The sequence below is a fragment of the Lithobates pipiens genome, unplaced genomic scaffold, assembly GCF_037356315.1.
Source record: "Lithobates pipiens isolate NorthernLeopardFrog02 unplaced genomic scaffold, aLitPip1_a1.2 Scaffold_16, whole genome shotgun sequence".
NCBI lineage: Eukaryota > Metazoa > Chordata > Amphibia > Anura > Ranidae > Lithobates > Lithobates pipiens.
Window position 1 is genome coordinate 141,440,070 of NW_027507748.1, and position 510,235 is coordinate 141,950,304.

The window sequence follows — 510,235 nt, forward strand, 5'->3', positions numbered from 1 at the left end:
AATGTCATACATATGAATTGGAGAAATTTGTCCTTAGGTTTAGCAAAAGGATTCCTCCCTTCTCCTTTTCCCTTTATTAAAAGGAACCTCTCCCTTTCCCATTACCATTTTTTTTTTTTTTAAGAAAAGAGTCCTTTACTATAGAGAACATACAAACCTCCATCTCTGTTGTCACCCTCACATGGATTTAACAAAAATGTTCAACTTTAAGGAAGCATTCCATTTCCTTGATAGAGGGCTGCAACTGTCTATTTTAGTATATTTTTTTACATATTTTATTTTTTTTCTTTTAGTATTTTTTTATATTATTTTTTATATTATATTTTCTATCTAAATTAAAGGTTTGTGCATATATTTTTATTTGTACTTTTGATTAACCAGTTTATACATTTAATTAGTGTTTTTATAAAATTTGCCATATAATTTTTCTGGTGCCATGATTCATCTTCATCCAATGAAGGTCCGGTGTCGCTGGTGGGAATACATTTTTATCTGAAAAGCAGCTGCATACTGTTAGATAGAATAATCCCCATTCACGGGCGGCATCGGATTATTTAAATGATTATTTAAATATGGCAGAGTTTTAAAAATAGGATGCAGTGTCCGTCTCCCCCTGAGGCGAGTCATACTCGCTACGTAGCTGGGGACTGTCTACTTTCTAATAGGAATGGCATTCCCTTAGACAAAATGGCGGTGTACGTGCCGCACAGGCGCAGAGGAGCATTGCACCATATATAAAAGGAAAAGGAGCACCAAGATGGCCGCTCCAGATGATGTCCGTGTGACAAAACGCGTATAGCGTGGCCACACAGTGTGCACCTTCCAAACAGATGGCAGCGGCCGGCGGTGGTTTCAAACAGTGTTTAAACAGCGATTTATGCCTATTTATGATGCAAGTAGATTTCTTTTCAATAAATCCAATACCAGTACGTACTACACCATGGATGTATTCTTTTTTTCACTATAAATAACAGTGCGGATGTAACATCATTGAATGAGCAAGCATCTCCCAGAACAACACCAGCTGATGCCAGAGAGCAGCACAGTGGCTTATACTGTGGAGGCTTACCCACCCCAACAGGGGTAAGATTTCTGGCGAGGGTAATCACATTACTACTTCACTGAAAAGCGCACCGGCAGAAGTTTTGGTTTTCTGAAGAAAAATATAAATAATCTTTCTGCACCAATCACGTCTTTCCACTTTTACTGGGACTTTTTGATTATATACTCTGACTGTTATATTCCGTTTTTTTATTTGATACATTTTTTTTTCATATATACATATTTATTGTTTAGGTATTTGTTTAAGCAAATTTTTGTATGAATTTTATATATTGATTTAGATATCAATTTAGTTTTTTTTTTTTTTGGCACGTGGTACAATATCAGGTTTTAATAATTTTTTCACTTTGCGAGTTGAATGGAAAAACAACTAGTAGTGTGTACGGGACTTTAGAAAGTGCATACAAGCCCTGCAGTAGGCACGTACTCCAATACAAAACTACAGGCAAGCCTGGCCTGAAAAGCACAATCATAGTAAAGCAAAAGTAGTAGTGGCTCTTTGATATATACTGAATCTTAGATGCGTTAAGGGTATCCACAGAAAATAGGATTTTTATAACAGCGTACCTGTAAAATCCTTTTCTTTTGAAGTACATCACGGGACACAGAGCCATAGTAATCACTATGTGGGTTTATAGGCCACCTTCAGGTGCTGGACACTGGCAAACTGTAAACAGGAAGTTGCCTCCCTATATAACCCCTCCCTTACCGGTAGTACCTCAGTTTTGTAGAAAAGCAATACACGTGTATACTAGGAGGAGGGGGTGGACCTCTGTGTCCCATGATGTACTTCAAAAGAAAAGGATTTTACAGGTAAGCCGCTATAAAAATCCTATTTTCTTTAATCGTACATCATGGGATACAAAGCCATAGTAATCACTATGTGGGATTTCCCATAGCAATGTCAACTGAGGGGAGGGAAACGCAACAGAATTAGGGCAACATGAGACTAGAGGAGTTATACTGCTGCCTGCAGCAACTATGCCCAAAGGCAATATCCTCATGCCTTTCTACATCTACCTGATAGAATCTGGTAAATGTATAGATTGAAGACCAAGTTGCGGCCTTGCAGATTTGAGCCATGGAGGCTTAGTGATGCACTGCCCACGGAGCATTAACAGCCCTAGAGGAGTGCATTTTGATTTGAGAGGGTGGTCTTTAAACCATAAGCTTGAATGATTACTTGTCAAATCCATTTAGAAATGGTAGATTTCAATACTGCCTGTCCTCTTTTAGGACCTTCAGACAATATGAATAAAACATCAGTTTTCCGAATCTGATCAGTCGCCTTTAAGTAGACTTTGATTGCTCTCACCACAGCAAGAGAATGTGGTGATTTATCTTCCATAGAACAGGATTCTGGAAAAAAATGAAGGTAAAAAGTTAAGATGAGGATGCAATACTACCTTATCCTCGTGAATAATAATAATATGGCTCTTTACAAAAAAGAGCAGCCAATTCTGATACCCTTCATGCAGCAGATATGGTTACCAGAAAAAATAGTTTCCTTGTCAAAAAGGACCAAGGCAATATGTCATATCGGTAAAAAAAAAAAAAAAAAAGGCTGTTTTTGTAATGCCGACAAAACTAAATCCAAGTCCCAAGGCTTCAGGGGTGACCTAACCGGCGATTAAGCTGTGTTACCCCCTGAATAAAGCTACAAACCAAAGAATGCAAAGCAAGTGGTCATTGAAATAATACCGATAAGGCTGAGACCTGTCCTTAGAAAGTACTCAAGCCCAGCTTTATATCTCACCCCATCTGCAGGAAGTCAAGGATTCTACCTATGACCTATTTCCTGGGGTATCAACCCCTGGTTTCACATCAGGAGACATAGGCTTCCCAGACTCCATGATATACAATTATGCAGGCCGGCTTCCTTGCATTAACCAAGGTAGATACCACCGAACCCGACAGCCCACACTTCTTCAGTGTGTGGGCCTCAGTAGCCAAACCATTAAATTTAGCATTTGTAAGGTAAGATGGAATACTGGACCTTCGCAAGAGAAGGTCTGGATGTGGTAGTAGGGTCCATGGGACCCCTACCGCCATCCTTATGATCTCTGCATACCAAGATCTTCTGGACCACGCCAGGGCCACAAGAATCACAAACTTCCCTTCCCGCTTGATCCTGCGAATAAGTCGAGTATGCGCGCAGAAAAGGAGGGCATGCATAAATCAGCAAAACTGATTCCATGGGAACAAAAAGGTACTTGTTCTGCATGCTAGCGGATCCTTTGTTCTTTACATAAAGATGTCGATCTCTCTGTGGAACCTGGACGCAAACAGATCTACATCTGGGATCTCCCATCATTGACCTATTGTCAGAAAGATATCAGGGAGAAGGAACCATTCTCCAGGGAACAAGTGCTGGTGACTCAAATTAGACCGCCTGCCAAATTTCTATCCCTAGAATTAAAAACTGCCGATAGAAAAGGTACATTGTTTTCTGCCCAAGATAGGATATGATTCACCTTTCTCTGGGCTGCACAACTTCTTGTGCCCCCTTGGTGACTGATATAAGCCACTGCTGTGGCATTGTCAGATTGGATCCTGACAGGATAGCTCCATAAATTAAACATCCAGGCCCTCAGAACCCAGCGTTCTGCCCGAATCTGTAGAATGTTAATGGACAAGGTCATTTCTGATCTGGACTTCTCTTGGGCAGCTGCTTCTTCCAGGATTGCTCCCCAACTTAAAAAAGGTTGGCATATGTTGTTACCACTTGCCAGGTAACTGTAGGAAGGATTTTCCCTTTTGAAGATTTTTGGTTATTAACCACAAACTGAGACTCGGGCGCACCTTTGGAGACAGACACTTTGGAAAACCTAGAGCTTGAACCCTCTTGTTCCAAGCTGATAAGATACTGTTTTGCAGCAGTCTCAAATGAAACGGAGCCACCAATAGAAGGATTCATCTTGCTTCGACCACCTTAATCAGTTCCTTTATGGTGCTGATCTTTGCCCGGGGCAAGAATACACTTTTCTGGGTGTATATAACAGACTCATAACCGCCTTAATGTCTTTAAGGAAGATTTCTCTAGGTTGAGAATCCAACCTAGGTATTCCAGGTAGTTGAATGTGGTGACCATACATTGGTCTAAGTGGGCTACCAACTGGTCTATCAAGAGCCGATCGTCTAGGTAAACTAAAATCATTATACCTTGGGCCCTTAATCTGGCTAGAGGAGGGGCCAGAACCTCTGTAAACACTCAAAGTTAAGTAGCTAGACCAAAAAGCAGAGCTACAAACTGAAAATTAAGATTTTCTACCTTCAAGTAGATATTAATGGTGAGCGAGGAAATATGCCACGGAGGTATGCAGCCTTAACATGGATTGGCGTCAAAAGTTCTCCTCCTTGTAGGATGGAGACAACCGATTGGATTGACCCCATGCAAAAAAAAAAAAAAAAGAGTGGATATCCTGGAACCAGTTTAGATTGAGATCCAGAATGGGTTAGACATCTCCATTTGATTTTGCCATGAAAAAAGGTTTGAATAAAACTTCAACCCCAGCTTTTTCATGTGGACCAGCATGACCACTCTTTGCCAAAGGATGGTCCAATGCTAGAGAGAGACTTTTTCTCTGGATCTTTAGGAACGTTTGATCTGAGAAAACGAGGAGACGGGAACTCTTGAAACCCCAGATTGTACTCTAGAGCTATTTAAGAAGCCACCCATCTGTCCTGACATTCTGTCAGACAATTGAGAACTGAAGAAGTCTTTCCGCCACACCCCCCCCCCCACAAGCAGGGGGCACCCCATCATAATTAGGCTTTAGTATCTTGTTTGTTGGTTTCTTTTGTCCCTGGGCTTGACCCTGAGGATTACCTCGAACTTGACGGCAGAAGCCGTCGTGACTGCCTGCAGTCTGATGCCCCTGGCACTGGAGAAGGAGTTTGTTTAAATTAAATACATTTGCTCCTTTTCTTAAGTGGCAAGAGGGTACCTTAGAAATTCTTTGGATAAATTATCCAAGAGATCCCAAACAGCTGGAAAAAATAATCAGCCGGTATTTTTTTTATTTTTTTGACGCTTCAGCTGACCAATTTTTCAACCATAGTATTCTATACATATGTACCAGCCCAGCAAAAGGTGTGAGGCCTGAAGATAGAATCTCATTTATTGCCAACATAAAGCTACTAGGAGCTTGCCAAATTCCGGGCCTGCTGAACAGGGATAACCTTGAGCACCTGTTTAAACTGAAGGATTTTGACATATATCAATTACTCTCAGCACAGGCTGAGACACTCGACCTGTCAGGAAAACAATATGTTTTTTTTAATAGGAATTCCAACTCTTTATCCGTTGGATCCCTAAGTATTTGAGCATTGTCTGCCGAACAAGTCAAACTTTTAATCAGAAGCTATAGCAGCGTCAATTGCTGGTATCTTCCACCTTTGATATGTTTTTTCCTCCATAGGATAAAAGTGTGAAAAACTTTTTTAGGAGGGGGAAAAAAAAATGCTTATCTGGGTGATCCCACTCAGAATACATAAACTTTCCCAGCAATGAATGGACAGGAAAGGCATGCACAGCTTTGAGAAGGCTTTAGCGAACCCAAAACAAGAAGTGGAAACTCAGTTAAGGGTAGCATAAAATGTGGAGCGGACCAATTCAGTAAGGTATTGCACCCACAATGTGAAGCTGATCCTTCTGCATCTGACCCCTCAGAAGAGGAGTCATCAGGATGTTCAAGGTCCCTTGAGAGAAAACCTCTTCTCCTGCCCCAGATCCTCAGTTTGAGGGGCCTTGGTTAATGGAATGGAACCTGTTGCATTTTATCCCAAACTGAGATGCGATTAAAGCTATCGTGGCTGAAGAAAAAAACCTTTTAGAAATATAGGCAGGGGCTGCAGTGTTGTAAACATTGCATGGCCTCTGAAAGCCCACTCTGACCAGCCACCCCCTCTCCGGGGAGGAAGCCATTGTAGAGATGAGTTTTAGGCTTTCAGAGCTTGAGGGAGATCCCTTTAGCCCTCTTTTGGGGTGTTTCTACCTCCCCTTCTGACTATAGCCCGATGCATAAATGCAGAGGTACTACTAGAAGAATTGCATTGACTGCTATGAGCAATAGTACAGCCGCTGTTATTAATGTTCAGCCTGATGCAGTAATGTGTCAATAGGAATGCCTGTGTCACCAAACCTCTTACATGCCCCTCTTTGCTTGTGTCCCTCCGACAGCTTGCAGCAGCAAAAAAAGAGCTTTTTATACACACTCCCGTGCTGGACATTGGAGGACGCCAACGCCGTGCTAAGCCATGCGCCCTCGATTGCATTGCACCCCCCGCTCTCTTTAAAAAGAGCGCAGGCCTTCGATCCGGCAGGATTGGCTTGTGCATGAGGGAGAGATGGTGGAGGAGATCACCTAGACAGGCCGCCGTGCAGGAGCTTTAGGAAAAACGGAGCAGCATGCTGATCATTTTTAGCTCTTCCTTTTCCAGGCAGAGCGAGAGCGCTTAGTCCAGGTCGGGGGGGTGTCTGGTGGAAGAAAAAACCCCGCCCAAACTTACCGGAGGTCTGCCTGCTAGCCAGAGGAAAAAGCCTGGTGCTTCCTGACACGGCGTGATCTGAGGAAAGGATGAGCAGGTACGTGCTCTACAGTGCCTTGCGAAAGTATTCGGCCCCCTTGAACTTTTCAACCTTTTGCCACATTTCAGGCTTCAACATAAAGATATAACATTTTAATTTTTTGTGAAGAATCACCAACAAGTGGGACACAATTGTGAAGTGGAACGAAATCTATTGGATATTTTAAACTTTTTTAGCAAATAAACTGAAAAGTGGTGCGTGCAAAATTATTCGGCCCCTTTACTTTCAGTGCAGCAAACTCACTCCAGAAGTTCAGCAAGGATCTCTGAATGATCCAATGTAGTCCTAAATGACTGATGGTGATAAATAGAATCCACCTGTGTGTAATCAAGTCTCTGTATAAATGCACCTGCTCTGTGATAGTCTCAGGGTTCTGTTGATAGCGCAGAGAGCATCATAAAGACCAAGGAACACACCAGGCAGGTCCGTAATACTGTTGTGGAGAAGTTTAAAGCCGGATTTGGATACAAAAAGATTTCCCAAGCTTTAAACATCCCAAGGAGCACTGTGCAAGCGATCATTTTGAAATGGAAGGAGTATCAGACCACTGCAAATCTACCAAGACCTGGCCGTCCCTTTAAACTTTCAGCTCAGACAAGACTGATCAGAGATGCAGCCAAGAGGCCCATAATCACTCTGGATGAACTGCAGAGAACTACAGCTGAGGTGGGAGAGTCTGTCCATAGGACAACAATCAGTCGTACACTGCACAAATCTGGCATTTATGGAAGAGTGGCAAGAAGAAAGCCATTTCTCAAAGATATCCATAAAAAGTCTCGTCTAAAGTTTGCCACAAGCCACCTGGGAGACACACCAAACATGTGGAAGAAGGTGCTCTGGTCAGATGAAACCAAAATCAAACTTTTTGCCACAATGCAAAATGATATGTTTGGCGTAAAAGCAACACAGCTCATCACCCTCAACACACCATCCCCACTGTCAAACATGGTGGTGGCAGCATCATGGTTTGGGCCTGCTTTTCTTCAGCAGGGACAGGGAAGATGGTTAAAATTGAGGGGAAGATGGATGCAGCCAAATCCAGGACCATTCTGGATGAAAACCTGTTGGAGTCTGCAAAAGACCTGAAACTGGGACGGAGATTTATCTTCCAACAAGTCAATGATCCCAAACATACAGCAAAATCTACAAAGGAATGGTTCACAAATAAACGTATCCAGGTGTTAGAATGGCCAAGTCAAAGTCCAGACCTGAATCCAATTGAGAATCTGTGGAAAGAGCTGAAAACTGCCGTTCACAAACGCTCTCCATCCAACCTCACTGAGCTCGAGCTGTTTTGCAAGGAAGAATGGGCAAGAATTTCAGTCTCTCGATGTGCAAAACTGATAAGAGACATACCCCAAGCGACTTGCAGCTGTAATCGCATCAAAAGGTGGCTCTACAAAGTATTAACGCAAGGGGGCCGAATAATAATTCAGTTTTTTATTAGTTAAAAAAGTTTCAAAAATCCAATAGATTTCGTTCCACTTCACAATTGTGTCCCACTTGTTGGCGATTCTTCACAAAAAATAAAAATGTTATATCTTTATGTTTGAAGCCTGAAATGTGGCAAAAGGTTGAAAAGTTCAAGGGGGCCGAATACTTTCGCAAGGCACTGTATACAGCCCCCAGTGGTGACCAGGCATGACATTTACTTTTTTTTTTTAAATAGAGACATTTCATAAGAAAATTTAAAATGCCTTAGAAACACACCTTACCTTTCCCGTTGCAGGGTTTTCTGTGGTAAAACCAACAGACCCAATCTTCACCCTTCACGGTGGGTTCCGTTAAACCTTCAGGAACCAGGGGAACCCACACTCCTGGACCTGTAATAGCACCCCACCAGTAAAACTTTATGGCTGAAAATACGAAAGCACTGGATTTCCGGGGTCCAGCTCTCTAAAAAGAGAAGTGTTACAGGAAAAACCTTGTTTCTTCGGACACAAGTACCATTCAATTCAGCCTAAAAGACACTTTGAATGGATCCGTCTCCATAGCTAGCCCCAGCAAGGATTGCTCCAGTGGAGCTCAGCACAACACATCTTTACTCGTGACCAACACCTTAGACACTGGCGAAAAAACTGAGGTACTCCCAGTATGGGAGGGGTTATATAGGGAGGCAACTTCCTGTTTAGGGTGTGTCAGTATCCAGCACCTGAAGGTGGCCTGTAACTCACATAGTGATTACTATGGCTCTGTGTCACGTGACGTACGATTAAAGAAAAAGTGGTTTCTTGATCTAGAAAACACCTGGCTGTAATCTTCCTCTCCCTGTACCTGCATTCTTATAAGTGAGCCCAGAACAAGAAAGACTGCGATAGTGATAATTGTCTGAAATTGTATTTGCATCACAGTTGTAAGTTTACCCTCCAGGTGCATTCTATAGAAAGTGTAGATGCTTAGGACATATCCTTGAATGGTACTCAGTGTAACTAAAACACTCTCCCTTTCAGTAAAGCAGTCACATGGTTGTGCGAGAGAGATACAATAGCACAGCGGGGGGAGGATTCCCCCATCCACTTCCAGTATGTGGATGATAGAATCGGGTCAGTATTTTTTGCTCAACCCACTAGTTGAACAAAAAACATATCTGTGGGCTGTCTAAGGATCAGTAAACTGCAACACTATCTGCTTTTGTTCTTGAGCTTACAAGGCTAAAGTGTTAATCTACCTTCGTCTCCTGGCCGAGAGATGATAGAGGAGTCCAAGCATGTGCTTTTTTTTTTTTTTTTTTTTTTTTTAAATGGTCAATCCAGCCCTGCTTCCAGATTACAGGAGTCATCAGAAGTACTAAGGATCTTGTACCTTTGTACATGCAGTAGTGTGTGTTTTCCAATTGATGTGGTCTCTTAAAGGAAATTGTACACAGAGAAACATGAAGGCTGACATTGCAGAACTCCTTCTAAAAATGCTATTGGCAACCTCCATACTGCAGTGCAGGCTTTGTTTTCATGCATCTTTATGTGCATTTTTTTATTCACATGCAGGGAATTCAGTGAAGTCAAAATGGTCATACAGTCATTGATAGCCCATTTACACCATTACCATTGGTAATGTGCACTTTACTGGAATGCATAATACATGTATTGCTGCACTACAGTGCCATTCATTATGAAAAGACAGAGGGGCAGAATTACTAAAACTGGAGAGTGCAAAATCTGTTGTACATGGTAGCCAATCAACCTCTAACTTCAGCTTGTTAAGTTTTAACTTGGATTGGTTTCTATGCAGATAGCTGCCCCAGAGACTGCATTCTCCAGGTTTAGTAAATCAATCAAACTGATGATCTCCTCTCATCCATTGATTAACCACTTGACCTCCAGAAGGTTTTTCCCCTTTCATGAGCAGGGTATCTGTTACTTTAACTGAAAATTGCACGCTCATGCAACACTGTACACAAAGTAAATTTTTATCTTTTTTCCTCACACAAACAGGACCTTCTTTGATCACCACTCGGTTTTTCATTTTATAAACAAAATTTTTCTAATTTGTTAAAAACATAAAAAAAAAAAATCTAATTTCTTCATAAATTAAAGGACAAGATAGATTCTGATACATACTTTGGTGCCGTAACCTTAATAAAATTTGCCAAGTTGTGGGTACCCCTAACAGTAAAATTATTTTGTCAGCACCCAAGGCAAGACAAGTAATTTGTGATCCTAACCCACAGATATTTGAAGCTCCCCGAGTCTCTTCCACTCGTACAGTATTAAAACCACTTATGGTACATTTTAGGAAGCCACAAGTGGTTTGCACAACTCTTTGTTCTCCTTTCTTTCCATTTTAGCTCCCTCTATGCAAATTTCTATTTTTTCCCCCTCATTTCTCTCTACAGCGGTCTCTCTTGTTTTTTCACTGATTCGTTCTCTTCTTTTCTTTGTTTCTCCCCCTTCCATGTATTCCTTATTTGTATTCCTTCTCTTACTCCTTGGTGGAATGGGATGAGTGGCAGTGCTGGTGGGAAGTTGGGATGAGTGGCAGTGCTGATCTGAGAACTGCAGTGGGGATAATAGCAACTATAATCACAGGTAGTGTTACCCACTGTGTCTCTGGCTTCACTGAGTGGTTTATCGTAGCAGTGACACCTATGTCGAAATCAGGGTCTCCTCCAGCTTCACATTCCTCACCTGTCAGCTGACCTCTAGTCTCTGCCCCCAGCCATGCCGTGAACTGAATGGGCAGCTGCAAAGAGGCTGAATGGGCGGCCATGGACTCCAGAAACAGCACAGCTGGGCAGCCACAGGCTGCGAAAAGGCGGGCAAGCCCAGGATTCGGTGACCCCTGGCAAATCGTCATTCAACCCCCAGGTTGAGAACCACTGCAATAAGTGTATATTAATTGGCTTGTGCAAGTGTTATAGCGTCTACCAAGTATGATATATATACTGGAATTTTACATAGCTATAGCTGCTATACTGTGTTGGCGGTGTTGAGCAGCTTAGTGGGATTGCAATCGGGTGGCAGTAAATCTGTCGCTTACAGATACTATCTGGAAGGGTCACTAGTGCCACTAATACAGTGATAATACGGTACTAGTGACACTGGCTGGGAAGAGGTTAACATCTAGGGGCAACCAAGGGGTTAACTGTGTGCCTAACAATGTGCAATGTGTGCTGCTTTTACTTTACTATCTGGCTTTTCTTTCCCATGCTTACAGGGAGAAGAAACAGAGAACGCTTTTCCTATGCACACAGAGTTCTGAGAGTTCTCCGTGTGTGATTGGACACAGCCAGTTGAGTTGCAATGCACCGCAGGCTTCTTATAAAAAATATGTACATTTCTTTACCAGCAAAATATATATAAATATTTTTTCAAAAGTTGAATTTATCCCTTAATAAAAGTAACTCTGAAGACCAGGCAGCCTTGCAATTAAGATACAGGGTGCCCCCTGGAAGAACAAAGAGGGATTCTAATAGCACAAAAGAGGCACTAGCCCACCTGTCCCTCCCAGAAATATCACACCTCTAAGTTGTGTAGGCTGTATGTAAGAGAATAGCATGTGGGAAGATGATGCTGGTGGAGAACCCTGGTTGAGGTTAGAAGTAGTTTGATAAATATCTAGAATGTTTTCCACCGGATTGGGTATTAGATCCCTAGATTGATACAGACTTTCTCCTACTCTTTATGCATTTATGGGTGTACTGATTGTGACATTGTAAAGCTGATTTGTTCTACAATAAACATTTGTTAAAAAAAGAGGCACTGGCCAATAAATATATTACAGCAAGACAAGGGAGAGAAATTTGCTTTGATGTTACAGAACAGGGCATAGAGTAGGAAGAGTTCACCTTAAGGAGGAATGAGGCTTTAGGAGAACACTAAAAGGGGAATATACCCAATATGTTAGTGTTATAAGATGAGGTAGGAAAAGGGTTAGAGAAGCTAGTCCTGAGTTAATACATCCCAATAAATACGTCCAGTTACATGATATTGGGGATATCAATTCATGAGTAGCCATGCTGGAGCAAAGTACCTCCTCTAGCATCCTGGGGAATGATAATTTGTTTTATGATGTTGAACAGTAGTAACTACCGTGATTAGCAAATAACCTGCAGGGAAGTGCAATATGAATTATTTGCTGTTCATATAATGCAGGTTGGTAAATCTGTTTTTTTCATCAGAAGACTCGAAAACTGGTACCGAAAAAGTAAGTTAGCACCACTGTAACTTAATTCACCAAAACATTGTATACATTTTCTGTTCATACTATTTTAATGTGAACATGGTAAAATCCCATACAATGAAATCCATGTATTTAGCAGCGTTATACTGCAAGGCAGAGAAAGTAAAATGACACAAGTTTAATAACAGCAGATTTATTGGTGGAAAGGCACAAATGCAATCACTGATGTTAAAGCATTTTCCTCTTACTCGTACACCTGACAAGGCATAAGGGCAGGGTGGTGATCAACTCATGTAAACTGTACACGCATCACGAGACAACAAAAGCAGTCATTTCTGATTGGAAGTCATTCTTAGGGTTTACCAGGAACCAGTGAATATAAGGCAAGGAACACAAAACATTTAGGTCTACAGGAAAAACTGACAAACTATATGGCCAAAATGGTTTCCGCTTTGTCAGATGACAAATGCAGTTTCAATAAAACATTTTAAAAGTAAATCTCTGAGAAAAATAAAAAGCACCACTCCATCTGTAGTGTAGGGAAATAAAAAAGGAATTGTTAACAAGTTGCTAAAATATTGTTAAAACAAGCCATTTAGGCAATATTACAGATTTAGGAGATGTGAGCACTGCCGTACATTGTAGATGTACTTTGGTTGTCAAGTTTTTTTTTTAGTACAAGAAAACAAGGTGTACTTGAAAGCAAGCAGCTATAGAAAAATAGAAATTCTGTTGGTCAATGCATCACAAGACAAACTAACAAACGCCTCTGAACCTCTGAATGCCATTAGCAGGATTATGAACATCTAAAAAGCCAAATGCACTTGCTGCATCCTGCTGATCAAAGCAGTTTAAGACAAAGTACTTTTAGCACATACTAGCATTAAAAACATATATATATACGCACGGTCCCTTTATTGCATATAATAGAAACTATACAGAAAATACAAACTTTGCTTCCTTGCTTTAGCAAATGCCTGAAAATTTTCAAATTTTACCTCTCACACAAAGTGGAAGCAGGACCTCCTGTCTCTATGACATCACTGGTTCCTAGAAAGCACAGCCTATAAGTATCACCAGACTCCACACAAAATGGCTGCCTCTAATATTTATAAGCCAAATCGTACTTTTACACGGTTACAAAAGACAACACACACTGACGTATTAGTCAGTAACAAACCGTTTAATCTGCCCAATAGGAGAATCTAATGATATATAAAGGGGAAGCTAAACATCTGTAACTTAATGTAGTGATTGCTGGTGGTATAAACATACAGCTGGTGAGCGAGAAAAATTAAATGTGAGAGCAGGTTAGGGTTCTTTAATTGTAACAAAATGTTAGTTAAGGTGCTCTACACAATATATTTATATATTGCACATCTGAACATTTCTTACACAAATATGAGTTATTGCAATGTCAGATAATGGCCTTGCACCATCTAGGGAGAACCGTTCTACTCATATCAGCCAGTCACATCATCCTCTTATGTTTCTAGTACATGAAAAGCAGAATCTAACTGGCTGCTAAGGGCAACACCAGTTCTTCCATCAGAAACCTTCACACAGGAGGTCTGTAGTGCAAAGTCAATATTGCTCCACACTGGGGCCAGTGGATAAAAATGGGTTCTCCACCAATTGTCCGTGGAGACCAGATAACTTGAATAAAATCACATCTGACTAGTCATTGTGGGCAAGTTTCCCCCTTCTTTAGAGAAATATCTCCTGCATAAATAAACCCCAATTGCTCTTAACTTCTATAAAGTACTACAAAATCCTCTATCAACTCATGTACATATGGCTTTTTGAAAATTGTACAATGACAAGGTAAGGCATATATTTGCACAACATCTTTTAGAAGATAATAAAAATAAAAATAAACCTTCCTTCTAATTCTAGAAAAAAGATTGCATAAATAGATGTGTTTGTTTTCTAGCGCAGACCAGGTTTATCTGAAATCGGATTTATACCCTTCATTATACGCTAAGGTCAGCAAAGTGGTAAAGGCCTCTATGGCAGAAACAGCAAAATAGAGTAAAGATTCCTAGTATGCCACTCTAATTTTGCTTGTGTACACAGGCAAGCTACGTTAGCCACCATATCTGCCAGGCAACGTCTATATGCCATGTGCCAATGAAATGTGCAATACAGAAAGTCACTAGTGGGGGAGCCTGTGCAAAAGCAAGTTAAAAATAAAATATCTGAATTTCACAAATATATAAAATAATTTCTTTCCTCTTTTTCTCATAAGCAGCGCAGGTCTTTGGTAACTATAAAATATAAAAGCAGAGTCAAGAAGTATTAAAAGGAGGTATTGTCCAACAAGTGGAAGAAATGGATGTATGTGAAGCTGTCAGTTTGGTTGTATATCAGATTCCTAACAGACTGCAGTGGTCATCGTGAATTCAGACGAGGAGCAACCTTTAAATAAAAAAACATACATAAGTAATGCAAGCAATACAAACTTGATATACAGTCAATGTAGTCTAGAGTGCTGCACATCAGTAATAAAATGTATTAGATATGCATATAAAGAACAACAAACTTCAAACTCTATATTCAAGACTCCTTTATGTTTCTACACTGAGGGTATGTGCCACAGTTGAGTAAATCATATGCAATGTTATCAACTACCTAATTTGCTTATTAGGTTACTTCAAGGCTGTTCAATAGAGAATGGACTACACTTTCATTTTTTTTTTTTTTCCTGCAAATCACAAGGGGGCACTGTCATCAAATACATTTGTACAATTCTTCTGCCTGAAACAAAAGAGATATCGCTCTACAAGAATACCAGGGTAGACTTGGCTCAGATGTAACAAGAGCCAAGTCAGATCAATGTGGTACAAGCACAGCTAGCTCTTTATATAAATATGATATATAAATATGATATATAAAAGTGGATAAAACCAGGTTCAGGTAACAATTGTTAAAGACAAACTATTTAATGTAAAAGAGCTCTTGGAGTGGCAGTAATTCCCTGAACAGATGAAAGAACATACATTCACCAAGTCTGTCAGTGCCTACATTAAAGTCCAACTCCAGCTTTCTGTAACTTTAACATACGCATCTGTTAGCAAAGGTAGTAGTTGACTTAGACAAAACAAAATGACTTTAAAAGTGACAAAAAGAGTTTGGCTATACTGTAATATTTGCCTGCAATATGACTGATAAAATTCAGTATGGGCAAGTTACTACAGTACCCAATATATTTTCATAGGTGGCACTTTTAAAACGTTTACAGGCTATCAATGTAGAGTTAACCTTGAATTATGGCTCAAGGATTATTGCTCTCACTCTGCGGCGATACCCCAAGTGTGGTGCAATTGCTGTTTACATACACAAATGTCCGCACTCACATGTATGCAATTGTGGTTTTAAACTTTATTTTTTCATTTAACTTTAGTGCTATCACAAGGGACTAGAAAGCCCTTCTCACGCTTGTAAAAGTGATAATGCTGCAGCTATAAGCTTGTTTTAACCACTTAAAATCCAGGATGTTTACAACCACCTAAGGAAAGCAAATGTATAGATCAAGCATACAATGAAAAAAAATCCTTACCACAGACAAGTGTCCATTTTTTGCTTTGGCTATTAGTAACTCAGAGCCCGCAGTAAAGTCAATGATTCCTTCTTTACCTGGACCAACTGTAAACTTGATGCTGAGTGGGGAAACATTAGTTAAGTGAGATGTCAAAAAAAAGTTTAATAAAAGATAACAAGTGAGATCTCTACTGTGTTGTACTTTGCTGTGAATATAAATGATTTTCATTTTAAAAAGTGGTCTGGAATACTGTATAAAATTACAGAGAAAAATAGGATATTTTTCTCACGGAAGGTTTCCTTTATGAGTGTTACCATTACCAAACTCCTCCTGAAAATGCTAGTTGCCCAGCTGTTGCGTTGACTATGGGCAGAAGAGAATAAAGACCTTACCTGTACACTTGTTTAGATCCAAGTATAGAAGATAGAGATCAGCAAACAAGCAACTAGCATTTGTAAAGTAAGTCCGTACTTTTATTAGGAAAGCCTAGCATTCTTTCTTTAACTGTTCACCCATTTTAAGAAAACCTGTACTGTGAGCAACAGGTTAGCTGCCATTGACAATAATAGTTTATTGTGTCAATATTTTCAGACTCACCACCTTGTAACAAGCATACAGATCAGGATTTAAGACATTTCTAGCTAGAGTGATTGAGAGCAGTAATGTCAGCCTACACATATTTTACAAGTAGACTAAAAGGGTTTTCCCAAAGCATAAGGAGTTTGCTAAAACAGAACAGGAGATTAGCTTACTTTACAATTTCCCTTTGCATGGTTAAAACCTACTGAGCCCTCTGATAAGCAGAGTGTCTACTATGATGACCCATTCCAGTGTTACACAAAGCAGGCTTTTTTAGCACAGCTGAAATCTAGAATAGCTGTGTGAAAAGACAACTAAGGCTCCATCTGTTGCCTGTACAGGCTGCATTATGTTAATATGCAATATTTCATATTTATCTGACTAAATATATACATATATCATTTAAAAATCCAATTTCTTTTAGACCTCACCAAAATATACATGAAAACAAAATGCGCACAAAACCACTACACAGTCCCTTTAAGAAAAAACCTTTTTGCTAGTAGTGAAGAAGGGTCTTATCTGACTTATTCAGTAATATTGTCAGCACAGCAGCTATTAGACCCCTGTCACACAGAGGGGCTGTCTTCAGGCATTTTAGCACTAGAAACAGCCTCTAAATAGTGCCTGAAAACCGCCCATTAATTTCAATGTGTCTTTTCACACTGGAGCAGTGCACTTGTTGGATGTTAGGGAAAGTACTGCAAGCAGCAACTTTGGGGCAGTTTGGGAGTGCTGTATACATTCCCAAAACACCCTGCCCATTAAATGAATGGGCAGCGCTTTGGAAGTGCTGCAACACAGGCCTTTTTAACCCCTTCTTTGGGGTTAAAAGTGCCCCGCTAGCTGCCAAAATGCGCCGTTTAAACAGCGCTAAAGTGCCGCACCATGCAGCCGTGGCCCCAGTGTGAAAGAGGTCTAAGAAAGATGCATCGCAGGCTACAGAATAAGGTTTGATCTCTTGATGGCTGCAAAGGCACATAAATATCCATAATATTCATACTGATAAAATGAAGTTGAATTATTTTTATTTTTTTTAAATACCTTAAAGCTTTCCCATCTTTCAGGATAACTGTGTACAATACAGTGTGACTATATAGTATCAGCCATTAAGCTGATACGCTTTTTTTATATTAAATTGTTTTGTAAAAAATTAAAAAAAATTGAAGATTTTAATAAAATGTAATGTTTAATGTGCTCTACCTCAAATCAAGGTCCCATTGTTGTGTTTTTTTCCCCCCTAATCAGCGATACTACCCAACTTACCTAATATGGGCGCTTTTAGTGCAATATTTTTTTTTTAGCAAATTGTGTAGTGGTTAAAACAGCAGACTATCTGTATGGTACTAGCAAGTGATCATCTTGGATCCTTGCATCTGTGGCCCATCCAGTATCATGTGTTGGTGGCACTAGATCCTTTGTGCTCACTTGACCATAGGGCAAGTCTCCATCTAACTGCAGTTACAGAACATCTTTACAAAAATATTATTTTGTGCTTAATGTAAAAAAGTGTGCACAGAGCAGCACCCACTAAATATCGAAAAAAAAATGAAAATTTTATTTATGAATGTATTTTATGTTGGTAACAATGTAAGAAAATGTCATCTACACATACCTGCCCTGATTAATGTTGATATTATTGATTTTCTCAGCAGTTATGGCAACTTTTGTCAGTGTTTCAATCACATGATCGCTCTGCAGAATTGCATCTCCCTGAAAACAAAAGTTATGATGAGACAATGCAGATGCACAAGTTTAGTTGCATTACATAGCAAGCTCTAGAGGAGTCAACTGGAATATTGAAGAAAAGCCTTATGCTCATGATTATCTTTCTTGTATGAATAATAGTGAGCGTCATTCCATATATAGAAGTTAGTGTATACAGTAAAGCAGGGGTCAAGTCCTGGGGAAAAAGGTGTGGGAAATCCCACCCAAGATCCACTCCCCCACCAAAAAAATAAAAATAAAATATGATACACTCATATGCACAAACACTTGAAAAAAGTGGTATTTTTCATCCAATTTTCGTATTGTGTGTATGAAGCTTAACTGTTAGTACATAAAAAAACAAAAAAAAAAAAAAACAATCCTCAATAAACATAAATACGGTAATTCTCTGAATAATCAGCATTCATTCATTCAATAGTGCTTCTATGCAAATGTGAACATCATGTTCTGATCTTTATTGGGGAATTTTATTTTGTATATAGAGTGTTTATGTGGCAAGTTTACACTTTTCATTGAACAGAGTTTGGATAACACAGGGTAAACGGAAAGGTCAGAAATTAACTGCACATTATCTGGACAGAATGCTTGGGGAGATAGTGATGTGTTCCTGCTTAGGAAATGTATGTTAGCTTGAGGGGCTGCAAACTCTGCAGGGCTCCAACACACACTCGCTGCTATTCCAACCCTTCACGTTTCCACATAAACTTCCGTCCTGGCATTAAACATTGCCAGGTATTGTGCTCAGCTTACCACCCAAACTGATGTTCCTCCCTCAGCTCACCTCTCTCCCTACATGTCCTGTGAGCAGAATAGCTGTGCTCCTCCTCTGGGTTCTCTCATCATATGACACAGAAGATAGAGGGGGGGGGGGGGGGGGAATTCAGCGGGACACACAGAGCAAGTATGCAGGAGACTGGGGGGGGGGGGGGAGATGAGGAGACAGAAAATCAGGAGGGGCCAACAGGGAGGAGCGCATCACAAGAGGTTTGACTAAATACAATCTCTTAGCAGCAGGGACCTGATCTACCCATCAGCTAGCTGTGATTGACAGGTAGATCGAAGCGGAAGCTGTCATGGGGCCCCCTACTGTCAATGCCTGATTAGTCAGGTGTGCGGCACTTACTATTGCGAGCTGTGTCGGCAGCTGCTGGTGTAGCACCTGCCACACAGCTCGCATACTTCAAAGTCTTGCAGGACATGGCTGCTAACGGGAAACGAGTTCCTGTTGTGGAAAAAGTACAGAAACTCAGTTCCCATGCGTTCCCGCAGGACTTGAGCCCTGCAGTAAAGGCATATCCTCAAAGTCCACCACAGTTATAACCTTTTGTACCATTTGCCCCACCCTCAGACTGGAAGCTCTTATGAGCAGGGCCCTATTAACCCTCTTGTATTTTATTTTATTGTAACTGTACTGTCTCCCTTTATATTGTAAAGCGCTGCGTAAACTGTTGACGCTATATAAATCCTATATAATAATAGTAATAATGTAATTGCTATAAATACAGCAGTTTAGGATTTAGTTGAGCCTAAAGCTCAAATGGGACCCAAACAGCAACTCCACCAGTCAGGTTTACTCTGACATATACGTGTATGAAGGGATGTAGCAAACCATGTAGGCTTGTGGTTCCACTCTTACTCTTAGCCCTTGTATACAATTGTGATTGAGGGGTGGGAAAACTTTGCAGTTGGGCCATGTTTTTTCTGGCCCATTGCTGCTGAGTCAGCAGCTGGAGGTGCACACATACTATAGCACAATGCTTTGGTACATGGCCACAGCAGTACACTAGAGCCCACCACATTCAAATGAATGGTGCTGCACTGGACCAACCCCATAATGCGCATGGTTGTCTGGTAATTAAGGGGTCAAAAAATGCCTCTTCACAGGCTCTCTATTGCTGTCTGAAGTGTGAACTGCAGACTGTAAAGTATAAACCAGGCCTTACAGGATAAGTTCACCTTTTTTTCCTTTTAAATAAACACCACTTTTTTTGCAGGTAAAAAATATGCATTTACCAATTTTTTTTTCTTTAAGGAGCCTGTCAGAACAGCAGCTCTGTACTAACATTGGATAGTTAATACAGCAAGTTCTTTGTTTTGTTTCCTTCAGCCTGCTGGGCTGTATGTACTACACATTACCATAAGGATTGTAATACAGCCATCCAAGTCTGCATATTTGAACTGCTGGACACTGCTTGCTGCATTAGGTGCACATACAAAAATAACACACTGCCATAGCTCTCCTCTCCTTCTTGCATTTGCATATCTGTCATGGTGATATTCTTATCAACATGAAGTCCCTGTCCTGGAAGAGGTATGCAGATAAGGTTTTCTGACCCTTTTGTTCTACATACTTTTTTTTTTTTTTTTTTAATTATTTATAACAGGGACAGGGCCCAATCGACCCGGCAGGTTACATGGTATCACATGAGGCAGACAACGAGAGCAAGGAAGAACATACGAGAGAAAGGAAAAAAAAAACAATACAAAACAAAAACCAGATATGACAAAGTAGAATAAGGGAGCAATATGTGATAAGTGTAAAGTCCAACAAATCGCCTTATGACAAAACATACATAATTGTAGTCGTAGCCTTCCATCAACTTGTTATAAGGCGGACTCAAATATTCCTTGATCCGCGCAACTCTTATCCTAGGTCTGGTGTTTGCATGTTCTGCTCGTTCTTCGTCCAATGTGTGTCTATACCCACGGGCGTACTCCCCTCACGGAGAGGGCGCCCGTACGCATGTGTGCCCGGTCCCAACTTTCCATTTTATCTGCCCTCCCTACCCCCATCGGAGGGAATCCTCCAGCATGAGGGGGAGAGCGTGGTTAGAAAGAACAGTAAGACAAAGCAAGAAAAAAGGTGGGGAAGGGGGGGAAGGGGGGGAAGGGGGGGATGGGTGGGGTCCCATGAACATGGGGTGTCGGAAAGTGTACATGCTACTCACATTTGTGTATGTGTGGGGGGGGGGTCAGCCCTGTGCGTTTGCGGTGGTCTCCCTCAGAGCTTGGCCCTCCACTGAGTATATAAAAGTGATCCACAACTGCCATGTGTTGGAAAATGTTTCCTGTCTCTGTTGCGCCGTGAGGACAAGGTCCTCCATGCGTCTTATGTCCTCTACCCTAGAAATCCATGAGGCTATAGTCGGTGGGGTAGTAGACTTCCATTGAAGTGGTATGCAGGCTTTGGCTGAGTCCAGCAAGTGTCTAATTACAGATTTTTTGTATACCTTCTGTGGGGTGTTGGATGCGTGTAGGAGGAAGTACACAGGGTCCTCAGGTATCGGGGCGGTCTGTGAATTTCTGGGTCACTTCGCTGACCTTTTTCCAGAAGTGGCTCAGAACCGGGCAGGACCAGAAAATGTGTAGTAATGTCCCCTCATCTGCTTGGCATCGCCAGCAGAGGTCGGACGACGCTGGAAAAAATGTGTGTAGTAGTGCTGGGGTCCTGTACCATCTTGACAAAAGTTTATAGTTGGTCTCCTGGGTTTTCGCACACACCGAGGATTTGTGGGTAAATGTAAGTATACGTTGCTTTTGGGCTGTGGTGAAGTGGCAATTTAGTGTTTGTTCCCATTTAAGCAAGCCGGGTGGCGTGTAATCTGACTTGGGTGCGTTTAGTAGCATGTAGGCTTGTGAGAGCGTATGCGTTATGTGTCCTGAAGTGTTGCATAGTTCCTCTAATGTTGTGAGGGGGCGTTCCTCTGCGCCAGGGGGTCCCAGAGAGTGGAGGAAGTGGCCTAGTTGGCGGGCTCTCAAAAGTCCAAACTGAATGGGCCTGCGGGGTCAGATAATTCTGCTATGGTGAACCAACGTCCTCCAGTACAGAAGTGGGAGGCTTGGTGTAGGCCCATGGCGCCCAGTCTACGGAAGACCGGGTCGCGTAAGCCCGGTGTGAAGCCGGGGTTCCCCAATATGGGGAGTAAAGGGGAGTTGGGGGAGGATATAAACGGCTTAGAAAGGAGGCGGGCACAAACTCTCGATGTAGTACCGAGCAATGGGTGCTGTTTGGTGTCCGCTGGGAGAGCAGAGTAACACCAGGGGGCCCTGTTAAGGGGAGCTTCACTTTGATTTTGCTCCAGTTGTGTCCATAGCTTGGTCTCTCGGTGGCGACACCAGTCTATCAATCTTCCTAGGTGTACCGCATGGTAATACGTACGGATGTCAGGCAGTGCGAGACCTCCATGGTGCTTAGGCAAAACTAGTATTTTATGTGAAAGTCGTGGGCTTTTCTTGGCCCACACAAATTCTGTGAACGCGGATTGTACTTGTTTAAAGTAGGACACGGGTATGTGAATGGGTAGCGCCTGCATGAGGTAGAGGAATTTCGGGAGGATGGTCATTTTTAATATATTGCAGAGGCCCATCCAGGAGTGTAGGCCCGTGTGCCAGTTGTTTAGCAATGTTCTGACTGTTTTCAAAAGGGGCGGGAAGTTGAGCTCATAGAGCCGTGAGAGCGTGTTGGGGATGTGTGTGCCTAGGTATTTCAGGGCGGTTGTCGTCCATTTCAATTTAAAGCTAGATTGTAGATGTAGAAGTCGTGTTTGCGGTATTCCTACTCCCATCGCCTCTGATTTAGCAAAGTTAATTTTTAGATTAGAGAGGGCTCCATATGTCGCGAATTCCCGCAAGAGGTTAGGGAGTGAGATGGAGGGGGTAGCGAGTGTGAATATAAGGTCATCCGCGTAGGCGGACACCTTATGTTGGATTTGGTTGACCTGCACGCCTGAGATGTTGGGGTTCAGTCTAACGTGGCACAGGAATGGCTCTAATGTAAGGGCGAATAGAAGGGGGGATAGTGGGCATCCCTGTCTCGTCCCATTAGTGATCGGAAAGGGGTCTGAAATCACACAGTTTGCCCTCACCCTGGCTGACGGTGTCTCGTAGGTCGCCGAGATCCAATTTAACATGTTGCCACCAAGACCTATGTGGCATAGTGTCACGAACATAAAGGCCCAACTGACTCGGTCGAACGCTTTTTCAGCATCGGTACTTATAAAGATGCTAGGCGTTTTGGTATGGGTGGCTGTGTAAAGCAAGTTCAGCACTTTGGTGGTGTTGTCCCTTGCTTCCCTGGTTGGGATGAAGCCCACTTGATCTAAGTGTATTAAGCGGGGCAAGTGGGACTGTAATCTGGTGGCTAAGATTTTGGTAAACAGTTTTAAATCTGTGTTGAGTAGGGATATGGGTCAAAAACTGCCACAGCTGGTTGGGTCTTTACCTTCTTTAGGGATAACGGAGATTTGGGCTTGTAATGTGGTCGTGTGTAACTTCCCTCCCTTGGCAAGGCCGTTAAGTAATTTAACTAGGTGGTCCCCCAGCACCGGGAGAAGTGTCCTGTAGTATTGAAGTGTGAGGCCATCAGGTCCAGGGGCTTTCTACATACTTGTTTTAAGGCAGGCCATAGATTATGCAATTTTGTTTTTTTCACCACAGGTGGAAGGAAAGTAAAATTGCTAATTTCCCTATCAACACAATCAGCATTGATGGGAGAATCCCTCAGGCAGTGCTATTGTGTTACTAGCCAGCAGAGCACAATGATTAGTGTTGCTGGCAATAGCTGGCGGAACTACCGTATTTATCGGCGTATAACACGCACTTTTTCCCCTTAAAATCAGGGGAAAAATCGCAGATGCGTGTTATACGCCGATCCTCCACGATTTCTGAACGATTTTTGGGCTCTGGGAAGCTGTCGGCCGAAAGCCGCCGAGTACGGCCAAACGCGGCCAAGAGCCGCCGAGAACTACCGGGCGCCGAGATACACAGGACATCTCGGCGGCGCCATTTTTTTGCTGCAATGACAGACAGGCTGCAATGACAGACAGGCTGCATGACAAGGCTGCAATGATAGACAGGCTGCATGACAAGGCTGCAATGACAGACAGGCTGCATGACAAGGCTGCAATGACAGACAGGCTGCATGACAAGGCTGCAATGACAGACAGGCTGCATGACAAAGCTGCAATGACAGACAGGCTGCATGACAAAGCTGCAATGACAGACAGGCTGCATGACAAGGCTGCAATGACAGACAGGCTGCATGACAAGGCTGCAATGATGGACAGGCTGCATGACAAGGCTGCAAATGACACTGGCAAGGCTTCAGATGGACACTGATAAGGCTGCATTGATAGGCATTTAAATGTAAGTTTTTTTTTCCTTAAATTTCCCTCCTAAACTTGGGGTGTTAAACGCCGATAAATACAGTACTCATATGAGAAAAACAGACAGGCTGGTTGTAAGCAAGTTAACTGGTGGATTGATTTGTATACAAGCAGAGTGCCCATACATGGATCAGAGTTCAGCTGGTCCCTGCTGAAGCAGTCACATTTTGATCATGTATGGCCGCATTAAATGAAAACCCCAGTCAAATTTTTTATTTATTTTTTTACCCGTGCAGTGGGGCTGTGCCTGCATCTGTTAACTCATTTTGTTCTAGGGGACAGGACAGCGGAAATATACTTACCTGATCCGACAATCTTTCCCGCACAAGACCAGTCCCTACAGTTTCCAACTGTCACACTATATGGGGGGGAATCTCAACCTGCCAGTCTGGCAATTAGTATTTTCAGGTCCGTAATGTCAGCTCCCATATTTCTAATATCATACAAGATTTATATAGCGCCATGAGTTTGCACAGCTCTTATGACAGCTTTGCTTCAAAGACCTCTACAGAACCACCAGTCTCCAATATACAAATGGGGATTCTATAAAGTGTATTTCTACTTTTGCAGTCAAATTTGTGAAAACCCCACTGTATGTTTGTAATGTATTCCAATTAACATAACATACCTACATTAAAAAATGTGAACCTTTTAGCAGTCTGAGGTGGTCTCAGACTATTCTGAACAGTCTCACAGTGCCCCTGTACCTACACAGACTAAGGACTCACACTGAGCTATCCCTCATTAACATACAATGGAGAAACCTAGCTTCTAAAACTTAGCTTTTCTCAGGACAAGGCAGCATTTTTTTTGCATTCCACAAAAAAATAAATAAAAAAAAATTCAGTTTAGGAGTAATAGTAAAAAAGCTAAGCAGCCAATTTTAACTGTTTAAAGTTATGCTATGTGGATGAGAAAACCTATATTCTAAAGCTTAGCTTTTCTCAGGACAAGGCAGCATTTTTTTGCATTCCGCACACAAAAATAAAAAATAAAAAATTCAGTTCAGGAGTAATAGTAAAAAAAGCTAGGCAGCCAATTTCAACTGTTTAAAGTTACACTATGTGGATGAGAACATGTAACGCATATAAAGTAGGCGTTAACTAATTTTGTCTGAAAAGTGGAAATACATATAATAGCTCCCACAGTAGGCGCTACATTGATGCATTACACACAGCAGCTTTCAGTTATTCACATTTGAAATAACCGCACTAGTATACAGATAATCAAGTAATTGCAATGAATTAAGAAAACAGTTTGAGTTTTCTTTTAGCTGTAAACATTGCCAGAAGAATAGCTTTTGTATATGTAGACATATATAAACATGGATTATAACAGTTTCAGGAATAAAGGAGAACCAAAGACCGTACCTTTTGTTTGTTGTCTTCACATTTAACATGGAGGACAAACAGGTTGTCACTTAGGCTGCTGACTGAAATTCCTGCAACACATAAAAATACCACAACTGTTACAAATATATATTTTTTAATACAAAATGGATCCACAGCAAGTTCCCAGCAGAAAGTGTGGAACCCTTATCCCTAATACGATCTATTGGGCAGCAGCCTCCTACTGAAATTCTTCACGAGTACTTAAAAAAAAAAATTGTGTAGCGTTCCTACACAAATGAATTCTAGTGTTGAGTTATTTGTCCAAATTGTAGTTGAAGATACTGAAAAGATGCATATCAAATCCTCTCCGCATAACTTTGCTTCCAAACACTATCAGACGCTTACATTTTTTTAAAAGAACAATTGAATCATTAAACAACCCAATAAAAGGTGGAACTCTAGTAGTTATGAACAATATTTACATACATGTCAGAAAGAATTGGACAAGAATTGGCATGCAAGTTTAGTACACAATTGTGAGTAGTTTGCAAAGAAATTTGTTTCACATTATTGATTAAGCAGTTGAATGACATTTGTGTAAAAAAAAAAAAAAAAACCCCTTTGAGTTTCTAAGAATCCAACAATGGCAACATTTATAGTCTTAAAAAAAAAAAATACACAAAAATGTACAGGACCCAGCCCCACTGAGTTGTTCTATAATTTTGGGTATCAACTTTTCAACCCAAAATGCAAGTAGAATAGTGAATGATTATCTGCATCACCCAAGGGGAATAACTCCCTTCCTATGTGAAAGATAATATTCACTTTTTTGGAGATAAAAATATTATATTAAAATATTCCCCTTCAAAAAGAATTGCATCCTTTCTAAAGGAACAAAAAAATTGCAAAAACAAACAAAATTCTACAGTTGCAAAAATGGTTCCCACTACCATCCAGTTACAGGGCATAATGATGGGGACAACCTTTACATTGTTGTATGCAATGGGTTGGGACCATTGAATGTTTATGAGGGGTCTTGTTGATATACCTGTGTCACACTGATGGCATTCTCTTACTGTGGGCAGGACCAGTGGATTCTTTACATACATTTAATTTACAAGAATGTATAATGACCTTTTAATTTTCAGAAGTAAAAAGCTACTTTAAACCAAAATATATTGTAACCAACTGCTGGGAACACCATGTTATATGCACGAAGTTCCAACCCCAAACATATATGCACAATTTCAGTTGGCTAATATTGGCATATTATACAGAGCTGCTCTCTGGGGGAAGTAAAAACTTCCAAACTGAAATAGGTTACAGCAATAAAATACAGAAGTGGCCATAGTAACGGACATAAAGTAGCCTTTTAGATCTAACTATTTCAGGAGGATTACGCAAGTACAGCCCAACCAAAAACTCATCTCATCAGATAGTATAATGAAAACAGATTTGACATTTTTTAAATAAGCATTGGCCTATACTAACTGGAATTTTTCTTTTGTCAATATGTTGATGACTGGTGAAAAATGTTTAAAAAATAAAAATAAAATAGTGGAGTTGATTTACCAAAACTTGAAAGCAAAAAATCTTGTGCAACCCTACACAGAAACCAACCAGCTTCCACTTGAAGATCAGGCCTTTTTCTGACATGTGTTTACAAGTTTAAATCATTTTTTTTTGTTTTTTTTTTGCTAAAAATTACTTTGAACCCCCAAACATAAGTATTTCTTTTATCAGAGACCCTAGAGAATAAAATGACGGTCACTGCAATATTTTAGGTCACACTGTATTTGCGCAGCGGTCTTTCAAATGCAACTTCTTTGAAAAAAAAGACACTTTTTTTTGGTGTTCTGCATAAAAAAAAAAAAAGCAGCTACAAATACTGCAGCTGCTGATTTTAATAATTGGGCACTTGCCTGTCCCAGGGTCCAGTGATGCGGGGGAACGAAGCCCCACTCGTCTCCCCCTCCTCTCTGCTGCGCCAGCATTGTAACTGTGGGCGCCCAGCTGTGGCTTCACAGCCCGGCACCCACTCGCGCATGAGTGTGCTAAGACTGGCCGGGGCAATCATCTGGGACCTGTGACATGTCCAAATTATTGCCGAGAGGGAGAGGGGAGAGGTGATCTCCCTTCCAATGCCGCTGTGCACCGGGAGGAAGTGGGAGCTGCAACCCTCTAAAAAGGGGGTATCCGCGCCCCCCCCCCCCCCAAAATAAAATTACATGTCAAATGTGGCATGTCAGGGGGTCACCTTCCCTTAATGTGGAAGTTCTATTTTTGGATGGAACTCCGCTTTAGAAAACAAAACCGTAAAAGTTAGCCCCGATTTTTTTGTATAATGTGAAAGGTGTTACGCTGAGTAAATAGATACCCAATGCTTCAAAATTGCCCATGTTAGTGGAATGGGGACAAAAATACAGTACTTAAAAATCTCCATAGGTGACGCTTTAAAAAAGTTTACAGCTTACCTGTTTAGAGTTACAGAGGAGGTCTAGTGCTAGAATTATTGTGCTTGTTTTAACAACTGCAGTGATACTGTGCATGTGTGGTTTGAACGCTGTTTACACATGTAGCTGTGACTTACGTATGTGCTCACAAGCTCGAAGGGACAGGGCCCTTTAATATTTTTTTCACATTTTTTATTACTTTTATTCCTATTACAAGGAATGTAAACATCCCTTTAATAGAAATAAGCATGACAGGTCCTCTTTACTGTGAGATCTGGGGTCAAAAAGAGCTCAGATCTCACATTTACACTTGAAATAAAAAATAAATAATAAAATTGTCCGTTAGGCAGAAGTGATGTCAGACGTCGCTCAAGGGCATAGAGTCAAGTGGGGGCCATCTTGCCCTCAGTAGACTTCCTGCCCATTGCTCCAGGGGATCGGATCGTTTCCCCTTTTACTGGTGGCTCCGGTAAGCGGGTAAATGACCGGAAAGCAGTGGCAGGTAGGACACCTCTCCCACTGCTTACAAAAGTGATTCCATGGCAAATCTGCAGCTGGGACCACTTATCAGATGCCGAATCGCCCGCCGCATAATGACAGCTGCTACCACAACAACGGTATATAACATCAAAGTATTGACGTATATATAAGTGGGTGGTCCGGAAGAGGGTAATTGAACAAGCTTAAGTTAGAATTTGAGTGGCTACCATGCACAGCTGCACCAGATTTTTCACTCTCCAGTTTTAGTAAATCAACCTTAGTGTGTCCCTACAAAAGATGTTGGTCCCAAGACACTAAACGGGCTCTAATAGAGGAGATCCACATCTGCATCTACCATTTCATTAATACCAACAGGGAAGTTATATTACCAAATGGCAGAAAGTTGCATATATGATCTCTAATAGCAACCAAGGTAATCTAATTTCCAGATATTTTGCACAATCCCACCATTTACAATCACATGGGTTAACATTTACAGCCATGGCTATAGAGTTCAATCCCATCCTTGGAACAAAAAAAAAAATCTGCTGGGTACAGTGAACAGGCTTGAGTAGAATCCCTTGAACCTGACCCAAGGTGGTAATGGTACAATGAATCCCGAGGCCATGAGTTGGTTCAGGGTCTTTTTTGTAAATCTAACTGCCCTTGGACAGTTTTGGGTTGATTTGAAATATGTAATGTGTTACTTTTACATTAATTTTACTGTTATTGGAGTAACAATTTTCACAGTTACCAGTTTTGTTTACATCTGTAGATCATTTTGAACACATTTTGAAATACAGGTTACACCTATAGGAATCACTGAAAGTCAGGGTCATTATGTTAATTTTATATACTGCCGAAATGGTTAGCTGCGTTGCGACATGCTGAAAAAAGCAGCAAGGTTGGGCCTGCCAGAGTAAAGTGAGCTTTTAAAAGTGTCTCCAGTTTTCTGTCCCTAGAGTTTAAAAGGAGGAATAGCGGTGATGAATACAGAGAGATGTAGGTTTAAGACAAAAACAGCATGGACAGCCACTTTAGGAGCTCAAATTTTTGTAAACTTTTTCAACTGGATAGAGTTTAGAAAAATAGGATTTTTGTACGCCCCATAAAATCCTTTTCTCTGTAATTCACCGACCCACACAGCTCCTCTCTGTAACAAAATGGGTTGTCAGCCCTATCACTGGAGATTACTAGGCAAGTTGTAATACAACACTTCAGAGCTTTTAGTTCCGCCCAGGGGGCGGTCCCTAGGCTACAACCCTCACAACCTGCCCTAGCAGATTCAGTACGTCAACAAGCAGTATAACGTAAAGAGAAAAGGAGGGGCGGGTGCTGTGTTGGTTGGTGAATTACAGAGAAAAGGATTTTACAGTGAGTACAAAAATCCTATTTTCTCTTATATTCACCGACCGACACAGCTCCTCTCTGTAACAAAATGGGACATCCCCAAGCAGTGCCAAACGAGGGGTGGGAAAACAGCATAAAAACTCCATCCACCATGGCAAGTGGGCACTAGTGAAACTAAACCCACAAAAAAAAAAAAAAACAGCAGTGTGTGGAAAAACACCACCATATAACCGGGTATCCTCAAACGGACTGAATCCCAAGACCGCAACCATTGCGGAAGTAATGCAACAGTGCATTAACACAACAGTACTGTGTTTTTACCGAAAAAACCAGGAAAAAATAAGGGTTGCATATTTAATTGCAATTACACGGCTGCCTGCAAAACTTTGCGGCCAAAACAGGCATCTGTCGATGCACTGACGTCTACCTTGTAGAACTTAGTAAACGTATGGACAGATGAGCAGGTTGCCACCTTACACACCTGAGCGACCGACGCTTGGTGTTGAAAGGCCCAAGATGTTCCGTTTGCCCTCGTAGAGTGGGCCGTGACCGGAAAGGGGGGCACCTGCCCCTTCAAGGCGTAGGCTTGTACTACAATCTGCCTGATCCACCTGGAAATGGTGGCCGACGAGACCGCCATGCCTGTCTTTGGACCAGCCGAAACAAACAGGGAGTCTGACTTCGGAAAGGGAGTTGTGGCAGCCAAATACACCTTCAGGGCCGTAACCACGTCCAGAGCGTGAAGGGCCACCTCCTTGGGGTGCTTCGGCTTAGGACACAGCGATGGAAATAGAATGTCCTCATTGATATGAAAAGCAGAAACCACCTTCGGTAGAAAAGACTGTTGCGGACGCAACACCACCTTATCCCTGTGTATGACCAGATAGGGCGACTTGCAAGACAAGGCCTCCAATTCTGAAACCCTCCTGGCTGATGCGATGGCCACTAGAAAGACCGCTTTCTGGGAAAGAGTCAACAGGGGAATTTCCCTGATATTTTCAAACGGCGGTTTTTGAACCGCCGACAACACCAGGTTCAAATCCCATGGGGGTAACGGGGGGGGGGGTGCACCGGACTACATGACGATTTGTCCCTTGATGGTGCTCAATGCCAATCTCTGGTCTACTCCTTGCTGGAGAAACAGCAGGACCCTCGCTATGGAAAAGGAATGCGGATGCCAACCTTTGTCCTCACACATGGAGATGTAAGCCTTCCAGGTACGATGGTATATCTTCCGAGACGAAGATTTCCGCACCCTCAACATAGTTGGAATCACCGAGTCCGACAGACCCCGGCTCCTCAAAATCTGTCTCTCAATAGCCATGCCATTAAAGCCAGTGATGGTAAAGCAGGATGAAAGATTGGACCTTGAGACAGGAGGTCCTCTCGCAACGGCAGTTGTCAGGGAGCGTCTGCCACCAGATGCACCAGGTCTGTGTACCAGGGACGCTGAGGCCAATCCGGGGCAACCAGTATTACTGGGATCCCCTCAGCTTCCACTCTACGAAGCAGACGTGGCAACATTTTCAGTGGAGGAAAGGCGTAGATCAGCTGGTACTGATCCCACGGAGCCACCAGCGCGTCTGACGTGTCAGCCCATGGATCCCGTGTCCTGGACACGAATCTTGGCACCTTCCGATTGAGACGGGAGGGCAGTAGATCCACACCTGGTGTTCCCCACTTCAGGCACAGCAGCCTGAACATCTCCAGATGCAATGCCCATTCTCCTGGGTCCAGCATCTGTCGACTCAGATAGCCCGCCTGCCAGTTTTCCACTCCCGAGATGTAAATGGCCAACAGGGCCGGTATGTGTCGCTCTGCCCACCGAAGTATGTGAGCGACCTCCCGAGCAGCGGCTGAGCTCCTTGTTCCCCCTTGGTGATTTATGTACGCCACGACCGTGGCGTTGTCCGACTGTATCCTGATTGGACGCCCTTGAAACCTCATCGAGCATGTGTGGAGGCACAGCCTGATCGCTCTCAACTCGAGCAGATTGATCGGCAACTCGGATTCTTCCGTTGACCAGAGGCCCTGAGCTGTCAATCCCCATCACTCCACCCCAGCCGGATAGACTGGCGTCCATAGTGATCACCGTCCATTTCAGAGGAAGATTTTCCGGACTGAATCACCGGGGACCTCAACCACCAGATCAGAGTGTCCCTGACTGGCTGGCGCACCTGGATCTGTCGATCCAGGGACAGCTGAGATTTGTCCTATTTCAACAAGATCTCTTTCTGCAGTACTCTGGTGTGGAACTGGGCGTAGAGTACTGCCTCGAAGGAGGCTACCGTGAGTCCCAGTACTTGCATGCAAAAGCGGATCGACGACCACTTGCGGTTCATCAGTAGTTTGACCGTGGATCTGAGAGTCGGCAATTTGCCTGAAGGGAGAAAAACTCTCGCTTCCCAGGAGTCCAACAGCAAACCCAAGTACTCCAGACGCTGGGTCGGCAAAATCACTGACTTCTTTAGGTTCAACAGCCACCCAAATTCTTGTAGGGTCTGCATGGTGATCGCCACATCCTCCTCTAATTCTGAGGCGGAAGATGCTCTCAGGAGGAGATAGCCTAGGTAGCCCACGATCGCGATCTCACATTGTCTCAACAATGCCAATACTGGAGCCAGTTCTTTGGTAAAGACCCGGGGGGCTGATGCCAGACCAAAGGGAAGAGCCACAAATTGGTAATGGGCTTTCCCAACTGCCAAACACAGAAGTTTTGATGCCGAAGGCATATGGGTATGTGCAGGTATGCATCCTGGATGTCTAAGGACACCAGGGAGTCCCCTTGATGGAGTGCAGCGACTACTGAGCGAACTGATTCCATTCTGAACCTCTGCACCTTTACAAAGGGATTGAGGGCTTTTAAGTCCAAGATCGGACATACCTCTTCCTTCTTGGGAACCACAAACAGATTTGAGTAGAATCCCTGGAAGCGTTCCGATTCCGGAACTGGTACAATTACCCCGCGATTCAGCAAGTCCCTTACCACCCCCAACAGGGCCTCCTGGCGAAACGGGGACACGGGTATGCTGGAGGGGAAGAATCCGTTTGGCGGCCAAGAGAGAAACTATCTTGTAGCCTGTGGAAATCAGATCGCAGACCCATTGGTTGGATAACCAGGAGGACCACCGGGCTGCAAACTCCAGAAGGCGACCCCCCACCCGAGACATGGGTGGGGCAAACCTTCATGCGGTAGCACTTATTCGCAGCCTTGCGGTTTCAGGGACGTTTTTGACCGTCCTCGGGCGTCCTGTTGGGCTGGGGACTTTTGTCGAAGCTCCGGGCGGACGAAAATGCCGTTTGTGAGCGGAAAAAGAGGGCCCTTGCCTACGGCGTGGCTCCTTAGCTTTCCTGGTCTGTGGGAGTAAGGTACCCTTACTACTAGTGGCATTTTTAATGTCATCCAATGAGGCTCCAAAGAGCCGGTCGCCAAGGAAAGGAAGATTCGTCAGGGCTTTCTTGGATGCCTGGTCAGCAGACCAGCATTTTAGCCAAATTAGGCGCCTCAGCACCACAGCTGACACTGAAGCCCTGGATAACAGAGGAAGAGTATCCAGGGCCGCGTCACAGACATACTTCAGGCCTTGCACTAGTTGGTCTGCTAGTTTCACGCAGACAGGGGAGGCCTGTTGCTCTCCCAATTTGCGGTGCAAAACTTTTGCCCACTCAGCCAGTGTCTGCGACACAAGTGCGGATGCCAGTACTAGTCGCACAGCTGACCAGACAACCGTAAACAGGGAACGAGCCATCGCCCCGGCCTTCCTGTCCGTGGGGTCCTTGAATGCAGGAGTCCCGTCAACCGGGATCGTGGCTACTTTATTTAACCTGGATACTGGGGGGTCCACTACCGGAGGAGCCGACCACTTCTTGAGAAGGCTATCCTCAAAAGGGTAACGCACTGCCATGTATTTGGGGACCGCAAAGGTCCGTTACGGGCGACCCCATTCCCTGTAAATGAACTTGTCAAAATACATCAGATATGGGAACACCTTATTGCGGGACCCAAAGGGGACCGGTACATCAGCAGAGGGATCTGCTGGCTCCTGAATCTTCAGGGTATCACGCACAGCTGTGATAAGTGCTTCAAGAAGCTCCTTGACGCGCCCGGACCCGGACGTGGCCTCATCCTCACTGTCCGAACTGTCCTGGTCAGCGTCATCTGACAAGACAGAACAGGGGTCACTGGCCTCAGCAGGGCCCGAGCCTGCATCAGAGCTCTACCCAGAGGACCGCCGTAAGAGTGTCCATAGGGACCAAGCAGTCCGCAGGTAACCCGGTTGCAATTGCCTGGATTTCAGGGGAAGAAACACCAGTTTCTGAAGGCATGCTGACCCTACCCCGTCTGCCACCCGAAGGGGACTTAGGACAGTGACAGTCCCACTTTCCTGCTGCTGCTGACTGAGGGGTTCTAACCCGCTGGACTCACCACCCTGAGCCGTTCTGCGCTGTATTACAGCAGTGCCTGGAGATCCCCAGCGCTCCCAGATGCAGAGGTATCAAAGCTGTGTCTGTGGCAGGCCGTCAGCGCGAGCGGTGAACGATCAGTGAGCGATCTAACAGCATGTGTCCAGATACATAGGAAAAACCTCCCAGCGCTCTGTGATGACCAAACAGGAAGCTGAGGGCACCAGGGCTGCTGCTAGAGCACAAAAAACGCGGTCCGGCTACAAGAAAATGGCCGCCAGTGTTCTAATAGAGAATCACTGGGAAAATGGTCCGCTTGAAGCTCAACAGCATGCTTGACCCTTGCCAACACTTAAGATGGGCGCCGGACAGTGCCATGCAAGGCCTAGAGCAAACATGAGGTAGACACAGCGCCGCACTGACAGAGGCAACCCTCACAGACATCCATCGGGACTAAGCTCAGGACCCAGGCACCCCAGCACAGCTAAAACCCAGGTGAGAGCCCAGGGAACACGCACACTCAGTGTCACAGCCCCCCGTGGGACAGAAGAGAGGGGGGGTGCGGGGGGGGCACCAAATCGACCTCCCAAGGAATGCCCAGCTGCGAGACATTCCACGGTAGTCAGCTCCTGATCAGTACAGGGAAGACTACTGGCCCGGCATACTGTGACGCAGACATCAGTAGCCCGGTCATATGTATGCCCCGGAGCATAAAGCTCACGACCCCCTCTGGAGCTGAGGTATGTCGTGGCCTGCCGAGCCGTAGCTGCAACCTGCACGCGCTCGATGGCCGGACTGGGGAGACTACAAGGATAAGTAAACCAGCCTGTCACCCAGCCGGCAGTTGAAAGAAGATCACAGGATCATGCATCTTGCACAAAAAAACATGGACTACAGGGCTCACAGGGTTCCTAGGTGCATCTCCGTCACTAGGCAAAATAAAACAGAGTCTGCTAGGGCAGGCTGTGAGGGTTGTAGCCTAGGGACCACCCCCTAGGCAGAACTAAAAGTTCTGAAGTGTTGCATTACAACTTGCCTAGTAATCTCCAGTGATAGGGCTGACCACCCATTTTGTTACAGAGAGGAGCTGTGTCGGTCGGTGAATATAAGAGAAATATGTTTTGGGGAACGACCCAGTTGTTATAGATTGCACATTGTATGTGTTCGTGAACCGGTAATGAACCGGAACCGGTAATGTTTTACCGGATTAAGCTGGCCATACATGATCTGAAATTCGGTCGGCTTAGCAAACCATCCAAATTTCAATGTATGGGTACTGTGGTTGTACAGAAGACGACCTGCTGATATACTTATGTACAACTTTTCTGTCGGGTTTTTCCTGCCCGATCTGAGAAGAAGGTTATAGCTGATCAGTGTATTTTCTCAGCAGGGAGGATTCCTTCATCCAACTGACTTGTGTATGGTCTGCCTTAGGGGTATGGGTGAGATGGAGGAGAATCCACCTGTAAAACAAGAAGGAATTTGCATACAGAGGCAATGAGCTTTTAAACATTATCAAGCATTCTCTGGAAATCTCCCTCTTCAATGTAGTGAGAGTGAGAGTAGGGGAGAGAAATCTTCTGCAGCTTCCTCCAATACTGCGTCTACATCCTCTTCATTCCCGTGTTATTCGGTGTCATCTAGGACCAATATACATCAGGGTCTTACTGAAGTTGAGAAAAGGGAGTAGGAAAAGAGACAGGGATTTTTTTGAGCTTTGGACACGTTTGGCTAAACATAATCTGTGACATGCATGCATAAAATGCTGCTTCTGTCAAATAGGTGACTTGTTGCATACCCAAAATTAGCTTGAATTGGATGCCGAGACAGGTGCCGACACCAGTTCCTGTTCCAATGCAAGGAATGCATTGTCACTCTGTTGCTTAGTATTATGCAGGCCTTCAGCAAGGTGAAGATTTACCTGCTTTTTAGAGTAGGCTCTCTTTTGCCTGGTTAAAGCTACAAGCGAGGGGATTTCCCTGTGGGGTACTCATGCAGTAGCGTAGGAGATAATGTTAGAGCATCTGGTAGAAGTACATGATAATCCAGATCTAGGTCATCTTTCAACAAATCCTTGTGGTAAAAAAGGGGGGAGCAAATGATTACTTCACATAGGCTCAAGGTGGTTTTAAAATGTGTGACCAGTGGTGTGATTTAACACCTGGTCATCAACCTGGGACAGAGCTCCACACTGTAAACTGAACACATTCCAAACTTATACATGATTTAACCTGTTCATGGCTCTGAACTGTAACCAAAGACCAGGCTTCACCCGCCAAAGGGGTCTTCATGGTTTGAGTTCCATTGTGATGAACCATGGCCCTGGACATGTATAGCACTAGCGGGTAGCTCAACCCGTTGCACCAAGTGTCAATGTGAGCGCCCCAAGCAAGATCTTGTGCCTAAAACATCATTACAGGCTGTCCCCACAGTCTGGGATTGTTTTTAAGGTTGAACTGGATGGACTTGTGTCTTTTTTTTGACCCATGTATGGTTCCCAAGGTTTTACAGATGTTGCAACAAACCAGATATACCGCTTCTGTAGACCGTGAGATTAAAGAATGGTTTAAGAAAATAATAAGATTGTAGAAAAAAGGTGCCCCAGGGAGGAGTGTCCTTAAAGGTTTGCTAGTGTCCAATCACCTGAAAAGTTTGAAAGTATTGTATAACCTACGGTGTATGAACATGTTGCCTGTGTCCTGAACTGTAAAATTAGGTTATGAAATTTAAATAGTGCATTGTGCACAAAATTTTATTCCAAACACCTCTTCCTAAGCCATCCTACAATGTAATAATCAAAGTCACGGTTTCCTTTATGAGCCCAGCTAATTTCCTGCCTTTGGAGCCAGGCACTTTTCCCTGCTCGAAAACTTCCCCTCACCAACCCTGTGGAGTTCTCCTGTCTCTGCAGCCTGCAGCTGCTGGAAGTGTCGTTACCACCAATAGGTGTTCACATCATGCAGGCAGTAATGTAGACACCCAGAAAAGGACCCTAGGAAGTAAACAGAAGAGAACGATCAGGCTTTTTATACCAGCAGTTATTTTAAGGGTAGTGGGGAAGTTGCTAACATCCTGGAGTTGGGCTTTAACAATAAGGCCCCTTTCACACTGGGGCAGTGGGTGCGTCGGCAGTAAAATGCAGATATTTTTAGCAGCAATTTACTGTCAATTTCACGCCGTTATTCGGCCGCTAGTGGGGCGCTTTTACCTCCCGCGCTAGTGGCCGAGAAAGGGTTAAAACCACCACAAACCGCTCCAATTCATTTCAATGGGCAGGAGCGGCGTATACAATGCTCCAAAGATGCTGCTTGCAGGAGTTTAAGACCCCTTTCACACTGGAGGCGTTTTTCAGGTGATACAGCGCTAAAAATAGCACCTAAAAAAAAAGCTTCAGCTGCAAATCCAGTGTGAAAGTCTGAGTGCTTTCACACTGGGACACTGTGCTGGCAGGGCATCATAAAAAGTCCTGCCAGCAGCTTCTTTGCAGCGGTGTAGGAGCATTGAATACACCGCTCCTGCCCATTGAAAACAATGGGGCAGCTCGCCACTGCAGCGGCGTTTTGCGGGCGGATTTAAACCCTTTTCGGCCGCTGGCGGGGGGGGGGGGGGGGGGGGTTAAAATTAGCGCTACTTTACCGCTGGCGCCCGGGGCGGCTTAGTGTGAAAGGGGTCTTAAACGTCCTGTAAGCGGACCACTCTAGTGTGAAAGCACTCAGGCTTTTACACTGGAGAGACCGGAGCGGCTCTTCACAGGCGCTATTTTTAGCGCTGTAGCGCCTGTAAAGTGCCTCAGTGTAAAAGGGGTCTAAGTTGAGCTTTGATCCCTTTCTATAGTAGCTTGCACACAATTATGCTACAGCAGCCATGGTAAGTATACACAAACACTTTTTGCAATACGTTCTGATGGCCTGCCCCAAAAAAGGAGTTTATAAGCCTGAGTCATAAGCCTGAATCATGTATTTTGGGAATTTATAGTCTCAATGTAATCATGCTTTAGGGTACATTTATATATTCATGCACTTTTTTTTTTAGACAAATTCAATTTATAGAAATTGGCCTCTATACTAATGAAGCGGATATGCAATATGTGTCAGGGGTTTTTCTGTTTTACCTCTGTATACGTACAATTATATTTTTGTAAAAATTAACTACTGGAAATTTTAAACAGCTCAATTGTTAGCTTATTTGGCTAAACCTTTTACGATGTGTATATAATAAGATTCGGTACTGAATATACAGGGGTTTTGATTTCTTGTACATAAACTTTTTGTTGCATATAAAGGAATTTTTTTTTTATAAGTAGTTTAAAAATTTTTGGGATTGCAGCAATAGGCGAATTTTTAAAGCACTAATAGTCGGGTTATCTGAAATCCTGTCTGAAATCTGTCCTAAAGTTCCCAACAGATCTGGAGACTCTGTAAAGAGTCTGCATGTAATGTAATCTGTTTTCCATCATGTCCATCTGTCTTAACCATGGTTCAGATTTTGGTCCTAGTAAGGCTGGGTTCACACTAGAGATCGCAGTGGCGGACAGCAGGAGATAACATGCCATTCACCGTTTCAGGTCCGGGCTTCAGCCTAAATTTTGAGCTGAATTTGAACTTGAAACAGACCAAAAGGCACACAGGACTCATGTGCGATTCGCACCGAAGCCGCTGCGATGTGTGAACCGGCTCCATAGAGAGCCGGTCACAATCTCCTGCTTTTATGAAACCCACATCCAATTCGCAATAGTGTGAACCCAGCCTAAATGTATAACCTGAGATAGAGATACTCATCAGCAAGACAATCTCGTTTTCAGTTTATAAAAATTAGGTTGGTGCACATATTAATGTATTTAGGGGCTATTGTGCCATAATCTCAGTAAATCTGACACAGAGAATCATGCAAGATGACCTGTAAAGGTTTGGTCTATGAAGGGTCATCATTGGAAAGGATACAAAATTGTGGAATATTCCCAGAAAAGGCACAAAAGGTGCTTCAAAGTAAAATCTGTGTTTATACAGTCAAAAATATATTGCATCTCTTCCCCTAGTAAAAACACTAGCCAAGCACACAGTTAACCCTTTGATCTTCCGTTATGTTAACCCCTTCCCTACCAGTGTCAGTACAGGGAAAGTTAATTTTCTTTTTTTTTTAGCACGGATGACTATTGGTGTCACTGGTCCCCAAAAAAAAGTGTCAATATGTCTGTCGTAATATCGCAGCCCCATTTTAAGTCGCTGATCTCCGCCATTACTAGTAAAAAAAAAAAAAAAAAGAAAAATATCCCATAGTTTGTAGATGCTTTAACGTTTGCACAAACAAATCACGACGCTTATTGGTATTTTTTTTTTTTAACAAAAATAAGTAGCAGAATACATATGGCCTAAACTTATAAAGAAATTAGATTTAAAAAAAATAAAATTTATTGAATTCATGAAAAAAAACAGGAGGTGATCAAATACCACCAAAAGAAAGCTATTTGTAGGGAATAAAACAAAACAAAAAAAAAACCCACAAATTTTATTTGGGTACACCGTTTCATGACCACGCAATTGTCAGTTATATGCAGCATAGCATGATGATTATACTCACTGTGGAACTTAAGGGGTTAATCCTCTACATTGTGTAAAAAGGTTGGTTTATCCTGTATGCACAGATCCTCCCCTCCTACACTGTCTACTTGGGGAAGGCCAGCTAACACAGACAGAATAACCGACCTGTACATGCTCAGTTGCATCTTATGCTGGAGAGAACTTTCTTGTTCTCAGAGATAGCCCGGTCACAGGATACTGACATCACACATGCGGGCGCGTTTATAGGCTGCAGTGAAAATCTCCCTCTTACTGAATTCTCAGCACTGGAGAAACTGTGCAGTTTATCATGTAACCGTGGTATATAGATCATCCAAAAAGGTATCTAGTGCCAGTATTTTAACACCAAGTAAAACAAACAGTGGTTCAATAAACATGAATTTTTCTGTAAAGCTATTTGTCCGTCTTGTTAAATGGATCCCAAAAGATAAAGACAGAAACATATTACATTGACATTTACATTTTACATAAATGTAGGATTGGAAAAGATCAGATTCACATTAAGCCAATGCTACAGATTTTGCTAGTGCAAATCCAATCCAGGTGAGTCACTGAAATTTAAGTTGGCTGAAATGTCGAGGCTGGATTAATTGTACAGTGATGTTGATTGGGCTTGGGGAAGAAAGTTCACAACGAATATAAAACCAACACCAGTCTTGGGCAAACTGGCATACACCCTTCTAGACCAACAAATAAGCCAAAAACAAAATGTTTTGCGATTGAGGACAATGACAACATGATTTATAATAGACAGAGATCAGATGAGGACAGTACATGAAATTAAAAGACAATATTGCCCCAGTTTTTCAGAGAACAGACTGAAAAGTTCAAAAGCACGATTACCAGCAATCTGTCAGCCAGTGATGCAAAAAACAATTTTTATAGGGGTGAGCCAAATCCAATTAGCAAACAGATATTAATTGGATCACCAATTAAGTTTCTGATAACCTACAAAAAATATCCTAAACTGTGCTAGACATCTTGTTTTGGAGAATAAACTATTCACCATTAAAGGGAATCTTTCAGGATAGAAATATGGAAGCTGCTATTACGGACTTGTCTTTAAAAAGGTGCAAACTTCAGTGCCTGAACCTGGCTGGTGATTCACTAGGCAAAGAAAGAAAAGCTGTGGAACTTGCACATTCAGGGGTCAGAAACTGTCAGCAAGTCAGAAATGGCAGCTCCCATACACATCTTCAGTGACCCAGAGCACCATTATAATCTGGGACAATGATCAGTGGAGCTGCCAATACAGCTTTCCAAAATTTGAAACATTATAGAGTGACCAAACATTTATTTATAAAGGCCACGTACACACAAATATTTACTATGGCAAGAAGCACCAATCCACAAGACACGCAAGTTATTTTACATGCAATGGTTTTCTACAAGTTACAAAAAAAACAAAAAAACAGGATTTTTAAAACGGCTTACCTGTAAAATCCTTTTTTTTGATGTACATCAGGGGACACACAGCCATAGTAGTTACTATGTGGGTTAATAGGCCACCAATAGGGGATGGACACTGGCACGCCCTAAGATCAGACATGTACTTCCTATATAACCCCCCTCCCATTACCGAGAGTACCTCAGTTTTAGCCAAGCAATACAAGTGTATACCAATATGGGAGAGACCTCTGTGTCCCCTGATGTACATCAAAGAAAAGGATTTTACAGGTAAGCTGTTTTAAAAATCATGTTTTCTTTTCACACATCAGGGGACACAGAGCCATAGTAGTTACTATGTGGGATGTCCCGTAGCAATGGCAACTGAAGGGAGGGGGACAACAAAAAAGTAGGGCAAAAAAGAGGCTAGAGGACTCATACTGCAGCACACTATGCCCAAAGGCAATATCCTCATAACCTTTAACATTGATTTGATAAAATCTAGTAAATGTATGAACTGAAGACCAAGTTGCGGCCTTACATATCTGAGCCAAAGAGGCCTGATGATGCACCGCCCAAGAGGCACTAACCGCCCTGGTTGAGTGTGCTTTAACATGAAAAGGAGGAATTTTCTTCTTTAAGCCGTAAGCTTGAACAATCACTTGACAAATCCATTTGGAAATTGTGGACTTTGATGCTGCCTGTCCCCTTTTTGGACCTACTGGCAGTACAAACAAAACATCTGTTTTGCAAACCTGAGCGGTCGCTTTTAAATAGACTGATCGAATAATTCGGCCATAATGGAAGACTTTTGCCAATACTACTCCACCCTGTATAACCTCATCCCCCAGTCTCCGTTGCCTTTATCCCACCCACAAGATCTATCTGCAGATGTCCAAGAAACAGCACTCCCTCCTGTTCCAGCTCCCGATATAGAAGAGCTAGGATCCGCCCTAACTGAAGCAGATTTTCAGGCTGCCATTAAAAAAACAAAAAAAAAACAAAAAAAAAAAAACACCTTAAAAACGGCAAAAGCCCCGGCCCAGATGGGTTTTCTTCTCGCTTCTACAAAACTTTTCCACCTCAACTCATCCCCCTATTAGTCAAAGCATTTAATGCCATAGATGGAAATGTTATCCCCTCTCCCACTCTTCTTCAAGCCCAAATAGTTGTCATTCCCAAACCAGGTAAGGACCCTTCTCTATGCCCCAACTACAGACCAATATCCCCCTAAATATTGACTTGAAATTATATGCAAAAATTCTTGCAAACCGCCCATCTCCCTTACTTCCCGAGATAATCCATACAGTCCAGGTGGGCTTTGTCCCTGGACGCGAGGCCAGGCACAATACCACTAAAACTGTCCACCTCATACATTATGCCCAACGCCACCAAATACCGACCTGCCTTCTCTCCTGTGATGCAGAGAAGGCCTTTGATAGGGACAGTTGGTCCTTTCTTCGCGCCTCCCTCGCCCAGATAGGACTAGGCTGAAAATGATCTCACGCGTCATGTTTCTATACACCAAGCCCTCGGCCACAATTCTGGTGAATGGCTCCCAATCGGAAAAACTCACAATCACAAAAATGGTACCAGGCAGGGCTGCCCGCTCTCTCCACTTCTATTCGCCCTAGTAATTGAGCATTTAGCCCAAGCTATTAGAGCAAATCCCAATATACAAGGCATTCAAACCCCCTTCTCTCAATATACTGTCCTTATATGCAGATGACCTACTCCTTTATGTAACTCAACCTCACATCAGCATACCTGCCATACTAGCGGAAATAGACCGATTCGGTTGTTACAGTAATTATAAACTGAACATCTCTAAAATTGAGACACTAAACCTGACGCACAACACCCTCACTTCCCTCAAAACCAACTATTCTTTTCAGTGGCAAGCAAATTATCTCATATCTAGGAACAGCCATCCCAAGACATATCTCAGACATATATTCCCTGAACTTTAGCCCTTTGCTTACGAAACTTAGATGCCTCACTGAGGGCCGTATGAACCTTCCAATGTCCTGGTTTGGTCGTATGAATACATTAAAGATGGACATACTCCCCAAGCTTCTATATCAAGCTCTCCCCATTGCTCTACCTACGGCATTCTTCCGCACCCTTCGATCGATGGCCATTCGATTTGTATGGCAGGGGAACCACCCTAGGTTGAAACACAAACTCCTATGCTCCCCCACCAATAAAGGGGGTCAGGTTTACCAGAATTTGATCTCTATCATACCTCAACGGTGCTCTCCTGTATCCTGGAGTGGTTCCCCCACCCCCGGCCAAAGCCTCCACTCTTGCGGAGCAAGACCTGTCCTTGATTGATCTTCACGCACTTTTGTGGGGATATGACCGGACACTCAAGTCCCTCACGGGACTGTCCCCCCTCACCAGAGACGCATTGACAATTTGGTACCGCAGGAGAGAGACCTACTCATCCTCCAAACCAAGCCCTCTCACCCCCTATTCAACAACCTGGCCTTCCCGGAAGGTAACCTCCCCCAGACCATAGATGACTATAACAGAGCCTCTTGGCCCACAGTGCAACAATTTGTCAATGACACTGTAGGTACCTTTGTGACTAGTCAAACCAATGCTCCCTCCAAGATAACATGGCTAACACACTTGCACCTGACTTCCTACTGTAAAAAACTCCATGACTATAAACAAATCCACAGACCCCTGCATGGCTATGAACTACTATGTATGCTCCCAGAGATTACTCGTCACACCCTATCACTGATTTATAAAATGATCTTGAGTCACTCTCACGGGTCCCTACCTAAATACACCAAAACTTGGTCAGAGGAACTCAGGAGAGACATAGAGGCAGAGTGGAGTAAAGCCTCTCTCTTTACCCACAAATCAACGATCTTGAGCTACGCTCAGGAAAAAAAAATACAAACTGGTATCAAGGTGGTATCGGGTGCCGACCAATCTCAAAAGTATGTTTCCCTCTACTACCAACATCTGTTGGAGATGCAACACTGCAAAGGGTACGTACACTCACATCTGGTGGGAATGCGATGTGCTCCTTCCAATCTGGATGCAAATCTTTCAGATCTATACAGAAATATACGATAAACCGCGCACACCATCTCCCTTTATTGCCCTTTTATCTCTCTTACCAAGCACCATCAAATCGCAGAAAAACAACCTGCTAAAATTCTTCCTCTGTTCAGGGTGACAACTCATCTCTAGACATTGAAAAACTACCACCCCCTGACGAATACTACCTGAGAAACCAAAATAATCCCAACTTTTTGGCCCTGGGCCCAGGAATATAAAACTCTCAGTAAAGCTGAGGCTTGCTGTCTCTATACCCTTCCACTCCCTTCCTTGCCCTCCCTCCCATCTTTTATTCTCACTTTAACGTTCTTGTACTATCCTCTTAGGCCACTCTTGACCACCCCAAGAACTCACATGCATTCCGATCTATCAATATATGCTCCCTTATCTCTTAAGGGATATGGTAGAACCTTTTCTCCATGGCTCGGTTTATTGTCACAAATATAGCATTAACACTCGGTCTCCCCTGGTTACTGGACGCAGCAGGTTCCCAAAGGAGTGTCTAGTCCGGGGAGAACAATCATCAAAATATGTCAACTGCATGTTTTATTCTGTGACCCAAGACAGGATTTCAAGTGATTTTCATGTATAAAACAGAATGCATTGTATTTACCTAAACATATTAACTTCTTTGATATTCTTGGACCAGACTGCCTGATGCCAGGCTTCTGGCCTTGTTCCTTTTTTGATCTCACTGTTTATAAAAGGTTTTTACTTTTAAAAAGAATAAAAACTTATTGAACCTAAATAGACAAAGCTCTTACTACATCAGGGGAATGTAGTGCCTTCTCTTCCCTAGATTGAGGCTCTGGGAAGAAGGTAGAATAATATCCTGGTTTAAATGAAAACCTGTCACCACTTTTGCTAGGAACTCAGGATGAGGACGCAAAACCACCTTATTCTTATGCATGACCAAATATGGCTCAAATATGAAAGCCGCTAGTTACGATACTCTTCTAGCAGAAGAAATGGCAACCAAAAAGATTATGTTTCTTGTCAAAAGAACCAAGGGAATTTCCCATAAAGGCTCAAAAGGCTGATACTGTAAAGCTGATAAAATCAAATTTAAATCCCAAGGATTTAGAGGTGCCTCGAAAGGGGGATTAATCCGTGTTGCCCCCTGAATAAAACTACAAATGAGCAGCAAGAGGCCTTTGAAAAAAAGACTGACAAGGCCGAGATCTGGCCCTTGAGAGTACTCAAGGCTAGCTTCATTTCTAATCCCATTTGCAGGAAATCAAGGATCCTACCTATGACATTCTTCCTGGAGTGCCAATCCCTGGATCCACACCAAGAAACATATGCCTTCCAGACTCTATAATAAATGATTCTGGAAGCCAGCTTCCTGGCAATAACCAAAGTAGACACTTAGGGAGATAACCCACGGTCCCTTAGAATGTGGGTTTCAATAGCCAAAGCATCAAATTTAGCATTCGTAAGGTAGGATGGAATACCGGACCTTGTGCAAGAAGGTCTGGCCATAATGGCAGAGTCCAAGGGACTCATCCCGCCATCTTTATGATCTCGGAAAACCAAGATCTTCTGGGGCCACCAGAATCACTTCCTTTCTTTCCTGCTTGATCCTGTGGAGAAGGCGCGGAAGTAGCAGAACTGGAGGAAATGCATAGATCAGTGCAAACGGATCCCATGGGAAGACTAATGCGTCTGTTCCGCATGCTAGCGGATCCCTCATTGTTGACACAAAGTTGTCGACTTTGTTGTTAATTCTTGACACGAACAGGTCCAGGTCTGAAATACCCCATCTCTGACATATCGCTAGGAAAATGTCGGTGTGAAGAGACCATTCCCCCGGAAATAATTGTTGGCGACTCAAGTAGTCTGCCTACCAATTTTCTATTCCTGGAATGAAAATAGCCGATAGGCAAGGAATACTGTTTTCTGCCCAAGCTAGAACATGATTCACCTCTTTTTCGGCTGAACGACTTCTCGTACCCCCCCGGCGATTAATGTAAGCCACAGCCATGGCATTGTCGGATTGAATCCCGACAGAACAATCCCATAGTCTGAGCGTCCAACATTCTAATGCCAGATGTACTGCCCGAATCTCCAAAATATTGATAGGCAAGGTCCTTCTGACTTGGACCATCTCTCCTGGACAGAATCTTCTTCCAGGACTGCTCTCCAGCCTAGAAGGCTGGCACCCCTTGTCATCACTTTCCAGGATACTGGCAGAAAAGATTTCCCCTTTGGGAGGTTGCTGAAAATCAACCATCAATTTAGGCTCTGACGTACGTCGGGAGACAAGCGTATTGGAAAATCCAAAGCCTGAACCTTCTTGTTCCAGACTGACAGGATGGTGTTTTGTAGCAGTCTTGATTGAAACTGTGTGCAAGGGACGGCCTCAAAGGAGGCCACCATTTTCGCTAACAATCTCATTCACAGCCAAATGGAAGGATTTTTCTTTGTTTTGACAAGTTGAATTAGTCCTATAATGGAACAGATTCTTGTCTGGGGTAAGAATACATTCTTCTATACGGTATCTATGACCAGCCCCAAGTACTGTAATCTCCTTGATGGTTTTGAGGAGGATTTTTCTTGGTTGAGTATCCAACCCAGGGATTCCAGGTAGTTTACAGCTGTGACCAGACTTTGGTTTAGACCAAAGACTGAATGATTTATTAAGAATAGATAGTCTAAATAGGCTAGGACCATTATGCCCTGAGCCCTTAATTTGGCTAAAGGAGGTGCCAGAATATTTGAGAACACCTGCGGTGCTGTGGCTAGACTGAATGGCAGGGCCACAAACTGAAAATGATGATTTTCTATCTCGAAGCATAGAAATTTCTTGTGAGCGGGAAATATTTGCACGTGGAGATATGCATCCTTGATATCGATTGATGCCAAAAACTCCCCTCCTTGCAGGATGGAAACAATTGATTCCACGTGAAAGGACCGGATATTTAAGTGCCAATTCAGATTTTTGAGATCTAAAATAGGTCTTACCTCTCCGTTTGGTTTTGGAACCGTGAAAAAAGGGTTTGAATAAAAACCTGTGCCCTGTTCCTCTAAGGGAACCTCCGATATCACCAGCTGGGATAATAGATGATCCAGAGCTAGAAAGACTTTTTCTCTGGACCCCTGGGAACATTTAGAAAATGGGGAAGCCACCCATTTGTCCTGACATTATTCCTGCCAGATCTTTGAAAATTGCAGGAGGAGGCTTTAGCATTCTGCACCCCCAGATGGGGGAGGTTTTAGTGATCCAAAACCAGAGGTGGGTTCATCAACAGCCTGCGATGCAGGCAGCAAAAAGGTTAAAAGAACCAATTTAGTAAGAGAGTGTACAAGCAACCTGTCTAGTGATACTACTCCCTCTATACTAATATCCTCTTCTGAGGATCCATTAGTATCTTCCAAATTTCTTGGAAGATCTTCCTGATCCCCTGCCTCTTGCACCTCAATAAGAGGGTCCTGAGCACTAGATGGGGATCTGCTACATTTAGACCCCACTATGGAGAGTGATCATAGCATCAATCTTTTACAAAAAAAAAAAAAAAAAAAATTGTAGAAGAGAAAACCTCCTTGCGTGATATATATATATATATATATATATATAGGGACTGAAGTGTCCAGCGCAGCTGCAACAGTCTCCCCTGATGGCTCAATCTGACTGACTGCATCACTCTCAGTGGAGGATAACATTCTTTCGGAAACTGATTTAGTTTGTTGTAAAACCATTGACCCCTTAGAACCCTTAGAGTTTCTGGTGCCTTCTCCACTCATAGCCAGAAGCATAAAAAGCAGAGGCACTTACCAAAAAGAATGTACACTGCTAGGCTATAGTCCAGCGCTATAAGCTGCTATTAATACCTAGCCTAGTAAAGCAATAATGTGTCAAAGGGAAATGCCTGTGTCACCAAACCTGAAGTAAGCCATCTCTGCTCATATGTTCCTCCACAGCGAGCAGCAGCCACACACAGTGCTTTTAAAAACTTCAACATGCAGCTGGCGTCTGACGCCATTAGCACCGCTCCCATTTTCAAAAGAAAGCGTTTTCCTGCGCAAGCCGCGGACTTCAGCTCCCAGCAAACAGCTGACATGGAGGAAGGGGGTAAAAACCACCGCTGAGTGGCCATGCGTTTTTTTTTTAACTAAATGCTTTCGGCATACAATTCCCCCAAAGGGGTTAATTTCAACATGGGGGGCACAGGAGGAGAGACCAGCCCCCCCCCTTTCTTAACAGAGGATCTTGTCTGCTTTTGTCTGGAGGAAGAGGAGGAATGATTGCTCCCGACAGCTCTGTTTCCAGCATAAGGCAGTGAGTGCTCAATACAGCCCCCAGTGGTGACACGTAGGCATGACAACATTATAAACTTAAGAGAAATTCATAAGAACATCCAAAGATATTTCTAAGAAGTCTCCACTTACCTTCCCGCCACAGGGTTATCTGAGATAAACCCAATCTTCACCCTTCATGGTGGGCTTCGAAACCTTCAGGAACAGGGGAACTTAGAGGCTGCCAGTAAAAACTTTATGGCCTTAGTACCAAAAAGTACTGGATCCCAGGGTCCAGCTCTCTAAAAAGAGCAAGCAAAACTTCTTAGGACATGAGGCCCAGGTACCATTCCTTAGGCCCATTAAAGGACACTGAACGGATCCGTTCAGCATGGCTAGCCCCAGCAAGGATTGCTTCCAGTGGAGCTCAGCACAGCACATCTTTAAGCCCCATACACACCATCAGATTTTCTGCGGATTTTTGTGTTCAGATTTACCAAAACCATATAATATGAGGTCAAACCTTAGGAGTTTAAATTTGTATGCAATCAGGCATCAATCAGGCACCAAAATCTGATAGCGTGTATGGGGCTTTACTCGTGACCAACACCTTAGACACTGGCGAAAAAAAACAGAGGTACTCCCGGTAATGGGAGGGATTATATAGGGAGTGCACTTCTGATATTAGGGCGTGCCACTGTCCATCACCTATTAACCCACATATTAACTACTATGGCTCTGTGTCCCCTGATGTATGAAAGAAATGATTATTGCATTGCTTTGAATGGATATCTTTCTGGGAAATCTTTAATTTCATGAATTAGTAGGTGATAAATCCTTACTTTATCACCAAGCTGCTTGCTATGGGGGCACACACTGCATGCTCACTGCTGAATGGTTTGCATCTATGGAGCCACATTCTATAGATGCACACAGCAAAGCTTGACCCCATCCCCTGCTTCCTCCTCACAACATTTGATTGACAACAGCAGGAGCCATTGGCTGCCCGAGTCCCTGTGTGAAGTGAAAAAAAGGGAGCGTATTTAGGGAAGTAAGAGGAGGACAGCGAGGTGTAACTTTTTTTTTTACCATGCAGTGCATTAAGAAAAAAACAAAAAAACTTTTACACCTTGCTGTCCTCCCCCACCTCTCTAAATATTTACCCGAGTCCTCAATCGATCCAGCGATGTGCACGGCCAGATCTCTACTCTTCTCTTTGGCTTTAACTCCACTTTAAGAGTATTGAAGACTCAAGTTCTGTCATACCTCTGCACAACAGAGGGCAATACTTGCAATAAAATCATGCATCCGATTGGAAACACTGGACATTTTGTTCTCAATGTAGCTCTGTAATGCTGGCTCAGTTTTGCTCCACGCCTGGCCACTGCGACTGCCAAACAGACAGCGCGCAGCAGGGGCCAGCAAGTTGAGATGTTGGGTAGGTTGAGCTTGATGGGGATGCTGAGAGACTATTTTCTCATCAGGTTTGCCCCATGTGATGGACAGCCATGGGCCAATTCCATAACCGTCACACAGCTCAATAGCAGCTATGGAATTTGCCCAATGAAGTCTATTAGCCACAAGGGAGGGGGACCTGCCTGATAGGGAACTCAGACTGGGTCCTACTCAGCTGCCAGCCAAGAGATTTCTGTCCAATGGCCATTGCCATATTTGGGCAATGACAGCAGCCAGCATTCCTGGCCCCTTTTTTGTTTACATTCTGCATGGGGGAAGGGGAGTCTCCCAGCCAGAAGCTGAATGGGACTGGGAATAAGGGTCAATTCACACTGCAACATCTGTTAAAGCACAGAGCAGCCAGAGCAAATCAGCGTTCTGGCCGCTCTGAGTTGCCAGCTGGCAAGAGGGTGGTGTGGTGCATGATTTAACACACTGTCCACCCCCCTTTTTTTGTTTTTTATAAGCTTTATTTGAAGTGTACAAAACGTACACTTCATTCACTGCATGTCAGGCAGCGTGAATGCCTGACATCGCAGTGGAATTTGGGTTGGTTCGATGCGATAAAATGCTGCATATACCATGCCTAAACCACATGATAAAATGTCTGTCACCACACAGTGTGAATTGGTTTTAAGTTATTGGCTACTAGGATGTCACACGCCGGCAGTGTCCTAGCAACCCACATTCAGAGAGCTGTCATTGTCTGTTTGCCAATTTTGATTCACTGCCAGTTTGCTTTCACACGGGTGATGAGCACACACTAGAAATCGCGGTGGTCATTCCATCTGCAAATTCACAAATTCTTGCTGTTGGAATTTATTTATTTGTGCTAATTTCCCATTTAAATGCACCCTTAAAATGGCACAAATGAGAAGTACCTGAAACTGTTTGTGTCAAAACTCTTGAAGAAACTATTGCAATGCTTTTATGAATTGGGTACAGGGTGTTGGAGGACCATACCATCAGAAAAGTTTGGCAAATGCTTTAGATCTCTCCAAATGTATGGAAACGACAGCATGCATTGTGCTTTTGTGAATTGACACTACTGGCTTAAAGTAGATGTAAATCTGATTCATGAAATTTGACCTAAGCACATATATATATATATATATATATATATGTAGTGTTTTCTTATCTCTCTCCAAAGCACTAAGTCCTGTGTCTTTCTGCTGCTTTGTTCTTCTGTTATTAGCATGATAACTTCTGACAAGTTCGACGACCTACAGTGCCTAGCGAAAGTATTCGGCCCCCTTGAACTTTTCAACCTTTTGCCACATTTCAGGCTTCAAAACATAAAGATATAAAATTTAAATTTTTTGTGAAGAATCACCAACAAGTGGGACACAATTGTGAAGTGGAACGAAATCTATTGGATAATTTAAACTTTTCTAGCAAATAAACTGAAAAGTGGTGCATGCAAAATTATTCAGCCCCTTTACTTTCAGTGCAGCAAACTCACTCCAGAAGTTCAGCGAGGATCTCTGAATGATCCAATGTTGTCCTAAATGACTGATGGTGATAAATAGAATCCACCTGTGTGTAATCAAGTCTCTGTATAAATGCACCTGCTCTGTGATAGTCTCAGGGTTCTGTTGAAAGCGCAGAGAGCATTATGAAGACCAAGGAACACACCAGGCAGGTCCGTAATACTGCTGTGGAGAATTTTAAAGCCGGATTTGGATACAAAAAGATTTCCCAAGCTTTTTTTTTTTTTAAACATGAGTTCTTTTTATTGAAAAAAAAAGGAGGTACGGTACACACAGAAAAACAAATGCGGTCTACATTGAATCATATAATATGCACAGGCGCACTCATCACACACAATGTATATGCACGTTTCACATAGATCGTCAAATCAGTACATGGTATGGAATGGTTACCGGATCCAGATCATCTCCTCCAGAAATCCACCCACCCCTCCCCTTCCCATCCCCACCCGCCCATACTCAACGCTTCTGCTAAGTCTCATCAAATAGTACCAAACAGTACTCCGCAAGGGGCAGATTAAGTTATGCATGTTGCAGGGTTTTTAAGCCACCTGTCCCAGATCTTCTCATATTTGGAAGGGCAACCCCTGTGGAGGTATATAAGTTTCTTAAAAGGCAAGACACCATTGATGTCCCCAATCCATTGGGAGACCGTGGGAGGGTCAGATCTCATCCAAACTCTAGCAATCATTTTCCGAGCAGAGAATAGGGTTTCATGTAAAAATATTTTAGTGTATTTGTTCACAGCCGTGTCTGGGAAAATACCCAAGAGACACAGCTTTGGCTGAAGTGTAATTGGGGAGCCCATCGTATCATGGAGAAACCTCACCACCTGGGACCAATACGCTTGAATTTTAGGACATTCCCAGAGAAGATGAAAAAAGGTGCCAGACGCACGCGCACACATAGGGCAAGTGCCAGGGCACGCGCGCCTGTACCTGGAGACCGTAAGCGGCGTGAGGTACGCTTTGTGCGTTATAAAAATTTGAGTTAACCTGTCAGAAAGTTTGGGCGAAACTAGTTTACAGGTTTCCAGCGCATCACTCCATTCATCATCGGTGATAGGCCCCAACTCCCCCACCCACCGATTCTTAAGGGAGAAAGCAGCTACAGTCATGGAAGGGAGTGATAGCATAGCGTAAAATTGTAAAATTTATTTTTTGGGATCTGGGTTTTTAAGTGCCGCCATCAATGGATTGGGGGGTACAGATGGGTCACCCATGGGGAATTGGGCACGGTAGGCATGGCGAATCTGCAAATATCTGTAATAAAAGTGATTCGGGAGCCCGTATTCTGCCTGTAGGGCAGAGAAGGGTTTCAGCTTGCCATCCGTAAGCATGTGAGACATGTAAAACATGCCCTTCCCGCACCATAATCCACTATCCACTATCCGTCTGAATTCTGGGAGGCACCAATTATGCCATATGGGGGTGTATTCATGCAGGGACGGAAGGCACAACTTCAGAGAGGCAATTCGCCACACCCTCCTGTAATGGTAAAGAAGAGATGTGGCAGACTCCCTCCCCCCTCCCCCCCGGCCCCCCAACAATCGCCACCATCGGGTCTGAGGTAGGCCCGATCCATGACGGGCACAAGAAGTGCAAAAACCTGTCTGTCTGTTTTATCTATATGGAACATTTGCGACAACTGAGAAGCTATATAATAGATATTAAAGTCCGGCATTGCCAGTCCCGCTAGGTCAGTGGGTAGGTGTAACTTTTGCCATGCTAGTTTGTGCCTACTGTTACCCCACACAAAGGGTTTCAAGAGGGCCTCTATCACCTTAAAATGTTTAAGAACCAGATAGACGGGGGAGTGCCAAAGCATGTACAAAATTTTAGGAAGGAGAACCATCTTGATCAGATTTGTACGCCCCATGACCCCCAAGGGAAGGCGTGCCCAAAGCTGCGTCTTCTGTTTAATCAGGTCAAGCAAAGGAGTTATGTTAAGTTTAATATAATCTGACGGGGATCTGGAAGTCATAATGCCAAGATACTTAAGCGTGTCCACCCTCTGCAGAGGAAGCAGAGCTCTGTCTCTGGGGGGCGGGAAACTGTCCAGGGGCAAAATCTGTGACTTGTCCCAGTTAATTTTAAGACCAGAAAACTTGCCAAAGTCCTCTATCAGTGTCAAAGCAAGGGGGAGTGATTGAGTCGAGTCGTTCAGGTACAGTAGGGTATCAACAGCATAAGTGCTGATCTCCTCCACTATCCCACCCCTACACAAACCCACTATGCCCACGTGGTCACGGATTGCGATAGCCAAGGGCTCCGCCGCCAAAGCATATAGCAAGGGCGACAGGGGGCACCCCTGTCTAGTCCCTCTAGACAGAGGAAACTGCCCCGAGGGCCAGCCATTCGCCAAGACCTTGGCCACCGGGTTTTGATAAAGCAGTTGGATCCACCTAATAAATTTAGGCCCTATACCGAACCGAGCCAAACAAGTCCATAGATATCCCCACTCAACAGAATCAAAAGCCTTGGCGGTGTCCAAGGCGACTATTATCCTAGAACCAGGATCGTCATGGGGGGTCTGGAGATTGATAAACAGTCTGCGGAGGTTAAACGACGTGTTTCTACCGGGCATGAATCCCGCTTGATCTGCATGGATCAGCGAGAGAATTACTTTATTGAGTCGGATGGCAAGAATCTTAGCAAGTATCTTAACATCTACCTGCAAGAGGGAAATAGGGCGATAAGATTCCGGGAGGTGCGGGTCCTTTCCAGGTTTAGGGATTAACACAATAGTCGCCTCCGTCATAGACATTGGAAGTTCGGCGTGCTGAAATATGGACTCATAGATTGCTAGCAGCTTAGGGGCCAGTAATTCTATGCAAGTAGAGTAAAATTCTATCGGTAAGCCATCTGAGCCCGGGGCCTTGGACGACGGGAATGTAGCAATAGCTGAAACTATTTCGTCCCGAGTCAGAGGTGCCTCCAACCCAGAGACCTGTTCCTCAGTCAATTGGGGAAACTGCAGCCCATTCAAGAAAGATTCCATCAGGGAGGGATCGGCCGAGGCAGTAGAGGTGTACAGAGAGATAAAGAAGTCGCGAAACATCTGCGTGACCCGTATAGGATCAGTCTCAAGTGCACCCTGTGGCGAGCGGAGGGAGATCACCACAGGAGGTCTCTCCTCACCATGAACTAAATAAGCCAATAGTTTCCCCGCTCGCTCACCATGCTCAAACGACCTCTGCCTGAGAAAGACCTGCTTCTGTTTAGATTTTTCATAGAGCAATAGGTCAAGTGTTCTAGAGCATAGCCTAAGACTATCTGCCTTTTCTGCCGAAGGGTCACGCATAAAATCCTGTTCCATTGTCTGAAGAGCATGTGTTGCCTCAGCTACATTAGCAGCAGAAGATCGCTTTACCCGGTTAATTTGGGCCTGCAAGGTCATTCTAGCATGAAGTTTAAAAGCCTCCCAAACTACATATGGTCTGGCCGAGCCCTCGTTAGTCTCAAAAAAAGCCTGCCATCCCGATTCAAGGTCCCCATCGTCAGGAAGGAGAGTTAGCCAGAAGGGATTAAGGCGCCAAGTCGTCAGGGGGTGGGTATGCCGTAGGGAGAGCGTCGCCCAGTAGGGGCAGTGGTCAGAGAGCAATCTGGGGTGTAGGCCCACGTCAGCAAGTCTAGACAGGAGGGATGTAGAGAAGAGTATAAGGTCTATACGGGACATAGAGTGATGAGTAGCGGAGAAACATGTGAAAACGCGTTGTGTTGGATGCCTAGTTCGCCACGAGTCCATCAGGTGGAAATCGCGGAGAAGTCTGGCAAACCTGGTCAGAGAGGGGCTCGGGGTGCCTCGAGAGGGGTCCGCCATCCTATCCAGGGACCTGTCTAACACATTATTAAAATCCCCCATCCACACCACGGAGGCAGCGGGGTGAAGAGCCATATAATTAAATCCCTCGGACAGCACACCAAACTGGAATGGTGGGGGCACATAAAAAGCCATTATAAGAAACATATCCCCATGCAGTTTTGCCTTAAGAAATACAAATCTACCCAAGGGGTCAATGACCGAATCCTGGAGCTCAAAGTGTGTGTGTTTAGCTATCAGAAGGGAGACACCCCGGGAGTGGGTGGTATGAACAGAATGGTATCCCCAGCCTATCCAAGGACGTCGGAACGCCCTAAGCATAGAACCCTCAGCATGTGTTTCCACCAAGGCCACCACATCTGCCTTCATCTTTTTGAGCTGCCCGAAAACGGCTGACCGTTTAATAGGGTCCCCCAAGCCCCTCACATTCCATGTAAGAAATTTCAGTGCGGCCATGGGTGCTTATCAATGGTGAGACTCCAGGAGACAGATCAACCCACAAGGGCAGAGCAACCAAGACCCGCCCCCCCCCCAGAATAAAGGAGGGCCCCACCCCCCCTGCCAGACACAGTGTACCATAGAAGACAATCATAGTAAAACTCAAAAAAAACTCGTTTATCCCATAAAAACCATACATCCCCCCTCCCCGCCCTGCACTGGCCCCAATTAGTGCGGGCATTGACCCCAAACTGCCAACAGGGCATAAACAATGTCCAACTCAGAAAGGAACAACACCGCAACTGGGAATCACCCATAGAAACAAAAGAAGGAAAAAACAGGGCTTTATGCCGGTTGTTCCATTCCGAGAGGTGCATAGTAAAACTTTGGGCGAAACTTCGCTGTATCATGTGACACTATAGGACTGTGCTCACAGAGCATAGTGAGCTTGCTGGTTAGTTGGTCCCCTCCGCCGGCCAGGAGGGCGCAGAAAAATACATTTCTATAATAAGTAGTAAAAGAACCAAAGTTAAAGTTTCAACACAGACATTGAAAAGGGTAGCCGTAGTACACAGTGAGATAACACAGGGCTCCGCAGGAAGTCGGGGTCTTCCTCCATCCAAGCCGTCAGGCAAGGCAACTAAAACCGCCCCAATACCATCCTGCATAGGACACCAGACCAAAGTCAGGAGTTCCAGCCCATACGGGGTGGGGGGCCCTGCCCCCATTCTCTTAGGCAGCAGTATTATCCGGTGAAAGGTGTGTTTAGGCAGACAGGGGCCCCATCACAACATGTCCGGTCCAGCCATGCGTGCGCGCCAATGAGAATGTTAAGTCGCATGAAACAAAACGGATACAGTCAGCATCACAACATTGTAGGGCGTCTAGTAAAAAGAACTGACAGGCCATGGCATAGGTAGTAAGAAGGTGGATAGACACGGCCCCAATCCAGGGAAACAAATACAGTCAGAAGTGTGTAGATGGAAAAAAAGGGGTGCATTTTCATCTGTGCACATATACTCATCTGCCAGCATCCCGGCGCTCCAGCCACGATAGCACTGTCTCAGGATCCTCAAAAAAGTGGGCCCGGTCCGCGCCTTCCACACGCAAACGAGCAGGAAATAACATGGCATACTTTATATTCTTGATGCGCAGGCGTCTTTTCACTTCCATAAAACTTTTGCGTTTTTTCTGAACTTCAGAGGAGAAATCAGGGAAAACTGCTACGGTTTTGTTTTCAAAAGGGATATTCCCCTTCTCCCTGCTGAGCCGAAGGATGGTGTCTCTATCCCTAAAATTTAGGAATTTAGCAATAAAAGTGCGGGGAGGCGCCCCCGGGGGGGGAGGCTTGCCTGACAGCCTGTGTGCGCGTTCCACCGTAAACATGGGGGAGAATGAGTCCCTTCCATATGTATCCACAAGTAACTTTTCCAAATAAGTTGGGGGGTCTCTGCCCTCCACCCCCTCAGGTAGGCCTATGAAACGCAGGTTACATCTGCGAATCCTGTTCTCAATGTCATCCTGTTTCTGAAGGATTTGATGTACTTGGTGCTGCATGGCCTCTGAGGAGATCTGCAGGGGGGGGGGAGGGAGTCTTCTACATTACTCAAGCGGGTTTCAACTTCAGTGACCCTCTCCCTAAGCTTCTGGAAGTCTTGCCGAACCAGCGATATATCTACCTTTACCTCCTCAATCCTGGCTGTGAGGTTAGTCTGGCAGTTCGTTACCGCTTCCTGGCAGGCCGTAATGGCATCGAGGAGCCTGTTCGTGTCTGCGCTCCGCGTGTCCTCCTCCCCCTGTATGGCGGCGCCATCTTGGTCTGCGGGGCCTGGTCCTTCATGCCTGAATTGTGACAGTCTGGCGGCCGCTGCGCTGTTCCGCTTCGTCGGCGACATGTGCCCCGCGGTAGTCCGGTCAGCGGAGCGATCAGAGCGGCGAAAAAAAAAAGCAATCTGCGTCTCAGGATAGATGTTAAGGATATGCGGCCGGCGGAGCTCAGCTCACATGCGTCCTATCTCATGCCGCTCCAGGCCACGCCATTTCCCAAGCTTTAAACATCCCAAGGAGCACTGTGCAAGTGATCATTTTGAAATGGGAGTATCAGACCACTGCAAATATACCAAGACCTGGCCGTCCCTCTAAACTTTCATCTCAGACAAGGAGAAGACTGATTAGAGATGCAGCCAAGAGGCCCATGATCACTCTGGATGAACTGCAGAGAACTACAGCTGAGGTGGGAGAGTCTGTCCATAGGACAACAATCAGTTGTACACTGCACAAATCTGGCCTTTATGGAAGAGTGGCAAGAAGAAAGCCATTTCTCAAAGATATCCATAAAAAGTCTCGTCTAAAGTTTGCCACAAGCCACCTGGGAGACACACCAAACATGTGGAAGAAGGTGCTCTGGTCAGATGAAACCAAAATCAAACTTTTTGCCCACAATGCAAAACGATATGTTTGGCATAAAAGCAACACAGCTCATCACCCTCAACACACCATCCCCACTGTCAAACATGGTGGTGGCAGCATCATGGTTTGGGCCTGCTTTTCTTCAGCAGGGACAGGGAAGATGGTTAAAATTGAGGGGAAGATGGATGCAGCCAAATACAGGACCATTCTGGATGAAAACCTGTTGGAGTCTGCAAAAGACCTGAAACTGGGACGGAGATTTATCTTCCAACAAGACAATGATCCCAAACATACAGCAAAATCTACAAAGGACTTGTTCACAAATAAACGTATCCAGGTGTTAGAATGGCCAAGTCAAAGTCCAGACCTGAATCCAATCGAGAATCTGTGGAAAGAGCTGAAAACTGCTGTTCACAAACGCTCTCCCCATCCAACCTCACTGAGCTTGAGCTGTTTTGCAAGGAATAATGGGCAAGAATTTCAGTCTCTCGATGTGCAAAACTGATAGAGACATACCCCAAGCGACTTGCAGCTGTAATCGCAGCAAAAGGTATTTCGCAAATAAAGTATTAACGCAAGTGGGCCGAATAATTTTGCACGCCCCACTTTTCATTTTTTTATTAGTTAAAAACGTTTAAAAAATCCAATAGATTTCGTTCCACTTCACAATTGTGTCCCACTTGTTGGCGATTCTTCACAAAAAATAAAATTTTTATATCTTTATGTTTGAAGTCTGAAATGTGGCAAAAGGTTGAAAAGTTCAAGGGGGCCGAATACTTTCGCAAGGCACTGTAAATAAAACCAGCCTGAAATTTGTGTTGAGGTGGGTGCTATAAATAGATTAGCAGAGAGCTGGTCTATTCACAGCACAGCACATTCCTTCCTTTGCCTATGTGGAGTGGGGGTGTGTGCCTTTCCTACAATCAGCGGTCACACAGTGTATGCCAAGAATCCACACCCAGTACTGAAAGAAAAAAAATTAACACAATGTGCACTGTCTAAAGAATATAGCAAGCTAAAGACAGTAGATATACATGTAAAACCTAAGTAGGAAGATTGGTTTCATCTTTGTATCATCTGAGGCCGTTCACTTCACTGGGTATATGTGAGGGTTTACATCCACTAAAGGTAAAAACCAACATTTTCCCTCATGGAATACAACAGATTTCAAACCTAGCAATAAAGATGCACATACCTGTCAGGTTAGCATAGTCAATCCTCTGCTTCATTTTGGCTTCCTCAACAAGATAGGCAGCATTTTGAGTGAGCAGAAGTTGTCTTCTCCGGGGCTTGTATCCCTTCCTGTCATATTTCACTACAGGCACTGCATACTTAAGGAAAAAAAATTCTCAGTTCAGTATTATTGAGCCATATGTCCACAGATGGCACATGCCAACAATTTAACTATTGAAGCTTAATATACTAATCTAACACATCTGGAAAAGTACACTTATTTAAAAAAGTGAATCGATGGAATTTGCAGTCCATGGGTGAAACTAGAGGACCTTAGGCTTGTGTTAAAGCTTTGTTAATTGATCCAAAAATGTCCATGTCCTACCATAAATTTCAACAGCATAATAGAATATGAGAATTAAAACTAGAGAAATAAAGGCTTTTTTAAATAAAAAGGGGATTTTTGTACTCCCCGTAAAATCCTTTTCTCTGAAGTTCATTGATGGACACAGCTCCTTTAATTCTTGACCTTAGGGTTATCACGCCACTTCAAGAGAGGACTAGGCAGAACATTTAACACATGTAAAAACAGCAAGACCGCACAGCACCGCCCTGGGGGCAGTCCCTCTGGCTATATCCTCTCACCCCGCTTCCTGCAGCTCAGTTCGTCAAAAAGCAGTACAAACATAAATAGGAGGGGTGGGTGCTATGTCCGTCAATGAACTTCAGAGAAAAGGATTTTACGGCGAGTACAAAAAAACTATTTTCTCTTTTGTTCATTGACGGACACAGCTCCTTTAATTCTTGACCTTAGGGACATCCCCAAGCAGTGTATAAAACGAGGGGTGGAAACAGCAAAACATATCAGCCACAACAAAAGGAACACCTCAAGAGAGGAGTCGCCATCTTTAACGGCCGCCTTCAAAACCAGCAGCCAACTTGTGCATCAAAAGATGCGTTCACAACAAACTAGTAACTTAAAAGAAAGTGTAATTGCAACCTTACGCAGCCGCCTGCAAAACTTTGCGGCCAAAGCAAGGATCCGAAGATGCGCTTACGTCAACTTTGTAGAATTTTGTGAAAGTGTGAATGGACAACCAAGTCGCTGCCTTACACACCTGGGAGACAGACGCTTGATGTCAGAAAGCCCAGGAGGTCACATTTGCTCTGGTGGAATGAGCCGTGACAGGAAAAACGGGCACCCACCCCCTTAAGGCATAGGCCTGAACCACGATATGTCTGATCCACCGAGAAATGGTGGATAACGAGACAGCCAGACCTTTTTTTTCAGACCAGCCACCAAGACAAACAGAGTCTGACTTCCCAAAGGGAGCCATAGCAGACAGATACACCCGTAAAGCCCAGACCACGTTCAGGGAATGTAAGGGAACCTCTTCTGGGTGTGTCGGCTTATGACATAAGGAAGCTAACACAATGTCCTCATTTAGATGGAATGCCGAAACCACCTTTGGAAGGAAAGAGGGCTGCAGACGTAGCTCCACCTTATCCTTGTGGATGACCAGGTAGGGAGACTGGCATGACAAGGCCACCAACTCAGAAACCCTCCTGGCAGATGTAATAGCCAGTAGAAAAACTACTGAGAGTGTTAACAAGGGAATCTCCCTAATGTTCTCAAGCGGCAGTTTCTGAAGCACCGATAGCACCAGATTCAGATCCCACAGGGGTAGCTGTGGTCAAACCAGAGGGACTATACGTACCAAGGATGCTGAGGCCAGTCTGGGGCAATCAGAATTACTGGAATCCCCTTGGCCTCCACTCTGTGTAGCAGACACGGTAGAAGATTGAGTGGGGGGGAAGGCATAAATCAGCCAATAATGCCCCCATGGAGCCACAGAGTCTGCCCAGGGGTCTCTTGACCTGGACACAAGCCTCTGCACCTTCCAATTGAGCCAAGAGGCCAAGAAATCCACATCTGGTGTGCCCCACCTTAGGCAAAGGAGCCTCCGGATGCAACGACCATTCCCCTGGGTCCAGCACCTGATGACTTAGATAGTCCGCCTGCCAGTTTTGTGCGCCTGGGATATATATGGCCGACAGGGCCGGCATGTGTCACTCTGCCCACTAGAGGATGTGAGGGACCTTCCATGGTGCAGCTGAGCTCAGTGTTCCCCCTTGATGGTTGACGTACGTTACCACCGCGTCTTTGTCTGTCTGGTTCCTGATCGGACGCCCTTGAAGCCTCATTGACCATGTGGAGAGGCAAAGTCTGATCGCCCGAAGCTCAAGCAAATTGATCACCCCTTAGGATTCTTCCTGCGACCAAAGGCCCTGGGCTGACTGTACTCCCAGCACTCACCCCCAAGCGGTCAGGCTGGCGTCCGTTGTGATCACCGTCCAATTGAGAGGAAAAAACGATCTCTGGGGCCAAAGGGCTGGAGACCTCAGCCACCAGAGAAAGGAATCCCTGATTAACTGGCTCACTCGAATGTGACAATCCAGGGATAATGGAGATTTGTTCCATTTTGACAAAATCTCCTTCTGCAAGACTCGAGTGTGAAATTGAGTGTACAGTACCGCTTCGAAAGTGGCTACCATGAGGCCTAGAACTCGCATGCAGAAGCACAGCGACGACCACCTGCGGTTCATCAACTTCACCATAGTCTTGCAGCTTGTCTGAAGGGAGAAAAACTCTCGCTTCTGGGGAGTCCAACAGCAAACCCAGGTACTCCAGGCATTGAGTCGGCACTAACACAGACTTCTTTAGGTTCAGCACCCAAACTCCTGGAGAATCTGCATCGCTACATCCTCCCTTAATTCTGAGGTGGAATCTGCTCTCAAAAGGAGGTCGTCTAGGTAACCCACCATTGTGATGCCACATCACCTTGACAGCGTCAGAATTGGAGCTAACACTTTGGTAAAGACTCGGGGTGCTGACGCCAGGCCAAAAGGGAGCGCCACAAACTGGTAGTGCTCTTCCCCGACTGCAATGGGTACATGTAAATACGCGTCCTGGATATTCAAGGATGCCAGGAAGTCCCCCTGATGGAGTGAAGCGACCACGGATCAAACTGATTCCATCCTGAACCTTTGCACTTTCACAAAGCTGTTGAGGGCCTTAAAGTCCAGGATTGGACATACCCCTTCCTTTTTGGGGACCACAAAAGTAGAAAAAAAAAAGTGGAGTAGGATCCCTGAAACCTTTCCATCGTCAGTACAGGTACTATCAACCCACGCAGTAGCAGGTACCGAACAGGGCTTCCCGACGAGCTGGAAGTAGAGGTAGGTTGGAGAGAAAAAAATCTGTTTGGTGGACAAGAAACTCTTGTATCCCGATGAAACCAGTTCGCAAACCCACTGGTCGGACAGTTGAGAGGTTCACCGGGCTGAAAACACCCGAAGGTGACCCCCCCCCCCCACCCGAGAGTTGGGCAGGGGTAAACCTTCATGCGGTAACATTTTTGTTTGCAGACTTGTTTGGCTTATGAAACCAGGGACGCTTTTGTCCTTCAGCACGTGCCTTGTTGGACTGGGAGCGCTTACCTGCTGGCCCGGGCGGGCAAAAAAGCAGTTTGAGTGGAAAAAGAGGGCCCTTGCCTATGGCGTGGCTCCTTACCCTTCCTGGACTGTGGGAGCAACGTGCTCTTCCCACCGGTAACATTTTTAATAATGTCATCCAACAAAGCTCCAAAAAGCCTCTCACCTTGGAAGGGCAAATCCGCCAGAGCTTTTTTTTTTTTGATGCCTGGTCCAGCATTTCAGCCAAATCAGGCTTCGTAGCACCACTGCTGATGCTCTAGAGAGCAGGGGGACCGTATCCAGGGCCACATCACAGACATACTTAATGCCATGCACCAACAGCTCTACGCAGACTTGGGGAGACTGTTGCTTCTCCAATTCATGGTGCAACAGGTTTACCCATTCAGTAAGCGTGTGCGACATCAAGGCCGTGGCCAGCACAGGTCATAACGCTAACCCCACTACCGTAAACATTAACCGGGCTACTGCTTCGGCCCTCCTGTGGGCAGGATCCTTGAAGGCAGGAGTCCCTTCTACCGGAATCATGGTTACTCTATTTAACCTGGATACCAGGGGGTCAACGACCGGAGGAGACGTCCATTTTTTCATGAGGCTCTCCCCAAAGGGGTAACGCACTGCTATTCTTCTTGGGACTGAAAAGGCCCACTGCGGACTTCGCCATTCCTTGTAGATGAACTTATCAAAATAAGTCAAATATGGAAATGCCTTAGGCGTGCGGGTTGGTTTGTGGGACCCAAAAGGGACTGCCACCTCAGCAGAGGTTCCTGCTCCATGCTGTATGGTCAGGGTATCCCACACCTATGTGATAAGTGCTCTTACTAGTGTTTTTTCTTGCACTAACCTGGACACAGAGTCATTCTCACTGTCCAAATGGTCCTGGTCCGCATCCTCTGGCACGTCAGAACAGGGGCCGACAGTCACCGTGGGACCCAAGTCTGAATCAGAGCTCTCCCAGAAGACGGGGGGAGTTTTTACCCCCTTGTGCCTGCACGCCGCTTCCACCCTGGCAACAAAGTTGTCCAGGACCGCCAAATCGTCCATAGGCACCGCATTTTTTGCAGGTAAGCCGGTTGCAATAGCAGGGATGTCTGGGGAAGAAGTGCCAGCTTCTGACGCCATGCTGAACCTCACTCTCTTGCCGCAAGATACACAAATCCCACCCTCCTAGCTGCTCACAGACTGAGGGGCCCCTCCACCACCCTGACCAAGTGCTGCGCCCGCTCTGCCCTGTTTTAGCCACAACGTGCTCAGAGTGAAAACCGCGCTGTTCTAAGGCTACAAGAAAATGGCCACTGACCATCCTTAGTAAAAAAAAAAAAAAAAAAAATCACCAAGAAAATGGCCGCCAAACCTTCTAGAAAATGGCTAACAGCCATACATAGCATAAGACTACAGGAAAATGGCCGCGGCCTCCGCAAAATGGCAGCGGCCTCTCCTCACAGTAAAAAGGGACAGAAAAACAAAAAAACTGACCCTAACAGACAGCACAGCCCTGCCAAAGCTCGGAGGACCCCTGACCAGGTACATACACCGCACCTCATGCCCAGTCCCACAGAGGCTCCAGCAGGAGGAGGGGGGGAATGAGGGATAGTGAGAGAGGAAAGGGAGAGAGAGACCCCCTAGTCAACCTCCCAGGGAATGCCCAGCTGCTCTATCCTGCCGAGGCTGGGAGAGCCGGACTTGCCCCTCTACCACAGACCCATCACCCTGGGTGGCTGCTGGCCATGGCACACTGCGACACGGACAGCAGTAGCCTGGTCATGTGTGCGCCCTGGAGCATATAGCTGACTGGCCACCCCTGGAGCAGAAGGGGCATATCGTGGCTGACCCATTACGTAGCTAGGATCTGCTCACACTCGAGGCCAGGCTGGGGAGACTAAAAGGATCTATATTATCCAGCCTGTCACCCAGCCGGCTGTTGATTGTAGATAACAGGATTAAAAAAAATTGTAGAAAAAACAAAAAAAAAATCCCATGACCAATGGTCCCCTCAGGGAGCCAGGTCCTTCTACACTAGGCACGTATTTTAGTCATTTGTCTAATTGCTTGTGTGTGTGTATATAGCTCTGTATGTATATTCTGCTCATTAGCTATGACTAAGCACCATGTTCGGTGTGAAACATGTCAGTGGCTGTGCAGTTAGTCTGTTTACCAGCCTAGATGCTATGATTTTAATTACATTTTTTAAACAAAGTTGAATAATTCGGAGTGTGGCTATCCAGCTACATCTTTTCTACTTCAGTTCCTGTTGCAAACAGAGCCAGCACCCTGTGGAATTGTGGAGACAGCTGTTTTGGGATAAGTAATTACCTTACAGCGGTAATTCTTTGCATATCAGTCAAGAATAAAAATATACCGTTAATGTCTGGCTTTCCAATTGCTGAAGAATTTTAGTGTTGATTTCATCACTTCCTGGAAAGGAAAAACAGGTTATAGTAAATAGAAATATTGTAGAACACAATAGAAAGATCTTGATCAGAATTTAATTGGGCATGTGCTTCCGGTTATACAGCAGCATTATAAAGACTGGCATTTAAAGAGCTAACAAAGAAAAGTACATAGGTAACAAGTGGCCATATATTAACAGAAGTAGCCATAAAAGAGTTGGGGAGTTTCCCACAGTGACCAGATTATTATCGTCCGTGAACATACGGATATCAAATTTCCAACTGGATGCTAACGCAACAAACCATTTTCTATTTACTCCCGTTCATATAAGTATTTTTTAGAATTATGCATTTTAAAATTCTAATATTGCCACCAAAAAAATGCAAAGATTGATCAAGAAGACAGACATCCCTGACAGTGAAGCTTAAGCTGGCCATTGATGGATCGACATTTCGATTTTGTACTGGAGTCAATCCATCGATTGGTTATAGCCACCAGAGGTGATCATTGTATTCTGCCTGTGGAGAATACTCCCCGTTCTCCCTGCCAGCCAACACAATAATATTGCGGGAGAGATCCCCCCCCCATCAACACAGTCAGAATCAAGCAGATTTCTCTCTTTCAACCAGTAGCTGAAAGAAAGAAGATTGATTAATATATCGCCAGCCTTAAAAAGCACTTTGCGTTTCTCCCTATGATATGCAAGAAAAAGTTCAGACATGGAAGAGGGGTTGGCTTTTGACTTTGAGATCTTAATCTACACACATAAATCACTCACCAAGTCGTGTGTTTATAAAAAGCCGTGGAACACTCTGCGGATAATTGTCTTTTTTGTCCTTGAATATTTCACTGGCAACAACTTTCTGTTCCAACTGGATAGGAGGGGGAAGAATAGTCAATATAGTGTAAACCACAAGCATCAGAATAAAAAGAAAATTGTTAGCTGAAAAATATGAGGACAAGAAAACAAAAACACAAGCTGAATAAAGGTAAACTAAAACGCTGCACTTGCAAATGACTGAACTGCAAAATAAACAGAACATAATAGCAGTGGGTATTGGTGAATGCTTCGGTTTGTCCTAGACTTTTTCTTGTGACCTGTTAGGCATGGTGCTTTTCTGTATTTCATTGATTTTAACACATTTAGGCCTCATGCACACGAGACGCAGATGAAACCTCTGTTAAAAAAAAGCTGAAACGCGCGTTTAGAAACGCGCGTTTTGCCGCGTTTGCATGTCGCGTTTAGACGCGTTTAGACGCGTTTGCGTTTAGACGCGTTTATAAAGATAACATCATGTAGACCCTCCCCAAGCTCTCAAAGCATTTTTTTTAACTATTTCTGCTATTTTGATCAGAGTGAGCAGCAGCAGCATAGAGAGCAGTTGTACACTTGCATTTGCCGTGTCACTTGCCACGGCACCTGCCACAAGTTGTGGATTGTCCACTTGCCACGTCACTTGCCACAAGTTGGGGATTGTCCACTTGCCACATCACCTGCCACGTCACCTGCCACAAATTGTGGATTGTCCACTTGCCACGTCACTTGCCACATCACCTGCCACGTCACTTGCCACGAGATGTGGATTGTCCACTTTCCACGTCATCTGCCATGCCACCTGCCACAAGCTGTGGATTGTCCACTTGCCACGTCACCAGCCACATCACCTGCCACAAGTTGTGGATTGTCTACTTGCCGCGTCACTTGCCACATCACCTGCCACGTCACTTGCCATGTCACCTGCCACAAGTTGTGGATTGTTCACTTGCCACGTCACCTGCCACGTCACCTGCCACAAGTTGTGGATTGTCCACTTGCCACGTCACTTGCCACAAGCTGTGGATTGTCCACTTGCCACATCACTTGCCACGTCACCTGCCACATCACTTGCCACGTCACCTGCCACAAGTTTTGGATTGTCCACTTGCCACGTCACTTGCCACGTCAGCTGCCACGTCACTTGCCACGAGATGTGGATTGTCCACTTTCCACGTCATCTGCCATGCCACCTGCCACAAGCTGTGGATTGTCCACTTGACACGTCACCAGCCACATCACCTGCCACAAGTTGTGGATTGTCCACTTGCCACGTGACTTGCCACATCACCTGCCACGTCACTTGCCACATCACCTGCCACAAGTTGTGGATTGTCTACTTGCCGCGTCACTTGCCACTTCACCTGCCACGTCACTTGCCACGTCACCTGCCACAAGTTGTGGATTGTTCACTTGCCACGTCACCTGCCACGTCACCTGCCACAAGTTGTGGATTGTCCACTTGCCACGTCACTTGCCACATGCTGTGGATTGTCCACTTGCCACATCACTTGCCACGTCACCTGCCACGTCACTTTCCACGTCACCTGCCACAAGTTTTGGATTGTCCACTTGCCACGTCAGCTGCCACGTCACTTGCCACATCACCTGCCACGTCACCTGCCACAAGTTGTGGATTGTCCACTTGCCACGTCACTTGCCACATCACCTGCCACGTCACTTGCCACGAGATGTGGATTGTCCACTTGCCATGTCACTTGCCACGTCACCTGCCACGTCACTTGCCACGTCAGCTGCCACGTCACTTGCCACAAGATGTGGATTGTCCACTTGTCACATCACCTGCCACATCACTTGCCACATCACCTGCCACAAGTTGTGGATTGTCCACTTGCCACATCACCTGCCACGTCACCTGCCACAAATTGTGGATTGTCCACTTGCCACGTCACTTGCCACGTCACCTGCCACGTCACTTGCCACGTCACCTGCCACGTCACCTGCCACAAGTTTTGGATTGTCCACTTGCCACGTCACTTGCCACGTCAGCTGCCACGTCACTTGCCACGAGATGTGGATTGTCCACTTTCCACGTCATCTGCCATGCCACCTGCCACAAGCTGTGGATTGTCCACTTGACACGTCACCAGCCACATCACCTGCCACAAGTTGTGGATTGTCTACTTGCCACGTCACTTGCCACTTCACCTGCCACGTCACCTGCCACGTCACCTGCCACAAGTTGTGGATTGTCCACTTGCCACACGCTGTGGATTGTCCACTTGCCACATCACTTGCCACGTCACCTGCCACGTCACTTGCCACGTCACCTGCCACAAGTTTTGGATTGTCCACTTGCCACGTCAGCTGCCACATCACTTGCCACATCACCTGCCACGTCACCTGCCACAAGTTGTGGATTGTCCACTTGCCACATCACCTGCCACGTCACCTGCCACGTCACTTGCCACGTCAGCTGCCACGTCAGCTGCCACAAGATGTGGATTGTCCACTTGTCACATCACCTGCCACATAACTTGCCACATCACCTGCCACAAGTTGTGGATTGTCCACTTGCCACGTCACTCACTTGCCACGTCCCCTGCCACAAGTGGATTGTCCACTTGCCACGTCACCTGCCACAAGTTATGGATTGTCCACTTGCCACGTCACATGCCAGTCACCTGCGACAAGTTGTTGATTTTCCACTTGCCACGTCACCTGCCAAGTCACTTGCCGCGTCACCTGCCAGGTCACTTGCCACGTCACCTGCCACAAGTTGTCTATTGTCCACTTGCCACGTCACTTGCCACTTCACCTGCCACGTCACTTGCCACAAGTTGTCTATTGTCCACTTGCCACGTCACATGCCAGTCACCTGCCACAAGTTGTTGATTTTCCACTTGCCACGTCACCTGCCAAGTCACTTGCCGCGTCACCTGCCAGGTCACTTGCCACGTCACCTGCCACAAGTTGTCTATTGTCCACTTTCCACGTCACTTGCCACTTCACCTGCCACGTCACTTGCCACAAGTTGTGGATTGTCCACTTGCCACATCACTTGCCACCTGCCATGTCACTTGCCACAAGTTGTGGATTGTCCACTTGCCACGTCACTTGCCACAAGTTGTGGATTGTCCACTTGCAATTGCAATTGTTTAAAATATTTTTCTAATGGTTTTTCATCATTTGCAATCATTTTTGAGATTTTTAATGTAAAAAAAAAGGTCACCTTTAAAAACGCATATAAACGCAAACGCGGCTAAACGCGGTAGCGGCGTTTTGCCGCGTTTTGCCGCGTTTTGCGTCTGAAACGCAGAAATTTTTGTTTCTGAACGCATTTTTTTGCTTCTGGAAAAACGAGATTAAACGCAACTGCATATAAACGGAAAAAAACGAGACTGTGTGCATGGACACATAGGATAACATTGAATGAGTTCAGGTGCAGTTGAAAAAACTGTCCAACTGCATCTGAACGCGCGTTTAACTGCGTCTCGTGTGCATGAGGCTTAACACAGACACAGAATAACTGCAGTTTAAGGATTCAAGAAATACAGTCATGCTGGACTTGACAAGTAATTAGACATGCATTTGCTAGAAATATTTGTCATACATAAAAACTACAAATATATACAGCAGCGTTTTAATGTTGCCATCTTTTGTTGGGTATAAAAGAAATAAATATTCCGCGCAAAGGAAAAATTCCAAAACAATGGTTAACCTTAAAAGGAGCTCCTGCCCCTACTATTATACTATCACCTAAGTGAAGTATACTGGATTAAAGAGAAATAAAGTGTATGTATCGCGATGTTCCAATATTCTACTGAAAATTAGTAAATGACACAGTCTGCAAAAAGCAATAGTAGAAATAGGGACACAAAACAGGATGGAGCCAGCTGGCAGTCAAAAACGATTAAAGTGTGACAAGGTGTATAGTTCCAATACACTATATTGCTCCACAATGTGTCCCACCCTCTGGCTGGTGTATGCACTCCTGATGGAATAGAGAAAATATGACCAATGTATATAATAAAAAAATTTATAGAAATTTCAATATATTGGTAAAACTATCAGAGAAACCATTGAATGGACATCAGCGTGTTAGATCCTTAGTATAGTAATAACTAACCTGCAGTTCTCTAAAAGATAATTGATGTTTGTTATCCCTTAACTCATGATCTTCCAAGATGAAAAATTCCTTAGTAGTGAATTGTCCACTAGCACAAAAAAATGTATTATGTGCTCTTAAAGAGGTAAAAAGTATAAATAAAGTGCATAAAAGTAAAAATATAGTGATGCCAATAGAGCATGGGTGAAATCGTGTATGTGCTAAGTCAAACACTTATAAAAGTGTAAGAAAAAGCCGCAAAATGCGTTATACCCTCTGGTGGGTGTTATCGTGAGATATGTTCAAATGCAATAGCTTGAAAACCTTAATACGATTAATCTGTGTGCTAGGCTAAATACCCACATTCATATCGTAAAGAACTATATGAATATCTACTTACACACCAAAAATATATATTGTTAAACCACTTATAAAGTGTCCAGTGCTCAAAAATAAATAGATAAAATGCCCCCTCCTCCACGACTGAAGCAGTGACAGCACTGCGGGGCGAGTTTAGGCAGCGCCACGGTGACAGGTAGGTTAGAGGAGGGAGAGGCGAGCTGCAGTGGTGTTGCAGGGGGTGAGGGCTTGGTGCGGGGTGATACCACTGCACCAATGATCCCCTTCTCTCGCCATGGCAGGCTGTCTGAGCAGTCCTGTATGTCTCACACAGGCACAGCCAGAGCAGAGAGCAGCCGCCTCCCCCTCCTCTCTTTTTATGTATACACGGGGCAGGGGGGTGAGACCTGCTGTGCATGTGCCTCCTGGATGGGGGGGGGGGGGTCTGCACTTAAAGGGGGGCTGTTATAATGTAAAGGGGTGCAGGGTGCTGTGTAACGTAAAGGGGTCCAGAGTGCAAGGTGCTGTGTAATGTAAAGGGGTCCAGAGGTGCGGGTGCTGTGTAGAGGGGGTACACAGTAGTGACAGACATATTGAAGGATGCAGAGGGCACAGTGGGGTGTTTTTATCTTTTAATGTAGGAGGGGGGTGCCAGATATAGGATCTGTCCCGGGTGCCAAATGCTCTAGGTACACCCCTGCCTGCATGAGAACTGATTAAAGGAAAGGAAAACCCCCCTGTACATAGGCATATATATGTGCTTTGCTCAAATTCTATGACTGAGGTTTGCAACTTGAAATCAGATAAAACTGTTAACTTAAATTAGAGATGGAAAAAAACATTCTGGAGACTTTTGTTGAAGATAAACATTTTGTTAGTACTTTAGCTAATGTTACCTGTTGCTTCCATTCAGGGTTAATTCTGCGGCAATACTTCCACACCATGTTGTTCATGCACATTTCCCTTAGGAGCTCAGAGGCCTAGAGAAACCAGAGAGTACAATGACTGTCTGTCTGTCTGACTATCTAAAAGGGGTTTTATGCAAAGCTGCATTGTTAAATCACAAAGGCTTTCCTGGGTACAGAACAATGTGTTCTCTAGAGTTGTAAGAATGAAAATAAAATTATAATCAAACACTACATCGACTGAGTTGGAGCACAAAAAACAAACATCTACAAGCAAGTCAACTTATACCCAAGAAGAAAATACACCATATAGACTGATTTATCCTGTAATTTTATCTTTAGGAATGATGTTAAAACATAGTCTAGAAAAAATTATCAGAAGGGAAAAAAAATTATAAAAAATAAAAAAATAAAAATCACAGCTTTGTCTATGAAACCAGATAATGAAAACATGCAACAAGCAATACCTTTCTTGAAACGTCAAAAAAGGCTCGCAAGTTAACGTTGTAATATTGCAACTATAGTAATTGAAAATACAAAAGTTTATGTACGGTAGTAAGTAATCCATCTTCCATATTGTCAGACATTTCAGGCCAGGGAAAGGAAACCCAGAGATACCACTGACTGAACATATTTGGAGATAGTTATGTGTGTTTAATGAAAACTCCCTGAAACGACATGCAATTATGTTGATATAATGTCCCTTCTTACACAATATTGGCAGACCTTCACAGCTCTGCTTCTTTGAGAAATCAATATTGCTTGTAGCATATACTTAGCTAAGCTGTTTCACCACTGAACAGAAGGCACTTTGTCAGCTCACCTCTCTGAGCGATGGAGGTGGCACAGGCCAGGACTTGTCCAGCACACTCTTTGGCTGATTCCGATAGAGGGTCATAAGGAAAGAGTAGCGAATGTAGTCCAGGAAGTACTCATTCTCAGTGCAACGGGGTTGATTGCGGTAAATGAAGCCTTTGATAAAACTGTAGACAGATAAATAAAAAAATAAAAAAATAATAATTCAAAGTGTTTTCAACATAGGCACATACACATTACGTTACTGCACGTACAGTGCCTTTCAAAAGTATTCACCCCCCATGACATTTTTCGTGTCTTGTTTCATCACAACCTGGAATTAACATGGATTTGTTTGAGGATTGGCATCATTTAATTTACAGAACATGCCCACAACTTTGCTTCACAATAAATAAAAAAAAAACAAAAAAAAAAAAAACTTCTCACAACAAATAGGATAAAATAACTATTGACCCCCATTAAGTCAATACTTTGTAGAGCCACCTTTTGCAGATATCACAGCTCCAAGTCACTTTGGATAAGTCTCTATGAGCTTGCCTCATCTTGCCACTGGGATTTTTTTCCCATTCCTCCTTGCAAAACTGCTCCAGCTCCTTCAAGTTGGATGGTTTGCGCTTGTGAACAGCAATCTCAGTCTGACGACAGATTTTATATTGGATGGAGGTCTGGGCTTTGACTAGGCCATTCCAACACATTTAGATGTTTCCCCTTAAAGTGGAAGTAAACCCTCCTATCGTTTTCAGCCAAGGAAGCTGCCATCTTGGCCTCCCTTTAATCTTTAACTGCCATGAAGCTGCACATGCGATCAGTTATGACACCAGCCATTGGATGGTTTGACAGCTTGGTTGAGAGCACAACCAATGTGACAGTTAACATTTCCGGCATGCCATGTTTTTTCAAACTGTTAGATCGATGGGTTTACTTCCGCTTTAAACCACTCAAGTATTGTTTTAGTAGTGTGTTTGGGGTCATTGTCCTGCTGGAAGGTGAACCTCCGTCCTAGCCCTAAATTATACACAAAGTTGTACAGGTTTTGCTCAAGAATATCCCTGTATTTAGCACCATCCATCTTTTCCTCAACTCTGACCAATTTCCTAGTGCAGACTGCTGAAACACATCCCCACAGGATGCTGCCAGCACCATGTTTCACTGTAGGGATGGTGTTCTTTGGGTGTTGTGAAGGGTTTGCACCAGACATAGCGTTTTCTTTGATGGCCAAAAAGTTAAATTTTAGTCTCATCAGACCAGAGCACCTTTACGTACACACAAAAGGTGCCATTTTGTTTTTTGCTGAAAGTAATTGTCATCCTATGTACAGATATTCCAGTCTCTGCTGTTGAACTCTGCAGCTCCTCTAGGGTTATCTGAGGTCTCTGTGCTGCCTCCAATTAATTGCCTCCTTGCCCGGTCTGTGCTTTTTGGTGTGTGGCCATCTCTTGGCAGGTTTGCCATCGTGCCATGTTCTTTTCATTTGGCTATGATAGATTTGATGGTGATCCTAAGGATCAAAGATTTGGATTTTTTTTTTTATAACCTAACCCTGACTTGTACTTTGCAATAACATTGTCCCTTACTTGTTTGGAGAGTTCCTTGGTCTTCATGGCAGTGTTTGGTTAGTGGTGCCTCTTGTTTAGGTGTTACAGCCTCTGGGGACTTTCAAAAAGGTGTGTATTTGTAATGACAGACCATGTGACAATTAGATTGCACACAGGTGGACATTTCACCATTTATGTGACTTCTGAAGGTAATTGGTTGCACCACAGCTTTTTATAGGCTTCATAACAAAGGGGTGAATATATACATGCCTATTATCAGTTTTTTATTTCTGAAAAATAATTGTATGTATATATTTTTCTAATTTTAAATTCGCCAACTTAGACTATTGTGTTCTGATCCATCACATATAATTCAGATAAAAAAAAAAAAAAAATGAACTAAAGGCTGTAGTGTAACAAAATAGGTAAAAAGCCAAGAGGGGTAAATACTTTTGCAAGGCACTGTATCTGCCCGATAAATTATCTTTTTTAAATACGTTTTTATACAACCAGACAGTTAAGGTTCCATACAGTATCAAAACAGTATATGAAAAGATCCATACGAATATATTGATACCCGGTACTCAGTATAAATTTACCGGAACACAGTTTGTACAAAATATACAAGCACCAGTTGTGCTCCCCCTCCCCCAATACCTACTGCGTACCTACAATGCACCTCAGAGCCTGGCAAGTACCATTTTTACCCCTACCAATCCCCCCCCCCAGATAGAAGTAAACAAAATCAACCACCCCAGGTCCGACAAGCGTGTTATACTACACCCATAACAAATGGGCACCCCAGCTTAGCCCTTCTCAAAGACCTTCAAATATTCCCCCCCCCCCCCTCTAACGTGTCAGTAGAGTCTACCATCAGGGCTGGCTCCGATCTAGAAAAAAAGCAGAAGAATTGACTGCTAATAGAAGAGAGGACTGTGCTGTACGCGCACCACCAGAGAGGGAGCCGCACTGTACGCGCACCACCAGAAAGGGAGCCGCGCTGTAGCGCACCACCAGAGAGGGAGCCGCGCTGTATGCGCACCTTCAGAGAGGGAGCCGCGCTGGACCCGCACCACCAGAGAGGGAGCCACGCTGTACCCCTATTCCCACACCACCAGAGAGGGAGCCACGCTGTACCCGTACCACCAGAGGGAGCCATGCTGTACCTGCACCATCAAAGGGGGAGAAAGATGGAGCCACTGCCAGGGTACAGACGTGCTACACTACTGACCAGAGTCGTCCAGGGAAACCCAGAGTGAGTGAACGATCGCTGGTTCTGGTAAGAGGGTCTGTCGGCCATTATCCATTACTGTTCCTAGGGTCTGAGCATAGGAAGTGTCTAACCTGCTATCCTCTAGGCCTTATTGATTGCCACAATGAGCTCTAACGCTGTGTTTCCAATCCAAAAGGGGGGAGGGGGTAACAATTTTTACAGCACCAAGTGACACCAACCCTAGTGACGCCACCGCTTTAGTCTTAGTAGCAGGGCTGATCGGGTACAGTCAGCTTGCCATCTCCAAGCTGGTCACCTCTGATTATTGCTGAATGCCTGTCTCTGTGGCTCCCCTACACCTACTTCGACCTCTACACACTGCCCTACCGATTACTCATTGAACATTTGATTTTATATACATATACCTTCTGACCTAGATGGATTATTAGATCTTCCCAAACATGCCATCACTCTCTATGATGCTGTCAAATGGTCCTGCTTTTCCACAGTTTTGAATGATCATTGATCTTTTTAAGATTGGTACCAGAGCATGCATTTTGTTAGCACACAGTCCTATATTAAACTATGTATTCCATTTTTTTATTTTATTTTTTTAATGTATTTACTTTGTATAATTGTTTATTTTGATATACTTTTTTTTATTGTAGTGATCAGTCCACACCTACAGTGTTCATAGCAAAAGAATCTCCTGAAGAAGCCTTAACAGGCGAAACATGTAGAGAACAATTTACACGCATAGTGGTATCTGTTACTGATCATTTTATCCTTGTTTATGGATTTTTTTAATTGAATAAAATAGGATTTTTAAAACAGCTTACCTTTAAAAATCCTTTTCTTTGATGTACATCAGGGGACACAGAGCCATAGTAATAACTATGTGGGTTATATCGGACCATCAGGTGCTGGACACTGGCACGCCCCTTAAGGCGTGAACTTACCCCATATAACCCCTCCCATTACTGGGAGTCCTCAGTTTTGTAGCCAAGCAATCAAAGTGTATAAGAAGAAGAAGGGAGGGACCTCCGTTTCCCCTGATGTACATCAAAGAAAAGGATTTTATAGGCAAGTTATTTTAAAAATCCTATTTTCATTTCTTACATCAGGGGACACAGATCCATATTAATAACTATGTGGGATGTCCCATAGCAATTGCAACTGAAGGGGAAGGGGGAGACAGAATCAAGGAAACAGGAGGCCAGAGGACTCATACTGCAGCCTGCAGTGTATGCTGTGCCCAAAGGCAATATACTCATGACCTTTAATATCGATTTGATAAAATCGGACAAACGTCTGAACCAAAGACCAGGTTGTGGCCTTACAGATCTGAGCCATAGAGGCCTGATGATGCACCACCCAAGAGGCACTAAGCGCCCTGGATGAGTGTGCTCTTAATCTGAGAAGGAAGAATTTTCTTCTTTAAGCTGAAGCTTGATCAATCACTTGACAAATCCATTTGGAAAATAGTGGATCTTGATGTTGCCTGTCCATATCTTGGACCCTCTGGCAGTACAAACAAAACCCGTGTTTTGCGAACCTGAGCAGTCGCCTTTAAATAGATTCTGATCGCTCTTACTACATCAAGAGACTGTAGTAAGAGCGATCTGGATCTGGGCGCGAATAGGTCCATGTCTGGAGTACCCCATCTAACATATTGCTGGGAAGAAGTCGGGGGGGAGGGGGGGGGGGGGAAGAGATAATTTTCCCGGAAAGAATTGTTGGCGTCTTAAGTAGTACGCCTGAAATATTACAATTGCCGATAGGCAAGGAGTTTTGTGTTCTGCCAAAGCTAGAACATTATTCACCTCTTTTTGGGCTGCACAACTTCTCGTGCCTCCCCTGGTGATCGATGTAAGCTACTGCCGTGGCTCCGTCAGACTGAATCCTATCAGGACAGTCCCATAATCTGACCGCCAAGTTTCTATGGCCAGATGTACCGATTGGAACTTCCAACAAAATTGATAGGCAAGGTCCTCTAATCTGGACCATCTCCCCTGGACATTTGTTAACACCTTGCAGGATAAAAAAAGTCCCTCCTGCTGGATAACAGCCACCAATTTAGGCTCTGACCTATGTTGGGAGCCAAGCGTATTGGAAACAAACAAGGCCTAAATCCACTTTATTCCAGACCGACAGGATGGTGTCTTGAAGCAGTCTTTGAATAAAACTGCGCGTAAGGGACGGCCCTGAAGGAGGCCACCATTTTCCCTAAAAAATCTCCTGCAGCCGAATGAAGGAATTTTCCTTTATCCTGATAAGTTGAATTAGTCCTACAATGGAACAGATTCACGTCTGGGGTAAGAATACCTTATTTTGTATGGTATCTATAACCAGTCCCCAAGTAACCTCCTTGATTGTTTTAAGGAGAATCTTCCTAGGCTGAGAATCCAACCTAGAGATTTCAGATATCTACAAGCTGAGATCAGACTCCGTTTTTAGACCTGAGACTGAATGATCTATTAAAAGTAGATCCTTATAATAGGCTAGGACCGTTATGCCTTGAGACCTTAACCTGGCTAAAGCAGGCGTCAGAATCTTTCAGAATACTCGTAGTGCTGTGGCTAAGCCAGATGGCAGTGCCACGATTTAAAAAATAATTTTATATTTCAAATCGCTGAAATTTCTGGTAAGTGGGAAACTTTGGCACATGGAGATATGCAACCCCCCACCTTGCAGAATGGACACAGCCGATCTAATTCTGAAAGGATCGGATGTTCAAGTGCCGATTCAGATCTCCGAGATCTACCTCTGTTTGGCTGAGGGGTGTCTAGGGGTACTAGAGCCACATAAAAAAAATTTAAGACTATTAAGTCTTTGGTCTTATTTTTTCCATCATACTTACCTGTAAAATCCTTTTGAGTACATCGTGGGACACAGGGCGAGGCTATTATTCCTTGCTTACTGGGACGTCCCAGAGCAATAGCCTTAAGGGGAGGGAGACATCCTGCCAAAACAATAGCCATCATAGCTTTGGAAGCTGCCTGCCCTATCTTGGGTCATTCTGGTAAAATAAAGTGCGATCCTCAGCTCTCCGCAGATCTAGACATATAAACTGACTGCTCGCACTACATCCAAAGGAGTGCAGCCATTTCTCTTCCAGCTGAGAGAAAAAAGGCAAAACAATGTCCAGATTCAAAGTCCGACACCACTTTTGGCAAAAAAAAATGGAACATGTCATAACACGACCCTGTGATTGGAAGGATCAAGTAAGGTCCCCCGCACAAAAGGGCAGCCAACTCCAACACCCTTCTAGCCAAGGAGATGGCCATCAGGAAGGCTAGCTTGCGTGACAGCAAGACTAATGGAATTTCCTTGATGGGCTCAAACTGTTGTTTCTGTAACAGAGTAACCGGTTTGGATACACAGGTGACCTAATGGGGGGAAGCAAATGAGCTACTCTCAGCATAAAGGTTCAGATCAGTGAAAGGGAGGCTAAGGGCCTTTGGACCCCTAATTGTACTCAAAGCCAATCTGATTTCCACAGCTGACTGTGGAAAATAATTCTCTCAATAACGACTGTAAATTGGGGTGGAATATAGGACCTTGAGACAGTAGATCGGGGTGGTTGGGAGGGGTCCATGGCCCATCTATTGCCAGTCTCACAATCTCTGGGAACCAGGGCCTTCTGGGCCAGGCTGGTGCCACCAGGATGACTAGAATGCCCTCTCTCCGAATCCTGTGCAACAAATGTGGAAGGGGAGGGATCGGGGGGAAAGCATAAACCAGGGAGAACTGGTTCCATGGAACTACTAGAGCATCTGCTCTGATGAACAAGGGATCCCTTGTTCTGGACACAAACTGTTAGCTTGTTAAACCTGGAGGCCAATAGGTCAACCTATGGCCATCCCCAAATGCTGGCAGATTTCCCGAAACACGTTCAGGTGTAGGGAGCATTCCCCCTGGTGGGCGAGAATCTGCCTTCCAGTTCTATACTCCTGGGATATGGACCGCCGATAAAACCGGCACATGTCCTTCTGCCCAGGTTAATATGTGGTTCACCTCCTCCTGGTACCACCGTGGTGGTTGATATAGGCCACTGCCGTGGCATTGTTGGGTTGAACCCTGATGGGGCAGTCCTGAAGTTCCACTGTCCAGGACCGTAGTGTCAGACGTACCGTCCAGAGCTTGCCCAGGATGTTGATGGGCAGGCTCTGCCCTTGACCATCTCCCCTGAGCACTTGGGTCACTCCCCAGACCGGGAAACTAGGTCTGTGGTCAGTACTCTCCAAGACACCAGGAGGAAGGATCTTCCCTTTTGCAGGTTCGGATCCTGCAACCACCAGCTTAGGCTTAAGTGTGCCCAGGGAAATAAAGCCATGAGGTAATCCAGGGTTTGTGCTCTCCTGTTCCAAGACAACAAGAGGTCTTGTTGTATAGGCCTGGAATGGAATTGAGCGTAGGGAACTGCCTCGAAGGAGGACACCATCCTACCCAGAAGACTCATACAGAGCCAAATGGAGGATTTCCTGGTGCCCCTTACCGGACGCACCTGATCCTTCAGGGTACAGATCTTTACGGGTGGCAGAAATACTTTTACCTGAACTGTAACCAGGCACAGGAGTCACCTCTTGCCACTCCTCTGGGTAGGTTCACAAGCGTGGTCATCCGTCTCCCTCACCATGGAAGCCATCTAACATTTGAAGCCATATACCTCCCCAATAAACACCACCTCAAAGTGGCCTTAAAATGTTTTCCACTGAAGCAATCGTGACCCACTGTCCCCATTCTCCACTCAATAATGACAAATAACCTGCATGCATGTGATCTTCAGAAATCACTCTGGGCAGATAATGGACTGAATCAAAACAGACCCAACCCCCCTCCTCAGCCAGTATGATGTCCTTTCTGGATAACGACTTGTGCGTCTCAGAGTGACAAGAATATTCCTTAATAGGGTGTTTATAGCTCCGAATATCCTGAAATCCATTAGGTAGACAACCACACCGCAATGAGGGCAGGAGAGCCAACAGATCCCATCCTCCTATCCAGGGAGGGATGTGCCACTGCGTTAAAATCTCTCAAAATAATTCTTCCCTTGAGCGACCGCCAAGGAGGCTTTAAGCAGGTCATCCAAATGCATAATCAAGAAGAGGTACATAGACATTGGCCAGAGTTGAAAGAAAAAAAAATGCCACACTTTGATAACCAAAACATAGTGCCTATATGGGTCTGTTTTAACTGCATGTATAGATAGGGGGAGCACCTTCTTCACCAACGTCTAATACATGCCCCTAGCATATGAGGGAAAAAGTAGCATGATGAGCCCTTTTTGAAGAGAGAATCCTGGAGCCCTGTAAATTAGTCTATTGCAAGAAAATCACATGTGGTTTATACTTTGAGATATTTAAACATCAAGGAGCATATGAATTGTAAGTGAACTCCATGGACGTGTTAGGATACCATGCAGAGAGTTAACCCCCAATCGCTTGCAACGAAGGAGAATGTCACACAGAAACATTAAAAAAGGACCACAATAAACAAACATTCTACGCCTGCCAGAGCTCCAGGATCCCACATCAGCGGGTACATAGCAATGAGTAACAGTGACATTAAGTAAAGCACACACACTTCCAGGACCATAAGAAACTAACTCAAGTCCAAACAATAACTGTAAGCAAAACAAAGCCCCATAACCCAGCACCAAGCCCAAACTTGACACATGCTTCATGTCCGTAACCAAAAACTGTGAATAGGAAACAGAGGTGAGACTCCAGAGGGAATCTCACGGGCCTGTAAAGGCCTACGGCACCAGTTACAGTACATTCAAAAGTCCTTTAAAAAGGAGCACATAGTGAATTGGTAAAAAATAAAAATGAAAAAATGAAAAATTTTAAGCATGTAAACCGTATAGAAAATAAGTAAAATATACTGATCAGAAGACAGTCTCAAAGCATCAAATAAATAAATAAATCAGGAGCAGAGTACAAAAGAGACAGGGCCTTATAAAACCAGCAACCTTGGCCAGTAGTGACACAATTAACTTGAAAAAAACACGCCCACTTCTTCATGCAGCAAAAAAAAAAGAACCAACAACAACTTCAGGGAGGCCGTGGGGAAGTACCTCCGCGTGGGCTGTGACAAGCATCCCAGCCATCTAGAAGATGCAGTGAGGGTTACGAAAATATGGGCTTTCCCCCCTATCCACCATCCACAGTTTAGCTGGGTTCAGCATGCTGTAGACCAGTGATTCTCAACCTCAGTCCCCAAGTACCCACAAGGGGCCATGTTTTGCTGAACTTCACTTAAATAAAATAGCTCTTAATACCGGGTCATTGATATTGATTTAAAGCAGCTGTGCAAAGTAAAGGAAAACCTCAAAACATGGCCCGTTGGGGGTACTTGAGGACTGAGGTAGAGAACCACTGCTGTAGACCATATTAAGATCTGAGACGCTTTTTCACTTGCTGAAAACAAGCCCACTGCTTCTGGGTAGCATATGACAGCTGTTAAATTCCAGCGGAGAACAATTTTTCACAGCACTTAGGAGGTTTTTCCGGTCATGAAAATGCAGGATTTTTGCAATCATGGGACGAGGGATCACCTGAAAGACTTTTTCCTAGCTGCAATTCGATGGGCCCGTTCAATGGCAAACAGGCGGGTGAAGGTGGCCACCTCCATGTTTGCCTTAAGCCATCCCTCCAGGAAATCTTAAAGTTGCCGACCCTCCACAAAGCCCACCAGTCTGATAGTATTTCTGCACATATGATCTCCCATATCCACCATTTTCAAAGCAAGCTCAGAAAGGGGCTTTTTAGCAATCTGGGCTGCAGTGTCTAGGAGTCTGACCGTATCTTCAAAAGTACTTAAATGTTGCTCTGCAGTAGCCATTCACTCCCTCACTTTCTGTGCATCCTGCTTCAGAAAGGAGAATTCAAGCTTCAGGCCTCTAAAAGATCTGTTAGTGTAGATTGACAGAGTTGTATGGTGGCCATAATTTGTCTTAGTGAGGGTTCAGGTTCTCCCTCCCCCACCTTCTCACATATATCAGCCCAGGTGTCAAGCCTGTCCAGTGATTTACCTCTGATTTTCAGTCTGTTCTGTGTGGGCAAAGGACTCACACCCCCTGTCCTCGGCCTTCATGGCACTATCCATTGGCTGCATGCTCCATAGCTCCACATCTGCGACCTCATGGCTGCCAGGACCGTTTAGGGATTAGCAGGATAACCTAGCAAGCCCATCTCCTGGTGGTTTAGCAGCAGTTTGCTCGTATTTGACCATCGCCGCAGTCCCCAGCTGATCACCAAGCCAAAAGGAGTAGACAACAAGTACCCCGTTCACAGGATCTCCCCAGGATCTGAGACTATCAGACTGAGCTAACTCTCCATGCTGCTCACATGTCCAGAGCTGGCTCCGCTCCCTGTCCATTATTTAATGTTACCACATATTTGGTTAATAAACTAATTTTACAGTAAATTCAATTAAGCAGTTTAACTGAAATTTGGGCATTGTGGTATTCACCTGCAAAGATCCCAACTGTCCCTGATTTGGAACAAAGTCCCTTTGTCCTCATCATTTGTCCCTTATTTTGGTTTGATCTATATAGTTGTAAATAAAATGCACTATTTAGCTTTTAAAAAGTGTTTCACCTTTTATCCAATTTCTAAATGACTGCATTTGTAAATTTTAAAAGCCAGTATAAAAGGTTTAAAAAAACAAAAAACAAAACAAAAAAAAACACACACACACACACACACACACACACACACACACACACTTGCGGCTTTATTTGTAGAATTCTCCTTTAAGTGGGTGTGACAGGGTGTGTGTCCTATGCCTACATACTTTTGCTCACAGGTGTCCCTTGTTCCCATCCCAAAAAGTTGGGAGGTATGCACCTGGAGTACACACAACATAGGTTAGCTAAAACAGCATCTTGTAAAGCCAATTTCCAGCTTTGCTTCCACTTTAAATATTGTTTATTACAGGTACTTATATAGCGCCGTCAATTTAGGCAGCGCTTTACACATATATTGTACATTCACATTAGTCCCTGCCCTCAAGGAGCCTACAATCTAAGGTGCCTAACTCACATTCATACATAAACATACTAGGGCCAATTTAGACAGGAGTCAGTTAACCTACCAGCATGTCTTTGAACTGTGGGAGGAAACTGAAGTACCTGGAAGAAACCCACAAAGGCACAGGGAGAACATGCAAACTCCAGGCAGGTAGTGCCATGGTTGGGATATGAAACGGCCCTAGTGCTTCTAGGCAGAAGTGCTAACTGCTTAGCCAATGTGATAGTTTGCTTGGGCTAAGCGGACACGTGCGACTGCTGGTCATGCTGTATAAAGCCTCAGCTACATACAGCACTGTCTACCAACTATAGGATACAAATATTTCCACGCTTGGAACAAAATTCAGTCAGGCTGAACAACACTTAGCCATCCATAGGCAGTTTTGTTTTCTCTGAATGAATACAAAGCTTCCTCTGATTGGCTAAGGTGGGTGAATGATGCCACAAATCTCCACATCAGCCAAATCAGAGGAAGCTTTATATTCATTCACAGAATACAATGCCTATGAATGGCTCAGCACTGACCATTTTGTTCTGTGTATGAAACAGGGTGTTCTCCCATAGCCAAAATGCAAGGCTGTATACTGTATGTAGCTGAGCCACAGCAGGCACACCTGTTAGTATAGGAAATAATTCTATTGGGCCAGCTTGGACGAAAAGCAAGGCTGGAATTCCGCTTTAATATGAAATATTCAACCAATGTAAAGACTGCATGGACAATCACTGAAATACTATGTGTGCTCAGTTAAACAACAAAAAAAAGAAGTTAAAAGCAGGACATGGTGGACAAGGGTTATTTGTCAGCACTTTACAATTATGTAAACTGATGTATGTGGCTGGACAGGAATGCCCATTACTGTTATCAAGCTCTATGATCTGGAACATTATTTATACATTTTATATGCAGGAGATTTATTCCTTCCCATTTTATCAGTAGACATTCCACTGCTAGGTGAATTTGTGAGGGCATAAAACTGGGGTCACTTCCTTTCATAGGTAGATTTTATGCAAAGATCTCTTCTTAACATCTCTAAATATAAATAAAAAAAGGTTTACAGACGAGTGATGTCAGAAAAAGATCAAGTGCTACCCCTTTTAGTTTTTTTCCCCCTTTTTTCTAAACATAGAACCAAGTTCATCCCAAACATTTTTAAATTCACTTGTTTACGGACTCACTAGTTGCTGGATGTCTGTTTCAAATGTCAACACATTTTTTGGCAAATGCCAAGGCTAGTTTTGAACTTTCCTCCTGTTAGTTTGAAGTCATGCGGCTGCATTCTTGATCTTAGCTTCATATTAAAAATACTGCATTTGAACTTTATTCACATCCTTAATATGATAAGGGGGTAGGGTGCCTGGTCCCCAACCAGGCCTCCCAGAGGAGTAGGGCAATTGTACTATATCAGTACAGGTGTAATGGGGGTGAGCTCAAGTATATAGGCAATTATATAAAATACAAAAGTTTATGAAATACAAAATCAATAACACATAGCGAGCATTAAATAAAAAAATGTAAAATTTTAAATTGTAACAATCCATGCATATCACCAGGATAATGATCCTCTAACGGGCAAGATCACAGTGGGATAGTTGATCATGGATAACATCTAAACTAAGGGGAGACTATAAAAGAACAATGTGCTGGAATTTGAATAGAATAAGGCAGATAAAAAGGTGAACCATGTACTTGGAGGAAACTAAAAAATATGGGAAAGTGACTAAAGTGATTCAATTTGATGGAAAACTACAAGGAAAAAAAGATGTGACTGTGAAGGTCAAGTTGGGTAAAAAGCAACGCATAATGAGTGAAGGTGTGAAAGGAATTGATTAATTAAATGTGATGTGTGGGGTCTTTTCAACCTCAACCTAAGGAGAAAGGGGAAACAAAAAAAAAAAACAAAAAAAGAAAAGTTGGAAGGCAAAGGGGTATATAAAGGGGGATAGAGAAGGTGGGCGATTGAAAGGAGAAAGGTAGGAATAAGGGAGAGAAAAAGGAGGGGGGGGGAGAAGGAAAGGAAAAGGGGAAAAACAGGGGGGAGGGAGAATGAAGAGGAAAGGGTGGGGAGGGAAAAAGGGGGGGGGGGGAGTTGTAGATTGGGGGTCTTTGTTTTGAATGGGTATGGAAACTGCAACAGGGGGAGAAGAGTGTGAAAAAGGAAAGGGAAGGGAAGGGAAGAGAAGAGAAGAGTGGGGGGGGGGGGGGGGGGGCCTGTGGTTGGTGAGGGAAGGGAAAAGGAAAGGGAAAGAGAAAAAAAAAAAAAGGAAAGGTGGAAAGAGAAAAGGAAAACAGAAAAACTAAGGAAGGAAGGGAGATTGCAACAAAAAAAAATCCAAGTAAAAGTGAATAAAAGTGTATATATGAAATGAGACATGGTATATTCCTTATATCAAAACACAGCAAATTGGAGGACCTGGGAAGGAAAGGGAGGGGGGGTCCCACTAGGAAGGAGGGTAATTATATGTAGCAGCAATATTAAGCACCCTAGGATAGTAGAGGGTGACCGCACAGTGATGTGCAACACTCCCAACCCAGATAGCCTATGGAGAGAAACACCCAGATAAATAAGTTTGCCTATTGTCAGTTCCCTCAAACAGGGGAGGCTGAACATTGGCTGTAGGGGGTATATATAGAGTAAATCTCCAAAGGTAGGTAACTTTAGACTTGGTTAGCAAAACGGGGTTCCCGGGGCCCAGAGTCCAGCACATGGACAAGCAGGCAGATGCCTGCTGTTTATAGTCCCCAACCCTGCGACATTTCACGAGCGCCGGCCAGGGTCGGCGTGTGGCGTCACAGGGTCAGAGCTCCCACAATGTGTATCCACAATAGGGTGAGTGCACATGCGTGTGATTCTATGGCCAAGGGCAGAAGCCCAAGCCAGGGTGTGTGCAAGTGGGGGGAGGCGGTCCCCGGAACAGAGACCCGTGGACCCAGGAATGTACACAAAAAAAATGGACCACAATCACTTTCCCATATTTTTTAGTTTCCTCCAAGTACATGGTTCACCTTTTTATCTGCCTTATGCTATTCAAATCCCAGACCATTGTTCTTTTAGTCTCCCTTAGTCGCCACGGGAGACTTATTGGTGACGCTTTGTGCCCAGTGCCTGCTGGGATGTGGGTAAGCAGTCTCGCTTTTGCCCCTCTACCTACAATGTGTAAATGACATATAGTATTAAATACTGTTACTTCCTATGTTCTTAGTCAATTATATTGCCATTGATCATTTGATAATTAAATTACAGATACCCTCCTGATGAAGCGGCAGTAGTCCACAAAACTAGTTTAGGTGTTATCCGTGATCAACTATCCCACTGATCTTCCCCATTAGGGGAGCATTATCCTGATGATATACATAGATTGTTACCAATGTTTTTATTTTGTAATTTAAGGCTTGTAATGTGTTATTGATTTTATATTAATAAACCTATGTATTATTTGATAGAATTGCCTATATATTTGAGCTCACCCCCATTACATGCAGGGAATTTTGTATGCTCCCCCTCTGCCTGTGTGGGTTGCCTCTGAGTACTCTGGTTTCCTTCCACACCCCGAAGACATGCTGGTAGACCATTTGGCTCCTATCCAAGTTGGCCCAAGTATGTGTATGTATGTATGCGACTTTAGATTGTAAGCTCCTTGATGGCAGGGACTGATGTAAATGTACAATATGTAAAGTGCTATTTAAACTAACGACAGCATATAAATACCTGTAATAACTTAATAAAGGCATCAATTACGTCCCCCTTGCCCTACTTTCCTCATAACTGAATTAGGTTCCTATATTCCATAGGGATATGTTTTAGCCCTCAGGTCTTTCCCCATCTCTGGACTCATTCTAACTCTGAAATATGTTCCGTAAGCAAAGTTTCCAGAGCTGGTCAAAGTATTTTGAACAAGGTCTAGCTTAAGACCTATTTAGAGGAATTAGGACCTTTTCTATCCTGCTGGTGATCATTCTAGTGATGTAATTTTGTTTACTCATTTTGCAATCATTAGGAATAAGCACCCCCGATTATTTTCCTCTGTAGTTTTGGCCAACACTGTAACCCCAATCCTGCACTCTAAGACAGAATTCTTCCATATTTTGCTTACTCAAATGACAAAATTATTGACTAATGATGGCTACAGAGAAAACAGTAAAGGTTTGTACAGACATCAAAAGAACATTTACTCCTCCTGGTCTTTTTATAGTTAGATCAGGAAACTTCTTTATGTCTGTAAGCCCTACCAAACAATGGCAGACATCTCTCCTTACTAAACTTTCTTGGGGGGGAGGGGGGGGGGGGTACATTAATTGGCCAAATTACATTTTTCCCAACTAAATGCCATCATTTCCCTATGTATGTCTGCTAAGCATGCTACCTTTCCACACCACAGGTGTGCAAGTATGCCTGAGGTAAACGTATATGTCAATACCATAATTTCCCCCAATAAAGACAAGTCAGATCGTACATAATCCTGCAGCTCAATTGTTACTGTCTCTAGGTTGCGTTAAAAACGTTAGAGGATACAGGACCACTAAGTGTGTGTATATATATATATATATATATATATATATATATATATATATATATATGAATCGGTTTGCAAAAACTGATGCGAGTGTAGAGAGGCTGAACATAATGGCCAATGGAATTTTCCCCTCTCACATGTAAAAAAACATGACCTGCCGTTGTCAATTTTGCTAGCTTACTTATGGGTCCAATATGACCTAGATGAAAGAAAAGTGTCCCCGATGCCCATAGTAACCAATCAGATTTTTAATTGCTGAACAAGAATAAACCTTACTGGTAGTTTTAGAGCATTCAAATCATGTGTCTCCCCTCCTAACATGTTTATCCCAAACATCCATTTTTTTTTTTTTTTTTACACCAAAGTGAATAACTGGAAAATATTATCAGAATGTAGACAAACTTTGGAGAAGTTCCCATGTACTAGTACTGTGTATATGGTCAATAATACTTGGAACCCAGCCTGTAGTATATATAAACTTCTTAAAGCGGGAGTCCACCGGGACTCCGCCTTTTTTCTTTTTTTTTTTTTTAAAGCCAGCAGCTACAAATACTGCAGCTGCTGACTTTTAAAATAGTGACACTTACCTGTCCAGTGCGCCCGCGATGTCGGCACCCGAAGCCGATCTCTAGGTCGTCTGTCGGGTCCTGCCGCCGCCATCTTGGGTATGGGAATCAGGAAATGGAGCCTTTCGGCTTCATTTCCCGGTTCCCTACTGCGCATGCGCGAATCGCGCTGCGCAATAAGGACGCTCCCCGCTGCCTCTGGGATCTGTGCGTTTCCCAGCAGGCAGCGGGGCACTTGCGGGAAGGGGCGGGCACTTGCGGAAAGGGGCGTAAGTTACGCCCCTTTCCGCAGAGAGCTATCCCGGAAGTGGGTGCAGTTACCTGGATTATCCAGGTAACTGCACCCCCCTCCCCCCTGAAAGGTGCCGATTGTGGCACCGGAGGGGGGGAGGGTTCCGATGAGCGGAAGGTCCACTTTAGGGTGGACCTCCGCTTTAAAAGGCAGCAAAGTCCCTGTGTCTTGCATGGACCCAGGATAATCATTTAATCTCTATAGCAATCTTTGTGTGCATTATGTAATAATCTATTTGGAGCAGTCTCTGCACCATGTTCATTCCATAATAGACAGAAAAATTCTTAGACACCATGTGCGATGCAAGGTGGCAAGCGCATTAGAGAAGAACTATAGTCAGCTGACGAAATCTAAAACCAATAACGACACTTATTCTAGATATGGATACATAGGAGTCACCCTGGGACTCGGAAAGAGGTGAGTATGGTTAGCCAAAAAACATACCATGAGTATGTAAAAATAGATTTATTGCAACTTTTTGTGCATATGTAACACAACAGCAGTGGTAGACAGCTACATGTATACTAATTTACTAGATTAAGTTCATCTGCATTTGCAGGGTCTTTTGACACTATGCTCCTTTAGTATTTTTTAGTTGTCATCTATCATGGACAAGGCGAGACTTCTAGGGACACTTGCATGCACCAGAGCCATGTGTGTTCTCCAGTTGTTCCCCTTTGGGGTTGCCTGCTGCTCCGTCTCCTCAGCTCTCGAGCTGGATGTCGGTTACTGCTGCCGCCTGTTGAGTCAGTGATTGATGACCTGACCCAAATGATTGGCGAGTATGGGGGTCCTACACTACCTTAGACTTCTATGACTACTCACCTCCCTGTCAATTCTGTGCAACATTTTCATGTTTTCATTGCAAGGAACTTACTTTTTTCTGAAGCAATAAAATTAATCTCAGCCTCTGCTGTACAAGCATTTGTAGGAGTAAAAGTTGTAGTTAACTACTAACCGCCGAACGACCTCCACAGCCCACTTCCTTTTTGCAGCTTTTCGTCTGCCTATTGTTCCACGCCACCACGACTGGATCTCTACAGCTACAGAAGAAAGCAAATAAAAATGATTTTAGATTAGTTAAAGATGCCCCAGACACTTTAGGTGATAGATCCTTTAGTGAATAAACCTTTTTCTCTTTTCCTTGCCCTGCCTAGAAAAATCCTATCCTTGCTGTGGTTTTTTCCTGACACTGGTATTTAGAGGGAACCTAGAGCTGCTGTAAAGAATTACACCTGTCAGTATAAAATAGGTAAAATGTTTTACTGTGGATTTACTGTCACAATAGCCATTATAGCCAGGGCTTCTACCCATCACTTAAGACTGCACATTCAAGAATTTGATACTATGGTTGAAAATGAATGTTGATTTGACCCTGCTAACAATCAAAAAATTATAATTTAACATTCTGAAGATATAAATTTAACAAAAATTCTACTAATGTATGGCCAGCTCTACTCCAATGAAACACATATGTGCATATGAACTGCCACGCAGTGTGCTGACCAAATCCTAATATAGCAAAGAAACAAATAGGAAGTAAAGAAGCAGGATGTAGTTAAATGGCCACACTGCCCATTGTAATGTAAAGATATATACATTTTACTATGCAAAAAATCTACTTGAAATCATACACCCACAACCTTTGGTAACATGCTTTTACAATTTCACTGCATACGGTTTTATTTTTCCCCCTTACTTTCTGCCCAGGTGACAAGTGTCAGACAAAACAGGAAGTGAGGGTAAATCTTTACAAAGAAAACCTAGACAACATTTACAACATTTACAGCAAATCAGCAGGTGTAACCCCTTTCCCACTCTACCTAAAACTAAAAAAAAAAAAAAAAAAAACTAAAGCCCATATTTTCTTACCGGAATGTTTCATGTGCAGGAATTTCTGTCGTTGATGATATCCTCTCCACCTAGACTGGAGGAATGTTGCTAAAGAGAAAGGGTAAAGTATTAAACAGCAATTGTCTTTTGTATCACTTGACTCTCCCTCCTAGATTTTAAGCGCTAAGGAGCAGGGCCCTCCTCTCGTATTGAATTGTAACTGTACTGTCTGTCCTCATGTTGTAAAGTGATGTGAGAACTGTTGGCGCAAAATAAATCTTATATAATAATAATAATAATAATAATAAATAATAATAATGTCTGCTGACCCCAACATCCAAATTAACTCTTAATCTTATGTTTTTAATGTAACATGAGAAAATTAAAGTGAATAGCTAAATGGATGCATTGGAACAGTTGTACAGACATTTCAATATCTTCACTGAGCACATCATGAAATAATACTGCATAATAGGTGCAAAAAATAAATAAAAAATACTAACAAAGTCTATATATACAGGCACCTTCAGGTGATGGACACTGGTATACCCAATACAGGAAGTTCACTCCCTATATAACCCGTCCTCCTTCCAGGAGTACCTCAGTTTTTGTAGCAAAGCAATATACCTAAACCCCAGAAAGAGGGGAGGGACCACTGTGTCCCGTCATGTACTCCAAGAAAAGGATTTTACAGGTAAGCCGTTATAACAATCCTATTTTGTTTATCGTATTTCATGGTTAACAGAGCACCATAGTAATCACTATGTGTGACATTCCATAGCAATGCTATTTGAGGGGAGGGAGACACAACCCATTGGGCACCCCCAGACTTGAGGGCCTATACTACTGCCTGCAGCACACTGAGCCCAAAAGGCGATATCCTCATGCCTTCTTACATCCACCTGATAAAACTTACAGATCTGAGCCATGAAGGCCTGGTGACACACTGCCCAAGAAGCACTAACCACCCTGGTAGAGTGTGCTTCGACTTGAAAAGGTGGAATCTTACCCCTTAAATCATAAGCCCGAATTATAACTTTCCGAATCCACTTAGCGACAGTGGATTTCGATGCTGCCTGTCATTTTGTAGGACCTTCTGGCAGTATAAATAAGATATTAGTCTTCCGGAACTGAGCAGTAATCTTTAAATAGACCTTGACCGCTCTCACCACATCAAGACAGACAATGTAGTGACTTCTCTTCCCTGGAACATGGTTTTGGAAAAAACAATGGCAGTACAATATCTTGGTTCAGGTGAAAACCTGAGACCACTTTTGGCAGAAAAGCTGGACGAAGCTTCATCCACCCTTTCGCAACACCACTCTGTCCTTGTGAATAATCAAGTGTGGCTCTTTAGAAGAAAGAGCAGCCAATTCCGAAACCCTCCGTTCTGAAGATATAGCAACCAAGAACATTAACTTCCTTGTCAGTAGGACTAAAGGGAATATGCTGTATCGGTTCAAATGGCTGTTTTATGCAACACTGACAAAACTAAGTTCAAGTCCCAAGGGTTCAAAGAAGGTCTGACTGGTGGATTAAGCTGCATCACCCCTTGCATAATACCCCGGACTAAAGAATGTGAAGCAAGCGGTCTTTGAAATAAGATTGATAAAGCTGAGACCTGGCCCTTAATAGTACACAAGGCCAACTTCATCTCTAACCCTAATTGTAGAAAGACAAGAATTCTGCCTATGATATACTTCTGAGGGTGCCAACCTTTGGATTCACACCAGGAAACATAAGCCCTCCAGACTCTATAATATAGAGTTCTGGAAGCTGGCTTCTTTGCATTAATCAAGGTATAGATACCTGACCCAGAAAGCCCACGTTTCTTCAGAATGTGGGTTTCAATAGCCAAGTCGTTAAATTTAGAGTTCGTAAGGTAGGATGGAATATCGGCCTCTGTGGAAGATCTACATCTGGAGTCCCCCATTTCAGGTAAACAGCCCGAAATTTTTTTGGGGTGAAGAGGCCATTCCCCAGGATGCAACTGCTGGCAGGTCGAGAAGTCCATCTGCCAATTCTCTACTCCCAGAATGAAGACTGCTCATAGGCATGGAACATTCCCTTCAGCCAAATTTAGGATATGGTTCATCTCAGGACAAACCTGTAACATGAATGTCCATGCCTTTAGGGCCAGACCCGCTGCTCGGATCTCTAATATGTTGATGGGCAAGGTCCTTTTGGTTCTTGACCACTGTCCCTGGACAGTTGTCTTTTCTAGCACTGCTCCCCAGCCTGAAAGGTTGGCATCTGTTGTTGCCACCTTCCAGATAACTGGTCTGAAGGATTTTCCTTTGAGCAGATTCAGGGTTGGCAATCACAAACTGAAGCTTTGGGACACCCTTAGGGACAGCCGCATTGGCAAGTCTAAAGTTTGAATGTTTGTTCCAAGCAAACAGGATACTGTTTTGCAACAGTCTCAAATGGAACTGGGCATAGGGAACCGCTTCGAACTAAGCCACCATCTTTCCCAACAAGGCAAATGGAGGGATCTCCTTTCGACCTGATCAACTGTACCAGCTCTCTTATGGAGTTGATCTTTGCTTGAGGCAAGAACACCTTTTTATGAGCTGTGTCAATGATCAAAGTACTCTGGTTAACTGGTAACTGGTTGTAATGTGCACGCTTTGCTCCAAACGAGCCATTGACTGGTCTATTAGCAATAGATCGTCTAGGTACGCCAAGTCTGTTATGCCCTGTGCCCTTAACCTGGCTAGAACTTTTGTAAACACCCAGGGTGCTGTAGATAGCCTGAAGGGCAAGGCTACATACTGAAAATGATGCTATTCTATCTCGAACCGCAGTAACCTTTGGTGAGCGGGAAATATAGGGACATGCAGATATGCATCTCTGATGTCGATAGACGCCAGAAGTTCTTCTTGCAGGATAGAAACCACTGACCTGATCGACTCCATGCGAAAGGAGTGGATCTTCAGGCACCGATTTAGATTCTTTAGATCTAGAATGGGTCTGACATCTCCAGTCTCTTGGTAAAGAGGTTTGAATAAAACCCCAAACCTTGCTCTTCTGTGAGGATTTGTATGATCACACCGAGCCAGTAAACAATCTAGTGCCCAAAACAGAGATTGCCTTTTTCCTGGATCTTTGGGAACGTTTGACCTCAGAAAACGAGACTGTGGAAACTCAATTCTAGTTTGTACCCTAGAGACACCGTGGAGATGACCCATCTGTCCTGAATTTCCTCTTGCCAGATTTCTGCGTATTGCAGAAGTCTTCGCCCCACTCTGGCAAGGGGGGGGGGGGGGGGGCGCTCCTTCATAAAAAGGGTTTAGAATTTTGTTTTGTAGGTTTCTGCCGCCAGGACTTTTTGTGCCTGGGCCTGACCCTGAGGCTTTCCTCTAGCATCTGACCATGGAGGCCTTCGCCACTGCCTAGATGCGGATGCACCTGGTGCAGGTGTAAGAGTCCGCTTAAATCAGGGATGTCCAAACTTTTTTCAAAGAGGGCCAGATTTGATGAACTGAACATGCTTGAGGGCCGACCATTTTGCCTGACATTCTTTAAACCATTAAAATCCGGTCCAAGTGTGTTCGTCCGAGTACTAATACATGGCCCAACAAGAATTCTCTTGCCTTTGCGCTGTGTGTGGTGAACAGATGAGCTTGGGTGTGTTATTTGGATATAACGTATTTATTTGGCTTATACCATGCACCTTTTAACTTTAAAAAGGAAGTCTCAGGAAAAAAAATCTTACATTTTAAATAAAGAACTGTGAAGCAAAATAAGGGTCAGTACCCATCAATGCAGCCTAACAGTGCCCCATCTGCAGCCCCCACCGTATTGCCATGAATGCAGCCCCCACCGTATTGCCATCAGTGCAGCCTGATTCATGTCCCTCTGCAGCCTTGGAGGAGACAGGGAGGGGGGTGGGATGAGCGCCAACAGACCTACAGGAGAAACTCCTGGTTTTAATCGATGGCCTCTTTAATTGAAAGTCCCGCCTCCTATGATGGACAAAACAGTTGTCCAATGGTAGCGCAGGAGGCGGGACTTCCTTTTACACAGGATGCTGTGTAAACAGGAAATACTCCTGTATCCACAGCACTCATCCTGCCCTCTCCATGGCAGCCAGCATATCTATCTTTTGTGGCCCCGGGCGCTCGGGGATTCGTCTGGGGCCACAAAAGATATATATGTCAACATTACCAGGCGGGCCATCCAAAACCAGAACGGGGGCTGTGATTGGCCCGCGGGTCGGACTTTGGACATGCCTGGCTTAAATGAAGGGCGTTTATTCTTTCATTTGACTAGCAAAAGAGTACTTTTCCCACTAGAAATCATTTGGATGTATTTGTCCAAATCATCCCCAAATAGCCGATCCCTATGAAAAGAAAACCCAGTCAGGAGCTTCTTGCAGGGTGCTTTGGCTGACAAATTTTTTTAACCACAGGATGTGTACTAGCACGAGCAGAAGGCGTGATGCCTGGTGAATAGAATCTTTAATAGTGTCTATGACAAAACATAAAGCTCTTGGTAGTTTGGCCAAATCCCAGGCTTGCTATACAGGAACCTCTTTTAGGGCCTGTCTAAACTGATCCTTTAGGGATTGACAGATGCCTATTTGCAGTGACTGTAGGCGTCACTGTAGGAGTAACTGCACCTGCTAAAGAAAAAAAGGATTTTAACAGGAATTCCAACCTTTTATGCATTGGATTCTTATGCAGTTGTGCATTGTCTACTGGACAAGTTAGATTTTTTTTTTCGCACTGGATATCGCAGCATCAACTGCTGGTTCATTACATCTTTTGGTGAATTTCTCCTCCATGGGATAGAGAACTGAGAATCTCTTTGGAGGGAGAAAATGCTTAACCGAGTGAACCCATTCAGAAAAATAGCTGTTCTAAACAATGCATGGACAGGAAACGCATGCAAAGGCTGTGAAGGTTTTAAAGAAAGAAACTGAACTTTCAGCTGACTCTGTTAGGGGTAGCTTGAAAGTGGAACGAACCATCTGCGCAAGATTACACCAGCAATTTTTAAGAATGTGAAGCTGAAAAGGGTTCATCCACCGTTGTTTACTCTACAGAGGAGTAATCAGTTTGTCTTTTCTCCTGATCGCCTGAGGGTAACACCTCATCCTCTACCCACTATCCCCTTGGTTAAGGATCTAAGGTGGGTAGGGGTGCAACGGATCGTCACTGATCCGTGATCCGAACGGGTCACCCTCCTTGGATCGACACATGCCATGATCCGCAGAGCGATCTGCGGTCTCGGCCTTAGGAAAGGCCGCAGCTTCGGCCTAGCGATCACATGACATGACGCCGGTTCCTCTCTCCCCTCTCTGAACTGATCTGTACAGTGCAGGGGAGAGGTCAGATGGAAGCAGCACTGTGGCACTACAGATCCAGCCCACAGCGCTGCTCTGTGACAGCCATGCCTCCATACCCAGCCAATAATCTGCAATACACAGCTAACACCCTGCCATAACCCAGCCAATACTCTGGGTTATGGCAGCCAACACCCAGCCAACACTTTGCAATACTCTGGGGGGGGGGGGGGGACACATGCTGCAAACTTTGTTCAAGATTAGGAATCCCCCTGGCTGCTGAGACCACACACATGCTGTTTTAGCTGGATACTGAGCAGCAATGTACCAAGGTATGTGCATTTACTCCCTCTAGTGGAGGCTTTAAAGGCATGACATTTTACTCATTGAAGAAAAAAAAACATAGGCGGACTTTTTACAGTTCCTAGACTTCTTCCTTTACCTTATCCTCGCTGCAGGATACTGCTGCGACAGATTCAACCTTCACTCATCACGACGGGCTGTGGTAGCAAACCTTGAAGGACCGGGTCCCTTTTTATTGGGGTTCCACTCCATTGGACCTGTATTAGCCCCCCCGCCGGGAAAATCTTTAGGTAATGTAAGCATGACCAAAAAGCCTTGGGTCCCAGGGTCCAGTCCTGCAAGGAGAGGCATTACAGGCAAAACCACGTGCTTCGTATACTAGGCCCAGGTACTATCCACCTTGGCCTCAGAGGCACTTTGGATGGATCCGGTCTATGGAGGCTTTTTAAATCCAGCAAGGATCCCTCCAGCGGAGCTCTTCAGAGCACATGTTCCCTCGTGAACACCTTAGATACTGGCGAAAAAAAACTGAGGTACTCCTGGTAGGAGATGGGGTTATATAGGAAGTGAACGTCTTGTATTGGGTATACCAGTGTCCATCACCTGAAGGTGCCTATATACCCACATAGTGATTACTATGGTGCGCTGTGTCCCGTGATGTACGATAATGAAAGTTGTACAATACAGAGCCTTTGGGTATTCCCCGGCTCAAACAGCACAAAACAATCAAAAAGAAAAAAAAAAAAAAGCAGTTACTACAATAAACCCCGCAGGTTGAAACATGCGTTAAAAAAATTAAAATAAAATAAAAATTCATCCAATCGTTACTGCTCGCTCTTACACATAGTGTTATAGCAATGAATCTTTATCATCACAAGGGAAAAACAAAGAACCGTTTTAAGCAAAAATTTAAACATGACAGCAGAATATACATACCTATGCTGTGTTTTCTCACTTCTAAAGCATCCTCTGTTGCAAAGAGGGTTTTGGGAAACCGAATGAATATCTTTGTCCTTAAAAATAACATTGAGACATGTAAGTTATGGTCCACCACAGACCAGCTCAAAACACAATCTATATTAATTTTGCATACCTGCCCATTTTGTACTCCTCTGGTTTATACCCCAGGCTCTTGACCAAAACAGCCACACCATCCATTGCACGCCCATCCCAGTTAGGCCAAGTGTCAGAGCAAAGAGATTTGTACCTAGGAAACCAGAATATTAATACATGCATAATAATGTGGGGCAAGTGCCCTCCATACACAAAATGTCACTTGTTCTCAACCTTTGTAAGAAGATCTCATATTTTCGCCTATACGCAAATCCAGCTCGGCGTACGCGCACATTTTCAATAAGTCCCAGATATTTCACTTGGTGTCTGATCAGCACTTCATCAAAACGAGCTGAAAGAGAAATAGGTGTAAGGAAGTGTTTTTTCTTGAAAGATTAAAGCAGGAGTATACATTTTATATATATATATATATATATATATATATGTGTGTGTGTGTGTGTATACACACATACACATATATATATATATACACACATATATATATATATATATATATATATATATATATATATATATATATATATATATATATATATATATATATATATATATACACACATATTATAATATATATATATATATATATATATATATATATATATATATATATATATATATATATATATATACATATACATATATATATATATATATATATACACACACACACATACATACACATCTATATCTATCATATATCTGTATGCCCTTAACAGTCAGTGGGGCTGCTTTCACGAAGCCTAGGTTCACATTGATTTGATATGTGATTTGACATTTCATTATTGCCGGCAATGGCACCCTGTCCAAATTCCCAGTAGTTTCTGTACTACTTTTGGCGACTTCGGGGTGCGATTTTTATAGACATCTGTGCAGGAACCCACACAGATATCTCTGAAATCGCCCCCCGAAGTAAGGCTGACATGCAGGAATTAAATTGTGCAAGTTCAGCTGAACTCACACAATTCCAATCCCGCTGTCAGTGTGAACCTGGGCTAAAAGGAAGAAAAATGAAGGTGTTGCCATTATCAGACAATCAGATGTGTAATTTAGACAGTGAAAATATTAATCTTAATATTAACCATTCAGAAATAACTGGCATTAGATAAATTTTTGTACACCAAAACATCTAAATAATTTGGTAGATATTACACTGATTGATGCTTACCTGGTTGTTTGGCATCATTGGGCTTTATACACCGTATATAGGAAGGCTGTTTGGACATAAGAATTTCCATCAGCTTTGAGAGGCTAGTTTTAAACTGTGTTGCTGCCTGAAAGACAAACAAAACATGTTACAAAAAAATCTAAGCTGATGACAAGGACTTGAACATCACCTCAAGCATGGGCCAAGCATGCATAGATGTATTGCTTCATGATAAGCAAGGAAAACTACAAAATGTCCAATACGTTAAACATATTCTTAGAAATTTAAACCAAGCCACACCCAACAGAAGCAGATCTCTTCTTAGTCTTAGGCAGGCCATACATGGAACCAGCCGATATTCTAGCTGAATGTACCAAGTTAATCAATCAACTTGGGTACAACCAGCATGCTGGGTTTTTCCTGCTATAGCAATAATCACTGTCTTCTGGTGGGGATGGCTTCCCTTGCTGGGAGAATACAATGGCCTGACAGGAGGGATTCCCTCAACATTCTGTGTTGAGGGAGGAATTGAGTGGCCGTGTATGGATGGTCTTACAGCAATGTGAAATTTTTACAGGCTAAAGGAGAAGTGAACCCCTCTGGGGTACAGCAAGCAAGAGATGTACGTAGATGAGATCACCATTTAAAGAGAACGTTTAGTGTTTTTTATATAATTTTCAAATCCAGTGAAAGTTTTTATTTTGGGCTTCGAGCTTTCCATCAATTAAAAGTGCTCAGTTTGCTACTTTGATGAAAAAATGCTGTTCACACAAGTCACTAAATCACCCCTTATCACGAGACTCTGCATTTCAATACGTTCCAAGAAGAAATATTATGCTACAAAGCAAGCAGCAATTTCCATGTAAAGTGGAAATTGACCCATAGCAAATCGATAAAAGTGTTTTAGAAGGGAATATTCAACATTACTAATTATGCTAACAAAATTAGTGTGCTGTAAATTGCCTCCAACATTGTACCGGTTTCTTCTTGCTGGAGGTGATCATTTTGCTCAAGCCCTGAGCAGCGATAAATCTTAAGGCCGTTAGCAGATCAGCCATTTTCGGGAGCGTGCCAGAAAATAGAGAGCAACTGAGGATGTGTAGAGCAGTGTGAAATGGCGTATTACTGGTTTATAACAGTATAAGCACTTATTTTTAATGTTTTTGCTCAGCTATACCTGCTAAAGGGGCCACCATGAAGCTACATGCAGAAGGTTGTTTGTTAACCTTAATGCACAGAATGCATTAGGTAAACATTCTGCCTTTAGAACCACTTTAACCTAGGTTCCAAACCATACTAGGTAAAAATTTGTTTAAAATATTACTTTTAATCACAATCTACTATTTATTTTGTTTTACAGCAAGTGCAGAGTAAGGAAGGCAGGATGATATTGGTCATTCTTCAGAGCAGGTAAAAAAAAAAAAAAAATTGTTGATAAACCCTTTCCCATCTAGATTTTTAGAGGTTCAGTGCAGGTGCCCCATTTTTTGAGCTTGTTGCCATCTCTGCGTAATTATAGTCACTGACTACATACTACACTAGAGGAATACTGCTCTGACCAAAAGGGCAATACCCCATACACGCTGGAAGATGTATTCTCTGTTGCTACCACCAGATGACACTACTTTGCCCTTTCTTGATAAATGGGACTGTTTACAGCGAATCAGTGGACTAATATCATTCCGTTTGCTTTAAAGTCCTCTATCTATAAAAGATTCCAAAAAAACTATTTCAAGATCCTTACTTGGTGGTATCATACCCAGTCCCTCTTGCATTAAGATTTTCCGAATACTTTCGACTGATGCTGGCAATGTCAGGAGGAATGTTGTTGCACATCTTTTGGTCCTGCCCTAAACTCTCTACTTACTGGAATGAAGTTTGGAGGATTACACAAAAATTTACAAATTATGTCATATCGGAGGACCCAGCTTCCCCCCCCCCCCCCCCACCCCCTACATGTTTTCAATATGCATGCTAAACTTAAGAAATCAGTACGCTGCCAACTCCCTAATGATGCCAAATCAAGTATCCCTCTTGATCTGGAAAAGCCCCCAACTGCCATCCACTGGACTTTGACTCAAAAAGGTTACCACCCTGGATCTTAGAGGCCTTTATCACCTTCACCTCAGTCATACCAACATTCTCCCCATCCTTTTTTTTCTTTAAAGCCCCATACACACTATCAGATTTTCTTCCTATTTTTTCCTTCAGATTTACCAAAACCATATAATATGAGGTAAAACCTTAAGAGTTTCAATTTGTATGCAATCAGGCAGGCCCTTGCACTACATGGTTTTGGTAAATCTGAAGACAAACATTAGCAGAAATATGTCCTTGTGATATGAGGTACTACAAGACTGAGAAAGTCCATTTAATTTTTGAATATCCATGGTCCCTCCACCCTTACACTACGGAAAACTCTCCCAGTTTTGACAGCGACCGTGCTTTTTTTTTTGCGTACATGTGTTTTTAGTTCCCGGCTATTGAATTGGATTCATGTTATGCCTGTCAAATACTGATAGTTGTGTATTGTACCTATGGATGCTTCTGCTTTGGACCTGTATATCTTGATTATTCTGAAAACTGCCTCTCTTGTTTAATAAAATTTGTAGAAATAAGATAATCCAAGGAGCTGTGATAAGAGATGCAAGCTATATTTTTTGTTTACCCACATTTATGTAACCAAGGTTCTTTTAAACTAGGACTTTAACCTGACTTCTTAGGTCTAATTACTGAAGGGACTATGGGGTTTATTTACTAAAGCTAGAGAGTAAAAAATTAGTTACACATCTGCATAGAAACCAATCAGCTTCTAACCTCAGCTTGTCCAATTAAGGTTTGGCAAGAAAACCTGGAAACTGATTGGTTTATATGCAGAAGTATGACTAAGTTTGCACTCTCTAGCTCTAGTAAGTAAACCACTATGTTTACATATAAACACGTGTAATAAGATCACTTTCTGTTGCAGCACTTTGCATGTGGTTTGTAAGGGCTCATGCACACAGGACATTTAAAAAATGCCAGTGCTGCTGCCAGGAAAAAGCAGCATTAAAAATACGCTATTAGCTGCGTTTTGGAATAGTGTTTATGGATGTTTTTCAGTAAAAACACTCCCTATAATGTAAAAACGTCTAAAAACATCAAATGCAGCTAAAAGATTGTTACACAATTTTTTGTTTTTAACGCTCAACAGCCTCTACTCCTGGACGCATAGGTTGTCATTTTCTCTACTGCCTCTAAACATTTATGCCTCCAAACGCCTTTGAAAGTTTGTGTGTGCATGGACACACAGGCTAACATGGAGGGACATTTAGAGGCAGTTAAAAAAAAAAAGTCAGAGGCCCCTATCAAAACACAGACATAAGACAAGGAAAAGTCTCATCCATTGAATATTAAAGTTTTCAATAATGTTTTAGTAGTTGTGCTATTTTGTTTGTCACAATGCCAGTCTGGGAGTTTCATGACTCTTTGAAGACAATGTGGTTGATCTCCTATCTCAGCAGTCATTGAAGTGGTTGTTAAGCCACTATCTCATCTTTATATCATCCCCTCTGACAGATTAAAAAAAGCTGTATCCTAGTGTCCGAACTTAAAAAAAAAAAAACAATTTATACCCGTTTTAACAGCATCTCCTAGCGATCACGTGACTCCAGGCTCTCTGGTCTCCCCTGTCTCATAGCTCCAGAGGGCAGCGCAGAGATTCGCCTGCTGATGTCAGCTGGGGAGGAGAGGAGTAGAGAGCCTGGAGTCATGTGATCCCTGGAAAGCGCTGTTAAGACAGGTAGAAATCTTTTTTATTTTTTATAAAAGCACAGGCACTAGGATACCTTTTTTTTTTTTTATTTGACAGAGGGGATGATATAAAAGTCAGATAGTTTGGAAGCAGCAGGGAGAGGAGCAGAGCAGCTTGTGGGAGCTGACAGGCAGGGAGAGGGGGGAGGAGGGAGAAGGACAGAGGGAGACACAAACAAGCTGCAGATAGCAGTGGATGACCGAGGCACATACGCTGACCACAGTGTCAGGGCTCAGCAGCCATGATATATCTGGTCAGCGTACAGAGGGGAGGGTAGAAACTGGCAAGATCAGCCAGGTATTTCAGGCGATACAGGGGGCCAAATGACACAGCACAAGCACTGTGTTGTATAAAATGCTTTAAGGAAACAGGATCCATTTTTTTTGGGGATCAAACGCTTTAAGCAGAGATGAGGTGCGAGTCTAATGGCTGATCAAACTATGCATCTAATGACTAATAAAAATCTTTACACTTCATACAAATTAAAAAAAAAGCTAGAACAGCAACCACGTAAAAACATGAAATATTTCTAGAGGTAAACACTGCAACAATAACACAATTTACATTTACTAAAAATACACAATATTTTTCAGATAAAGTTCACTTATCCTGTTTTCCCCTTTAAGCTGTCCTTGGGGGCGGGTGGGGGGAAACCATCCCCGCCAGGAGGAATCTGGTAGGCTGGTTATACCCAAGTTGATCAATTGATCAACTTGGTACATTCGGCTTCCCTTTTAAAGGTTTGAAGCTCAGCCGGATCCACCTCAACTGGCCAAGATTCGAACAGTGTATGGCCAGCCTAATTTTTCTTTTTATATCTCTGGAATTAGGGTTAAGCCATACCGTCTCTGGCCTTTTCTTGTCCGTCAGTTCAGACCTATTAAAACACTGATGTGCAATCGGGTTTCCAGAGTCGCACATTACCTGTGAAAAAAGGGGGTCATATTACTAGGGGTAGAAAAAAGTGTTTTCACGCCACATATTTCATCTAAAGGCAAATGGCAGACAAAAAAAAAAATCAAAGTGAACCATTAGATATGGTGTCTGGCCTGTACTCACCTCCTTCAGATTGCGAAACAGCAGATCATTGTTTTTATCAAGGAACCCTAAAGAAAAGAAAGGATGTAAAATACCCATTATTACTTTTGAGATGATTATAACAGATGAATAAGATAAACTTAGCTTATTGCATTGCACTGCCCTCTATTAATGTTTTTTTCTCTGAAGATTGAAAGTTAAGGGAAGCAGCAATAAAAGAGCAGGAGCCAGCAGCAATGAGAGTTGTAATCTAGAAGTGCTGACGTAACAATGTTAACACATTTTTATAAATAGTTTACTAGGAAATGTTTATTTTAATGTGCTCAATGTTTGACGCAAAAAAAAAAAAAAAAAAAAAAAAAAAGAGTGTTTAATAAAGGATGCATCAAATTTGAGTCAAATGCAGTCCTTGGAGGTCTGCATTTCAAATCCTTTATTTTCTTGTGGGCTGTATATATCCGTGGTTAAGGTTAATAATCCATATCCGACAGATATGTAGAATTCCTGTGTGGGTCAGAGGATGGGCATGTATTGGATTAAAATGACTACATTGCCTATAATAGTCAGTCTTGTTTTGTCCACACACACAGAAAACAACCTGCTGTCAGATAAACACCCCAGGGCCAAAACTTTGTAACATGGTTTTTGCTCATTAAGGCCCAATAACACCAGCAGAGTGCATAATGCGTAACCACTCGTCTGTGCTGTAAAGGGGCAGTGTGATGCACCAATTATTTAATTGTCACAAAATGACATTCCATTCATCTTTAGGCCCCTTTTACAAGGGTGATCCGATCCAACTGTCAGTTTTCCAAGCAGACCTGATTGGATGGCCCATATATCCCGATGAACTGGCAGGTGAAAACAGACTTGTGCGCTTACATCCCCCTAGCAATAACCAGCTAAAAAGAAACTAAAGAGGATCTGTCCTCTTACGTTTATATAAGACCACACATATATTGCAGAGCCTGCTCGATCAAACTCCCACTCTGCTCAGCAAGGGATCAGCGGATAGGTCTCCTACTAAGGAAAATGGATCTGTCACATGTTTAAGGGGCCTTTTGCACTGCAGTGCTTTGTGATGCAGTTTATTAAGTCGCAACACGTGTACGTTGGAAAAAAAAGGTACAGCATGTCCTAATTTTTCAGCGCACCACTGCAGTATTAAGTAACTTGTAGCTATAGTGCCAAATGCACATAAATTACCTCTCAAACAGATGTCTGTAGCCACCACCAACTCCTTCACATGCCTTTCTCTCCAGAGGACTGGCATCTTTGTTTGAGGGTCAACCTGGTCGGCTTTTACGCCAGGACTAAAATGCTTGCTCATACAAATCCCAATCATGCAAATGTTGGTGGCAGTGCAATAGAATTTATTTTCTTGGATTTGTGTACACGTTTTGCACAAGTCAGCCCTCTACTGCTACCTCTTGCTCCGAGATCAGACAGTGTAAGCACCTGTTCCAACCAACTGTGATGCGGGAAATGCAAATTTCTGTGAGCATTTTTCCACATTGCATGGGAATGTGCTACCCTTGCTAGATGCACGCAGGTGCCATTAATCGTTAATGGCACCCCAAAAGCATCTAGTAAATGCGCATGCATTGCAGCCACCAAAACACATGGCACCACAATGCCATGCAGTTTGGTGTAGCGCAATTTTAAAAGTCGCGCAGTCATACTATTTTCGTGTACGAATATTTCTTGAAAAGTGTAGAACAATTATAAAAAATAATCAAATGAAACCTACTATTGACAATTATTATGCTAATACTTCTAGATATAGGATTGTGTACACCCAGTGTAATCAACCACCAATTACACTAGCTGCTCACCTCAGTCATGTACACTCACTGGCCACTTTATTAAGTAAACCTTGCTAATACCGCGTTGGACCCTCTTGCCTTCAGAACTGCCTTAATTCTTTGTGGCATACATTCAACAAGGTGTTGGAAACATTCCTCAGAGATTTTGGTCCATATTGACATGAAAGCATCACGCATTTGCTGCAATTTGTCGGCTGTGCATCTCCCTTTCCACCACACCCCAAAGGTGCTCTATTGGACTAAGATCTGGTGACTGTGGAGGCCATTGGAGTACAGTAAAATCAGTGTCATGTTCAAGAAACCAATGGTGAAATGATTTGAGCTTTGTGACATGGTGCATCATGCTGCTGGAAGTAAGCATCAGAAGATGGGTACACTGTAGTCATAAAGGGATGGACATGGTCAGCAACAATACTTAGGTAGGCCATAGCGTTTAAACGATGCTCAATTGGTACGCAAGAGCCCAAGGTGTGCCAAGAAAATATCCCCCACACCATTACACCACCACCAGCCTGAACCACTCATACAAGGCTGGACGGATCCATGCTTTCATTCCAAGCTTCTATTGTCCAATTTATGCGAGTCTGTCAGGAATGGCACCCGGTGTGGTCTTCTGCTGCTCAAGCTCATCTGCTTCAAGGTTCGATGTGCTGTACATTCAGAGATGGCATTCTGCATACCTTGGTTGTAACGAGTGGTTATTTGTGTTACTGTTGCCCATCATCTGCCCATTCTCCTCTGAACATCAACCAGGCATTTTCATCCACACAATTGCAATTGCAGCTCAGTGGATTTTTTCTCTTTTTCTGACCATTCTCTGTAAACCCTAGAGATGGTTGTGTGAAAATCCCAGATCAGCAGTTTTTGAAAAACACAGACCAGCCCGCCTTGCACTAATGACCATGCCATGTTCAAAGTCACTCCCATTTCTTCCCCATTCTGAAGTGTGGTTTGAACATCAGCAAGTCTTCTTCACCACATCTAGATGCACTGAATTGCTGCCATGCGACTGGCTGATTAGAAATTTATGTTACAAAGCAACTGACCTAACAAAATGGCCGGTGAGTGTATATACAAGCACTTTGCCCTTTAATAGGCTGCAATAGCTCTCCAGCCATGCTCAGGGTCTTAAACACCACCAGGGACCTCCACACGCTCCAGAAAGCAATCAACAGTTAATTGCTTTCAGGAGACTGTGGAGATCCCTGGTGGTAATTAAGAACCGAGAACGTGCAAAAATGCATGCACATTTGTGTAAACCGGCCCTAAAAATTCAACACTGCCACACAGATTTGTACCTGAAATGCATTTACGTGGAGTTAGGGTTCAACACCACACACCTTCCAAAATTACTGTGTGCACGCAACTCCTATCCCAGTACAGTCCACACTAATACACACACACTCATACACACTAATACACAAACACAGCTAACTCCCTAGTTACAGTGATGGTCTACTCCTAAGTAAATGATAAAAAGCTACTAGGTTGCTGTAAGCTAAAAATACTGTATATGCACACTTGGTTGCTCTTCGACAATTAGGTGGCCAAGCATCAAATTCTATTGTCCAAGTACTAACTATACACTATGTTACCTAATGATCACATTTTTATGCAAGTGTAATTTTATGGCCAAGGACTGGCTTCATTGTGCAGAGACACCATTTAATTACTTTCATTTTATTTCTTGGTGAAGCTTTATGCATTTGGAAATATAGTGGTTGCCATTTTCCTGTAGCCTGCCCAAAACAAAGATGGTATCGCTTGTCCCAGGATACCACATATGGAATCTGCTTTCTCCTTTTCCCTGCATATTGCATTGTACACCAGGTTCAGTTTAGTGTATGTGGCATTTACTATTCCTTGCATCCTTCAGCCCCTCTTCTCCAGTGTGTCAAAATTACTTTTAATCTTCTATGTGCTACCCACGACCTACTAGTGGCATTGCCAGCTTCCCCTTAATAGGTTTCATGCAGCCTCCTATCTGACACCAAGATTCTTGGCCCCTCTGTCTTGGCTTGATACTCTTCCTCACTCACTACCACCCTCCTCCCTTGCCAAGAGCTAATCCCTCGCTTCTACAACAAAGGTATTCATATTACACTGTGCCAAAGCCCCACGAGACTAATACTGACCAATGTTACTGTAAGTAATCCATCGATCATCGTATGGACTAATGCAATGCCACTGCATACATTTCTTTTACCCACTTAATATATAATGTAATTGAGTGCAATCTGTCGACCATTACAGTGACCAAAATTATAGGGAGAGCTGTCACCCACCATCACTCTGTCAACAGTGCCAATGCCTTTTTTACCCTTGGCTCTCAGTCTGAATTTAAACCTGTCAAGGTAGAGTTACTTAATGCAACAAGGTCAGATTAATGATATTAAAAAAAAATCATATATTTCTTAAGATTTAAAAAATACAAGGAAATACAAACATTGCTAGACTCCAAATTAAAATTTGACTCGCTTACTGAGCATAGGGTGTTTATTGGAGAGTGTGCATATTGCTTTTAAGCAGATGCCTGACTGCAAACGCCATTAATAATGAATACACTCAATTTGTCCAGTAAGCATAATTAGCTCTAAATGTTCTTCTGTCTCAAGAAAACAATGTTCTTGTTGAAATGACCAGATGTCACAGTGACTTTGATAACATGGTATTTATGCCAGCTGAACTAAGTCAGGAAAGAGATACACAAAACTAAGGGCAGGATGGGTGGATGCTCACTTTGCAGTGCTAACTCTGGAGGCAAAAAAAAATCTTTACTCTGCACGACCGCTAATGCAATTTACCTACTACACTGTAGTTCACTTCCCCAGCATAATGCAACAAACGGAATTCATCTCTGCCAAGCACTTTTCGGGTTTTCTGGTCTCCAAGTTTGTGTCTGTAATGTAAATAGCAGAAAGTAAATGAGGCGAATATCAAAAAAATAAAAAAAAAGTCATCTACTCCTTTCCTCTCTGCTCTATAAGGATAGGCTTGAAAGTTAAATCAGTCATCTAAAGTGGTTCTAAAGGCTAAAGGTGTTTTTTTTTTTTACGTTAATGCATTCTCTGCATTAGAGTGATATTAAAAAGGTACATATATCAATTAGCCATTTCTATTTTTAGATGTTGGATAATCCAAAATTAGGATATATTGAGGAAAGATTGTAAACTTTAATGCTTTTCTTATAAAATAAGGAAGATTGCATTTGCATGTTAAATTTTTGAAAGTTAATAAATAAATATTTAAAGAGAAGAAAAAACAAAATGGGCAATTGCTCCCGCTGTTGTCTCCCAGCCAATAAAAAGGCAGAGAGCCAAGAGAGCAGCTACTCTCATGCACATGCGGGGACAGCTGCATGCTGAAGGTTTTTTACACATGAAGGTAAAAAACCTTCAGCCTTTGCAACCACTTTAAGGTTAAAAAAAAATAAAAAACTTTCACTGTTGCTCCTCCCCAGCTCTGCCCCCCACTACTTATCTGAGCCCCATCACAATCCAGCATTGTTTCTGAGAGCAACTTTGCTCTCCTCTAAGCAATGCTATGTGTGTCTATAAACATGGCTCGGGAGCAAACCTGCAGAGTCTGGCCCCCCTCCCCCAGCGAAATGGCTTGCTATGGGGCAAACGGAGGAGAAGAGAAGGAGGAGTGGAGAGCGCTGGCGAGGGATCCCAAAAGAGGAAGTTTGCGGGTCGGTTTGTGCAATACCATATAATTTTTGTGATTTTAAAACGTAAAAAGCGTGCAATGCTTAGACAAATAGAAATATTATAGAATATAAAAAAATTCAAAAGTTGGTAAATTCTGGAAAAATTTGTATTTTTTATCCAAGAGTGGAAATCATTTGGACACAACCACCATACATTTCATTCTTTAACTTTTTAGGCTTAATGTACACGGGACATTTTTCAACCTCTCCTGAACAATTTAATTTGACAGATGTTTAAAAACATCTGTTTTGCCGTGTTTACATGACACTTTTTTTCTCTCTCAAATAGTAAAAAAAAAAAAAAAAAAAAAAAAAAAAAAAAAACGCCTGTAAACGAACACTGCTAAATGCGAGTTACTGCGTTTACAACCTGTTACAGGCATTTGGCCTTTCAAATGCCTATGAATATTCATTCTGCACGCATTTTTTTTGCATTCCAAAAAATGCTTCTAAACCCAACTGTCAAGAAAATACAATAAACGACCCTGTGTACGCACTGATAAGATAACAGAGGAGAGTTTAGTGGCAGATGGAAAAAAAAAAAACCGCCCAACCGCTCCTAAACGTCCGTTTACCAGCAGCAATGTACATGAAGCTTAAGGCTTCAGGTACACGGGACATTTTTACAACCTCTCCTGAACGATTTAACTCAACAGATAGTAACCCACATTTAAAACGTCTGTTTCTCTTTTGTTCATTGACTGACACAGCTCCATTAATCTTGACCGTAGGGTTATTACGCCACCTTCAGGAGAGGACTAGGCAGAACATGTAATACATGTGAAAATACAGAACTGTACTGTTCCGCCCAGGGGGCGGCCCTCTGGCAATAAACCCTCAGCCTGCTTCCTGCAGCTCAGTTTTTTTCTGCCTAGTGAAGGAGAAGGACCTAGGCTCCCTGCGGGACCATCGGCCCTGGGGTTTTTTTATGGATTTTTGCCTTTTGCGCAAGATTTTGATCCTGCGATCTTTTATTGACTGGGTGACAGGCTGGATAAATATAGATCCTTGTAGTCTCCTCAGCCTGGCCATCGAGTGTGTGCAGGCCCTTGTTACGTGCTGGGTTGGCCACCACATGCCCTTCAGGCTCCAGAGGTGGCCGGTGAGCGCAATGCTCTGGGGCACACAAATGACCGGACTACGGATGTCTTTGTCACAGTGTGCCGTGGCCCACAGCCACCCCGTACTGCTCAGGTGTGGTGACTGGCGGCCCCTGTTCTGATGTGTCAGAGGACGCTGACCAGGACCAGACAGTGAGGATGAATCCGTGTCTGGATCCGAGCAAGAAAAAGCACTAGTTGGAGCACTTATCACTGCTGTGCGCGATATCCTGAAAATACAGGATGCAGCAGGATCCTCTGCTGAGGTAGCGGTCCCCTTTGGGTCCCGTTAGCCAGCCCGTACACCTAAAGTGTTTCCGTATCGGACTTATTTTGAGAAGTTCATTTACAAGGAATGGGGTAGCCCGCAACGGACCTTTTCGGTCCCAAAAAGAATGGCGGTGCGGTACCCTTTTGAAGAGAGCCTCCTTAAAAAATGGTTGGCTCCCCCGGTCGTGGACCCCCCAGTATCCAGGTTAAATAAAGTAACCACGATTCCGGTAGAAGGGGCTCTGGCATTTAAGGACCCTACCGACAGGAGTACTGAGGCAGTGGCCTGGTCCATGTTTACAGTGGTGGGGTCAGCGCTACAACCGGTACTGGCCACGGCATTGGTGTCACAGACCCTTACTAAGTGGGCAAAACGATTGCACCGTGAATTGGAGACACAACAGTCCCCTCCAGTCTGCGTACAGCTAGCAGACCAGTTGGTGCACGGCCTTACATATGTCTGTGATGAGGTCCTGGATACACTCACACTGCTCTCCAAAGCATCGGTATCAGCAGTGATGCTACGGCACCTAATCTGGCTGAAATGCTGGTCTGCGGACCAGGCATCTAAAAAAAAAAAAAAAAAAAGCCTTGACGGATTTGCTCTTCCTTGGTGAGCGGCTATTTGGAGGTTTGATGGATGACATTATTAAAGCGGTAGTAAACCCGCTATTTTTTTATTTTTTTTTAACACCTGCAAAGCAAAAGGCATAATGAGCTAGTATGCACCGCATACTAGCTCATTATGAAATACTTACCTTAGAACGAGGCCCCGACATCTGGCACGATCCACGCCGAGGGAGCTGACATGCTCCCTCGCGTTTCTTCCGGTTATCGCGGCTCCGGCGCTGTGAGTGGCCGGAGCCGCGATATCGTCACTCCCGCGCATGCGCGCGGGAAATTCCTTTCCGGCCGCCGGCCACTGCCGGATTTTTAGGCCGAGAATCCCCTCATGCGCATGCGCCGCTGCAGTCAGCGGCGCATACCGAGGGGAATATCTCCTAAACCGTACAGGTTTAGGAGATATTTTTTTTACCTACAGTTAAGCCTTATTATAGGCTTTCCTGTAGGTAAAAGTTACAAAAAAGGGTATACAACCACTTTAAAGCGGTTGTATAGTCCATTTTCTTTTTCTTTTTTTTTACTTTTTACCTGCAGGTAAGCCTTATTAGAGGCTTACCTGTAGGCTAAAGAATATCTCCTAAACCTGTACAGTTTAGGAGATATTCCCCTCGCAATGAGCCACTGACTTCAGCGGCGCACAGGGGATTCTCGGCTGAAAGTCCGGCAGATGCCAGACCTTGCCGGGAAGAAAACTCCGGCATGCACGCGCGGGAGTGACGAAGTGACGAAGACACGCCGAGGGAACATGTCAGCTTCCTCGGCGTGGACCGAGCGAGATGCCGGCGCCGCGTTCTAAGGTATCTCATAACGAGCTAGTATGCGGTGAATACTATCTCATTATGTATTTTCCGTTGCAGGTGTAAAAAAAAAAGTGAAAAAGTCATCGGGTTTACTCCCGCTTCAGGTAAGCGCTCCCAGTCCGACTGTGGAGGGACAAAAGCGTCCCTGTTCTTGCAAGCCTGCGAGCAAAAGTACTACCACATGAAGGTTTGCCCCCGCCCGACATACAGGTGGGGGGGTCGCCTTCGGGAGTTTGCAGCTCGGTGGGCCTCCCAGCTGTCTGACCAATGGGTCTGTGAACTGATTTCATAGGGCTACAAGATAGAGTTCCTCTCTTGGCCACCAAACCAATTTTTTCCCTCCAGCATACCCTTACTCCTGGCTCGTCGGGAAGCCCTGTTTGGGGCAGTAGGGGACCTGCTCAACACGCAGGGTGATAGTGCCTGTTCCAAAACTGGAAAGGTTTCAGGGATTCTACTCCAATCTGTTTGTAGTCCCCAAAAAGGAAGGGGTATGTCCAATCCTGGACCTAAAAGCCCTCAATTTCTTTGTGAAAGTACAAAAGTTCAGAATGGAATCAGTTCGCTCCATAGTCGCTGCACTCCATCAGGGGGACTCCCTGGCATCTTTGGACATCTAGAACGCATACTTGCATATACTTATTCAAAATAATAAAAAGAATCAATGTAAAAAGATGCTGAATCAGATGGAAGGATCAAGCACATGGCATACAGATTTTCTTAAAGTTGAAAAAATTTGTTCCATAATGATTACTTTTGGTGCTATAAGTACTTGTTAAACGGAAGTAAAGCCCATCGTTAAAATATTGTAAGCAGACAGGTTTTCCTGTTTAAAAGGTTTCTTTATATGAACACATTTTTGAAAACAGTTGTATAAACCCTTAAGTCAGATCATAGGAGTATGATGGATTTACACAAAAAAAAAAAAATGAAATCCATTTTTAAAACTAAAAAACAAACACATTATATTAAAATACTTACGTCACAAAGTGTGGGTGATTTTTCACAGTGTCCTCCAACTTCTCCAGGAATGTCATATCTGTGGCTTCTCCTGGACGTAAACATTCTTCATCCTACAGAGAGGAAAACACAGAGTTCATCAGGAGCACCTTCACCAATGCTACCAATAACAAAATCTGCTTCCTCTACAAACATATCCTGTTTTTCTAAGCAATGAGCAAGGAAGACATTGCACTCACCAGAATGGAAATTATGCCTTTGAATTTCTCTTCGACCAGATCGCAGATTATTTTGTTATTAAAATACTGGACTGGCTCCCACTGCAACGTAATAGGAAATGATTAAAATGTGCAGAGTAACTAGACAAGAAAAAAAAATGTAATTAGAGTCAAATTTTGTGGGTAATGGACAGGATTTAGAACATCTGTCGGGTTAACTGCAACCTTTATCCCTGCTAAGATGAATACTCTTCTCTATTTGTCTTGATGACCATTGTCTCAAGAACTGAAAGACTAGAAATTAAGCATATTCTTGTTGTCAGGAACAGAAGGTGAGGGAGATCTTCTAATATGGACACCTGATCGAATAACAGCTAAGATAATTTCCCCTGCTTTGTCTTCTGGACATAAAACAAGGGAAAACCTCACCGAGCCAAACCGCAAAGTTAAAAAAAAATAAAGAAAAGTTTTTACCACTTAAAAAGCAGAAGTTCATCAGAAATTTGTTTTAAGGATAAGTGAGGAAAGGATAGAAGCTATAGTTTCATATAAGCTTTAATATTTTTATTCAAAAAAAACATTTTTAATCTTTTCAAATCTGCAGCTTTCATTTCAATTATATTAGGTGATCCTGCAGGAAGGTCATTGTTTAGTACTTTCAGTTGCAGGGCAACAAACCCTCTCTTGCTACCTTCTAATGTAGACAAGTTTCGGACATTACATAGACATGGTCCACTGCTGTCACCATCTGCAAATCTGCCCTTAGAAAGGCAATGCAGCCCTCAGATCAGTAAATGCATGTAAACAAGAAGTGGCTGAAAATCAAGGCTCAGCAACAGAGATGGAACTTGAAAAAAAATGGGTTCAAAAATGTATATTTCACTTTTATTTTATTTTACTTTTTATTAAATCCTACGGCACAGTTACAAGAGGAGCCAGGAGTGCCAGCGGGGGACCCAAGAAGAGGATTTGAGCTGCTCTGTCATCAGGGCCACCATCAGGGGGTAGAGCCGTCACAACTGTAAGGGGCCCCGGGGCCCGAAGGGCCTGCCTGGGTCAGAAGGCAGAACAGGTGAAGGGGATCCGTGCTGTGCAGTATAGAAACAATCTCAGTTTCTGCAGTTCGCGTGTCATCGAGTCTTTTGTGGCCATCTCTGGCTATTATGAGCATGTACACCCTTTGTGTCACAGTGATCTGCCTGTATTAGGCTTCTCAGCAACAGGTCAGCTTTGTAAAAACGAGCTGGGACCAGGTAGGAAGTTACAAGTAGGGGCTGTGAAGGATAGGGAGAGGGGCTGACGTGTGCGTGTGTGTGTGTGTGTGTGTGTGTGTGTGTGTGTGTGTGTGTGTGTGTGTGTGGGGGGGGGGGGGGGGGGCGCTGAGATATACACAGGTGTGTGAAAGGGAGGGCTGCCATATATACAGGTGTGTGTGTGGGGGCTGACATATATACAGGTGTGTGTGTGGGGGCTGACATATATACAGGTGTGTTTGTGTATGAGGGGACGACATTTGTACAGGTGTGTGAGAGGGAGGGCTGCCATATATACAGCTGGGTGTGTGTGTGTGGGGGGGGGGGGCGCTGACATATATACAGATGTGTGTGCGGGGGGGGGGGGGGTGCTGACATCTATACAGATGTGTGTGTGGGGGGCACTGACATAAATACAGATGTGTGTGTGGGGGGGCGCTGACAAATATACAGATGTGTGTGTGTGGGGGGGGGGGCTGACATACATATACACACACACGTGGGGGTGTGTGGGGTGCTGATATATACACAGGTGGGGGGGGGGGGCTGAAATATATATAGGTTTGTGGGGGGGGGGGGGCTGATAGATATATACATACACAGGTCTGTGTGGTGGGGCGTAGATATATACACAGGTGTGTGTGGGGGAGAGCTGACATATATATATATACAGGTTTGTGTGTGTGTGTGTCTGTGTGTGTGTGTGTGGAGGCTAACATATGCAGGTGTGAGGGGGCCGACAGATACGGGATTGAGGTGGGGGGGGGGGGGGGTGAGTGTATACAGGTGAAGTGGCCGGTGTGCCGATTCGGTAGGATGGCCCATAGGCAAGCCCTGGGGAATGTTGGCGGTCAGGCTTGGTATAAAGGGGCCCAAAAATTTCTGATGGTTACCCCGTTTGTTCATTTCATATAAAAAAAAAGAGGAAGCTTTAATATCACTTTAATGACTACAGATAAAACACGACTTACTGCAATCCCTTCAGATTCATACTCATCCTGCTCAGACTTCAACGTCAGCTCTATAAACAACTGCTGCAGTTTTTCATTGCAAAAATTAATGCAAAATTGTTCGAAGCTGCAAAAGAAGATTGTATAAAAAGAAATATATGGAAAAAAAATTACTATTTTTCAAGTTCAATTCTCGAGTAAAATAGTGCACATGAGCTCAACATAAAATTTAATTTGTTTTAGATGGGACCATGACCTATTAAAAAAAAAAAAAAAAAAAGGAAATAAACCTTCAGGGTACCCTGCTGGCAATGGGTATGCTGTGTATTATTTCATAATCTAAAAACTAGTTGAAGTATTGATCGGTTATATGAATCTTACACATGCACTGCTAGTGTTCGTACAGGCAGGGCTTTATAGGTTTTAACTGCAAATCTTCTTGGCCAGCACTAAACAGAGGGAATGATTACAAGAATAGGTGTTTCCGTGATGTCTGTGTACACAAGTCTATCAGGCTTGTGTCACTTAAGTCTGTCACAAAGACTGGCAATTCAAATTCAGGGCATGATGAAAAATACTAGAGATGATAATAATAGAGAATGCATGCTAAAACAATACGATCAAGTGAGAGGCATAGCTAAAATGTGAAAACTAGCTCTGTGACCCTCAACACCACTTTAGAACTTCTGATGTGGTCCTCCTTCAATATTGCACACTGTTCTCCCATCACATTTTCCAATTCTCTACCCTTTCCTTGAATGCAGAGGCAAAAATTCCCCACATGCAAGCAGCTTGATCTTTTTATCACATATAAAAATATACATCCTTCATTCGGAATGAGACCTAGGGGAAACACTTTACATCCCGGACTGGAACAAAATTTAGCAAGCTGCAACTACCTGCTCAACCAACATTCTAGCCCAGGAAATGCTCAAAAAGTCCTGTTCCGTTGGTATATGACCCCCATAGTGAATACAGAAATTTACAGTCTGTCTTAACCTTGTGCTTCTGTAGTTGCAGGGCAAAAAACTAGGCACCACATCTGGTGGCAACATCCCAGCGATTGTAGATTAGTCTATAATTTAATTCAAAACTATTAATAGCAATTTAGCTCATAAACCTTGGGAAGCATTCCCCAACAGATCCATCCTTGAGCTTCATAGACATGAATGGAAACGCACTTACTTTATCTTTCTAGATACGTGCCAAAATATCACCACAAACCAGCGACAACCAACTGAGTTTCCTGGAGGTGGAACAGGGGGATGGGCATACTAGGGTTCATAAAAACGTACTTCTATTCTTAATGACACTCATTCCAAAATTTCTGAAGACATGGGTCTCCTGGTGGGAATATAACAAAACCTTAACCACTCTCTTCTCCTCCCCCCCCTCCCCGTTTACTTGAGGGGGGCAAAACATAAGGCTCCATCCGGCTGGGTCCCCCCCCCCCCCCACACACCTCTACATTCTTTTGTTTCCTTTTCTTCTTCACTGCATCTCGATACTGTGCTGCTAATCTTATTTTCAGCATCCTTCAGGGGGCATACCCTTTTTAAATTTTCTTTGCAAACATTCCCTATTCTTTCCAAAAGCTATGTTGTGCTGTTTAATCCTGCCCCCCCAAATACTTTGCTATTTGAGAATAGCCAGTCTGTCTTATTTGCATTCAGAACGCTTTATGATTGTGCACTTATGTGCACTAGATTATGCAGATCTGTCATTTAACATTTGTACCATAAAAGACCTACAGGGACTGGTTCCCCCTTTAATGTGGGGTCCACTCCCCTGGACCTGTATAGTACCCTGTGGAAAAGCACCTTGGTCAGAGCAAAACCCTGCACAGGGTTCTATTATGCAGGGTCCACCGCCATAAGGCTGCATTACAGGCAAAACCTTGAGTCTTCTCTCCTTCCAATGAGGCTCTGGTACCATCCATTTTGGCTGATAGTTTTTTCGAATGGATCCAAATGAAGTCCATGATTCTAAATAGAACTGTCCAGACCAAGTATGTTCCGAGAGCACATGTACCACATCAGTGACCATTCCTTACAGACACTGGTGAAAAAAACTGAGGTCATTCCTGTGTAGTAGGGGATTTATAGGGGTGGACTTCCTGTTTGATTATCTGCCAGTGTCCATCCACCAGTAGGTGGCGTATAACCCATATAGTCATTATTATGGTTGCTCTGTGTGCCATGATGTACGATAAAGAAAAGTCTTTTTTTTTAATGGATCCACTTTAGGCTTCAAGGAGCTGCTCGATTCATTCTTTTGGGGAGAGAAGAACTCTGCAAGACCTCCAGAGGATGCCATTTGTATGCCTACCTATAGTAATAATTGGGCTGCAGCGTGCATATGCAGGTTGAAGAGGACCAGGCAAGAACAATCTAAAAGCAAAGTTGCCACCAATAGGGCCACAAAGTATAAAGTAGTAAAAGGCTGGATTGAGGACGAAAGTGAGCATCAGAGTAGGTGGGTTGGATTAAACAACAACTTTTTACCAAAGATAGTTATCCTTTAGGCCCCTTTCACACTTGTGCGACCGGAAAGTCATGCAACTTTGACACGACTTGAAGTGATGCCTGTGTAATCGTGCCTTCTATGGACCTCAAGTCGCATCAGAGTCCGACCAAAGTAGCGCAGGGACTACTTTGAAGTCGCACAGATACAGTATCTCACATAAGTTATATATTATGATTATATCTTTTCATGTGGCAGCACTGAAGGAGTGACACTTTTCTACAATGTAAATTAGCGAGTGTACAGTTTGTATAACCATGAACATTTTCAGTTCCCTCAAAATAACTCACACAACCATTAATGTATAAACTGGTGGCAACAAAAATGAATACACCCCTAGGTTTCCCTCCAGGATGTCATGTGGCTCTTTAGTGTTACAGGGTCGCAGGTGTGAACAGGGAGCAGATGTGTTAAATTGTGTGTTGTCGCCCTCACTTTCTCATACTAGTCACAGGAAATTCAACATGTCACCTCATTGCAAAGAACACTCTGAGGATATATAAAAAAAAAAAAAGAAAATATGAATTATTGCTCTACATAAAGATGGCCTAGGCTATAACAAGATTGCCAAGACCTTGAAACTGAGCTGCAAGACCATACAGTGGTTTAACATGACAGGTTCCACTCAGAACATGTCTCACCAAGGTTGACAAAAGAAGTTGAGTGCACATGCACAGCATCATATCCAGAGGTTGTCTTTGAGAAATAGATGTAAGAGTGCTGCCAGCAGTACTGTCAGTGCTCAGACCATGCGTCACATGCTGTATCAAATTGGTCTGCATGGCTGCCACCCCAAAAGGAAGTCTCTTCTAAAGATGATGCACAAGAAAGCCCGCAAACAGTTTGCAAAAGACAAGAAGGACATTGATTACTGAAACCATGTCCTGTGGTCTGATGAGACCGATATAAACGTATTTGGTTCAGATGGTGTCAAACGTGTTTGGCGGCAACCAGGCGAGGAGTACAAAGACAAGTATGTCTTGCCTACAGTCAAGCATGGTGGTGGGAGTGTCATGGTCTGGGGCTGCGTGAGTGATGCATGAGTGCTGCATGAGTGTTGCTGGCACTGAGGCACTACAGTTCATTGAAGGAACCATGAATGCCAACATGTACTGTGACAAACTGAAGCAGAGAATGATCCCCTACCTTTGGAGACTAGGCCACAGGGCAGTACTTCAACATGATAATGACCACAAACACATCTCCAAGGTAACCGCTGCCTTGCTAAAGAAGATGAGGGTAAAGGTGATGGACTGGCCAAGCAAGTCTCCAGACCTAAACCCTACTGAGCATCTGTGGGGTATCCTCAAGGTGGAGGAGCCAAAGGTCTCTTCCACTCCTCCATGATGACATCAGCTGGTGGATGTTAGAGGACTCCAGTGGCAACATGTGAAGCTCTGGTGAACTCCATGCCCAAGAGGGTTAAGGCAGTGCTGGAAAAATATGGTGGCCACACAAAATATTGACACTTTGGGCCCAATTTGGACATTTTCACTTAGGAGTGTATTCACTTTTGTTGCCAGCGGTTTAGACATTAATGGCTGTGTGTTGATTTATTTTGAGGGGACAGCAAATTAACACTGTTATACAAGCTGTATACTCACTAATTTACACTGTAGCAAAAGGTAATTTCTTCAGTGTTGTCGCATAAAAAAAAAATATTTACAAAAATGTGAGGGGTATACTCCCTTTTGTGAGATACTGCATGAATGGTATTCATTGGAAATCACGAGGTACGACTTGTCATGCGACTTTGCAGTCCCAAGTCACAGGATAAGTCCTCCCCGGGACAGAAACCTCAGTCCAAGATGGCGCCGGAGCTGGGAGAACCACGAGGCGGCCCGAGCTCAGACACATCCAGGTCACAGAGGAAGGCAGCCAAACAGACCCAGCCGGACCATAACAGGGACCCCTTTTTTATCTCAATCCTCCGGGGACCTGGATGCAGAGCAACAGGGCAAGTCCTTATCACTGCTCCCATCACCAAACACAGACACTCATGAGCCTATAGACTCCCTGGTGTCCTCCATAGATAGGAACATGGCAGTGATGAAAATCTTCAGCCAATCCAGCCCTGATAGAGAGCTGCCTGTACCTCAACCTACACCTTATGCTGGAGATGCTGTGTTGCCAACACATTTTTCTGCAATGCTGCAGCAAGACCTATCTAAAAAGCATGTTCCATAATTAGCACTAATCTTAAAGAGGAAGTAAACCCTTCCAAACAACTTGGACCTATAGGTAAGCCTAGATTAAGGCTTACCTGTAGGTCCAAGCAATATCTCCTAAACCTATATGGTTTAGGAGATATTTGCCCGAAAATGGGCACCGCTGTCTACGGCGCATGCGCCGTAGACAGCGGCGCGCAGGCGCACTAAATGCGGCAAATCCAAGAATGGATTTGCCAAATTTGTCGACTCCCGTGCGCATGCGCGGGAGTGACGTCATCGCAGCTTCGCCGTATGACAGCGGCGGAGCTGCGAGGCGCGACTCCCGTGCGCATGCGCGGGAGTGACGTCATCGCGGTTGCGCCGCTGTCATTGGTCGGAGCTGCGAGACGCCACCAGCAAGATGGACGCGGCGGACTACAGGGATCAGCGGCGACTTCGCTGGCTCCTGTGTCAGGTAAGTGACACATAATGGGCTACTATGCGATGCATAGTAGTCCATTATGCTTTACCTTTGCAGGGAAAAAAAGAGGAAGTAAACCCATCAGGGTTTACTTCCTCTTTAAATGTGACATTCAGGGCATAGGAGAGAGGTTTGTGATGATTGAATCCAAGGTGGATGGTGTAATTACCAAGGTTAACCAGAATTCCACAATGATTACAGATCTCCAGGGCAGATTATATGATGCCTATACTAAAATCGAGGATTTGGAAAACCAGTCTCGCAGGTATAATGTGCGCATAAGGGGACTTTCAGAAACCCACACTGATTTAGACAGAGCCATGAGGGAGCCAATGAAAGAATTGATTCCTGACTGCCCCAAGGTCGGATGGCCTACCACGCAACATAATAGTTGAGCTGCACTATTAACGCATAAATGAGAAGTTGATGTTTGCTGCCCTCAATAGACCGGATTTGTCACTATTTGGAGCACCTATTCAGCTTTTCACAGATCTAGCCCCATCTACAGTGCAAAAAAGGAGAAACACAAAGCCTTGCATTGCAACAACTCATGAACCAACAGATAAAGTACAGATGGGCATTTCCATTTAAACTGCCATTCTCATACAAGGGTAGATGCCACTCCTTTTCTACATTTAAGGATGGCTAAGATTTGTTACTGGAACTGGGGATCATCTTACGGGACTCCCAAACCACCTCACCCTCCCACCAAAGCAAATTGTCCTCTTTCCCCACTGTGGCAAGACCAAAAAAATAATAATTTGATTTTTGTACTCGCCGTAAAATCCTTTTCTCTGAAGTTCGAGGGACACAGCTCCTTTAATTCTTGACCTTAGGGTTATCATGCCACCTTCAGGAGAGGGCTAGGCAGAACATGTAACGCATGTAAAAACAGCAAGACTGCACAGCACCGCCCAGGGGGCAGTCCCTCTGGCTATAACCCCTCACCCTGCTTCCTGCAGCTCAGTCCGTCAAAAGCAGTACAAACATAAATAGGATGGGTGGGTGCTGTGTCCGTCAACGAACTTCAGAGAAAAGGATTTTACGGTAAGTACAAAAATCCCATTTTCTCTTTCATTCATTCATTGATGGACACAGCTCCTTTAATTCCTGACCTTAGGGGCGTCCTCGAGCAGTGTCAAAAAGACGAGGGGTGGAAAAAGCAAAACATAAAAAACTTAGCTCACAACAGAAGGAAAACCTCATAGTGGAGTTGCCGTCTTAAACGGCCGCCAACAAAACCTGCGGCCAATTTATGCATCAAAAGATGTGTTTACAACAAAACTTGTCACTTAAAGCATAATTTGCAACCTTACACGCCGCCTGCAAAACCTTGTGGCCAAAACAAGGATCCGAAGATGCGCTTACGTCAACTTTGTAGAATTTAGTGAAAGTGTGAACGGACGACCAAGTCGCCGCCTTACACACCTGGGAGACAGGTGCTTGATGTCAGAAGCCAGGTTCCAATTGCCCTGGTGGAATGAGCCGTGACAGGTAAAGGGGCACCCGCTCCTTTAAGGCATAGGCCTGATCCACGATCTGTCTGCTCCACCTAGAAATGGTGGACGACGAGACCGCCAGACCTTTTTTCAGACCAGCCACCGAAACAAACAGTCCAACTTCCGGAAGGGAGCCGTAGCAGACAGATACACCCATAGAGCCCGGACCACGTACAGGGAATGTAAGGCAACCTCTTTCGGGTGTATCGGCTTAGGACAAAAAGGACGGTAACACGATATCCTCATTTAAACGGAATGCCGAAACCACCTTTGGAAGGAAAGAGCTGCGGACGTAGCACTGCCTTATCCTTGTGGATGACTAGGTAGGGAGACTTGCATGACAAGGCCGCCAACTCAGAAACCCTCCTGGCAGATGTAGTAGCCACTAGAAAGACTACTTTCTGAGAAAGTCAACAAGGGAATCTCCCTAATGTTTTCAAACAGTGTTTTTTGGAGCGCCAATAGCATCAGATTCAGATCCCATGGAGGTAGTGGAGGTCGAACCAGAGGGACTACGTGTCGAAGCTCCTGCACAAAAGTACCCACCAATGAGTGAGTCAACAAGGGACGTTGGAAAAAGATAGCCAAGGCTGATATCTGTCCTTTGATGGTGCGCTTTAGCAAAGTTTCTGATCCACTCCTCACTGCAAAAACAGCAGGTTCGTGGAAACTGAATAAGTGCATGGAGGCCACCTCATCTCCTCATGGAGATGTAAGCCTTCCACATACGATGGTAAATCTTCCGGGAAGATGACTTCTGTGCCCTTAGCATAGTGGAAATCACAGAGTCTGACAGACCTCGGTCCTTTAGCACCTGGTTTTCAACAGCCTTGCCATTAAAACCAGCGATGGTAAAGCAGGATGAAGTATCGGACCTTACAATAGAAGGTCCTCTCACAGCGGTAGACTCCAAGAACAATCGCCTCCAGTCGTACTAGGTCGACATACCAAGGACGACGAGGCCAATCTGGGGCAATCAGAATTACTGGAATCCCCTCAGCCTCCACTCTGTGCAGCCGAAGTGGTAGAAGTTTGAGTGGGAGTGGGGGGGAGGGGAGCATAAAATCAGCAGATAATGCCCCCATGGAGCCAATGCATCTGACACACCCGCCCAGGGGTCTCTTGTCCTGGATACAAACCTCTGCACCTTCCGAATGAGCCGAGGGGCTAGGAGGTCCACATCTGGTGTACCCCCCACCTTAGGCAAAGGAGCCAGAATACCCCTGGATGCAACAACCATTCCCCAGGGTCCAGGATCTGACAACTTCGGTAGTCCACCTGCCAGTTTTCTACGTCCGGAATGTATATGGCCGACAAGGCCAGCACTTGTCGCTCTGCCCACTGGAGGATGTTAGAGACCTCCCGTGCTTCAGCTGAGCTCTTTGTTCCCCCTTGATGGTTGAAGTATGCCACCACCGTGGCGTTGTCCAATTGGATCTTGATCGGAAGCCCTTGTAGCCTTATTGACCATGTGGAGAGGCACAGCCTGATCGCCTGAAGCTTGAGCATATCGATCGGCTGTTGGGATTCTTACCTTGACCAAAAGCCCTGGGCTAACTGTACTCCAAGCACTCCCCCCCCAACCAGTTAGGCTGGCATCAGTTGTGACCACCGTCCAATGGAGAGGAAGGAACACTCTTCCGGACCGAAGAATCTGAAACTTCAGCCACCAGAGAAGGGAATCCCAGACTAGCTGGCTCAACCGAATTTGACAATCCAGGGATAAAGGGGATTTGTCCCATTTTGACAAAATCTCCTTTTGTAGGACTCGAGTGTGAAATTGAGCGCACGGTACCGCTTCGAAAGAGGCTACCATGAGGCCCAGAATTTGCATCGATGACCACCTGCAGTTCACAAATAAACTCACCGCAGCTTGAAGAGTCTGCAGCTTGTCTGAAAGGAGAAAAACTCTCGCTTCTGAGGAGTCCAACAGTAAACCCAGGTACTATAGGCGTTTAGTCAGCACTAACATCTACTTCTTTAGGTTCAGCACCCAAGCAAACTCCCAGAGAGTCTGCATGGTGATTGCTACATCCTCCCTTAATTCTGAGGCAGAAGCTGCCCTCAGAGGAGGTCGTCTAGGTAACCCACAATTATGATTCCACGTTGCCTTAACAGCACCAGAATTAGAGCTAACACTTTGGTAAAGACTCGGGGTGCTGGCGCCAGGCCAAAAGGGAGAGCTACAAACCAGTGGTGTTCTTCCGACTGCAAATTGCAGAAACTTCTGATGCTTGAGGCATATAGGTACATGTAAGTACGCGTCCTGGATATCCAGGGATGCTAGGAAGTCCCCCTGATGGAGTGCAGCGACCACGGAGTGAACTGATTCCATCCTGAATCTTTGCAATTTCACAAAGCTGTTGAGGGCCTTCAAGTCCAGGATTGGACATAACCCTTCCTTTTTGGGAAATACAGACTGGAGTAGAATCGCTGAAACCTTTCCAGCGTCGGTACAGGTACCATCACCCTGCGCAGTAGCAGGTCCTGTACTGCCCCGAACAGGGATTCCCAATAAACCGGAAGTAGAGGTAGGTTGGAGGGAAAAAAAAATCTGTTTGGTGGACAAGAAAGAAACGCTCTTGTATCCCATTGGTCAGACAGAGGTCCACCGAGCTGCAAACTCCCAAATGCGACCCCCCCCCCACCCAAGAGTTGGGCGACGGCAAACCTTCATGCGTTAACATTTTTGCTCGCAGACTTGTTTGGCTTGCGAAACCAGGGACACTTTTGTCCTTCAGCAGGCGCCTTGTTGGACTGGGAACGCTTCCCTGCCGTCCCAGGAGGGCGAAAAAGCAGTTTGAGCGGGAAAAGAGGGCCCTTGCCTATGGCGTGGCCCTTTACCCTTCCTAGACTATGAGAGCAATGTGCTCTTCCCACCAGTGGGCAAATCCACTAGTGCTTTTTTTAGATGCCTGGTCCGCAGACCAGCATTTCAGCCAAATCAGGCGCTGTAGCACCACTGCTGATACAGACGCTCTAGAGAGAGGGCAGGACCGTATCCAGGGCCGCATCACAGACAAACTCAAGGCCATGGAACAACTGGTCTGCCAGCTCTATGCAGACCGTGGGAGACGGTTGCTTCTCCAATTCATGGTGCAACAACTTTGCCCATTCAGTAAGCATCTGCAACACCAAGGCCATGGTCAGCACAGTTCGTAACGCTGACCCCACTACCGCAAACATGGACTGGGCCACTGCCTCGGCCCTCCTGTTGGTAGGGTCTTTGAAGGCAGGAGTCCCGGAATCATGGTTACTTTATTTAACCTGGATACCGGGGGTGGGGGTTGTCAACGACCGGAGGAGACGTCCATTTTTTCAGGAGGCTCTCCTCAAAAGGGGTAACACACCGCCATTCTTTTTGGGACTGAAAAGGCCCACTGCAGACTTTTCCATTCCTTGTAGATGAACTTATCAAAATAAGTCAAATACAGAAACACCTTAGGCGTGCGGACCGGTTTGCGGGACCTAAAAAGGCACCGCCACCTCAGCAGAGGTTCCTTATGCAGACGTACAAGTCTGCATAAGCCTTGATCACTGAAGGAAGCCCTGCTGTGCTCAGCCATTCCACCTTTCCCTGGACTTGATGTGATGCCAGCCCCACAGGATCTGCTAGGACCTGCAGTCCCACTCCATCTCCTCAGCTTAGTTAACAGACTTGAATGCAACTCCTCTTTCCTCTATGTGAGTGGATATTGTTTTATGATACATACTAAGAGGTGCCCCTTTTCCTTGTTTCTGTTCAGAGAATGGAAGTTTAGTTTAGTTCCCGTTAACTGTTTTTTCATCTTTAGGTCGGAGGTGTCAGTTTCTCTAAACAGACCCATTTCACACCCATCACTGTAGACAAAAATTTCCAATATACCAAGACGGTGAGACGCCTTCATGACCAATTGGTTTAATTTATTTCTTATTACGCTCTGAATTCTGGACAGGTAGAGTTCTTTAGCAAGATGTTTGAGGTATTGGTGCCCAAAGTACAGGGACAGGTAGTCCTGGGTGGCGATAGCAATATTCCGTTAGATCGGACCCTACTAAAATGATTCTTAAGCAAGCATCCAGCAGTAGCAGTAAAGTGGCACGCCTACTTAACTTATATGATTTAATCAATGCCTGGTGGGAGACAAACCCCTCCGCTAGAGATTACACACTTTTCGCAAGTACAGCATATTCTCGTATAGACCACTTTTTGTACATACTTCCTTAGTTTTGTTCATAACGTCGGTGAACATTTTGTCCATCCCCTGGTTGGACCACTCCCCTATTAAACTATCAATAACTGGCCTTTGGACTAAACCACACTCCTCTTCATGTAGCTTTAAATGTAGCCTTATTAAATGATCCCATATTATATGCTGAAATCGAGACCGAATTACAGGCCTATTTTCGGGATAACTTCTTCGGATATGTCCCCTGCGATAAATTGGGCAGCTCATAAAGCTACTCTACGGGGTAAAATTATTCAATTAGCGGCCATGGCCAAATGAGTCTGGAAACAGGTGATTAAACAACTGAAAGCTGACCTAGGCAGGCTCATGAAAGAGCAGCATATGGCCCTCAGTTTGATATTAGACATAGGTTTAGTGCCAGTCTAGCCTCAATCCTAAGTCTAACCATCCAAGCAGAAAAACGTATTTGCAGGTCAAAACAAATAGCAACAAACCAACCATAATGCTGGCCAGAAATTGGTACCCCGGATACACGCCCACTTTGCCAAAATTGCGACTACCCATGGGACACCCCATACAAAATCCTGAACTGATTAAGGAATTCCATAAATTCTACACTAAACTGTATAGCAAGCCAGATCAATTCTCGCAAACAAAGGCAGAAACATTCACTTGTGTAGAACTTATGGATAAAGAATTCACGGAAACGAAGATCAGAATGGCCATAAAAACTATACATCCCACTAAAGCTCCAGGCCCAGATGGCTTCTCGGGTCATTATTATAGGAAATATCAAGAAATCCTGATCCCCCATCTGTGCTCAAACTTTAATGACCTGAGAAAGGGTAACAACATCCCTAAGCATGAAAACGCAGCAAACATACATACATGTTATACCGAAACCGGGAAAAGATCACGGAGAGTGCTCAGATTACCGTCCAATTTCTACGATTAATGTAGATTTAAAAATTACAAAAGTACTCACCCTTAGATTTAAATATTTTCTTCCACAATATATTCATCTAGATCAGGTGGACTTCGTCCCTAATTGCTAGGCATCAGATCAGACCCGCAGAATCAGATATATAATCTCAGACATTCATTCTGACTGGGAGGAGAAAGGACCTAGACAGGGCATGTTGCTTTCATTGGATATCCATAACACGTTTGATTCCCTATCCTGGGATTATCTATTTAATGTTTTATCCTGCTTTGGGTTTGACAAACACTTTCTGGCTCTCCTTCAAACACTATAAGATAGACCAACGGCATCTTTGATGGTAGGGGATACTCCTCCCGATCCCTTGATATTCAAAGGGGAACTCAGCAGGGGTGCCCCTTTATCCCCACTGCTATTCGTTTTAGCAATGGAACCGTTTGCAATAAAGATCCGTAACTGTCCAGACGTTAAGGGGATAGCATGCAGAGACAGGGAACATAAAAGCATACTTTTTGCTGATGATATCTTGATGGTTATGTCATCACCTCCCTTCCCAACCCATATAATTCTGCAACCATTTTCAGGAATCTCAGGTATTAAAATCAATCATGATAAATCAAGGGCATTGAACATCTGTTTGCAGAGCTCCACCCAGAAAGCTCTCGAACAATCCTACCAATTTTACTGGGAGCCGGAAGCTCTGCCTTACCTAGGAATACATCTGACCTCTTCCATACACACCTTATACTCGCACAATTACCCTGCTCTGTATAGACGTTTGACAGTAGACCTATTCAAAAGGCAAATCCACCCTCCATCGTGGTTCGGCAGACTACACGCATTAAAAATGAATATTCTTCCAAGAATATTCTACTTGTTTCGCACTAAACCAGTGGCGCTCATTACATCTGACGTGATGACATTCCAAAAAAAAAAAAAAAAAAGCTTCTCCAGTTTATATGGGGAGACAAGAGGCCCAGGGGGAACAGGAGTACACTGTTCACACCAAAACCGAAGGTGGGTCTCGGACTTCCCGATCTGCAGAAATATTTCTATGCTGCCCAACTTACTAAATTTCACTCCCAGAAACCCCAGGCACTGTGGAGGACCATGAAATCCTATTCCTGTCATCCTAAACCAATCTCTCATATTATGTGGCTGTAGATGAAGGAAAGGACAACGATTTTATGCCCCTCCCTCTCCTTGTCACTAGACATTTGGGACAGACTGTAGAGGACCCAGAAATTCAAATAACCCCACAAGCCACTAGCTTCCCTTTTGCAAAATGGAGATTTCCTCCAGGACCCTGGTATTGTGGAACCTGGATTGTGCCCCTCCATGGTTTGGGGGGGGGCAGGGTATCTCCGACTACCTGTTGGGGACGCGTCTCCTAGCATGGGAGGCGAACTCTGGGGCCCATACAATGGAGTCAACATAAGGATACAGGGTATAGTGTAAAGCTCAAGACGGTAAGCCCACTGAATAGCTTGCTTTACGGATCAACAACCAAGATTGTAGATAAGACAATGTTAGCACTAGAGATTTTGATATCTTGCCTCTAAAGTGTAAGAGGCAGATTGTGATCCCAGTTGGCCGCACTTTGCTGAAGACCTCTTTATTGTAAAGTTTAAAATCCAACAGGGTCACTTCATGTACAGGGAAACCCAGCTAACATGTTTCACACCATGGGTTGGTGATTAGTCATACCTAAATAATGATTAAAGTCTGTGTGTGTAAATGTATTTATATATATTATACACATATACATATACACACACACACACACACACACACACAGTGGGGATCGAAAGTCGATCGAATGTGCATAAGAAAGCCAAGGAAAGATGGAAATCTCCAAATGGCATCAAATTACAGATTAGACATTCTTATAATATGTCAAAAAAAGTTAGATTTTATTTCCATCATTTACACTTTCAAAATGACAGAAAACAAAAAAATGGCGTCTGCAAAAGTTTGGGCACCCTGCAGAATTTATAGCATGCACTGTCCCCTTTGCAAAGCTGAGACCTGCCAGTGTCATGGATTGTTCTCAATCATCGTCTGGGAAGACCAGGTGATGTCAATCTCAAAGGTTTTAAATGGCCAGACTCATCTGACCATGCCCCAACAATCAGCACCATGGGTACTTCTAAGCAGTTTTCTAGAAAACTGAAACTGAAAATAGTTGACGCTCACAAAGCTGGAGAAGGCTATAAGAAGATAGCAAAGCATTTTCAGATGTCAATATTCTCTGTTCGGAATGTAATTAAGAAATGGCAGTCATCGGGAACAGTGGAAGTTAAAGAGGAAGTAAACCCTGATGGGTTTACTTCCTCTTTTTTTCCCTGCAAAGGTAAAGCATAATGGACTACTATGCATCGCATAGTAGCTCATTATGTGTCACTTACCTGACACAGGAGCCAGCGAAGTCGCCGCTGTCACCTGTAGTCCGCCGCATCCATCTTGGTTGTGGCGTCTCTCGCAGCTCCGACGAATGACAGCGGAGAAGCCGCGATGACGTCACTCCCGCGCATGCGCACGGGAGTCGCGTCTCGGAGCTCCGACGCTGCCATTCGCCGGAGCCGCGATGACGTCACTCCCGCGCATGCGCACGGGAGTAGACAAATTTGGCAAATCCATTCTTGGACTTGCCGCATTTAGTGCGCCTGCGCGCCGCTGTCTACGGCGCATGCGCCGTAGACAGCGGTGCCCATTTTCGGGCAAATATCTCCTAAACCATATAGGTTTAGGAGATATTACTTGGACCTACAGGTAAGCCTTAATCTAGGCTTACCTGTAGGTCAAAGTTGTTTGGAAGGGTTTACTTCCATTTTAAAGCAAGATCTGGAAGACCAAGAAAAATATCAGACAGAACAGCTTGCAGGATTGTGAGATAAGCAATTCAAAACCCACGTTTGACTTCACGATCCCTCCAGAAAGATCTGGCAGACACTGGAGTTGTGGTACACTATTCCACTATAAAGAGATACTTGTACAAATATGGTCTTCATGGAAGAGTCATCAGAAGAAAACCTCTTCTACGTCCTCACCCCAAAAATCAGTGTTTGAACTTTGCAAATAAACATATAGACAAGCCTGAGGCATTTTGGAAACAAGTTCTGTGGACCGATGAGATTAAAATAGAACTTTTTGGCCAGAATGAGCAAAAGGTACGTTTGGAGAAGAAAGGGCACAGAATTTAATGAAAAGAACCTCTGTCCAACTGTTAAGCATGATCAATCATGCTTTGGGATTGTATTTCAGCCAGTGGCACAGGGAACACTTCACGAGTAGAAGGAAAAATGTATTCAATAAAATTTCAGCAAATTTTGGATGGTAACTTGATGCCATCTGTGAAAAAGCTGAAGTTAAAGAGAGGATAGCTTCTACACATGGATAATGATCCTAAACACACCTCAAAATCCACGGGGGATTACATCAAGAGGCATAAACTGAAGGTTTTGCCATGGCCTTCACAATCTCCTGACCTCAACATTATTGAAAAACTATGGCTAGACCTTAAAAGAGCAGCGCGTGACAGACAGCCCAGAAATCTCAAAGAAATGGAACACTTTTGTAAGAAAGAATGGGCAAAGATACCTCAAAACAAGAATTGAAAGACTCTTGGCTGGCTACAAAAAGCGTTTACAAGCTGTGATACTTGCCAAAGGGGGCAGTACAAGATATTAACTCTGTAGGGTGTCCAAACTTTTGCAGACACCATTTTTTTTTCTGTAATTTTGAAAGTGTAAATGATGGAAATAAAATCGAACTATTTTTGACATATTATAGGAATGTCTAATCTGTAATTTGATGCCATTTGGAGATTTTTCCATCATTCCTTGGCTTCGTTATGCACATTAATACACATTTTTACCTGGGGTGCCCAAACTTTCGATCCCCACTGTGTGTGTGTGTGTATGTAATATATATATATATATATATATATATATAAAATTTATTTATTACATACATACACACACACGACCTATCAAAGGTTGATTTATCCTTAAAGTGGTTGTAAACCATTACATACCACTTTTACCTACAGATAAGCCTAGATTAAGGCTTACCTGTAGGTGCAAGAAATATCTCCTAAACCTACATGGTTTAGGACAGCGATGGCGAACCTTGGCACCCCAGATGTTTTGGAACTACATTTCCCATGATGCTCAGCTACACTGCAGTGTACTGGAGCATCATGGGAAATGTAGTTCCAAAACATCTGGGGTGCCAAGGTTCGCCATCACTGGTTTAGGAGATAGTTGCAAAAGACAGGCACTGCTGTCTATGGCGCATGCGCCATAGACAGCGGCGCGCACTGAGCATGCTGCTGCCAACGGCGATCATGGGTTAGTGGCTGCTCCCGTGCGCATGCACGGGAGCGACATCATTGCGGCTCTGGGATCACAGCGTCGGAGCCACTATACCCAAAAGTCACTTCGGAATAGATGGCGGAGAACGAGGGTCGCTTTGGGGGCTTCCATATCAGGTAAGTCATTCATTATGAGCTAGTATGCTATGCATTCTAGCTCATTATGCCTTTGCCTTGCAGGGTGTATTTTTTTTTCCTCTTTAAAGCAAGCCTCCCACACAGTTATACCTTAATTGATGCCTAAATTGAAAAGCAACTGAAAAGTTTGGAGAGAGAAAACAAAAGGCACACGAAAATGAGTTTTATAAACCCCCCAAAAAAAGGGTGAATATTGGATAAAGACACATGTGCATAATATATATATATATATATATATATATATATATATATATATAAATAAAATATTGGTTCCAATAAATAACTCCCACGGGATGCAGTCACACACATAATAGGCATCAAATCGGAAATAAAGGATATGAAAAAATGTTATTTAACATGACGGGATAGGAAAACCCAATGCAAACATAGAAGATGAGATGTAATTTTAAAGAAACAGGAATGGTTTCAGAAAAAGGAATGGTTTAGAATTAACAAAAAAAAAATGAAAAAAATTAAAATTAGAATAATAAAAAAAAAATGATGATATATTATATATACATACACATCTATTGGAAAAAAATTATTCCAATAATTCTTGTGCGAACAAGAAAAGAAAAGACAAAAACCTCCAAAATGTAATTATCTATAAACACTTAAATATCAATGTATATGAACACGAAATTGTAATTTAAGATAAAAAATATCTAAAACTTATGGAGGCAGTCATTCAAAACTAACAACATGTAGTATCGTGAAAGTAAAAGTAGAGGAATGTTCAGTCAGGCACTGGCTATATACAAAGAGAAATGTAGAGATGGAAGAGTAGTTCATTTTAGACATAGAATGACATGCAACAAAAAGACAGTCTTAATCCGCACGCTGCAGAGTGGGACAGCGGGTTCACAGCACAACTCCCGAGCATAATGCAAGTGGGGATAAATTTTAAGCATAGAATGGTGTGCGAAAAACAAAACAAAAAAACTGTAAACTGTATGTTTCACAGCCTATGAAAACTGTACACTTAAAAATCAATGCCAAGGTCTTTACTCTGTGTTGTGAAAACTTGAATAAACACTATTGAAAATAAAAAGAAAACTGTACAAACTGTAGAGAGAGATGTATGTCATTCACTGCATGACTGAAAACACTCAACATGTTCACCATTTCCTACCGAGCTTGGTCAGCTGAGGATATTTGTTAGTCCAATAGCACCACAAAACACAGATCATTGCCACAAATGGGAAAAAAAAAATATCATGGCTACTGGTACCTTCATAACCTGAAAAACTATGAACCAAGGTATGTTAAACGGCAGCAAACACCACAAGCAATGATAAACCCTACAGGTTAAAAGGGAGGAAAACGAGATGAAAATAGAACCCATATCAGTGGATCTACAATAAATCACAGATTAGAGATACTGTATGTTTCTCAGTGCTAAATAGTGGCAGTCCTTTACCATGACAGCCATCCAACACTGAGGGCCAGTTCACACCATAGAAACACAGTCTCGATGAGCTCCAGATGCTTTTTTGCATGCGTGTTTTTGTTGCGGTCCAGTGCATTCCTCCCCCCCCCCCCCTTTTTTTCTCCTTAACCTTAAACAAGAACATGGGTGTTCCAGTGCATTTCTCGTGCGTTTAGGTGCATCCCCGTGAGTTTTTGATGCTTTTTACAGAGTTCTAGTACAGTCCAGTGCAGGAAAAAAGCAGCATGTTCCAGAAAACAAAACAAAAAAAAGCTTAATTTTCCTAATGCACCAATAATGGTTACTGTAATGGATGTCTAATGACTGGTAAGCTTTCCAATTTTAGTAACTATAGAATACACAGAATCACAAATGGAATATAAACACATTCTCTCTCCCCCCCCCCCCCAAAAATAAAATAAAAAATAAAAAAATAAAAGCTGCATTGAAAAAAGTCTTCTAGTAGACAACCCCACTACTTGCATTTTATGAGTCATCAGCGAGAGAACAAGACAACACGGTGGTTTGCTACAAGAACAAGGTCTGCTGTGCAAGCAAAGGCAAACTACTATACACACTCCTCTTGATTAAAATTTTGCTACCCTATACTGGGCACAGTTATGGGATAAAAGATTAATATGTTATTTTGACGTATCTTCATTCAGCTTGCACTGGCTGCCTGGGAGCAGAGGGGATACAACAGATGGGACATGTAGCTCATGTAGCTGTCAAAACACACAACTATTTTATAAATCTCATGAAATCTGCAGTATCTCCTGTTTGCTTCTCATCTTAAAACAAAGCATTCAATATACATATACAGCAGTTCTGTGTGCATTTTTAAACAAGGCTGGAGGTTCACCTCAAAGAAATTACTGACAGGAGGGAGAAAAGTATCACCTGTTATGTTGAAAAACTTCAAAACCATATATGTCCAAAAGTCCTATGACCGATGCGCTCCCAAGCTTGTGCATATCTGTACCCTGTAAAAGGCCCATAGTAAGATAACAAATATAGCAGAGTAATGCTCCTTATCCTGTTTATATACTTCATTAGTGATCCCATGTTTCTACAAAAGGTCATCTATTAAATTAACTGAACACAAAGACAAGCAAAATCTACAAATTTAGTACAACCAGACAAAAACAAATAGCTAAACTATTAACATTTAATAAATGCAGCCACTGCAAAACAACCCTTTAGACCCCTTTCACACTGGGGCACTTTTCAGGCGCTACAGTGCTACAAATAGCGCCTGCAAAGCGCCCTGAAAGAGCAGCTGCTGTCTCTCCAGTGTGAAAGCCCCAATGGCTTTCACACTGGAACGGTGCGCTGGCAGGACGCTAAAAATAGTCCTGCTAGCAGCATCTGTGGAGCAGTGAAGGAGCGCTGTATACACCGCTCCTGCCCATTGAAATCAATGGGCAGTGCGGCTATACCGCCGGCATAGCGCTGCTGCCAAATAGCGCTACAAAAGTGACAGTAAAGCACCGCTAAAAATAGCAGCGCTTTACCGCCAACGGACCCACTGCCCCAGTGTGAAAGGAGCCTTAGAAGCCATTAAAGTATAACTAAAAGGCAACATTTTTCTTTAGTTCTGGATAGAAGGGAGATGGATTAGAACATGTGTCAGTTTTAATTGCAGTGTCCCAGTTAGGGAAAAATAGAGGGTTAATCTCCCCATTTGTGAAATAAAAAGGTTATGGCGCTAAACCCTATTAGTGATGAGGTGAGTTAACTTATCAAATCCTAGTGTTTAATCTTTTATATAAAAAGAGAAAGAAAAAGAAAAAAGCTGTTGGTGATACCGTGAAAAAAATATATATCCTAAAGCAATTTTATCCAAAACAAATTGTGTGTGATTAATGTGGAGTCAGCATTCATGTTCCATTATAATAAAAACAAAAAATGAGTATTAAATTATCATATGCGTATCAGCCTACTAAAAACATGTAAACCTTCATTAAATGTGCAAATTAGTGGAAATAATGTTAATATTCAACAGTATGTTAGTGTAAAACAGATTGTGCAAACATGTGTAAAAAAATGTACAAAAAAGCAACTAAAGGTCAGAACAACCAAGGATCAGAAATAATTTAACCATAAAATCGCATGAAGTCGCTAAATGTGCGAATAGACAATATTTTCAACCAATAATCGCATGAAGACGCATCTGTGTCCAATATAAGTCCAAAATTAATATTTGGCTTGATAGTGCTGCCTCTTCAGACTATTGTTGTAATTGTTACAAAAAGTCAATGGGGGGTATTTGATTTACTCGTGCAAATAGTGCGGGCTTTCAATTAGAGAACTTCATCCCCGGTGCGCCACTCTGTGCTATATTATGTGAATGCTCTCACCAGAGTTAATGCCCCTGTGGGGCTGGATGGACCTTCACAATGTAAGCCACTGTGTCGCTCTCTGGCTGCTGCTGGTGCACTGGGTGAAGCTTCGTTGTTCCGTCCGTATGGTATCCAACGTTAATTATATAAGGGAAGACATATCCATAGTGTAATACGTTCTTAACCAAACGTGCGAACAGGCCAAAAATTTGTGCGAATACCATTAAAGTCTATTCGCACAAATTTTTGGCCTGTTCGCACGTTTGGTTAAGAACGTATTACACTATGGATATGTCTTCCCTTATATAATTAACGTTGGATACCATACGGACGGAACAACGAAGCTTCACCCAGTGCACCAGCAGCAGCCAGAGAGCGACACAGTGGCTTACATTGTGAAGGTCCATCCAGCCCCACAGGGGCATTAACTCTGGTGAGAGCATTCACATAATATAGCACAGAGTGGCGCACCGGGGATGAAGTTCTCTAATTGAAAGCCCGCACTATTTGCACGAGTAAATCAAATACCCCCCATTGACTTTTTGTAACAATTACAACAATAGTCTGAAGAGGCAGCACTATCAAGCCAAATATTAATTTTGGACTTATATTGGACACAGATGCGTCTTCATGCGATTATTGGTTGAAAATATTGTCTATTCGCACATTTAGCGACTTCATGCGATTTTATGGTTAAATTATTTCTGATCCTTGGTTGTTCTGACCTTTAGTTGCTTTTTTGTACATTTTTTTACACATGTTTGCACAATCTGTTTTACACTAACATACTGTTGAATATTAACATTATTTCCACTAATTTGCACATTTAATGAAGGTTTACATGTTTTTAGTAGGCTGATACGCATATGATAATTTAATACTCATTTTTTGTTTTTATTATAATGGAACATGAATGCTGACTCCACATTAATCACACACAATTTGTTTTGGATAAAATTGCTTTAGGATATATATTTTTTTCACGGTATCACCAACAGCTTTTTTCTTTTTCTTTCTCTTTTTATATAAAAGATTAAACACTAGGATTTGATAAGTTAACTCACCTCATCACTAATAGGGTTTAGCGCCATAACCTTTTTATTTCACATTTTTATTTCCCTCTCCTCCCCAATAAGGAAGTGAGGGCTTCAGGCACAGGCAGCTCTAACCCAGTATATTTCCTTTCCTTTCTCCAATTTTTATTTTCAATTTATTTCACATATTTCTATCACTTAGGAGATTTGATTTTTCCATAGCGCGACTTTATTTATTTATTAATCTCCCCATTTACCATTATCATTGAAAGTGAAAGTAAAAGGAAATTCCAATTTTGGGTTGTCCCCAGAAAAGTAATAGAAGGAAGTATTCAAATTGGGACACTAGTTCTGGTGACCTGGGAGTTCCCAAGGAATTCCCCTAATTTGCAGGGATTTTCCTTCTACTTCCCATTTGGCTATAGGAAAGAAAATGAAGGGACATCTCCGCAACAGAACACAAATGGAGAAAAATAAAATTAAAAAATCTCAGTTAAATTCCTCCTGTGCGCTATGCAAAATGGAGAGAAAAAAAAAAGTTTTTCCTATAGTCCTACTAAGAGAAAACCATTTCCTCATATGCAATTTACAAGTTGTTTTTTTTTCTAACCTTGTATGCCAGAGATTTGTTAATCTTGCTAACAAGCCAGGAGAAGGTACGGCCATAGATTGCTTTGGCCAAGGCATCTCGAGCGTAAGCAGCTTGCTCCAGGTTAAGTGGACTGTTCAGCTAAAGAAATAAAATCAATTTAAAGTATAAAGTATAAATAGTGGTTTTGACAGGCACCGATATATCATACAGTGTATTAGCTTGTTGGTGCTAGTAACAGTAATTCAACAAAACAAGAGTGATGACATGACAGCTGCTAGAAGTCTGTTGAACTTGGTTTGGGACATGATCAAGATGTCCAGGGGTTAACTACAGACAAATATTGGCACATGCAACTATTGGAATCACTTGTTATCACACAAATTACAGAACTCTGTCTCAACAGCTGGCACTGATAATTTTCTGTAATGAAGAAAAGGGAATGAACTTCTCACAAAGAGCGCCCCTCATCCACAAATTCACATTTGGGAGCAACAGATGGTGAAATATCTACTCATCCCAAGTCTTGTGTGCCTGTCTACAGAAAGTACAAGTTAGAAGTCCTAAAGCTGAACTACAGGCAGACATAAAAACACCAATTCACCTGAGATTCACACAGAGCTATGGGAATGAAGCCGTGCGAGTTCAGCTGAAGTCGCACGATTTCACTGTCAGACCTGATTCCAGAGACAGAGGCAGCGATTCCAGAGACATCTGTGCAGATGTCAATGTAAATTGCAGCCCAAAATTGCAAAAAGCAGTACAGAAACTACTTTTCTTTTCTTACATTAGGGGACACAGAGCCATAGTAACTATGTGGGTTATATCGGCGTATCAGGTGCTGGCACACCCCTTAAGGCGTGAACTTCACCCATGTAACCCCTCCCACTACTGGGAGGCACCAGTTTTTTCGCCAGTGTCTAAGGTGTTGGGCAGGTGTTAAGGATGTGTTGTACTGAGCTCCACGGGCAGTAATCCTTTGATGAGAGCCAGCCATCCTGATCAGATCCGTTCTGATGTCTCCGTAATGGGCTAAATAAATGGTACCCGGGCCTCGTCACCCGAAGACGCAAGGTTTTGCTTGCGAATGCTTTAAGAACTGGGCCCTGGGATCCAGTACTTTTTGGTAGTAAGGCCAATAAAAGTTTACTGGTAGGGTCTTCTCGCAGGTCTAGGATTGTGGGATAACCTGAGTGTTCCCCCCGATTCCTGAAGGTTTCCCTTTAAAGGTCTCGGAGCCTACCGTGAAGGGCGAAGATTGTTTTTTTTATCTCTGATAAACCCTGCTGCGAGGATAAGGTAGGGGAGATTTTCTCAGGAATCTCTCCTTCCATGTATTGTGTGGACATGTCTGTGTGTCACCACTGGAGGGTTTCAGGCAGTTCTCCTTTAATCGTGCAGCCTCTCCTATGCCTGGGGTATCTGCTTTTAGGCAGTCTCGACTGTCTCAATCGTCAGGTTCAGGAGAAAGTTCCCAGGGGCAGCACCAGGATCTTGGGGTGGGGGGGTATGGGGTGGGGCAGAAAGCCCATAAAGCAGAATGCCAAGGCCTTCTCCTGAAGGAGCATCCCCACTTGTTTGGGTGAGGGGAAAGGTCCTGCAATACTCAAAGTATGGCAGGAACAACGTTAAGAGCAGAGGGATTTCTGCAATTTTTTTCTCTAGGTTACATCAAGAATTTCAAGAACCCAGATAGTCCAGTCGGCATTCGATCCGAGGGACCAGGGTTCGGGTCCTGTTTGGGTGCTGCCTGTGGGGTCCTTGGGGCTGCTGATGTGGCAGTCTTCATGCAAGAGTGCCCGTCTCCTCAAAGAATGCTCCTAAGGTTCCAGAGAAAAAAGAAAAAAAAAAAAAAAAAAAAGAAGAAGGAGGAGAGAAGAGAAGTGTCTCTTTCTGGCCTCTGGATCAGCCGTTATCCCAGTTGGTGGTATCAGAGATTCCCTTAATGGAACAGGTTTTTTTTTTGGCGCAAACCTTTTAAGGTCCCAGAGCCAAACAGAGATGTAAGACCCATTCTAGATTTCGGAGAACTGAATTGGCACTTGAACATCCGATCCTTTCATAATTCGATTGGCTGTGTCCATCCTGCAAGGAGGGGAGTTGCATATCTCCATATGCCAAAGTTTCCCGCTTACCGGAAATTTCTTCGGTTTGAAATATAAAATTATTTTTCAATTGTGGCACTGCCATTCGGTTTAGCCACAGCACCACAAGTGTTCTGAAAGATTCTGGCACCTTCTTTAGCCAGGTTAAAGGCTCAAGGCATAATTGTCCTAGCCTATTAGAAGATCAACTTTGAATAGATCATTCAGTCTTAGGTCTAAAAAACAGAGTCTGATCTCAGCTTTAGATATCTGAAATCTCTAGGTTGGATTCTCAGCCTAGGAAGATTCTCCTTAAAACCATCAAGGAGGGTACTTGGGGGCTGGTTATAGATACCATACAGAAGAAGGTATTCTTACCCCAGATGTGAATTAGTTCCATTGTAGGACTAATTCAACTTATCAGGAAAGGAAAATTCCTTCATTTTGGCTACAGGAGATTTTTAGGGGAAATGGTTACCTCCTTCAAGGCCGTCCCTTATGTGCAGTTTTATTGAAAGACTGCTTCAAGACACCATCCTGTTGGTCTGGAATAAAGAGGATTCAGGCCTTGTTTGTTTCCAATACGCTTGGCTCTCGACATAGGTCAGAGTCTAAATTGGTGGTTATCCAGCAGGAGGGAAAATCTTTATCTTGCAAGGTGTTAACAGATGACAGCCTTCTAGACTGGGGAGCAGCCCTGGAAGAATATTCTGTCCAGGTTAGAGGACCTTGCCTATCAACTTTGTTGGAAGTTTCAAGCAGTACATCTGGCCATAGAATCTTGGCGGTCAGATTACAGGACTGTCCTGACAGGATTCAGTCCGACAGAGCCACAGTGGTGGCTTACATCAAAAAATAAATAAATAAAAAATAAAAAAGAGGTGAATAATATTCTAGCCTTGGCAGAACACAACACTCCTTGCCTATCGGCAATTTTAATATTTCAGGCGTACTACTTGAGACGTCAACAATTATTTTAGAATGATCTCTTCCCCCGACATCTTCCTAGCAATGTCAGATTGGGTACTCCGGACATGGACCTATTCGTGTCCAGATTCAATAAGAAGGTCGACAACTTTATGTCAAACAAGGGGTCCGCTAGCAGGCAGAACAGACGCATTAGTCTTCCCAGGGGATCAGTTCTCACTGATCTATGCATTTCCTCCAGCTCTGCTACTTCCACACCTTCTCCACAGGATTAAAGGAACAGGAGGAGGTGATTCTGGTGGCCCCAGAAGATCTTAATTTATCAATATCATAAAGATGGCAGTAGGAGTCCATTATAGCCAGACCTTCTTGTACAAGGTCTGGTATTTCATCCTACTTTACAGACAAGGAGTTTAACAGGTTTGACTGTTGAATCCCACCCTATAAAAAATCATGGGTGATCTCCTTCAGTAGTGTCTACTTTGACTAAGCCCAGGAAGCCGGCTTCCAGAATCACTTACTATAGAATCTGGAAGGCATAGGTTTCTTGGTATGAATCCGGGGGTTGGCACCCCAGGAAGTATGCCAATAGGCAGGACTCCTGCTATTGGATCTGAAATGAAGCTGGCCTTGACTTATCAAGAGCAATATCCAGGCCATGTCGATGTCTTTTCCTATGGCCTCTTGCTTTCCACTCTTGGTGCATAGCTTATTCAGGGGGTAACGCGGTTTTATCCCCCTATCAAGGCACCTCTTTTTGGCTTTGCTGAATCAACCGTTTGAACTTTACGAGAAATTCTCTTGGTTCTTTAAGAATGAATATTTTTTGCTTGCCATTCCTTCTGCTAGAAGAGTATCGAAACCAACGGCTCTGTCTCGTAAGAGCCATATTTCATCATGCATAAGGATGAGGTTGTTTTATGTCCTCATCCTGAATTCTTACCAAAAGTGGTAACAGGTTTTCATTTAAACCAAGATATTCTTCCTTCTTTCTCCCCAGAAGCCTTAATCTGGGGAAGAGAAAGCACTACAGTCTCTTGATGTAGTAAGAGCGATCAGAATCAATTTAAAGGCGACTGCTCAGGTTCGCAAAACACAAGTTTTGTTTGTACTGCCAGAGGGTTCAAGATATGGACAAGCAGTGTCAGGATCCACTATTTTCCAAATGGATTTGTCAAGTGATTGATCAAGCTTCAGATTAAAGAAAATTCTTCCTTCTCAGATTAAGAGCACACTCATCCAGGGTGATTAGTGCTTCCGGGGTAGTGCATCATCAGGCCTCAATGGCTAGGATCTGCAAGACCGCAACTTGGTCTTCGGTGCAGACGTTTATCCGATTTTATCAAATCGATATTAGAGGTCAAGAGGATATTGCCCTTGGGCACAGCATACACTGAAGGTTGCAGTATGAGTCCTCTGGCCTCCTGTTTCCTTGATTCTGTCCCCCCCCCCCCCCCTTCAGTTGCCATTGCTATGGGACATCCCACATAGTTATTACTATGGCTCTGTGTCCCCTGATGTAAGAAAATAAATAGTATTTTTATAACAGCTTACCTGTAAAATCCTTTTCTTTGATGTACATCAGGGGACACAAAGCTGCCTTCTTATACACTGATTGCTTGGCTACAAAAATTAGGACTCCCAGTAGTGGGAGGGGTTATATGGGGAAGTTCATGCCTTATGGGGCATGCCAGTGTCCAGCACCCGATACGCTGATATAACCCACATAGTTATTACTATGGCTCTGTGCCCCCTGATGCACATCAAAGAAAAGGATTTTACAGGTAAGCTGTTATAAAAATCCTATTTTTGAAATCTGTGCGGCGCCACAAATGCAGTGTCACACCAACTAGGGCAGCGCCATTGCTGCCAATTTGACATGCGCGTTGACATGTCAAAGCGCATGTCAGATCGTACCAATGTGAACCAGGGCTAAGGCCCCTTTTACACTTGTGCAACTTGGGACTGCAAAGTTGCATGACAAGTCATACCCCATGATTTCCAATGAGTACCATTCATATTTGGGCGACTTCAAGGTAATCCCTATACTACTTTGGTCTGACTTTGATGCGAGTTACACAGGCATTCCCTGAAATCAGGTCAAAATCACTGTAAAATCATTGCGAAGTCGTGGTAAAAGGAGCCTAAGGCAGTTATGTTATGTGAAATACATGTATTTTTAATTGTATAGGTTTTGATACAAGACTGCTGTAATCTCTTGTACTGAAAGGGTTAGGGAAAGCACATATTACCAATAAAGAGAAAAAGTCATGAGCTCAACAGGGTGCTGCTCATCTTTCATTGTCCTATCAACAAGCTGAGAGAAAAAAGTTAACCTATGTTCCTGACCAGTTATATAACTGGTTAAAAAAAAAATGCACATTCCTTGACAAATTAAAAATTCCTATATTTTTCAATTGTGTATTTAGCTTGCCTGGATTTCTGCTTTTATGTGAATGTGTAAAATGCAAAGCTACAATACCGTGCAAAGGTTTTAGATAGGTGTGAAAAAATGCTATAAATGAAGAATGCTTTCAGAAATAGACGTTTTTTTTTTTTTTTTTTTTAGCAATTAACAAAATGGAAAGTAAATGAACAGAAGAGAAATCCAAATACAATCAATATCTGGTATGCCCACCTTTTGCCTTTAAAACCGCATCAATTCTTCTAGGTACACTTGTGCAGTTTCTGAAGGAGCTCAGCAAGTAGGTTGTTCCAAACATCTTGGAGAACCAACCACAGATCTCCTGTGAATGTAGGCTGCCTCAAATTCTTCTGACTCCTCATGTTATCCCAGACATACTCAATGTTGAGATCAGGGCTACATGGGGCCAAACCATCACTACCAAGACCCCTTGTGCTTTACGCTGAAGATGGTTCTTAAAGCGGACCTTAACCACTTCAGCCCTGGACCATTTTGCTAGTCAAAGACCAGACCACTTTTTGCGATTAACTGACAATTGCGTGGTCGCTCCCAAACAAAATTAACGTAATTTTTTTCCCACAAATAGAGCTTTCTTTTGGTGGTATTTGATCACCCCCTGCGGTTTTGATTTTTGGTGCTATAAACAAAAATAGAGCGACAAATTTTGAAAAAAAAAAACAAAAAAAACAAACCACACATTTTTTTCTTTTTGTTATAATAAATATCCCCAAAAATACGTAAAAAAAATAATTTTTTCCCTCAGTTTAGGCCGATACATATTCTTCTACATATTTTTGGTAAAAAAAAAAATTGCAAAAAGCGATTATTGATTGGTTTGCGCAAGAGTTATAGCGTTTACAAAATAGGGGAATAGTTTTATGACTTTTTTTTTTTTTTTTTTACTAGTAATGGCGGCGATCAGCGATTTTTATTGTGACTGCGACAAAATGGCGGACACATCGGACATTTTTGACACATTTTTGGGACCATTGTCATTTATACAGCAATCACTGCTATATAAACACAGTGATTCCTGTGTAAATGACACTGGCAGTGAAGGGGTTAACCAGTGGGTGGCAGTGTAGGGGTTAAGTGTTTCTAGGGGTGTGTTACTAACTGTTGGGGGCTGGGCTTTAATTTAGTGAACACTGATCTCTGCTCCAATCACAGGGAGCAGAGATCAGCATCACTAGTTGTTAGGCAGAACGGGAAATGTCGTTTACAACAGCATTTCCTCGTTCAGCCGCCCCGTGAGATGATCGAGGGTATGCCTGCGGCGATCGAGTCCGTGGGAACCCGCGACCGGACTCCCGGGGGTCCCAACCAGCACGCGAGCGCGTTGCTGGCGGCTCGCTTGCGATGGCAGGGCGGCATTAAAGATTGGACATACCTGTACGCCAATATGCCTGCCCGTGCCATTCTGCCGACGTACATCGCGTGCGCTGGTCGGGAACCGGTTAAGTAATTTTTTCAACTTTCCATCTATTAAATCTTTTGTCCTTGTTGTTTTAACTTTGGATAGAAAAACTGGAGTTAGTACTTACCGGTAACTCCTTTTCCGGTGGTCTTCCAGGACAGCCCTTGAGAGATGGAGCTCCTCCCATCGACACAGGAAACACATTGCCACAGTTCAAAAGGCGGTCCCTCAGGTCCCTGGTCAGTCATTCACCAAGAACCGAAGGATGGAACTGAAAAACATATAAACCATAACAGGTAATAACATTAGTACATCACTACAATCAAATAAAGGGTGGGATCGTGCTGTCCTGGAAGACCACCGGAAAAGGAGTTACCGGTAAGTACTAACTCCAGTTTTCCCAAGTGTTCTTCCAGGACAGCCCTTGAGAGGATCCCCAAGTACTTACCAGATTAGGGGGGGACCACGGCCTGGAGGACTTTCCTCCCAAAGGCCTGATCCTGACTAGACATTAAGTCCAGTCGGTAATGCCTTGTAAAGGTGGAAAAGCTTGACCATGTGGCTGCTTTACATACCTGCTCCGGGGTGGCACCAGCTCTTTCTGCCCAGGATGCAGACAACGCTCTTGTGGAGTGAGCTTTAACACCCTCAGGAGGATCTCTATTCAAGGCCTTATACCCCTCTGCTATAGCTAGCCTAATCCATCTAGCTATGGTTACTTTTGAAGCTTTCTGTCCCCTACGCTGTCCGGAAAAAAGGACAAAAAGGGAGTCTGAGATTCTGAATGGATTTGTTATTTTAAGATATTCTAGAATACACCTCCTCACATCCAATAAATGAAAACGTTCCTCTTTCTCATTTGCTGCATTTTGACAAAATGAAGGGAGGACAATATCTTGGGACCTATGGAAGCTAGATGCTACCTTTGGTAAGAACCCAGGGTCTGTCTTTAGAATGACTCTGTCTTCTAGGATCTGTAGGAATGGTTCCCTGATGGAAAGTGCTTGGATTTCACTGACCCTACGGGCTGAAGTGATTGCCACCAGGAGAACTGTCTTAAAGGTAATAAGCCTTAGGGAGGCCTCTGAGATAGGCTCAAAGGGTGACCCCAAGAAAGCTTTTAGCACAACTGCTAAATCCCAGGATGGGACTTTTGTGATTCTGACTGGCTTGCGTCTAGCGACTGCCTTACAGAATCTAGTGACAAAAGGATTTTCCTGTAAGCGTTCATCTAGGTATACACTTAAGGCAGCTATCTGTACTTTAATAGTACTTAGGGTTAAACCCTTGTTTACACCTTCCTGTAAAAACTGTAGAATATTAGCCGTATTTATGTCCCGGCTATTCAGCCAGCTATTGAATTTTTTCCAGACTTTTGTGTAAATAGCTCTCGTGACTGGTTTGCGACTCTGTAGTAAGGTCGCAATTACCTCGTCTGACAGGCCCTTACTCCTTAAGATTTCCTCCTCAGTAACCACGCTGACAGCTTCAGTGTGGCGACCTGCGGATGGTAAAGAGGTCCCTGCGACAGGAGGTCCTCTCTGTAGGGAAGTCTTAGAGGCGGACAGTCTGTCAATTGTAGCAACGTTGTGAACCACGGTCTCCTGGGCCAAAAAGGTGCTACTAGAATCAAACAGGTTTTCTCCTTGAGGAATCTTGCTAGGACCCTCGGAATGAGATGAAGAGGGGGAAATGCATATGCCAGACTGAAAGTCCATGGAGTTTGCAAGGCATCTACCGCCAGGGGTTGATCTCCTGGGTTTAGCGAGAAAAAATTGGGAACCTTTGCATTTTTCTTGCTCGCAAAAAGGTCTACCTCTGGTTCTCCCCAGTGAGCTGTTATGAGATTGAATGCCTCTGGGTGTAAGGACCATTCTTGGTTCGAAATCCTCTGTCGACTCAAGAAGTCCGCCTTGTTGTTCAGCTCCCCTTTCAGGTGAACTGCAGAAATGGATTCCAGATTGGCTTCTGCCCACTGGAGAATGCGTCTGGCTACCAACATCAAACGAGGACTTCTGGTTCCTCCTTGTTTGTTTATGTATGCTACAGCCGTCGTATTGTCTGAACGGACTTGTAGATGGTGACCCTGTATTGCGGGGTGGAAAGCTAGAACAGCTCTCAGGATTGCTGTTAGTTCTTTCCAATTGGAAGAGAAACATTTCTCCTCCGGGGTCCACTTGTCCTGGACCCAGCTTGAGCCTAGGTGGGCTCCCCAGCCCCAACTGCTCGCATCTGTTGTTAGTGTTGAAGTGATAGGAAGGACCCAATGAACCCCTTTGTTTAGGTTCTCTCTGTCCTTCCACCACCAGAGGGAGCGTTTTACCCTTGAGGGGATCGATACCTCCTCCTCCAGATCTCTGCCTTTTAATTGTTCTAACAGAAAACCCTGAAGTTCTCTTTGATGGAACCTGGCCCATTGTACGGCTGGAATGGCTGCCGTCATAAGACCTAAGACCGACATTACTTCCCTCACCGTACACTTGGGGCTGCATTGAAGAAAAGATATTCTCTGCCACAGATTCAAAATCTTTTCTTCCGGCAGTATAATTTTCTGATCTACAGACTTGATCCAGTACCCCAGATACAGGATCTCCTGTGTTGGGGTTGTCTTGGATTTCTCCTGACTGACAATCCACCCTAATCGACTCAGACTGAGTTGAGTCAATTCTAGGTCCTGAGAAAGACGACTCTCTGAGTGGGCTGTTAGGAGCAGATCGTCTAGGTAGGGGATAATTGAGACTGATTGAAGCCTCAGAGGAACTAAAGCCTCTCCGAGAACCTTGGTAAAGATTCTCGGAGAGGATGATAGACCGAAGGGAAGTGCTCTGCACTGAAAGTGGTAAACCTTTGTGTCTATCTGCACTGCCATTCGAAGAAATTTCTGACATTCCTCCCTTATTGGAATGTGCAGATAAGCATCCCTTAGGTCCAGGGTTGCCATAAATGTCTCTTTCTGCAGGAGATTCTTTATGGAATAAATGGACTCCATCCGAAATCTCTTGTAACGGATGGAGCAATTCAGTGGACGGAGGTTCATAATTAGTCTGAATCTCCCTGACGGTTTTCTTACCACAAAGATGTGCGAGTAAAAACCGTCCCCTTGTTCCTGAATAGGGACTGGTGTCAATACTTCTTGATCTACCATTTCCCCTATTAGTAAAGCTAAGGCCCTGGCCTTTTCTGAGTGACTTGGAAGCTTTGTCACCAGAAACTTGGAAGGAGGGTTGCTGTGAAATTCCAGCGCATGACCCCTTTTTATTATATTTAAGACAAACTCGTTCGAGGTTGTCTCTTCCCATTGAGGAAGAAATTTGCTTAATCTTCCTCCCACAGGAACCCTGACGTCACTGGGGTTTGGGATCCTGATTGGGGCGGCTAAACAGTATGCCCCCTTTTTCTTTCCCTTTATGTCCCGACCAATGTTTTTTGGGGGTTGAACTCTTCTCTGATTTAGAGGGTTCCTTAAAGGGACGAAAACATTTTCTTTGAAAATTTTTCTTTTTTGCGGGAAAGGTTTTATTTTTGTCCGCCGTCCTTTCTAAGGCGGAGTTTAATTCAGGCCCGAAGACTAAGTCTCCTGTAAAAGGGACGCTGCACAGGCGGGTTTTAGACGCCGTGTCTCCCCCCCAGGTTTTCATCCATACTGACCTCCTTGCTGCCACTGAAAGTGCTGCAGATTTAGCCGTAAATTTAACGGAGTCCGTGGAGGCGTCAGAGATGAAACTGGTGGCCTTAAAAAGCATAGGGAAGGATTTCAAAAGCTCCCCCCTAGGAGTGCCTGCCTTTAAGTGTTCTTGTAGTTGCGATAACCAGAACTCCAGGTTTCTAGCTACACAGGAAGTGGCTAGAGCTGGTTTTAAGCCTGCCATAGAGGCATCCCAGGCCCTCTTTAAGACAATGTCTGTTCTCCTGTCCATGGGATCTTTCAGGTGGCCCATATCCTCAAAGGCCAGATCAGCCTGCTTTGAGATTTTGGACAGAGGGGCGTCTAGTTTTGGATTTTTATTCCAGACCGCCTCTGGGCTCTCATCAAAAGGGAACCTTCTCTTAAGGGATTTAGGAAAGAAAACCTTCTTGTCTGGTTCAGACCACTCCTTAAGGACAAGGTCAGAAAGCACCTTATGTATAGGAAAAACCCTTGCTTTCTTTTTCCCCAGAGCCTCATACATTTGATCATGTCTGGATAACTGAGTTACTTCCTCCTCAATTTCCAGCGTATCGTAGATAGCCCCCATTAGCTCATCTACTTCCTCGAGAGATAATCTATATTTTGAGGCTTTAGATGCTGCTTGATCCTCTTCCTGACCCGAGTCAGTGTCAGAGGATTCGGGGCTAATCAACGTGGGGCTAGGCTCCCTGACCATACGGGGCTCCCCTGAGCTGGGTGTTGTAAGGCATGGTGAGGATGAGATTATAGTTGTTTTACTCGTGGAGGCAGCTGCAGCTGATCCCATGTCAGTGATTAACTCCCGGAGGGACTTAAAGGTCGACGCCATTTCCTCTTTAAAGGAGCCCAAAAACTTTGCTAAAGGGGAATCTGCCTCAGATTTAAGCAAGCTTGCAATGCATTGCTTGCATAGGGCTTTGTTAGAGCCAGAGGACAACCTATTCCCACAATTAGGGCACTTTTTGCGGCCTGTCTTGTCTTCCCTTGGCATCTCTTTAGCCTGAAAATAAGAAGACAAAGGATTTCTTAGCGTCAGCACCATGTCCCTCTTAGAATCACCACTAACAAACAACCTCACTGTGAGTAAACCGCCACCGTGGGGTACTACAGGGCCCAGCCTACAAACACCACCACTCCACCAGAGTAATAGCATGCCCAGCAGCCTACCTGGGTTTGGCTGGTGCCTGTCTCCGCCGGAGTATCCTGGGGAATAGCCTCCATGGTCCCCCTCTGACGCTCCGAATCCCGCCGCTAATCCGGTATAGCTGGACGCTGGTCGGGCTTCACAGGCACAGCGCTGGCTCTCCCTCTCCTCCTTGTACCCTTAGAGACCCGGAACCGGAGGTCTCGGCACGCAGTGATGACGCGGTTCCGCCGGAAGTGAACGCTCGGCGTCTCCGACCCCCTGCAACGAGGAGGGAAGATGGAAGGTTCCACTCACCACTCCTGGGGGAAACCGGCGTCATTCTGCCCCTGGCCACCTCGGCACTGGAAGGAGGAGGGTAACGGGTCTGCTCCGGTTCAGCTGGACGGTACCCGAGCCAAAGAAAAAAGGTATGGACCCAAACTGCAGCCATAAACCAGGACCCGGTCCCTTAGGCTTGCAGGTTCTCAGGCAGCCCCTGAGAGGGGCCTCCAGGTTCCTGGCAACATGTTCCTCCGACGGAGGAAACACAAATGACTGACCAGGGACCTGAGGGACCGCCTTTTGAACTGTGGCAATGTGTTTCCTGTGTCGATGGGAGGAGCTCCATCTCTCAAGGGCTGTCCTGGAAGAACACTTGGGAAACATTTTTTTTATGCCAGTAAATACCTTATACAGCCCACTTCCTGTTTCTTGTCTGGTCATTAGCCTAGGCCAGTGATGGCAAACCTTGGCACCCCAGATGTTTTGGAACTACATTTCCCATGATGCTCCACTACACTGTAATGTGCCAGAGCATCATGGGAAATGTAGTTCCAAAACATCTGGGGTGCCCAGGTTCGACATCACTGGCCTAGGCTTAAGACATCATGCACAGACACCATGAAGATCAATTCTGGCCAGAATTCTCAGAACAGTAGATGGTTGTACCCGAGTCACACAAGTTTTTGCCTGTTCTCTGCTGATGGCACTGCAGGACATCATCTGATGTGGAACAGGATAGCCGCACTCCAAATTATTCAACTTTATTTCAAAAATGTAATTAAAATCATAGCATCTAGGCTGGCAAACAGACTAACTGCACAGCCGCTTAGCGGCTGTGCAGTTAGTCTGTTTGCCAGCCTAGATGCTATGATTTTAATTACATTTTTGAAATAAAGTTGAATAATTTGGAGTGCGGCTATCCAGCTACATCTTTTCTACTTCAGTTCCTGTTGCAAACAGAGCCAGCACCCTGTGGGATTGTGGAGACAGCTGTTTTGGGAGAAGTCATTACCTTAGAGCGGTAATTCTTTGTATCTGATGTGGAACAGAAGGAAGCATGATGGGTCTCATCTGCTACATTAAGCTTCCTTGGCCAACCACTGTGTCTACAGTCCTTAACCACGTCCCACCCACCACAGAGCAATATGACATGCACAAGGTGGTTTCATTATCCTGACTGGACATCATAACATTTAGCAGGATAAGCTGCGATTGTGCACCCGCACCCTAGCGTTGGTGTGGTGTGTCTGACACACCGCATCACTGAGCTCGGTGTTAATAGGAAGAGCCGTATATATTGGCTTTTCCTATACTTGCACCGACAGGCGTCAGTAGAGGAGAGACGATCAGCTGCTCTCCTGACGGGGGTGGGGGGGTTCTGTGTTGATAATCAGTGCATTGATTATCAGTGCAGACTCATCAAGGATGCCCACCCAGGACCACCAGGGATGCCCGTCAGTGCCCAGTTTTGAAGTAACTTTTTTTTGTGCTGCTACAAAATAGCTTGAACATCTTGAATCCTCAGTCTGCTTGGAAATCTTTGCCTGGGAGTGACCTTGCTGATGCAGTATAACTACCTTGTGTCTTGTTACTGTGCTCCATCTTGCCATTGTGAATGACCAGTGACGTGAAACGGTCTTCCACAATCTCACATTAGTAGCATAAGTTGGCTGTTTCTCACCCAGTTTTAGGCCCCCTACACATCGGTTTCCGTTTCCGTTAAAGGATAAGTTCACCTTTTAGAAAAATAAATTAACTTTTTTTTGCAGGTAAAAGAAAAAAAAAAAGTGCATTATTTTATTTCTTTTGAAGCCTGTAAACCATTGCAGCAGCAATCAGCAGATGGCTGGTGCCATGCAGGTCTCCTTCAAATCTGTCGGTATATCTGCGTATGCGTACATCCCGCATGGGCAGGCAGATACAATGATGGGAAGAAAATCAATGCACTACCATGGCAGTTCACAGAGAACTACAACCTGCAAAGGATGTGGGGCTTGAGGCTTTCATTCACAAACAGAGCTGTGTGAATGAATGACACTGCTGAACTGCAGAAAAGGGGGGGGGGGGGGTGCAGCGGCTGTAGCATTGGGAACACGTTACATTTTCCACCTGTTTTTAACATGTTCCCAAAGGTGAACTTGTCCTTTAATGACTGTGTTTCAACCTACATATGAAATTGATTGGCATAATTGGTTAATTATACACCTGATTAACCCTGCAAAGTCCCTGACTTTATGCAAGGATAGCTAGAAGAACTGATGCTAGTTCAAAGCCAAGCAGTTAGTCACACCAAATATTGATTTCTTTTAACAATTTACAAAATGTAAAATGAGCAAACAATTAAAATATGTATTTCTCGAAAGCATTTTTGCTGTACAGCATTTCTTCACACCTGCCTAAAACATTTACACAGTACCGTAGATGTTAAACATTCTGAGACGATGTAGAAAACTAACATTCACACCAATGTGGTCATATAATTGAAAATTGGGCATTTTCATTTTGCATTTTCCACCACAGGGTGAAGCTATATGGTGACAAAAGTGCTCAGTCTATACAAGACAGAAGATCTTGTAGCAGAGCTTCAAAAAAATAAATAAAAAATCTTCTTATTCAAGCACCGTCTTTGTGCCTACTTATCTAGTAAAGGGCAGCAATGAAATTAGGTCAACCATTTGCTTCGCCCTCCAGTCAATTGGCTCCATGTGCACTGTGCAATGTAGTAAGGCCTGACTGGCTAAAGCCTAGTACACACGGACTGAATGTTGAGGCGGCATCGGCCAGTTCAATAGAAACTGGCCGACATTTGGCCCATGTGTACTGCGGCCGGTCCATCTGTCGATGGGGGATGACTGAAGGTCTGCCAACCGGGTCCCGGTCAGCTGCCTGGAGTGTTCTGGCGGGGGGGGGGGGGGGGGGGGCTGTCCCTCTGTCATAATAAAATAGCACAGCAGGGGAGATCGCTGTACTTACATTGCATAATTAGTACAGCAGCTCCTCCTGAGCTGTCAGTTTTTTTTTTCACATTCAGCCCTGCTGCGTTGAATGAAAAAAATACTACTAGCATGTACCGGGCTTTACCCTTTCCCCTCCCAGTCTGCATCCTGCCGTGCAGGGAATTGCAAGATGCCAATATAAAAACAGTCACGGTACAATATAAAAACAGTCACGGTACAATATAAAAACAGCCACTGTACAATGGACAGCACCCTAGAGATAAGCCATTGCTCCATCATAATGCTAGAGACTATACAAACTATACCTATAGGAACTGAACAACAGATGTGCATGTTGGGTCAAGAGTGCATAAACCAAAATGCATAAATCCATTATCAAACGTTCAAGTCTCTCTGCGCCTGGATTTATATTATAAATCTGAGCGGTTAGCCTGCTGATTTCTAGGTAATAGCTTTAGATTTTAGATTGACAAAGACTTTTTTCTCTTTTTTAAAAACACAACTTTTTCAGGTCTTAGTTATGCTTTTGTCACCACTTTTGGCCATGCTATGAAACCAATACTTCACATAAGTTATAGAGGAAAGTATGTAAACTACTGTACATCATCTGTCAACTCAGGTGTCGTCATTTGAAAAGTAAATCCTAGCTGGTATGTGACAACATATAAACACTTTAAAATTAATCATACAAATATTTACCTCTTCTCCTTTAGCAATAATCTTTTTGTGAATGAGAGACTCTCGTAGTACAGTAGTGTCTACAGAGAGAAGCTGAAAAACAAGTCAGATGCTCATTAAGATTTCTACACTGAAAAACAATTAAATTTTTCACCTTAACATCCACTGTACTTCATGCATGCTAACTGTTCTGCAATGCAATAAACTGGCTTGTATATAAACATACATATAAAGTACATAAAAACACAACAAATTTAAACACATACTTTTCAAGCAAAATACAGCTACACCATTTATTCCAATATAGCCTATTCCAATAATTGTTTTGGTTTAACTACAGCCCATTCTATGAAATAAATGTTTTTGCTGTTCCTACCCCTAACTGTAAAAAAATGATTAGTACAGGCTTGCATTTTATGATCACTCCTTCCACACCAGAATTTTGCATCTGACTGGTTTAAAACAAAAAAAAAAAATCCCAAGATCCACTATGAGCTTTCAATTTAGGCTGAGATAAACATGACAATATTTAAGGGTGCCAGGTACTGGGCTGAAAATTGTTTACATCCCCCACTAAAAGGAGCATGAAAGGTTATAACTGGTAGAAAGTAATTATTTTCACAACTTCTATGTTAAAAAAAAAAATGCAATTGTATATAGTCTTTATTAAGAGCAGCAGTAAACACGTTTCAGCTCAGTTTATGCAAGGCTTGTTAAAGACCGGACAATTTTTCACAATATCCAACAAAGATATGACTATAGGAACATAAAAGTTTGATGATCATAAAAATCTGCAACAGCTTTCAAAAGCTCAAGCAATTGTGATTTAAAAATAATTTGTTGTGCCAATCATATCTGCCATGTAATATACCAGATTTTACAGCAACTCCAGAAAACGAAAATACTGTCTGACCTACTGCACTACCCATTAAAACTGAAGACAACCTTTAATAACTGCTGCTAGCACCAATCATGTGTATAGGGAAATAAACAAAACATTTTTTGTTTAACTCTTCTCTAGTCCTAGATATTCACATTGAAAACCTCTATCGTTGCTGATTGTCTGGATAAAGAGGAATTCTGACCTACCTGTAAATTCCATCCATACCTTGGAGTACAGTACAGGACACAGGCAGTGAGTTCATCATACACCATGATTTATAGGTGCGAACCTTCAGGCAATTAGCCACTGGCTAAGATTTAGAGGGCACGCCTCCTGAGCGCCTCCCCAATAACTCTACCCCTACTTTGTAAGTCCTCAGTTCTATAGAAACCAATGCAGCATAAATGAAGGAATGGTGCCCTGTGTTCTGTACTTAAAAATAAAGAATTTACAGGAAAGTGAAAAAGATTATCTTAGTCATACTGTAAAACCTTTAAGAAGTTTGAATGGAAAAATAGGTGGCGGTGTTTAGTCACATATGGCGACCCATCACATTTGGCTACCCGCTGGACTGCGCATGCTCAACGCCGCCATATGCGTTCCAACACTGTTGTAAGACCACTTTGCCACAGGGGCCCTCGCGGGCTCGCTTCGCTCTCCACGCTTCGCATAATTGTACTCTATGTCCACCGGGATGGTGGGGCTGGAACCTGGACTCAGGGGTGTGGCCTCCAAATTCTGTGCACGTGCAGATTGCCACAGTGTTGGAACACATATGGCAGCATCGCACATGCGCAGTCAAGTGGGTAGCCAAATGTGATAGGTCAAAATTTCTCGGGTATCTTAGTAGATATGCCACAGCATGAACCATGAAGGAGGAAGAAAGGAACTCCACACAGTGTTAACTGTAAAAGGAATAAATCTGAGTCCCTACCTCCATCACAGAGGACATTGTTAAGGGTCAGAACACTTTGGGAGAACGGGATAGGTCAAAGGGCAGTGCGGCAAGAGGGGATTAACTGCCACTGCGAAGCAAAGAAAGTGTTGATGGGGTGGCTAAATGAAAACATGCATGCAGATAGGCATCTTGGATGCTATGTATTCCCCTTGTTTCAGAGGAGGAAATGAATGGCCTTGCAAATTACAGGCAAAATTTTGGAATATGAAGGAATCGGTTGAAAGATTTTTAAGCCCAGAATAGTACGAATACCCCTGTTGGGCTTTGGTACCGTAGACAGGTCTAAGTAAAATCCTTTGAACCTTTCTGGCACAACTACTCTCTGGGACAAGAGATGGTTCAGGACATTCTGCTAATCCAACTGTAGTTTTTGATTGACTGGAAGAAAGAAATTAGGTGAAGGGGTAGCGTTTTGGACTATTTTGTGCCCTTTTAAAACAGATTGAATCCCCAGATCAGAAAGAGGCAAACAGATGTCACCCCACTCTTAGGTGTGAGGTTGACCCTTCATTGTGAAGAGAGCTTTGGGGAAGGCTTGGTAGCCTTAGTGGGCCATGCCTTGTGCCAAAAAATGGCTGAATTTATGTTTTGAAGTAAAAAATCAGGTTAACAGCAGATAGAGCTTACAATCTAGAATAGCAGATAACCTAACGAGCAGGGCCCTCTGATCCCTCCTGTATTGATTTGTATTGCAAGTGTATTGTCTGCCCTCATATTGTAAAGCACTGCGCAAACTGTTGGCGCTATATAAATCCTGAATAATAATAATAATAATCTGCGTTTTGAATAGATCAGGTCTCCCTCCTGAGACCTCTTTGTTGAATTAAGATTCATGGGGTCATGTTGGTTTTCATAGCCCAAATCCAGTTAGCTGCAGTTAGAAATGGCAGACCTGGCATTGCTGTTTGCAATGCCAGGCCTTCAAGAGAAAAGGGAACCTTTAGGAGCATCTTAAATTTAAAGTGGTATTAAACTCTAAAGAAAACTTATTGCAGCCTAATTCTGAGATGTGACAGCTGCCTTGGTTTTCTTTGTTAGATTCTCTTATTTTCATTTGTTAATCCAGCGATCAAGTCTACTGTTTTTCAACAGAGCACATTCTCCTGCAAATGTATCAATTAAGCAAAAACCATTTACCACAGACAGGGGCGCTTAAATTGATCAGCTTTTATGTAAAACCTTTATCCCAAAAAGGAAAAAACTGTTGCAGTAACTGCAGTGTAAACTGGAGTTTGGCTTCAGTTTGTTAGTACATCTGATACTCTCCTTCACCAGATTAACAATGCTGCTGTCTAAAGGTGCCCCTGTGCTCCTTCATCCAGAGTACTGCTTTAACGTGATATTGAAGTAATTTTTTTTTTTTTTTTTTTTTAACAAACAAGTTTTACTTACCTGCTCTGTGCAGTGATTTTGCACAGAGCAGCCCTGATCCTAGTCCGCTCATGTCCCCGGCTGGCCCCTGCCTCCTGCCGCATGCCCCCAGAGCAAGTAGTTTGCAATAGGGACAGCTGAGCAGGCTTGCTCCTGAGCCATGGTTTTGCGTGTCCATTCACACACAGACTCGCAGCTCTGACCTGGTCCTGCCCCTCTTTGATTGGCTCACTGGCTGTGATGGTAGCAGTGTGAGCCAATGGCTCCCGTTGATGTCTCAGCCAATGAAGAGGGAGATTACCCAGAGAGCCGAGGTTCTTGTACACATTGTTGGATCGTGATGGGGTTGAGGTAAGTACAGAGAACCCCAGAGAAGGTTTTTTACCTTCATGGATAGAATCCACGAAGGTAAAAAACCATCAACCTTTACAACCACTTTAAGGAGCATCTTCAATAGGTACAGTTAGCTATTTGTTTAGGACGTAGGAGTAACCACAAGAACAGCCAACTTCTTTGAAAACATTTTCCATTGGATAGAGTTCAGGAAAGGATGGGGGGCTGGCGATTATAAAATCTTTTCTGGAGTGACCCATTTGTCAGACTGCAGTCCTGAACTGGGAAGGTTTTGCAAAATTTTCAGGTCCCTTTGTATCCAAAGGGGCCTAATAAGATAGAGGAGAGAGGCTGCACAATGCCAGGGCTTTTGTGGACAGAGGTGATGAGCTTTTAAAGATTAAGTACGTTGAATGAAACTCCCACATCAATAATGTAGCAGTCTATGAAAAAGTATTTTGCAGATTCCTCCAATACTACCTCAATATCCTCTTCATGCCCTTCTGTGCCTGTGTCTTCCAGGGCCAGCATATCAGGATATGAAATTACTAAGGTTGAGAAACGGGAGTAGAGGGAAGAGGCTTGGGCGACTTAAGCTCTGGACAAAATTGTCTGCATTGTAATATGTCCAAAGAAGCATGACACCGATGCAGAGACATCTGCTTTAGTCAAAAAGGCTGCTTGTGTGCCTGAAATTGTGCTAGAATCTGATGCCAAAACTGGGGTTAAAACCAGTTGTAGTGCAAGAAACACTTCGTCACTCTGTGTCTGAGTGCTGTACAGGCCTTCAGCAGAGCGAATGTTGATTTGCATTTTGGACCAACTTCCTTTTGCCTGGGCTCTGCCATAACAAGTGAGGATATTCTGCTGTGGGGTACTCACAGAATATGGTGTAGAGTATAGGGCAAGCGTGTCTGGAAGGAATATGCAGTAACCCAGGTGTAGACAGTCTTGTAACAAATCATCGTGGTGAAAAGGTGGAAGGAAGTGCCCAAGCACTTTATAAGAGCTCTAGGCAGAGGTACTTTGAGTGTACCAATTCTGTACTCATTGTGACACCCTGTGTGGTTCGTGATTTCCTCTTTTTGGCATGTACTTTTATTGAGAGACAAAAAAAAAACACCCAATAAATATCTAGGCATCCAGCTGAGACTAAGCTCTGAGCAGTGGAGATTTAGCACCACGTTTTAAAAGCTTACACTGTGAGCTGAATACATTCCCCCCAAAGCTCTGTTTTTACAGTAATGGTCAGAGATACAGGGTGACACTCTCTTAGCTGTCCATTAGGCTGGACTGTACATAAGGTCCTGTCATGGTGGGAAACCCCCCAAAGGGGTCTTCAGGGACTAGGTTCAAAAGCGAATGGCCCACGGCCTTGGACCTGTATCCTGCAGCTGACCCCCCAATGCTTTACACCAAAGGCCCAAAGCAGCATTACAGGCCATCTTCAACAGCATGGGGTCTAGGTACGGCTCTCAAAGAAGTGGATTGAAAAACGTGAAGATTAAATAAGAAAAAAATAAATAAAAATAGTTAAGCTATGGCTTGGAAAACATTCATCACCTTCAGATATTAGTACAAAATTGAGGACTCTCAAAGTGGGGTACAATTATAGAGGAGGTGCCCAGGTGGTGTGACATTTCGACCTTTGCCAGGGTCCAATCACCTGAAGGTTCATATGTACGAATGCATCATGTACTGTATAATTAAGATAAATGAACTTCCCTTATAACTGATGTTAATTTAAGCGTTGTTTGCACCCACTTCTGTACATAAAGTTAGTTGATTATCTTGGGTTTGGTAAATCTTTTTTAGATAGGCTGACCAAAAACATGATAATTTTTCATCTGACATTAACAGATACACTTATGCATTTAAAGTCAACTGGAGATAAAGATTTTCTGAGCAATATAATGTGCTCTATATGCAGCTGACTTTATGCCCATTCTTCCCATAGGTCCACCTGCCCCTCATCCAGTCATTTAATGCATGTGCTTCCATTGTGGGGACGCTCAAATTCAGTAGTATTTAAGACTGCAAGCATACACAGTGTGCCCTGAAGAGGCCTTTCAAGCTTACGCATTTGCAAATGCGTGGCAACTAAATCCCTGTTTTTACGCAGACTGTTGGACAGGTTAATTTGGTTGGCTAGCAGAGTGGTTGGTGAGTTGAGCTATGGGATGTTTTGTTTTTGTATTTCAACAGAAAACCAACCATCCCTATTTGTAAGCCCCTTTAAACTAAAACTTCCGTTAACAGAAAAGTCATACAAGTTAAAAGAAGATTTCCAGCTTACACCCAAGCTTAAAACTGCCCCCTCCCTTTGCCAACTAACCCGTGTAATAAAGATGTATATAACTACCTATTTTCAAGCAGTTTCAATCTCCCATGTCAGCCAGCGGTAACTGTAGGGAGAGGAGAGAGCGCTCCAATAACTGCTAGTAAAGCCTGGAGCGGTGTCATCACCCAAGGGCTTTAATTGTCCATTCATTGTTGTCACTAGCTCTTCTCCCCTGAAGCCGTGCTGGCTGACACAGGGGAAATGGATCATGTGACTGGGCTGGAGCCTTGAACATAGGCAAGTATATACATCTTTCTTACAAAGGCTAGTTAGCATAGGTGTTAGCAGGAAGGAGGGGGGAGGGGACAATTTTAAGACTAGTTTGCTGGAATTCCACTTTACCAGCATACAAAACATCTCTCACTTCCTGGACTTGTAGAAATACTTGTGAACATTACTTACAGCTTCCCTCAAATAGCAATGTCTGTATTAGATTTTTAAAGCCATGACTCTCGGAATCCATAACATTCTTGCATAAGCCCTGTTGAGTGTGAAAACTGGATATATAAATGAGGACATTCTCACCCTGGCGAGGTATTTAATCTGGTTTTCTGTTGTGACTTGGGCATGTCCATGCTCATCTGTGGCAAACTGCACATTTCCCAAATGTAGTACACTAGCAACAATGCTCAGCAATTCCTAAAAAGCATCAGAAGCAAAAATTGTTAACCAATTTCGTACATTTGTTTAGTGGTTCACTCTTAATGAGCAACATAATTACCAACAAATCGTCAGTAAAACATTTTATAGGATTACATGGTGTGGAACTTACCTCTATATCATCATCATTGAAGTTTATAATTGACAAGGCTCGCCTAACAACCTTCCAGTCATTTTTATCATTGATTGAGCTAACCCTGGCACACTGACCCTACAAGAGACAAAAATAGCATCCAGTTACAGGTCAGAACTAAATATATATATGTTAATCATAATTCCTGAAAGAAGAATGGCACAAACAATGACATGTACTTGGCTATAAATTGAAAGATTTCATAATGAAGCAAAAGCTCTACCAAACCTAAAAGTTATGACTCTGGACCAATTCCTACCAGGACAAAATCACCTTTTGGAAAAGGAATGAAGGCATGGCTTACAATTAGGCTTATGCGAAATAAATGTATAACTTTCCAAAATGCTCTAATAAAAATAAAAAATACAATGAAAAAAAATGGATCAATTTTATTTGGGTACAGCATTGCATAATCGTGCAATCAGTTAAAGTAATGCAGTGCCATATCGCAATAAATGGCCTGATCATGAAAAGGAGGGGGTAAATCTTATGTTCTTATGTAGGTCAAGTGGTTATGCCAAGTCACACTAACAAAAGGTTTATCAAAAGAAAGACTGACTCAGTAGAAGAAAAAAGTATGCTGGGATCAAGATTACATCCCCTAAATACAAGTGTAACACGTTCAGAAAGGCAATCTTAGCATTTAAAGACAAAACACTCCACTTTAGACAGGTGTTTAGCAAAGCATACGCTTCATGAATAAATTACAAAGCAGAGTTGTCAAAAAGGTCTTTATATAGAAAAGGGAAGAGGTTAAAACCCTATACTGTAACATCTTGTTATTACAAAGTGCATCCAACCGCTGGGAGCAAGAAAACCCTGTGTAAGTTCCAAATCCTAACTTGGAGCTTATGCAGGGCCTGCCCCAATGCGGAATCAAGAAGCCAATCACCAGGCCCTCACACCATAAATGCTCCCCATACTTGAACTACTAGGTACATTTCTATTTATTCATACTTTGCATAGGCTTCATAAACCTACAGTTATGCTCATAGGTTTACATATCCTGGCAAAATGTATGATTTCTTGGCAATTTTTCAGGGAATATGAACACAAACTTTTCTTTCACTCATGGTTAGCGTTTGGCTGAAGCCATTTATTATCAACTGTGTTTACCCCTTTTTAAATAAAAGACCCTGATTAAAAGTTTACATACCCCAGCTCTTAATACCGTGCATTGCCCCCTTTAAACCAATGACAGCTTGAAGTCTTTTGTGGCATTTGTGGATGAGGTTCTTCATTGTCTCAGATGGTAAATCTGCCCATTCCTCTTGGCAAAAAGTCTCCAGTTTCTGTAAATTCTTGGGCTGTCTTGCATGAACTGCACGTTTGAGATCTCCCCAGAGTGGCTCAATGATAATATGTCAAGAGACTGAGGTGGCCACTCCAGAACCTTCAGTTTATTCTGCTGTAGCCAATGACAGGTCGACTTGGCTTGTGTTTTGGATCATTGTCATTTTGGCATGTACGGCCCATGCGCAGCTTCCTGGCTGATGAATGCAAATATTCCTCCAGTATTTTTTGATAACATACTGCATTCATCTTGCCAACAACTTTGACCAAATTTCCTGTGCCTTTGTAGCTCACACATCCCCAAAAAAAATCAGAGATCCACCTTCGTACCTTTTATCATAGGCCTCGTTGGGCTCTTCTCCAAATGTGGCGTTTATGGTTGTGGCCAAAAACCTCAATTTTGGTCTCATCACTCCAGATGACTTTGTGCCAGAAGGTTTGAGACTTGTATCTGTGCTGTTTGGTGTATTGGAAAGCAGGATACTTTGTCATTTGCATAGTAATGGCTTTCTTCTGGCGACTCGACCAGGCAGCCCCTCTTTCTTCAAGTGCCTCCCTTATTGTGCATCTTGAAACAGCCACACCAGATGTTTTCAGAGAGTCCTGTACTTCACCTGAAGTTATTTGTGGGTTTTTCTTTGCATCCCTGAACAATTTTTGTGGCAGTTGTGGCTGAAATTTTAGTTGGTCTACCTGACAGTGGTTTGGTTTCAACAGAACTCCTAATTTTCCACTTCTTGATTAGAGTTTGACCACTGCTGATTTGCATTCTCAGTTCCTTAGATATCTTTTTATATCCCTTTGCTGTTTTATACAGTTCAACTACCTTTTCCCACAGATCCTTTGGCAGTTCTTATGCTTTCCCCATGACTCAGAATCCAGAAACGTCAGCGCAGCACTGGATGAAAGATGCAAAGGTCTGTCAGGAGTCCAGAAACTCATTGACTTTTTATACACACACTAATTACAAGCAAACAGATCACAGGTGAGTATGGTTACCTTTAATAGCCATTCAAAGCCCTGTGTGTCAACTTGTGTGCATGTTATCAAGCCAAAATCACCAGGGTATGTAAACTTTTGATCAGAGTCACTTGGGTAGTTTCTGTTGTGATTTAAAAAGAACAAACACAGTTAATTGATAATAAATGGCTACAGCCAAACACTAACCATGAGTGAAAAATGTTTGTGTGTTACCATTCACATTTTCAGAAAAATGCCAAGACATCAAATTCTGCTATCAGCACAGGGGACGTGCCGGACTTTCGGTATGTAAGCAGCTTTTTCTGGAGCTCCGGACAGCGCCAAGATTCTACATCAACCTTTGGACAGCTGTCTGGCCAGTGTGGAGCTGAAAATCAGGGTTTTTGTCTGCAAACGTCCCAGGCACCGTACCATGGTGAAATAGGGACCAAACACCCACTGAATGGCTCTCCCGCTTTGCACGCAAGGACACTCGGGACCCACCACAATCTCCTGCCGAGGATGGACAGCCCTGGACTAAAGGGGAGACAGAGTGGATGGATGCCACAGATCCTCTGGCTATTCCAATAGCCTCACCATCTGCAGATTCCACCCCAGGAACAGTGGGCGTTAAGGTAGGAGAGCTGCCCCTGTCACAGATCCTGGACACCATCAAATCCTGCCATGCATCTCTATCCACACAAAGAGATCCTCAGAGTGGACTTTGCAATCCTTAAAGCGGTAGTAAACCCACCCACATCAATACTATATTCATAATATTCTGAAAGGCAAATTAATTATGAAATATATAATGTTAGATTACTGCATATTTTCTTAATCATCCAAAGATTTCAGCATATTCACCGACGCCGTCTTCCGTGTCTGAATCGCTCTGTATTTGCGCCTACAGAACGTCTGTCTATAATCCCACGCATGCGCACTAGTAAAGATATTAAAACCTCTTTGTTTCCGGTTACTACGGAAACAAATAGAAACTAATAACAGGGTGCTTCAGAAAGGAGTGACCATACCTCCTGGAGCACGCTGTGCAGGAATTCTGATGAAGACTCGCGTGATGTCGGGGCTCACGTCTAAAACAGGAAATGATGCAGCCCCGACATGGACACTGAATCCTTCCGACAGGGTCTTGGCTTGCCGGAATGAGGAAGGATATGGCGCATGCGCAGTATACGCAATGACTCGAGGAAATATCGATAACACAGAAAGAAGGCAGGTACAGTAAAAATTACTCATGGCAAATTCATTCTTAATAAAAAACGTATGTTATGCAAAGACAAAATTTGGGTTTACTACCGCTTTAAAGATGATGTGCACAAAGTCAAGCATATAATATCCAACGCTGAGCGATGGTTTAGTGCAGTGGAAGATGACCTCAACCCCCTTATAACAGTGAAAAAGGTGGCGGCAGATTACAAGTCTCAGGAAGCCAAGCTGGGGGATATTGAGGACAGGCTCCACAGGAACAACTTGTGGTTCCTGGGTTTCCCCGAGGGCTCAGAGGGTGAACGCCCTGAAGAATTTCTACTCACCTAGTTAAAACAAACCTTTGGGAGAGGAAAGTTTCTCCCATCAATTTGCCATTAAGCATGTTCACCGGGTCCCACTCAGGGCACCTCCACCAGGGAGATTTCCTAGACCCCTACTATCAAGGTTCCTATACTACAGAGATAAAGAAGCCATCCTGCATCATGCCCAGAACATGCCTTATAAAAACAACCACATCACCATCTTTCCCGACTTTCACGCTGTGACACAAACAGCGGGCAGCATTCCAGAGTGTAAAATTGGGCCTCCGAGAACGCAGTCTGCCATACCCCACGAAGCTCAAAATGGTGTACAAGGCAAAACCCAATTCTTTACCTCACCCAGGGAGGACAATCGTCGGCTGGAGTCGCTGGGGAGTACCTGATGTCTAACAGATCACTCCATTTCTTCAAATGCATATGCCCACTGATTCTCTCGACTTTCTTAGGGCCTGGAACACATATTTGATGGCAAGGAAAAGTTACACAAGTCCGTAGGTGGCTTGTGCCACTCTTTTGCTAATGTGTTGTCAACATTTTAATGCTGCAGTCCGTTGACCGTTTTGCTGCTCACTGTACTAACACCCTTTTCCGGATGGACGAAAAAGAATCCCCCCTCTAGGGTGACATTGTTTTCATGTTTGGGGGGAAAAGCCTATAGTGTGTTTGGGACTATGGGCGAGGTTTAGGGGAAGGTTTCACTGTTCTGTGACACTTCAAAATGAGATCTTATCTTGTGGTTCGGTTTTCAATTTTTTTTTTCTTCTGTTCTTATTATGCAAAAATGATGTGCTTTATTCATTGCAGCATGTATGTGATAATAGTCACCCTTTGTCAAACTGTACAAAGGAGAAGCGGATTTGCGTTCCCTCTGCGGACCCTTCGTCAACACACCCTAACAGTCAGTGTATGTTGTTTTATAGTTATCATAGCAAGTTGCATACAAAATAACCTAATCTCATGGAATGTACGGGGCCTGAACTCCAAGATTAAACGAGCACTGGTATTCAATTATATAAAAAACGTTAACCCCGTGTTTTTTTTTTTTTTTTTTACAAGAAACCCACTTGATGGGATCCAAAACACTTTCTCAAACGCTCTCAAACAATCTTTTATAGGTCACGCCTTTCGCTCCCTGTACTCTAAGCTAGGGGGGTCTCCATACTGGTGTCCAAATCTTTAACATGTATGCCTAAGACCATTGTTACGGACCCGTATTGGAGGTTTATGGTGGTGATCATCCTTAATAGTGACAGTATACATTCCTCCGCTGTTTACACTCGCGGTGTGGGAGGCTGTGTTGATGGGGGTACTGCTGGTGGCAGAAGGCGCAATTATTCTGGCCGGTGATCTGAACACTGGGCTCTCTTAAGATAGACTGAATGCCAAATCCAGCTGCAGCTCTCCACTAGCTGCCTGTATGTCTCAATATGGCATGGAGGAGGCCTGGAGATGGAAAAACCTGGATACTCTGGCTTATTCTTGCTACTCCTGCTACAATACGCTCTCAAGGCTAGATATGTGCTTTCTAAGGATATTTTACCCAGGTTGGTGCCAGTACAATATCTTTTGCGGGCAATTTCGGATCATTCCCCCTCATTAACGGTGACTGTTGGTCATTTGTCAGGGTACAACCTATGGAGACTGTGGCTAAAAGAGGAATATTTTGAAAGATCTTCTGCCACAGATATCGGTAAGTTATGGAAGGATAACAGAGATGATGTCCCCCTGGGATGCATTTAAAGTTACCCTTAGGGGCTCCACTTCAGGGGTCAAGAAAATTAGAATGGAAACTTGAGGAATGTGAACGAAAGGCCACAGATGCCGAGGTGGGAAAAAAAAACTCAGAAAAAATTACTTAATCAACGAATTCTCGAATTCGGAGGGAAAAATAGAAAGTTACTAGCTTACTTAGCCCATTCGCAACATGCACCTATCTATTCCCCAAAACTATGATGAACACCAAACTTTACGTACCTCCCTGGAGGATATAGCGAGTGCATTCCTCCAATTTTATTTTACTCTGCACTCATCCTCCATGAGATACGATAAAGCAGAGGTGCAGAGTTTTTTGGAGCAGATTCCGCTTACTGCTCCGGAGGCAGTGGCGGAGCTAGATCTCCCAGTCTCTGTCTCGGAGATGGGATGGCGTGCATCACCTCCCCTAACAAAACACTGGGGTTGGATGGATATCCAGTGGAGTGGTACTGTATATCTACCAGGAATTCTTAGCGCAAAATTTACTGGAAGTGTGCAATGATGCCTTTGAGAAAGGTATGCTTCCAAACGCACTCAGAGGGTTTAATAGTCCTAATTCCCAAAACACACAAAGATCATAAGATCCAAGTTACTTCGCAGCTTCTGATCTTGCAACCACCAGTTTAGGCTTAACCACTTGACGTCCGTGCTATAGCTGAATGACGGCCACAGCATGGACCTGAATTTCTGAGAGGCTGTCATATGACGGCCTATCCTGTGCAGGCTTCCTGCGCACGCCCTGCAAGGCACACGCGGAGCGCACTGTGATCAAAGTCACTGAGACTCGGGTGATCACTGATCCGAGTAAGGGGCCGGTCCTGGCCCCTTACCATGTGATCAGCTGTCAGCCAATGACAGCTGATCACATGATGTAAACAAAAGCTCAGTAATAGTCTTTCTTCACCCGCTGACTGCTCATTTCACTCTTCACTGAGGACACACGCAGCTGTGGAGATTGCCTGCTGTGTCTCATTACTTTTATACTTCACCATACTCGGGTATTTACTATATTCACCTTTTTGATACTTGCTATATTTAGGCACACTTGCACCGTTTACTTTTTGAGCACTTATTTTTATTTATTTTTTGGATATCACAGATTCTTCCACACAAGTCCACCTCTTTTTCCTCTCTCATTCCTTCTCATCTTGTCACCTGCTAGTATCAACTTGCTATCCTATGTTTTCCACCATCTCCATGTCCATGTCCCTACCATACTTGACCCAGGTCTTTTACTTAGATATACATATCTTTATGCCAATACTCATTGATTCTACTTTACTACTCTAGATGCCTGATAAACATATTTATAGCTTATACTCTTTATGGACCAATGAGTTTTCTAGGGATACATCACTACACACACACACAGACATTCACACAATCTCAGTTCACCTCTTTCCCCTCTTTTCTTGCCTATTTTGTCACCTGTTAGTATCCCTTTGCCCAGGCTTTTCATTCATGCATACATATCTTTATGTTAATACTAATTGAGTCTACTTTAGATGCCTGACAAAACATACTTATGTTCACAGTCTATACTTTTTCTAGACTAACTAGGTCTCTAGGGATACATTACTACACCTATGCCATGCCTGTTCACAGTTTGGCCCCTGGTAGGGTCCCATATGACTCCCTGGGGAGGCACCTGTTGCCGCCGCCTTGAGGCCGCATACCTGGAGCCATGGTCAAGCGCAGTGGCGAGTATGGGGACCTACAACCCCTCCAACCCTGTGCCTTTATAATACTGTGCTATATTGCCAAACATATTTTTTTCATCCTAGGTACATTGTTACACACATCCACCCCTGAAGAGCGAGCTGAATCTCTCGAAACTAGTCGGGTAGTATGATGCCCGTGTACTATGACTACTACTACATTTATGTACCAATATTCCTTGTTTATGGATCTTTTTTAATTGGCAACTGTTGGTGTTATTTATGCATGTAAACAATTGTACTTGAATAAACTATATACTATATTTACTACTGTTATGTTTACTGGCGGAAACGGTACCCACTTCATTTAAAGTCCCAGGGTGAATCCTTCATTTTTACACGCTGACAGCGTGAGGAGAAAAAAAAAGCTGATCACTGGCTCATCTGAAAGGGACATCGGTCCCGAAGAGAAGAGGCAATTGTGACTCATCTGTGCACACCAGTACCCCCTGCCAGTGCCCACCAGTGCCACCTATCAATGCCCACCAGTGGTGCCAATCAGTGCCACCTAGCAGTGCTGCCTATCAGTGTAACCCTAATTACTGCAAACAATATATTAAAGTACTCAGTGATATGATAAAATGGTGAATACTGCAAAAAAAAAAAAAAAAATAATAATGAAGTGTCAATGTGCTCAGACAGTGACAATGTGTAAATAGAAGCAGTATATGCAATGCTTATCCCAGATAAGAAATCAGTGTATATAAACAAATATACATGCATAAACTGTATATGGGATAGCCCACGATGAAATGAAGTCCCACACAGTGAATAGTCCAATCAAGTGATCAGTAACTCAATCGCCCAAAATTGTAGTCAGAATGAGTCTTGAATCAATCTCGGTAGCTTCACAGGTGGAAATCAGATAGAGAGATAAAACACTCTTACCAGATAAGTTGGATACAAGTACCATATGGTAATGTATCACATAGGTGTGAAGTGCTAGAACCACTAGCACACAGGGAGGACAGAGCCAGACGATCCAGGCTACAAGGCGGCCATCATGGAGAGTAGCATCTATCCACACCAAATGTCTTGTGATGAAAATGTCTCAGCAAAGGTTCCAGAATGTTTCAGAACAATCCCATGGTGTAAAAAACAAAAAGGCAAAGAACTCCAATAGTGCAGGTCAAAAATTATCTAAAACACCATTTTATCATATCATCACTGTTTGAGTACTTTGATATATTGTTTGCAGTAATTAGCGCTACACTTTCTTTCTGCTCTTGAATTTTTAAACTTTGAGTGTGTGCTGCTTTTTTCTGATATATTTATTTCTTTGGGTTTAGCGCAGTTTTTTCTATTTTAGTAAAAGTGTAACCGATCAGTGCCATTTCCAGCCAGTGCCCATCACTGCCACCTCACCAGCGTACATCAATGGAGGAGAAAAAATTATCCGTTTTAAAATTTTATAATAAAAAAAATAAAAATTTTAAAAAAAAGTAAACCGCAGAGGTGATCAAATACCACCAAAATAAAGCTCTATTTGTGGGAAAAAAAAAATGATAAAAAATGTATTTGGGTACAGTGTTGTATGACCGCGTTATTGTCATTCAAAGTGCATCGATGCGGAAAGCTGAAAATTAGTCTGGACAGGAGGGGGGTTTAAGTGCCCAGTAAGCAAGTGGTTAAGCAAGCCTGAGGAGATGAGCACGTTGGATAATCCAGGGCTTTTCTTCCTCTGTTCCAAGCCAACAAGATGTCTTGTTGTAAGGGCCTGGAACGGAACTGGGCATAGGGCACTGCCTCGGAGGACACCATCCTCCCTAGAAGATACAGAGCCAAATGGAGGGTTGTCTGGTGCCCCTTATCTGACGCACCAGATCCTCCAGGGCACAGATCCTTACGGGTGGCAAGAATACTCTTGCTTGGGCCGCGTTTAGGATTAGACCGAAATACTTTAGCCTTTGAGCTGGTCTCAAGGCTGACTTTTCGGTATTTATGATCCAGCCTAAGCTTTTCAAATACCGTACCATGTATATTATGCTCTGAGAAAGTGATTTTCCTGTGCTCGTGCAGGCGGTGTTAATGTAAAATAGCAGTTATTTTGAATGGTAAGTAATATAGGATGATTATGCATGTCCCGCTGCCTAAACTGACCAGGGGTGGCCCGAAAAAGGCTGGGTGGATGATGGGGATGGGGGTGGGGGTGGGGGTGAGGGTGAGGGTGAGGGAACGCGCGTGATCTAACGCATGCATCAAAGCAATTTAGTTTAGTCAAACAAAATATATACGAGTACAAAGAAATTACTAAGAGTTCATACAAACTAGGTTACAAGATATTAATTTAAAAATTAGTTATGCCCATACAAGGGAAAATGATCAAGGCAGGCTAACGCGTTTCGATGTGTTCCCTCTTCATCAGAGCCTTGTAAAGTAAAAGAAAGTCTGTAGGCTGTGGTAGATATACATGGAGAGGGGTGGCTGATTAGTAGAGGTCACCCAAGTTAAGTTCTTGTTTAAGGAAGAGACTGTTGTATCTACAGCTGGCATGCTCCATTTTTTAACAAAATTTTCATCCATTTTTCCATAAAAGGGAAAACCTCTTAGGAGGAACAAAAGTCCTGTCAGTATGTTCCCAATCAGCGTACACCGCCTGTTCCAACAGGGGGTGTAGAGGGAAAGTCTGTGCGACCTGAAAAAGGCCTCAGAGATCCCAAAGAGGACCAGGGGGGCTCAGTCACCTCTGCAAGAGGCAGAATGAACCATTTCGGTCAGAGCCAGGATCAAAAGCCTCTGCAGCTGAGTGGCAGACATCGACTGTATATATCTTCTTGTCCAGATTGCACGGAAGCAGACTCATCTGCCGAGCCCTCCACCGAATTCTGACCTTAAGCTCTTCCCTATCCTCAACCCATTCCTGCTCCAGACTAGGAGACTCTGGGGAGGGGGATCAGTCATGCTTCCTGCCACCCTGCAGGATGGAGGTAATCATGCTTGCAATCCTGTGCTCTAAGCCAGCTAGGGCTGAGGACTAGGGATGAGCTCAGGCATGTTCACATTGGTCCATGTACAGAGCCTGCCAGGAAGTCGGCGCAGTGCTGTACTAATCACAGGCAGCGAGACATTGCCCGATCTCTGCAGCGGTACATCGGGGCAATGTCTCACTGCCTGTGATTAGCGCAGCGCCGACCTCCTGGAGGGCTCTGCGTGTGGACCATGCGAACACACCTGAGCTCATCCTTACTGAGGACAGTACATCCTTAGATAAAGGGTGAAGCAGCAACGTTGACTATAAGCATAATACCAGATACGCGCAGTGGCTCAGATTGCCCGGAAGCCTCTGGTCCTTCAGGGGATACAACACTAGGGATACAACTAGGTTCATCAGGAACTACTGTCAACATAGGTGTGCCCTTCCTTGTGGTGTTAGTCCCACTCCTCTTTTTGGAAGACATGTAATAGCCACAGAGTACTTGGGTGTAGTATTAAAACACCTCAGAAGGGAGACCCTAATAGGGCTCACCAAACCCCTATGCAACAATCCTGCCAAGCACCTTTAGCCTGCCAACACCTGGTGACTCATGTAACCCGGGTAAGGAAAAATGAACCACTCAAAGTGTCTGTTCAAAGCCTGCTCTGTGTCCCACAGCTGCCTTCTGGAAGCACCACATACTTGGCCTACACAGCTTAAATAAGCTGGGTGGGCGCCTGAGCGCATTGTGCGTGCGCACGGCGAATGGGCGTGACTGTATTTGCGTACGTCGCAAATCTCCATGCAGCCAGATAAAGGCTACAGAACATGTGCTGAGCCCAGCAGCACTGTGAATGTACGTGCACCATGGCGAAATGGCGCATCTCCGTGTGCCATCATACAGGTAAAAAACAGCCAGACACAAGCAAAAAAAGGTATACTTTGCAAACACCCATAGTTAGCCCAGAACTCCCCCATATGGTCACTGCACACCTGTGTCCAGCTTTTAGCTAGACTGCGCTGTAGTGTCCAGGATTTCCACTCCACAGGGTCCAGCGCCCAGAGGCCAAATTACAGGCAAAACCTTGCAGAATCTTGAGTCTTCTTCACGAGGTTCGGGTACCATTTATCTAAACATAAAAGCCTATGTCAAATGGATCCGATTGGTCAATCCCTTGATTCATTTTGGAACCATTTGTGGGACTAGAGACCTGGAGCTCAGAGAGCTCAAACAAACTGTGCCATCCACGTTGCAGACACTAGTAAAAAGCTAAAGTACTTCCTGTAATGAAGGGGTTATATAGGGGATCACTTCCTGTCTGAAGACCTTTGGTCTACCAGTGTCCATTCACTTAATGATGAAGTATAACCCAGCAGGTAATGAATATTAGCCTGACTCTGTGTCCCATGATGTATGAAAAAGAAAGTCTGTTTAGGGGTATTCATTTGTTTTCTAAAGAGTGGATGTGGCACTATTATAGAATATACTCACCAAATCCTTTTTTTTTTTAATGGCAGCCCTCGAGCAGATGGGTTTTGGACCTAAATTTAATGCTTGGGTGAGATTGCTGTATGCCAGTCCTCTGGCTCTCCTATGAGTGAATATCATAACTGACACTTTCAAAATATGCAGGGGCACACGACAGGGGTGCCCTTTATTGCCCGTTTGCCATTGCAATAGAGCCACTGGCAGCCATGATTAGGGCAGATAGGACAGCTAAGGGTTGTAGGCTGAACGACTTGGAAGAAAAACGTCCTGGGGCAAATCCATAGTCTTCTCGGTGGACCCCCTTTTTATACCCACGATACCCCTCCTTTGCAGGTGGTGAATAAGTTTAGTTACCTGGGAGTGGAGAGCCAATTACCTCTTAAAATTTATATACACAATCTCACACCACCCCCCCCCCCCCCCCCCCCCCACTGTTGCAAGACAGTGAACCTCCAACATTCCAATACTGACTGATGAAACATGGACGGAGGTGGTGGGAGATGCTTTTCCCTCGGTTATATCTGCTATGGACAAGGTAATACAACTTCACTTCATAAATAGAATATATTATACCTCAGCTCGTCTGTATCAGATGAGTAGAGCAGACTCCCCTGAATGCAATCACTGTCATGAAGAGGAGAGAAACTACTTTCACATGATATGGAAGTGCGCTTGTGTAGCACAATTTTGGAAGGCAATCCTGGTATTCCTAGAGGATAGCTTGGCCATCCCAAACATTTACTCCCTAGTGAGGTGCCTCCTCAGAGACTTTGACGAGGAACAAATGTCTAGTAATAAGAAAACCCTTTTGCTCATCTTGTTTTATGCCAAGAACTCTCTAGCGCTCAAATGGAAAAATCCCGTTGTCCCTTTCGTCCAATTCTGGGTGAACCTGATTAATAGAGCATTACCACTGTTCAAGCTCATATATAAACTTTCCAGAGGATGCCAAAAAAAATTTTGAGAAGCTATGGTCCGGCTGGATCACCTTGGTTTGTGGTGACATTGAGACGTAAATACCCATAGTGGCCATGTTACGGTCCATGAAGCATAAATCTGCTGGTATTGAAAGTTTTATGAAGCATTTTTGTGTAAGCACGGAGAACTTTGATATGAACATGGGAACAGTAGATACTCAGTACCAAAGTTTTGCCGGTTATGCCTACATTAGGATAATTGCACTTCTATAACTAATGTATCTGTATTAGGTTTTTACTTTTATTTTTTTGTAGAAGTAGACAATATTTGAATTGCTGTATGTTGAAAAGTAATACATGTGACTGTACAAATGCTTATGTTTGAGTATGTGACCATATACTTTCTGATGAATAGTTAACACGGTTTATTGTATTTTGTGAAAGACCAAAAAGTTTACCCCAAAAAAATAAAAAATAAAATAAAATAAAGGTTTATGAGCACAACTGTATATAGTCTTGTGATGTTGCCTCTTGAACACAAAACCTTGTACCTCAAGGAAATTGCAGAATGTGCAGCAAAAAAACCGACTAACCTTAATCAAGTACTGGTAATTTTGGGCATTTTTATCCAGCCCCAGCCTCCGTAGCAAATCCTCTTCTCCACCCTCAAGAAGCTGGTAAAAAATATGGAAGTTTCTCTCTCCATGGTTCTGATGTACCACACGGGACTTTTCCAAGAGATAGTTTAAAATATGTCCACCGACAGGAGCTCCCTTATAAAAAAAATAAAAATAAATAAATTTGAAAGTCATTCTATCTGTGGTCACATAATCCATTTCAGTTCAAAACCTGTAGGAATGAGGGTTTTTAGCAAATGAGTTAAATGTAATTAGTTGAATAAATCAAATAATAAAAAAAATAAAAAAAACTATACAGAATCACACAAGCCTGATAAAGAGGCCCTGTGCTGCATATGCACAATAGTATCTTCTTGATATTTAAAAGGATAGGTTCAACAGTAACATGCTCAATTACCTGCCTACCACTGCCAGAGCCCACTGTCCCCTCCCCTGCTGTCACAATTATAATTGGAGTAGTGATTTGTGAATGAATAAACGACAAATCCTATCTGCCACTGTGGAAAATGGCTTGTAGTCTTCTATGGACTACAAGCGGTCTGATCAGGCTCTCATAAGTGCATTGATACTTCCTACAGCTTTGAAGAATAAATCCCTTTCTCTGTAATTCACCGCCTGACAGCTCCTCTCTTAGCCATCGGCTTATTATGCCCACCACTAGAATAATAGGCATTAGTTGTTCTGTAACACTCAGAACTCTTTAGTTCCACCCAGGAGGCAGTCCCTTGGGCAACAACCCTCCAGCCTGACATGCAGTCATCAGTACATCAACAAGCAATATAATGTAAAGAGAAAAAGGAGGGGCGGGTGCTGCGTCGGTCGGTGAATTACAGAGAAAAGGATTTTACGGCGAGCACAAAAAATCCTATTTGCGCTTATATTCACCGACCGACACAGCTCCTCTCTTAGCCATTGGGACGTCCCCAAGCAGTGCCAAACGAGGGGTGGGAAAACCGCATAGAAACTTTATCCACTGTGGCAAGTGGGAACTAGTGAAACTTTATCCACAAAAAAACAGTGCACAGAGAAATCCACCACAAAACCAGGGTACCCTCAACAGGAGTGACTACCCACAACCGCACCAAAAACCACGGAATGTAATGCAAAAGCGCATTAACTTAACGGTACTGCGTTTTTATCGAAAAACCAGGAAAAAAGAAAATACATTGCATATTCAATTGCAACTATACGGCCGCCTGCAAAACTTGGCCAAAACATGCATCAGCCGATGCACTGACGTCTACCTTGTAGAACTTGGTAAACGTGTGGACAGACGACCAGGTCGCCGCTCTACACACCTGAGAGACAGACGCTAGGTGTCAGAAGGCCCAAGACATTCCGATTGCCCTTGTGGAGTGGGCCGAGACCGGAAAGGGGGGCACCTGCCCCTTTAAAGCAGCGTAGGCTTGCAACTACAATCTGTCTGATCCACCTGGAAATGGTGGCCGACGAGACTGCCATGCCTTTCTTTGGACCAGCCACCAAAACAAAAAGTGAGTCTGACTTCTGAAAGGGAGCAGTAGCAGACAAATACAACTGAAGAGCCCGAACCACATCCAGAGCGTGAAGGGCCACTTCCCTAGGGTGTTTCGGCTTAGGACACAGAGATGGTAACACAATGTCCTCATTGATATGAAAAGCCGAGACCACTTTCAGCAGAAAAGACTGTTGCGGACGCAACACCACCTTATCCTTGTGGATAACCAGATAAGGTGACTTGCAGGACAAAGCTGCCAGTTCCGAAACCCTCCTGGCCAATGTGATGGCCACTAGAAAGACCACTTTCTGGGAAAGAGTCAACAGGGGAATATCCCTGATATTTTGAGCGTTTCTTGAAGCGGCGATAACACCAGGTTCAAATCCCACAGTGGTAACACCGGAGGGACTACATGGCGCACCCCCTGAACAATGGTACTCACTAATGAGTGAGATGCCAGGAGTCGCTGAAAAAAAGACAGCCAAGGCTATTTGCCCCTTAATGGTGCTTAACGCCAATTTCTGGTCTACTCCTTGCTGAAGAAACAGCAGGATCCTAGATATAGAAAAGGCGCGCGGATGCCATCCTTTCTCCTCACACATGGAGATGCAAGCCTTCCGGGTACAAGGATACATCTTCAGAGAAGAAGATTTCCGCGCCTTCAACATAGTTGGGATCACCGAGTGACAGACCCCGGTTCCTCAACACCTGGCTCTCAAAAGCCATGCCGTTAAAGCTAGCGATGGTAAAGCAGGATGGAGAATCGGACCTTGAGACAGAAGGTCTTCTCGTAACGGCAGTCGCCATGGGGCGTCTGCCATCAAGTGCACTAGGTCTGTGTACCAAGGTGGCTAAGGCCAATCTGGGGCAATCAGTATTACTGGGATCCCCTCAACTTCCACTCTGCGAAGGCAACGTGGTAACAGTTTCAGTGGAGTAAAGGCGTAGATCAGCTGTTACTGATCCCACGGAGCTACCAGCGATTCCGACGTGTCTGCCCACGGATATTTTGTTCTGTACAAGAATCTCGGCACCTTCCGATTGAGACGGGAGGCCAGAAGATCTACGTCTTTTGTGCCCCACCTCAGACACAGTAGCCTGAATACCTCCGGATTCAACGCCCATTCTCCTGGGTCCAGCATCTGGCGACTCAGATAGTCTGCCTGCCAGTTCTCCACTCGCCAAAGTATGACCTCCCGTGCAGCGGCTGAGCTTCTTGTTCCCCCTTAGTGATTGACGTATGCCACAGCCGTGACGTTGTCTGACTGGATCCTGATCGGACGTCCCTGAAGTCTCATCAACCATGTGGAGAGGCACAGCCTGATCAATCTTAGCTCGAGCAGATTGAGCGGCAACTTGGATTCTTTTGCCGACCAGAGGCCCTGAGCCGACTGAACCCCCATCACTCCACCCCAGCCAGGATAGGCTGGCCTCCACTTATGAATAAGCACTAGTCTTAGTGCAAAACGTGTCAGTAGTTAGCATCTTTTGCTGTGATGTCATAGCCGTGTTCCCGATTATTCAAAAAAAATGGAATTACGTACCGGTAATGTCCTTTTCCAGGAGTCTTTCAGGACAGCCACCTTTGAGAGACACTGGCTCCTCCCCTCTTAGGAAACACCGCCTTCATTTTCATGATTTAAGCCTCCTCCTCCCTTCGTTCCTCAGTTCTTCCAGAGTACCTCCGGCCAACTGGGGAGACACAAGAACACGTCAAACAGATAAACTTTTAGTCTTACCTGACGGTCTCATGTGATGAGTTCCCGATCTGCAAAAAACTTGGGTGGGAACCGGTGCTGTCCTGAAAGACTCCTGGAAAAGGACATTACCGGTACGTAATTCCATTTTTCCCCAATCGTCTTTCAGGACAGCCACCTTTGAGAGGATAAGCGAGTACCTTGTCTTAGGGTGGGACCTACTGCTTGCAGCACCTTGTGACCAAAGGGCTTGGTCTTTGGCTGAGAGAAGATCCAATCTATAGCGCTTCACGAACGTAGAAAACTTGAACCACGTTGCGGCTCTACAGATCTGTTCAGGAGACGCACCAGCCCACTTTGTCTGCGGAGTTGCCGCTGTCCTGGCTGAGTGTGCTTTAATTCTAACTGGAGGCTTTAATACCCCAACCACACAAGTCTGCCCAATGGCTGACCTTAACCATCTGGTTAGCGTACGTCTAAAGGCTTTGGAACCCTTCCTAGCCCTTGGAAGTAACACTAAAAGTAAATCAGACTTCCTGAACTGACTTTGTGCCACCAAAATAATGAAGGACACATCTTCTAACGTCCAATAAGATGTGTTCCTGTTCTCTCACTGGTTTTGAACGAAAAATAGGCAGCATAATCTCTCGGACTCTCTGAGGATTAGAGACTACCATTAGGTAAAAAGGCCAGAATGGTCTTAAAAACTGAATGGTCTGGAAAGGGAGTGCCCTAACAGAAAGGGTTTCGAGTTTACTCACTTTCCTTGCCGTAGTGATCGCCACAAAAAAACAGTTTTGAGAGTAATCAACCATAACAAGCCAGATTCTAATTGCTGAAAAGGTTCTTTGTGAGAACCTGTAAAACTAATGAGCGACCCCGACTGGGGAGGGGACGACCAAAGGCTTGGTCTTTGCCTACTTAAGGCTCCAAGAACCTTACTATACCAAGGTCTGATATTAAATGCCCTTCCAGGAATACGCTAAAAGCGAAAACCTGACTCTTTAATGTTTATGGGGCTAAACCTTTATCTGCCCCTGACTGCAGGAACTCTAGAACGGCTACAAGGCTGTGCACATTGAAGGAGTTCTCTGAGCACCAGCTGTTGAACCGCCTCCATACCTTCAAGAAAATGGTCTGAGTTTCTATTAACCTGCAATTCAGAAGAGTGGCTATTAAACAGTCTGAGACCCCTTTGCCCTTTGGCAATTCCTTCTCAGTAGCCAAGCTGCAAGGATCCACCTGGGGACCGCAGATTGGACCCTGGGAAAGGAGACACTCTTAGACCGGGAAAACCCGGGGGGATTCCACTGACAGGCCCTTCAGAATGGAGAACCACAGCCTCCTGGGCCCAAGAGGTGTGATTAGAAAACAGGTAGTAATCTCCACCTGAAAACTTCCCTGACCCTGCAGGAATCAGAACGGGAGGGGAGAAAGCATAGCACTTAGAGAAACCCTAACTATGTGCTTTAGTATGTCTGCTCCCGACCTCCCCTCTCCCCTGTTCATGGAACAGGAGATGGCTTCCTTTGCGTTTTCCCTTGAGAAAAAAAAGAGGTCTATCCAAGGAATCCCCCAACTCTGGGTGATCCGTTCGAAAAACCTCCTGCTTGAGAACCTGGTTGCTCTGAGGAAATCGAATATCAGAATTTGCTCTCCTTTCAAACAGATCACTGGAAAGACAGGATTTTAATATTCGGCCCATCTGAGGATGGCCTTCGCTAGGACCCATAATGATCCGCTCCAGGAGTCCCCGTCCTGTCGACGTAAGCCACTGCCAAGGGATTGTTTCCATGACTCTTACATGAAGTCTCCAGAGAACTCTCTGAAAGGTCCTGAGAACCAGATCTACTGTTCTCAACTCCCTCCAATTTGAGGATCTCTTAGATTCCTTCCTCTCTCAGGTACCCTGTACCAAACAGGAGTCTAGGTGTGTACCCCAACCTAAGCCATTCGTATCGGTTGTAACTACCCTGGATACTGGCAAACTCCATTCTAGGTCTTGTAACAAACGTGCTCCCTTTCCCAAAGGGACCTCTTTACCTGAGTTGGAACCGAAACCAAAAAGTCCCAAGACCCCTGACTGTGATCCCAAACCTTCAAGATAAATAGTTTGCAGAGGACGGTAACATGACCCCGTCCACTGAACTGCTAGGAGCGTGGCTGTCAGTAAACTTAACCTGCCTGAGTTTTTGACGGTTGCCCTGGAGAAAACAACAGTGTTTTGTCTATCTTCTGGATCCTCTCCAAGGAGGGAAGACCTTTTGTTCTGTTGAGCCCAGCACCTACCCCAGGAAGGTGACCCCCTGGTAAGGAATTTAGGTTGGGTTTCTCTAGGTTCAGAGGCCAACCCAGGCTCACCAACAGGTCTTTTGTTACCTGTGGATCCCAAATCGACTGCGCCAGAGAAGGTACAAACAGGAGAAGATCGTCAAGACACACGATCACCGAGACTCCCCTGAGACGCAGGAATGCCAGAACTTCTACCATCACTTTGGTGAAGATACGAGGAGGAAAGGGATAGCCCAAAAGGGAAGCCAGGAGTCCCCGTCCTGTTTTGAACTGAAGGTGTAGCACCCCTGCAGAAGTTATCACTGCCAGCCTAAGGAAACGCTGGTGGTTCTCTGCGATGGGAATATGCAGGTATGCATCCTTACTATCCATGCCCTGAAACAGTTTTGGTGGAGGAGGTGCCCTCACCCAGTGACCAAAACCAACGAAAGCCGTCTGTAGGTGACTAAGACACACAGACGCTTCAGGTTCAGGATGAGCCTGAACTTTTTCCAAAGGCTTGTGAACCACAAAAATGTGAGAATAGGAGCCCTTCCTATCTATCCTGCTGGGACCCGTATTACCACTTCCTGTTCCTCTAACTCCTGAAGAGGAAAGAAGGGCACATTTTGGCAGCTCAGTGACAAGGAGTCTCAAACAGGGGGGAGTTCTAAAAACTCCCAACGGTAACCTCTTCTGATGATCCTCATTACAAACTAATTGGAGGTGATCATCTCCCACTGGGGGAGGAAGGCCCCTTTTTATATATTTCCTCTTAAGGGAAACGGCCTTTATCTTATCAGCCGTGCGATCTCGCACTGCTTCAAGACCTGGCCAAAAACAGCAGGTCTCCAGTAAAAAAGGATTACACAGAGCTTTTGCATTGGACGCCTTGACCCCCTGCCAGGTCTTCAGCCTTAAGGCCCTCCAGGCTGAGTTGGTCAGAGCCGAAGATCTTGCATACATTCGCCTGGATTGAATCGAAGCAGCGTATGCCAACTCCTTAAGCAGCGTGGGAAAGGAGGATAGAAAGTCTCCTCTGCCGTCATTGCTTCATGCATTAATCTGGCTAAGCCGACACTTCATATTATGAGCCACCCCTGTGGCCGCTATGGCAGGCTTAGATATTTTCTTAAGAGAAAAAAACCCATGCATCCTTCAGAAGTGAGTCCATCATTTCAAACCATAGGGTCTGAAAGTATTCCCATGTCCCCGAGGACAGGTCAGTATGCCTGGACATCTGAAGAAAGGTAGCCTCTAACCTGGGAGATCTTATTCCAGACAAGAGCTTCCTCTTCCGCCCAAGAAAAAACCTTTGTTTTAATGCACCAGAAAAGAAAGGTTTTCCTTCGGGACCCCGCCATTTCTGATGGCATCGATCAAGACGCCATGAACCGGGAACACCTGCTTCCCCCAGGCCCTAGTACATCTGATCGTGGGGTGACAATGCCTTCTTTTTCTCTTGTATGCCTAAAGTGGTATGAATAGCTCCCAAGAGCTTATCCACTTCATCCAGGGGGAAGTTTACATCGTGAGGTTCTTTTTGGGTTCCCCACCCAAGCCCTCACCATCAGATTCCCTTGAGAGTCTGAGACGGCACTGTCAACTTCTTCCTCAACTTCCTCTCTGGGTCCCTCTAGACTCTCCCTTAACCTGCAGGAGGAACATCCATCGGGTTAGGTGGAACACTCTGCTGTGCTGGTGAAAGAGTGCTCTGGAGCTGAGGCCACTGGAACTTTCACAGAAGCCGCCAGATATGCACCGTGTTCTGCCTGTTTCCTGATGGCGCTCAAACAGGGACCTGACCCTGAACCCTTAGGTCAAAGGTCTGACTGAGCTATCCGGTGCTTCAATACACTCTTTACCAAGTGCCCTGAACCAGGGATCCCCCCAAAGAGGCTCTATATGAAGGACGCTCCCTCCTAGAACCAAGGGGAGATTTGCTCATGTCCCCTACGGCACCTGGTATTCCCAGGCGGTCTCCCATCCAGGTACTAACCAGGCCCGACCCTGCTTAGCATCCGAGATCAGATGATATCGAGCGCATTCAGGGTGATGTGGCCGTAGGCTTCTGAGACAGAGATAAAAGAGCAGCATAAAATTCTAAAAAAAAGAAACACCAGCACTACTTAAGAGGACCACCGGGAGTGCCCTCCCCTAGGATCAATCTCCATCTGGATCCCAGACGCACTGCCCTTCCCCCGACCACCTAGGGGGAAAAAACACCAGTGGAGCTACTGGTTCTAAGGTAAGGGAACCCCTCGCCAGGGCTTTTACCTTTGAGTGGCTGGTGCCGTTACTCCTGGAGCTCCTGAAGCCACTGCTTCGGACATTCTCCTGTTGAGGAAGAGTGGTACGAACGTGCCTCCAAAGCTACCTGTGCAACTTAGAAGAGAGGCTGCACCAGCCGAACGCTAGGTCCTCCTTCCGTCCGCGTCCGGAACCGGAAGACGCAGGTTCAACGAAGACGTCCGCCCCCACCAGAACTGACGTCGCCCGTCATCTGGTCCGGCCTCCAGCTCCAAGCCGACTGCAAACACAGGGGGACCTAGGACGTCCTGTTGCAGCGCCCCACTGGGCGAAAACGAATGGATGGACCTCCCTAAAACTTCCTGCTTTCCCCAAGCGAAGATTAGAGTGCGTGTAAAAAAGGTCAGTACAGAGTTCAGCTCCCCAGCCGACCAGACTGCCTATCCCGTTGAAGCACCCTCCTGCGGGCGAACGAAGGGATGAGCCTCTAAAAACTTCCTGCTTTCCCCAAGCGAAGTTTAGAGTGTATGGACAGTCCAAAAATTCAGCTCCCCAGCTGACCGGACTGCCTATCCCGTTGAAGCACCCTCCTGGGCGAATGAAGGGATGAGCCTCTAAAAAACTTCCTGCTTTCCCCAAGCAAAGTTTAGAGTGTATGGTCAGTATGAAAATTCAGCTTACCAGCTGGCCCGGACTGCCGAAAGTAGACCGATAGACGATCGGACTGCCGAGTGGGGCCAGAGCTCCGCTCGGATAGCTTCAGTCTCTCCAACTGATTCAGCTAAGGTTCCTTAGCGGTGTCTCCCCACCGGAGGAAACACCATAACTGAGGAACGAAGGGAGGAGGAGGCTTAAATCATGAAAATGAAGGCGGTGTTTCCTAAGAGGGGAGGAGCCAGTGTCTCTCAAAGGTGGCTGTCCTGAAAGACGATTGGGGAAAATTAAGACACCGTTTTAGCTTTGGAGTGCGGCCGTCCAGAGGTTTATTCTTATCCACATTGGCTGGCATCCACTTCAGAGGTAGGAACGACTTCCCGGACTGAATCACCGGGGACCTCAGCCACCAGATCAGTGAATCTGACTGACTGGCTCATCTGGATCTGTCGTGGCTACCACTTGCGGTTCATCAGCAGTTTTACCACGGATCTGAGAGTCTGCAGTTTGTCTGAAGGGAGAAAAACTGTCTAAGGATGCCAGGAAGTCCCCCTTGAGGGAGTGCAGCGACTACTGAGCGAACTGATTCCATTCTGAACCTCTGCACTTTCACAAAGTGATTGAGGGCTTTTAGGTCCAAGATTGGACGTACCCCTTCCTTTTTGGGAACTACAAACAGGTTTGAGTAGAATCCCTGGAAACGTTCTGATTGCAGAACCGGTACAACCACCCCGCGACTCAGCAGGTGCCTTACTGCCCCCAACAGGTGCTCCCGGCGAGCCGGGGATAGGGTTATGCTGGAGGGGAAGAATCTGTTTGGCGGCAAAGAGAGAAATTATCTTGTAGCCGAAGGAAATCAGATCGCAGACCCATTTGGTCAGATAGTCGAGGGGACCACCGGGCTGCAAACTCCCGAAGGCGGTAGCACTTTTGTTCGCAGGCTTGTTAAGCTTACGGTTCCAGGGATGTTTTTGTCCCTCCGTGGTCATCCTGTCGGGCTGTGGACGTTTAGCCGAAGCTCCGGACAGAAAAAAAAGCAGTTTGTGAGCGGAAAAAGAGGGCCCTTGCCCACGGCGTGGCTTCTTAGCCTTCCTGGCCTGTGGGAGTGGGGTACTCTTACCACCAGTGGCATTTTTAATAATGTCATCCAACGAGGCTCCGAAAAGCCGGTCACCAAGGAAGGGAAGATCCGTCAGGGCTTTCTTAGATGCCTGGTCAGCAGACCAGCATTTTAACCAAATCAGACGCCTCAGCACCACTGCTGACACTGAAGCCCTGGATAACAGAGGATAACAGAGAGAGAGTATGCAGGGCCGCGTTACAAACATACTTAAGGCCTTGCACTAGTTGGTGTTCTGCTAGTTCCAAGCAGACAGGAGAAGCCTCTCTCCCAATTCGCAGTGCAACAGTTTTACCCACTCAATGTCTGCGACACAAGTGCGGATGCCAGTACTGGTCGTACGGCTGACCCCACAACCGTAAACAAGGAATAAGCCACTGCCTCGGCCTTCCTGTCCATGGGATCCTTAAATGCAGGAGTCCCCTCTACCGGGATCGTAGTTACTTTATTTAACCTGAATACTGGGGGGTCAATGACTGGAGGAGCCGACCACTTGAGAAGGCTTTCTTCAAAGGGGTAACGCACCGCCATGGATTTGAGGACTGAAAAAGGTCCTTTGCAGGTGATCCCATTCCTTGTAAATTAACTTATTTTGACAAGTCAGATACGGGAACACCTTAGGTGAACGTGCTGGCTTGCGGGACCCAAAGGGGGCCGCTACATTAGCAGAGGGATCTGCTGGCTCCTGAATCTTCAGGGTATCAAGCACAGCTGTTATAAGTGCGCCAACAAGTGCTTTGTCGCGCATGGACCCGGACGGGGACTCATCCTCACTGTCCGAATGGTCCTGGTCAGCATTGTCTGACAAGACAGAACAGGGGTCACCAGCCTCAACAGGACCCGAGTCTGCGTCAGAGCTCTCCCCAGAAGACGGGGGTGGGGGGGGCAGGGGCTGCTTTTTTGCACCCTTTTGCCCACGTGCCCCCTCCATCTTGGCAATGAATGAATTGAGGGCCGCCGTCAGGGTGTCCAGGGGCACTGCGCAGTCTGCGGGCGACCTGGTTGCAATTGCCTGGATTTCAGGGGAAGAAACACCAGTTTCTGAAGCCATGCTGACCCCCACCCTGTCTGCCACCCAAAGAGGACTTAGGACAGTGACAGTCCCACCCTCCTTACTGCCGCTGGCTGAGGGGCTCTTTCCCGCAGGACTCACGATCCTAAGGAGTTCCGTGCTATCCAGCAGGTAGTGCCTTCAAGAAAATGGCTGCCCAGCGTCCAGCACAAGGACATAAAACACAGGGAAAATGGCTGTGAGCACAAGCTGCTGCTAGAGAACACTAGAAAAAAACCTGTTCAGGCTTCAAGAAAATGTCCGCCAGTGTCCTGTATAGGAACAATCACCAGGAAAATGGCCGCTGAAGCCCAGGAGAGCATGCTGTTCTTGCCCACTGCAAGCAGCTCCATGGAGGTACAGGGAGAAAACAATGGTGGTGAGCACAGCGCTGCACAGGACACAAGCATGGCCTCACAGACACTTTCCAGGGACATGAAGAACAGGACCCAGGACACAGCTAGCACAACCCCGCCCCAGGTGAGAGCTCCCCCGGACAGCCCCTGCATAGACACACACACACACACACACACCGCTCAGCAGCATTCCAAGGTGGAAGGGGGGGGAGGGGGACAGGGAGAGAAGAGAGGGAGGTGAGGGACCCCCGAATCGACCTCCCAGGGAATGCCCAGCTGCTCAGCCCCACGGAGGCAGGGAGAGCTGTACTTACCAGTCCTGAAGAGCTGGGAGACATTCCATCACAGACCCACTCACTGATCAGTACAGGGTGGCTGCTGGCCCGGCATACTGTGACGTAGACATCAGTAGCCCGGTCATATGTATGCCCCGGAGCATAAAAGCTCACTGACCACCTCTGGAGCTGAGGTTTCGTTGTGGCTTGCCTAGCGCATAGCTGCGGCCTGCACACAATCGATGGCCAGACTGGGGAGACTACAAGGATAAGAGTATCCAGCCTGTCACCCACCCGCTGTTGATAGCATATCACAGGATCAATCATCTTGCGCAAAAAGTCACACTTCTGCAGAAAAAAAGCACGGACCGATGGGCCCGCAGCGTTCCTAGGTCCTTCTCCTCCACTAGGCAAAATAAAACTGATGACTGCATGGCAGGCTGGAGGGTTGTTGCCCAAGGGACCGCCCCCTGTGCGTAACTAAAGAGCTCTGAGTGTTACATAAATAATGCCTCGTATTCTCCTAGTGGTGGGCATAACAACCCAATTTCTAAGAGAAGAGCTGTGTCGGTCGGTGAATATAAGAGAAATTTTGTTTCCTGAAAAAATATGTCTTTTTTTCACAAAAGTTAACTCATCCTTTAAATAAAGCTCTGGACTTTGCAATAACAATCCAAGGAGTGCTGGCAAAATATTCTCTACATTAGATTGGATGTACAAAATGACAAATACAAACTGTTAGCTGTGTTTTTTCCATACCTGATAAGTGCATTGCTGGGGTTCATGCATAATAGTTGTTGTTGTGATATGTGGTATGGTCCGGTGCAGTGCGGAAAAAATGCAATATTTCTGCAGTTTTCCACAGCACACTGAAGATGGCACTGAATGTCCCTGCACAGCAGCGCAACAAATCATGCTGACACTTGTGCACTCGGATTAGGCACTCGTGCAAATAAAATTTTAAAAAAGCAAAAAAAGTGGATCACGCAACTCCCTACTGAAGCCAACACTAGCCCGCATGGTAAAACTCTGCGCTTAACTGCACAGGCAACTGTTTATATATATATATTTTTTTGTATTAATGGTATAAAAAATGTTGATACCACTTTAAGACAGAGTACAAAGTACAGATACCGATCCTTTTTTTAGTGTCACGCGACAGTAGCACCAATATGCAGCACTAATGGGCACCGATAGGTGGCACTGATGAAGCGTGTCACTAGTGTTTTTTTTTGTTTTGTTTTTTACACTTATTTTTTACAATTTAAATAGACCCCTGACATCTCTCCTTTGAGACAGGGAAAGTGAATGAGGACACAGATTCCCCAGTCCCATTCTCAGCAGCCTCAGCTGCACTAAAGATGAATGGACAGGAGACCGCAACTCCTGTTCATTCAAAAACTGAAGCATCATAAACATAGTTTACGATGCTCAGTTATGAATGAACAGAGTCAGTGATCACTGACGGGGGGAGGAGGACACAGAAGGGGACTGAAGGACATGATGGGGGACCTTAGGAGCATGGAGGACACAGGGGACAGTCAGGGGATGATCGTGGGGGCCGTTACAAGCACACATCTCCTTGTATAGATTTAAATAAAGCAGCTGATAGCCGCAGGATGGAGGAGGAGAAGCAGCTGTCAGCTGCTTTATTGAAATCTATACAGGGCCCCCACCGCAGCAGAGATCAACCCCTGACTGCCCAGGTATCGGATTAGGCATTGGAGCATTTGCACGAGTACAAGCACTCGTGCAAATGCTCTGTATCGGTGCAAGTCTAGTCTGCATTAACATATGACCTCTAGAAGAAAGTAATTTACATACAACTGAACTAAACTGCAGACACTTTAGAGGTTGCAACTGTAGTCATTAAGTGAAGAAGAGGGCTGCTGGAAGAAGCGAGAAGAGAGATCTGGGAGGATAAACCCAGGTTTATCATCTGAAGAAAAAAAAAGGTCTGTTATAAACATACAAATACTTGTTCAAGCTACACTAACCTTGTAATCAAATTGCACATCCATATATTTTCCAAAGCGGCTGGAATTATCATTTCGTAAGGTTTTTGCATTGCCAAATGCCTGAAAACAAAAATCGGAAAATAATTCTGTGACAGTCAGAGTTATACATGGAATATTTAAAAGCAGGTTTTGCTGCTGCTTAGATCAATGCAGTAAACCCTGTTCTCACAAGGCTGCTCTGTTTCCATGGCAGCAAAACATTTATAGAACCACACCTTCCACTGACACCTGGAGATGAGGCAATTTATTCTTTATCAGCTTCTAGGAAGTTTGTTTTCCTTATCAGAGTCTCACCTCCAAAACAGGATTGGACTGCAGAAGTCGGTCTTTCACGGTCTCCACCTGGTCACTGACAGGACACGTCACAGCATAGTACTGTAGTATTTTCTTGCTGGCCTCAGTCTTCCCAGCCCCACTCTCACCAGATATAAGAATACACTGGTCTTTCCTCTCTGTGCGCAAGGAGCGGTACGAGTTATCTGCTATGGCATATCTGTAAAAAAAAATTAAAAAATTTAAATGAATAAACCAGCCTCAAACCAATTTGACTAATACTATAAAATAAACTTTAGGCTGAACAGGCCCGGACCTTTACTTCAGTGGTAGCACAGCTTGGTTAAGAAAATTAGGATCATATCACAACTCTTGCTTGCTGATACAACAATTAAACAGCTGTAAATTGAAATCTTTACTGAACTCATCGAGCTGGCTCCTTCTGTCAGCAAGTTTATTGTCCATACACGCAGCAGAGCCTCACTGGCCCTCCTTCTGCCAAACTGCTACTGTACAGGGATTTACAAGGTTGATATGAAGACAATTTTGGGTACTTAAGCTAATTTTTTTATTTTTTTTTAATGAAATGCATAACCATAATGGTGCATATTTTTATTCTACCTAAAAGATGCATAAGGATTTTTTCATACGACTTCCAGGACAAGGTTACGTGCTACCGTAAACCATAAAGAAAAGGAAGCAGCCATTCTGGGTCAATGTCTAGCCTAGGAATTCATATTAAGCACTGCTAAAGAAATCTAGACAAGTCTAACAAGATGTTAAAGCAGTTGAAACTGTTGATTCAGCATTCCTTAAAAGGTACTTTCTACTCAGTATGTAGCTACAGTGTATCCATTTTCTCTATGGAAGAGTTTGATGGCCTAAATCAGGGGTTGACAAATTTGCTTTGAATTTAGGAGCCAGTTAAAGTTGAGAGACAGTTTTTTTTTCAGCTCCCGGGGTAAGGCCACTCATTTTCACCCCCTATCCCTAACTCACAATGGAGCACCCAGTCAATAACTCCATTGAAACGCTGTTACATCAGGGGTATGGGCTGACCAGAAAGAGTAAGGCTGGCAACAGATGGAACTGGCTGGCACTGGCAGGTGCCACTGGTTGCCACTGGAAGGCACATGGAACTGCCAGATGGCACCGACAGGTGGCCCTGGTTGGCGATGGCAGGTGGCCCTGGTTGGCGATGGCAGGTGGCCCTGGTTGGCGATGGCAGGTGGCCCTGGTTGGCGATGGCAGGTGGCCCTGGTTGGCGATGGCAGGTGGCCCTGGTTGGCGATGGCAGGTGGCCCTGGTTGGCGATGGCAGGTGGCCCTGGTTGGCGATGGCACTAGTTGTCACTGGCAGATGGCACTGATTGGCGGTGGCACTGATTGGCGGTGGCACTGATTGGCGGTGGCAGGTGGCACTGACTGGCGGTGCCACTCGGCACTGGTAGGTGGCACTGATTGGCACTGGCACTAGGTGGTGGCAGGTGGCACTGGGTGGTGGTTGCAGGTGGTATTGATTGGCGGTGGCACTGGTTGGCACTAGCAGGTGGCACTGATTGGCGGTGGCAGGTGGCAATGATTGGTGGTGGCAGGTGGCAATGATTGGCGGTGGCAGGTGGCAATGATTGGCGGTGGCAGGTGGCAATGATTGGCGGTGGCAGGTGGCAATGATTGGTGGTGGCAGGTGGTATTGATTGGCGGTGGCACTGGTTGGCGCTGGCAGGTGGCACTGGTTGGCGCTGGCAGGTGGCACTGGTTGGTGCTGGCAGGTGGTATTGATTGGAAGTGGCACTGATTGGTGGCACTGATTGGCACTGGCAGGTTTCACACGGAGCACTCTGTTACTGAAATGTAACAGAGGAGCTGGCGGGACCCTGCCGGGGTGTGAAACTGACAAGTAACAGAGATGGATATGTCAGATTTCAGCCTGATGTCAGGGTAGGCGGGACCCGGCCGGGGTAGGCGGGACCCGGCCGGGGTAGGTGGGACTCAGCAGCTAACACCAGCCAACGATTGGGCTGCTTAAGAAAAGGGGCGGGCCACATACACGTAGCGGCCCGCCCAGATCCCATTGGCTGGTGTTTGATAGCTTGCTGGGTCCTGCCCCCACCCCGGCTGGGTCCCGCCCACCCCGACATCAGGCTGACAGATCCTCCTCTCTCCATTGCGTGTCAGTTTCACACACAGCATGGTGCTGCAGAGTGTGAAGGAGGGAGGAGGACGGCAGTCAGTGTTAATGCTGCTGCATGTCTGGGGCATCGATAGTGAGTGCGCTGGTGGCAGCTTAGGCGCCAGGTCGCGATTTCTGGTCGCATTGGCGACCTGGCGCCTGGGGTTTGTCGAGCCTTGGCCTAAATATAGAAAGCTACACATTTTGCGCATTCTATAACAAACAGGATTGTCTTATAGTTATAATCAACTTAAAGCTGAACTACAGGCAAAATAAAAAAAAAAAAAAAATACCCTTGTAGTGGGGCTCTCACACTGCAAGGGTTAAATAGTTGAGTAACATATTCCTCGTTCCGGCAACTTTATACACAAAGAAGGACTGCTGGTCCTGTTTTGTACATGACAATGTTTAAAGGTGCCCATTACTATTGGAGCCCCAAAAGGGAAGCATCTTCACAGGGCCAGTCAGAGCCGAGAGTAATCCTGCAGAATGCTTCTGACTTAACGGTCAGTGGCAATAAAAAAAAATATTAATTTTACTCCATTAGTGTAAGGAATGGTGCCTCATGGTTCGTGCCAGGAAGAGGAAGACTGCCTGGCACCAGGAGGAAGAGTGGTTTGTATCAGTAAGGCTGCTTTCACACTGGGGCGGTATTCAGGCGTTACAGCCCTAAAAATAGCGCCTGTGTAGCGCCTGAAAAAAACCGGCCCCTTTCCCTCCAGTGTGAAAGCCGGAGGGCTTTCACACTGGAGCGACGCGCTGGCAGGACGGTGAAAAAAGTCCTGCTAGTTGCATCTTTGGAGCGGTGAAGGAGCGGTGTATTCACCGCTCCTATACCGCTCCTACCCATTGAAATCAATGGGACACCGCGGCAATACCGCCGGCAAAGTGCCGCTGCAGCGGCGCTTTGCAGGTGGGTTTAACCCTTTTTCGGCCGCTAGCGGGGGTTAAAACCACCCCGCTAGCGCCCGCAGACCGCCGCTAAAACGACGGTAAAGCGCCGCTAAAGATAGCGGCGCTTTACCGCCGACGCCGCTCCCGCCCCAGTGTGAAAGCAGCCTAAGGGAGTAGTGCTCCAAGGGTGAGATAAAAGCAAAGGGCCGCAGTTTGGAGACCGCTGCACTAGAAAAAGCATGCTTTTAAACTAGAGGTGCACCAAATGGAAATGTTGTTGCCAAAGCCAAAAATGCAGGATGTACTTGGCCAAAAACGTCAGTTTTTTAAAAAATATATATTTTTATATACAAGCGTATTATATTCGACTTTTCATATCATGAATGAATATGAATTTATTGGCATGTTTAGTGCAAGAAAAGCTCAAGAAAAATGAATCCCTTTAAATTCTTTGTATGTCTTTACAATGGTCCATTGAGCTTCCCTAGTCGTTAAAAATCCTGTTTGCTGCATTTGGTCAGTTAAAAAAAACTGCACTAAAAACACACCTTGTTGAAATGCATGGAAAATGCAGCAAGAACGCACCCATTTTACGTTTTTGATGTGGTTTTTGAGTCGCATGACCTACAAAAAACGCCCGATATGTTTCACCAGCTGAAATTTTGCTGCATCTCTAAAGGTTCCATTCACACCTGAGCGTATGGCTTTACTGGAGTTTTCTGGTGTCTTTTAAAGTGTTTTATAAGCATATTACCAGTGTTTTACAGCTTTTGTTTAGTCAATAGAAAGCACTAGAGGGAAGAGAGGGAGAGGAAATTAAGGGTGGAAAGCTGCTATTTGAGCAGAAAATGCTCAAAAAACGCTTAAGTCTGGCTTTTCTATTGAAGTCTATGGGGCCAAAAACACTTGTGATCTGCTAAAACAAAGTACTTTGAGTGACAGGAGTTTTGCTTCAGGCAAGATGTGAACAGGGGACATTGATGAATGAATGGGATTTGGCTTGATGAGTGTTTTTGAGCTACAAGCTTCAGGCCAGGTTCACACCGGAGCGATGCGGGAACGCCGCGAATCCGCGGCGTTTTCCCGCATCGCATGCCTCCCGCCAGCAGTTCACACTGCCCTATGCGAACTGCTGGGAGTGTCAGTGAAACCTTAATGACACCCCCAGATCAGTTCACATATCGCAGTGCGATCTGCAAACTCGGACAGGAATCGGATCGCATGGTGTGAACACCCATGCGATCCGATTCTGCTGCGGAACCAAAAAAAGGGTCCCGTGCGAGTTTGCGGCGGGTGCGATGCGAATTCAGCCATACTATGTGTATGGCTGAACTCGCATCGCACAGAGATCGGATGTGATTTGCACTGCAGTGCGGTGCGAATCACATCCGGTTCTCGCTTCCGCAGCAGTGTGAACCCAGCCTCAAGCAGAAAATCACTCGGGTGTGAATGGGGTCTTATTTAAACCCTTGCAATGTAAGGGGAAACACTCCATTGGTCATTTTCTTCTTTTTCCCTGGCGTTCACTTTTAAAGATCTGATATTTTAGAAAGAAAAAAAAACTACCCTACTATGCTATGTTGTTAGCATATATTAGTATAGGACACACATGCAGACAATTTGGCTTCCGTTAGAAGAGCAGGAACAAGTTTCCCATCTCAATCAATCAATCAGAAAATCATTAAAACACTGGAGTCTTTTGCCCTTTCAAAGTGTAAACTGGTTATAGACAGTACAACTGCATTTAACAATATCCTTTAGGCAGGCCATAGATGTGATTTTCTTTCCTGCAAAGACAGATTGCAGGAAACAATTGCTAGATTCCCCCATGAACACAGTCACTGTTGATGGGGGAATCCCTCCATGAGCACTATATTCTCCACGGGGGGGGGGGGGGGTTTTGTGAAGGGGTTGGGGGCACAGGGAGCCTTCCCTGCCAGGAGAACACAGCGATTATTGCTAGCGGCAATAGCCAATGGCAATAATTGCATCATAAATATCCAACATACATGGTTTGAATCTCGGCCGGTTCAGCAGGGACCAGCATTCAAACCATCTATGGCCAGCTTAAGGTTTCAAACAGTTGTTTGAAATCTATTCAGTCTACACAGCCAATCAATTTAAAATTGCCTTAAGATTTGTCAACACCCATCATATAAAAAATAAGGCCGAATCTGGTTGGACACAGCTTGAAGGGATTGCTATGATAGGTCCTCACAGTAGTAAACCTTTTGACCTTTGTGGCAAAGCCTTGTAGTGGCTTGAATAAATGACAGCACTAAGGTTGGCCAGATGAATGAGCTGATCATTGCACCATCCAGCCATAGAAGAAAAAACATTCCTAAGAAACTTATCTTTAGGAAATTGTAAACAGCAGGTTGTAAATTCTTCAGCTATAAGTGTTGCACTTAAAACCTGACACACTGCAAATCGCTGTGCCACACAACCGATGTTGGTGCAGCAACCTCCCCTGCTGTGCTGTTGTATTCTGACAGACTCCCTCTACACACAATACATTGATCAGCGCTTGCAGCCATTGGCTGGAAGTTCTTATTGGATACTGGTTTTCCAGCATGTCCCTTCGACAGTTGGACAGACAGCTATACACTGACTGAAGAAAGTTGTCCAGTTCCTGCTGCTCAATTTTGGCCAATGTGTTCCCAGCTTTAAAAAAAAAACTCAAAAAACACAGACCATACAATCTATGCGGCTGCATTAATACAGACACGGCTTCATGCTGTCTAGGTTATTAATGCAATACCGATGTAATATTAACTACTTAGCGCCCGTCCGCAATGTACAGCAGGCAAGAAGCTGCTGTAGGCAAAGCAACGTACCTGTATGTCACTGCCTACTTCCAGGCTTAGGGCGCGCATGTGCAAGCCCCCTGCCCAGCTCCTGCTGTGATTGTACACAGCAGGAGCCTATTAGCACAGGCCAATGATTTATGCAAATCAAGGATGAGAACTTTGAGATCAATTAGTAAAATTAGCACACTGTACACACATTAAACATAGTTAGGCACATATTTAACCCCTTGATCGCCCTAGATGTTAACCCCTTAATATTAATAAATAAAAATGAATTCCAGTATAAATTACACACTCACCATAGTTTTCAAGCGTTCTAATGTTCACGTAAACCAAGCAATATACACATATTGCAGGGTTTTTTTTTACCAACACATTTGGCAAAATAGATTTTGGCCACAACGTATGAAGAAACTAGTTTTTTTTTTTATTGGATAGGTTGCATAGCAGAAAGTAGAAAATATTTTTGCTTCAAATTTTTCAGTCTTTTGTCAATCGCATAAAAAAAAAAAAAAAATCCAGTGGTGATGAAATGGCACCAAAAGAAAGCTTCATTTGTGTGAAAAACCATTTTATAAAATGTCATTTGGATACAGTGTTGTACGACAGCGCAATTAACGGTTAAAGTAACCGTGCCGAATAGCACAAAATAGCTTGGTCATAAAGGGGTAAAGCCTTCCGGAGCTCAAGTGGTTAAAATAGAATATAAGTTCTTCTATTAAAGTGTTACTAACTAAACCCACAACAGTAAAATCAGTTTGTATATGCAGTAAAGCATGCTCGTTTTACTCACTGTGGAACCTAAAGGGTTAATACTTTACATTGTTTGATCCTGTCTTCTCTGGTCCTCCCCTCCTTCCATTGTCCCCAAACCATCTGATAGAACAGACCCTTGGGGCCCCTTTGCACATGCTCAGTTTAGCGTGTATTGCTAAAGAGTTTTTTTTCCTAGGGAGCATAGGGCCAATCGGCACTGTAAAGACACAGGGTCAGGAGTTAATAGGACAACCAGGGGAGAATAAAAACTCCTCCTATAAGCTTTAACCAGCGCACGGCTGGACACTGATCGAAGTCACAAGACTGCTATATACTGCTGAGAAAAGTTATTTAGAAGTTTATATTTACTAAAAATAACTGCATTTCCATGTTTTTTGTACTGTGGGAGACCAGATACAGTGAATGCAGGCTCCTGGGTTTAGTAACACTAAGTTTTCATGGCAGTCAATGCAGAATATGCACAGCTTTGTGCAGTCTGCTAAAATGCGTCAGTCTGTGTAAATGATTGTTCCGGTTTATAGGGTATAAAATAACAAAAAGACGGGTAGTGTAGAGATGGGCCACCTCACACGCTTGTAGGGGTAGTGGCCTGGGTGCACTCCATGAAAATAGTATGTAGAGAGTATGCTGCAGGTGCAAGCAACGGGACTTGCAAGAGGGATTTTACAATGTAGCTTAATCAATGTCAATGTTTCAGCAGGCTGTTCCTCCTGCAGTAAGTCCTGGTGAGAGCACCTACTGCCTGCTGCATATTCTAAGTAACAAAGGGATAATAGAATTCACCTTAGAGCTCAATGGCATTATAATTGCACTTAGCCTGTGGCCTCTTTATGCTGCCACTGAACAACGATCTGCAGCAAAACACAAGTGAGTTGCCATAGCATTAAAACTGACTAATACAAAATGAAGCCTTAGTCATTTATCAACTATTACTATTTCCGCTAATAATGTGATAACATATGGTGGTTGTAGTGATGCAATCATAGACCAAGTATTCCTGAAAAGAAAAGATGGACTGTGCACTAACCAGACTGTGCTCTATAGCAGTCACACTGAAAGCACGAGCACCAAGCCTAGACAAAGAGGCTTTTCAGTCCAAAACTCCTACAGTGAAACTATAAAATCAGAATTTCTTTCATGGGATTTGCAGTATGCAGAATACTTTGCGTTTGTGCGAAAATAATTCTTCAAATAGGGGTAGATTTTGGTCATCACAACATAAAAAAATAAAATAAGCAGAGCTACAATAGATTTAATGCAGGACTATCCAACTGGCAGCCAATAGGCCTTCTTTTGAGGCCCACAAGATCCCAGTAGACAATGCAGAATGGTGCGGAGTGCTGAACTTGAATAGTGCAGGCACTGCCTGTCAGGTGGTGTTAATCCTACCTGACATGTTAGGCCTTATTATGCACACTGGACTTTAGAAAAAAGGCAGTAACGTTAGCTGTAGAAAGCTGTAGCTGTGGAGTCTGTTTTTAAACTTTTTTGGGAGTTTTTTTTTAGCTGTAGAATTTTTTAGCAAAACTATACTCCCATAAAAGCCTATGGGTCAAACACACCGATATACAACGAATAGACGCATTTTCTGCCATTTTTAAGCTGCTTTCAGAGTTAGAGCATTTTACAGCTGAAAAACTCCTCTCAAAACCTACTAGTTCTGGGTTTTTTGTCCAGCTAGAAAACGCCCCTACCGAAAACTGGTGGTAACAGCCTATATGTGCATGGACTAACCTGGAATAACATGGAATAATATGCTGGGGAGTTTATGGACTGCAGAAAAAAACATCTGAAGCCAAAAACAGCAGCTTTTTAAACATCCAGTGTGCATGAGGCCTTAGTGCAGCCCAGCTAGACAATGGAGAAGGGGCAGACTGGGCCAGGGGGGGCAGCCACACTGCTTCCATCCAGGGCCGGCACCAGCATGGGGCATCTAAACAAAGAACACATAGTAAAAGGAGCCTCTGTGTAGCATAACAACAAATGTTTATTAAAAGCAAGAATCAAAATACAAGCCTAAATTGGGAGGAAATCTGGACGCTGTCAAACAAGGTCCCGTCTCCTATGATGCACGACATATTGGTCCAATGCCGATGTATTGGACGTCAATCATAGGAGCCTGTCCAGGAGGCGGGACCTTGTTTGACAGCGGTTGGTGGCATCTCAGCTCCAAACAGTGTAAATCACAGCAGGGGACAACCCCCCCCCCCCCCCCCCAATCTGCTCCGGCCGGCTCCCGTTCCATTCAGTGATCCCAGTGCAGTGGTTCTCTCTCTCAGTTCCTAACAGATTTGTTTAACGAATGATCAATTCTGCTTTTGTGAGTGAGTGCATTTGGTTTTTGTTTCGAATATAAATTCTGTTTTATGCCACACTTAGAGGCTCTTTTTGCACTGGGTTATTTTTCACAGCTTGAGGGCCCATTCACACTATGAATCGCATAGGAATGCACTGTGCATTCCTTGGCAATACATATGCAATCTGGGTGCAGTGTAATTTCAGACCATTCATTTCAAATGGGCTGAAATCACATCGCACCACACTGAAAGTAGTGAATGCACTGCAACTGGATTGCATGGTACATCTGTACCATGTGAACCGGTGTGGGCAAAGCACTGCAATTGCAACCTGCATTTGGGGTGTCCTGAACTTTACATCGACACCCGCTGCAAATTGCAAGGGAAGTCCATTTTGAACGCAGTTCTGGAAACGCGCAGGGAATGCGGTCTTCCCACACTGCGTTCCAATGTGAACACGCCCAGAGAGTTCCCTGCTTCACTATGCCGGGCTGCAAAGGATTGTTTCACAGTTTTAGGGTGTTTCACACTAGAATGCGGTGCAGGGAAAGCCACATTCCCATTCGGCTTCCTGCACCACATTCTAGTTGCACTGCCCTTGCGATCTGCCACGGGTGTTAGTGCAAAATGAATGACACCCCAAAAGCAGTCCCACACCTGATTGCATGTTACAAAAGTACCAAGTGATCCGGTTGGCGTGCATTTAAAAAAGTGCATGCACTACTTTTGATGCGGTGCAATTTCAGCTCATTCAAAATGATTGGGCTGAAATTGCACTGCACAGAACTGCATATGAATCACACAGGACTACACATTGTTCCAGTGATATTCACATGCAGTTTCTAGTGTTAAAGGGTCCTTGAACGCAGGCAAGCTGAATTTACCCAAATTGATCAATATAACCAGCCGGTCAGATTTTACAGGCAATAATCACTGTCTTCTACTGACGGGATTGGCTTCCCCTGCCCGGAGAACATAATGGCTTGGCGGGAAGGAACCCCCTGTCAATACCCCTGGTTGCAGGAAAGAAATTTGCTCTTTTTATGGTGGGCCTCAGCATCATATCAGTATTTTTGCCTTCATAAGATGAAACTCCACCACACGCAACCAATAATTAGAAACCACTTATTGTGAGGAAAAAAAAAATCAATCTGGAAATCAGTTATATAGACTGTAGGGTTCCAGGGTTCCGCCTCAAACAGTTATGTTGAAACTGACAAATGCTTTCTAGTAACTTCCTTTCTCCTAAAATCACATTCACCACAGGGTTATATCAAATATAGAAAACATCTAGGATGACCCATCACAAACAGGAAAAATTATATTTCACAACTATTAACCCACAGCACCAACATCTTGTGCTAAAAACAAAAGGAACTAAAACCATTACAAGCTCCTTTTGGTCTTTTAGTTCCTAAAACGCACACTTTTTACAAAGTAACATTTAGGGTCGGTTCACATCAGAAATCACACAGGAACACACTGTACGGTTCACATGCATCCTGTGTGGTGAGATTTCAGCCTGTTCATTTTGAATGGGCAGGAATTGCGTTGCACCAGAAGTAGTGCATATACTACTTTTGGAAGCTCACTGCAACCACATTGCACGGTACTTCCGTACCACTCGATCCGGTGAGGGAAAACGCCCTGCGTTTTGGGTACCATTAACCTAATAATGGATATAGAAAAATGGAGTTCCCTCGTGCCATCAAAATGAAAAATATCTGAATGTGGTATGTCGGTTAGATTGCTGCTAGACCTAAAGTGTATACCATGCACAAAAAATAAATAAAGGTGATCAGCGCAAACTACATACCAAATATTGCTACAAAGATGGAAAATCCTTGTCTGATATGTGTTCTACTTCATAAAGTGCAATAAATCAATAATTATATCAATACTAATGGTGAATCCATTAGGATTCACCATTAGTATTGATATAATTATTGATTTATTGCACTTTATGAAGTAGAATACATATCAAACAAGGATTTTCCATCTTCGTAGCAATATTTGGTACATAGTTTGCGCTGTTCACCTTTTTTATTGATTTTAACCGAATAATGACACCCGCTGCAGATCGCAACTGCAGTGTGCTTTGAACACTGATCGCTGCATTCTTGTGTGAACTAGAACAAAGCAAAGGAGGCAGGCGTACCAGCCTCGTACAATAAAAAACAACTGAATACATAAATGAAACCAATACAAATGTAAGTGACATAGTGCATAAGTCAGTCCCGTAACAGGAATCATGTCCATCCACAGGGGGGCATACCCGATGCGTTTCAAGGGCTAAGCCTTCTTCAGAGCTCCACACGCGCTATGAAACGTACCTTTATGAATACATAGGAATTGTTTTATTCAAGAAAGTTTTTATGGCATTGCACGAGGCCTGCTTGCTTTCTTCTGTTTTAGTATCGGTTTTCCCGAACTAAAGTGGGCAGCAGGGCCAATCTAGCGTAGTGTGAAGTACCTGCTTTGTATGCACAAGAGCGAAGAGTAGCCTATTTGCAGCTCGCTTGCGTATTTGCACCCCAGATGGCCTCCCCTATTAGTAGCGCTGACAAGATGTTTAATTATTTTATACTGGTGTCAACTGGTCCTTTCTATGAAGTGTGCCTAGTCAACGATTCATGTTGGTTCCTAATTGTATACTGAAAGTGTTCGCTACTATTGTAATGGTTTTGCGCATTGGGCCCATGAAAAGCTGACTGCGACATCCATTTTAGTCATGTCTCAGCCATGTTGTCATGTGAAGGGCATAAGCAGCGTGACCTTTTCCGCTCTCCCCCTTCCTCCTCCTTTCTGTTCATACAATGCACAACCATTAAGCATAGCTGAAGTCCTACCCCAGCACTGGTCAAAATTTGGAGCTCCTACAACCTATGGTTTTGACGATATGGAGCTCCTTGAGCAGCCAAATCAAAGCTACATACAGAGCGGCCAGTTTAAATACAAGGCGGCACACGCAAGGCGGCACACACTGTTTACAGCAGCCAGAGGATGTCGGGGGGGAGCGAGAGAGTTAACAGATAATGGGTCACAAATACCTCAGGTAGAATACACCAGGGACGTGCGGACAGGGGAGGCAGAGCCTCACCTGCCATGAACATTAAAAAAAACTATCAAGCTTCAAGGGTTGTGGAGGGGTAGGTAGCCCCCACAACCTCCTTGCGCAGCCTATCCAAAGCTACATACAGAGCGGCCAGTTTAAATACAAGGTGGCACACACTGTTTACAGCAGGCAGAGGATGAGCTCACAGTGCCTCTACTCACTTATTGTCAGAGGCACCAAGCTCAATGGACAGCCTCTCAGTGCAGTCATAGAAGGGGGCATGCATCTAAAGGACAAATGCTCCCTTCCAGCCCAGCCCTCTTCACTACAAGGAAAGAACATGGGTATAAGATTTATCCACAATCCCATTTTTTCCTCACAGTTAGGAGGGAGAATGAGAATGAGAATCTTCTGCTGTTGAAAAGGTACTCTTAAATCACTTATATGCCATGTTATAACATATAGTCATTTACTGCGAAATTACTGGTTGGAAGTTATAACTTCAAACTTCAGTCATTTGTCCGTTAAGCCACCTGCTCAAGTACAGTTTTTGAAAATATAGTAACATTACCTTAAAACAATAAATAATTATTTGTATCTTACTTATTATTTAGAACACCCAAACATAGACCATAAAGAATAAAATGGTTGTTGTAACTTTTTATGTCACATGGTATTTGCACAGCAATTTTTCAGATGCTTTTTAGGGAAAAGAAACTATTTCATGAATAAAAAAAACAAAAACAAAAAAACAAAACACCTGTAACGTTCGCCTGATTTTTCTGTATAATGTGAAAGATGTTATGCCAAGTAACTAGATACCAAACATGTCACGCTTTAAAATTGCATGACATGTTTGGTGCCATTCCAAACGTCGGTACCTTAAAAATCTCCATAGCCGACACTAAAATTTTACACAGGTTACGTGTCTAGAGTTACGTATGTAACCTGTGTGCATCTGGCTCTGATACTGGCCAGTGCTTCACCAGCCACTGACCTCATCGCACATCCCTGGAAAATACATATTGGTCTCATGAGAATCCATCATCCCAGTATATTCCATAATGTCTAAAATGACAGCAGAGTCAGGTTATGAACCTGAATTTTTACCCCCCCCCCCCCCCCCCAGTTCATTTGTAGTGTTTTGAGCCAAAACATTGTTAACCTAGGAGTAGTGAAGCAGAACCAGCACCAATTCATCCCTTAGGCGACTGGGCATCTGAGACCTAACATATTAGTCTGTAAACAGTAGGCATTCAGACACAAATACGTATGGAAAACTGTATCTGAGACATAATCATAAACACTTAACACCCCCATGGCCACTGCTCAGCTACTTAATTGGTCAGATGACCAATTAAACCATATGGTCTCTGACAATAACCCAGTGATAGAGAAAAAGAAGGCTGCTCCTGAAGGTGACAGGTCTTGTTAATATCAACCCAAGGAACACCTAACAGGACTTGTGAGAGCCACTGTACAGTTTTTTCTTATTCGCTGAAACCAGGATTTGCACATAGTCTTAATCTTCAACTCCTTTTTATTTCTCGGTTTTATTGGCTCTTTATTTCTTCCCAACACCCATTTTACGTAAATATTTTATTTACATAAATTGTTTGCCTTTTCATTATTAACCACTTAACAACCGGCCCATAGCCGATTAACGGCTTCAGGGTGGTTGTCTAACTCTGAGAGGCCATTAACGGCCTCCCAGAATTCAGCTTTCACGCGCCCCCTGGGGCGTGCACTCGAGAGCATCCGTGACCGCCGATCACGTATCATGGTAAACGGCCACTCATCGCGGCCAATTATCACATGATCGCATTGTCAAATGACAGAGCGATCACTTGTAAACAAGCCGATCAGTACAGAGAGGGGGAAAGAGATCGGTGTCAACAGCGCTGTGGGCTGCATCTGCAGTGCCCACATCGCTGCTTACTGAAATTTAACCCCTTAATTCCCTGCCAGTACTCTGCAATACCCTGCCCATACCCAATACCCTGCAATAACCTGCCATTTTTTTATTTTTTTTATTTCAGGCTTCCCAGCCAAGCAGTGAGAGATGTGGGGTCTTATTGACCCCGCATCTCACTGTAAAGAGGGCCTGTCATGCCTATTCCTATTACAAGGGATGTTTACATTCCTTGTAATAGGAATAAAAGTGATCAATAAATTTATTTTTGGGGAAAAAAAAAATGCCAAACTAAAATAAAGTAAAATGAACAATAAAAAAAAAAAAAAAAAAAAAAAAAATTTAAAGAGCAATAATTTTGGCCCTAGACCTCCTCTAACTCAAAACATGTAACCAGTAAAAAAAAAAAAAAAAAAAAAAAAAAAAAAAGCTTAAAGAGCCGCCTATGGGGATTTTTAAGTAGTGACGTTTGGCGCCATTCCGCGAGCGTGTGCAATTTTGAAGGGTGACATGTTAGGTAACTATTTACTCAGCATAACTTCATCTTTCACATTATGCAAAAACATTGGGCTAACTTTTTTTTATTTTTTTTTAAAGCACAAAACTTTTTTAAACGCGTTCGAAAAATTGCTGCGCAAATACCGTGCGTGATAAAAAAGTTGCAATGACCACCATTGTATTCTCTAGGATCTTTGCTAAAAAATCATATATATAATGTTTTGAGGTTCTATGTAGTTTTCTAGCAAATAGATAATGATTTTTACATGTAGGAGAGAAATGTCAGAATTGGCCTGGGTGCTCCAGAACGCCTGATGTTGGGCCTCTGTATGTGGCCACGCTGTGTAAAAATCTCACACATGTGGTATCGCCATACTCGGGAGAAATAGCAGAATGTGTTTTGGGGTGTAATTTGAGGTATGCATATGCTGTGTGTGAGAAATAAACTGATAATATGACAATTTTGTGGAAAAAAAAAAAAATCTTGAATTTGCAAAGAATTGTAGGAAAAAAGGACGACCTCAAAAATCTCCCCATGCCTCTTACTAAATACCTTGGAATGTCTTCTTTCCAAAAAGGGGTCATTTGGGGGGCATTTGTACTTTTCTGGCATGTTAGGGTCTCAAGAAATGTCAGTCATTCGGGTGTGATCAATTTTCAGATATTGGCACCATAGCTTGTGGACTCTAACTTTCACAAAAACCAAATATCCACCAATTCGTACTTAGTTTTACCAAAGATATGTAGAAGTATAAATTTTGGCCAAAATTTATGAAGAAAAATTACTAATCTGCTAAATTTTATAACAGAAACGAAGAAAAATTCATTTTTTTTTTTTTTTTTTACAGAATTTTCGGTATTTTTTCTTTTATAGCACAAAAAATATAAAACCAAGCCGTGATTAAATACCACCAAAAGAAAACTATTTGTGTGAAAAAAAGGACAAAAATTTCATATGGGTACAGTGTTGCATGACTGAGTAATTGTCATTCAAAATGCGAGAGCACCGAAAGCTGAAAATTGGTCTGGTTATTAAGGGTGTTTAAGTGCCCAGTGGTCAAGTGGTTAAACTGTATTTTGAAAACTGTTAAACTGTGAGGCTTTTAATGTAAACTAAAAGAAATGAACACTTAACCACACAGGAATGGGAGCATTTATATTTTGAGTGGAGCGATTGTGTCGTTTTTGCTTATTTTTGTTTTTTGGTGCAGAAATTCTTTTTTTTTTTTTTGCATTTTTTTGTTTTTTTTGGGGTTTATCACACATCTTTTTGGGGGACTTTGTACTCTTGGACAATTTCTTATATTTCAACAACACACATAGTTTTGTGGACGCTTTATGTATACACTAGGGATGCACCGAATGGGTTTTTTGGTGCCAAAACCAATACCGAAAATGAAAAATACACTAGGCCGAAAACCGAAACCGATACCGAAACAGCACCGTTTAAAAAAAATATTTTTATACAGGAGGTGGACAGAGACTGGCGACATGGTACAGGAGGTGGTCAGAGACTGGCGACATGGTACAGGAGATGGTCAGAGACTGGGGACATGGTACAGGAGATGGTCAGAGACTGGGGACATGGTACAGGAGATGGTCAGAGACTGGGGACATGGTACAGGAGATGGTCAGAGACTGGGGACATGGTACAGGAGATGGTCAGAGACTGGGGACATGGTACAGGAGATGGTCAGAGACTGGGGACATGGTACAGGAGATGGTCAGAGACTGGGGACATGGTACAGGAGATGGTCAGAGACTGGGGACATGGTACAGGAGATGGTCAGAGACTGGGGACATGGTACAGGAGATGGTCAGAGACTGGGGACATGGTACAGGAGATGGTCAGAGACTGGGGACATGGTACAGGAGATGGTCAGAGACTGGGGACATGGTACAGGAGATGGTCAGAGACTGGGGACATGGTACAGGAGATGGTCAGAGACTGGGGACATGGTACAGGAGATGGTCAGAGACTGGGGACATGGTACAGGAGATGGTCAGAGACTGGGGACATGGTACAGGAGATGGTCAGAGACTGGGGACATGGTACAGGAGATGGTCAGAGACTGGGGACATGGTACAGGAGATGGTCAGAGACTGGGGACATGGTACAGGAGATGGTCAGAGACTGGGGACATGGTACAGGAGATGGTCAGAGACTGGGGACTTGGTACAGGAGATGGTCAGAGACTGGGGACTTGGTACAGGAGATGGTCAGAGACTGGGGACTTGGTACAGGAGATGGTCAGAGACTGGGGACTTGGTACAGGAGATGGTCAGAGACTGGGGACTTGGTACAGGAGATGGTCAGAGACTGGGGACTTGGTACAGGAGATGGTCAGAGACTGGGGACTTGGTACAGGAGATGGTCAGAGACTGGGGACTTGGTACAGGAGATGGTCAGAGACTGGGGACTTGGTACAGGAGATGGTCAGAGACTGGGGACTTGGTACAGGAGATGGTCAGAGACTGGGGACTTGGTACAGGAGATGGTCAGAGACTGGGGACTTGGTACAGGAGATGGTCAGAGACTGGGGACTTGGTACAGGAGATGGTCAGAGACTGGGGACTTGGTACAGGAGATGGTCAGAGACTGGGGACATGGTACAGGAGATGGTCAGAGACTGGGGACATGGTACAGGAGATGGTCAGAGACCGGGGACATGGTACAGAAGATGGTCAGACTGGGGACATGGTACAGAAGATGGTCAGACTGGGGACATGGTACAGAAGATGGTCAGACTGGGGACATTGTACAGGAGATGGTCAGAGACAGAGGACGTGGTACAGGAGGCATCCCCCATTGCAGGCCAGTGTCCCCCATTGCAGCCAGTGTGCCATTTTGCAGCCAGCCTGTGCAGGGAAGAGAGCCGCCTCCGCCGCCTGTTTGATCACAGCGCCGGGAACATCACAGCTTTCATTTCAATAGCTGTGTGTTCCCGGCCGCGCGCAGTCACACGCAGCCCCTCCCCCTTGTCCGGGCACTTTGATAAGACAGATCATCCGTCCAATCCTGCGGATGATCTGTCTATCTAAGTGCCCGGACAAGGGGGAGGGGCTGCGTGTGACGGCGCACGGCCGGGAACACACAGCTATTGAAATGAAAGCTGTGATGTTCCCGGCGCTGTGATCAAACAGGTGGCAGAGGCGGCTCTCCTGCGCTATACACCCCCATGATGGGCGTCACCAGGGGCGGGGGGTGGAGCCCCGCCCCCAAACAGGCCATGCCCCATTTCCGGCTCCATTATCGGCCGTTTTTCTCTTTCGGCAAATTGTCGAAAAGGGCATTTTCGGACAATATGTTTCGGTGGCCGAAATTTCGGTGCATCATTAGTATACACATCTATTTTGTTATTTTGATGCCTGCCATTTATGCACTATAGAAGTTTATTTTTAAGTGGTATTCTATATACAGTATAGATTACAGCATTTTGGTCACATACTAGGCATCAGCACAATTTAAAATTTTAATATTATTCTCTTGGTTAGGACGTTGATTCCCTGTGTGGGCTCAGCTTGTGGGCTGCTAGTCACATTCACATAAGGGTGGACCACTATACTCCCCCCACACCCTTGGGGTTGAGTTAGAGGATTTACCCTTGTGTATTTAACACCATTTTTTTAAATTGCTTCAAGCAACCAGAGTGAAAGATCACTCTTCAGTATACAGGTAGCGCCAATCATCCCCTTTTCTTTGGGTTATATTTACATATTCAGAACTTTCGTTCAGGGTTTTTATGGGGGAGGCAGCAACCTTTATAATGTCTTAAGCATGGCACCTTTCTATTTTTATTCATAAAAGAATTTCTGTCTCTTGAAGAGCGTTACTGTATATGATAAAATCGCCAAATATACCTGCCTGTGGTAACAGTGTACAGATGTTTATTTTAAAATAATTGTACTGCTAATCTTATGGAAGTTCTGACTCTTCAGTAAAAGTTGGTGGAGGCAATTAAAGGGTTAACTGTATAATTAACTTAAACCGACGACAATCTCTCTCAGGCCGCTGCCACCTAGATTGTGGCCCCGTGAGCTTGAAAATCTTTTGTGCAGGGTGCAGCTGAGAGTGGCATGGTTACGCAAGTGACAGCATAGTGTGAGATTGGCCAGTCCTTTGTCATGAGTTGGTGAGAAGGGCAGGGGTCTGACATCCACATTCCTCACAACCATCTCTAAATGTAGTATGTATTCTTAATGACTACATACTAAATTACTTTGTCCTAATATCTCTACTAACAAGAGAACCAAAAAAATAAAACAAAAACAAAGTTCAAAAGTCAAACTCAAAAAGCACATCAAATAAGGAACTTGGGTCCAGAAAGAGCACAGTATTCACTGTAGGATCTAGCTCAGTTTGCTAGAAATGGAGCCCCAGAAAAGAAGAAATGTGTCATCAATATTAACAGCCAGTATTAACGTAATCCAAAGCAAAGCAACATACTGAGCAAGACTGAGGGACATCCTACAATGCCAGTAAGTATTTTTTGGCAAGAGAGAATTACTCTTTTGTATATTTAGTTTTATTAGGAGACAAAAAAGACTGAAGTGTTTTTTCTGGGAACTAAAAAATGCATGCTATATATATATATATATATATATATATATATATATATATATATATATATATATATATATATATATATATATATAATATATAAAAATGCACAAATTCTTGGTGCTTTAGGTCCACTGTTGCCTAGCAACCAGCAAATAGTTCAGAAACACTGGTCAAAAATAACACACAGAAAAGTTGCGGCATGAAAAGAATAGGCCAACCCATAACGGAAAATAAATCTTTCCATATTTCCAGGGCAGACCAGAAAAAAGTAGCCTATAACAGGGGGAAAAAAATCCATTGGCACCAAACACTGGAATTCTTATTTTGAACAATTTAGTTTTAAAGACTAAAATAACTCCTTGGGATAAAAGAAACTTGATCCAATGCACATGTACTCGTTCATACTGCAATAAAAGCATAAACATTGAACTTCAGTAAAGCTTTTTCCTAATCTAGAGTAAGGATTCGAAAAGCTGTCCGTAGCATGCATCACCAGAACAGAAATTAAGATAAATATATATTGTTGCAGTATTACAGTTACTTTTATAGCACTGTCAATTTACACAGCACTTTACATATATTATGTACATTCACATCAGTCCCTGCCCTTAAAGCGGGAGTCCAGTCCGCCGGGACTCCGCGTTTTTTTTAAAGCCAGCAGCTACAAATACTGTAGCTGCTGACTTTTAAAATAGTGACACTTACCTGTCCAGCGCGCCCGCGATGTCGGCACCCGAAGCCGATCTCTAGATCGTCTCTCGGGTGCTGCCGCCATCTTGGGTATGGGAATCAGGAAATGGAGCCTTTCGGCTTCATTTCCCTGTACCCTACTGCGCATGCGCGAGTCGCGCTGCGCAATAAGGACGGTCCCCGCTGCCTCTGGGATCTGTGTGTTTCCCAGCAGGCAGCAGGGCACTTGCGGAAAGGGGCGGGCACTTGTGGAAAGGGGCGTAATCTACGCCCCTTTCCGCAGAGAGCTATCTCGGAAGTGGGTGCAGATACCTGTACTGTACAGGTATCTGCACCCCCCTCCTCCCTGAAAGGTGCCAATTGTGGCGCCGGAGGGGGGGAGGGTTCCGATGAGCGGAAGGTCCACTTTAGGGTGGACCTCCGCTTTAAGGAGCTTACAATATAAGAATGAACAGATTTTTGGATTTTACAAAAAGTGACAATTACTTACAAATGAGGAGACACTTCATAGAAACTAACTCCGCGATATCTCTCCATGTGTTGCTTGCTGTAAATCTCTAACTCTTTGTAAGGATTGACAGATACCAAGACTGACCCAATGTATGTCTGTAGAGAAAATATGACCAAGTCAGACAAAATATTACTTGAGCAGCTTGCCTTTATACATATTCGTATATTACAGGTACTTTTATAGTGTCATCAATTTACACATATATATTGAACATCCACATCAGTCCCTGCCCTCAAGCTTACAATCTAGGGTCCCTAACTCACATTCCTACAGAGACTAAGACCAAAATAGATAGGAGCCAATTAACCTACCAGCACGTCTTTGCAGTGAGAGTAAAACAGAAGGAGAAAAGCCACACAGGCACAGGGAGAACATGCAAATTCCAAACAGGTAGTGCCGTAATTATACATACAGTATCTCACAAAAGTGAGTACACCCCCCTCACATTTTTGTAAATATTTTATTATATCTGTTCATGTGACAACACTGAAGAAATTACACTTTGCTACAATGTAAAGTAGTGAGTGTACAGCTTGTATAACAGTGTAAATTTGCTGTCCCCTCAAAATAACACACAGCCATCAATGTCTAAATCATTGGCAACAAAAGTGAGTACACCCCTAAATCTGAAAATGTATTTGTGAGATACTCTACACACGTGTGTGTGTGTGTGTTTTTCTATCCTTCATTTTTTTCCCCATACAGCTTAGAAAATTAAAATTTAAAAGCAGATTGGCTGCACTCCAGTTGAGACAAAAATGAGAACTTAACTCAACACCATTTTTAGCTTTAGCATTCAGTTTACTAAGCAAACAGAAGAATATTTAAATAGAGGTCAGAAATGACTACTTATTTGTGTGCCTCCATTGATTTTTCCAATGTATAGCATTATTTATAAGTACAGATTATATTACAAAGACAATGCACAATATCATTTTGAAGTGCCTACATCAGCTGAAAAGAACCCCGTTAACTTTGTATAGGCTTTTTATTGCCACTACTGTGTAAGGAGATATACATACACACACACACACACACACATATACATACACACACATATACATACACACAGTCATTGTTAAATTCAAATATTGGGAAAACCCTGGTACTGAAGTGCATATAGCCATTGAATTATAAAACAAAAGGAAACAAAATAATGGTTACATACCGTAGGTCATCAGAAGTTGCTGGTGGTAATAGTAAAAGTCACTTTCCCATTGCAAAAAGATCATAGTTTTTGCAATGTCCCCGGCTTACCCTAAAAACGAATAACTTCTTGTTCTGAGTATTTTTATCTATAGCAGCATGTACTCTGATACACAAACATGGCTGCTTTGCCTGGGTGTCCCATCATTTTTCTATCCTGTAGTTCAAGTATCTAGAAGGATCAGGCTGCTCTTTAACAAGTCTCATATGAATAAGGCTCTTTGACTCACAACACAGCTATTCCTAGGCTGAAGGGGTTTAAAAAGCCATGTTTCAATGTGATATCAGCAGCTTTGCAATTAACCTGTATTCTAGATATCCATCCACCTGCTTTACTGTAATTTGATATGTCATTGACCATAACATTTCTTTCTATTGTACAGGCTCACTTATAACTGCACTTGCCAACACAAAAAACCTACACCCGGGCTAATAGGTGCATAATTTAATTTGGTACCCTCAAACATCCTCTAATTAGACATGCTACTTTGTTAGATCATTAATTCATTGTTAACAGACCAGTGGTAATATACTGTATTTTATGAACTTATCACTTTCTTTTAAAAATGTTTTTGGACAAGACCATACCAAGTTGGTAATAACCTAAAGACTATGTAGGCATGTCCAATAACATATTTGTGATGTGGACTTACATTTCCAAAGCTGACAAGGCTTGCCGTAAACTCCATGCAAAAAACAAACCTATGTGAGAAACTCTTGCATTAACCTGCTGGTACTCCGTCTAGTGTAGAAGGTCAGACAGCCACATTTAAATTTTAGGGATCTAGTGTTGAAGTTATTGCTAGCAGCTACTCCAAGTTCCAGTTCTTAAAGCGGTAGTAAACCGCAGTTGGAAAAAAATAAAAATAAATCACCAAGACAATGTCATAATGTGCCAGTATGCATCGCATACTAGCTCATTAAAAGAGACTTCCTTTAGAACAAAACCTGAGCCGCATTGTTACCGCTGAGAGGGCAGACATCTTCCTCCGGTCTTCCATCCGGGTTCGCATCCCCCAAGTATATGTGTGGCCGTGGGCGCGATGGTGCCACGCCTACGCACATGCGCGAGAGCAGTTTATGGCATGGGCTCTTAACGCCTGTCACTGTATGCCGGACCTTTAGATCGCATGCGCCAGTGAATTCACTGGCTGAATGCACTCTGTAGGTCCTAAACAGTGCAAGTTTAGGAGATATTTAAAGTACCTACTGGTAAGAATTATTATAGGCTTACTTGTAGGTACAAGTGGTAGAACAGAGTTTGCTACCACTTTAAATATATGTCAAGCCAACAAAAACACATGCAGTACATCTCTGCATTACATGTAAATTTTCCATATTTTACCCCTTTAAAGTACAGAAATATGCCTGCAGAAATGCACTCAGTTACTAAAAGCGCAGGAATTAAAAAATAAAATAAAAATACTCACCTAGGTGGATGCAGCATTGATCTGATGCTGCATTTATCCCCCGCTGCCTATAAGTCTGAGAACCTAGCATTCAAAGAGTGCTGATCACTCAGTTCTCTCTTCTGTGAGCAAAGAGTCCGTGACTGATCATGGATCACGGATATGACCCCCTATCACTCACTGGAGCTTTGGGCTGTGTATAGGGTGGGAGCATCTGGCTAAGGCTCTCCGTGGCCCACTGAATGGCTGAGCCAGCCACCCGCACTAGAGTCTGGAGCAGCTGAGTGACATCAGTCCACAGTGGACTTTATCAGCGGTCAGCTGAATACAAGTCACAAGAGTACAGAATGAAGTGCACTCCAGTGACCCACAGCAAACACAGGGCCAAAGGGAGCCTTAGTCATACTTCTCCTTTATGCCCTGTAGTTATCCAACTACAAACACTATTTTTGTGGGCTGAATGTTGTCAGCCTTATCCACAGTATTCTGCTAAACCAATCAAACCCTCTCACCCTCCAATATCGACAACATAAAGGCTAATAAATAAAGCCACATACATAAAATCACAGCTTGGATATGGAGGCTGCACTAGTTTTTTTGTTTTAATAATTTTTGCCTTTGTTTACACCTGGTGATCGGGCAAAAACATTCTTCCTGTTTTAGGGGTGGCTATGCTTATCTATTGAGGAGCCACAGACACTCTTGAACAGCAGCATGTCAGGAGAGGGTAGTGTTAGATGGACTTTAGATAAGTGGCAAACATATTAAAGCTTAACTCCAGAATTTTGTTACAGAAAATGTAATCCTTCTGGGATAAGGGTTTTAACTAATAAAAACGAACCATTGTACGCACCCCGTCAGTGTTAAATGGTTTGTCTCAGCATAAACTTCCACTTCTGCTGTACAGCTTCAGCTGTTAAAGGAAGCTGTTAAAGGAATTGTACCCCATACTCATTCACATAGGGTGGGGGGGGCCGGGATCTGGGGGCGCCCTTATTAAAGGGGGCTTCCGGATTCCGATAAGCCACCCACAGACCCCCCCTTCCCCAAGGCACCCCCCCTATGTTGAGGGCACGTGGCCTGGTACAGCTCAGGAGGTGGGGGGGGGCGCTCGCTCGTCCCCACCCCCTTTCCTGGCCGGCCGGGTAGTGTGCTCGGATAAGAGTCTGGTATGGATCTGGAGGGGGAACCCACGCCAAATTTTTTTAATAAATTTGGCGTCGAGTTTCCCCTTGAGAGCTCATTCTCTGATTGGCCCTGGCAAAAGTCGCCTGGCCTGGGGCGACTTAAAGTCGTGTTGTAAGTCGCCCCAAGTCGTGTTGAAGTTGTGTCCAAGTTGCCTCCAAAAGTCCTGTTGAAAGTCGTGTTGCCCCTGTGTGAACCGGCTCTACAAGAACATATGGGTGGACTAGTTCACCCAGATCAGACCGGATTCAGGAAAGAACGTGAGGCGAGGGACAATACTACCAGAGCACTTCACATTCTTCATTGGATGCCCCAAGGATCCTACTATCAATGGATGCTGAAAAGGCATTTGATAGGGTAAATTTGGGCTTACATAAATGAGCGGACTTTCCTCCGCGTGTGTGGGCGAGTCCGTTCATTTCAAAAGTAGGGCGGCAGGTACGTCGGACTTAGTACGCCGTATTAGTCCGCTGAAAAAGTGCCGTGTGTGGGCAAGTAGCTCGTTCGGAAAGTCGGACGGACAGTCTGGCGGGAAGTCCGCCAGACTAAGTCCGTCGGATAGTCCGCTACGTGTGTACGCGGCATTAGTGGGCAAGAGGTAATAGTTCCCCATTTTGTTAGAGAATGGGAAAGGGAATTAGACCAGGTATAGACAACCACACAAATTAAAAACGATTAAATCAACCTATTCCACATCTATAAGTTCACATGTGCAGGAAATGGCATATAAATTTATGATGAGATGGTATAGGACCCCAGTTAAATTATCCCAGATGTACCCAGTATGTAGACAACCGATGCTGGAGAGGCTGTGGACATTCCTCCATCTGTGGTGGACGTGCGCCGTGACTGAACCATTCTAGAAGTCAATCGCTCCATGGACCGAGAAATTGGCTCTCAGACCCATGGAATTTAAACCTTTACACTTTTTATTCCATGGGGTGCCTGGGTCTATTAAAGCTTATAGGAAAATCATTACCCTGCATTTACTGAACACAGCTAAATTAGTAATACCAAAATTCTGGAAACAGGCGCACTGCCCTACTCAATTAGACTGGAAGGAGGAGGTTAATTTAATAATGGGAGCCAAAAGATGGGTCCATGTAGTGAAGGGCTAACGAGGGAAATTTGAAAAGATATGAGTAGGTTGGGTAGATTATACCACAGAGATAGGTTAGGAGGGAAGTACCATGAAGTAGGTGAGAATAAAGAGTGGTGCAATTCCCAGGGCCTTTGCATAGCCTAGAAGGTTGCTGCAGAAGTGGAATTTTGAATATTGCCCTATTTACTTAGGAATCCTGTTCCTTTTTTTTTTTTTCTCTCCTCCCTTTCGCCCTCACCCGGTCTCCTCCCCCGACTCCTTTGGTGTATTGGGGTGTGGGAGCATGGATATTTGAGCACGTATATGGAGATGGGAGTAAGGCTTTTCTAATCATTTTTATTTTTTTTTGAAAAAGGAAATGCACTGGTACTAAATGCACTGGTATGTAAGGGGTTAGGGGGTATGGTAGAATGAAGGGTAATCTCTAGGAAGAGTAGGGCGTAATCTATCGTTTTTTATCTAAAGTGTAAGGAGGGAGAAAGTTGGAGTTTTTTCCTTTTCTTGTCCTCTCTTCTTCTCCATTTCTTTTTTTCCTTTTTTTTTTCTATTTTTTGTCTTTTTTAGGGTGGATGGTTATACATGTTAGACTGTGGAATGAAATGTATTGTAAGCGTAAAGTATTTATTACTCATTAGAATACAAAGCTGTATAATGATGAATTGATAAGTTGCATCTTTAAAAATGTTAATAAAAAAAAAAAAAAAAAAGTAGAAGTCCAGGCTAGAAGTAACTAAGCTTAAAGTGGTTGTAAACCCTTACATAAAACCATTAAAGTGACTGGCCACAGGTGATGCACATGGGCAGCACAGTGGTGTAGTGGTTAGCACTTTTCCTAGCAGCAAAAAGGGTCACTGGTTCAAATCCCAACCTTGACACCATCTGCCTGGAGTTTGCCTGCTCTCTCCGTGCCTACATGAGTTTCCCCCCACACTCTAAAAAAGACATGCTGGTAGGTTAATCGGACCCTGTCTAAAATTGGCCCTAGTATGCATTAATGTGCGTTAGGGACCTTAGGTTGTAAGCTCCTTGAGGGCAGGGACTGATGAGAATATAAAGCGCTGCGTAAATTGACGGCGCTATACAAGTACCTAAAATAAATATGAAACAAATCCTCCTACACGTTGTACCTATCTACAGCTGTCTTACCACTACATTCAAAGTCCAGTATTTACACAAGCATAGCTTACGTCAAGCTCTAAAAAGCAGGGGGGAGATAGCTGAAGTTATATCAGTGAGGAGCGCTGAGCTCATAGGAGGGAAGAAACCTTCCCTCTTTTCACAAAGCACACAGGAACAGCGCTGAGGCTCTCTATCAGCTGGCGCTCCCTCCAGTCACCATTTTTCTCTTGGTGTCATGAAAACTTGTCAGAAGTGACTCATAGTAGAGGAACAAGGTTGCAGACATAAGTGACACAGTGCTCTGGAATGAGAGAAGCACACACACACTATAGAGACACATGCTCTGTTCATATTGGAGATTTACAACCACATTAAAGGGCTCTCATCAACTTTTTAAACACTTATACTAACTACCCTGTAGAAGGAAGACATTAATACCTATTCTCAGGGCGCTCCTGTTCAGTCATGTGATCGACTCACTGTTTCCGGCTGCAGGGGAAAGGAGCGACAGCCAACAACGGATGCCCTGTAGTAAGCCTAATGGTAACATCACTACCAGGGCATTCTATTTGTTGTCACCGCTCTCTCCCCTGAAGCAGTGTGCTGGGGAGATCATGTGACTGGACCGAAGCGCCCTGAGATTAGGCAAGATAGGCATCTTCCTCCTGCAAGGTAGTTGGTATAGAAGTTAGGAGCAGTTTTAGGCATACTTAGTTCTAGCCCAGACTTTTACCTCTAACTACTGTGGACCTTGAAAATTGTGCTTAGGAAATATGCAGGAGATAATGGGATAAAAGTGATTTAGGTAGGTTTCACCATTGTTTGCGTTTAAATCTTACATGCAGTAAAGCACAGGTATCATATGGTATCGCCAGCATTTTTTGGATAAAATATATTGTATAAAGTTAAGCAATAAAACAGAATTACTGCAGCAAATAACCATATAAAATGAGTGGTATAGTTTACAACTTAACCTTACTACAAGTTTTCCCACTTAGAAAGACTTTGGGGTTGCAAACTGCAACACTGGCTTTGGCCAGCATTCAACCAGTGCTGGGAGGCATGATCTCCTTAACCACTACAGATCCGCGCTATTGCCAAATGACGGCATTAGCGCGGACCTACATTTCCGGGACTACGTCTATTGACGTCGTCCCGGTTACGAGCGGCCTGCGCGCCCCCTGAGGGGCGCGTGCGGCGCGCTCTGTGATCGGCGAGTCCGTGAGACTCGCCTGATCACCGATCCGTGTAAGGGGTCGATCCCGACCCCTTATCACGTGATCAGCTGTCAGCCAATGACAGCTGATCATGTGATAGAACGGAGCCGGTAATCGGCTATTATTCCTCCTCGCTCTGACAGCGCGAGGAGAGAAAAAAAAAGCCGATCGCCGGCAGCCGTGATCGGGACATCAGTCCCGATCACGGCCATCAATACAAGGGACCACCTGCCACCTGCCTGTGCCCACCTGCCTCCCGCAGTGCCATCCTGAAGTAAAATAAAAGCAAAAGTAAGTGCCCCCTGTCAGTGCCCCCCGTCAGTGCCCCCCGTCAGTGCCCCCCACAGTGCCCCCCACAGTGCCCCCCACAGTGCCCCCCACAGTGCCCCCCACAGTGCCCCCCACAGTGCCACCCACAGTGCCACCCACAGTGCCACCCACAGTGCCACCCAATCTGCCTCAAAGGTGCTGCACCCCAGTGCCGCCCATCAGTGCCCAGCAGTGCCGCCCATCTGTGCCCAGCAGTGCCGCCCAGCAGTGCCACCTATCAGAGCCACCTATCAGTGCCACCTATCAGTGCCCATCAGTCCCATCTATCTGTGGTACCTATCAGTGCCCATCCGTGCCACCCATCCGTGCCACTTATCCGTGCCACCCATCCATGCCATCTTATCTGTGCCCATCTTTGCCCATCAGTGCCGCCTTATCTGTGCCTATTAGTGCCGCCTTAACTATGCCTATCAGTGCCCACCGGTGCAGCTTATCAGTGCCCACCGGTGCAGCCCATCAGTGCCCACCGGTGCAGCCCATCAGTGCCCACCGGTGCAGCCCATCAGTGCCCACCAATGCAGCCCATCAGTGCCCACCAATGCAGCCCATCAGTGCCCACCAATGCAGCCCATCAGTGCCCACCAATGCAGCCCATCAGTGCCCACCAATGCAGCCCATCAGTGCCCACCAATGCAGCCCATCAGTGCCCACCAATGCAGCCCATCAGTGCCCACCAATGCAGCCCATCAGTGCCGCCTAATCAGCGCACTTCAATGAAGGAGAAAAATGACCCGTTTGCAAAATTTTATAACAAACTATTAAAACATGATTTTTTTTTTTTTTTTTTGCATCTTTTTTTGTTTGTTTAGCAAAAAATAAAACTCCGAGCTGTAACTAAATACCACCAAAAGAAAGCTCTATTTGTGGGAAAAAAATGATAAAAATTTCATTTGGGTACAGTGTTGTATGACCGCGTAATTGTCACTCAAAGTGCATCAGCGCTGAAAGCTGAAAATTGGTCTGGGACTGAGGGGGGTTTAAGTGCCCAGTAAGCAAGTGGTTAAAGTGGCTGTAAAGTCTCTTTTTTCTATTAAAATAACAAACATGTTATACTTACCTGCCCTGTGCATTTGGTTTTGCACACAGCAGTTTGAATCCTCCTTTTCTCAGGCTCCTGGCTGGGAGCTCCTGGCCCATCCCTCCTGTTGCATGCCCCCACAGCAAACAGCTTTCTATGGGGGCACACAAGCCGAGCTGCAGCTCCGTGTATCTATTTAGACATGAATCTGTGGTTCGGCGCAGCCCTTCTCTCATATTGGCTGAGTTTTATTGACAGCAGCAGGAGCCAATGGCCCTGCTGCGGTGTCTCAGACAATTAGGAGGAAGAGTCCTGGATGGCCAAGGGGCTCGTGGACATACAGAAGGCTTTTTATATCTTAATGCATAGAATGTTTTCAGATTAAAACAAAAAAAAACAGTAATCTGAAAATAGTTCACCATAAACCCACCCCCCCCCCCCCCACAGTGCCCACAGCTTAACATTTTTTATATTAAAAAACTGCCACTATATACCTTTTTGGATGATCTGTATACCACAGTTACATTATAAATGGCACAGTATCTCCAGTGCGGAGAGTTCAGGAAGGAGGAGATTTCCACTGCAGCCTGTATACAAGCCCACATGCGTGATGTCAGTATCATGTGACCTGGCTATCTCTGAGAACAAGTAAATGTTCTATCCAGCATAAAAAGACAACTGAGCATGTGCAGGTTGGCTACCTTGCCTGTGTTAGCTGGCCTTCCCCAGATAGACAGTGCAGGAGGGGGAGGATCTATGCATACAGGATAAAGCAGCCTTTTTACACAATGCAGAGGATTAATCTCTTAAGTTCCACAGGGAGTATAAAAAGCATGCTATGCTGCATATACAGACCGATTTTACTGTTGTGGGTTTAGAAACACGAATGCTTTGCTTATTTCTCCCTCTGGCTTCTCTCTAAGGGAAAACCTGTCTGCAGGCACATCAGGAAATCTTTAGCATTATTTTGCTTTCATCTACATAAGCATGATTGGCCCCTTAGAGGTCTCTCTTTTATATATCATGTTATGACAGAAGCTGTCCTAACCTATCACCCCAGAAAACGGAATAACTAGTTACTAGAAATACTCTCCAGACTACTATAAAAAAAGGGAAGTATGGCCAAATGCTCTTTTGGCTATACTTCTTATGTAGGTAACAGGAGTGCACTTCGTTCTGCTCTCCTTTGCCCAAAATCAGCAAACAGCAGGCTACAGCCTGAGTGTCATCACTCTGCTCAAAGCAGACCCGAGAACTGTGCAATCAGCAGTCACCTGATCACTCAGTTCTTATGCTTAAAGCCAAAGGGGGACAGCTTGCAGCATTGGACCGATGCTGCAGCAGGTAGGTACACATGTTAAATGTCATTTGTTTTTTATTCCCACACATCTCCATTAAAAGTAGGGTTTTATTTAAGCAGCAATGTCTTTAAAGCAGAATTCCAGCCTGGGGAAAAACAAATAAAAAAATAAAGTCAGCAACTACAAAATACTGTAACTGCTGACTTAATATAAGGACACTTACCTGTCCAGTGAGACTGCAATGTGGGAAACCAAAGCCGATCCACCCATTGGCTTTGGGTGCAGGCGCCTGCATTGCAAGGGAAACCAGCATTGAAGCCTACAGGCTTCACTTCCAATTTCCAACTGTGCATGCACAAGTCGTACAGCATTCTCTGAATGGTTCTATCGGCTTCTGGGAAACACACGGATCCCAGAAGGCAGCGGAGGGGAGAGAGGAGGGATAGTGCAACCATGGAAGTTATGTACCTCGCTGCGGTTACAGTCCTGAGGAAAAAAAAATGCAAAAAAAGGTACCAAAAAAAAAAAAGTGTTACGCAACACAGTTACTTTAGAGGGTAATGAGTAATCTAACCGATTACTCTTCCCCTCATGGTAACTCAGTTACCATTACTTGGGCAGAGTTACTGCAATTACATTTACCACCCGGGAGGCCCGCCATGGCCGCGCTGCCTGGCCGTTCGTTGCGCTGCGGGGAGGGGGGGGGGGGGGCTTTCGCCCACTGAGCTTAGAGGATGAGACTCAGACTGTCTGGGCTGCCCCATCCCGCCCTGCCTATCCAGATATAGAGAATGTAGGGAGGCGGGGCGGACACTGAAAAATGAAGTCAGCTGACACCAATCGAGTGAAGGGGAGGGTCTCACTCTCTCCCCATGAGGAAAGGCATCCCCGGAGGCATTCAAGTAAGTGACTGACGATTTGAATTGCAGTGCAATCGATCCATCCCAAGTCCTCCACCAACTCTGCTTCTTACTGATCCCATCCCTACCCACCCACCATCACTTCTACAACAGAGGTGATGGGGGGGGATACGGTAGGGATGAGATCAGTGGTGGTGGGGGATGGGATCAGTAAGAGGCAGAGGTGGTGGTGGGAGAGGATGGCACCACCACCGCTGCCACCCCCTCAAGTACCACCACTGACACCCCGTCACAGTTACTTTGCTAACTAATTACTTTTCCAATGTAGTAACCGAGTTACTAACGCAATTACTTTTTGGGAGAAGTAATTTGCAACTTAACCAATTACTTTTTTAAAGTAAGATGACCAACATTGGTTGTGGCCAATTGTTTGAGGCAGTTTTCTTTTTGCTTTAAATTAACAATTGTGTGCATGCTTTAGATCATTAACACAGCCTAACCAGAAGATGCTTTAAGTCAGAACATTAAGTGTTTATTAGGTGGTAAGCCGTAGGATAAGAGTGGGGAATTTTGCACATGTGCTCTATTTGTGACATGGTCGTGTCTTGATATGGTTTACTGGGTTCTTATGCAACAGTTTAATTAAATTTCATTTTGCAACTGTGCGCTGTGATTTTCAGCTGAGTCTGCATCCTACTCACTCTCTGCTCCTCCCAAGTGACTCGTTGGCTGAGGACGTGCCTGTCCTAATGGAAAACATGAAGTGTGCAGATGTCCTCTCAAAGAAAAGACCTTGAGCTCTTACAAACTACTGTATTTGCAGATATTTGAAAAGCTAGGAAAGAAAATCGGGGCAAGAAACAGGGCAAAAAAAAAAAAAAAAAAACTGTAGTGCGAAGCGTTGCATACAACAACCAGTGCAGAAATAAATGCCCAATGCTGGGGAAAGGGGGTTGAATCGCTTACAATATCTCTTGCAAACTATATCAGAATGATGTATGTGCATCTTCATTCACAGCACCATCCACCACCATAACCCTTATGCTCAAGTCTCAATCTACATTCTGATCTTTATATTTGTTTTACATTTCACAGAATATTTCAGCAGCAGTGACAATAATTGTCTGTTGGAAGAGATAGCAGTGTTAAAGTGTTTGGATGGCTCTACAGCCTCTCAAAAGGCTTTTTTTTTTAAAACAAAAAGCTGCTGAACAAAAAACAAGCTGGTTTTAACCCCTTCAAGGCCTGAATGTACCAGACATAACTAAAGAGCTTAAACGCAAAGTCCCCCTTACAATAATAAATGCACACATTTTTTCAGTTTGAAAAACGTGCATTTATCTTTCTCTGGAGCCTGCAGATTACCGGTGCAATGTGAGGATCCTGCAGAAGCTCTGTATAGCTGCCTGTATAGGTAGACAGTTACTGGAGAGCAGGAACATCAATGAACTAAAGAGTGCTCAGCAGTGCCCTCACAGTTCACTGAGAACTACAAGCTGTCTGGCACAGTGGCAGATGGTAGTTCTAGTTCACGCACAGAATGCTGTGAATGAATGATGTGGCCCCGCGGGCAGAGCTCTTTTTAAATTTGTGACAGTGGGTGAAGGGAGAAGATCCCCACAACCGCTGTCACAGTGGGGGGGGGGGGGTAGAGGAGCACAGGCAGGTGCTCTTTGGTAACATGTTATACCCTAAACACAGATGCAACATGTTACCATAGGTGAACCTAGGCTTTAAAAGCATGTTATTTAGATGTAAACGCCCCACTTGCGTAACATCCAAAAGCCCTGAGACTGCTGCTGGGTGCATTTCTCCCAGCAGCTACATATATTGATGTATACGGAGGAGAGGGGGAAGGGTAGAAAAGCTTGCCCAGCATATAAATCAGCCATTTCAAAAAGAGAAGGCTAATATATGCAGAGGGAGGGGGATGAGCTAGACTAGACTAATTTTCCTGAATTTGCTAGCAAAGGCACACTGCAAGTTAATATAGAATAATTTATGGAAAGAAAAATATACAGCAAGCATTTAAAAGCGAAGTATGGGTTTCCAAAAAAACAAAACAAAAAAAAAATGTATACTCACCTAGTGAATGCAGCATCAATCTCCACAGCCTATGCACTGATAACAGAGCTTTTAAACCCCGCTGATAACTCAGTTTTCCCCCCTCTGCTCTTAGTAGAGAGTGGTGACTGTCAGTCAGCGGCTCTGATCTGCCCCTCCAGTGCTCACTGGAGCGCTGGGCTGTGGAAAGGGTGGGAGCGGCTTGCTCAGTCTTCTTGAGCTCACTGAGGCTGAACCAGCTGCCGGGGTCCAGGCATCTGGGTGGATCCCGATTGTAAAGTCGGGATCGATTCAGTACCTGACTGACAACGGACTTTAGCCCGCTGTCAGAAGAAAAACAGGCCAAAAGGAGTGCATAAAGAGCTGTACTCCTATGATCCATAGGCGAAAAAGGGCCAAAAAGTTTTTTTGCCCTACTTTAAAATACCTACATCCTTGGATAGGGTGAGGGGTTGCTGCCACGTTGTGCATTGCAGAGCACTGCTGTGCAAAAGGATACAGGAGGGTGGTATGAAGTATTATGTACATATATTAGCACTAGTCTTGGCATGAGAGCCACCATTTGCAGAAATCAATTAAGAAAATAGAGTGGAAATTAATAAAATGTAAGGGCTATAAGAATTTAGCCAATAGTACTGCTGCATTCCTGTTTTAGGAGAGCTGTGTCTTAAAGCGGTAGTAAACCCGCAATTTATTTTTTTATTTTTTTAAACCTGCAAAGCAAAAAGGCATAATGAGTTAGTATGCACCGCATACTAGCTCATTATGAAATACTTACCTTAGAACGAGGCCCCGACATCTCGCCCGATCCACGCCGAGGGAGCCGACATGCTCCCTCGGCGTCTCTTCCGGGTATCGCGGCTCCGGCGCTGTGAGTGGCCGGAGCCGCGATATCGTCACTCCCGCGCATGCGCGCGGGAGATTTCAATCCGGCCGGGCGAGCGCTGCCGGATTTTCACGGAGAGAACCCCCTTGTGCGCATGCGCCGCTGCAGTCAGCGGCGCATACCGAGGGGAATATCTCCTAAACCGTACAGGTTTAGGAGATATTTTTTTTACCTACAGGTAAGCCTTATTATAGGCTTTCCTGTAGGTAAAAGTTAAAAAAGTGGGTATACAACCACTTTAAGACAGGCAACATGGAGGTAACTGTGATTAACATTTTACACTTGGCTCTCAATGTCTTTTCCGAAGATAATTCAGGGGGCTATGGTTTAGTACCCATGCTTCATTTTAGCATTTGTACCTATGACTAAGCACATATATTGCCACATAAATGTGTGTGCTTGTACAAGTAAGAGCCCTGAGCTTGAGGCCACTTGGTTGGAAGATCATTTTATGCTCACTCTTCCCCACATTTTTTTTTCTCTTTAAACAATCTTTTGAAGTGAATTTTGAGAAGTAAAATGGTTTGCCTGCACTTCAACTATAGTGAGCTTGTATGCAACTATCTTTACATGTAATGGCTCTTCTAGCACCAATATATTACATTCATAAGGTACTTAACTTTTATAGCTTTTTAACATTAGTTAAAAAGAGGACAAGTAATTATTGTGCTCAAGGAGGGAAACACCCTTTTCATAACCATTAAACATGCATGTTCCCCATGTACTCCATGACATCACTATACCGTTAATCAAGTAGTCAACATTTGTAATGCCCATCTATATCCAAGATCTATATCTAGATATCTCGATCAAAATATTTAATTCATAGATGAGCCACACCTATTGCACAGGTCAATAACTTACATATATGAGATTTTCTTTAAATCGCTTCCTCAGGTTTTCTATAAATGCAGCTTCACTGGTGTAGTTTTCAAGCAGGACAAAGTCCTGGACACCAACCCGATCTCGGGCTGTTAAGGCACTCTCCATTGTTATTCGGATCCCGTCGATTGCTGGAGCCTAAAAAGGAAATAAAAGATAAAGGATTAAAAAAAAAAAAAGAAAGAAAAGTAAATTTCTACACTGGTGTTTTATATATGTCAATAAACCAAAAGATAAGCTAATGTACAGCCGAGTACCAAAAAGACACAAATTGTCATGTATGCATCCTCTTATGTTGCATCATGATGAATGATTACACAGAGCAGAACAGATGTATGCTGATTATAACTCATTGCAGAGCGCCGATCGGCGCTCACGTGACCGGTCCAGTCACTCCTTGTCTGACAGCTGCAGTGGGTGGGGCCGAGACCCTGCTGAAGTCAGGCGGGACGAGGAGAGGAGTAGAGAGCCGGCCGCGTGAGCTTTTTTTTATTTTTTTTTATAATTTTTTTTAACGAAAAGCTGCTGAACAAAAAAGAAACAAGCAGCCATGAGCTGGTTTCAACCCCTTCAAGGCCTGAATGTACCAGACTTAACTAAAGAGCTTAAACGCAAAGTCCCCCTTACAATAATAAATGCAATTGTTAGGAAAATTGTTAAGGATGCAAAGAAAAACCCACAAAACTTCAGGTGAAATACAGGACTCTCTGAAAACATGTGGCGTGGCTGTTTCAAGAAGCACAATATGGAGGCACTTGAAGAAAGATGGGCTGCATGGTCGAGTCGCCAGAGGAAAGCCATTACTACGCACATGCCACCAAGTATCCAGCTTACAATACACCCAACAGCACAGAGACAAGTCTCAAACCTTCTGGCAAAGCCATTTGGAGTGATAAGACCAAAATTTTGCTTTTTGCCCACAACTATAAATGTGACATTTGGAGACGAGACAACAAGCCCTATGATGAAAGGTACACCACTCCTATTGTGAAACAGAGGTGGAGCTCTGATGTTTTGGGGGGATGTGTGAGCTACAAAGCCACAGGAAGTTTGGTCAAAATTGATGGCAAGATGAATGCAGCGGGTTATCAAAATATACCGGAGGAACATTTACATTCACCATTCAAGCAGCTGTACATGGGACATTCTAACATGACAATTATCCAAAACAAAGGCCAAGTCGACCTGTCATTGGCTACAGCAGAATAACGTGAAAGTTCTGGAGTGGCCATCTCAGTCTCCTGACCTCAATATCATTGAGCCACTCTGGGGAGATCTCAAACGTTAAAAAAAAAATATAAAAAATAAAATAAAAAATAAAGAATTTACAGGCACTGGAGTCTTTTTGCGAAGAGGAAAGGGCAGCTTTACCATCTGAGAAAATAAAGAGCCATATCCACAAATACCACAAAAGACTTCAAGGTGTCACTGATAATAAAGGGGGCAATACACTGCATTAGGAACTGGGGTATGTAAACTTTTGATCAGGTTCATTTGGGTAGTTTCTGTGCTCATTATGCTTTAAAGAGAGTAAAAATAAAATAAAAAATTGTTAATAAAAATGCCATAAAACTATCCCCCATTTTGTAAACGCTATAACTTTTGCGCAAACCTATCAATAGAAGCTTATTGCAATTTTTTTTTTTCAAGCTGCGCTATACCAAAACCATACCGTGACAAAAAAAAAAAAAAAAAAAAAAAAAAATCGCTCAAGTCTATACACTTACAAACTTAGATCAAAATACATAGACAGTGATTTAAATGTCACATAAGCTATCCAAATACCCCTTACACATATATAATATGCAAATAAAAATTAAGCAATAATAAGAATATTAGGGATGTACCGAAATTTCGGGCGCTGAAACATATCGTCCGAAAATGCCCTTTTCGGCAATTTGCCGAAAGAGAAAAAACGGCCGATAATGGCGCCGAAAATGGGGCATGGCCTGGGTGGGGCTCCGCCCCCACCCCCTGGTGCAGCCCATCATGAAAAGCTAGATCATGCTATAGTGCAGGAGAGCCACCTCTGCCGCCTGTTTGATCACAGCGCTGGGAACATCACAGCTTTCATTTCAATAGCTGTGTGTTCCCGGCCGTGCGCCGTCACATACAGCCCCTCCCCCTTGTCAGGGCACTTTGATAGACAGATCACCGTGCGCCGTCACATACAGCCACTTCCCCTTGTCCGGGCACTTTGATAGACAGATCACCCGCAGGATTGGACGGATGATCTATCAAAGTGTCCAGACAAGGGGGAGGGGCTGTATGTGACAGCGCACGGCCGGAAACACACAGCTATTGAAATGAAAGCGGTGTTCCCGGTGCTGTGATCAAACAGGCGGCGGAGGTGGCTCTCCTCTCTTCCCTTCACAGGCTAGCTGCAATGGGGGACACTGGCTGGCTGCATCTGATGGGCACTGGTGAGGCTGCATAGATCTCCTGTACCACGTCCCCAGTCTCTGACCATCTCCTGTACCACGTTCCCCAGTCTCTGACCATCTCCTGTACCATGTCCCCAGTCTCTGACCATCTCCTGTACCACGTCCCCAGTCTCTGACCATCTCCTGTACCACGTCCCCAGTCTCTGACCATCTCCTGTACCACGTCCCCAGTCTGACCATCTCATGTACCACGTCCCCAGTCTCTGACCATCTCCTGTATAAAAATATATTTTTTTTAAAATATGTTTCCTTATCGGTGCCGTTTCGGTATAGGTTTCGGTTTTCGGCCTAGTGTATTTTATATTTTCGGTATCGGTTTCGGGAACCAAAAAACCCATTTGGTGCACCCCTAAAGAATATAATCCAAAATGCATCAGTGTAATTAACACCCCAGTGCACAATTGATATAAACAAAAATATAAATATGAAAAAAGAAAGTCTTTCAGATAAAAATGTGAATATGAATGGAGGAGCAGTTTCTTCCGCTTATGGATAGTGCACAATCCACCACCAAAGTGTAAAGATTCACTTCTTACCAGGAGTTCATGACTCCCCAACTACAGAGGGTCACAAAAGGAGTGTAGATTTATATTAAATCCCCCAATCCGGTACAGATTCTGCTGCTCTCCTTAGGCCACCCACTCCACCAGATAAGATATTAAACTGGGCCTCTTCGGTATATCTCCCATATGATAACTCGTGGATGTACATAATATATGTATAATATGCATAATATAAATCTACACTCCTTTTGTGACCCTCTGTAGTGGGGGGTCATGAACTTCTGGTAAGAAGTGAATCTGTACACTCTGGTGGTGGATTGTGCACTATCCATAAGCGGAAGAAACTGCTCCTCCATTCATATTCACATTTTTATCTGAAACACTTTCTTTTTTCATATTTATATTTATATCAATTGTGCACTGGGGTGTTAATTAGACTGATGCATTTTGGATTATATTCTTATGATTATTGCTTCATTTTTATTTGCATATTATATATGTGTAAGGGGTATTTGGATAGCTTATGTGACATTTAAATCACCGTCTATGTATTTGATCTAAGTTTGTAAGTGTATACACGTGAGCGCTTTTTCACGGTATGGTTTGGGTATAGCGCAGCTTATTTACTTTTTATTTTTTGATTTTCCTGTAATTATGTGATACAGTCAAGCTGCAGCTGATATCGGTCTCCCTAGTGACCACCTAGTATATAATTTGAGTCGTAACGTAGCGCAGTTTCTTTTCCTATTTTCAATTTTTTTTTACCAAGATTATGTAGAACGACGTACATATCGGCCTAAACTGAGGAAAAAAATAGTTTTTTTATATATATATATTTATTAATTGTAAAAAAATTTGGTTTTTTTTCAACCCCGACGCTTTTTTTATTTATAGCGCAAAAATTTTAAAAAACGCAGGGGTGATCAAATACCACCAAAAGAAAGCTCTATTTGTGGGGGAAAAAAAAAGGATGTCAATTTTTTTGGGAGCCATGTCGCACAACCGCGCAATTGTCAGTTAAAGTGACACAGTGGCGAATGGTCCAGGGCTTAAGTTGTTAAAGTTAGGAGCACAACTATGTGTAATTAGCCATTTTACCTCCCCGGTGTCATGTGGCTCGTTAGTGTTACAATGTCTCAGGTGTGAATGGGGAGCAGGCGTGTTAAATTTGGAGTCATCGCTCTCACTCTCATACTGGTCACTGGATGTTCAACATGGCACCTCATGACAAAGAACTCTCTGAGGATCTGAAAAAAAGAATTGTTGCTCTACATAAAGATGGCCTAGACTATAAGAAGATTGCCAAGACCCTGAAACGGAGCTGCAGCACAGTGGCCAAGACCATACAGCGGTTTAACAGGACAGATTCCACTCAGAACAGGCCTCGCCATGGTCGACCAAACAAGTTGAGTGCACTTGCTCAGCGTCATATCCAGAGGTTGTCTTTGGGAAATAGATGTATGAGTGCTGCCAGCAATGCTGCAGAGGTTAAAGGGGTAGGGGGGTCAGCAATGTCAGTGTTTAGACCATACGCCACACACTGCATCAAACTGGTCTGCATGGCTGTTGTCCCAGAAGGAAGCCTCTTCTAAAGATGATGCACAAGAAAGCCTGCAGTTTGCTAAAGACAAGTAGACTAAGAACATGAAGACCATGTCCTGTGGTCTGATGAGACAAAGATAAACTTATTTGGGTCTAGTGTGTTGCGGCAGCGAGATGAGGACTACAAAGTCAAGTGTGTCTTGCCTACTACAATCAAGCATGGTGGTGGAAGTGTCATGGTCTGGGGCTACATGAGTGTTGCCGACACTGGGGAGCTACAGTTCATCGAGGTAACCATGAATGCCAACATGTACTGTGACATACTGAAGCAGAGCATAATTCCCCCTACCTTCGGAGGCTGGGCCAAAGGGCAGTATTCCAAAGTAACGACCCCAAACACACCTCTAAGATGACCACTCCTTTCTAAAAGAAGCCGAGTGTAAAGGTGATTGACTGGCCAAGGATGTCTCCAGACCTAAACTCCAATAACCATCTGTGGGGCATCCTCAAAACAGAAGGTGGAGGAGCGCAAGGTCTCCAAAATCCACCAGCTCCCTGATGTGGTCATGGAGGAGTGGAAGAGGACTCCAGTGGCAACCTGTGAAGCTCTGGTTAACTCCATACCCAAGAGGGTTAAGGCAGTGGTGCAAAATAATGGTGGCCACACTAAATAGTGACTCTTTGGGCCCAATTTGGAAATTCACGTAGGGGTGTACTCACTTTTGTTGCCAGCGGTTTAGACATTAATGGCTGTGTGTTGCGTTATTTTGAGGGGGACAGAAAATTTACACTGTTATACAAGCTGTACACTCACTACTTTACATTGTAGCAAAGTGTAATTTCTTCAGTGTTGTCACATGAAAAGATAATAAAATATTTCCAAAAATGTTATGGTGTACTCATTTTTTTGTGAGATATTATACAAAACAATTTTTTTTTCTCATATACACACACAGCAATTACTCCTTCTGCTGCCAAAATCCCTGTAAGGGGGAGATAATTGCTCTGCACTGACAGCAGCCAGGCACAGCACTGAATTTCTATAGGCTCAGGCAAGTGTTTAGTGAGGGGAGGGGGGAAATGGTTATTGGGGTGGTTATTTTACGCACATGTGGGGAATCAAAACACCCAGCCTTTAGGACTACTTTAACTGCAGAGCATTGGCTTTTTGTAAAGTTTGCAACTAGCCATGAAAAAAAAAAAGAAGGGTAAAGGATAACGCAGAGTTCAAATTGATTAGTTCCAGTGCTGCAAACTTCAGTTCATAGTTTTCCTATACATTCCACAATGTTTAACCACTTGCCGACCAGCGCACGACGATGTACGTCGACAGAATGGCACGGGCAGGCAAATGGGCGTACATGTACGTCCCTTTAAATTTGTCGCCCTGCCATCACGCTGGTCGGGACCTCCGTGAGTCCGGTCGCGGGACCCGCGGACTCGATCGCCGCGGGCATCCCCGCGATCGTCTCACGGAGCGGCCGAATGAAGAAATGCCGTTGTAAACAACATTTATCCATTCTGCCTAGCAACTAGTGACGCTGATCTCTGCTTCATGTGATTGGAGCAGAGATCAGTGTTCACTAAATGAAAGCCCAACCCCCCCACAGTTAGTAACATGCCCCTAGGAACACTTAACCCCTACACTGCCACCCACTGGTTAACCCCTTCACTGCCAGTGTCATTTACACAGGAATCACTGCATTTATATAGCAGTGATTATTGTATAAATGACAATGGTCCCAAAAATGTGTCAAAAATGTCCGATGGGTCCCCCACAATGTCGCAGTCACAATAAAAATCCCTGATCGCCGCCATTACTAGTAAAAAAAAATAAAAAATTATTAATAAAAATGCTATAAAACTATCCCTATTTTGTAAACGCTATAACTTTTGCGCAAACCAATCAATAATCGCTTATTGCGATTTTTTTTTAACCAAAATATGTAGAAGAATATGTATTGGCCTAAACTGAGGCAAAAAAATGTTTTTTTATACATATTTTTGGGGGATATTTATTATAACAAAAAGTAAAAAATTATTTTATTCTATTTTTGTTTATAGCGCAAAAAATAAAAACCGCAGGGGTGATCAAATACCACCAAAAGAAAGCTCTATTTGTGGGAAAAAAAAAGGACGTCAATTTTGTTTGGGCGCCACGTCGCACGACCGCGCAATTGTCAGTTAAAGCAAATTGGTCCGGTCTGAAAGTGGTTAAACTACCAAGTACACACCCACACAATTACCCTCTTTCATAGACCCGTTTATGCAGTTAAAGACACATCATATATGAGCCATACTCAGGAAAGGTGCAGCTCCTCCACTAAATCCATTATAAAACAGAAATGTCAGCACTGTGGAATGTAGATGAGCTCAGAATCTTGTGAGATCACTGCAAGTCCTAACCACCAGCACTTGCAAGGTCTTTCCCAGCTCACTGGGGAAGTTATTCTCTCACTACTACTACTAAAGCACTAAAATGTTCAAACATGCTTCATGACAATCAAATGCATTTTTGCTAACCACGCTATTACAGCACCTTAGTGTAGACTGTAGAGTGAGTAGTTGCAACACATGGTTTGTAGCAGAAACAGGACACTATGCAGTCTAAGGTTCCAACAAACACTGGGCTTAAAAATGGCTGTTCTCTAGGGAGTAAAAACGCTCATATAGAGCATTTTGTGTACAAAGTTTGGAAGAGTTAAAAAAAAAAAATTCTGCCTCCAAGCTCCAAACGCTAACCAGGTGTTTTTTTTTTCTGCCTGTAAACTTTAAACTCAAAATATGCCTCTTAACGTCCTAATGTGCATGGACACATAGGATAACATTGAGTTGCTTCTACAGGCAGAACACTAAACTCCTGTAGAAGCAACTTTTTTTTATGCCATTGTGCATGGAGCCTTAGGAATGAAGATCATTTACATTATGTAAACCTTCATTCATTGACAAACCCATCTGCTACCCACCCACATCATAAATCTTTGCTGTGATTGTTGTATCTTTATACTTTTAGAAACAAACGCTGACCCATGAAGATAAAACAACAGTGCCTGATACCTGTGCTTTGGAAAAGATTTGTGGTAAGTTACTAGAATATGTACAGTGTGGTGCAAAAATTTTAGGCAGGTGTGAAGAAATGCTGTAAAATAAGAAATCTTTCCAAAAAATGTTTTAAATCAATTTACAAAATGCAAAGTGAGCAACAGAAGAAAAATACAAATCAATGTGTGATGCGACTAAGCTTTGGCTTCGAATCCGCATCAATTCTTCTAGGTACACTTGCACAAAGTCAAGAAATTTGTGGATTAGAGCCAGGTGTATGATTAACCAATTATACCAAACAGGTACTAATGATCATCAATTTCATCTGTAGGTTGAAACGCATAACTGAGACCCCTTACTCACCGAGGCATTTTTCAGGTGCTAAAGGGCTAAAAATAGCACCTGTAAAGCGCCTCCCCTGCCACCCCAATGTGAAAGCCCGAGTGCCATCACTGGGGCGCTGCACTGGCAGGATGTTAAAAGTCCTTTAAAAGTGTGTATACACCTCTCCTAAACCATCCCTGCCCATTGAAATGAATGGGCACCGCAGCTAGCAGGGGTTACCGCTGATGCTGCCTTTGGCTCAGTGTGAAGAGGCTCTGAAACCGCTGTGTAGGAGACATTAGGCCCCTTTCACACTGCTCTGTAGAAAAATTTTGCTGTGTTTCAGATGTGTTTTTGGGCCACCTGCAGCTGTTGGACATGTGACTCATCCAAATTACTGCAAAAAGGCATACCAGAGTTGCATTTTTACAGCGATTACCATCCATTTCAATAGGAAGCTGCGTTTTTGGTCCAGCTTTCAAAACTAGACGAAAGATGCAGCACATTTCAAAAATGCAACGCACCTACTGCGCAGTGATGTGGAAAAGTTCCATAGGATTTAAAAAAGGAAAAAACATTTTTCCTGTAAGGTAAAAAAAACACAGGAAAAACATCAATGTCAAAGGGCCCTAAAATGGGTGAGGAAAATCCAAACACTGCTACTAAAAGGTGTGGTTGTTGAAGATTGTAAAGCAGAATGGGGTTTCAAGATATGCTATTCAAGTTTTTTTTTTGAAGAACCACAAAGAAATGGGTAGATGCAGTGGTTCAGCCATGGAACCTTAAAGTGGTTGTAAACCCTTACAACCAAATTTGACCTACAGGTAAGCCTAGATTAAGGCTTACCTGTAGATCCAAGAAATATCTCCTAAACCTACACGGTTTAGGAGATATTTGCTGAAAGACAGGCACCGCTGTCTACAGCACGTGCGCCGTAGACAGCAGCGCGCACTGAGCGCACCGCGGTCAACGGCGATATGCCGCGAGTGGCGGCTCCTGTGCGCATGCGCGGGAGTGACGTCATCGCGGCTTCGCCGAATGACAGCGGTGGAGCGGCGAGACCCACCGAGAAGATAGATGCGCCGTACTACAGGGGACAGCGGTGACAGCTGGCTCCTGTGTCAGGTAAGTGACACATAATGGACTACTATGCGATGCATAGTAGTCCATTATGCTTTACCTTTGCAGGGAATGAAAGAGGAAGTAAACCCATCAGGGTTTACTTCCTCTTTAAATGCAGCAAAAGACAGCCACATCTTTCTTCCCTTAAACATCAGAAAATGTCCAGCAGTGCCATCAGCAAAGAATTGGCGGAAACCAGTGAGATCCAGGTACAACCATCTACTGTCCAAAGAAGTCTGGCTATAAGTGGTCTTCATGGAAAAAGCACGGGCAGAAAGCCACAGAATCAGGATCTCCACATCGAATCTGTCTGGGATTACATGGGAAGACAGAAGAATTTGAGGCAGCCTACATCCTCAGAATATCTGTGGTTAGTTCTTCAAGAAGTTTGGAACAACCTACTTGCTGAGTTTCTTCAACAAGTGTACCTAGAAGAATTCATGCAGTTTTGAAAGCAAAGGGTGGTAACGCCAAATATTGATTTGATTTTTTCTTATGTTCATTTACTTCTCATTTTGCGAATCGAAAAAATAAACACACACTTAAAGTGGTTGTAAACCCCATTCATGAAATTTGACCTAGGCACATATCTGTAGTGCTTACTTATATCTCTCCAAAGCTCATGTGTCATGTCTTTTCTGCTGCTCCATTCCTCTTATCAGCAGAGTCACTTCTGACAATCTCTCCCACACGCGAGAAAAATCAGCTGAAAATTTGTGTCGGGGAGGGAGCTTAGAGGTAGATCAGCAGGGAGCTTGTCTATTCAGACTACAGCTCTGCAAGTTCCTTTGTTCCTCTGTCTATGAGTAGGGGTGTGTCCCTCTTCCCCAATCAGCTCTCACACAATGTAAGCCCAGACTCCACACCCACTGCTGAATGAGGAAACAAGATTTCTAACACAATCTGCACTTTCCAATGTGTAGAAAGAGACAGACCGCAGATATACATGTAAAACTTATGCACAAAGATTTGTTTCATCCCTGTGCATCATCTGAGGCTGTTGACTTCATTGGGTAAAGGAGAGTATTTACAATCCTTTGGCAAATATCTGACTTGAGGCTGGTATACACTGGCCAATTATCAGCATTCAGCCAGTGTTTACAGCAGCCTGTCCAGCTTCCGTCGAACGGACATGCTAGATAACCAGCAGCTGATCAGAATCTGCGCGCAGTCCTGTCAGAATAGAAAATCTCAGTGGGAAATTCATCGACTTGCATAGTTACATAGTGGTAAGGCAAAAAAAAAAAAAAAAAACAGTGCAGCCTGTGTGTGCTCTTTTATGTTATATTTACAGTGTACATCCCTGTATGTTGTGGTCGTTTAGGTGCCTAATAGTTTTTTAAAATCATTGATGCTCCTCGCTGAAACCACTGCTTGTAAAAGAGAATTCCACATCCTTACCACTCTTACAGTAAAGGACACTACGCAGTTTAAGGTTAAACCGATTCTATTTTAAATTCCCTTGCGCAGAATAGTTTTATCCCTATTGTGGGGTCACCAGTACGGTATTTGTACATTGAAATCATATTCTCTCTGAAGAAGAGACGCTTCAGAGGGGACAAGTTCAATGCTTGCAGTATTTCCTCATAACGGAGATCCTCCAGTCCGTTTATTATCTTTGTTGCCCTTCTCTGGACCCTTTCCAGTTCCAGCACATCTGAGGACTGGTTCCCAGAACTGGACGGCATAATTGAGATGTGGCCAGACCAGTCTTGTATAGTGGGAATATTAACGTTTTGTCTATGAAATGCATCCCCTTTTTAATGCATGCCAATATTCTGTTGGCTTTGCATGCCATTGCTGAGCCTGTCATCTATTCGGACCCCCAGGTCCATTTCTATCCTAGATTCCCCTAGAGGTTCTCCCCCTAGAGTATATTGCATTCATATTATTGGCACCCAAATGCATTATTTTACCTTTTTTTACATTAATCCCCATTTGCCATGTAGTTGCCCACCCTATTAATTTATTTGTTTAGATCTTCTTGCAAGGTTTCCACTAGAGGTTGACCAATATGGGTTTTTCTCTGGCCGATGCCGATATTTAGAAATTGGAGCGGCCGATATATGATGCCGATTTTTGTGGCCGATAAAAAAAAAAAAAAAAAACACAACACCACCACCACTCCACTGCTCCCTGCTTGCTCCTGTCACTCTACCACACACTATGTCCTCAGTATAGATGGCACTGGTTGGCAGTGGCAGGTGGCACTGGTTGGCAGTGGCAGGTGGCACCGATTGGTGGTGGCACTGGCAGGTGGCACTGGCAGGTTTCACACTGAGCCGAGTGTAACACTGACAAGTAACAGAGAGGAGCTGTCAGAATTGAGCTTAATGTTGGGGGTGGGCGAGACCCAGCAGCTATCAAACACCAGCCAATGATTCGGCTGCTTAAGAAAAGGGGCAGGGCCACATGTGTGTAGCATCTCGCCCAGATCCCATCCCATTGGCTGGTGTTTGATAGCTGCTGGGTCCTGCCCACCCCCGACAACCTTAATTCTGACAGATCCTCTCTCCTCTCAGTTACGTGTCAGTTTACCGAGCATGGAGAAGGGAGGAGGAACGGCGGTCAGTGTTAAATAAATGTGTTAAATGTCAGTGTTAAATAAATGTCGGCCTAATTTAGATAATTGTCAGCCGATGCCGATCAAAAATGCCCAAATATCGGCCCAAATATCGGCCGATATATCGGCCGACCTCTAGTGTCCTGCGTAGAAGTTTTTGCCCTGCTTAGCTTCGTATCTTCCGCAAACATTGAGATTGAGCCGTTTATCTCATCCTCCAAATCATTTATGAATAAATTAAATAAAATTGGTCCCAGGACAGAACCCTGGGGAACCCCGCTTACCACACCGGACCAGTCTGAGTACTCCCCATTTTTCACCACCCTCTGGACTAGCCCCCGTAGCCAGTTTTCAATCAATGTACTCACCCTATGGTCTATGCCGACAGACCTTAGTTTGTAGACATTAATGTTTATGGGGAACTGTATCGAATGCCCTTGCAAAATCCAGATACACCACATCTACAGGCCTTCCTTTATCTAGATGGCAGCTCACTTCCTCATAGAAGGTTAAAAGATTGGTTTGGCAAGATCGATTTTTCACGAATCCATGCAGATTACAGCCAACAATAGTTTTTTATTACTAAAATCTTGTATATAGTCCCTTATTATCCCCTCCAAGAGCTTGCAAACTATTAAAGTTAAGCCAGCTGGTCTGTAGTTCCCTGGAATAATGGTGCTATATTGGCTTTTCGCCAATAAGCTGGTAGAATTCCCGTCAGACTTCTCCTAAAAATTAGGAACAATGGTCTGGCAATCACTTGACCGATTTCCTCAAGGACCCTCGGGTGCAAGCCATCTGGTCCTGGTGACTTATTTGTGAAGTATTTCCAGTATATTTCTAATGTTATCCTCTGTTAGCCACGAGGGTGCCCCCCTGTGGCTTGTCATGAGGTTAACCCATGTAGTCTTGGTTATGGAGACCCCCCCGCCCCCGTTTCCCTTGTGAAGGCCGAGAAGTATAAATTCAAAACCTTTGCCATCTCTCCATCTTTTGTAACCAGATTCCCTTCACCGTCATTCTTTATGGGGCCGATATGTTCTGACCTTCTCTATTACTATTTATATATACACCTAAAGAATTTTTTTTTTTTTTTTTTACACTCTCCTCCGCTATGTGCCTTTCATGTTCTATCATAGCCATCCTGATTGCATCATTAAATTTCTTATTGCATTCTTTGTAAAGTTGGAATGCCGATGATGACCACTCAGCCTTGTATTTTTTTGAAGGCCTTTTCTTTTGCTTTTACATGCATTTTTACATTGGAGTTAAGCCCCACCCAGGACTTTTGTTAGCTCTCCGAAATGTATTTCCCATTGGGATGCACTGGCCAATACCGTTATTTAATTTTCTCTTAAATCATACCCATTTTTCCTCTGTGTTCATTTTCCTAGGATGTTATCCTATTTAATATAGTTTCATAGTTAGTAAGGTTGAATAAAGACACCAGTCCATCTAGTTCAACCTGAGTAAGTGTCTACAATTGTCCCTATCCCTGTAGATTGTACACTCACATAGGTCCCTACCCTCAAGGAGCCCACAATCCTAGGTCCCCATTCATATACTAGGGCCAATTTTGGACAGAAGACAATTAACTTACCTGCATGTCTTTGGATTGTGGGAGGAAACCAGAGTACCTGGAGGAAACCCACGCAGGCACAGGGAGAACATGCAAACTCCAGGCAGGTAGTGTCATGGTTGGGATTCAAACCAGCGACCCTTCTTACTGCTCAGTGAGAGTGCTAACCACTACACCACTGTGCCGCCCCAATATCTTCTAGCAAGGAGCGTAGTTTAGGTAAGTTGGCTCTTGAAATTCAGTGTCTTTGTATTACCCTTGTGTTTCCTATTTGTGCAATTTATGCTGAAATTAATCTGTGGTCACCATTTCCTAAATTGCCCCATATTTCTACATCTGTGATCAGGTCTGTATTTGTTAGTAATCAGTAGGTCTAGTAATGCATTTTTTCTTGTTGGTGCATTTACCATCTGACCCATGAAATTGTCCTGCAAGACATTTAGGAATTGGTGAGCCTTAGACTAATGTGCAGTCTTCCACCCAGTCTATGTGTGGATAATTAAAATTCCCTATCATAATGACAAATCCTCTCCTTGCCGCCATTCCAAACTGTGATAAGAGATCCACTTCCCCCTCTTCCCTCTGGTTAAGGGGCCTATAGCATACTCCCAGTATTACATCCCCCATAGTTTCCTCCCTTTGAAGCTCTACCTCCTCCCTTGCTCCATTAGTGACATCGTCCCTCACATTCACTTGTACATTATTCTTGATATATGTATACCCCTCCCCCTTTTTTAACCCTCTCCTTCGCTGCAATATAGGAAATACCCTTGAATGGCTGCCAGCCAATCATAAGAGCTGTTGAACCAAGTCTCCGAAATTCCCACAAAATCGAAATCCTCCTCAAACAGCAGCAGCTCAAGTTCACCCATCTTGTCCACCAGACTCCTTCCATTAGTGAACAAGCTGTGTAGTTTTGTCCAGTCACATACTATCTCCTTTTTGGTTGTACTGAGGTTGCAAATTGGACCTGTTAACCGGTTCCCGACCGGCTCACGTCTTTACGGGGCAGAATGGCACCCCTGCATTCCCTTTAAGAGCCGCCAGAGGGTGCGTGCATCTTTACACAGTGGGGGACCCGATGCGTGGCCGGCGGTTGCGATCGCCGACGGCCATGCGTTATCATGTGCACGAGAGCCAGCACGGGGATTTGAGTTTCCCTGTTCTGTCAGGGAACAAGTAGGAACAATATATCTCCTCCCCTAGTCAGCCCCATCCCCATACATTTAGAACACACTGAGGGAACACGCATTTAAGCCCTTGATAACCCCCTAATGTTAACCCCTTCCCTTGCAGTGACATTTATACAATAATCAGTGCATATTTATAGCACTGATCGCTGTATAATGTCAATGGTCCCAAAAACGTGTCATTTGCCTGATCTGTCCATCGCAATACCACTAAAAGAAAAAAAAAAAAAAAAAAAAAAAAAAGAAGAATCGCAGATCACCGCCATTACTAGTAAAAGAAAAAAAAAATGCCATAAATCTTTCCCATAGTTTGTAGATGCTATAACTTTAGCGCAAACCTATCAATATACGGTTATTGCGATTTTGTTTACCAAAAATATGTAGAAAATTATTATTATCTACTGATGAAAGGTTGTTTTAAAAAATAAAATAAAAAAAATTAGATATTTATTAAAGAAAAAATATTTTTTCAAAACTGACCCTCTTTTGGCCTATAAACAAAAAATAGGTGATCAACCACCACCAAAAGAAGGCTATTTGTGGGGGAATATTTAGTTTGGGTACAGCACAATTGTCAGTTAAAGTGACGCAGTGCCAAATTGTAAAAAGTGCTCTGGTCAGGAAGGGGGCAATATCTTTCGGGGCTGAAGTGGTTAATTTAATATTTGTACCAACATTGTACAGCAAGTACAGCTTGTGCCTCTTTTTTTCGTTCAGCCCGCTGAGTTGAATGAAAAGAAACTGCTGTGGAAAAGGATTTGTTAGAGCGCAATTTATCAAAAGAGAATACTTCTAGTCTATATGTCTTTTTACACATGTAACAAAAAGGAAAAACTTGGGTACTACTGGATATTCTCACCTTTGGGGAAAAGTTATCCCAACAGGGAGGAAAAGACTAACACTGGGAATCCAAATTCCAAAATGTGCCAATTTTTTTTTGCACTAAAATATTTTTAGACATATAAATCGTGTCCCTTTATGATGCCCTGCAGCCCTCCTGGCCATATAGGATGGTTATGATTTTATAGATTGGATTGATCACCACATGTGTTGCACAATGCAAGTTGCATTGCTGAATAGGTTCTTATATGGATATCAGGTGTTCTATGTGTGATAAGATGTAATTATATTTTAGATCAAGTTCCTATTACCACCTAAAGTAAACTGCTGAGTTGTGCTGCATTTTCCCATCACATCCCATATTCCTATCTGATGGTTTGAATAAAATCAAGAACAGATAAAATAATGTTGTTTGTGATATTATATTGATAGGATCGTGGTTTAAGACTAGGAGTTATAATGTTAATATGATATTCTATGACGACAAAAAAAAAAAAATAATAATAATAATAATATCAAAAGCAATGCAAGTTCGCTTTTTTGTACTTTGAGAAAATGATTTTAACAGATATAATACGTACCTTAAAAATCCCATTCTTTAATTTGATTCTCTAAAGGGACTAATTGACAGCTGGAGACAGATCAACACCAACCTGGTATGTACTATGCGACCTGTTTGATTGTATAAAAGCTTTCATCCTGCTCTATGATTACCCGTGGCTGGTGGGGTGAAATGCATCAGTGTGTGTTTGGGGGAGACATAGGATGAGGCAGCTCTTTATCATTTATTCACCTGGGCAGGTTGGGAGTAGTGACAATCCTTTCCTCTTTACATTTACTGGTGTGTAATATGTTGTTTCAGTTTCCAGTTTAAATTACATAGTCTATAGATTACAAGTAGGTACCGGTATTTTGGAGTTAAAGATGTTGTACAAGCTAGAAATCCCTCTAAGACCTCATGTACACTGGCAGCTCCTTTTAGTGTCTTTTTTCCAAAGCTCCTAAACTCAACTCCATAAAAGCTTGTTTCAATGAACACAGACTTTTAGCAGAGTTTATGAGCTGATGCAGTTAGGCGAGCTTCAACCTCCCTCTCCTGAATGAAAGAATCAGGTTCAGGGATAGGAATGTTTTGATTGTCGGACACAGGAAAACGTGGCAAAAATCGCAGCATGATTTTGCATTTTTCCGCACCCGCAGTAAATGAAGGCAGGGTGTAAATTAAGTTTAAGGATGGAACCACAAAACATTATCCCATCCCAATAACAAGTCAACAGACATCAGATGTTTTGTTTTAGGTGCACTGTCTGGCTCTGGAAATTTGTCCACCCTACTATAGAGCTTCCAACAAGTTTAAATTATAATAGAAGAAAACTATTTGGCACAAATGATGATGATGGCACAATAAACTTGCTTTCTGAAAACCTGCAACCCTTACACACAGTACATACTTCTTAGTCAAAAGCAAAAATACACATTCTTCCCATGTGTCAGATCACCATTTGTACTACACAAATCATATGTTCTAAACTATACGACAGTTTTCCCATCATGGATTTCCATGGGGAGTATACTAGAAAATTCCCCTTGAGTCATCACCTTGATTGCAAGTCTAATGTCTTGCAGACACCACTAAATCATTAATTGATCATTTGTTCATCAACTATACCCACATAATACTTAGGATTTAAGCTGGTCTGAAGTTTGAGCAGCATATGGTTCTGTCGGGATGACTCCATTTGACAAAGCTAAATCGACTTTTGTTGAAGGAGCTTGTCAACTGAACATGCAGGCACAGATCGGGTATTCTGACAGTTGGCGCTGCAGAATGTCAGGAATAGAATATCCCAGCAGGAGGGATTAATCTATTAGAATAGATGAAGGAATCCGATTTTTCATTTAGCCCACAGGCTGAACGTAAGAAATCTACATGTGTATGGCCAGCTTTACACCCTTCACACTTGTCCATGCAATACTAAACTTAACATTTTTTTTAAATTCTGGAATCCAAGGGTTTATATTAAATTCATACAGCCAACATAAGGTAATCTGTTGTGCAAAGGCTGACTTCAGCTAGAAAGTAGACGCTTTTTGTCCATTGACCCCTTGCACCCTAAAAAGGTCAGTTAGGCCACCCATTACAGTGGTGGAATAATAGCAATGCACATGATGCAGGAGTGGGCCAACCAAATAGACATACAAAATAAAGATAGTACCTGCATAACATTACCCTAGGTTTCAGGGTTCTTGGGGCAGCACAGCAAAAAGCTGAAGCAGCATGCTAACACCAGAAGGCGCCTACTAGTGTACTGCAGTGGTGGATTACAATCCTCTTCAATGCAGGTACAGTTTAAAAAGGTAATGCTATGGACTGTGCCATCCAAAACAAACAAAACGTCACAAAAAGTTCTTATTTTAATTAATTTATAGATTTGTTTTACACACCTATACATTGCTAGTTTAAGACAACTGAACTATTCCCATTTGTCCCTACGGTTGAAGGAGCTTCCAATCTAATGGCCTTAGCACAGTCATCTTCCTGCACAATAGCTCTCTTTGGTCCACAACCGTCACTGATCACCTGTCTATGGATGCACGCAGCCTGGCTTGGAAGTGTGCCCACACAAGTGCCCCCACAGTACACAGCTTGCTATGGGCGGGCACTCAGAAGCACAATAATGCATTACGCAGTGATGGCCCTCCCTTGTGCTGGAACAGTAACATGCCTGCTCATGGAGAAAAGGTTTGTCTCTTCTACTGGAAATGCTTTGTCTACTGGCTAACATGATACAAAGTACTGTTCACAAATTACAACACCACAGTATTATCTACCATTATAATTTGTTTCTACCAGTCACAGCTATGGAACAGTAGTTCTCGCACAGTAAGGGGCAAATAAAAGCACTTACCGCTTACTACTACCTTGGCATAACCAACTGATCTACAATTATATTTTAGGACCCTGGTTAATCAAGTCTTACAGGTCTTTTCAACATGACCAAATATTGGCAACCGTCAACAAACCAGCTTTCTATGTACACCTATATCGTTGCAAGAAGCAAACTGCCTGCAGTAATCAATACAATAAGCCAATGCTATATGTAGAGATTCTCTTATCTTTTTAGTTGTAAAACTTTACCTCTGGTTCCACTGTGACAATGACTTGTATCTGAGTAGCTGATGAACAACCTGCAGGTTCATCCTCATCCTCAGAAGTAGGAGATGATGAAGACATGTCCTCATGTTGAGAGAGGTGGTAACCTTTTGGAATCAAGTTGGCTTTTTTTTCCCGCACCAGTGACCAAAATCCTTTGGCATCCATGCCTTAAAAGACTAACCTTTCCTTCTGTTGATAACCGTCCTCTGAGCAGAACAAGATTTCCAAAAGGTTGTTACATTTCCTCAGGAGACTAACAACAGACCAGAGAGATCTCATCCATCCCAAGGGAAGCACCGCTCTTTCATCAGAAACACTGCCTTAAGTCATCTTGCTTTTAATATCCTGTGCACTTCTAGGACTACATGTTGTAACAAGGTGAAAAGCTGTCTTAAAGAGGTGACAAAGCATATGCAGCGAAACAAATCAATGTCGCCTTAAAAGCAAGCCGTTAAAAGGGACCTTTTAGAGCAGGCAAAATAGCTTTGAATAAATAAAAAGGATTAAGTTGCTATACAGCATTTTGTATTATGTATATACAGTGGTTATATATTATACAGACCATCAGCATTAAAAGGCTGCTAGTCTGACTTAAATGACTGTAATACTGCATGCCTATTCTATGTATGGTTCAGTTGCTTAATAGCAAGTCTTTTCAGTGTTTTTTTTGGCTACATGCAAAATTTTATTCTTACCTGCTCTGTGCAAGGGTATCGCACAGCAGGGCCCCTTACCTCCTTTTCTGGAGTCAACCGCTAGTCACTCGTCCTCTTCCAGCCCATAGCAAGTTGTGTATTATGGGGGCACACTTCCAAGCCAGGCTCTGTGCATCCATAGACACACAGCGTGGCTTGGCCTCTACTCCTCCTCACAGGATTTGACTGACAGCAGGAGGATATACAAAATATATGAAAAAAGCTAAGGGGGTACCTCATCCTAAATAGCATAAGCAAAAAAAGGGGGAAGGAGGAGAGAATGGACTATACCGGTACCTGAACAAGATATTTCAAACAATTTGTAATACATTTTTGATTTTGTTGATACAAAGTCCACACTATACCCCAACACTTTATATTTCTGATATGTGCCTGCTGCACAATGTACTTGTATAAGAAAGTATTCTGTTCTTTTTGTACTACCTTTATGTGAAATCCCTGGCATTACTGCCAGTCCTCTTGCTTTCCCATTAAAAACTGACCACACTACCAGGAGAGCACACCATGGTCAGTTTTGTAGCTATGCTGGAAACTGGCTCTCCTCCAATGATCGGACTTGTCCTGGACAGCCCACCCGATGCACAGCCATTTACTGGGATGATTGTGTGCTGCTTCCCCTCCCTCCAGCTCGTATGCAGCTAGAACAGAAAGCATGAACATTTATTAAAACAAATAGGGGAGGCTATCACGGATCACGGTAAACGGCCGCTCTTCGACAAATGACGGAGCGATTACTTGTAAACATGTTATGACGCCGGTTCCTCCCTCCCCTCTCTGTACCGATCGGTACAGCGGAGGGGGAAGAGATCGATGTCAGCAGCGCTATGAGCTGCATCTGCAGTGCCCACATCGCTGCTCACCGAATTTAACCCCTCAATTCCCTTCCAATACTCTGCAATACCCAATACCCTGCCAATACTCTGCCATACCCTGCCATTTTTTTTATTTATTTTTTTATTTCAGGATTCCCAGCCTAGAGGTGAGATGTGGGGTCTTATTGACCCCATATCTCACTGTAAAGAGGATCTGTCATGCCTATTCCTATTACAAAGGATGTTTACATTCCTTGTAATAGGAATCAAAGTGATCAAAAAAAATTATTTTTGGGGGGAAAAAATGTCAAACTAAAATAAAATAAAATGAACAATAAAAAAGAAAAAAAAAAAAAAAAAAAAAAATGTAAAAGCGACCCTGTCCCCATGTGCTCGCATGCAGAAGCGAATGCATACTTAAGTCCCTCCCACATATGAGAACGGTGGTCAAACCACACATGTGAGGTATCGCTGCGAACGTTAGAGCGAGAGCAATCATTTTGGCCATAGACCACCTCTGTAACTCAAAACAAGTAACCAGTAAAAAAAAAAAAAAAAAAAAAAAAAAAAAAAATGTAAAGCGTCGCCTATGGGGATTTTTAAATAGCGACATTTTGCGCCATTCCACGAGCGTGTGCAATCAATTTTGAAGGGTGACATGTTGGGTATCCATTTACTTAGCGTAACTTCATCTTTCACAATGCAAAAACATTGGGCTAACTTTAATGGGTTTTTTTTGTTTTTTTTTTAAGCACAAAACTTTTTTTTTTTTAAACGCGTTAGAAAAATTGCTGCGCAAATACTGTGCGTGATAAAAAGTGGCAACGACCACCATTGTATTCTCTAGGGTCTTTGCTAAAAAAAAAAAAAAAAACATATATACATTTTTTGGGGTTCTATGTAATTTTCTAGCAAATAAATGATGATTTTTACATGTAGGAGAGAAATGTCAGAATTGTCCTGGGTGCTCCAGAACGCTTGATGGCGCTCCCTGCATGTTGGGCCTCTGTATGTGGCCACGCTGTGTAAAAGTCTCACACATGTGGTATCGCTATACTCGGGAGTAATAGCAGAATGTGTTTTGGGGTGTAATTTATGGTATGCATATGCTGCGTGAGAGAAATAACCTGATAAAATGACAATTTTGTGAAAAAAATAAAGGAAAAAAAAAATCTTGATTTTGCAAAGAATTGTGGGAAAAAATTACAACTTCAAAAACCTCACCATGCCTCTTACTAAATACCTTGGAATGTCTTCTTTCCAAAAAGGGGTCATTTGGGGAGTATTTGTACTTTTCTGGCATGTTAGGGTCTCAAGAAATGAGATAGGCCGTAAGTCCTTCGGGTGTGATCAATTTTCAGATATTGGCACCATAGCTTGTGGACTCTATAACTTTCACAAAGACCAAATAATATCCACCAATTTGTACTTATTTTTACCAAAGATATGTAGTAGTATAAATTTTGGCAAAAATTTATGAAGAAAAATTACTACTCTGCTAAATTTTATAACAGAAACAAAGAAAATTTTATTTTTATTTTTTACAGAATTTTTCGGTCTTTTTTCTTTTATAGCACAAAAAAAAAAAAAAAAATACCCAGCGGTGATTAAATACCACCAAAAGAAAGCTCTATTTGTGTGAGAAAAAAAAAAAAAGGGACAACATTTTCATATGGGTACAGTGTTGCATGACTGAGTAATTGTCATTCAAAATGGGAGCACCGAAAGCTGAAAATTATTCTGGTTATTAAGGGTGTTTAAATCTATACAAAAAGGTTTTGCATTTCATATCCATTTTAAAAACTGAATGGGTTGTTTTATAAGGTGACTGCTTACAATCACTAAGTAAAATGCTAAAACCCTCTCAATCTTCTTCATTTTAACACACACACCCACTAAAAAGACTCATGGCCAAAAGCAGAGGTGCAGAGATGCAATAACCACCAAAAAGTCTTTGTTAAAAATCTGCAAATTGTATATTACTCGTAAACTTTTTAAGTGCAGGAATTCGATTTAAAGAAAAAAAAAAGGTCTACCTCTACAGGTCCATCAAACTGTAATGCACACAGGTATTCAATTATTCCTCACAGAGACAGTACATCTTTGGGAGGAAGCTGGACCACTTGAAGGAAACTTTGGTACAGTGAGAACCTACAAAGTCCATGAAGATAATGTCCTATGTAAAAACTGCACCAAAGACTGTAGAGACGAAACGCTAATAGGCAAAACTATCTGCTGCTTAAATAAAGATGCTACTATTCAGCTAATGCCAACTGGAACAAGGTTCTGTTTGGTTATTACAGGAAAGAGCTCCGTTTTTCATATCATCCCATTTTTTACTACACCCGAAGCAATATTTAAAAAAAAAAAAAAAAAGACAAATTTAACAGGATTTTGGATGAAAGTCTAAAAATTTGGCCATCTCAGAGGACAGAAAAACACTGTGGGTCTAAATATAAATACGATATGAGAGACTACCACAATTCCAAGGAATCCAAAAAGCTTAACAGGCACTGAGCCTAAATTAATGGGAAGCCACCCAAAGAAATGTGGAAAATGGATTAAAAAGGGGGAAGGTAGCGACAAGGTAAAAGAAAAAAACAAGACATCCAACAGTTATACAAGATACATGCACAAAGCGAGATACAAACTCTACATACAAACTGGACAGAACAGAGAAGAAGCCCCAGTATGCATGGGGGACCCTTACCTCTACAGAGGATGGGGGACCCTTACCTCTACAGAGGATGGGAGACCCTTACCTCTACAGAGGATGGGAGACCCTTACCTCTACAGAGGATGGGAGACCCTTACCTCTACAGAGGATGGGAGACCCTTACCTCTACAGAGGATGGGAGACCCTTACCTCTACAGAGGATGGGAGACCCTTACCTCTACAGAGGATGGGAGACCCTTACCTCTACAGAGGATGGGAGACCCTTACCTCTACAGAGGATGGAGCTAATCTAGTTTCCCAAGATGCCCAGCAATCACATGCAATTCACAGGTTCCAATTTTGTAATATTTAAAAAATACCAATGTACTGTATACAGCAAAAGGGAAACATGGCATGCATATCTGTACTGGGAAGAAAATTACCAAGGATAGAGCCTTCCAACTTGCATACCCTACAATGATAAATACAATACTGCATATTTGTAAAGGAAGCCCTAGTTAAGCTGGTCATACCAACCAATACATTAAGTGGCCAGAGAGAATAAGCACAGGGCAGAAAACTATAACGACTTATATTTATTTGCTCTACTCTCAGTCAAGCTAGGATTTTATTTTGATCATTACGGATGGCAATTTTGCAGTTCCCTAATAAACCCAGTAATTGCACAAAGTACTTGGTATCATAACTAAATTTTATAAGCATAGAAAAGAATACAAACTGAGCAAATGCTAAAAGTGTTACTAAACACACTACAGTAAAATAAGTCTGCATAAGCAGTAAATCATGCTGGCTATTTGCAATGTTTAACCTAATGGGTTAATCATGTGTATTGTGTAAAAAGGCTGTTTGAGCCTGTATGCATAGATCCTCCCCTCCTTCCACTGTCCCCTGATCATTTCCTGATAACACAGTCAATGGCGTCAGGCTGCACATGCTCCGTTTGGTGTGTATTGCTAGAGGGCCAATCAGCACTGTCCAGACAGAGGGTCAGGGGTCCTCATAGGACAATCTGAAAAATCCTCGTGACATTTATCAGTGTCCGGCCAGGCACTGGTTAAAAGTTGTAGAAGACTGCTATGTACTACTGATGTGAAAAGGTATTTAGCAGTTTATAGTTACTAAAATAATTGCATTTCCATGTTCTGTGTACTGTGGGAGGCCAGATATAGTGAATACAGTGTCCGGGGTTTAGTAGCACTTTAAGGGGAACTTGCAACATTTGCATGGTAGTTAAAATAACACACACAATAAAAAGGTATCTGAATACTGAAATTCTAATTCACGTTTGCCCTTCTTGCACAGATAAGTGAATAGGAATGGGGTTCCAAAGGATTCTGCCATACCTTCAATTCTACAAAGCCAAAGAGTTTAGTACATGATGGGGCTGGATGAATTAAAGGGTTTCAAGGCTATTCTTTCCTGGGAAGCAGCGGGTCTTTTTTTTATTATACTTCCAGGGAATAAAAGGATAGCAAAATAAGTTAGAAGCAAGATGTGTACTTGGGGCTTCAAACTGCGGCCCGGGGGCCAGATGTGGCCCTTTGCTTATCTTTATCTGGTCCTTTGGGGCACTATTTTCTGTTACCAACAATGGGGGAACAATTCTTCCCAATGATACCAACATTAGGGCACAATTCCTTCCAATGACATCTAATATGGGGCATGATGCCTCCCAATGACACCTATGATGGGGCACAATTTATCCCAATGACACCAAAGATGGTGCACCATTACTCCCACTGAAAAACTATGGGGCATTATGTTTTTCCTACCAACGTCGGGACCATTTCTACTCCCAATAGCCACAGTCTGGCCCCCTAAAGTTTGAAGGACAGTAAACTGGCCCTTTGGTATAGAAGATTCTCCACACTTTCTAATCATACACCAGTGGTTCTCAACCTCAGTCCTCAAGTACCCACAACAGGGCATGTTTTGAGAACTTCCCTTAGATAAAATAGCTCTAAATCAGTATCACGTCATTGATGTTGTTTTGAAGCAGCTGTGCAAAGTAAAAGAAAACCTGAAAATATGGCCCGTTGGGGGTACTTGAGGACGGTGCCATACAGTGTCTATCCTGCAGGCCCTCTATTCTTTCTCAGAGCTGCTGATAAAACAACATTTGCAAAAACAAACATTCCAACTGTGTGGTTTCTCAAGCTATACGGATCTGCTTGCTAGTCATCTTAAACGGTCTTATTTTAGTGTCTGTTCAAAAAATGGTTTGAGGGTTGCGATAGATCGCGACTCCCAACCTCAGTCCTTGAGTATCTCCAACAGGTCATACATACCAAGCCACCGACACGGACTTAAAAGCACCTTAGCAAGGGGAAGGAAATCCTGAAAACATGACATTTTGGGGGTACTTTGAGGTTGGGAGCCACTGCGCTAGAGCAAAAAATAAAAAGCATATACAATTATGGAAACTGAGTTTAAGTTGGCCATATAAAGCCTGTGTCTATATAGGCACATAGTACTCAGCCACCCCAAACACTGATAAATCAACTTTGTATTCCTGTATACATCTAGAACACACCCTTTTTTGCTCCCTCTCCTTTGCCATATGTTCTGATGTTGGCTTTTGTCTCACCTCTGAAATACTTAAAGTTATTGGAAATTAAACATTGATAAATTAGTCAACTGCAAAAATATAGAAGTTTCCCACCTGAACCCAGCAAGAAGCTTACCGCTGCTCTGTACTTCATGGTTAGTCAGGGACTCCAATGCCAAGGAAAAAAAAAAAAAAAAAAAAGCTCTGAAGCGCTGCAGCCAGCAGCCCAGTTCCCAGGTAAAACGTTCACTTCGTCAAATCCTGTAATACTGCATCAGTACAACCAGAAGTTACAATTCAGACTTAAATAAGGAGAAAAACATTCTTCAGTCATCCAGCTTTCTGTATCCACAAAAAAATAAACAGTTTTACTGCATTTCTACAGAAGCACAATCCAAAGCAAAACTGCCGTCCTGCCTGATGGTTATGTGAAAAGAGCACATACAAGAAGCATTATACAGGCTTTTTTTTCCCCCCAATTCCCAGAGGGGAAAAAAATTAGAGCTAAAATGTGCTTCCAGACCAAGTTCAGGCGTCACTGGCGGAGAAAGACAGGAATGAAAAGGAGGAATTAAAAAAAAAAAAAAAAAGGGCTGGGAATCCTGGGCTGCAGCCCAAACCTAATAAACACAACACACAAGGCAGGGAATGAGAGCTTGTGATTGGTGGCCTCTCACTCCACCAGTTCCAGCGTGCTGCTGCACATTTCTCTTTGCTGTAAACTACTTCAGAGTACACAGCACATCCCAGAAAAAACATGTAGGTGAAGAAGTCAGGTGTAAAGAGAAACAAAGGAAAACTTCTGTACACAAAACATTCCTTGTGCAAATGCCAAATTCCCCTCATCTAAATGAGTACTCTAAATGGTTGGGCAAAAATCTAACTGAAAAAAAAAAATAGAATTGTTTCAAATATTTACATCGGAATATTCTGAAAGAATGCAAAAAGTTAAAGTTTAAATTGCCCAACTGCCAAAGCTTCGCACATTCCAAGGGGGCTGGCAATAAGGTGTACAGAGGCATTTAAAGTGGTTGTAAACCCTTACAAACCACTTTGACCTACAGGTAAGCCTAGATTAAGGTCCAAGAAATATCTCCTAAACCTACACGTTTAGGAGATATTTACTAAAAGATAGTGACAGCTGTCTACGGCGCATGCGCCATAGACAGCGGCACGCAGGAGCACTATCGCCGTTACTGGTGGCTCCCGTGCGCATGCGCGGGAGTGACGTCATCGCTGCTCCGGTGCTGTGAATGGCCAGAGCAGCGATACCCAGAAGAAGATGGATACTCCGGACTACAGGGGACAGCGGTGACATTGCTGGCTCCTGTGTCAGGTAAGTGACACATAATTCTCATTTTCAGTGTGGCCAGCTGAAGCCCACTGGTATCTTGTTCTGGGATACGGTGTTGCTGGCTACACAGCATGCCCCTCCTCATCTCACGCATGCGCATAAACAAAGTGCAGCGCTACAAGCAGCGGTGCCTTGACTCCTGGGATTGATGGCAATCATAGCCCAGGAGCCAATTGCCGGGCGGACATGAAGTACCACCACGACATGACGAGGTCTTGACTAAAGCGGGGGGGATTACAACCCATAAAAAAAAATGGTATTTACACTGCTCGAAAAGAAAAAAAAAAAAAGGCAATGAGAATACAGGAAGTGATCAGGAACTCATGGGTGTGGAGATTATAAAATGTGTAGAACTCCGCTTTAAAGTGGTTGTAAACCCTTACAAACCACTTTGACCTACAGGTAAGCCTAGATTAAGGCTAAACCTATACGGTTTAGGAGATATTTGCCCGAAGACAGGAACCGCTGTCAGCGGCGCGCAGGCGCACTGAGCACGGCATCGTCGATTAAGAAAATGCCGCGCGTGTCGGCTCCCGTGCGCATGCGCGGGAGTGACGTCATCGTGGCTTCCCCGAATGACAGCGGCAGAGCTGCGAGACCCCACTGAGAAGATAGATGTGCCGGACTACAGGGGACAGCGGTGACTTCGCTGGCTTCTGTGTCAGGTAAGTGACACATAATGGACTACTATGCGATGCATAGTAGTCCATTATGCTTTGCCTTTGCAGGGAATGAAAGGGGAAGTAAACCCATCAGGGTTTACTTCTTTTAATAACGGCTACAAGCTTTAGGGGGGGAATTCAGTAAAGCTGATGCATCACTTTTTCCTAAAAATTGTTTGTTACGCCTAACAAACATCTGCAACAGTTTTTGTTCTGACAGCAACTTGTGCGTGCGTTGTAATTTGCTCCACACTTCTACACTGTGGAGCAACACCTGTGCCAAATTCAAAATAAAGTACCCACAGTTTATATCTTACAAAAGTGGAGCTCATGCACACTGGTTTCTTGTAAACGCCGTTTATCCTGACAGGAGAAAAATCTGCATTTTAGGCCCTATTCACACTTGTGTGACTTGTCATGAGACATGCGGGACTCCAAAGTCGCACCTCATGTTTCCCAATAAGAACCATTCACGTCTGTGTATCTTAAAAGTCACAGCGACTTTAAAGTAGCTCCTACACTACTTTGGTCTGACTTTCATGCGACTTGAGGGCCATAGAATTCAAAGTAAACCCTCAAAAGTCACAAAAGTCGCACAAACACGATATACAGGTGACTTGTGTGCAACTTTATAGCATATGGTTAAAGCCAAAGTCGCATTACAGCTGCACTAGTCCAAAGTCTCACTGTAAGGTTGCAATGGAAATGGCACAATTTTGAAGTCACACAAGTGTCAATGGGGCCTTAAACCCACCTGAGCTGCATTTTTTTCAAAGCAGTTTAGGCGAGTTTAGCAGTGTTTGGATCAAGGATTTTAAAAAGCTTTGTAGCAGACTCCTACCTTTTGTTATTCTAAAGAAATCCATGTGGTAAGTATCTAATGGGAGTGGTTTCATAATTCTCAATCAGCTGCTCGCCTACAGGGCTCCAATGAGGAAAGCTGCTGGGCCCGCATCCCTTTAGATGTGATTTCCTACTGGAAGCAGCTCACCAAAAATGACATCTTTGTTGTAGGGGATGCCTAATATCTGACTTGTATCTTAGGCTGGGTTCACACTGCTGCGGGGGGAGATCCGGATGTGATTCGCACAGCAAATCACATCCGATCTCCGTAGCACTGCGAGTTCAGCCATACAGATAGTATGGCTGAACTCGCAGCTGTCCCGCAGCAAACTCGCACAGGACCCTTTTTTGGGTCCGCAACGGAATCGGATCGCATGGGGGTTCACACCATGCGATCCGATTCCTGTGCGAGTCGGCAGATCGCACTGCGATATGCCGACGGATCTGGGGGTGTCATTAACATAACATTGACACCCCCAGCCGTCCGCATAGGGCAGTGTGAACTGCCGGCGGGAGGTATGCGATGCGGGAAAACGCCGCGGATTCGCGGCGTTCCCGCATCGCAATAGTGTGAACCTAGCCTTACTGCAAACTTCTGGGAAACTCAGTGAAACAATCACACAAGAAAGAAATGATGTTTCTGGAGGGAGTTCTGTACACATTCTGTGTGACAAACACTTCCAGGTAGCCATATTGCATTTATAAAAAAATTAGAGCCACAGATTGAAAAGGAAAGGTAATTTTTATTAACATTCAATTGCAATATAACTTGTGTCACAATTTTATATGCTATAAAAACATTGTTTTGTCCCCCCCCCCACCAAAGTCATTGGTCATAAAGCTATGGCTGATCAATGCAATTTTTTTATATTCAATCACCAACAATATACAGGGATTATGGGTACAGTGTCACACAACCACGCAAACTGTCTGTTAAAAACCACACAATGCCATATCGCCAAAAAAATACCTGGTCAGGAAAGGTGCTCAGGTGGTTAAAGTGTATTTTTTCTCCAAAAAATTGTGTGGCATAAAAACATGTAAAACCCACAATTTTGTTCTGATTGGTAGATTAAGTAATTTTCTAGCAAAAAAATAATGATTTATAAATGTAAGAGGAATGTCAGAATTGGCCAAGACTAGAACTAGTTAAATATATTTTGTGCCCAGAGTTTCATTCATTTCCCACCCTGCTTAAAGTATCCATCAAAATAGTATTCTATTGCCTATATTAATCTCAGAAGCATTAAAGTGTCCCACAGCACACATATTTATGAAAATAATTGCATTTCCATGTTCTAAGACTGCTAAATACTAGAGCTGCACGATTCTGGCCAAAATGAGAATCACGATGATCTTGCTTAGAATAAAAGATCAAAATTCTCTCATGATTCTCGTAACGTAAAATCTTTCACATTATACAAAAAAAAAAAATTGACCTTAGAGACTTTTTTTAATTTATTAAAGTAATTTTTTCAAAATAAATTGCATTTGAATGACTGTTGTGCAAATACAGTGTGACATAAATATTGCAATAACTACCATTTTATTCTCTAGGGTCTCTACTAAAAAAATACATATAATACTTGAGGGGTTCTAAGTAATTTTCAAGCAAACAAAAATGATTTTAAGCACTTTAGCCCCGGACCATTTTGCTGGCCAAAGACCAGACCACTTTTTGCGATTCGGCACTGTGTCGCTTTAACTGACAATTGCGTGGTCATGTGACGTGGCTCCCAAACAAAATTGACGTTTTTTTTTTCCACAAATAGACCTTTCTTTTGGTGGTACTTGATCACCCCTGCGGTTTTTATTTTTTGCGCTATAAACAAAAATAGAGCGACAATTTTGAAAAAAAAAATAATTTTTTACTTTTTGTTATAATAAATATCCCTCAAAAATATATAAAAAACATTTTTTCCCCCTCAGTATAGGCTGATACGTATTCAACATATTTTTGGTAAAAAAAATACATAAAAAAAATAAAAAAATCGCATTAAGAGATTATTGATTGGTTTGCGCAAAAGTTATAGCGTTTACAAAATAGGGGATAGTTTTGTGGCATTTTTATTTTTATTTTTTTACTAGTAATGGCGGCGATCAGCAATTTTTATTGTGACTGACATTATGGCAGACACATCGGACATTTTTGGGACCATCGTCATTTATACTGCAATCACTGCTATACAAATGCAGTGATTCCTGTGTAAATTACACTGGCAGTGAAGGGGTTAACCAGTGGGTGGCAGTGTAGGGGTTAAGTGTTCCTAGGGGTGTGTTACTAACTGTTGGGGGCTGGGCTTTCTTTTAGTGAACACTGATCTCTGCTCCAATCACATGGAGCAGAGATCAGCGTCACTTGTTGCTAGGCAGAATGGGGAGATGCTGCTGCAAACAGTTCAGCAGCCCCGTGAGACGATCGCAGGTATGCCCACGGCGATCGAGTCTGCGGGACCCGCGAAAGGACTCACGGGGGTCTCGACCAGCAGGTGAGCGTGCTGCTGCCGGCACGCTCGCGATGGCAGAGCGGCATTTAAGATTGGACGTACCTGTACGCCAATATGCCTGCCCGTGCCATTCTGCCGACGTACATTGGGGTGCGCTGGTCAGGAAGTGGTTAACTTGAAAACCAACAAAATGTCAGAAAAAGGTTTAGGCCTCTTTCACATGGACTGTCCGTTCAGGTCCGCCGGTCAGGTTTTTTTAGGCGGACCTGAACGGATGCTCCATAGACTTCTACGGAGTGTCAGATGTCAGTGGTGACATGTCCGCTGACATCCGACCCGCTCCGATCCGAAAAATGACACGGAGGAAAACCCTACTTTTCCACCAGTCTGCAGATCGGAGGACGACAGACTCTACGGTCCGTCCTCATCCGATCCCCCATAGGGGAGAGCGGTGCTCTGACAGGTCCGTCCCTGCACACCCTGTCATCGATCAACAGAGCGATCCCCCGCTGAGCAGAGTGGGCCCCGTACACGGACACGTCCGTGTGAAGGAGCCCATGTTTAGGTGGTTAACCTTTCCTCATTTACACACCAAGTCTATTTCTTTGACAAATTGTTACAATGTTTATTCTTAAGTTCCACTGCTAAGGAATGCTGTGATTCTTGGGAGACTGCCTGTTTATTTCTTCCTTTCTTTTGAGGCTGTGGAGAGAATTCTTTGCATAGAAAGAATCGTGAAACACTTGTCAAGATCGCAACGGGGAAAAAAAAAATTGCGATAACGATTCTTGACTATTAATCGCGCAGCTCTACTAAATACCTTTTTCATCAACAGTTAGAGCAGTCTTGTGACTTCTATCAGTGTCTGGTTAAAGCTTGTCGGAGGAGTTTTAAGTCACCTCTGACTGTCCCATGGGGCTGCAGGAACTCCGACACTGTCTGCACAGTGCTGAATGCCTCTGATGATCACATGAACTCTCCCAAGGATAGTGGAAGGAGAGGATTAGAGAAGACCGGATCAAAATAGCCTTTTTACACAATGTGAAGGATTAACCCCTTATGTTTCACAGAGTACAACAAGCCTGCTTTACTGCATATACAGACCAATTTTACTGTTGTGGGGTTAGTAACCCTTTAATATATTAGTAACTGTATCTAAAAAAAACAGAACAAAATAAAGAAATGTCACCTTTCTAAAGAAAAGTTACCTTTCTACTTCTACTAACCCTAAGACTTCATGCACACATAACCTATTATGACTGCCCGCCACGGGATAACACAAAAGGCACCGAATTCGTAAAGCAATTTTGCATTCGATGGTCAAAAACGCCCCAATCATGAATGCAAATCTTTCACATGCAGGAGGAGGACGTTGAACCTCCTTGAATCACAGCAGTTCCCAAATGCCTACGTGTACATGGACACATAGGGTTTTATAGAGTTGCGTTTTGGAGGAAAAAAAAAAAAAAAAACGGCAAAAGCTCCTAAACTCAAGCTCAGGAGCTGTAGTGTACATGAAGCCTTATACACAATAAGTTAAAATTCATTGCCAGCCCAAAGCTGGTTGGTGTTGAAACTGGACAGCAAAAGAACAGATTAGGTCTTTCTAAATCAGAAGCTTCACTGAATGATTAATATCTCAAAACCAAGACAAAATTTACATGCAAAATGCATAACAGGTGGTGAACAACTTCTACACAAGACAGAAATGTTAAATTTATAGATTGCTTTAACATATGTGATGGAAGAACATACCCTTGCACTACCTGATACGAACAGCTCTAGCTGTTTCCAATACATCATTGATATTAGCGAATATCTCCAGCACAGTATAAAAACCCATGCCTGAAAAAAGTAAGCTTTGCATAACTACTCTGTTATAATTTAGGGTTTAATAAAGTTGCACTATGGTCAAAAAAATATTTCCTACTTAATGTAATAAACATAACATTTAGTGCTCATGCACACGGACGTTTTAAAAAACTGGCTGCAAAGCTAGCTCCGATGCCTGGAAAAATTGTTGTTAAAAACGTGATTTTTACCGCGTTTTGCATTGGCGTTTTTGCGCGTTTTTTAGCGTTAGCGTTAAGTAGCGTTTTTAAGAAACACATCTCTTGGCTATAGCACTCAGAAAACAAAGAAAATATGTTGCGCGTTTATGCGCGTTTTTGCGCGTTTTCCCGCGATTCGCGTTTTTACAGCTCTAGCTCCACGCCACGGAACGCACTGGTCCTGGTTTTTTTTTACAGCTTAAAAACGCCTATGCCATTTGCAGCTCAAAAACGCCTAGGTGGGCATGAAGCCATAGACTAACATGGACAGCCGTTTTTAAGCTGCAAAAAAAGCTCAAAAAAGTGGCTGTAAAAACGTCCGTGTGCATGAGGCCTTAGATTGCGGTGCTCGTTCAGCCCCTATAGATTGTGATATGTAATAAAGGGATACTTAATGGAGTTGTAAACCCTCAAGTTTTTCACATACTGTACAGCAGCTGCTCTCCCAGACTACCCCCCCCCCCCCCCCTTTTCTTACCTGAGCCGATCGTTCCACCGACGGGGACGAGCACAGCAGCTCCAGCCGCTGTCTCGCCATCCTCATTGGATAGATTGATAGCAGAAGCCATTGTCCATCAAATCCAGTGACAAGGGGGGCGGGGGTCGAGTGCTGCTGTGTCAATGGACAAAGCAGGAGCACGCCTGCATGAGTGTCCCCATGGAAAAAGTCTCTCTGTGGGGGCAGTTGAAGAGAAGCCAGGAGAGACGCCAGGGGACCACAGAAAAGGAGGATCGGGGCTGCTCTGGGCACTTGCCTTGCACAGAGCATGCAAGCATAACTTTTTTTTTTTAAACAAACATGCTTTACAATTTTTAAGCAGATTTCAATAAAAAAAAAAAATACGCCCTGGACCCTCTGTATTTTACCAGGTAGGCATTTGTTTCACATGCCCACTGTATGGCCCCAAAGGTAACTTATATTTATATTGTACTAAATGGCAACCATGACCAAGTACTAATCAAGGATAACAGCCCTAGAACTATAGCCCCCAACCACCTCTTATTTGGAGGGAATGTCCTGATTTTGGAACCAATGCCTCCATCACTCTATCCAATTCAGTTTTTTTTTTTTCGGTCTGATTTATAGACCTTTTTAAAAAAAAAAAAATTATTGCGTTATTAAATCCACAACAGTAAAATCAGTCTGTATATGCAGTAATGCATGATCGTTATACTTTCGTGGAACCTAAGGGGTTTATCCTCCCCTTCTTCCACAGTCCCCAATCCATCTGATAGTACAGAGCCCTGGAGGCACTCTGCACATGCTCAGTTTGGCATGTATTCCTAGTGTTTTTTTCCCCTCTTTCCTTGTAATGGTGCATGTGATCAGCACAGGGCCAATCAGCACTGTCCAGAGTCAGGGATCATGCAGGCTCATAGGACAGTCAGATGAAAAATGAAAACTCCTACAAGCTTTAACCAGTGCTCGGCCAGACACTGATAAAAAAATAAAAAAAAGTCACAAGACTGCTATATACTGATGATAAAAGGTATATAGCAGTTTATAGTTATTAAAATATTTGCATTTCCATGTTCTGTGTACTGTGGAAGACCAGATATAGTGATAGCAGGGGGTCCTGGGTTGAATACTTTAACAAGCAAAAGTATTATTGGTTTATTTTACAATCCAGGTGTTAGAAACTTGTAACTAAAACTGGCCATTCGAAAGATCGTTCGAAGTTGAACGATAGAGCATATCGAAATGTTAGTGGGCTAATTTGGAATTAAAATGCAAAGTTCTATGTTAAAAAACAAAAACAAAACAAAAAAACAAACAGTCATATCTGATTTTGAGCCTGAATTATCGATTTAATAAACAGTAGTGGAATCAATCGAAAACGGTTTGAAAAAGTCTACAGCACATGCTGAAATTTAACTCAAGATCGTGTAAATCGATTGCCGAAAAATACACAGTTTAGGTTGTTTATCAATATGTTGATAATTAGGTAACATATCGATACAATGATGGCCTAAGGCCTTATCGCATACATATTTGATAGATCGTTAGAAATCCAACCTTTTTTTTCCCAAAGATTTTCTAACCATGAATGGCTAGCATTATGCTTGAAAATACTTTTAAAATTTACCCTGATGCCAGTGACACCAAATGCCAATTAATTGAAGAGGAATGGCCCTACTAACCCCTACATCACCAACACGTCTTCTAGTGATGCTGGGGGGTCAGTGGGAGGAACCAGTGAGCAATGTGGGGGGGGGGGGGGGGGGCATGGATGACATACGCTGCCAGAAACGTTTAATTTGAAGGAAACTTCACTCAGATTTCTCTTCAATGTAGCGTCATCGAGGGACGTGGGTGGTGTCTTCTTTCAAGGCACATTTTGAAAAGTAGGTTGTCAAGTTGGGTCACTGACAAAAAGTCAGTAACGGCTATTCACATACTTCTACCCTCACAGGTTAACGCTAAAGCAGCCATAGACAGGCTGTCACAAAACGGACTTTATCATAAGTGAATCTACAGCTTTTATTCATGATCAATGACAAAGCACAGCAGCTTAGTTACACATTTAGGAATGAAAGGATGGGGAAATATGACAAAGTAATCTGCATCATTCTTAATGCATTTACTTGCTTGCTTGAATTTCAAGTGTCGGTTATAAAAAAAAAAAAAAAAAGATAATATAAATATATATTTATTTATATTAGTTTGAGATACTTTACCATACAGTGTCTAACATTTACATAACCTGTCATAACCAAGATGGATATCTCCTGCCTATTATTCTAAGACAGACATAAGTAACGTTGGTAATTTTTTTTTTACCCCATTATGCATACACATCTTTTTATAATTTTACAATATTAGTTTTTGCCCTCCCAGAGTCATAAAATACTGAACTAGTAAAAACTCCCTGTAAAATAATGCAGGATGGTGGTGGTAATGACACCATGCCCTTCTAATGTTGAGGTCAGTTACTCATGAATATTAATGCAGGCTGGCAGTATGAAATCTGTGGTAGAAGCCGCTCACAAGCAGTTGTTCTTTCTCACTCTCCATGCCTGGCTCTGCAGAGAGCCTCCACTTCCTTTTATGGGGAAAATATGTTTGCACTGGAAAAACTGAGTGCAGACGGGTCTGTGGCTTCAAGACAGAGCAGAGTGGAAAGATCCGCTTCCAGCCTGGAACACTGTATGATCAGAGTGCAGCTCAGCAAAAGAAAATCCACCCACCAAAAAAGAAAAGGCAAACAAACTCCCAAATTATCTTTAACATAGTAAACACTCATGTCAAGGGATTGGTCATACCAACAGTGCTGCTATTCATATTGCAGTGTTTTATTCAGTGTAGCAAAAGTTTTTTTCCTCAAACATTACATGAAAAAATCTGGGCTGAAATCGTGCCCAAGTCAGACCAAAGTAGTGCAGGAACCTTTTCTAAGGTCGGCGCGACATATGTAGCATCAGTTAAGATGGCTCTCATAGGGAAATATTGAATTTGACGTCATGCAACTTGTCATCTCAGTCTCCGCCTAGGTTCACATTGATGTGATTTGTCAAAATCGTCAGCTATTGCCGGAAATGGCACCGCCCAAATCGGTGGGACACCGCACCGAGTTCCCAAAAGTAGTTTCTGTACTACTTTTGGCCACTTCAGGGTGAGATTTGTATAGACATCTGTGCAGGAACCCAGGGGTGCTACACATAAAAGGTTTTCTGCCTTAATACAGAGAATGCATTAAGATAAAATACCCTTTTATCCTTTTACCTTTAAGCAAAAATTTGAATTCTCAGTATTAAATCAGAAGTGTATAGTCTTATCTAAGGAAAGCTTATTTAAGTTTAAGTTTATTTCACTTACCTTTCACCTTGAAAGGATAACTGTAGGCTCTGGGTCTTAAGCCCCTTTGCACACACAGGCTGAATGTCAGGAGACATAAGCCGGAACAAAAGTGAAAAAAAAAAAACGAAAAAAAAAACCCAACCAACCACATGCGGCAACATTCGGCCTGTTTGGCTGGCTTCTATCGGACGAGCATGCTGGAAAACCAGCGGTCGACCGGCTCCCGATCAGCACTCTCAGCTATGACCAGATTGTTCTGGCAGAGGGGCCGTCCCCCTGCCAGTACAACAGCTCAGCAAGGGAGAACGCTGTACTAACGTTGAATCGGCTGGTTTGAATGATAAAAAAAATCTGTGCACCAGGCTTTAGTGCTTTAAAAAGTGATTGTAAACCCTTTTGTTTTAAAAAAAATAAAAATACACGTTATACTTACCTGCAGCCCGATCCTCCACTTCTGCAGTCCCCCCACCTGCACTCCTGGCTTCTCCGCTTATGCAAGTGCCCCCATAGAAAGGCGCTTTTCTGTGACACAGGTTTTTTTTTTTTACCTTTAGGCTTTAAAATTACCTGGAATCCGACTATTGCTGCTCTGCCAACTCCTTACCCTCATGTGGAAAACATATGGAGTCTCCCGGTTGTACATTAAAGCATCACATAACAGAGGCCAAGCAGCTGAGGAATGTAAACGGTTACAGTGGTTTTTGTATGGTGGTGATTACAGAGCTGGAAAACCATATGTTATCAGCAAGAGTTAAGACAGATGACATAGGCAAACCTCACTTCTGACTCTTAGCTCAGAGACTAATTAAAGGGGATAAATAAAATTTTACACACAAGCCTGCAGAATTAAAATAATTTTAGCCCATATATTGAGAATTTAGCATAAACCAATTGTGACCATTTTTAGGTTCCTGCTGCCACTTCCGCTCTAATTGTTTGGGCGAAAACAGTTGAACTTCAATACCCCTGCCTGTAACCTCCTGGTACAAGTCACATGTCCAAGGAGGCTGCAGACCCGTCCGAAAGTGCATCGCATCTCACATATGTGCAGTGCAAAGTCGGCTGTGAAATAGCAGGAAGTCACAGCCAACTTCCCACAAGCAAGATAGTGGCACCAAAAATCCAAAGACCTGCAAAAAACAGGCCTGTGTGATGACAGTGCTAGACAACTTTTAAGTGTCTGCTTAATAAAGATCATCAGCTACAGTATTTGTAGCTGCCACATTTTTTTTTTTTTTTTAATGGTCTGTAGTTCCTCTTTAAATGATCCGTTGACATTATAGGGAGGGCCACTTAAGGCTCGGTTCACACAGGGTCAACACGACTTTCAACACGACTTTTGGAGGCAACTTGGACGCGACTTACAACACTACTTTAAGTCGCCCCAGGCCAGACTACTTGCCATGGCCAGTCAGAGAATGAGCTCTCAGGGGGGAACTCCTTTTGAGAGCTGATAATTCTCTGAGAGTCGCCTCCATATAGACTGAGATCCGACTTGGAGGGGACCTCCATTGAAATCATTGGGTACCAGTCACCTACAAGTCGGATTGAAGTAGTACAGGAACCTTTTCTGAAGTCGGAGCGACTTCAGTAGTGTGCATTAAGATGGGTCTCATCCACTTACATTGATTTCTACATGTTGTGCGACCTGAGGTGACTTGGTCATATCTGAGTTGCCCCTGTGTGAACCGGCACTTAGGGATTTGGTAACTGGTTGCGGGACAAAATGAACTATGGGGTTTCACCACTCCCCAAACGTAAACAAGTCCTTACTGTCCTGAGCCCCCTATAAGGCTGCTTTCACAGTGATGCACTGTAGTTTACCAGCACTGTGGGTGCAGAGCAGAGCACCTGCGGCTTTCCTGCAGGTTAGCTGCTTTCAGAAAGCAAATTGAACCCGCAGGGTATAATAGTCTATGGCTCAGTGCAGCTAAGCGACACGAAAGCTTCAGGTGCACCGCGGTGTACCTGCAGATCAGTGGAAAAACAAACAGTCTAATAACCCTTTTGTCTAAGGCCGCGTACACACGGGCGGACTGTTCGCCCAACTTTGTCCGCTGAACAGTGTTTGGGCGGACAGTCCGCTCGTGTGTGGGCTTTCAGCGGACAGTTTCAGCGGACAGTTTGACGGACAAGGTTTTTCGGAAATTCCGTAAAACTGTCCGCTGAAACCTTGTTTCAGCGAACAGTCCGCTCGTATGTAGGCTTGTTCGTCAAACAAAGTTGTGCGCATGCTCAGAAAGGATTTTCACGCCGAAAGCTATAATGCAGTGTATAGGACGTCGTATTTTTCGTCCCGTCGTACGTGCCGTTCACGTCATCGCGCACGGTTTCAGCAAACTGTTCGTCCGTCGTGTGTGGCCATGTCCGTCCATGCTAAGTTTGAGCGGACTGTTTGCCGAAACTGTTGGACGGACAAAGTTGGGCGAACAGTCCGCGCGTGTGTACGCGGCCTTAGTGTTAATATGCCCTTAGCAGAAGTGCAGTGTATGTGATATTTATCACACTGAACTTTTCCTCTTACAGCTTCTACTGGCATTGCTCTCCAGACTGCTAGAAAGGCCCTAAGCAAAATGCACTTGGTATCATTCTGCCTAAGGCTGGATTCACACCTATGCATTTTTAGTGCTTTTTGCAGATTTGCACTACAGTCCATTGAACATGGTTTCCTATGGAACACATTCTGTAGTGCAAATCTGCAAAATGCACAAAAAATGCATAAGTGTGAATCCAGCCTAAGACAGAAGTCGGCTCTACAGAGGAAGCAGAAGCTTATGTGGCTCCTGCTCCTTCTGCATCCGCCTGCTTCCTTCACTGCCAGCTTCATGCACTCTGATGCTCTAGGATGGTGGGTTGGCAACCAGTTGATCGCAATCTGGGCTTGCCACCCACCATCCCAGAGCATGGGCTTCCATGGTTTGAGGGGGAGGGCCACATCAGATGGTAGAACTGTGAATTTAATAGGTTATTGCACCTTTACAAAAAGGGGTGTCTAGAAATGAAAACAAGCTCTGCAGCTTTGACCAAAATTAACCTCCTCGCGCCCGCCCTATAGCCGAATTACGGCCGTAGAGCAGGCGCGTTCGTTTGGGCGGTCGTCCCTGGACGGCCTGATGTTTACTTCCGCAATGCGCGCCGCCGCGGGCGCGCATCGCGGAAGTTCTGTGTTCGCCGTGTCCCCCGGGGACAGGCAAACACAGATCGCTGTAAACGGCCAATCACAGCGGCCGTTTACAGCGTGATCGGCGTGTCCAATGGGAGATGATCTCATATGTAAACATATGAGATCATCTCGCAGCGCCGCTCTCCTTCCTCGCACAGACAGTGCGAGAGGGGAGAGATGAACGGCTGCAGCGGCAGCCGTTCTGATTCTGGAAAAAAAAATAATTAAAAAAATGAAATAAAAAGTGCCATCCGCCCCCAGCAGTGCCATCCGCCCCCAGCAGTGCTATCTGCCCCAGTGCCATCCACCCCAGTGCTACCTGCCCCCAGTGCCATCCACCCCAGTGCTACCTGCCCCCAGTGCCATCCACCCCAGTGCTACCTGCCCCTAGTGCCATCCACCCCAGTGCTACCTGCCCCTAGTGCCATCCACCCCAGTGCTACCTGCCCCTAGTGCCATCCACCCCAGTGCTACCTGCCCCTAGTGCCATCCACCCCAGTGCTACCTGCCCCCAGTGCCATCCACCCCAGTGCTACCTGCCCCCAGTGCCATCCACCCCAGTGCCACCTGCCGTCAGTGCCACCTGCCCCCAGTGCCACCTGCCCCCAGTGCCACCTGCCGTCAGTGCCACCTGCCGTCAGTGCCACCTGCCGTCAGTGCCACGTGTCATCAGTGCCACATAGTGCCATCTGTCATCAGTGCCACGTATCAGTGCCATTTGTCATCAGTGCCACCTGTCAGTGTCACGTGCCATCTGTTGTCAGTGTCACGTGTCATCAATGCCACTTATCAGTGCCATCTGTCATCAGTGTCACGCGTCATCGGTGGCATGTATTAGTGCCATCTGTCATCGGTGGCACATATTAGTGCCACGTATTAGTGCCATCTGTCATCGGTGCCACGTTTCAGTGCCACGTGTCATCAGTGCCACGTATTAGTGCCACGTGTCATCAGTGCCACGTATAAGTGCCACGCGTCATCAGTGCCACATATTAGTGCCATCTGTCATCAGTGCCACATATTAGTGCCATCTGTCATCAGTGCCACCTGTCATCATTGCCACGTATCAGTGCCATCTGTCATCAGTGTCACGTGTCATTGTCCTGGTGCTTCAAAAGTGTAATAAATAGTCAACAAGTTAGATGTGTAATTTATGTTCCTAGAACACATGATGGCGCTACCTGCATGTTGGGCCTCTCTATGTGGCCAGGCTGTGAAAAAGTCCCACACATGTGGTATTGTAATACTCAGGAGGAGTAGCAGAATTTTTTGGGGGGTGTCATTTGTGGTATACACATGCCACGTGAGAGAAATAACCTATTACAATGACAATTTTGTGGAGAAAAAAAAAAAAAAATGAAAAATCTTAATTTTGCAAAGAATTGTGGGAAAAAAATGACAACATCAAAAAGCTCACTATACCTCTTACTAAATACCTTGGAATGTCTACTTTCCAAAAAGGGGTCATTTGGGGGGTATTTGTACTTTCCTGACTTGTTCGGGTCACAAGAAGCGAGATAGGCCACCAGTACATCAGATGTGATCAATTTTGTGCGATTCGCACCACAGCTTGTAGACTCTCTAACTTTCACAAAGACCAAATAATATCCACTAATTTAGGTTATTTTTACCAAAGACATGTAGCAGTATAAATTGTGACCAAAATTTATGAAGAAAAATTAATAATTTGCATAATTCTGTCACAGAAACAAAGAAATATGCGTTTTTTTTCAAAATTTTCGGTCTTTTTTCATTTATAGCGCAAAAAATAAAAACCCCAGAGGTGATCAAATACCACCAAAAGAAAGCTCTATTTGTGGGAAAAAAAGGACAAAAAATTCATTTGGGTACAGTGTTGCATGACTGAGTAATTGTCATTCAAAGTGTGAGAGCACCGAAAGCTGAAAATTGGTCTGGGCAGGAAGGTGTTTAAGTGCCCTGTAAGCAAGTGGTTAAATAATGCCCTTACTATAGGTGTCGGCCATTTATGTACCTCATGCTATTACATAATTAGTCTGGCTGGAAAAAAAAAAAAAAAAAAAAAAAGAAGAAGAGGAAATTTTTTTTACAATCCTATATACATAATTCTATACCCACAGCTGATCTAGAGGAAGGTAAAAAAAAAAAAAAAAAAAAAAAAAAAAAACAGCAGAGCATGATCCAAAAGAAGAAAAAATCCCTGACCCCCAAGAGGCAATCGGATATCCAGTTAAATTATGTACATTTAGGAAAGAATCCAGGTCTTTTTTAAAGCAATATACTGAGCTGGACAGAACCAGCTCGAGGGAGTCTATTCAACATTTCACAGCTCTTACTGTGAAGAAGTCTTTTTGTATTTGGAGACAATCTTTTCCAACAAACAAAGCATGCCCCCTTGTCCTCTGTGATGACTTTAAAGTGAATAACTACACTATATGGACCACTTATGTATTTGTATATGTTGATCATATCCCCCCTTAATCTCCTCTTCTCAAGAGAGAATTCAGTTCCCCTAAAAACATTCCTCAGAGTTTCTTCATGCCTCTTATCAGTTTGGTTACCCTTCTCTGCACTTTCTCCAGTTCCCCAATATCCTTTTTGTGACTTGGTGCCCAAAACTGAACTGTGTAGTCCAGTTGGCAGATTAACATTTTTTCACATTTGGATATTTAACTTTATTTTTATATTTATATGCAGTTTTGCTACATCACTTTGGGCTAAGTATTTCGTTTAGGAAGTTCAGAATCACTTATAGGTGTTGGCCAGCAACTGATTTAGCACTTATTTGGTTTGTTTCACGTTATAATTGACTGATGATTTGTACAGGGGTAAACAATCTCTCTCTGGAGTCTATACCTCTCAATACAAGAAAGGATTTTGCTTGCTTTGGAAACTAATGCTTAGCATTGCGTGCATTATTATGCTCATGATCTACCATGTTAAAATCGAGGCCTAGCTATTCTTGCTCACCAACACATGAGTGAGCGCTCTTTTTCTGATTCAAACCTTCTCCCATATGTTCTCTCCTCTGATGCAGTAGCTCTAAGCTCGCTCCTGTGATGGTAAAGGTGAACCGTGATCGCTAGTCCTTACTTAGCAACGTTCTGGCAGTTTTCTTCAGGTCAGACTCCATTTGGTATGTAAATAGATAACACATATAGCAGGGGCATTACTTAATTTTCTTTCAAAACTACAGTTTAATGTTCTCTAGAGATGTTTCTCATCTGTAGTTTTTTTGGTGAAGGTAAACTAACCTTTTAAGCATGCCAGGCCAACCAACAGAATTCTACCCCAAAATGCCCCATAACCCTACATGTGGCAGACTATTGCCACACGCAGCTGAATGCTCAGATAATTGGCACCTGGTGAATAATGTGCCAGGCCACTTTGTATTGCAACTGTTCCTGTCTACTCCTAAAATCGCACAGATGCACAGTCTGCATTCCAATGCAATTCAGTGCGATTTTCAGCCCATTCATTTCAATGGCCTGAAAACGCACCAAAAGTAGTGCATGCACTTCTTTTTAAATGGCACTACACCGCATTACATGGTACTGCAGTACCATGTGATCAGGCAAATGCACTGCATTTTGAATGTAATGCTGGAAATGGGCATGGAAATGCAGAGAGGAGCTGAAGAGCAGGGGAAAAAAAAATGCTAAAAACTCATCCAAAAGGCTAGGCGTGTGTAGCATTTGAGCATTAACACATTTCTAGTGGCCAGAATAAATTTTTGTCTCTTGTGCAACTGGCAGAGTTTGACAAAATATTTTGTTAACTGCAACAGCAATAATGTAATTTTCCTATTAGAATGTACATCTCGTAAATTACAGTATGTTGGCTGTATGTCTAGACCTATGAGAATCAGTGAGCATTTCCATGGGGCTTCCTATGTTAACCGCTTGCATTCAGCCATATTGCAGAATGACTGGTTGCGATATCCTGACCAGACGTCATACGCCCAGGATAACACAGTCGGGGCACGCAGTGGGGCGATCGAAGGTGCTGCATCAGTCTAACACACCACAACTCCACCTGGTAAGAAGCCTTTTTCAGAGGCTTCATACCACGATTGATCAGCTGTGACCAATCACAGCTGATCATCGCATGAACCAGGAACCAGTAAATGGCTTTCTATGGTTCACACTGACGCGGAGAGCCGATCGTCAGCTCTCCCTGTTGGGGGTCGTTTGTGATGATAATCAGCACATTGATCATCAGCACAGCCACCATCAAAAAGGTGCCCATCAGCTGCTAGCCTGTCCCCATAACAAACACCTGTCATTGCCCATAACCGTGCCTGTCAGAGCCCCATGAATAATGTCTGTCAGTAGCTCCTCATCAGTGCTGCCTATCCAGTTCCGCCTATCAGTGCCCATCAGTGCTGCCTATCCAGTTCTGCCCATCAGTGCCCATTGTTTTTTCGGGGGGGGGGGGGGTTATTGGTCTTTTTTCATTTATAGCGCAAAAATTAAAAACCGCTGGGGTGATCAAATACCACCAAAAGAAAGCTCGATTTGTGGGAAGAGAATTATAAAAATCTAGTTTGGGTACAGGGTTGCATGTCCGTGCAATTGTCATTCAACATGTGACAGCGCTGAAAATTGTCTGGTCTATCCCATGATGTTTTTCATTTTGTTCTTTCGGGAAAAAAAAAAAAAAAAAACACACCAAGGGGTGGAGATTTCCACCGCAAACTGCTGGAAAGAGGTGTGGTGGATTTTTAGTCTCCATCTGGTTTAAACTCAAGATAAGAGATTATTTTTCAAATACTGGGACTGCGTATCCCAACATGGGACTACATATCCCAGCATAACTACTCATAGGGCTTGAACGCAAGATATGATACAGACTTTTCTCTTTTTTTTATTTTATTTGGAGGATCCTGTGTCTCGTCTTACACTTTGTTTTTTCCTATTGTGTACAAACATATCTATTGCTGGAAAACATTTTCCATGTCTGGGTTGCCAGCATAGGACTACATATCCCAGCATGACTACACATGGATTGAACTCAAGTTATGGTGCAGACCGGTTTCTCTTTTAGTTTATTTGGAGGAACCTTTTTTTCTTGTTTTAGATTTTTTTTTTTGCCATTTTCTATTGTGTAGAAACATGCATCCATTGCTAGAAAGCATTTTCCATATTTGTATTGCCAAGTGCTACCGTTCACCACCTGTTTTGGATGTCTCCCAGTTACGGTTTCAATTAGATAATTGGAAGGTGTGGTTTGGCAAACAGTATATATGTTCTGTTTTTTAACCTGAAAATTGTGCTGTAATCAAAGCTTGTAAGCTGGAAAGTGTGATCCCCTGTAGGTTTTTACTCACTTCTTTTATGTACCAATAAAGAAGCAATAAGGATGTTTGGAGTAGCCAGGTCTATTCTTTGTATTTATGTCTGTACCGGTGCGAGAGAGCATCAGAGCCAAGGCACCCACGGTGGATTTTATCACAAGCCTGCAAAGGACTTATGCCCCATACACACGATCAGAAATTCTGCCAGCAAAAGTCGGATGAGAGCTTTTGGTCAGAAATTCCAACCGTGTGTATGCTCCATCTGACTTTTGCTGGCAGAATTCCAGCCAGCAAAAGATTGAGAGCAGGTTCTCTATTTTTCGGTTGGAAAAGTTCCTATACGAAAATGCGTTCCTCTGTATGCAATTCGGACCTGCAAAAAATCACGCATGCTCGGAAACAATTCGACGCATGCTCGGAAGCATTGAACTTCATTTTCTTGGCTAGTCGTAGTGTTTACGTCACTGCGTTCTTGACTGGCGAAAGTTCAGAAAACATGTGTATGCAAGGCAAGCTTGAGTGGAATTCCATCGGAAAAACCATCCAAGATTTTTCTGACAGAATTTCTGATCGTGTGTATGGGGCATTACACTGATTTTGAGCTTTGCATTATCTGCTTTTACAAATGAATATTCTGGCCAGTGGAATACATTAATGTTCAAACGCTTGATGTGCCTAAAAGCATGCACAATACAAGGTTTTTACCGCGTTTTAAGCGCCTTTTCTCCTGCAAAAACAAAATGTGTTCAAGGGGCTAAACAGACACCCTCTGTGCACAGGCTTTACAGTGTTACTAAACCCAGTAAAATTAAAATAGTGCATTCACAGTTTATAAATCTTTTTACATTAAAATAGTGCCACTATATACCTTTTTTTGGATGATAAACTGCAGAGTTTCTCCAGAGCTGAGTGTTCAGGAAGGAGGAGATTTCCACTGCAGCCTGTATACACGCCCAAATGCGTGATGTCAATATCATGTGTCCTGGCTATCTCTGAGAACAAGTAACTGTTCTCTCCAGCATAAGAGACAACTGAGCATGTACAGGTTGGCTACTCTGCCCGTGTTAGCTGGCCTTCCCCAGACAGAAAAGCAGGAGGCGGAGGACAAATACAGCATTTCCACTAGTCTACCAGCACTCAAAAGCAGCCCGTACATAATTTTTTATGTTGAGGCAGCAGGTTGAATAAAAAATAAAAATAGTTGTGTGTATATGTATAAAAAAATTTTATATATACTTTCACCAAGCGCATCCTGTATTTTCGGTACCAGCAAAATGTGTCTTCACCGAAGTTTTATCACCAATCCTTGTTTCCACAACAACCCAACATTTTCAAAATCCAAGTGTCATAGGGGCAAAAAGAGGTGAAATCTTCTGAAATAGGGCACAGAAAACAAAACAGGGGTGTTTTTTTTTTTTTTTTTATAAACACGTATGATTACATAGGTCTAACAGTCATAATTGTTCCTAAAAAAAACTATTGGATCACCTACCCCACCAACAGTTTTTTTTTTTTTTTTTTTTTTAGGAACAATTATGGCTGTTAGACCCATGTAATCATAGAGGTTTATATTTAAAAAAAAAAAAAAAAAAAAAAAAACTATTTCAGTGGGCTAAAAAGGGAGGAAATAGCACTACACTAAGTGATGAAAGGGAATAGAATATACACGTATAGTGAAATTACATGGGGGGGGACACAAACCATTAGCCAAACGGAGATGTATTCAAATTCAACACTTCGCACAAGCTTTGCCCCAGCCACTATGAGGTAGGAGACAACTGAGACCTTTACAGAAATTGCTGAAGTCACCTCAAAGTCCAGAGAGGAGGATATCAAAAATATAAAAAAATATTAAGGCGGGAGGCGGATTATGAATATCCAACGAATCGGGGAAAATGGGAAAGGGAGATAGGTTCCCTAAGAAACAACGAGCATAGGAACAAGATAATTAGGCTGATGCATTCGGTTGCAAAATATACACAAGCGATTGAAATGTTGTACAAGTTGCTCGCTAGGTGGTACGTGACCCCCCCCAGAGAGCACATAGTTTAAGAGGAGATGGCCCGTCAACTTGCTGGAGGCTGCACTGCATTAGGAACTTTCGCACACCTTTGGTGGGAATGCTCTAAAATACAATCCTACTGGGACAAAATAATATTTGTCATAACAGAGGAAAGAATTGAAAAACATCCATGGGTATGACTGTTCCAGGACTCAGTGAAGGAGGCGGCACAATATAAATTGACATTAATTCCATACTTTTTAAATGCAGCCAAGGCCTTGATCCCAATGGCTCTGGAAAACCCAGCAGGCCTCGACAATAAAAGAGTGGCTTGAGATGGTGGAGTGGATAAGAATCATAGAAGAGTCTATACATCTAACGGAAGAAACTGGGTAAAAATACCAAAGGCTATGGCAACAGTGGCTGGTATTTATGAAAACGGAGAGGTACATACGACTATTAGAGGGTTAAAGTCAACAGAGAGGGAAGTGAGAGAAGGGGAGTGTTGAGCATATTATATTGTTTTGTTTTTTTTGTTTTTTTGGGCAGGAGGGGATATAGAAAATGTGTCAAATGTAACTGTAAACATGAATGTTTAAAATAAAAAGTACTTGTATAACTGACTCGAAAACTAAAATAAAGAATATATAAAAAAAATGATTGATTGAGATGCATTTTGTCTCTTCCCTTATCCTTCGGAAAAACAAGCATGAATCTGAGTAATGATCAGGTCCGTCATGCACTGCGATCAGGTGTATGGATTCTTCAGACTTCTTTAGAGAAATTCAGGAGAGAAATAAATAATAATAAAAAAAAAAGAATAACTAAGCTACAAGTATAAAGAAAAATTCGGACACCTGGACATTGCTGCCAGCACCAGCCTGCAGTCCCTGACTCTTTAGCCGAGTGCTGGGTTGCACTGATCTGCAAAAAATCCAATACTTTTTGGTTGTGTTAAAGCTTGAGCATGCATCCTGAAGCAGCCCATCATAGTGATGAGCCAATAGGAATGTGTAGGGCTTGGGACAAAGCAAAGTCCGAACGTACTAGAAGTGTTGGAGCTTTGCAGATCAGAACGGCCTGGCATTTGAACATGTTTGAGTGGACTGCAGGTTACTGAAGGAAGCTGCGGGCACCGCTAGATTTTCCTGGCAGTTTTAACAGGTTTTCGTTCCAATTCTTCAAAAGCAGGAATGTAAAAATGCTCAGGATAAAGAGCTCTGCATGACATTTTGCACAAAAGCTTCCCATCTCACCACCACTAGAACCACCTCAGTGACTAAGGACCAATATATTCACTCAGGAGAGGAAATGTCCTTTCCTACTGTGGTTCTAGACACCTGTAAGCATTGGGCATGAGAGCAAAACGAACATCAATCTCATGGCCTCAAAATGCAACAAAAAATCTGAGGTGGGGGTGCTTACTTACACATATGGATCCAAGTGAATATATACACAATCATAAAAATAAACACACAGATATTATAACAAGTATAAACATGAATTGTAAGCAATAAATGGCGTTTATCCATAAAGGAAAAAGATAAATTTTAAAGACAGTCACTTGTTTATGCGGATATTATTGCAAAGTAGAAAGATGTTTTCACATGAAAGGAAATATGCATCACACTGATAAGAAATGTTCCTCATATTTTGGTCATCTTGTCTAATGTATATCAGTGATGTAATTTTTACGTTGAAAAACATGTGTGAAATGTGCATAGAAAGAGCTTGCCTATTTACACATTTTGCTTTGTCTGACAAGTATTCTGAAGGAAAAATAAATAAATAAATGTACCCTTATTGATGTAAGGAAAAAATAAAATAAAAAAAAAGCATTTATTCATTTATGCATTGCACTCGTAATCACACACAGACTCTTGCATGGTTACATTCCCCAAATTTTCAGTTAAAGCGTTAATGAAGTCCGGGAAAAAATAACTAAAAATAAATTTGGTTCCCCTGCAAGTTAAAGGCATAATGTTCTAGTATGCAGCGGGGGACTGGAGAACAAACTACGTCCCCCAGCCTCTGTATTGGGAATTGTTGGGAAGTTTCTGTTCCCAGAGAAACCAGGTGAGGGGGGGGGGGGGGGGCTGTATATACCAGCATTATCATTATACAGGATTTATGTAGCGCCAACAGTTTGTGCAGCGCTTTACAACATGAGGGCAGACAGTACACTTACAATACAAATCAATACAGGAGGGATCAGAGGGCCCTGCTCGTTTGCGTGTGTGCTTTCTAGATTGTAAGCTCTAACACACGTGAGTGCTTGCCCACATCATCTTACTGCTCCTCCGTAGTATTTATGGAAGTGAGGATAGGGGTTAATACTGACCTGACTGACAGGTCAGGAGATCTGATTTTTCTCTGCTGCAGTTAAAACACTGAAGTAGGCCATAGACAGTACAAATGTCAGCCAGTTCAGCAGGAGATTCAAACCATCTATGAGCAGGCTGAGCGATCAACTTGGGTACAACAAGCCTGCCAGATTTTACAAGGGATTATCGGTAGCAGCTAGTATAGCCACTAGCAATAATCACTGTCTTCTCCCCCTTCTTAGAGAGATTCCCCTATCAACACTGTCTGTGCTTTAGCCTCCATTCACACTTGTGTAACTTGTCTAGCGAAAAGTCACAGTCTAGCTTTTCAGTGGCACCCATTCAGATCAGCGTCACTTAAAGTCAGATTTTGAAAAGGTGCCTGCATTACTTTGGTGCAACTTTTGATAAGACTTGGCTCCACCGAGTGTTAAGTCTGTTCAAAGTCACATTGTAAATCATGCGACTTTGGAGTCACGTTAGTGTGAATGGAGCCTTACAGGTCTTATCCCTTCTCCAGCCTGTGACGGGACACAGAAGCAGCACATTGATCAGCTCACCTGTTACTCTGCTCTCTTCTCCTATCCGTATAATTCTTGTGAACACCAGCACTACACAGCACACCTTGTTGGCTCCTTGTGCTCATTCTCCCTCTCCCAGTGTGAACTTTGCTATACAGGAACTGCACTCAAGGGCTTACAATGCTTGCACTAAAGAAAATACATTCAGGCCCCTTTTCCATGTATGGTTTGCAGTAATGCATGTTGCTAAAATGCACGTTAATATGCAATTAGGGTGTGGTTTGCTGGGGTGCCTCTGAAAAGCCATTCATTTTGAATATTTCAAAGCACCACATTGTACATCTGATAAATCTGTGCTTAGCAGGGCAGTCTGTTAGGGTGCATTTTTTAAAGGATAAGTTCACATTTTGTAACATGTTACAATGGGTGTAATATGTACCGATTGCACCGGAACCCTAAAGTCTGCTGTTGACTACCATCATAGAGCTGGTCCAGGCTCTGCAGAGAACCCGACAATGTTGATGTGCTTTGCTGAGAGCCTGCGCCAGCTGCACCCACCGACCTTCACAGTCCAGCACTCCAGTGATTGCTGGAGGGGTGGAGCAGAGAGCCCATGACTGACAGTCGCTGCTCTCTGCTCAGTGAAAACTCAGAACTGAGCAGATGGCTGCTGTCTTAGGAGGTGGCTGATACTGCATTCACCTAGGCTAGTATGATGGCTTGTCATTTTGTAAACCCACACTTCTTTAAAGTGGTTGTAAACCCTTACAAACCACTTTGACCTACAGGTAAGCCTAGATTAAGGCTTACCTGTAGGTCCAAGAAATATCTCCTAAACCTATACGGTTTAGGAGATATTTACCTGAAGACAGCCACCGCTGTCTACGGCGCGCAGGTGCACTGGATAAGCCGCAGATCTCGGCGATATGCCACAAGTGTTGGCTCCCGTACGCATGCGCGGGAGTGACGTCATCGCTGCTCCGGCGAATCACAGCGCCGGAGCAGCGAGACCCACCAAGAAGATGGACGCTCGGAACCACAGGGGACAGCGGTGGCTTCGCTGGCTCCTGTGTCAGGTAAGTGACACATAATGGACTACTGTGCGATGCATAGTAGTCCATTATGCTTTACCTTTGCTGGGAAAGAAAGAGGCAGTAAACCCATCAGGGTTTACTTCCTCTTTAATATACTGCCTTAAACCAATGTACAGTATAGTCTGAAGCAGTCTTAAACAATTCAGGATGCCATATAAAAACTACAATAAAAGTACAATGACCTATGTAAACCAATAAACTTTAGCACTTTATTTATAAACCTCACCATTTGGGAGAAACATTGAATGCAACAATCTCAGATTCCTGGGTCCCACCCACTACAGCGAGCAGGGACGGAAATGTATCACCACTCACTGTAAGGCAGTGGTCATCAACCCTGTCCTCAGGGCCCCCTAAACGGCCAGGTTTTATGAATTACCTTGGGGAGATGCAGACTAAAATACTGCAAATCACTGAGCAGTAAATGATATCCCCTGTGATGTATTTCAGTTATCTTGCAAACCTGGCCTGTTAGGGGGCCCTGAGGACAGGGTTGATAACCACTGCTGTAAGGAACAGCAGCAAGACAAGACTGGTGGTCATGGGAATACAGGGCATAGCAGCCACTGGTCTTAAAAAATGGATATCACGGGCACGGAAGTCAAATAATGCTCTTCCAATTTCTCAGAGAAGGCGGTGGAAACATATTTGAAGAGGGTATGAAACCACCAGCAATTTATAGGAATAAAGTGTTTGCCTGGAGTTCAGATTTATTATATCATTTTGATTTGATTCTTTTAAATATGTGAAAGGAGTTCAGACTTTAATAATGTACACTACAGGTCACTAGTATAATGTTCCAATGGTCCTACACTCCTGCCTTGAGCACACATTGTAGAAGCAACTAACCAAATATTTGACTTTATATACTCTGTAAAAAGTATACAAATACACAAGTTCTGTAACAAAGTTAAACTTATCTTTAAAAAAAAAAAATTCACAGACTACCACACTCCAGATGATCCCTTCTTCCTCCTACTCAATGGTGACAGTGTCTTTTTTGTCTCTATGTAGGCAGTTTATCTTTGTAAACTCCTACTTACTATTAGATATAAATGCTTCCCCAGCTGCAACTTCACATAAAGAATGAAAACACACACACACACACACACACACACACACACTTGACCTTGGAAAGTAAAAACCAAATGATGTCCTTATGGCATCAGAGGGGTTACAGCGGAGTTGCCCTTCATGGTCAATACTGCTTAATTCCTGCTCCAAAAGCTGAAGGAAACAGGATTTCCTCCCTCAGTGAACACAATTCCTGGGGATGGTATCTAATCTTGGGAAATTACTATATAAGGCCAAGTCAGGCATAAATGATTTGCAATCTGGTTCTGAACAAATGTCCAAAACAGAAACAAAATGTAAAAATAAAACTGATTGAACATTCCAATAAAGACCAATCCATGTTACACCCTGAACCTGGATGGGTGAATGAGAATACCACAAACCTACAACCTTATTGATCTTTTCACTCTGGAAAAGAGAAGGCTGCTAAATGATGGACTCTTGGATAAGATGAAAGTGACTGTTCATTCTAAGGCCCCATACACACTATCAGTTGTTCTGCTGAGTTTTTCCTTCAGATTTACCAAAAACACATAATATGAGGTCAAACCTTAGGAGTTTCAATGTGTATGCAATCAGGCAGGCCCATATACTACATGGTTTTGGTAAACCTGAAGGAAAAAATCAGCAGATAATCTGATAGTGTGTATGGGGCTTTAATATGTAATCTAGTTAAAAGTTCTATGGTGACAGCATAACCTTTCATTCTATATCAGCAGCATTGTAATTATATCAATAGTTATTTTTGAAAAACAAATATAGAGCTCATTCGGAAAAAAAAATTCCCTTCATGTTGTGAGTTCTGCCTGTCTGCTGGATGTCTTTCCACAACTTCCTGGGCTGCCAGCATGTTTTGCAGCTTCTCCTCTGCTGTTCACTTTCAATTTCAAAGGACTATTTATCCCATGATACATTTCTGCCTGCAAGCAGCGATTCCTTTACTGACTCACCCAAGTTCAGAAGGCATGCTCTGTAAATTGTGTGCCTACTCACAGGTCAGTGAATACATGTCAGAGAATTTACAGAAGTAAATGTGTGGGGATCTTCAAAGTTTACAAACTTGAAGATCGTTCAGATTAACAGGAGTAGGCTAGAATTCATTGAAAAATAATATAGAAATATGAACTACATTTAGCCACAGATACACTTTAAATCCTTTGTTTTAGCTCAGTGCTGCTGACATTTCTCAGTGAGCGCTTCCTGATGGACCATACCAGGAGTGCACGTCACGTCACTTCACTTCTTTTGCAGGTGTACTTCAAAAGACACTTGTACTCTCCACCAGAAACCTTTGTGACAGGGTGACAATGAAGGAGCACAATTGGGAGACAGGGATGTTCTGCTGTCACTTTATAACAGGGAGTAGTGCCTGAACAAGGACTTTTAGGGTAGTTTCACACTATTTCGGGTATTGCACCTGTTGACGTGCCTGCAGTCAAAACATGCTTCTTACTGGCACCTTGTACATCTAAAAATGCAGTGCGTTTGCAGGTTCCAGAACTGCAGGAAATCGCATGGCACAAAATGTAATTTCCCCAGCCATTGCATTTTCAAAATGCTGCAAGAGCCTTTTTCCTGCATAAAGCATAGGCACAGCAGCCCATTCAAATTAATGGGCTGCTATGCCCATGCAAACATGGCCTGTAGAGTCGCAATACCATTAACTTAGTGTTATAGAAGAATCAGTGGGTAATATCAAGGAAACGGCATACAATGTCAACGCTCATTCACAGCAAAGCAACGGTGCCTTTCTAAAAGCATAGATAACCAAGGACCCGTGGATTGCAGCAGACGTTAAAATACCATCCACCAAATGCAATGACTGGAATTATTACCCAATGTTCAACTAGTTTCTAAATAAGTCAGGTTTCAAATCATTAAACCACTACTTTACAAACACTGATGAAGTGTTGGCTTTCGACATTATAAGCACTACAATGAAACTGCTGACATATTTTACCTGTTCACTTATTCCATGGTTACATGATGTTTCTACAATATAATGCCCTATAATGTACAGGCCAACAGGAAACTTGCAGTGCACTTCCTTTGAGAGCTATCAGCTAGGCTCCAAATGTTTGGCATCCCCTCGCTGCTTTCCTGGCTGACTGGGGCAAATGGAATTTCTAGTGCTCTCAGCTGCAACAACAAAACCTTGCTTCAAGAATGAGAGCTTTTTTTCTCCTCCTAGGTATGGAGTGCCCTGGGATTTCAACATTATTCTTTCATCCACACAGAATATGGAAAATATTTGTGCTTGCAACAAAAAAATATATAGCCAACAATAGAAAGGACTGAAGCCAGGCATAATAAAATAAGGCATCACCCAAGACTGTATTCACAATCGGTCACAAAAAAATAAAAAAATAAAAAAAGCACAAGTGTATATTTATTTAAAAACATTAAGAATTAAAAGGCTTATATTCTAAATACTGCTTGAAAGGAAGGGGTATTCACATTTTAAGTACATGTGCAGTTGTCAAAGTTAACACTGATCTGCACCGAGAATGAGAGCATCAAATCCAGGAGAGTGCAGGCTATATTATATCTAAAAAAAAAAAAAAAAAAAAAAAAAAAAAAAAACACAGAAAAACCTACAAACACCACAAAGGGACATAGCTTTCAGGGCAGTAGGGGAGGTCCTTGTGCTGATGCCTCATCCATTAGGTGAAATCTTTTTCTGCCCAGGGTCCCCCTACCCCATAATCATCCGGTATAGTAGGGGTTAATAGAACGGATTGTCACGGGCTCTCATCAATAGAGCTTGACTGTCTGTCCTTTCCGCCAGCTCCACCATTCATAGACACCGTACTACAGCTTTTAAGAATGCATGAATGAATGAATGAATGGATGGATGGATGGACTGGGCAGACCTGCCTGTTCTCCATTCACAGGCCACTTTCCATCCATAGCATAGTTTCTATGAATATTGGAGCGAGGGGGGAAGGCAGTCATAGGTTATATCATTTGTGCTGATTTTTCATTTTATTTGGGCTGCACATTAGACTTTAATTATGTGGCAACAGCTTTGTACAATCATTTGGCCCAGGACAAATTTAGGAAGCCACTCAAAGGGTGCCATAATTTCAGTGCATGCACCTATAGGTCTAACAGGGTAGATGAGGTTCTTCCCCAGCCAAGATCCAAAGTGTAACTGGCGAAAAGCCCACCTGTATAATACACGACAAGGATGATTTCTCACAAGTAATGTACTTACAAGAGTATAAAAAGGAAATAAAATGTAACCGAGGCAAAAAGGAACTGCAAAGATATTGCAGCAATAAATAAAACGTATTACATCAGAAAAGTAACCTTAACTTAACCTCCTCCAGCCCGTCCTATATCCGAATGACAGCCATAGAGCAGGCGCTTTCGTCCGGGTGGCCGTCCTGAAGTTTACTTCCGCAATGCACGCCGCCGCGGGCGCGCATCGGGGAAGTTCTGCGTTTCCCGTGTCCCCCGGAGACAGGCAAACAGATCGCTGTAAACGGCCAATCACAGCGGCCGTTTACAGCGCGATCGGCGTGTCCAATGTGAGATGATCTCATATGTAAACATATGAGATCATCTCACAGCGCCGCACTCCCTCCTCACACAGACAGCATGTGAGGAGGGAGAGATGAACGGCTGCAGCGGCTGTAAGTGTGAAAAACATAAAAAAAAGTGCCATCCGCCCCAGTGCCACCTGTTAGTGCTATCTGTCCCCAGTGCCACCTGTTGTCAGTGCCATTTGTCCCCAGTGCCATCTGTGCCACGTATAAGTGCCATATTTTAGTGCCATCTGTCATCAGTGCCACGTATCAGTGCCATCTGTCATCAGTGCCACGCGTCATTGTCCTAGTGCTCCAGGGCCTTCAAAAGTGTAATAGGTAGTCAACAAGTTAGATGTGTAATTTATGCTCCTAGAACACATGATGGCGCTCCCTGCATGCTGGGCCTCTCTATGTGGCCAGGCTGTGAAAAAGTCCCACATGTGGTATTGTAATACTCAGGAGGAGTAGCAGATTTTTTTGGGGGGTGTCATTTGTGGTATACACATGCCACATGAGAGAAATAACCCATTACAATGACAATTTTGTGGAAAAAAATAAAAATAATGAAAAATCTTAGTTTTGCAAAGAATTGTGGGAAAAAAATGACATCAAAAAGCTCACCATGCCTCTTACTAAATACCTTGAAATGTCTACTTTCCAAAAAGGGGTCATTTGGGGGGTATTTGTACTTTCCTGGCTTGTTCGGGTCACAAGAAGTGAGATAGGCCACCAGTACATCTGATGTGATGAATTTTGTGCGATTCGCACCACAGCTTGTAGACTCTCTAACTTTCACAAAGACCAAATAATATCCACTAATTTGGGTTATTTTTACCAAAGATATGTAGCAGTATAAATTGTGGCCAAAATTTATGAAGAAAAATTAAGAATTTGCATAATTTTTTTAACAGAAACAAAGAAATATGCGTTTTTTTTTTCAAAATTTTCGGTCTTTTTTCATTTATAGCACAAAAAATAAAAACCCCAGAGGTGATCAAATACCACCAAAAGAAAGCTCTATTTGAGGGGAAAAAAAAGGACAAAAAATTCATTTGGGTACAGTGTCGCATGACTGAGTAATTGTCAAAGTGTGAGCACCGAAAGCTGAAAATTGGTCTGGGCAGGAGGGGTGTTTAAGTGCCCAGTACGCAAGTGGTTAAAGCGATACCAAAAACACACACACACAATGTTTAATAGCCATTACCTCCCCCCCCCCCCCCCCCCCAATTAATAAAGCTCATGACAACTATTTTTAATATGACATTAAATACAGTTTTAGAGAACCTTCGTTAATCATTGCTGTTCAGAGATGTTTTAAGATTTTTTAAGATGTTTTTCAGGTCTTTCCTGTCCTCAGGGAAAGTTCTGAGGGAAGAGGTTCTAGTACTCTGCTGATGGACTATGAATCTGTCTGCATGGTGCTGAGCTGATCACATGACAAAAAAAAAAAACCTTTCAAAAATCGAGAATTCAAGTAAATTTTTAGCAACAGTGTTTTTATTACAAATCTATTTCAAACGCAAAATGTTTATTATTTTCTTGCAATAATATTGTGTAGGTGGAGTTTTTCTAAAAATAAGAAAACAAAACCTGTGTGCAACAGCCCCCCTAGATCCAGCAATGCTGCACAAAAGCATTGGCTGTCCAGGACTCATTGTCTGAGAGAGCAGCTGTGCACCATTGGATTCCGCTACTGTCAGTCTGTGAGCCAATGAAAAGAGGGGTGGGGCAGGGCCGAGACATGTGGTTGTATTAGACCCAAAAACACAATGTGGTTGTATTAGACCCCTTTCACACTGGGGTGTTTTTCAGGTGCCTGTAAAGCACTTGAAAGAGGCCTCAACCGCAATCCCAATGTAAAAGCCCGAGTGCTTTCACACTGAGGCGCTGCGCTGGCAGGACGTCAAAAAAAGTCCAGCAAGCAGCTTCTTTGCAGCGGTGAATACACTGCTCCTAAAGCGACCCTTCCCATTAAAATCGATGGGAAGCGCCTGCAAAATGAAAAGCGCCTGCAAATCGCTTTTGACAGCAGCGCTTTGTGGGCTCTTAACCCTTTATTTGGCCACTAGCAGGGGTTAAAAGCGCCCCAATAGTGCTCGAAAAACGCTGGTAAATTCCAGTAGTTCTTTCCTGACATATTTTAGCCACATCCTATAGCAGAAGCCATGATCCGCAAAGAGCTTCCAAAAGAATTGTTAAAAGATATCAGTCAGGAGAAGGGTACAAAATAATTTACAAGGCAATAGATATACCATGGAACACAATGAAGACAGTCATCAAGTGGCAAAAAATGGCACAACAGACATTACCAAGAACTGGACATCCATCCAAAATGTATAAAAAGGCGAGAAGAAAACTGGTCAGGGAGGCTACCAAGAGGCCTACAGCAACATTAATGGGGTTGCAGGAATATAGGCAAGTACTGGCTGTGTGGTACATGCAACAATCTCCCGTATTCTTCATATATCTGGGCTATGGGGTAGAGTGGCAAGATTGAAGCCTTTTCTTAAGAAAAACATCCAATCCCGGCTAAATTGTGCAAAAACACATCTGAAGTCTCCCAAAAGCATGTGGGAAAATGTGTTCTGGTCTGATGAAACCAAGGTTGATCTTTTTGTCCATAATTCCAAAAGATATTTTTGGAGCAAAAAAAAAAAAAAAAAACTGCACATCACCAAAAGACCACCATACCCACAGTTAAGCATGGTGGTGGCAGCATCATGCTTTGGGACTGTTTTTCTTCAGCTAGAACAGGGGCTTTAGTCAAGGTAGAGGGAATTATGAACAGTTCCAAATACCAGTCAATAATTGGCACAAAACCTTCAGGCTTCTGCTAGAAAGCTGAACATGAAGAGGAACTTCATCTTTCAGCGTGACAATGACCCAAAGCATACATCCACTTCAACAAAGAAATGGCTTCACCAGAAGAATAAAGTTTTGGAATAGCCCAGCCAGAGCCCAGACTTGAATCATATTTGAAAATATGTGGGGTAATCTGAAGACGGCTGAGCATAGGAGATTAAAGAGATTTGGAGTGTTTTTGCAAAGAGTGGGCAGATATTGCCAAGTCAAGATCTGCCATGCTGATATACCCAAAAAGACTGAGTGCTGTAATAAAATCCAACAAAGTGGTGTTCCAACAAAGTATTAATTTAAGAGTGTGCATACTTATGCAGCAATATTTTAGTTTATACTTCCCTCCACCTAAAAGATTTCATTTTGTTGTACAACCCAGTTGAACAGTTTATATATATATATATATATATATATATATATATATATATAGGTCACATTAAAAAGGAGGAAAAAGTTCTGACATTTTTTATCTTTGCTCATTTTCTTACATCACAGAAATCCGACATGTATACATACACACACACACATAGTTCGCTACATTTTAGATGTGTAGACTTATGTCCACTATCTAGCCGAGGTTCTGCCAATCTCAGGCTGTGTCACGCTCCTCAAGCCGGTGCCTATGGTGTATATGTGCTGGGCCTAACATTCTTATATCCTGCCTCCATAGTGTTTAGCAATATGAGGAAGAAGGAGAGGGGAGTGTCATTTACCACTGTGTATACGCCCACATGTGCCACACTGAACTAAAACTGGAGCATGCTCAGTAGATGTCAATAGCTGGTTTACACAATCTCAGGCTGCAGCAGAGAAACAGACAAGGAGGGAGGGATAGTGAAAAGCTGGATCAACCAAGATTTTTGCAGTCTATAGAAAAACACTCTAGTGGTTGAGCAAGTGATAACACAATGCAATATAGCCTCTATTGACAGTTTGATGATTTGGTTTTAATGAAACTGTACAATTATTGCTTAATGTAAACCTGACTTAAAGTGCCTAGAAAAAAACAGTGCGGAACTTCAAAACATTATGGGGCCTACAAGTACCTGAGATGGTCTTCGACCACCTCCCACCCTTTGTATAGACAAATGACGGCGGAGCGGGTGACTTGTTCTGGGACGATGTCATATGGTGGTGCCCAGTTTAACCGCGGGGGCGCACAGTGATCACAGGTGTTCCATGTCCCGCTGTGTTGCATGACCGCGCAATTGCCAATGTGCGACATCACTGAAAGCTGAAAATTGGCCTGGGCAAGAAGGAGGTCAAAGTGTCCAGTTTTGAGTTGGTTAAACCAATTTCAATGCCCCTGTTGAATCCCATGGTTCCTTGGCCAAAGCTGTACACGAGTCCTTAATAACCCTCCAACCAAATATTAAAGCGACCTGGAAGCTTAATTCCCCAGAAAAGCGTCTCTTGTAAAAGAATTGTGTAAATACCCCATTCTGCCATACACACTGCCAAACACTGTTCCAGTAGGAATCATCATCCAAAGTCTGCTGGAAAAACTGACACTTGCTTGAAGCGACAATTTGTCTCAAGCAGCAATCAATGGCTTCACCTGCCAACCTCCAAGAATTTACAGGATTTTTAGCGATGTGCTTGCCCTACACCAGCACCAAGCCCATCCCACTCATTTAACCTTCAAAATATTGCTGCCCTATTAGACATGAGAAACTGTAAGCATTTAACAACTGAACAGAAGTGAGGCTTCTCTTTGTACAGTGTAATTGTCTACTGAGGAACCCTCAAGCAACACTGTCATTCTTTTGAGATTTTAAATTCAATCTATAATTGTTTGTGACCTCAAAAAGATAAAAGCTTTAAAACCATGCACTGCTAGACTAACAATCTTGGATTAAAATCAGAATCTCGGATGTCACTGGAATCCACAGTTGTGTACAGGTCTAAGCAGAGGTTAGTGGGTGTAAAAATCCATTCTGCTTGCATGGTGTACATTGTGAGCACTGCTATTGTTTACACTGCAAAAGTTCATAAGCACCCATGTGTGAATGGACGCCAACTGTTCATATCAGGATAATTCACATAATGCCATGGCATTTCACATACAGATAAGAAGCAGAACTGTAAAGCTGACATTTTTCATACGAAGGTACAGACTATTAGCTTTTACTCAGCATACTCTACTAGTGATGGCATCAGTGTTATGACAAGTGTATCACAAAAAACACTTATGCTGAGAATTATTGAACATATTTTCTTTACGAAAAAGTGTAGTATGTGCAAATGCCATGAAAGCTAGAAGTGTACTTTTTGGTTCACAAATGTGAACACGCAGTTCAATGAATGACGTCCACTGGCAATGTGTATTTATCAGGCTGGTACCAATAATAATAATAAAATAAGTCTGCTAATTAATTTGAGAGAACAGTCCCTAGATTGTGAACAATGAACAATGAGTGAGAGAAAACTGATAAGAAGGCTCTTGTGTATAAAAGGCAAGTTGATACAGACCCACAATCCTCAGCAGCAGAAGTCTTTGTGCTGCATTCCACATCCAGTTGTTATGTAGGAAGTCCACAGGGACGCTAATAAGCGGTTATGTTCGTGGCACAAACCTTTAAACCTCACATCTAATAACTACAAGGCAAAAGGACATTTTTATATTATATGTATATACACACACACACACACACGCGTGGTGCTCTATAGGTTTGCAGACAGCGGTTTTTACAAACATGGCTGCTCCATGCACACTCCTTCATTCACCACACTTTTCTCTTTCTGCTCCCACTCATGGTTTCTTCAGAAAGGATCGCTACATTTAAAATAGAACAGGGTCACCCCATAAAAAGCACCAAAAAAATAAAAAATAAAATAAAAAAGGCAGAAACCCAGATCTGCAGTCATAACACAATTGCATCACTGTAGGTAAAGAGGGAGAACCATGCAGAAATCCCAAATTAGTGTACCAAAAGAGAAAAGCTGTAAATGCTGCACACATTTTTATGACATGCTTGTGTAAAAAAAAAAAAAAAAATTAACAAGTTTTGAGATGCGAGATGTGTACAAGGAACAGTCTTCCTGATCAGTGCTTTGGTTTTTCCATCAAGGCCCTGCTGTAATGCACCAGTCCACCCAATACCCTTCAAATCTGAGAAAGGTCTATTGTGCATCAAAAACACATACTACTTGTCTCCTGCACAAAGAAAGACTGAAAATAAAAAAATAAGAGTGAGTACAAAGAAGATACTCTGTTCAGCAAAACGGATCCAAACCTGCCTTGGAGGCCTGAATAGGACAGATGAAATAGAACACAAAAAGGTAGCACAGACATCGGTAACTACAGACTCAATCACCATGTGAGGCATTCCTTGGATTTTGGCTAAAGCTTCTTGCAAATGGCCACAAGAGGGAGTACAGTGTGCAAGGAGAGTAAATAGGAGGCTTTAAGGGAGACAACAGGTGTAGTTTACAGCATGCAAAGAGTTAATAAGCAGCGTAAGGGAGAAACAGGTGCAGCCCACTGCTTTAGTTGCCACTGGGAGCAAAGAGAAATATCCATTACCAGGTGTTGGCTTCAAGTGATGCCCTTCCTCCCAAGTGTCAGTGTGGCTATAACAAGATGGGCCCAGCCTGGTTATTAGGCGAGAGCGGGGCAGTAGGAGGCCCAAGTCCTGTATAAGCTCTTTGTGAATGCAGTGGCTGGAGAGCAAAAGGTAAGTATTTGATGCCGTGTAAGCTTAAAATAAAAAGCACCCATGACATCACTGGGCCTCTTGTAAAATCCAAGTACTTCAAAACCAGTGAGAATGTGCGCCAGTACTGAGCAGGCAGCAGAGAGACCCAGCAACACCACCGACACTAAGTGAAGCAGCCAAAAGCTCTGGATTCCAAGATGCACTTTTCATTTTTACTCTAAAAAAAAGTAAAATTTAAAATTTTTTTTTTTTTTATTTGGGATGTCAAGAAATAAGTGGACCTTTTTTCTTTAAAAATTTGCTATGGGAAACAAGCATGTAAGGCAAGGATGTCCGTGGTCTCTATGGGGACACTGAAATCCAGAGCTATATCCTGAGAAGCGTCCCAGCAGACTGCAGTAGGGGAATTGACAGGGCGATGTACAGGACCAGCCTGGTTCCTGCTTAGTGGCGTGTGCACCACATTGGAACCAGTTTTAAATAAATTGTTTCCAATATACTGTACTGTACTTAGTTTGGCGCACCTCTTCCAGATAAAGGGAGCTGCCACTGGTACTTATTACCCACCCTCATCTCATCATTTACTGGGACTTGTTGTACACCAATTATCTTCTTACATTTTAATAACCGATATATTGTTTTTTATAGAAATGTTATTATCAATTTGTAGAAAAGGAGAGATGGCACGAGAAACTGAACATGCACAGCATAACAAAAGTGGTTTGTCCTTCTGCTAATTTGTAAGCGAAGTATTGGCCATGGCTATATAAATCCATTATAGTCTTCACTGAGGTGATTTAGTTGCAGAGAAAGTCAATATCAGAAAGGTCCTTGAACAAAAAACGAGTCATTAAAAAGGACAGTATCACCTTGAGAAAGAAAATAATTTTCTCAGGCAGTGTATAGCCTTTGAGCTTTGGCTGCTTCATGTCAAACTGTTCATACAAAATCCTTTCAGTGCCCTACTATGAAAATAAACCAAAATGATCTAGGGTTATGTAAATATGATGCCTGTGTACACATTTGTTGTCTGCTCTGAAGCTCTACATTTCACTTTATTTCTTAGTTTATATATTTCAGACAATTCATGTGACGTTTTACATAAAGTATATCTTGTTCATAGTTCATGCTTGGCTACCATATATGCTTTCTGTGCATGGAGCACTACTAATGGCCAAAAGCTGATCAGTTAATAACCATGCAAGGTTTACTAAACTTCAATACCAGAATCTTCACCTAATGTTCTACAGTGTGTATAGAAAAGAACACCCCCTTTAAAATAATCACATTTTGCGGCTTTGCAGCCTGAAATGCAAACAGATAGTTTGTTTTATTCAGCTGTATTTACTCAGTGCAACTTATAAAACATCCAAGTGAAAGATATAACCCCAACAACAGGTCAGAAAAAAAAATAATAATCAAAAAGCAGAATCATCAAAATTGGTAAAAAGGATCAACCCCCTCCTAAAAATGACTTGTAAACTCAGATGTAGTTAATCACATTTTCAATGGTACACAAAGCCATTTGACTTTCAAGTGATCAGCTGTGGGCATTTTGATTAGCTCAGCATGAAAAGATTTCCTGGAGCATTTCAGTCCCAGGTAGTGCACCTGAAACGATAGGTGGCAAGCCACTGTCAAAAGATCACACAAGCCAGGAGATGGATACAAAAAATAAAAATAAAAGGCTTCATCAATGCCTAGAAGCACAATAAAGTCTATTATTGAGAAGTGGAAGGTATTTGGTACAACACAGACCCTCCTTGGATCAAGACTGCTTCAAACTGGATGAAAGAGCCAGGAGAAACCTACAGCAACTCTGAAGCAATTGCAGGAATTTATGATAAAGAGTGGACATTGTGTGCATGTGACAACAATATCACAAATTCACCACAAATGTGGCTTGTATGCGAGGGTTGCAAGAAAATAAAAAAAAGCCCCTTCTCAAGAATGGCAAAGCTCAGTCATGACTGCATGTGGCCTAAAACGCACCTTGAAGATTCTGAGGTCACGTAAAAAAGGGGTGCTGGTCAAATGAGACCAAACTGGATTTGGCCTCAACACCAAAATATTATGTCTGGTGGAAATCCAATACAGCTCACCATCCAAGTAACACCATTCCTACAGTAAATCATTGAGGTCGCAATATCCTGTAATATTAGGGGGGGGTTCTCTGCAGTAGGGACTAACACAGTTGTCAGGATAGAAGGAAAAATGAATGGGGCAAAATACCAAATTCTTGAGAGAATTTCTTGTACTCACCGTAAAATCCTTTTCTCTGTAATTCACTGACCGATACAAGCCTCCTGGGGCTGAAGTGGTTAAAGAACAAAAACAGTTTTCACCCCTTTTTTCCATTTCCAACTGCTATTTTACTGCTAGGTTTATCATTCATTTTCGAAATGCTTAAAGAAATGTAGGCATCTTAAACACCTGACAAGAAACCATACGTGGACATATGTGAAGACTAAGGGGATTCATAAATTATTCTGAGGCTTTCTCCTAGTAGTTAAAATACTTAGGGAAAACCACATTAATTATTAAAGCAGCACCTGGGAACTGTATATGAAGACTTAAAGAGGTTGTAAAGTAAAAATTTGTATTTTTTTAAAATAACAAACATGTCATACTTACCTCCACTGTGCAGCTCGTTTTGCACAGAGTGGCCCCGAACCTGCTCTTCTGGGGTCCCTCGGCAGCTGTCTCTGCTTCCTCCCGCAGGTGCTTCTCACGTTAATGCGAGCTCCCTCGCATTGGTGAGAAGCACTGCGGGCGCGCTCCCGTGATACAGCCGGCGGCTATAGCCGCTCGCTGTATCACAAGGCCCCGCCCCCCGGCGCGCTGCGTCATTGGATGCGATTGACAGCAGCGCGAGCCAATGGCTGCGCTGCTTTCAATCCATCCACTCCAGCCAATCAGCGGCCAGGCTGAGCGGCGAAGAGAAAGTCGGGGGCGAGCGCGGGATTTTCGAGGGGTCAGATAAGTAAAACGGGGGGACTGGGGGCGCCGGCAGTGTGAGATGTTTTTTCACCTTAATGCATTAAGGTGAAAAAACATTTACCTTTACAACCCCTTTAAGTAAGTTGTCCAACTGACCTGCATAGAGTATATTATATCACTGCCCATAAAAGGTGAACGAATGTAACCCATTTGTGATCTAAAGTGCTTTTCTTTGAATGTAAAACCAGCCCAAAAAAATAAATAAAAAGCGTACTACTAGCTGAAATGTTTATATAACTGGAAAAGTATGGTGGGTTTATTTATTTTTATGGTGGGTTTATTTTTCCACCAATTTGTTCTTAGCAAGATGCTCAACATCGTATCCTCTTTAGAGGCTGATAAAGCACACCTAAGGACCCCTTCACAGTGATGTTTTTGCTGCATATTTACCATGCTAGAAATGCAATAAAATATTTTCCTTAAAATCCTTTGGAATTCTTCATACCACTGCACTGTGGGTGTGGTGTTATTTAAAAAGTCCCGTATGCTGCAATTTTGGGGCGCTTTTCAAAACCACACTAAAAACGCAGCTCGCAAATGAAAGGAGTAGAAAACGCATCAAAAATCATGGTTGCATTTTTCAGCCACATGTCAGTGTTTCATAGTTGCATGCCAGCCAGTAAATGCACCAGAAACACATGAGTGTGAAAGCACTCTTAGGGGTTCAGCTGTGGATATGGTCAGTTTCAGCTGCTGGGCTTAACCCACACCCTAATGGTATCTGCATTCATTCCAGTTTTGTAACAGGTGTCAGACATTTTCAACTAAAGGCAACAATTTCCACCAACTGCAGAAAGAAAATAATTGTGGGCTGAGCTTAGAGAGAAACTTGCCAGACGAAAAAAAAATACCGGTAAATTAATAGCCACATTCACATGTAATTGGCACAGATTAGAACATCCTGTGCATTCTCTCATGTTCCATGCTAACCACGAAAAGCATTATTTTCTGCAATTCATTCTATAGAAAAACTCACTGAACTAAACCCCATACAACCCCAGTGGGCAGAATACAGCACTTTAAAATGCAGACTGAGAAGGAATGCAGGTATGAGACTAGCATTATATTGACTGGTAAAAACGACAGGTTTATGCCTTGACATTTTTCCAGGGTAGAACTTAACCACTTGCTGACCGCCATATAGCAAAATGACGGCTGCAAAGTGGTTTTAATATCCTGACCAGATGTCATATGACGTGATCAGGATATTAAGCCGCAGCGTGCCCCCGGGGGCACGCATTGTGGCGATAGTTGTTGCGGTCTGTCAGTCTGACACCCCGCAACTACGATCTCAGTAAAGAGTCTGACGGGAGACTCTTTACCACGTGATCAGCCGTATCCAATCACGGCTGATCACAGTGTAAATAGGAAGAGCTGGTGATCAGCTTTTCCTCACTCACGTCTGTCAGACGCGAGGAGAGCCGATCAACTGTTCCTCCGACGGGGGGGTCTGTGCTGATAGATTATCAGCACAGCCCCCCTAAGGATGCCCACACTGGACCACCAGGGACGCCACCAGACCACCAGGGGATGCCCAGCACCAGGTATGCCCCCCTAGACCACCAGGGATGCCAGCCAGTGCCCATAATGAATGCAAATCAAATGCCCACAATGGGCATCACTGATTGGCATGCATTGTTTGGCACTGATTGGCATCCATCCCTACAATACTTTAAATTACAATGCCGCCTATCAGTGCCCATCCATGCCGCCCATCCTTGCCACCTATCAGTGCCTATTTGTGCCACCTATCAGTGTGTGTCGCATATCAGTGCCACTTCATTGGTGCCCATCAGTGCCGGCTTATCAGTGCCCGTCACTGCAGCCCCGTCAGTGCCCATCAGTGAAGGAGAAAAAACTTATTTACAACGTTTTGTAACTGAAACCAAAAAAAAAATGTTTTTTTTTCAAGATTTTTGGTATTTTTTTTAATTTGTTTAGCAGAAAATAAAAATCCCAGAGGCGGTCAAATACCATCAAAAGAAAGCTCTATTTGTGGGAACAAAATGATAAAAAAAATGTAGTTTGGGTACAATGTAGCATGACCGCGCAATTGTCAAAGTGCGACAGCGCTGAAAGCTCAAAATTGGTCTGGGCAGGAAAGTGTCCAGTATTGAAGTGGTTAATGTGTCAAAAATCTTTTTTCACTTGCAACCATATAGCATTAAAGGGAGTTTATTATTTTTTTTTTTTTATACAGTGCCTTGAAAAGTATCCATATCCCTTGAAATTTTCCACATTTTGTCAGGTTAAAAACAAATGTATTTTATTGGAATTTTAAGTGATAGACCAACACAAAAGTGGCACAAATTGTGAAGTGGAAGGAAAATTCTAAAATGTTTTTCAAATTTTTTTGTGTGGCGTGCATTTGTATTCAGCCCCTCTTTACCCTAATATCCCCAACTAAAATCTAGTGCAACCAACTGCCTTCAGAAGTCACCTAGAGTACACCAGCGTGTAATTTAGAGTGTTACTAAACCCAGGACCCTGCATTACTAATATCTGGTTTCCCACATTACACAAATCATGCAAATGCAATTATTTAAATAAAATATAAACAGATCTTCTATGGTTAGATGGAAAAAAGTGGGAGATTCCTCCATCCACAGTTTAGTGAACACTGAGAAATCTGTTGCACTTTCCATCTAACCATAATCTGCAGATAATCTCTACGTGTATGGCCAGCTTTAGAGTAGTCGTGTGACTATCACTGTCCAGCCAAGCACTGGTTAAAGCTTGAACGAAGAGTTTTCTGGCTGTGCTATTAGAGTGCAAGGTCCATGAACCTCTGTCTGGACAGTGCCGATTGGCCCTGTGCTGATCACATGCACTCTCCAAAGAAATACAAAAAACCCTCTCTAGCAAAAAACACACCAAACAGAGCATGTGCAGTCTGACTCCATGGACTGTTTTATCAGGGGTCAGTGGAAGGAGGGGAGGCTAATAGAAACCAGAATCAAACAGCTTTTTTACATAATGCATAGGATTAACCCCTTAGGTTCCACGGTGAGTATAACAAGCATGCTTCACTGCTGTCGTTTAGCAACACTTTAATCTCAGTTTAAATACAGCAGTTCTGTGAATTCCTCAGAGGTTTGATAGAGAACCTAAGTGAACAAACAGCATCATGAAGGCCAAGGAACACACCAGAAAGGTCAGGGATAAAAGTTCTGGAAAAATTTAAAGCAGGGTTACAAAAACAGCAGAAAGAGCGCCTGGGTCAGTGTGATAGAAAAAGTAACATTACTCAGATACACTTACATAAAAGTATCTTGCAAGCTGCACACAGGGTGGATGTGGATCATCAATCAAGCAGTCAGCCATCACAATGATGAGAAGACCACTGTGGGGACAAGCTCAGACCTGCCGTAAGGAGGTATATAACCAGCAGCATTTCTCAGCAGTTCTCAGAGAGCTAGGAAGAGACCAAATCAGGACGGGGCGGCTGCAACGTGTTTCTGAGGTGCCGCCTCCTTTAAGCAAAAGAAGGCCTGAACAAGGAGGCGGCGCCTCGGAAATGCGTCTCGGCCCACCCCGCTACGATTTGGTCTCTTGCTAGCTTTATGAGAGCAGGTGTGAGAGCTGGAGATGCTGCTGGATATATACTTCCATACGGCAGGTCTGCACTTATCCCCACAGTGGTTAGAGCTTATTATTGTGACAGCTGACTGACTGCTCGATTGGTGATCCACATCCACCCTGTGTGCAGCTTGCAAGATACTTTTGTGTAAGTATCTGAATAGTGTTACTTGCTTTTACTATCACACTGACCTAGGTGCCCTCTTTGGGCTGTTTATTTGGCTGAGGGAACTCCCATTTCCTGCTGAGGATCTGCCGGTTGATATCCCCTACTACTACTATGGACTAATTTTTACCAATTTATTTTGTGCATATCTTCTTGTTCCCGACCCCCCCCGTTATTGATCCCTTATGGTCCACCTTATAGCTGCCAGGGAGCGCTGACTCACACACTACCTGCAAGTTCTGGAAAGAGTATGGCACAACTGCAAACCTACAAAAAAATGTTCATCCACTTAAACGGACAGGCCGGGCAAAAAGCATTAGAGAAGCAGCCCAGAGACTCATGAAAATTCTGGAGGAGCTGCAGAGATCCACAGCTCAGGTGGGAGAATCAGTCCACAAGACAACCATTAGTCGTTCCAGCCACAAATCAGGCCTTTATGAAGGAGTGGCAAGAAGAAAGTCATTGTTGAAAGAAAGCCATAAGAAATCCCATTTGCAGTTCGCGAGAAGCCATGTGGAGGACGCAGCAAACATGTTGAAGAAGGTGCTCTGGTTAGATGAGACCAAAGTTGAACTTTTAGGCCTAAAAGCAAAACGTTATGTGTGGGGGGAAAACTAACATTGTGAAACATGGTGGTGGCAGCACCATGTGGTGGGGATGCTTTTCTTCAGCAAGGCCAGGGAAGCTGGTCAGAGTTGGTAGGAAGATAGATAGAGCCAAATACAGGAAAATCTTAGAAGAAAACCTGTTAGAGTCTACTAAAGTCTTTAGACTGGGGCGGAGGTTCACCTTCCAGCAGGACAACTACCCTAAACATACAGCCAGAGCTACAATGAAATAGTTTAGATCAAAGCATATTCAATTTCCTTCTACTTCACAATTATGTGCCACTTTGGGTGGGTCTATCACATAAAATTCCAATAAAATTTATTTACATTTTTGGTTGTAACATGAAAAATTTCAAGGGGTATGAAAACCCATTCGACATTTAAGTTACTTCCAATAACATCTGTAAACATTTGAAAGAAAAAAAAAAAAAAAAGAAAAAATTACACTCATTAGTAGAAAAGCAGTGTCTGACTAAGAGCCCATTCACACAGGGGCAACACGACTTGTAGGCGACTTGAGTCAGGCAACTTGGACACGACTTGAGTTAAGATCACAGCGCGACTTGGGACGACTTCAAAACGACTTGTGATGACTTCAAGCGCGACTTGGGACGACTTACAAGTCGCCCCAGGCCAGGCGACTTTTGCCGTGGCCAAGCAGAGAATGAGCTCAAGGGGGAACTCCACTGCAAATTTCTGAAAAAAAATTGGCGTGGGTTCCCCCTCCGAGAGCATACCAGGCCCTTAGGTCTGGTATGGATTCCAAGGGGAACCCCCTACGCCGAAAAAACGGCGTGGGGGTCCCACCCAGATCCACACCAGACCCTTATCCGAGCACGCTACCCGGCCGGCCAGGAAAGGGGGTGGGGACGAGCGGGCACCCCCCCCCCCTCCTGAGCCGTACCAGGCCGTGTGCCCTCAACATGGGGGGGTGCCTTGGGGGAGGGGGGGCGGCGGCGACAGAAGACCGGGCCACCGCCTGCAAAAGAGCTATAAGAAGGCGCGGTGGCCCGGCAGAAGAACCGAAGAGGGGGACAAGACCCCCGAAGTCGGGAGAAGAGGCTGGCGGCGGGGAGGAAGAAAGCCGGACTCCTCCGCTAGCAAAAGAGCTACAAGAAGATAGCGGAGGAGTCCGGCGAGAAGACCCCCGAAGACGGAAGACCCCCGGAGCTGTGCAATAAAATATTTTTTCCCTGTGTTGTTTTTTTTTTGTACTTTTTTTTCACAGGTGAATGGGTAGGGGTACATTGTACCCCATACTCATTCACATAGGGTGGGGGGCCGGTATCCGGGTGCCCCTTTATTAAAGGGGGCTCCCGGATTCCGATAAGCCCCACGCCCGCAGACCCCGACAACCAACGGCCAGGGTTGTCGGGAAGAGGCCCTTGTCCTCATCGACATGGGGACAAGGTGCTTTGGGGTGGGGGGGGCCGCCCGCTCGTCCCCACCCCCTTTCCTGGCCGGCCGGGTAGCGTGCTCGGATAAGGGTCTGGTGTGGATCTGGGGGGGACCCCCACGCCGTTTTTTCGGCGTAGGGGGTTCCCCTTGGAATCCATACCAGACCTAAGGGCCTGGTATGCTCTCGGAGGGGGAACCCACGCCAAATTTTTTTCAGAAATTTGCCGTGGAGTTCCCTCTTGAGAGCTGATAATTCTGTCAGAGTCGCCTCCGTATAGACGGAGATCCGACTTGGAGGCGATCTCCATTGAAATCAATGGGTACCGGTCGTCTACAAGTCGGATAGAAGTAGTACAGGAACCTTTTCTGAAGTCGGAGCGACTTCAGTAGTGTGCATTAAGACGGCTCTCATTCACTTACATTGCTTTTTAAATGTTGTCCGACCTGAGGCGACTAGGGGCGACCTGAAGTCGGATCAGGAGTTGCCCCTGTGTGAATGGGCTCTAAACCTGTATGCAAGCAATAATATACTGTTTATAGACACTCATTTTACTGTTGCCCCTTTCTAAAAGGAAAAAAAAGACAATAATATTTTTACAGTCCGTTAATTCTCCTCTCTGCAACAGTTAAGTAAAAGCTCCTTAGAGGTTTTAGCAGGGCATTTATGGTTCTTGACCATTAATCCTAGCAGGCCTGTCTTTGGAGCTCCTAATCTGTCCAGGAATTAAATGATGTCCGTTGTCTCTCCAAGATCACTGACAGGGTTTTGCTTTCCAATGTGCAGTTTTGAAATGAATCTAAAATTCACAAGCCTCAAGAGCCTTACTAGAATGGCTGGAATGTAAAGACCACACAAACCACTATAAAACAGTGCCTGCTGTGGGCAGACAGGTTTGTCACACTCAAGAAATGTATAACTAGGGAGGAGACCTGAAGGCACTATTGAAGGTTCCACTGAAACACTAACTTTTTATAACAGAAACTTGGTCCATCAAGCTAGATTCCTATGGTGGCACACAGAGAACAGAAGCCAGGAGTGCTGGTGGGGGACCCCGGAGGGGAGAATCGGGGCTGCTCTGTGCAATATCATTACACAGAGTAGGGAAGTATAACGTTTGTTATTTTAAAAGAAAAAAAAAATGACTTTACATATGCTTTACATGGAAAAATGATCAGTCAAGTTGGTTATCAGAGAATTCTCGACATCCAACCAAAATAGTTTTGTTTTCCATGACTTGAGCCGTAGCCCACAGTTCTGTAAAACATCTATGGCAATAGTAACAGCAAATATAAGAAACGTCAGATGATTTCAGTAAATAAGGTCAGCTAAGGCAAATTTTTTACCCATCTTGGTCTATCCGCTTTCCTCTTACAATATAACTTTGTCAATACTGCAGCTATTCTAGAACACAGAAGTCAACAGGTCTGCTGCTTAGAATGCCACATATATCTCACATGAATCAGTGGTTAGAAAGCAGCAGCAAAAACACGTCAAGAGGGATAACAAAATTGTCTGGCCTGATAACATATGTTTTTGTAGAATGTGCAATTAAAACCCCCCATACACACTATACAACTTTTGTTGTCAGATTTCCTTTAGATTTAACAAAACCATGTAGTGCAAGGGCCTGCCTGATTGCATACAAATTGAAACTCTTAGAGCACTTTCACACTGAGGTGGACGGGCATTGGCGGTAAAGTGCCGCTATTTTTAGCAGCACTTTACTGTTTTCGACCAGGAGCAGGGTGTTTTTAACGGACGAAAAAGGGTAAAAAGCGCCCGCAATGCGCTGCTTTGCCGACGCTGCACACTGATTTCAATGGGCAGGGGTGCTTTAGGAGCGGTGTATACACCGCTCCTACAGAGTCTCCAAGATGCTGCTTGCAGGACTTTTTTTTAACGTCCTGCCAACGCACCGCTCCAGTGTGAAAGCACTCTGGCTTTCACAGTGGAGTGAAAAGAGAGGCGCTTTACAGGCGCTATAGCACCTGTAAAGCACCCCAGTGTGAAAGCAGTCTTAAGGTTTGACCTCATATTTTATGGTTTTGGCAAGGCTCAAGGAAAAAAAAAAAAATCTACAGAAAACTGTATAGTGTGTATCCAGCTTAAGGTTCAGTGTTCAAACTGGTGCGATCACAGACATTGTATGCGATTCGCACTGCATTGCTGTGTATATCACATGCAAGGTCTGTGCAACGCAAATTCAGCCATACAAACAATATGGCTGAAATCGCATTGCATGCGCACCAAAATTGACTTTTTGGTCTGCACCATTTCATAGTTCACACTGCGATTTGCAAACCAATTTGGGGGTGTCATTAACTTTACATTTACACCCCCAGTCGTCGCAGATGTCAGCGTGAACCCGTGTGAAATGCAGGAATTCGCACAGGTATTACAGGGTTTGCTGCATCGCACCCATGTGAATCAGGACTCCAGGACAAATTCAGCAAATAAACATATCAGTATTCCTAAAACTGCAGATAAGCTTATTAGGCGACTCCTTGTCAAGACAGCAGGCTCTAAAGGGACATGCATCCTTAATTTCCTAGCAACCTCTAGCGTCTTTTCTTATTTGCCACCAGAGTTGACCAGAGGGCAGCCCAAGTACAAGCATGTACAATGGATATAAAAAGTCTCCACACTCCTGTTAAAATTTCAGGTTTCCGTGATGTAAAAAAAATAAAAATAAAAAAATTAGACAAAGAATCATTTCAGAACTTTTTCCACCTTTAATGTGACCTATAAAATGTACAACTCACTTGAAAAGCAAATAAATCAATAAATAAATGTGGTTGCATAAGTGTGCACACCCTCTTATAACTGGGGTTGTAGCTGTGTTCAGAATTCCGCAATCACACGCAAGCTCATGTTAAATAGGAGCCAGTACACGCCTGCCATTATTTAACCGCTTCAGCCCTGGAAGATTTTACCCCCTTCCTGACCAGAGCACTTTGAGATTCGTCACTGCGTCGCTTTAACCAACAATTACGCGATCGTGCGGCGTGGCTCCCAAACAAAATTGACGTCCTTTTTTCCCCACAAATAGGAGCTTTTTGGTGGCATTTGCGGTTTTTTTTTTGCGCTATAAAACAAAAAAAAAAAAAGACAATTTTGAAAAACATTTTTTACATTTTGCTATAAAGAAGTATCCCCCCAAAATATATAAAACATTTTTTCCCTCAGTTTAGGCCAATACGTATTCTTCTACATATTTTTAGTAAAATAAATAAAAAATAAATAAATCGCAATAAGCGTTTATTGGTTTGACCAAAAGTTATAGCGTTTACAAAAATAGGGGATAGTTTTATGGCATTTTTATTGTTTTTTTTTTACTAGTAATTGCGGCGATCTGCAACTTTTATCATGACTGCGACATTATGGCGGACACAGACATTTTTCACACATTTATTGGACCATTGTCATTTATACAGAAATCAGGGCTATACAAATGCAGATTCCTGTGTAAATGACACTGGGCAGTAAAGGGGTTAACGCCTAGGGGGCAGGATAAGGATTAAGCGTGTGATCTCTGCTTCCAATCACAGGGAGTAGAGATCAGTGACACAGTCACTAGGCAGAATGGGGAAATGCTTGTTTACATTAGCATCTCCCCGTTCTTCCACACCGTGACCCGACTCACGGAGGTCCTGGCTGGCGCGCAATGGCACGTCTGCAAATTTAAAGAGACGTACCTGTACGCCCATTTGCCAGTGCGTTCCATTCTGCAGACGTGCATCAGCGTGCGCTCAGTCGGAAACCGGTTAAAGTGCCTCTGATTAACCGCAAATAAAAAGTTCAGTTCTAGTAGGTCCTTCCTGACATTTTCTTAGTCGCATACTACAGCAAAAGCCATAGTCCGCAGAGAACTTCCAAAGCATCAGAGTGATCTCATTGTTAAAAAGGTATCAATCAGGTGAAGCGTACAAAAAGAAACTCCAAGGCATTAGATATAAAATGGAACACAGTGAAGACAATCATCAAGTGGAGAAAACATGGAATGGTGACATTAGCAGCAAGACGTCCCTCCAAAATTGATGAAAAGACGAGAAGAAAAAGCTGGTCAGGGGGACTGCCAAGAAGCCTACAGCAACATTAAAGGAGCTGCAGGAATATCTGGCAAGAACTGTCTGTGTGGTACATGCGGAAATTTCACGTATTCTATATATAACCCCTTTCAAACTGGGGCGGTGCGGGAGTTAGCAGTAAAGCACCGCTAGTTCGGCTTTTATCCGCCACTAGAAGGGCGCGTTTAACACCCGCTAGTGGCCAAAGGGTTAATAGCACCCGTGTTGCAGTGCTGCCGAAGCGCTTTGCAGGCACTTCCCATCCTGCACCACCCCCAGTGTGAAAGCACTCAGGCTTTCACAATGGGGTGGTTTGAGAGGCGCTTTACAGGCACTACTTTTACAGCTAAAACGCCTGAAAATCGCGCCCCAGTGTGAAAGGGGTCTATCTGTCTGGGCTATGGGGTAGAGTGGCAAGCCAGAAGCCTTTTCTCACAAAGAAAAACATACAAGCCCAGCTAAATATAGCAAAAACACATCCGAAGTCTTCCAAAAGCATGTGGGAAAATGCATTATGTCTGATGAAACCAAGTTTGAACTTTTTTGGCCACAATTCCAAAAGACAACACCGCACATCACCAAAAGAACACCATGCCCACAGCGTAGCATGGTGGTCGCATCATGCTTTAAGGGTCCTTTCACACGGTGCAGATCAGTGCTGATCCGCTCCATGGATATCTGCTTGTTCAGCGGGGAATCGCCGGAGTTCTGTCTCTGCACACTGCGCAGGGACGGACCTGTCACAGCGCTGCTCTCCCCTATGGGAGATCTGCTGTCCGTCGTCACCCGATCCGATTACGGATGGAAAAATAGCTTTTTCCTCTGTCACGCTTTTTCCTCTGTCACGCTTTTTCCTCTGTCACGCTTTTTCCTCTGTCACGCTTTTTCAGATCGAAGCGGGTCGGATGTCAGCGGACTTGCCACCGCTGACAACTGACGCTCCATAGACCTCTATGGAACATCCGTTCAGGTCCGCCTGAAAAACTGACAGGCGGACCTGAACGGATCGTCCGTGTGAAAGGGGCCTTAGGCTGTTTTTCTTCAACTGGAACACAGGGGCCTGTCAATATTGGCACAAAACCTTCAGGCTTCTGCTAGAAAGCTGACCATGAAGAGGAACATCTTTCAGCATGACAACGACCCAAAGCATACATCCAAATCAACAAAGGAATGGCTTCACCAGAAGATTAAAGTTTAGGAATAGCCCAGCCAGAGCTGAATCCAATTTGAAAATCTGCGGGGTGATCTGAAGAGGACTGTGCACAGGCGATGCCCTCACAATTTGACAGATTTGAAGTTTTTTTGCAAAGAAGAGTGTCAAGTCAAGATGCGCCATGCTGATAGACTCATACCCAAGAGAGACTGAGCACTGTAATAAAATCAAAAAAGGTGCTTCAACAAAGTATTACCATAGTTTAAAGGTCTGCACACTTATCCAACCATATTTTAATTTTTTTTTTTATTATTATTACTTCCCTCCTCTTAAATATTAAATATTTCAGCTTGTTGTAAAGTTTATAGGGCACATTAAAAAGGTGGGAAAAGTTCTAAAATTATTTATCTTTGTCCCATTTTTTTAACATCACATAAACCTGACATTTTAACAGGGGTGTGTAGACTTTTTATATCCACTGTAAGCTCTGGTCGCACTTTAAAATCATAAACTCTGCTGGTTGTGAGCTTTTGTGAATAAAAAGGATACTTTTATTCTTTGTCATTTGTGCACATTTATCAAACAGTTTTTAGTAACATACACTAATTTTAGTGCAAACACAATATATTACCCAGTTTTTTTTTGTAAAATTATAAAAGATGATGTTGCCAAGAGTATCTTAGATACCCATCATGTCAAACCTTAAAAATTACGCATGCCAATGAAAATGCAACAAACTTTGATACCCAAAATTGCCCATAACCGTCGCTTTAAAAGCTTTTGCAGGTTTTTCATTTAGCGTTAACTGTGAATGAAGGCCCTAGAACAGTGGTTCTCAAGCTGGGGGTCAGGACTCCCTCAGGGGTCACCGAATTCTGGGCTGTTCCTGAAGCCGCACCGCTCCCCCAGCCTTTTTGTGGCCGCCCAGCAGGGCTGTCTGTCCCTGGAGCCTGTGGAAGCCCAGCTGGGCTGTTCTTGGATCCCGCGGCCGCCCACTCAGCCTCTTCGCAGAGGCTAGAGGTCAGCTAAGTGGGAAGGATTGTGAAGTGGAAGGGGCTGGAGGAGACCCAAATCTCCTAATTTTGACATAGGTCTCACTGCTGCGAAACAGAGCTAGAGACACAGTGAAGCCAGAGACATAGTGAGTAACACTACCTATGATTAGAGTTGCCATTAAAGTCCCCACTACAGTTCTCAGATCAACAGATGGCCTTAATCAAGAGCACCCAAGCTGACTGATCAGAACTCCCCGCCAGAACTGCCACTCATCCCAACTCCCCGCCAGAACTGCCACTTATTCCCCCCCCCCCCCCCCCCACCAAGGAGTAAGAAAAGGAATAAGAATAGAGAATACATGGAAGGGAGAGGGGAAAAAAGGAGGAGGAGCAACAAAGAAAAAGGGAGAGAAAGAATAAGAGAAAAGACAAGAAAGATGGCTAGAGAGAGGGATGGGGGGGACAAAGCAAAACAAGAAATTAGGATAGAGAGGGATAAAAAGGGAAAGAAAGGAGAAGAGTGGTACATCCTAAAATGTACCATAAGGGGTTTTAATACTGTACAAGTGGAAGGGACTCAGGGAGCGCAAATTACTTTTTCTTGCCTTGGGTGCCGACAGCCCATGCTACGAAAATTATACTGTTAGGGGTCCCCACAACTTGGGAAATTTTATCAAGGGGTCACGGCACTAGAAGGGTTGAGAACCACTGGCCTAGAATGTTTGCTCTTACACTGACATTCATGACGATTGTATAATCATCATTTTCATAAGTATGGACACGTGCCGCATGCATTTCTTATCTGTGTCTACTTAGAGGTGCAGGACTGTTTTCATCTTCTGTATGACACTTAACTTTTTAAATTCATGTCTCTTTGTGTTCATTTACTGGAGGGGAGGATCAACAAACCAATGTTTGCTGGTCTCCCTTTGTTTCACCTGCTGACTCTCCCCCTAAGCAGGTTCTGGGTCTGCAGGTTGGACAAGTGGAGTTAAGCGGTTTTTCCAGGGAGAATTTCTAACTGTATGGGGGCTGGGCTGACTGGAGGAGGAGAGAGTTCACTGTTCCTAATCACTAGGAATGGCAGATCTGTCTCCAACTCCCCTGTTAGAACTGGCCCTGCCGGCCACACGCATTGGCTCCCGTCATACAGCCGATGCACGCATGCCTGTTACGGCTCCTTAAAATGAGCAGACGCACACCTATGGCGATTTGTAGGAATGTGCCGACCGGCGGCTGGTTGGCAAGTGGTTAATGCATTCAAAAAAAAAAAAAAATCTGTGTATTGCAGCCTCCCCAGCACCCCCTAATTAAATTACCTGAGCCCCATCTCTCTCCAGCGACGTCCACGAGTGTCTTATCTGTCCGGGACTCTCCCGATTGGCTGAGACACAGCAGCGGCGTCATTGGCTCCCGTGGCAGTCAAAGTCAGTTAGCCAATCAGGGGAGAGAGGGGGCGGGGCTCTGTCTGAATGGACACACGGAGCTGAGACTCAGCTCGGGTGCCCCCATAGCAAAGGTGCTTGCTGTGGGAGGCACTCGACAGGAGGGAGGGGCCAGGCGCAGCTACGAGTGACCCAAGGAGGGGAGGATCCAGGCTGCTCTGTGCAAAACTGCACAGAGGAGGTACCTACGGTATAATGTGTTTGATTTTTTATTTTTCAAAACAAAACTTTACAATCACTTTAAGCAACTTTCTCTTTTTTTTTTTTAAGGCTCCATGCATACTAGAGTTTTCTTTAAGCTCCTAGAAGCTAAAATAGCCTAAAACAGTGTGCATGGACACACAGGATAAAACTATTAGCAGTTTTTGTGCTTAAGCATCTAGAAGCAGGAAAAGAAAAAAAAAAAAATGTTTTTGTAGAGGTTTCTTGGAGCATTTTTCCAGCAGAAATGCTCCTAATAGAGTTCTTTCCCCCCTTTTACTACAAAAGGCTAATACCTACGGTTTTTATCTTGCATTTTTTCCAGTTTTTTTTTTTTTTTGTTAAAGCTAAAAACGCTAGTGTGCATGGGGCCCAAAAATTTTTTTTTTTTTCGGAAGGAGTTTAAATACTGCAACACAATCTTTGTACTCAGCTGTACCCATTTCATGAATAAGAAATTCCACATTCCTTTAAAATAGGGAAGGGCAGAGAAGACTCAAGGATGCCTAATAATTCAAGGTTAGGAACCTTCCACTCCCTAAATATTTGTGCTGAAAAAAATGTTTTATTAAAAGGAAGCAATCCATCTGTTGCCAGAGAAGTCTCCTCCTAAAATGCCATCAGGGTGCTAATTACAGACATGCCGTGGAGAAGGCCTTGGCATTGCAAGCATTCTTGACACACTGTTAGCCTTCAGCCCTCAGAAAGAGCCTGGGTGTAAGATGACGAAATGTAAATTCCAGCCAGTGGAACGCCAACAGGTCAAGAGATAAACAATCCCAATTCGCACCAACAACAAGACCACAAGCTTACGCCACACACTTGTCTCAAAGGCTGCATTCATGAAATGCCAGCCTGCAACATACAGACCATTCGTAACCTCTCACACACTACACTCACAACAGATAAGGGGGATAATCTACACTCGCAGCAACAGTTATGCTTATTCTGTGAGGTTAGAGATGCATACTATACTGATAAATGTTACTTTTTTTTTTATATATCACAGAGTACTCGCTTATCTACAAGACAGCTGGGCTCATTAGTAACAATTTTAGCGAAGAGAGTTTAAAGAGTTTACAGCAGTCTATGATCAGGTACTGTTAGATGAAATAGCAAGAGGAGAGGAAAGGCATTGGTTTACATTAAGAATATTCTGAGCAATATGGTAAGCATTCACCAATGTCAATATAAAAAGGTCCATTCCGGTAAACAGTTAAGTTATTAATGCACGAGCATCACAAGGTTTCACTGGAACTTGAGCCATCTCTTGATATCTGGCATAATAAAAAAAAATAAAAAAAAAAAAAACACTTCCCGTTTAAAGTCATAAATTGCAAAGCATACAAGTTAACAATGAAACATATGAGAGAAGCAGGTTTGGAAAATTATAGGAGTTAAAACAGCTGCAAAAGTTGCATTAGAATTGTCCTCAAAGCAGGGGGGAAAAAAAAAAAACACACACACACACGGTTTGATCCAAGAGACACGTGTTATGTGTTCTATATTGTGTGCTAGTTTGCCAACATTAGCCTTTCACCTAGGTTCACTCTGAGTGCAGGAATGAAAATTGTGCAAGTTCAACTGGCATGATTTCATTTTCGATTTCAGAGACATCTGTGCGGGTTTCTGCACAGATGTCAATGGAAATCGCATCCTGAAATCGCCAAAAGTAGTACAGAAACTACTTTTGGAAATCAGTGTGGTGACGCAAATTCAGCGTCACACCGATTAGGATAGTGCAATTGCCGCCAATTTGGCATGCAATTTCACATGCCATTTCACATGCCAAATCGCACCAATGTGAACCAGGGCTTCTTGTAAATACTAAATTATGTGGCTAAAAAAATAAAATGAAAAATAAGAAAAGGCAGTTTCCTGTAAGAGGGTTGACAAGCACTATTGAAGGTGTAGTGCCACTCATCTTTTGTATTTAAACTTGTGTTAAATGCGGTTTAAGAGGTATGTGCACATGAGACATTATTAATTCACATTGATGATGCCGTTATTTCATTAGTGTAGACTGCACTCAATTCAGTATGATGCAAAGGAAGACATTTAACCGCTTGACAACCGGCCCATAGCCGAATGACGGCTACAGGTTGCTTGACTCTGGGAGGACGTACCATGACGTCCTACCAGAATTCCGCTCTTGTGCGCACCTGAGAACATCCTGTGGACCCGGCGCATCACAGCTCATCACGTGATCGCTCCGTCAAATGACGGAGCGATCACTTGTAAACAAACTGGCGTCATGTCACGACGCCGGTTCCTCCCTCCCCTCTCTGTACAGTGCGAAGGGAGAGATCTGTGACAGCAGTGCTGTGGGCTGGATCTATAGTACCCACAGCCTCGCTCACGGACAATTAACTCTGCAATTCCCTGCCAGTACCCAGCAATATCCAGCGATGCCCTGCAATACCCTGGTGCTTTTCTGCATGTGCATTTGAGTGTTCCGGTGTGCTTTTTATGCCATCCAGTGCTTTTTTCCCCCCTCTTTTTTCTTAACATTAAATAAGGATAAGTATGTTGCAGTGAATTATTGGTTCATTCTGGTGCGTTTTATAGCGTTGCAGTACAGTGCAGGAAAAATGCAGCATGTTCTACTTTTTTTTTTCCCCCGGAACTGAAACGCACTTGAACTGAAAGCACTGCTGTGAACTATGCCATTGAAAACCATATACCCTACTTTCAATGCGTTTTTGATGCAGAAAAAATAAACGCACTTGACTGCATGTGGCGTGAACTGGCCCTTATACACATTCTTGTGGATTAATGCTGCCAGTATGCAGCACAGCCGGATAGTGCGTCATGAAAATAAATGGTCCAGATACAGTATAATAAAAAAAATTGTAAATCAAATACCGTAATTTTCCTTTCCTGGCACCAATCCATGGCAGCACGTACACACACACACACACACACACACACACACACGGTAGTATGCTGCCGTGTTACTGCCAGGAAACACCTTCAGTAAGACCTTATTCACAAGAACTTCAAGAATAAATAAATCTGTGCGGTGGGTAGTTTAGATGGACACGATCACCTGCGGCCAGCAAGTCTGTATAAATCAATGACAGACAGCTAATGCCACCTGCGGTTAAATGTGGTTAGGTAAAGATGAGCGGCCCTGGACACAAACTGTTTATTTTTTGCCATGTATCCCACTGGGCAGATTTTACTTCCGATACCAGAAACACAACAGAAAGTAAGAAAAAAAAAAAAAGTCTCGAGAGTGAGTGTAAAGTGATTGTAAATGCTCTTGTTTAACACAAAAAAAAAAAAAAAAAACAACATACACCTTAGGTTATATGTGCCTGCTCTGTGCAATGGTTTTGAACAGAGCCGCTCCAAGCCTCCTCTTGCGGGGTCCCTCCTCAGTGCGCCACCATAGGAAGCCGCTTCCTATGGTGGCAAACCTGCAGGCTTGATCCACAGCCGAGCGGTTTGTTCCTGATGCCCTCAGCCAAGCTTGTGAGATCAGCGGGAGCAGAAAAAACTGAAGCGGGGCACTGCGCTAGATCGATAACTCAAGTATTAGTAAGGGGGAGCACTGCTGTTGCAAGTTTTTTTTTTTTTTACCTTAACTGATTGCCGACCGCTGCATGTACATATACGTCAACACAATGGCACAGACAGGCAAATGGGTGTACAGGCATGTCCTTTTAAAATTTGCCACCATGCCCTCGCATGTGCCCGCCGTGAGCTCTGAGTGTGATCGCGGGTCCCAACTCGATATCTGCGGGGATATGCACAATCTTCTCACCGAGAGGAAGAATGGGCAAATGCTGATGTAAACAAGCATCTCCCTGTTCTGCCTAGTGACACTGTCACGGATCACCGCTCCCTGTAATCGGGAGCGGTGATCAGTGTTGTGTCACACACAGCCCCTCCCCCCCCCCCGGGTTAGAATTACTCCCTAGGACACACTTAACCCCTACAGCACCACCTAGTGGTTAACCCCTTCACTGCCAGTCACATTTGCACAGTAATCAATGCATTTTTAATTGCACTGATAGCTGTATAAAATGCGAATGGTCCTAAAGTAGCGCCAAAAGTGTTCAATGTGTCCGCCCTAATGTCGCAGTCATGATAAAAATTCCCAATTGCAGCCATTACCAATTAAACGCTTAGTGCGATTTTTTTTTTTACAAAAAATATGTAGAAGAATACATATCGGCCTAAACTGAGGGAAAATTTTTTTCACTCTTTGTTTAAAGCGCAAAAAATAAAATAAAAAAATAAAAATTCAGGAGGTGATCAAATACCACCAAAAGAAAGCTCTATTTGTGGGGGGAAAAAGGATGTCAGTTTTGTTTGGGAACCATGTCGCACAACCGCGCAATTGTCAGTTAAAGCGACGCAGTGCCGAATCGCAAAAAGTGCTTTGGTCTTTGGCCAGCCAAATGGTCTGGGGCTGAAGTGGTTAAAGGCTAACTTTTTCTCTCCAAATTCCAGCTTCCCTATGTACCAATATACCATTATGTACCCCTGTTGTGGGATAGAAAAAGCTTTTTATATTCCAGAACAGGACTTGCCTCCACCGACAGTGTCTCCTATAGAAAACCCCTCCATTACCATCCATCCTGGTATTTGGATCATGAAAACCATTACAGGAAAGAGTTCAGCAGTTGACCTCATTAAAGTGGAACGTTACTCTCCCAATCAACATTTTTAATCCATTTAGTAAATAGATAGGAAAGTTTTCTTGGCTAAGCACTCTCTCCTGCATACATACTTGAGCTAAGGGGAGGAAGTAAATGCTACATGAATCATTCACCCTAAATTGAATGAATGAATGAAATACTTATATAGTGCACAATGCGAACTGAATGGCCTCTGCCAGAAATGATAGGGGGATGTTTTTCAAAGAGATTTCTCACCAAAATAAAGTATAGGGGAAGTTTGCTTTGAATATTAAAAATGAATTAAATAGCATTTCTGGTTCATGATGCTCAGATGCAGTGAAAATCTGCTTTACCACACCTTGTACCTGCCCTCCCCCTTCCAGGAGATTACTACCGCCCACCTCTGCAGTTACATGCTCTTCCAATATAGGCAAAGTTAGTGAGCACAATTCCCACTGATTGATGGTTTTGTATGTTGTCCTCATCTTGCATAGATAGTTCATTTGTGTAGGAGCTGAGCGATCACATAACAGCCTATATGGAACAGAGCTATAGTACTGAAAAACAGAAGCGTGTCCCTGGAAGTCTGTAAAGCTCACCATACAATCTAATTGTACAATCTATAAATGGTTAATGGCACCCCAAATGCTGACGCAAACCTGCATTTTGTCAAGTGCAAACGTATGGTAAAAATTGGGCAAATTAGAATGCACAAAAATTACCCATGAGTTACTTTGCAGTGTTTGTTGTACATAGAGCAGTGTATTGAAATAAATGAGCTGCCCTATGTGCGCTGTGGGAAAAATGTGCCAACAACATGTGCTCCCACTACACTGTGCGAATAGAGCCTGAAGGTGAAATTGCTGCGTTTACACACACACACACACACACACACACACACACACACACACACACACTTCCCCTCCCTGAGTTAGACCTGGATTACAAGAACATTGACAGATAAACGTCTCCCTCTTATGTACTTGTATAAAGCTGGCCATACGATATGCAATCCGATTATATACAATTTTCTTTAGATTTAACCAAACTATGCAATAGGAGGACCCATCTGACTAATCCATTAACTAGTTGCCATCCACCCACTGCCAAATGATGGCAGGGCAGTGAAGCCCTCATTCTGGGATGACGTCCCTGAATGGCCACTCTCGTGGGGGGCCTCACCGTGATGCTAGGACACGCCCCGACACCGATCTCTGTAAAGAGCTACGTCCGCGGCTCTTTAATCATATGATCAACTGTGTCCAATCACAGCCGGTCACATGTATACATGGAGATGCCAGTAAATCGGCGCTCCTTGCTTCACACTGACCGTGTGTGGCGAGGCGATCCGATCAGTGGCATCTCCTCACAGAACACATCTAGTTTTTTTATAAATAAAAAACCTAGCAGAGATTAAATACCACCAAAAGAAAATGATAAAAATGTAATCTGGGTACAGTGTAGAATGACCGCACAATTGTCATTCAAAGTGCGACAGCGTTGAAAGCTGAAAAAAGGCCTGGGGAGGTAGGTGTTTAAATTTGTATCAAATCAGGCAGGCCCTTGCACTACATTGTTGATGGTAGCTCTAAAAGGAGATTGCACAATCAGATTGTACAGTGTATAGCCCCCTTTAAAAAGGAAGAGCAAGAAAAGTGGTTTGAAATAAAAAAATAAAAAAGGAGGTTGTATAGTATTGCGGGAGGTGTGGTCCACAGGAGTAAAGCACGCCCTACTCTGATGCAGTAAGGCAGTGCATGATGGCATATGAAGTTTCCTGCATTGTCACACGATGCCACAGGAAGTCTGGGCTGAGAATGCTTTTTTTTTTTTTTTTTTTACGTTTTGAACCAAGAGGTAGAGAGGGCGATCTTTTCAAAAAAACTCTACTCACATCAAGTTTTTTTTTTTTTTTTTTTATAGTCCTGAGGTGCTGCGGGAGAATAGGCCGAAGCCGCGGCTTTGCCTAAAAACTCTTGCCCGCAGCTCCTCTGGGTCAACGCCAGTCCTGGTGAAAAAAAAAAAAAATATCTAAAATCGATTTGCTGAAATTTTGAAGCGATTTGACCTCTCAACTCGATTCAAGATTTAAATCTATTTTTTCCCCAGGCCTACCAAGAGGTATAGATTCAAAGTTGCCATGGATGGAGTAAGTGAGAGATAAACACATTGGGATGCCTTGGGCAGAAGAGACATTAGAAAAAGTCTATAAGAAGCAAAATTCTACCTGAAAAAGGTAAAACTATTTTTTTTTTTATTTATTATAAATTTTCATCATTACAAACCAAAATATTATTGAATATAGTACTTATCACTCATACAGTTTGTACATAAATTCCTTATTTCTAATATCTAACATATGGTCAAATCACAGCAAATGCTGCGTTTTTCTTACATATATTCTCTAAACCACGTAACAGGTATTTAACCACAGATAACAATATATTCATAAACAACAAAAAAAAAAAAAAAAAAAAAAAAAAAGAGAATCCCCACCACCAGCAGATCAAATGACTGTTCCATATCCTGTCCAGTATAGTATTGTGTGCGTCTGTACCTGTGTAAAAAAGTTAACTCTGCCGGCTGATCAATTAGTGTCACTTCCGGTGGCACACAGTCGCGACGCGTGTTCGTCACGGATCACGTGACTTCATCTGGGGATCCCCTACATATATGGTATACTGGTGAGACCCGGGCTGCCACATTAGGATCCTTAAAAGGGGATGGTCACCAAGGACCACAAAGATACAAGTCTATGCCATTATCTTACAGCAGGAAGGTAAGGGGACACCCATATAATTACCACAAAGGACTGCACAAGACATCCATCACCCGCAGCACTTTTATATTGAATTTTGTGTACAAGCACCAGCACTTTATTTTTTGGATTCAAAATACCACCACACCATGCACTTTAGGATCTTTTGTGAATGGAAATATTTATGGACATTTTTTAACTATATACGCTTTTGATGCTTGACGTTTTATTGATTGTACTTTGTTTTATATATCTGTGATTGCACGCTGAGATACCAGTACTTTATTATTTTTATAGCACGTGGGTTTATCACCATTAACACTGCTACAACTGCGTTGTATTTTGGCACACACTATGTGTACGGAAATGCATATTTTTTCACTTATGCTCTTTATGCTGTCTTTGTTCTAATAAGCACTTTATTGCACATCAGTTATGTGATACCTATTTTTAAACACACACGCATGCGCGGGAGTGACGATATCGCGGCTCCGGCCACTCACGCACTGTGAGTGGCCGGAGCCGCGATATCGTCACTCCCGCGCATGCGTGTGTGTTTAAAAATAGGAGCCGCGATACCCGGAAGAAAACGCAGAGGGAGCATGTCAGCTCCCTCGGCGTGGATCGGGCCAGATGTCGGGGCCTCGTTCTAAGGTATTTCATAATGAGCTAGTATGCAGTGCATACTAGCTCATTATGCCTTTTGCTTTGCAGGTGGTAAAAAAATAAAAATAAAAATAAATAAAATAAATTTGCGGGTTTACTACCGCTTTAATCCATTACCTAAAGGGAGCAAAACAGATTTATCCCAATTAATGACATATCCTGAAAGCAGACCAACATTTTTTATAAGTGCCATTAAAGATCTTAAAGATTTATCCGTATGCCAAAGAAAGAGCAGAGCGTTGTCTGCATATAGTGACATTTTTCGTTCATCGAATAAATCCACAAATGGATTCTGATTGTCAGATGGCCATTGCAAATAGCAGAGGAGACATTCTTGTCTGGTTCCTCTGTATAGTGGAAAAAATTCAGATACCATACCATTAATTGAAAGGTGAACTAAGCCTTTAAAAGTGACAGGAAAAAGGTTATAAAATGCAAACTACATTAAAAATACTGAAATATGTCATTTCTGCTTAAAACAAAACAAAAAATAAAAAGAGTTATAAACATGAAAATTAGCGAAGCGTTTCTTTGTAATTAGGCCTCATATTTGTTTGCAAATCTAAACAAGAGATTGTACAATGTGTGGCCTGCATTTAACGGAGACTACAAAAACTTGCAACCGATTTTGCAAGCTTGTTCCGTGGAGAAAACTGTACAGCTGGTACAGGAGAGCCTAATAGGCAGATGCTGGTGTACTGTATTATGAATAATGTAGAGTAAGAAAATTCAAAAAGGGAAAGAAAACAGAAGCTCTGTCATATACACAGCATTCAGCCCAAGGCAACCGCAGCCTCAAGTAACACTCCATGCAATGGTTCTCCTTACCTTCCACATGCTGCCTGGCTACCTGTGGTTAAATTGGAGCAATCATAAAAGGTTAGTAAAACACAAATTACATTTTTATTTTTTTTGTTAAACATATGCATATCAGAAAAATCTCACTAACTTTAAATAGCAATCACAATGTACAGAACGGCATGGTTTTCAAGCTTGTTAATTGAAATATAATAAGAGACTCCTAAAAGTGGCCACAAACAACCACTGAGAGAAACTCTGCAGAATCAATAATACTTTATACAGTTACTGATTAGGGATGGGCGAACAGTTCGGCCGAGCTCAAGTTCAGGTCGAACTTTGGTTGTTCGGCGAACACCGAACAATACGTGGCGTTTGGAGCAAATTCGAAAGCCGCGGAACATGGGCCACTAACATAAAAAAACAAAAATACAAATTTTAAAGGCTTATATGCAAGTTATTTTCATAAAAAGTGTTTGGGGACCCAGGTCCTGCCTCAGAGGACATGTATCAATGCAAAAGAAAAAACATTTTTTTTTTTAAAACGACTTTTTTCAGGAGCAGTGATTTAAAAAAGCTAATGTGTCAAAATTGTCCGATGTGTCCGCCAAAGTGTCGCAGACGCGATAAAAATTCGCTGAAAGCCACCATTACTAGTAAAAAAAAAAAAATATTAGTAAAAATACCATAAAACTATCCCCTATTTTGCAGACGCTATAACTTTTGCGCAAACCAATCAATATTGCGATTTTTTTTAACCAAAAATATGTAGATGAATGGCCTAAACTGAGGGAAAAAAAAATTTTTTATATATTTTTGGGGGATATTAATTATAGAAAAAGTAAAAAATTGTCGCTCTTTTTTTGTTTGCGCAAAAAAAAAATCTAAACCGCAGAGGTGTTCAAATACCACCAAAAGAAAGTTCTATGTGTGAGAAAAAAAAAAAAAAGGACGCCCGCTCCTTAACCACTTCAGCCCTTTAAAGCGGGGTTCCACCCTAAAGTGGAACTTCCGCTGATCGGAACCCTCCCCCCCTCGGGTGTCACAATTGGCACCTTACAGGGGGAGTGGGGTGGAGATACCTGTCAAAGACAGGTATTTACACCCACTTCCGGGCATAGACTCCCGTGGGAGTCTATGTCATTTCCTGTCCTGCCGCGCTGTCTGCTGGGACACACACGGGTCCCAGTGACAGCGCAGACAATTCCTATTGCGCTGCACGACTCGTGCATGCGCAGTAGGGAACCGGCAAGTGAAGCCGATTCGCTTCACTTCCTGATTCCCTCACCTAGAATGATGACGGCAGCAGCCGAGAGCCGATCGATCGGCCTCGGCATCGCTGGAAACCGGGACAGGTGAGTGTCCATTTATTAAAAGTCAGCAGCTGTAGTATTTATAGCTGCTGGCTTTTAATATTTTTTTTTTTTTTTTTTAGGTGGAATCCCTCTTTAAGTGTTGAAATAGAGAGCACAAATGGGGAACCAGGCCAACACAGAATTACTGGGGGGGGGGTGAGTGTTTCTGGGCTCAGAGGGCGTGCTCTGGGACCTATATCAAGAAACCAATATAAACCTACTGTTAATATACTGCTCAAGATAGAGAATCCACAGTATAGTATGTTCTTTAAACCACAACTGATGTAGGGGATAAAACAAAAAACAGGTACTAGAACCTTCGAAAAATAAAATTTTATAATTATATATATATATATATATATATATATATATATATATATATATATATATATATATATATATATATATATATATATATATATATATATATATTACACACACACATACATATATATATATACACACACACACACTTACAGTACAATACACAAGGTACAGAAGGAGATATATACACTGTTTGTACCGGTGTTATGTATTTGAAAAAAATATGCAAACTGTTATAAGTTAAAAAACTGATGTCATGGTCTTTCCCTGTACTGCGAAAAACTTCAATAAAAACTATTGAAAATAAAGTGAAATAAAAGTGAAATATTCCTTTAAATATCGTGCCTGGGGGGTGTCTAATATTTAAATTTGCTGTATGAGGTTGGTCCCATTTTTTGTGCTCCCTTAAAACAGACATTTTAATTGTTAGTTACCATCTGTCAAGTTAAATCGTTCAGGAGAGGTTGTAAAAATGTCCCATGTACATTAAGTCTAAGGCCTCATATACACTGCTGCTGGTAAAATGGACGTTTAGGAGCAGCTGGGCGTTTTTTCAACTGCCACCACATCCCCACCCTACCTAAAAAAGTGGGACTTTAAACTGGTTAATAAGTATTTAACAAAAAAGACAGAAAAGCCAAGCTAAACAAAAAAAAAAAAAAAATCATCACGCGATTACTGCAACATACACTGACAAATAACACAGTTGCACATAAAATTATATCTTGCAAATAGAATGTGACAGTACACAGTAGTTTCACTCCAGTGTCCAATAGTACTTTCTGGTGTCCAACATCCGGGATAAGTCCTAGCGGTACGTGGGCTAAAAATACTGCAGATGTACAGGTTGAACTAAAACCTCCACACATGCTATACACTGATGACATTTTTTACTCTAGCTGCAATACTTTTTTTGTTTTGATTATGCTGCCATTCACCTTGTCTAGGTAGGTGGTCTTCTCCTCCACCTCTGGGTCCACCTCCCTCCCCTGGCCTTCCTCTTTACCCCTACCGTTCCCTTGCCTCTTTTGAATCACAAACTATATTGTATTTTTCTGTTAATCAGAAAATAAATCCTCCTATATAATTACTCCTGATGAAAGGACTTTGAACCTTAACCACTTGGCGCCCACACTACGTCATATGACGTTGTGGGCTTTGTTGCGATATATCTGAATGATGCCTGAGGCCACAGACATCATTCAGATATCGGCGTTTTCAGCTGGCGATTCCCTGCACCGTAAAAATGATCATAGCGGCTGTTCTGCCGCTTGATCGTTCTTACGGGCGACGGGAGGGGACGCCTCCCCCCTCCCTCTGGTGCTTGTACCGCTTCCATCGGTGAGTCGGTCACGGGGTCCGCCGCCCCCCGGATGATACTATAGAGATTTCCGGCGGACCAGATCGTCCCCGGAGTCTTAATGATCGTTCAGAGGCCGGGCGCGATGTTATGACGTCACGCCCGGCCTCTGCATTCAAATTAACAGCACCGTTTTGGCTAGGAAGCCAGGATTTTTTTTTTTTTTTTTTTTTTTGATTTTAGGCTTCCCAGCCTAGAGGTGAGATATGGGGTCTTATTGACCCCATATCTTACTGAAAATAGGTCCGATCGTGCCATATTCCTATTATAAGGGATGTTTACATTCCTTGTAATAGGAATAAAAGTAACCAACATTTTTTTATTTTTTTTAAAGTGTCAAACTAAAAAAAAAAAAAAAAAAAAAAAAAATTTAAAGCGCCCCTGTCCCTGTGAGCTCGTACGCAGAAGCGAACGCATACGCAAGTCCCGCCCACATATGAAAACGGGGGTTCAAACCATACATGTGAGGCATCGCCGCGAATGTTAGAGCGAGAGCAATAATTCTAGCCCCAGACTTCCTCTGTAACCCAAAACATGTAACCAGTAAAAAAAATGTAAAGCGTCACCTATGGGGATTTTTAAATACCAACGTTTGGCGCAATTCCACGAGCGTGTGCAATTTTGAAGCGTGACATGTTGGGTATCTATTTACTCGGCATATCTTCCCCTTTCACATTATGCAAAAAAATTGGGCTAACTTTACTGTTTTTTTTTTTTTTAAAGCATGAAACTTTTTTTTTCCCTGAAAAAAACATGTTCGAAAAATTGCTGCGCAAATACCATGCGAGATAAAAAGTTGCAACGACCGCCATTGTATTCTCTGGGGTCTTTGCTAAAAAAACATATATAATGTTTGGGGGTTCTATGTAATTTTCTAGCAAAAAAAATGTATGAATTTTACATGTAGGAGAGAAATGTCAGAATTGGCCTGGATGCGAAGTGGTTAAACTCGTTGGATACCGCTAGGACTCATCTCAGATGTTGGACACCGAAAAGTACTATCGGACACTGGAGTGAAACTACTCTGTATCTGTACCGTCACATTCTATTTGCAAGATATCATTTCATGTGTATATGTTGTAGTAATAATTTTTTTGCTTAGCTTTTCTGTCTTTTTTTTATTTCAAGTGGCAAAACGCATTTCGTTTACAGGCATTTTTAATTGTTGCCTATTTGAAAAAAAAAAAAAAAAAAAAATTTAAAGCGCCCCTGTCCCTGTGAGCTCGTACGCAGAAGCGAACGCATACGCAAGTCCCGCCCACATATGAAAACGGGGGTTCAAACCATACATGTGAGGCATCGCCGCGAATGTTAGAGCGAGAGCAATAATTCTAGCCCCAGACTTCCTCTGTAACCCAAAACATGTAACCAGTAAAAAAAATGTAAAGCGTCACCTATGGGGATTTTTAAATACCAACGTTTGGCGCAATTCCACGAGCGTGTGCAATTTTGAAGCGTGACATGTTGGGTATCTATTTACTCGGCATATCTTCCCCTTTCACATTATGCAAAAAAATTGGGCTAACTTTACTGTTTTTTTTTTTTTTAAAGCATGAAACTTTTTTTTTCCCTGAAAAAAACATGTTCGAAAAATTGCTGCGCAAATACCATGCGAGATAAAAAGTTGCAACGACCGCCATTGTATTCTCTGGGGTCTTTGCTAAAAAAACATATATAATGTTTGGGGGTTCTATGTAATTTTCTAGCAAAAAAAATGTATGAATTTTACATGTAGGAGAGAAATGTCAGAATTGGCCTGGATGCGAAGTGGTTAAACTCGTTGGATACCGCTAGGACTCATCTCAGATGTTGGACACCGAAAAGTACTATCGGACACTGGAGTGAAACTACTCTGTATCTGTACCGTCACATTCTATTTGCAAGATATCATTTCATGTGTATATGTTGTAGTAATAATTTTTTTGCTTAGCTTTTCTGTCTTTTTTTTATTTCAAGTGGCAAAACGCATTTCGTTTACAGGCATTTTTAATTGTTGCCTATTTGAAAAAAAAAAAAAAAAAAAAAAAATAAATGCATACATACATACATACATACATACATACATACATACACATTTTTAGCAGAGACCCTAGAGAATAAAATGGCAATTGTTTCAATATTTTATGTCACATTGTATTTGCGCAGCAGTCTTTCAAACGCAATTTTTTTGGAAAAAAATACAATTTAATGGATTAAAAAAAAAAAATAAACAGTAAAAGTAGCCCAAATTTTTTTGTATAATGTGGAAGATTATGTTACGCCCAGAGAATCGTGATCTTTAGTCTAAGCCAAAAAAATCATGATTCTCCTTTTAGCCAGGGTCGTGCAGCTCTGCTTCAGAGTATCGACTCTTGAGATCAAGCAGGATTTATCCAATCCAGAGAATCTAGAGATAATTCTATAAGAACTTTAATTGTTATTGCAGAGGAAAAAAATCCAACACTCCCTTGTTACTTTTGTTACTCCTGTCCAGTGACGCGGAAAAAACTTTTGGCAGAGTGGACTGGGACTTTCTTAGCAAATCCCTAAAGTGTATAAGAATGCCCGCATCTATCTCATCTCAAAAAAAAATTATATATATATTTTTTTTTATGTAAACACAGCAAAACGGACATTTTAAACGTCAAGTTAAATCATTCAGGAGAGGTTGTAAAAAGGTCTCATGTACATGAAGTCTTACCATAGTCCTCAAAAGAAAGTCACACAATGGAAAGGAATTAGATTCTCTGCTTTCACTTCATGGATCTTGTTTCAAGTTAGTCTATAGATGCTAATTATGTACTTCTAATCCGTGTGCAATCCTCAGGCAATACAGCAATAAACCTGTGTTCATAAGTCAAATTAACTTACAGATCCCTGTCACACTGGGGCCACCTGGGCATCGCGGTAAAGCGCCGCTCGTTTTTAGCGGTGCATTACCGATATTTAGTGGTACTTTTTGGTTGGTAGCAGGGTACTTTGAACCCCAAAAAAAGGTGTTAAAAACTCAGATGTTGAGGCGCTTCCGAAACATTTTTCAGGTGCGCTGGAATTCATTTCAGTGGGCAGGGGCATTTTGGGAGCGCTGTATACAGCGCTTCCAAACCTCCCCAAAGATGCTGCTTGCGGGACATTTTATAAGCGCCCCACAAGCACACCACCCCAGTGTGAAAGCACCCATTGCAAAGAATGGGAAGCCGTTTTCTGGCTATTTCTAGTGCTAAAATGCCTGCAAACTGCCTCAGTATGAAAGGGGTCTTTGATCTCCAACTACTTGTAAATGGATACATTTCAATAGCACTGTTGATGGCTGATATTTTTATTGTAGCTTTGCAATTTAGTGGTTTTGACAAAGCACTTCTATAGTGTGAAACGTGTCAACCTAACTGCATTTCCCTTGCCTGGGTATTGTTATTATATTTATGCACAATAAAGACTTTCTGCTGTAATTACTTCCCGTGTGGCTGTGCTGCCGATCCAAAGTTTCTCTGTTCCATGATTTCTGCTGCAGTGGCAGGGCGGGCACCCCACAGACGCAACCTCGGAGTGTTACCAATGGCATCACCTATGAGCAGCGGTCTTTTTCCTCCATCTTGGTCGGTGAGTGATTGGTTTGTGTTCATCACCTCTCTATAGATTACTTTTTTATGAGCATTTCATTGGATGTGGTTACCTTTATGGCAAGGGAAAGATAGCAGGACTTTGAGCACGGCACATGAGAATCCATTGCGGTCAGCAGCCAGCCAAAGCCTAAACACTAAGTTTTTGTTTCGTATAATGGAAAGACTTATGGTCAAAGAGATGAAATCTTTTTTGGCAAAATACTATAAATGAGGACCTAATTCAATATTGTTTTCTAAATAGTGCAGCATTGTGTCTTATTAAATAATGTGCATACAAAATTTATATTAAACATTTCATGATCAAAAAAATATTTTAAAAGGAAAATATTTTAAAAAAATAGGAACAAACAGTTCATCTGTTAGGGGTTGTCCCAATACCACTTTAAGACCGAATATAAGTTCCAATACCTTTTTTTTTTTTTTTTTTTTTTTTAATGGTGGCAGTGGCACTGATAGGTGGCCCACACTAATGGGCACTGATAGATGGCGCTGACTGATGAGCGTTAATGGCTGGCAGTGGCACTGGCTGGATGGCACTAACAGATGTCAATGATGAGCACTGATTGATCGCTGGCACTTATAGGCATGAGAGGATTTTTCTTTCTATGCTACCTCTGCAACGCCCATTTTGGTTTTCAGGCTCAAAGAAGCAGCGGACATCTGGTTACACCCAGGCCAAACTATACGGGCTGGGTGTAACAAGATGTCCGCTGCTGGCATACTGTGGCCGAGTGCAGGGTGTACCAAGATGGGCGTCGAGATTTTCAAGCACTGACGGTGTAACGGCAACATGGAGAATCACTTCCATTACCTAATGTGATGGCTCTGGTCGCCGATCCCAATGGATGATGCAGCTGTGCCCTGCACTCTGCACTACCTGCTTGAGGACTCGGGAGGACTTTCCGCTCTGCCCGCTGACTTGCTGTCTCTCCCATCCCAGGTATCTGCTAAGGCATTGGGAGCATTTGTGCGCGTACAAGTACTTGCGCAAATGCTCAGTATCAGGACAACCCTAATCTGTGTCAATGCTTCCAAAACAATCACTGATGTGTGTGTTCGTCCTCAACTATTGATGAAGGCCAATGAGATGCCAATACACGTTTGGAGGGGAGGCGCCAAATTTGTGAAGCATCACGAGTGTAGATTTGCGGTAAATGAAGTGATCATTTGAGACATGCTGTTTTAAAGTTTTTATCTTATAAGTGTATTTGTTTTGGGGGCTTTTAATAAACATGCAAACAGAGTACACAATGGCACTTGTGTTTGTTGTTTCATGTCTATAATCTACAGAATAGCATGATTGAGCACTTATGAGAAAGTGAAGGAAGGTTTATCCTGTTATAGGAGGAAGTTATTTTGTTGCTGATTGTTTTGTTCACAATTTATAAATTAGTATCTGTCCCTTGGGCGAGTGCCTCGTGGACTCAGAATAAAGAAATTCCCTACTTTTGAGATGAGGACCTTAAAAAATTAAAATAAAATAAAAATCATGGATTGATACACTTACAGGTTGTTCTTTGGAACTCATGAGGATTATTGTCAAATCCAAAAATAGCGAAATAGATAGATTACAACAGGAAATTTCAGGTCCTAACGTTTAAAAGAGACTGTCCTGTTTAAAGATTTGGATTTGAGTCTGGGGGACAAGTTGGATTGTATGAAGAAGGGCATTATTGAAAACAAGGAGGAGAAACTGATGTGAGACTAGTTCTATCTTTGGAAGAAAACAAACTTTCAACATAGGTTTAGGAAAATGTTCCACTGTGAGTAGTATGGGCAAGCACATCAGCTTTACAGACACAGACTGAGATTTGTGATTATGCTGCAAGTGGGTTTGCCTTCGACTCATCTGTGGAGGGGGCGGTTGGAGGTACGGTTGAAAAACCATTTAAAGTCCCAAATTGGCCTTCCAGTAAAAAAATAAAAATAAAAGAATAAAAACAGGGAAAAACGACAACCCCACTAAAAAAAAAAAAAAAAAAAACCAAGGAGAGGGGGTAGGAGAAGAAGAGTCCACTACCAAATGAGGGGTCACCAGCAGAGCGGAAGACGGCTCCAACATCCTAAATCTGTCTACTAGACTTTTATCCTCATCAGAAATGTCTTTACTCTCCAATGGTCTGCATTTTTGTCTGATTAGACATGTTTATTTGGTCTTGGATGTGAATAAGTTATTCACATCCAAACTTTTTGAGATTGCGTGCAAACTTATTCACATCCAAACTTTTTGAGATTGCGTGCAAAGTTTGCACGCAATCTCAAAAAGTTTGGATGTGAATAAGTTTGCACGCAATATCACCCTCCGGAAACATTAAAAAGATGCCCAAGATTCCATCACTGATCATTCTGGCTCTATAATATTACAATCATCTTTGAATTTTAGAGAATTATGTGCAGTTAAGGATTTAGAGGAGCTACAGAATATATCATCTGGTGGTGATGAATGTGAAACCACCCTTCCCGTGGAGGCCCCTATAAAAACACTCTGATTTTTATCCTGTTAATTCTAGAGGAATCGGAACCTTGGACACTTTCAGAGGACTGTTAAAGTATTAACTCGATTGGCTCTATGCTCTGGAAGCTGGGGCAACGTTTTCAGTGACAATTTGTCCTCTGAAGAGCGACTTGCGCTTGAGTCACTTAGTAAGGAACCATCTATAGTGATTAAAAATTCAGACAAGGGGGTCTGGTGGTGGTTCAGGATGCCACCACATACCAGGCAGAGGCCCTGCGACAGATGTCTGCTAAGAATATGTATTCTGAGCTTAAGAGTGATTCTACGAATGATTATAAATGCATTTTGGGCAGTTTGGTTTTAAAAAGGGGTTGGGCTGTGGGTTGATTGTTAGCTACAGCCCTTAGTCAAGAGTAGGGCTGAAACAACTAATCAATTGACGGAAAACTAATAGATTATGAAATTAATCGCTTACTATTTTCATAAATCAATTAATTGGCTAGTAACATAATGGGGAAAAAAAAAAAAAAACAAACACACACACACACACACACAAACAAATGAGCCCTTTAGTACAAAAAGAGCAAATCACTACTGTAAATATTACTCACAGTTCTACAGTAAATTAACCCCTTACAGTAGTGATTATCTGTTTTTTTTGTACTATAAAAAGGGCCAATTTTAGTTTTTTTTTAAACCCATTATGTTACTAAACGTCTTAGGCCTGGTTCTCAACTACGTGTTTTTTTGGTGCTTTTTGCAGAAATGCACTACAGTTCATTTACATGGTTTCCTATGGGACACGCTCACATCTATGCTTTTTTCAGCCGCTGCGTATTTGGAAAGGGTCAGGACTTTTTTTTAACGCAAAAACATTTTTTTGGTTCAATACAGTTCAATGGAGAAGCTGCAGAAAAACAAACATGCAATGTGTTTTTGCAGCAATTTGTGTTCTTTGATTGGCCAAAAAGAAAAAAAATGCAAAACCCGCAAATTGCAGCAAAATTCACGTGCGCAAAAATCTAAAAAGCACAGCAAAAATAGATCAAACGCCTTAGGCCGACTACACTGATCAATTTTCAGACAAGAATATTCCAACGAAAAATCTTTTTACATTCACTGAATGAAAGAATGTGGTTTGAAATTTTCAATTGTTTTTAAAATGAATATCATTTCTGAACAAAAACCACATGCACTGCCTGAAAATTCCTTTGACCAAGAAGTTTTCCATTTCCAAATTTTCCCATCACTGTGGTTGAAAATGAACGTCGGTATGACGCCACTAACAATTAGAAAATCAAACGAACATTCTTAAAATTAGACATTGTTTTTTTAAATAAAAATATTTAATCTGAGTCTGATATTTACCAGATTCACCCTTTAATAATATATACAGTATATCTCCTCTAATTTTATATGCAGTATATATCTCCTCTAATAGTATATACAGTATATCTCTTCTGTCTGTTATTGTCATAATGGATTCAATTTTTTTTCTCCCTTACCAAATTGGTTGGTTATTTATATTTACCATTGCATAGAGATATTTAAGAATACATTGACTTTTTTTAAACGTTACATAATTATACACTACAATTTTTTTTAAGGTTAGTAACCAATTAATCAAAACAATAAAATCGGGCAACTAAACGATTATGAAAATAATAGTTAGTTGCAGCCCTAGTCAAGAGCCTTCCCACCTACCTTAGGGACACCAAACAATTACTACAATGTTGTGGCGATTTGGCGAGGATGGCGACACCTGGATAACGTACAACATATCCAGCCTCTATTCATCAATACCTCATTGTACGGGTTTACAGGCTGTGGAATTTTTTCTAGATCACTTCAGTATGCAGTAATCCACAAGGAATATATAGTGGAGTATTTTCGATTTTGTTGACCCCACAATTTATTTTCTTTGGATGGGGGTTTCTATCTCCAGAGGTGCAGGGCAGCTATTGTTTTTCACCATCTCTCGCCAACCTGAACATGGGAAAGAGACCGCATTTTTGGGGATGGAAACCCTTATTCAAGGATTACGTTTTACCGGAGGTTTATAGATGATTTGCTGTTCGTTTGCTCAAATACTGTAGGTGATTTGGATTATTTTCTTGATTACTTGAATAACTGTTTGAACCTGCAGTTTACTGGGCAGATAAATGGCAAATCAATTTCCTTTTTTGACTGTCACGCTTTTCAGTACAGATAGCATATATAGAAAACCTAACTCTGGTAAAGCACTACTTTGTGCTGACTCGAGACATCCTCATGTCACGAGTGGCATCCCTGTGGGTCAGTTTCTCAGACTGCGGAGATTATGCAGTAGAGGATTTTCAGAAAAGAAAAAAAAAAAAAAAAAAGAAAAGAAAAAAAAGGGAGTATGAGAAACAGCTTTTTGAAGAGAGGTTATGATGAGAACATGCTTCATATAGCTATCAATATTGCAGAGGGTACAAAGAGGAAGAAACATCTGTGTGATAAAAAGCCTAGACGAGGAAATATTAACACTCCAGTGTTCAGCCCCTTTGAGTCTTGAATTTCGGAAAATCTGAAATATCTTGACACGTCACATTCACATCCTCTGAGGATGACATTTTTGGTAAGATTTTGTCAGGTTTTAAAGCTGTATCTCGTCGGGCCCCCTCTCCAAGTAACTCACCGATACCTAGCGAGTTCATATCAGGTTCCATTAACAGGACCTTGCTGAATTTTAAGGGGGTCTTTAAAGAGGAAGTAAACCCTGATGAGTTTACTTCCTCTTTCATTCCCTGCAAAGGCAAAGCATAATGGACTACTATGCATCGCATAGTAGCCCATTACGTGTCACTTACCTGACACAGGAGCCAGCGAAGTCGCCGCTGTCCACTGTAGTCCGCTGCATCCATCTTGCTGGTGGCGTCTCGCAGCTTCGCCTCTGTCATTCGGCGAAGCCGCGATGACGTCACTCCCGCGCATGCGTACGGGAGTCGACACGCGCGGCAGCTCCATTCTTGGAAATGCCGCGCTCAGTGCGCCTGCGCGCCGCTGTCTATGGCGCATGCGCCGTAGACAGCGGTGCCCGTTTTCGGGCAAATATCTCCTAAACCATATAGGTTTAGGAGATATTGCTTGGACCTACAGGTAAGCCTTAATCTAGGCTTACCTGTAGGTCAAAGTGGTTTGTAAGGGTTTACAACCACTTTAAAGCACGGCTAAAATAATTGTCCATGCTGGCCTCGTGTTGCAAAAGGAGACTAACAACAATAGAATTTTTAATATTAAGAGCTTTATCAATTGCACCACAAGGTATGTGATTGTATTTGATCAGATGAAAGGTTTGCAGGGTTCAATATGTAGGTCGCACCACAAGAATACTGAGGAGATCGTTTAAACTACCACATGGGAGTAGTGACAGGAAACAAGCCAATAATATAGCCCAACACTTCAATGATTTCCATGGTGGGGACACGAGTCTCCTGCAAATACAAGGCATAGAGAAAATAAAATACACCCAGTAGGGGAGGAGATAAATTCAGAATCCTGTGTAAGCGGTAAGTATTCTGGATATATTTTTGCTGATTAACATGCATGAGTTAGTTATGAGAAAAAAAAAATGTTTTTTGTTTAAAATAAAAAAGGGACTTATTTTTCCGCTGCATGTCATTTTTTCAGTCAATCTAGCATCTCATCTCCGGTTCATTGTATTTGAGTAGCGTTTAACCTTTTTGATCGGGGGGCGATCATATTCTTTTCTCTTTGCTCTTTAACCACTTCCCGACCGCACAGCGATGTACGTCAGCAGAATGGCACGGGCAGGCAAATTGCCATACAGGCAAGTCCATTTGAAATTGCCACCCTGCCATCACGTGCACGCCGGTCGGGACACCCACGAGTCAGGTCCCGGGTCCCGCAGACTCGATCATCGTGGGGATACCCGCGATCGTCTCACGGGGAGGCTGAACGGGGAGATGCCGATGTAAACAGCATCTCCCCGTTCTGCCTAGCAACAAGTGACACTGATCTCTGCTCCCTGTGATTGGAGCAGAGATCAGTGTTCACTAACACACTGTCAGTGCTGGCCGCTCAGATGTTGGCTAATTGCCAGCTCTCTTCTCTCTCCACAGTTACCAGCTGTTCCTGATGATGCTCGTCTGACCTGCCTACTTAAAGCCTTCCAGCTCACTTCACCTCTGCCTTCGCCTTGGTCACATCACTAGAAACCATCTCCTGCGGTTTGTTTAAAGACTGGCTTGCTGACATCCCTTCTGGCTCCTTATCCTGCTTGCTGTTGCTCTACTTGGATCTCTGACTTCTGGCCTGGCTGACTACCCGATCTGGTTACTGGACTCTGGCTATGCTTAACTACGCTTTTTCTATTTACCTATTTTTATTAACAAACAAGTGTGATTTAATTGTACTTCTGTCTCAGTCTGATTCATGGTTTCTGACACACACAGCCCAGCTCCCCACAGTTAATAACACAACCCTAGGACACATTTAACCCCTACACTGCCACCTCCTGGTTAACCCCTTTACTGCCAGTGTCATTTACACAGTGCATTTGTATAGCACCGATTGCTGTATAAATGACAATGGTCCCAAAAATGTCCCATGTGTCCACCATAATGTCGCAGTCACAATAAAAATTGCTGATCACCATTACTAGTAAAAAAAAAAAAAAAATTATTAATAAAATGCCATAAAACTATCCCCTATTTTGTAAACGCTATACATTTTGCCAAAACCAATCGCTTGAGATTTTTTTTTTTACCAAAAATATGTAGAAGAAAACGTATTGGCCTAAACTAAGGAAATAAATATATATATATATATATATATATATATATATATATATATATATATATATATATATATTTTTTTTTTTTTTTTTTTTTTTCAAAATTGTCGCTCTTTTTGTTTATAGCTCAAAAAATAAAAACCGCAGGGGTGATCAAATACCACCAAAAGAAAACTATTTGTGAGGAAAAAAAAAAAAAAAAAAAAAAAGAAAAAAGGATGTCAATTTTGTTTGGGAGCCACGTCGCACGACCGCGCAATTGTCAGTTAAAGCGACGCAGTGCCGAATCGCAAAAAGTGGTCTCGTCTTAAACCAGCAAAATGATCCGGTCTGAAAGTGGTTAAGGTTGCTATATAGAATAAAATCTGTGTTTGTTTTTACAAACGTTTTTTTCTTGAACAGGAGATATTATTGGACTGTATTTACAACAGAGTTTAAGGATATGCACTTGTGCTGTCATGTGACTTTTGTTTTATAAAACAAATACAGCTTTTTCAATGTTGTGGTTTTGACAAAGCAATCTATATAGTTTGAAAAGCGTCAACCTACCTGCATTTCCCTTGCCTGTACCCATTCAGTGTTATTACATTTATGCTTCAATAAAGAGACTTTTCTACTTTACTTCCTGTGTGGGTGTGCTGCGATCTGAAGTTTCTCTGTTCATGCTGGGACTGTGACGTCATAAGGGGTGGGGGTCACTGGGTGACATTACCCGGTGACCACGCCCCATGCCTATATAAGTCGCTGCACACCGCTCACATGGCATCAAACATAGAGAAAGCATTGTGTCAACATCGCAGGAAGAGAAGAAGAGGGAAGAAGACGACGCAGAAGCCCGGGCCACCGCTAGCTAAACAGCTGGAAGAAGATAGTGGTGGAGCCAGTAGAAGAACCAGAGAGCGGGAGAAGACGCCGGACACCAGGAGGAGGCGGCCAAACAGAGCGGAGATGTCAGAAGAAGACCCTCGGAGCTGACTAATAAATTACTTTAAAAGCCTGTAGTGTGTTTTTTTATTAACACTATTTCCACAGGTGAATGGGTAGGGGTAAGATGTACCCCATACTCATTCACATAGAGTGGGGTTCCGGGATCTGGGGGACCCCTTATTAAAAGGGGACTCCCAGATTCCGATAAGCCCCCCGCCCGCAGACCCCCCCCCCCCCCGACAACCAACGGCCAGGGTTGTTGGGAAAAGGCCATTAACATTGGGACAAGGTGCTTTGGGGGTGGGGGGGGGGGCGCAATTTAAAATTTGGCGTGGAGTCCCCCTCGAGAGCTGATTATTCTGTGATTGGCCATGGCCAAAGTCGCCTGGCCTGGGGGCAACTTAAAGTCTTGTTGCAAGTTGCCCCAAGTTGTGCTGTTATTCATACTCAAGTCATGTTCAAGTTTCCTCCAAAAGTCGCGCTGGAAGTCGTGTTGCCCCTGTGTGAACCGGCTCCAAGTCGCTTGTTGAAATACAAAAGCAAAAAAAGTGAATCTTCCCAAGACAGACATCGCTGCACCCAATCAGGGGAGTGAAAATCATGCACAGGGATACATATCCTCACTAGGAAGGTGTCAGTTTCCAATCCATCAGCAGCTCATTGTAGACTGAGAAATGAACATTCTTTACTCAAGTGTCAGTTGCAGGGATGAACTCTGGTATGCGCCAGCCTCAGACTGCACCCCCATTTACGTAACACCTCTCCTCCGCTTCAGTTGTTTGTGTAACTACTCAAAAGGCATTCAAAGAACTCACATGGGTTAATCCAGTATGAAAAAAAGCCAGATAAACACATCATAGTGACATAGCTGGATTCTACCAGAAGAAACAAAAGCTATAATAATGATATAAAAAAAAAAAAAAATCAAACATCATAAGAAAATATTTTAGGGAATTTATTCAATGGTGTCAGTATAAATAGATTACTAAATGCCCAGGAAACAAAAGTGGATAAAATAAATAAATAAATAAAACCCCACAGGACAAAATTCTTATAAGAAATTACAATCAATATGGTTAAAAGTAGAATTACAACCTCAAAAAAAAAAATATTAAATAAAAATGTGCTCCAGAATTTGTAGGTACATCGGCACAGTTCTCATCTTCCCCCAGGAAAGTCCCACAAAAAAAAATGTTGAGCCTGCCAGTGAAAGTCACATAATGAAGCTTCCTGTTATGGCAACAATATTGCACTGCCCCTGAATGCATTGCAACTCTCATATACAAAAGGTCGCGCATGCTTGTACCACAGTGGGATGAAAAACTGTTGCAGGGGGAGTGGCTATCAGCATGGTCACTGTTGACTTATAAGCCTGTAGCTTGCCATCTAACACTTGGCCACACCCAGTCCTGACAGCACTTTCTCGGCTAATGAAACCCTCCCACTGTTAGCTGCAGTGCCTGGAAGGAGCAACATGTGAAACATCAATGAAGGATGATTTGCCCCAGTCAGAAGGTATAGGAAGTTTGTTTCAATTATGGAGACGTGTGTCACATAGCACTAGAATATAGATTTCAAACCCTTTAGAAGGAATGCCCAACACAAATATTTTATTTATGTGCTAGCTAAAGGTCTATCTGCTTTTTGCTAGTTACACATCAGAGATCCAGACTGTATGGAGACTTGCTAACTCACTCAACAAGAGCCATATATGAACTAACCAAGACCACAAATAAGTCTTATCCAATGTACTTTAATTTTCTTTAAACCTGGTTTCAGGCACACACTGGATGATTTCAGAGTTTCTTGCAGGCCCAAAAGCTATTCAATTCCTTAGCCTGTGACCCCCCTATTGGTTGAAAACAAAGTAGAATAATCTAGAACTGAATGGCTACAAAACATAGGGGCACACAGTGGAACACATTTCTCTGAACACAAACTGCTGTGAGGCACTGACTGTACAATTATACATGAAAAAGGAAAACCTATGGATATGTAAATAAAATATGACCATGAAGATACTGCACAGCAAATAAAAACAATTCAACATTAGCGTATAATTAACTTTATAGCTCTTCTATAAAATGGGGATACCAATCAGCACACTATTCCTTCAATCAAGAAAAGGCTACATCTGTGCTAAAGTAACAATCCAAAGAGCACCTCACATATGTAGTGTTGGGTCCGCATTCTGAGATCCATATTGTGCTTACTCAATTTACTTACTTACTCCATTATCAGTTCCAAGCATTCAAAAGGCAATTTTGAATCAAACTTGTGTCTGAGGTTGAAACTCCACTCAACACATCCTCCAGCCTGAATGCTCGAAAGTAAGGCCCCTTTCACACTGGGGCGGTTTTCATGCGTTACAGCGCTAAAAATAGCGCCTGTGTAGCGCCTGAAAAAAACCGGCCCCTTTCACTCCAGTGTGAAAGCCGGAGGGCTTTCACACTGGAGCGGTGCGCTGGCAGGACAGTGAAAAAAGTCCTGCTAGCCGCATCTTTGGAGCGGTGAAGGATCGGTGTATTCACCGCTCCTAAACCGCTCCTACCCATTGAAATCAATCGGACAGCGCAGCAATACCGCCGGCAAAGCGGCGCTTGCCGGGCGGTTTTAACCCTTTTTCGGCCGCTAGCGAGGGTTAAAACCACCTCGCTAGCGCCCGCAGACCGCCGTTAAAACGACGGTAAAGCGCCGCTAAAAATAGCGGCGCTTTACCGCCGACGCCCGCACCGCCCCAGTGTGAAAGGGGCCTAAATGCTACATGGATCTTCTGCCCTTACTCAAAATGGCTGCAGCAAGAAATGCTAGGGAGGGGTGTTTGAAGTGATTAGTCAGCAAAATAAAGCATGGAGACACGGATGGATGAGCGAGTTTTGCTTTGAAAATTATTTTTCATTAATTTACAATATTCAGCTTGTGGGGCTCAGATGCAGCGTAGGTCCACTTCAATTCTGACTCTCATATACATCAAGTTTTCTTTTTGCAAAAAAAAAAAAAAAAAAAGACAAAGGATCCTTTATAGTGCATTTCTGCATTACAAAAAGCCAGCATAGAGAAGCATGAAAATGGAATTGATAGCAGGCGATTGTTGATTTCTATGACTATGAGAAACAAGACAATCTGAAGCACTTGACATTTCTATAGGGAATGTACCCAACTGCTAAGAATTCATTTTCACCTTTGACGGGAGTGTATGCTTAAGCAAACAAAACACATATATAGATGCAAACTGAAACCCGGCCACCTAGTCATGTCATTATCAGCCCACACTTACTCCCTCAATGTCATGCAAAGCAACAGATTGTTGAACGTCACATGGGACCTCAGCGTGTACAATATGCAAAGCCTCAGAGAAAGTCTGAGATCTCACTGGGCTAAAAAAGGATCATACTAATTGAAACACAGCAAGAACTTAGGAGGTACTGCCAGATAATCCAGCTGCTGACACTGGTGGTCACACATAACATGCCCTCTGACCCAACTGGCACAAAAAAGAAAGAATGCTATGCCAGGGAATAAATTTACCTCCTGGTATTACTATTGGATCATATCCATTGTACAACGCCGTATCCATCTACACCTTGCAGGATGGGCGTTTCTTCCTACAGATCCACTAAAGCAATTACAACAGTAGAATTGTAAACTGCAAATAAACTACTTGTGAAGGAATTGGTAAAGCCGACACAGGCTAGTAGAATTTTATTCTAAATTTGGTTTGATTTTCTATTAGAAAGGTCCAATTAATCATTTTTCACCACAGCAATGCAAAAGTTTGAGGGAGCAGGATGGACATTTTCTCTCAAGCACGTCTAACCGTGTATGTGTGTTTTCCATTCAGGAAAGTCCATACAATCAAAAATCAAATGTTAAAAGCAAATACTTTCAAACGGCATCCTGTACTGAGAATTTTTACACAAATTGTATGAAATTTACGCTTAAATCTGGTCTCAGAGATTGTAAACCCCCCACAAAAAAAACAAACACACTTGTAAGACAAAAAGGCATAATGAGCTAGTATGCATCGCAACCCATTATGAAATACTTACCTTAGAACAAAGCCCTGCAGCGGGTACACCTGACCTCTTCCTCAATGTTTCATCCACCGACATCTGAGCTGATCCTATCCGCAAAACAGACGGATGGGATTGCATGGCAGTTGGGTTTAAACTGAGGCGGTTCCTTTACATCTTACTGCCCATAGAGGAGAATGGGCTGTTTCTGCTCTACATAAGCAAAGCAGACACAGACCAGCCATCCGCCCGCTCAGCGGGGATCAATGAGATTCCCTGCAGAGCAGGCAGACTCCAATGGATTCCACCCCATGTGTAGGGACGGGCCTTTACTTTAAAGTGGACATAACCCACTCTTATCCTTTCTAAACTACTGCCATAGTAGTTATCTATACGGATATAAATGCCTCCTGCATGTATCCTTGCCTGTCAAATGTCTCCCTCTGTCTGTTATGACAGTGGTCATCAACCCTGTCCTCAAGGCCCACTAAGGCTGCTTTCACACTGGGGCGGTATTCAGGCGTTACAGCGCTAAAAATAGCGCCTGTGTAGCGCCTGAAAAAAACCGGCCCCTTTCCCTCCAGTGTGAAAGCCGGAGGGCTTTCACACTGGAGCGATGCGCTGGCAGGACGGTGAAAAAAGTCCTGCTAGCCGCATCTTTGGAGCGGTGAAGGAGCGGTGTATTCACCACTCCTATACCGCTCCTACCCCATTGAAATCAATGGGACACTGCGGCAATAGCGCCGGCAAAGCGCCGCTGCAGCGGCGCTTTGCGGGCGGGTTTAACCCTTTTTCGGCCGCTAGCGGGGGTTAAAACCACCCCGCTAGCGCCCGCAGACCGCCGCTAAAACGACGGTAAAGCGCCGCTAAAAATAGCGGCGCTTTACCGCCAACGCCGCTCCCGCCCCAGTGTGAAAGCAGCCTAACAGGCCAGGGTTTATGTATTACCTTGGGGAGATGCAGACTAGAATACTGCAATCACTGAGCAGTAAATTATATCACCTGTGATGTATTTCAGTTATCTTGCCAACCTGGCCTGTTAGGGGGCCCTGAGGATAGGGTTGATGACCACCGTTTTAGGAGAACCGAAAAACTGCATATTCTGGGGGTGGGTCGGTTGTCTGAAGAGGTGGGTGGAGTCGCGATGTCAGACTTCACGCCCACCTCTACACTCCCCTTCTCAACATGCATTTTCTCCCGTGTATTTCTTAGTGATCATAGCAGATGTCCAGTGTAACATCCAGTCAAAACCCACTACATGACTTCAGCATGCCCAATCATGCTAAGGTGTGGAGCAGCCAATCCTGGGAGAGCTGTTAATTATGGGCACTGATAGACTATAGGCACTAATGGCCAGCACTGACTGGCATCACTAATGGCCATGGATGATCAGTGTCCGACCAGTGTCAGTGTCACGACCTGTTCCGATGTCCTCTGCGAGGAGATGCCGCTGATTGGCTCTCCTCGCCACATGCTCAGTGTGAGGTGAGGTGAGCCGATTACTGGCACTTCCTGTATTTACTTGTAGCCAGCTGTGATTGGACACAGCCAATCACATGGTCAAAGAGCCGCGCCAGACTCTTTTCGGAGATCGTAGCCGCGTCGTATTGCTAGTACACGGCGCGACCGTGCAGGTGCACTATCATATGACGTCCACCCAGAACGAGAGCAGCATTGTCACTCAGTCATTTGACAGTGGGCAGACGGCAAACGGTTAACCTTCAAATATGGAAAGAACAGTAAGAGCGGTGAAAATGTGGGACAGACTCCCTCAAGAGCTGGTTCTGGCCAGCTCAGTAGATAAAAAAAAAGCCCTGGATTCTTTCCTAAATGCACAAAATATAACTGGATATTAACATTTATAGGTAAAGTAGACGCAGGGAATATCCAATTGCCTCGGGGGGGGGGGGGAATCAGGTAGGATTTTTTCTGTCCCTCCACTGGAGCAAATTACATCATGCTTTACTGTTTTTTTTTCCCCTTCCTCTGGATCAAATGTTAGTATGGGAACCAATCACTCATAAGAACATTCTACCTGAAAAGGGTAAAGCACCACTTACCAAATTACATACCTGTTTTAACAAAGACGTATTGCTGGTCACCTTTTTCTTCTATCTAAAACAGGCACCACCCAGGTTCTCATTGCCTGGTTCTGCCAAATTCTTTTTATCTTTAATATTAGTATTCTTTAGACTATAAAGCGACATTTAATAGATGTCAACATTTATGGTAAAAAAGACATTCAAGAACACCAATACACTGCTGAGTTGAAGAGTATATCCATTTCACTTCAATGAACACTGCTATATAGTTGCCAAGATATGTGTTAAATATTCAAAGAATGGCACAAGTTCAGCAGTAAAGCACAGATACTACAGTAGTAATCGCAGCTACCTGCAGTAAAAGATCAAAATCGCTGTTTTACAAGATACCCAGGAATGCAGCCAGTAGTTAATAAGGTATTATTTTTCACAACGTTTAGGAAGTGACAACTCCATATGAGAAAAAATAAAATAAAATCTGCTTATTTTGCCAATATTCATATTTTTGTAAATTGTATATATTTTGATATTCTAAGATTGGTGCAAGTACAGAGTACAATTTTACACTGTATAAATTGACATTTATACTTTTACTTATCCCTTACTCCCCTGGCATCTGGCTGTAACCTTTTCTCTCCGACACTCCAGGTCATAGGCCGGTCTTTTGCACCTTCACTTACAATGCTGGACCTGCATTGCACATGAGTAGAGCGCAGCCGTGATCACCATACATAGCGCTGAAGAGAAAAGGCTTCAGGGGTGCATTAAAAAGAAGGAATAGCCTGCTGGAGCATGGGAATAAAAAACAAACAAACACACACCAGCAAGGAGGGCTTTTTACTACCGAATGCAGACTGACTGCATCTGTGCATACAGCCATTCACGTCTATGGGGTAGCTGTGTGCAGGACCTGTGGCTCCTGTACAGGGAAATAAACCCAAGCTTTACATTCTATAGCCCCAGACAGTGGCTAAAAGCATGAGCTCTTATAGCCTTTACCTTTGAAATGTTGCTCTATAATTTTCTTTATGATCTCCTCAGACAACTCGCTCCTTTGCTGGTCCATGCTCAAAGTGATACACACATTGATACCAAACAGTAGAGTGACTACTTTTAAATTGGCTGACTAGAAGACTGAAGACATTTTCTATAAAATTAAAGTAATCAGTTTATTCCGAATGAGCTATGGGGGAGCCAACAAATGTTTGCATGTCTGTATTGTAAACAGGGGTGGATCGAGGGGGGTGGGGCAACGGGGCAATTGCCCCCTCCGAGAATGCGGGTGGCTCCAGGGGTGATAGCGCTGGCGGGCGGCTCCGCGGGTGACAGTGCGGGTGGCTCGGTCGGTGAGTGGGCGGGCGGGGCAGCTGGACGGCTCGATGTTTGAGCGGGCTGCTGGCAAATCAGGAATCCAGTGGGCAGGGGGAGCAGGGAGATGACATCTCTCACCGCCCTGCATCCCTGCAGTTCCGCCTTCACTGTGCAGGAAGCTATGGGCAGAGAGATTACATCATCTCTCTGCTGCCTAATTTCACTCTGGAGCACAGCAAAAGACCATTTTAGCAGGAAAGTGACACAGTAGGTGACAATCCACAACATGTGGCAGGAGGCAACCCTAGTGGCAAGTGACGATCCACATCTGCTGACAGGTTTCAAGTGTCAAGTGACAATCTGCATAGCAGATGCAGATTGACGGGGCAAGTGACAATCCGCAATGTATGGCAGGTGACGTGGCAAGTGACAATGCGAAGTGTGTGGCAGGTGACAATCCACATCTGATGACAGGTTATGTGGCAAGTGACAATCCGCATTTGGTGGCAGGTGACACCCTCAGGGCTCCCACTGATTCTGCATTATGGCGAGTTGAACCATTTAAATTTTATATGACAATGTAATAGAAATTATGCACTTCAATCATCCTGACACCAGAACAACCAGGGTGCTGGCATGATTGAAGTGCCAACACCAGCCATTTCCCTGATAAATTGCCCGCAAAAATACATATTTTTCCAGCAGGGCCCTCCCGAGATTAGACTCTGGATCCACCCCTGATTTTAAAAGTACATTGGGGTGCCATTCCAAAAACAAACGCAAGTCGTGTAGTGCAATAATGTGTTGGAAGTAATGGGCATACCATAGGCCTAAATTAAGTCCTTGAATACACTGCATTATATTATACTGTAAGTAGTCTCATGAAACTGCATTTTAATCAGGTGACACTGAAAAGTACAGAGAATATACAAGTCATTTTTCCAGCTGGGATTTATATTAATATGCTTGCTGTGGTCACTTTTCCATGACTGACTTTCCACATGTAATGTATTTTTTCAGGAACTGGAGAGTTTACTTTTGATAAGAACTTTGCATGCTCAGGTAGGAAGGATATAGGAGGAGTAGTCAAATTTCCTGGAAGATAATCCAGATCAATCAAGCAGATTGCAGAGAGCGAAATCTAACAGTCTGGTTCCAAGTACAATATAAAAACACACAAGGGAGGTAGGCTGCTACTGATGTTTGCACTTCTTGGAGTCGCTTACATGTTTAAATGATATTAAAGGCCCCTTTCACACTGGGGGCGGTTTTCAGGCGCTACAACGCTAAAAATAGTGCCTGTGTAGCACCCGAGGGGCTTTCACACTGGAGCGGTGCGCTAGCAGGACAGTGAAAAAGTCCTGCTAGCCGCATCTTTGGAGCGGTGAAAGGAGCGGTGTATTCACCGCTCTTACCCATTGAAATCAATGGGACAGCGCGGCTATATTGCCGGCTAAGCGCCGCTTTGCGGGCGGTTTTAACCCTTTTTCGGCCGCTAGCAGGGGTTAAAACCACCCCGCTAGCGACTGCAGACTGCTGCTAAAACGACGGTAAAGCACCGCTAAAACTAGCGCCGCTTTACCGCCGCCGGCCGCACCGCCCCACTGTGAAAGGGGCCTTAAGGTTTGCACTAACAAAAAAAAAAAAAAAACACACACCACGTGTCCTACTTACCTGATCTATGCAATGGTTTTGCACAGAGCAGCCCTGATGGTCTTCTCAGGTGCCCTGCCAGCACTCTCGACTCCTCATGCATTTGACCAGTGTGCCCAATAGCAAGCTGTCTGCTATGGTGGCACTGATGCATGCTCGCACCCAAGCCCTGCTCTATGTATACATAAGAAACAGAGCCACGGCCTAACCCCATCCCCTCTTCATTGACTCATTGGCTGGGATTAAAAAGCAGTGGCCAATGCCCCCACCTCCCCCTGTGTCTAAGCCATTGTGGAAAGAGACACCCAGGACAGCCGAGGCTCCCATCATGCACATCGCTGGATCGAGATGGGGATCAGGTGAGTATTAGGAGCTGCAGCACACAGAAGGTTTTTTAAAGGTAAAAACCTTCAGTCTTTACAACCACCTTAAGCCTTCATATCTATTCTGCTTGCATCCTGCTTTATAAATACTGCCCAGCTGGTAAGACATCTTCTCGGGAGTGGACAAAATGTAACTTACAGCTGCAAACCAGTCATGCTCATGAATAAGCAGAATCCAGCAGATAAAGCTGTTCATCCCCAAAGTAAGTTTTTTCCAGTTTTGTATATTACGATGCTAGCAGATTAACAGTGATGCATTGATTGGGTACCAGTATCCAACTACCCATGTCACCCCCCAAACAATTATGATTTTCCACTAAAAATGTGTTCAAATGAAAAACGTCTAGTGCAGACATCGGACTAAAGAACCCATGATACATCTACCATTGCACTAAACATCTGTATATTCCACGCTTACTAAGAAATCACTGGCTACGAGACCTTAAAGTAGCAAGTAGTACTAAAGGCAACTCACTCACTCTCCCCCCCCCCCCCCTCCCCCTCCCATTTTTGGATGTGAGGGTTATAACTCGGCAGTTTTTTTTATTGCCATCTGTGTACCATTTTGGCATTTTCCCCTTCAATTCCAGTCCCATATCCAAGACAGGAAGTGAGAGGAAATCCCTCCAACGTAAGGGAATCCTGGGTGTCACCAGTACTGATGTCCCTCTTCGAAGATGCCCCCCTCCTTTGCTGTTCTTAAAGGGTTATGAAACCCTCTTTTTTTTTTTTTTTTTTTAAACATACAACACTTACATCCTCTGTGCAGTTGGTTTTGCACAGAGTGGCCCCAATCCTCCTCTTCTGGAGTATCTCAGTGGTGCTGGTGGCTCCTCCTCTGTTCGAGTGCCCCGTTGGGGAAGCGCCCTTCTTTGGGATAGCCGTGTGGGCACGCTCTTGAGTCATGTTGCTGTGTCTATTGACACAGACAGCTGGACTTGGCCCCACCTCCCTGAAGCCCGGGTCATTGAATTTAACCACTTGAGATCCGCGCTATAGCCAAATGACGGCTACAGAGCGGATCTCCTTTTCCGGGACGACGTCAATAGACGTAGTCCCGTGTATGAGCGGCCTGCGCGCCCCCTAAGGGGCGCGCGCGGCGCGCTCTGTGATCGGCGAGTCCATGAGACTCGCCTGATCACCGATCCGTGCAAGGGATCGATCCCGACCCCTTATCACGTGATCAGCTGTCAGCCAATGAGGAGAAAAAAAAAAAGCCGATCACCGGCGGCCGTGATCGGGACATCAGTCCCGATCACGGCCAGCAATGCAAGCGACCACCTGCCCCCTGCCAGTGCACACCTGCCCCCTGCAGTGCCTTCCTGCAGTGCCCATAGTGCCACCCAGCAGTGCCCACAGTGCCACCAATCTGCCTCAAAGGTGCTGCACCCCAGTGCCGCCCAGCAGTGCCGCCCATCAGTGCCCAGCAGTGCCGCCCATCAGTGCCCAGCAGTGCCGCCCATCAGTCCCATCTATCAGTGCCCATCCGTGCCACTTATCCGTGCCACTTATCCGTGCCACTTATCCGTGCCACTTATCCGTGCCACTTATCCGTGCCACTTATCCGTGCCACTTATCCGTGCCACTTATCCGTGCCACTTATCCGTGCCACTTATCCGTGCCACTTATCCGTGCCACTTATCCGTGCCATCTTATCTGTGCCCATCTTTGCCCACCAGTGCAGCCCATCTTTGCCCACCAGTGCAGCCCATCAGTGCAGCCCATCAGTGCCCACCAGTGCAGCCCATCAGTGCCCACCAGTGCAGCCCATCAGTGCCCACCATCAGTGCCCACCAGTGCAGCCCACCAATGCAGCCCACCAATGCAGCCCACCAATGCCCACCAATGGAGCCCATCAGTGCCCACCAATGGAGCCCATCAGTGCCCACCAATGCAGCCCATCAGTGCCCACCAATGCAGCCCATCAGTGCCCACCAATGCAGCCCATCAGTGCCCACCAATGCAGCCCATCAGTGCCGCCTAATCAGCGCACTTCAATGAAGGAGAAAAATGACCCGTTTGCAAAATTTTATAACAAACTATTAAAACATGATTTATTTATTTTTTTTGCATCTTTTTTTGTTTGTTTAGCAAAAAATAAAACTCCGAGCTGTAACTAAATACCACCAAAAGAAAGCTCTATTTTTGGGAAAAAAATGATAAAAATTTCATTTGGGTACAGTGTTGTATGCCCGCGCAATTGTCATTCAAAGTGCATCAGCGCTGAAAGCTGAAAATTGGTCTGGGACTGAGGGGGGTTTAAGTGCCCAGTAAGCAAGTGGTTAAAGAGGAAGTAAACCCTGAGTTTACTTCCTCTTTCATTCCCTGTAAAGGCAAAGCATAATGGACTACTATGCATCGCATAGTAGCCCATTATGTGTCACTTACCTGACACAGGAGCCAGCGAAGTCACCGCTGTCCCCTGTAGTCCGCCGCATCCATCTTGTTGGTGGGGTCTCGCAGCTCCGCCGCTGTCATTCGGCGAAGCCGTCACTCCCGCGTATGCGCACGGGAGTCGACACGCGCGGCAGCTCCATTCTTGGAAATGCCGTGCTCAGTGCGCCTGCGCGCCGCTGTCTACGGCGCATGCGCCGTAGACAGCGGTGCCCGTTTTTGGGAAAATATCTCCTAAACCATATAGGTTTAGGAGATATTGCTTGGACCTACAGGTAAGCCTTAATCTAGGCTTACCTGTAGGTCAAAGTGGTTTGTAAGGGTTTACAACCACTTTAATTGACAGACGCAGAATGGCACTCTGCGCGAATCACCGTAGCTGTACGGCGGGTGCTTTAAGGAGTATAGGGGAAGGCACGCGCACCCGACGCGTCCTTAGGGAGCCGATGCACGTGACCGGTGGCCACAATGTCCGCCGGGCACCCACAATCATTCTTTACAGAGTGAGAACGGGGATTTGTGTGTGTAAAAATCCACATCCTGTCAGGGGAGAGGAGGCAGATTGTGTGTTCCTAGCATATAGGAACAAGGATTGGCCTCCTCCCCAAGTCAGTCCCATCCATCACCCCCCCCCCCCCCCCGACAGTTAGAACACACTTAACCCCTTGATTGCCCCTAGTGTTTACCCCTTCCCTGCCAGTGACATTTATATAGTAATCAGTGCGTTTTTATAGCACTGATTGCTGTATAAATGTCAATGATCTCAAAAATGTGTCAAGTGTGTCTGATCTGTGATTTCTTTGGGGCTGCAATGTTGTATATATATTTTATGTAGAATTATTATGTAGAAATAATATTAGTTATATTATTATGAAGACATTTTTTTTTTTATTTGGGATATTGATTGTAGCAAAAAGTTAAAAATTGTGTTTTTTTTTCTAAATTGTCTCGTTTATAGCGCAAAAAAATAAATAAAAAAAACGCAGAGGTGATCAAATGCCACCAAAAGAAAGCTCCATTTGTGTGTGTGTGTGGGGGGGGGGGGGGGGGGGGGGAATACATTTTGGTTGGGTACATTGTCGCATGACCGTGCAATTGTCAGTTAAATCGATGCAGTGCGGTATCAAAAAATGGTTTGGTCAGGAAGGGGGTAAATCCTTCCGGGGTTGAAGTGGTTAAAGTTTTCAGCCTTATCTAACCAATTACAGAATGACCCAGCTGTATAAAGCTGAGACCTGTGCTCAGCCATAAAAAAAAAAAAATAAATAAATAAAAGTTTACTTTAATTTGATATAACAGGATGGAAAAGTTATTGATTTAGGATGAGCAATCTCATTAACAAGGACTTGCACACTGCAATTACAATCATTTGCAGACATTAATTAATATGACAGATATAGTTAATGATAATTTAGAATGCCTGGCAGAAAACAGATACTGATTACACAGGAAAAGCCAGTTTACAATAAGCTGCTAAGAAAATCAGTTAGGCTCGGTTCACACAGGGGCGACACGACTTCAGGACGACTTTGTGAGGCAACTTGAACACGACTTAGACACGACCTGGGGCGACTTACAACACAACTTTAAGTCGCCCCAGGCCAGGCGACTTTTGCCGTGGCCAATCAGAGAATGAGCTCTGAAGGGGGAACTCCACGCCAAATTTATGAAAAAAAATTTGGCGTGGGTTCCCCCTCTGAGAGCATACCAGGCCCTTAGGTCTGGTATGGATTCCAAGGGGAACCCCCTACGCCGAAAAACGGCGTGGGGGTCCCCCCCAGATCCACACCAGACCCTTATCCGAGCACGCTACCCGGCCGGCCAGGAAAGGGGGTGGGGACGAGCGGGCGCCCCCCCCCCCCTCCTGAGCCGTACCAGGCTGTGTGCCCTCAACATGGGGGGGTGCCTTGGGGGAGGGGGGGTCGTGCGGCCCCCCCACCCCGAAGCACCTTGTCCCCATGTTGATGAGGAAAAGGGCCTCTTCCCGACAACCCTGGCCGTTGGTTGTCGGCGTCTGCGGACGGGGGGCTTATCGGAACCTGGGAGCCCCCTTTAATAAGGGGGCCCAACGGATACCGGCCCCCCACCCTATGTGAATGAGTATGGGGTACAATGTACCCCTACCCATTCACCTGTGAAAAGAAAGTAAAAAAACAACACAACACAGAGTTAAAAATAGTTTATTGCACAGCTCCGGGGGGGTCTTCTGTCTTCGGGGGTCTTCTCGCCAGACTCCTCCGATATCTTCTGCTAGCTCTTTTACTAGCGGAGGAGCCAGGCTTTCTTCCTCGCCGCCGCCCTTTTTTTCCCCGACTTCGGGGGGTCTTGTCCCCCTCTTCGATTCTTCTTCTTCTTCGAGATGTTGACTCGACGTTCTCTCCGGCTGCAATGCCAGGGACGCGCTGCGCGGCGACTTATATAGGGACAAGGGGTGGGGTCATCGGTTGATGTCACATGGTGACCGCGCCCCCTTACAATGTCACAGTCCCGGAGGATGCTGGGACTGTCACCATGTGACATCAACCGATGACCCCGCCCCTTGTCCCTATATAAGTCGCCGCGCAGCGCATCCCTGGCGAGGAGGAGGAGAACGGAAGGCGGCGGCGACAGAAGACCGGGCCACCGCCTGTAAAAGAGCTAGAAGAAGGCGTGGTGGCCCGGCAGTAGAACCGAAGAGGGGGACAAGACCCCCGAAGTCGGAAGAAGAGGGCGGCGGCAAGGAAGAAAGCCGGGCTCCTCCGCTAGTAAAAGAGCTAGCAGAAGATATCGGAGGAGTCCGGCGAGAAGACCCCCGGAGCTGTGCAATAAACTATTTTAACCCAGTGTTGTGTTTTTTACTTTCTTTTCACAAGTGAATGGGTAGGGGTACATTGTACCCCATACTCATTCACATAGGGTAGGGGGCCGGTATCTGGGGGGCCCCCTTATTAAAGGGGCTCCCGGATTCCGATAAGCCCCCCGCCCGCAGACCCCGACAACCAACGGCCAGGGTTGTCGGGAAGAGGCCCTTGTCCTCATCAACATGGGGACAAGGTGCTTTGGGGTGGGGGGGCCGCACGCCCCCCCTCCCCCAAGGCACCCCCCCATGTTGAGGGCACGCGGCCTGGTACGGCTCAGGAGGGGCCCGCTCGTCCCCACCCCCTTTCCTGGCTGGCCAGCGTGCTCGGATAAGGGTCTGGTGTGGATCTGGGGGGGACCCCCACGCTGTTTTTTCAGCGTAGGGGGTTCCCCTTGGAATCCATACCAGACCTAAGGGCCTGGTATGCTCTTGGAGGGGGAACCAACGCCGAATTTTTTTCATAAATTTGGCGTGGAGTTCCCCCTTCAGAGCTAATAATTCTGTCAAAGTCGCCTCCGTATAGACAGAGATCTGACTTGGAGACGACTTCCATTGAAATCAATGGGTACAAGTCGCCTACAAGTCGGATTGAAGTAGTACAGGAACTTCTTTTGAAGTCGGAGCGACTTCAGTAGCGTGCATCAAGACGGCTCTCATTCACTTACATTGATTTTTAAATGTTGTCCGGCCTGAGGCGACCTGAAGTCGGATCTGAGTCTCCCCTGTGTGAACCGAGCCTTGCCCACTGCATGTAGCACAAAATTTATACTATAGGAGAGCGTGGGCAATACCAAAACTATAAACCTAATACATTGATCATCAACCTGTCAATCGTGACCCATTTTAACTAACATTTTGTGTGCAAGGTCATTACTACCCTTAAGCCCTGGCTCACATTGATGCGATTTGGCATGCGATTTGACATGACAAATCGGCAGCAACTGCAGCTTCCAAATCAGTGCAACGACTCGTTTGCATCGCCGCACAGATTCCCAAAAGTCGTTTTTGTACTACTTTTGGGTTACGATTTCCATTGACATTTGTGCAGAAACCCACACAGAGGTCTATGAAATCGCTCCTGAAGTCGGGACTGACATGCGAGAATGAAATTGTGCAAGTTCAGAACTCACGCGATTTCATCTCTGCAGTCAGTGTGAACCTAGGCTAAGATTAGGTATGATTTGTATTTTATAGTTACATTGGTTCAGGTTGGACCAATATACAAGTATGTATGTCTCATTCCTGACAGATCCTGAAGCAAATCACCGTACTAGTCATCACCACAGCAATAGCAACTGTCTTCTGAGCCTTGTGCCGAGCAGCTGCCTTTCTGCATAGTAATCAAAGGGGGTCACTGCCACCATTTGTAGAACGCCTTGCATTTTTTTTTCCTTCAATGAATACAGCAGTTCCCTGGAAGCGGTAGAAAGGCACAGCAGTGAAAGACTATGCCAGTGCTCCATAGTGTTGAGTGTTGTCAAGACAGGAAGTGCGTTACTGGCATGATCACCAGGTGAAAATAAGGCACACGAGACGCAGGTGAAAACTCTGCTCAAAAAAACTGAAAGGCGCGTTTACAAATGTTTGCATGCCGCGTTTAGCTGTGTTTAGCCGCGTTTGCGTTTATAAAGATAACATCATGTAGACCCTCCCCAAGCTCTCAAAGCATGTTTTTTTTAACTATTTCTGCTATTTTGATCAGAGTGAGCAGCAGCAGCATAGAGAGCAGTTGTACACTTGCATTTGCCTCTCTGTCTGTGGTATATATTTTTAAATGGATCCCATATTGAATATATGTCAGGAAATGCTCCTGATGTTGCTCTTGATGAGACAGCAACGTTGTCGCAAGTTTCGTGAGAGGTCCAGAGTCAGAGCTCGTAGATATTGGACCCATCCGTTGATGGGACAACGAATGTCTGTTGGATATTTCACAAACATGTATGTGCAGCTGCGTACCTACCCCAACAAGTCGGGTTACAAAATGTCATTCTCTGATGCAGAAAAGTGCATGACATTTTGCGACCCGAATTTGGGGCCCCCTATCGCGGGATCACTTGGTGATAGAAACCTCAAATTTGGATATGTTGTAGTGCTAGTTCCATCTGCATACCGAATTTGGGGTTCCTGGCAATAAGTACCCCCAAGATATGGGCCCCCAAAGTCGGGTCGCAAAATGTCATTCTCAGATCATATTTCTGAGTTTTCAGGTCCAAAAAATTGGGTTCCTTTAAAAATGCTTATAAAACGCAAACGCGGCTAAACGCGGGTGCCGTGTTTAGCATCTGAAACGTGGGATTTTTTGCGTCTGAATCCATTTTTTTGCTTCTGGAAAAACAAGGTTAAAACGCAACTGCATAAAAACGTCAAAAAACGAGACTGTGTGCATGGACACATAGGATAACATTGAATGAGTTCAGGGGCAGTTGAGAAAAAGTGTCCAACTGCATCTGAACACGCGTTTAACAGCGTCTCGTGTGCATGAGGCCTAAGAGGAAAAAAGCTCTAAAAAAGATAAAGTATAATGTAAGTTGCAATATATTACTTGTGTTCTTGAGTTTAGCTAAACTTTAAATAAAGCCACAGTGCAAGTCCACATATTGCTGCAGCTAGATATGGGTAACATTTTAGTCAACGTACAATTCTTCCACTTTATGCTAAATATGCACCTCACTTTGTCCTTTCTGGAGACTCAAGTGCTGCAGAATTTGCAGATTTTTAGTTACACATTACATTTCTGGTCAGCACAACAGCTTTTATAAATGCATTTTGTTTTATTACCCAAAAGTTCAATTGGGTCTTCAGATCCCAGAGAAGCAATAAACTATGACCTGCTGTGTAAAGCCATGCTACAACAGGCTTCATCCTCAATGACAGCCTGAGACAGGCACAGCTGCAGCACTATTTCTGGAAATCAAAACAGCAAGGCCTGCACAGGCTTCCCTGCATACCACCAAACCAAATGTGCCAGTGTAGGAAGTAAATATGAAGAGAGTATGAAGCCACAACGATGAATACAAGGCATTTATACACAGTACCATCGTATTACAATATTTTATCACAATATCACTTTATTAAAAATAGACAATTTCATTTCCTAAAGTGTAACTAAAAAGGCAAAATATATTTTAGTTTTGGATAGAGTGGAGAGGGATAGAACACCTTTTCCCTACTTAAGACAAAGTAACAGGTTGACTAAACAGGTATCCTCTTGTCCTTGCACCTACTTTCCAATTGCTCCCTGGAAGCACCAGTCGTCCACTGGATACTGAATGAGCCCAAAAATCTGGGTGACTTTCTTTTGTTCCTTCCACAATGCAGAGCTTGGCCACCAAGAGGAGAATCACAAGTCCCAAGTACTGGCATGTAAAAGTGGGTGTGGGAAGGTTGGATTGGGAAGTTTATTCACCCTGCGTAAACTCTGACTTAAGCCTCGTACACGCTACAAAAAAGCTGACAGCTCAGGTCAGAGCCGCTGCACTAACAATCTGATGTTAGTACAGCAATCTCCCCTGCTGTGCTAGTGTGTTCCCGAAACACACTAGAACACTCCCCCCAAGAACACTCCGGTCAGTAGACCTTTTTCGGACATGCAAGTTTGCAGAGGGACAGCGCACACAACGGGGAACTCCCAAACTCCCAGTCTATTTTACAAGATCCTCTTTCAGGTGCTCAGGCTCAGTGTGTCCTAACACACTACAGCAGAAACAAGTCAAATAATTGATCCGGCAACTCTGTAGTCCATATAGCAATTTTAATGGTTGGTTATAAAGTGTGAAGCAAAACAGCTGATGTGTTTCAGGCAAACAGCCTTAGTCATACCTAGAGCTGGGCGATTTTCTCAAAAAAAACCCGCAATTCTAATTTTTATTTTTATGATTGACACCGTTCTGGTCCACGCAGACTAGGCCGAAGCCACGGCCTCGCCTAAAAACTCCTGCCCGCAGCTCCTCAGGACCGGCGCTGTGTCAGTGCCGGGCCTGTTGAGGAGGAGAAAAAAAAAATCTATTTGCTGAAAATTTGAATCGATTTGACCTCTCAACTCGATTCAAATCGATTTTTTCCCCAGCCCTAGTCATACCATGACCCTTCGAACGGCTCAATGCCATACATGCAGGCCGAATGTTAGCCGGTTTCTATTATAATGGCTGATGGCGCCCAACATTTGGCTGGTGTGTACTGGGCTTTAGATCCAACCTGGGGGTTATTGGAGGGTAAAAGAAAAAGTACCAGTGCAGTGGAGGAGGAAGACCTGCTGAATTTGCTCCTTTCATCTAAATGAGCAGGAGGACAGGTTTGTTCCTTAGCACTCTGTTGTCAATGACATACTGCTTAAAGGGCTTTTAAACCCTCGTTTTAAAAAAACAAAAACAAAATGAAAAAGCTAAATACTTTTCTCATGTTTTGCATCATCACCCACCTTGTGCACGACACATGAGGATTCTGGGATTTTCGTTCAGCATACTTTGCTTAAGAGTAATCACAGAGGTTAGTGGTGTAATGGGGGTGATCTATTAAGCCCCACATCACATTTCCCTGAGGACAAGCACGTCAGTGCAGCTTAGAAAATATAATGTTGCAGCAGAAAGTACCAGCAGGTTCAAAGTGTGTACCTTAATCCCGAGTGGATCAGCTGCCAGTCACTCCACAGAAGTGGAGTCCCCAGATGCTCTTTCCTTGCAAAAAATGGCCCTAAATCACACATTGCACTGAATACAAGATTTGGCTGTGTAAAGCCAACAAAACTCTAACAGTCAAGTATGTGCCTGAATGAAAACAATGACACTTCAGTACATGCCTGTCCCTGATTTTCTAATGGGATGTAAATTGGTATGTGCGCTCCCTAGATAACACCAGAATGACCCCGACTATTCTTCCTGTCTGTGTGTTAAAGTGTTTGTTAAACCAAAAAAATAAAAAAAATAATATTGATTTCCTGGTCCCTTAACCACTTCAGCCCCGGACCATTTGGCTGGCAAAAGACCAGAGCACTTTTTGCAATATGGCACTGCGTCGCTTTAACTGACAATTGCATGCGACATGGCTCCCACAAATAGAGCTTTCTTTTGGTGGTATTTGATCACCTCTGCGGTTTTTATTTTTTTACGCTATAAACAAAAAAAAATAGCGACAATCTTGCAAAAAAATAAAAAGATCGCAATAAGTGCTTGATTGGTTTGCGCAAAAGTTATAGTGTCTACAAAATATGGGATAGATTTAGGGGATTTTTTTTTTTTTTTTTTTTTTTTTTTACTAGTAATGGTGCCGATCTGCGTCATGGCGGACAGATCGGACACTTTTGGCACCATTCACATTTATACAGCGATCAGTGCAATTAAAAATGCATCGATTACTGTGTAAATGTGACTATCAGTGAAGGGGTTAAATGATAGTGTTTTATTCCTGCGCTACCACTGGCGATCTATCAAATGTCAAGGGCTGCTGCTGCTACTACCGGAATGGATCACACCGTATCCACTTAATATGAAACTAAAGATATGTTGATATTGCGCTGCCCCTATATTAAATAACCCTCCGAGGGTGATAAGTATAATGCCTAGTTACACAAATCAATAGTGTAATATACAAATATATACCACAGGAGGTGATGGAATCCAAATAAATGAAAATCAAGTGAACAAAAAGGTAAGCAACTAAGAACAGTCTCTTAAAAAATTACTATTTTGATAAAGTGCAGAGAAAATGCAGCAAAAAAAAAAAAAAAGTAAACACTACAGAGTCAATTGAAAACCTCCACGGAAGCACAACTGCTTCAATTGAGTGCAAAGCCAAAAAACAGTGAATTGATCATAAAGTGCCAAGTGCGTCTTATAAATGTGCAAATAAGTAAACACTCTCCAGAGGTGATATAAGTGAACCACCCTAATAATAAACAAATGATATACAAGAAAATAAGAAAGAGTATACCTAGACCAAAAAGAGGGTACCCTCTCCTGATCACATGGAAATAAACTTTAGAATTAAAACAAAAAATATATATAGTAGTAAACGCACTATAGAGCCGGCTGTAACATACATTATATCAGAATGAATCCGGCCTCTATAGATTAAATATTCATATTGAAATCCATCAAAAATTGCAAGTGCTTTGTGCAAATTCAACTGAGGTGTGGATCTCCCAGTGCTTAATCCCGCTGTGATTACACTTTAGTGGGCAGTGGCCCCTTACCTATAGCAAGGAGGGATTTGCATAAAAGGTATATCGATTTCTTTATACGTCTTCTCTCCTGGTAAATTCAGTCACCTTCTCTTTTAAATTTTATTCCTTTTGCTCCATAGGACCCAATAGATTAATAGAGAGGGAATACCATAGTGTAGTATTTCACAAATGGCATTTATTAAAAATTTTCATACACAGGGTACTCAAACATTAATAGATAGAAAAAAGCCTTTTTCTAGTAATCAGCAGAAAGTGCATCCACAGTCAGCGTCCTTCCCGTCCCTACGCGTGACATCACACCATGTGACTTCATCAGGGGATGTAGCCCTTTGGTTACAAGACCATATAGTTATATTTATACACCCAGATCAAACAGGGTTTATGAAGGGCCCTGAGGCCAGGAGATAATACTATTCGGGTCTTGCATTGGATATAAAATGGACCGAACCAGACCCCAAGCGTAGTAATTTCAATGGATGCTGAAAAAGCATTTGATAGGGTGGGGTAGGAGTTTATGGTCGAAGTTTTGAGGAAGATGGGTCTGAGAGAATGGATGATGGAGTGGGTAATGGCATTGTATGCAGATCCTAGAGCAAGGGTTAAAGTTAATGGTAGATTATCAGATTATTTCTGCAACAATCTTTTCCTTTTGTTTGGCACCTCAAATCTATATCTATTTGGGGATTTATATCTCTTCAGATGTAAAGCGCCTATATGATCTAAAGTATGGACCCTTGGTGGCATCTATAGTAAAAGACCTGCAGAAGTGGAGAAGTCATACTTTGACGTGGTTCGGCAGGGTAAATTAGCTTAAGACCGCTTTCACACTCAGGCGCTTTAGCGTTAAAAATTGCGCCTGCAAAGCTTCTTTGGAGAGCATTAGGTGTGATGAACTCACCGCTCCTAAAGCGCCACTGCCTATTGAAAACAATTGGGCAGCGCTGCTATAATGCCACTGCAGCAACGTTTTGCAGGCAGACTTAGCCCCTCTTCGGCCGCTAGCAGTGGTTAAAAACCACCCACTAGTGGCCGAATAGCGCTGCTAAAACGACAGTAGAGCGGCACTAAAAATAGTGCCGCTTTACCGCTGATGCCCGGGGCAGCTCAGTGTGAAAGGGGTCTAAAAGGAGTGTAATCCCTAGACTTATTTATGTTTTACATAACCATAACACTCCCACAGACATTCTTCAAATACGAAGGGCTTTTATGACCTTTGTGTGGGGAGATCAACACCCTAGGTTGCCATATGAGATTCTGAGGAGACCAAAACGGGAGGGTGGGGTTGGACATGCGGGCATAGTGACTTATTACAGAGCCATGGCTCTGGTTTGTATTATAAACTGGTGCCATGACTCTGCTAGTAAACTTTGGGTGCCTCTGGAGAAAACACCAGTGGGTAGGAAGTGGAACCTGGCCGGAGCCCCCTGGAACCTGGTTTCATATAGGGGGTTATTAGTGTTTTCGTCAATGGTGATGCAAATTCCATCTATTTGGGACAGAATGAATAGGGCGTTTAGAGCGTTGGAGGATGGATGGGAAGGGTAATTGTGCTAGCGTGGCCCCACAGTGTAAATTGCAACCATTGGCAGAATTGGTCTTTTAAGATTGGGGGGATACCAATGGCCATATGGAAATATCAATTGACAGATCTGTTTAAAAAGTGTAAGCAACAAGTTAGGCCAGCAAACCTGCTTATTTTTGAGGAAGGGTGTGTCAACTTAGAGTCGGGCCATATGTTGTCACGAATGTATATGCTGGTTCTGAGTGCCAAAAAACAAAACACAAAACGACAACTCCTTATTTTATCCGAGAATGGGAAAGGGAGTTGGGTTATAATTTTACATCCGAACAAATTAAAGCGGGAGTCCGCCGGGAGTTCCCCCCGTTTTTTTTTTTTTTTTAAAAGCCAGCAGCTACAAATACTGCAGCTGCTGACTTTTAAAATAAGGACACTTACCCGCCCACCGCGCCCGCGATGTCGGCACCAGAAGCCGATCTCTCGATCGTCTCTCGGGTGCTGCCGCCGCCATCTTGGGTATGGGAATCAGGAAGTGGAGCCTTTCGGCTTCATTTCCTGGTTCCCTACTGCGCATGCGCGAGTCGCGCTGAGCAATAAGGATGGTCCCCGCTGTTTCTGGGATCCGTGTGTTTCCCAGCAGGCAGCGGGGGACTTTCGGAAAGGGGCGCAGATTCTGCAGAATCTACGCCCCTTTCCGCAGATAGCTATGCCGGAAGTGGGTGCAGATACCTGTACTGTACAGGTACGTGCACCCCCCTCCCCCCTGAAAGGTGCCAATTGTGGCGCCGGAGGGGGGGGGGGGGAGGATTCCAATGAGCGGAAGGTCCACTTTAGGGTGGACCTCTGCTTTAAGAGGGTGAAAGGGGCAACACACCATACCTCAATAAGTTCCCATATAGAGGAGGATTTTGTATAAGTTCTTGACAAGATGGTATCGTACACCAGTTCGATTAGCTCAGATATACACATCAGCGGATGTTAACTGCAGAAGGGGGATGTAATCAAAGGGGTTCATTACCTCATTTATGGTGGCACTGCCCAGAGATTAAAGTATTCTGGGAAGCAATAGCTCCATGGGTTAAGAAAACGACACTAAGACCTACAGAACCCTCCCCATTACATTTTCTCTTTCATGGGATGCCATCATCTGCTGGGTTTTTAAAAGAGAAGCGTTACTCCACATTTGCCAAATGCAGCTAAAATATTGATACCCAGATTCTGGAAACAGTCTATAATGGATTGGAAGAGAGGTGTAAAAAAATAATGGAAGCAGCGAGATAGATACATATGGTTAAGTACCAACAGAATACGTTTAAAGACACCTGGGCAGGGTGGCTGTACTACTCCACAGAAATAGGGGCAGACTAAACCCTATGGGGGAAAGGATTTGTTTTGGATTGGATAGTCTATGGCAGTGATGGCGAACCTTGGCACCCCAGATGTTTTGGAAATACACTTCCCATGATCCTTATGCACTCTGCAGTGTAGCGGGGCATCATGGGAAATGTAGTTCCAAAACATCTGGGGTGCAAAGGTTCGCCATCACTGGTCTATGGGATGAATCTGGCGAGGAGAAGCTGGGAGGGGGGGGGTTCTCCCCCCCCTGGGAGGCACAGTGGAGAGATGATTGCTGTCAGTAAAAGGAAGAGGATAATTTTTATAGTAAATTAGGCATGTGATAAGCAACACGAAATGAAAAGCACACAAAGAAAGGTGGATTGAAAAGAATATATTAATATATATATTATAATAAAAAAATACCTCTCTCTCTATATCTATATCGAATAAAAACACTAAATATAATAGAACAGGACAATAGTAATTTGAAATTACACTTTTTTTTTTTAAACACGAATAGACAAAAATGGGTGTGGGATCATTTTTATTTTTTTCTCTTCTTCCTGAAGACGATGTGATCAGGGATCCGGTGTGTTTTCTCTGGGAGAGGGGTTATTGTCCTTTGTGTTAATGAAAGGATTTAAATAGATACCTTGTGCAATGTGTACCTTTATATTGTATGTCAGAACTTGTCTTAATAAAAAAAAGGAAAAAAAAAAGAGAATAGAACTATGTATTACAAGAGCCTGCTGGTTTGATCTAAATTTTCAATGTGTGAGTGTCCCACGTGACATAGATTTGGTAAAATTAAACGTAGAATGTACAATCAGGTTTTTATAATGCATTATCAGCTTTAGTGCTCACTCACATCATATGCAATGAGCTGCATAGATCAATGCAGGATACTGCAAGGGCACACAGAAATCAATTATGTTCCCTGTTCAAACCATAATGCTGTGCTGAAGTACAGTGAGCTGCATGAAACAAATGCAGCATTATTTTGTGACACTTCAATACAGTTTTAAAAAAAGTAAACAATGTGGTGTGTTACAATGCATCACACTCTCTTTCACTGCCCCAGCACCCAAGCATTAGCCTCCATTCACACGTGTGACTCCAAAGTCGTACGATTCCCAAAGAAACTTATGATGGGTGCGTCTTGAATGTGACTTTGGCTGTTGACTGTGGCTTTGACTGTTGCTTAACTGTTGCATTGATAACATTACAGTGTTCGCAAAGTCTCTATTAAAATAACAAACGTTATACAGAAAGACCTCGGTTCACCAACAACTCTGTTCACGAACAGAAAAGTTCATAAAAATTTTGCTTCAGTACGCAAACTCCACTTCGGTTCATGAACACGAGCCGCAGCCATTTTCCCTGCTCTGACAGGTGGTAGCGACTTCTTGTAGGCGGATAATGATCTAGAATGCGCAGAGCAGAAATTCTAAAGAATAAGGTTGTGAAGAAAATAACCATTGAGCTGAAGGACATTATAGAAAAAGCATGACCGTGGTATTCATGCAAAATTGCAGTGATTTACTGCAAACAAACCCCTCTACAAGTGCAGCAAGTGAAGAGTTTAAAGCATCCACAGTGTGATGAGACACGGTGAGGCTTCCAGTTCTGACAAGGCCAGTGCAGAAGCCTACAAGAAAGAATTTTTCGAATTCATGAAGACAGAAGGACAGAAGGCTCAACAAGTGTTCAACTGTGATGAAACAGGGCTCATCTGGAAAAAGATGCCAAACAGAACAGGAGGAAAAGGCACTCCCGCTGCACAAGCCCATGAAGGACAGATCAACCCTTCTGCTGTGTGCGAAAGCAAGTGCCGATCTGAAGATTAAGCCACTACTAGTGTACCATTCCCACACCCCTTGTGCATTCAGGGAGCAGAATGTGAACAAGGCCAGACTGCCTGTCATGTGGAGGGTCAATGCGAAAGCTTGGGTCACAAGGCGTTTCACCCACCATAAAAAAATTGTCTCTCCGACAATCAACTGACTGAAAGGTGCCTTCTTCTGATGGACAATGCCCCAGCACACCCTCCAGCCCTTGTGGATGATATGGACGCCGGGTAAGTGCCCCCCCCCCCCCCCCCCGACACCTCTTATGCAGCCTATGAAACAGCAACTCATCTGCAACTTCAAGAAGCTGTACACAAAGGCGCTTTTTTTTTATTGTTTTTTTATTATAACTGAAGAGACGTCCTTGACTTAAGGAATACTGGAAGAATCTGCTGTGATCCTGGCCCCTTCCTCCGGTCAAGTGCCCCCACAGCAAGCAACTAAACGCAGCGAGAGGGCCAGTTCACACCAGAACCGTGTTTGCCACACTATGTTCAAAATGCACTGGGTATGTGACCTGTTCTGGGTGTAAATGTAATCTTAAAATGAAACTTCACCCAAAAGCAGAAGTTCCACTCTTCCTCCTCCACATTTGGCTTTCTTTTTTTTGGGGGGGGGGGGCGCGTGAGCAGGTATCTAGTTTTGACAGGTGTCTGCTCCCCCACTTCTGGTGACAGTGGCGATCCAAGGGGAAGTTCTCCACCCCCCCTACCCCGAAGCCTTCTGGGAGACATAGGTGCTAGAAGATTGCTGGACCATTCACAAAGCTCAGTGTGGCTTGCACATGCGCAGTGGAAATACAGCTATAAAGCTGCATGGCTTCACTGCCAGTTTCCCTTAGTTAAGATGTCGGCGGGGGTGCGAGGAGTACAGCTTGCTGCATTTTCCCCCACTAGAACACACCAAATACACACAGGACTGGGTGCAAATGCACCAGAAACATGCAACTTAGTAATGAAAGTAGCAAAATTTAATTTTTATATATAAAATCTGCGCAACATTCAATATAATTATGAAATTAATCGATTACTATTTTCATAATCGAATAATCGGCCAGCCAATTGGTTGAAAAACAATACACACTTCCGCCCTCACACCTGTCGGCCAGCCAATTAGTTGGCCTGCATACAGAATGCATTATTTGTTTATAAATCTGTAAATACATCACAGCACACATACAGCTCAGTACATCATCCATACATGTCAGTAAGTGCCTGAGAACTTGTGAATGTGAGGAGCAATGCCTCATGGGACATGTAGTCCTGGGGGAGGAAGCGAGTGGTTCTAAAGGCAGACGTTTTTCTTTACCTTGCTATTGGGGCATTCTATACTGTACTTAACACACAGCAAGATACAGTGTAGAGACAGATCAAAAGCAAACTGTATAGGTAAGTACTGAGCCTTATGCTGGCCACACGAATCAATTTTTGGATGAGAATATTCATATGAAAAATCTTTGTACATTCGCTGAATGAAAGAATGTTTGACATTTTCACTTGCTTTTAACATTGTTTTAAAATGAATGTAATTTCAAAAAACCACATACACTGTCTGAAAATTACTTTGACCAAGCAGTTTTCTATTTCTAAATTTTCCTGTCACTGTGGTTGAAAACGAATGTCGATTTGACCCCACTAACTATTCGAAAATCGAACGTTCTTAAATTATTTATTTTGTTTGAAGGAAGACATTGTTCTTGTATGGCCAGCATATAATATATTACAGTCTTTAACTCCTCCCCCCCCCCCCTCTAAAAAAAAAAAAAAAAAAAAAAGATCTGAGTCTGATATTTACCAGCTTCAACCTCTAATATTATATACAGTATCTCTCCTAATAGTATATCTCTTCTGTCTGGTATTCTCAGACTGGATTAGAGATTTTGCTCCCTAACCATATAGTTGGTTATTTATATTTACCACTGCATAGAGATATTTAAGAATAAATTGCCTTTTTTTTTTTAAACTTTACATATTAACTAAATGATACATCACACTTTTTTTTTTTAGGTTATCAACTGATCAAAACAAAACGGCCAACTAATTGATTATGAAAATAATCATTAGTTGCAGCCCTAGAGAGCACTATGGTTTGCCTTTGCTTTATATACACACACAACCAAATTATATCCTCGGAGGTGGTCAGCGCTGTCTAGGTGCACGGTGATGAGGATTATTTGTTTTTGGTTGAGCTACACTATATTTTGTTTTGGCAGTAATGAAAGTAGTAGTAATGAAAAAAACGTATTCCAAAAAGTGCATCACAAATAAATGTAATAAACCGAAAATGCAAATCCAGAAACGAACAGCGGATACAGGGACTGTGGTGGTAAATGAGCCCCACAAAGTTCCTTTAAAATACATTTAAGAAAAGCGTGTGCAATACAAGCAGAAGAGTGGTGTGGTATGGTATGGTATCGTGTGGTGTGGCATGGCATAGTGTGGTATGACATGGCATAGCCTGGTGTGGCGTAGAGTAGAGCAGTATAGCGTGGTGAAGTGAATAAGCCCCCCGGGGAGGATGGAGTAGCTGTGTCCTGTGTGTCAGGTGCAGTATATGAGCCCCCCAGTGAGGAGCTGTGTTGACAGGTGTGGTGTGGTGTGGTGTGGTATAGTGTATAGTGTGGTATGGTATGGTGAAGTGAATAAGCCCCCCGGGGAGGACGGAGTAGCTGTGCCCTGTGTGTCAGGTGCAGTATATGAGCCCCCCAGTGAGGAGCGGTGTTGACAGGTGTGGTGTGGTATAGTGTATAGTGTGGTATGGTATGGTGAAGTGAATAAGCCCCCCGGGGAGGACGGAGTAGCTGTGCCCTGTGTGTCAGGTGCAGTATATGAGCCCCTCCAGTGAGGGGCTGCGTTGTCAGGTATAGTGTATAGTGTGGTGTGGTATGGTATACTGTGGTGAAGTGAATAAGCCCCCTGGGGAGGACGGAGTAGCTGTGCCCTGTGTGTCAGGTGTAGTATATGAGCCCCCCAGTGAGAAGCTGTGTTGTCAGGTGTGGTGTGGTATGGTATACTGTGAAGTGAATAAGCCCCCTGGGGAGGACAGAGTAGCTGTGTCCTGTGTGTCAGGTGTGGTATAGGGTATGGTGTGGTGAAGTGAATAAGCCCCCTTGGGAGGACGGAGAAGCTGTGTCCTGTGTGTCAGGTGTGGTATAGGGTATGGTGTGGTGAAGTGAATAAGCCCCCTTGGGAGGACGGAGAAGCTGTGTCCTGTGTGTCAGGTGTGGTATAGGGTATAGTGTGGTGAAGTGAATAAGCCCCCTTGGGAGGACGGAGAAGCTGTGTCCTGTGTGTCAGGTGTAGTATATGAGCCCCCCAGTGAGGAGCTGTGTTATCAGGTGTGGTGGGCTCTCCCAGTCCCGTACACTATGAGGTGGGATAGCCCAGCTCCTGCCCATACATTCTCCTCTCATCCTCCCCTCAGGTAAGAGCCCGCCGTCTCTCGCCTCCTCATGTCTCTCACACGTTCCCCACTCTCTCTCACCCCCCCCCCCCCATAAAAACAGGACTGCTCACCATGGTTCCCGAGACCCGACCAGTGTGCCCCCAGTTCCCCGGCATCTCACCTGAACGCTGCCCACTATGCGACTCCACTGGGACTCCAACTCTTTTCCCTGGGACGGCCCGGCCTGTCAATAACACGCATGCGCGATCGGGGCGAGTCCCCCGAAGTGGTTGGAGGGGCGTGCCTGCCGGCGTCTCCGCCCCCCTCCTAACCATGGTGTCAATCAGTGAGAGTAGATGTGTGGGAGGGTGAGGCAGGCCGGGCGGTGTGTGTACTGTATACATGATGGAGCCCACACATGCCGCTGCATGACTCCCTGTACACAGGAAAATTGCATGTACTCAGGATCACCTTATTAGCCTGATACACATGCCAAGTTGCTCGGGGGGGGGAAATAGTTTCCTTATGGTGTAATTATCTCATTGTTCTCATCCTGCACTGAGTAGCTGACCTTTCCTGTTTGTTCCATTGATTTATAAAATGGCCTGAACTGATCACAGCAGTGTGCAGAGGAATTGCCAGGACTAGAGAACTGCTAATTCCACAATCCTCACTGTCACACAGCACTCCACACTTATTGCCCATACACACAATCAGAAAATCTTACGAAAAATACCACATTCTGAGCAATCGTGGGGGGGCAAATAATCAACCCCCCCCCGCAACTCAACCCCCCTGACGCTGTCTGCCGGCGGGGACCGGGCATCCGTGGAGCTGCGGCCAGTGTAATCAGGTACTTCAAGTAAAAACCCTGGCCACTCTAATGTACGTGATCGGTGACCTGAAAAGGGGCGGACGCATGAATCAGAGGTGGCTGCGGCGGCAATGGATAGATTCATGCATAGCATAAGTCTACCTATTGCATATAGGGGGGTGGAGAGGAAAGAGGGGGCGCCCCTGGATCGTATGATAATCGGAGAGTTAGTACAAAGCTCCCAATGTCGTTCACTACAGTTCATCCGATATTATCCAATCGGACAAGCACAAAAATGTTTCTCGTATGATTTAATTTAACCACTTCAGCCCCAAAAGGTTTTACCCCATTTTTTGTGATATGGAACTGCATTGCTTTACCTGACAATTGCTTGTTCATATGACGTGGTACCAAGTTGTGCATTTAGATGTGCTGTCCTAGGCTTGCCTAAACTCATGCACCCTTTAATTTAAATATGACTCACCCCTTCTTGTTTAAGACCCGTCATCTGTAAACCACACCCTTTCCTCTTTAGGCTCAACCTTTTCTTCTTAGTGCTCCACCTCTTCCTCTCTGTACATTAAAAGTGGGTACCAGTGCAGCCTATCAGTGCAGTGCAGCCCTATCAGTGCACTTTAAGAGTGCAGCCTCATCAGTTACCATCAGTGCAGCTTAACAGTGCGGCCTCATCGGTGGCCATCAGTCCAGCCTCATTAGTGGCCATCAGTCCAGCCTCATCAGTGGCCACCATTGCAGCCTATCAGTGCTCATCAGTGCAGCCCTATTAGTGCAGCTTTAGAGTGCCGCCTCATTAGTGCAGCTTATCAGTGCCCACAGTGCGGCCTTATCATTGCCCATCAGTGCAGTCTTATCAGTGCAGCCTATCAGTGCCCATCAGTACAGTCCCATCAGTGCCACCCCATTAGTGCACACCCTCATCAGTGGCCATCAGTGCAGCCTATCAGTGGCCAACAGTACAGTCCCATCAGTGCAGCCTACCAGTGCCCAAAAGTACAGTCCCATCAATGTAGCCTATCAGTGTCCATCAGTGCAGCCTCATCAGTGCAGCTTATCAGTACAGAAACTCAAGTGGTATCACCTATGAAGTGCCCAAGAGGTATAAGAATTGTACCTGTCCTGGGCTGGGGGTTCCCCTCATCCTCCTCTCTCCTATCGACACAAAGCCCGGGCCGGGAGGAAGTTGCGATAGGATCTGTAAGGATGCCATGTAGGAGAGTAGGCAGAGCATTAGGCTCCACCTCCAGCAATTACTTTAAGAGCTGCTGGTCTGGCCAGTCACCAGCCGCTTTGTGGGGGTGCAGTCCCTGCCCTCCTGGCCAAGTATGCCCCATAACTGGTGCCAGTCCCTGTCCAGTTACCACCAATAACAACGCCGCTACAGCGGGAGGCAGGAGCCAGGATTTGGAAGAAGGGGGGAGGCTTTTTTTCATGCGGTTGCATGATATGCTGTACAGAGGAGGTCTAGGGCTAGAATTATTGCAATCGCTCTACCGATTTCGGTGATACCTCACATGTGTGGTTTGAACACTGTTTTCATATGCGGGCGCTACTCACTTATGCGTTTACTTTTTATTTTTTATTTTTACACTTTAAAAAAAAAAAATGGTGTCACTTTTATTCCTATAACAAGGAATGTAAACATCCCTTATAATAGAAAAAAAAGCATGACAGGACCTCTTAAATATGAGATCTGGGGTCAAAAAGACCTCAGATCTCATATTTACACTAAAATGCAATAAAAAAAAGTGTCATTTAAAAAAATTAAAAAAATTATAAAATGGCCTTTTAAGAGCTATGGGTGGAAGGGAAGTTTTGACATCGCTTCCGCCCTGCAGTGTCATGGAGACAGGTGGGGGCCATCTTCCCCTCACTCATCTCCAAGCACAGCTAGGGAACGGACCCGATCGCTTCTGCTGCTGAAGCGGCGGAGGGCATTGGATCTCGGCGGGAGGGGTTGGGCCCTCTCCGGCTGCTGATAAAAGTGATCTTGCGCCAAATCCGCCGCAGAGTCCACTTTTATCTTGTGGACCACTGGCTAAATACGGGGATACCGAGGTTATGGCAGCTAGCTGCTGCCATAACAACAATATCCTCCTTCAAAATAGGGACGTACATAGGCGTGCGGCAGTCCAGAAGTGGTTAAAGGCATAGACTGCCTATGCAGATAAGAGTCATCTGCAGATAAAAAAAAACCTGGACAAAGTGTTAGTAAAGTCCAAAAAGTTTTTTTTTTAGTTTTAGATTTAAAGTGGAGCTGGATTAGAACACCTGTCTGTGTCCCCATTTAAAAAGGTTCACCCTCTCCATTTATCTTGCTTACCATTATCATTGAAACTGAAAGTAAAAGAAAATCCCACAGTTTGGGTTGTCCCCAGAAAAGTAACAGAGGGGAAATCTTCCAATGGGGACACTAGGTTAAGGTGACCAGATTTTTAAAATGAAATCAAGGGACATATTTTTTTTTTTTAATAGCAATGGCGGCAATCAGCCACTCTCTGCCCTTTGCCGCTCGCCGCCCACCTCACAGCCTGTCAAGGCTTACTCTTCGGGCTTCGGGTAATACTGGGTGGATAGCGGAGGAAGATCACTCCACCAGGGAAGGCAAGGAGATAAGCAGGCAGGAGGCTGGCTGGGACTTGAGCCAAGGCAAAAGAACATGTGAGCAGAGAGAGATGAATGGGCATGCACCTGAAACTGAAGAAATATTCCATCCGCTTCCGACCAGCACATGATCATCAGAAAGGGGCACGGATAATGGAAAAAAATACACCCCCTAAGATAGTAGGAGCAACAGAGCGGGGGCGAGTAATTCAGATTTTTTTTTTTTTATTCTGCACTGACTGTCTTTGAAATTGCCCCAGCCCCTGTTCAAATACAATCCGGGGACAAAACCGGGGACAGACTTGGTCCAGGGACAGTGTCCTCAATCCAGGGACTGTGGTCACCCTACACTAGGTAACCCGGGGGCCCCAAGAGATTACCTTCATTTACAGTGATTTCCTCTCACTTCGTATTTGGGCTATGGGAAAGGTAGTGAAGGAAAATCTCTCCAACTGTACAGAGATGGCAAAAAAAAACTGACAGGGGTTTATAACTCTCCCTTACTCTATCCAAGTAAGTAGTTCTACTAAGCAAAATTGAATAAGGCCCTTGGCTTTAAGTGTAGGCCATTTATGTACTCCCAAAGATGACATAATTCCCTTTCTGCCTTGTTGCTAGGATGTTGCTAAGGGACTTCCAGCGCTTATTTTTCGCCTCCACCATCACAGGAGTGAGCTCTCAAATGCTAAGCTCAGAGCTACTGCATCAGGGAAGAGAAAGCACATGAGAGATGGTATGAATCAGAGAAAGAGCTAATTCCTGTGATGGTGAAAGTAGGCAGTAAGAGCTAGGAATCTCTTAGCAACAAGGCAGGATAGGATGATGTAATCTCTGGGAGTTTTTCAGTCAGGCTTCAGGAGGTACAAAAATGGCCTACACCTATAGGAAGGGCATTTTTCATCTATGGTCAAAGCTGCAGCTTTTTTTTTTTTTTTATCTTCAGGCACCCTTTAAGTGCATAGGCAATTTTGGTAAAGCTGAACGATTATTTTGTTTTGATTATTCGGATAATAACCTTAAAAAAAGCGTGGTGTATAATTTTTTATTTTTAAAAAAAAAGGCAAGTTACTCTTAAAGGGGTTGTAAAGCTTCATGTTTTTTCACCTTAATGCATCCTATGCATTAAGGTGAAAAAACACCTGGCAGCCCCCCCCACGTTGTACTTACCTGAGCCCTGGAACTTGACCCGCCGAGGACACGCTGTCTCCCTGCTCGGGGTTCTCGGCTCTTGATTGGATAGACTGATAGCAGCGCAGCCATTGGCTCCCACTGCTGTCAATCAAATCCAATGATGTGGGTGCCATGGGGGCAGGGCCGAGTCATACATTCGGCAGCTATGGACGCCGAATGCTGGACTCGGGAGCGCGCCCACAAGATAACCCTCTAGGGGAAGTGATTCCACTAGGGGGTTATCTGATGTGGAGAGGAGCCGCGAGAGCCACCGGGGGGACCCCAGAAAAAGCAGGTTCGAGGCCACTCTGTGCAAAACGAGCTGCACAGTGGAGGTATGAAATGTTTGTTATTTAAAACAAAGAACCCTTACAATCACTTTAAATATCTCTATGCAGTGGTAAATATAAATAACCATCTATATGGTTAGGGAGCAAAATCTCAAATCCACTCTGAGAATAACAGACACAAGAGATATACTGTAAACTATTACAGGTTGAACCTGGTAAATGTTATTAGACTAGGAGATCAAATTTGTTATTTTAAAGAAAAAAAAACGTTTTGTTTTGTTTTGCGGATTTTCAAACAGATCTGTAATATATTATGTATGACAGACCCCCTTGATAAAAGTGACCTGCACCTGCTGTCACTTATGCTGGCCATACAAAAACAATGTCGTCTTTCAAAAAACATTTAATTTTAAATGGATTGTAAAGGGAATTAAAAAAAAATAATAATAACAAACATGTTATACTTACCTCCACTGTGCAGCTCGTTTTGCACAGAGTGGCCCCGAACCTGGTTTTCTGGGGTCCCTCGGCGGCAGTCTCGGCTTCCCCCCGAAAATACTTCTCTCGTTCATGCGAGCTCCCTCGCATGGTGAGAAGTGCTTGCGGGCACGCTCCCGTGATACAGCCGGCAGCTATAGCCGCTCACTGTATCACTCAGCCCCACCCCCCGGCACGCCACATCATTGGATGTGATTGACAGCAGCGCGAGCCAATGGCTGCGCTGCTTTCAATCCATCCACTCTAGCCAATCAATGACAAGGCTGAGCGGCAAAAAGGACATTGGAAGTGAGCATGGGACTTTCGAGGGGTCAGGTAAGTAAAACGGGGGGCTGGGGGGCGGCATTGTCAGATGTTTTTTCACCTTTATGCATAGAATGAATTAAGGTGAATTTTTTTTTACCTTTACAACCCCTTTACGAACATTTGTTCGATTTTCTCATTGCTAGTGGGGTTAAATCGTCGTTCGTTTTCGACCACAGTGACAGGAAAATTTGAAGGAGCAGAATAGAAAACTTCTTGGTGAAAGGAATTTTCAGACAGTGTATGTGGTTTTCGTTCTGAAATTAAATTAATTACAAATTGACTGTTAAAAGCAAATGTAATTTTCAAAAGACATTCTTTCATTCGGCAAATGTACAAAGATTATTTGTATGAATAGTCTCATCCGAAAATTGATGTGTATGGCCAGAATAAGGCTCGGTTTAAACCTATGCAGTTTGCTTTTTATCTGTTTCTGCAGTGCTTTCTGCTGTGCGTTTTTGCATGCGCGATTTTGCTGCGATTTGCATTATGCATTTTTATGCTTTTTTGCCCAATTTGCTGTTGGGCAGATTAACCACTTCCCGCCCGCCGTATGCATTATGACGGCCGGGCAGTGGTTCTGTTATCCTGACTGAGTGTCATATGACGTCCAGCAGGATAACATGCCGGCGTGCACCCATGGGGGCACACAGCGCAGCGATCGCCACTGCGGCGTGTCAGTCTGACCCGCCGCAATCTGATCGTGAAAAGAAGCCTCTGTTAGAGGCTTCTTACCACGTGATCAGCTGTGACCAATCACAGCTGATCATTGTGGAAACCAGGAAGTGCCGCTAAATGACTTTCCTCGGTTCGCGCTGACAGGGAGAGACAATCGGGGGCTCTCCCTGTCGGGGGGGGGGGGTCTGTGCTGATAATCAGCACATTGATTATCAGCACAGCCCCCTCAGTTGTGCCAATCACCTGACAATCAGTGCCCATCAGTAAACACAATAATACATTTTCCCAGACTTTAATAAAGTCTCCTATATATAGATTATATAGAGGCATTACTGAGCATGTGCGAGATTTGGTGTTGGCGGTGCATAATGGTTAGACAGCTGCACAGAAATCCAGGAAATTAACATGGTAGGGCTTCTGCCCACAACTAAAATGGAACATGCTTGCCTCCGAGATCAGTAAGTAACTTATGCCCCGTACACACGAGAGGGATTAAGTCTGACAGACTTCCGACGGAGTTCTAGCGGAGTTCCGCCGGAGTTCTGGCGGACTTTTCGACCGAACGGACTTGACCACACACCATCACACCAAACTCCGACGGAGTCGAACGTGATGACGTACGACTGGATTCGACGTAGGAAGTTCCTAGACAGTAGCCAATAGCTGCCCTAGCGTCGGTTTTAGTCCGTCGGAGTAGCACACACACGAGCGGATTTTTCGAAGGGGACCGGGTCCGGCGGAGTTCCGTCGGGAAAATTTAAAGCATGCTTCATTTCTAAAGTCCGTCAGACTTTAGCTTCGCTAAAGTCCGTTGCAGCCCACACACGATCGGATAGTCTGACGGACTCAGCCCGTCGGACTTTGGATGTCGAAAAGTCCGCTCGTGTGTACGGGGCATAACTATTTTTAAAGAAAGTAAAAGCGCAAAAAATATGACATGTTAGAAATGTTCATTTACAGGCTGAGACAGTTACAGAGCAGTCTTTAAAAAAAATTGTTTCGGGGACTGGAACTCCATTTTAAAAGAATTCACCAGTTCCCTACTAAAGAAGAAGTATATTTACATTTCTAATAACCTCCGTATCTTACCTCCCTTCTATTCCAGTGCTGCAGCCTCTGCACTTGTCTTTGACATTAGACAAGTCCAGGAGTGTTGAAAATCTGTGTCTCCCATTGCACGCCATGATTTCCTTCTTTTGATCCCTATGCCCCGTAGTGAAGTAGTACTAAAAGGACTCTGGCACTGACATGTTGCACGGTGAAGCCACAGAAAAAGGTTACAGCACTGAAATGGTGGGAAGGAAAGAGACAAGGGCCTCCAGATAGGTGACTATTCCTGTGACGGTTTCATTTGGTCAAACACTTGGCAGGGTCTCTTTAAATATCTGCATATACTATGATAGCTACCATTTTGGGCTAAAACATGCTAGATTTCTTCTATGAGATTATTGAACATGAAGACATTTGAGTGTTTTAAAATAGCAGTCATTTACATCTGAATTACATTCTGTTTGCAATATCAGGCTTTCACATATTCTCAAAAATCATTCAGTTCATATAAAGGATCCTGTAATTGTAGCATTTTTTAGTCCCTAATTGCTGTTTTGTAAAGCTGACTTACTTTTCTCTCTGTCCTTTTGTTACATGATCGTTTCCTCTCGTGTCTCTGGCTGCATTTCAGGCCCTGGCACCACCAGACTATCCGCTCTCTAAACACTGCTTCTACTTATCCAGCTTTCTCTTCTACATACAGCATATGCATTTTTACAGTGCCACATCACCATCACTGACTGATTATTCTTGCTGACAGGGCTCTCATTCCTTTTGTTTCATGTATTTGTGTGTTAATTGTCATGTCCTCTGGGTGGCCTTAAGCAGGGCCAGTGCTACCACTAGGCATACTAGGCAGCCGCCTAGGGTGCACTGCTGCCTAGGGTACCTGGCCGCTGGTGTTCCTACTCACCCCTCTCTGCAGCAAGCAACTAAGTCTCAGCATCAGCAGGCAGCCGTCGCTCTGATCGCATGGCGGAGGACTATATCTGTGTCCCGACTTCCAAATGAATGGAAGCAAGCAAACATCCCCTGCTGCGCCTTTGCAGGCCTTTGATCAGTCATCAGTGACCTGTGATTGCCGTCCGTGATGTGACCACAGCCAGCCAATTTGCCTCTCTGCACATATGCGATTCTTAATCCTGTGCCCCCTGGCCCTGCCCCCATCTTAGAGTCCGCTCTCCATCCTGGTTTGTCCTGAACAATGCCGGCAGAGTTATTCAAGTGCTATAGCGCCTGGCAGAGGTGCTCCGTGCTTGGTGACAGGCGGAGCCTGCCTGGAGAAGGCACTGAGGCAGGCAGAATTTAAAATTGTTCCTCACACACACTTGGCAGGGTTGCATCGTCGGATGGATGCAGAGCAGTCTGCAGAGCCCTAGACCTCGTGAGTGAAATACTGTCACTGTCTGAGATTGCATCATGGCAGATTTGCATGCAAATGTATTTGGTGTATAAAGACTGACCTGATCCGAGGGGTCAGGTCGGGTACCTCCCCTCCCCTGCCCCCTTCCTTCCCCCCTCCCTCCTTGATAGGCTGAATGGGAGCTGATGAGGCTGTATTTGATGGTCTCTGGTGAGGCTGCATTGATGTGTGCTGGTGAGGTTGCATTGATGGGTGCTGGTGAGGCTGCATTGATGGGTGCTGGTGAGGCTGCATTAATGGGTGCTGGTGAGGCTGCATTAATGGGTGCTGGTGAGGCTACATTTGATGGGCGCTTCATTAAAAAGGTGGGGTATACATGGGCAGGGCGAAGGGGGTGGAGTCCAGGGTGGAGCCAAGGAGGGGGGGCCCAAATTAGGTTTTGCCTAGGGTGTCAAAAATCCTTTCACCAGCCCTGGCCTTAAGTTATACAACTCTACAATATGAGGTTTTCAATCTGTGGTCTGCAAAGCGGTGTCCCTCCACATATCTTAGTACCTAAATTTAACTACAGGTACAGATGATTTAGGGATTTTATTCTTCCTTTTACACTTTTCATTACATTACTTTAAAGCTCTTTTCGGTGAATGCAAGGTACTCTGTTATTGGAGGAGGATGCAGATGAACATCATAATCATCTCTCCTCCAATTGCAAGATGTCTTGCATTTATTGAAAAGAATGCAAGGCTTTTTATGAATGGAGTAGGTGCTAAGCAAGTGACCCAAAGCGATCAGTGTCATGAGTGTACCGCTACCATAAGTACAAGTTTCAGAGCAGGAATATGCAGCAGCCTGACATGGATAGAGCTGACTTATTTTTACTGTGCAAATGGCCAAAAATCCTTTTTGGCCATATTCCAGCTTTAAACATATAGGAAGAAGAGTAAGACTCTACTTTCAGAGGCAATGTGAGAACACACATCATGGCTTGTACCAGTGAGAGGCCTTCTGACAGTATTCGAAAAAACAGAGATGGACTTGAATTCAGGGACTTGCTGACTTTTCTCTGGTCTCAACTGGCTCCTACTCACACCCATAGCACTGTGATGGTTGTTAGGTCCTGTGTGAAAACCATTTTCATGAAGAGCAACACACCTTGCTCCTTCCTCCGTTGCTATCCCTCTGACGAAGCCACGCCCAGTGGCGTAACGTGTAAGGGGGGGGGGGGCAGATCCAGTGAAGAAAGCTGAAGAGAATGCAGAGGATCTGAGTAAGCGAGCTCAGCACTTAAGGGACTGTATGTACATAGGGTGGAAGAGAACGCATATGATCTGTGTAAGCAAGCACAGCACTTAAAGGGACAGTGTTAAACAATACATTAAACGGAGCAATTGCTTCACAAGTTTCAGCCTCCATGTAAATTGCCCCCAGTGGGTGTCTAAAGGTGGATTTATTTGTAGTGCACCCAGTGACAGCGCACTTTTTAATGTGAGTCTATTTTCAAATTTTTACTAAATAAATGACATTTTATGGAAAGCACTATGATTTTTTTATATGTTTTGATTTCTGGATATCATTTCTGCATTTTCTGTAGTGTACTCTTAATTGGAGTTTCCAATCGCCTTGACACATCTAATATATCCCTTAAGGGCACATGCGTGTATGACCTGTAGCATATGGGTCAAAAACTGAGGTGATCTGCTAGTGGTGACAGAGGGTGTAGCACAAGGTGCTTTTTGCATCACAGAGGATATGAAACATTGAAGATTAGAGACTGTAATCTAACACATACATGTGGACTTTAAATATATTTTTCTCTCCCACCTATCAGTGCACTTGCTTTTGTAAATACTTTTCAGAGAACATAACAGAAGACATATAGATTATAGAAATAAAGATCAGGGCTACTGGCGTGGAATCAACCAGGTTATAAGGGCAACATTTTATGTTTAAGCACTGTGTTGACACCCCAGCAAAGTTGAACAAGAGCAATTATCTGTGAATGACACCAACATTCAGCTAACTACTCCCCCTATCATGTCTGTTGTCCGCTATATACATGACGTTAGATTCTTACTTGACACCTCCCCATTTTCAATCATAGTGACCCTTTATATATCAGGTACTTACCAGGATATTACTGGCTATTCCCATTCTAGAAAGTGTCATCTTCATATTCCTGCCATTCTTTTACCGCTATAATTTTACATTTTTCCTTGTTACATACTGATAGAATGTTTCTCTATAGACTACAGGCTATGGACATTCGTTTTTTTCATATTTTTAACAAGCAATAATAGAGCTTCAAATAAAGTCCTTGTGGACCTCTGCAGCTTCAGACACTATGGAACAATTCATCTTCAAATTTCACAGCAGAAACTCAACAGTTCAACGCAATTCTCTCAACATTTCAGCTTACTCTGCTCCCCCTTCCAGCAGTGACTCAGCAGCCTTCCAGCCTTCTACCCCATAATGTACACAAGGATTATGTGCGAACAGGAGGAACTGAGTTTCTGAGATAAAATAAAGATTTAAATTACTTCAGTGTTTCGGCTTTGAAATTTGAAGATGAACTGCTCCGCAGTGCTTAAGGATACTCCACTGTATCCATGGGGGGAGCAATGGTTATCATGTCCATTAAATGAGAAGTAAGTGGATTAGTAGTTTACAGAAGGAATATAATACTGTTTGTGCTTTAAACCTGAAGTTTATTTAGCTTATATTTTGCCTTCTGTTTATTATTTACCTTATCCCTGTGCTTTTTTATGCTGTGTAGACAGATTGTGGCTGGTGGGAGGAGCCAACAGGGTGCTGTAAACAGCTCCATGAAAACATCACAGCCCCCTCTGCCCTGATGTAGGCAGTGGGCTGGCCCTTGGGAAGAGATATGAAAATATGGAGGAGTGAGCATTCATGCATTTGCATGCAGACTTCCCTAAATAACGCCTACATGTGTTGCCGAGCCTCCAAAATTAAAATCCAGTTAATTTAAAGGGGCAGCCTAGGGACAGTGAGGCTGGGGAGGAAAGAGATATATATTCCTGGATGCCCTCCAGTCCAGAAATGCAGTGGGCTCTGTTTGACTTGCTGCAGCTTCTAATGCACACTGTGAAAAACTTACAGTGTGCAGTGAACTCAGAGTAAGCTGTTACAGTATAGCTGAGTTCAGCTAACAAGAAGTTTCAAGGACACCACATCTCTGGCAAAATAAATAGGTACTGTACTTCTGTACTTCTAGCCCGAAAAATGTAATTAAATTCAGTCACTATGTCTAAGGACTGATTAACTGCAATATATGACATTTTTGATCTTGTACTTTGATTAGAGTTACCACCTGTCCAGGATTCACCCAGTGAATCCCGGACTGTTCGGGAGTGGAATCCTGTCTGGGTTTGAGTCTACCTGAAACCTGGACACATTATTCAGACTGGAATATGGCTTCCCAGCAGGGTTGCTGGCTGCAGTTGTCTAAGCTGAGAGTGTCTGTTACACTCTCTTTCATGCTGTCCAAAGCCAGCACAAACAACCCCCCCCCCCCCCCAAACACAGATGGGAGAGGAGAGAGGGCTTTATCTGCACCTCTTCCTCTCAGCCCCACCCCTCTGGGTCCGCCCCCACACTCCTTAGAAAAGGAAAGTTGGGGCTGGAGATTTGAAGTCCAGCAGCCTCAGATACATCTGGATGAGAGGTGCTGACTGCCAAGGGGTGAATGAGCTCACCATCCATCCCTGTCTGTGACTGAAGTCTCATCCCTTCTATCTCTTGCCTCTGAGTGGGTACACTAAGGTAAATCAGGGTTCTCAGAGCACCCATTACTAAGGGGGTTCCCCTTTACATCAGAGTACTCAGTGTTCCCAGAGCATCCCTTATGTCAGATGCCACAGAGTCCCCCCTCACAGTGAATGGAAACTCTGTGAGTTCAAATGTAAAAGGGGAACTCTGTGACCTCTGATGTAAAGGGGGACTCTTGTTATTAACTTCATATGATTAGAAATGTTGTTTAATAGTAATATATGTATAGTTTATACCAAAAAAAATTATAATTGCTGTACGCCTCTAAAGTGGTCTGGTTTGACTTGAAGAAAAGGTGGCAACCCTAACTTAGATATTCTTTAGGAGAAAAAGTATACAATGCATCTCCGGGTTTCAGGTTATGACTACAACAGAGACTGGCAGAGCCAACAGTAGACATAACAGAGGCCACTTCTCTTGGGTCCATTGGGGATTGTAGCCATGCTAGACAGATTGACAAACTAGGACAGATAAAAGAAGTAGTATGCCATTTGATTTATATTGTATTTTGTTCCCACAGCAAAATCATCAACTCGTTTCTGGCATTCTCTTCAAGTTTCATAAGATAAATATCATGACATACTGTAAAATCAAAGCATCTGAGTTGGCAGTGAATTCCAGATATTAGGTTTATATGTGAGCTTTGTAATACAATGATTGAGTCTCTCAAATTGTCTCCAAACGTCTGCTGCATTGTGTTAATCCTTGTTTTTTTTTTTTCTAAACAGACTATAACCACCAATTCTTGCCGGACTTCCTAGATGTATCTTGGATTTTTACAAGCATTCAGTTCTTCAAATAAAATGTCTCCGCCCTTCCTGAACTTCATATGTGTTACATGCAAATAGCAACTTGTTTACTTACTAACAATATTATCTATCTATCTATCTATCTATCTATCTATCTATCTATCTATCTATCTATCTATCTATCTATCTATCTATCTATCTAATAGACTTTAATATTTTTTTAACTCAATATTTTCTATTAGCCTGCCACTGTCTGTTATAGTCAATCATAAAAGATTTATTTGTAAATCAAATTTTATATTCCTCTTCCTTTCAATCCTCTCAATAATCAGAGAACATCTGATTTTAGATTAGTTATATTAAGCAATGATGTCAAGAAATCTACACATATTACAAAAAAAGGTTAGCATGAGTGACAAAAATGCTAAACAATCCCCATTGATACATTAAACTGTCAAAGAGAAAATATATAAAAGACGTTTCTTACAGAGCCACATCTGAAGACGTTAATAACAATGCATAGTATTAAACCAAAATGAATGTTTCAATCGCTAAAATACTTACGTTTTTGCAGTTTGCACACACAAAATCTCCATCGTGGTTGACCACTCGGATGATTTCCCCGGTGGGAACACACTCGATTTTGAGCTCCATGTTCTCATGAATAGAGACAAAAACTTTTGCTGTTCTCCAGAAAGTAGGTGTCTATCCAATAATTAGCTCCTCTTTTAGGATGTTCTCTTGTCCGTCTACAAATCAACTGCGGTGTCTATACTACTGCTAGCAGGGTTTTAGGGAAGCTAAGGAAGGACTGGAAACCTAATTTCTTCCAGAACGTTATTTTAAGTGGATAATCCGGAATTATATGTTTATACAAAGCCAAGGTGAGAATGCTGACAATGAAAGTTCACGAGCGCCTTCCAGGAGGTCACAGTTGGTTCCTATAGTGTCAAGGCTTCGAGAAGCCACTAATTTATGCCCCTAGTGATTTTACTGAACTTCATAAAAGTTCAACTGGCTCCTTGGGGGCACCACTGAAGGTCAAACTGCATTAGATACAAATATGAAAGGTTTGGCATATGTCCATAGATATTAATTGTTAAGCTTAGTACACGTACGCTCAAGATTGCTGGATTGTGTAAGGTGAAAAGTTCAGTTTTGTAGGCCAGGAAAAAGTACTTGAAGTTTCTACTAACCTCCTATATATAGATTATTTAAATATACAGCAAAGTACTGCTGGATTCACAAAACAAAACATTTGCTGTTTTTTATTGGGTTTCCTGTTAAACAAATCTTGCATGTTTTACTTTTATATGACCTCTCCTGAGAATATTCTACTATACAGTGTTTTATCTTAGCAGCATCCAGTGTCTGACTTATTTTTGATTTTCGTTGTGCCAACAGATTCTACAGAATCTGCTAGAGCAGTGGTCATCAACCCTGTCCTCAGGGCCCACTAACAGGCCAGGTTTGCAAGATAACTGAAATACATCACAGGTGATATTTGCTGCTCAGTGATTTCAGTATTCTAGTCTGCATCTCCCCAATTTAATACATAAAACCTGGCCTGTTAGTGGGCCCCGAGGACAGGGTGGATGGCCACTGTGCTAGAGAAATGCATACAGATGCTGTAGGACCAATCTGGGCAGAAACCAAACAATCTACCAATATCTTTTTAGGTGTGCAAGTAGCTTTGGGAAGAAGCCCAACCAAAAGAGGGAGAAGATACAACCTCTGTGCAGATTCTTTGCTTTGTAGTGGTGTCATTGGGCTGGCCAGTATTGTACCCTTGAACTTTGTTGTACAGGTTGGACACTTCCAGTAGAGGCCACCTGGGTCAATTCTAAATGCCTAGGACCATTGATGTAGTCACTGTCTATCTGCCATTTCAATTCAGGTATTTTCCTGATTTCTTGGACCAAAATGAGAGGCTAAATTGCCTATAATACACATTTGTTGTTCACAGAGATGTACACCTCCATGGCAAATGGATGCTACAGCCTCTATAATCTACTTGCACACCTCAGAGGGCTATACACTCACACTTAAAGGGGTTCATTTTTTATTTTCTAAATAGGTTACTTTAAGCTAGTGCATTGTTGGTTCACTCACCTTTTCCTTCGATTTCCCTTCTAAGCTCTTCTACACACGGTCAGACATTCCGACGGAAAATGTCCGATTGGACAGTGTTGTCGGATAATCCGACTGTGTGTGGGCTCCATCGAATATTCAGATGGACAAAGTTTTAGAGCTGGGCTATAAAACTTTCCGACAACATGATCCGATCAGACTTTGTCCGATTGTGTGTAGAGAATTCCGATCGGACAAAGTGCCACGCATGCTCCGATCAAATTCCTAGGCCAAATCTATTGGCTACTAGCCTGAACGTAGTCCTGTCCTAAAGAAATAACGTCATCACGTTATGTACAATCGGATTTTCCGCCAACTTTGCCTGACCGTGTGTATGCAACACAAGTTTCGGACAAAATCCGTTGGATAAAATCCGACGGATTTTGTTGTCGGAATGCCCGACCGTGTGTACAAGGGCTAAATGTTTTTCTTTCTTTGTTTTCTTTGTCTGAATTTCTCACTTCCTGTTCCTCCTCGGTAAGCTGTTCAGTAAGCTGTTCTGGCTGACTAAACACCGCTCGGATGATGGTGTGAAGTTTACTGAGGAGAAACAGGAAGTGAGAAATTCAGACAAAGAAAAAAAACATTTAGAAGGGAAATCGAAGGAAAAGGTAAGTGAACCAACAATGCACTAGCTTAAAGGAACCTATTTAGAAAATAAAAACAAACCTTTACACCCCTTTAAAGTAGGTGGGAAAACTGGAATGTGCTAAGGGCAACATATAGTGGTAAGACTGGGATCTGCAGCCAGTTTTACAGTAAATAAGGTCTATAAAAGGCATCAGCATTTGTTTGTAATATAGTGGCTAAAAGATTGTAGGAGGTGAACAGTATTAATATTTTTTTTAAGTCAACCCCCAGCTGATTAAATTAGAGAAATACTTTCAAAAAGTAATTTGTCATGGGGATATAGTATATTATATTCTTAATTATCTTAAACTATTCTAAATTCTATTCTAAATTACTAATCACAAAAAATGAACATAACTACTGTGGCTGGTGCAGACTCTAAGCACTGAAAGTCTGAAATCAGTTCTTAGGGTAGGCTAAGTTCACACTTCTCTGAAAAGAATCCATGGTGGGTCACATATAAAATTACATCTAAGCTGCTATTAGGTGATCAGGAGGCATTCCTGCTACCTTTTAAATGCCTTTTGTTTTTTTGTCAATTCTCATTGGGACTAATGCTCCACTACCATGAGCCAATTGCTTGGCTCGTGGTTGTGGAACACACCTATTGACTTGAATGGGTCAAAAACAATTGAGTACTGTCCGTGACACTTTTTTTATTTGCTTTTTATTTGTGTTGCTTTTATTTTATTCTGCAAAAACTTATTTGACATAGAGAGAAAAGATTCAACATCATACAGACATGAAGATTCAAACGAAGCAGCTAAAAACAGACGATCGCTGCGAGGGGACATTTACAGTCAAATGCTCCGTCCTTAGGCTGTAGAAGGATTCTGATGTTGTTTCACTTGTAATAATAATTAATAATTATAATTAATTCTAGTCATACAACATTAGAATTCAACTATAGCTTGTGGGCAGAGCATTCAACCGGAAATGTGCGATTGCGGCGTCAGAAAGTTTAGCTGCTTCGTCGAATCTTCTTAGAACATCCGACAGGCACCATAAACCTTCAATTGACAGATTCAACCTTAATTCGGATTTTCGTACAAATGCATTTTTTAACGGAACTAAATGAATAAAAAACGAATTTCGGTTTAGCTGCTTCGTCAAATCTTCTTAGAACATCTGATAGACACCATAAGCCAGCCTTTAATTGACAGATTCTACCTTAATTAATTTGGATTTTCATCCAAATTCCTTTTTGTAATGAAACCAAATAAATAAAAATGAATTTCAGGAGTAAATAAATGTATTTTTTGTACAAAACTGAAATTCCGAAACAAAATATTTCAGTGTGCACATGTCTATTGGACACTGCAGTGTTTGCTTTACTCTATCTCTGCATTTTGCAAGTTATTCATTAAATGTAGGGCGTAGTGTGGAGCCTGTAGTGTCTTACTGAGTTTCCTGTGCATTATGCAATAGAGAAAAAAAAAAGAAGAAAACGCAAATATAATTTTGGGTGGTCTGACCCCTTAAAAGATATATTGTCCACCCAACTAAACTACAGAAGACAATACAGTTACTTCCTTGTATTCATGATAAGTACATTTTATAACACTTTATGTAACCAAGGATATGTAATCTGTAACAATTTTGAAAACTCTGGAATTTTATCTGCATTTTCCAATCTCAGCATCTTTCCTGGGCAAAAGGAACAGGTCAGATTTAAGCACCCAAGTGCCATTAGATGCCATTAGATAAAGTGAATTTCCTGTTTTTGCTCTGTTAACTTTTTTTTTTTTAAAGATAATAGTGTTGCAAAATATGAAACAGATATTTAAATATAACTCTAGCCAAGGGTAAAATATGAAGAAATTGTTGCACGCAAAACTTTGTCACAGAGGCAGACTTATTTAAAAAAAACAGTGGGTTCTAAATTAATTTCTGCTTTGAGTTTCAATATCATAAAAGGCCTCATGCACACTGGACGTCCCCTGCTTGTTATGCCCCATACACACTATCAGTTTTTCTGCTGAGTTTTTCCTTCAGATTTACCAAAACCATATAATATGAGGTCAGACCTTAGGAGTTTCAATTTGTATACAATCAGGCAGGCCCTTGCACTACATGGTTTTGGTAAACCAGCAGAAAAACTGTAAGCCCTTGTACACACGGTCGGACATTCTGACAAAATATGTCCAATCGGACCGTGTTGTCGGATAATCCAACCGTGTGTGGGCTCCATCTGACTTTTTCTGTCGGAATGTCTGACCAACAAAGTTTAAGAGCTGGATATAAAATTTTCTGACAACATGATCCGATCTTTGTAGAGAATTCCGATCGGACCAAGTGCCACGCATGCTCAGATCAAATTACGAGACCAAAGCTATTTGGCTACTAGCCTGAACGTAGTCGCGTCGTAACAAACAAACGTCATCACGTTCTGAACGATCAAATTTTCCGACAACTTTGCCCGACCGTGTGTATGCAACACCAGTTTCGGACAAAATCCGTCAGAAAAAAACTGATGGATTTTGTGGTTGGAATGTCCGACCGTGTGTACAAGGGCATAGTGTGTATTGGGCTTTAGACTATGTGTCCATACACACATAGACTTTTACCAGCATTTCATGGCAGTAAAGTTTAGAGGCAGAAAAAAAAACCCACTACAAGTGTGTCCAGGGGTAGCAGAATTTGGGCAGAAAAAATGTTTGATGCATGTGAATTTGTCTAAAGGCACATTAATGCTTGAGCGTTAATTCATTTCAATGGGCATAAAAAATTCTTGTGGCCAATGAAATTAATTAAAGCCCAAGTGCTTGATGCCTGTAAATGCGCCAAAACGCTTGTAAAAGCTTTAGACACATTTACAAGCGTCAGGCGTTTTTCTGAAAAAACGCTGCTGCCATAAGGAAACGCTTCTAGGAGAGTTAAAAAAAACTTCCTGCATGAGGCCTAAATCTGCACTGGTTGTGTTGTAGACATGTCAGTCTGTCACACAGTGAGCAAGACATAATGGCACCCATGAGTCAATGGGCAAGAACATAAGGGTTGCTTTGAGGAGTCACATGATAATCTAAATAGGAAGGAGTATAACAGCTCTTCTATTTCTCTGTAGATTTTCAAAGTTCTGAATGTAAAGCATCTCAGTTACAGTAGTACATCCTGTTTTTTATAATATGGCACATCATTCACGAATGCCAAAGACAGCATGGATAAAATGGCTTGGGGATAATATCATTATTGCATGGCAGCACTTCTGACCTGCATTAAGTGGCAGGGGGTTTCATTCCTACAACTTTTGTGATCCCATCCCTGTGGCACTGCCTACGTTTTGAAAGCTAAAGCTCACACTAAATAATGATATTGCAGGCTATCTACTGAAGACTAAAGTTGGTGGAGTCAGATTGACCTTTAGCATGCAAACACACAGCAGCATATTTGTGCTATTTGTGGGAAGCTATGCTCACATTTTTTTGCAATGTGCTGTTTCTAGGCATAAGATTAATATAAATTAGTTTTATCCCTGTGACACCATTAGGGCTAAGTGAGGAAGTGCTAGGGATGCAGACAATAGTTCTTATCTGGCAGTATTTTTAAGATTCCGAGCTATTTCCTGTTTATATTCTGAACACAGAAATAACTGTTTATCATACACAGTAGGCAAGATTTGAAATGTCCAAAAATTGGGCTAAATAGGGAAAGTGGAAGCCAATGAAATGTTTTTGATAAAACTGTTTCCTTTTCTAATAGAAATATGACATAACAGTTACGTCTCTCAAGCCACTACTATCCTTAAAGGAAAGCTACACCCAAGAAAATAGGTTAAATATCGTGATCCTCAATAACTGTTTTTCCAACCCAGGGGTCATCTTTGACGAGGAAAATGTATATAGTACATCGAATATTAACGTATGTAGAGTTGTTCTGAGTTCTCTATAAACTGTATACTGTGAACCTTTGTTTTTTTTACCTTAGACTGTAAGCTCCTTGAGGGCAGGGACTGTTGTGCAATATATAATATGTAAAGTGATGTGTAAATTGACATGCTAAATAAGTATTTGTAATAAATAAATATACAGTATCTCAAAAAAGAAAAGTGAGCACACCCCTCACATTTTTGTAAATTTTTTTTATATCTTTTCATGTGACAACAATGAAGAAATTACACATTGCTACAATTAGTTGTGAGTGTACAGCTTGTATAACAGTGTAAATGTACTGTCCCCTCAAAATAACTCAACACACAGCCATTAATGTTTAAACCGCTGGCAACAAAAGGGAGTACATCTCTAAGTGAAAATGTCCAAATTGGACCCAATTAGCCATTTTCCCTCTCCATTTTCATGTGACTCGTTAGTGTTACAAGGTTTCGGGTGTGGATGGGGAGCAGGTGTGTTAAATTTGGTGTTGTCACTCTCACTCTCTCATACTGGTCACTGGCAGTTCAAAATGGCACCTCATGGCAAAGAACTCTTTGAGGATCTGAAAAAAAGAATTGTTGCATTACATAAAGATAGCCCTGGCTATAAGAAGTTTGCCAAGACCCTGAAACTGAGCTTCAGCATGGTGGCCAAGACCATACAGTGGTTTAACAGGACAGGTTCCACTCAGAACAATCCTCACCATGGTCGACCAAAGAGGTTGTGCTCAGCGTCATATCCAGAGGCTGTCTTTGGGAAATAGACATATGAGTGCTGCCAGCATTGCTGCAGAGGTTGAAGGGGTGAGGGGTCAGCCTGTCAGTGTTTAGACCATACGCCGCACACTGCATCAAATTGGTCTGCATGGCTGTGGTGCCAGAAGGAAGTCTCTTCTAAAGATGATGCACAAGAACACCCGTAAACAGTTTGCTGAAGACAAGCAGACTAAGGACATGGATTACTGGAACCGTGTCCTGTGGTCTGATGAGAACAAGATAAACTTATTTGGTTCAGATGGTGTCAAGTGTGTGTGGCGGCAACCTGGTGAGGAGTATAAAGACAAGTGTGTGTTGCCTACTGTCAAGCATGGTGGTGGGTGTGTCATGGTTTGGGGCTGCATGAGTGCTGCCAGCACTGTTGAGCTACAGTTCATTGAGAGAAACATGAATGCCAACATGTACTGTGACATACTAAAGCAGAGCATGATCCCCTCCCTTCCCTTTGGAGACTGGGCCTCAGGGCAGTAATCTAACATGATAACGACCCCAAACACACCTCCAAGATAACCAGTACCTTGCTAAAGAAGCTGAGGGTAAAGGCGATGGACTGGCCAAGCATGTCTCCAGACCTAAGCCCTATTGAGCATCTGTAGGGCATCCTCAAATGGAAGGTGGAGGAGCGCAAGGTCTCTAACATCCACCAGCTCCATGATGTCATCATGGAGGAGTTGAAGAGGACTCCAGAGGCAACTTGTGAAGCTCTGGTGAGCTCCATGCAGAAGACGGTTAAGGCAGTGCTGGAAAATAATGGCCACACAAAATATTGACACTTTGGGCCCAATTTGGACATTTTCACTTAGGGGTGTACTCACTTTTGTTGCCAGCGGTTTAGACATTAATGGCTGTGTGTTGAGTTATTTTGAGGGGACAGCAAATTTACACTGTTATACAAGCTGTACACTCACTACTTTACAAATTGTAATTTCTTCAGTGATGTCACATGAAAAGATATAATAACATGTTTACAAAAATGTGAGGGGTGTATTCACTTTTGTGAGACACTGTATATATATTTGTGTTTTAATCCAGGGCCTCCATGTATGTGGCCACTGTGCTTGTGCAGGTTAAAAACCAAACTCAAGCTGTTGAATCCCCAAAAATGGCACCATTAAATATGGTCTACAATTACACAACACACATCTAGTCTAGATCTCATCAATCAGGGACCCTGACATAAACACTATACTGTAATACTCACATCAGCACTTAACACATATATAATTCACATGACAGTTTTTCAGGCATATCACCCCACAGTCCACTCCTGTCCCACCCTCATAACCACTTGATCTTTGTGGTAACACAAAATAAATATTTCCACTGTTGATGTAATAAAATATTCTATACAATTGTATTTTTGCAGGCTCACATCAGGGACAGATGTAATCAAATATTGAAATAAGGTTTTAACAGCTCTAAATAATGCCAGTTTAAATAGGGACCTAATTCATCCCTCGATGGCAATACATTTTCTCCTGATGGTATCCAGCCACTGTCAGAAAATTCAGATGGCAATCCTGTCACTTCCTGAATGATTATAATTTTTTCTTCTTAATGGGGGTAATGCGCTGCAACCGCCGAGCCAATCGCTTGAGTCATGGTTGCGCTGTAGCTCCATTGAGTTTAATGTCTGAATCTGTCAACTCGGCATGATGTTGTAAATTTGCAGTAGTAGCATTCCCCCTGGTCATAACACCCCATGCATTACAGAGCCTGAAAATCTACAAAAGCCATCAAAAATCTTATACGGCTGAGCACACTGTAAAGACACAAAAAAGTAAAATTATTTTGTTTGTTCATTATACCCCTTTTTATGGAACTTGTACCAGAAACACAATAAATAGCAATCAAACAGATCCCAGATCTGCCATAAACAGCTAGAAAGACAACACTGACAAGGGAAAAGGGAGTGGAATAGGCGGATTAACTTTGAACGTGATATGGCTCTGTTCCCAGGCATTGTAAATGAACAAAATAAGCAAATACAAAATAAAACACAACTCTTGCTGCCTACCTTAGAAGAGACATACATATTTTATAGAACAGTTTAACATCCTGCATAGATGCCCCTTCCTCAAGCCAAACTCCGCATAACCTTTAGACTAGACAGGGGTAATGAATTAAAATTCAAGGAGGTCCGGTCGCCAAAATTTTCTTTGGGCCGAGGTCCGAATCTGAAGTCTGCGCTATGACTCAGAAAGATTGTAGTCACTGTATATCTATCAAAAACATGAGAAATGTACAATTTCCTTAGCATTTCAACAATATTATTGCTACGGTTTCCTCCACACACTTTGGTAATCTGTAAATGTAAATGTCCCCATTAGTTTTCCCCCTTACATCAGTTGCCCCTATTAGAGTAATTCATTAATTCATTGCCCCATCAGACTACCCCCAAAAATAAGTTGCCAAAGGCAGACTACTCTCTTACATCAGGCATTCTTGTCAGAGTGCCCACTTACATCAGGTTTCTGCAATGGAAAGCCCCCTTACAGCTGGTGTCTCCCATCAGTGTGCCCCCTTATACAATTTGTCACCATCAGAGTGCCCCATTATATAAAGGTGCCCTCTTGCATAGGGTATCCACATCAGCGTGCTCCCTTACATTAGATGTCACCATAAGTGTGCCTCCTTACATCAGGTGTCCCCACCAGATCAGATGTGCCCATCTGATTGCACTTTAAATTAGGTGTGTTCTTCACAGTGCCCCTTTACATCAATTGTCCCCATCACCGTGCTCTTACATCAGGTGCCCCCATCACAGTGCCCCTTTACATCAGATGTCCCCATCACAGTGCCCCTTTACATCAGATGTCCCCATCACAGTGCTTCTTTAAATCAGGAGTCCCCATCACAGTGTCCCTTTACATCGGGTGTCGCCCCTTTACATCGGGTGTCCCCATCACAGTGCCCCTTTACATCGGGTGTCCCCATCACAGTGCCCCTTTACATCGGGTGCCCCCATCACAGTGCCCCTTTACATCGGGTGCCCCCATTACAGTGCCCCTTTACATCGGGTGCCCCCATCACAGTGCCCCTTTACATCAGTCGTCCCCACCATAGTGCCCCTTTAAATCAGGTGTCCCCATCACAGTGCCCCTTTACATCGGGTGTCCCAACCACAGTGCCCCTTTACATCAGGTGTCCCCATCACAGTGCCCCTTTACATCGGGTGCCCCCATCACAGTGCCCCTTTACATCGGGTGCCCCCATCACAGTGCCCCTTTACATCAGGTGCCCCCATCACAGTGCCCCTTTACATCAGATGTCCCCATCACAGTGCTTCTTTAAATCAGGTGTCCTCATCACAGTGCCCCTTTACATCGGGTGTCCCCATAACAGTGCCCCTTTACATCGGGTGTCCCCATCACAGTGCCCCTTTACATCGGGTGCCCCATCACAGTGCTTCTTTAAATCAAGTGTCCTCATCACAGTGCCCCTTTACATCGGATGTCCCCATCACAGTGCCCCTTTACATCGGATGTCCCCATCACAGTGCCCCTTTACATCGGGTGTCCCCATCACAGTGCCCCTTAACAAAATGTGCACATCAGGGTGTCCCTTAACATAAAATAAGGGTCATGCTGATGGGCACATTTTATATTAAGGGGCACTCTGATGTGTGTGCCCATCAAAGTGCCCCTTTTAATATAAAATGTACCCATCAGTGTTGCTCTTAAAATAAAATATGCCCATCAGCATGCCCCTTAACATGAAATAAGGGTCACATTGATGGGCGCCTATTATGTTAGGAGGCACTCTGATGGACAAATTTTATTTTAAGGGGCATGCTGGTGGGTATATTTTTAATGTGCACATCGATGGGCATATTTTGTAAGGCACATTTTGTTGTGCCCCTTAACAAAATATGCCCATCGATGTGCACATTAAAAATATACCCATCAGCGTGCCCCGTAAAATTAAATTTGTCCATCAGAGTACCCCTTAACATAATAGGCGCCCATCAGCGTGACCCTTATTTTATGCTAAAGGGCACTCTGATGAACACATTTTATTTTAAGGGGCATGCTGATGGGTATATTTGTAATTTGCACAATGCTGGGCTTTTTTTGTAAGGGGCATGCTGATGGGTATATTTTTAAGTGCACACTGATGGGCATATTCTGTTAAGGCGCACCTTAACAAAACATGCAAATCAGTGTGCACATAAAAAATATACCCATCAGCATGCCCCTTACAAAAAAAGCCCAGCATTGTGCAAATTACAAATATACCCATCAGCATGCCCCTTACAAAAAAAGCCCAGCATTGTGCAAATTACAAATATATCCATCACCATGCCCCTTACAAAAAAGCCCAGAATTTTGCAAATTACCAATATACAAATACAGTCATGAGCCCACATACCTCAACTGCAGGAGGGCACAACAGAAGCTGCCTCAAGGAGTCGGAGAGCCAGGACCCGGGAATTCGGAACCGCGGGCAGCATGGGGGGCGGAGCGCGCACCTGACGTCACACCCCCTACTGCCTGTGAGCGTGCGTGTCTTCAGCTCCGAGACGCGGGCTGGAGCAGGGGGCGGGCGCATGCGCACAGCGTCACTGGTTGCTAGGGAAACCCGCGGTCCCAGCAAACCAGTGATTGCTGTCATTTACTATGCTGGCGGCATAGCGGTCCGGGCGGAAGCCCTGCTCGGTCCGGACTCGGACCGCGGGCCGCCATTTGATGACGGCCGGACTAGAGAATAGGAGCTGGTAGCAATGGGTGTTATTTACTAGACCTGGAGAGTGCAAAAATTGGTGCAGCTCTCAGCTTCCAGGTTTTATTGTCAAACCTTCATTGAACATGCTGAAGTTAGAAGCTGATTGGCTACCATGCACAGCTGAACCAGATTCTGAGTGCTCCAGTTTTAGTAAATCTCCCCAAATGTAAATTGTCCATTGGTGGACTTTTCATTGGATTATAAAGGGAAAGCACTCAGAGATCGGAAACAGAAAGTCGAGGACAAAAGGACAAAATTGAGGGAACACATAGACACAAACTCCCCTAACACAGATGCCAATGGAAAACAACTGACAAAGAATCTCACTCTTCCCCATTTTCCAAAAAAAAAAAAAAACAAAAAAACAAACAAACATAAATACATACCGTACATAAAAGGTATGGCCTAGTGTTGCACTTTACATCATTTTTCTCAGCTAGGAGTGGTCAGATTAGGGGTCGGTAATGAAATGGTTGTGTAGCAATTGCATGGTAATTATGGACCTAGTTTTTTTATTACAAGGTACCTAAAGGTAATGATGTGTTTTATATTCTCAAATAATATAAAAATATTGTACACTTTAGGAGGTGTCTACACAAATGCATATACTATGCTTCAACTTTAAAATGTGTGAAATATTCATAACATATGAATATGTAATGTTCCATCCAAAATTAAAAACGATTCCTATATAAACTAGTAGGATGCATGATAAACTGGGCTCTCTTCCTTTAAATATGCACATCTCTAATCTTGCTGACCTTGGGAACATGAATTGACTTCCAGGTACTGTATGCTAGGGAAGGAAATTCACTTAGTGGCCACTTTTTTTTAACAATGTTAATGTGTGCCAAGATAACATTACCTATGTCATGACTTCATACCTCCCAACTCCTGAGATATGAAAGAGGGCTATAAGCAAAAGACAAATCCCTTCCCATTTATGGGGACAACAAGGCGATAACAAGCAAAAAGGATTGGTTGAACGCACAAATGCTTTTTCTCACCACTGCACTTCCTTTATGCTGGGATTTTACAATAAAACAAACAATTAAAAAGGTAGAGGTTGGATGAAAAGATTTTGTTTATTATAACACTTTTGGTAGTTAAATATTACTTTTTTTTATAGTAGTCCACAGAACAGAATGAAAAGAAAGACAATTCACAAGAAAAGAGGGTCAGCGAGATTGGGTTTCATAAAAATGCCAGCTGGAAACTATGTGTTGAATCAGAGATACTGATTCAAGAATGGGGCCGGGCCAAGAAGAGACACCCCTCTTGGGTGGCATACTGCAGGGGGTGCAGCTGGGTTAGGATCTTCTCCCACCTCTGCATTGCCCGGCTGTATCTTGCACTGTGCAGGACTGATCATCAAACTGACAGCTCAGTCCAGTGGATTTCACTGGGAAATTGGTGCTTTCCCTTTATAACCAGTCACTCACTCCGCTATCAGTATGATAGCTGCCCGCTTTGTGTCAGAAGCTCCATTTTGCAATTGATCAACAGAGAACAGCACCCAGCTCTTATTACACAGGGGTGCTTTTTTTTTAAACCACATTTTAGCCACTTAAAACCCTTTAAAAACCTTTTTTTTTTACTCTTTTTTTTTTTTTTTCATTTTAGCAGCTACACTCAATAGTTGACAGAATTAAACCAACAAACAAACTGAACAAAAAAATTGTTGCACTGTCCCTTTAAAAAGTGACAAAAATAAACAAATTCATGAAAAAACACACCGAATTTGCATCTAGAAATGCATCAGTATCAGTGCCACATCCTGAAACTGGAAACTGGAAACAGAGGACTCTATAGGCACTTAAACACGTATAAATGGTACATTAGAAAATTTGTTATATTAATAAACAAAAATGATTAAAAGTAGTAACATGGTATATGCATAACAGACAGCAACTAAGAATATACCAACTGTAACATAATTGATGGTACAAAAGAGATAACTTTCACCCGACACGTTTCAGAGTCTGTTTTAATCTCATTTATCAGGGCTAGAGAAGATATCAATTCAAATCACTGCAGTAGTGTATATGCACATAATCTGTGTTAATTAAAAACAAAAACACTGCTTCGGAGAGTTCCTGCTTCCTGCATCTCCATCAGATGTACAGTATTGCATACTATGCTGTAAGTTTCAGTAAAAACAGGTGTTTCACATATATATCAAGGGAGCATAAACAGCTCCCCTGAAAATGGGAGATCCAAACCCACTGAGGCCTATAGATGGAATCCTTCATATAGGTGCCTGTTGATAAGTTGGGTCATATCCTGATAGATGGTATTACATGAGTACACCAGATGCAATCTGTTTCATCAATGTGTCCGTGAAAGTATGCTGCACCTTTTTTTTTAAAACCACATTTTAGCCCCTTAAAACGCTTTAGAAACCATCAATAGTTGACAGAAAAAAAAACAGCAAACAAACTGAATAAAAAATTAGATGCGCTGTCCCTTTAAAAATATATCAAGTGACACAAATAAACAAATTAATGAAAAAACACACCACATTTGCATCTAAAGATGCAAAGTGTAACAATAAAAATAATGGAGGTAGACTGTTTGGGTGTATACAATTTTTTGTTTTTATATAAAAATAATGGGACAAGGCCTGCACAAGTTACCACCCATATCAAGCAGCTTTGGGGGGGGGGGGTGTACTTGAAGGTAAGAGGAGCCAGGAGCACTGGAGGAGACCCCAGAAGAGGAGGACCAGAAAGCAGGTAAGTATAACATGTTTGTTATTTAAAAAAAGAGACTTCAATATCACTTTCATGTCAAAGAAAATTACTTACAGTTATTGCACATTATTAGCTGGGGATATCATGTCAAGTAATTCCTTGTAGCAGCATTGTGCAGGGATGCTTCCCCAGGGCTTTGATATGTGACATCACAGATCACGTGAACAAACCCGTGGGAAAGCATTGAGTGCTGAGCCTACACCTGGCAACCTTTTATTGCCTAATGCCTATTGCCATGGAAAATTATCTGACAGAATGTCTCCATTTGACACTGTATTATACCTGTGCATGATTTTGTGGGGCAGAAAAAGGGGGAAGCCCATATCTTTATAGTCACAGCACTGGTTCCCAACCAAGGATAAGTATGTACTGAAGCAGAATTTTAAGCAAACAGGTAATTACAGAGTTATATTTTATATCCACGGTTTAACCTCTTGTTCCACTTTGCATAGTTTTCCTCCCTTTCCACAATCAGACATTTAATTTTTTTTTACTTTAAATAACATTTTTGAATAACCTGGACAATACCTCATACATATACAGGAGGCTTCAGGTGCAATGTGCAGTACATTGTGCCTGAAGCCTCCTAGACATGTGCACACAGAAATATTTTGTTTCAGAATTTCGTTTTCGTCCGAAAAATACATTTATTTAGTTACTCCCGAAATTAGTTTTTCTTTATTTTGTTTTTCGTTAAAAATTGCATTCTTACGAAAATCCAAATGAATTAAGGTCGAATCTGTCATTGAAGACTTATGGTGTCTGTCGAGTGTTCTCCACGGTTTAACCTCTTGTTCCACTTTGCATAGTTTTCCTCCCTTTCCACAATCAGACATTTCATTTTTTTTTACTTTGAATAACATTTTTGAATAACCTGGACAATACCTCATACATATACAGGAGGCTTCAGGTGCAATGTGCAGTACATTGTGCCTGAAGCCTCCTAGACATGTGCACCCAGAAATATTTTGTTTCAGAATTTCGTTTTCGTCCGAAAAATACATTTATTTAGTTACTCCCGAAATTAGTTTTTCTTTATTTTGTTTTTCGTTAAAAATTGCATTCTTACGAAAATCCAAATGAATTAAGGTCGAATCTGTCATTGAAGACTTATGGTGTCTGTCGAGTGTTCAAAGAAGATTCGACGGAGCAGCTAAACTATGACTCCGTATAGTTTAGCTGCTCCGTCGAATCTTCTTAGAATTTTCGACAAACACCATAAGCCAAAGATTCGATGCTTGTATGTTTTTCGCTTCTTTGTTGAATCTTTGTGGTTCACGTTGAATATATATAGTTCAAACAGAAAATGGACTGGTGATCGTGATCACTGATCAGACAGGTAACAAGAGGGTATATAGAATCTATATAGAATCTCAATCTATAATATTGAATCTATAATAATAAATCCCCCCCCCCCCCCACAACATGGGCAGCCTCTGAGGCTATCACAACACTAACAACACTAGTATCACTTTCAAGTTTAGAACACTAGCACAATAGCAGCAGATTATTATGAAAAAGTTACGTTGAACTGTAGTTTGCTTCACTATTGTTCTGCTGCTGTGCTTATGCTTAATTGCTAAATAATTTAGGTTCTCTGACAAATAGACCAGCTAAGATTGACTGTCTTCTGAAATGATTCAGTGTGTGTGTCTCTCTAGCAATCGTAAGTGAAAGTAAGTTGGCTGTACGTGTGTACTTAATTCTAGCTATTTTACTGCTCCTCCTCTTTGGTTACAATCAGCCAATAACATTCATCATCATCATTATTTTTATTTTACTTTCCCCACCCAATTCCAGCAGTAATCTTTTCTCTCTCTGTCGAATCTTTTCTCTTTCTGTCAAATCTTTTCTCTCTCTGTCAAATCTTTTCTCTCTCTGTCTAATCTTTTCTCTCTCTGTCGAATCTTTTCTCTCTCTGTGAAATCTTTTCTCTCTGTCAAATCTTTTCTCTCTATGTAGAATAATCCTGGACTAATAGAGTTAAAGTTAGGCACATTCGACCACAGGTTAGATAGACACAGATTGTTATTGTCAGTGTCATGTCGAATCTCCTATCTATATCGAACTGTTGTCACAACAAAAACAAAAATAAAGCATTTATTTATGTTGGATCTTTTGTTTTTCAGATTCTGCACTTTCGTTATTGTTTGTTAAAACAATAACGAAAATACCTGAAATTCGGACGAAAATGCATTAGGACGAAAACGGATGCACATGTCTAAAGCCTCCTGGAATGCTCGACGTGTATTTCAGCATGCAGTAGGCAGATTGAGGATGTCATTCTCACCTGTGCATGGAATCCAGAAGTGTTATCCAGGTTATCCAAAAAAGGTTTTTAAAATAAAAAAATTGTAAATGTCTGATTGTGAAAAAGGAGGAAAACTATGCGACAAAGAGTAAAGGTCCTCTCTAAAATGTATGCTAATGCAAAATAGAAAGAAAATGCAGTCCATCTCTGCACTATATGCACATTTCCTCAAGTTCATCCCTTTAAAGACCCAGCAAATACAGAAAATACAGCCCTGCCCAGTTGTCTTTTGCCAAGCTAAACTAACCGTCCCCATCCCATTCTCCACAGCATAAAGACTAATTGTTCTGTAGTCCCAAGATAAGGACTGGGATGGTTATATAGGCTGCTTGAGATAACACAGGAAGTGTGCAGGGGACACATCACAGTGCTGAAATTCCAACAAGATCAACGGTTATTTTGTTGCATTCATCAAACACCTATAACAAGACATTTTTAATGTTTATTAATAGGCCCACATACGGAAGGAATACATCCTTTCACCTGTTCCGGCACTGACTACAGCCATTTTGTGGGTAACAGGTTTGAGTGCTCATTTCCCTCAATCTAGTTCTTCACTAAACACATCTTTTCCAATTAAGCCCATAGGCAAAGAGGAGCCACCGCACATATTCCACAGGGCCTCACACACCGCAGTTCCAGGCCAGGTCCTTAGGACTGGCTCTAAGACCTCATTCACACTGAGACAGTTTTCAGGTGTTTTAGTGCTAAAGATAGCACAGGAAAAGCGCCTAAAGACTGCCTCCCATTCATTAAATGTGTGCTTTCACACTGGGGCGGTGCTCTTGCAAGACAGTAGAAAAAGTCCTGCAAGCAGCATCTTTGGGGCGTGGATGGAGCGCTGTAAATAGCACTCCAAAAACACCCTGCCCATTGAAATGAATGGGCAGTGCTTCCAAAGTGCCTTAAAAGCGTTTCAAAAGCACCGCAAAAATGGTCTTTTGTTGTCACGGGATCTTAAAAAAAAAAGAGACCCACTAGCGCCTGAAAACCGCTGCTAAAACGCAGCTAAAGCACTGAAAAAATGACCGGCGCTTTAGCGGCTGTTTTAGCAGCTCTTCAGTGTGAAAGGGCTCTTAGACGGGACCCAGCCACTCAGTAGGGTGCGTCTGTCATGTCATGTGACATACTAACCTACCTACAGAACCTCAATCACCAGCCACCACTCCCTCTCCTAAGCTGGCCGTTCCTATTCTTTACACTCATCACAACCCACAGGGTCAACTTGTAGGCGTACACTTCATTCTCCAAATAGTATTCACTGTAGAATTTACTCTCTCCCTTCCCAAGAATCAGACCAGATGTTGTTCCTAAACCAGAACTCCTTTTAATGAAGTAAAGTACTTGTACACACAACTCTTTAGTTGTTTCCATAAGAACATAACATGGTGAACATCCTCGAACATTACATTTTTCATGATTCTTTTCCTAAGTGCTCTGAGCAGGGCATTTTTCTCAGAAAATAGGTACAGGACCTCAACCATCATCTCCAAAATCCCTTCCCCCCTCACACACACACCCTCCAAATTTCAGAGTTGGAGGAGGAGGGGGGGGGGGGGGGGTTGGGTTGGTACACAGAATGCAGAGCTCTTCAGCTCTGACCCCTTCATGCAATCCCCCCCTCCACTGCCTCCATCTTCTCCCCCCTCCCTTTCAAAGCTCCACATTGTCCACATCTTACCTTTGTTTCTGTATTAAGCTGAAGCACCCAGCCGGCTCTAGTACCTACCCTCACATTGTAGGTGGCTCAGCCACTCTCACTCATCCAGTGGGGGTGTCAGCATCTGCACTGCACTCTGGGCACCTGCATCTCCCTTGTCCCCATCCTGCACACAGTGGAGCCGCTCAGGAGATCAGATCTGTGGGAGCCATTGGGAGACAAGCTGTCACTTGTAAACACAGAAGCTGGACTTCTGTGTTTACAAAAGTGTTAGTGGTGAGTAGGGAGAAGGGGGCCTGATCCAGAGGTGGTGGAGCTGAGTTCCAGATAAAAAAAAAGCTCTGGCAGTGAGTGTGCTGAGCATATCTTTTTTTTGTACTTGTTTCCAATAAATAAATAATAAAGGCTCAGTCCTTTGTCCCATATCAGGGTCCCACTATGAGGGAAATGTTTAGGTAGTAGTATCCCCTCCCTCCCCTTATACTTACCTGAGTTCTCATTCGATCCAGCGCTGTGCCTGTCTACAGCTCTTCTCTCCCCTCACTTCCTGGTCTTGTAGGCATTTCTGAGGCAGTGGAAACCACTGTCTCCCTCTGCTGTCAATCAAAGCCAGTGACAAGGGAACAGCAGGTGTGGCCGAGCTCCACTGTCTGTGTCCATATACGCAGGCAGTGCGGCTCAGTAGCAAGCCTGCACGAGTGTGCCCCCAATAGCATGTGGCCTCCTATAGGACACTTGCCAGAAAGGAAGAGCCAGAAGCTCCCGCAGGGGACCCATAGAGGAGGTTTGGGGCCGATCTGTGCAAATCAGTTACACAGAGCAGGTAAGTATAAACCTGCTTGTTATTTTAATTTTTTTTATTTACATTCACAATCACTTTCACAGTCAAAATCAGTTTGTTGAGCTTTAAATAGTCTGCTCTCTGCATCTGACCACTGACTGCACACTTTAAAGTAGACTTCCAGGATAAAACTTAAGGCCCCTTTCCAACTTCTGCGATTTGGGACTGAAAAGTCGCATAAAAGTAACACTCCATGATTTTCAATGAGTACCATTCATATCTGTGCAACTTCAAGTCGCACCGACTTCAAAGTAGTACCTGTACTACTACCATGGTCAATTTGAAATAGGAAAGCAGGGGGAACAGCAGGATCATCAGGTATTTCACACAAAGTAAGCAAAGTAGTCCCTGTACTACTTTTGTCCGACTTTGATGTGAGTTGACACAAGTTTACACAGGCATTCAATGAAATCGTGGCAAAATCACGGCCTCGACATCGCAGTAAAATCACAGCAAACCCACTTGACTTTGAAGTCGCAGTAGTGTGAAAGGTACATAAACCTTACTAATCTTAAAAATGCTCCTTCCCCACTCCTAATCCCTATGCAGGCTAACCCGTGTAAGAAAGATATATATACTTACCTATTTTCAGCCCACTCCCGCCCGGTCATGTGATCCCGTGTCAGCCAGCAGCAGATTCAGGGGAAAGGAGGGAGCACCGGCTGGTAAAGCCTGGAGTGGTGACACCACCCTTGGCTCCAATGGCCCATCCATTATTGGCACTTCTCCCCTCTCCCCTGCAGCTGCCGCTGACTGACACAGGGGAGCCAGAACATTTGACCGGACTGGAGCGGGCTGAATATCAGTAAGTTGATATATCTTTCTTACACAGGCTAGTCAGCATAGGCATTAGGAGCTGGGAGGGGTCATTTTTAAGACTAGTTAGGTTTGAGATGGAATTTTACTTTAGAATTGCTGGATTGCAGTGACCACATAATGAATGAATGCTGTGATATTAGCATCCAGGATTCAATTAATATAGCAGGCCTGGACAAATGATTGGAGCTTTTGAATTAAATGAGTTGACTCAATGATATAAATAAAGAGTGTTCTGACAAGCAGTTTTTCTACAAATGTTTGAATGAAAATCTAACCATGTACGGCCAGCTTAAGGATCCATAAGCAGTCACGTATTGAACTACTAGAGAAGAAACAATAGTGTCACCACTGGAAAAACAGTAGATTCTAAGCAGGGTGGGAACAAATTCATTTCCAGAAATAGAAGAGGAAATCACTGTGGTACAGAAGGATGGTGTCACTGAGCCAGAACAGCACATACATCATTCAGACAAGAAGAGGGAGTTTCTTTCTGCTCATACAACTAAATCAAAAAGAGAAATCTATGCTAAAGAGTTATAAAGCATTGCATACTGGGACAAAACTTTTTCCATTTGTTAATGATTACAGAATTTAGAATACTTTAAAATACATTTTGTTTCCTTAAAGTATATGTGAACCTTTACCTTGTAAAACAACCCTATAAGTGCCTTTTTTCTTTTTTTATAAGTCATCACATGACCTCTGTTCTTAGCTGCATAAAACAGGTGGGGGTAGGTACTCCTTCTGATGAGGGTGGCAGCAGCAGCAGCTTGAATTGAGCACAGACACAATCCAATGTGAAATGTAGAGGCAGAAATACTGTGCTGAGCTGTGCAGGGGGACGAGTCAGCAGAAGGCAGAGAAACAGCAGTACACTGATCTTCATAGTGAAGAGATGTGCAGGGGGTGAGTTAGCAGCAAGTAGAGAAACAGCAGTACACTGATCTTCATAGTGAAGAGATGTGCAGGGGGTGAGTTAGCAGCAAGCAGAGAAACAGCAGTACACTGATCTTCATAGTGAAGAGATGTGCAGGGGGTGAGTTAGCAGCAAGCAGAGAAACAGCAGTTGTCAGAGAACTCATCATGTGAATGCCCGTCCCTGTGCAGCAGTGGCTTATTTTCGTTCCATTAATGCTAATGATGATGCGCGGTGTCCCCGACAGAGGCAAACGAGTTCCGCAACGAACGGGCGCGCGCACACGCCAATACGAAACGCGTGTGCGCACTCGCTCACCAATTCCGAACGTGTGTACGCACTCACGCACGCACGTTCATGTCCACTAATCCTGGCACATGACACCATATATAAAGGGTCTTTACCTGATACCAGTGCTGGATCGTCTTCAGCTTGTTCCTAAGATACCTGACCACCGTTGAACCTGTTACCTTGTTCCTGACTAACCCGGCTTGCTTGAATCTATTCTCCTGGATCACCCCTGCTTACTACTTACCTGGATTGATTATACTGACCTCGACTTGGATTCTCTAATTCGGCTTGCTTCCTGATTTTGTACCTCACTGCCAGCACGTTGCCAACCCTTGCCTGTCCTTGACTACAAACCTGCCTTCCGTTCCTGTAACTTGTTGCCAGCCAGTTGCCAACCTTTGCCTGTTCCTGACATTGCAGTATTCCTACTTACCTGCTTGGCTTCCACTGAACACTTCTGGTGACCAGTCTACACTCCCTCCTCTGTGAGGATCCAGTATCTCCGAGCTTCAGTCTTCAGCCTGCAGGCACCTGCACCCTATCGCTGCCTCAGCACTCCCTGTCCTCACTACCAGGGGTGATGAGACCGGAACCATGCAAGAGGCCACCCTCAGCATTCGGACTCCGCTGTAAGGTATGTGACAGCAGTACACTGATCTTCATAGTGAAGAGATGTGCAGGGGGGCATGTCAGCACCAGGCAGAGAAACAGCAGAACACTGATCTTCATAGTGAAGAGATGTGCAGGGGGACGTGTTAGCAGCAGGCAGAGAAACAGCAGTACACTGATCTTCCTAGTGAAGAGATGTGCAGGGGGGGCGTGTCAGCAGAAGTCTGAATAATTGAATACAGGCAGGCCTGTGCTCCCAAGTAAAATGCAACGAAGAAAACGAATCAGACTTGGATTGATGTGCTTCTATGCCTAACATGGTCAATTTAAAATAGGAAAGCAGGGGGAATGGCAGGATCATCAGGCATTTCACACAGAGGAAGCAATACAAAAAGAACGGCATACTATCATACAAGTACACAGTACCACAGACACATATCAGGAATTTGAAATGTTGGGATAACAAGCACTTTAGGCCCTGTGTATCATAACAAAACCAGTGAAATTCCCAGCTCAACTTACCGACCAGCCTGCAAACCACCAAATGATCCTGTCTAACAGTATGTGTTAAAAACAGGGGTTTAGTCTGCACACATTTGCAAATACATGCGTAAGCTACAGGCCCCGTCAAGGCACCCCGGTATTTTCTGTAGTCCAAACTCTAAAATTTGTAGGAGCACATGCATTATAATGGATAGGCAGAGGGCAGGTGAGCCTGGAGGGAGCCCTCCCCTCCTTAACGGCATGGGGGGCACTGGACATCCAGTAGTGACGAGGGCGTAAACAACTATTCATGGCTTCTCGCCGGACTCCTCCGCTAACTTCTGCTAGCTCTTTTACTAGCAGAGGAGTCCAGCTGCCGTCGCCCTCTTCTTCCGACTTCGGGGGTCTTGTCCCCCTCTTCGGGGGTCCTGTCCCCCTCTTCAGTTCTTTTTGCCGGGCCACCGCGCCTTCTTCTAGCTCTTTTACAGGCGGTGGCCCGGTCTTCTGTCGCCGCTGTCGCCGTGTTCTGTTCTTCTGTTCTCTTCTTCTCTTCTTTTCTGTAAAAGAGCTAGAAGAAGGCGCGGTGGCCGGGCAAGAAAAACCGAAGAGGGGGACAGGACCCCCAAAGAGGGGGACAAGACCCCTGAAGTCAGAAGAAGAGGGCGGCGGCGAAGAAGAAAGCCGGGCTCCTCCGCTAGTAAAAGAGCTAGCAGAAGATAGCGGAGGAGTCCGGCGAGAAGACCCCCGAAGACGGAAGACCCCCGGAGCTGTGCAATTAACTATTTTAACCCTTGTGTGTTGTGTTTTCTTTAACTTTTTTTTTACAGGTGAATGGGTAGGGGTACATTGTACCCCATACTCATTCACATCAGGTGGGGGGCCGGTATCCGGGGGCCCCCTTATTAAAGGGGGCACACAGATTCCGATAAGCCCCCCGCCCGCAGACCCCGACAACCAACAGCCAGGGTTGTTGGGAAGAGGCCCTTGTCCTCATCAACATGGGGACAAGGTGCTTTGGGGTGGGGTGGCCATGTGGTCCCCCCTTCCTCAAGGCACCCCCCCATGTTGAGGGCACGCGGCCTGGCATGGCTCGCTCGTCCCCACCCCCTATCCTGGCCGGCCAAATAGCGTGCTCGGACAAGGGTCTGATGTGGACTTAGGGGGGACCCCCACGCCGATTTTTTGGCGTAGGGGTTCCCCTTTAAGTCCATACCAGGTGACGGGCCAGCGACGCCTCCTTCGCTGGCCCCGGCTACCTGAAGACGCGCTCAAAATGAGCGGACTTTTCTCCGCGTGTGTGGGCGAGTCCGTTCATTTCAAAAGTACGGCGGATAGTCCGGCGGACTTAGTACACCGTATTAGTCCGCTGAAAAAGTGCCATGTGTGGGCAAGTAGCTCGTTCGGAAAGTCTGGCGGACAGTTCGGCGGGAAGTCCATCAGACTAAGTCCGCCGGATAGTTGGCTACGTGTGTACGTGGCATTAGTGCTACTAATCTCTAGCCTATTTGCAGCCAATTCCTGTCTGCATGCATGTACTCCAGCCATGTCTGCATGACATTGCAGAGATGGGGAATAAACAACTATGTCTTCATGATGATTACCATGACAGTGTTGAGAGGTTAGAACCTTTGTCAGGTTTTTAATGCTGTCTGTGTCCTAGCTAGGGAACTGGGTAGATTTAGTGGACTCTGTTACAGGGCGTCACAATGACAGAAAGAACGGGAAATCGTCCAATGAGAACATGCATAACAAAAAGGCCATTTTTAAATAGAACAGTTAGAATCTCCAGTTTTTATTGCTGTTTGTAACTGTATTTTAATAATTTAATTGGGATAAATAAGGTATTCAGAATCTGATATTTCAGTGACCCCTGTTTTACTCATGTCGCAAGGACAGAAACTGTGGGGAAATTTCCCCAGTGAGGTCACAGACTGCAATAAAATATGACAAAAGTTCTTACGAACTCAGCCATATTCTATCCGAAACTGGGAAAAAAAAACCTTGGCTACAGCTGGACTATAGCAGATGTTACTGTAGAACAGGAAAAGTCAATAATGCAGTGTTATTTTGAACATTTACTGAATACAAAACGATCTTAAAGTTTATCTATAGACATTTTTTCCCCATAGTTTTGGATGGAGTGGGGAAGGAGTAGAACTTCTGTCAGGTTTTACTGCTATTCTGGGCATCATTAGTGATATTTCCCCTCACTTCCTGTTCTGGTCACATAATGTTACCAGACAGGAAGTGAGGGAAACTCTCCAATAGCAAACCAGGCAGACACAAAAATACCTTTCACACTCCACCCCAAACTGAATAAAAGTTTTTGTTATAGATGTTCCGGTCTATAACATCCTTGCTTCTTGGGACGGCAGGCAGAAACAATATAACTGTATAAGAAATAATAACAAACAGCACAACATTGTGGAATAATATTGGCCATAGTTCTTTTTGTAAATGAATAACCACTTAACAAGGCATATATTAGGCCCCTTTCACATGGGATGGACTCTGCCAGTTTAGCAGGGAATCTGTCCGCTGAGCAGGCGTATGGCTGCTCCATGTCACTTATGCAGAGACAGAGCCCCTATGGATGGTCGGATGTAAATGGACTGCCTGTCTGTTTACACCTGACTGCCATCCGATCCGCTAGACGACTGTTTTTAGCTTATCGGATTGGATGTTGGCGGACTTAAACAGAAATATGTCTGTTTACATCCGCCACTCCATAGGGGCCCATGGAGAGTCTGATCGGGTTCGTCTGAAAAACTGAGAGACGGACCCAATCGGTCTGCCCATGTGAAAGGGACTTTAAAGAGGAACTGCAGTCTTCTCAATAAAAACATGTTTGCCATTCTGATGGCCTACGCAGATCTTTCTTCTTTTACAGCTTAGAAAAAATTAGGCGATTCAGTGGTAACCAGCAGCCATAGCACCAAACAACCTTGGGTCTGCTACAATCCCATGGATGCAGCTGACGCAAATTTGTTTTGCACTCCACCTTTTATTCAGATATATATATTACAACTTATTAATGCAAAAAAAAAGTTAAAATTACACTCTGGTAAAAAAAAAAAAATCTATTTGAATACAGTATGTATTCTTAACTCAAAAAATAACCTTCTATTGCTCTCAGCCTTCCTTTTCTTTTTTGCTGCTGTGATCTGACTGTTAGAGGGTGGCTACACTCATTCTCCATGGTGTCACTGTGTGTAGGAACATAGCCACTCATTCTCCATGGTGTCACTGTGTGTAGGAACATAGCCACTCATTCTCCATGGTGTCACTGTGTGTAGGAACATAGCCACTCATTCTCCATGGTGTCACTGTGTGTAGGAACATAGCCACTCATTCTCCATGGTGTCACTGTGTGTAGGAAAATAGCCCTCCACTCTTGCTCACTCCTGAGATGGACTAGGAACTACATGCCATGGAATTTGTAGTGCGCATAAAGAAGTGCACATGACTGCAACTAACGAGCACTACTCTTTCATAAATAAGTGGAAAAGGAGAGGTTTGGACGCTCACAAAGGGCATTACAAGGAGGCAGAAAAACACATTAAGGCTTCTTTAACATTAGCGAAATTGCTTTCTGCCCTCTGAAAATGGAACCATGGTATATTGCTTTTCAGAGGATGGTATAGCGCAGCTGGCAAGTATTTAGGAGGTGAGCAGTGTACATGACTGCAGCTAACATGTACTGCTCATTGCAAACATATGGAAGTGCGGGGTGACAGGAGAGGTTTCAAAGCTCACAGAGGACGCTACAAGGAGGCAGAAACAATTTCATGAAAAATAGATTACGGGGCCATTAAGTAGTGGATGTTTTTTGATTAGTTTTGGAGAATATGGATATCAAGACCCTTTTAATCCTCTTGTATTTTATTGAATTATTACTGTATTGTCTCCTTTTTATATTGTAAAGAGCTGCGTAAACTGTTGGTGCTATATAAATCCTGTATAATAATAATAGTATTGTTTAGTGTCACTTTAAGTTTCAGCACCAGTGTCTCCTGCACGGAATTGTTGAGTGTCTTTATAATCCAAAGCAGGTCATGAGTTGTATACATAAATAATTAGAAAAAGAATTATCATTGCATAAAAAAGACCCACGTGATGTGACTAAAAGAAATTTTCCATAGGAAAATAACATATTGCTCCCTCTATTATGGAGGCAGAGGACACGCCTAAAGTAAGTTTCAAAACGCAGAAGCAACACTGACCTCTGGTGGCCAAAGCTTAGTATTAAATATGATATGACCACCTTTTTAGGCTGGCAGGACCTTCTTGTTCAGGTCCCCCTCCTTTATTCCCACAGGACATCCAAAGAATTATGTCAGTTTTATTAAACTGACAAAATGAAGCTTACTAAAATTTCAATCTTGGTACATAGACACATTTGATAAAAACGTACTGCTGCATTGTATGAATAAATTAAGAAACTATTTATAAACATGTAAAAAAAAAGCTGTGGGTAGTAAAATAGTTTGGCCAAAACAGTTTAAACAAAATTTTCAGTCAAAGCACAGGGCTGGAAAAATTAGGCAAGAACCCAACAGTGCTCACAATATGTGTTTATGGACTAACACTGCAAGACGATGCATTGGTGTTTCTGTTGGAGTGCATTGCTATACTAAACTGCACTGGGCGGAATAAATTCTCCTTTCACCATGATGGCAAACAATGGCAGGCATTACCGATATCAGCCTATGTCTTTTATAATGTAATTAGAAGTCTATGCTTAGAAACCTGCACTGGTAAACTATAAGTACCCATAGACAGAAGATGAAAGTTGATCATCAATCTTGTACATCTGAAAGGCCTCAGACCCACCCATAAAGTGGTTAGTGGAGAGTTAAACTGTATCAAAGGCACATTTCCAAGCAGTAAAAATAGTCTGGAGCTGCAGCCAGAAATCTATGACTCACAAAAAGGAGACAGTTGTTGGAGGGGCTGGGATGACTAAGAGGAGTGCTATGTATTCTGTTTCTCAGGACAATCACAAGGAACCCCACACACCACCATGATGGACTATAAAAGCTGGCAATGCTACAGCAGCTCTGTGTTTTGAAGGACTCAAGTCTAAAAAAACTTTTATAATTTCCAATAGTTTGGCCCACCACCGTGATGGACTATAACAGCTGGCAATGCCACAGCAGCTCTGTGCTTTCAAGGAAGAATTTCCAATAATTTAGCCCTTTAAAAATAACCTATTAGGCCTCATGCACACTGGAGGTTTTTACAGCTGCTCCTAGGGGCATCTGTCATTTTTTTCCTGCCTCTAAACTCCTCTTTTTAAAAAAAAAAAAAACATGCAAACAATATTTTTTTACTTTTTGCTATAATAAATGTCCAAAAAAAACACATTTTCTTCATCAGTTTAGGCCGATATATATTCTTCTACATGTTTTTGGTAAAAAATAAATAAAAATAAAAATAAATCGCAATAAGCATATATTGTTTGCTTTGCGCAAAAGTTATAGCGGCTACAAAATAGGGGATAGATTTATGGCAATTTTATTTGAATTTTTTTTTTTTACTAGTAATGGTGGCGATCAGCAATTTTTAGCAAGACTGCGACATTGTGACCGACAGATCGGATACTTTTTTGGGACCATTGACATTTATACAACGATCAGAGCTATAAAAATGCACTGATTTAGTATATAAATGTCACTGGCAGGGAAGGGGTTAACACTATGGGTCGATCAAGGGGTTAAATGTGTTCCCTCATGTGTGTTCTAACTGTGGGGGATGTGTCCATGCACACACAGGCATTTAGCAGCGCTTAGTGGCAGGAGAGTTTTAAGGCATGAAAAAAACCCCACAGCCAGTGTGTCCAGGAGCAGCAGAGTTTGGGCAGAAAAAAACACTCGATGATGCTAAATGCTAGGCGTATTTATTCATTTAAATAGCCAGAATAAATTAAAATTCTGGTCAATTAAATGGTGCTAAACTCTACTAAGCTGGTTTTAAAAAATTAAGCTTAGGTGAGTTTTTAACGCCGATTATCTCCTGTCAGGAGAAACAGCATTTACGTGTGCACGAGGCCCTAAAATGTATGCCTATGTTGCTTAACCACTTAAGGACCTGCTCCCCTGGGCGAATCGCCGCCATGGTACGTCGGCCATTCTAAGAGCTCTAGGGGGTGCGCGTGCCCAGCACGCAATGCCAGGGCCGATGCGTGTGGCCGGCGGTCGCAATGCCCACCAGCCACCCACGATCACCAATGACAGAGACAAAATGGAGCTCTGTCAATGGTAAACAGAGAGATCTGTTCTGTCAGGGGAGGAGAGACAGATCTGCTGCTCCTAAAGATTAGGAACAGCAATCGGTCTCCTCCTCCAGGCAGTCCCATCTCCCCACAGTTAGAACACACATGGGGGAACACATTTAAGCCCTTCCCTGCCAGTGACATTTATACAGTAAATCAGTGGCTATTTTTAGCTGCTGTATAAATATCACTGGTCCCAAAAAAGTGTCAAAAGTGTCTGATCTGCCTGCCGCAATGTTGCAGTCTTGCTAAAAATCGCTGATCGCTGAACGCCAGTTTACCCCTTTATAAAGCCACCTACTCGGGCAGGGGTTGCCCACATAAATTCGAAAAGGTGTGGACCTGTTGGTTAGACGATAGCACCACGGCAACCGATGCAGTAACCAACCCCTAGATTACCATTATGGTTATAATATGGCAGTAAATTGACCCACTTACTCCCATGTCATGTTATCCTGTCGTCATAATATTGAGCGCAGAGTCTCCTGAACCAAACCTCTCCCCTCATTGGGGAATAGATCAGTAAGTTTGTTTATGTTTTATGGTCTGCCCTGTTGCGGTCTGTTGCCACATCAGTGGCAGTTTGTGTACATTGTATGATGTGCCCTGTTGTGGTCTGTTGCCACATCAGAGGATTTGCCCCTGTGTGAGCAATGTTTGGCCCCTGCGTGGGCAACTTTGTATGCCAATAAAAAACTCAATAAAAAAAGATTTTGCAAAAAAAAAAACGCTGATGGCTGCCATTATCAGTAAAAAATAAAAAAAAAATTATAATAAAAATGACATAAATCTATCCCCTATTTTGTAGAGCGCTATAACTTTTGCGCAAAGCAATCAATATACACTTGTGATATACAATTGCGATTTTTTTTTATCAAAAACATGTAGAAGAATATATATTGGCCTAAACTGAAGACATTTTTTTTTTGGACATTATAGCAAAAAGTAAAAAATATTGCTTTTTTTTTTTGTTTATTTTAAAACGCAGAGGTGATCAAATACCACCAAAAGAAAGCTCTATTTGTGGGGAAAAAAAGCATGTCAATTTTGTTTGGGTACAGCATCGCATGACCGTTAAAGTCAGTTAAAGTGACGCAGTGCCGTATCGCAAAAAATGGCCTGGTCATTAACGGGGCAAATCCTTTCACTCCTTAAGTGGTTAAAATAGATCCAGTTAAAGTAACTGAAATCTCAAATATGTTTTAATGTGTTAAGGAAATGTTGTTTTCAACCTTTTTAAATCTGTAGCTATCTGCAGCTTTTATTCAAGAGGCCTGTTGATCCTGCCATTCTTGTCTCCCAATTGTGCTCCTGGTGGAGATGACATTGCATAGGCATGGATGACTGTTGTCACTATCAAGAAGGGGGTCCAGAACAATGCTGTGTAGCTATTGCTAGAGAGAATGTAACTGTCTATTTACGAAGTAACGGAGGAAAAAATAAATAAATATTATATATATATATATATATATATATATATATATATATATATATATATATATATATATATATATATAAACACAGCAGATTAGCAGCACAAAGATGTGAAACAAAGGTAAATACTACATTTTATGTGGAAAAAAAAAACACACAAAAAAACAAACAAACATGCTAATCGTTTATAATACAGAAGGCTTTAGAAAATTAAATTTTTTTCAATTAGGATGCCTCCCAGCTGTTTCAGCTTGTCCATGCAGTCTATGGAAACCGTGGTTTAAATAGAGAGTACCGCTGGATTCGTACTTATAAGCTTGATTAGATTGTTTTATGCCCATAATGATCCATTGACATGTGCTGCTATTTCTATAATGCATATTGATGTAAGGAATAAAAAAAAGGGACATAAAACCCTTAAACCCTCCCTGTTACAATCATTTTTATTGGTTTCAAAACAGGAAATAACACTAGTAAGGCTCACATAAGGGCTTGAACATCTTGTAAGCGTGGCAAATGAAAAAGAATATTCATAATAGGGCACATACGTAGTCATCCAGAACCTATACAAAAGTAATACAGGTGGTCCCTATGGGGGCCAATTAATATTGGGCATGACCTTTCTGGCCAGCAGATGCATTTATGTGAACTTGCACCAAAGGAAACAATGCAAATCTCTGCACACGTACAGTATTAACACCTATTAAAATCAATAGGTTAGATTGGGCATTAACCGCTTCCATACCGCAGAACATCATATGAATTCCTGGGCTTTCAGTGGGGATATCTGAATGATGGCTGCAGGTACAGACATCATTCAGACATCATATTTTTCAGTCGGCGATTCCCTGCACCATAAGAACAATTATAGCAGCTATAGCGAATACGATCAGGAGGAATCACAGGAACCAGAACAGTCTCCATCTTGTTAGCAGAGGAAAATTGTTGTGACAAAGCATCAGCCCATACATTCTTACATTCTTAGTATCGGGTACGAATGAGACAATGTAATTGAAACTTGACCAGAAAAGAGCCCATCGTGCCCTTTTGGGAGAGAGGCGTTTAGCCTAAGACAAGAATGTGAGATTCTTATGGTCAGCAAGAATGAGAACCGGCACAGTGGTACATTTAAGATGTCTCCATTCTTTCAGGGCTAAAATGATCGCTAACAGCTCTCTGTCACCAATCTCGTAATTGCACTCCGTAGGTGACAATTTCTTGGAAAAGTAGCCACAAGGATGCATAGCGATCTCAGAGGTAGGACGTTGAGACAGAACGGCGCCAACTCCAGTCTCAGAAGCATCAACCTCAAGAATAAAAAGGTAACATAGGATCAGGATGTACCAACACAGCAGCAGAAACAAAGGCAGCCTTGAGACTCTCAAAGGCCTTAATGGACTCTGGAGTTCAACTCTGTGGGTTACCGTCCTTTCTAGTCATATCAGTCAGGGGCTTGACCAGAGACGAGAAGATACAAATAAACTTCCGATAATAGTTGACAAAGCCAATAAAATGCTGCAGAGGACGTAAACCCATGGGTTGGGGCCACTGTAGGACTGCTAAAATTTTCTCTGGGTCCATCAAAAAAAAAACAGCAGTGGAAATGACAGGAATTTAAACTGTTCACAATGGAATTCACACTTCTCCAATTTACAGTGGAGATTGTTCTCTCTTAGTTTCTGAAGCACACGACAGACATCTGTGTGGTGGCTCTCCAGGGACTTGGGAAAATATGAGGATATCATTGAGATAAACCACCACACATAACTGCAACAAATCTCGGGAGGACATCGTTAATAAATTCCTGGAAAACTGCCAGGGCTTTACAAAGGCCAAAAGGCATTACGAGGTACTCATAATGGCATATTCTGGTATTAAACACAGTTTTCCACTCATTGCCCTCCTTAATCCTCACGAGATTGTATGCACCTCTGAAATCTAGCTTTGTTAAAAACGTTGCTCCCATGAGTCAAATAACTCTGTAATCAAATAAGCATTCTTAATCGTAAAATGATTGAGACCCCAAAAATCAATACAAGGTCTAAGTTTACCACTCTTATTCACAAAGAAGAAACCAGCACCAGCAGGAGACAAGGATTTGCGGATGAAACCTCGAGAAAGTGCGTCTGCAACATACTCCACCATGGCCTTATCCTCCTAGACCGGCAAAGGGTAAACCCGGCCTCGAGGAGGTATGGCACCAGGTTGAAAGTCAATTGCACAATCATACAACCGGTGTAGAGGCAAACTACCAGCTTGACCTTTGTGAAAGACATTGCTAAAATTGTAGTATTCCTCCGGCAGGGAGGAGAGTGAAGAGGTGCAAAGGACCTTGGCTACCTTCTGGAAGAATGTCTTACTGCATTGTGGCAACCAGGAGAGAACCTCAGCATGGAGCCAATCAAAAGAAGGGGTGTGCCTCTGTAACCAAGGATAACCAAAATCCAGCGGAAACTTAGGTGAGGAAATAACTTGGAATTGGATTATCTCATGGTGAAGAGCCCCTACGGCCATGAACAACGGAACAGTCTCATGAGTCCCTTGGGCAGGATGTAGAGGTCTCCAGTCAAGAGCCTCAATGGCAAGTGAAGTGTCACGCAACTGCAGTGGAATCAAGTGTTTCGATACAAAGGCAGCATCAATGAACAGGCCTGCAGCCCCAGAGTCGATTAGAGCCTGTATCCTAACAGACAACTCAGCCCAAGAAAGGGTAACCAAACCAGGGGCTTATCCTTCTGGATAACTGGGGACAAAACAACACCACCTAAGGTCTGTCCGTGACAGGATCTCAAGGTTCGGGCATTCCCTGGATGGGTAGGACAAGACTTCAAAAAAGTGACCTATCTAGCCACAATCTTTCCCTCCTCCTAAGCCCTTGTACACACGGTCGGACATTCCGACAACAAAATCCGTCGGATTTTGTTTGAAACTGGTGTTGCATACACACGGTCGGACAAAGTTGTCGGAAAATCCGATCGTTCATAACGTGACGACGTTATTTAGTTACGACGGGACTACGTTCAGGCTAGTAGCCAATAGCTTTGGTCTAGGAATTTGATCTGAGCATGCGTGGCACTTTGTCCGAATTCTCTACAAACGATCAAAGTCCAATCGGTTCATGTTGTCGGAAAATTTTTATATCCAGCTCTCAAACTTTGTTGATCAGACATTCCGACAGAAAAAATCAGATGAAGCCCACACACGGTCCGATCGGACCTTTTCCGTCGGAATGTCTGACCGTGTGTACAAGGGCTAAGGGTTCTCTTATCCGCAGAGACGCATGAACCCAAGTGCATGGATTCACCTTCACTGACCGACTGAGTACCAGGAGGAATGGAAGTTGAGAGGGGCAACGGTGGGACTGCAAACCTCAGAGACAAATGTACAAGAGACTTCCACAAGCACTCCTTAAAAGAGTCTGTATCTGAGTCTGGAGTCAATGAGGATGGCAAACGTGATCAATTTCTCCAGTTGAAAGAGAAGCCACAAACTCAGGGTAACTCAAGACAACAGGTTTTTGCATCTGCCACAGAGGGTTTGCCAAGGTCTAGGTTCTCTCAGAAAGCAAAGATATCACGAAGCCTACTTTGCGTCTGTCCATGGGAAACGCCTGGGGCAGAATCTCAAAGTATATCTCAACCTGGTTGAGAAACCCTCTACATTGGACTGGATTGCCCTCAAATCGCTGGGGAAGCAGAGCCAGACATACCTCTTATAGAGGTAATACTCAAGGTGGGTGCCTGCACAGAGACTGGAGTAGCAGCAGGGACGGCCTGCAACACAGATTTTCCCGGAGCAGCCACAGCGGGAGATTCCTTTAGCTGTGCAACTCAGGAGCGTTTGTAACGCCATGGCAAACTGATCCATGCGGTGATCCTTCTCATCCAATCTGGAAAAAATATTACCAACAAGTGGATTGACTGCATCTTCTGAATTCATGGCCTTCGTCTACTGTCAGAAACCAAGAATCAGACCGAGACAGAAGTACAATTAAATCACACTTGTTTAATAATAAAAGTAAATAGAACAAACTTAGTTAAAACATAGCCAGTTCAGTAACCAGAATGGATAGTCAGACAAGCCAGAAAGTCAGGAAGCCAGAGATCACCACAGTGGAACAGTAAAAGCAAGCAGGATCTAGAGCCAGAAGGAATGTCAGCCAAGCAAGTCATTAACAGGAACACAGGAGATAGTCTCTGTGATGTTGACCAAGGCTAAGGCAGAGATCATCTGGGCTGAACGGCTTAAGTAGGCAGGACTGACTAGCAGCATATCATCAGCAGGTGAGTCACTGCGGAGAGATAGAAGCTGGCAATTAGTTGACAGCTGAGCGGCCAGTTCAGAGGAAGGAAGGGCCGAGCCCAGTCCTGACAGTCAGTTAGTAAATTAGTGATGCATGAGGAGACTGATGGAGTGAGCTGAAGGATAGAGCAATAGATTTGGGTGTCATCAGTGTAGAAATGGTATTGAAAGCCATTGGAGGCTGTCAGATGACTTAGGGAGGAGGTTCAGATCATGAATAGAAGAGGTTCAAGAACAGGACTTTGGGGGACCCCCAAAAAAATTAAGAGGAGAGGAGGAAATAGAATTCTAAGTAAGCTGAAACGTAGGATGAGTAACGCAGATAGGTAGGATAAGAACCGGTGAAGAGTACAGTCACAGAGACCAAGGGAGTGACGTTTTTTGATGAGGAGGGGGTAGTCAACTGTGTCAAGGAAAGCAGAGAGGTCAAGAAGCAGGAGTACAGAATAGTGTCCATTGGTTTTAGCCGTCAGATTGTGAGTTTTAGGAGAGCAGTTTCTGTGGAGTCTTGAGGGACAAATCCAGACTGAAGGGGATCACCAAGGTTATTCTCAGTGAGGGGGTTGCTCAGTCAGTTGTAGACCAGACATTTGAGGAGTTTGGAGGAAAGGAGGAGCAAAGGGATAGGGCATAGGTTAAGATTGGTGGGGTCCAATGAGGGCTTTTTAAGTATGGAGGTGACTAGTACAGGTTTTAGAAAGTTGGGGAAGAAGATGTTAGAGAGCGTAGACTAGAGCCAGAGGCTGATCGTAGTATTTGCAAGGGAACAGGGTCCAGGGGGGCATTAAAAAAAGTTGAGTGAGTGGGTTAGTGGGTAGAGGCAGTTCAGGACAAAGTCAAAAGTTAAAGGTAGAGAAGAGTTGATGGGGACTGGATGAAAGTGTGTTAATGAAAGTGATAAAATAGGTCAGCTTGGTGGCAGGAATTTTATTTTTGGAGGACAGATTTATATAGATTGAAATACGAGACTTTCTAAATTTTTTGCAGGTAAAAAAAAAGTGCATTTATTATTTATTTTTACACAGGGGCCTGCAAACAAATGCACCCTGATCAGTGGATCGCGGGTGCAATGTCAGACTCCTGCACACTCTCCCTCCAGCTTTTTGCCCAAACTTTCATACAGACTTTCATTTAGAAAGCTGGAAGAGGATTCAATGGACTACGATTGCGCTGATCAGTGCACTCAAAGGCCTCGTACACACAGTACGAAACGCAGAAGGGAAAAGTATGAAGACGAGCTGTCTGCAGATTTTTGGATCATTAGTACGGTGCATTTGACAGACTATTTGACTTTTACATCAGACAAAGCTGGATGTGCAGCCTATAAAATGTTTGTTGGATGTGAACTCAACATCGGATTTTCGGATGGTCAGTACAGAAATCCATCACACAATAGTCAAAAGTACAAACACGCATGCTCAGAATCAAGGAACGACTGGGAAGAGTTTGGTCTTGTAAACTGTTGTTTGTAATCTAGAATTAACATTCGTAACACGGCAATTGATGAAATGTCAAAATTCTCATCTTCTTTAATGGGATAATAATGAAGCTGCTTTGCATGTAATTATGCCAAATGTATTTCAAAAGGCATTTGTCTTGTACAATCTGAAAATCTTGAATCAACACTCACCAAACTTCTACTGACATGAACTATAACAGTGAATGTGGTTTTAATTTGGGAATGTCCATTCACTCTAAAATCAGCTGTTAAAAGCAAACTTTTTTCAGTGTTTACAGTTGCTGCTTTTTAAGTCTGAAAAAACGATCAAAAACAGCGCATCAAAGGGACTAGTAGATTGATGTGAAAAAGACTTTAAAATGTCATTTATTAAATGTAAACAATGAACACAGACATCTGATCCCTGCAGGATCTAAAACACATAAAAAGCACCAATCATAAAACGGACAGATGTTTGATAATGAAAAGCTCCTCAGATCTCTCAATTAAAACTTTGGAAAGGTGAAAACCAAAGACCAATGTGTACAGCTATCGAATGCCTAATGAATGCAATCAATCATCTGAAAGAACCCAGAGCGTTGTATGAAAAGTCAGTGTAAACGAATGGAACAACGTTCCTAGGGACACTCACTTCATAGGTGTTCAATGGGCTGCAGAGCTGATGAGTCCAGTCTGATGACCGAGGGGGAGGTGTTTAATTCAGCTCCATCTGAAGCGTTCGGCTTGGAGGCAGAGGTGTAATGCTGCACGCTGGGTGGTAAGGATCAAGCTTAGTCACCAGATGATATCAGCTGTACACATAGGCAGCTTAGAGAACGCTGCACTGCTTGCAGCGCCGCTTGTCCGAGCGGCTGTGGATCACATGAGAGGCTTGTCACGTGGAAGGCTGTGAAGGGGAAGGTTGCTATGCCGACTCTCCTGCTTACATGTTTCGCGCTCCTGCATCCATTTTTTGCCAAGTCCATAATGGGTTAACAGCCGCACATTGAGACCATCTACAGGACATTTATTTAAATAAACGAACATCCCACGAGATTTTGCCTGAATTTGGACCTGAAAACGGAGTCAAAGACTCTTTCTGCTGTGCGTTCTGCAGCTACCTCGGAGATGTGTGAACCGGTTCCATTGAGAGCCGGTCACACTTTCCTGTCATGCGAATTGGGTGCGAGGAAACCCGTGTTGACGTGTGAACCCAGCCTAAAACAGAAGGTATCTGCAAGCCTCACTTCTATCATAAAATAAAATCTTTTATCCCCTCACCAACACAAACTGTGAAATACAGTATCCCCTCATTAACAGCCTGTGAAATCTGGTATTCCCTCACCAACCCAACCTGTGAAATCTGGTGTCCCCTCATTTTGATTGTCTGTGAAATCTAGTATCCTTGTGAAATTTGGTTTGCCCACTCTAGCGCAGCCTGTGAAATCTGGTGTCTCCCTCACCAATATAATCTGTGAATTTCTGGTATCCCCGGAGTAGTGGGCACTGTGAAATATGGTATCCAGTGGTCACCCGTGGCCCATGAAAAATAGCATTCCCTCTGTAACACTGCCTTTGAAATCTGGTATCCCCTCACTAACGCAGCTTATGAAATATGGGGGGGTTACCAGATTTCAAGGGCACTGTAACTAAGGGTTATACCAGATTTCACAGGCAGTCCCAATGGGTAGATACCAGAATTCACTGGCTGCCATAGTGAGGGGATACCAGATTTCACTGGCTGCCATAGTGAGGGGATACCAGATTTCCCTGGCTGCCATAGTGAGGGGATACCAAATTTCACAGGCTGCCATGATGACGGGATACCAGATTTGACTGCCATAGTGAGGGAATACCAGAATTCACAGGCCGTCAGTGAAGGGATACCAGATTTCACAAGCTGTATTACCCAACGGGCACCAGATTTCACAACCACTGACATCTAACCTCAAACTACGGACACCCCCCCACTCCAACCACCGATTAACACCCAACTCCAACCACTGACGGCCCAGACTGACATCCATCTGCCTGAAACCACTGACACCTCAGACTGACATCAACCCCCAACCACTGACAATATTTAAAAAGAATTAGAGGCAACACCTTCAAAGGTGTGAGAAGAAAAGTTTGGGGCACATGCCCACCAAGGGCTTGGCCAAAAAGTAGAAGAGATTAATAAAGTGAGAGTTGCTGCACAGTGTATGGCTTGTAGTGTAACACCCTTGGTTTGCTACTGTTTTGACAAAATAGGGCCTGGGAATACACTGAAGAGATGTGAGAGTAAAATAAGCCCTATTTGTGATGTTAGTAGCAGCAATAATAACCCCCATCATTGGTGTTTATGCAGGCAATGATAACCCCTGTGTCGGGATCAGCAATAACCCCCAGCAAGAGTCAGGGCAAGCAACCCCCATTCCCCCCAGCACAAAAGCCCCCAGCATTTGAGTTCAGTAGGTTTAATTACCTGAGGCCCTGCTCCCCCAAAGCTCTCTCTCCCCTGTGCTGTTAATGGAATTATGATATTTCTGTTAGGCAGTAGATCACTCTGCCAAACAAAGCAAGGCAAGGCAGTGGAATTGCTGGCAATGTACTGGCATGCATAGTGTCCCTAGCGCTTTTTTTTGTAGATGGAGGTGCTATAAGAGTGCTAAAAATACATTTTGGGGTGCTATAGGACACCCAAGCACCTCCTGGCACCATACTGGCAGGTTGAGGTGTTACTCTTGGACTAGGCAATATTTGGTGATTTAACCAGGAAAATGTGTTTAACTATTGGGGGTACTGCAGTGCCCCTTATGTACAGTTTTTATTATGTGTTCTATGACAGTGGTTCTCAACCCTGTCCTCAAGTACCCAGAAAAAGCCTTGTTCGCAGGTTTTCTTTCATCTTGCACAGGTGCTTTAAATCAGTCAATGGCTTCGTATTTTGGACAGCTATTTTAAGAGAAATTCCCAAAACATGGCCTGTTGGGGGTACTTGAGGACAGGGTTCAGAACCACTGCTCTATGAAACAATACTTTTTTTTTTAATACAATATTTGTGAGGTATAAGGCCTTTTTCACATGGCCGGTTACAGGCACTGCCACAGCTAACTACTCTATGTGCAGCTACATGTGAACAGCAGCAGCCAATGTCAGCCCGCTATTAGTTTAAATGAGCTAAGTGTCGCTGCTGATCGTGTGATCCTATCATTCCAGCTGCAAGGATCTATCGATTTTTTTTGAGCACTGGAATTAAAATTCTGTTTTTGCAGAGATATCAAACCGAAAACAAAACAAAACATAAAATCCAAACAAAAGAGTAGTCACAAGAAGCATTTTATTGTTATTCCTTTCAATTCTTAACAATATCACTAGACGCAAAAAAGAAAGCATTTAAATTCCAAATATACATCTGTAAAATAACAAGATATAGAAATGTGACAATCATATCAAGAAAAACAATTATTATAAATAAAATGCCCAAGCAGACTGATCTGAAGGAATCCAGCGTCAATCTTCTAGCTCAGGTGGCCGGTGAATGAGTATTTTTTAAATTGGATGTCAGATTTTTACTGACAGCAATCAAACAATCATATGTAGACAATAAAAATAACTACTGAAATACAAGTATCACACAACTAATAAATAAAATGAAGATTTCTAAAAGAAAACAACTCTTATTTCTCATAAGTAAAAGTGGCACACTATACTTATCAGGAATTATAATTAAAGAAAACGTTCACCACTAACCATTCATTTTGTTCTTGGTGGAGCGGTGATGGAGAATGCTGGGTGCAGCTTGTGGGTACATTTTACACTTTGCAGCCCTCATGTAAATGTCAAGTGCTCGTGCCCCCCCTCTACATGCTGCTGGCCTTGGTGTTAGGGGGATTTCCATAAAAGTTTAATAAGCAAAACAACAAAGAAAAAACAGTGTATTCTGCAACGGGAGGAACGTCAAGGTTGTCTTCATTCGTACCGGAGCTGGAAAGGTGGTTTATCATCACTCTCCACCAAAAACAAAAAGCACTTTTGGGTGAATGTTTTCTAACAAGATTGGCAATGTTCTTTGTATTTTATTTGACACATGCACTCTGTAATTTATGTACCGGATTGTTTTAGCTTCTCACTGACATTCAATACAACTTAAATTAAATTATATGATTAAGGCAAAAACTATCTTCAAATATCCCGATGTGAACGACAGTCTCCAGCAGATCAGGATAGTTTTCTTTATTATAGAAAGGCAGGTACAATTGTCCAATAGCTTTTCCTGTCTAGTTTCAATAATTTAGTATGGAAATTGTACAGTGACTGGTCCTTAGAAAAACATTTGGTCCCTTGATTAGCTGAATTAAAATGCAGTCATTGCTATCTAAATGATAACAAACAGGATTCTATACCCTGGAAGTCTTTATGTTGATGTTTTAACTTCTGAATAAGTGCTTCTAAAATATATTAAACCACATCATTTATAGTATTTAATGTACCCTGCAATAAAAAACAAACAGCTAGGTACAGGGAACATGGCTCACCTGCCCAGGACTTCTCAATTTCATCCATGAATACCTGTCATGTTCCTTACCATCTTGCTGCCTTGATACATCATGCTTTGTCATTGCCAGTTAATTGATGCCCTGGGAGTAACATCTTCTCTCCCATTTGTAGGACACCGTTATTCCCAGATCCACCCATATGGTGTTCTGTAATTAATAGCTTGGAGGTTGCAAAAACAGGTGAAGACCTCACTAGCTGGTACCTTTTACTGACAGCATCGCTTGGCATAATTTGAATTAAAGAAGTATGGGATTGGAAAGAAAACAAACCCACATACTCATCTATATGGATGCAGAATTGATCAGATGAGGCAGATGTCCCTTTCCAGCTCCAAGCGATCATATGACTGCTGATCACACAGTTCTTGGGCTTCAGTGAGCAGACAGTGGAGACTGTCAGTCACTGACTCTCTGCTCTGCCCCTCCAGTGCTCACTGGTGCGCCAGGCTATGCAGGGGGTGGGAATTGCTGGCTAAGCAGATTCAGCTGCCAGTCAGGCATCTAAGCAGATCCCAACATTATTGACGGAATATCTGCACAGCTTTAGCCTGCCGTCAGCTCATCCTGGGTTATGGGAGTACAGAACTAAGTGCATTTCTGTGACCCAGATGAGAAGTACTGCCAAAGGAGCTTTGGCCCTACTTCTCATTTAGCCCCCCCCCCCCCCCACCAAACCCTACTATTAGCTTGCCACTTCTGTCAGTCAGTGGTCTTAAATGTAGACACTCACATTCGATGAAGCAAATTTTGGGTAGAATATCTCTTTTTTTAATAACAGGGTATGTTATTATATGTATAAGTTCACTCAGTGCATTATATTGTGTATATAAACATCTATACAATCTCAATGTGCTCCTGGCAGAAGACCATAGCTTTAAGCTCACCACACACATTACAATCTGACTGTACAATCTCCTTTAGATCTACCAACACATATGTAGTGCAAGGGTCTGCCTGACTGAGTACACATTGATTGGATAGTGTAGGCAGGTTCCCATATTACACCATTTTTGGAAAATCTATAATTGATTGCACAAAGATTGTACAGTCTGATTTTAAAATGAATGGTAACCCTTGGGGATAAAATACAGTATCTCAGATAAAACCGTTCAACTTCATTATTCATTGTCACACAAAAAACAATACTGATAACAGCAACTAATAAAACCACAAAGAAATTACTAGGTATAGGTATTTAAAAGCATAAGTGCTAAAACAATATTTTGAAATTATATATATGATTATTTTTATTTTATTTATTACTTGTGCATCGTGTAAAAGCTAGCCCCAATATGTCTTCTGGGATAACGACTTCTATTGCAATATTTTCTTGTATAAATCAGCCAATAAAAGCAGAAGACTTCATCACTAATACATAAGAATGATGTTGCTTATTCCATTCTCCTTAATACAGTTCATGCACCACAATCATCTAAACCAGCCTTTCTCAACATTTTCAACACAGAGGAACCCTTGAAATAGTTCTCTGGTCTCAGGGAACACCTGCTAAAAATTTGAAATCTACAACTCATGATACATTAGTGTGATGGTCAGTGGGAAGAATGGTCCTTACACTTGTGGTCATTGGTAATTACCTCCTTTCAGATTTTTAAAAAGATCAATGGTGTCAGTGAGAACTTACCTGAAAGGCAGAAATTGCCCAATTCTGAAGGATCCCCTAGCAATCTCAGGAGGAACCCTGGTTGAGAATCACTGGTCTAAATGCTTAAAGCGGTTCTGCACCTAAAAAAAAAATATTAAAAGCCAGCAGCTACTAATATTGCTGCTGACTTTTAATAAAATCACACTTACCTGTCCCAGGGTCCAGCGATGTCGGCGGCAGATGACGAGCGATCGCTCGTCTCGCTGCTGCCCCCACCGCCATCCTCTGTCAGGGAATCGGGAAGTGAAACATTGCGGCTTCACTGCCCGGTTCCCTACTGCGCATGCGCGAGTCGCGCTGCGCGTCTCTTCTGGTCCCCCGCTGTGTCCTGGGAACTGTGTGTTTCCCAGAACACAACGGGGGGGCGGGGCGTCTGCGGGGGTCTGCCCGGAAGTGGGTGCAGATACCTGGATTATCCAGGTAACTGCACCCCCTTCCCCCCTGAAAGGTGCCGATTGTGGCACCGGAGGGGGGGAGGGATCAGATTAGCGGAACTTCCCCTTTAGGGTGAAGAACCGCTTTAAGATGGCATCATTTATAGCACTGTATAGAACAGAAATTCACAAGCTAGAACTACATTTTTTCTGGTTCCTAGAATTCATATAGGAAATTAAATGCACTTGGAATTGTATACATGAGGTTCATAGAGGGGTGTTCATAAATGAAATTGGATGTCTACAAAAAACTCTTAATTTTGGGTATTGAAAAGGCCAGTTTTAATTGCCTGTGTTTTTTTTTTTTTATATCTGACCATAACCCTGGGGCACAGATCTTCCACTACCCCAGCATAGTCATAAAGTGCTTTAAAGCGGAGGTCCACCCTAAAGTGCACCTTCCGCTCATTGGAACCCTCCCCCCCTCCGGCGCCACAATTGGCACCTTTCAGGGGGGAGGGGGGTGCAGGTACCTGTACAGTACAGGTATCTGCACCCACTTCCGGCGTAGATTCTGCAGAAGGTACGCCCCTTTCCGCAGAATCTACGCCCCTTTCCGAAGGTCCCCCGCTGCCTGCTGGGAAACACACGGATCCCAGAGACAGCGGGGACCATCGTTATTGCGCAGCGCGACTCGCGCATGTGCAGTAGGGAACCGGGAAATGAAGCCGAAAGGCTCCACTTCCTGATTCCCATACGCAAGATGGCGGCAGCAGCACCCGAGAGATGATTGAGAGATTGGCTTCGGGTGCTGACATCGCAGGCGCACTGGGCGGGTAAGTGTCATTATTTTAAAAGTCAGCAGCTGCAGTATTTGTAGCTGCTGGCTTTAAAAAAAAAACAAAAAATAAACGGCGGACTCCCTCTTTAAGGCACTGACTTTACATCCTAGAGTTCCTTCCTCATATATTCCTATGAAGAATTCCCTAGACATTCAGTGACATTTACAATTGCTGTTCACAAGGGGGCTCTGGCAGGCAGAAATCATTCCAGATTTCTGCTATAAGGGTTCCCAACCAGGTATGGAATTTCTACATTTCCTAGAAAAAGGTTTAGCGCTGCTGTGCTAGGAAAGTCCACAACCACCTGACATTGATAGGGGTTTATTTACTAAAGGCAAATCCACTTTGCACTGCAAGAGCATTTGGAAGTGCAGTCGCTGTAGATCTGGGGGACATGCAAGTAAAATAAAAAGACAGAATTTTTGCTTGTACATGAGTACATGATTGGATGGTAAAGTCAGGAGAGTTTCCCCTGATTTCAGATCTTCCCCTCAGATTTACAGCGACTGCACTTCCCAGTGCACTTGTAGTGCAGAGTGGATTTGCATTTAGTAAATCAACCCCCAAGTGTAGCTTGAATCACTTGGGCTCCTAATAGAGAAGGCTCCTAATCTTCAACTTCATCCCTGCTAATGCAGACTTAACTTCCCCAAAACCCTATATATCCCAGTAAAGCTAGCATACCAACCCCATTACCTCCTTTACATAAAACTCCAAACCCCATAACGCCTCCTTTACACCTTTCACAGTATTCTTCCACCATTACATGATTTGCACGCTTCTACATGGAGATGCATTAGATATGGCTAAGTAGGCCTTTTGCCAAAGGAGGAGGAAATCATTAGCCAAACTTTTTTGTATGCTTGCTGGTGATCAGACACTATACCAACAATTTAGACATCTGAGTAATAATCATGCTACATTGATTGTCCTAAGTACTCTAGCACTAGATGTCCCTTCCCTAGTTTTTACTCTAATCTGTTCTGTGAGGCAGAGAATTTTACAAAATCTTTAAATCGGCACCGATATAGCCCTATGCTCAAAACTGCTATTGAAAAACGGATCCTCTTTCAGAGTTGAATAAAAGTAGAAAGTGTAGCTTGAGAATGATCTATCATCTACTGAGAAATTTGACATATGAGGTTACACAGAAATCTACATACACACATAATTGTAAAAATAGAGGAATAGCTGACTCATTTATGCAGAAGCACTCTGGCTGCCCCTATTGCATTAAGTACTCAAAATGTGTTTACAAGGGGGTTATGCTAAATTTTTGAGAATACCTGTACTAAGATAAAAAAATGACAGACACTTCCATTGCTCGCCATCTCCTTTTGAAAGTGCTGCCTGGCTGTCAAGCTGATTCACCAAATTAAAGGATTTGCTAGGGTCTGACCTGGTACTCTGACTTCACATACTTGTTCCATGACATTGATTTAACAGGTACTGAATTCAGACAGAAAACTAACATTTTCTGAAGGTCAGTCATGTAAAACGTAACAATCCTGTTAACATGTACCTGACTGGGGAAAGCTGACACAGAATTCGGTGACCAGGCACTTTTATCTAAGAATAAATAAAGTATACATTAAGTCAGGACATCAATGAACCAGTTATGTATTAGCAGTATTTAATACAACAGTAAACCAGTTCCATAGATTTGGGAGTGCATTTTGCTTTCTCTAGGACACCTTTTTCCCACCAAGTGGCTTCAGATCATCTCATAGTGGGGCACTCTGAATTTAAAATTGGTTACTCTCCAAGCCTCAATAACCCCAAAACTACAATATACCCTAGGTTAAGCAAGGCACTCAAACTTTTGGTCCTTTACGGAATCTAGAAGATTTTTACAACATATATTCAATATAATAAATGATGATCACGCTATGTAAAAATTTAGGCACACTGTGAATTCATAAGATATATAGAAAAAATAGAAAAATTCAAGTGTAATAGCTTTAAGGCAGTTGTGAGTCTTTAAATATCTGTAAAGTATTCTTGTGACATATTTATAATCTTATTAAACACTCAAATGCAAAAATGATATAGTGCTGTAAACCCAGCACTTACCATGTTTGCTAGACTATGTAAGCCTGTGATTGCCTTGCATCTTTAAAAATACTATATATCTCTTTTAATCTCCATCCCCTTACATGGTCCCATGGAGCCAGTTTTGCGTACATGCTCTTGGCTGTTACTGTGGATGAGTTTCCTTATGCCCACAGAGACAGATCCCCCCTCCCAGCAGCAAGTCACCCCCCTAATCCTTCCTCCAACCTGCGTCCCTAATGCACAGCGCATGATAAGCATTAGAAAGCATGCTCCTCTACCTAGAAGATCAGGAAGGTGATGCTAAGTGATCTGAATTTTGGGGCGGTGAATAGTTAAAGTATGTGTTTGGGCGCACTGGAGCATATTAAATGTACTAGGGTAGGTCTTATACCTTGTTGAACTGCATTAAAGATGAAATTTAGGTATGGCAATTTTTACATAGCTTGGACTAATGTATGTATGTGCTACACCTGTGGGATCCCTGTTACTACAGAGATCTCCGCTAGCTTCCAGGTCCCATACAAATGGCTGCCCTACTGCTTTAAACGTGGCTTTAGTTGCTTTCTTTTTTTGCCAAATGCATGCTTCCTTTTCTAAACATACAGCTGACATCCTCAAAACTTTTAAGAGAGACAGAGCGAGAGAAGGACTTGGCAGACGTAGCTGTAGTGAGACAAGGTACTTAAACCCCCCCCCCCCCCAAAACAACAACACTAAGACAGACCCATACACAGTGCAAATTTCTTGCGGTTGCAGGAAGGAAAGAAATTTGCACGATTCCCCCATCAACACAAACAGTGCTGATGGGAGAATCCCTAGTGATAATTGCAGGAGAATCTGGCAGGCTGGTTGTAATCAGGTTGATCGATCAATCAACTTAGCACATTTAGCATGCCCATTAACCACTTGCCGACCGCCGCACGCCGATGTACGTCATCAGAATGGCACGGGCAGGCATAAGCACATACATGTACGTCCTTTGCCTCCCGCGGGTCGGGGGCCCGATCGGGCCCCCGCCCGGTGCCTGCGGCGGTCGGTTTTCGTTCGGGAGCGATCCCGGACGAGGGGACGGCCATTCATTCATGGCCACCCCCTCGCGATCGCTCCCGACGAATGGAAATCCCCGGTGACATCACTTCCTCTCCTGTAATGTAAACACAGGAGAGGAAGTGATGTATTCTCTCCTCCGTGTCGGTATTTTTCGTTCCGACACGGAGGAGAGCGGATCAGTGAGTTGCACCAACACATCCCACACACAGTAGAACATGCCAGGCACACTCACACCCCCCCTTTACCCCCCGATCACCCCCCCAATTACCCCTGCCCCCCAGTCACAGTGACACCAATGTCATTTTTTTTTTTTTTTTTTTTTTGCATTGGTGTCATTTGTGACTGTAATAACTGTTAGGGCAGTTAGGGTTAGCCCCCTTTAGTTCTAATGTACCCCCCTAACCCCCCCAATAAAGGTTTAACCCCGTGATCACCCCCCGTCGCCAGTGTCACTAAGGCTGGGTTCACATTGCAGCGGTTTATGAGAACGAATGTGATTCGCACCGCACTGCAGTGCAAATCACATCCGATCTCTGTGCGATTCGAGTTCAGCCATTCGCCGCACCCGCCGCACCCGCCACACCCGCCGCACCCGCCGCAAATTCGCACGGGACCCTTTTTTTGGCCCGCAGCAGAATCGGATCGCATGGGTGTTCACACCATGCGATCCGAGTTTGCAGATCGCACTGCGATATGCGAACTGATCTGGGGGTGTCAGTAACATTTCACTGACACTCCCAGCAGTTCGCATAGGGCAGTGTGAACTGCCGCCGGGAGGCATGCGATGCGGGAACCCGCCGCGGATTCGCGGCGTTTCCGCATCGCTCCAGTGTGAACCCAGCCTAATAAGCGATCATTTTTCTGATCGCCGTATTAGTGTCACAGGTGACGCTAGTTAGGCAGGTAGGTATTTAGGTTCGCCGCAGCTTTTTATAGCGCTAGGGACCCCCATATACTACCGCATAAAGCCCCCTGATTGCCCCCTAGTTAACCCTTTCACCAGTGATCACCATATAACTGTTACAGGTGACGCTGGTTGGTTAGTTATTTTTTTATAGTTTCAGGGCACCCGCCATTTATTACCTAATAAAGGTTTAACCCCCTGATCACCTGGCAGGTGTCATTTGTGACTAATAACTGTTAGGGCAGTTAGGGTTAGCCCCCTTTAGTTCTAAGGTACCCCCCTAACCCCCCCAATAAAGGTTTAACCCCGTGATCACCCCCCGTCGCCAGTGTCACTAAGGCTGGGTTCACATTGCAGCGGTTTATGAGAACGGATGTGATTCGCACCGCACTGCAGTGCAAATCACATCCGATCTCTGTGCGATTCGAGTTCAGCTATACAGATAGTATGGCTGAATTCGTGTCGCACCCGCCGCAAACTCGCACGGGACCCTTTTTTTGGTCCGCAGCAGAATCGGATCGCATGGGTGTTCACACCATGCGATCCAAGTTTGCAGATCGCACTGCGATATGCGAACTGATCTGGGGGTGTCATTAACATTTCACTGACACTCCCAGCAGTTCGCATAGGGCAGTGTGAACTGCCGCCGGGAGGCATGCGATGCGGGAACCCGCCGCGCATTCGTGGCGTTCCCGCATCGCTCCAGTGTGAACCCAGCCTAATAAGCGATCGTTTTTCTGATCGCTGTATTAGTGTCACAGGTGACGCTAGTTAGGCAGGTAGGTATTTAGGTTCGCCGCAGCTTTTTATAGCGCCAGGGACCCCCATATACTACCGCATAAAGCCCCCTGATTGCCCCCTAGTTAACCCTTTCACCAGTGATCACCATATAACTGTTACAGGTGACGCTGGTTGGTTAGTTATTTTTTTATAGTTTCAGGGCACCCGCCATTTATTACCTAGTCTCACTAGTGTACCCCTAAATTTAGGGGTGTCTACTTTCTAAAATGGGGTCATTTGGGGGGGGGGGGGTTTGTGCCATCTTGGCATTTTATGGCCTTCAAAACTGTAACGCCCTTAGAAAGCCTGAAGGCGGTGCTTGGTTTTTGGGGCCCCGTACGCGGCTAGGCTCCCAAAAAGTCCCACATATGTGGTATCCCCGTACTCAGGAGAAGCAGCAGAATTTATTTTGGGGTGTCATTTCACATATGCCCATGGCATGCGTGAGCAATATATCATTTAGTGACAACTTTGTGAAAAAAAAAAAAAGTTTGTAATTTTCCCGCAACTTGTGGCAAAATATAAAATATTCCATGGACTCAACATGCCTCTCAGCAAATAGCTTGGGGTGTCTACTTTCTAAAATGGGGTCATTTGTGGGGGTTTTGTGCCATCTTGGCATTTTATGGCCTTCAAAACTGTAATAGGTAGTGAGAAGTGAACTCAAAAAATTACGCCCTTAGAAAGCCTGAAGGCGGTGCTTGGTTTTCGGGGCCCCGTACGCGGCTAGGCTCCCAAAAAGTCCCACATATGTGGTATCCCCGTACTCAGGAGAAGCAGCAGAATTTATTTTGGGGTGTCATTTCACATATGCCCATGGCATGCATGAGCAATATATCATTTAGTGACAACTTTGTGAAAAAAAAAAAAAAAAAAAAAAAAGTTTGTAATTTTCCCGCAACTTGTGGCAAAATATAAAATATTCCATGGACTCAACATGCCTCTCAGCAAATAGCTTGGGGTGTCTACTTTCTAAAATGGGGTCATTTGTGGGGGTTTTGTGCCATCTTGGCATTTTATGGCCTTCAAAACTGTAATAGGTAGTGAGAAGTGAACTCAAAAAATTACGCCCTTAGAAAGCCTGAAGGCGGTGCTTGGTTTTCGGGGCCCCGTACGCGGCTAGGCTCCCAAAAAGTCCCACATATGTGGTATCCCCGTACTCAGGAGAAGCAGCAGAATTTATTTTGGGGTGTCATTTCACATATGCCCATGGCATGCATGAGCAATATATCATTTAGTGACAACTTTGTGAAAAAAAAAAAAAAAAAAAAAAAGTTTGTAATTTTCCCGCAACTTGTGGCAAAATATAAAATATTCCATGGACTCAACATGCCTCTCAGCAAATAGCTTGGGGTGTCTACTTTCTAAAATGGGGTCATTTGTGGGGGTTTTGTGCCATCTTGGCATTTTATGGCCTTCAAAACTGTAATAGGTAGTGAGGCGTGAAATCAAAAATTGACGCCCTTAGAAAGCCTGAAGGCGGTGCTTGGTTTTCGGGGCCCTGTACGCGGCTAGGCTCCCAAAAAGTCCCACATATGTGGTATCCCCGTACTCAGGAGAAGCAGCAGAATTTATTTTGGGGTGTCATTTCACATACGCCCATAGCATGTGTGAGCAATATATCATTTAGTGACAACTTTGTGTAAAAAAAAAAAAAAAATTTTTTTTTTGTCATTATTCAATCGCTTGAGGCAAAAAAATAAAATATTCAATGGGCTCAACATGCCTCTTATCAATTTCCTTAGGGGGTCTACTTTCCAAAATGGGGTCATTTGGGGGGGTTTTGTACTGCCCTGTCATTTTAGCACCTCAAGAAATGAGATAGGCAGTCGTAAACTAAAAGCTGCGTAAATTCCAGAAAACGTACCTTAGTTGTAGATGTGACAACTTTTGCGCAAACCAATAAATATACAATTATTGACTTTTTTTTTACCAAAGACATGTGGCTGAATACATTTTGGCCTAAATGTATGACTAAAATTGAGTTTATTGGATTTTTCTAATAACAAAAAGTAGAAAATATCATTTTTTTTCAAAATTTGCGGTCTTTTTACGTTTATATCGCAAAAAATAAAAATCGCAGAGGCAATCAAATACCATCAAAAGAAAGCTCTATTTGTGGGAAGAAAAGGACGCAAATTTTGTTTGGGTACAACATTGCATGACCGCGCAATTACCAGTTAAAGCAGCGCAGTGCCAAAGTGTAAAAAGACCTCTGGTCATTTACCAGCAAAATGGTCCGGTCTGAAAGTGGTTAAAGGATTGAATGTCGGCCGGTTCAACAGGAACTGAACCATGTATGCCCAGCCTAAGCATCACCCTGTGTAATAAGTCCTTGCCCATTAAAGGAGAAGTACAGCCAAAGCTATAGGTCAAAGAGCCAGTCCAGGCTCGGGAAGGATTGTGACCATATGGTCAGGATCCACCCACATGCCTGGACTGGCTCAGCCTCTCAGCGAGCCGCTGTGACCCTGAGCTGGCCGCTTCCAACCCCTTCACAACCCAGCGCTCCACTGAGTGCGGGGGAGGGGGGCATAGAGTGCTGCCGACTGACAGTCACCAGCTCTCTGCTCAGGGAGCTGTGGGAACTGAGCAAATCGGCGGTATTAGAATTGCTCAGTTCTCAATGTTAGAGGCGCCGGGGGGTGGGGGGCAGATGCAGCATCCACCTTGGTAAGTATGATTTCTAAATAAAAAGAAAGCCCATACTTCTCTTTTAACAAGTCTAATGTAATGATGTTTATCAACAGCTGTCATTTCTCACACTGATCACTGAATGGAATAACTGAAGATCTCCAATCTGCACAGCATGGCTGGGTCAGTTTTCATAAAGCTGTTCAACCATGAACTTCTAATCACCTTTCACCTGTATTTTAAAATGGGGCATACTGCCAAGTGTTTCGAAAAAACGCAGCCAAAAACAGTATACTTAAACAAATGGTTCAGTACACAGAAGCTGCTAAGTAAAGAAGTTCTCTATATGTCACACAGCACTTTACAATATGATGCCAACATGCCTGAGCACACTATCACTCAACATAACTAATTGAAAATACAAACTATAAGCTCAACTCACTAAACTATATAGCCTGTGTAATATGTCATCTCTTTTTTTTATTTTCAGCTATGTGATAGGTATTTTCAACTCCCAATGACTGACTGCTAAAAATAATAATAACCATCAAAATCAATCTGTATAGCTTAGTGAATTGAGTCCATTACCATTTCAAAGCTAAACTCCTGGCAAACAGCTGTTTCAAATAAGAATATCCTGCATGTGATCAGTTTTATCAGAAAAATAATTTGGGATTCTCTTTAACCAGTCTTACAATCTCAACACCGCTGCAAGGCTGCGTAGGGAAGTCAGTGGTTTCACCTTTCTTTATTGCAGTTAAGAAAATAAAGCTTAAACTGGCCACACACTGTTCGAATTTTGCTGGGTTCCTCCTGCAGTGGGAGATTTGTTCATCCTTAGATATTTTTATCATTCAGCCTGCAGGCTGGAAGGAAAAAACAATCTATATGTGTATGTCAAGCTAAGTCACCCTGTTGTCCCAAGCCTACATAAAGGACAAAGGAGAATCAGTAAACTGATTAGATTGACATTCTTGTCCAAAAGCTCCCGATGTTAGATTGACTGCACTGCAATCCAGCACACCCCGACTGGCTCACATTACTGCTTCCCCCTGTCTAAAACCTGCTGCACACATCATTACAGGATTCAATATATAGACGACATTCATATACTAGCTATATTTAAAAATATATTTAGGGACTTTTCAATTACTGCAAAATTGAAACTGTCTTTTTTTTTTTTAACATATCTGCCTAGAGTTCATAATCAATGGTACTAGTGCAACATTGCTGCAATGTTATTTTTGTAGGTAGTGTGTTGCCATGGTAATGGGAGGATCATTATTTTCTGCTATCTCAAATTTAATTGGCAGCTGGTTCTAAAACAAAGGTTTTTTTTAGTCCTGTCTGAAGGGCACTACAGTGCTGCATGTACGAGGCCTTGCATAAAAGAAAGAAAGAAAAAAAAAAAGTACCTGAAAGCACTGTGAAGGTTTAGGGGCATCTGGCCCCTGTATCACTGACTGCAGCACAAGCTAGGTTTAAATAAACTGAGTATACATATATATGATACCTTGTGACATACTGATTTAAAATACAGAAGAGTAGAGATTTTCCATAACTACACAAGTTAATATTTTACAGAAAGGTGTCACGATAAAACGTTCTGTAAACCATAAGAACCAGAGGCCTGCTTGTAAACTTAAATGCACTGTAAACTAAAATGGAAGGTTCAGGAAAATAGGGTTTAACTGCTGTGATCCAAGTATCATAATAATGATATGGCTTTAGGCCGAAAGATGCATAAGGCTAAACAGTCCACTCATCAAGCATTCAACATTTAAAATAATAATAAAAATCTCAAAATAAAGTCTTGCTCTTAAAAACTAAAACTAGTCCAAACTAATTGTGTTACAGTCCAAATCAGTTCTACTTCATCCAGTGTTAGAGAAATTCATTCTGGAACAGTTTTCTCTGTAAACAGCTATTTTGCTGAGATTACAGCAAAGCATTTGCTCCACTTCGGTACTGCACCATGGTGCTAAAAAACAAAAGTGGATTCAATATGCAAGCATTAATGGCAGGACCTCTCCACATGTCAATGGAGCTCTAGAACCCAGAACCCATAAACATGTCTGACTTGTTGGAATCATCAGTGCTTTCCTGCGACCCATCTTTTCCCGGTAAGGTCCGACCAGGCTGGATCTATATGAAATATAAACATACAAAAGATGGAAATGAGATCAGCAGACATTTGTGACAACTGTTAAATAGAATTCTGCATTTTTTTGAAAATCACCATAGCTGTGTTGATTTTATAACTTTTTTTAGTTCTGTTGTGTATAAAGATATATATGTAGGTCAGTGGATAAAAGCAAAACCACATCCCAAGTAAATTGTACATAAACAAAGAAAAATTCCAGAAAATGGGAATTTAAAGGTGTTAGTTCTCAAGCAATAAGTCCCATTTTTGGCCTTTTTTCTTTGTTTCAGTTCTCTTACAGGTACAACTCATTGTTTGAAGCCCCCACTACTATTCTGATATTATCACTTAGACTAGGTTAAGGTTAGCTTGAGAAAGAAGTTTGGGCGTCTTTGAAATGCATAGTTCCGCTCCCCCCCCCCTACCTCCCCAGATGTCCCAATGACATCACTTCTTGTCTGCCCTGCATCCCACAAGAAGCTCTCCGCCATCTTGTTGGTTTCCACTTCCTCATCTAAGCTGTCACCCAGCCTGATGTCCAGACTTAACAGGCTGCAAGTCATAGGAAGAGGCTCCCCATCCCAAATGCATGAGCCGACCACTCACGAATTACATAAAAGAAGTGCCATTTCTTCTTCCCATGGGAGTTGCTAATCTACTAGTATTTCTCAGTACAATTAATGCTGCACTTAGTTTGGTGCCCCCCGGTGTGTTCTCTTGGCCCTGCAGGTGTATCCACCCACCCAGTACTCCTATCCTGGTCTGAGGTTCCCTGTTGTGGAACTGTCCCTTGGAAGCCCTTACTACGTGATGAGCTTGATTTTAACTGTGACAATGCGAGTTGCCATTTGCCTTTTTACCACAATAAATGTGTTAATATACTACACTGAGATCACACATTTCTGTTCTTAACTCTCACTTAGACTAAAGCTGGCCATACATGGACTGAAATTCAGCTTGTTCAGCTTGGGTCATTCATTATAGCTACCATTCAACAGTAGTAGATGGAAATCTAAAGTGTGCTGCACTTTATAGTCACTATGGGAAGATTCTAGCAGTCATTTTGTTCTCTTGGGTACAGATCAACCTCAAAACCACACACACACACACACACACAACACGCACAAAAAAGCAAAGGTATAAGGGAGGGAATGTTATTGTATATAATGGGATAATGAAGCATTTCCAAAAAATGTGTCACAGACCGCAAATGTGGTAAAACAAAATAAATAAATAAGTACAATACATAAAAATGTGCCAGCAAAAGAAACCATCAGCTTTGCCTACTTCACAACTGTATAAAGCTTACTTCCAGGTTTACTGCTTTACATTACACCTCTCCTTTGTTCTTTCCATCATGCTACGAAAAGGTTAATGTACACATTATTAAGTATTAATATTTCCACAAACATTAAAGCAGTGTACCTGAAAGGGGTCACTAATACCAGCCAAACACTGCAAATTGTGACAGAAGTAGCACAATAGAAATTCGCCCCCATCAAGAGGAATCTCATCAGCGCTAATGTAAACCTAGAAGATAAAAGGAACAGTGAAATTAAAAGAAAATCCCATGAAAATCACAAAACACACATAGTGCATAAGTGTACCTGTCATAAATAAATTGCCTTCTAAACCTGTATATAATGCAGCTTACTAGTCCTTAGATGTGGTGACTGCATTAGCTTTCTTTTTTATGTTTTTTTTTATTTATTTTTATTTGCACCTGGTAAACCTAAAATAACACACTTCCTGTTCCTGTGTGACTACTCTCCCTCTTCCACTGTATCTGTGGGGGAAGCCACAGTTGTCACCCAGGCAGGACTTCAAACATGTCTGCCTTTGTTTATCTTCATTATATGGCAGAGGGGAGATTATTAGTTTACATAAGGAAGATAACATTGCTTGTGCTTTCAGTGCAGCTCACAGGAAGCAACAAAGACACAGCGATTCTTGTAAGATCAACAGGCATTTTCTGTATTTGCTAAAAATTTTGTTAACCTGAAAATGAAAAACCAATCCAAGGACTCATAAGCTGCAATATATTACATTTTTGTTCTTCAGTTGAGATAACCTTTAATTGATCCTATCATACGAACAGGATAACCACACAGAACCCAATTTATATGCATATGCTTACTTTTGAGAACGTTTCGAGAATACACAAAAGTAAATGAAATTGGGTGTCCCCAGTGTAATATTTAACACTTCTAAATTGGTAACTAAAAATATCACATTTTAGAAGGACAAGTTCCTTATAGTAAGAGGGTTGTGGTTTTATATGCATTTTAAACATCCAGTCTCGTTGTGGTCATAGTCTGTACTATATTATACCATATTTCAAGTTTAGTAAGAAAAGTCAAACACTACATTGTAAAATCCTATTGTCATATGACTTGTAATTGTACTTACACAGTTATCTAGAACTTCATTCTTTGGCCCCTTTCACACTGACGTCCCGTTCAGGCCCGCCTGTCAGTTTTTCAGGCGGACCTGAACGGGTGCTCCATAGAGCTCTATGGAGCGTCGGATGTCAGCGGTGACATGTCCGCTGACATCCGACCCGCTCCGATCCGAAAAAGTGTGACGGAGGAAAAAGCTATTTTTCCATCCGTCTGCGGATCGGATCGGGTGACGACGGGCACTGTGGTCCGTCGTCATCCGATCTCCCATAGGGGAGAGCGGCGCTGTGACAGGTCCGTCCCTGCGCAGTGTGCAGAGACGGAGCTGTCATCTCCCTGCTCAGCAGGGATCGGCGGAGTGATCCCCGCTGAGCAAACGGACATCCACGGGGCGGATCAGAACTGATCCGCCCCGTGTGAAAGGACCCTTTATGTCTCAAACTAGATATATTTTGAAGTACTCCAAAAATCTTTTTCAATGCATAACTGGGGCTTTCTGACAAGTGGGATTCCAGCTATGATAAGTAGTCTGAGAGCCCCTTAAAAGATGTCTCAAATAGAACTCTATTTAAAAGTCCTGGGCAGGGGGAGATTTTGCGGAACACAAAATGGAATCCACCAGACACTATTCTAAAATGAGGAATAAATCCCTTGTTTTTTCAGATTTGTAAAGAAGTGAAATATCCACCTCCGGACATACCTGTATGTCGCTGGCCTCTTCTGGGTTCAGGGCCCCCGCTGACTCCTGCTGTAATTAGACACAGTGGGATTTTGTCAGCAGGTCCCAGCAAATGATTTATGTCCAGGACTTACTGATTTAACTGTGTCTAATCATAGCCAAAAAACCCTAGGTTGACAAACACAGGGCTCTGTACAGAGGGAAAGATTTGTTTGTTTCTTCTCCCTGCAAACAGATATTTAGTAAAAAGTAGCACTTTTATATTACACATTGTTAACCGTTTGATCAACCCTAAAGCCAGTGTCAATAGTACAGTATTATCACTGTATCGGGGTCACTGGTGAAGTCAGTACACCTCCCAGCTAGCATCAGTTAATGTCAGATTGCCCCCTGCACGATCACAGTCCTACTATAAGTTGCTGATCAACACCATTACAAGTATAAAAAAATAAAAATACAATTTCCTATATCTATACATAGATAAATAGAGAGAGAGACATATATATTAAAAAATCTCTCATGCAATCTCTCTCTCTCTCTATATATATATATATATATATATATATATATATATATATATATATATATATATATATATATATATATATATATATATATACTCTTTTTAAATTATAATCACAACAGAAACTACCCAAATGACCTTGATCAAAAGTTTACATACCCTGGTGATTTTGGCCTGATAACATGCACACAAGTTGACACAAAGGGGTTTGAATGGCTATTAAATGTAACCATCCTCACCTATAATCTGTTTGCTTGTAATTAGTGTGTGTGTATAAAAGGTCAGTGAGTTTCTGGACTCCTGACAGACCCTTACATCTTTCATCCAGTGCTGCACTGATGTTTCTGGATTCTGAGTCATGGGGAAAGCAAAAGAATTCTCAAAGGATCTGCAGGAAAAAGGTAGTTGAACTGTATACAACAGGAAAGGGTTATAAAAAAGATATCAAAGGAATTGAGAATGGCAATCAGCAGTGTTCAAACTCTAATCAAGAAGTGGAAAATGAGGTGTTCTGTTAAAATCAAACCACTGTCAGGTAGACCAACTAAAGTTTCAGCCATAACTGCCAGGAAAATTGTTTGGGGTGCAAAGAAAAAACAATAAATAACTTCATGGTAAGTACAGGACTCTCTGAAAACAAGTGGTATGGCTGTCTCAAGATGCACAATAAGGAGGCCAGAAGAAAGCCATTACTACGCAAATGCCACAAAGCTACAAAGGCACAGGAAATTTGGTCAAAATTGATGGCAAGATGAATGCATTATGTTATCAAAAAATACTGGAGGAACATTTGCATTCATCACCCAGGAAGCTGTACATGGGATGTACTTGGACATTCTAACATGTCAATGATCCAAAACACAAGGCCAAGTCGACCTGTCATTGGCTACAGCAGAATAAAGTGAAGGTTCTGTAGTGGCCACCTCAGTCTCCCGACCTCAATATCATTGAGCTATTCTGGGGAGATCTCAAAATGTGCAGTTCATGCAAGACAGCCCAAGAATTTACAGGAACTGGAGGCTTTTTGCCAAGAGGAATGGACAGCTTCACCAAGATAAAGAGCCTCATCCACAAATGCCACAAAAGACTTCAAGCTGCATTGATGTTAAAGGGGGCAATACACGGTATTAAGAACTGGGTATGTAATCTTTTGATCAGGGTCATTTGGGTAGTTTCTGTTATCATTATGATTTAAAAAGCGTAAACACAGTTGATTGATAATAAATGGTTTCAGCCAAACATTAACCATAAGTGAAAGAAAAGTTTCTGTGTTATTATTCATATTCTCTGAAAAATGCTCAAGAAATCATAAATTCTGCGAATGATCACAACTGTATATATACACATACACCATAGTTTGTAGATGCTATAAATTTCACACCAACCAATATATACTTATTGGGATTTTTGTTTTTTTACCAAAGACATGTAGCAGAAAACATTTTGGCCAAAATTTATGAAGAAATTCGATTTCATTTTTTTTATTGGATAGGTTTTATAGTAAAAATAAATATATATATATATATATATATATATATATATATATATATATATATATATATATATATATTTTTTTTTTTTCAAAATAGTTTTTCCCTTTATAGTGCAAAAAAATTAAAAACCCAGTGATGATCAAATACTATCAAAAGAAAGCTCTATTTGTGTGAAAAAAATGACTAAAATATCACTTGGGTACAGCGTTGCATGACTGCGCAAATACCAGTTAAAATATCACAGTGATACATAGCAAAAAACGGCCTGGTCATGAAGGGGGTAAAACCTTGTGGAGCTGAAGTGAATACATACCGTGACTCCATTCTGTTTTAATAAGGTTGTAGTGTGCTTTTCACGTTTATTAGGGGCCTTTGGTTCCTCTTGGCCCACCTCACCATAACTTGTTGGGTTACACTGTACTTTCTTGCTGCTCCCCAAGCCCAAATCAATTGAAGCCATTGTTTACATGTACTGCACTGATGATGGCCAACAAGTCTGAAACTACTATATGCAGTTTGAAATACAGGAAAACCTCGGATTGCGAGTAACGCGGTTTACAAGCGTTTCGCAAAACAAGCTGCTTTTTTAAATCCTGACTCGATTTGCGAGCGTTGTCTTGCAAGACGAGCAGGATTAAAGTCTTGGGTGTGCAGTACAGCATGTGGCCAGAGGTGCGGGGCTACTGGTGATGCCCGGACACACTCAGCGACACTTGGAAACACTCTGGGTTATTTACGAAAGGAAAATCCACTTTGCACTGCAAGTGCGCTGAAAGTGCACTTGGAAGTGCAGTCGCTCTAAATCTAAGGGGTAGATCTGAAATGAGTGGAGGCTTTGCTTATTTTATCATCCAATCGTGTGCAAGCTAAAATGCTGTTTTTTATTTTCCTTGCATGTCCCCCTCGGATCTACAGCGACTTTACTTCCAAGTGTACTTGCAGTGCCAAGTGCATTTTCCTTTGGTAAATAACCCCCTCAGTTTCTGAGTATATCTGGCACCCCCCCACCTCTGGCCACATGCGGTACTGCATACACTATCAGTGACACTGGAACAAATTATCTGAGTTTCCACCGATTCCTATGGGGAAACTTGCTTTGATATACAAGTGCTTTGGATTACAAGCATGCTTCTGCTACTAATTATGCTCATAATTCAAGGTACTACTGTAATTGGATCTATGATATTGGGCTGCACTTATACTATAACCAGTGGTTCTGGATGGACAGTTGGCCAATGTGCATAAAAGAATAATTTTTATGGGCCTGCCCACTTTGCTAAAGTGAAGTAAAAACCCATTATTTTTAAAGAATTTGTGATATAAATCAGCGATGTAGGATAACTACTGTTTTAGGAGTCTCTACTATGCTTTGCAGAGTCTGATACAAAATTATCAGTCACCCTATGCTCTCATTCTGCCTACTGTTCTAATTACACCCACTATTCTCATTTGTTTCCATTCTTTATCTAAGCAACGCTGCCTGCATAATGTGTTTCTATGTAAATCTCTGACACTCAGACTGATCGTGGTGAAGATCAGGACTCTGAGCTTCAGAATGGAATGGTCAGCTGAATAAGCAAACAGTGACTGATGTTACCACACTTACCAGGATGTTACAGAGAAAATTATGAATCTTGAATTTATATTAAAATACACACAACATTCAAAGAAAATGCTGCATCACTTACCTGGTTACAGTCTTTGCTAAAGGAAATTTCATCATCTTTAACCCAGGCATAGGTGACATAATCATTTGTATGTCTAAATCCAACCTAGTTAAAAAAAAAAAGTGGTTAAGCACCAATTCCCTTTTGAAAGAAGTTGCAAAACCATTGTAATGCTGTTTACACTTGATTGGAATTTTGGTCAGAAAAAGCTCTGATGGTTTTCCCAACGGAATTCTGATGGGATTTCACTCAAGCTGTCTTGCGTACACACGGTCACACCAAATTCCGACCACCAAGAACGCAGTGACGTACAACATGTATGACGGAACTATAAAAAGGAAGTTCAATAGCCAGTAGCCAATAGCTTCTGTCTAGTAGTTGAGTCTGAGCATGCGTGAGTTTTTGCTTGGCAGAATTGCATACACACGAACGCATTTTCAGATAGGAACTTTTTCCGACCGAAAAATTTAGAACATGCTCTCCACCTTTTGCTGGCCAGCAAAAAACCCATGAAGCATACACACAACAGCATTTTCCGACCAAAAGCTCTCATCTGTCTTTTGCTGGCCGAATTTCCGATCCCGTGTACGTGGCATAAGATATTTAAAATGGCCACTACATCCAAACTGAATTGCAGCAAAATAGTTATGGGGAGAGATATGGAAATCCAAACTAATTTTTCTTTGTTATTATTATTTCAAATTGTTTGGATCTTCAGTTCACAAGCAGGCAAGTAACTCTTGGACAGTCCTATGTTAGTAGTTTCTCAGACAATTTTCCACCATCCTGAAAACCAGGATAACTGTCCACAAGTATAACATCCAATATAGTGAATAGCAGGTAAAATGATCACTCCATCGAGAGCAGGATTTCAGAAAACTGCTAACACAAAGCTAAATGTCGTTGTAGAACACACATACACTAATGCATTGCAAAAAAACGTCATTAGTCCTCCTAACTTCAAAATTCAGATGCTTTTAACATCTCATTTTTTTTTCTACCCATCACAGATTGAATTTCTTCCCTCACTTGCAGCCTTACCCATCCTTCTTCCACAATGCATAATTAGGTTGCCTAAGAGCCGGCTCACACAGGGGCGACTCGTCAGGCGACTTAGCGGCCTGACAAGTCGCGTCCCGCTCTGTGCAATGCAACCGTTCTAATCGGAGCGACTCAAGTCGCTCTGACTTAGAAAAAGGTTCCTGTACGACTTTTAGGGCGTCTTGAGGCGAGTTGCATTGACTTCTATACAGAAGTCGTTTTGCAAGTCGCCGCAGTGGTCGCGTCCAGGTCGCCTGAGGCAGTCGCGCTGTAAGTCGTGCTGCCTCAGTGTGAACCGGCACTAAAACTGGCCACACAAGGATCGAAATGCAGCGGCTCCAGCACAGACCATATGGATTTCAATTCATCTATGGGCAGGCTGGTTGTACACAAGTCAATTGATTGACTTGTGTACAACCAGCCTATTGTGTTTTTGCAGAACGACCAGTGCCACCGGCTATATCACTGATCATGTAGTTTCTTACCTATCAGAATACAATAACTCACCGGGAAGGATTCCCCCCATCCACATCAAATGTGTGGATGGGGGAAATTGGCCCCCTTTTATTTTCGTTCAACCTGCTAGTTGAATGAAACAAAAAACAGGATCATGTATGGCCAGTTTAAGATTGGCTGCTTCTGAGAAAGTTCAATCTGTTAAAGTAAAACCTGTCCTGGTCCTAAAAAATGTTTAAGCTAAAAATACAGCTGAATTACCCCAAACCAACTGATTGTGTAGACTTGAGAACATCTTTACCTTGACAATAAGATATACTGAAATTCAATACCAGTTAAAGGGTTCTATGTACACTGCCTTAAAAAAGTATTCTAACCCATTGAAAATTTCCAAATTTTGTCATATTACAACCAAAAACAAATGTATTTTATTGCGATTTTATGTGGTCGATTAACACAAAGTAGCACATAATTGTGAAGTGGAAGGAAAATGATAGTTTACAAATAAATATTTAAAAAGTTAGCCCCCCTGAGTCAATTGAAAATTATTTTAATTGAAATGTGTCTTAACAGGATGACACTGTGAATGCACCTGGTAGTAATGTGCCAACGTCCCGATATTGCTATGAAAGGAAGAGAGTCTAGTTGGTTGGACTTTTAGAGGCGCATAGATAACAAATCTAAAAATGGATAAATTTATTAATCAAATATAAAAAAGAACGTAGTTACATATAAGAACTCAGTAAAATTGATACTGACACACCCTTAACACATCAATTCTGACACCAGAAAATATAGTATCAAATCATAGTTATAAAAATAAAATATTGTATAACTATGATTTGATACTATATTTTCTGGTGTCAGAATTGATGTGTTAAGGGTGTGTCAATATCAATTTTACTGATTTCTTATATGTAACTACGTTCTTTTTTATATTTGATTAATAAATGAACCATTTTTAGATTTGTTATCTATGCGCCTCTAAAAGTCCAACCAACTAGACTCTCTTCCTTCCCCCTGAGTCAATACTTTGTAGAACCACCTTTTGTTGCAATTACAGCTGCATTTCGTTTGGGGATGTCTCTACCAGCTTTGCACATCTAGAGAGTGACATTTTTGTCCATTCTTCTTTACAAAATAGCTCAAGCTCTGTCAGATTGGATAGAGAGCATCTGTGAACAGCAATTTTCAAGTGTTGCCACATATTCTCAATTGCATTTTGGTCTGGACTTTGACTGGGCCATTCTAACACATGAATATGCTTTCCATTGTAGCTCTGGCTGCATGTTTAGAATCATTGTCCTGCTGGAAGGTGAAACTCCACCCCAGTCTCATGTCTTTTTCAGGTATTTTTCTAAAGCCTTGTACACACGGAGGGCGTGTGCCATGAACCTGTCTTGCATACAAAACGGTACACAATTGTTGGCAACAAATACGAACGTAGTGACGTACTACATGGAATTTCAGCTCGAGTGCCACCCTTTGGGCACCTTCTGCTATGTCGTGTTTGGTGATCATTGATTCCAAGCATGCGTGTTTGTACTTGGACTTTTGCGTGACGGACTTGTGTACACACGATACAAAAATCTGACAACAGACCGCTGTCCGCGGAAAATTTACTAGCTTGCCATCCAACATTTGTTGGTGGAAAGTTGGCCAACAATTGTCTGAAGGAGCGTACTAACGGGCGGATTTTAGGTAGTCTGTCATCACACAATTACCAGACGAAAATCTGATCGTGTGTACGAGGCTTAAGATTGCCCTGTATTTGGCTCCATCCATCTTCCCATCAACTCTGACCAGGTCACCTGTCCCTGCTGAAGAAATGCAGCCTCCCAGATTATGCTGCCACCACGTTTCATGGTGGGGGTGGTGTGTTCAGGTTGATGTGCAGTGTTAATTTTTAGGTCACAACGTTAAATTTTGGTCTCATCTGACCAGATCACCTTCTTCTGCACGTTTGCCGCATCCCCCCACATGGCTTCTCGCAAACTGCAAATGGGACTTCTTATGGATTTCTTTCAGCAATGGCTTTCTTCTTGCCACTCTTCTATAAAGGGCAGATTTGTAGAGTGCACAACTAATAGTTGTCCTGTGGTCAGATTCTCCCACCTGAGCTGTGAATCTCTGCTGGCCTGTCAGTTTAGGTGGATGGCCATGTCTTGGTAAGTTTGTAGTTGTGCCATACTCTTTCCATTTTTACATGATAGATTGAACAATGCTCTGAGAGATGTTCAAAGCTTGGGATATTTTTTTTTTAACCTAAACCTGTTTTTAACTTCTCCCCCACATTATCCCTGACCTGTCTGGTGTTTTCCTTGGCCTTCATGAAGCGGTTTGTTAACTAATATTTTCGAACAAACCTATGAGGGCTTCACAGAACAGCTGTATTTATACTGAGATTAAATTACACACAGGTGGACTTCATTTACTAATTAGGTAACTTCTGAAGTCAATTGGTGCCACTAGATTTTAGGAATCAAATTAAAGGGGGCTGAATATAAATGCACACCACACTTTTCAGATATTTGTAAAAACTGTTGAAAACCATTTATCATTTTCCTTCCACTTCCCAATTATGTGCCACTTTGTGTTGGTCTATCACATAAAATACATTTATGTTTTTGGCTGTAACAAAATGTCAAGGGGTATGAATACTTTATGCACTCAAACTTAAAAATTCAATAATTACCCTACATACCCTATAAAGGCCAATCCAATCCCAGGTGCTGCTGGGAAAATCCTTGCTCACAGAATAGCTAATGAGAGAGTCATGGTCCGCATTCCATTCTCCTTCTGCTCTTAGAGTCACTGGAGGTTCGAGGATAAGAGGTCTCATCTGCAAAAGCACATAAAAGTCACGTGTAAAGATAAACAGTACATGTTTCCCATTCAGCTGTCTCCTAAATGAATGCAAAGTAAAGTGGACAGGACTGCTGACAAATTCACCACAATATTAAAGAATGACATACAGTTTTTCAAAAGGACAAACCAATGACTAGAAAAATAAAGCTGTAGCTGGTTTTAGTAGCTGATTTTAAGGATTCAGTGCAGGGGCGTACCTAGAGCATTTGGCACCCAGGGCCCATCCTATATCTGGCACCCCCCCCCCCCCCCAACTGTAAAAACACCCACAAAAAAACACCCTCCTCTGCCAAGATCAGTGTTTTTTAATTCTGCTTTCTATTTTAAATGGCGCTGTTGGCTACCGAGTAAACCGGAAGTGACACTGTGCTGTCGCTTCCAGTTTTCTACATCGGAGACCTGATCAAAGGCAAATTCGGCTTTGTTCGGGTTTCTGGCCAGCTGGCTGGTGGCTCAAATCTGCGGGTGGAATGGGAGACCTGGGCGGAGCTGTGGGGGGATGGGGACGTCCCCTCCCGCTCCTTGTAATAACAGCCGATGCTGTTCATCCATGGTAGCCAGTGACAATAGACAGGACAGGACAGAGGTGTCAGTCACTCAGGTGTTAGCAGATGCCACATTTTTGGACAGATTGTGCCACGGTCCAGAAAGTGGAGAGCTGGACTGGAGCTGCTATGAGGGAGACATCAAAATGATACAGCTGACAATACAAAGTATGGCCCATGTCTACTGTCCTCAGGGACAGATCTGATCCAGATATCCCACTGTATGGCGATCTCTGGATCGGATCTGTCCCTGAGGACAGCATTGGCATTGATGATTTGATTCAGATTTGGGAACTGACCTTCTGACAAGGCGTGTTGCTTGCTGGACCGTGGATGGGATCTGATGGCCGCAGGGAAGATGGCAAGATGCCGCTGTGACCTGCTGCTTGCTGGATGAATCTGATGGCTGCAAGATGTGGGTGTAAGTCCCCTCCTTTATCAGACCAGCTCATCTACTCTATACCTGGTTTGTGAACACAGCAACACCACCCCCCCCCTTACCAGGTAAGATCACAGCTCAGCTACTATAGGTGGGTGGTAGACACACAGCAATATACAGCACACACATGCATTCTGCAACCTGTATACAGCACACGCCTGCATTCTGCAACCTGTACATAGCACACGCCTGCATTCTGCAACCTGTACATAGCACACGCCTGCATTCTGCAACCTGTACATAGCACACGCCTGCATTCTGCAACCTGTACATAGCACACGCCTGCATTCTGCAACCTGTACATAGCACACGCCTGGATTCTGCAACCTGTACATAGCCCACACCTGGATTCTGCACCCCCCCCCCCCATCAGGTCAGCTACACTATACCTACTACACAGCAACCCCCCCCCCCCTTCTATGACAGGCCAGCACAGTAAGGATGGCAGGACAGACACACTCCTCCAACGTCTTCTCACAGCTCACACATCCCCTATCACCAGCTCACCTCGGCTCTCAGCTTCAGCTAGGGAGGTTTAGACTCTGGAAGATGATGTGGACACAGTGTGTGACAGCAACCACCCCTGCGCTGAATGATGACACACTCAGCTCGGCTGCTCAGCAGTGGTGGGTGGAGCTAGCAGGGGAAAACAGAAACTAGACCATACTATTTCGGCTGCAGTGCTGGGGGTGTTCCAGCTCACGAAAAACTCACAAAAAACAGAGCAGCCAGAGCCAGGGATTCCATTCAGGATTATGTCAGACTGTCTGAGTGCAGAGTGAACCCCATAGCAATGGCACCCAGCCACTTACACCCCCCTCAATGTGTGGCACCTGGGGCGGAACGCCCCCCCCGCCCCCTGCTTGGTACGCCCCTGATTCAGTGATCAATGCAATATAAATGTATTTACTTTCTTTTAGCTTTGAGTCTAGTAGACATCCCAGGCATGATAAAGTTTGAAAAACAAAATCATAATATAATAACTATAATTATACCAAACAATAATATAATAATAATAATAATAAAGATCCAATAATGTATTCAAATCAAAAAAACACTGAAATTTGCTCAGTTGCAGAATTGTCACTGTCATTACTTTTCAGTGTTTGATGATGGATCTCCCCACAAATCGCTATCGCTCAATTCTGCGAGTGATTCTAATTTATTATCTCTGTTTTCTAGCTGGTCTAAAACCATTTTTGATGTAAAGGGACGATTTTGGTTGCTATGAACAATCTTCAGTTTCCAGGCAGAAAGAACAGTTTTTAGAATATAAAACTACATGCAGGGCACTGGACAAAGCACTAGGGACAAAAGGGATGTGAAATGATTTCATACAGTAATGTAATCTGTAAGTTTACAGTATACTGTATGTATAGTGTGCGTTTCACTTTTTGAATTTGGCGCCGTTCTCCATCCCCTGTGCGTCGCAACGCTCGCAGGGAGTGGAGCCCGGCTCTGTGATTAATCGAGCGGAGGACGAGCCGCTCGCACTGCGGGGAGACATCACAGGATCCAGGGGACAGGACAGGTAAGCTCTTCTTGGATCCTGCTATGCGATCCCGAGTCTGGCTTGGGGTTACTGCTTTTGGTTCTGAAACTCCACTCCGAGCCAGACTCAGGAATACCGCCAGGGAGGTTAAGAAACAAATAGTAACAGTTTTTACTTCTAAAGGATTTGAATTTCTGTATATCCAGTCCTGAGATTTACACAGCCCTGCCAGACAGCAAAAAGCCAGTTTGGTAACCTTACTTTTCCCAATTCTAGTTAAGCTTTTGACAGCATGTGAAATGCGTTGTCACAGCAACAGACGAGCTTGCGTTCCACGCTGTTTCACGGGCTTTTATCTCCTCCTCCCACTTCCTGTTGGTGCTGCATATCACCCAGGTGTGCCGGTTTCTCGGCTCAACTCCCCTGGTCCCCTGCTCTGCTCTACGACTTCACCATGACCGACAGTGACACTTCCAAAAGCAGTGACATCAGATCCCCCACCTGGGTCTCCTGGCTGGCACACACCATCCTGCAGCGCGTGGCAGTAACATCTCACAGGCACGTCTGGTTTCCTGCCATCAGGGATACCTTGGACCAGGTTTCCATCTTCCACAGCATGGACATTGGTGCCCCAACATGCTCTATCAGCTGGTCCTCTTCATGGTGTTAACCCCTCCATGCCCATGGGAATCATAGCGGTATTGTTGGCTATTTTATGAAATAAAAAATTCCTACATACATGGCTGAATTGACTCCTATAGTTCTCCCACTCGATTATCTAGTGAATTGAGCGCTGAGTTGTTTTATTTTATTAAAAAGGAACTGCAGTAAAACATCTTTGCCATTCTGAAGCTTCCCTCTAAACACTTTGCATATTATTTTATATATACTGTGATTCTGTACTTGCCAAATATGCTGCAGAAATCTCCCTCCACAGAGTCTGGCTGCAACCATTTTAACTGTGGGCAGCTGAAGCTGCTGCCTGTTCACTTCCTGGATGTACACAGAGGCACACCTCCAGCTCTGATTGGCCCTCTTATGACTCATCCCCTCTCCCTTCCTGGCAAACTCTCTCTCAAGAGAGAGAGAGCTGTGCATGAAGTCATAAGCCTAGGCTTTTTACCAGACAAGAAAAAGGAAGTGGGCTTTATAAAGGTATTTACTGGCAGAAAAAAAATGTTTTACTATCAAAAGTTAAAACAACAAGGGCAGGGCAGAAGATTTAATAGATGGAAAGTTGACAAAAATTACTGAAGGTCCTCTTTATGGAATAAAGCCTGGACACCACCCAACTCCCAGGTCTGTCTGCACTTTGGAGAGCGATAGGGGAGGGAGATTCTGGACAGTAAACCAGATCTAAATTTTTTATTTTTTTTGTAGCTACCAGTTAACATTCAATAAAACTGAGCAGTACAGGTATTAGAAAAAAGGGTTCCTGTTAATTACCTGCAAAGTGAAAGTTCCCGTTACTGGTTTGTGGTCACTGATACCGTAGCTCATGTGGCTTGTATATTTTTCTAAATGAGCTTTTAAGATATGCTCAAATTCAGAGCCAACAGATTCTTCTTGTTCACTTTCTGAAATCTCCTTCAACTTCCAAAGAATACGATCTGTCCAGGCTGGTTTTCTCTTTTTCCCACTAGAAAATAAAACAAATTATTCAGGATTCAGGATACATCAAGGGGTCTAGACAAACCCCGATCACTGCAACCAAGTTTATGATAATTCTAAGATAATTCTCACAAGTCATAATATTAATGGCACTCAGTTGTAAACTGAACACGGGCAGATTTTTCCATGATCATAACAGGAGATAAGAAGTAGAACCACCATACATAGTATTTTTTTATTTAGGGATGGGCAGAAAAAAGGATTGTTCCCTTTTCAGTGGAGAAAGAAAATCACTCTTAATGGGTTTCAGAGATTTTCTAACATGTACACTACTAGCATGCTAGCTCACTCCTTAAAGTAGAACTAAAAAGGCAAAACTTTTTTTCATTTTGGATAAAAGCAAGAAAGGGTTACAAGCCCTGTCAGATTTTTTTTTCCGTCTGTATCCCATTGGGGAGATTTCCCTTTGCTTCCTGTCCCATAGCGTAACAGGAAGTGAGTGAAAAGTGAAAAAAAGAGAATCCCTGGTTGTCACCAGAACTAGTGTCTCCATTGGAGGATTTTTCCCTTCTGTTACTGTCCCAGAGACAACTCAAAGTTTAGGATTTTTTTTATTTTTGATGATAACAGTATAAGGGGGTACAAACCACAATAAAAAAAAAAAACCCCTTTTGTACAGGCTGAAATGCTTTCATAAACTGGACATATGGCAGTTTTTATCAGGTAATTTTTTATCCTCTTAACAGTCATTTTTTGGCTTTTTGAGATGAAAATGCGGTAATGTATATTTCATGTCCTGCAAACTCTTTATGGGTTCCCAGTAGAGCTGCACAATTAATCCTTAAAAAAATCATGATCTTGATTCAACCCCCCTGATGATCTCTATTGCAGAGTTTGCGATTCTTTCATATAACAAGTGGAGACACTTATCTGCTCACTCACTCAGCTGTCAAAAGAAAATGTCCAGGCAGTCTGCCAAGTTTTTAACATGAAACATTGTAACTTCCTTCTTAGATCAAAGGGATAAACAACTGTGTGTAAAGAAAAAATCCAGGCAGTCTGCCAAGTTTTTAACAAATATTGATTTTAACTTAAGAAACAAGTGTCAGAAAAAGATTTAGACTTTAAGGCCCCTTTCACACGGGACAGATCAGTAATGATCCGCCCCGTGATGATCCACTTGCTCAGCGGAGATCGCTACGTTTGTCCCCGCTGAGCCGGCGGATAACAGGGCGGTCCCTGCACAGTTCTCCATTCTCCTCTATGGGGGATCGGATGAGCACAGACCGTCTGTCCGTGTTCATCCGATCCGCTCTGCAGACGGATAGAAAAATAGGATTTTCCTCTGTCTGCAGAATCGGACAATAGCAGAGGAGGACGATATAGAGTGTCTCCGGATGTTCATCCGCAGACACCCGCTATCCCATAGGAATGCATGCATGTCTGTATTTCATCCGCAAACGGATGGATGAAATACGGACATAATGTCCGCATGTGTGAAAGGGGCCTAAGTTTAACCACTTAAAGTCTAAATCTTTTTCTGACACTTGTTTCTTAAGTTAAAATCAATATCTTTGCTAGAAAATTACTTGGAACCCCCAAACATTATATATATTTTAGCAGAGACCCTAGGGAATAAAATGTCAATTGCTGCAATATTTTATGTCACACTGTATTTGCCCAGCAGTCTTTCATTTTATTGGGAAAAAATACACTTCAATGAATAAAAAAAAAAAAAAGAAAAGAAGCAGTAAGGTTAGCCCAATTTTTTTGTTTTAAATTGAAAGATGATACCCTGCAAGAATCATGAGAGAATCTCGATGCATCTTCTAAGCAAAAAAAATTGTGATTCTCATTTTAGCCAGAATCATGCAGCTCTCGTTCCCAGTGGTTCTGGTTGCCCTCATGCTGTACTCCTAGTTGTTTAATTTAGATACAACTTCAAGCCGTGGCCTTCCCACAAGCCAAAAACAGTGCATTAGCAGGAAATAACAGGACTTTTTTAAATTGTCAAATGGTCATAGTTATAGCAGAGCTTGCAATTATCTGGACACAAATTTTGAGCTGCTACCCAACTGCTCAAAAAATAATTTACAAGACATGAAAAGTATTTTCAGGGTTTGCTCTTCAACAATAATTTAGGTTTGTAATATTGATTCATGTGACAGGTTCCCTTAAAGGTTTAGGTATGCAAAGAGTACTGTTTATGAATGAAAGTAATAGGGTCATGTGCCACATAAATGAATCAGGAGTTATCGTTCAGATCTGCAATAAGAGATCTGCCCATACTTAAGCCCCACACACATGGGCAGAATGTTGGGAATCATTTGCCGGTTAAAAAAAAAATAAAAATGTCCGACATTCTGCCCGTGCGTATGTTGGTTTGGCCGACTTCTGTCGGACATGCATGCTGGAAAACCAGCAGCCGACCAACTCCCAATCAGCGCTCTCAGCCAATGGCAGACAGTGCTGATCAGAACGTTCTGGCGAGGGGTCTGTTCCCCTGTCAGAACACAACAGGTTAGCGGGGGGAGATCGCTGGACTAACTTTGCATGCAGCGGCTGTGACTGGAGCAGTCATTTTATTTTTTCGCGCAACCCGCTGGGTTGAAAGAAAACTGATGTGTACCCCGATCTGTACCCGGCTTTACTCAAACTGCCACTGGCAAATGCTGTAATCTTTATCCCTGATTTAGCCACAGCATGAATACAGAGAATGCAAGATACAGAGGCTGCATCTTTTTGTACTCAGAAAAAGGAATTGTTCCCTAAGTGACCATAGAGATCTGTATGCTTGATGAATGGCATTTCTGATGTTTGGAAATGCTTTTTTATTGTTCGGGGGAAAAAAAAAAAAGCATGCATGTGTTTTTTGTTTGGTGTTCCTAGTATGGTCTGAGCACCACAGCAGTGCTTAAAAATGGGCAGCCACAGCCTAAACAATGCAAACAGCATTCCGCTCAGTAAGATTTGAAGACATGCCCTATGAACATGGAAGTGTAGCCTCATCAGCTTCTAGCACTCTACATTTGGCAGGAGTCAGGTTCATGCTTATCAAAAGCAAGCTATTACACTTGCACACTGTAATTGATGCTTGAATGTAGAACTATAACAACACTTTTTTTTCCCCCTTCTTAGATTAGAGTAAGGGAGAGTTATAACTGCTGTCAATGTTTTTTCGCTGTGTCCCATTGCAGAGATTTCCCTTTACTTCCTGTCCCATAGCCAAACTGGAAGTGAGAGGAAATCCTGGCAAATTAAGGGAATCCCTTGATAAGCCTACATCACCAGAACTAGTGTGCCCATTGGAAGATTTCTCCTCTGTTACTTTTCTGAGGACAACCCAAAATGTGGGATTTTCTTTTACTTTCAATAATGGTAAGCAAGATAAATAGAGATGGTGATTCTCCATAACGAGGACATAGGCAGGAATTAAAACTGAAAGCATTCTAATCCCTCTGCATTCTACCCAAAGCTAAAAAAAAACGTATTGCCTTTAGTTATATTTTAATTGTTTTACTTATAAAAACAGGGTCATGTATGGGCACTAAAAAAATCAACTTTACCCAAGAAACACAGAAATAATGGGTTAGTTTTAAACAGTGATTAAGATATGTCTATGTTATGATGAACAAATGGGAGTCAAACAGGCAGCTGCTGATGGTACACAATTGTATGTTAGAAGGCCTGATCATTTTATACACATACAAGCACATCACACATGCACTTTACCGGTCTTCACTTCCATTTAAGTTCTGGCATGAAAATCCACGATTACTTCTGCTCTATGACATTTAAGCCAATCAGACATAACTTTATGACAACTGACATTTTAAGTGAATAACACCGATTGTCTAATTACAAAGGCATCTAAAAGCCGATAGGATATATTAAGCATCAAGTAAACTTGTTGTCCCCAAAGATGATATATTGAAAGCAGAAATATATGGGCATCTCAGTTTGTTGTGTATGGGGCTGTGTAGCCACAGAGCAGTCAGGGTACCCATGATGACCCATATCCACAATCAAAAGCAATGAGCACATGAGCATCAGAACTGGACCACAGGGAAATGGAATAGGGTGGCCTGGTCTGAATTAGGTTTTCTTTTACATCATGTGGATGGCTGGGTGCTTGTGGGTCACCTTCCTGGGGAGCAGATGGCACCAAAATAGAAGAAGGCAAACTGGCAGAAGCAATGTGATGCTTTGGATGCAGGCGACCTTGGATCCAGCCATTCATATGGATTTTATTTGACACTTATCACCTAACTAAATATTTTTGCTGACCAAGTTCATCCCTTCATGGAAACAGTATTCCCTGATGGTTGTGGCCCCTTTCAGCAAGATTATGCATCCTGCCACACTGCAAGAATGGTTTGAGGAACACAGCAATGATTATGAAGTAGTTGACTTCAATATTGTCCAGATTTCAATCCATTAAGAATCTGCAGGATGTGCTGGAAAAACAAGACTGATCTATGGAGGCCCCACCTCGCAACTTACAGGACTTAAAGTGTTACTAAACCCACAACAGAAAAATCAGTCTGTATATGCAGCATAGCATGCTTGTTATACTCACAGAAGAACTTAAGGGGTTAATCCTCTGCAATGGTAAAAAAAGCTGTTTTATCCTGTATGCATAGATCCTCCCCCTCCTGCACTGTCTATCTTGGGAAAGCCAGCTAACACAGGCAGAGTAGCCGACCTGCACATGCTCAGTTGTGTCTTTTATGCAGGAGAGAACAGTTACTTGTTCTCAGAAATAGCCAGGTCACATGATATTGACATCACACATGTGGGCGTGTATAAAGGCTGCAGTGGAAATCTACACTTTCCTGAACTCTCAACAATGGAGCAACTGCAGTTTATCATGTGACCTTGGTATATAGATAATCCAAAAAGGTATATAGTGCCAGTATTTTAATGTAAAAAGAAGATTTACAAGCTGCGGGCACCGTGGGGGGGGGGGGGGGGGGGGAATTGAGTATTACTGGTTTTAGTAACACTTAAAAAAAAAATCTGCTACTGACTGCTTGGTGTCAAATAGCAGAGTATACTTAGGTCTAGATGACTCCATGTCTTAATGGGTCAGGGCTGTTTTGGCAGCAAAAAATGGTTCCTACTCAATATTAGGTGTAAGATCATAAAGTTACAGCTGATCAGTCTATATTAAAGAACAATGCCACCCAATACAGTATACTTCATTTTGGACAGAGTGGGTGCAAACCTCCTTTTTGATCATCCTTGCTGTCCAGGTGCCCATTGAGAAATGATATAGGATGAGCACTGTTGAGCAAGAACAAACTTTTTGTCGTAGGTAATAACAAAGAGTTTGGCATTTCAGCTTAGCTTACTACAGGTCAAGATCATGTTGGACCCAGGAAACAGAACTTTGCCAGTCTCACCTAAAAAAAAGGGAAGACAAAAAGGGGGTCAGCCAAGCCCTGCAGCGGTATGCCTAGAATGGAAATATTTGTTTTGGATGGAGCTGCTTTTTTAAAGGGTGGCGGGCACTCCCCTCTGACATGGGGAGCCTTTTAGATGTTTGCATACATGAGCACCTGAGGAGCATTTTAGCTGTCAGCTTGTATCACTGTTCAATGGCTTGCATAGATGTGCAAGCATAGCATGCTTTCAAGTGTAATCAGCCTGTAAGTCCGTTTGAGATATTTCGGAGTTCCTTCAGGAGCACTTCTAACCTGAATTTAAGCGCCTCCTAAGTTGGGAAAGCAAGTTCAGAGTCAGACACAATCAAAAGCCAATGTACACGGATCCTATTGTAGTTTAATGCCTTGTACACATGACCGGACTTTCCGGCAGACTAAGTCCGAAGGGATTAGTCTGTTGGACAATCTGAACATGTGTGGGCTAGTCCGATCGTTTTTCTAAAAAAAAAATCTGATGGACCTAGAAATAGAACATGTTTCAAATCTATCCGACAGACTACAATTGGGAAAATCGTTCGTCTGTGTGCTGGTCCGACGGACCAAATACGACAAAAGGGAAGCTATTGGCTACTGGCTATTGAACTTCTTTGTTTAGTCCCGTTTATAGCATCACATTCAAAACAAACGGACTTTCGAACTGACTTAGCCCGTTCGTTCGGAAAGTCCGTCGGAAAAACCGCCGAACCTAGTCTGCCAGAAAGTCCGGTTGTGTTGTGTACGTGGCATAAGTGTAGCTGCATTAAGGTCCTTTTACAAATCTCACTGGGGTTCCAAATAGCATGCATTTTACTTGATTCGTTCCCTTCCGTCGACCTGTATACATCAGTGCCCACGTCAAAAACAGATGAGCCGCCTTGAAACTAAAAGATCTACTCAGCGCATGTGACCACTTTGATTTGAGCCACACTCACTCTGCTCTAATGCAGTGTGTATGGTTTCATGCCAGGGCTTTCTTAATGCAAACATAGTAAGGGTTTAGAATGTACATCTGGAATCACCTTAAAAGTCCACAAGATGTTCTGCTAATTTAACACATAACAGCATTTTTCTTTTTTATTGCTGCCAACTGTAAAGGACTACTGGGCTGAAAACATAAAAAGGCAGTAAATATTGGTTCAAACACCTAGCAATGTCCTACAGCTCAGGTGCCTTAAAAAAGTCAAACTAAAAAAGGAAAAAGGAAACGGAACGCAGACTCAAGAATGTTGAAAAGATGGCATTTATGCTGAATAAGGCTAGCTAGATTTAGAACCGTTTCTAAGTCATCTCTGCTCTAAATATTTAAGCCCTATAGTTGTCATATGGAGACAATACACTTCCCTAGAGACGTATCCAATCATTGTATTTATCTTCAATGACAACAAAAATTTAAAAATAACTTTATTCCTGGGGCAAACTGATTACTATAGAGCATTCAGCAGCCAGGCAATTCAAACTATCTTCTAGCTTCTAGCAGACATTTAATGGACTAGATAAATATGCTTTCAATGACAATACTTGAAAAAGTTCACAAACATGAAATACAAATGTAATGATTTTAGGGTCACTGGTTACCATTATCCTAGATCAGTGATGGCGAACCTTGGCACCCCAGATGTTTTGGAACTACATTTCCCATTATGCTCCACTACACTGCATAGTGCATGGGCATCATGGGAAATGTAGTTCCAAAACATCTGGGGTGCCAAGGTTCGCCATCACTGTCCTAGATAATTACCTTCTCTGAGTTAAAAGACAACTCCAACCATATTATACAAGCAAAGGATATACTGGCTACAAGAAATACTCCTACTTTTGTGATCCACCCACCCCTACTCTCCAATATGAAATTAAAGAACAAGAGGGGCGGCAACACTTTTCAGATCCTGCAGTCCTGTTGACACTGTGCGAGCGGCTCATTTTGTGTCTGCATATTTGGACAATGGTGACACTCGCCTGCGTTCTCTTCCTGCTGTAACCCCACCTAATGACCCTGACCTTCAGCCTATTAGCTTACAGAGCAGCCCCACCACCGCAAGCCTGATTTTATCTTGCAGGTGTAATATGGCTGGTTCATATAAAGACAGATTTCCGATGAGTACACTCATGATTGAACACATAAGTATAAACTCGCGTGAGGTTTACTGATCTGTAAACGTAAAATCAGTTTTAGGGGAGAGGGAGAGAGAGAGGGAGAGGGAGAGAGAGGGAGAGAGAGGGAGAGAGAGGGAGAGAGAGAGAGAGAGAGCGCTCTCTAGAATAAATATATATATATATATATCTGCTTTGAGTCTCTCCCTCAACCCCTCCCTCTGTCTGTTCAAGGTGATCTCATCCCCACCCCTCTCCTCCTGCTGCTCTTCCCTGTGGTTTGAAAATACCATTGATAAATAACTGGAATTTCCTCTGTTTTTTCAAGATATATAAAGTACTGCGTGTCAGTTTTTTTAATTCTAATCCTAAATACCCTTTTGCACAGCATCGATGTGCAGTCATGTGACCTTCCTCTGCTGGCCGGCTAACGTCAGAGGGGTCTCTCAGCCCCTCCCTCTGCATTCCTTGGATCGGGGAAGCAGAGATGAGGAGGACATGTGGCAGCACAGAGGTGCTGTGAGAGAAGGTATTTAGGATTGGAATAAAACAAAAAATGACACAGACACATAGCACTTTTTTTCTTGATAAAACAGAGGGGATAGCAGTTATTGGTTATTCTGAGTTCAACACCACTTTAAAGCAGAACTTCACCACTTTAAACCTTGTTTTAACATTTCTTCAATTACTTTTTGGTTTCCAGGCCTAGGCAAATGATATTACAAATACCAGGAGTCTGTAGGAGGAGAGGAGAAGTTTTCTCAGCCAAGCACACCTGCCTGCATGCCTGAGCTAGGGGGCAGATGGATTCCAAAAAGAAAATGCTATATTAATCAGCCTTACTCAAGGTGGCCAGAGCAAGAAATGCTAAGGAGTGTTTTGCAATGTGATTTCTCAGCAAAATAAAGCTTGGAGACATGATACCCATATTAAAAATGAATGATATAGCCATTTTGGTTTGTGGTGCTTGGATGCAATGTAATTCCTCTTTAAGTTGCACGTTAAAAGGTATCACTTAAACTCCAAACTTTCTGTATTAATCAATGGCTAGCATTATATAAGACTATACTACTAGATATCTAAAAAAGAAAAAAAATGCTGTATGTATTAAACCAACATTACATTTTCATCAATGCTAGTCCTAAACATGATAGGATTTAGATTCTACATGGCAAATACCATGAATTAAATGTTTGAATATGCCAATATTCTATAGATTTTCATATATTAGTAGCAGCTACAACTAGGTTTAGTGATACAAAATGCTTTACTCTTACTTAAATCCAAACAGTGACTTCTTCCATCTAGAAATGAAAAATATAAATGAGTAACATCAAAAGTAATGATATCATATTCAGAGGTCTACATCACCTCTAATTTTACCTTGTATCATACACATCCGAGTTCAGATCAAACTTGTATGTAGGCTTAAATTTTAAGGGACCTTCCATAAAACCTTGCAGAAACTGTTCTTTTTTCTTGGCAATATTTAACTATAAAGTAGTAAGAAAAAGAATCAATGCAATTAAGCCAACACAAGAAAAACACTATAAAGTACATTTACATAAACATGGTGTGATAATACCCACACAAGCTTATTTAGAGATCACGGTACTATTCTAATTGTACAGTACACAGGACTTGCATTCTTTTTTTCCTTTTTTAAGTTTTTCCCTGAAACTTCTATCAGGATTTAATGGCTTATGCCCTCGGCCATCTAGAATTTTTTCAGATTGGTTATTCTTGGTGTTTGCTGGCCATTGTGCAGAGCTGCTCTGTAATGTTTGTGTCACTGGATGCTGTATTAGGGTCTCATCTTGGAACATAGAGCAATGTCTGTAGTTAGCCTTAGGGTGCTATTCAGGTCCAGGGCTTTTGTCTATTTTTATGGTTCTAAGTCCCCAAAAACCTCTTGAGGTTACATCCACGGCGACAGCTGAAGCTTAACACTCTACTATATTTAGAATCATGGATATGGTAAGACAGGGTTTCCCTGTATAGTTACATTGGTTCCTCCCTTTTACGAACACAATTTGCAGTGTGCAATTATACTATTCTACAAGTAGAAGATGATTTGGATGTTAATTGGTTTATTGTGTACCCCTAGCATTTTGTTTCTAAAATTTCTTAGTGCAAGCAGTTTAAACTTGTCGTTTTTGTCTCCTCCTGTCCAGGCTTCTCAGGTAAATAAGGTATCTCACCTCCAAGATGACACATTCTCTCCTGCCTTTGCCACTGAAAACTCACACAGAACAATGGGCACTACTGGTCCCATTTTCTAGAGAGACACAGCCATGGGAACAGGGTCAGCGCTTGGCTTATATCGGCTCCTATATCCAGACGCATACAACCTCATCCATTCCATTCTTCATAAACTTGAGTTTCCAACTGGAGACCACCCACTTAGCAATGGCAGAGCACAGGCACAACGTAGCTGGGAAAAAGGGCTGGATAGCATGTGTTCTGTGTTTGTGCCAGTCTACTTCCAAGACATGTCAAGTCATTTCATTTCTAACTTTGCTCCCTTCTCACTTTTTAACTTCCAATGTGCTTCAGATCAAAAGAAAGCATATTTATTGACTGCCTTGCACCATCTTTAGGAGCAAGAAATGGTTGCAGCAGTTATTTTGGAAGAATAGTTTTAAGGTTTCTATTGGAACCTACCCACAGTCCCAAAACCAAATGGGGGTATCCATCCAACACTAAACAAAATGGTAAAGGATACTAATGCGCACAACCAAATATCTACTACCTATAAAAAGCCAATATCTAGAAAATAGTGAGAAGCTGCCAACATATAAAAGTGATCTCTGCACAGTTTTAGGATTAGTAATTAATGATATGTGGCGCTACCTCACCTACTATACTCCTTAAATTAAATAAAAAATCCTAATTAGTGAAAAATAGTGATACCATTATCACATATAGTACAATAAATACCGTTAATAATAAAGTGCAAACAATGTAGTGGCCGCTATTAGAGGTGAGAGGCTGGGGGAAACAAAGGGCGCACCCGAATCACACTGAACACGGAGCATTGGTGGATTTGCACTGTTTGAAGTGAATTGCAGCCAGTTTTTTGCATGTTCAACTGATAAAACTTTTTCATGAAGATTATCCATTACTTTAGGACGTGTTAATTAATTATTTTATTTGGTGGTCACATTATTGAATCATTCAATTAATGTAGAACATGGATGCACTTTGGAAAGTATTCAGCACTTCACTAGCATATTGCACTTTATTAAGATGTTTTTGCACAATATTGTGGTATATGTTTGCACTATATTTAGCTGATTTGCACATTATTTCGGTATATGTTTTGCACATTTATGACTGTTTGCACTTTATTATTTTTTTTAGCAGAAAGAGGTTTGCACTTTATTATTAACGGTATTTATTGTACTTTATGTGATAATTAATGGTATCACTATTTTTCACTAATTAGGATATTTTATTTTAATTTAAAGGAGGATAGTAGGTGAGGTAGTGCCACATATCAATTACTAATCCATCCAATACCGCACTTAAAATCTTTCAATAATTTACTTTGTACCAAAATTTTAGATGGAAACAAAATATATCACTGCTTCTCTAAAGTTAGTGGAATTTCTGGCATCAGTAGACAGATACACGTTTTGTGTTTTGCTGTGGAAGACCAACAAAACCAATTTTTAGCACAAACATTCAGGCACTCCTCTGCATCCAGAGCATTCACAAAAGTGCTGGCCCCGCATTTGGCTCTTTTACAAACCCAGGGCACAGTCACCTAAGCAACCTCCTACTGAAGGTCTCCTCAGACATAAACCTCTCTGTTGTTATAAGTAGAAATGAAGGCAAAACTTTGTTTTGCATTTTGTATACAGTAAAGGAGGTTTATGACCCCTTTTTCTGTGGCACATGGAGGAGATTTCCCTTCACTTCCTGTCCTATAGTCACAACAGGAAGTAGAAATCCCTTCAAAGTGAGAGAAATTCATGGAGGTCGCCAAGATCACCAGAACTAGTATACTCATTAGAAGATTTCCCCTTTATTCCTGTTCGGATGACCACTCAAAATCTGGGATTATTTTTGACTCTTCAATCACCAGGACAAATAGATAGATGAATCTCCCCAACAGGTAAACCTGACAGCGATTCTAATCCCTCGCTGCTCTCTAGAGCTAGAAAAGGTTTTATCTTAAAGAATTCCAGATATGGATATTGTTACATAGCTTAACATTACCAATCAGAGAACACCTGGCATTCATTGAGAAATTGCAAAGCGGTCTCTGTGTGGCACCTGTGCCAAGTAGGTGACCTCCTGTATTCAAAATGCAACAGGGCAGCTGCTCAGCACAAGACCCAGAAGTTAGTGGAGATCACTGTAGTATTGGCGTCTACTACAGCAGTGCTCGACAAAACCCGGTCGCCAGGTCGCATTGGCGACTAGAATCAGCGACCTTGCGCCTGGGGCAGCATAGCTGGGGGTATCCCGTCTCCGTGGACCCCCCCCGCGCGATCGCGTCGGGCCGCGCCGCAGGCGGCCGGTAATTGAGCCCCCGGCTTTGAGGCCTTCTGTGATCCTATGGTATATATATATATTTTTTTTTTTTTAATTATTTATTCTAACACCCTAGAGAGTAAAATGGTGGTCGTTGCAATACTGTCTGTCACACCATATTTGCACAGCGGACTTACAAGCGCACTTTTTTTGGGGAAAAAATTTTTATTTAATAAAAAAAAAAAGACAACAGTAAAGTTAGCCCAATTTTTTTTTTTTATATTGTGAAAGATAATGTTACGCCGAGTAAATCGATACCCAACATGTCACGCTTCAAAATTGCGCCCGCTCATGGAATGGCGACAAACTTTTACCCTTTAAAATCTCCATAGGCGACGTTTAAAAAATTCTTCAGGTTGCACGTTTTGAGTTACAGAGGAGGTCTGGGGCTAGAATTATTGCTCTTACTCTACCGATCGCAGCGATACCTCACATGTGTGGTTTGAACACCGCTTTCATATATGCGTTCGCTTCTGCACGCAAGCTTGGCAAGACAGGGCGCATTTAAAACAATTTTTTTTTCTTATTTTAACTTTTATTTTTATTTTTTTCACTGTTCTTTTAAAAAAAAAAAAAAAATGTGTGTCACTTTTATTCCTATTACAAGGAATGTAAAAATCCCTTGTAATAGAAAAAAGCATGACAGGTCCTCTTTTATATATGAGATCTGGGGTCAGAGAGACCTCACATCTCATATTTACACTAAAATGCAATTTAAAAATGTCCCTCTAAGAGCTATGGGCAATGACTTGGAGACGGGTGGGGGGCTGGGGGCTATCTTCCCCTCACTCGTCTCCATGTCAGGCCAGGGACAGGTCTAGATCGCCGTCACGGACCTGGCTCCTAACTTTTTTAGCTGGCTCCTAGATTCCAAGCAAATTTGTCAACCCCTGTACTACAGTGATCTCCAACTTCTGGAGGGATTCCACAAATACGGTATATGCATAGTTACATTGGTCCAATCTGGATCTGTAAAAATAACCACACTTGGATTTTTTTTTCTTTAAGTTATACTTTAAAATAGCATTTAAAATGGTATCAGACTGATGGGGAATCCATACCACCTAGCTCACATACCTGACATGCTAGGCTCAATGTGCACATTTGTCCTTTTAATTTGTCAGTTCCCACTCTCTAGGGATATTTCTCTTTACTTTGTGTGTTGGTGACAACATTATCCCCAGGACAGGAAGTGAGAAGTAGTCTTTAATAAGGATACAGACAGAGCTATTTTAGTGCTGTTCCGTGTCACTGATTCTCCACAACAAAACCTCAGACAAAAATTAAAACCTGACAGAGAATCTGACCATACATGCATGCACACACACACACACACACACACACACACACACACACACACACACACACACACACACACACACACAATTAATGTTTATATATGAATGCTGTCTCACCAACTTACCTGATCCTTTTCCCAAAGTAAGCTATATCGGTTACCGTTTACCACTTCTCTAATAAAGTGGATTCCAAAGTCGGCAATTCGAAAGTTCAGGTCCCCGAACCAAAACACTATACTGTTTAATAGAGGATGAACCAGCATTAAAGAACATCAAACTAAATACATAGGGGCAGTAAAGCATCATATTCTGCACAAAGTCAGCTGTGCGTTACTCTTAACAATCTTATGTATTTTCTTCCTTGAAAGAGTATAATATCTTGACGTTAAAGAGTAGGCCCACTTTTGTTGAGATACAAAAATTCCCCTCTGGGTGATCTATGTACATTGCAGAGATTTTAACAAACGTTGTTGCAGATTCCTACCTTTTGTTATTCTGAAGAAATAGCTGTTTGTCTGTGTCCATGGGCACAGTGAACCCCTATGAGAGTGATTTTTTAATTATCAATCAGCTACTGCACTTGCAGGGTTCTAACGAGGAAAGTGGCAGGGTCTAAATCCCTTTAGACTTGACTTCCCATTGGGAGTATATATATATATATATATATATATATGAAAGCTTAAAATTGGCCTGGTCAGGAAGGGGGTGAATGTGCCCGTATTGAAGATGTTAAAAGCAACTTAACTGTCAAAGCAGCTTGGCAGCCACCTAAGACTTTGTAATTACCGTAGTTGTCTATGGAGCCAATCATAAATGGCAGCTATTCTTATTCTGGATTTTATCCTTATTTGCTATAACAGTCCAAAAAAAAAATTGTGACTAAAAACAACTGGATCATTACACACCACAGAGGAGGCAATATTTATTCACATAAAACACCAGATAGCACTAATAAACTATGATTGAATACAAACTGCACATGTGTCTGAAGTCACATCCAAAGCAAGGTGTGCCCCAACCCCCAAATCAGGGATATGCAATTAGCAGACCTCCAGCTGTTGCAGGACTACCAGTCTCATGAGGCATAGCAAGACTCTGACAGCCACAAGTATGAAACCCAGAGGCATGATGGGAGTTGTAGTTTTGCAACAGCTGGAGGTCCACTAATTGCATTTTCCTGCCCTAAATGCTTCTCTACCCGGACCCTTCTTTCCCACTTTTCACCCCCTTATCTGTCCAGCTGGGCAAAAATACGAGTTCAGGTACAGAAACTTCATATCTCAACCATGAGCTGAATCATGTTTAAAGACTGACTTTGTATGAAATGCTGGGCTACTTGTTCATCTCGTTCAACTGTGCTACATTTAAACCTTGACAATAAAAATACTGAACAGAATAAAAATGCTGCACATCTAAACTTACTCATGATCCAAAATTCCACCAATGCTTTCCCCGTCAAACTGCTGGGCCTCCAGCATCCTCTCAAAATCATCCAGCCTTTGGTTAGTATTCTCCATATGTGCAGGCAAATGGCAGTTCATGAAGCACAACATGTGTCCGTATACAGACATACGCACAGTCACGCCTCCTTTGTTACCCTTTATAAAAGCAATAAAAACATTTATTTAAATACTACAATCGCAGTACAATGATAATCAATACTATGAGTCAAAAAAAAACTTCTTAAGGCAGAAAACTCCTAAGGTGACCCTTTACTTCTCTTCCCATGCCACAACTACCAGACTTGATCTGTAAATTGTGAAGTACACCTGTCTTAAGAATACCATATGGGCTACCACTGCTGTCTGAAAATGCTACTTTCCTGGCTGTGCCTGCCTTTCATACCAGACACTGACCTGAGACAAGCAGGTAACAAGTAAAAAAATCTGTAAAATAGCAAAATTCTTTATCTCTGTACTTGTTCCAGGCCAGTGACTCAAAGTAATAATAGCAAAAAGATGTAAGTAACTAGGATTTTCAGGGCAAAAAATTAAACAATGAAAGCCCACATATTTCTGTCGATTAAGGTTTTCTGTATGAAGGCAGAATGGGGCCCTAGGCAAAGTAGCAATTTTACCCCATCCCTTTGACTGGCATTGATGAGGATTGCAATAGCCACAGAGAAGCCTTTCCATTTGCAATTTCTGTATTGGTATGACCCCATTTGTGAACTGACAGGCTGACAGGGGGGGGGACTGCCAGACCACACTGGCAGCCATTGGCTCCCAGCACCAATCAAATGCTGGTGTTCCAGCATGCCCTTTCGGCTAGCTTCTGTTGGACACGCTGATGTACACATGGGCTAAATATTGTCTGGTTTCTGTTGAACTGGCTGATATTCGGCCTGTGTGCCCCAGGCTTTACTATTTATTATTGACAGATCACTCACCCAGTAGCCATACAGTCCAGTGCGAATGTAATTGGTACGAATGTCCTGTACAAAGGGAATGTGCTTGTGCTTTACAAAGGTCAGTAGTAGCAGCCCCTGCATCCGAATTGAAGAAAGCTGAAATAAATGAAAGCGATATGTCAGAGAGACTGCAAATAGACCAACATGTTTGTTGTAGTATGATCATTTTACAGATAAAAATAATATATTGATCAGGGTTGCTGACAGGCAAAATTAGGCTTTAAAGAAATCAAGCTGGGCTCCATTGCTTTTTTTTTTTTTTGCAAAAATATATGAACAGGTTCCTTTACTTATTGCAAGAGTATTAATATTAAAATGGCAGAATTAATAAGATTCCACATAGGCCATCATTAAGGTTCCTTATAAAATCTAGTGTAGTGTTAAAAGTTCTATCTAATGCCAAGTTTATTATAAAAAAAAAAAAAGTCAAAATATCAGCGATTTTAGCGCTTGCGTAGGGGTCATGCAAAAGCAACTTCCTGTCTTTTACTGTAGCCTATCAAATGATGGAACCAAATTTAGTAAAATTACCAAAGCAACCAAATGGTTAATAAAAGTCATGCAGCAATATACTGGTCAATTTCCTGATAGCATTTGGCAAACATATTGACTTTATTATTAGAAGTCCTGTTATATTAGACTAGGCAACAGAAGTGTCAGATCTACTAAGTTCGACATTTAAAGCAGAACTAAACTCTCTCAATCAATATTAACTAATTTTATACCTGATGCCCAGTACACACGATCAGAAAATCTGATGCAAAATACAGTTTTCAAAGCAATCGTACGATAATCTGATCCTTAGTACACAGCTTTCGAGAGCCAATCATGACAGTTATTATTATACAGGATTTATATAGCGCCAACAGTTTACGCATTCATGAGTGTACCCGTATTACACAGAGATAGATATTTTCATAGGGCAGAAGATAAATAGCCGTATCTTTAGTAAGACCATATTTACTAGTATACTTTCTCTTTTTCTATCTCATTTTTATACGTGGCTAATAGATGGAGGAGAGACAGATGTACCTCCCATCTCTTCATACCGGTTGGTGTTGGTGAGTAGATCTTGAGTTTCCTTTTAAATAGCCTGGAGCCTTTATATTGAATGTAAGAGGATATAATAATCCTCATATTGTCTATATGTGTAGATCAAGAGAAGTTTTACCAATTTAACTTGGTAAGTGTAAATATTACCACATAGAGATAGAACTTTGATTCATATAGAATGGCATTGCCCCCCCCCCCCCCCTATAGAGATACCAGTTATGGTAATTTACATAACCTTTATTATAAATCATGAAAGGTAAGTTTTAGATAAGTGACCTTTTGGTACGTAGGCAAGAGCACCCTTAACTACTTCTAGTAAATTCACACGCTGCTGCATTCCAATAGAAGAAAAAAGGGAAATATAAGTTTGTCCTCCATCAACCTGTAACACTGTCAACTGCATGCAGTCTGCACAGACCAGCACTGCCCGCCATAGAGATGTGGTTTATAGAACCACTTGACAACATGACCAATTTTTTTCAAGCAAAGAATTAAATATAGATACATACCTTTATATAACCTAGAGGAGCCAAAATGTCCATAAGAAAAATACTCCATGGGTCATCAAAGGCCAGATCTGATAAGAAGTTTACTATCTTTGAATTCACTTCTTGCAGTCTAAAATAGACAATATTAACAATGTAGATTTGAACTGAGATTTTTATTTTTTGTTGTAGGTTCACACACATATATGTACATCAGTATTTGGCACAGTGTCATGTTCACGCTCCTTATCTGCATAGAAAAGCACAAAAGACAACAAAAGACATATCTGCTGTGAACAAGCTCTAAAAGACAGGAGGCTCAATTTACTAAGCTATAATACATGTGTTATTTGCCATAACGATCTTTTTTCAGTTATCTGTCTGAAATTCTCAACTCTCAATGCTTCAACTAAGATTCATTAGGGCAACTTTGTTAATCAAGCCATTTGTTGTCATTTTTCAAAGTGTCAAATTACAAATACCCCAGCATGGGGCATCAAGAGTCAAATATTGTAAATACGGGACTAAAATCGACCGGTTCAACAGATGTGCGGACACCAGTCTGGCCGACTTCTGTCAAAAAGGCATGCTGGAAAACCAGAATCTGATCAGTATGCGATCGCTGACCGATGTGTTCTGGCTGGGGGCAGTCTCTGTCACAACACAACAGCTCAGCGGGGAGATCGCTGTATTAACATCACATTGTTGGTACAGCAGCTCCTCCCGAGCGCCTCTGTTTTTTTTTGGCTCAGCCTGCTAGGATGAATGAAAGAAAATGAAAGAAAACTGATAGCATGTACCATGTATTTACCATGTATTTTAGCGAACTATCTGGTACAAGTATCGAAGCACATTACATGGATTGTACATGTATTCCAATATATATATCTCCCTCAGAGTGAATGACTTTTGTCAGAATAGCCCCGTTGGGTCAATCACTGAAAATATCTGTTCGATTAGAATTTTATTGGTAATTAGGGTTGCACCAATACCACTTTTTTAAAACCGATTACAAGTACCAATACTTTTTTTCAAGTACTGACCGATACTGATTCTATACTTTCTTTAATGTCATGTGACATATATATTTTTTACACTGCTTTTACTTTTTTGGGGTTGGGGTGGGGGGATTGGACGGTGTCAGCTCCTTCCTCAGCTCTCCATCCTGACAGATCAAAGACGGGGGGGGGGGGGCGGAGGAGGAGCTGGGAAGGACACAATCGGAGATGATCGGTGGGGGCAGTTACAAGCACCGATCTCCCTGACAGCCACGGGAGGGAGAGGAGGAGAAGCAGTTGTCAGAAAAGCTATACAGGGAAATTGGTGCTTGTAACTGCCCCCACCGCCGATCACCTGTGAGGCTGTCTGGCCCCCCTGCTACACTGATGATGCTGCGTGTACTAGCCTCCTGCCAGGTATCGGGTCAAGCATTGGAGCATTTGCAGGAGTACAAGTACTCCTGCAAATGCTTGCACCTGTCAGTATCGAAAACCTTTCTGTATGCAGGAGCCCCCTTCGGCCCCCCTAATACTTACCTGAGCCCACTCTCTATCCAGCGACGTACATGAGTGCCTTGGCCGTGCTTTTGTCCTCTACCTCCCGATTGGCTGAAACACAGCAGCGGCGCCACTGGCTCCCACTGCTGTCGATCAAAGTCAGTTAGCCAATTAGGAGAAAGAGGGACAGGGCCTAACCGAAGGATGGAGGACACGGAGGTGGAGCGGAGGACGACACGGAGGGGGAGCGGAGGAGGACACGGAGGGGGAGCGGAGGAGGACACGGAGGGGGAGCGAAGGAGGACACGGAGGGGGAGCGAAGGAGGAGCGAAGGAGGACACGGAGGGGGAGCGAAGGAGGACACGGAGGGGGAGTGAAGGAGGACACGGAGGGGGAGCGAAGGAGGACACGGAGGGGGAGCGAAGGAGGGGGGAGACAGGGGACAGTCTGGGATGACTGGTGCGGCGGCGTGGGCCGTTACAAGCACCGATCTCCCTGTATAGATTTCAATAATGCAGCTGAAAGCCACGAGAGGGAGAGGAGGAGAAGCTGCTTTATTGAAATCAATAACAGGGAGATCAGCGCTTGTAATGGCCCCCCACCACACCAATCATCCCCTAACTGCCAAGGTATCGGATTAGGCATGGGAGCATTTGCATGAGTACAAGTACCCGTGCAAACGCTTGGTATCAGCACAGATACCGATGCAACCCTATCGAGCATGAAGCAGAGCCTTGGTACAGTGGACTTATATATTAAAGGGTGTTTGATTGCACTTATATTGTGCAATTTATGTATGAGACATTTTTTTAATTTTCATTGCTCCTATTTCCATTGATGTTTTATTTGGACTATAGGACTGACCTCTTTTGTATTATTCTTATATATTAAAGGGGTTGTAAAGGTAAATATTTTTTCACCTTAATGCATTCTATGCATTAAGGTGAAAAAACATCTGACAGTGCCGGCACTCTGAAAGTCCCGGACTCGCCCCCGACGTCCTCTTTACCGCTCAGCCTGGCCGCTGATTGTCTAGAGTGGATAGATTGAAAGCAGCGCAGGCACTGGCTCGTGCTGCTGTCAATCACATCCAATGACGCGGCGCGCTGGGGGCGTGGCCGAGTGATACAGGCGGCGGCTATAGCCGCCGGCTGTATCGCGGGAGCGTGCCCGCAAGTGCTTCTCACCATGCGAGGGAGCTCGCATGAACGTGAGAAGTACTTGCGGGAGGAAGCCAACACAGCCGCCGAGGGACCCAAGAAGGCGAGGTTCGGGGCCACTCTGTGCAAAACGAGCTGCACAGTGGAGGTAAGTATAACATGTTTGTTATTTAAAAAATAAATAAATAAAATAACTTTACAACCCCTTTAAATTAACTCTGTTGAAGCTAACAAATTCTTTATACAGTGTGATGTTATGGTACCAATATTGAAAAGTCTATTTTTGAATTTATTTCAATGTACAATACACATATGTAATTTACATCTCTCCTTTCTTAATAAAATTGTATTGAACTAAAACCTTTGGTCTGGAACCGCTTTACCACCTCAGTGCCATGTCCTCATCCTGTACAGGTTGAGAACCATGAGGAGTGTGAAGTACAGTCCATTGTTGACTCCCGTAGGTTCCGTGGGCGCGTACAGTACCTGGTGCATTGGAAAGGGTACGGTCCGGAGGAGCGCTCTTGGGTCTCATCCTCGGACGTACATGCCCCTGTCCTCCTCCGTGATTTCCACAGACGTTTTCCTCTCAAGCCTGGTGGTCTTCCAAGGGGGGGGGGTCGTTGAGGAGGGGGTACTGTCAGGGCTGGGCTAAGCCCTTCCTTCTCTGAGCTGGCCGCTCAGCAGTCGGGTAATTGCCAGCTCCTATCTCTCCACACTTACTCAGCTGTTGATGATATCCTGCTCATCAGTCCTGCCTACTTAAGCTGTCCAGCCCAGATGATCTCTGCCTTCGCCTTAGTCGACATCACAGAGATGCTCTCCTGCATTCCTGTAAAAAGACTTGCTTGGCTGACATCCCTTCTGGCTCCAGATCCTGCTTGCTGTTTTACTACGCTCATCTCCGGCTCCCTGACGTTTCGCTTGTCTGACTACCCGTTTTGGTTCCTGAAATCTGGTTATGTTTTGACTACGTTTGTTCTATTTATTTTTATTATTAACCACTTGAGATCCGCGCTATTGCCAAATGACGGCATTAGCGCGGACCTACATTTCCAGGACTACGTCTATTGACGTCGTCCTGGTTACGAGCGGCCTGCGCGCCCCCTGAGGGGCGCGCGCGGCGCGCTCTGTGATCGGCGAGTCCATGAGACTCGCCTGATCACCGATCCGTGTAAGGGGTCGATCCCGACCCCTTATCACGTGATCAGCTGTCAGCCAATGACAGCTGATCATGTGACAGAACGGAGCCGGTAATCGGCTATTATTATTAGAAAAAAAAAGCCGATCACCGGCGGCCGTGATCGGGACATCAGTCCCGATCACGGCCAGCAATACAGCTGACCACCTGCCCCCTGCCAGTGCCCACCTGCCCACCGCAGTGCCATCCTGAATGAAAGTAAGTGCCCCCCATCAGTGCCACCCAGCAGTGCCCATAGTGCCCCCAGCGCCACCCACAATGCCACCCACAGTGCCATCCAGCAGTGCCACCAACAGTGCCACCCACAGTGCCCACAATCTGCCGCAAAGGTGCTGCACCCCAGTGCCGCCCATCAGTGCCCAGCAGTGCCGCCCATCAGTGCCCAGCAGTGCCACCTATCAGAGCCACCTATCAGTGCCACCTATCAGTGCCCATCAGTCCCATCTATCAGTGGTACCTATCAGTGCCCATCCGTGCCACTTATCCGTGCCACCCATCCATGCCATCTTATCTGTGCCCATCTTTGCCCATCAGTGCCGCCTTATCTGTGCCGATCGGTGCCGCCTTATCTGTGCCTATTAGTGCCGCCTTAACTATGCCTATCAGTGCCCACCAGTGCAGCCTATCAGTGCCCACCAATGCAGCCTATCAGTGCCCACCAATGCAGCCCATCAGTGCCCACCAATGCAGCCCATCAGTGCCCACCAATGCAGCCATCAGTGCCGCCTAATCAGCGCACTTCAATGAAGGAGAAAAATGACCCGTTTGCAAAATTGTATAACAAACTATTAAAACATGATTTTTTATTTTTATTTTTTTGCATCTTTTTTTGTTTGTTTAGCAAAAAATAAAACTCCGAGCTGTAACTAAATACCACCAAAAGAAAGCTCTATTTGTGGGAAAAAAATGATAAAAATTTCATTTGGGTACAGTGTTGTATGACCGCGCAATTGTCATTCAAAGTGCATCAGCGCTGAAAGCTGAAAATTGGTCTGGGACTGAGGGGGGTTTAAGTGCCCAGTAAGCAAGTGGTTAAACAAGTGTGATTTAACTGTACTTCTGTCTCTGTCTGATTTCATGGTTTCTGACAATCCCATAATTTGTAGAGGCTATAACATTTGTGCAAACCAATCAATATACCCTTATTGGGATTTTTTTTACCGAAAATATGTAGCAGAATATATATTGGCCTAAATTGATGAAGACATTTTTTAAATCTTTTTATTGGGAAGGTTTTATAGCAGAAAATAGAAATATAGATTTTTTTCAAAATTGTCGGCTTTTTTTTGTTTATCGTGCAAAAAAATAAAAACCACAGAGGTGATCAAATACCACCAAAAGAAAGCTCTATTTGTGGGGGAAAAAAAAGGACGTCAATTTTATTTGGGCATCAGTGTCACACGACCGTGCAATTGTCAGTTAAATAAGTGCAGTGCCATATCACTGGGATTAACAAAACAACATTCTCACTGAATACACAGTCAGGATCTTCCTTGTTTTGCACCTTACCGTCTTCTTGCATCAATTTCTCATTTGGCAGAGTGTGCAGAAGTAGAGCAATCACAGCCCATGTGGAGTACAGCTGTAGTACTGAAAACAGGAGAAATGTGTCCTTGGAAGTCTGTAAAGCTCACCATACGCTATACAATTTGACTGTACAATCTCCTTTACCATCAAATTTGTAGTGCAAGAACCTGCCTGATTGCATACAGAGCGATTGGTTATATATAGTGACTATTATATAGTTTTGGTTAATCTAAAAGGAGATTCTACATATAGAGTGGCCAGTTTAAATACAAGCTGGCACACTCTGTTTGCAGCAGACAGAGTTTGAGCTCACAGTGCCTCTCCCTTTTTGTCAGAAGCACTGACCTTAATGGACAGCTTGGAGCCTTGGACCAATGGCACCATTGGAACCAGCTGTCCAATAAAAATGCTTCAGTGGAGGCTGTCCTCTCACTGCAGTGTCATAGAAGATGGCATGTATCTAAAAGACAAATGCTCTCTTCCAGCCCAGCCCTCTTAGCTAGAAGGAAAAAGCATGAGTTTATGGGTATAAAATGTACCCATAATCCTATGTTTTTCTCACACAGTTAAGAGGGAGAATAAGAATCTGCTGCCTGCCAAAAAGGTACTGCTTTAATCAAGCTAAATCATAATTATATGCTATATGTTATATACATTGTTTAGTGTGTAGCCACCTTTATACATCTAAAATGAACAGGTCAAGCTTTTTGTGCCATTAATTTTTAATGGCACTCCAAACGCAGAAGCAAACACACATTTTGCCACATTAAACAAATGAATGACTAATATAGCAAAACACACACAAAAAAACCTGCAAACCGCAACACGCCACAATGTCCCACAGGTTACTTTGCTGTGTGGAGGGCAACATGTTGAAATCAATGGGCTGCCCTATGCATGTCGGCGGAAAAATGAGTCAAACAACGTGCGCTCCCACTAGGCTAGATGTGAATAGGGCCTGAAAGTGAAATTGGTGTGTTCACATAACAAGAAGGCTCCATTCACATCTGTGTGTTTTCAAAAGAAGCAAACTGCACAGAAAGCATGCACTTTGCCACACGTTTTGGAAATGCACTGCAAGTGCCATGTGCATTAAGGATTAATGGCACCCCAAGCGTAGGTAGAAGGCGCGCATCTGTCGTGTGACAAACACGCTGCAAGTTCACCAAAAAGCACAGTAAAAAAATGCGCCACACTCTATTCAAAAAGAAGTTCTGCCATTTCTTTGGTGCGCGTAGGGCAGCCCAATTAAGTGAATGGGCTACCCTATGCGTGACACCCCCAAAAAATGTATGTGGGAATTGGACGATGTGGAGATGTAAAGGGGCCTGACAGCTAAGTGTCTCCATCCACTCCCTCCTATGTACTTGTTTAAAAATGGGCATACACTATGCAATCTGATTATACAGTCGCTCTACAATTTTCTTTAGATTTACCAAAACTATGGAATAGGAGGACCCACCTGAACAATCTATTCAACTTGTATCAAACCAGACAGGCTCTACACAGCTAATTGCAGATCTAATGGAGACTGTACAACAGGGACGTGTAGTCAGGGGGGAGGCTAATGTGTTTTTTTTTTTTTTATGTTCATGACAGGTGAGACTCTGCCTCACCTGCCATGAACACATACAAAAACAAAAAAAAAAAAAAAAAAACACACAATCAAGCTTCGAGGGTCGTAGTTTCGATGACCTTGGGTCACAGAGACCCCAAATTTGGGGAGGTAGGTAGCTGAAGTCCTAACCCATCACTTTTCAAAATTACCAGGGGGCTACTGCCACCTATAGTTCTGGAGATACGGGGCTTCTTGTGGAGCCCATCAAAAGATACATATAGAGTGGCCAGTTTAAATACAAGCTGGCACACTCTGTTTGCAGCAGACAGAGTTTGAGCTCACAGTGCCTCTCCCTTTTTGTCAGAAGCACTGACCTTAATGGACAGCTTGGAGCCTTGGACCAATGGCACCATTGGAACCAGCTGTCCAATAAAAATGCTTCAGTGGAGGCTGTCCTCTCACTGCAGTGTCATAGAAGATGGCATGTATCTAAAAGACAAATGCTCTCTTCCAGCCCAGCCCTCTTAGCTAGAAGGAAAAAGCATGAGTTTATGGGTATAAAATGTACCCATAATCCTATGTTTTTCTCACACAGTTAAGAGGGAGAATAAGAATCTGCTGCCTGCCAAAAAGGTACTGCTTTAATCAAGCTAAATCATAATTATATGCTATATGTTATAACATAATTTATTATTTATCTATTTACTGTGATATTGCTGGTTTGAAGTTATAACTTCAAACTTCAGTAATTTGTTAGTTAAGCCACCTGCTTGAGTAAAGTTTTTGAAAATATAGTAAAAGTATCTCTAAAAAAAAAATATATATATATATATAATAATTATTTGTATATTACTTACTAAGTGGTAATTAACCACTTGCCACCCAGGCCAAGTCTGACACTTCTCTCCTACAGCATTATTTTTTTGCTAGGAAATTGCTCAGAACCCCCAAACATATATACACACACACACACACACACACACACATGTTTTATGGTACACTGTATTTGCGCAGCAATTTTTCAAACACTTTTTTGGGGAAAAAATTATGAATTATTAAAAAAAAAAAAAAAAAAACGGTCATGGCGTATGTAACATGTGTCCATTTGGCTCTTATACTAGCCAGTGCCTCACCAGCCACTGACCTCACTGCACGTCCCTGCTGTACAATCAGATTGTACAGAAAGTCTGCAAAAATGCAATAAGAGGTGTTGTAGTAAAGAGAGAAGTGTGGTCCAGACTGGTAAGCACGCCCTATTCTGTGATTATTATTATTATTCAGGATTTATATAGCGCCAACAGTTTGCACAGCGCTTTATGATGCACTAAGGCAGTGCATGATGGGAGCAGATCTACAGCAAATTATGGCAGCAGAAAAAAAATTTGAAAAATAAAAAGAAACTTCAAAATTTTAAAGAGTCTGTGGAAGAGCAAAGTGAACATTGGGATGGCTTGGGCAGAAAGGACATTAGAAAACACTTCTATTTATTATGAAAAGTGAAATTCTGCCTGAAAAGGTGAGCTTAGCCTTTAAGTAGAAATTCATGCATCAAGGCAAGCAAATCAGGAAGGAGAGACAGGTTTATAACCAAAAGATACTATCAAAAAACTGAAGCAATGCTAGGAGTGGGAAGGGTTATGCTGGGCAGTGTCACGCTTTGCTTTTTGCCAGTGTCCAATCATCTGGAGGTGGAGCATAAACCACAATCACATCATATCATCACCATAAAGAATTAACCCTCCTTTGTTCTTTGATGTACAATTAAGAAATTACTTTTGGTTTGTGATCTGCAAAGGATTTACTAATTAGATGCTGGGAAAAAACTATACATAGATGTAAGAATATATAATATTGAAAGATACCGCTACTTTGCTACAGTTAAAGTGTTACTAAACCCAGGACACTGCATTCACTATATCTGGTCTCCCACAGTACATGGAAATGCAATTATTTTAGTAAATATAAACTGCTAAATACCTTTTGTGATCAGCAGTATATAGCAGTCTTGTGACTTCTATCAGTGTCTGGCCGAGCACTGGTTAAAGCTTGTAGGAGGAGTTTTCATTCTTCTCTGACTGCCCTATGAGACTGCATGACCCCTTTCTATCTGGACAGTGCTGATTGGCCTTGTGCTGATCACATGCATGCATGCATGTGCAGCATTCCCCCAAGGTCCTGTACTATCAGGAGATAGACTGGGGAAGATGGGTAGGATCAGAGAAGACCGGATTAAACAGCCTTTTTGCACAATGTGGAGGATTACCCCACAGTAAGCATAACAAGAACGCTTTACTGCATATACAGACTGATTTTAATGTTGTGGGTTTAGTAACACTTTAATAGGGCTGTCATATAATTATGCAGATTACAGAATAAAAACAAAAACTGTAACTGAATAGCATAGTCAACATTAAAACTACTTGACCATCTACTTTTTCCTAACACATTTAAGGTTTGGTCAACTTAAACCAAATAGAAGAAATGGCCACAAAAGTGGAGTTGTTGCCAACAGCAACCAATCAAGTAAATTTCATTGAAAATATAAAACCAGAACTGGTTGCTATAAGCAATAACTGAACTGTGTTCATTTTCTTTTGCCCAGCTTAAAAGAACAAGACTCTTAGAAACTTTGTAAATCACACCGCATGACACTTACCCAATGACATACATATCGATATTTGAAACAGATGAATCAAGGAGAAATAATGAGCTGAGATCTCTAGGCGGTGAGGCTGTACCCACATTCCAGGTAACAACGTGCAACCTAAAGACATAAGACAAGCCATATGTTACCACATATAAAAGGACAAGGTGAGAATCAAAGTATATCAAATTCATTTGTAAATACATAAGCAAGATATATAGCAAAAAAAAACATCACAAAGAAGCCACCCATAGGCATACCCACTGATAAAGGCAAAAAAAAGTGAAACATGGCTACAACATATCACTGCCCTTTGCTTTTGCATGCTTTATCTCCCAGATTACAATTACCATTTTTCTTTGCATAGCACCATCACATTTTCTAGAGCTATACAGAGGAGCCTCAGTAAAATATGCATATTAAGAACAACAAAGACCACAAAAAAAAAAATGACACGAAACATAAGGCATAAGGATCCCTGCTTAAGAAAACCTTCACTCTAATAACAGAGGACAGGCAATGAAACAAAAGCTAGATAAAATCTTGATCGGCAAGGACCAACCATACAGTATATAATAAAAAAAATATCAATATCAATTAATATCAATATCAATTATCGAAAAAGAGGGCATTACAGAGTAAAGGTGCAGCAAAAAGAGAAACCTTAAATAACATATTAAAAGTCAAATTGCCTACTAAAATTTTATGCAGAGCTATAAAAGTAAAAAATATATTTCTAGTTCACATGTCATACAAATACACACAAAATAAAATGGATTAATCGGAAGACCTGAAATCCTGCATTCTTGAAGGTATCTTTTTTCCACAGATTAGAAAAGCTTGGTCAATAGATCGGCAGAGCTCTTCGTGTAGGTCATCATCTGAGCTTACATCTTCCATGCAGGTCATAAGCTGCGCCACTCTCTGACGCAGCACGAACCTACTACACGAGCCAGTACTGCTCAGGCTGTCTGAGCGTGCACGGTCCTCTGCACTGTATGGGGGCAAGGATAAAAAATCTAGATCCAAGCGCTCAGTGCCGCGTCTTTCCATCCTGTCACTGGCAAATTAATAACAATAGGCAAATCTAAAAAGCGTACTAATCTTACATGCCCAAAGAAAGCTGCACTATTCAGAACTTATGTTGTACTAAGAGGTTTTACTAATCTCAGGACAAATAAACCCTTTGTATGTGCTTGTGTAAAAGCTAAGAAATAGAAATCCCAGGCAAATTCTTCAGTGTCCAGAAAACCCAATTAATTTACACAAAGTGGAGGAAAGGCATTTTCTTTAATGCAGACAACTCTGTGTTTATTCCCAGCGTAAAGAGTACACTGATCAAGATCTTATTAGTACAAAGAACACAAACTTTCACTTGGATGAGGTCTTCCATCCTGAATAAATGTCACAACCCACACACATGCATACAGTGATCCATTAATGCTGCCACATGGATTCCCAAGTTTGGGTCAATCATCAAGCCCTTCCCCTAATCACATACTTAATGCACCACATTGTTTTTTTGCACATGCTGGGGTTTGTTTACTAAAGGCAAATCCACTTTGCACTACGAGTGCACTTGGAGGTGCAGTTGCTGTAGATCTGTGGGGGATATGCATATATTTTTGCATGTACACGATTGGATGATAGAAATCAGCAGAGCTTCCCCTCATTTCAGATCTTCACATCAGATCTACAGCGCCTTCACTCTCAAGTACTCTTCCAAGTGGAAGTGGCTTATATGCTAAAATAATTTCTTTGGGTAATTTAATGTCAAGTCAGTACAGCATAAAGTGGACTCATTAGAGCCAGAAAAAATGTAATAGTCGCTCTATATGTTAAGGAGAAATTCCAAGTATGGATATGTACAACCAGCTGCAGATACATTACACAGAGCCGCAAGTCTCAATGATCTTTTCCTATTATGAAGGAACTATCAGTGGTACACATTCATTCATGCAATGGTTGTGGTTCTCTGCATGTCTATTAGGGTTGCTTGTACAAATGCACAGCCCAGCCGATGGATGACAGAGTGCTACAACACTGTTTGAGTTTTTACTATTTATGAATAAGTGATTGGCAATGTCAGGCAGGTGACATGTATAACACAGCTTGACATAGCTGATTTTCAAAACACTGAAAGCTCACACAACACTGCAGCTCTGTGCCATACATCAGCTGGGCTGTGAATGTGTACAGCTGCAGATAGAGACATAGCACTGCTGGCTGTGTGATCTGCTTATGTGAATGGCAGTGCTGGTCTTCAGAGTGGCCCCTGCTGCCAGAGACCAGAGCTGTAAATTAAAAATTCCTCACATTTCTAGCAGCGTTATCAGACAGGTAAGGGTTTTGGGTGTAGACCTGTCAGACCACGCTGCTTAGAAACGAAGGAACAAATTTGAATGGGACCAAGTGCTATATTCATTTGGTCCACTAGGTAGTTAAAAGATAAAAATATTTTATAATATCTTAAAAAACACTGCAAGCACAGAAAAAATCACGTTGATCTCCTAGAAACCCATTTAAAGCGGAGTTCCACCCAAAAGTGGAACTTACGTTTGTTGTACTGCCACATTTGGCACCTTTCAGGTAGGAGGGGAGACAGGATACCCGTCTTTCACAGGTATCCTGTCTCCACTTCCGGGACTCTCAGCCGTGGGTATTTGCGTCATCGCTGGGGCTCCCTCCTCCTTCCCTGGCCACTGGGCCAGTAGGAGAGAGGAGCAGAGACTCTCGCATACACAGTAGGGTTTTTGGTGTGAAGCTGTAAGGCTACAAGCCAGGTTCCCTTACTCGCAATGGAGGCAGCATGCATCCGACAGCTGATGAAAACATCAGCTGCGGTGCCGACATCACTGGACTCCAAGACAGATAAGTGTCCGATGATTAAATGTCAGCAGCTGCAGTATGTGTAGCTGTTGGCGTAATTTTTGTAGCGGTGGGCGGACCCCCGCTTTAACTCCTAACTTGGTGTTTAAACTGACCACATAATATTTGAGTTACTGATGGGCACATTTTCTCTTAAGGGGCACACTGATGGGCACATTTAATGTAAGGTTCACTCTGATGGTCACAACAAAATGTGTCCAGAGTGCCCCATAAAATAAGAGGCATTTTGATGGGCACATTGTAGGTTAAGGTTCACTCTGATGACCACATTTTATGCTAAGGGACACTCTTATGGGTATATTTAATGTTAAGGGGCACACTGATGTCCACAATTTATGTTAAGGGGGCACTCTGATGCGGGCACCTGATGTAAGGCGACACTGAGTGATGAGTACACCTGATGTAAAGAGGCACTCTGATGGGCACACCTAATGTAAAGGAGCACTCTGATGGGCACACCTGATGTGATGGAGCACTCTGATGATGGCACCCAATGTAAAGGGCACTCTGATGGGGACAAATTATGTAAGGGGGCACACTGATGGGAGACATCAAATGTAAGGGGGCCTTCTGATGAAGAAACCTGATGTAAGAGGGGACGCTGACAGGAATACCTGATGTAAAGTGGCACTCTGATGGGGACACCTGATATAAGAAGATACCCTGACGGAGGCAACTGATTAAGTGGGGTAGTCTAATGGGGGCACCCAATGTAATGAATTACTTTGGTAGGGGTACCTGATGTAAGGGGGGGGGGACACCATTAGGGATATTTACACTTACAGAGTATTACCACAGTGCGTGGAGGAAACAGTAAGAAAAGTGCCAGAGAGCGTGGCCTACACCAAAAAAAGGAAAGTAGACACATACAATCTTTCATTGCACAGACTTGTCATTTGGACTTCGGCCCAAATTTTTTTTTAGTTACCGGACTTCCTTGATTTTTAATTCAATACCCCTGCTGTATAGAATGTAGTAAGGTGCAAAATCTTCTGCCTTTACAACCCCTTTAAACCTGAGCTGCGGCACACCAACTCCAAGTCAATATACACTATATTGTAAAAGTATTTACATGCACATGAACTTTAATGACATCCCAGTCTTCGTCCTTAGGGTTTAATATTGAGTTGGCCCACGCTTTGCAGCTATAACAGCTTCAACTCTTCTGGGAAGGCTGTCCACGAGGTTTAGGAGTGTGTATGGGAATGTTTGACCATTCTTCCAGAAGTGAGGTCAGGCACCGACGTGGATGAGAAGGTTTGGCTAGCGATTTCCGCTCTAATTCATTTCAAAGGTGATCTATCAGGTTGAGGTCAGGACTCGGTGTAGGCCAGTCAAGTTCCTCCACCCCAGAATCCTTCATCCATGTCTTTACAGACCTTGCTTTGTGCACTGCTGTGCAGTCATGTTGGAACAGGAAGGGGCCATCCACAAACTGTTCCCACAAAGCTGGGAGCATGAAATTGTCCAAAATGTCTTGGTATGCTGATGCCTTAAGAGGTCCCTTTACTGGAAGTAAAGGGCCAAGGCCAACACCTGAGAAATAACCCTACACCATAATCCTTCCTCCACCAAGTGATTTGGGCCAGTGCACAAAGCAAGGTCCATAAAGACATCAATGAGCAAGTTTGGGGTGGAGGAACTTGACTGGCCTGCACAGAGTCCTGACCTCATCCCGATAGAACATCTTTGGGATGAATTACAGAGACTGCGAGCCAGGCCTTCTTATCCAACAAACATCAGTGCCTGACCTCACAAATGCGCTACTGGAAGAATGATCAAAACATTTCCATAGACACACTCCTAAACCTTGTGGACAGTCTTCCTAGAAGAGTTGGAGCTATTATAGCTGCAAAGGGTGGGCCAACTCAATTTTTAAACCTACAGACGAAGACGATCCCAATACTTTTGACAAATTAGTGAATCTACTCTAAAAGGGAGAGAATAGAAGAAAGCTACAGGGCACATTACTATCCATAAAAGCCAAGGGTGCACTATTATGACAATTCAATAGTAAATTTAGATCATTACAAACACCTATTCTCTCATCTAGCAGTAAAAAGGGTCGCTGGTTTGAATCCCAACCACGACACTACCTGCCTGGAGTTTGCATGTTCTCCCTGTGCCTGCATGGGTTTCCTCTGGGTACACCGGTTTCCTCCCACACTCCAAAGACATGCTGGTAGGTTAATTGGCTTCTGTCCCAAATTGGCCCTGGTATACGAATAGGGACCTTGGATTGTGGGCTCCTTGAGGGTAGGGACCGATGGGAGTGTGCCATGTACAGGGATAGGGACAATTGTAGACAATCATTCAGGATGGAATGGTGTCTTTATTCAACCTTACTAACTATGTAACTATGCTGATTTAGCATAATGTGGACACTGCATGCAAATTATCTATAAAAAAAATAAGTATGAATGGGTCCGCAGATTTTATACTGAATTAAGAGATCAGGATTTTGTCACAGAACTTCTTACATATGGATATCTTGTCTTCGCTGAACAGTTTTCATTAAATTATGCTCAGGCCTATAAGCATTGAATGTCTGAAGTCTTTAACCAACATCATTTTAACATGGCATTAACCAATGCCACAACATCTGTGTTGCTTTAATCTTTAGGTTTAATAATTTAAAATGTAATGGCTTCTCACTGCTAAGCCTTCAAGCTGAATTCTCAAATAACACAACTGGGAAAATAAGGAGGAGAATGCCAGGCTTTTGCTAGAGGAAACAGAACTGCAGCAATTATTTTGGTACTTTAAAGACAGATAAACACATTTGCCCTGCAGATGCCCCTTTAATTTCACTGCCCAGAAAACAGGATGCAGCATTATGAGAATCTGAGGATACTCTCAAAAGCAAATCCTGTGAACAAAAGCTTGATCACTGCTGGCTGACACAAAAGACTGCAGGAATATATGACAGTCCAGATGAAAGGGAATGAAATTCTACGAGGGGAAATCTATTCTGTAAGTAGATCATGAAGATGGAAGCTTGGCTTATAAACATAAAAAAAATATATATGCAAATGGTGCATCAGCCTAGAACTGTATGCACTGTAAATAAGGCTGTGATCTGGGCAGGATTGTTTATCCCCGTGTATACTGTTTTTTTTTTTTGTATTCACATCTAGGCACTGTGGTAACACATTCTAATCACATTTTTTATGTTTCTGAATGGTGTGATGTGCTGTAAAAATAGTGCAGGTGCATTATTTTGTGTGTTAAGGGCCGTTTCAAAGCAAATATAATTAAACATAATAATAATCGCTCTAGATTTGTGGCATATACAGCAGTTTACGAAAATTGCTGGATGAGCCTAACCTATTTTTTTTTTGTTTATTTCTCTAATCAAATCATTACGACCTTATGTGCAAGGCTATTAATATGCTTCCCTATTATCAAAGAAGGATGATGTATTCAAAGTAGTTTTGTAGCATCATGAGATATTCCATGTTACAGGAAGTGATCCCATTTTAGCAGCTTGTTGCTGAAGTAACAAAGTGATGCGCTATCTGATGCAGGGGTAGGCAACCTTAGAGCCCTTTCACACTGAGCCGCCCCAGGCATCAGCGATAAAGCGGCGCTATTTTTAACTTGTGAATATCAAGTGTAAAAAATAGGCCCGGTGATGTGTCGAATAGTGTCCCCTGTCAGATAGTGTCCGTCCTGTACTGCGCTTGCGCAGTATGGAGGACAAGGACATTCCGAAGATCGGAGGAAAGTCTCCGAAGATGAATGGCGCCTGCGCCGTGAGTCCAGGTTCAAGCCCCACCATCCAAGTGGACATAGAGTTAGAATAAAAAATAGCCGAGCAAAGCGAGGCCGTGCCCGAAGCGTGGTGAGCGAAGCAAGCCCACGAGGGGCCCTGTTACTATGTGCTACCGTATGTCCACTTGGATGGTGGGGCTTGCACCGTTCTTCTTCGGAGACTTTCAGAGTCCGTACTGCGCAAGCGCTGCTCCTGCGCAGTATGGGGCGGACACTATATGATGGCTGGACACTTTTTGACAGAACACCGACACTTAGGTGGTTAATATGACTTTAAGAAAAGGTTTGCTTTGTGTAGGCGAGACAAAAAAAATAAAAATAAAAAAAGGAGCAAAACTGAATCCTTTCCTGGTTACCCTGGGGGTTGGTGCTCCTTTCCACTCTGATACCTTGCGGTGGGATGAAGGGGGGGACCTGGGATTTAAATTACAGTGATTCACCTGTACTGAATGCACGGCTTCTAAATATGCTCCATAAAGCTTTAAAATCATTGTATAATGCTTTGGGTTATAAAATATGTTTCTGTGCGTTTTGAATTTTGTGTGTGCGTTTTCCAGGGTGAGCGATCTTCTCTGTGCAGCTCCATACATCAAAACAGATGTATAGTGAATTACACAATTGATAATTACATGAGCTACTTACTATTTATTATTGCAGAAGATTAAATTTTTCTGGAATCTGAAGAAAACTACAGCAATAAGGATTTTTTTTTTTGCAACACTTTATACTAAAAGTAAAAACTGTATTACTGAAATAAAAGCTACAAATGAATTAAATGAAATAAAAAGTCTCTGTGAGCTTTGTGTGCAGTTTTAAAATCAGCCTAAACCGCAGAACTGTAAACAGGTCCACAAAGTCTGGGCAACTTGAGGGTCTTCATGTGTGAAAGTACATTACAAATCTATACAAATAACACCAGCTTTTTAGGACCCTTTTAATTGGCACCACCATGGAATTTACTTTTTCATGGTTTTTATGGTCCCATAGCCTTTATACCTTTACATCTGCCACAGCCAAAAGGCCATCCTTCAGAACAGTGCCTTGCGAAAGTATTCGGCCCCCTTGAACTTTTTAACCTTTTGCCACATTTCAGGCTTCAAACATAAAAATATAAAAATTTTATTTTTTGTGAAGAATCACCAACAAGTGGGACACAATTGTTAAGTGGAATGAAATCTATTGGATTTTTGAAACTTTTTTAACTAATAAAAAAATGAAAAGTGGGGCGTGAAAAATTATTCGGCCCCCTTGCGTTAATACTTTGTAGAGCCACCTTTTGCTGCGATTACAGCTGCAAGTCGCTTGGGGTATGTCTCTATCAGTTTTGCACTTTGAGAGACTGAAATTCTTGCCCATTCTTCCTTGAAAAACAGCTCGAGCTCAGTGAGGTTTGATGGAGAGCGTTTGTGAACAGCAGTTTTCAGCTCTTTCCACAGATTCTCGATTGGATTCAGGTCTGGACTTTGACTTGGCCATTCTAACACCTGGATACGTTTATTTGTGAACCATTCCTTTGTAGATTTTGCTGTATGTTTGGGATCATTGTCTTGTTGGAAGATAAATCTCCGTCCCAGTTTCAGGTCTTTTGCAGACTCCAACAGGTTTTCATCCAGAATGGTCCTGTATTTGGCTGCATCCATCTTCCCCTCAATTTTAACCATCTTCCCTGTCCCTGTTGAAGAAAAGCAGGCCCAAACCATGATGCTGCCACCACCATGTTTGACAGTGGGGATGGTGTGTTGAGGGTGATGAGCTGTGTTGCTTTTACGCCAAACATATTGTTTTGCATTGTGGGCAAAAAGTTCGATTTTGGTTTCATCTGACCAGAGCACCTTCTTCCACATGTTTGGTGTGTCTCCCAGGTGGCTTGTGGCAAACGTTAGACGAGACTTTTTATGGATATCTTTGAGAAATGGCTTTCTTCTTGCCACTCTTCCATAAAGGCCAGATTTGTGCAGTGTACGACTGATTGTTGTCCTATGGACAGACTCTCCCACCTCAGCTGTAGTTCTCTGCAGTTCATCCAGAGTGATCATGGGCCTCTTGGCTGCATCTCTGATCAGTCTTCTCCTTGTCTGAGCTGAAAGTTTAGAGGGACGGCCAGGTCTTGGTAGATTTGCAGTGGTCTGATACTCCTTCCATTTCAAAATGATCGCTTGCACAGTGCTCCTTGGGATGTTTAAAGCTTGGGAAATCTTTTTGTATCCAAATCCGGCTTTAAACTTCTCCACAACAGTATTACGGACCTGCCTGGTGTGTTCCTTGGTCTTCATGATGCTCTCTGCGCTTTTAACAGAACCCTGAGACTATCACAGAGCAGGTGCATTTATACAGAGACTTGATTACACGCAGGTGGATTCTATTTATCACCATCAGTCATTTAGGACAACATTGGATCATTCAGAGATCCTCGCTGAACTTCTGGAGTGAGTTTGCTGCACTGAAAGTAAAGGGGCCAAATAATTTTGCACGCACCACTTTTCAGTTTTTTATTTGCTAAAAAAGTTTAAAATATCCAATAGATTTCGTTACACTTCACAATTGTGTCCCACTTGTTGGTGATTTTTCACAAAAAATTTAAATTTTATATCTTTATGTTTGAAGCCTGAAATGTGGCAAAAGGTTGAAAAGTTCAAGGGGGCCGAATACTTTCACAAGGCACTGTAATATGAGTGAGACCTGCCTTGCTTGCTATGACACTATTTCAATCATAACCACCCAAACCAGTCACATTCTAGAACAGAAGCAGTTATTGTGTAAAAAAACTTTGTCCCAGATTCCTGGTAGACTCTTGTACATTTTTAAGCCTCTTCTTGTGATTTGAGCAGCTTCCCACCCTTTGTACCACACCAGAATATTCTAATGGGGAGCTGAATGGGAATAGTACAAGTACTGGTACATTAATCACACGCCTCAGTTAATACGCTTCTTACACAATTCATCAATACATTCCAGAGCCTTGTGCAGGTCATGCATGTGATCCATTATGTCTTGTGCACTTCTGCTGCAGAGCTGGGAACTTACATAAACATTGCATTGTAGGTTTTTCTTTGAATACTTTTATAAATCACTGCAAAACAAAAAATTGTGTCTATGGCTTTTCTGAACGTTTCTTGATTGAAGGAATAAACATACCGCATTCAAAAGCCAAATCCTATTTAAAATTGGAGATGAAGACTAATTGCAAAAAAGACCAAAAACTTTTTGCCAACAGTTATAATGGTCAGTCACTACCTATAAAATAATTTATTATACTATAAGGCCAGGACTTAGTTCTACAGGATATGGTTGCTTTACCCTAAAGTCTGGGATTTCTATTCTCTAAGATTACAACAATTTCTCTAGATAAACAGGTGTGAAGACCGAGGAGCTATTTCATACCAAGCTGAGAAAGTCCATTCCCAACAAAAGAAAAACATTGTATGCAGCATTTTCACATATCAATAATAGGTTCCAAACGCATTAAACTGAAATAAAGCAAGTTTTGAAAGTTATAAGATCCAAATTTGGTCCACTTACTTTTGGGATGCCGTCTGGAACTCACTTTTTTGGAAGCATCCAGTAAATCACGATTTATTTTATGGCTGTCACTTATATATTCCACTAATGACCACTACCTTTAGTCCATTTTGAGTCACACTATCTCATGTACACTGTGGAGATAGTCACTGGCAGAGATTTCTAGATGCCCTGGTAACTCTACCCATCGAGAGTCAAGAGGAGATTTAGGCTCGAGAACAACTAGTATGGCGAATGGACTCATACAATCGCATGGTCGCAGCAGAACCATACAGGACATTGGTAGTACCTGCTCCAGGTGCCGTGAGTATCATCAGTTACCTGATAAATATGTCTTTCAAAGTAGTTTCCTTTAATGCCAACGGGTTGAATCACCCTGCAAAGCGCTCCACTGCCTGGAAGGAGGCTCTCAAACTCAGAGCAGATGTCCTTTGTATACAGGAGACACATTTTGAAGCTGGTAAAACGCCAAAATTCCAAAACAAAAGTTTTCCGTCCCTCTTTATGTCCTGTGCACCGAAGAAACACAGAGGGGTCCTTATTGCTATTAGAGACTCTGTGTCTTTTGTTCTGAAAGAGCTACATACGGACCCAGCGGGTAGATATTTAATTGTTCAAGGAGAGCTTAATAATAAGCCATATACCCTGGTCAATCTCTACGCTCCCAACGCCCACCAAATTCGGTTCCTGCAAAGATTATATAGGAAGATTGCAGCTATAAGATGGGGTTCTCCAATTATCTGTGGAGATCACAACATTACTCCTGACTCTGCCTTGGACTCTACTACAGTTGCCAAGCGGTCTCCTCCCAAATTGCAACCTTTCCTACACGCTGCAGACGTATATGATGTTTGGAGGTGCCAACACAGTGACGAACGGGACTATACATTCTACTCCTCCAGGCATAACTCGTATTCCCGTATTGACTTTATACTTGTTGACAAACAGCTGTTACAGTTAATTTCTGCATCCACTATTCATGACATTACGTGGTCTGACCACGCCCCTGTATCCATCGTGGTGATGGAGGGACGCACTCCTGGTCCGGCTTACATCTGGAGAGCCAACTCCCGTATCTTTCAAATGCCAGAACATGCTGCCAGCATTAGAGCACATTTGAAGGACTACTTTGCTTGCAATGAAGGCTCTGTAGATGACCCGATGGTTTTATGGTGTGCCCATAAGGCATATATTAGAGGGGTGATGATCAAGATTTGTGCAGGGGAGAAGAGGCGGAGGACACACAAGGTTGACCAATTGCTTACTACCATAAAAACTCTTGAATCTCCTAATAAAACCAATACTGACTCACACTTAGCCCAACAGCTGTCCAGGGCTCGTTCCGATCTCAGACTTATGTTAATCGAACAAAATGATAAATATGTGCGCTCACTGCGTATGTCCTTCTACTCCTCAGGTAACAGAGAAGGCAAGTTTCTGGCTCAAAGGCTTAGAGGCATTAGGACTAAATCTAGAATACCGTATTTATTAGGGTCTCAAGGCAATAGAAAGCTAGTTAACCCACAGGAGATAGCGGAATCATTTGCCGATTATTTGCCGATTATTACGCAGCACTTTATAATCTGGACAGAGACCCAAACACTCCTAATCCTACTGACGAAGCCATACAATCGTTTTTGGCTAAAATGCGGTTGCCAAAGCTTGCGGAGGAACAGCTAGCTACCCTTAACTCCCCAGTGACAAAGTCTGAGATCGAAAGAGTCATTAGTACGCTCCCATTGGGAAAGTCCCCTGGATGGCCTATCAAATGACTATTATAAAGCTTTCGGTGAGCAATTGTCTCCAACGCTGCAACAGGTGTATGCAGCGGCGGTGTCCTCGGCCTCTTTCCCTAGGGAGATGCTTAAAGCATATGTAGTCACGATCCTGAAACCGGGAAAAGAGCCCACAACTCCGGCTAATTTTAGGCCGATATCTCTACTTAATACTGATGTTAAGGTCTATGCAAAGATTTTAGCTCTTAGATTGCTCCCGATACCTTCTATTTTTAACCCCGATCAGTTGGGCTTCACTACGGGCAGACAGGCATCGGATGCCACCAGAAGGGTCATCAATATCGTCCAGCATGCAGGGGCCTGTCGGACCCCTTCTCTGCTCCTCTCTTTGGATGTGGAGAAGGCGTTTCGACAGGATCCATTGGGGATACATGAGACAGGTTCTGATGAAGTTTGGTTTCTCGGGCCCCATACTTTCGGCTGTGCTGGCCTTGTACTCCTCTCCTTGCGCACAGGTCTATACATCTAATATGTTGTCCTCAGTTTTTGACATATCAAATGGTACGAGACAGGGGTGCCCCCTGTCCCCCTCCATCTTTAATCTCCTCATTGAGCCACTGGCGGAGAGGGTGAGGTCTGACCCCTCCATCACTGGCTTCAGAGTACAGGGCAGGGAACATGTGTTGAATTTATTTGCAGATGACATTATTTTATTTCTAACCACCCTAGACATCTCTCTTAGACGGGTTCATCAGACCTGGAAAGAGTTTGGAGACATCTCTTTCTATAAAATTAATTCAACTAAGTCTTTAATCTTAGGTCTGGACGTCCCCCCTCCCTTAGAGGCTGCATTAAAAAAGGAATTCCCCTATAGTTGGAGCTCAGAACACATTACCTACCTGGGCATTAAGGTAACAAAAGAATTAAAACAATTGGCCCCTTCTAATTTCTCTTCCTTATTGACAAAACTTAAAACAGAAATCGCCCAACTGAACAAAACTGAATTGAATTGACCTGGACAGGAAGGTTAGCCACCTTTAAAATGATTATCTTACCACAGGTTCTGTACATGTTCCAAACCCTCCCAATCCCCCTAGGAGATGTCCATTTTGGACCCTTTAATGCGTTACTCAGACAGTTCATATGAAGAGGCAAAAAACCGAGATGTGCTAAATCACTACTGGTGAAGCATAGACGAGCGGGAGGTATGGGGCTAGTGGACCTCCGGGATTACTACAGGGCCTCACTTCTTACACAACTCAAACATTGGTTTAATCCCTCATGCGAGACTCCCTGGGTCGCGTTAGAAAGAGCCCTATGCCCGACAGACGACCTGAAACTATTGCTTCTCTTAGACACCTTGAAACCATACTCTGTGCATACCCTTCCTCCTACTATCCAGGCCTCCTTGTTGGCCTGGAGAACTCTCCCTAAACTAGCTTCAGAAGGACAGGAACTCATGGAGATCCCTGTACCTTTAAAAGTTATTTCTTACATCGTTCCCAATCTCTCTATGGTTAAATGGCATAACAAAGGAGTTAAATTCATTGATGATTTATACACTGCGTCTAGGCCCATTGCCTTTGACATACTTCAGGAACGATATGGCCTTCTACCCTCAGATAGATATACCCACTACCGAGTGATGCATTGCTTAGGGTCCACAAAAATCGCACCAGGTGCTCATCCCTAAGGTTGCTTGGAAGTTCTATAACTCCAATTTCCTAGCCCGAGGCGGGATTTCCCTCTTTTATAATATTTACCAAAGCAAGTTAGAATTAGTTAAATCCCGCCCCTACGCGTTGTGGGAGAGAGATATGAACACTACATTCACGCTTCAGCAATGGAGAGAAGCCTTTCTGAGCCATTTATGCTTCTTCCAAATCCGTTAATCACTGGGAACTCTCACAAAAAAAATCGCCCTAAGATGGTATCTCACACCCTATAAAATATCTAAGTTTGACCGTGGAGGGTCCCCGTTGTGCTGGAGACGGTGTGGAGATATTGGGAATTTATACCACGTGTTTTGGAGTTGTAGGAGCCTGACTAGCTTCTGGAACTCCTTGTTCCGCATCGTGGCCAGTGTATCGGGAATCATAACTAGACCCAACCCCTCCCTAGCTATACTGAACATAGGAATAAACAATTTTCCCCCTGAGTCCAGAGTAGTGATAACACACATTCTATTGGTGGCTCGTACACGAATAGCGAAATATTGGAAGTCCGATTATGCCCCGAAAGTATCTGAAGTCCTGGCTACCACCCAAACCCACTTTGTATATGAAACCTTAATTGCTAGCAGACAAGGTAATAGAATGAATACGATTGGTAAATGGCGAGTGTGGACAGAATGGTACAAACCTGCTTGACCCTACTAAGTGATACAGGCGTGACGGTTGGAAATGACCACTAGACCAATGACCCATTACCCCCATTTTTTTTTCCCCTTTCCCCTTATACCCTGTCTCTCTCCCATCCCATCCCTTTCCCTTTCCTCCATTATGACTACCCACTGTTTTCTATCAGAGCAGAGAGAATAGCACTCACCATTGAGAAAAGTTGGAAAGTATAATATACAGTTTGTATCAGTAACCTAATGTGAAATTGATCTTATGCTTGTGCTCTGCCAGTTGACATATGTATATTTTCTACTTAAGAGAATTGTACATTTCCTTGTTATCCCTATTACTTGTTACCTCCTTTTTTTTTTTACCCACCTCTACTTGTATATGTTATACGCGAAATTTCCAATAAAAACGAATTGTTAAAAAAAAAAAAAAAAAAGAGGAGATTTAGGTTGGATCATTGCCGATATGTTGGTTTGAAGAGGACGTGATTCATCCTATACATGTCATGCACATGTTTGGCAATATAACTTAAAAAAGGTTCATATTCCACTGTTGAAGCCAATGGGTCAAAAAAGACTTGTGGTGTGGTTTGAGCATGGTACTATATGAACTAGTAGGAATCATATCATTGCATTCTATGAAGAGTGCACCCAACCTGTTACACAAGTATGCTCTACCACAGTGCAATACATATACAATACATATAGCAGCAGATTTTCTAAAAGTACCACTGGCTATAATTGTATAGAACAGGACTTATGGCATGCAGGGGCAGTAGCCCACACTGCATTTGAATAAACTTCTACTGAATTCGAATAAGAAAATATATAGTGCATTGCATATATTTGGAAAGCTCAGCTAAACTTCTTTTTTAAATTAAATTTTTTAGGACTCCTGTTATACAAAAAAAAAAAAAGTGCTCCAGTGCTGCCGTCTGCATTCCCTTCTGCCAGTGGTCACTGCCCCATCTTCAAGACTCAACATTACTACACAGCCTGGGCTTGTGCAACACTGAGGACCACCCATTGCCCAATGCTGGAGAAGAGGAAAGTACTAGTCATGTTCCTCCTGGGATTTAAGGTATGTATACTGCACATTTTTAAAGTTGGGTGCGGGGGGGGGGATGAAATGAGGGGCAGAAGTTGGACCTTAAGCTATGAGCTAAGAAAAAAATCTAAATGTTTTTTTTTTTACTTTAAAACAAAAAATTAAGATAGTACACTTGCTGCCTGCTTTGTGCAATGATATTGCCCAGAGCGGTCCCTTACTCACTGAAATCTATGCATTGGTCTTGAAGACATCAGGACTTTAGAACGTTTGGAGGAATGGAGGATCGGGTAAGCAGATCTTTTCTAGGGAGTGGCCTAGGTGGTCATGTGAGCGGACGTCTTTCTGTGCAGCTCCGACATCTCCCGCTACAATCCTGCTCCATCCTGGGTTAATCCCGCACTATAAGCCGAACGAAAGACGCCGCCTGTACCAGAGGACTCCCCCACTTCCTTGGAAGGTGATATTGGCGGAAGGGCAAACGCAGAAGGCAGCCACCGGCGCGAATGTATGTGCACACACGCTCGGGCCAAGATGGCCGCCGGACCACCGCCGCAGAGCCCTGTGATTCTCCGGCCTCCACGGCGGATCTCTTTGGGAAAGCCTCTCCGCCGTCCTCCCCGGGACAGCCGGACCCTCCGATCCTGGTGTCACAGATCTCGGCGGGGGAGAACGAACGAGGGCCTACGCTTGCTGAGGTGCTGCAGACCATCAAGGTAAACCATGCTGCTCTTATGGGGACTGTGGCTGAAATCAAAAGTGACTTTACACTACTGAGGCAGGATGTTCAGAAAATACGTGGAAGGGTGGATGAGACTGAAAAACGCATTAGTGACTTGGAACACTCAGTTAACCCCTTATTGCCTAAACTCAATACTGCGGGGGGTAAAATAGCCTCCCTTGAAGACAAGGTCGACGACCTCAAGAACCGCCTCAGACGCAATAACCTGAGGCTGGTGGGCCTTCCTGAGCGGGTGGAGGGGTCTGACCCAGTGGCCTTTTTGGAAAGTTGGTTGGAGCAGCAGTTTGGCCGTGACACACTGTCCCCTTGCTTTGTGATAGAACGGGCTCACAGAGTCCCGGGCAGACCTCTCCCTGCAGGCAATCTGCCACGCACCATGGTTATCAGGTTGCTGAACTATAGGGACAGAGACGCTATATTGCGGGCGGCCAGAATAAAAGGCAGTCTGAAGATTAACAATGCTACAGTGTCACTGTACCCCGATTATTCGGTGGCTGTTCGCAACCAAAGGGCACAATTCCAGTCTGTTAAACAAAAGTTGAGAGAACATGCAGTGAAGTACTCTATGATATTCCCGGCTACCCTGCGCATTGTACATCAAGAGAAGGTTCTTTTCTTCCAGTGACCCAAGAACGTCATCGCATGGTGGGAGTCCCTACCCCAACCCCCTCGAGATCCTGCCTGAAGGATGTTGGCCTGGATGGTTGAGGTCTCTGTTTTCTTTTGCCCTCTTCATCTGCCCCCCCCCCATTGTTGAATCTACCTCTGGTCAGTGCGGCGGGTCTCTGCTGCTTTAGTTGAAACACAATGGGATCGACAATGTTTATTTTTGTTGCGGGACACTTTTACTCCTCCAATTTTTTTGGATGAGTATCTGGGAGCTGCTCTAGGAGAACGATGTTGAGCCACTCAGTGGTGAAGTTGACTTGTTGTGGTTAATCACATGGATATCAGGCCATGCGCCCCATGCATGGCCCTAGTTTTGGGTACAAGCCCGCTCCATTTCCGTGGGAGCAGGGCAGGGTTGTTGCTGCTTATTGGCAGCTCTTTATTTGTTGTCTATTGTATGGTTGAGGCGTGTGAGATGGATGGATGGATGTGTGTGCTGTGGCTCTGGCTGCTTGGCGGGGGACTGTCCTGGGGCTCCTGGACAGGCTGCGCACGCTTTTTCCCACTTGTGCGATATTACCAACCCCCCCATGGCTGAGGTAAACATATGCTCATGGAATGTGCGGGGTCTGAATTCCAAATTTAAACATGCATTGGTGTTTGAGCAGATCAAACGATTGCAACTGCATATTCTCTGTCTACAGGAGACTCATCTGGTGGGCTCAAAAATCCTTGCGTTAAAAAAAGTATTGGGTGGCTCAAAACTTTCACTCCACGTACTCCAATTATGCTCGTGGGGTGGACATCTTAATTCGCAAAGGGCTACATTTTGAGTGCCACCAGGTGGTCACGGACCCCAGGGGTCAGTTTTTGGTGCTACACGCTATGGTGCAGAGAACGCCTGTCATCCTGGTCACAATCTATGTTCCTCCGTCAGCCATAGCCACGGTATTCTCAGACTTGAGCGTTAAGTTATCACGGTTACCTGTTTGCCCTACGTTTATTGTGGGGGACTTTAACTCAGTGCTACGGCCCGATTTAGACAGACTGAAACCTCATGGTTTAGTAAATGGTGTGAGGCGTATGGATATGTAGATATTTGGCGTTGGAAGTTCCCGGGGGAAAAGGTCTTCTCCTGTCAATCCAAAACCTATGGTTCTCTGTCCAGGCTGGACTATGCACTGGCCACCGGGGACTTTCTGCCAGTTGTCAGGGCGATTAAATATGTCTCTAAAACAGTGTCGTAACACTCACTACTACAGGTTACTCTTACCCTGGGACACTGTCCTTCATTTAGGGTGTGGAAACTTAGCCCCTTGTGGGTGTCCACACCGGGGATACAAGAGGCCATCCCATCGGATATGACAGACTATTGGTCCACTAACACTGACACCACAGCAGCGGGCCCCACATGGGATGCCTTTAAGGCGGTTTTGCGTGGATCGTACATATCCCGCATTAAGCATCATAGACGAGCAGTGAGGGCCCAACAAATGGAACTTGAACGTTCCCTTGAGGAGGCTAGACATAGGCATACGCTAAACCCGACAGAGATTACCCGAGGTGAGCTGATGAATGCCCATAGGATGTTGCAGTTACATCTTGTGGACACAACAAAAATACAACAACTACATTTGACAGCAAAACTACATGAACACGGGGGGAAGAACGGGAGGCTGCTAGCCTTTCTTGTCCATACGGACTATTTGGATAGTTCCATCTCTGCCATACAACTGACCGATGGGTCCACTACCGAGGATCCTGTAGCTATTAATCAGGAATTTACCTCATACTATAGTAGACTGTATGACGATCCGGCACCCCCCTCGGAGGCTACATTTAGGGGTTTCTTCTTGTCGTTGGTGTTCCCTGGCCTGGAGGACACTAAGAGGGACCTCCTGGAAACGGGAAATTACTCTCGAGGAGGTGGAGACAGCGATAGGTTCCCTACCGCCATCTAAGGCTGCTGGCCTGGATGGTATCCCTTCGGCATGGTACCAGGCCTACACTGAATTGATAGCTCCTAAACTACTCCTCACTTACCGAGCGTCCCTGAACTTGGGATCTCTTCCTGATTCCATGAATGAGGCTCTGAGAGTGGTTTTGCCCAAGCCGGGCAAAAACAAACTGTTATGCGAGTCCTACCGTCCCATTTCCCTCCTCAATAACGACGCAAAAATTTTGACCAAGATCTTAGCACTTCGATTGCAAAAAGTCATACTTACTTTGATATCACCAGATCAGGCTGGTTTTATGCCTGGACGTAGCACATTTGACAATATACGCAGATTATATCTACATATCCATAGAGCATGCAGGGATAAACATAGTAGCCTGGTGTTGTCCTTAGACGTGTTAAAGGCTTTTGATGCGGTGCGTTGGTCATTCCTGTGGGAGACAATGGCTAACAAGGGCTTTGGCCCACAATTTACAAAATGGGTCCACCTGCTGTATGCTAAACTGAGTGCAAGGGTGCGAACCAAAAGGGATGTCTCTTCACCATTTCGGTTACTTAGGGGGACTAGACAAGGGTGTCCCCTGTCCCCGCTTCTGTTCGCCATCGCCATAGAGCTCTTGGCTCTGGCGGTGCGGCAGGCTTCGAGGATAGGGTGCATCCGATTCGGGATGCTGGAGGAAAAGATATCTTTGTATGCAGATGATGCCTTGATTTGTTTAGATGGTAAGGAAAGCTCCTTCAGTGGCCTCATGCAGGTGGTGGAAGAGTTCGGGGATGTGTCTGGTCTGAGGGTTGGTTGGGATAAGTCGATAGCTTTTCCCATTGGCCCTCACTGCTCCTATGATTACTTGAACACTTCTAAACTTCAGACATCCCAGACATTCAAGTATCTGGGCATTCAGATTCATAACAAGCTCCCCAAATACGAAGACTTGAATATTGCCCCTATTACAAAACAGATGGTTGACAAACTCCGACTTTTCAAGCTGCTCCGGTTTATCCCCCTAAAAAGTCATTTCTGAAAATAGAGTCTATTGTGTCCTCTTTTATCTGGCAAAAGTCCCACCCGCGGATTGCCAAGGCATCTTTGCAATCCTCCAAATCGAAAGGAGGCCTGGTCCACCCAAATTTATACAATTACTTCCTTGCCTCCCAACTTACCTATGTATATGATTGGCTGCATTCCAGCCCTCAGACCCCCTCCGCCACTCTCATGTCAATCCTGCATGCACCGTTTGGCACAGTCAATGATGTACTGCATAGGGCACTACATACTAAGTGCTCGAGTTTTTCTCCTATGAAGGTGGGTTTGTTGGCCTGGAGAGAGGGAGAGAAGCTACTTTCAACTACCACCCCTGGCAGGTCACCGCAAACCCCACTATGGGACAATCCCAGTCTGCCTGAACTGTGTGGGCATCCAGACTCCCAATGGTGGACCAGGCTGCATATACTGCGCTTATCTCATATAATTAAGGGAAATGTATTTGAATCCTTTGGAAATCTATGGGGCACTTTTATAATAGATCATACATTTTTCTATAAGTACCTACTTCTTAGACATGCCATCCGGGCGCAGTTTGGCTCCCTGACCATAGAGCTTCAGGAGTCTCCTATGGAGGACCTGATGTCCTACCCGGATCTTACTAAACAGGTTACAACTTTTTATGGTCACCTTTCCAGGGTAGGGGCAGACCCATTTTGCAATTCTTTTGTGAAATGGAAAAGATTGATACCTGACCTGTCGGAGGAGGGGTGGGAGGAAACTACTGAAACTTGTTTTCAGGATATTATCAGTAGTGATGGACGAACTTCCGACGGGACGTTTCGCGAAAGCGAAATGCGAACGGACCCAAACGTTCGCGAAACCGAACGTTCGCCGCGGGCCCCATTGACTTCAATGGGAGGCGAACTTTGCAAACCTTCATGTCGAATTTGCGGCCACGTGGTAATTATTAGGGGGTAAAACGTAGTCCCACCATCTGGACAATGACATAATACATGTATGAGGTGAATTTGGGATCGATAACTACAAGCATTTTTATTTTATTTGGGAAATTGTTCTAACAATTCAGGACTATGGAGCTAATGAAGGCAATGGAGGAGAGGGAAGGTCAGGGACCAGGGTAGGCAAAGAAGAGGGTGCAGGAGATGATCACCAGCAGCGTGACATACCGGAATGACACATGCACCGTGATAGAGGCATCTGACAGCAGCACCGTAATACAGAGCACTGACAGCAGCACCGTGACATACAGCGCTGACAGCAGCACCGTGACATACAGCGCTGACAGCAGCACCGTGACATACAGCGCTGACAGCAGCACCGTGACATACAGCGCTGACAGCAGCACCGTGACATACAGCGCTGACAGCAGCACCGTGACATACAGCACTGACAGCAGCACCGTAAGCAGCCCCAGGAGGAAGTCAGCACAGCACAGGGATGGTGTGATCCCCTCATAATAAGAACCCCCAGGAGGAAGTCAGCACAGCACAGGGATAGTGTGATCCCTTCATAATAAGAACCCCCAGGAGGAAGTCAGCACAGCACAGGGATATCATAAGCAGCCCCAGTAGAAATATGACACCGCTCAACCTCTTCAAAGAGGAGGGTAGGGGCATATAGTACGGTGTGCTTTTTTGGGTCAAGGAAGTGAGCAGACTGTACGTCAGTCCCTATACCGCTGAAGGACTGCTGCAGTATAGGGCAGCGGTCAGCAGTGGTGCACGTCAACCCTATCTATTGTGGACCTATAGCGGTCCTTACAGAACAGCAGACTGTACCGCACTCAAGCCTATGTACCGTAGCACCCTATACCAAGTTACCAGTCCTTATAAGAACTTTTGTGGACCAAGCAGGTTGTGTATTAGTGTTTAGCAGACTGTACGTCAGTCCCTATACCGCTGAAGGACTGCTGCAGTATAGGGCAGCGGTCAGCAGTGGTGCACGTCAACCCTATCTATTGTGGACCGATAGCGGTCCTTACAGAACAGCAGACTGTACCGCACTCAAGCCTATGTACCGTAGCACCCTATACCAAGTTACCAGTCCTTATAAGAACTTTTGTGGACCAAGCAGGTTGTGTATTAGTGTTTAGCAGACTGTACGTCAGTCCCTATACCGCTGAAGGACTGCTGCAGTATAGGGCAGCGGTCAGCAGTGGTGCACGTCAACCCTATCTATTGTGGACCGATAGCGGTCCTTACAGAACAGCAGACTGTACCGCACTCAAGCCTATGTACCGTAGCACCCTATACCAAGTTACCAGTCCTTATAAGAACTTTTGTGGACCAAGCAGGTTGTGTATTAGTGTTTAGCAGACTGTACGTCAGTCCCTATACCGCTGAAGGACTGCTGCAGTATAGGGCAGCGGTCAGCAGTGGTGCACGTCAACCCTATCTATTGTGGACCGATAGCGGTCCTTACAGAACAGCAGACTGTACCGCACTCAAGCCTATGTACCGTAGCACCCTATACCAAGTTACCAGTCCTTATAAGAACTTTTGTGGACCAAGCAGGTTGTGTATTAGTGTTTAGCAGACTGTACGTCAGTCCCTATACCGCTGAAGGACTGCTGCAGTATAGGGCAGCGGTCAGCAGTGGTGCACGTCAACCCTATCTATTGTGGACCGATAGCGGTCCTTACAGAACAGCAGACTGTACCGCACTCAAGCCTATGTACCGTAGCACCCTATACCAAGTTACCAGTCCTTATAAGAACTTTTGTGGAACAAGCAGGTTGTGTGTTAGTGATTAGCAGACTGTACGTCAGTCCCTATACCGCTGAAGGACTGCTGCAGTATAGGGCAGCGGTCAGCAGTGGTGCACGTCAACCCTATCTATTGTGGACCGATAGCGGTCCTTACAGAACAGCAGACTGTACCGCACTCAAGCCTATGTACCGTAGCACCCTATACCAAGTTACCAGTCCTTATAAGAACTTTTGTGGAACAAGTGAGTTGTGAATGTTTAGCAGACTGCAGCAGAAGGGCAGCAGTCAAGTATAATATCCTTTCTATATTTGGAAGAAAGAATATTATACATGTACAAGCCTATTACTGTACCACTGATACCAGTCCTGAAAAGAACCTTTGTGGAACTAATAATAACAGCAAGTCTTTAAAATTACCCTCACTGCCTGACAACACTGCTTCCTTCCTGTCCCTATACAAATTGGCAAAAAAAGAGAACGATTAGTGGTTACTGGAACAGCTCTTTTGTGGACCTTGATAGTAACAGCTAATGATGATGATGATGATGATGATGATGAAAGACTAATCTGGCTGTCCCTGTAGCATACACCGTCCTTTCCCTTTCTCTAAACTAACAAAAGACACTCAGGCTGCTGCAAGAATCAGCAGCACAGCAAACCTATCAACACCTAACACCTATACCAGTCCTGAAAAGAACTTTTGTGTACCAAATAGCTAGTGGTTTATCTCTCCCTACTCCACACAGGAACCTGTCCCTATCGTAACAGAAGAAAGAATGTAAAATGGCCACCGGATCGGGTGTATTTATAGGTTAGGGGGAATGTCCAAGTGTCCATGTGCTGTCATGTCTCAATTGGCTGTCCTGTATCACATGATAAACGTGTCACCAAAGGTTAAAGTTCTTGTATACATTAAACACGTAAGTCCGCCGCGGCGAACGACGGAAAAAGGCGTTCGAACGTGCGGACCGCGAATGTCGGAAATTCGCCGCGAAACGACCGCCGGGCGAAACGTTCGTCCATCACTAATTATCAGCACTTCCGATCAATATGTACAATTTAAGTTTATTCATCAGTTGCATTATACTCCTGCTAGACTGGCTAGAATGGGTCTGAGAAATGAGGCCTTGTGCCCTAGATGTACATTCGATAAGGCTGATTTATATCATATGTTTTGGAGTTGTCCAGAACTAGATATGTACTGGAAGGACCTGTTTAATTTTTTTTGATTATCATCTTGCTCTCCCGGTGCCCCAGCTCGCTGCATGGAGGGTTACCAACATGGGGTGGTGCTCGGGCCACTACACACATTACTTTATGCTGTATCCTGTGGGTTTATACCTCTGTCTGCCCTCTGGAGTGATGCTATTTGATATGTATCCTGATTGTTGTATAAGCTGTATGTTAAAAATCTAAATAAACTCCTTTAAAAAAAAAAAAATAAATAAATAAAAAAAAAGCAGATCTTTTCTATCTCTCCAGGCCTAAACAAGTTTCCTGGAGTTAAACACCTCTGCAAAAATGGCAAATCATCTTTTCCCAAGCAGATAAAAACTGGTAAGGAAAGCTTATATAAAATTATTTTCCATTGGCACCACACCCTGAAACTCCTCCACATTATTTACCCAAAAGCCAATGACAGGTGTTGGCACTGCAAAAAGGAACTGGGATCTCTCAAATACATATACTGGCACTGCCTGCTTATCAAACATTACTGGGAATCAGTTCATTCTTATCAAGTATTTGATACCTGATTCCCTTTTCTCCCAAATCCTACCTGCTAGGCTTTCCCCCTGTCTGGCTTCTCCAAATATGCCAAAAGATTGCTAATCACACTTGCTGCAGCTAGATGTCCAGTAGCCCTCAAACGGAAAAAGGTAGAGCCACCGTTTGTCACAAAACTCTATGCCAGAATTAGAAAATACTAAAATATATATGTGAACCCTTACCTTGTAAAAAAAAAAACTAATTCAGTTTAAAGTGCTACTAAAATCTATTTTTTCCCTCTAAAAATAATAAAAAAATTTATACTAACCTGCTCTGTGTGGTGGTTTTGCACAGAGCAGCACAAATTGTCCTCTTCTCGGGTCCCTGTTCGATGCTCCTGGTCCCTTCCTCCTGTCGAGTGCCCCCACAGCAAGCTGCTTGCTGTGGGGGCACCCGAGCCGAGTCGCAGCTCTGTGTGTCCACTCAGACACGGAATCGCGGTTCGGCCCTGCCCCTCTTTCTCCTGATTGGCTGACAGACTTTGACAGCAGCAGGAGCCAATGGCGCCGCTGCTGTGTCTCAGCCAATCAGGAGTGAGAGTCTCGGACAGCTGAGGCACTCATGCATATCGCTGGCTAGAGATGGGCTCAGGTAAGTATTGGGGGGCTGCTACACACAGAAGGTTCTTTATCTTAATGCATTACGTTATAAAAACCTTCTGCCTTTACAACCACTTCAAAATAGGAATGCAATGCAAAACATATGTGTATATAAAAAAGCATTATAAATGCTGGGGGTGAAGCCTGCAGGGGGGCTGTGTGAGCACGAGGCAGAGAAACAGCAGTACATTAATCTTCCCAGTGATTACCTGTGCAGGGGGACGTGCCAGCACAAGTCTGACTATTGGAGGACAAGCAGTAAACTGCAATGGATGTGCTACCATGCTTAGTGTAATCAGTTTGAATTAGGAAAGCAGGACTGGCAGGATCACTAGATATTTTACACAAAGCACGATATACAAAAAATGTGGAATCTCAATTTACATCTCCATGACACCCTTGAACAGTTCAATAAAATCTGGGAGCTGTGGCATCTCAAGGAAGACCCAACATGAGCCCTCCCGTGTAATTCTCTGCATCTATTCCCCTTTATACTCTATTCAGTTCTTCCTATACATTTAACTTCTCATCAAGCGATATTCCCAGAGTAAATATAAAGGGTGGAGCCCCGACTAACATAACTAGCTCAAGGCCCATGAAGTAGCAGTGATTACTGTTCTAGATAGCCCCCAGCACAGTTATGCAGAAGCCTGCCTGCACATTGTAGTAGAGTTGTGTTTGTAGACAACTACCCTAGCAGTGAATTTATTCTTGTGCAAGCAATATTATTTCCAGAAATGTTCATGCTAAAACTAGAACACTATTTAACTGAACTATTGTTTCCACCTTATCTCTTCTCAATACAGACTAATTCTTTTTTGGAGATGCCACCCTAAATAGCAATGTATTGTACATTGCTATAATTATTGCACACTGTGAAATGTCGATGATTATCTTGTTTTCTCTTCATGTTATTGTACTTTGTTTAAATTCAATAAAAAAGCTAGTTAGAAAAAAAAAAAGTTTCCTGGAGTTGAGCTTTAACAGATAAGAGAACTTTTGTTTGATAAGCTAAAATATTCTTTATATATGACTATAATATATGCGAATATTTACTTGCCCCCTGGGTCTTACTGAAGAGTTGCCAAGTGGTGATATTTAAAAATTAAAAAAAATTGCTGAAATAAAAAAAAAAAATAAATAAAAAAAAACTTTACATTTAGTGGAGGCTCTCATACTGCAGGGATTTTTGCCTAGGGTAAAAATCCCTTTTATTTACCTTACCTCTCATTCCCCCAACATCTAGTGATCTTTTCTTCCCTCCTACACTCCAGGCTGTGGGCAGGCCCTCAAAATCCTTACTTACAATGTAAGTGACAACATCAGAGCTACAACCAATAAATAGAGCCCTAAAAAGAAGTGGCTTTTGGGGCATTAATTGTATGGAGAGGAGGAAGCCTGAAGGAGTGAGGGATAAAGCAAGTAAAAAATGTATTTTACTAGTATGCAAAGCAAAAAACAAACATTTAGTACTGCATGATAGTTTTTCATTTTGTTGGAATTCAGCTTTAAATTTATCGTGTGATAATATTATCCATATGATCACAAGATAAATTTAAAGCTGAATTACATTGGGCTGAAATAGAACAGAAGAAACCCAATGTATAGGCGGACAGAATGCAAAGATAATCTTCTAACACAATACTGTAAAATAGCGGTTCTCAACCGGGGTGCCACCTGAAATTAAAAAAGGTAAAAAAAGGCATTCAGATCCAACCGAGTTTCCACTTGTTCCCTGTAGTAATGTGATCTAAGCCTTAGACTGGGGTGCCTTGAGACTGAAAATAATTTTCAAGGGTGCCTCGACTGGAAAACGGTTGATTAATTCCAAGTTGAAAAGAAAAACTAGAGGGACACTGCTATCCTATGAACGGGGTCTATTTTTCCTTCGGACAGAACTGCACACTAGATCACACCATAGCTTGAAACTGCAGTGTACTATCTTTCTTCAAACAAAACCAAATTATTAATAAAAAAACAGGAGGAATAAAAACACGTTCACAGTTTTTTTTTGTTTTGTTTTTTAACAAAGAATGTCCCATCTTCTGTGGTTTATGCTGGGTAATCAGCATTAGTTTCTACTAATTAAACTGCCATTCGCCGTTCACTAGGCTGCCAATTACAAAGTCTGCACCACCCACCTCCCTGATTTCCACAAAAGCGGCTTGCTATATTGAAAGAGCCCTCCTGCACTCCTTCAGTGGTAGCCTGTGTTTCTTAAGTTACAGGTTTTGGGGCTGATCTGAGGTCTAAAGGGGCAGGTTCTGGGGCTGATCTGAGGTCTAAAGGGGCAGGTCCTGGGGCTGATCTGAGGTCTAAAGGGGCAGGTCCTGGGGCTGATCTGAGGTCTTAACGCAGTGTTGTGTCTTGGTCTGGCCACAAGGCCCAGGCAGCACCCTGCAGGGGGGGGGGGGGCGGTCAGCGAAAAAGCCCCCCGACCAGTGGCGGCTGGTGTTTTTTTTTGGGGGGGGGGGTGGCTCTAATCAGTGCTTCAAAAAAACACCCAACCCGCATTGGAATCCATGCATCCGGTGTCCTGAAAGGGGCCAGATGCATGGATAGGGGGAGGCGGGAATGGATAGGAGGGCAGTGCCCACGTGCACTTAAAAGGGAGGCCTTCCCTGCCCCGACCCATCCTCCCGCACTCATACAGTCCCCGGAGGCTTGCTGTAGTGTGGCCCAACGGGGGAGGAGCAGTCCATCCCGAGTGCCACACATGGGGGGGGGGGTGTCAGGCCAGCAGCAGCTGCAAGGGGTCCTGTCATTGTAATGGAGCCCATCGTGTTGCCTGCAAGATGTTTCCCATCTTCTGGTTCCTCCCCCTCTCGAGTGTGCCTTGTATCTCCTGCCATGTGAAGAACCCGCCCCGGTGATGCCTGCTGCGGCTCCCTGATCTTCTCTCCAGTGTGCAATCCTGCACATAGCCAGCACACTGTAGACATTATGCAGGGTAGCAAGAAACAAGGGACTCCAACAGGAAAAAAAAAGGTCATGCGAGTCATGCCTGTCACTTCACATCTCCCTGTGTCTGCTCAGGAACTACACATTCTAGCATGCCCAGCCAGACACAGGCTGCGGGGGCATCATGGGACTTGTAACTGTGGATTAAATGCTGAGTATAGGAATAAATAGGGGATCAGGTCACATTCCTGCTGACCTGTTGGGGGGACAGGACCAATATTGTGTGCGTACCCATCCAATGCTGACTGCTGGAAGTTCTCCTTCATCAGGATTTCATTACTCCAATCTGATTTCATCCAGGACACAGTATCCTTTTACTAAACTTTTTTGATTTTATTAATATTTTTTGTGTTATCGCACTGTATCGCTGCTGCTTTTTTTATTTTTTTTTATTTTCTTCATTTCTACCAGCACAGTTACATTTTTGCTTTTATATCCTTTTACTAAAGCCCCGTACACACAGTCCAAATGTCGGGAGACATCGGCCAGTTCAATAAAACACGTCCAACATTCGGCCCGTGTGTATGTCAGTCTGTCTGACAGAAACCAGTCGTTTGGGCGGCTTATGTCTGATGAGCATGCTGGATTGCAGCATGTGCAAAGTGCCTCAAATAGTCCACATCCAGTGAAAATGCATGTACTGCAAAGTGCTCTGTGGTATAATCAATACATCATTTACACTAATAAGCTGTGGTATTATGAAACTGATAAGGCACTCTTAAGCTGCACTGATATGCTACACTAGCTGCACTGATATTCTACACTGATAGGCTTCACTGGTGGCCCCTGATGAGGCTGCACTGATGAGGCCCCACTGATGGCCAATGATGAGGCTGCACTGATGGGCACGAATATGCTTTATGTTAATATTGTTAAAGTTGTTAATATGTATTTTTAGAACTTAATTCTGCATAAAACATTTAAAGAGGAAGTAAACCCTGATGAGTTTACTTCCTCTTTCATTCCCTGCAAAGGCAAAGCATAATGGACTACTATGCATCACATGCGCCGTAGACAGCGGTGCCTGTGTTCGGGCAAATATCTCCTAAACCGTATAGGTTTAGGAGATATTTCTTGGACCTACAGGTAAGCCTTAATCTAGGCTTTCCTGTAGGTCAAAGTGTGTTGTAAGGGTTTACAACCACTTTAACAGTCATTACCCAGAACAGGTAGGGTAAGTGGTGGTGAGTAACTCTTAAGGCCTGGCTAATGGCTCGGGACTTGACATTTTGAGGCCTGCATTGCACATTCACTTCATTCCCTGCCCTCAAGGAGCTTTAAAGTAGGCACCTGCTACTCGCTTTTACAGAAAGGAAGAGGTATACCGCTAAGAGGAAAAGGTGGAGCCTAAAGAGGAAGGGGTGTGGTTTACAGGTGACAGGACTTAAACAGCATGGGGTGTGGCCTTGACAAGAAGGGGTGGGTCATATTTAAATTAAGGGGAGGAGTTTAGTCTGGCCTAGGGCAACCAAAACCTAAATACCCAGCTGTCTTAACGGCAGGTCCTGGGGTTGATCTGGGACCTGAAGTGGATGCACTAGGACAGATCTGGGACCTGAAGTACATGCACTGGGTCTGATCTAAAGAGATTTACCAAATGCAGTGATAACATGCTCATGCACAGGTTTCTGGAGAAAAAAGAAAAACAGCCCTCTCTGTCCATGGCAACTGTCCTCCTATACACAGTGCTGAAAAAAGTAAAAGGGAAAGAGAAATAACTGCTGCAAGCAAATACACAGCTTTTCCTTTATACACTTCTGTACATGGCTTCCAGTAAGCAAAGCAAGCAACAAGCACACAGTTACCGAAAGTTGAGCTTGTCAGGATCCAGGGTCAAAGAATCCAGGTCCAGATTGTCAGGATCCATTTCCATTTCCAATCCTAAAAGAGGATAAAAAAATAAAAATAAATGTGAGAACAGATCTAACAAGAGATTTGTGCTTACAGAGACCAAAGAACATCTCTAGCATTGTAAGGATTATCATCATCCAGTATTTACAAGATGCCAGACATTTATATAACTGTGTAGAATATCTCAGAGCTATCTTCTTGGATACTAAAAATAAATATGAAAGAGTAGAGAAAGCCTTGTTAAAGATTTATACTGTAAGCTCTAAATTAAGTCTTGGCAAAGCTTAGGGTGGCTCATACATATGACTGGTTCATGAATTTTAAAAAGGGAAACTATAATACCTTTTTTTACATTTACAAAAACTTTACATGGACATTTTATATCATTGTATGAAAATGTGTATAAAATATCTATTTTACAATTTTTACACCACATTGTGTGGTACTTTCATGACCCATAGTTTGCAAACCATACTTTTTACGAAAGCCTAGCACTGCTTGTTCACATTTACTGCTTAACTTACATGGTCTCTGTCTGCTAGAGGGAGGTGGGTACATTAATAATCTTGCCTTGGCCGTGTGTCTATAAAGCGATCTAGGTCCGAAACAACAAATTAATCGACAACTAATCGATTATGAAATGAATCGATTACTGTTTTCATAATCTATTAATCGGCCAGTAAGATAATAGGTTTAAAAAAAAAAATTTGCCCTTTTTTTATAGTTAAAAAAAAAAAATAAAAATAATAAAAAAAAAGCAAATAATCGCTACTGTAAATATTACTTTCACTGTTCCACAGTAAAAAAATGAACCCCTTAGAATAGTGATTTGCTCTTTTTTGTACTATAAAGGGTTCATTTTAATTTTTTTTAAAGCATAAAAAAAAAAATGCAAACATGCAAATCGCAGCAAAATCAAGTTTGCAAAAATCAAAACACACGGCAAAAAGCACTGCAGAAACAGATCAAAAGCAAACTTCATAGGTGTGCACTGTGCCTTATGCTGGCCACACGGATCAATTTTCAGACGAGAATATTCATAGGAAAAATCTTTGTACATTTGTTTTAAAATGAATGCAATTTCTGAACAAAAACCACCAAGTTTTCTATTATTTTTACATTTTCTCATTACTGTGGTTGAAAACAAACGTCGATTTGACTACACTAACGATTAGAAAATCGAACAAACGTTCTTAAAATTACATTTTTTTTTTTGAAGGAAGATATTGTTTTTGTATGGCTTGCATATATTACAGTTCTGTTGGAAAATCTGCAAAACAGTCTTTTTTTTTTTTCTTTAAATAAAAAAATTTGATCTCTGAGTCTGATGATATTTACCAGCTTCCACCCCTAATAGTATATACAGTATATCTCTTCTGTCTGTTATTCTCAGAGTGGATTAGAGATTTTGCGCCCTAACCATATAGTTGGTTATTTATATTTACCACAGTATAGAGATATTTAACAATAAATTGCCTTTTTTTTTTTTTTTTTTTAAATTACATATTAACTATATTATACACCACACATTTTTAAGGTTATTAACCAATTAATCAAAACAATAATTGGCCAACTAATTGATTATGAAAATAATCATTAGTTGCAGCCCTTAAAACTCCCTTGTCAGATGCAATATACACATTGCAAGGCTTTTAGCGTATTTTAATATGTTTTTACATATTGTTAGTAAATGTATGTAAGCCTTTATAATTCCTAGTTGAGCAGTCTCCCTGTTACTATAAGAGACTGACCTATATGTGCAAAAGTCGTAAAAATGATCCGACTAAGAATGGAACTCGTATCACAGAAGATGCCACTTTAGAAGATTTTAACCATCAGCTGTGCAGCTTTGTCAGCTATAAGCTGCTGGATCAAGGACAGGCGAGTATAAAATACCAACCAAAAAGGTAAAAAAAGTAAAAACTTTCACTTTGCCAAGACTATTCTTTTATTTAAAAAAACCCTACAATCTGAACATTTTTACATACCATAAGATGTTTCCCGTCTAATCTGATTGCATTTCCTAAGATAAGTCTGCCATTATGCATCTCTGCACACTGCTGAGTGCAAAATAATGTACACTTGCAAGGCGGAGTGCCTGCCTCGGGTGACGCCGCCAGGGGTTTCCGCTCCCACCTGCACTAGGAACCGCTACTCTCAGGGTGTCACTGCTTCCCGGTCAAGTGTAATGGACAGGCAGGTCTCCCTCCTAGGGACAGCCTAGGTCTTTTCTGCAGGAGGCATTTCAGAGAATGGAAGGCTTCAAAGAAGGCCCTGGACTGGACGGATGGTACAGAGGAGGCCCTGGACTTGGGGGATGTAGAGGAGGTCCTGGGCAGGACTGGGGGGGGGGGGGGGTGCTGAGGAGGTGCTGGACTAGGGAGTACACCGGAGGCCCTGGACTGGGGGTATAGAGGCCCTGGACTTGAAAAGTGGGGTTGATAAAGGACCTGAATTCGGAGAGCAGAGTGCAGAGGAGGCTCTTAACTTTGGGCAGGCAAGGCAACCAATCAGCTCATAGCTTTTATTTTTTAAAGTTGAATAAGCTGAAGATAGAAGCTGATGGGTTGCCATGCATAGATGTTTCAGATTCTGACTGCACCAGTTTTGATAAATTCCCCTCACTGTGTTTTACATTTCTTATGCCGCGTACACACGGGCGGACTGTATGGCGTACTTAGTCCGTCGAAACACATTTCAGCGGACAGTCCGCTCGTGTGTGGGCTTCAGCAGACTTTTTCAGCGTGCAGTCCGGCGTACTAAGAATTTCGGATTTTTCTAAATTCTGTCCGTCGTACTTTGGTTTCAGCGGACAATCCGCTCGTCAGTATGCTAGTTCGACGGACTAAGAATGGCGCATGCCCAGAAAGGATTTACACGGCGGAAGGGTGCTTTGCTGTGTATTGGACTTCCTATTTCTAGTCCCGTCGTACGTGCTGTACACGTCATCGCGCAAGCTTTCGACGGACTGTTTGGGTATCCGTGTGTGGTCAAGTCCGTTCAGTGGAAAGTACGACGGACTGTCCGTCGGATTGTATGACGAACTAAGTACGCCATACAGTCCGCTCGTGTGTACGCGGCATTACTCCTGCATTCAGTTCAGCACAATCTTTGTTAAAGTGGTTGTAAACGCACAAGCTTTTTAATCTTCATGAATTTATCCAAGCCCCCTCTCGATCCAGCGATGTCCACAAGAGCCTTCGCTGTCTGGGGACTCACACTCCTGATTGGCTTTTGGCTTACACAGCTGTCAGTCACAGCCAGTGAGCCAATCAGAAGAGGACGGGAGAGGAGTCGAACCACAGCTACGTGTGTATATGGACAGCTGCAGCTCAGGAGTTTGCCTGCTTGGGTGCCCCCATAGCAAGCTGCTTGCTGTGGGGACACCCAGAAAGAGGGAGGGACCCAAGAAGAGGAGAATCCAAGCTGCCCTGGGCAAAACCACTACACACAGCAGGTAAGTATAACAAGTTTACCATTTAGAAAAAAAACAAAAACAAGACTTTAATATCACTTTAAGGTTAGCTGTGTGTAGTAAAGGATATGCAATAGAACAGTTTTATTTTATTAAAATGAGTGTACTGAGGTTTGTACTGTCTGCTACATAGTCGGTTGCGGCACAGTCATGAAAGAATAAGGCCCTTTAACCACTTCAGCCCTGGACCATTTTGCTGGTCAAAGACCAGACCAATTTTTGCGATTCGGCACTGCGTTGCTTTAACTGACAACTGCGCGGTCATGCGACGTGGCTCCCAAACAAAATTGGCGTCCTTTTTTTCCCACAAATAGAGCTTTCTTTTGGTGGTATTTGATCACCCCTGCGGTTTTTATTTTTTGCGCTATAAACAAAAATAGAGCGACAATTTTGAAAAAAAAAAACAGATTATTTTTTACTTTTTATTATAATAAATATCCCCCAAAAATATATAAAAAAACATTTTTTTCCCCTCAGTTTAGGCCGATCCATATTCTTCTACATATTTATGTTAAAAAAAAAAAAAAAAAAATCGCAATAAACGATTATTGATTGGTTTGCGCAAAAGTTATAGCGTTTACAAAAATTGGGGATAGTTTTATGGCATTTTTATTAATAATTTTTTTTTTTTTACGAGTAATGGCGGTGATCAGCGATTTTTATTGCAACTGCGACATTATGGCAGACACATCGGACATTTTTGACACATTTATGGGACCATTGTCATTTATACAGCAATCACTGCTATATAAATGCAGTGATTCCTGTGTAAATGACACTGGCAGTGAAGGGGGTTAACCAGTGGGTGGCAGTGTAGGGGTTAAGTGTTCCTAGGGGTGTGTTACTAACTCTGGGGGGCTGGGCTTTCATTTAGTGAACACTGATCTCTGCTCCAATCACATGGAGCAGAGATCAGCGTCACTAGTTGCTAGGCAGAACGGGGAAATGCTGTTTACAAGGGCATTTCTCCATTCAGCCGCCCCGTGAGATGATCGCAGGTATGCCCGCGGCGATGGAGTCCGCGGGACCCGCGACCGGACTCATGGGGGTCCCGACGAGCGTGCTCGCGATGGTAGGGCGCCATTAAAGATTGGACATACCTGTACGCCAATATGCCTGCCCGTGCCATTCTGCCGACGTACATCGGCGTGCGCTGGTCAGAAACCAGTTAAGCTCCCCCACTGTTGATGCAATCTGACTACACCCACAGTGTTGGCATGGCGCTGCTATATTGCAAAAAAAAAAAATTTTAAAGATGTGCTAGCTACGCCACTGGACACTTGAACTGTGTGCACCTTCATGCAAACATTCTAAAGAGCAACCAACCAAACTTTCCCATATATGATCATGTGTTGTGAATATGAAAAAGCATTGGGGAGAAAGCTACTCTTTTTTTAGCTATGAAAGGTTTATGATACCTATGCCTAGGGTTGTACCGAGTATTTGCACAAGTATCGGTACTCGTGCAAATGCAACGATACCTGAAGCCGATACTTTCGGGCTGGTTCTTTGAGCTGTCAATGGGGATGAACAAATGTTCCTCTGTTTAACACCTTATTAACCTTTAATTTACTGTAATCAGCCTTAATTAACTCCCTAGTCTCCTCCATTTATTTATTATTTTCCTTCTTTTTTTTTTTAGTTCAAGTCTATTTTATAAACGATAAACAATTAAAACTTTTTTTTGATTGCTTTGTTAGTGAACATTTTCACACATATATATTGAACATATATTTACACATTTCACATTAAAAAAAAGTGCAAAATTAAGAAATAAAATCAATTTATTTAATTTGTAAATGACTTTTCAATGCTCTATACCATTGCTGACAGCTGAAGTGTAAACAAAACAGTTGCAGTAGGTATCGGTGAGTACTAAAAAGGAACTCAGTACTCGTAGTAAAAAAAAAAAAAATGTAAAAACTGTATCAGTGCATCCCTACTTATGGCTATAGGTTGGAGCTACAGCAGAGGGCAACCTGTGCAACAGAACCCCAAAACGGGGACCCAGTATACATGTTTCAGGTTACTAAATTGTTAGTGTTATTCATCCTATGGGATTTTCTTTTGATTTTGATGAGGGTAAGTATGCATCTCTCATACCGGATGGGCTGCTGAAGAAGCAGACAACCATTGTAGTAGTCAGTGCTAACACAATGATCACCGCAATCTTCATGGCCCTTTGTCGAGTGCCTTCTATCCTTCACACTGTTGCCATTAAAAAAAATGCCTTGTAATTTTTTCAATGCATGTGTAGCAGCACTGACTACAGCGATTGTCTGCTTCCCCAGCGGCCCCCTTATGTAGAGCTATGCATACGTATGCTGGCCATACACACACAGAATTTCGGCTATTTGCAGACTGAACGATTATCAGTAGGTCAAAAGCGAATTGGCCACTGACAGAATAAACTTGTTTCCATGATCGTTTCCATGAATATAGTTATCTTTGGAGAACAATAAAAACATATATAAAATTATACAAGACAGAATATACTTTTTGTTTCGATTACAACATACACATATACATTATAGTTGAAACATTAAAAGTTTTCGCTTCGGATCCATCGGATTAGCCTGGCCCACAGTCCAAATCGTCTGTAAAGTTGGGTCCACTAATGGCTTGATTGTCAATCGATCTTTCCAAAAATCACCAGTTTCTGCCGAAATTCTGTGTGTGTATGGAGAGCATTAAATTGGTCCAAGCTAGATCAATGCAAGTATGCTATACATATCATACCTGGTGTTCAACAACTTTTGGTACAATAATTTCTCAGTTGGGGAGAGTTCCTCTTCTGTTCCTTTTACCAAAGTCACTCGTGCAGGATGTCACATGAAATGGTCCCCAAAGGGCTCACAGAAGACAGAACTCTTCCCCTCATTATTAGATAGAAGAAAAACCCTCTTTATTAAATTGAATAAAATCATTGTTTCAATTTCTTGCAAATGGGATTTAACATACAGAGTTTTGGTCAGAAGATTAGAAGGGGGTAACACCAGATTAAAATTCTGCACCAAGCTTTCTTTTTACATAAACAGTTCTATTCTCTGTACATAAACCACGTGGGATCCACAGTAAGTGGCTTAGAGCTTAGCATGCTTGAGGCAGCTGTCTTAAGGAGCTGCCGTATAAAGAGAAAACAGTAAAATATCCAACTATACGAAAGAAAGCACAGTAATTCTATCCTTTGTGAAAAGAAACGGTCATAAACCATCTCCTAGCATTAAAACATGCCATGTACCCATCACCTTGTATTATGTACCATGGTCAGATAGAGTTGTGCATTATATATAAAGACCATGGATCAAAATAAATCAATGTTAACCCTGCCATTCCCTGGATATTTCAAGACCCAAATCTGAAACTACAAATGTAGATTGTATTTGCAGATAAATATACACACACACTCACCATCTCACAAAAGTGAGTGGACGGACCCCTCACATGTTTGTAAATATTTTATTATATCTTTTCATGTGACAACACTGAAGAAATTACACTTTGCTACAATGTAAAGTAGTGAGTGTACAGCTTGTATAACAGTGTAAATTTGCTGTCCCCTCAAAATAACTCAACAAACAGCCATTAAAGCGGTTCTGCACCTAAAAAAAAAAAAAATATTAAAAGCCAGCAGCTACTAATATTGCAGCTGCTGACTTTTAATAAATTGACACTTACCTGTCCCAGGGTCCAGCGATGTCGGCGGCAGATGACGAGCGATCGCTCGTCTCTCTGCTGCACCCGCCGTCATCCTCTGTCAGGGAATCGGGAAGTGAAGCATTGCGGCTTCACTGCCCGGTTCCCTACTGCGCATGAGCGAGTCGCGCTGCGCATCTCTTCTGGTCCCTGCTGTGTCCTGGGAACTGTGTGTTTCCCAGAACACAACGGGGGGGGGGGGGGGTCATCTGCAGTGGTCTGTCCCAGAAGTGGGTGCACATACTTTCCTGCATCAAAAATGAAACTGTAGCATGTTTTACTGTGCTGAGAATCGAATATCACTATGCAATTTACCTGCAGCTGCCATTGTGAAAAAGGTGACTTTTTGCTTGTTTTTTTTCCTGTCGGTACAGCAGACCATTCAAATGAATGAGCTGCTGTGCATGCACAAACGCAGCCACTGGGAAACCGGTATAGTGTGAACCTAGCCTGTCCCACAATGTCTATCACCAGACACTGCCACATGAGAATAGTGTGGGCATAAATAGGCCAATTCAAATACCGACCAACAGGAGAATTTAAAGTGGTTGCAAAGGCAAGTGTTTTTTTTTGTTTTGTTTTTTTATCATAATGCAGTCTATGCATTAAGATAAAAAAACCTTCTGTGTGCAGCAGCCCCCCAACACTTACCTGACGTCACTCTCTGTCCAGCGATGTCCACAAGTGTCTTAGCCATCCGAGATTCTCCCTTCTGATTGGCTGCCGCTGCTGTCAGTCAAAGTCAGCAAGCCAATCAGGGGAGAGAGGCCCAGGGTCAGGGCTCTGTGTCGGAATGGACACAGGCAGCTGTGACTCAGCTCGAGTGCCCCCATAGTAAGCTGCTTGCTGTGGGGGCACTAAAAAAAAAAAAAGTTATGGATGACAGATGCTCACAGTAACCTTCTATAGAAACACCAGGGTTAAAGGAAAAATAACGACTTCATTGAAAACAAACAATTTAGCAAAAAGTAACTAAGTTAAAAATACCACATTACCACCAGTGCAAAAGATAAAAAAGACAACGTTGTCAATGTGGATACACGGAGCTGCTAGCAGCACACCTCTATCATGCATGTCTTTCATTCACACCACCAGTCTATGGGGAAAAAAGGAATGGAATTTCAATGGAGCTGAACGATGTAAAGCACAGATTGCACAATGAAGATTGCAAATAGGGAATCACTGCTGGAAAACCGTGTATAGGTTGCTGTTCGTGGATCTGTCATTGAATGATCACCCCAAGAACAGGAAGTGCCTGTAATTTAAGGTGGGTGTCACAGAAAGTTGAAGCCTGGATGGATCACTGCTGCAGGATCAGCTATGTTATTGTGCAATGAAAAGGCTGAAACTGCACTCAGGTAGATAATATCAACAATGGAATCTTCTCCAGAGAAATTCAACTGTGTCTTGGATCAGGGAATGTATGGGCAGATCAGGTGTCAGTAGTCCCGCTCAATGAAGACAGGAGGAGGTATACGAAAACCATCATTGCCAAAACTTGAAAGGTAAGACCTTTACTCACGGTCGGTGAGATGGCACCTTTGCTTTCACGGTGTCTGTCAGTCCCATATTAATGCAGATAGTCCAGCCAAATTAACAATTTGTTGTTTCCCAGCTAGTGTAGATCCATATCCAATGGCTATAATATCAGCATGGGTGTCTGTATAAGCAGCTCTCTGACCACAGTGATGATGTCACGCTGACATGTTTCGCCCGCCAATGAGCACAAGCTTCTTCGGAGCTGTGACTCGGCTCAGGTGCCTCCAATAGCAAGCTGCTTTCTGTGGGGGCACTCAACAGGAAAAGAGGCCAGGAGCACAGAAGAGGGACCTGCGAAGAGGATGATCTGGGCTGCTCTGTGCAAAACCAACTGCACAGAGCAGGTAGGTATAACATGTTTGTTATTTTTATAGAAAGAAAAAAAACAGGACTTTAGTATCACTGTCTGGCCTCAAAGTAATACACGGAGATTAAACAATCCTCCTACATAAGTTATACCCTTTTATCTGCATTCTTCTCTTCTCTACATCCATTCAAAGTCCAAAATGTATAAAGCGTGTCTGAGCTGTCAGAAAACAGGGGACAGAGAGCTGAAATTACACATTCCAGATCCCAGTGAGGAGAGCTGCAAGAGCTGACGGGGATGGGACACGCACCCTTTCACAAAGCACACAGGAACAGAGCTGAAAGCTGTTAATCATACACAGTGTGCTGAAGATCCCTCCTCTGTCACCTTTTTTCACCTGGTATCAGGAAAACTTGTCAGGAGCGATTCATGCAAATAGCAGAGGAATGGGCAGGCAGACAGAAGCAACACAAAACGAGTACCCACTATAGAGGGATATGCTTTGTTCATATTTCACGTCTGAGGTTTACAACCACTTTAATCTGGATTGGTACCTGCTAAATATAGTGATTATAATGGCTAGGAAAATTTGGTATGAATTATGAAAATACTTTGGTATTGAACACAACCAAAGCCAAACCTTATTAAAAAAAAAAAAAAAAGCAAAGTGAGAGGAAGTTGCACAGAAAAATGAAGTTCTGTACACGGCAGTATATACAGTGCTGCCACGTGCATCAGACAACATTTATAAAAAAAAATGGATTACCTCACTGAATAATGCACGCATGAGCACAAAGATCTTCATCTCATCACCACCATGAAGGTCATGACACGGCCTCTCTAGGGTGACTCACCGACTCATGTTTCAGCAGGCTTAGAAATTGCACATGAGTAACACTGCACTAGTAAAACAGCGCTGTATATATTGAAATATATTGTATGTATATTTTGAAATGCATTAATCCTTTCACTGTCTGAGCCATTTTCCCATTTTTTTTTACAATTTAGGCCTGAAGATTAAGTAAAACCCCTACGACAGGGGTGTCCAAACTTTTTTCAAACTGGGCCAGATTTGATGAAGTGAACATGCAGGCCGAGCATTTTGCCTGATATTCTTTGAACCATTAAAATTCAGTCTAAAGCCTCATACACACGATCGGACTTTGTACAAACTTTCCTGTGGATTTCTGTACAAAGGGCGTCGGCCAAGAACTTGTATTGCATACACACAGCAGGACTTTTTCAGCCAACTTTCACCAAATCACGTGTTTTTTCTGCTCTTTACCACCACCTTTGGTCAACTTCTGTATTGTTGTCTGATCTTTTGCATTGGTTCTGAGCATGCGTGTTTGCATTTTGTACAAAAGTACTATGGTTTTCTGTACACACGATCAGACTTTGCTCCATCTGACTTTTGTTGCCAGAAAGTTTGTCCGTTCGCACAGCCAACAAAAGTCAGATGAAAACCGAAAAAGTTTGTCAGATGGAGCGTACACAGGGTCAGATGTTGCTCCAAAACAGCTAATTTGCATGTTTGTTGTCAAAAAGTCTGATCGTGTGTACGGGCCTTAAGTGTGTTCGTCCGAGCACTAATACACTGCCCAACAAGAATTCTGGTGAAATGTGGTGAAGAGCTTGGGCATGTTATTTGGGGATATATATCTCTTTTGTGGCCCCCCCAATGATTAATCCCCAAGTGCCGCTAAGGACTAAGGATGAGCTTGGGCGTGTTATTTGGCTATACCATATTTATCGTCATATAACACGAACCTTCAATTTAAGGGGAAAGTTTCAGGAATTTTTTTTTAATTTTAACCACTTGCTTACTGGGCACTTAAACCCCCCTCAGTCCCAGACCAATTTTCAGCTTTCAGCGCTGATGCACTTTGAATGACAATTGCGCGGGCATACAACACTGTACCCAAATGAAATTTTTATCATTTTTTTCCCGCAAATAGAGCTTTCTTTTGGTGGTATTTAATTACAGCTCGGAGTTTTATTTTTTGCTAAACAAACAAAAAAAGATGCAAAAAAAAAAAAAAATCATGTTTTAATAGTTTGTTATAAAATTTTGCAAACGGGTAATTTTTCTCCTTCATTGAAGTGCGCTGATTAGGCGGCACTGATAGGCTGCACTGGTGGGCACTGATGGGCTGCATTGGTGGGCACTAATAGGCACAGATAAGGCAGCACCGATGGGCACAGATAAGGCGGCACTGATGGGCAAAGATGGGCACAGATAAGATGGCACGGATGGGTGGCACGGATGGGCACTGATAGGTACCACTGATAGATGGGACTGATGGGCACTGATAGGTGGCACTGATAGGTGGCACTGCTGGGCACTGATGGGCGGCACTGCTGGGCACTGATGGGCGGCACTGGGGTGCAGCACCTTTGAGGCAGATTGTGGGCACTGCTGGGTGGCACTGTGGGTGGCACTGCTGGGTGGCACTGTGGGCAGCACTATGGGCACTGCTGGGTGGCACTGACGGGGGGCACTTACTTTTAATAAGTGGGGCACTGCAGGGGGCAGGTGGGCACTGGCAGGGGGCAGGTGGTCGCTAGCAGGGCTGGCCGTGATCGGGACTGATGTCCCGATCACGGCCGCCGGTGATCGGCTTTTTTTTTTTCTCCTCGCGCTGTCAGCGCGAGGAGGAATAATAGCCGATTACCGGCTCCATTATATCACATGATCAGCTGTCATTGGCTGAGAGCTGATCAGGGGTCGGGATCGACCCCTTGCACGGATCGGTGATCAGGCGAGTCTCATGGACTCGCCGATCACAGAGCGCGCCGCGCGGGGCGCGCAAGCCGCTCGTAAAAGGAGATCCGCGCTGTAGCCGTCAATTGACTATAGCGCGGATCTCAAGTGGTTAAATAAAGAACTGTGAAGCAAAATAAGGGTCATCTGCAGCCTCACCACTGCCATCAATGCAGCCTCACCACTGCCACCATAAATGCAGCCTCACCACTGCCGCCATAAATGCAGCCTCACCATTGCCACCAGTGCAAACTCACCGATGCCCATCTGCAGCCTCGGAGGAAACAGGGAGGGGGTGGTGGGACAAGCACCGACAGATTACATACAGGAGAATCTGCTATTTACTCAGCGGCCTCTTTAATACAAAGTCCCTTCTCCTATGATAGACAGAGCAGTCGTCCAATGGCAGCCCAGGAGATGGGACTTCTTATTACAGACGTCGCCAAGTAAACAAGGTGTTAATTTTGATTTTGTAACATAAAAACTATATAAGATGGAGTGTAATTACAGATGTGTAAAGTGCACATAATAGAATCACTTACATAATAAGGAGAGTGGATCAAGTTTTACCACTTAAGCCCCAGACCATTTTCCAGCTAAAGGACCAGGCCCTTTTTGCGATTTGGCACTGCGTCGCTTTAACTGACAATTGCGGTCGTGCGATGTGGCTCCCAAACAAAATTTGCGTCCTTTTTTTCCCACACATAGAGCTTTCTTTTGGTGGTATTTAATCACCTCTGCGGCTTTTATTTTTTGCACTATAAACAAAAATAGAGCGACAATTTTGAAAAAAAAGTTCAATATTTTTTACTTTTCGCTATAATAAATATCCCCAAAAAAATATATAAAAAAAACATTTTTTTCCCTCAGTTTAGGCTGATACGTATTCTTCTACATATTTTTGGTAAAAAAATAAAATAAAAAAAATGTGCGTTTATTGATTGGTTGTGCAAAAAAATTATAGTGCCTACAAAATAGGGGATAGTTTTATGGCATTTTTATTAATTTTTTTTTTTTACTAGTAATGGCGGCAATGTAATGCCGATTTTTATTGGGACTGCGACATTATGGCGGACACGGACAATTTTGACATATTTTTGGGACCATTGGCATTAATACAGCGATCAGTGTGATTAAAAATGCACTGATTACTGTAAAAGTGTCACTGGCAGTGAAGGGGTTAACCACTAGGGGGCAGTGTAGGGGTTAAGTGCGAGTGTGTTATTTTTTTACTGTAGGGGGAGGCGTGACTTGGCGTGTGACGTCACTGATCGTCTTTCCCTATGACAGGGAACAGACGATCAGTGACAGGCTCACTAGGAAGCACGGGAAGAGGTTTGTTTACACTTACCTCTCCCCGTTCTTCAGCTCTGTGACCAGATGGCAGGACACCGGCAGTGATCGGGTCCGCGGGTCCCGCAGCCACGGAGCTCAGGACCGTGTCGCGAGTGTGCCGGCGGAATGCGTGCGCCGTGCCATTCTGCCGACGTATATCGGCGTGAGGCGGTCCTTAAGTGGTTAACAGTCCATAAGAAACAGAAATACCCCAACAACACACACTCATACCTTCACACTTTCACTCATTCAAACCTGCAATACATGCGACCCCATAAGGACAGCAGAGGTCTAGGATGCCTCCATGCATTGGATGTTTCATATAAGGCAATCTGTGATTATCAATTTTGGCATCTTGACAAAAAATAACATTAGGGTACATTAGTAGTGGGCCTACTGGGAAAGTTGTGAAGAAAGGACATCCCCCCAGAAATCCTCCGAGACATAAAGGTTGCCAGATTTTGGTGAATTTCTTAGGGCATGGCCCTACTCTTGTATATCAGTTTGAATTTGGGAAGGACCCCATGAACAAAGCGCAAGAAGGCATGGGCTAAAAGGGGACCCACATCCTTCCAGTGCAATAGGATGGTTTTGCATGCATAAAATAATAGTATACATAGCAAAGTCCTGGCGTGGGTACAGTGGACATGGTCATTTAGTATTCCCAAAAGTCCCACCTCCGGGGTGTGAGGTATTGGTAGATGAAGTTTGTGGTCGAAGAAAGCAAACAATTCCTTCCCGAAGGATTAAAGTCCGGGACAGGTCCAGAACATATGGAAAAAGTCAGCAGAAATCATATCACATCTAGCACATGCAATATCCTGTCCCAGACCCATCCAGACCAGCCTAGCTGGTGTATAATGCAGGTGGTGAATAAACTTAAATTGTACCAGTAGGTCAGCAGTGTTATTTACGGTATGTCCCGAAAATATATATCAGTTGCTTCTTCAGAAAGCTCAGGCATAGAGACAATAGCCATTTGCGATGAGAGTTCTGAAAAGGATCAGCTCCCACCAGCTGGAGGTGACCATAGAAGGTCGTCACCAGTTTGGCAATTTCCAGGAACGACAGGAGATCTTCAATAGACGATTCCGTGAGCTCAATGGTCAAAGATCAAACTGTGCCAGAATGACGTGTCTGAGTAAGAGATATTTGAACAATAATTTATTGCCCAGGTCATATTTAAATCTGAGTACATCAAAGGATAGTAAGGTATTCTCTTCGACTGTGTAGGTTAGGTGTGTAATACCAAATCGACTCCACCATGTCGAGTCCGGGTGACTGAAGAGCTCAGGGAGGTTGGGGTTCCACCACAGAAGAGTCTGTGTGGAGATACCTATAGAAGACTGTGTCAGAGTTCCCCCCCCCCCCCTCCAGGCCATAAAGCTAACCTCAACAGGGGAGAATCTGGAACCACCCAATCTCTTTGATCTATGGAGTTCATCCCGTAGAGATGTAGGAGGTTCAAAGAGGTTTAATAAAAGTGCCGTGGCAGGAGTTAGTGGGTCAGAATGTAACCATGCATGGACATAGATAAGTTGGGAAGCAATGAAATAAACTCCTAAATTTGGGCAAGCCAGGCCGCCTGTAAGGAGGACCTGGCTATACAAGGTTGGCAGCTATTCCAGACAAAGGAGGAAAGAGTGGAGTCTATTTTCCCAAATAACTTTAGTGAAAAAGACTGGGGCAGCTCGAAAACAATAGGGAAATTTTGGTAGAAAAATCATTTTGAATATGTTTATGCGACCAATTAGATTAAGGGGCAATAATGACCAGGTATGAAACCTATCATTTGCTTGACTATAGGAGTGACGTTAAGTTCTTCATATTTAGAGATGTCAGTATGTATTTGACTACCTAGATATTTAAAGGAGGATATCAATTCATTGTAGATAATTAATAGGAAAGGGGGGCCTATAAGAAAGGACTGAGATTTTTCCCAACCCACCTGTAGTCCCAAAGCTGCACTGAACCCCTCCACTACACACAGCAATTTATGAAATGATCTCTCCCTACCATCCAAATATATAAGGGCATCATCCGTGTAGAGGAAGATCTTCTCCTCCAGTGGACCAGAGCAGATGACCCCTATATCTGACGTCTGTTGCACCGCCAGGGCCAGCGGCTCAATGGCCAGTGTGAACAGGAGTGGAGAGATAGGGCACCCTATCTATAAATCCAGTCTACAAATATTGTCAAAAGTGCTCCTGCCAAGCATAAAACCAGATTGATCCGGGGGTGAGGGACAGAATGACCGTCTGAAGTCTAAGGGCGAGAATCCTTTCTAAAATGTTGGCATCGTTATGTAACAGGGATATGGGATGGTAGGACCCACACTGCAGCTGGTCTTTATCAGGTTTAGTTATAACCACTATAAGTACTTCGTTCATAGATTCATAGAGTTTGGAAGTTTCCCCAGCGTAAGAGAGTCTTGGAATGTCTTAAGGAGCTTAGGAGCTAGTTCTTCTATGTGTGTCTGGTACCACTCTGAGGGGAGTCCGTCAAGGCCTGGAGTTTTATTGGTTGGTAATAAATGTATGGCTGTGGTTACCGCCTCCAACGTAATAGGTTTATCTAAGGAAAGCTGCTGGGGGGTACTAAGTGTTGGGGAGTCAAGTAATTCAAAAAAACCTAGGAAGGCATGTTCTGAGGGGATAGATGTAACATCTTATAATTTATTGTAGAAAGTGGCAATTGCATTTTTCAAAATCATATGATATTAGCGCAATGGTTTATCAAACCCATATTTTCAGTACAAATTACAATAAAGTAAATTTTTGTACACACAAATGCAATGTATTACAAAATTTTTGGTAAAGTATATGGGTTTACATTGAATAAATGGATGCCAAACATGTGAAGCCTTAAAGTTGTAAATTGTAAAGGTCCGTTTTTTTTTTTTTTTTTAATAAAAAACATGTTATACTTACCTCATCTGTGCAATGGTTTTGCACAGTAGACCCCGATCCTTCTCTTCTGGGGTCCCCGGCAGTGCTCCTGGCTCCTCCTCTGCATCAAGTGTCCCCCCACGGAGAGCCGCATACCATGAGAGCACTCATGCAGGCATGCTCCCGAGTCCTGCTGCTGCATCCATTAGCACAGACAGCAGAACATGGCCTCGCCCCCTGTGTCACAGGATTTGATTGACAGCAGTGGGTGCCAATGGCTCACATTGCTAACAATCTATCCAATGAGGACCAGAGACAGCAGCTGGAGCTGCTTAGCTGGTTCTCGTCGCTGACGAGAATGAGCGTACGGGTTCAGGTAAGTAAAAGGGGGGCTCTGGGGGGCAGCCACAAAAACTGAGACTTTATATCTCCTTTAAAATTGTGCATGGCTCTGAAACTTTGGTACCCAAAATTGCCCATAGGCGAGGTTTTAAAACCCCGATATGTATTGGTTGAGCGTTAAAACTGAAATAAAGTCACTATACTCACCTACCCTCTAATGTCCAAAGTACATGAGGTTTCCTTCGCCGGCATTTTCATTGGTTCGTGCAAAATGTCATAACTCCTGAGCATGGGTCAGTCATCCTGGCAAACTGGGACCATGCCAGTGATATAAGCTGAGCTGCAATTTTTAGGAAAAGACCTTCAGTTCTACTTTAACTGTGAATAATGGCCCCAGAATTATTGCTTTTATTCAGATGTTCGCTGCAATACCCAATGTGTTAAGCAACTGTTTTCATATGCAGGCACAACCAACACATCTGTTTACATTCCTATGTGCTTGAATTCCCCCACACAGTTTATCCTGCTTCTAGGGTCTGTGTTGATGGGCTTTGGATGTGTGTTGATGGCATCAGTTTCAAAGGCTTTAGTTTGAGAGCTGGCCATAAATTATACAATTTTCTTGTTCCACTTCCTTTAGATTTACCTTCAATTATGTAGTTGGAAGAGCCTGCCTGATTGTATACAAATTGAAAGTGTTTATGTTTGACATCAAATTATATGGTTTTGGTAAATCTAAAATAAATTTCTACAATGTATGGCCAGCCTAAGGGGATGATTCAGAATTCTTGGACAGGTATAAAGCAGAAAAATACTTACTTTACTCCTTGCTTCAGCAGGCTTCTTTCCTGCTAGTTAGAGGATGAACAACTGGTCACTTGTATGAGTGCTACCTTCTCTTGCACGGCTGATCCTGCATTGTACATGAAAAAGTTGAGGACCTGCCCACATTCCGGGGCTGTAGTTGATTGGATAAGAGTGGTGGCCATCAGAGAGGAAAGGAATAAGCTAAGCCAATTACTCTTATCTGTTTACACCCCATCCAGCCAAAATAAACAAGCAATTAACCCTTACTGTATGGTAGGGGTGTTGAAAATAATCGATGCAGAATATGGATGAATCGCAATTGTATCAATGATGTCATCCCGGCGCACCTCTGTCAGAGTCCACCCTTCCCTCCTCCTCTCCGCCTGTCACGGAGCTTGCATCTGAAATACCCAGGGCGGTCACTCACTTTTGCCTGGATCACACACAGCGGGCATTTCCCACTGTATCACAAATCTTTCATATGAATATCCACACACAGATTCAATTTCCTGGCACTGAATCAGTGTGCTGCCTATCACACAGTCTAGGAGGCGGGACTTTGTTACAGTGTGCGCCCGGATATCCATATTTTTCTCCTCACGCTGACAGCTTCTGTTATGGCATTGGTCCCGAGCAGGGAGAGGCAAAGCTGCCTCATATGTGCCCACAGTACCCACCAATCAGTGCCACTTATCAATGCCCACCAGTGGTGCCAATCAGTGCCACCTAGCAATGCTGCCCATCATTGTCGATCAGTGCCCATCACTGCCACCCAGTGCCCATCACTACCACCCATCAGTGCCAACTTATCAGTGCCCATCAATGCAGCCTATCAGTGCACATCAATGAAGGAGAAAAATTACCCGTTTGTAAAATGTATTAACAAAATATAAAACGTTTTTTTTATTCTGTATTTTTTTAATTTTAAACAAAAAAATAAAAAAAGCAGGAGGTGATCAAATACCACCAAAAGAAAGCTCTATTTGTGGGTACAGTGTTGTATGACCACGCAATTGTCATTCAAAGAGTGACAGCGCTAAAAGCTGAAAAATTGGTCTGGGCAGGAGGGGGTGAGACCCCTTTCACACTGGGGCACTTTGCAGGCGCTATAGCGTTAAAAATAGCGCCTGCAAACTGCCCTAAAACAGCTGCTCCATTCACTCCAGTGTGAAAGCCCAATGTGAAAGAGATCTAAGCAAGTGGTTAACAAACAATAGCTGACACTTTATTTAACCCCTTCGAGACTAAGGGTAAAACAAATGTTAATGCCTAAGCACAATTTTGCAACTTTGACATGCGTTAGTAAAACCGTACATATCATAACAACTGCTTTGTGCATCCAGGTGGATTATACCTTTTTTTTTTTCCAAGACAAATTGGGCTTTCATTTGGGGGTAAATGCTTTTTTTTTTTTTTTTTTTTAAATCAGTTAGGAAAATTGGCCCAAAATAATTATAAATTAAATATTAAATTTAGCTGTATATTTCTTGTTACTTCCATAACCTATCAACAAAGAACAACCCAAAATAAATTCTACTGCTCCCAAGGATTGCAGTGATACGTGTATATCATTTGTTGTTTGTACATGTAGTACAGCCCAGAAACAAGAGTGCACATTTTGCTTTTTTAACCTTCATAAAACACACTGAAGCCAATACTTCAAAAAAATACTGCAAAAAAAAAAAAAAAAAAAAAAACCACACACACCACACACACCTTGAAAAAAAATGTTTTTTTTTTTTTTTTAAATCATGGCCAAGATATACTGATCCTGACTTTTGACCCTTACTTGATCCAAACACTAACCCTGGCACTGACCTAGATCAAATCTTAATCTAGGTTTTTTTTTTATTATTATTATTATTTTATTTTACACACACTTTTTTTTTATCTCTCTGCAAGGAGTAAGGCTGGGTTCACACTTATATGACAAACGCTCCGACATTGGGAGATCATGTCGCATGATGTGTGAAAATCAATGGGATTTATTTACTAAAGGCAAATCCACTTTGCACTGCAAGTGCACTTAGAAGTACAGTCACTGGAGATCTTAGGGGGGACATACAAGGAAAATAAAAAAAAAAAACTGCATTTTTGCTTGTACATGATTGGATGATAAAATGGCGTGGGGTACCCCCAAAATCCATATCGGACTCTTATCCGAGCATGCAGCCCGGCAGGTCAGGGAAGGGGGTGGGGACGAGTGAGTGCCCCCCCCCCGAACCATACCAGGTTGCATAACCTCAACCAGGGTGGGCGCTTTGGGATAAAACACCTTGTCCCCATGTTGATGGGGGCAAGGGTCTCTTCACGACAACCCTGGCCGTTGGTTGTCAGGGTCTGCGGGTGGGGGGGGCTTATCGGAATCTGGAAGCCCCCTTTAACAAGGGGGCCCCCAGATCCTGGCCCACTCTACCCTATGTGAATGAGTATGGGGTACATTGTTCCCCTATCCATTCACCTAGAAAAAAAAAAAGTGTCAAAAATAAAACAAAGTACACAGGTTTTTAAAGTAATTTATTAAGACAGCTCCGGCATTGCTTCTGATTTCTTTGTCCCTCTGCCGGTTCTTCTCCCCTCTCCACTGATGTCTTGTAGCCCTCTCCGGTTCTTCTGCCTTTGTCTGCTATCTTCTGCCTCTGCCGGGTCTTGTCCACTCTCTTTGCGTTCTTACCGGGTATTCTCTCTCTGTTCTTCCGATGTTGACTCCACGCTCTCTCCTGCTCTAATGCTGGGTGCGCGGCGTGCCACTACTTATATTGGCATGGGGCAGGGACACCAAGTGACGCCATACGGAGGCCCGCCCCTTATGACGTCACCACCCATCATGCCCTAGGAAGAGCCCCGGTGACCCTGCCCCATGCCAATATAAGTAGTGGCAAACCGCGCACCATGCATTTGAGAGGGCGAGAGCATAGAGTTAACATCGGCAAAAGAGTGAGAAGACAGCGAACAAGACCCAGCAGAAGACAGCGGACAGAGGGAGAAGAACCGGACAGGGCTAGAAGACATCGGTGGAGAAGACCCAGAGAGGGGAGAAGAACCGGCAGAGGCAGGAGGACATCAGCAGAGGAGGGAGAAGAGCTGTACTGTTTTTTTGTTTTTTTTTTTAGGTAAATGGGTAGGGGTACAATATCCGATACTCATTCACATAGGGTGGGTGGCCGGGATCTGGAAGCCCCCTTGTTAAGCCACCGCTCACAGACCCCTGCCAACCAACGGCCAGGGTTGTCGGGAACAGGTCCTTGTCCTCATCAACATGGGGACAAGGTGCTTTGGGGCAGGGGGGCATAGTACTCACCCCCCCATGTTGAGGGCATGCACCCTGGTGCAGTTGGGGGGGCACTTGTTCGTCCCCACCCCCTTTCCTTACCTGCTGGGCTGCATGCTCGAATAAGGGTCTGATATAGATTTTTTTTTGGGGGGGGGGGGGGGGGCTCACTTCATTTTTTTGGCATGGGGGTTTCCTTTAAAATCCATACCAGACTGAAGGGCCTGGTATGCTCTTGGCAGGGGGAACCCATACTGTTTTTTTTTTTTATTTGGGTGGGGGATTCCTCCTAAAGATTCATACCAGACACAAAGTGTCTGCATTGTCCGGATCAAAGTCGGATCCCCATTCATTGAAGTCGAATGGATGTCAGACTTCAAGTCGCATGGCAAAGTCGGATCCACAGCCGTACGACTGTCATATCATACCAGCATGAACCCGGCCAGAGAGAGCGATACAATGATACAATGTATCTTTCCTCTCCGTTCACAAAGAGAAACACAGGGGCAAGCTTCACAGTGACTGAGCACTGTGATAGCCAATCAGGTGACCCCGATTGACCCTCAACCATGAATTTCAAGTCCCGATTCTTACACTGACTTGCACTGTGGAAGTAACAAAGATTCTTGCAACAGAAAACTGATGCAACCACATTAAGGTTTCATGTACACGCTGCCTACATTTACTGAAGTTGCTTTTGGCGTTGTCCCGCAGCCAAAACATTCCTATCCTGAAAGCGGTTCTTCCTTGTTCAGGAGAGGAACATCTCCCCAGTGAGGACACAACAGTGAAAACCTGGCAGAGATTCTAGCCCTTTTATACTCTATAAAAAAATAAAAAAAAGGGGGCGGGGATAACAAAA

At 43.2% G+C, this 510,235-nt stretch overlaps 2 protein-coding genes and 1 pseudogene across 9 annotated transcripts in view; all 3 read right to left on the bottom strand.

Moving 5' to 3' along the window:
* Nucleotides 1-12,448: 12,448 nt before the first annotated feature.
* On the bottom strand, nucleotides 12,449-364,815 carry MYO1C (myosin IC). 6 transcript variants are annotated; one of them, XM_077480547.1, is made up of 32 exons: nucleotides 364,651-364,815; nucleotides 219,857-220,012; nucleotides 205,275-205,390; nucleotides 185,137-185,335; nucleotides 184,822-184,902; nucleotides 171,629-171,808; nucleotides 158,422-158,520; nucleotides 158,175-158,288; nucleotides 151,785-151,856; nucleotides 136,222-136,341; nucleotides 133,136-133,218; nucleotides 114,553-114,658; nucleotides 112,350-112,430; nucleotides 112,132-112,223; nucleotides 107,452-107,546; nucleotides 102,843-102,889; nucleotides 102,627-102,707; nucleotides 98,012-98,117; nucleotides 97,060-97,177; nucleotides 96,866-96,979; nucleotides 96,709-96,785; nucleotides 90,219-90,287; nucleotides 89,305-89,389; nucleotides 72,201-72,360; nucleotides 71,369-71,452; nucleotides 66,029-66,122; nucleotides 65,219-65,274; nucleotides 59,387-59,522; nucleotides 25,654-25,724; nucleotides 18,007-18,104; nucleotides 15,831-15,930; nucleotides 12,449-14,689 (listed from the first exon to the last, which is right to left on the bottom strand). In XM_077480547.1, the coding sequence occupies exons 1-32, from the start codon at nucleotides 364,738-364,740 to the stop codon at nucleotides 14,663-14,665; spliced, it is 3,207 nt and encodes a 1,068-aa protein (XP_077336673.1). In that variant the 5' UTR covers nucleotides 364,741-364,815; the 3' UTR covers nucleotides 12,449-14,662. The 6 variants fall into 6 exon arrangements, with proteins under 6 accessions (XP_077336673.1, XP_077336675.1, XP_077336671.1 ...); XM_077480549.1 differs by lacking the exon at nucleotides 364,651-364,815 and adding an exon at nucleotides 350,942-351,096; XM_077480545.1 differs by lacking the exon at nucleotides 364,651-364,815 and adding an exon at nucleotides 350,892-351,037.
* Nucleotides 179,069-179,187, bottom strand: LOC143985648 (5S ribosomal RNA; annotated as a pseudogene).
* A 49,865-nt stretch (nucleotides 364,816-414,680) lies between the features above and the next one.
* INPP5K (inositol polyphosphate-5-phosphatase K) overlaps nucleotides 414,681-510,235 on the bottom strand; it is a 97,769-nt gene continuing 2,214 nt past the window's right edge. The window contains exons 2-14 of one of the 3 annotated variants that reach the window (XM_077480555.1): nucleotides 488,904-488,979; nucleotides 459,450-459,557; nucleotides 449,876-449,984; nucleotides 448,293-448,409; nucleotides 447,326-447,501; nucleotides 446,029-446,140; nucleotides 441,447-441,556; nucleotides 441,341-441,367; nucleotides 432,382-432,574; nucleotides 428,296-428,433; nucleotides 424,116-424,199; nucleotides 418,759-418,863; nucleotides 414,681-417,335 (exon numbers count right to left, since the gene is read on the bottom strand). In XM_077480555.1, coding sequence (XP_077336681.1) covers nucleotides 417,240-417,335; nucleotides 418,759-418,863; nucleotides 424,116-424,199; nucleotides 428,296-428,433; nucleotides 432,382-432,574; nucleotides 441,341-441,367; nucleotides 441,447-441,556; nucleotides 446,029-446,140; nucleotides 447,326-447,501; nucleotides 448,293-448,409; nucleotides 449,876-449,984; nucleotides 459,450-459,557; nucleotides 488,904-488,971 — 1,443 coding nt within the window. In that variant the 5' untranslated portion in view covers nucleotides 488,972-488,979 and the 3' untranslated portion in view covers nucleotides 414,681-417,239. Of the gene's footprint in view, nucleotides 417,336-418,758; nucleotides 418,864-424,115; nucleotides 424,200-428,295; nucleotides 428,434-432,381; nucleotides 432,575-441,340; nucleotides 441,368-441,446; nucleotides 441,557-446,028; nucleotides 446,141-447,325; nucleotides 447,502-448,292; nucleotides 448,410-449,875; nucleotides 449,985-459,449; nucleotides 459,558-460,227; nucleotides 460,539-488,903; nucleotides 488,980-510,235 lie in introns of those variants that run through there. The other 2 variants (XM_077480551.1, XM_077480554.1) reach the window with 2 other exon arrangements.

What these genes read in the sequence shown, in the direction of transcription:
- MYO1C (XM_077480546.1), bottom strand. Translation starts at nt 238,345, where the DNA reads ATGGATGCCAAAGGATTTTGGTCACTGGTGCGGGAAAAAAAAGCCAAC. An exon ending in AATCACCCACACTTTGTGAC is followed by an intron (nt 107,547 to 112,131) that starts GTAAGTATTTTA and finishes TTTACATTACAG; the next exon opens with ACACAAACTTGGAGACCAGA. An exon ending in GTGAAGACAACAAACAAAAG is followed by an intron (nt 18,105 to 25,653) that starts GTACGGTCTTTG and finishes TTTTGTTTTCAG; the next exon opens with GGAGATGCAATTCTGCAGAG.